General features: G+C 45.2%; 7 protein-coding genes and 1 long non-coding RNA gene across 15 annotated transcripts; 5 read left to right on the plus strand and 3 right to left on the minus strand.

The window, feature by feature from the left end:
• Nucleotides 1–11140: 11140 nt before the first annotated feature.
• Nucleotides 11141–11746, plus strand: ASCL4 (achaete-scute family bHLH transcription factor 4). The gene has a single exon (XM_073330094.1). It carries the CDS (start codon nt 11141–11143, stop codon nt 11744–11746), a length of 606 nt encoding a protein of 201 aa, XP_073186195.1.
• Nucleotides 11747–54919: 43173 nt separating this feature from the next.
• RTCB (RNA 2',3'-cyclic phosphate and 5'-OH ligase) lies at nt 54920–71143 on the minus strand. Of its 4 annotated transcripts, none has more exons than XM_073324637.1 (12): nt 70838–71139; nt 68378–68456; nt 67043–67110; nt 65340–65439; nt 64590–64746; nt 63950–64106; nt 62211–62370; nt 61295–61470; nt 60517–60705; nt 59142–59252; nt 57006–57125; nt 54920–56033 (listed from the first exon to the last, which is right to left on the minus strand). In XM_073324637.1, the coding sequence occupies exons 1-12, from the start codon at nt 70928–70930 to the stop codon at nt 55926–55928; spliced, it is 1518 nt and encodes a 505-aa protein (XP_073180738.1). In that variant the 5' UTR covers nt 70931–71139; the 3' UTR covers nt 54920–55925. The 4 variants fall into 4 exon arrangements, with proteins under 4 accessions (XP_073180738.1, XP_073180758.1, XP_073180767.1 ...); XM_073324646.1 differs by lacking the exon at nt 54920–56033 and adding an exon at nt 57978–58121 and having other exon boundaries at nt 57045–57125; nt 70838–71143; XM_073324657.1 differs by lacking the exon at nt 68378–68456 and having other exon boundaries at nt 70838–70918.
• Nucleotides 71144–72603: 1460 nt separating this feature from the next.
• Nucleotides 72604–103123, minus strand: BPIFC (BPI fold containing family C). 3 transcript variants are annotated; one of them, XM_073330109.1, is made up of 16 exons: nt 103041–103123; nt 99402–99529; nt 98988–99099; nt 97337–97465; nt 95143–95298; nt 93332–93395; nt 92742–92802; nt 87162–87253; nt 81702–81875; nt 80881–80934; nt 79579–79749; nt 78902–78969; nt 77258–77300; nt 76335–76398; nt 74424–74500; nt 72604–73075 (listed from the first exon to the last, which is right to left on the minus strand). In XM_073330109.1, the coding sequence occupies exons 2-16, from the start codon at nt 99505–99507 to the stop codon at nt 73034–73036; spliced, it is 1413 nt and encodes a 470-aa protein (XP_073186210.1). In that variant the 5' UTR covers nt 99508–99529; nt 103041–103123; the 3' UTR covers nt 72604–73033. The 3 variants fall into 3 exon arrangements, with proteins under 3 accessions (XP_073186210.1, XP_073186219.1, XP_073186229.1); XM_073330118.1 differs by lacking the exon at nt 103041–103123 and adding an exon at nt 101870–101934; XM_073330128.1 differs by having other exon boundaries at nt 73026–73105.
• A 54476-nt stretch (nt 103124–157599) lies between these two features.
• Nucleotides 157600–170630, plus strand: FBXO7 (F-box protein 7). Its single transcript, XM_073324754.1, has 9 exons — nt 157600–157834; nt 159708–160008; nt 161798–162025; nt 163616–163757; nt 165071–165154; nt 166747–166842; nt 167850–168026; nt 168742–168779; nt 169881–170630. The coding sequence occupies exons 1-9, from the start codon at nt 157713–157715 to the stop codon at nt 170283–170285; spliced, it is 1593 nt and encodes a 530-aa protein (XP_073180855.1). The 5' UTR covers nt 157600–157712; the 3' UTR covers nt 170286–170630.
• Nucleotides 170631–171022: 392 nt separating this feature from the next.
• SYN3 (synapsin III) lies at nt 171023–450844 on the minus strand. Of its 3 annotated transcripts, none has more exons than XM_073324725.1 (14): nt 450693–450844; nt 423259–423736; nt 404266–404323; nt 386232–386323; nt 366565–366721; nt 347817–347906; nt 216851–216913; nt 201770–201912; nt 195904–195978; nt 192264–192366; nt 186089–186223; nt 181961–182057; nt 180754–181051; nt 171023–179312 (listed from the first exon to the last, which is right to left on the minus strand). In XM_073324725.1, exons 2-14 carry the CDS (start codon nt 423573–423575, stop codon nt 179180–179182), a joined length of 1761 nt encoding a protein of 586 aa, XP_073180826.1. In that variant the 5' UTR covers nt 423576–423736; nt 450693–450844; the 3' UTR covers nt 171023–179179. The 3 variants fall into 3 exon arrangements, with proteins under 3 accessions (XP_073180826.1, XP_073180836.1, XP_073180845.1); XM_073324735.1 differs by having other exon boundaries at nt 450685–450844; XM_073324744.1 differs by lacking the exons at nt 347817–347906; nt 366565–366721; nt 386232–386323 and having other exon boundaries at nt 450693–450842.
• On the plus strand, nt 292900–339069 carry TIMP3 (TIMP metallopeptidase inhibitor 3). The gene is made up of 5 exons (XM_073324765.1): nt 292900–293288; nt 326509–326591; nt 333871–333982; nt 334755–334876; nt 336301–339069. The coding sequence occupies exons 1-5, from the start codon at nt 293165–293167 to the stop codon at nt 336496–336498; spliced, it is 639 nt and encodes a 212-aa protein (XP_073180866.1). The 5' UTR covers nt 292900–293164; the 3' UTR covers nt 336499–339069.
• Nucleotides 394553–412943, plus strand: LOC140903472 (uncharacterized). The gene is made up of 5 exons (XR_012156254.1): nt 394553–394632; nt 400650–400690; nt 410463–410584; nt 411106–411250; nt 412265–412943. It is a non-coding gene; the product is annotated as an uncharacterized lncRNA (long non-coding RNA).
• Nucleotides 450845–529915: 79071 nt separating the features above from the next.
• LOC140906359 (protein HP-25 homolog 1-like) lies at nt 529916–534701 on the plus strand. The gene is given in 4 exon segments (XM_073330139.1): nt 529916–530183; nt 531234–531277; nt 531279–531405; nt 532872–534701. Coding segments are annotated over 4 exon segments (717 nt in total). The 5' UTR covers nt 529916–530140; the 3' UTR covers nt 533375–534701.
• Nucleotides 534702–540192: the final 5491 nt, after the last annotated feature.

Below are 540192 nucleotides of genomic sequence, written 5' to 3' on the forward strand. Positions count from 1 at the left end.
GGTCACAGTGGCAGGTGGCAGCAGAAGGTGACAGTACAGAGCCATTGGGAATGGAGCGGTAGAGTAAATGGAGGCACGACAAACAACAGTGGCCAGAGCATTGGACTATGTTTTAGTGACTTCGCTCCAGAATGCTGGATTTGTGACTGGGAAACTTATATAAATATACATTTCCTAGTACGCCAAGATTTTTAAAATGTATTATTTACCAAGGTCATTATCTCACATCATCACTATCTCAAGAGGTCATTATCTTGGGGAGTTTCTGTCCTAAAGGTTTTTATTATAATTATTTTTTATGTAAGAATGGCCATATTGGGTCAGACCAATGGTCCACCTATCCCAGTATCCTGTCTTCCAACAGTGACTATTACAGGTTCTTCAGAGGGAATCAACAGAACAGGGAATCATCGAGTGATCCATCCCGTCATCCACTCCCAACTTCTGATGAACAGAGGCTAGGGACACTCACAGCATGGTGTTGCATCCCTGCCCAACCTGGCTAATAGCCATTGATGGACCTAACCTCCATGAATTTATCTAGTTATTTTTTGAACTCTGTTATAATTTTGGCCTTCACAACATCCCTGGCAAAAAGTTCCACGGGTGACTGTACATTGTGTGAAGAAATACTTCCTTTCGTTTGTTTTAAACTTGCTGCCTATTAATTTCAGTGGGTGACCCCTGGTTCTTGTGTTAAGTGAAGGGGTAAATAACATTTCCTTATTCATTTTCTCCACACTAGTCAAGATTTTATAAGCCTCTATCATATCCCCTCTTAGTAGTCTCTTTTCCAAGGTGAAAAGTTCCAGTCTTTTTAATCTCTCCTCATATGGAATCTGTTCCATACCCCTAATCATTTTTGTTGCCCTTCTCTGTCCCTTGTCCAATTCCAATATATCTTTTTTGAGATGGGGTGACCAAAATTGTGCGCAGTATTCAAGATGTGGGCGCATCATGAATTTATATAGTAAAAGTGGAGGAGCTTGGTTTGCCAGACAGATCGGATAAACCAATACTGACAACTTATATGAAAAGGCTGAAAAACACCATGCCTCTGGACTGCATCAACATGCAGAAAGCCTTATAAGCCAGTCACTGTCAAAGCCAATTTTAGAAGAACTTAATGAGGCTGTTAAGAACGCTGGAGACACAACTCAGTTTATGTAACCAACATGGCGGTTGCATCATACTTTCTATTTAAGCAAGAGATACCACATACTACAAACTGGAGGCCAATGTTAAGTGCATTGTCACTTGTTAATCCTGAAATTGGACACTGGTTTCGAACAAGACTGGCAAATGCTCGCTATCTTTCTGAAAAAACTCAGCTGACTCTCCAGAAGCATGCAGTGCAATAGTGAAAGACTCAACAGTTGAAAAAGTGAAGAATTCTCTCACCATATTCAAAATATATGCATACATGGCTGATGAATGCACCAATGCAAATAAGCATCAAGTATTAAGTCATTGCATATGTTATCTTGATGTCCGTAGTAGGCCAGTAGATGCATTCTAGATGTTCAGGTTATAGAAGACACATCAGCTGCACCTGTGACATCTTAGAAGAGTTAAATGCTTGTAAATTGAACCCCAAACAGATGACTGCTTGTGCATTTGATGGAGCTACAAACTTCTCTGGAAGACATGGTGGAGCACAAGCTTTGCTCAGAGAAAAGTGTAACCCTAATCTCTCCTATACACACTGCAGAGGCCATCTACTCCAACTAAAGCGCTAGTACAAGCTGCAGAATCTTCAAAAGACGTTAAAAAGCCATAAATGTAATGGCTTTTTATTCTATCTCTAAACAGGAGAGAGGTCGGTAGCACGGGCTGGTGGGTGGCGTGGGGCGCGGCGGGGAGGTGGGTAGTGCCCTGCACCACCCACCGTCCCGCTCCACCCACTGCCCCTCGCTACCAACCTCCCCACTGTGCCACCCACCATCCCACACTACCGACCTCCTCACCGCACCCTGCACCACCCGCCACCCTGTACTACCGACCTCCCCTCCGCACCTCCAACCACCCTGCGCTACGAACCTCCCCACCGCCCTGTGCCACCTACCGCCCCACACTACTGACCTCCCCGCCGCGCCCCGCACCACCAACCGCCCCGTGATGCCGACCTCCCTGCTACGCCCCGTCCCACCCACCACCTGCGCTACCAACCTCCCCACCACCCTGCACCACCCACCAACCCACACTCTCAACCTCCCCACCACGCACCGTGCCACCCACCGGCCCGCACTACCGACCTCCTCACCGCACCCCGCACCAGCCACCGCCCTGCGCTACCAACCTCCCCTCTGCGCCACCCACCACCCCACGCCACAAACCTCCCCGCTGTGCCCCGCACCACCCACTGCCCCACACGACCGACCTCCCTGCCGCGCCCTGCACCACCCACCACCCCACGCTACCAACCTTCCCACTGCACCCCTGACTGACTGCCACTGACTGCCCTGTCACACCCCACATGACCTCCCTGCCATGTCCTGCGCTACCAATAATTCACCACATCCTGTATGACCAGCCTGTTGTGTCACCAACCTCCCCTCCACATCCCACATAACCCAGCCTCCCCCTTATATCCCATCCTGCCCCACCCAGCCTCCCCTCCCTGTGCAACCCAACCACCTTGCTGCGCCCAACCTACCCACCACACCCCACACAACCCGACATCCTTGCTGCATCCTGAAATCCCTGTCATGCCCTGTGCCATTGACTGCCCCACCACACACAAGCCGACCTCTCTGCCCCTCCCAACCTCCCCACTGCGCTTTGCATCAGCGACTATTCCACTGCGTCCTGACCATCGCATCCTGCATCACCTCCCTGCCACATCCTGCAACCCATTGACCTCAGAGCCGCATCGTGCCCTGCACATCCTCCCCACTGCGCCCCACCCAGATGCACCCTGTACCACCTGACCAACTGCCCACCTGCAGCCTGCTCCACTCCACCATGCCCCGCATGACCTCCCAGCTGTGACCATGCCACCTGACCTCCCTGCTGTACTTTGTACAACCTGTCTTCCCCGCCACACCCTGGGCCCCATGCTACCCAACCTCCCCGCCACATCCCACTCTCCCTCCCCCGCAACTTTCCTGTCCAACCTCCTTGCCACGTCCTGTGCTGCCTGACCTCTCCGCCGCACTCTGCAAAACCTTACTTGGCTGCACCCCTTGACCTCTTTGTTGCACCCCACAAAACCTGATCTCCCTGCCAAGCCCTGTGCTGTCCAACCTCCTCTCTGCACTACACATAACCTGACCTCCCTCCTGCACCCTGTGCCATGCAACCACTCCACCAAGTCCCACACCACCTGACCTCCCCCATGACGCCTTGTGCCCCATGCCACCCAACCTCCCTTCTGCGCCCTGACCTCCCTGCCGATAAAATTGCAGGAGTTGGCAAAACTGGTGTCATCTCTTTGGTGGAACGTGAGATACAAAAATATGAAATCACGCTTGTGAAGTAACATTGTGATACCGTCACAGAAATTAGAGATGGGAAAGAAGGTATTAGTTCTCTAGTCCCTTGGCTGGGCATGGTTATTCCCTACAGTACTTTTATTTTTTTTTAAAAAGGGCAGGGTGGGATTTCAAGGTGCAAAGCAATACTTTCATGTTGGGGTCTGGAATATAAAAATTTGGCTCTGTCATCTGATTACAGGCTCTTCAGGGAAGGGCCCATGTCTTTATCGGTACTGTAAGGTACTTTGCACACTTTTGTGCACGGTACAATAGTAATAACTCTTTCTTAAAATGTTAGCTCTGTCACTCACAGTTGCCTATCATTTGTTCCCTATATAATTAAAAAATATAGCAAAAATACAACAGCCAACTGGCAAAATAACCTCCTGTAATTTGACTATAGTCACCAGGGGGTTATATTTCACAGCGCTTTTATCACAGGTCCATGGTTTTCTAGTTATACTCTTGAGACATGGTATTCTTCTAACATATGAAACACCACACAGGGAAACACTGATTAAGGCTACACATGCATTAGAATCTCTTAATGTATATGAATAGCCTTGTAGCTCATAATCACTCAGGACTCATGTATATAAATCACACATGCTGCTCAAACCAATCCACAAGCTTCCCTTGTACTATGGTTAACTGTTAGCAGTTCTCTGAAACATGGTTATATGTATCTGTAATCTGATCATGCCTGACTCTCAAATGAGGCATCATTAAATGTTCAAAAGAAATGTTTGGATGTCTGTGCAGGAAGAGGCTTGATGGTGTCTTGCTGTCTGCACTCCCACCTTTTGATCTTAAAAAATCAGTGCTTCGGTGAATCTAAAATACCCTCATGATTTGGAAGAGTCATTCACTGCAAACCCATCAATTCTTTTTAATGGAGGATATAATCTCTCAGCATCATTCATGGCTGAGACAATGACATCATCCAGCTCTTCTACATTTTCCAGGGATTGTCATGTTCTTTATTGAACAACTAACTCTCTTTATAGCTGGGTATATCTATAGTGCTAAACAGACTTAGACTAGCAGGCCAGTGTAAGAACCTTGCAGGGACAGAAAAACCTGGTAGCAAGCGATTTAGGATTCTGTGCTCGATTATTTGATCTCATTTTTTTACTGTGTAATGGTTCATCTGGTCGTCTCTACTACTTTTTACCTTTCTCAGCAGAAACTCAGCTGCACAATTACAAGCATGCAAGTGTTCTGGTAAAGCAGGTAATGCCAGTTTTAAATAGAGCCCCAAGAACCTTTTTCTACATTACTCCTTCCAATACATGGAAAATGGCAGGCGACTTCCCAGATTTCTGTCCTCTTTGTCCTCCCTGCAACTTTGGAATATGTCTCTGTGATGGGATCCCCGGGGTACAACCTGGGACTGTGAGACCACTGTGCCCCCTTAACTCACTGATCTGGGGTTGTCTCCCACAATGCCTTACTGGTGACAAGCAGCAAACCCCTCCAGGTGCTGTTAGCACTCAGTACAACCCCCACACCCAGCTAGATTGCATGAATGCTCCCAGAGCCACTCACGAATCACACAGAGAAAGGCACCAGCCAAATCTCTCCAGCACCCAGCCTTGTACCTCAGGAATACACCATGCTCAAGACCACACTACTCAAGACCCTTTCTTGAGTAAAGCAAGTTTATTAATTGGTTTGCCACTTCATCAATACACCAGCCTTTGTAACCTAAGCGGATTTACGAAGCACTTCAGTCAAACTCACTGCTAAGGATAAACATTTGAATAAGTTTATTGATTACAAAAGCTAGGTTTTAAATTACTGTAAGTGGCAAAAAGAATAGTTACCAAAGGAAAATAAAAGATCACACAGTCTAAATTCTCAACCTTATTAGACTAAGTAATATCTGGACTAAGCAGTTTTTCTCACCCCACTGGATACTGCAGGTTGGGTACAGTCTTTCATTTGCAGGCTCTCTCCCTGTTAGCCTGGGGACCAGTCTCCTCAGCTCCAGCATTCTCATTGCCTTTGGCGTAGGTGGGGAAAGAGACAGGACAAACCATGTGGCCTCTGTCCCCCATTTTAAATCCTCAGCCCATGTGCTTGGATAACACAAGTCTAGGCTTGTCTGGTGGGCATTGCTGAGGCAAAGTTGAGCAGTTCCCCTGTTGTGGACTTGTGAAGTACAAGGGAGTCATTGAATTGTAACTCCTGTGCTGGACAATGGCTGTTGATGGTTGTCCCATATCCCCCTGGGCATTGCTTACCTCACTTGTTGTCTTTGGGGAGCTAATATCTGGGCAATTCCCCAACTCATAGCATATTTTAGTGACACCCTTACAACACAACCTCATAACTTCATATGCACTAATGATATACATGTTTAGAACAGTGGATTTCAACACATCATAACCTTTCCGATGATACCTAACCCTAACCCTAACCTGGCATGCTTTATATGAAATATCACCATCATATACAAATGATGAATATGGGGGTTACAAGGCACTCCCCCGAGGTATAGAGTGTCACAGTCTCAATTGCACTCTGCAGCACCATCTGTTATATTAGTCCTGGACCCTGTCATATGGACAGACTGATAGTTTTGCTGAATTAATGTCAGTTCTGGTAGTGACATAAGGCCAGTTACTACTGGAGAGGTGTCTATGTCATTAAAACCATCACCTTGTTTCACACAGGCCATCAAACAGCAATCAAATGATACCAAGTTATGGTCACTATCAGCCTGAGCTGTATTGGAACCAGTAACAGAAATGAGCAGATCTTTATATCACAACCTAGCCCTTGAACCATCCAATCCTCCACCCTGTATTGCAGTCACATAACTTTACCCCTTTAGAAAACTGATATTTAAAGACCAGTTTAAACCATATAGTAATGTCTAGGTAGGTCAGTGATAATATTAAGTGCAATTGCCTGAGAAATTCACCTGTGTCTGCAGAGAGCTGTGTGCTGAATGTCTGATGTGCTGTAATAAATATTAGGAAGAAAAATGTTCTAAAAACCCATGAACAATGGATACAGCTTTTAAAAAACATTTCTTCCAAAAGGCAAGACATTATTTCTATGCTGAGTATTTATTATCTGTCAGTATATTACTAAGGCAACTGTCCTGTATCCACTGGAAGCCTGAACTCATTCCAGATATTTGAGTTTAGTTTTCTAACACCAAACAATGGATTTTCCCCCCGATTTGGTGTATCACTCATTAGTCAGCACACAGATACCATGGTGATGGATATGGTATAAGAATTTAGATTAAATCCAGCTCTTATTTTTGGCTGTCATACTGGGACAGATGCCACATTCTGAAGGGCAGACAACAACCTTATAACCATAAAAAATCATAGATGTTCTGAGCTGTAGCATATTTTGGATTCCTTAGTTGCTCTATAAACGCAAGATATTTTTATATTATTATTATTCTATTGCAGTATACAGTTAACACAAGAAATTGGCAATGTATAAACTTTGTTTTGTATCAAGTAAGTTGCAGTGAAGAAGACAAACTAAAAAGCATAACAAAGGCATACAAGCATAAAGCAGACAGTCTTCCTTCAGCACATTTTTCTACTTCCTGGGTGTTAGTTTTATAGATAAAATCATTTTAACATTACCTGTTGGGAATCAGGTGTACTTGCATGCATCCAGCTAGTTCTTTTACAGATCCAGACTAACACGGCTACCCCTCTGATACTTGACAGCTAGTTCTTGTGCTTCTACCAGCGCATTTTAATCAGTCTGAGCTTAATTTCAGACAAGAGCCACAGGGAATACTTGCCACTGGGAAGCTGTTGCTGAAAATATGCCACTGGCTTCAAGGCTTCACACAAGAGATGTACATGATTCCAGTTTGTGTGAGTGGCACCAACAGCAAGATGGAAAGCTGAGTAATAATATTTGCTATTGGGATTTTTTGTCACTATTACACAGTCAATATTACATTGTTTTGGCTGTACAAATCATATTGTGAGATATGCAATCAAAACTATAACTAAACTGTATCTGGAGGGAATAATTATTTAAATTTTATTTCCCACATAAATGAAAATATTTTCTGGTAGTTTCACATAGATAAGTAAGAATGAACATTAAAGTACAAGACATGAATGAAGAAAACAGGTTATAACGTCACAGGAAATGGAGAATTTATGGACTGGCCCAGTGTAAACTTGTATATTAAAAAAAAAGATGGGATTTAAGCAGAGGCAGATTAAGAAGGAATCCATAAATCCTTGAGCTCTTGCTCCAGAGGTCTGAGGGGCCTTGACTCAGCAGTGAATCACTGAGAAACTAAGAGCCTGATTCTCCTTTCATAGCAATTTTTGCACAGGTGTAACTCTATTGACTACAATGGAGCTATTCCCAATTTATAACAACATGAACAGAATTAGATCCTAAAATTCTGTCTGGGTTGGGAGGGGATTGTGTGAGGAGATCAAAGAGTCTATAGGTGGCAAGGCATCAAGGAGAGTAGATTGTTTGCAGGAACCTGAGAAGGGAGATCAAGGTATACAAGGACCTATATATTTCTAGAAAGAGTACTGTTTTTGGAGCTAACCCCTACATTGTCTTAATCTATCCCTGGATTCAAGATGAAAATGCTTATGAATTTCAATTTTACAGTGTGAGGGGCTGTTTGTGTAGGTAAAGTGAGCAGGATCTGGCCTGTACAGAAGGCCAGTCCACAAAATATGCATCACTTTAGTCCTACTTAAGCCCTCACCAGAGAGGAGTGGGACTTAATCGGTGCATAGGCCTCATTCTGGTTCTCTGCAAGGGACAAACTTCAGCCTGGGAGAATCCCATTATCTTGTCAATATGATCATCTAAGCAACAAAAATTAGCAGCATATTTTCACTTTTCTCGTGTTGCTGAAGCAAATCATTCCATGCCAGTGTGGACTCTGATATGCACCTGGCTTTTCTGACCATTCAAATCAATATTTCTTCTAAGATCATTTTACATTTTAAAATAATTAAGACAATGGATTTACTTTATGAAAATCGTGTATCCCTTTAACACAGGGGGGTTTTCAGCACTCTGGGAACTGCAGGCGAGCAGTGTTTACAGTAAATATTGAAATAAAAGTCTGATGGCAATGAACAATGTTTGTGTTACTGAACTGAAATATAATTCTGCCTTTTGAACATGGGTAGACACTAGGAATGGTTTTAGAGACTCCAAAGCCATCCAGGATTTTAAAGAGCAGCAGAGAATTCTTCAGGGCTTTTAAAGGTACACTGTCTGTTTAAAAATCACACAGCTTAAAAAATAAGTGCCAGTCCCGTGTTGCTCATGACACATTAGACTATTTTAAATGGAAGCATTATACAAATCTAATTTATTTCCATTTAAGCTGTTTGTTTGCTTTTTGAGTTGGACAATGACAACAGACCAGTCAGCATCCCATTTGTTTCTAGAGAATCTTAGTCCCTTATCTAGCACAGTGCTGTAGTGCAGGGATCGGCAACCTCTGGCATGCGGCCCGTCAGGGAAAGCCCCTGGTGGGCCAGGCTGGTTTGTTTATCTGCAGCGTCCATAGATTCAGCCACCGCAGCTCCCACTGGCCGTGGTTCGCCACTCCAGACGAATGGGAGCTGCGGGAAGCGGCGGCCGGCATATCCCTCGGCCCATGCCGCTTCCTGCAGCTCCCATTGGCCTGAAACGGCAAACCGCGGCCAGTGGGAACTGCGATCAGCCAAATCTGCGGACACTGCAGGTAAACAAACCAGCCCGCCAGCGGCTTTCACTGACGGGCCGCATGCCAAAAGTTGCCGATCCCTGCTGTAGCGTTTGAGTCACAAAAGCTGCAGGATGAGGTTTAAATAAAAAACAAACAAAACCCCGACTATTTTCATTTGTTAAATTAAAAACAAATCATGAAGTCATGGCTACGCTAGTGTTTGCTGAGACCAAAAGCTGTCCTTAAAGTTATGGTGAGAGTTCTATTATGACCCAGTGTTTTCACAGATTTTAAGGCCAGAACGGACCATTATGAACATCTAGTCTGACCTCCTGCATGAACAACAACAATAGAACCTCCCTCAGTTAATTCATGCAGCAAGCCCATAACTTTTGTTTGAGCTTTAGCTTATCTTTTAGAAAGACAGCCAGTCTTGATATAAAATGTTTTCACCCCTGATGAAAAGTATCATTCTAATTCTAAAGGATCTCTGGATGAGCACCTGTTCTGTTCATTCCCTCTGAAGTATCTGTCACTGGCCACTGTCAGGATACTGAGCTAGATCAGGACCATTGGTCTGACACAGTATGGCCATTCTTCTGTTCTACATAAATGGTACAAAACACTATGGCCCCAGTCCTCTGGGCTGGTTGAGCTGTGCTCAGTGTAGGACCCAGAGGTGGAGGAGTGGCTATATGCCACCTTTGTGCTTCCCCAATTTCTGAGGCTTCTTGTGGCTGATTCTGCCCCTAGCATAAGTCAGGGCAGTCTCAGGACTGTTTGCAATGGTCCCCAGGTAAGCTGAGCATACTTTGAAATTTAAAAAACATGCCACTTCTGTGGCAATGTTTTTTAGGATTGCAAAATAACCTCATACAAAAAGCCAAGCATACTTTTTAAAAAGTGCATACTGATGTCACTACTGCCAGCTGCTGACTCTGCACATGCATATTTCTTGGAGTGGGGAATTTTGTTCACTTATTTAAGCCCAGATCCTCAAAGGTGCTTAGAAACCTAACTCTCACTGATTTCATGGGTCAGAATTTAGCCAAACATGTTGCAACAGCAGCACTGCCATTTCGGGGGCAATTTAAGGGTTTTTGTTTTTCTTTTGTTAAGGCAGCTGGTCCTCACCAGAGATGATCAGACCATTTTCCATCAGACCAGAATTTCAATGAAAAACAAACAAAATAATCATGAACATTTTCTCAAAAAATATATTTTGAATTTTTGAACCCAGCTCTCCTCAGAACTTGCTGGAAAAGCTTTCTTTTCAGCTGAAGAAAACACCAAGAAAACACGTATTTCCTTTCTTGGAGACATGCATGTAATCTTCATGTGAGATGACTTGCAACCACAAGAGAGCACTCTTTCCTTTGATGATCTCTCAGCCTTCCTAGAAAGGTAGAGAGATACCATATAAGTTTTGCATACCGCTGGAGAACCCGATTCAGTTAGATTGGAACAGCAGAAACAACAAAGGCTGCAGATGCATTTTGGATTACAGTGTGAAAAGCCTGTGGCTAGTTTTTCAGCTGACAGGAGATCTTGGTTCCTGAGTGGGAGGAGTTCTGCCAAAACTTTGAAGAGTCCTATAAACTTTGGAAATTACCCATCTTTTGGAGACAACTTTATCAAAAGACATCGTGAGTTACAATACAAGAGAAGTGTTTAGAGCCTGGAAGCTTGTTTATGTTTGGTGTTAACTCTATGGACACACTTTCAAGCTAGAAGAAAAGGAATACAGGAACCCTCTTATTATCTTTTGAAAGATGAAGATCAGAGGAAATGCTAGGTTTAAAGTGTGGAGTGATGGTCCTAAAAGCCAGTCTATAAATTAGATGGCATCCTGTCTCTAAAAAAGATTGAGGAGTAGAGCTGATTTTCAGTCATATAGTGGATTGTTAGTTTTGCCTTTAAATCTGGTCAAGAAAGGAACAGACTGTGGGGCAAAGGACCCAGTACAAATGTTTCCTCCATGCATGGATTAATGCAAGATTTGGAAGCCAAATTTGAAACAATGGACAGCAATAAAGATGATGGACTATTGAATGGGATGTTATTCTCTGGCGCTATGTCCATGGGTAATAACCATGTGAATCCTCATGGGTTACCACTCAGAGAGCCCTTTGGTGTTCCCTTCCATTTTGATCCAACTTACTGGGACCAAGCCTACCGTGGTTATTCAGGTAGATTTTCCTGCATCCCTTTCTCTGGATATGTAGGAGTCTATGACTATTCTTTTGAGCCTGCCTTCATTCGAAAGAGAAATGAGAGAGAGAGGCAAAGAGTGCGTTGTGTGAATGAGGGGTACACACGCCTCCGAGAACATCTTCCCAAGGAGCTTGCTGACAAACGCCTCAGCAAAGTGGAGACCCTAAGAGCTGCAATAAATTACATTAAACACCTTCAGAGTTTGCTGGACTGTCAGCCATTAGGACCTACCACTAAGGAAACAATATCTGCTAAGGAAGCTACAGATGCTTCCAGTCCTGATCTAAGAAGGGAATGCAACAGTGATGGAGAGTCTAAAACCTCTTTATCTTCATCTCCATACAGTGAGTTTGAGGAGACTTGCATCTAGGAAACATCATTTTCAGAAACAGATGCCTTCAAGACCAATCAAAAACTCTATTATTGTATCTAAATCCACACAATCGTTCTACAGGTCAAAATGTATCCTAGGAAAGAGAAAAGAGCCAGGGAAAATAAAGGTATCGTCAGTCTCTGAGAGGACCTTTTCACTGTTGTTGCATGCACGTAGCCTAAAGGTGGTTCGTAAGGATACACAAATTCCTCTCAAGTTTCCTCAGCCGTATTTACTAATTGTGGTTTAGATTATTAAACTTGAAACAGTTTTTAAAATCTAAATTACTCTTCACCTTTTATGCTGTTGGGTTACTTTTTGCATTTCACTCAGTGGGAAAATGAAAATAGATTAACCAGGTTTGGAGTTTTTTCCTAGTCAGGTTTATTTTCTAGTTTCCATGCATGCAATGATGCATGCAATGATGCAATGTTTGGTTTGCAAATATTGTGAATGCGGGCTGGGAGGGAGAGAGGATGTAAAAATTAGATAACATATGTTCCACCAACATTTTTAAAACTCATGCAAATATTTCTATTAATATTAGGTTTTGAAAAACAATTTTAAAAAAATGAAATCTACATTTGGGGTTGAATCTATTTGGCAATGTCCTTTTTAACGCAAGCAGATGGTCCATAATTAGGATGCTTTGGAGGTGTGAGTATGTGAAGAAAACTTGGGATTTATTTTAAAGAATTACTCTCAGCAAATGGCAGACTGAAATTTCCATCCTAACCAATACTAAATTAATGTGTTAAATATAGTTCTGGAAAACCCCACTCAGACAAAGTCATAGTGATGAAATTGTGGTGAAGACATCCACCTTTTCCCTGTGCATCTTCATTTATATAAATTGTATTTGCAGAAAAAATGCTATTGATTATGGCATCTATTTGATGGTCGGAGGTAATATGAATGGAAACATACTCCTGTAGTGGTCATGTACTAGTGTCTTCAGAAAGGCTGAAATATATCAAGCTACATTCATATGAAAATGTGGGCATTTTTCCTTAAATTAAAAGTATTGTATTACATTTTAAAACAGACTTTTCTAAAATCCATACCTCAAGCTCTCCAATATATATTTAATTTGAACCATTGTCATTCAAAAGGCAATCAATTTTTTTCTCCAAATCTCTCACAGTTCTTTTTTTCTTCATTTTCTACTTTCCAAGGCCCTGATTCAGCAAAGCACTTAAGTATGTGCTTAAAGTTACGCATGTGCTTAAGTGCTGTGTTGAACCAGGGCCCAGAATGTTGTATTCTCTTTTCCCCCTTCAAATGATCTACCCCCATAACTTAAAATAATACCAAAATAAACATTTAAACTCCCCTCCCCCACAACATTTCCAAACTTCTACTTATGGGCCTCACTTTGATTTGATGTTTTTCTCTTCTTACCTTCCTTTCCAGATACTTTGGCTGAAATCCTGAAAATGTTCATGTACAAATATGAATGAACATTAGTGCTGGTCAGACACCTCAAAACATGTCCATGAATATTTGCTTAAATAAAAAGTTGAATTGACTCTGACTGGTTTTATTTTCACTTTTCATGGAGATTAGTGAATGAGAAATGTTCCCAGAAACTGAATTTTCAGGGAACAGGGGAAACTAGACTCAAGGAGCTCAATTTGTTTAGCCTAACAAAAAGAAGGTTAAGAGGTGACCTGATCATAGTCTGTAAGTACCTACAAGGGAGACAGAAACGTGATAATAGAGGGCTCAAAGGTATAACAAGATCCAATGGCTGGAAGTTGAAACTAGACAAACTGAGACAAGAAATAAGGGGCACATTTTTAATGGTGGAGGTAATTAACCATTGGAACAACTTACCAAGGGTTGTGGTAGATTCTCCATCACTGGAAAATTTTAAATCAAGATTGCAAGTTTTTCTAAAAAACATGCACTAGTTAAAACAGGCCATAGGACTTCCCCGAATTAATTCCTGTGTTATACAGGAAGTCAGATTAGATGATCACAATGGTTCTTCTGGCCTTAAACCTATAACTCTATGACAAATTGAGAGAAAGCAAACATTAAACTCAGAAATGTGAATAGAAATGTAAACCTGTTAAGTGTCCTCTTCATCCAATTAGGGAATGAAAAAACAATTATGTGACATACGTGTCCAATCAGAACTAACCAGCACAGCTCTCATTTCAAATTTTGTATATTCCATATTGATTTCTAGTAATGAGTGGCTCACTAGCAATTTAAAGATCAAAATTATTCAGCAAATAATTTTAAAGAAGAAAAACATTTGGAGAAATAATCATCTGCCCATGAACAAGTCACAAACAATAAGGAGCTAAATTTGGTTTCTGAGTTATTTGCTATGAATTATTCATTCAGCTCTAATAGTACTAAAAAGCACTGTTAAAAATGAGAGTGAAGCACAGAGGCTTAGTCACCTGCTCTTTATATACTAGCTACGTTCCCTTTTTGAAGCAGGGCTGCTTCCAGTTTCCAGACAGTGCACCTCCTGCTGCGTGGGCAGTTGTCTGTGGGGGTATGGATGATGTTTCCAGAATTGGAATACATCTTTTCAGGTGCATATGTTTTCACATTTATCCTTGGGGTGGGAGGGGAGGGTAAGGTAGCAGTCTGAGAACAGGACTAGGATTCCAGACTTTCCTGGCTTCTACTCTTGGCTCTGGATACTAAGGCCACATCCGTACTGCAACAGCACAGCTACGGCTGTACTGCTGTAGTATCGTAGTCTAGATCTGTCCCGCACAACAGATTCAGATTCTAAGGCCAGAAGGAACAATTACGATCTTCTAGTCTGACCTCTATAACACAGGGTATAGAATCTCCCCGAAATAATTCCTAGAGCAGATCTTTTAGAAAAACATCCAATCTGGATTTTAAAATGGTCAGTGACGGATAATCTACCATGACACATGGTTAATTACTCTCACCATTAAAAATTTATGCCTTATTTCCAGTCAGAATTTGTCTAGCTTCAACTTCCAGCCATTGGATCATATTATACCTTTCTCTGCTACACTGAAGAGCCCATTGTTAAATATTTGTTTCCCATGTAAGTACTTATAGACTGTGGTCAAGTCACCCCTTAACTTTCCCTTTGTTAAGATAAAAAGATTGAGCTCCTTGAGTCAATCACTATAAGGTATATTTTCTAACCTTTTAATCATTCTTGTGGATCTTCTCTGAACCCTCCTCAATTTTTCAACATTCCTCTTGAATTGTGGAGTTTTTCCATTGATGCAGGTAATCCACATACCCAAGCGGCAGTAGTTAGGTCGGCAGAAGAATTCTTCCATCAATCTACCTGCATCTATGGGGGGATTAGGTCTATCTAACTATGTTGCACAGGGTGCAAAATCTTTCTCACATCCCTGAGTGATGTAACTAGATTGATCCAATTTTTACGTGTAGACCAGTCCTGACTCCCTTTGTGGCCTCAGACAAGAGACTTTAATCCTCTGTCCTCAGTTTCCCGATCCGTACAATGGGGTTTGTGATTATAGAGGTGCTGGTTGTGACTCTATAGTTAAGACAGTTGTGTTTTTCTCACAAACCTTTGTTATCTAAGAATAATGCCTATTCACCTATAGTACCTCATGTGAAGGCTGTGAATGAATCTTAATTGTTGTAAAGTGCTTTGAAGATGAAAAGCATTGTATATATGTATAAGTGTCATTAATAGTGAAATCAATCCAAACCAATAAATTCAATATGGACATAATGACCATGTTACCTCCTGAGTATTGGATAGAATTCTAAAGAGTTTTTCAAATCACATTGTACCTCAAAGGCCTGTATTGGGGACATTGCAGAGCCAGTCCCAAGCCCCTCACCCCTTCCTGGTTTTACCTGGCATATAAAGAGAGTGATGCATGCCTTCCCCTCTGCGGCAAGCTAGCTCTGCTGGGCAGAGAGGGGGATGATGCCGTGGCTCTTCCCCCTCCCAGCTTCCTTTCAAGCGGCTAGTGACCCAGGACATGCTAACAGAGAGCAGCAGTTACACTCAGGAGAGGACAGGGATTGCATGTGAGCATGGAGAGCTCCTGGAATCATCATCTCCTTATACGCTCTCCCCCCTCCCCCCCAATGAGCTAGACACTGACCGGTCTTTCGTATTGTTATGTGGCTCCATTTTGTTACTTGTAAATCTTTGATGTTCTGCCCTCAGAAACAAACCCTGGATAGGTGAAATAATACTGAGAAAAAAGACCGCTGGGGTCAAATCAAGTGAACTTGTTGCAGAGAAACATTTCAATAAGTTTGTGGTCGTAGTTCTTATTCTTGTTTTCAAGTTGGATATTTTACTCCTTTTAACAATTGTGAAGGCTTCTAATAATGCCAACCAGACACTAAAGATTAAAGAGTTAAAATGTAATAGCCACCAGTAGGTGATTATTATTTATGAAGGCTGGAAATGAACTGTTAGCTGGGAATGAAACTCCTTCCATGGAACACTGTACTGGGAAAAAAAGATTCTTCTGGGAGATAAAGCTCTATATTTTGTTTTCTCACAATCCCTGTTCTCATACAAGTATTGTGCTTTGTTTTAGCACAAGGAAGCACAAAATTGCTGAAGAATTCCCAAACACAAAATACAAAAATCCTATATGTAAAAATGTCAACAAAATTTTCTAGTGAATACTGCAGTTCAAAAGCTTTCCTAAACTGTATCTGTCTAGACAAAGGTTTTCTTCAAAGCTTCTAAAATGTATCATTATCAGACTCTGAAAACAGAGGATGATCCAACTTGTCACCCTGGGAACTAATGTTTTCATAAAAATGTTGAACAGAAGAATTCGCTTCATTTGGCACAATTACAATTTGCAAGAAAGACAAGTGCGGCTATCCTTAGGAAAATGCTCAACAATTTTATCAAACTTTTGCACACCAAATGCATCCTCTGTAATCTTTCTATCACACATGGGAAAAGAATGTCTGAAGCCCCCCTACCCCCTCCTCCTCCCATTAAATTATAAATCCATTTGCTCCTTGATATGATCACAATTTTAAAGATGTATAATCCTGGCCATGGAATTGCTTTTAATCCCCTAATAGCTATCTAGCTGATTTCCTCAATCAAAGCCCATCCATACTGCTTTCATGTTATATTACTCAGTGTCAATAAATGTCCAAAGAAAATCACAAGGCACTACAGGAAAGTATACTTCAGACAGTAAAGCAATCAAAGCCAGTTATCTCATTGGAATAAGTGAACAGGAAGCATATGCTTAAAAAATAACTCCTCTTTCCCTCTGTCACTGAGAAATAAAGGAAGAAGAAGAAGAAGACAACCCGAAACATTATAAGGGGGAAGATCCACAGCTGGAGTTGAAGTCAACAGAATGATGCCAATTTATATTTGCTAAGGATCTGGCCCAGTAAGTTCTGAAGTTCCTAAAAAATATAAAGTAAGCACACTTACTTTCTACAGGTCCCCAGTATAACCCCCAGCCTATCTGCAACTGACAAGCAAGAGAATGAGGCATGGACACATTGCAGAAAAATGTAAAGCTATACAACCATTGTTAGACTCTTAGAATGCCCAGCAATTATATAGTGCGGGACATCCATACATCTCAAAGCGCTTTACAAAGCAAGGTAAGTAATATTCTGTACCTAACTGAAGCCTTGCCAACAGGAGAAAATATATTATATTATAAAGATATCAGCCATCTATTTCTCATACATTTCATTCATTCTCTTGGACCACAGCAAATGTGTCCAGTGATGGCCCTTTGGATCAATTAGAGATGGAAAAAAGCTGTGAGATCAGCAAGCCCACCCCCTGGAAGGACAGACTAGGGGAATCTATGATATTAAACTGACGCCACACCTGGAATCTCCTCCATGTGCTAGGCTCCTGTTGAAGTCCATGGGATGTCAAGCATGGAGATGTCACAGGACTGGGCCCATGGCTCCTGTAAAATCAGTCCAGTTTGTCAACAATTCTTGTAATTTGCAGCAATTTGAGGATGATGGCACTGCTACAAAGAGGCTCCAAGCTAGGTGCAAGCAGGAAAACAGAAATGCACTTCATGCAGCAGAAAACATGCTCCTTCCAGATACTGATGACCTATGATCCAAAGCTCAGTAAAGTCAATGGGAGTCTTTCCATTGACTTAGTGGGCTTTGGTTCAGGCTCTTCGCTCTTTTAAGGAATGATAGGATTACAGTTTTTAGCACCAGGGGAGGACTGTCCCTCCTCACCCATGCTCATACTCCTATGATTCAAGCCAGGGGTGTTTGAACTTTTTAAAGATAAAACACTATTAAGGCAGGCTATCCCTTTGGCTGCATGGTTTTATCATCGATAGTTCACTGGCCTTCCCCAGTTACAGCACCTGAAAATTTTCTTTTAAAGAGCCAAGTCAAGAGCTGGGACAGGGGAAAGGAATTATGAGATGCTCATCACTGTGTAGGATTCAGTTCCACAGGCTTATGGGCTTAATTCTGCAGTCCTGATGCAAGCAAACCTTCTACTGAAATCAACTGAGTTTTGCAGGTATGAGGACTGCAGGACAGACCCTAGTCCAAAGCCATCCTGTCTCACTTTTAATGTGACTAAGAATAATGATGCTTGGTTGCCTTACTCTTCATCACCAGGACTTGTCCTGCCCTGCCCTGACTAGGCAACACCCTCTCACACACCACTGAGAACTGGAAAGTCAAACTGTTCCGCAAAACACATGTGCTATAAGGGCAGTTGCTTGCACCAAAGCCTGGCCTGAGGGTTGGGCTGAAAGTTTTGGATTCTATTTTGTCAGTGAGGTAAATCGTAGGAATAGAAACCTCCACCCAAAACTTTACGAGGGCAGGGGGGCTTAAAAGGGAAAGCAAATCTCACATGCTCTGGGAGTACATGCACGGGTAGGGTTTACTAGATTGACTCCAAAAGAAAAGCAGAGACCAATTCAGCACACGAGCTGTTTCTTTTAAAACTAGAATGATCAGCTTGTTTGGCTTCTCCTTATTTGTTGCTGCTTATGACAGATACAGATTTTATTGCCAGAAATGCTAGCCATATTCCCTGAGGTGGATGGGCCCTTGCAAGCCCCATGTTAAAAAGCCAGTCTTTGGGCCCTGGAAAGGGTTTCATTTTTAAAAAACATGTTTCTCGGCCTTTTCCTTGCGAAGACAGTCTGGACAACATAAGCCCATGTAATCTAATGCAAGCCAATTGCTAGATCCCTGCCTGTGTTGGGGTTTGTTGCAATGGTGTAGCGACACTGATGTAGCTGCCTCAGTGTACCAGTTTAGATGTACTGCATCAGTGTAAAATGGGTTTTACACCGGTGCAGCGTGTTTACGCTGGGGAAGGGGCGCATTGATGTAGCTGCACCAATGAAGTCACACCAGTGGAAAATCCTCTCGTCTGGTCAAGCCCTAAAATAGAAAAAAAAGAATGCAGCGGAGCTACAATTTCCGCAGCAGGAAGCTGTAGGGACTTAAAGATCCCTTCTCTCCCATACCACGTGATTGTCCCTCCCAGATCCATACGTGGAGGGAATCTCTACAGGCAGAGCTGCCTCTCACAAATATGCAGAAGGGTATGGAATTGATGGAATTTTTTTTTAGGAGGCGGAATATGAAACCGATGGATTTTTCTGAGGCGTGGAGAGGGAATTTTACCCAAGGAATGTCATCCATCTCATCAAATGAAATGTTACATTTCTGAGCTAGCCCCTTGTTAAAATGTCAGCAGCGCATCACAGCAGCTGCATGAAATAATGGATATGGGCAGAGTCGGTTCTGGATCCAAGCTTCCAAAATATTCAAAAGGTGTTTGCATCCAGGTTTCGTTCAGCTTGTTACAGAGATAGAGCCATGAAGTCTGGATTACATTGGGCTTTGAGCTCCTTTACATTTTGGGAGCATCTGGATCTGGGATTTTGATTCCACTGAGATTCAACCTGGCAGGGCCGGCTCTAGGTTTTTTGCCGCCTCAAGCAAAAAAAATTTTGGCTGCCCCCGACCCCAGCCCTAGGCTCCCCCCCTCACCGCTCTGCTGCCCCAGCCCTGGGTTCTCACCCCACCCCCCACCAGTACCGCCTGCAGCCCCAGCCCTGGGTCACTGGTAACTCGCTCCCAGGGAGAGTCATCAGCATCCTGCTCATGACACTAGCAGGGGCGAAGGCTGCATCCACCCAACTTCTTCCCGGCGCCCAGGGGGACCCTGACTCCGCCTGCCCCCCCCCCCTCCAGCCGGTCTGGCTCTGGTAGGGTAGGGGTAAGCAGCGGGGCTCCAGGGCCGCACCTCAGCCCAGGGTCCCTCCAGCCAGGGATCCCGCCTCCAGGACTGGCTGGGAATCGGGAGGGCAGAGCCGGGGAAACTGCCCTGGCAGGGGGCTGAGGAGCCGGGGCAGGGCAGCCCCAGAGGGAGTGGCCGGCGGGGAGTGGAGCCCCGGAGAGCGGGATGCGGGCCCCGCATGGCAGTGCCCCAAGCACCAGTCCCCTCTATGGCCTCGCTGCTGCTGCTGCTCCTGGCCACCCTGCCACAGCCCCTGAGCAGCTCGGGCTGCTTCGCCTTGCCCCGGCTGAAGCGCTGGGGGGCAGCCGCCCTGCGGCACTTGCAGGTGGCTTCGTGCGCCCCACGGGGCAGCTGCCAGCCCGAGTGTTCCGCTCTTCACATGTCGGAGCCTGTTGAATGGCTCATCCGTGGCCGGCAGCATGAACCACAGCAGCCCCAGGGTGCCCCCCACGCAGAACGCACTGCTGCTGCTGGACCCCAGTCCTGGGGTCAGCTTTGGCCACTGCAGCTCTTCTACCTGGACTTCGGCATCAGCTTGGGGGCCGGGACAGCATCTACCTGGGTGAGCGCCCACAGAGCCGGCCCCCAAGCCAAAAAAAAGAAAAGGATGGCCCGAATGCCGCTCCTGCCAATGTGCCACCCCAAGCACCTGCTTGCTTTGCTGGTGCCTAGAGCCGGCCCTGCAACCTGGGGGCTGGGAATAACAAAATTTGCCAGAAGCTGGGAATGGGCAACAGGAGATGGATCCCTTGATGATTACCTGTTCTGTTCATTCCCTCTGAAGCACCTGGCATTGGCCACTGCTGGAAGACAGGATAGTGGGCTAGATAGACCTTTGGTTCTGACCCAGTATGGCCGTTTTTATCCCTGTATTTTGAGAGGCGCAGAGAGTAAAAATCACACTGATAGAGTTCTCATTTCTTACAGGGTGTTTTTACAGCCATACTGTCCTGGTTCTGGAGATAAATAAAAGACTTTCCTCCCCAAGGCTGTCAATCATCAGCGCTGAGCACCAACCAACATCTTCCATTTGCACTGATTTCACTAGAACTACTGGTTATAAAATAAGTAACATTTTCAGATCTTATATAACTGACCTTATTTCCTTAGTTACATAGATGGTTGTCTAGATGTGCCTCTTTCTTAGGGTTGCCAACTTTCTGATTGCAGAAAACCAAACATCCTTGCCCCGCCCCTGCTTTGCCCCTTCCCCAAGACCCTGCTCCTTCCCTGCACCATCTCTGAGGCCCTGCCCCCTTTCCACTCCATTCCCTCTCCCTTGGTCACTCGCTCTCCCCCACCCTCGCTCACTCACTCATTTTCACCAGGCTGGGGCAGGGGGTTGGATTGAGGGCTCTGGTTGGGGGTGTGGGCTCCAGGGTGGGGCCAAAAATGAGGGGTTTGGAGTGTGGGAGGGGGCTCTGGGCTGGGGCAGGGATTTGGGGTGCAGGGGGGTGAGGGCTCTGGCTGGGGGTCAGGCTCTGGTGTGGAGTTGGGGATGAGGGGGTTGGGGTGCAAGAGGGGGCTCTGGGCTGAGGCCGCAAAGTTTGGAGTACAGGACAGGGTGTGGGCTCTGGGAGGAAGTTTGGGTGTGGGAGGGGGCTCAGGGCTGGGGCAGGGGATTGGGGTGCAGAAGGGAGTTTGGGGCACAGGTTCTGAGTGGTGTTTACCTCAGGCGGCTCCTGGAAGCAGCTGGCATGTCCAGCTCCTAGGTGCAGAGGCGGCCAGGGGGCTCTGCGTGCTCCCCCGCCTGCAGGCATTGCCCCCCACAGCTTCCACTGGCCGTAGTTCCTGGCCAGTGGGAGCTGTGGAGACAGCGCTCGGGGCGGGGGCAGCATGCCGAGCCCCCTGGCTGCCCCTACGCCTAGGATCGGGACATGACGGCTGTTTCTGGGAGCTGCACGGAGCCAGAGCTGGCAGAGAGCCTCCCTTAGCCCCACTGCACTGCTGACTGGACTTTTAGCAGCCCGGCCTTCAGTGCTGACCGGAGCTGCCAGAGTCCTTTTTTGACCTGGCAGTCCAGTCAAAAACCAGATGCCTGGCAACTCTTTCCACTCAAGAAACACTGGAGACCTCACAGACTCTCCAGCAAGGGATTCCTCCTATGGGAATACTCAGTTGCCTGAGGTGATCTGCTCAGCACCAAACTTGATGACACTAAAGCTCTCTGTTCCCTTAGAGAAACAAAGCTGATAAGGACAGGTTTCAGAGCAGCAGCCCTGTTAGTCTGAATCCGCAAAAAGGAGTACTTGTGGCACCTTAGAGACTAACAAATTTATTTGAGCATAAGCTTTCATAAGCTACAGCTCACTTCATCGGATGCATTCTGTGGAAAATACAGTGGGGAGATTTATATACACAGAGAACATAAAACAATGGGTGTTACCATACACACTGTAAAGAGAGTGATCAGGTAAGGTGAGCTATTACCAACAGGAGAGTGGGGCTCACGAAAGCTTATGCTCAAATAAATTGGTTAGTCTTTAAGGTGCCACAAGTCCTCCTTTTCTTAAAGCTGATAATGAACAGTGTAATGAACAAATGAAATAAATGAGGGGGGTGGGGGAAGAACCATGTTTTCAAGGTGTAGCACACTGCAATATCACACCAGTCACTTGTCATATGGTCAAACTCAGAGAAACAAGAAACAAATTAAAAAATAAAACCTTTGGGAGAGGATTAATTTCTGAAAACAAGGGCTTAAGATGACATGCTGACAGGTGTGAAGTTATAAGCAGGCAGTGAGATTTATGGAAGGAAATTCTGCTGAGAGGGGGAAATCAGTGCCACTTCTGCCAGGTGGGGTAGTGAGCTGATGCAGTATTCCACCTCTGGAGGCCAGGGTGTCACAGTTTGGCACCCACACAAGGCTCCCGGCTCCTCAGCTGTCCCCTCTCTTGGGTAGAGACCCATCTCTCTCTCCCTCCTGACCTGGGTACTTCCATGCTGCCCAGGTCCCTGCTTACACTGTGAGTTCCCCTGCAAGCCAGACAGCTTAAACAGCCAGTATCTGCGCTTTGCCTTCCCTCCAGACGCTATAACCAACATAACTGTCAGAAGTTACAAGTTATCACACAGCCCTTTCTAAGAAAGCACATTCATTCTTAAGGTGAAAGCATTATAGAGAAAACATAATAAAACAATACAAGAATATATAAACAATTAAAAAATATTAAAGAGCCCTGCTTACCAAAGATCACCCCCAACTCCAACAAGGGCTCTGGTAGGAGGCAGTCCTTCAACACCCCCCATGGGGTATTTCTGTTGTTACAAGTTCACAAAGACTGTTAGCTCCTCAGATAACAGGTAATCAGTAAACAAAGGTCCCCTCCTTAGGGCAAAGTTTCAAAAGGCTAAGTTCTTGCATAACCGGAGGGGTTACATTTGCACACACCTCCCCCTAGAGATTTCCTGGGAAACCCACTTTGTTCCAAAAGTTCATTCTTGTCTGGCATATTGTTTGAAATAGTCCTTTGAAGTGCATAACACTTCCCAGGGTTTTCATTGGTTATCTTTCCCCCCAAAAGACATTACATGGAGTTCTACAATAATACATAAACTTTGCATTTTTAAAAGAATGGACTTTAAAGCTACTTAAACATGGGTTTTTCAAGGATACCTCAGGAAATTGCCATATCTGCCACACTGGGTTCAAATCTTTGGTCATGGGTGAAATGAGTTTGTGGGGCTAAACCTAGTCCCCTAGTAGGCCTTGATCACTTCACAGGGTCTTCGCAAAGTTTGTCATAATACGGTAATAGGTAATCTCTGCCTAGGAGAAACTCCAGGCTGATATAAAAGGTGGTGTGGGTGACGATTTGACTCACATTTGGAATTGTGCATGGACTCCAGAAAAGAAATATCAAAGAGTGCTACAAGGTCAGGGTGGAGGAGAAGTAGAATGGTTTAGAAGGCTGGAATAACAGAGCCACTGGAGATGTATCTAAGGCACTAGGAGTGCTAATCACTTTTCCAGCAACACCTCTGCCACACCACCCCAGGCCCACACACAAAGAAAATGCCAACAGTGCAGAGGCAATCACACCATCATTTGTGTTACTCTTGCTTCGAGCAAGGTTGACCACCATGAGGTCCCCCACCTGCCAATCTCCATTAATACAGTGCCAGTGTAGATGGGCCTTGCTGATGCAACAATAGCCCCATAACAGTTCTCCCACTACCATCCCACAATGCACCAGTCACTGCTTAGGAACCCTTTCTGGTCCACTTTCTGCACTTCACTGCATAGGGAGCAAGTTTGCCCCAAATAACTTACCTGTACAAATAGCACGGCAGCACCCACCATGGGTTATTTTCCTAGGAGTCAGCTTCTCTGTCATAAATATAAAGGGAAGGGTAAACCCCTTTGAAATCCCTCCTGGCCAGGGGAAAGCTCCTCTCACCTGTAAAGGGTTAAGAAGCTAAAGGTAACCTCGCTGGCACCTGACCAAAATGACCAATGAGGAGACAAGATACTTTCAAAAGCTGGGAGGAGGGAGAGAAACAAAGGGTCTGTGTCTGTCTGTAGTCGTCTTGGCCGGGGACAGAACAGGAATGGAGTCTTAGAACTTTTAGTAAGTAATCTAGCTAGGTACGTGTTAGATTATGATTTCTTTAAATGGCTGAGAAAAGAATTGTGCTGAATAGAATAACTATTTCTGTCTGTGTATCTTTTTTGTAACTTAAGGTTTTGCCTAGAGGAGTTCTCTATGTTTTTGAATCTAATTACCCTGTAAGATATCTACCATCCTGATTTTACAGGGGGGATTTCTTTATTTCTATTTACTTCTATTTTTTATTAAAAGTCTTCTTGTAAAACACTGAATGCTTTTTCATTGTTCTCAGATCCAAGGGTTTGGGTCTGTGGTCACCTATGCAAATTGGTGAGGCTTTTTATCCAACATTTCCCAGGAAAGGGGGGGTGCAAGTGTTGGGAGGATTGTTCATTGTTCTTAAGATCCAAGGGTCTGGATCTGTAGTCACCTAGGCAAATTGGTGAGGCTTTTTACCAAACCTTGTCCAGGAAGTGGGGTGCAAGGTTTTGGGAAGTATTTTGGGGGGAAGGACGCGTCCAAACAGCTCTTCCCCAGTAACCAGTATTAGTTTGGTGGTGGTAGCGGCCAGTCCAAGGTGTAATATTTTGTACCTTGGGGAAGTTTTGACCTAAGCTGGTAAAGATAAGCTTAGGAGGTTTTCATGCAGGTCCCCACATCTGTACCCTAGAGTTCAGAGTGGGGGAGGAACCGTGACATTCTCCATCAGAGATCAGCTCCATTCTGCTTCGATTGCTTGTGTGGCTCCAAATAGTCCTTCCTATGAGTGTGTTGCCAGATGGCCTGAGGCCAATGTGTGGGGTATTGGCAGCATTCTGGGGAGAGAATCAGATAGGGGGTCAATTGAACTCGGTCATAAGGGGAACTATGGTCTCTGAGATGGTTTGTGAGGGGGTCTAGCAGAAATGGGCATCACTGGGAGCAGTGAGCATCACAGGGAGAGAAAAGACCAAGGGACTTCAGTTCATTACAACAAAGCCTGGGACAATAATAGAAGGTCAAGTGCAGGGCAGACATCATGTCTATTATTTGATGAACTGGACTGAACCCTTGATCCCCACCCTTCTCTGTAGACCAGTGTGCTACTGGAAAGCTTGGGGACTGCGTACAATGCGGTGGTGGGGAAAACACTGGCTCTGTGCACTGAGAAAGCCAGATGGATGAGGAACTGCACTGGGTGCCTGAGCCATTGCCAGAATCTCAGGGCATGTTTCGGAAGGCACAGGATCCAGACACGGCAGTGGAGCTGACAGCCACACTAGTTCAGCAGGAGGAGGAATCAGAGGACAAGTAGCCTTCTACACTAAGCATGCAGTTTTTTGTTGCAGTATGTATGGCAGGGGTGATTCTGCAGGCTCAGGGCAGAGGAAGAGATTTTTGCTGCTAAAAGGGTGGATATAGGGTAGAAACCTCTACTTTCCCTCATGCCCTACCAGTCCCCACCCACCTCTGCCACTCCCCCCAGCTACTCCCACAATAAGAGCTCCCAAGCCCCTCCACACACCCCTTGTGAGGTTCTGAAATAATTCCCCGATTTTGGCCTCCCTCCTGATCAGCCCCTCTCTGCTGTGGACTGCATCAGCTGCTGCTCCTGGTTAGGGAGGAAGTGCCCTACTTCATGTGCACAGCAGCCAGTAGTGCCAGACCACGTGGTATGGGCTCAAACTGACAGCCCGAGGTTGGATTTTTTCACAGAAAACACAATTTAAAAAGCCTAAAAAGAAGAGACTCTCACTGCCAGCAACTGTGTATAGGGCGCTGTGACCCAAGCATTTACATGGCAGTGTATCCATCTGCCCATGTGTCAGCCAATGGCTCCGAATTCACATGCTGCTCTCATCTCCCTGCAATCATATCTAAGGCAGCCTTTCTGTTTAATTCATGCAAAACTACTGTAGGCATATTTGTTAGCAAAGTGACGTACAATTAACACAGGCCAGGAAAGTTGGGGGTGCGGGAGGGGTTAACTACAGAGCTTATCCCACCCGCTGTAATACACCAAATACACTCTTGAAGGCCAAGTGGAGATTCCTCTTAATCTTAGCCCTTATTTGCCCCCAGGCCTCAGCTGTTACGTCGACTTTCCGGTTATGCACACACACAGAGAAATATTAGATAAAAACATGAATACTTTTGCTGGACGGTTACAATGTAACACTTTACTTCTTAGAATTCAGAACACACAAGGATCCCCAAACAGAGACACAAAGCAGGCTGCTCTCCCTGTAAAACAGAGAGGCACAACTCACCCCACCTTACCATAGGCTGTCCTTGACTGCGGATGACTGCTGCTAGCCCAGATAGCACACTTCCCTACTGAGCCCTGTTAGACTGCAAGCAGAACCAGAAAACCCCCCTGAAATTTAAAGTGACAGCCTACAATTTTAATGGAGTTTTCATTACACCACACTAATCTTGAGTCCGGTGCTGGCCTCATGTCAAACGTCTGACTGCCCGAAGCTGAGACTGGATGACAGGGGATGGATCACTTGATAAATTGACCTATCCTGTTCATTCCCTCTGAAGCATCTGGCACTGGCCTAGATAGGCCGTTGGTCTGACCCAGTATGGCCATTCTTATGTTCAAATGTAAAGTACTAGCCCCATTGCCTTATTTTGGTATATGTGATACCCAGATTTGATATTGGACCTGGCCTGTGTGATATTTACATGTGTAATAAAGTATCTTCTGGGGTAGAGGGAAGTCTCTGTGTAATTAACACATCAGTCAGACTGTTCTTTAAAATTCACAACACTACAGGCCACCCTTCCCTACTAATACAAACCACGCCTAAAACCAGGAGAAAAATGAATCCACCATCAACACCACAAGCCCACCCCCACAAAAGCACTTCACAGCAGTTATCTATTGTCCCATCAACACCTCCACTGCTTTTGTAAAGCCCGTGGCTTTACAAAGTAAGGGCACAGTTGTGACCCTGACTACATGCCCATCCAAGTGAGTCAGAGGGTAGAAAGTGCCCTGTTCCTCCTGTGTGGGTTACTCACATCACCCATAGTAGAGCTGGGGAAGAGAGCTGCTCTCAGGAGGCTGCTATGCCTTCTCCTATGCAAGTAGGGGGCAGAGCCTTGCCTGAGACCATGTGGAAGGGTAAGTCATCTTCCCCAGGGATAGGGATAGAGCAATTACATCCCGCACCATAGCAGGAGGGGAACGAGGGCCCAGACCGGCACTCAGAAGCAGCCTGAGTCCTGGGGCCGTGCAACTATCTGCTGTCTCTTCAGTGGGGCTTGTGGCAAAGCCACAGCTGTGCTCTGTGAAGACTGACTTGCCCCAGATTGACTCCAGTGTAACAGATCCAGTGATTTCAAAGGGACTAGACCCCATGAGTAAGGGTATGTAGGATTGAGTCCTGTCCCTCAGAGCCTTCCAGGATCTCACAAAGTGCCTTGAAAATGCTGTACTCAAATGAAGCTCTCTGAGCGACACACCCCTGCCATGAGCAATGCCCTAAAATTGCCCAGTCCAGGCACAGGTGTGAGCTTTACCATTACGTTTTATATACATGCCGTTTCCTAATAGCACTCAGACACCCCAGGCTGTGCTTTTCCAGGCAATTATTGGCCTTCTCTGATGGATAAAATCAATCATCCTTGGGCAGGACACCTTCCCTTCCCTGAGTGTCATGTCCAAATGTCTAACTGCTCCATCTGAACAGGACGCTGCCTTTAACACGATCATTTTGGGGGTAGGCAGAGCTCTTGCGTATTTCTTTTCTAAAAGAAGTGCTGAAAGACAGCTCTGCCTTTTCTCCAGTAGCTGGCTGTGGAGATGACAAGCGCATTCTCTCACTCTTGCTGAGGGACTTTGATGCAGGTGCTGTCTTAGGCTGTGACCGTGTCAAGTTTCACCACCTAAGGAGGGTCAGTGCTTGGACGGCAGACCTCCCAGGCAGAGGTGACGGGTTGAGGGGGGGGGAAGGCCTGTGGAATCAAGTGCCTCCTCCCGGTTTGCTCCTTGGCTTGTACTGAGCGTGCTCACACAGACTGAGCATGCTCAGTAACTGCTGAAGACAGCTGCCATGAGTTGGCTTTGCTCCCAGGGAAGCTCAGGGCAGCAACAGCATGAATACGAATGACCGCACCCTCTGAGGATGAAAGCCCTGTGCAGGCGGCCAGCACAAGACCTATGCACCACATAAGTCTTACTTAAACCCTTGGGGAGCCTGTGCTGTCACTCTGCACGGGGCTGAATTTTGCCCTGTGTCAGTTGCAAATCAATGACCCACAGTGTGTTAAGCAGCACTGTGCTGCTATAAGTACCAGCTTTAGGGGAGGCAGCGTGCTATAGTGGCTAGGAACCTGGACTGAGAATCAAGAGACCTGCATTTTATTCCCAGCTCTGCCGCTAACTTGCTGTGTGACCTTGGACCGGTCACTGCCCCGCTCTGTGCCTCTGTTTCCCCTCTCACCTTTTGTTAGTCTTGTCTATTTAGTTGATAAGCTCTTAGGGGGATGGGCTGTCTTTCACTAACGCAGCGAGGCCCAAATAAATACATTATTATTAATAAATATAATAATCTCCCAACTGAGAAGTAAATTGGTTGTGGCCATTAAAGTTCCCATAACCTTTAGTCACGTGAATTTGGGTTGCCTGATGTGCTGGCCAAGTTGCATGTTGCCTTAATATATTGTGCCTACCTGCAGTCCCCACTGGTGGTATGAGTTGAACAGGATTTTTCCCCATCACTTTGTGTCCCAAACTGATGGGTAATGTCATTGCTTGCTATTACAGAGATGCTCTCAGTGGTGTACTATTTGTAGGGTGTGATGCTGGCAGACCAGGTGTCAGCTCATGTGAAGGTCCCTAGGCCTCCCTGAACACTGACAAATGCATAGCTGGATACCAGTCTGGCTTATCTGGGTGTTAATATTATTAAAATAGATATTAGATTTATAACAATGTGTTTAATGCTTGGACTTTATGAAATGCTTGTGAATTGCTGCATGCATTAATCTCACTTATAACATCTGTATCCCATGTTATAAGTGTGGCATGCTGCGCTTCAAAGCAGCACCCTGGAACCCCTGTCTTCACCACTGTCATATAATTATGATATGTTTTGTACAAAATATGCCTTGTGAGGTATCATTTTAAAAGTCTTGATCTGCTGAACATTAATATCCTGTTGGATTGTATTTGCTATCATTGCATGGGAAGTTATGAAGTTTCATTATGTGTGTGTTACTGAAATATGTTGTAAAGTTGAGAACACCCTCAACCACCCTTTCAGGTGTAACAACAGAGGAGCCAGATGCGCTGATGGCCCATTAAAGAAATCCACACTCCCAAGGACTATCCCAGGAACCGTATACAAGGGAGACTTGGCAGAGATATCATTTAGATAATGGAGTCTGCTTGACTCATGTCATAGCAAAGGGTCTTTCCAGCAAGCTGGAAGAAACTATAAAAGAGGGGAAGTGACATCATCACTTGACTTCTCTCCCCCCACAACTCAACACCTGGAAACACATCTGGAGGACAAAGACTGAATGGAGGAAGTGGCCCCAGGCTGAAAGAAAGTTCCAGCCTGGGTATGGAAGATCTGTAACCTGCTAGTATTATCTATCAGGGTGAGACACTGCTTGATTCAAATCCTATCTAGTTTCTAGAACTCAGATTGTTATTTTACTTTTATTTCTTAGGTAATCAACTTTGATCTGTATGTTTACTACTTATAATCACTTAAAAACTATCTTCCTGTAGTTAATAAATCTGTTCTATATTTTACCTAAAACAGTGCATTTTGACTGAAGTGCTTGGAAGATCTCAGGTTTCAAGGGCTGGTGCACGTCCACTTTCCTTTGTAGAAGTGGCAGACTTGGTAATAAACTTACACTGATCAGGCTTCTGACCAGGGCAAGATGGTACAGCTCTGGGGTGCAAGGCTGGGGAACTGCTGAAGCCCCTCTATTGTCGATTCATGAGTGGTTGGCAAAAGCAGTCATGTAACTCAGTTGGATGTGTTTCCCTGCCTGTGGATTTCTGTGTAAGTGCAGTACCTGCCAAAGGTTTGTAGCTTGTCAGAGCATCACAGTGTGAGGAAGGAGCCCAGGTTGGTAAGCCAGAGGGCTCAGCAGTACCCCAGTTTCAGGTTGCACCCTGGGGAACCTGTCTCAATAAGGTAATATTTAAGTGTTTGCTCCGTAACTATAAAAGTATTTGCTATGAAACTGGAAACCTGCACAGTCCGGAGAGAAGTATTACCAAGCGTGAAATACTAGTTTATCCAAGAGGTGTCATTTCCTGCCTGACAAAAGAAGGCCTATAGATACCAGATAAACTATTGTGGAACAAACCACCCCAGAGTAGCCCAGTGGTTAGGGTATACACCTGGGATGGGGGAAACCCAAGTCTCTGTTCAGGCAAGGTCTTTCTCTTGTGGGGAGGGACAGCTCAGTGGTTTGAGCATTAGCCTGCTAAACCCAGGGGTGTGAGTTCAATCCTTGAGGAGGCCATTTAGGGATCTGGTGCAAAAATTGGGGATTGGGCCTGCTTTTAGCAGGGGGTTGGACTAGATGACCTCCTGAGGTCCCTTCCAACCCTGATATTGTATGATCAATGGACAAAAGACTTTGTTGATTGTTTTCCCCATACCCATGAAGAGGGGATGTGCACAAATGCTTGTCCCATCACAGCTTGAACTGTAGGTGAAGGGAATAAAAATCCCTGTCAAGAAGAAATTGTCATCACTATGCTACATGGAATTTGGAGAGGGCAGTATTTATAATAATAAGCAAGGGGTCCCCAAGCGGTTTAGCTTGAGTTAGCCCTAAAGGACGCATAGAGCTTGTACATTACAGCAACTCCTATTACTTTTTGGAACCTGAGACAGTAACTCACTTATGTATGCAGAGGCACCGATTTTCTAATGTGCCAGGGAGTGCTCAACTCCCACTCCGTCACAGGCCCTGCGCCCACGGCCCCACCCCCACTCTGCCCCGCCTCTTCCCCTCCCCTCCACTGAGTGCACTCCCCATGCCTCCCTCCACTCCCCTAGCGCCTCTTGCATGCCACTGAACAGCTAATCACTGGTGTGCAGGAAACACTGGTGGAGATGGGGAGGTGCTGATCAGCAGGGCTGCCGGTGGCAGGAGGCACTGGGGGGAGGGGAGGAGCTGATTGGGGGAGCAGCTGGTGAATGCTGAGCACCCACCTTTTTTTTTCCCATGGGTGCATCTGATGAAGTGGGTTTTAGCGCATGAAAGCTTATGCCCAAATAAATTTGTTAGTCTCTAAGGTGCCACAAGGACTCCTCGTTTTTTTTTTTTAAAGCAACAGTAGAGGATACCTCTAAATTTCTAGCTTTTTGCACTGGCACAGAAAGCATTTTATACATTTTGATTTTATGTTTTTGGAATCACATTTGAAGCCTTTGGCACAGGATTTTCAAACAAGTGACAAGTGGTTTTGAATACCCAGCTTTAGACACCTTTAAAAGGGCCTGATTTTCAGAAAGTGCTGAGCACCTGCTTTCTGACATTCGGGTCTTTTTAAGGTGTCTCAAATTTGGAGGCACCCAAAATAATTAATCACTTTTGAAAATCTTGGCCTTTGTTCTATGCCCATTTTCGTGCTCATTATTATCCATCTGCCAAAAGTAAAAACACCTGCCCCCAACATGGAAAAATATGGAGTGCAGACTGGCCAGAAGAAAGTTACCAACTCATGTTTTATTTCATCCTTGCTGTTCCTGCCTGCCTTAGGTCTCCATTCAGTCATTGGCTACGGTTCATTTTCCATCACACAACATGACTGGCGGACTGCCACTTTAAGTTCTACACACCATTAGGATGTGGTCCCCTTGAGCTGAGTTATGCTGCCTCTCCCTGGAACTCTGATTCGACAGGCCTCACTGTCCATATTTCAGTTTCTGAGCCATTAGGTCCCAAAATCCAGGACCCTGATTCCAAGCCAGTGGGAAAACTTCATGTGACAGACTGGCAACATCCTGAATGAACTTTATTGAATTAAGTTAAATTGTGCTGAATTAGGTTTAGCACCTTTGGGGTACATTTTATTCAAAATTCAATTGTGTATGTTATTGTGGCATTGTATGTACCTTCTCTAGTAGGGAGGGGGCTGCTAATGTACTTCCTCTGTTTTCAACCCTTTGAAGCCACCCGCACTCCCAAACGCCTTCCCCTGGAAAGAGATGCATGGACTAGTCCATATTGGATTCTCCAGCGATCAACAGACACAGAAAGAGGTTTTGGATAAATAGCCTATTTTCAAACTGGCTCAGGACCTTCGTCCTGATCCAGCAAACAGACAGGACCCCTGGTCCATGGAGGGCCCAAGTCCTTGGGGAAGTGTTGGAAGGACTGGGCCTACTGAGACTCCATAAGACTGAGGGCATGTTCAGAGCTGAAGCTGTGATGAATTTGTAACCACAAGGAATTCCCTGGGGTTGGGGTGTTGAAGGCCTGCTCCTGCTAGAGCCCATGTTAGGACTGGGGTGGGTCTTTGGTTAGCTTATTAGTAAGCTTGCTTAGAAAGAGCTGTGTGGTATCTATCACTGTGCGCAGTCACACTGCTATCCGTTTCTGAGGAGAGAAAGCAAGCAGGCCTGTTTCAGCAGCTTCTCTGTGCTAGGAAAAACACAGTGAAGGCCAGGAGCTTGTGCAGCCTGGAAATACCCTGGTCAGAAGGGAGGGCGATGCAGGTCTCCACCCAGGAGAGGTGATGGCCAGGGGAGCTGTGATCCACAACTGGACCACTGAGGGAAAATACAGGCATAGTTGCCCTGAACTGACACACTCCCATTTACCTCAATAGCCTTTGATTTATCCCCCAACATGGGATTTACATTTTACAGTATCAGAAAAGCCACCTCTCTCTCTACTGAAGAGGAAGTTCTGATCCATATGTGCTGTCTGTGGCCCTAAGAACCCCCCAGTGCCAACTGGCAAAGGGGTCACTATTGTGTAACAGCAACCCCTAACAGGTCTGAAAAACTCATTACCCCTAGCACACTGCTTTCATAGTATTTATCCATAAATGATGTCATGTGTACTGCTACCTACTATGTAAGGAACCCTACATATACAGTGCAAATTTGTTCATACAGTCTATATTAAGGCAGGGTTTCTGTCGAAGAAGGGATGCATATTCGCTTATCTATCTGGGGGTCACATGTAAATTAAGCATTATAAGCCAACACAATAGCAGCTTCATTTACATGAGAAGTCATCAGAGGGAGGGAAGTCAGCAGGGAGACAAGACACTGGAGACTGAACCACGGTGGGTTGCCCTATCTTTGGGGGCAGACATAACCTTGGGGAATATAAGGAGAAAGCAAAATGACACCCCTTTATCCTGCACTAGGAAGTAAATGAACAGAATGTTTATATTCATGAAAATGGGATCTCAACCAGGCTGACCTGAAACACAGCAAAAGACATTTGGGGTGAGAGAAACTTCCCTAGGCAGACAGTTAGCCTGCTAAGTTAAGGTTACTCTAGAAAACGTGTTATGGTTTTATGTAACCTTTCTGTCTCCATTATCCTTACTCATGATGGCTTAGATCTTAATCTTTGATAACTGTATGATTGTTTTCATTATAAATATATCGCAGTGCTGTCATAATAAGTGATAATCCTGAGTTGAACCAAATAAACTGGTGTATACACTGGCCCTTGGAAACAGCAGACCTGGTATTACGATAAGTGTTTGGTGAATAAGGGGCTAAACGCTACAGGAGGAACTCTTTGAAAGGGGTTGGGGACTGGGGTTTGCCTACTGGGGAAGGATGTGAGGTGAGTGAAATTTACACAGAGTTCTAGGGATATGAAACATTTATCCTTCCTCATAGATATAAGGGAAATGAAAAAAATATATTATGTTCGCCTTCTTCACAAACATGGCTTTTCAGTCCATGGTAAAACTGATAAAAGATTCTCCTTACTGAGCTTTGTCTACAGTGGGAAATTTTTGCATTGGTGTAGATAGACCAATGTGATTGCACTAGCTCAAAACCCTAGCGTAGATGTGCTGCACTGGTGTAACAAGTGACTTACAGCTTGCCTCGGTCTGAAAATTCAGCACAAATAAGGCCTGAAACAGATGTGAATAAAAAATGGTTGGCCTGCAAATCAATGGGGCAGGTTTAAAGAGAAATGGTCACTAGGGATAAGTGAACCTTCAAAGCTTTGGAAATTCTGAGACATCCCCCAAAGCACAGGTCCTTTTTGGAACCTCCTTGGGCTGGAAATCCTTGGAGAATGGGCTTTCTGGAGAAATTTCCAGGCTATCTTGTTTTAGCCAGGTCATAAATACCAACAGAATTAGCACCAACAGGCACTTCAAAAGGGAAAAAACATTGTAGGACAACACTGGTGGTGCATTTTGCCTGGCACACTATATATGTGAGGCAACACCCTCGTGGTTAAATCAAACCCTTCTTTTTTGGGAAAAAAAAAAAATCTCAGACCCAGTGGGAGAGATTCATTCACTCATGAAAGACTTGGCAGTTCCCTCCGAGTCCTGAACCTTATCCAAATGATAATTATATCCATTTGAAATTCCACAAGCTGAAGAACTAGCCTCCAGCAATCCAACAAAGGCTTCTCCATACTCTGTGGAGACTTTACCAGCACTTTTCTTCTTTCTGTCTGCCTCCTGCTGAAGTGCATTTTCATTTTTGGGGGGAGGGATAGCTCAGTGGTTTGAGCATTGGCTTGCTAAACCCAGGGTTGTGAGTTCAGTCCTTGAGGGGGTCATTTAGGGATCTGGGGCAAAAATTGGGTATTGGTCCTGCTTTGAGCAGGGGGTTGGACTGAGGTGCCTTCCAACCCTGATATTCTATGATTCTCAGGGTTTCCTGAAGACCTAGTATCATCTTGAGTGCCATCCCCCCAAACACAAAGGAACACCCCACAGGCAAAGTGAGTGCAGTTGAACCTTAATATCCTTCCTTCTGCACAGTTGCAAATGTATAATTAATCTTGCTCAGATTTACACGTTTGATCTGTCTCTATTAGGCTTTAGATGTTTTTGAAGGAAAAGGTCTAGCCTGTGATTTGATCTAGAGAATGTGGGACATGCCTAGTTCTTTTACAGGCAAATCCTCCTCTCAGCAGACAGCCTGAGTTGGGCAGGGTGCTGGAGGAGTGCAGGGGATGGTGGTGGGGGGCATTCTCCAGAGAGCAACTCATCCAAGCTTCCTTAGTTCAACAGGTGACACGGCCTGGGTGGTGCTAGCTCACCCCCCTGCTGCTACACTACTAGGCCAGTCAGGAAAACCTTTCTAGAGCTGCCACAATATGGAGACTGAGTGCTGGGTAGAGATTAATCCAACTCCCACTTAGGTCAATGGGGTGGGGTGGGGTCTTTACATTGGCTTTAATCAGAGTTGGAGGAGGCTTCATGAACTGGGCAGGGGCCATGCCGGTAGTTTAGCCTCTCTTGCTCCCCTGCAAAATAGCGCACAATCTCTGTCATTCGACACCATGGAAAATCCCTCCTCAAAACATTTCCTCTGTACCATCTTTCAGCAATGCCGTCAGCAAGGTGCCTTCAAACGTGGCAAATCTGTTCCTGACGTATTAAGTGGCTGAAGTTGTTCATCTCTGTCTCAAGGACTAAAGTGAGGGGAAAGGCAGGGGAATGCAGCTTCCCTCCCCCCCCCCCCGAGCTCCTCCTTCTCTCCTTCTCCTGGCTTCCCCCAGAGATCTCCCTAGCCCTGCCTGGTCACTGTGTGGTGAAATGGGGACTCATCCAGCAGGGAATATGAAGTGGGAGTGGTAGTCGGTTGGGGAGTTTATGAGCCTCCAAACTGTGCTTATCACAAGGTGGAACAGCGTTAGCACATAATGGGCGAAGACGACAGGGCCCCAGGAAGAGGCAGCAGAACAGACAGTTTACTCACAGGGAAGGGCATCCTAAAGCTTGTGAAGAACTTGCTATTTCTGCCTTCCTTCAGTCTCCATTCTGTCACTGCCTGTGGACCATTTTCCATTGCTGCTTCTCACAATGCGACAGGCCAACTGCCTCTTTAAGTGCACTTCAATCTGGACCTGGTTCTATTCCATTCCTGCCTCCCTTCTCCCCACCACTGCTCTGCCAGTGAAACTCAGACCTGCCCTGCATTATTCCATGTTCTTCCAGTCTCAGGCTCCCACACTCTTCTACAGGTGCACCTTCATCTAGGTGCTAGTTCAACCCTGGCCTTGGCCTGCCAACCACAGAATTGTAGAAATGTAGGACTGGAAGGGATCTCAATAGGTCATCTAGTCCAGTCCCCTGCCCCGAGGCAGGACTAAGTATTATTTAGACTTTCCCTGACAGGTGTTTGTCTAATCCAGAGGTGGGCAAACTACGGCCTGCAGGCCACATCTGGCCCCCGGGACTGTCCTGGCCAGCCCTTGAGCTCCCGGCCAGGGAGGCTAGCCCCTTGCCCCTCCCCCGCTGTCCCCCCTCCCCCGCAGCCACGCTGCCACACGGGCAGCACTCTGGCCCGCTGCTCCTGCCAAGCAGAACGGCAGCATGTCTAGCTCTGGCTGGGTGGCATGGCTTCCTGACATGCTGCTCTGAGTGGCATGGTAAGGGGGCTGGGTCCGGAGGGTTGGATAAGGGGCTGGGGGTTCCGGGGGCAGTCAGGGAGGACGGGGGGATTGGATGGGGAGGAGGTTCTGTGGGGGGGGCAGTCAGGGGATGGGGAAGAGGGAGGGTTGGATAGGCTTGGGATCCCAGGGGGCCTGTCAGGGGGTGGGGGTGTGGATAGGGGTCTGGGGACTGGGAGCAGGGGGGTTGGATGGGGGTGGGGTCCCAGAGGTGATTAAGGGAGGGGGGTCCTGGGAGGGGGCGGTTAGGGGACAAGGAGCGGGGGGGGGGGTTGGATGGGTCGGGAGTTCTGAGGGGGAGGGGGCAGGGCAGGGGTGGGGGCCAGTCTGTTCAGGGAGGCACAGCCTTCCCTACCCAGCCCTCCATACAGTTTTACAACCCCAATGTGGCCCTTGGGCCAAAAAGTTTGCTCACCCCTGGTCTAACCTGTTCTTTAAAACCTACAATGACAGAGATTCCACAACTTCCGTAGGCAATTTGTTCCAGTGCTTAACTACTTTTACAGGGCATGGCTACACTTGCAGATGTAGAGCGCTTTGAGTTAAACCAGCCTTCGTAGAGCGCAGTAGGGAAAGTGCTGCAGTCTGTCCACACTGACAGCTACAAGCACAGTGGTGTGGCCACAGAGAGCACTGCATTGTGGTAGCTATCCCAGCATGCAAGTGACTGCAACGTGCTTTTCAAATGGGGTGTGTGTGTGTGTGTGTGGAGTGTGACAGGGAGTGTGTTGTGTGTATGTGAGGGGAGAGGGAGTGGGTTTTGGGGGGGCTGAGAGCATGTCAGCATGCTGTCTTGTAAACTGAGACAGCAGCAGACCCCTCCCTCCCCTCACACACAGCATTCCACAGTAATGGTTGCTTTGTCTCGGAGCAGATAAGCAGCCGGCTGTCAGAAACGGAGCTTTCAAAGGGCATATCCACATTCCCACAGTGAGTTCAAAACAATGAGAAGAGTGGCCACTTGACTTAAGGGGATTATAGGACATTTCTGGAGGCTGATCAGAGCGCAGGAATGCAACAGCTTGTTCACACTGATGCCCAGGCATTTCAGCCAAGGCCACAGCAAGCGTTAATCTTCTCACCAAGGTGGAGTACCAGGAGCACTCTAGTCGTGGAGTCAGAGCGCTCTACGTGCCTTGCCAGTGTGAATGGGTAGTGAGCTGGGGTGCCTGGGGCTGCTTTAACATGCGCTCACTCGCAAGTATAGCCAAGCCCACAGTCAGGAAGTTTTGCTAATGTCTTTAACCTGAATCTCCCATGTTTCAATTTAAGGCCATTACTTCTTGTCCTGTCCTCAGTGGTTAAAAGAACAATTTATCACCCTCTTCTTTATAACAACCTTTTACTTACTTGAAGACTGTTACCATGTTCTGCCTCAGGGCTTGGCTACACTTGCAAGTTAGAGCGCATTAAAGAAGTCCCGGGCGCCCTACCTCACTACCCGTCCACACTGGCAAGGCACGTAGAGCGCTCTGACTCCACGGCTAGAGCGCTCCTATTACTCCATCTCGGAGAGAAGATTAACGCTTGCTGCGTCTTGGCTGAAACGCTCGGGTGTCAGTGTGAACGAGGTTTTGCACTACTGCGCTCTGATCAGCCTCCAGAAACATCCCATAATCCCTTTAAGTCAAGTGGCCACTCTTCTCATTGTTTTTGAATCGCTGCAGGAATGTGGATACGCCATTTGAAAGCTCCGTTTCTGACAGCCGGCTGCTTATCTGCTCCGAGACAAAGCAACCATTAGTGTTGAATGCTGTGTGTGAGGGGAGGGGGAGGGGTCTGCTGCTGTTTCAATTTACAAGACAGCATGATGACATGCTCTCAGCCCCCCCAAAAGCCACTCCCTCTCCCCTCACATACACCCCCCCCCCCATTTGAAAAGCACGTTGCAGTGACTTGCATGCTGGGATAGCTGCCCATAATGTACCGCTCCCAATGCTGCTGCAAGTGCCGCAAATGTGGCCACACCCGTGCGCTTGTAGCTGTCATTGTGGACAGACTGCAGCGCTTTCCTGACTGCGCTCACCGAAGGCTGGTTTAACTCAAAGCGCTCTACATCTGCAAGTGTAGCCATGCCCTTAATCTTCTCTTCTCCAGACTAAACAAATACAATTTTGTCAATCTTTCCTCATAGGTCATGTTTTCTAGACATTTAATCATTTTGTGGCTCTCCTCTGGATTTTCTCCAATTTGTCCACATCTTTTCCAGAGCGTGGTGCCCAGAACTGGACACAATACTTCAGTTGAGGCCTAATCAGAGCTGAGTAGAGTGGAAGTATGACTTTTTGTGTCTTGCTTACAGCACTCCTGCTAATACCTCCCAGAATGATGTTCACTTTTTTTGCAATAAAGTATTCCATTGCTGGCTCATATTTAACTTGTGATCCACTACAGCCCCCAGATCCTTTTCTGCAGCACTCCTTCCTAGGCAATCATTTCCTATTTTGCCTAACTGTGTGGTGGTATCAGGCCTGGAGCAGCAGCGGGGTGCCAATGGAATATGGTGCATTGGCAGAGCTGTGTGTGAGGCCCAGAGCGGCAAACGCAGAGGGGTGGACATCAGGTTTGAAGCGCACTGGCAGAGCAGTGCAGGGATTCAAGGATTGGAGTAGCAGAGGAGCACTGGCACGTGTGCGGGGGAACCTGAGGGACCGTCACACTCATCTCTGTTTCTAGCCAGGTCTATCAGCCTCACACAGACATGAACAGCAGGAGATAATTCACTCTCCAATGAAAACCCAAAATGGTAGATATTTATTTAAACAGCAAAAAGAAACAAAGATGAAAATGGACGCACTTCAAAAAGGGAAATTTCCATTTGAAGAGAATTCAAAGCCAAGTTCAAGAAAAATTCTCCCCAGAGCAGCATTCGCCTCCTCAGGAGAGTGTATCAGTTTCTTCTGACAGCATTTTCATGGCTGCAGGATAAATAAACCCCACTTCATTGGTATTATATTTTACAGCCACAGACAGAGCGAGGAGATTAAACTACTTTGAATGAGTCACCAAAGAAGAGAGGTGGGTGTTGAAAAGAGAGTGATGTGAAACAAGGACCGAACACAAAACAAACAGAATTTAGCCTTTCATCCAGAACTCCCTAGAGCCTGGAATTTCCCTACTGATAGGAGAAGAGTAAGTGCATAGCCTGAGGGGGAAGGGTCCAGCGGAAAGGAGACACATACTCAAGGGGCCCAGTAGTAATCCCCAGATGTGCTCGTGGAACACTCAGCACACATGGGGAGGGAAGAGGACATTGATGGCTTTCTCACACTAATCCAGGAGGCTCCTGGGGACTGAGCCAGTCCCTGGCGCAAGTTAGAGAAGTGTCAGGGCTGCTCTCACTTGTGCTGATGGAGAACTCCCAAGAAGTTGTTTTGCAGGAGCCCCGCCTCCTCCCACCCAACGGTGCTCCCAACCTGTCCTAGAACATTGCCTGTGCTGGGAGCAGAGCCAGGAGCACCTGTCTCAGGGCTCGTTATGCCAATGGTATGCCAGATGAGGAATTCTGTATACTGAGGTAAACCTCAAGCACTGCCTTACGGCAGCTATAAATTCCTTTTGTGCTGCTGGAGCAGGACAAAGGGGAGTTGGAAGAGGTGAGGGGTCCACCTCTAGATGAATGTTTTACTAGATAATATTTGTGGATGTATTTGACCATGTTATCATTGTAATGTTTAACACCATCCCAGGCTGCTGTGTGATGATGGAAAAAGAAAATGGCACCAGCTGAGCAGCCACCAGGGATCCTTCACTATTGTGACATCCTATTAGATGTACATTGCACTAGGCAGCCTCCTACTTAGCCTATGCTTAAAATCACATGGGGGATTGCCTTTGCTGGCCTGGTGACCAGTTCACACTAGACTAGGGATCTGCTTTGTAATCCTTTGGCTACAGTGAGCTCTAATGTGGGTGGAGAGTACAGAGCTAGGAATCCAGGCTAGCTAATCAGCTGTTCTGCTCTTAATCTAAACCGGGTTACACATATGAATAAAATACCCTGCATCAGTTTTAGAATTCTTATGAAAGCCAGGTCCCATTGGAATTTTATGCTCCTGGAAAGATGGCGTGGAGAGAAGAACCAATCTGGTCCAAATTAGAGACAGTACTGCCTTGTACTCAACTGTGGTGCTTTTGATGGTACAATTATTATTATTTGTATTACGTAGCCTCTAGAGGCCCCCACTAAGATGGAGTCCCTATTGTGCTAGATTCTGTACACACACACAAAGCCCTGGTCTACACTACGAGTTTAGGTCGAATTTAGCAGCGTTAGATCGATTTAATCCTGCACCCGTCCACACAACGAAGCCATTTTTGTCGACTTAATGGGCTCTTAAAATTGATTTCTGTACTCCTCCCTGATGAGGGCATTAGGCTGAAATCAACATTGCCGGGTTGAATTTGGGTTAGTGTGGATGCAATTTGACGGTATGGGCCTCAGGGAGCTATCCCACAGTGCTCCATTGTGACTGCTCTGGACAGCACTCTGAACTTGGATGCACTCGCCAGGTAGACAGGAAAAGGCCCCTGAACGTTTGAATTTCATTTCCTATTTGGCCAGTGTGGCGAGCTCATCAGCAGAGGTGACCATGGAGTCCCAGAATCGTAAAAGAGCTCCAGTATGGACCAAACAGGAGGTACTGGATCTGATTGCTGTATGGGGAGACGAATCCGTGCTATCAGAACTCCGTTCCAAAAGACAAAATGCCAAAATATTTGAAAAAATCTCCAAGGGCATGAAGGACAGAGGCTATCACCGGGACCGCAGCAGTGCCGCGTGAAACTTAAGGAGCCCAGGCAAGCCTACCAAAAAACCCAAGAGGCGAACACCCACTTGAGGTCAGAGCCCCAGACATGACGCTTCCATGATGAGCTACATGCAATTCTAGGGGGTGCCCCTACCACTGCCCCACCCCTGTACATGGACTCCTGCAAGGGGGGAGTCTCACCTTGTTTTTTCCTAACTCTCCCCCCCCAGATGTTCTTGTTAAACCCTGGATTTGTGCTGGAAATGGCCCACCTTGATTATCACACACATTGTAAGGAGAGTGGTCACTTTAGATAAGCTATTACCAGCAGGAGAGTGGGTTTGTGTGTGTGGGGGGGGGGGGTAAGAAAACCTGGATTGGTGCTGGAAATGGCCCAACTTGATTATCATACACATTGTAAGGAGAGTGATCACTTTAGATAAGCTATTGCCAGCAGGAGAGTGGGGTTGGGGGAGGTATTTTTTCATGCTTTGTGTGTATAAAAAATCTTCTACACTTTCCACAGTATGCATCCGATGAAGTGAGCTCTAGCTCACGAAAGCTTATGCTCAAATAAATTGGTTAATCTCTAAGGTGCCACAAGTACTCCTTTTCTTTTTGCGAATACAGACTAACACGGCTGTTACTCTGAAACCAACACCAGGCATGAGGATTTTGGGGATGAGGAAGATGATAAGGAGGGGGTGGTTGAAGATAGCGCACACCAAGCAAGTGGAGAAACCATTCTCCCCAACAGCCAGGAACTGTTTAACACCCTGGAGCCAATACCCTCCCAACCCGGGCTCCTGGACCTTGAAGGCGGAGAAGGCAGCTCTGGTTAGTGTACCTTTGTAAATATAATACACGGTTTAAAAGCAAGCGTGTTTAATGATTAATTTTCCCTGAAGACTTGGGATGCATTCACGGCCAGTACAGCTACTGGAAACGTCTGTTAACATGTCTGGGGATGGGGCGGAAATCCTCCAGGGACATCTCAATGAAGCTGTCCTGGAGGTACTCCCAAAACCTTTGCAAAAGGTCTCTAGGGAGGGCAGCCTTATTGCGTCCTCCATGGCAGGACACTTTACCACGGCAAGCCAGTAGCACGTCGTCTGGAATCATTGCATAAGAAAGCATGGCAGCGTGTGGTCCCGGTGTTTGCTGGCATTCAAGCAACATCCGTTCTTTATCTCTCTGTGTTATCCTCAGGAGAGTGATATCATTCATGGTCACCTGGTTGAAATAGGGGAATTTTATTAAGGGGACATCAGAGGTGGCCGTTCCTGCTGGGCTGTTTGCCTGTGGCTGAAAAGAAATCATCCCCGCTGTTAGCCACACGGTGGGGGGAGGAGTGAAGTGATCATCCCAGAGAATTGGGTGGGGAGGGGGTTACTTGGGTCTGTGCTGCACGTTAACCCAAAAACATCAGCCCCTCCTTTTAAATGGCCAATGTGTCTTTTTCAGTTTTAATCTCGCTTTTTTTCCTCCTGCAGCTGCAAATGTTTCAACGCTGCAACTAACATCTCTGTCCCAGAGGCTAGCGCAGATAAGCAGCTGAAAAAAATGCACTTGCGATGAAATGTTCTCTGAGTTCATGCAGTCCTCCTGCACTGAAAGAGCCCAGCAGAATGTGTGAAGGCAGACAACAGCAGAGTCCAGGAAAGCACAAAATGAACACGAGGATAGGATGGATGCACAAGAGGATAGATGGCTGGAGCAACAGGAGAGGTGGCGGGATCAAGAGGAGAGGTGGCAGCAGCATGATGAAAGGAGACCGGATGCAATGCTGAGGCTACTGGAGGATCAAACTGGTATGCTCCGGTGGTTGAGGTGCAGGAAAGGCACAGAGCACCACTGCAGCCCCTGTGTAACCAACCGCCCTCCTCCCCAAGTTCCATAGCCTCCTCACCCAGATGCCCAAGAAGGCGGGGGAAGAGTGCTCCGGGCAGCCAACCACTCCACCCCAGAGGACTGACCAAGCAACAGAAGGCTGGCATTCAATAAGTTTTGAAGTGCAGTGTAGCCTTGTACTTCCCTCCTCCCCTCATCCACCACCCCACCCAGGGCTTCCCTCCTCCCCCACCCCTCCCAGGCTCCCTTAGCAGTTATCCCCCTATTGTGTGACGAAATAATAAAGAATGCATGAATTTGAAACAACGACTTTATTGCCTCTGCAAGCAGTGATCGAAGGGGGGAGGGGAGGGCAGCTGGCTTACAGGGAAGTAGAGTGAACCAAGGTGCGGGGGTTTTCATCAAGGAGAAACAAACAGAACTGTCACACCATAGCTTGGCCAGTCATGAAACTGGTTTTCAAAGCTTCTCTGATGCGCAGCGCACCCTGCTGTGCTCCTCTAACCGCCCTGGTGTCTGACTGTGCGTAATCAGCGGCCAGGCGATTTGCCTTAACTTCCCACCCTGCCACAAACGTCTCCCCCTTACTCTCACAGATATTGTGGAGCACACAGCAAACAGTAATAACAGTGGGAATATTGGTTTCGCTGAGGTCTAAGCGAGTCAGTAAACTGCACCAGCGTGCTTTTAAATGTCCAAATGCACATTCTACCACCATTCTGCACTTGCTCAGCCTGTAGTTGGACAGCTCCTGACTACTGTCCAGGCTGCCTGTGTATGGCTTCATGAGCCATGGCATTAAGGGGTAGACTGGGTCCCCAAGGATAACTATAGGCATTTCAACATCCCCAATGGTTAATTTCTGGTCTGGGAATAAAGTCCCTTCCTGCAGCTTTTGAAACAGACCAGAGTTCCTGAAGATGCGAGCGTCATGCACCTTTCCCGGCCATCCCACGTTGATGTTGGTGAAACGTCCCTTGTGATCCACCAGTGCTTGCAGCACTATTGAAAAGTACCCCTTGTGGTTTATTACTCGCTGGCTTGGTGCTCCGGTGCCAAGATAGGGATATGGGTTCCGTCTATGGCCCCACCACAGTTAGGGAATCCCATTGCAGCAAAGGCATCCACTATGACCTGCACATTTCCCAGAGTCACTACCCTTGATAGCAGCAGCTCAGTGATTGCATTGGCTACTTGGATCACAGCAGCCCCCACAGAAGATTTGCCCACTCCAAATTGATTCCCAACTGACCGGTAGCTGTCTGGCGTTGCAAGCTTCCGAAGGGCTATTGCCACTCGCTTGTGAACTGCGAGGGCTGCTCTCATCTTGGTATTCTTGCACTTCAGGGCAGGGGAAAGCAAGTCACAAAGTTCCATGAAAGTGCCCTTATGCATGTGAAAGTTTTGCAGCCACTGGGAATCATCCCAGACCTGCAACACTATGCAGTCCCACCAGTTTGTGCTTGTTTCCCGGGCCCAGAATTGGCGTTCCATGGCATGAGCCTGCTCCATTGCCACCAGGATGGCTAAATTGCCGGGGCTCATGCTTTGAGAGAAGTCTGTGTCCATATCCTCATCACTCTCATCACCGCGCTGCCATTGCCTCCTCGCCTGCTTTTGCAGGTTCTCGTTCTGCTTATACTGCATGATAATGCGTGAGGTGTTTACAGTGCTCATAACTGTCGCGGTGATCTGAGCGGGCTCCATTCTTGCCATGGTATGGCATCTGCAGGAGAGCAGGGTTGCAGAGGAAGTGGTGGTTGGATGACCAGTTTTGCAGACTTACTGCACCATCTGCTGCCAGGACACAACAGCTGAGCGGGCAGCACACTTGCCATGGTATGGCAAGACAAGAGCAGCCAAGCAGAGCTGCAGTGGAAGTGACCCTGCGAGACCACCAGGAAAGCAGGAGAGCAAGGTGGCAGCAGAAGCGGTGGATGACGACGACGGTTAGCAGTCCTACTGCACAGTCTGCTGAAAGCAGTATGGCGCCTGCATAGAAAAAAAGGTGCTAAATGATTGTCTCACATTGCTTTCACAGAGGGAGGGGCGTCTGACGACATGTACCCAAAACCACCTGCGACAATTTTTTTGCCCCATCAAGCATTGGGAGATTAACCCAGAATTCCAATGGGTGACGGAGACTGCGGGAACTGTGGGATAGCTGCCCACAGTACAATGCTCCGAAAGTTGACACTAGTCTCCGTACTGTGGACGCGCTCCGCTGACTTAATGCGCTTAGTGCATTAGTGTGGGGGGACACACAATCGACTGTATAAAATCGCTTTATAAAAAAATCGACTTCTATAAATTCGATCTAATTTTGTAGTGTAGACATATCCTAAGAGTCAGCCCCTGAACCAGATATAGAAAGGATAGACACAAAAGGAGGGGAGAAAGGAAGCATTATCCCCATTTCACAGCTGGGGTACCGAGGCACAGAGGGTATGTCTACACAGCAAAGAAAAACCTGCATCTGACCCGTGCCAGCCAACTCGGGCTGTGGGGCTGTTTCATTGCTGTGTAGACTTGGGGCTTGGGCCACAGACCTAGGACCCTGTGGGGCAGGAGGTTCCCAGAGCTCAGGCTCGAGCCCAAAGGTCTACACAGCAGTGCAACAGCCCTGCAGCCCACTAGCCCGAGTCAGCTGGCACGGGTCAGCCACAGGGTTTTCTTTGCTGTGTAGACTTACCCAGAGAGATTAAGTGACCTGCTGTTGGTCAGACAAGAAGTCTAGGGCAGAGCCTAGAGCAGAAGCCAGGTCTTTTGAGTTGTAGTTCAATGCCTTAGCCTCAAGACCATCTTTCCTCTCAAGGAATCTTCCTTTGACAGAGGACACCAGTCCTGCCAGAAACAACTTGGGGGGAAAGAGATGCTGATGGTGTTCTTGGCTGCTCTCGATAGCCACGGGATAGTTTGAATTCCTGCTGGGAAAACAATGAGGCACATGTTTTGCTGAACAAACAAGGCTGCATGTTTCTTGATCAAGATCTTATCTTTTTTCTTGTCTGGTGACCATTAATGGAAAAGCTATGGGATCTGGCATGCAAAGTCCACAGAAGCGCATACGTTTTCAAAACAAAAATGCTTTGGGGTCTGGCTCAGTTTGTTTGAAGTTTAGGAAACAAATAAAGGGACAATCATTCTAGACCAGCACGATGATCACGTTGTAATGGGATCAAAGGTCTGCTTGTGAGAGAGAAAAGGTACACTAGGATCAAGCGTTCTCCCCTCCCCCCGTTTCATTCCCCTAGGCCCTGGAATGAGTGTTCACTTATCTACACCGCATGAAAAATGACCTTCAGTCTGTCACTCCCACATTGGTAACAAACCCCAGTCTCTCTCACATCTCCAAATCCCTCCTCGGAAGAGCGAGCCAATTTGAAAGTCAAGTCAAATGGACTCCATCAAAGGCTCTGCCACTATAGCTGACTGGGCCAGATGGCAGAATGAGCCAGACAGCTACATGTGGCCTTGGTAAATAACCACTCACCAATGGGGGACAGAGAAGGAATTTATAAATGGAGAAGATGGAAAATCCCACCCCTTACAGTGATGTCATTATCCCTGATAAGCCTGTCAAAGGTTCTGCAGGCAGTCACTTTTGGTAGCCCAACTTTTGCTGACCTGGCTCTACTCAAACTCAAATTAGCCCTTTATTTTAGTTCTGCTGTCGGGGGAGGGTGCCATTCAAGTGCCGCAAGCGGGTGGGCCTGAGATGCCAAAGCATAGGTAAGTGTGGATGAGCCTGGGGCTGGAGCTCCTGGCCAGCTGGGCAGGGGAGCGGGTGATGCTGCCTGGAGCTGCCAGCCTGGCAGGGAGGTGCACGCAGCATGGCTCGCCACTGTGGAGCCAGCGGGCCAGCCCCTGGGTCCCCCTGCACACCCCGTCTCCTCCTGCTCTGTGGTCAGGGGACATATGGCTGGGTGAGCCCCTGGGCTCAGAAACTCCTTCCTGTGCAGCCTGGCCAGGCTCTGGGGCCAGGAGCTGGTCCTTGCACCCTGTGCCTCACACTGCTGTGCTCAAACTCAAGGAAAGGGCACCAAAATAAAAGTTCACTCAGGGTGCCATTTTCCCTAGGGTCAGCCCTGGGGGGGAGAGGGGAGAAGAGAGAGAAAGTGTTTAAAATATTTACAAATTACAAAGACTCCTATTTCAGAAAGATGGACTGTGTCTATTGGAATCCAAGTTTTAACTAACACCACAAAATATTTTCCTGGATGGATAAGTGGAGAATAAATTGTAAAAGCATACAAAAGTTATTGAATAATATTCCCTTGTAATAATCTGAGGTGTGTAATAAAAATATTAATATTTAAATATTTGCTAGAAAGCTAATATTCAAAGGATGCTTTTCTCCCCATTCCAGTAAAGGGCATAAATAAGTAAAGTAAAGTGTGTGTGTGAGATTATATATATATGGGGATGTAGCCAGAGGGAAACATACACAAAAACTTTCTGTACTAAACCCAGTTGTACAGCCAAAAGCGACAAGATAATGCTTGTAACATCACTTTTTTTTTGTAGATTGCTTATAATACCCCCTTTACAATAAATGAATCGAGAAAACCCATAATAGAAATAACATACTTGCCTTCTAGCAAACATTTAATTATTTTTTCTTCCCATTCAGAAAGTGGCTAGGTCTAGTTGAGCCAAACATTGTTGAACAGTTAGTAAAACTGTTCTGTATCAGATTTTAAAATTGTAAGAGCAAAGTTGTCTGTAATGCCACAAAATTATACCATGACCTGCTTTACAAGGAAAAATGACAATTAGTTGAAATAATCCAAGCCCTTGCAAGAAGGAAACAAAACTTTTTTTTATAAAAAAAATAAAATAAAATTTCCTAAGGAAAACAGGTTAAAATTATTTAAAAGCCAAGTCCTAACAAATCCTTTCATTCTAATTGGTACTTAACTGTATTTTTTAAATGTAATGAGTTATGAAAAGTACTGGTAACTAGCAATGTGATATGAAGCCTTTTACCTTAGGATTGAAATCCAAATCCAGGTCCGGATTCCTGTGTGAAATGAATTTGGTGGTCTCAGTCCAGTTCTTCATTGGATCCAGATGTGCATAGATTTTCAGCATCAGAAGTGGCACTAACTGGAACTTTGTTAGCAGCCTCAGGAAAGAGGCCAAGGATTGACTGGGCCTGGAGAAAACCTACTCTCTTTGTTCTTGAGGCTGTCTCTCTAGGGCAGAGTTGAGGTACACTGGCTGGTGTTGGTTAGTGAGTCTAGAGGACATCTGCACTGCTTCTGCCTTTCCTGCAGCTAAAGAGAGGACTTTGGCTCATAGGGCCACCAACCTGGCAGCTTTCACTACTTCTAAATTCAGTGAAAGATCACATTAAAATAAGAATAGAAATAGATATCTTCCATTGTTGTTTGCAGGGCTGTAGCTGTATTGATCCCAAGATCTGAAGAGCAGTTCTGTGTAAGCTCTAAAGCTTGTCTCTTGTTGGACCAACTTCTGATGGTGAAAAAGATATTACCTCACCCACCTGGCCTCTATAATAGAAACAGAATAACTCTGGGCCAGCTCCTGTAGTCTGGTGGTAGCACCGGCATAGGGAGGATCCAAGTATAGGCTCCTGGTAAACTGTCCAGGTCTCCTAGTACAGTATTTGCTGGAAAGGTATCAGGGACTGAGAAGTTTCCCACCAATTGTTTTGGATAGTATGCTACCAATTTAATACATTTTGGGGGACAGCCCATTATTGTACAAAATCTCATGTTGTTATTTAATACTTGGCCATTTCTCTTTTAGTCAGACGAGCATCTTTACCAGCATGAGCTGTACCACGTCCTCCCATTCATTCCTCCTTCAGACTGATCCCAGACATACAGCACAAGAGAACAGGTTCTCCCAGTGCTCACTTCAAAGGAGAATAGGTAGAAGTCCTGCTACCTGCTCTGTGGATCGAGGAAGAGGACCAGGAACCAGAACTCCCGAGCTCTATGCTTCACTCTGTTAATGACAAAGGGTGGCCCCTCCACATATCGTAACTACTTCCTGCCTCAGTTTCCCCATCTATAAAATGGCAGTGATACTTGCCCCTCTCTCCTGCATGTCATGAGGACGAAATAGTTAAAGCTTATCAAATACTAAGTGAAAATGAGCCCAACCAATCTGTTCAAGTTTTATATTTGATATGAACTGAAACGATGCCTCTGTTCTTTGGAAAGGGGCAGGTGCTAGTTCCCAGATATTTTCCAGGTTACTAATGACAGCACTGAGAAAGGAGGACCGGAGATTATTTTGACAATATAGCAGGAAAACAGAAGTGTATCCATACTGGGAATTCTCAGCACTTTTCCAGGATTGCTAACTCTCATGCTTTTATTACAAGTCTTGCAACGTGTGGTGGTTTTCTGAAAGGCCCAGCGCCAGGAGGCATATGATCAGGAGACAAGTTCAGCTTTCCCCTTTTTTAAAAAAAAAAGATGTTTCTGTGGAGAAAAGTTGGGAAAATGCAATCAAAGAGCATCCTAAACAAAAATAAAAAAACACTCAAAACTTACCATTTAAAACAAGTCTCATGATTTTTTGGAGCCCAATTCATGATTTTCGAATGCATGGGGTTAGCAATACTGTTGTTCCCACTACTGCTGCAGTCAGGGTGATGGAAACGCTAATGTTATACCTAATGCAGGCATTTTTAGCAGCATCACTGCAGTCTGCTTCGGGGTGAGGCACCTGTGCCTTACCTACCTTAGAACTCCTACTGTTGTCTGTCCTGGCAGAGCTGCATGGGAGCAGTGGCGAGAAAAGAGCAAGCTGAGACATGGCTGGAGAGGCAAAAGCAAACGCCAATTGCAGGCAGGGCCCTCTGAGTAATTGAACTCTTCCTTCTGAAAGCAAGAGCGCGTGTTGGCACATGCTCCAGGACAGATATTGCTTTGTCGGATTGCTTTGAAGATTGGGGTGAGGGGAGAGGCTGGTTAAGTGTGTTTATGTTTGAGAGGAACAAAGGAGTGCGGAGGAGAGGCCTGGCTGCCTGTGCCAGAGATGTGTCAGAGATCACACATTCCTCCTGGGCCAGAGATACAACCGTGGGACCACCAGCGGAGGAGGCAGCAGCGCATGCTAGGATAGGAGCACCCTGAAAACAGAGAGAGAGGGGACATAAGAGAACAAAAGCGTGCTTCAGTCAGCTGATAAGCATAGTATAAACACACAGCTTAAATAAACTCAAGGGGAAAAAAGGAAGAGGAGACCAATAACTTGTCTACACTTACAGTGCTCGAGCAGTGCAGCTGTGCCACTGTAGTACTTAGGGAAGACACCACCTACGCCAGTGGGATAGCTTCTCCCAGCAGCATAGGTAATCCACCTCCCTGAGAGGCCGTACTATGTTGAGGGGAGAAGCCCTCCCATCGACATGAGTGCTGTCTGAGAACTGGTTGCTATAACTGCATCACTCAGGGGTGTGGATTAGCGACAGTTATACCGACATAAATGTGTAGTGTTGACCAGGGCTAAGGAATAGTGCACCTATTAGCGTACTGCAGCAGTGTTAATGATCAGCAATTTATGGCAGATCCATAGCACACTTTTTTTTTTTGGCACTATAAAAGCGGATAACCTTTCTCCTTTGTCCTCAAAATCCAAACACCCTCCCTCCCAGATCCCCATGCCTTGAAATCTAAATGTTCAGGTGGCCATCATATTTAATAACATTTGGAGGCAAATTACATTCCCTAGCAAAGTAGGGAAATGTGGTCTAAATTAAATTATAAAGGGGGTGCACAACTACTTGAAAAACCATATTCAAAAAGAGTAGTGATCAATGGGACACTATCAAACAGGAAGGACTCATATAATGGGGTGCCACAGGGGTCTGGCCTGGCTCCAGTACCGTTCAATATTTTTTATTAATGGACCGGAGTATGCTTATACAATTTACAGAGGACACCAAGCCGGGAGTAGTTGTAAACATTTTGGAGGACAGAATGAATGTTCAAAACAACCTGGACAAATTGGATAACTGATTTGAAATCAGCCAGATGAAATTAAAGACAAGTGCAAAGTACTACACTTAGGAAGGAAAAAAAATCAAATTGCAATTGCAAACAAGGCTAATATTCAAGGGTGTAACAGGAACGTTACTTGTAAGATTTGGGAGATAATTGTCCTGCTCTAGTTGGCACTGGTAAGACCTCAGCTGAACAGAGGCAGCAACACAAATAAAAGGTTTAGAAAACCTGACCTTTGAGGAAAACTGTGCATGTTTAGTCTTGAGAAACAACAACAACAGAGGGAGGAACCTGATTAACTGTCTTCAAATGTGTTTCAGGTTATTATAAAGAGCCTGGGGATTAATTGTTCTCCATGTCCATTGACAGTCGGACAGGAACTATATGCTTAATATGCAGCAAAGGAGGTTTAGGTTAGATATTAGGAAAAGCTTTCTAACAATAAGGATAATTAAGTAGTGGAATAGGTTTCCAAGGGAGGTTGTGGAATCCCCATCCTTCAAGGTTTTTAAGAGCAAATTGGACAAACACCTGTCAGGGATGGTCTAGGTTTACTTGGTCTTGTCTCAGCATGGGGGACTGTACTAGTTGATCTCTTCAGGTCCCTTTAGCCCTGCATTGCTATGATCTCTGCATCCCGTGTGTTTATTGTGCCTACTCTTAGAAGGTGATTATTTTGCAGGAGTCAGCTAAGGGAGTAACAAACTGCACTGGGCTTTTTCTTTAAGTGATTTAATTCTACAGCGGTTAATTTTGTTAGAAACAGCACCTGCCTATTGAGTGCACTATGATCAGATACGGCTGTTCTTGCCAGGAAGTGTTATTTCATTCCTTCTGTAGGCTTAGTAGCACAGGGCGCTACAGCAATACCTGTTGGTGGTGGTGGAGTTTTACATTATGAGAAATTACTAACAGAGATGATCCTTCACATACCCCTAAAACCAGAAGTATCCCTCCAATCTACCTCTTAGAGAATTTAAATATTCATACCTTAAATCATTCTTGTATAGCTTCACTCCTGGGGGTTTCACTCTCACTGAAGGTGGAAGTCTTTGTATCTAAGCACCAGTTTTCGTGCACTGGCTCCAACTAGACATAATGCAGACACGTACTATGTAAGTTCTCCATTGGCCAGCTCTGCCAGGGGACTTCACAAGACATCATTAGAAGACAAAGTGAATACAGTTGGACAGGGAAAGTAGTAGTGCCTGCCACTGGACAGATTGAGAGTCCAATAGCTCCACTTATGGGATGTAATCCCCCCCCCACCAGTGGTTTCTGCAAAATAAATAAATAAATAAATAAATAAAGCCTAAAGAAAATACTGTCAGCTATTCACTTTTTGACTGTAAATGTACTAAGGCTCTGTCCATCTTTTCTGGGTGAGGTGTGGGAAACATCTTTCACGCTCATCACAGAGCTCTCTAACTCTCCTGTATTCCAGCAGCCCCTACAGGGACACAATGTGTGTGCTACCTGCCTTCATCACCTACTCTCTTCATTTGATTTAGCCCAACTATCTTGTTTTCTAATGTATGTTCTGCTCCTTGGGGTGGGGACTTTTACCACATTTAATAAATACATGTTTACATCCAGAGTTGAAGACAACAGAGCTTCTATACACCTATAATCCTGCAGAAGCTGTTATGCTTTAAGTGAAGACACTACCTACACTGATGGAAGAGCTTCTCCCATCAGCATAGGTACTCCACTTCCCTAAGAGGTGGTAGTTATGTCAGTGGGAGAATCCCTCCTGTCAACATAGCGCTGTCTACATTGGGAGTTTGGCTGACATAAATGCATCACTCAGGGGTATGGATTTTCCACACCCCAAAGGATGTAATTATATCATATTAGTTCATAATGTAGTTCAGGGCAGAGTCAAAAGTTTTAAACTCTAAATTTGTCCTATTTTAAAACTGTTTTGGCCAATAGTAGTATCTGGAGAAATCTGAGTTCTTTTACACTCTACTCCTCCCTGGCCAAGAAACTAACAAAGACAGTTCTGTACAGTTTACCAAAAATTCCCAACACATTGGTACTGGTACGGCAGCACCTGCTAACAAAATCGTCAGATCTAGGTTCCATTAATCCTCATGCACAAAAATTAACTGTAAGGAAAAGGTCAAGTAGAATCTCATAAAAAACAGAATGTATCTTTTGTATATAAAAGTTCTGCCTGTTTGAATGTACAGTGATGGTTAAACAAAAGCTACCATTAATTTCAATTTAATTTGCAACACAGGAAAATGGAAGTTCAGAAAAAAAATGTATATTCAAACCATGATGGTTTCACAAATAATGAAACATGCACAAATATTTTAAGAGGTCCCTTGAAATATGGCAATGAAAAAAAATTACATTTACGTCAGCCATGTGCAAAGTATGCTGCATGGAGCTCACACGACAGCAGGGGATGGGGAGCAGCACAACTTAAGTTGTGGCTCCTGACTCTTTGGGTCTAATTCTGCCTGCAAAACATGCACTGAAATTCAGTGAGCTTGATTTTGATCTTATGTAGGTGAGAACTGGGAGTGATTCCACTGGAGACAATGGGGGAAGTGACATCAAAATAAGGCGTGACAAGTGGTAATACCAGTGTCTCCTAGCACAGACTGATTCTTTACCTGTAAAAATAAAGTTCTAACTCTTAAAATTCTAATAAAACTTAATGTTAGGTTATTAATTTGAATCACATTCCATATTCTGACATCAACAGGCTTCATGCGAGGCACTTGCTTTGAATTAACATTTTCATGAGTACATAATCAGACAAGCCCAAGTTGGAGCCTCTACTGATAGTTAGTTTCTGAACCCCTATTATAGGCATTTGTGCACTTATGCACTAACTTCAGGGTTTTATTTTAATGCAAGTGCCATCTAGTGTCTGCATTTACATTTACAAGCAAGTTTCACCCAGGAAAAAAGCGGGGGGGGGAGGGGGGAGGGAGAGCTGGTTCTGAGAAAAGTGTAATGTTCAACAATTCCATTAAAGTTAAGCACTTATTTGCTATATTAGCATTTCTTGGAACAAACAGCGCTATTAAATGCAAACATTTGTACAATTCATAGACCAAATGCAGACACACCATCTTGGCTATAATCTGAAACCTTGGTAACTTCTAGACCACAGTATAAGCACTTTTTTCTTTTTAATAATCAGCTGTTTCAGCAACACAATGAGGACACAACACACACTGCAGTGATTTTGTGTTTTCCTGTTTTTATTTAGAAGTTCCAAGTTCCCAGAAATTCACCAACTTTGGTGATTTGCCTCCCAACTACTAAATGTAAAACAAAAATAAAGGGCTAATCTGTCAGTCTCAAATCATACTTATCTTCAGTCATGATCCTGCATCTCAAACCACTAAGTCATCCACACAGAAACCCATTGGAGAGAGCTGCACCAGCAGATCCAATTACAGGTGCAGACCTTTCAAGTTTTATGCTAAGCACATCTATCAGTTGTTAAGTCATATGATGTGCAAGGTAACATTTGACCTTTCGAACAACATACCCAATGGCACTAGAATTCCCATCAGCCCTTGTGGAACAACTGTCAATATCAAAGGAGTCAGCACACCCCAGGACCATGTTTTGATTATGTGGGCTGTGTCTGAACCCTGGCTAGTCTCTTTCATGCTTTTTGTTAGGGTTAAGACCACTCCCTACTCATCATTTTTTACATAACTACCACTACCATATGTCTACACAATATAGACTAGTGTTTGCAAACAGAGCATCTTCCCACTGCCAGGAGTTCTGTATGTGACCTGCCAGAGGACTTCAGCTGGCATCAGGGGCTCCAGTCACTTGGGTGCACACTGAGTTAGGCAAGAGTTATATATTAAACTGGCTGATGAAGGGTGTACTGCAGTCTGCAGGCTTATTAGCGACAGTCTGGTTGAGCCAGGTCTGCAGTTCTGCTAATGGAATTTCATGCATTTTTGTGGGATCATTATACATAAAGGCAACAGCATCGGTTTGTTTACCCCTTCTGCATACTAAAGGGCACCGTACCACAAAAATGTTACTTTTGAGACTCTGGGTAATAACAAGAGCATCCTCGACCAGTCATATTTCCAAAATAGGGAGTGTACTTTCTGAGCACTCTGCAGTCAAGAGGTGTGAAAGATGACAATGACGATTTTAGTCAGTTCTGTGGAAGGCATTGCTTTGCCAGTGGTTTCGGATGGTCTCAGTTACATCCTAGCCTTTAATAACAGCGATAGGTCTCAATTTAATAGCTTTCTTGCTGATGCCAGCAGCATGGCAGGTGTTAACCACATCTGTCACATTCTTATAGGATTCTGGTGCCTGAAAAAAATGAGACACAAAATTAGACACATGCCTCTTGCTTTACCCTTCAACTCTGTTAAAATAGGGGAACTTACTCATTGGAGGAACTAGTTATTTTGACACAGCTAAAAGATTACTGAACCACTTGAAGGACATAGCAATTTTCTGTCTTATTCGGTGTGGGGTGGGGAAATCAAGCTATTTTGAAGATATTCAGGAACTGAACTTGCCACTACACGGGACTCAGCACCAGGAGAGAGAACACCGGGTGCCTGCATCATGGAACAAGCCACTCCAACTTCCTCCCAGAAAGAGGCAGCCTATAAAGGTTAACTTTCACAGCCCTATTAGTGCCTGGAATCATCAGAGTAAACCTCCATGGAGTTTTCTCTGATGCCATCATTTGGGCAAAGGACTAGATTGGGCTGGTTTTGAATGCAGGCTCTTCATGTCAGAGAATGTGTTGTTACAGCACTAGCCCATTAAAAACAACACACATTAAATGCTCCTTCCTTAATAAAACTTTGAGGTACCAAAAAACACCAACAGCTGTGAACCATTTTTGAGAAGCAGATTGTTCATGGACAAAAAACCACGAAGAATGTCCTTCCTCCTGGCCTAAGCAAATACAAGAGTTCTAGGTATCCTAAAAGCAAAACAATATCTGCATATTGCCAATTCTAGAAGCTGAAGTGCAAGATGTAGTTAGAGTTGGCAAGCACATCACAGAAGGGTGGAAACCCAAGGAATATGGCCAAAAGGCTTATATGGCACCAATATCAAGTCTCTTTGCACAATGGAAAGAAATTATTCCTATCCCCAGAAAACCAGACTTCCAGGAGGAGATTCCCTTCCTACAGCATGGGGAAATATTTAGTGTGACACTTGGAGAATTTAACAGCTTCCATCAGGAATGCATGAGCTGCTCCTCTAATGCCCCAGTGGACAAATCTATCAGAGTACACACCCAGTCACAAATTTAAAACTTACTTCTTCCATGACTAGCTTGGGGGAAGCAACACGGATGGCGATCCCCATGTCAGCCAGCTTGTCCAACACATCCTGGAAGTCCAAATTTCGTCGAGATTTGGCTCGGGACAATGCACGACCCTAAGCAATAGATTTAGATTATTTCACTTTGTTTTGTAATCACCACGAGGAGTAAGAGTTGCATTACTAAGACCGACAGACAGTGGGGGGGAAATAAATAAATAAATAAAAATCACACATCTAGGTGTTTCATTCCAGGCAAGACAGCATTTGCAGAAGTGATCATGCACATATTTTACATTTAAACTAACCAGAGACTTGATGGGACAGAATACCCAAAAGGAAGACTTTCTGGGTATCTCTGGTGCTTTACAGAGCAAGCGACTTTTAACAAGTCAGCATACATTAATATTTAGTAGGAGGTGTGTGTTGTACACAAATTCCAAGTAGCAAAATGGGGAGTTTGATGCACAGATCACGTGCCTCAGGCGAGCTGAGAAACAGGAGGCAGAACTAAAATGCATTGGTGTGCTGGGGTTCCTGCATAATCAATAGCACATCCTAGAGCACTAATGTTAGGGATCACTGTTAGGATATAGATATTCAGGCCTGTCTGTAAAGGCCTATACTCTAAGAATTTAGGTGTATTCTTATCACTTGGCTAGTGATAGAGGTATAAAAGAAAGAATCAAAATCACTGTCTGCTGGTGTAAGGGCCTTCTCTTACTGTGACAGTCTGAGGCCCTGTTCTTAGGCTAAGGCCTTTGGCTAAGCAGTAGAGGCAGCCATAAGCTGGGAAGCAAACAGTCACATCCTCACATTCCAAACTAGTCACACTGAAATAAGGTGCTATTCGGCTGTTAGGAATATAATCCTGTCCTGATAGTGCCTATCACCTCCAGAGAAAGGGAAGTGCCTAGAAAATGTAAAAGGAAACTTAGTTTGATAGCATCCTGTCTGGCAAGAACTCACTTATCAATAGCTGGGATGTGAAATCCTCGCTTCTGTGTTGTCTTGTCATTGTAGTTCCCACTTTGCTATTGTTTGTCTGTATAATCTCTGTCTGGTTCTGTGATTGTTCCTGTCTGCTGTATAATTAATTTTGCTGGGTGTAAACTAATTAAGGTAGTGGGATATAATTGGTTACATAATCATGTTACAATATGTTAGGATTGGTTAGTTAAATTTCAGGAAAATGATTGGTTAAGATATAGCTAAGCAGAACTCAAGTTTTACTATATAATCTGCAGTCAATGAGGAAGTGACTGGGTGTGGGTGGGGGTGGGCATGGGCATGTGGGTAAGGGAGATGGGAACAGGGAATGGGGGTAAGAAAATTGGAATCATGTTTTGCTAAAGGGGGAAATGGGAACAGGGAATGGGAGTAAGGAAGTTGGAATCATGTTTGGCTAAGGGTAGGAATGGGAACAGGGACACAGGTGTAAGGCTCTGTGGTGTCAGAGCTGGGAAGGAGGATACTAAGGAAGGAAACTGGAATCAGGCCTGCTGGAAGTTCACCCCAATAAACATCGAATTGTTTGCACCTTTGGACTTTGGGTATTGTTGCTCTCTGTTCATGTGAGAAGGACCAGGGAAGTAAGTGGGTGAAGGAATAAGCCCTCTAACAATCACTACATGTACAACAATCCACAGCATGAAGGTATCTAGGATCCCTGTAGGTTTCTCTTTTCACCCAAACTGCTACGTAGTCAGTATTCCCAATCTGGGAATTAACTGGGCAAGGAAGCTGCAACTATTTATTTCCACTGGTAAAGAAGCCCGAGCACCACCTCCTTCTACCAAGGGAAGTGCTTTGCATGGGCATCCTCAAGACTTTCATTCCCGTTCGGGCGGTTAGTGTTTGGTGGGGGGGGAGCTCTGTCCACCACACCAATCCTTCCTGTAAGCAAGGAAGGCCATGCACAGCTCCCTCCAGAGCCATTCAAAGTTTAGTGTTAGCCAGAGAAAGAGGCATCAAGAGTGCACGAGGCATACCGTTCGCAGCACTCCCTAGGCTGGAGATCTGGGAATCTTATCTCCCCTACTCACAAGTGTAACAGCACACTGGCTGCCCCTTGAGCAGCTGTTTCTTGGATATCCCATCACAACCCCTTCTTTAATGGTGTTTTGTACTTACAGCTCCATGGCACGTGGTTCCAAAGGTCTCGGTCATGCCTTGTTCGGTACCAGTAAGAACATAGCTGCAGGTTCCCATTGTTCCGCCAATCAGTACTGGCTGTCCAGTCAGCTAGGGGTGCAAACAAAAATAATCCCAATTTAAGATCAAATTCACTCAAGATTTAAAATAGTTTTGATCAATAAATAATAAGGGGGACCAGGGCACCATCACATATCCATAAAGGAGTTCTGGCAAGCCTCTGGCTGTGTACCCAGGAGTTCTGAGTCACTAGATGACAGGAAAATGCAGGCAGTGTATAAAGATGTTCATCATGAAGAGGCCAGGCAAATAGACACAGTTTGTCCTAACACATGGGTGGGAAAACTTTTTGGACTGAGGGCCACATCTGGGTATGGAAATTTTATGGCGGGCCATGAAATTGGGGGTTAGGGTGTGGGAGGGAGTAAGGGCTCTGGCTTGGACAGCAGGCTCTTGGGTGGGGCCAGAATGGAGGAGATCAGGGTGTAGGAGGGGGCTCAGAGCTGGGACGGGAGGTTGGGGTGTGGGGGGGAGGTGAGGGCTCCAGCTGGGGGTGCAGGCTCTCTGGTGGGACTGGAGATGAGGGTACAGAAGGGTGCTCCAGGCTGGGACTGAGGTATTTGGAGGGCGGGACGCGGATCAGGGCTAGGGCAGGGGGGCGGGAAGGTGTCAGGGTGCAGGCTCCAGGCAGCACTTACCTTAAGCAGCTCCTGGAAGCAGCAGCAGCTCCCGGAAGCAGCAGCAGCTCCCCCCTCCGACTCCTACATGGAGGCCCAGCCAGGCGACTCTGCGTGCTGCCCCATCTGCAGGCGCAGCCCCTGCAGCTCCCATTGGCCCTGGTTACCACCCAATGGGAGCTGCGGGGGCTGCACTTGGTACAGAAGCAGCATGTGGAGCCCCCTAACTGCCTCTATGCGTGGTAGCCAGAGGGGGCATATGCCGCTGCTTCCGGGAGCTGTGGGGACCATGGCACGTGCAGAGCAGGGCAAACCCCTGACCCCGCTCCCTGGCTGGAGTGGCAGCTCAAGGGCTGGATTAAAACATCTGAAGGGCTGGATGCGGCCCCCAAGCCATAGTCTGCCCAACCCAAGGAGTGGACAGAGGGCAGATAGCTAGAAGATCACGCAGGCAATTGTAGGCTGGGGAAGAAAGGTGAATCCGGAAGTGTCCAAAAGTTTCAATACAAGCCTGAGGATAATGACGGACACTGGTAAATGTTCCAATATAATTAATTTGCTACCCTGTGTGAACTGAAACAACATTTAAAGTCTTCCTCTGTTAGTAACACAGAAACCCTTCCTATTCATCTGAAACCCCCTCCCCTGCTTCCACTTCCCCCTGAAGTTATCCGTACTTGGTAATCGACAGCAATGAGAGGATGATGAGGAGGGAAAGCCCTGGTCGATCCCTTTCTGTGCACCAGCAGGGTCCGCTCTTTTCCATCCACCACATGCTGCTCCACTTTGGCGATATTATGAGACACATCATAGATCACATGAAGATCTAGGTCATCAGGGGTTGTGTTGAAGACTTTAGCAAAGGCCTAAGGGAGAAAGTTTGGATGTAAATGTAGCCCTGACATAAGTGAATGCAACTTCATTGAAGTCAATCGAGTTGTGCAAAAAATTTACTCTACAACCAAATTGGACCGATTATCTGTTCGCTGGCAGCTTGGATCCTTCTGAAAGTATTAGAAATCAATCAGGAAGACTTAGAACACCAGAAATCAGTCAAAAAGCTGTGAAACATGCCTTAGTATTTCCTCTTCTGCCAGTTTGAGGGTAACAAAAGATACCTCAGCATTTAGCTTTTGAAAATGGAGCACTGGCACTCCTGAAAATTTTACCCTCTCAACCTAGCAGAAGAAGAAATGTTAAGACATGTTATTCTACATCTTTTAGATGTAGCCCAGATGTAACCCAGTGAGACTTTTCTGCTGCTAAAAGGTATTGGACTGATTGCCCTGGAGACTGAAGTCTTCTCTTAAACCAACAAGTCGATATAGGACAGGCAGCAGAAAAGTACAAGCTTCATGGAGCTGCTCACCATCATGGCTCAACATGTTTTACCTTGTTCCAGAGACCTTTAAAAGCACCAGAATACTTGTAGCAGAACAGCAGTTCTGCTCCTACCTGTCTGGTTAGGAAAGTCATGGAAGAGCGGTTGACCCATGCATAGTTCCCAGCCGCTGCCATTCCCTTTAGGTAGTCCTGTCCCTCTGGGGAGGCAATTCTGGCGCATGCCAACTGGCGATCATTAACTATGATCTTGTCCCGTTTCATGGCTTTCTCCATAGCCACTAAAGCATCTGGGGAAAAACAAATACAACCAGCCTGTCACCTCTACCTTGAAAGGCTTCAGTTCTGGATTCACAGGCAGAAAACCCAGCTCCCCTCACAGAGGTACCAGAAGGTGGTTGAACCTTCAACTTCCTCTTAAAATTAGAAGTGAACGTGTGGAATGACTACTTCAGTTGTTGCTACACAGGGTCCCCCAGTACCACCTTCAGAGTGAAAGTGATGGAACTAGGTGCCTGGAGAAAAGACATGCTCCTTAGAGCATGTGTTTTAAGTTTTAACTACCTAATAGGTACAGTTAAAGTCCTAGGAGTATGGTTTAGAGGTCTGAGCACAGCACTCAGTGCAGGAACTCTGATGTTCTAACCACAGCTCTAACACTGACTTTTTCTGTGATCTTTGGAAAGTTACCACCTCTCTCCTTTTCCTCTTATTTCTATTGCAATAGTGCCTACGGATCCCAACCAAGGATTAGAGTCTCATACTAAGCAAATACAGACAGCTTCTGCCCTAGAGGGCTCACAATCTAGATATCTGTCCCATTCCCCCACAATCTCAAATGTAGAGAATTACCTATCTCATAAGGGCTGTTTAAGGATTAACTCATTGTTTTTAAAGCACAATATAAGTACTGAATATATGCTAATAAACTTGACTGGTTAATAGGGTTTATTGTGAGCAGCAGACTATTCCAAAGAGATTTTTTATCTTACTTCAGCTCTTGAAAAAGTAGTCTTATCACAAAATATACCTGTAGCTACTTGATGGCCCAGGCCTCTGCTGCCGCTGTGGATCATTACACACACCTGTCCCTTGTGATCAATGCCCATCTTCCTGGCAGCATACTCATTATAAATGTCATCCACCACCTGGATCTCAGCATAATGGTTTCCTGCTCCCAGGGTCCCCAGCTGCCAATTACAACAAGATATCTTAGCCATCTAGTGATTAGACACCAGTCAAAAAGAGGAATGGCTTTTTCCTTTGGAGGTATTATGAATGAAGAGTTTATGTGCAATATGGTGAATTGTAATAGAATGTGGTTAGAAGGTATGAATTGGTTAGAACGTGGAAGTCTATTCCTGAATCCCGGCTATCAAAAGGACTGTGCAGATATAATCTTGTTTATCTCCCTTGAAACTTGTAAGAAGATCAAAATACGTATTTTTTAAAAAAATGGTCCAAAAATAAATAGTTGTAGCAGGAGAATATGATTCAATAGAAGGACCAGGACCTGCCAGTAGTGCAGCCACTTTCAGCAAACACACAGAGGCATACTTAAAAGGAAGGAATAGATTCTAAAACACAGATAGTAAAGAGAAGTAGCCTTTACATGGGCTTAGTAATAGGGCTGAGGCAATGTCTACACTAGAGAGTTTACAGCGGCACAGCTGTACCAATGCAGCTGTGCCGCTGTAAGATCTCTCATGTAACTGCGCTATGCCAACGGGAGAGAGCTCTCCCATCAACGTAATTAAACCACCCCCAACAAGTGGCGGTAGCTATGTCGGCAGCAAAACCTTTAACACCAACATAGTGCTGTACACACTACCACTTATGCCGGTATGGGCTGTTTTTTTCATACCCCTGAGCAACATACATTTTGCTGACATAAGTGGTAGTGTAGATATGACCAAAAAAGTTTGTAAAAACTACAGGTGGGTTTTTTTAAAGCCTCATTCCTGGAGAAGTCAATGATGGAGATGTGGTCTGAGCATAGGACTAGGAGCCAGAATCACCCAGCTTCTAATTATGGTTTTGACACCAACTCTGTACATTTGGGAAATTCACTTAACTGTGAGAAACAGATAATTACCTGCTCCACAGGAGAGATATGAAGGTTAATGTTTTCAAAATTCTTTAAAGGTTAAAATGCTATGGAATTGCAATATATTCTCATTAATAATACCCACGAGAGCTGGAGGAAGAAGCCTTTAAATTATAGTAATGGTATGATCTCTGCTCTAGCCAGCACACCAACCCAGGCAATGAGCTATCAGCAGTGGAAGTTAAATCCAGTTCTCTTGCATGGCAGGCCAGAATTTTACAATTAAGTCACAGGACATGTTCTTCAAAGGTTTTTTTAATAAATACATTGTTGGCTCAGACAATTTAAGTCAATGTAACCAGAACAAAAAAAAAAAATCTAGAGAAGTTACCATTCCTAAAAGGTTGACAAGTGCTAGTAGTGACGAATTCAAACAGTTAGGGCCAGCTGTTTAGCAACAGATGGGAGGTCAACTCACTGGGATTTTTTTCTATAGCCAATTTTATACCTACGTAAGAATTAAATCACAGTTCTAACTGTTATTTGTTTTCCCCTATTCTAGCTCTGTCAGAAAATGGATTCAAAATCATAACTCCTCCCAAATCATGACAAGTCAAAACCTATATGAACACAGGGCATGAGTTATAGAAATGAAGCTAATTTTTTCTTGTTGTTGTTTTAAACCTCAAAGTGTTTACAACCACCTTACAGGTAACATTTACCTGAGGCAAACCTCTTTTCTTAGCTCTTGAGGAGACCTTATTGGGATCAGCCTGCAGCATCCTTCCATACTCCTCACAGTGCTCCTTGTCCTCTGCCCAGGCATAGCCTTCCCGGAGAGACCAGTCCACACCCATCTCCAGGGCCTCCTCCAAGTCCCTGCAACATCAAGACACTTTCCTCGAACTCTTAAATAAGTACTAGCACAAAGTTAACCTCACATGTGTCCCAAGGGTTCACACCCATGTCTGAAGTGGTGAAAAGCCCATGAGTTCAACTCAACCCTTTGCTGCCAACCAAAAAGCCTGTTCCACAAAGATAAAGTTTGTGAATAAAGCCACTTGCAACTTCATTGCTTCTCCTCCCCCCTATCAGGGTAAGGGCTGACATTTTAGCATCACTATCTATACAATTAAAGAAACCCTCCATTATGAGAGCTGATAACCCTCAAAGCACACTTAATTAATCCTCTGACTCCTAGATGGCTTTGTACTATTATTTCTAGCTGTATGTGTCGAGGCAAGGAATGGGCCAGGAAGTTTCTTTCCACCTCCTTCCAGCCTTCCACCTGCAAATCCCTTCTCAAAACAAAGGCCAGACACTGCCCATGCCCCAAAAGTGCACACACAGTCATTTACTTACTTGGCATTCATGGGGATGACACCCTTGGAGCCCACCCCAACTGGAATATGGTCAAACATGGCCTGGGCGAGCTGTTCCTTCACGGGCTGGACGTCACTTTCATCCAGGTTCGTACGCAGCAATCGGACACCACAGTTGATGTCAAACCCGACACCACCTGAAGGTATAAAAAACAAAAACACACACAAAGTTAATAGATGGGGCTGCTCAGTTGTGGGCCACAGAATGCTATGCTGTAGCATTTGGGCACGTTTATCTTTAATGCTGAAGTGCTTTCTGACAGAGAAAGTTTTGTATACTAGGGCCTGCAGTCTTCATCAGTCCTACTACCATATTAAATGAGAGGACAGCTGCAATCTTCTCCATTTTAGTGAATTTCCATGCAGTCTGTAGGCCCCTGGCAAGCTGACAATGCAACCCCCCAAATAGGGTAAAATTTGGCCAAAACCAAGTTCAGGGGTTCTGGGCTCTCTCTTCAGAAGTTGGGAACAGACACCCAAAACAGCGTGAAGAGAGCAAGGCTCCCTGCACTGTTTAGGTTGTAATCAACTCCTGCAGAAAAAACAGAACTCAGGATGGATGAACTGGTACCTCAACAGAGAAAAACTTTTCAGGTCACTATAAAAAACATTTCACTTTACTTCTGTACTGTAAAAGAGTGGGGATCTCAAACAGCTATTTCAAGAAAGAATTTCCAATCACCAAAGATATTTCTCAAAGTATATTACATCAGACTCAAGTTACTCTTACCTGGTGACACCACTGCCTCTGGGTCACTCATGTCAAATGCTGCCATGTTACCAATGGCAAACCCATAGCCAGAATGTACATCAGGAAGCCCAATAGATCTCTGCAAGAAAGTTCATCAGATTTCAAATGGGCAGTGGAAAGACTTCTTTTAAAATTATATACAATCCTGTTCCACGTATAGACAGGCACAATGTAAACCTTACGCCAAGACTAGTAACCAGTAACAGTATCTGGGGCAGTTTACAGATCAACACACCAGTCAGCTACCTGGATTCAGAGTTCCCACATTCCACACTGACACAGGAAACAACTTTTGAATTGAATTGTGGTATCTAAACTGATAAGCAGTTTATCATTAGGACTCATCTGCCTCAGATATAGCACATCTGCCTCATTCAATTAAACTGGATTTAATAATGACAAGCCCACAATAAAAGGCAAGGAAGTTCAAGCATGCAGAAAGTCACCCAAAATGCCAGCAGATTGCAAAACAAAGGAAAGGAAAAAAAAAAAACTATTAAGTAAGAGGCAAGCAGGAAACAGACATCATTTTCCAATATTGAATTGTATAACTGCACACAAAGTAAGTGCTTCATCCCAAACAAAAATGACCCAAGAGGTAGATGTTTAAGCTAGTTTTTGTTAGTATGACCTGTAACACAAAGAGGCCCTTTTGCAGATACTTTATTTTATGATGGCTAGAAGAGGCCTGCCCTTTCTCCTCCCCAACACTAGAAATTCAGATCTTGTCTGTCCCAGAAGACTTTATGGAGAATTAGTAATGACTTCACAGCTTTCAAGAAAATGAACCCTGATTAATTGATAAGGGTTGTGATTTTTAATCAGACTGTTTAAAACCGTTTTGAACACTTATTAAAACACAAACAGTGGGAAGAAAAGCCGTTTATTAAGAATTCAACCTTTTCCCGTCCTAAGAAAGCTCGATTTGCAACCAGGAAGCCCTCTAACATAGACAGAAGACTAGAATAGATATTTGTGACATTTCTGTGGTAAGACAAGCTGAAAAGCAATTTTAAAGAACAGTTTGCAAAACAGACAAAAACAAAACAACCCACATCCCCGATTCTTCTCCTTTACAGATCACCTTTTAGACCTTTTATAGCCCCAAGGGCAGCACTTTATTGAAAAAAATGAATTAGAGCTTTTGCTTAGTCACCATGTAAAACAACTGAAAATGAAACCACCATGTTGCTTATTGACAGTTAAGAAAAATGAGAAGTAACTCGCCCCCTACAAAAACACTTTACTCTCAGCTTCCTGAAAAGTGACACACCCTATCACGTATAGAAATTTCTTAAATGTATTAGAAGCAAAATAAAGACAAAGAAAAGTGTAGGTCCGCTATTTAGTGGGAAGGAAGAACTAATAACGGATGACACCAAGAAGGTGGAGGCATTTTAATGCTTCCGTCTTTACCAAAAAAAAATTGTGACCAGATGCGTAACACAATATCAACAAGGGGGAGGGGGACACAAGCCAGAACAAGGAAAGAACACGTCAAAGGATATTTAGATAATTTAGATGTATTCAAGTTGGTTGGGCCTGACAAAATTCACCCTAGCGTACTAAAGGAACTAGCAGAAGCAATCTCAGAACTATTTGTGATTATTTTCAAGAACTCATGGATGATTGGTGAGGTCCTAGGGGAAGAAAAAGAACAATTCTTCAGAGCAGTCACTCACATGAATAATGCCAGGTAGTGCAGCCACATTCCCAATCTGTTTCATGGCAGGCAAGAATCCACCAGCACCTGAAAGAAGACAACTGAAAGTTTATCCAAGGGACTTGCCAATGAACAGCGTTGATCATGACTGATATGGTAGCACCTTTCAAGTTGGTACTCAAAATCCAGGCAGATCAGTAGTGACCAAAAGTCATTTCAATCTGGTGGAAAATACCTGGCACTTTGGGGAGCTACAGCCCCATTAATACTGAAGAGTTTCTGAAATTCTCCCACTGTGGCTCCAGTATCAGTGCAGCTCCGACTGTTGCTAGCATCGAAGTGCCGGTATAGGCCACCTGTCTACATTTTTACTGCCATATAATCTAGACCTGTATAAGAAGGTCAAAATGCTGGCTCTCGGTCTACAACAGAGCTCCCACAAATGCTAGATTAAAAAAGGTGGGCTAATTTCTGAAAACCTTCAATAGATCATGCTACAGTGAAATTAATCTTGTGGCATCAGTGCAGAGCACAGAGGTGTTGACATAACACAAACCACCTCTACAGCTGGCACTCTTGTTGGTAAATATCAAAAGATAAACCAAGGACTGACTGGGGTATGGAGAATGAACTCTCTTTTCTTCCCACTTTGTGGTCCCTGCCGCCTTCCAGGTCAAGGCTGAAGCACTGTCAGGAAGCTTGCACTCTTGATGTCCATGCTGTACCAATATCATGAAGGTAGAAGCCTTCAGAGGACAGTGCTAAGTCAATTTAGTTTGTATTTATATATAAAGATGTTACAAAACCTAAGATCAAACAGAAATATCCCCATGTTTGTTGTTTTAGCTCCTCTGTATTATGTATTTAAGATTTCCTTCCTGCATTGTGCTGTCACATGAGAACTAGAAATTAACTGACAAGTCTATTTTCATAGCCCAATCTGAGTGAAATGCAGAAAATAACTAAAAGGATGTACATTATGAAAAGTGCAGTATATTTTAAAATCCTTTTAATTTTCAATTATTTAAAGTTCTTATCAACACAGGAATTTATTAATTATTTTTTAAACTTGCTTAAGTCCCTTAAGTCACCAGGACTGGCAAGCCAACATATTTCAGCAGCGCTATTTTCAGGATAGCGGTGTTGTTAAGCACACAGGTAGTGCATAATGTCATGGCTGGACATATGAGTAGCCTTCACTACACATTTTCATTGTTTTCTTTGATGTATGCAAGCCACATTAATTCAGGGTAGGAGGCTTTTTTAGGAGGTAAGGGTGAAAGAAGTGAAATAAGGGAAGCAAGTGTTTGAAATTTAATGAAAACAAATGAGAATGGGATCTTCCTGTGCTTACCGCCACCTCTGCAGGCATTTCGTAACTCCTCAAACATTAATTTCTCTAGCGGCTCATTTACATAAAACACTCCTTCCACCTAGAGGCAAACACAAGAAGGAGAAGAGACACAATAATGCATCATTACTGGTCTCACAAAAACTCACTTCCACAAGAAGAACTACACTATAGAACAAGAATTGCCAAGATTAATGGTATATAATAGGTTACAAAGTGTATTTTTTTTTTGTCATTTTCTTGCCACTGTTTATTTAGAAGTATATTATTTGATTAGGTTTCTGGTAGTGCTTAAGACATGCTAAAATATTCCAAAAGACAAGCCTTGAGCCAAGAAGTTTACAATCCAAACGCTCAATCCTGCAAACACTTAGGCCACGTCTATACGTACAGTGCTGCAGCAGCGCAGCTGTACCAATACAACTGTGCCACTGCAGCATGTCTCGTGAAGATGCTCTATGCCTATAATAAAACCACCTGCATAAGTGGCAGAAGCTACGTCAGCAGGAGAAACTCTCCTGTTGACATAGCACTGTGCACACGAGTATAACACGAGTATAACGAGTATAACTTGGTGTAACTTATGTTGCTCGGGGGGTGTTTTTTTCACAACCCTGAGCAACATAAATTATGCAACCATAGGTTTCAGAGTAACAGCCGTGTTAGTCTGTATTCGCAAAAAGAAAAGGAGTACTTGTGGCACCTTAGAGACTAACCAATTTATTTGAGCATGAGCTTTCGTGAGCTACAGCTCACTTCATCGGATGCATCCCGTGGAAACTGCAGCAGACATTATATACGCACAGAGATCATGAAACAATACCTCCTCCCACCCCACTCTCCTGCTGGTAATAGCTTATCTAAAGTGATCATCAAGTTGGGCCATTTCCAGCACAAATCCAGGTTTTCTCACCCTCCACCCCCCCACACACAAACTCACTCTCCTGCTGGTAATAGCCCATCCAAAGTGACAACTCTCTTCACAATAAGAAAAGGAGGACTTGTGGCACCTTAGAGACTAACCAATTTATTAGAGCATAAGCTTTCGTGAGCTACAGCTCACTTCCTCAGATGCATATCGTGGAAACTGCTGCATGGGCAAATACAGACTAACACGGCTGTTACTCTGAAACATCTCTTCACAATGTGCATGATAATCAAGGTGGGCCATGTCCAGCACAAATCCAGGCTCTCTCACCCCTCTCCCTTTTCCCCGGGGACACACACACACACACAAACTCACTCTCCTGCTGGCAATAGTGAGTTTGTGTGTGTGTGTGTGTGTGTGTCCCCGGGAAAAAAAAGGGCGGGGGGGTGAGAGAGCCTGGATTTGTGCTGGACATGGCCCACCTTGATTACCATGCACATTGTAGGGAGAGTGGTCACTTTGGATGAGCTATTACCAGCAGGAGAGTGAGTTTGTGTGTGGGGGGGTGCAGGGTGAGAAAACCTGGATTTGTGCTGGAAATGGCCCAACTTGATGATCACTTTAGATAAGCTATTACCAGCAGGAGAGTGGGGTGGGAGGAGGTATTGTTTCATGATCTCTGTGCGTATATAATGTCTGCTGCAGTTTCCACGGTATGCATCCGATGAAGTGAGCTGTAGCTCACGAAAGCTTATGCTCAAATAAATTGGTTAGTCTCTAAGGTGCCACAAGTACTCCTATGCAACCATAGACTGTAGTATAGACATAGCCTTAGGCACAAAACTACTGACATGCATTAGCACCTGTAGTATTAAAGCCTAAAATCAGACAGATGTTAGGGAGAACAGAGGTGGTGCATATGTGGCCCAGGTGGTGCCTGGGTGTACCTTAGGCTCCTAACTTGTACTTCTGGAATTAGACACAATTATACCTTGGAGCATTACGCCCTGCACGCCAGGATGTTTTCTCTGAAGTTTATTTGAACATTGCCAGATTCATGCTCTAAGGAAATCGTTAGGATGCAAAAATAAAAAAATAAAAAAAGTAAAAAAATAAATAAATCCCAGCTCCACCAGAGCTCTCTGGGGTCGGGGGAAGAGTGGTGCCTGCCTCCAAGAGACCCCCACCGCCAGCCACTTGTTACATTTTCAAAGGAGCCTCCCCGAGAGCCGCTGGGCAAAGGCATCGCCCGGATCCCGCTTTGACCTGAGCCGACGCAAAAGCACCTGCCTGGGGGCGCTGATCCGCTTCTCTCCTTGGGCCCCGCCCGGCCCTACCCCTGGGTCTGGTCCCAGGCTCAGGCCGCAGCCCCCCGGGCAGGAGCCTGGCGCGCGAAGGTCTCGCGGACAGCAACAGGCCACGCACCGCCGCGGGCTCCTCCTCCCAGCGCGGGGGCGCCAGCAGCCCCAGGGCGAAGGGCGGGGAGGGAGTCTCGGGGCAGCCCAACCCCCACCTCGGGCTCCGCGTGCGGGAGCGCGCGCTGAACGGTCGGCCACTGCCGAGCGCGAGCCCAGGACACCCCGCCCCGAGCTCACATTCATGTTGGGCACGAAGCCCTTCTTGATCCTCCAGCTGTTCTTGTCGAGCTTGTCCAGATACTGCAGCTCATCATTGTAGCTGCGGCTCATGGCGGCGGCCCTGTAGACTCCGTGTCACACACGCACCCAGCGGCTCCCACTCCCACACGGCGCCACCGGCCAGGATGCAACGGAGGCCGCCGAGGCCCAGGCTCTCTCAGAAGGCGAAAATCCAGCGAATGGGAGGGCAGTAGCTGAGGAGGTTGGACGGGACCCGCCGAGGCTCAGATTTCATCCGTTCAGTCTGGAGCGTTACATTACGCCAGCCCTGCGGTGCTCTGCGGCGCCCCCTAGCGGCCGAGCAGGGCGCTGAGCCGTCGGGAGGGTCGCCTCGCCCCCTGCGGTGTGGTGTACGGGCGGCGCGTGGTAGGAGAGCGTTCTGGCACAACCCCAGCGCGAGGAGGCGCGCGCGCCCCCGGCCCCCTCACAGAGCTCGTGCAGAGCGCAGTGGCAGGGGGTTCCGCAGCCGCCGGGTCCCTGCAGGGAAGGTGGGGGCCGGGGGCACTGGGGTGGGATCTCCCGGGATTCAGCCCCAGAGAGGGGCAGTTCGCTTGTGTGGGCCACCCCTTGCTGGTCGGTAGGGACCGAGCTCCTACTGTCCCCTGGAGCTTGCCCAGCCCCTCACACGAGCTCTGCAGCGCGATCAAAAGCGAGAGCCCCCGAGACTACCGCTCTCCCTGGGCCACGCTTCTCCCCTCAGCACCCTGCAGTCTGCCTTGCTACCCAGCAGACACTGATAATGCAACCAATACATCAGCTGCTGGCTAGGGCGCCCCAATGAATCACAGCTGGAGGAAAGCTTTCACCCCCAAAACATTTCCTGCTGAGAAATGGGGGTTTGTCAAACACAGGGCGGTGGCTGTTGTTTTTCTCTGCTGGAAAATAGGGTGTGCAGGGCAAGTCTGATTTTTTTTGGAAATTGGACATTTGTTTCATTTTTCAAAATCTTTTTTTTAATTTTAAGTTTTTATTCCCCCTTCCCTTTCAACAGCCCCTTTTTGTCACTGCAAGCTGAAGAGTGAAACTGCCAAGGGGAGCTAGGAACTCTTCCAGGTGGAACGAGGAGGTAGATATCACTAGAAGTAATTGAATGAATCATTAAAAAATTCTGCCTGAAGGTTTCTGGAAAGTGAGATTGTGGAATAGTTTCTCAAGAAAAGTGACAGGTTTCAGAGTAACAGCCGTGTTAGTCTGTATTCGCAAAAAGAAAAGGAGTACTTGTGCCACCTTGTGGCATCCGATGAAGTGAGCTGTAGCTCACGAAAGCTTATGCTCAAATAAATTGGTTAGTCTCTAAGGTGCCACAAGTACTCCTTTTCTTTTCAAGAAAAGTGGTTGTAGCTGCATTTCTTAGCACATCTAAAACTTAGGGATACAGTACTAATGAAAGTGTAAAGAATAATTCTGTACTGTCGGGGCATGAACTAGACTCGTGGGTCTTTTTCAGCTCTTAGTTCTGGAGCTTCTTGGGTACCCACTTATTATAACTAGAAAGACATCAGGGCACTCCCTGTCCTGAAATACCACTAAGAAGAGCCCTGGCACTTTGTTCATCCCCCTGATCAAACTCTGAGGAAATCCTTTCACAAAGAACTCAGAAGATTTAAGTCCTCATAGGCACCAAGAGAGTTTTCAGCTTGAAGCACTTTTTGATAGCTCCCACTTCATATTAAACACAACAGATGCATTCCATTGGAAGCAGAATAAGATGTTTATGCTACAACAAAGACCATTAATAGAGCAGCTGCTGATGATAGCTGTGTTTGCAGTTTGGTGGCATACATCCTTTTTCCTAAAGAATATTGAGCTTCCCGTATATAGAAAAGGCTTTACTTAAACAGAGAGACTTTAACCTTTAAAAACAGTAACTTTTGCAGCACCTACAAACTCCTGAATAACAAATGCTTCCCCTACCTAACCACAAAACCACACACTGTGATATGTTTTTACATGGTTTTCTGCTGGATACATGCTATAAATATTCCAGCGGTCAATTCCCTCTTTCTTTTTGGCTTTTTGCCCAAATCAGAGCAGAAGTGAAGACTTTGCTCATTTGCAGAATTTTTAAGTTTAAAAACAAAGGGACAGTATTCAGCCTTCAGGGTCATGTTGTTGGTTGGGAACTTCCTGATCATCCAAATGTGCTCTCCTTCCTTAGAGTTTGTAGTCAACATCAGTGGAAATCAGCAGATAACCCTGAGGAGAGAAGAACATTCACAAAAGTGCCTGAAATTATTGATAGTTAAGCATCTGAATTTTCTGTTTTAATTCTGTCCTGGGGATTAAGGGTGAGAATCTTTACTGAAGAGAACTGAGACTTACTAGTAGCAACCTCAAGAACTTCACAAAGGGACAGAGACTTCTACACACAGACCCATAAACTCCTCAGGGGTCTGCTGCTTTGCACCACACTGCCAGCAGATGCTGCACCTAAAGCTCATGTAGCCAGCCATGACAGTATCACTCCAGCTAACAGGGAACCTCCATTGACACACACATGGTGTAGTGATGCTTCAGTGCCACCTCCCCACTCTTGGTACCAATGTAGTGTGACTAGAGAGGAAAGGGTGTGAATGAGGCTTCCATACACCTTATCATTAGCTGCTGCATTGGCACTCTTGGAGCTGTTGTCAGCTGGTGCAAGTTAGAGCAGCCTTCAGATAGTTGCAACTTCTGTCAGGGGACTGGCCTGCCACAAAGCTGTCCCAGGGCTACGGAACACAACAGTGGCTTAAAACTATCTTTGCACTCCCTCTCTAGAGTTGTGCTTCAGCCCCAACCAAAGAACTGGGCACAGTGTTTGGATTATAAAATGACTGCAAAGTTGGAAGATGATTGGAGCAATCTGATTGGCTCATTAATTTTCTACCAATTAATTTATTATTGATTCCTGTTTCTAGCAATGCCCTGTGCATCCAAATTAAGGGCTAAGTTCCCGTGCTGCATCAACATATGGCTGCAGCAAGCGATGGTAGCAGAATATAGCCCTCTGTTTTTCCATTTGATTATTATATCAGAAAGAACCATTGAGGCACAGGGTATATTTGAGAGATTTATGACCAACTGAGACACATACCCATCGGAGCTCATTAATCCTCAGGAAATGCCCTGCATCTTTATCATTATTACTATTATTATATATGTAAAGCTCCAGTTATTCACACTACACGAGGAAGGCCAAATTCTGTTTCATTTATGTTTGAGCAACCCTATTGAACTCAATGGGGTTGCACTAAGAAGATGGAAACTTGAATTTAACTTGGTGGGGCAAATTTAGACAAGGTGTAAAAAGGTGTGTAACTCCTTTGACTTGCAAGGGGTTGTTCTTACTTTCAGCACATTTGAATTTGACCCACTGAGTGCATTTGGCCACTGAATATCCGCACATTTGGCTCAGTTTTATTTTTTCCCTCAAAGAAAGAAAAATTTGAAACTTTTGTGGTATGAAATTTCTCATCTTATACCAAGGATTTTTATTGTTTAATATGCTGACAATCTAGCAAAAGAGGAGTAACTCTTTTTAAGACGAAAGCCAGTTTCTCACCTTATTAACTTTAACAACAGGTCTGAGGAGGGTAATTTGGTCCAGGTTAGGAAGAGGGAATCCCTTCTTCAGTTTAACTTAAAAAAAGACAAACAAAATATATATAATACTTAAAAATTATAACTTACACTTCTATAGCACCTTTCCAAGGATCTCAAGGTGTTTACAAACATGAATGAATTAATCCTCACAACACCCCTGGGTGGTAGGTATGATCCCCATTTACAAAGGGGCAAAGAGAGGTCAAGAACAGAAGAATGGCCATACTGGGTCAGACCAAAGGTCCATCTAGCCGAGTATCCTGTCTTCCGACAGTGGCCAATGCCAGGTGCTTCAGAGGGAATGAACAGAACAGGTAATCATCAAGTGATCCATGCCGCGTCGCCCATTCCCAGCTTCTGGCAAACAGGCTAGGGACACCATCCCTGCCCATCTTGGCTAATAGCCATTGATGGACCTATCCTCCATGAACTTATCTAGTTCTTTTTTGAATGCGCTCCCATTGCCTCAGCACTTTGCAGGAAGTGCTCAGCACATTAGCTCTCCTAAGTGTCCTATCCTAAGTCACCTAGTGTTAGCAGAGGAACTGTGAACACAGTCCTGTGCTCCAACCACTAGCAACACCCCCTCTCTTTTGTCTGCACTGTCCAAGAAGGGTGAAATACATCCTAGTGAAGAGGTCCATGCACCTCTATTTTGCGGGCTTAAATGGGACTAAAGTGATGCATAGACTTTGGGCTGGTCCTCTGGATAGGGGTTATTTTCACTCAGAATGACTGGCTACGTTAGCACACAGGGCAGTGACATGAATTTCCCCATAGAGCTCCTTCAGTGTGCCTCATCTGTTACTTGTAGAGACCACCTCTAGAGATAATAATAATATTGCTCCTTTTCAATCCAAGCAGCTAGTCAAAATTTGGGATTCTGGGGATGTTCCAGTAGAGAGCAGAAATTCATGGTAGGTATTCTTTGTTCATTTACAAAGACTGTACAAAGTGCTGTGTCTCTGAATGCAGAAGGAAATAGCAGGAACCACCTTCTTTGTCTCACAGCACCAAGAGCATTCTTTTAATCCTGCACCTTTGACCCAAAAAACTCTTGTAACGGATACTAAACTGTAGACAGGATCATAACACCTCCCAACTTTCTTCTAGGGTCAAGCACTGTGTTTTCATCTGCTCCTTCTGTCTGTCTGTCCTCTGTGTTTTGCCGAGTATTTTGTGTATATGAGGGAGGGCAGAACTCGTTCACCCACTCGAAAACTCCTGGCCAGGTTCACAACCCTCTTTTGTCTTAGGTGAGGAGTTTGTGATTAACTCATCCTGAGAGTTACATTAATTGAAGGGTGCGTTCACACCCAGTCTAAAAGAGGTTGTGATCCAAGCAGTCACCTGTATCTCTCAGCATAACAACAACAACACTCTTGTATAGCATTTTTCATCCATAGCACTCAAAGCACTTTACTAATGAAGTCAATATCACTACCCTCATTTTACAAATGGGGAAACTGAGGCAAAGAGAGGGGAGTGATTTAACCAAGGTCACCCAGCAGGGCAGTGGCAGAGCTAAGAATAGAATCCAGGTCTCCTGAGTGCCAGTCCAGTGCCCTATATAATTTCTATGCCTAGTCAGTCCTTGGTTTCTCTGATGAAACTTCAAGTTAGTGCCAGTTGTAGTGATAGTCTGAGAATGTGTTTACTTGTCTCCTAGAAATTGGCTAATACCCCCAACTCATTTCACATAGGCTACCAGCTGATTGTAATGACATCTTGTCATTTCTCATCTGAGTTGATGTGAAATGGTCCCTAATGGGGAAAAGCCCCATATCATATTACCAATTTCTGGAGCCATATAAGTGTTATTTTGTTAACAGAGATCAGGGCCATTAAAGGAACTAGCCACTATCCTTACCATTGGCTGCTGGGATTACTCCATTCCGTAAAACGTAAGACAGGAAATTCTCCAGAAGTGAGACCTGCCATGGGGGAGAAAATGGATTTAGGGCCCACTTCCTGATATCTATGAAGCTGCTCCATACTAAATCCTGGATGGAGTTTTAAGAAGAAAAGTCCTGCTCACATGACCAGACCTCACTTGGGTAGACAAAACCACAAGTGACAACGACCTTTGGTTCTTGAGGCTTGGGGATGATGTAAAAGATACAGAACACGAGGATCTGGATCTTGTTACCATGCTTGCAATATTTTCATTTAAAATAATCAGTTTCATTTACTTGCGAGATAATTTATCTTTAACCGTACAGCAGTATCTGGGAGATTTTAATTCTCCTCTGCTCAGCTTCCTTGAGCTGATCACTTATCCTCAGGATGAAACTGCTCTCTCTGGGAGGCAGGGTTTTCCCCTATTATGTGTTTCAGGCATTTGTGTCTAGTATTGGCTCCCACTCCCTACCTTAATTATGAGAATCTGTGCTTTGTCCCTGCACACCACCACTGCCTCGCTGCCATTCTAGGGTGCATGTTCTAACCTACAACATGCTGTTCCTTCTACTGCTGCATTGCAGATTACTGTTGTACGCTTCGCGGTCATGATTTTAGTGCCTCTCTGATGAAACATGATACACAAAGAAGAGAGATTGGAAAACATCTCATTTTTAGGAGCACTGAAGAGTTGCTGAGAAGAAGTACTGCAATAAATATATATACAGCAGAAAGGACAGACAGAGTTCCAGAAAGAGAGAAAAGAACCACCCAAGGATGAAGTCTAATGATATAGAAATATGTGTAGGGAAATTCTGCTCCTTACTCTTCAGACTGACATTTTCCCTGAGATTCTTGGCTCTTGTTTCCTAGACACTGAAACCATCAACTTACCTCAAAGAACCCAGCCCTGGAGTCGGCCAGGAAGAGCTGGAATCTGAAAGGAAAGTAGTAAAAGAGGAGTCATTATAAAGGACGAAGGCACATTGTTTTAGTCATGTATAGTCACCCTCAGTGACATCAGGTCCTATGATATGCCCATGACGAGACACTTCTTTATGGCAATGCATCCTACATGCTACCTTCCACAGAAAAGAGCAGGAGTGTTTCTGTAAGGCATTGCCTGGAACGTACACAGAAGGGTGGCCTCGGAGAAGTTTATCCAGGATTGTGAGTGCACTTCTTCCTCTATGTTTAGTTGTGTACGTCTCACTGATTCATACATTTAACTGCACCAGGTCAAGCACCAAAGATCCCCTGTCTCTCAGATCCTACTGAGAGAAATGTGCTACAGGAGCTAGGAGGTGAAATTCCACTTGGAGAATGTTACTGATGGTGATGACTTAGAAGCTCAGTTCAGTTTGCAAGATTTCTGAGGTTCACCCACTGCAACCTTCCTCCCTGTAAACCATTCTGAGGACTTCCTAATCACCCTCCTCATTAGGTTCCTGACACCCCACTACTCTCCTTGGGAACTCCCTTCTGAGAGTCTCTGGAGTTTGGACATCTCTAATTCTTCTTGCCTGTTACGGTCTTCCTAGACATGGTTCTTGTGAGCTCGGGTTCCCATCACCCTACCACCTAATCCAATGGGTGCTTGGCATTCAGAGTCTGATCCTGTCAAGTGGGCGGTTTTGACCATCACCCATGCTTTTAGATACACATATTTGAAAATCTGGATTCTATTTTTTTAATGAAAAGTTAAATTCTATAAGAAATGTCATGACCTCAGATGACAGCTTTCTGACCAAGCTGGGAGTCATTATGCCAACACTTGGAATCACCACTGTAGCATATACATAGACCAGCCCAAACTCTTTCCTGTGTTCTGGCCCCTTTGCCCTGCTCTGGTTGCACAAAAGGACTGGAAAGCAGCTGGATCAGGCCAGTTGAGGATCCTGCCCCACCATGTGGGGGAGCTCTCAATGATGCAGAATCATCATACTAGGCTCCTGTGCTACCTTCCTATCCAGTCCTGGCAGATGGGGCATGCCAGGAGTGGGGAACATGTGTGACTGGGGCACAATGTGCACCAGCTATCTCCAGCTGGCAGACAGTCCCTGGGAGGCTGTTGACAGCTAGCATAAGTTAGAGCAATCCCATGGCTGGTCTAACCTATGCTGGGACTGGTGCAGAATGACCAAGCAAATCAGGGAATCATAATTAGCTTCCCTGATGGCCCCTGCCTTTCTCTGATGATGAGTTGATCTAAGCATAGGAGAGAATCTCAGTCAAAGATTTTAGACTAATAAATCCAATACAGTTTCCTTTACTAAGCCCTCTATAGAAAAGTACAGAATGAAGCAACAGAAGAAGATTCAATGATCCCAAAATATGGTTGTCTTTCATCCACAGGATTTGGGCAGTGTAGCCAAAAGCATCTCAGGGTCCCTATCCTTGTGAGAAAGAAGTTAAATTGCATTGGCTGCCTTTTCCTTATGCTGGACTAACTCCACAGCTAGGCTGACACAATAAGGCTGTTGTGTTTTAATACTGGGATCATCTGAATGGCCTCAGGTCAAGCTGTCATGTGTTTACCTGTTCAGACATAATGAGCCAATCAGCTTCTGTTCAAATATAGTCAGACTGGCACTGGCGTTCGCTATCTGCAGGAGAGAAGAGTCTTGAGTTACTGTATCCATATAGAATGGGGTCCTTTCTTAGATTCAAACACAAATATAGTCTCCGTGTATCATTTAAAATGCAACAGTTCCACCTTCTTTGATAAATACTGAAGCTGTCTCATACAGTGCTACTTTCTGCCTGATTTGGGGTTTGTGTACAGTTCAGCCTTGATTATCTCAATGTCACTGGCAATATTAAAAGTATGGACAACTGAGATTTTCATTAATCAAGGACATTTTCAATGTAATGAATAGATGTCAGGGGACATGACCCATTGCTGTATAACAGGGAATTCTAGAGAACTAAGCTTCAGATAACTGAAGTAGTAATATATCTGGGTTTTTATTCCTCTTTAAGAAAACTCACCTCCCAATAGCAATACCCTACAGGCCAGATTGTGCCCCCAAACTTTCATGTTCAACCCCTGGCTGAAGTTAATGGAATTTGCTTATTTAAGGGCAAAATTTTCCCCTATGTGTTGCAGGTACTGACCTCTAGGACCTTCAAATGCCCTGGTTTCTGGCAGGGCAGAACAACAAACTTATTTTAACTCCTAGATGAAATGTAATCCTCTGGTCCATGGTACTTACTATGTTCACTGTAAACATGGATTGGGTGGTTGAGTCTGGCAGGACAGCAAGCACCTCCATGGAGGCACAGATCTCTAGAGTAAAGGAGTCTGTCTGTAAACTGACCACAGGTGCAGCAGTAGCCCTCAGGTTCAACATTGCGGGGCGTGCCTCTACATAATACTGGGCAATCTGTAGGGTTTCAAGGCAAAGAAGGAGAGTCTGAAAGTAGCTTTATATAGAACAAATCTGAACAGTGAAACTTATCATTCATTAAAATAGTTATTTTGAGAGGGTTTCTGAAGATCAAACTTTAGAAAAAAGGTGTTAACAAGATGGTAGAGTCCTTACGGCAACAGGAATAGGAATGTCTCCTGTGATGATGACCTGATCATCTTTGTCATATCAGGAATGTGGAGGAAAGTCCCCTCCATTACCAGAAGACCCATTCCCTTCAACAGATGAGCAATTTCCAGAGGATTAAATTCTAGTTTGTGAACATGTCTGAGACAAAGGAAACATGAACATGGCACTCAAACAAGCCAACAAAGAGGCTGAGGAGCCAGCGTATCACCAGTAGAGTGCATGGTGCTTTGCAGATAAATATGATTATGAGGAACTTTGGCTTAGGAGCTTGGCTACTGCATTTATGATGGGAAAAAAACTATTGTCATCCTGGAAATAGACAGGAACATTTAACTCCTAGAGTGCTGAGATTGTTTAGACTCATGCTCAGCATTTGGCACTAGTTCTTATATTTATTTTCAGTTCCTCAGTTTGTCTCTCTAGCCCAGCAGGAGCCCAAGCTGCATCCTCACTGCCCTCTCCACTCCTGCTCTATTCATCTTCCTCACATAAACTAAATGAGGCCCCACCATCTCCCTTGTCCTTCCATAGACCACATGCAAATGTTAGAAGTTGGCACCTTCCTCACACAGGCAGAGAGCCCCGGCTTCCTTCCTGCCTACCTGCCAGCTCTGTTTCCCAACATGCAGCCACTTTGCTCTTCACCGCTATCATCATCCTCAGCTGCTGATGCACGCTATCTCTCACCTGTCAGCAGCCAGGTGACCCAAGTCATGCAAATTTGGGCAGGAGAAAGGGGTTCTTAGCAGAGATGTCGTGGGGCCAGTTAGGACTCACTTGAGGCAAGAGTCGTGACCTGGACCTGCCTCCCAGCCACTGTGCGTCTTCCCCTTCTCCAACACAGTGACACACAGTGGCTCCACCAAACCATTGGAGGTTAACCAGTACTCAGATGACACCCACACTGGGACTAGCTAGGGTGGTTTCTGAAGGGTTCACAGAACTAAAGATACCCACCTCAGGAACGATGCTGCCAAATGTCTCTGTTGTTACATTAAAATAACTGGAAAGCTGCAAAAGAAATGAAAGAAATTATTCCATCCTGTGTGAGCTTCATGTCTAGGTTTTCTTTAAATCTGCTATTTATTGTCATTTTGATGACCTAGTGCCTTTGAACCTTGGGAAAATTCCTAGGGGGAGTCCTAGAGCACTGAGTCAAATTCTCACTAACGTGCCCAAAAGAAGCCCCCCCACATATTGGAGAAACAAAGATTAAAACCTTCTGCAGAAATACAGGTGCAATATTCTGCTCACATTTGGGCCTGTAGCCACCTGTTTGCTGGGATATATGAATCCACTGGAGACAGGTCTCAAAGCTCTGCTTGGCCTCCCAGCTACAGGCAAAACTACTATGCTTTGTGACATCTGCGTAGCCCACAGGTAGAGCCAGTTCAGTTCCAGGGATCCCTCCTAGTAGTGAGTCAGCAAAGGCCCCTCAGAAAGCTGCCAGTAAGGCAGTAGAGTCCCCAGCATGAATTTCCTTGTCCTTTTCAGAGGAGCACATGGTTCAGATCTGTGACATATCATTTTGAAAGTGAATTGTGCCTATTTTGTACCTTGTTCAGTGGCACCTCTGAATTTGGCCTCAGAAATCTAGATACTACATAATGGCAAAATAAAGAATTAGTATTAGAGATCATGATCACACTCTGATAACTGCATGGCTTGGTTAACACTGAGCCTGTAACTGCACTGCAAATGAGTTTATATAAAATCCCCTTCTCTGAAGGACCATACCTGGAACACTTTTAATCCCTTCATCTGCAAGTGCCACTCACCTCTTCTACGATGGTGATGTTGAAGGCCCCTGCTGTGTAATAAGTCAGTGAGGCAGACTTGAAGAAATACTCAGAGATGCCGAAGTAAAGCATGGAATCACTCTTGTCTGGGAGAATGAAGGGAGCTTGTACAAAGGCAAGGTCAGTCCAATTTCCAACTGGATAGATTGTGCCCTGCAAAATATTATTGTCATTTATAAAATCAGGGCCTGTCAAAAACTCTGAATGCATTTACAATGGTGGATCTTACAGGGCCCTCCATGGAGAATGCTCTTGGCCTGATTTTCAAAGATGCCAAGCATCCACTTAAGACGCCCGAGGCTACTCAGGGATCAGCAACTTATTCTGTGCCTAAATATTGATTTTTTAAAAATTTTTTTTTAAAAATCTTGACCCTTGCCTCCATCCCCAGGAATTCAAATCTGAGAACTCTCATCAAGAGCTATCCAGTGATGTCATATTCTAGGATGGTGTGTAAGGAGAGAGGTGATCTCTAAGGCGGGGTGGCGAACCTTTTTTCTATCAGGGGCCATTGACCCACAGAAAGAATCAATGGTGGGCAGCACACAGTCCTGCAATGTGGGGGGGGGGGGGAGGAGCGGCAGAGGCTCGGGGCTTCCCCCAGGCTCTGGGGTGGGGCCAGAAATGAGGGGTTGTGGGTATGGGAGAGGGCTCCAGGCTGGGGCAGGGGGTTGGGGTGCGGGAGGGGGTGAAGGCTCCAGCTGGTGGTGCGGGCTCTGGGGTGGGGTTGGGGATAAGGGGTTTGGGATTCAGGAGAGGGCTCCGGGCTGGGGCCAAGCGGTTTTGAGTGCGGGAGCAGGCTCAAGGCTGGGGCGAAGGTTGGGGTGGGGAAGGAGGTTCAAGGTGCAGGATCCGGGGGAAGCTGGGGTGTGGGAGAGGGCTCAGGGCTGGGGCAGGGGGTTGGGATGCAGGTGGGGGTCTGGGTCTGGGAGGGAGTTAGGGTGCGGGAGGAGGTTCCAACCTTGGGTGAGGGTTCAGGGTGTGGGCTCCGGCCGGGCGGTGCTTACCTCAGGCAGCCGGCTCCTGGTCAGCAGTGCAACGGGCCTAAGGCAAGCTCCCTGCCTGCCCTGGCTCCATGCTGCTCTTGGAAGTGGCCACCATGTCCAGCTCCTAGGTGGAGGGGCCAGGGGGCTCTGCATGATGTGCACTGCCCGCACCCGCAGCTCCCATCTGCGGCGGTTCCCAGCCAATGGGAGTGCGGAGCTGGCGCTGGGGGCAGTGCGCAGAGCTTCCCTGATCACCCCTGCTCCTAGAGGCCTTAGGGACATGCCAGGCTCTTCTGGGAGCTAGAGCCGACCCTAGCTTCTCCCTGTAGCGGGGCAAGCCAGCGCTCGTGGCTCCAGCCCTGCATGGGGGTGCTGAGGCTCGGGGCTTCCGGCCCGCGGCACGTAGACTTGCCGCAGGTTGGATGAAATGAAGCAGCGGGCTGGATCCAGCCCATAGGTTCCCCAGTCCTGCTCTAAGGGCTTGTCCAGAAGGGGACTAAAGGCCTGGTCTACACTACGGGGTTGGGTCAAATTTAGCCACGTTAGGTCGATTTAAAAATGACTGTGTCCACACGACCAATCCCGTTCCGTTGACCTAAAGGGCTCTTAAAATTGACTTCTGTACTCCTCCCCGACGAGGGGAGTAGCACTAAAATTGACCTTGCTGGGTCGAATTTGGGGTAGTGCGGACACAAATCAATAGTATTGGCCTCCAGGAGCTATCCCAGAGTGCTCCATTGTGACCACTCTGGACAGCATTTTGAACTCCGATGCACTAGCCAAGTACACAGGAAAAGCCCTGGGAACTTTTGAATTTCATTTCCTGTTTGGTCAGCGTGGCGAACTCAGCAGCACTCAGCAGCACAGGTGACCATGCAGTCCCCCCAGAATCGTAGAACGTAAAATGTTTCTACGCTCCCCCTATCATCTCTGTCCCTGAGGTTATCGCAGATTAGAAGGCGAAAAAAATGCACTCGCGATGACATGTTTTCCGAGCTCATGCAGTCCTCCTGCACTGATAGGGCACAGCTTAATGCATGGAGGCATTCAGTGGCAGAGGCCAGGAAAGAATTAAGTGAGCGCAAAGAGCGGAGGCAGGACGCGATGCTGAGGCTAATGGGGGAGCAAACGGAAATGATGAAACGTCTGTTGGGGGAGCAAACAGACATGATGAAGTGTCTGTTGGAGCTGCAGGAAAGCCAACAAGAGCACAGACCCCTGCTGTATCCACTGTATAACCGTCTACCCTCCTCCCCATGTTCCGTAGCCTCCTCACCCAGATGCCCAAGAACGCGGGGGAGAGGGAGAGGGAGGTGCCAGGCACCCAGCCACTTCACTCCAGAGGATGGCCCAAGCAACAGAAGGTTATCATTCAAACAGTTTGATTTTTAGTGTGGCTACAATAAGCAATGTGGCCTTGTCCTTCCCTCCTCCCCCACCTCACCCGGGCTACCTTGTCTGTTATCTCAATTTTTTTTTAATGAATAAAGAAAGAACGCATGGTTTCAAAACAATAGCTACTTATTTCGAAGGGGGGAGGGTGGTTGGCTTACAGGGAATTAAAATCAACAAAGTGGGTGGGTTTGCATCAAGGAGAAACACACACAACTGTCACACCAAAACCTGGCCAGTCATGAAACTGGTTTTCAAAGCCTTTTTGATGCGCAGTGTGCCTTGCTGTGCTCTTCTAATCGCCCTGGTGTCTGGCTGCTCAAAATCGGACACCATGCGATTTGCCTCAACCTCCCATCCCGCCATAAATGTCTCCCCCTTATGCTCACAGATATTATGGAGCACACAGCAAGCAGCAATAACAATGGGAATGTTGGTTGCACTCAGGTCTGACCTAGTCAGCAAACAGCACCAGCGAGCTTTGAAACATCCAAAGGCACATTCTACCACCATTCTGCACTTGCTCAGCCTATAGTTGAACTGCTCCTTACTACTGTCCAGGCTTCATGAGCCATGGGAGCAAGAGGTAGGCTGGGGTAGGTGCGACTGTGTGGCGCTGCCAGCTGGGAGAGCAGCCTGAGGCAGAAGCCTCCAGCTCACATGATATTCCAGGCAGGACTGAATCTCCATGAGATGAAACTTAAAGAAGAGAATGACCTGGAGTCTCTGGCTCCCATTTGGTGCTCTAAGAGGAGAATAGCCATGTCTGTCCAAGCGCCCCAATCAACCTCACCGAGGTCTGCCAGGAGCACTCAGGAGATGTACTACAGCTATCAGTCCTACTGCACCATCTGCCGCGAAGCAAGGAGCTGCTGCTGTGTAGCAATGCAGTACCGCGTCTGCCAGCAGCACCCAGGAGACATATGGTGACGATGAGCTGAGCGGGCTCCATGCTTGCCATGGTATGGCGTCTGCACGGATAACCCAGGAAAAAAGGCACGAAAAGATTGTCTGCCGTTGCTTTCATGGAGGGAGGGAGGGATGGGGGCCTGATGACATGTACCCAGAACTACCCGTGACAATGTTTTTGCCCCAACAGGCATTGGGAGCTTAACCCAGAATTCCAATAGGTAGCGGAGACTGCGGGAACTGTGGGATAGCTACCCACAGTGCACTGCTCTGTAAGTCGATGCTAGCCACGGTAGTGAGGATGCACTCCGCCGACTTAATGCGCTTAATGTGGGCATATGCAATCGACTGTATAAAATTGGTTTCTAAAAATTGACTTCTATAAAATCAATCTAATTTCGTAGTGTAGACATACCCTTAGTGAGTGGCAAGCTGGGGTCTAGATCTATAAGCATGCTAGCCTATCATACACTAATTGACTGTGTGGACCCTATTATCATGCACTAAAAGTTCTCTAGTGCTCATTGACCTACTAGGTCAAAGCTGCTACAGCCTGAACCATACAGGGTTTTACAGGTCAAAATCAACACCCTGAAATGCACCCAGAAACAAATTGGTAGCCAGTGCAGGCCAAGGAGCACAGGTGATGTAGAAAGAACAAGTAATATAGGAAAAGCCAAATATACTTGGAGTAACTATTGTACTAACTATAACATTAAGCAGGGGAGAAACAGTAAAGGTTTCAAGCTCTGAAGTGCCGAATATTCTGAAACTAGAATACTTTAAAGAAAAGAAAAACCTCTGTATCTTTTTACAAAACAAAACAAAAAAAAACCAAAATTTAAAATGATTTTTTAAATAGTGAAAATACTCAGGATGTTAAAAATCCAAACTATGTATCCACGTAGTAAAACTAAATTGTTTTTACACTTCACGTAGCATGACAAGAAAATCTTACTACTCAGAATCACACCTAAGCAGGATGCATCATGTTTCCCTCATGTTTCCCTTAGTTGAAGGAATCTCCCAGGGTCTTGAGTCTTATGTTTTGTCTACACTGGCACTTTATCAGCAAAACTTTGTCGTTCAGGGATGTTAAATAAAACACCCACCGAATGACAAAAAGTTTTACTGACGAAAAGCGCCGGTGTGACCAGCGCTTTGCCAGCAGGAGTGCTCTCCTGCCAACAAAGCTGCTGCCGCTCATGGGGGGTGGAAGTTTTTTGTCAGCAGGAGAGCTCTCTCTTGCTGATAAACAGGATGCATCCGATGAAGTGAGCTGTAGCTCACGAAAGCTTATGCTCAAATCAATTGGTCAGTCTCTAAGGTGCCACAAGTCCTCCTTTTCTTTTTGCGAATACAGACTAACACGGCTGCTACTCTGAAAGCAGCTCCACTGTGTGCCTTTTAGCGGCACGGCTGTAGCGGCACAGCCATGTCACTAAAAGCCTCATAGAGTTGCCATAGCCTCAGCAGCGCTCTTCAGACTTGGCTTGCTCTCTCTCTCTGTCTACTCCCTGGATTTGTTGTTTAATCTTGGCTCCTAAAATGTACACTCTCTCCCCCTCTCTCGTTCCAGGGTCCTGATCTTCTAATTCATACAACGCCCATTGAAATCAATGGACAGGATAATCAGGCCCCAGAAATCTACTTCCCTCTCTTCTCCTAGGGTTGGTTACACACTGTGTTTTCCCTCTTTTCCTTTCTCTCTTTTTCCTTTTAACCTGCTCAATCTTCTTTTACTGCTCTCTACTTGCTATGGGAAATTGACCAACAGAATCAAAATGACCTGTTCTGTTAATTTATTTAAAACCATGTCATGTTTCTACAACAGAATTGTTGGAAAAAACAAACCAAATGAGACATTGCTTTGGAGTCTCTCATCAGATTCAGCTCATAATGTTGAAGCAAAACCAAACATCTGTTGTCTCTTGTCTTGGATTGTAATCTCTTTGGGGCAGGAACTGTCTTTTTGTTCTGTGTTTGTACAGTGCCTGGCGCAACGGGGTATTGGGCCATGACTGGGGCTCCTAGGTGCTATGGTAATACATATAAACAATAATAATAATGTAATAACCATGCCAATCTAACAAAGGATAAGAAGTCTATCAAAAGAGCACAGTTGTAGACAGCTAGCATTAAAGTCAATTACCTTTAAGTCCAGATCAATGTATGACTGGAAGACTCCTGGAGAGTGAACTAGGGAGTAGTCTATTTGGGCAAAGGCATCGATCTGGGTTGGGACTGTAAAGGTGGTAGACAAAACAAAACAGCTATTAAGTATAACACAGCCAGTAATGTTTAATTAAGAGTGAATGCAGTTCTTGGATGAGAAAATGCTCAAAACAAGAAGGGAGGAAAAAATCAAAACAAATATTTGTGGTTAAGAACTCAAGGTGTTCTCTTTGGAAACCCCACTGACCAACAATGACTAGATGACCTCCTGAGGTCCCTTCCAACCCTGGTATTCTATGATTTCTTGACATTGTTGACCACTTCTGAGTGCATCCTATGGGTCTGTAACTTGCAATTGATTTCAGTTGAAGTTCTGTGCTTACAGAGAGGGAAGAATGGACCCTTAAAATATTGTGGCAAGGAACAGGTAAGTACTACGCCTTTTGGGCTCAACCCTGCGAAGTGCTGGGTACCTCCTTCAAGATACAGAGTGCCCTCAACTCTCCCAGTCTTCAGGGATAATTGATGACGTACAGCATCTCCCAGGAAGCAATCAGCACCTTGCAGGTTTAGGCCATTATAGATGAAGGCCAGATTTTCAAAGGTACGTAGGCATCTAAAGAAGCAGATAGGGGCTAATGGGATTTTCTAAGGCCTGGTCTACAGTACGCGATTATTTTGGAATTAGCCGAGTTACCTTGAAATAAAACTGGCTTCGTCCACACGACCAAACCAGTTTTTTCGATTTAAAGGGCTCTTTACTCCAATTTCTGTACTCCACCTCGGCTAGTGGCCTCCGGGAGCTATCCCAGAATGCTCCCTGTGACCGCTCTGGACAACACTCTGAACTCCAATACACTAGCCAGGTAGGCAGTAAAAGCCCCGGGAACTTTTGAATTTCCTGTTTGGTCACCATCAGCACAGGTGACCATCAGCACAGTAAACCATCACAGGCGACCATGCAGAGTCCACCATCTCAAGAGACCACGCAGTCCCGGATTCGCAGATGAGCTTCAGCATGGTCCGAATGGGAAGTACTGGATCTCACTGCGTGTTGGGGAGACGAATTTGTTATGGCAGAACTACGTTCCAAAAAAAGGAACGCAAATACATATGCTAAAGTCTCCAGGACCATGACGGAAAGAGGCTACTCCAGGGACACAGAGCAGTGTCGTACAAAAATCAAGGAGCTCAGGCAAGTGTACCAAAAAGTCAGGGAGGTGAACGGGTGCTCTGGGTCACAGCCCCATACATGCCACTTCTACCATGAGCTGCATGCAATTATGGGGGGTGATGACACTACTACCCCACCACTGTCCATGGACACTTGCAAGGGGGGAGTAGCACGGAGCGAGGAGGATGAGTTTTTGGAGGACGAAGAGGAGGAGGAGGAGGTGGAGGACAGTGCACAGGCGGCAAGTGGGGAATCTGTTTTCCCCCCTAGCCAGGAACTATTCTTAACGCTGGAGCCAATAGCATCCCCCTACTCCCAAAGCATGCTCCTGGACCATGACCCTGAAGAAGGCACTTCTGGTGAGTGAGAGCTTGATCGGAGCCACGCGGTGAGGGGTGGGGGGAAACCCAGCTGTGCTGGGCTGTTCGTGTTTAGTTTAAAGGGCTCATCCCTTCTCAGAGCCTCATCGGAGCCCCGCTGGGCTGTTCGCATTTAGTTTAAAGGGCTCATCCCTGCTCAGAGCCTCATTGGAGTCCCACGGTGTGTGTGTGTGGGCGGGGGGGAGCAAGGGTGTTGAGTGAAGCGATCATCCCAGAGAGCCCGCAGGCTGCCTGCAAGCTGAAGTCTGTTGCCTGGCCGCATGTGATGGCTTACTCACACCAAAGTGGCAGATACTTCAGTATAGAAGGCAAAATGTGACCTTGTACAGAAAGAACATGTGCTGTGTACTATGAATTTCCTGTTTCACTGAGAAACAGTGTCCCCTTTGTTCTCTAAAATGTACCTTTTAAAATACTACCCTCCCTTTTTCTCCTCGTGCAGCAGGTGCAAATGTTTCAATGCGGCCCCTATCTACTCCGTCCCAGAGGCTGGTAGATTAGAAGGCGGAAAAAATGAACTTGGGACGACACGTTTGCCGAGCTCATGCAGTCCTCCCGCACTGATAGGGCCCAGTTGAATGCATGGAGGCAAACAATTGCAGAGTCGTGTAAAGCGTTACATGAACATGAAGAGAGGAGGGACGCATGTGATGGGAGCAGGCAGGATGCTATGGTCAAGCTCATGGGGGAGCAAACTGACATGCTTCACTGTATGGTGGATCTAATGTGGGAAAGGCAGCAAGACCACAGACTGCCGCTGCAGCCCCTGAATAACCGCTCTCCCTCCTCCCCAAGTTCCATAGCCTCCTCACCCAGACGCTCAAGAACATGGGGGCGGGGGAGGCTACGGGGACCCACACAGTCAACCCCAGAGGATTGCACAAGCAGCAGAAAGCTGGCATATCCTAAATTTTGATTTGGTTTCTGGACTTGTCCTTCCCTCCTCCTCCACCCCCCTAACCCAACCCTCCCCCCCCAGTCTAGCTTCTGATTTCTCTCAATGTTTTGTGCAACAAATAATAAATAATAAAGAACGGTTTTTAAACAATTGTGACTTTATTTCCTTTAATATATATATGTAGGGGGCAGGTAACTTTAAGAGAAACAAACACAACTCTCACACCGTACCCTGGCCAGTCATGAAATTGGCTTTCAAAGCTTCTCTGATGTGCAGCACACCCTGCTGCGTTCTTCTAATCGCCCTGTTGTCTGGCTGTACGAAACTGGCTGCCAGGTGAGTTGCCTCAACTTCCCACCCCGCCATAAACATCTCCCCCTTACTCTCACAGATATTGTGGAGCACACAACAAGCAGCAATTACAATTGGAATATGGGTTGTGCTGAGATCTAACCGAGTCAGTAAACTGCGCGCTTTCAAACATCCAAAGGCACATTCTACCACCATTCTGCACTTGCTCAGCCTATAGTTGAACTGGTCCTTACTACTGTCCAGGCTGCCTGTGTACGGCTTCATGAGCCATGGCATTAAGTGGTAGGCTGGGTCCCCGAGGATAACTATAGGCATTTCAACATCCCCAACAGTAATTTTCTGGTTTGGGAAGTAAGTCCCTTCCTGCAGCTGTTCAAACAGACCAGAGTTCCTGAAGATGCGAGCGTCATGCACCTTTCCCGGCCATCCCACGTTGATGTCGGTGAAATGTCCCTTGTGATCCACCAGTGCTTGCAGAAAAACCACGGAAAAGTACCCCTTGCGGTTTATGTATTGGCCGCCCTGGTGTTCCAGGGCCAAGATAGGGATATGCGTTCTGTCTATCGCCCCGCCGCAGTTAGGGAACCCCAGCGCAGTAAAGCCATCCACAATGGTCTGCACATTTCCCAAAGTCACTACCCTTGATAGCAGCTGGTCAATGATTGTGTTGGCTACTTGCAGCACAGCAGCCCCCACAGTAGATTTCCCCACTCCAAACTGATTCCTGACTGACTGGTAGCTGTCGGGCATTGCAAGCTTCCACAGGGCTATGGTCACTCGCTTCTCAACTCTGAGGGGTGCTCTCATTTTGGTGTCTTTGAACTTTAGGGCAGGCAAGTCACAAAGTTCCATGAAAGTGGCCATACGCATATGGAGGTTTCTCAGCCACTGGGAATCATCCCATACCTGCAACACCATGCAATCCCACCAGTCTGTGCTTGTTTCCTGGGCCCAGAATTGGTGTTCCACAGCATGAACCTGGCCCAACAGCACCATGATCTCCCAATCGCCACATGCCGTGCTTCTAGGAGCATCTATGTCCATGTCCTCATCAGTATAGTAATCGTGCTGTCGTCGCTTCCTCGGCTGGTTTTGCAGGTACTGCACATACTGCTGGATAATGCGCGAGGTATTTACAATGGTCAAAACTGCAGCAGAGATCTGATCGGGCTCCATGACTATGGTGCCTGTATGGGTAATCCTGGAAAAAGGGCGCGAAATGTAGGAGAGCAGAGTGGCAGCGGAAGCTGTGCTTTTGGGTTCACCGTAGCCGAACAACGGCTGAAAATGGTTGTCTTCTTTCACGGAGGTGGAAGCCCAGGACAGACAACATGGAGAAGCTCGGAAGCGTGGCAATAGCGGGAGAGCAGAGTTGGCGGCGGAAGCTGTGCTGCTCGGTTCACGATAGCCGAGCACAGTTGAGTTGGAGAGGTGGATTCATAGTAGCAGGAGAGCAGTTGTGCACCATCTGCTGAAAGCAGTATGGTGTCTGCACACCAAAAAGGCGCAAAATGATTGTCTGCCATAGCTTTCTGACGACACACACCCAGAAACACCCGCGAGAATGTTTTTGCCCCATCATGCACTGGGAGCTTAACCCAGAATCCCAATGGGCGGCGGGGACTGTGGGAACGCTACCCACAGTGCACAGCTCCGACATTCGATGCTAGCCTTGGAACTGTGGACGCAATCTGCTGAATTCACACGCTTTAGTGGGGACACAGAAGACAGAATGTATAAAATAGCTTCTGAAAATTTGAATAGAATAATTTCGAAATAATTTTGTACTGTAGACATACCCTAAGGCACCTAAGCAACAGGTCAGGTGCTTAACTCCCATTGATTTCAGTGTACAGCCCCTTTGACCTTCTCTATGGTGTGTTTAGCTCCATATTGGATTGAAATTCCATCATAGTGGTACAAGGCTGATAGAAGATCATTACATCTGGAGTACGCTCATTGAAATGGAATAGCTTTAAACAATAGACTGACGCCCAAACAGGAGAACTGGTTTATCGGGAGAGAAGTCACTTGGCAATGCAGTCACCTGCCAGGGGTCTCTGATTGGCTGGGGAGGCTGATCCAGGAGACCCCTAACAAAGGGACTGGAAGGTTATAAAATATAGTAGCTAATCTATTCAGAGTCCTCCCTGACCATTTTTCATGAGCTCAAGCTGAGAGGAGGAGCTGCATGTAGCAGGCTGATGAGAAAAGTGGAAACCTGCCTTCCTGAACACAGATGGGCCTCCAAGGATTCCCAAGGGAAGGGAGAGCGGGAAGGGAGAGCTAGCGAGTGGAAAGCATTTAGGATGTTTGTTGTTTTATAAATGATCTGTACTCTCTTGGGCTTTATCTGTTACATAAAAGAGCAATGTGCAGGGTGTCTCTCTGTGTGTTCTATGCTTCACAACTGCCATGTGCCTCCTGAAAGGATAAACTATAACCCAGCAGGCTCACACCTTTTGATGGAGTTCTGGGAGAGGGTGTGTTTAAACTATTGAGGTATCTTGGAGCATCAGTGCTGGTTCTGGGTATCTAAGAGGCTCCATTGCCAGTAGCAGGCTGAGAGTCAGTGCCCAAGAAAGGTGCCAGAGAAGCCCAGGGAGAAAACAGTGCTACAGATTGCTGAGACCCAGGGAAGTTTAAACCAACCAGTGACCCATCACAGCTGTCTGATGGGTACCCAGCAATGGGAGCTCAACCGAGATCTGTGACAGTAGCTGACAAGAAAACAACAAAATCTGAACAGCATAAGATGAGAATTGTAAAGAAAAGGCAACGTCAGAGACTCACCCTGAAGTGTTCTGAGCTGTGCATCAATCTGCTGGATCCCTTGTCTGATGTTTGGACATGACTGTATAAAAATACAGAGAGATTACGTACTGGCTAGTATATATTGTATCCTTTCCTCTCTAGTGGATGAAAGTCAGATCTGCTCAAGTAACTGTGATTATCTCACTCTCTAGTGGCAGGTTGACAAATTCCTGTTTTATCCCTTATGATGTATGCATGCAGTTTAGCTGACAACCACGATGTACATAGCCACAGATGTGTTTAGTATGAGGAGCATAAGTGTAAAAAATAACTGATCATCATAGCTCCATGAACTAAGTTGCTGGCCCTGCTACAGCCCCTTTGTGCAAGTCAGCCAGAGGGAGAATCTGACCCTATGGTGTTTATGATTATTGCCATGGCCAGGAATTGAAGAGTTTATTTGGAAGTTGGTGCCTGCAAACTGAACCTGCTGGTCAGTGCAGAATCAGGTTGTATTTTTTCTAGTTATCAGATTATTCCTTAATCAAGTTCAAGAATGTTGCCTCTGAGATGATGCAGTTTCATGTATTCCTTAAGTTTCTCCCTTTAAACAATTTATAAAGACTTACATGTATATCCAAGCTCCTGTGAATGGGCTTCTCCAAGTATTTAGTAAAGAATTTATAGAGCCAGCTGGAGAAAAGAAAAAGAAGAGAAAAGCCATTGCTTCAGTTAGTTGAACACTATAGTTTCTGTGTGTCATACATCCTAATATACTTACATGTGTAAACTGGACCTGTGTGAAATCTAATGTCCTAGCAGACAACTAATCTAATAGTGTTGTATTAATTTATTTGTAGGCCCCAGTATCACAACATAACCTGTATGAGGATAAAAGCCCAGTGTATATTGGACCTGTCTAATCTGAAAACTGCCAGAAGGCCACCTTTTGAATGGAGATCATTTCAGTGCTATGCACACTAAGATCTATGGAAATGAAAAGCACCATCAAGATTAGGAGTAATTAGACTGGGCAGCGGCATGAAGGCCTGCTCATCAGCCTCAGACAGGGGCGGCACCAGCCCTGCCCCCGCTCTTCAGTTAAGTGCCGGCCCTGCCTCCTTCCCTAAGCCATGCCCTCTTGCCAGGTCAAAGGCCGGAAGCTGAAGCTTGGCTGTGTGGGGTAGATACTGCTCTGGCTGGGGCTATAGTGTGTGCAGCTGTGGCACGCCTCTCTCCTCTTCCTGCTGCTGCTCCTTGGAGCCCGGGCTGTTCCTCAGCTCCCCACTGCGCTTTGACTGCTCACAGCTGGTAAGAGCTGCCTGGGCAGGGGGACCTGCTCTGGGCTGATAGAGCCATCAGGGAGTAGCGACCGTATGGGGCACAGCCCAGGAGCCTGGGCTGGAGCTGGTCAATCTGGATGACTGCAGGGAGCCCCGGACCCCACACCTGCTCAGGGTGGCACGCCCTGGTGGGAAGGGACATGGATTGGCACTGCTCTCGGGCACCTTGGTCTCCAACCTGGACTTACTTCTGCACTGCTGCTGGCAGCAGGTGCTGCCTTCAGAGCTGGGTAGCCGGAGAGTGGTGGCTGCTGGCCAACAGCCCAGCTCTGAAGGCAGTGGGACCATCTGCAGCAGTGGAGAAGTATCTGGGTAATGTTTGACCTTTGTACTGGGAGAGGTGGGTATGGCGGGGGAGGCTAAGGCAAATTTTGGGGTCGCTATAGCCCCTACAATCCCCCTGCCCCCAGTAACACCTCTGGCCTCAGATATAGGACACGCCTTCTCATTCTCACCTAGAGAGGTTGAGGATTAGAATATTATCTAGAAAACAATGAATGTTAGTGTTGAAATAGCATGTGGAATAGCCCACTCATCCATGCTTTCTCTCTCACTATCTAAAAAGGGCTCCAGCACAAACCAAATGGCTGAAGCTGTACCACCAATGTACGTTCCCTTCTGAATGACACATGTATTTTAATTCTTGGGGTGAACTTCATTCAAAATCTGGGCTACATTTTCAAGTTGGCCTCCAATTGTACATGGGCAATTCTGCATGTACAAGAAACCTATGAATACAATTTTTGCTGTGTTATCACCAACAGACACTAATGATAAACTTCACAGGCACTAAATTCATTTACACTCAATTTGTTTGTGGAAATTACAGTTTGTGTATTTAAATTCTATCTTTGTTTGTGCACACAAATGGCACATGTTGTGTACTTGCAAAATGAGATCATGTTCTGAAAATCTGGCCTGAGAAGATTAATTTTCAAACTTGGGGACCTGGATTAGGGCCTGCATTCTGAATTTTGGTGTCCACACTATCAGATAGACTCCTAAAAATGTATCTGGGTTACTAATTTTGACAAGTGGGCCTTGCACCACTGACTTTGTTACTTTCCACTAGAGTGTATAAAATCTCTTGCACATACCTGATTGTTCCATTCAGCTTGACTTCCACACCCCTAATACTCATCTGGCAGCTATCCAGTGACATTGATGGGTGACCTGTGCTATCTTGTGACATGGTAAAGACTGCTGTAATAAATACTCCTGAAATGGACACTGTAGCTCTTCCACTGTCTTTGCTGCACAGACAAAAACAAACTCAGTTGAAAAATCTACTTACGGGGAACATCCAAGAATCTAATGGAACAAAGTGACTCTGTTTCTTTCACTGAGGAGGAAATGACACTGTTTTGCCCATCTCTATTGATTAAAGTAGATTGTAGAAGTAGTTCCTGTAAAGAATCAGGTTCCACACACTAATCTCGAAAGTGTGAATGTTGGAATGATGTTGGATTTGTCAAGGTTGCCTAATGTCATAATTTCACAGAGACTGTCCGTCTGATCCATGCCAAATGGTGACTCTCCCATGATCTTTGTGAGCTGTAATAATACTGTCACAAAAGAGCCATGGAACTGCAATAGAAAGAGCTACTTAGGTTCGAGAGTGAATGTGATTATGACTTTCTCATAGAATGCAGTAAATTTCCCTTAGTCTGGGGTCCAAAGGGGTGTCATCCTACACACTAGGGAATTGAAAGTTGAGCAACAAAAATGGACTGGAAGGACTGGCCTCGGAGGAACGAGTACAGGATCTGAAAATATATAGATCAGAAAAATGATGACCATACTAAATGTCTATATTAAGTATTTGTTATTATTTATACATTTATATATTATTTATACAATGCAATATGTATGCATGGCACTTTATAGACAAGTAAAAATGAAATGACAATCCTTGCCCTTACAATCTAAATATTTCAAGAATGTAAATAGCATGGCGGGAGAACTTACTCAGCATGTCACAGCTAAATACAACATGGAACAGATTATTTAGCATAAGTACATAACACATTTCAAAGCTCACCTTAAGTGATCACTCTCGTTACAGTGTGTATGGTAACACCCATTGTTTCATATTCTCTGTGTATATAAATCTCCCCACTGTATTTTCCACTGAATGCATCTGATGAAGTGAGCTATAGCTCACGAAAGCTTATGCTCAAATACATTTGTTAGTCTCTAAGGTGCCACAAGTCCTCCTTTTCTTTATTCAAGGGGAAGTGGCCCGTTAACACCCCTCCAGTTACAGGGAGGAAACGAAGCTGGGGGGAAGGGAGGTTGATCAGTGGGTTACAGATCGTAATAAGCCATAAATCCAGTGTCTCTGTTCAGACCATGATTTTCAGTGTCTAGCAAAGTTATCAATTTAAGCTCCCAGGCTTGCCTTTTGAAAGTGTTGTGCAGGTTTCCTTTGAGGATATGGACTGATAGGTAAGCTATAGAATGATTGCTCTGTAAAAAGTGTTCGCCCACTGTGTTACTTAGTCAACAATAACGTAGACAGTCCTGGGGGCCTCTCCAGAGAAGCCCAGGAGTGGGAGGGTGTAAAGATAGCTTAAAGCCACCATAGTCTGCACTTCCCCTAGGCTGTGAATTCCATGCTGTGCCTCTCGGGGCATGTCTACACTGGAGCTGGAGGTGTAATTTGGGTAGACGTACGCTAAAATAGCCATGTAGTCGCAGCTGCTTGTGCGGCAGGACACGCTAGCCGTCCTCAGTACATACCTAGGGTCTCAGATGGAATTGTACTCGGGGCTGCTATCCCATCCCACCTTCTGGGCAGCTGCCGCTACACACCTATTTTTAGCACACTGGTTTGATCAGGGTTAGTGCGGGTATGTCTACTCAAACTGGAAATTACACCTCCAGCTCCAGTGTAGCTGTACCCTTGGAGGTGTAGCACAGACGCTCACTTACTGTAACTGCACTTTAATTACAGTGCCCTGATTATTATAGAGCGCGACACACTGTACAATAAACTTCCTAAACACTGAGTTAGCTAGCGGGCTGGACAATGCCCGCACACTAATAGATCTTTGATCTTTTACTTGCCACTGACGCATCATTAGCGGTGGGATCTCTATTAACATCACAGTGTTACTTGGAAAGGAATGTCTTACAATGGAGAGCTCTGTTAGACTGAATGGTGTATGCTAACAAATTGATGATGTTAACTGATAAAAAGTACCTGGACTTAGATAACTAAAATTTGTATTTTCCATTTTAATTTTTCTCCCACTAGAAAATACTTGGGATGCACAGTTCTATACTTACAACAACCAGGTCCTGATGCTCCAGTTCATGCTGATGGTTGCGTAAGCATGTTGAGTTGATAGTTTAATCCCAATCCCAGGTATGAGGGATACGGAAGCATCTGGGAATTCAATGGTGTTAATTCTTACCCTATAAAATCAGAAATAAGGATATTAGTTTGCATTTCAAAAGCAAACGAGAATCTGAATCAAAGTTTAAACTTGATTCAGGGCCAAACTCTGCTTCTGAGAGAGAGAAATTCTCAGAAGCAAGACCGAGCCTTACCCCATGGCAGAAATGTCCCACTCCAGCACTGGAGTGAACTCAACCCCTCTTTCCATTCCAAATAAGATGAATGCCATGAATGTCCCAGTCACTAGAGGTTTTTAATAACAGGTCAAACAAACATGTCCGGGATGGTCTAGGTTTACTTGGCCCTGCCTCGCTACGGAGGGCTGGACTGGGTGACCACTTGAGGTTCCTTCCAGCCCTACATTTCTATGATTCTATGAATATGTCTCATCTCTCAGAATCAAGATTCTGGTGTAAATATTTGAAATTATTAATATCAAATTCACTTTATGTGACGATTCTTGCAACATCTATTCACAAATTGCTGTGTTGGGAGAACATCCCTGCCAGTCAGCTTATTCACTTGACTAGTCCTGGGAAGCAAACACAAAGATCATCGTTGAAGTGTATTCATTTAAAACGTTTGAATTAATGTTCACTGATAACATTTGCAATATTCACCCAGCTCCATCTATTACTAATCTCCAGCGATATCTTGTAGTTTTTCTGGAGATTGTATGGGCCAAATTTTCAAAGGGTGATGTCCCATTTGCATTTGCCAGTATGTTTTCACATACAGTTAGCTCAAGTGTGCATGCAAATTAGGTAAATGTTTATGTGAGCAACCAGCTGGATGTCTGTCTAACCTTTGTGCATCCATGTCTGTGATTTACGCATGCATTTAAGGTAAACTGAGCAATCAAAGGCAGACTAACAGTTACATACATAGATTTGCTTGAGACCTTCTGCCCTCCCCTTTGAAAGTTTGATCCTGTACATTTTTAATTTTGTGCTTTTCATTACTCCAAATCTATAATTTCTGTATCACTTGTGTTCAGTGTTTGAGACTCAGTTTGCCTTCTGCATTTGAGATCTTTGAACCTGGTCAGTGACATACCTGCTGGCTCTTAGACTCATACTTCAGGTACAGCGTAACCTATTCATTTGAAAATATGGACATTTCCTGCAAGGATTCCTACCAATAAGTAGAATATAATGTTTACCTTTTTCTTTCTTTCCTATAACTGTCAAACTGGTTTGCAGTACCTATATCTTAGATGTCAATCGGCTATCAGGACCCTTACCCAAGTCATGCTGGTAGCATGATAATTTACTCACAGCTATATTCTGAATCAGTAGCAAGTACTCCAGAGTAATCCAAAGTGCATTATGGACACTGGTAGTCTTGAAGGATTTGCCTCCAGCCTCAAATCATAAATGTGTGCATTGCCCTTTAAATTATAATCAGTGTATGACATGGTGTTATCTCCATGACAACACATAAGCACAGTACCCTAGATAGAATGCAGTGTGCTGACACTACATTGCAAAGAGCTATTTCATGCTATTGTTTTAAAATACCCTTTCCTAGTTTGTTTACCCTGAAATTGTGTAGTCCACATCACCAACTCCAGATTTCTCCCGGCCACTCCAATCTGGGAAGCTTTCTTCTTTCATTCTTTGCTTCAGGATCTCCAGCCCGATCTTCTTGCCTGCAAGGGTACAGAGACCTCTTCAGTTCCCTAATATAACTGGAAAGTTTACACAATGTAGTTCAAGTTTAGGGAATTTCTACTGCTGCCCCCTTCCCTCCATATCTGGGAGTTGCTCTTTCACTTGCCCTGCCATATCTATGGACTCTTCTTCTCCCTCCCACCATGCCATTCCCTCCTTACATTTAATCTTTAAACCTTCCTTTTCTCTACAGCGGTGAGCAACTCATTCTCAGGGTGTTCTTATACTTTGCACTAAGGGCTCAATATAATAAGGTAACTATTGGAAGTATCAGACTTACCATAGTCCAGCCCTTTGTGTGTGATCCTGACTTTGATCCCAGAGTTAGCATCAAGCTGCTGGATGAGCAAACATAACACGAGGAAAAAATACCAAAATTTCAGCATCTTTTCCTGTTTTCACAGCGACCTGTTGACAATATTTATAATTAAACAATGCAGATTCATGCAAAAAAGCCTCATGCCTTACTAATGGCCTGAGGAACAACTGCTCCCCCACTGTGGATTGGATATGAATGGGCAGTGAGGATCTGGGGACTCAGCTAGTGACTTTTCAGCATGTAGAAGAACTTTGCTGACGCTGTTCTGCTGAGCCTACAAAGGCGCGTAAACAGGCCAGGATCCATGGGCTCTGTATTCCTACAGATATTAACCTTCTGTGAGACATGGTGGCTCTGCTACGTTTTCCCCCATCTGGTCTATTCTGCCACCAGCCCCACCCTCAGGAGCAATGATGTGGCAGAGCAGCAACTACCAAGAGATGCAGATCTGTCCTCCCCTTGGGCACCTTGTAACATCAACAGTGGAGGATGTGGAGCCACAGCCTGTACATAGATCATCACTGAAATGCAGTGGCGGGTGGCAGAAGCACACAGCTCACTGAACTATAGAGTGGAGAAGACATTTTGGATGAGCAAACCTGGGCAAACTCTTCTTCTTAAAGAAAGTGCCATCAGGTCTGTTTCCAGTGCATGGGGTGGTCTAGGCAATGAAGAGTCTGTGCAGGGTGACTCGGCACCCCCGTATCATGGCATAGAAGTCTGTCGCAGCTCTGCACAGCTCACCACTGTTGTGGTGAATGAGTGCAGCCAACCATGTTCTTTGGGCTTCTGTGACTAGAATATTGGAAGTGGAATACATTTATGGCAAGGCTGAATGGCAGGAAAGCTTAGAGAGCAAGATCTAGTAAACTGTGGAGTGGAGTGGTGGAAGCCTGGTCACTGTGGGCTTTTAAAATTAGATTGGACAAAGCACTAGAAAGTGTATGGCAGAAGGGAACAATCCCACAAGGAATTGGACCGTATGAGCTAATACAGCGGTTTTCTAACTGTGGTCTGTGGTCCACTGCATGCAGGGCTGGCTGGTCACATCATGCTGGTTCTCCTTTCTCCCAGTGGCTATATTGCATTACTAGCAGCTAACCATATACATTAAACGCTTGCCTAGTTTTACTTTGCCATGTAAGCAATTCCTGTAGTGACCACAGGGGATGGTATGCAGAGGCAGTTGTGAATGGGAGGGGAGGCAGGCTGCATGATGATCTTTGTGTGATGATGGCAGTCCACACCGGAAAAAAAGAGTTTGTGAATCCCTGATATAATGGGTCTTTCCTATTACTAACTCAATGGTTCTCAAACTTTTTGTGCTGGCAACCCCTTTCACACAGCAAGACTTGGAGTGTGAACCCCCTTATAAATTGAAAACATATTTTTTTATATTTAACACAATTTTAAAGTGATATTTGTATTTTGTTAATATCACTTTTCACAGAAGACTTACTAGCTAGCTGGGAGGCATGTACTCATGACCCCCACGTAATAACCTCATGCCCCCCTGTTTGAGAACCCCTGCTAACTCCTATGGATCCTTTGATTCCTGGACTCATTTCACTCATAATCAGGGTTTAAAAAGTCCAAAACGTAAAATTACTACGTAGAATTAGTCTAAATTGTGTGGAAAAGGGAGTGTTCAGACTTTAACCTGCTCCACAGAACAATTTTGTACTTTTAGGAAAATTTGTCACATTTTCTTTAGCTGAACAAACACGGGTGAGTAAAACAAAGTATCATTCCATGTAAAGGAACAAAAAAACAAACAAACAACCTCTCCCTGTCCCAAGATTCTTAAGAATATAGAGAAGAAGACACGTCATTTCTTTCCATTTTAAAATGTACCTATCCCCATAGCCCTAGGGACTTTTATAGTAGTTTAAAATCAAAAACTTAAAGACATGCCTTACCATAGCTCAACTCTGCCAACAAAATAACGCTGCAGAATAAGACCCATCACACTCAACAAACCATGCCTCTGCTCACCTCTTCCTCAGAAACCAAAGAGAGGAGCCCTGCAGTGTGATCTGGAGATCAGCAAGATCAGGATGTGACAGAGCAAATGGGATACTGAATTCCAGAGTTGAGGACTGTATACAGAAAATCCCCTGCAGCCAGGCCCATCTCTTTTAGAGCAGGGAGTTTGGTGCTTAGTTCAAAGACCTTTACTGATTGCAGCAGCTGTGATGGTCTCTCATGTAACCAGTTCCCAAACCATTTAGGAGTTTATAGGTCAAAACTAACACCTTAAACTCCACTCCGAAATAGAGCTGGGTAAAAATCCCAAGATTTCAAAAAAAAAAATTCTTTTCCACATTGGGGGGAAAAACCCAAGACCTTTCAACCTTTTACATTAAAAAAAAGATACTGAAAGCAACCCATCCCAAAATAGCCAAGAGCTTGGTGATTTGGGTACTCACGTGGGATGTAGGAGACCTGGGTTCATATGCTGCCAAAGTGGGAGCTCTCTCAATCCCTCCTCTTGGGGCTGTTCCACTTTGTATAAATGTCAATTGGCAGGGATCTGAAGCTGGGTCTTTCTTATCCTAGGGGAGTGCTTTGACCTCCAGGCTATATAGTCTTTCTCTCGTTATCAAGGGGGCTTGGATAATTGCTTCTAGTTGCTTCCCCCAACTAACCAACATTACCTGTCCTATCAGCACTGAAACTCAGCCAGATAGTGCTCTCCTAACCCCCAATCTCTATGGGATATGGGGCAAATTGCTTCAATACACCAGATGGGTTAGCAGATTAAAAAAAGAGAATTATAAGATCTGGGTGTTTTTTTCCTGACTAACATATACTTTAACTTAGAGTAGCTATATAATATGCAAGTTACATGTTGACTCCAGTGCGTCTCACACATAATTACTCTGATACTTGTATCTCCAGTAACTGAGTATGATGAACAAAACAGCTCCCTCATTTACATAAACCACACCTGTAATTCTTTTTCTTTCTCTGAGGTACAGTTTTCAAACACCTTCAGTTCCTTAAAAGGAAGAGAAAAAGCTTCTTTGTTTCCATCTATGTAGATTTCCAAGTTTTACAAGTCACTGTATTGACCAGCCTGCAGATATCTCAGCCTAGGCGCTCCTGTTTGATGTTTTATGGCTCCTTTGTAGACTAATTCCCTAAAAAGTTTAGATAAACCTTCCAGTAAAGGTTTCAGAGTAACAGCCGTGTTAGTCTGTATTCGCAAAAAGAAAAGGAGTATTTGTGGCACCTTAGAGACTAACCAATTTATTTTAGCATAAGCTCCATTTAAACAAGCTTGTGCACAAAGGCAGACTGAACCTCCAACGCAGCTTTACCATTGTCTTCTACAAGTATTACAGTAAAACACAGACTCACAAATAGCCAAATACTTGTTAATATATTACAATACTAATAGCCTTTAAAGCTGCCTCTACAGAAAACTCCTTGTAGTCTATCAGCCAAACTCTTCATTTTCAGCCCATGCTGTGATCAGAAGACTTCTAGACTGAAAAACTTTCTTCTGTTATGAACCACCAAAGAGAGCTCTCCTGCCTGTACCCCACATTCAGACAAGGAATCACTGTGCATAAAAACAAGACACAAAACATTTACCTGGCCTGTACCCCAGCACAGCACCGAAGCTTTACACCACTACAATGTCTGCCTGTAGTACACAGCCTGGCTATGTTTTTTCTAGTTCTGCTCTTTCTCCAATTGGTCTTTACTGGGGAGTGTCAGTGTGTATGTTCTTTGCTGCTCAGTCAACAGGAAAATGACAATGTTAGATTAATATAGATGCAACAGCTAGAAGAATTAACCCTTCGTGTACACTGAAATTCAACCCGAAGAAATGCCCATTAATACCTCTAGGGAAAAATAACTCCAAACCTATATTTACAACATGAGAGAGACACTAGCAGGAGTAGTCCAAGAGATCTATGGATGTTAGTCAACTGCAGAATAGATATGAGTTTGCAATACGATAAGACATAAAAAAAGGTCGGTGTCATTATTCCTACCCCCAGCTCTAGTAGCAATACCCACAGAGAGGGCCTGAGGGGAGAAAAACTCCATGAGGAGATGAGTTTCTGTCAAGGTCCCCCAAAATCATTCCATGTGGGGGCCTGTGTTTGATCACACCATTTTATGAGCAGCAGTTCTGCCCAAGGAAACATGTGGAGTCTCAAAATTCCAATGGATCCATTAAAGGCAAGGGTCATCTTCCTCAATATCATCCTCCTGTGCCCATGTTTACACACACTGCCCTCCACATGCTGGCAGGACTCCCCAGTGGACGGCAGCTGCCCTGGGGCATCCTTCCAGTAATCAATATTGCTAACTCTCACGCTATATGATGCTTTTCCTTGAAGCCAGTATGTTTACATGGGCACTGGAGGATGATAATGAGGAAGAAGTGTGTATATACAGCATCCCCTTGAGTGCTGGGAGAAGTGAAGCAGTCTCTTCCCATTCTGGGTTATAGGCAGGGGACTAAGCCCTGGTCTACATTAGGACTTTAGGTCGAATTTAGCAGCGTTAAATCGATGTAAACCTGCACCCATCCACACAATGAAGCCCTTTATTTCGACTTAAAGGGCTCTTAAAATCGATTTCCTTACTCCACCCCTGACAAGTGGATTAGCGCTTAAATCGACCTTGCTGGCTCGAATTTGGGGTACTGTGGACACAATTCGATGGTATTGGCCTCCGGGAACTATTCCAGAGTGCTCCATTGTGACTGCTCTGGACAGCACTCTCAACTCAGATGCACTGGCCAGGTAGACAGGAAAAGAACCGTGAACTTTTGAATCTCATTTCCTGTTTGGCCAGCGTGGCAAGCTGCAGGTGACCATGCAGAGCTCATCAACACAGGTGACCATGATGGAGTCCCAGAATCGCAAAAGAGCTCCAGCATGGACCGAACGGGAGGTACGGGATCTGATCGCTGTTTGGGGAGAGGAATCTGTGCTATCAGAACTCCGTTCCAGTTTTCGAAATGCCAAAACCTTTGTCAAAATCTCCCAGGGCATGAAGGACAGAGGCCATAACAGGGACCCGAAGCAGTGCTGCATGAAACTGAAGGAGCTGAGGCAAGCCTACCAGAAAACCAGAGAGGCGAACGGCCGCTCTGGGTCAGAGCCCCAAACATGCCGCTTCTATGATGAGCTGCATGCCATTTTAGGGGGTTCAGCCACCACTACCCCAGCCGTGTTGTTTGACTCCTTCAATGGAGATGGAGGCAATATGGAAGCAGGTTTTGGGGACGAAGAAGATGATGATGATGATGAGGTTGTAGATAGCTCACAGCAAGCAAGCGGAGAAACCGGTTTTCCCGACAGCCAGGAACTGTTTCTCACCCTGGACCTGGAGCCAGTACCCCCCGAATCCACCCAAGGCTGCCTCCTGGACCCAGCAGGCGGAGAAGGTACCTCCGGTGAGTGTACCTTTTAAAATACTATACATGGTTTAAAAGCAAGCATGTGAAAGGATTACTTTGCCCTGGCATTCGCAGTTCTTCTAGATGTACTCCTAAAGCCTCTGCAAAAGGTTTCTGGGGAGGGCAGCCTTATTGTGTCCTTCATGGTAGGACACTTTACCACTCCAGGCCAGTAACACGTACTCGGGAATCATTGTAGAACAAAGCATTGCAGTGTATGTTTGCTGGCATTCAAACAACATCCGTTCTTTATCTCTCTGTGTTATCCTCAGGAGAGTGAGATATAATTCATGGTCACCTGGTTGAAATAGAGTGCTTTTCTTCAGGGGACACTCAGAGGAGCCCATTCCTGCTGGGCTGTTTGCCTGTGGCTAAACAGAAATGTTCCCCGCTGTTAGCCACAGGGAGGGGGGAAGGTTGAGGGGGTAGCCACGCGGTGGGGGGAGGCAAAATGCGACCTTGTAATGAAAGCACATGTGCTATGTATGTAATGTTAACAGCAAGGATTACCCTGAAAGAGTGTAGCCACGTTTTATAAAATGTGTCTTTTTAAATACCGCTGTCCCTTTTTTTTCTCCACCAGCTGCATGTGTTTCAATGATCACAGGATCTTCTTCTTCCCAGAGGCTAGTGAAGCTTAGAAAGAAAAAAAAACGCACTCGCGATGAAATGTTCTCCGAGCTCATGCTGTCCTCCCACACTGACAGAGCACAGACGAATGCGTGGAGGCAAATAATGTCAGAGTGCAGGAAAGCACAAAATGACCGGGAGAGGTGGTGGGCTGAAGAGAGTAAGTGGCGGGCTGAAGAGAGTAAGTAGCGGGCTGAAGAGAGGGCTGAAGCTCAAATGTGGCGGCAGCATGATGAGAGGAGGCAGGATTCAATGCTGAGGCTGCTGGAGGACCAAACCAGTATGCTCCAGTGTATGGTTGAGCTGCAGCAAAGGCAGCTGGAGCACAGACTGCCACTGCAGCCCCTCTGTAACCAACCGCCCTCCTCCCCAAGTTCCATAGCCTCCACACCCAGACGCCCAAGAACGCGGTGGGGGGGCCTCCGGCCAACCAGCCACTCCACCACAGAGGATTGCCCAAAAAAAAGAAGGCTGTCATTCAATAAATTTTAAAGTTGTAAACTTTTAAAGTGCTGTGCTTAAAGTGCTGTGTGGCATTTTCCTTCCCTCCTCCACCACCCCTCCTGGGCTACCTTGGTAGTCATCCCCCTATTTGTGTGATGAATGAATAAAGAATGCATGAATGTGAAGCAACAATGACTTTATTGCCTCTGCAAGCGGTGATTGAAGGGAGGAGGGGCGGGTGGTTAGCTTACAGGGAAGTAGAGTGAACCAAGGGGCGGGGGGTTTCATCAAAGGAGAAACAAACAGCTTTCACACTGTAGCCTGGCCAGTCATGAAACTGGTTTTCAAAGCTTCTCTGATGCGTACCGCGCCCTCCTGTGCTCTTCTAACCGCCCTGGTGTCTGGCTGCGCGTAACCAGCAGCCAGGCGATTTGCCTCAACCTCCCACCCCGCCATAAACATCTCCCCCTTACTCTCACAGATATTGTGGAGCACACAGCAAGCAGTAATAACAGTGGGAATATTGGTTTTGCTGAGGTCTAAGCAAGTCAGTAAACTGCGCCAGCGCGCCTTTAAACGTCCAAATGCACATTCTACCACCATTCTGCACTTGCTCAGCCTGTAGTTGAACAGCTCCTGACTACTGTCCAGGCTGCCTGTGTACGGCTTCATGAGCCATGGCATTAAGGGGTAGGCTGGGTCCCCAAGGATACATATAGGCATTTCAACATCCCCAATGGTTATTTTCTGGTCTGGGAAGAAAGTCCCTTCCTGCAGCTTTTGAAACAGACCAGAGTTCCTGAAGATGCGAGCGTCATGCACCTTTCCCGGCCATCCCACGTTGATGTTGGTGAAACGTCCCTTGTGATCCACCAGAGCTTGCAGCACTATCGAAAAGTACCCCTTGCGGTTTATGTACTCGGCGGCTTGGTGCTCCAGTGCCAACATAGGGATATGGGTTCCGTCTATGGCCCCACCACAGTTAGGGAATCCCATTGCAGCAAAGCCATCTACTATGACCTGCACATTTCCCAGGGTCACTACCCTTGATATCAGCAGATCTTTGACTGCATGGGCTACTTGCACCACAGCAGCCCCCACAGTAGATTTGCCCACTCCAAATTGATTCCCAACTGACCGGTAGCTGTCTGGCGTTGCAAGCTTCCACAGGGCTATCGCCACTCGCTTCTCAACTGTGAGGGCTGCTCTCATCTTGGTATTCATGCGCCTCAGGGCAGGGGAAAGCAAGTCACAAAGTTCCATGAAAGTGCCCTTACGCATGCGAAAGTTTCGCAGCCACTGGGAATCGTCCCAGACCTGCAACACTATGCGGTCCCACCAGTCTGTGCTTGTTTCCCGAGCCCAGAATCGGCGTTCCACAGCATGAACCTGCCCCATTAGCACCATGATGCATGCATTGGCAGGGCCCATGCTTTCAGAGAAATCTGTGTCCATGTCCTGATCACTCACGTGACCGTGCTGACGTCGCCTCCTCGCCCGGTATCGCTTTGCCAGGTTCCGGTGCTGCATATACTGCTGGATAATGCGTGTGGTGTTTAAGGTGCTCCTAATTGCCAAAGTGAGCTGAGCGGCCTCCATGCTTGCCTTGGTTTGGCATCCACACAGAAAAAAGGCGCGGAACGATTGTCTGCTGTTGCTCTGACGGAGGGAGGGGCGACTGACGACACGGCTTACAGGGTTGGCTTCAGGGAGCTAAAATCAACAAAGGGGGTGTCTTTACATCAAGGAGTATTTCAGGCAGGACTTCACGGAGGGTTCCAATAAGAAATGGTGCACCTAAGTTATTGTTCTTATTGGAACAAGGAGGTTAGCCTGGCCTCTGATTGATACATGGCTAGATTTACCTCGCTGCACCTTCCCTGTGAGTGACTGCAGTGTGACCTAGAGGAATGAGTCCCCTAGACAGGGGAGGGGGGGAAGCAAATGAGTACAAAACAAATCTGGTCTATTTCTTGTTTTGATCCACTCCATCTATCTTTTACATCTTTGGCTGGCAGCAGACGGTGCAGAAGGACTGCATGCCATCCACATCTCATGGCTGCTCGGCAGAAGATGGTACAGTATGACTGCTAGCCATCCTCATCTCTTGCCTGCCCGGCAAAAGATGGTACAATACGACTGCTAGCAATCCTCATCTCTTGCCTGCCTGGCAGAAGATGGTACAGTACGACTGCTAGCAATCCGTATCGCCTGCCTGCTCACCATAAGACGGTTCAATAGGACTGACTGCAGGACTAAAGAGAATGACCTGGTCAAGTCACTCTAAATTAAGTCCCTGCTCCCATGTCTGTCCAGGCGCTCCCAGCCGACGTGGCCAGGAGCACCTCGGACATGACGATGACGGCTACTAGTCGTACTGTACCGTCTGCTGACACAAGGCAAGGGGTTGCTGCTACTGTGTAGCAAAGCCATACCGCGTCTGCCAGCACCCAGGAGACATAGGGTGATGGTTACCTGAGCGGGCTCCATGCTTGCCGTGGTATGGCGTCTGCACAGGTAACTCAGGAAAAAAGGCGCGAAACGATTGTCTGCCCTTGCTTTCACGGAGGGAGGGAGGGAACGGGGGCCTGACGATATGTACCTAGAACCACCTGCAACAATGTTTTAGCCCCATCAGGCATTGGGATCTCAACCCAGAATTCCAATGGGCAGCGGAGACTGCGGGAATTGTGGGATAGCTATCCACAGTGCAACGCTCCGGAAGTCGACTCTAGCCTCGGTACTGTGGAAGCACTCCGCCGAGTTAATGCACTTAATGCACTTAGAGCATTTTCTGTGGGGACACACACACTCGAATATATAAAACCAATTTCTAAAAAAACAACTTCTATAAATTCGACCTTATTCTGTAGTGTAGACATACCCTATAACTTAAAGTATCTGTACGCCTGAAGTGTGGAGTCCTGGCTGACTACTCTGATGTGGAGCTGCATGCCGACAGAGGAGTCAGGCCATTGCCCCCACCCAGGTCAACACAGGTCCAGGGTGGGAGAATACGTCTCCCAGACTGCATTCCTAACACACCCCTCACTGAAAGGTGCCCCACTTTTGGGACCCAGCCCTCTCTCTCCACCAGAGGCAGCTATGTGGAGGTTACTATCATTCTAGTGTTTACACATCCATTTACAGTGTTATGACTCAATATTCACAATGGAAAAAGATACAAACTCAGGGATTGTTTTAATTAAAGTGCAGAATTTCAGATGATGGCAAAATGCAGCCCAAATGGTGGATCCTTACTAAAATCCTGAGCAATAATGTTTCTTTTCAGCCCTATGATTTGCTGCTGTTCCCAGTGTGGAAGCAGTTATATGGGGGGGATTGCGCTGTGTGTGCACATCTGTGTGTTTTAATGAGACCTTTACAATCACACTTATGCAAATTGTCCCAGCAGTAGCCCCTGGGCCTGTCAGGCTGGACACAGAGAATGCACGCTGTGATGTTCCAAAAGAAACAGGGTGCCAATGTGTTCTAAAATCTTAGCAGGTGCCCATGAACTCCTACCCACCTCCATGGGTACTGCTTGGGAGTCACCTAATATGGATGGACATGAGCAAGCACTCGAAGAAGAAAAGGCAGTTACCTTTTCCATAACTGGTATTCTTCGAGATGTGTTGCTCATGTCCATTCCATGACTCCATATTCCATTCCATATTAGGTGACTCCCAAGCAGTACCCATGGAGGTGGGTAGGAATTCACGGAGGTGTAGATTGCAACACAGTTCTGCCGAACCCAGTGTCGTCCCTGGCCTGCTGAGTGATGGCATGAGCGGTAAATATGTGAACAGAAGACTATGTTGCGGATCTACAGATGTCCTGGATAGAGATGTGTGCCAGGAAGGCCGCCGAGGATGCCTGAGCTCTAGTCGAGTGGGCTCTGACAATCGGCAGTGGCGGGACCCCCGCCAGGTCGTAACAAGTCCTTATAGAAGAGGCAGGGCCGTTCTTACCCATACGCAAAGTACGCAGCTGCATAGGACACCAGAGAATGTGGTGCCCTGCGCAGCTGCATGCTGCTCCAACCCCTGCTCCGCCTCTTCTTCAGGGCCTCCCAAGCCAGCCCCACCCCCCTGCGGAGGCCTGGAGCCAGCCCCCCACGGAGACCTGGGGCCCCACACACACACCCCGCGGGGGGGGGGGAGGACTGCGTAGGGCCCCAGAATAGCTAGGGACGGCCCTGGCAAGAGGTGATCCAATTGGAAATCCTCTGCGAGGACACCGGGTTACCCTTCATCCTATCTGCTGTAGCAATGAAGAGCTGAGTTGATTTACGGAAAGGCTTGGTATGTTCTAGGTTAAAACCCAAGGCCCTTCGGACATCCAGCGCATGAAGACGCCTCTCTTTGCTGGTCTTCTGAGGTTTGGGACAGAACACCAGCAGGAAGATATCCTGGTTCATATGGAAGTAGACACCACCTTTGGCAGGAAGGCTGGGTGGAGCCGCAGCTGAACCTTGTCTTTGCAGAAGACCTAGTATGGCGGTTCTGATGTCAAGGCCTTAATCTCAGAGACTCGTCTCGCCAATGTCACTGCCACCAAGAAAATGACCTTCCATGACAGGTGGGAAAAGAACCAGAAGCCCAGAGGCTCAAAGCACGTGAGCCTAGAGAGGACCAAGTTAAGATCCCACTGCAGTACAGGGGTCCGTATCTGCGGGAAGAGTCTCTCGAGACCTCTCAAGAATCTGACCATCATGTCATGCAAAAACACTGTCTGTCCTTGGATCGGCAGGTGAAAAGTGGAGATGGTCCTGAGATGCACTCTAATGGAAGAATGTACCAGGCCCTGGTTTCTCAAATGCAGCAGGCAGTCTAAGACAGACTGTATGGAAGAACAGAGGGAGAGATGCCCCACTCAGACACCCAGAGGGAAAACCTTGTCCACTTGGCCAGGTAAGTCAGTCTGGTTGAGGGCTTCCTACTTCCCAGAAGGACCTGTTGGACCTCCTCCGAACAGGTCCGTTCCTCCGGGTTCAGCCATGCAGCATCCACACTGAGAGGTGGAGGGACGAGAGGTTGAGGAGTAAGAGCTGACCGTAGTCCTGTGACAGCAGGTCTGGTCAGTTGGGCAGGGGCCAGGGAGGGGCCACTGACAGGTTCATGAGTGTGCTGAACCATGCTAGCAAGGCCACACTGGGGTGATCATGATAACTTATGCCCTGTCTCTCTTGATCTTTGTCAGGACCTTGCTGATGAGTGGAATTGGAGGGAACGCATACATCAGGCTCCCCGACCATGACAGGAGGAAGGCATCGGAGAGGGAGCCCTTGCCCAGACCTTGCCGAGAACAAAACCAATGACATTTCCTGTTTTGCCTTCTGGTGAACAGGTCCGCAAGGGGAGTTCCCCACCTCTGGAAGTTCATGTAGGCTACCTCCAGATGCAGCAACCACTTACCTTGTGGTAAGAGGAGAAGGCCCTACTGAGGTGATCTGCGAGTGTGTTCTTGACACCAGGGTGGTGACAAGCCTCCAGGTGGATCTCGTGGTTGGTGCAGAAGTTCCAGAGACAGAATACCTGTTGGCAGAGAGCCAACGAGTGCGCTCCCCCTTGCCTGTTGATGTAGAACATAGAAGCTGTGTTGTCCGTTGGGACTCTCACCGCCTTGCCCGACAGGTGGGGTAGCAAGACCCCGCATGCCAAGTGGACCGCCCTGAGTTCTTTGACCTTTATGTAGAGCGTCTTCTCCTGTGGGGACCACATACCCTGGGTCTGGATATCTCTGAGGTGCGCACCCCAGACGACGTCTGAAGCATCCGAACCAACTCGATGGAGTGAGGGGGGTTGTTGAACAGAACTCCCTCTAGGACCTTCTTGCGATCGGTCCACCATTGCAGTGAGGTAAGTATCATTGGGGGGATAGTAACAATGTTTTCCAGGTGATCCCTGGACTGGGAATAGGCCGCCGTCAGCCATTGCTGCAGGGGCCACATCCGGAGCCTGGCATGGTGGACAACGTATGTACAAGTTGCCATGTGGCCCAGCAGATGCAGGCAGACCCTGGCTGTAATTAGGGAACGTGGATACCTCTGCGGTAAGGTCCGTCAGTGCCCGAAACCTTTCTAGTGGCAGGAATGCTCTTGTGCAGGTCGAGTCAAGCACCACCCGCATGAATTCTACCCTTTGCACTGGAACTAACGTGGATTTTTTGTCATTCACCAGTAGGCCCAGGGAGTGGCACGTGGCTCATAGCACCGTGACGTCCTTTTGGACCTGAGACCTGGAGCTGCCTTTGACCAGCCAGTCATCAAGGTATGGGTAGAGCTGGATACCCCGGCGCCTAAGGTAAGCCACCACCACCACCAACATGCACTTGGTAAACACCCTCGGTGCCGTCGCCAGGCCAAACGTAAATTGGTAGTGGCTGGGTCCAACCACGAATTGGAGAAAACGTCTGTGTCCTTGGAAGATCGCTATGTGGAAGTATGCGTCCTTTAGGTCAAGGGCAGCATACCAATTTCCCGGATCCAGGGAGGGGATGATAGAGGCCAAGGAGACCAAAACAATGCTAGCTGAAGCAGCAGATATTTCAGCACTATCACTGGTGGCAAGAAGAAACTGAGGGTGGGGAAGCTGGCAGCGCCCCTTATACTGTGCCATGCGGGTGCTACTCCAGATGGCGCCAGAGCCAGTTCCCTACGGATACTGCTGAGGGAAAAACTTCCAGCACTGGTGCATGTGGCGAGCACACACACCTAATATGGAATGGACATGAGCAAGCACTCGAAGAAGAACATGCCCATGCCCAGAAATGACATTTCAGTTGCCTATAAATTCGTTATTTGTAAAGCTCCCCCCTTGCCACGCCAAACTTAAAGGAGCACAAACTCTGCAAGGACAACTATATCCATGCCAAGTTTCCAACTTCCTGAGTGAAATCCTGACCTCACTGAAATCAATTGAGTTTGCCATTAACTTCTGTGGGGGCGGGATTTCACTACTGCACTTTTGCATTAACCCTGGTCAAAAGAGGGATGATTAGAATTTTATTTTTACAATAGAAGAAATGAGAGTCAATGAGTCATGTTGTCTTTTGTGACCATCTGAACTACCAACACCTTCTTTTGTCACTTCAAACCTGCTCAGGAGAGAGGCTAATAGACAGGATTTGCCAATTACACCAGACAGTAATTATTCCCTACTGATGAACCAGTTTCAATGGATGACCTCTTGTGACATTTGTAACATAGCACCATGTTAAAAGACTTGAAATCCTCTATTTACATCCATTTCGTCTGCCTGGGGAGAGTGCGGGTTTTGATGTAAGTGTAATGATGGTAGTGGAATCATATTTATGAGGGAGGATGGCCTGAGATTAAAGTTTGCTCCTGTTTACAAAGGCTCAGGGGGAGCTCTATAAAGCCCTATACAGACAATTCTGTTCCCTCTCTCAGAGGTCAGGAGCAGAGGTTGGCAGGGAAAGGTGTGCCTGAGGGATTGATGGCTCTGAGTCATTTTAGTGTGGACAAAGGTTTGGAGCTGCACAAAGCAATTTAACTTTTCCATCATGGATTAACTTGTTTCTTTGTTTGGAGATTTACCTGTTAAATGATACCTAATGTTGTGTGGTGTGTATGCTTGCACCTTGTATTGTGCTGATCCCCTCCCCTGGCTTTTGGTAATATACACGGCTGCACAACTTTCACTCTGTTTGGCTGTAGTTTGACCAAGCACTCTTCCAATATTGCAGAATCAGCGCTATATTCCTTATCACCACTACCTGGGCTGCTTAAAAACACTGCCCACGATGTCATGATACTGCAAAGCAAAGCACAAACTTGACTGAAATAAGCATCAGGGCTATTAGCCAGAGAAGGACATTCAACTAAAACAAACAATTCCCCCCCCTTGCCTTTGAACTCCTCTTTTCCTGCCTCTTCTTTTCCAGCCACCCCTTTTTCTGCAGAAAAATACAATAAAATGTAGACACCAAAAAGGACTCTTGCCTCTCAGGGTCAGGAACTTTTAAGCTGCTGCTCTGGACTAAACTGAAGTGTAACAATCAGACATAGGGATGAACCAATTCAGATAAAATAAAATTGAAAATGAACTTTTGTCCAAAATTCAAACAACTTGTTGAGGTTTGAAAATTATCTGTTATGGGTTTGTAATGATTATTTTTCATTTTCATCTCGGTGGCATCTCACTTCAAAAAGGCTGAAGTAGCAGAGGTAAACTTGCTCCCGTGAGCTTTCCAGCCCAATTTTGCAGATGTACTTTGGGACAGATATCTCAACTAAGGCCCTGATCCCACAATGAGGTGCATCCACACCCACTGAAAGAAAGACTCACTGACTTCAACAGGGATTCCACTCATATGGAGCTCATTACAGGATCAGGATCTAAATATTTTGACATTCACCCACCATTGCTATACTTTTTATATACTTGTGAGTGGCCCAGGTTTGCTGCACCTCACTCATGCTCTTTCCCTTGCTGCAACACTGTAAAGGCTGTTTTCTTTTTATAAATAGAAAGTCAGCTTGACCAGTCTCCTAGGGAAAACAACCCATTCCTGCTGTTAGCCCCAGGCAGCAGACAGCTTCCTGCAGGTGAAATTGTTCAAAGGGAAATAAATCAAGGGATTTTTTTAGAAGGGAATTTTATTCTATTGAATGTTTTCAAACATCCATCCCATTGACTTCAGTGGGAGCTGTGATTCAGCCTGGGGTAAATAAGAACATTGTCAGAACACAAACAGTTATGACAAACAGCAAGTTCTTCATCAGTGAATTCCTTCATCAGTGAATTGTCTTCCTCACAGCCTGACTGAGGCTATGTCTACACTTAAATAGCTACAGCTGCACCGCTATAGGACTTCTGTGTAGACGCTCACTACAGCGATGGGAGGGGTTCTCCCATTGCTGTAGTTAATCCACCTCCCCAAGAGGTGGTGGCTAGGTCAATGGAAGAATTCTCCTGTCGACCTAGTGCTGTCTGCACTGGGGGTTAGGTCAGCTTACCTACGTCGCTCAGCGGGGTGGATTTTTCACACCCTTGCGCAATGTACCTAAGTCAACCTAACTTCATACTGTTGGCTTAAAGCAAAACCAACTCTGACAGGCCCTAATCACCACCAGCAATCCCCTTGTTTTGCTCCACCATCCAAACTGATGCTGGTGTTTGTAGTCTAATTTGGCATTACAGTTGTCTCTGATTTTGCAAACGCTTATGCACGTATTTTAAGCATTTGATTTGTCTCACAGATTTCAATGGGAGTACTCATGTGAGTCAAGTTAAATGTGTGTTAGTGTTTGCATGAGTGGCAGCTTACACTGTAAACTCTTTGGTGCAGGGACTGTGTCTCTCTGTATTTTTACAACACCTAGCACAATGGAGCCCCGATTAGGGTCTTTGGGTGCTACTGCCACACAAATAAACTAACAATTTATAGTTGAATGCATGGGGGAGGAGGGATTGTTTTTAAAACTTTTCAATCTTTAGAAACAAGACTGGAAAGGAAGTACTCACTCAATTTCTCAGCTCTCAAAGTCTGTATTAGAACCCTACTAATCCAGCTCACTGATTGCTGACCTATCCTGAGAAGGGAAGTAGTTTTGGTGATGTTAGGGTTTGAGCTCAGATAATTCAGGAAGGGAGGCATTTAACTCAGAGTAAAAACTGATGTTTTGTTTGGGATATCCTGGACCCTGCGATATAGTGATTAAGCTCCTGTAAGTGCCCTGGGCAATCTAATTGATTTAGAAAGTGTAGTTAAAAGCCACTCTGCATACTTTTTAATTAGCTTTCAAGGCTAGATCCCAGGAGGCTGCTCCCATCCTTGAGGAGCCCTTGTTCCCAAGCACACTACAGTCTACCTTGCTCACTCAGGAGAAATTGCCAATACAACTAAAAACAAAAAGTGTTGTTCACCAGGGTGCCCACAACTATCCTTGATTTGCTACTGGTGATGTGGTAAGGAGAAGGAGCCCATGTTTCCCACCTATGCAAACTTCTCTTCTCAAGGATGCTTGAGTTATTTATGAAAGAGTTATGGTGGACCCATGGCTGTAATAGACCTGTAAGAGCCCAGATATGACCCTTGAAAGGCTTAGGCCTCTTTCTTCTCCATCAGGTAAAATAAACATTCAATCTCTGGGATGAAATCACCAGTTTCTATGATCACTCTCTGTTTGCTCTTTCTTCCTGTGCCCAGTTTGGGGTCAAAGGAAAACAGTCTCTCCACTTGCCTGGCTTATTCTCGAGATAAATGCAAATCAGTTTGGGCTGGAGCCATAGCAGAAAATGAAAACCAGCTCAATGTCTGTACCAAAGGGTAGTGCTAAACGGTCACATACCCTTAGCCAATGACAAATGGCCTCCACAGTTGGCAAGAAGACTACTGTGTCTAGAAGGAGTCTATATAGAGGAAGTGGGTTTAGATCACATTTTATTGAATCTCTTATTTAACTAGCTAAAGACCTGATCCAAAGTCCATGGAATTTAATGGAAAGCCACTGGCTTCTGTAATCTTTGGATCAGGTCCTTCAAAAGTACAGGGGTTAAGCATTAATGAAATTCTCAGTTGATACTAAATTGGGAAGAGTTGTAAACAGCAGTGAACACAGAGAAATTATTCAGAGTGACCCAGAGAGAGATTAGAAACATGGGGAGGGTAGGAGAGAGATGGGCTTGTGATTCAGGTAGTGAGGTGAGAGGCAGGAGCTCATGGTTCTATTCCTGGCTTGGCCATAGCTTTCCTTATTCTCTCCGTGCCTCAGTTTCCCATCTACACAACAGGGATGATAGCACTCAGATGACTGTTGTGATCTGGGAAGTGCTCACATGTTATGGTGATGGAGCCCTGTGATGGTTTAAAAATCTCACACTGGAGAGCAAGGGGTTAAGGAACAAACTCTGGGCCCAGGCAGTTGCACCCAGGCACACCTGCACAAGCCAGGCAGGGCTTTAAAAGGGGAAGCAGAGCAGCAGCTCAGAGGCAGGCAGTGGAAGGGAGTAGACAACTGCTCTGAAGGAAAAGTACTGCTCAGGAGTTCACTGCCTAGGGCAGTGGTGGGCAACCTGCAGCCCCTCAGGGTAATCTGCTGGCAGGCCGCCAGACAGTTTGTTTACATTTGCATGGCCTCCCACAGCCCCCAGTAGCCACGGTTCACCATTCCCAGCCAATGGGAGCCGTGGAAAGGTGTTGGGTGGTAATGGCCACACAAAGAGTTGGGTGTAGCTGTCCACCACTGGGCCCTCGACTAGAGCCTGGGGGAGAGGGTGTGCCTGGGCTCCCCTACTCACTCCTAGAAGACAATACAACAACATGAGCCTTCACCACCTGCGAGAGGCCAGCAGGAAAAGACTGTCTGTTCAAGGGCCCAGCCCTGTGCTGAAAGAGAGGACTGGAAATCCTTGCGACAGGGGCGCTGAAGGACAAGACTGTGCTTCAACAGGGAGATCATAGAATATCAGGGTTGGAAGGGACCTCAGGAGGTCAGCTAGTCCAACCCCCTGCTCAAAGCAGGACCAATCCCCAATTTTTGCCCAAGATCCCTAAATGGCCCCCTCAAGGATTGAACTCACAACCCTGGGTTTAGCAGGCCAATGCTCAAACCACTGAGCTATCCCTCCCCTATCCTGTCATCTCCCTGTGTGACCACTAGGCAGCACTGTTGGCAGTTGTGCACCTTCTACAGGCCCCTATAAGCACCTACGTAGATTCAACTTGGAGAAATGTAAGCAAATGTATCTGGGAGATAAAAATTCAAAACACTGACCTTCCATCAGTGTGACTGACCTTCCATGAGAGTGAAACACCTCGAAAACAACAGTGCTGACAGAAGTGACAATCAAACACTGGAAAAGACATGCAATATGGTAGTAAAAAAGGCCAGTATAATTCTGGGCTAGATACAGAGAGACTTCACATTATTTAGCAAGTAGGTAATCGATACGGCTCTGAGGTGACTGCACCTGTAATATTGTTTTCTGGGCAACTCATTGCTAGAAAGAGCAACAAAAATGAGCATGGTACAAAAATACATCAGGAGTACTCCACTGTCCCAAAATGCCACCAAGAAGAGCCATGAGAGGATTCTGTCCCGCCCTCTAATCAAACTCCAAGGATCCCCTTTTCATCACAAAGAACCCTGAAGATTTCAGCCCTCGCAGCAAGAAGAGTTTCCAATTTTAAGCACTTTGATGGGCCCCACTTCACATTCAACAGAACAGATGAATTCAACAGGAAGCAGAATAAGAAGTTTATACTAGTCCTCTAGACTAGCGGTTCTCAAATTTTAGCAACCTGAGGACCCCCATTTTGATTTAAAATTTTTCACATCCTCCAAGCCCTCTGCTCAGCTCCAGGCCCCGCCCCCACTCCCACTCCACCCCTATCTCCACGGCCCCACCCCCTCTTCCCGCCCCATCACTGCCCCGCCTCTTTCTGCCCTCCCCTGAGCGCACCCCTGTATGCAGAAGGCGCTGGGAGGGAGTGGGGGGACTTGAGGGAGGAGGAGGAGTTTCTCAGCAGGGCCCGCAGACTCCCTGGAGTACTCTAGTGAACCCCCAAGGGTCCACAGACCCCAGTTTGAGAAACACTGCTCTAGACAATGAGTAACAATGACTCAATAGCTGCATTTTTACTTTTGTGACATACATTCTTCCTTCTTCTCCCAGATCAGAGCAGCAGCAGGAAGGCTTCACTCCTCTCCAGTCCTGAATTCTAAGGTTGAAAAGAAAAGGTATTTTGGTTCAACATTCAGACTGGTGGTGTTGGCTGTAAACTTCCTGGCCCACCAAATGATCGCTCCTTACTTAGTGTCTGGAAATCAGCAGATAACCGTGAGGAGAGAACATCAGTCACAAATATCACTTTAAATTACAGATTGTACAATGCAGCTTTTCCCCTATATGGGGGATAGGGACCGGGAGGCCAGATTCTGTACTGTCTCTCTCAAAGGGTACAGCCTTGGAGCAAGGGTGGCTTTATGTCACCTTTGTGCCTCCTGGATTCTAGGCTGCTTTAGGGGCTGGACTAGGCTCTGGCATAAATTAAAACAGCCCTGTGCTGCTCTATATTTTAGGGCAGCCTCACCTAAAGCTGCCTTTGGGCTGCTCCACAGCTCAGAGTGTTCAGGCGACTCTTCCTCCTGCCTCTGGCTGAGACTGCCCATAAATTATGGTGAACTAGGGGGATGATATAGAGCTTGGTATATCAGCCTTGTGCTACTCCTGCATTGGGGGAATTCTTTTTACCCTCTTATTGCCACTAAAGCATCATAAAGTTGTCGCAATGGGAGGGGGTTGGGGGGGAATTCTGGCCCAGGGTTTGTACTATATAAAATCCTCTATAATGGAGACTAAATTTCAGCTACCTCTAGAATTACACAACCAAGGTGCAGATGTGGATATTCACAGACCTATGTACACTGGAACTAAAGCTGGCAAAGCTTGGTAGGGCAGGAACATTCTAATATAATGGGGTAGAGCTGGCAGAAGAGTTCCTACACCACCCCCGCTACTGCCTGTCAGTTCTGAAGGTGTAAATTGGGGAAATGGGTAGGGGGGGCGGGGCTTCCCTGTGCCGCAGCAGCTTTACTAACCCCTTTTACGACTCTTGGCAGTCAACACAAGTTAGAGCAGCCTTCAGGCAGCACTAGTTTACTTCAGGGGACTGGCACTTAGGGATTAAAGGTAGCTTTAAAAAGATGCCTTTGTGCTCCCTACTTGTAGGTTGTGCTGTGCTCGCTGCCGTGGACCACAACGTATGGAGAGCATAATACACCTGTAATGAAGAGAGATGACTGGAGCAATCTGACTGGCTATTTAATTCTCTCTTAATTATTTCTACTTAATTGTTAATTTTCTTAGGCAGCCCTGTACATAAAAATTAAGGGCTAGATTCTGCAGCTGTTACACACCTTGCAAATAGTCCCAGGGATGTCAACATGAGACCTCAACAAGGGGCGGTAGCAGAATCTGGCCCTAAGTTATTGCAGCGTGAAAATGAAAAACGATAGCTGTTGAAACCGAAGGTATTTTGGGTAGGTTAATGGCCAGCTGGCACAAATATCCCCAGCAGATCATTAATCTTCAGAAGAGGCCCCATGTCATCTTTATTACTACTACTACTATATAGCAAACAAAACCTACATTTAGTGGCAGTTAAAGTAGTGGCAGGACACATTCCTTCCACCCAAACCTTTTTTTAAAAAATGGAAATAAGTCAAGGGGAAAGACTTGTGCATGCCTTTCCACAATCCCGTATTGTCTATAGTGCTGTTGATAACCTACTCCAAAACTCCAAAAGACTTATTTCCATCAACAGATACCAACAAGTGATATGTACCCCAACTTCAAACTTGCACTCTAACACAAAACCTTAAGAGTGACCTCATAACGTTTTTATATCAGCAAATCAGCACACCTACGCATTTAGAAAGTTATTCTACCAGAACACAGCTCAGGTCACTGGTTATTCATGGGCCAGTTATTTATATTCAGAAGAAGGCCAAATGCTGCTCTGAGTTATATACATGATGCAACTGCACTAGCTTCCTGGTTTTGCATGAGTTTAACAAGCCTAGAATTTAACTTGATGGGTCAAATTAATATCGGTGTACGAGTGTGTTTTTCCATTGACTTCCATGGGATTGCACTCACGTCCCCGGTCCCCCCCCGGATTTGGATTTGGTCCACTAAATACATTTAGCCACTTGATGGCAGCAAATTTGCTCACTTGTATTTCTTTTCCTCAAAGAAAAATAAGTTTGTTCCTAAAGGGAAGTTTTGTTGGTATGAAATTTCTCATCTTATACACAAGCACTCTTTACTGTTGAATAAATTAAAGCTCCAGCACCCTGCCAACAAATTTTCCAACAGAAACCAATTATCCAGCCTTGAAAGAGGACTAGCTGTTTAATAAGAGAGACAGATTCTCATCTGGTTAACTTTAAGAACAGGTCTAGGGAGGGTAATATGGGTCAGGTTAGGTAGAGGGAATCCCCTCTTCAGTTTAGCTTAAAAAAAAAAGGGGGCAAATTTAAATACATATGTACATAATAATAAATACTTGTATTGCATCTTTTATCTGAGGAACTCAAGATGCTGTACAAGCATTACTCATTCAATCACCACAACTGGAAGGCAGGAAAAAGCCCGGGGAAAAAACAGTATATAATCACGTAATTAAAGACTGTGTCACAGTGCGTATGCAGGAGGGGGCTGAATGAAGGTTGCACAGGCACTTTCATTCTAGCATTTCCTAACTTTTGAGTGCTTGACTTTGAAACCTTAATGTTCTTTTAAAGTAATCATTCTGGATGTAATTATCTAATTATTTAAAAAAAACAATTTGAAAAGAGAAATTCTATCATGTGGAACCACAGTAGGTTCCAACATGGGTCATCGGCAGGGTTCAGACCTTTAGGTCCATAGCACTGACCTCTACCACTTGAGCTATTTAGAGTAAATGGAAGGATTTAGACTGTTATCCTCTCAGGACCAGGCACTAGAGAGGGATGAGCTACAATTTGCCAGCGGTTGCACAGTTATCTGCTGACAATGGAGGAAAGCTGGAGATCAGGACTTCTGGGTAGAATTCCAGGTGCTGAAGGGAAGTGAATCTAGTGGTTGACCCTTCTGCTCTGTCCACCCGTCAGAGCTCCCTCTCTCCCCCTACTGCTCCTGGCTGCCCTACCCCAGCTCCTGTCCCAGACCCACTCTGCTCCTCTCCGGCCCTTGCACCTTCTTGCTCCTACCCTACTCTCCCTCTCATCTATCCATGTCCCCCCTCCTCCCTTCCTATCTTCCCCTCATCCACCCACCCACCCAATCCTGGCTCCTACACCCTTCTGTCTCTGATCTTATCTGCCATCTCTGTTCCTATCCACCCCTTCGATCCCATTAGTCAGGCCTCCTTCCCCTCCCTTTTCAACCCCAACCCTTAGCTCCTGCATTCCCTTTTCCCTTAGTCATGCCCCCACACTTCTGCATTCCCTTCAGGATGTTCCTCCTCCTCCTGCTCCAGACTGTCCAGATATCAGCAGTGGGAGCAGTGAGAGCACAGAAGAGAGCTGATGTGAAATGGTGATCTAGCAACATAAAGCCCCATATCACATTACCAATCCCTGGAGCCATGCAATCCCTGGGGCATTTAGTTAGAGAAAAAGGCCATTATAGGAACTGGCCATTACCCTTACCATTGGCTGCTGGGATTGCTTCATTCTGTAAAACATGAGACAGGAAATTCTCCAGAAGTGAGACCTGCCCTGGGGGAGAAAATGAATGTAGTGACCGCTTCCTGATATCCATGAAACTCCTCCATGCTAGGCCTGGGATGGAGTTTTTAGGCTAGGAGTCTTGTTCAGCTGATCAGACCATATGTGGGCAGAGAAAACGGCAAGTGAAGATTTTGAGGCAAGACACAAAGCTCTAGGATAATGATCTGTTTTCACACAGTTACAATAGCGTAAATGCAAAATTATTTACTTGGAATATTTTGCCTGTTACTTCACTGTAGGGCTGGAGAGATTTTAATTATCCTCTATTCCGCTACCCAGAACCAATCAATTGTCATTTAAAGGTGGCAGGCCTTCTCCATGGTATGCTGCTGCATCGCTGTTTCAAGGCTTTTGTGAGTAGCATCCTTTACTCCTTCCCCCTAGCTTAATGATTAGCCATCTGTGCCAGTCCCAGCACCACCTGTCTCTTATCCTGCAGTTAATATTCTAACCTGCAACTGGTGCTTCTTTTTCTCCTCTGGGTTTCGAATGCTAGCATTATGTTACATAGTAACGATTTTATAACATTTTGTGATCTGTGAGGAAAGATTAGACTGGAAAACATCTTTTTTTTCTAGGAGTGGTTACTGAAAAGAAGAGGAACAGTAAAGAATACACAGTTTTAAAGCAGAAAAGATATTGGCAGAGAGAGTCCCCAAAAGGAGAGAAAGAGAGAAAAGAGCCAGCCAGGGGTAAAGTCTAATGAGCTAAAAACTAATGTGGGGAATTTCAGCTTCCTGTATTCTGGATTGATCCTGTCCCTGAGATTCTTGGTTCTTGTTTCCTGGACACTGAAACCATCAACTTACCTCAAAAAAGCCAAAGTTGGAGGGGGCCAGGGAGAAGTGGAATCTGAAGGGAAAGAAGTGAGAGCAGAGGACTCATTATAAAGGATGGAGGCACATTACTAAAACAATGTGCAGTCATCCTTTCGGTACTTCAGGCCACACGATATGCCCGCAAAGACAAACTTTTATGGCAACGTGTCCTATGTCGTACATGCACAGGAGTGGTTTTCTTAGGGCGTTGCCCAAAAGAGTGGCTCAGGTATAGGTGCCAACTTCCTGGGTGCTCCAGGGCTGGAGCACCCATGGAAAAAAATTAACAGGTGCTTAGCACCCGCTGGCAGCAAGCTCCCCCTCCCACCAGTGGCCCCGCTGATCAACTCCTCCCCCTCCCTCCCAGCGCTCCTGCCCCCCACAATCAGCTGTTTCGCAGTGTGCAGGAGGCGCTGGGAGAGAGGGGGATGAGCGGGGACAGGGTACGCTCGAGGGAGGGGATGGACCTGGGTGGGAAGAGGCAGGGCGGGGGTGGGGACTTGGGAGAAGGGGTGGGGACAGGGCCTGGGGCGAGGCGGGGGCAGGACCCGGAGCAGAGTGGGGGGTTGCGGCTATGGGCTCAAGAGAAGTTCATCCAAGAATGCGAGTGCACTTTTTCCTCTAAATTTCATTGTGTAAGTCTCTCTGATTCATACGCTTCATTAAAGAACCCTTGACTCTCAACAGCTCTGTATCCAGATTCATACAGGAGAAAGCCAATTCTAGAATCCTTGAGATCTTACTCAAATATATTTGTTTTATATCGAGTATTTTAATGCCTACAAGAGCTGGGAAGAAAAATTCCATTCTCGTATTACTGTTGCTCGTGATGGCTGATCCGCAAATTCTTCAGGGTTCAATTCAATTTGGATAAGCTCCCAATCGAACCCAAACATTTTACTTCCCAGTATAGCCAATAGGTTCTCAGGGCATGGTACCCTCGGTGCCGGATAAAAACGTGCTGAAGTGCTCACAGCTGCCCAGGACACTCTCACTGTAAGACTTAGGGTATGTCTATACTGCAATTAGATACCCACGGCTGGTCCATGCCAGCTGACTTGGGCTTGGAATGTGGGGCTGTTGAATTACAACGTAGACTTCTGGGTTCAAGCTAAAGCCTGGGCTCTAGGTACCTCCCACCTCACAGAGTCTGCAAGTCTACACTGCAATTAAACAGCCTCGAAGCCTGAGCCAGTTGGCACGGGCCAGTCAAGGGTGTCTAATTGCAGTGTGGACATACCCTTAGTGCCCCACAACTCTATTTATGAGCTTCTTCCTCGTGAATGTCTACAATGCAAAGACATCCATGGCAGCGAGTCTCAGAGCCCAGGCAATTGACTTGGGATTGCAGGGCTCAGGCTGCGGCGCTAAACTGAGCAGTGAAGACGTTCCCACTCGGGCTGGAGCCCGGGCTTTGAGACCCTTCCCCCTCACCAGGTTATTAGCTCCGCAGCCCGAGCTCCACAATCACAAGTCAAAAAGAAAAGGAATACTTGTGGCACCTTAGAGACTAACAAATTTATTTGAGCATACGCTGTCATGAGCTACAGCTCACTTCATCGGATGCATACAGTGGAAAATACAGTGGGGAGATTTTATATACACAGATTTCAGAGTAACAGCCATGTTAGTCTGTATTTGCAAAAAGAAAAGGAGTACTTGTGGCACCTTAGAGACTAACCAATTTATTTGAGCATGAGCTTTCGTGAGCTACAGCTCACTACATCCGATGAAGTGAGCTGTAGCTCATGAAAGCTCATGCTCAAATAAATTGGTTAGTCTCTAAGGTGCCACAAGTACTCCTTTTCTTTTTGTATATACATAGAGAACATGAAACAATGAGTGTTACCATACAGGCTGTAACAAGAGTGATCAGGAAAGGTGAGCTATTACCAGCAGGAGGCGGGGCGGGACGGGACTTGACAGTCTCTACATAAAAGAATAAATGGACACAAATCAGACGTCAAGAATTATAACGTTCAAAAACCAGTCAGAGAACACTTCAATCTCTTTGGTCACTCGATTACAGACCTAAAAGTGGCAATTCTTCAACAAAAAAGCTTCAAAAACAGACTCCAAAGAGAGACTGCTGAACTGGAATTAATTTGCAAACTGGATACAATTAACTTAGGCTTGAATAAAGACTGGTAGTGGATGTGTCATTACACAAAGTAAAACTATTTTCCCTTGTTTATTTCCCCCCTACTGTTCCTCACATGTTCTTGTCAACGACTGGAAATGGTCCACCTTGATTATCACTACAAAAGGTCCTTACCCCTACCCCTCCCACCCCACTCTCCTGCTGGTAATAGCTCACCTTTCCTGATCACTCTTGTTACAGCCTGTATGGTAACACCCATTGTTTCACGTTCTCTGTGTATATAAAATCTCCCCACTGTATTTTCCACTGTATGCATCCGATGAAGTGAGCTGTAGCTCACGAAAGCTTATGCTCAAATAAATTTGTTAGTCTCTAAGGTGCCACAAGTACTCCTTTTCTTTTTGTGGATACAGACTAACACGGCTGCTACTCTGAATCCAAAGTCAGTTGACTTGGCCTCTGGAGATTTCACGCTGCAGGTTTTTCTTTGCAGTGTAGACATACCTGGAGTGGCTGTGGACATCTAACTCTCCCTTCCTGTAACAATAATACTGGACAGTCCTCTTGTGATCTGTTGTAATAATTAAGATGGAACAAATGGGCCAAAAGGTATTAACATGACTAACTGTTCAACATCAAACAGTTTTAAACAAGGTTCAGGGTTTGGTACATAAAGACCCCAACCTGCTTCGGGAAAAACGGTTAAAGCATTTGAAATGCAAATTATTCAGGAAGGCTTTCATTTTAACAACATCCCTTGCTCCTTTTCCCTCTACCTGCAGAAAGCTTTTACAAGGAAACTCCACCAATCTGAGTCTTTTACTGAAGGAAAGAGAAGAAGTTAGTTGAGAAGAGCTGAAGCTGTTATTGCTGTTAAAGTCTGATCCCATTTCCTAAAAGGAAACAGAAAAAAGGGAGAGAAAAGAACAGAAAAGATAAATAAAATGCAGCTTATGTCCATAGGTGCTGACTCTGTGAATGCTCCCACTGAAAAAAATTAGTGGGTGCTTAGCACCCAGGGGCAACCAAGCTTCCCCCTTCCCCCAGTGCCTCCCGCCTGCCAGTGGCCCCACTGATCAGCTCCTCCCCCTCCCTCCCAGTGCCTTCCAACTGCTGCAGTCTGCTGTTCCACAGCATGCAGGAGGCACCGGGAGAGAGGGGGAGGAGTGGGGATGGGGCATGTTTGCGGGTGGGGGCAGGCAGAGGCAGGGTGGGGGCGGAGCAAGAAGAGGTGGGGCAGGGGTGGGGGCTTGGGAGAAGGGGTGGAGTGGGGGTGAGGCTGGGAAGAGGTGGGGTGGGGGCTAGGAGGAAGGGGCAGAGTAGGGGCGGGCCTGGGATGTGGGGGACGAGCACCCCCCGGGGTAGAGAGGAAGTTGGCACCTATGCTTATGTCTGATGTTGACTCTCACTTGCAACCTCACTGCTGGAAAAGAAAAAAAAAACAGACACAGCACATGGTTTCATCAGCTACTCTGAGACCTGGCAGACTCGTATCAGTGTCAGGCTGTTTAGGGCATTGGTTTTAATTGCCTCTTTAGCCACAGGCTTACAGTAGTGTTGCAAAATATACAATCTTGGCTCACTAACCCAGACTCTTACAAAACCAAAGGCAGAAGGAGAGAGACAGGAAGAGAAGAAATAAGGTGGGGAAGGAAAAGTATAGGGGTGGGGAGGACAAAGTCTCATATCCTAGATGGTGTTCAGAACATAAGTACAGCTGGTAGAGGTGGTGATGTCGTCTGGTTCCCTCTCTCTAACCCACTCTGGTCTGGTCTGGTCAAGACATCTATTAGGATTAGGGTGAAGAAGGTCCAACGGTGTTACGGTGGATCCCTGGGTCCCAGAAGACAGTGGTAGCCATGATGGTGAAGCTCTCTCCTTTCTGTTCTCTTGTCTTTCAGTCAGCCATTGTCATGGTTCTCGGAGTGACCTCTATGTTCTTCTCCCATTTAGTGACTGATCCGTCTCCTCACACTGGCTTCCCATCCCATCTTTGCTGGTCTCTAAGGACTTATTCCAGCTCTAAGCACAGAAAGTATGTCTATTGCGGGGCTTAGCATGCCAGAATGCAGCAGTAGGTTAAACACACACTTTTTTTTTCTTGACTCATGCCCTTTCTCCACTATTTGATCAGAGCAATAGAGCGCATGCAGAGATAGCTTTCCATGGCTCTTTCTGCCCCATCCCCCACACACACTCAGGTGAAGGAGCATGTGGATCAGATTTGTGACGTCTATCCCTTTGTACCTTCCACAGTACCTAAACTGGCCTGAGAAATTCAGATTCTGTAAAATGGGGAAACAGAGTTAATGTCATGCCATGGATCACATTTACAACAGGTAGAAAAGTGTAATGGATATCTCTGAATTTGAAAATTACTCTGCAAAATTATCTGTAAAAACTCCTTCTCTGACCACCTACACACCTGAAACATTTGTAATTATATCACCAGTAAGTTCTACTCTCCTCTTTTGAGATGGTGATGTTGACAGCCCCTGCTGTGTAGCAAATTAATAAGGCAGACTTGAAGAAATACTCAGAGACTCCAAGGTAGAGCATGCTGTTACTTTTGTTTGGAAGAGTGAATGGGGCTGGCACAAAGTGGGGGTCAATATGATTTCCAACAGGATAGACTGTGCCATGTAAAACACTATTGGGATTTATTTTGATTTATAAAATCAGTGCCTGTCAGAACCTCTGGACATGTTAACTATGGTTGCCAATAAAATATCGTCCTCCTCTTCCCCAAACCAAGAGAGAAACTCAAACTACTAAGGAAAAACCTGAGCAAGCAAATAGGCTGACAGCATACCTTGAAAGTCACCAAAGTCAAGTTCTTCCAGAGCAGAAGACCCTTCATAGAGAACACTCTGCTTCCATCCTCCTAGAGTTCAAACCTGGGAACTGTTACTAGTGTTTCATTTCTATCCCTTGGACTGAAGGCAATCCTCTGGTCCACAGTCACTGCAAAGACTACGTGGGTGAATCAATTGCCAGATGCACAAGGAGAGGAGGGCCAGATTTTCAGTTGTAACCCATGAGAACTGGGCACAATTTAGGAGGGGGGCCACCAAGGAGCCCCATGTACCCTCAAATGTTGGTCCCAGTTCTGTGCTTGCCTGGCATAGAATACAGCAATCTCAGGATGCTCTAAACTATGTTGGCTGCCAACAGCCCTCAGGAACTGTTCTGGCAGTTGGGATTTGCCAGGATGCCCTAGCCTGATCCTCTTTACCAAAGGAGTTGAGGAGCAGCAATGGAGTAGCTGCTACAGAGGCCCTATATTATCGAGGGACCCCTACAAAGGGAGAATCCTTCCTTGGTGTGATCAATTGGTAGCCAGGACCTGAACCATATGGCGTTTTATAGCTCAAAGTCAACAGCTTGAATTGCACTCACAGAACAATGGTAGCCAATGCTGACTATGCAGCACTGATGATGTACAAAGAAACAGTAATACAGAAAAAGCCTGATATCTCAGGATTAACTATAGCACTAAATATAAAGAAACTCTGGAGGGTCTAGACTCTGAAGTAATCTACAATAATATACTAATTAGGTATTTACAAAAAGAGTTTAAAAAAAATAAAATGATCATGAAACATTATTTAGCATATTAAAACAAACAAACCATGTTTTCCCAAACTATATATATATATATATATTATATTATACTTTATGACGCATGAAAACAAAATCTTACTATTTATCATAGCCTCGGTAGTTGGATGCATTTCCCATCACATTTCCCTTAGCTGAAGGGATGTCACATGGTGATAAGTCTTAGTAGTGCACTTTTGACTTGGCTTTCTCTCTTTCAAGGGCCCCTCCCTCTCGTTTCATTCCAGGAACCTGGTATTTCCATCAAGGAGTTTGATGTGCCCAACTGAAACAATGACTGGGCCCCAGAAGGCTACCTCCCTCTTTTGCCAGGGCTGGTCAGCTACTTTCTGATTTTAACCTTTTATTTTCTCTTTCTTTGCCTCTAACTTCTTCAGCCTCTTTTACTGTTTTTTTTTTGTTATGGATAATTGACCAACAGTCAATTTACTGAATGATCACATCTGGTTTCTGAAACTGAATTGGTGACCAAAATACCCAAATGAAACATTGCTTTGAAATGGCTTGCCTGACTAAAGGCAAAACAAAAGCAACAATGCCAATTAAAAAGCACGATTCCAGACAACTAGCATTAAAGGCAATTAATTACCTTTAAGTCCAAATCAACGTATGATCTGAAGAATGCTGGAGAGTTAACTAGGGAGTAGTCCATTTGGGCAAAGGCATCAATCTGGATTAGAACTGTAAGGGTGGTGGACAAAATAAAACATCCATTATCAAAAAAGTGTAACACTGCCAGTTATGTTTAATTAAAAGCAAAGGATAGTTCTCAGAGAAGATTTCAGAGTAACAGCCGTGTTAGTCTGTATTCGCAAAAAGAAAAGGAGTACTTGTGGCACCTTAGAGACTAACCAATTTATTTGAGCATGAGCTTTCGTGAGCTACAGCTCACTTCATCAGATGCATGCCGTGGAAACTGCAGCAGACTTTATATATACACAGAGAATATGAAAAAATACCTCCTCCCACCCCATTGTCCAGCTGGTAATAGCTTATCTAAAGTGATCATCAGGTGGGCCATTTCCAGCACAAATCCAGGTTTTCTCACCCTCCACCCCACCACACACAAATTCACTCTCCTGCTGGTGATAGCCCATCCAAAGTGACAACTCTTTACACAATGTGCATGATAATAAAGTTGGGCCATTTCCTGCACAAATCCAGGTTCTCTCACCCCCTCACCCCCCTCCCAAAAACCACACACACAAACTCACTATCCTGCTGGTAATAGCTCATCCAAAGTGACCATTCTCCCTACAATGTGCATAATTAAGGTGGGCCATTTCCAGCACAAATCCAGGTTTTCTCACATCCCCCCCACCCCCATACACACACACAAACTCACTCTCCTGCTGGTAATAGCTCATCCAAACTGACCACTCTCCAAGTTTAAATCCAAGTTAAACCAGAACATCTGGGGGGGGGGGGGTAGGAAAAAACAAGAGGAAATAGGCTACCTTGCATAATGACTTAGCCACTCCCAGTCTCTATTTAAGCCTAAATTAATAGTATCCAATTTGCAAATGAATTCCAATTCAGCAGTTTCTCGCTGGAGTCTGGATTTGAAGTTTTTTTGTTTTAAGATAGCGACCTTCATGTCTGTGATTGCGTGACCAGAGAGATTGAAGTGTTCTCCGACTGGTTTATGAATGTTATAATTCTTGACATCTGATTTGTGTCCATTTATTCTTTTACGTAGAGACTGTCCAGTTTGACCAATGTACATGGCAGAGGGGCATTGCTGGCACATGATGGCATATATCACATTGGTGGATGTGCAGGTATACGAGCCTCTGATAGTGTGGCTGATGTTATTAGGCCCTGTGATGGTGTCCCCTGAATAGATATGTGGGCACAATTGGCAACGGGCTTTGTTGCAAGGATAAGTTCCTGGGTTAGTGGTTCTGTTGTGTGGTATGTGGTTGTTGGTGAGTATTTGCTTCAGGTTGCGGGGCTGTCTGTAGGCAAGGACTGGCCTGTCTCCCAAGATTTGTGAGAGTGTTGGGTCATCCTTTAGGATAGGTTGTAGATCCTTAATAATGCGTTGGAGGGGTTTTAGTTGGGGGCTGAAGGTGACGGCTAGTGGCGTTCTGTTATTTTCTTTGTTAGGCCTGTCCTGTAGTAGGTAACTTCTGGGAACTCTTCTGGCTCTATCAATCTGTTTCTTTACTTCTGCAGGTGGGTATTGTAGTTGTAAGAAAGCTTGATAGAGATCTTGTAGGTGTTTGTCTCTGTCTGAGGGGTTGGAGCAAATGCGGTTGTATCACAGAGCTTGCCTGTAGACGATGGATCGTGTGGTGTGGTCAGGGTGAAAGCTGGAGGCATGCAGGTAGGAATAGCGGTCAGTAGGTTTCCGGTATAGGGTGGTGTTTATGTGACCATTGTTTATTAGCACTGTAGTGTCCAGGAAGTGGATCTCTTGTGTGGACTGTACCAGGCTGAGGTTGGTGGTGGGATGGAAATTGTTGAAATCATGGTGGAATTCCTCAAGGGCTTCTTTTCCATGGGTCCAGATGATGAAGATGTCATCAATATAGCGCAAGTAGAGTAGGGGCTTTAGGGGACGAGAGCTGAGGAAGCGTTGTTCTAAATCAGCCATAAAAATGTTGGCATACTGTGGGGCCATGCGGGTACCCATAGCAGTGCCGCTGATCTGAAGGTATACATTGTCCCCAAATGTGAAATAGTTATGGGTAAGGACAAAGTCACAAAGTTCAGCCACCAGGTTAGCCGTGACATTATCGGGGATAGTGTTCCTGACGGCTTGTAGTCCATCTTTGTGTGGAATGTTGGTGTAGAGGGCTTCTACATCCATAGTGGCCAGGATGGTGTTATCAGGAAGATCACCGATGGATTGAAGTTTCCTTAGGAAGTCAGTCGTGTCTCGAAGGTAGCTGGGAGTGCTGGACAGTCTCTATGTAAAAGAATAAATGGACACAAATCAGATGTCAAGAATTATAACATTCATAAACCAGTCGGAGAACACTTCAATCTCTCTGGTCACGCAATCACAGACATGAAGGTCGCTATCTTAAAACAAAAAAACTTCAAATCCAGACTCCAGCGAGAAACTGCTGAATTGGAATTCATTTGCAAATTGGATACTATTAATTTAGGCTTAAATAGAGACTGGGAGTGGCTAAGTCATTATGCAAAGTAGCCTATTTCCTCTTGTTTTTTCCTACCCCCCCCCAGATGTTCTGGTTTAACTTGGATTTAAACTTGGAGAGTGGTCAGTTTGGATGAGCTATTACCAGCAGGACAGTGAGTTTGTGTGTGTATGGGGGTGGGGGGGGATGTGAGAAAACCTGGATTTGTGCTGGAAATGGCCCACCTTAATTATGCACATTGTAGGGAGAATGGTCACTTTGGATGAGCTATTACCAGCAGGATAGTGAGTTTGTGTGTGTGGTTTTTGGGAGGGGGGTGAGGGGGTGAGAGAACCTGGATTTGTGCAGGAAATGGCCCAACTTTATTATCATGCACATTGTGTAAAGAGTTGTCACTTTGGATGGGCTATCACCAGCAGGAGAGTGAATTTGTGTGTGGGGGGGTGGAGGGTGAGAAAACCTGGATTTGTGCTGGAAATGGCCCACCTGATGATCACTTTAGATAAGCTATTACCAGCTGGACAATGGGGTGGGAGGAGGTATTTTTTCATATTCTCTGTGTATATATAAAGTCTGCTGCAGTTTCCACGGCATGCATCTGATGAAGTGAGCTGTAGCTCACGAAAGCTCATGCTCAAATAAATTGGTTAGTCTCTAAGGTGCCACAAGTCCTCCTTTTCTTTTTAGATGAAATATGAACATTCTAATTCGGAGGTTGTGGGGGGAATGGATTAGTCCTTGAATCCCTCAGATATTTTTTCACCGCTCACACTCCCACAACTGACATTTGTCTGTGTTGGGGTAATTTTTGAACACATTCAATTAAACAGCATCGCGGGCAGCATCCGACGAAAAGGCTACAAACTGAATAGCACAAAAATAGAAATGGAAAGAAAAGAAGTGTTGGAGACTCACCCTTAAGGGTTCTAAGCTCTGCATCCATCGTCTGGATTTTATGTTTGATGTTCAGGCACAACTGTATGAGAACATGCAGAGGACACTAACATACTGGCTAGTGTGTATCTGAACCCTTCCCTCTCTTTCTGAGTCATGCCGGCTCCAGCAGTTGTGATTCTCTCCCTAACGTCAGGCTCCCAAACAGCATAATGTAAAGTTCAATACTGCCGAAAAATCACAGAGTACTTTTCCTGTACTACTAGTTGTAGAGAACTTTCTTTCTGGAATGTCTGAGTCTATGTTCTTTCCTTCAGGCTCCATGTATGCAGTTTAGGAGTCAACTGTGAAGTCTCTAGGTACTTAGATTGTAAGCTCTTTTGGACAGGGACCGTCTTTTTGTTCTTTGTTTGTACAGCACACAGCACAAAGGGGTCCTGATCTGTGACTAGGTCTCGTAGGCGCTACAATAATATAAATAATAGATGGTCACAGATTTGTGACAATGCCATTTGTTCAAAAAATAACTGAGTATGACATACAAACCATATTGGTAAGTGTCATTACAACTGTCACGGGTACTGAACTTTTACATCATGTCAAAGAAGAGCCATGGGAGCTAGTGCCAGGCAATAAAAGTGATACAGGGTTAATCAGACTAAAGTTATATTTTGTCAGGTTACTCCTCAACCAAGTTCAAGGCTGTGGCCTCGGGGGTAATGCAATTTCTGGTATTCTTTACACCCCTCCTCTGAAACGATCTTTAAAGACTTACATTTCTTTCTAAGATGGTACTGATGGGTTTCTCCAGGTAAGCAGTAAAGAGATTATACAACCAGCTTGAGAAATAGGAAAAGAACAGAAAGGACTTTACCATTGTTTCAGTTATTAGAACAATTATTAATTGTTATATATTATTTATATATTATATATTAATTATATATTTATTTCAATATATGCATGGCTAAATTAGAGCTACATGAAATCTAATATCTAGGCTTGAGGCTACCCTAATAACCTGTAGTAGGATAGTATCCCAGTGTATAATGGACTTGCATGAAATCTGAAAACTGCAAGGCCACCTTTTGAATGAAGATAATTTCAATGCTGTATAGGCTAAAACGATGCAGAAGTGAAAAACACTATCATGGAGTAAGATGACTGGGCAGTTGATTATTTCTGCTCATGAATCTCAGACATATTACAGTACTAGTCTTACCTAAGGGTGAGAATTAGTAGTCTATTTGGAAAGTAAGGAATCCTGATGTTGAAATAGCTGTAGGGATTGCTCACTCATCGACATTCTCTCTCTCACTGTCTAAAAAAAAAAGCTCCAACATATACCAAACCATTGAAACTGTGACCACTAATTTCTGTTTGCTTTGGACTTATCAATTTTTAAATTCCTAGGTGTGAACTTCATTCAAACATTGTTTGTTCCATGAAAAAATAAGCTGATTGATCTTGTCAGATGTTGTGGGTTATATTTTCAAAGGAGCCCCAACTTGGACTCCAACTGTGTGCATGCAACTTTGCATGAACAAATCATTTGCACACTAACACACACAAAATCATAGGAGTTACATTCACAAAACCCATATTCATATAGTTTGTTTGCCTAATTCAGGGTTTGTGCATATGTACACAAAAGATAGAAAAGGAGTACTTGTGGCACCTTAGAGACTACTCCTTTTCTTTTTGCGAATACAGACTAACACGGCTGTTACTCTGAAACAAAAGATAGAGTTTACAAACGATAGTAGGAACAAACCAGACATGTTGCATACCCTGAAAAGAAGATTGTGTTTTCAAACATTTCTCTGAAAAATCTAATTCCAAACTCTGCTGCCTAGGTTAAGAACTTATGTCCTGCATTTGGACTCCTAAAACAAGCATTTGGGTGCCTAATTTTGACAAGAGGGCCTTGCACCATTGACTCTGCTAACTTTTCACTAGAATGAGTGACTGTAGAAAATCTCTTGCACATACTTAGTTCCTCCATTCAAGTTGAGTTTAATACCACTAATGCTTATCTGGCAGCTGTGAAGCAACATTGACAGGCAGCTTGTGTTATCCCGTGAGATTCTGAAGATTACTGTGATAAACATTTCTGAAATGGACACTGTAGCTCCTCCAAAGTCTGTGCTGCACAGATAATAACAAAGTCAGTTGAAAGATCTACTTTTAGGGAACACCCAAGAAACTACTGATTTGCCAAGTTCAAAGAAAGAAAAGGAGGACTTGTGGCACCTTAGAGACTAACCAATTTATTAGAGCATAAGCTTTCGTGAGCTACAGCTCACTTCCTCAGATGGAAGCTCATCTGAGGAAGTGAGCTGTAGCTCACGAAAGCTTATGCTCTAATAAATTGGTTAGTCTCTAAGGTGCCACAAGTCCTCCTTTTCTTTTTGCGAATACAGACTAACACGGCTGTTACTCTGAAACAAGTTCAAAGAGACTCTGATTCTTTCATCAAGATGAAGAAAACTCCCTCTCCCCCCATTATGTAATGATTAAAGTAGATTATAGTGGTGGCTTCTGTAAAGAAGCTGATTTCACACACTTGTTGCCTGGGCATAAGTTTTAGAATTATGCTGGGATTTAGCAAGGTTACTAAATGCCACAATTTCACAATGACTTTCTGATCCATTTTCTAGTTAATTCCAATTACAAACCTTTCACAACTCTCAGATCTGTGATAACACTGCCACAAGAGCTATAGGACTGCAATTGAAGGAAACATTTTAAGTACTTGAGAGAAGATAATTATCTATCCTACTGAATTCAGTAAATTCTTCTTTATAGCCAAGGGGCAGATAGGAGAAGAGGGGATGGAGAAAGTCTGGGGGAATGGGGCATAGGGCTCTATAACCACTGGAGTACATTCCCCTTCAGAATCTTGAAATGAACCGAGGAGGAATGAGTCCCTGTTTTCTTCTGCTGTCAGGAAATAGCTGTGGAACTCACTGGCAAAGTGTGGGTCTCATCCACGTTTAGTGCCTGGTGGATAGCAAGGATAATAGCCTACTACTGCACCAGTTAGAGTTAGAGATCTGTGCTGTGGATCTAAAGGTCCAGACGCTGCTGATGACCTAAGCTGGGGTCAATATGGTTCCATAGGATAAACAAAAACAATAGAAATTCCATTTTATTTTAAAGTTAGAAAATTACAACAAATCTACATTAAAACACAGATGCAAAAATAATACGGAAAAAATAATATTCAGTCATGTAATTAAAGACAGTATCAGCATATGCACAACAGGGTCGAATTAAGGTTGCACAGGAAGGGACTGTCTCAACTTGGTGTAAACTGATAAAAAACATATGACCTCCTTATGCATCAAAAGAGTTCAAGTAGTAACTACACTGTATATTTTCCATTTTAATTCTCTTTCCAAAAGACTGTTTCTGGGGTACACAGTATTATACTTACAATAGCCAGGTTTCTATTCACTGGTTTGCACTGATGCTCTGTGAAGCATGTCCAACTGATAGTTTAATCCCAGTCCCAGGTACGAAGGATACAGAAGTACCTGGGAACTCAATGGTGTTAATTCTGAGTGTGTGAAAACAGAAATAGAGATATTAATTTGCATTCCAAACTGAATCTTTCTGAATCCTATTAAAGTAAAAAAAGCCATGAGTTATGATTTAAAACACTTGGTGTAACATTCTGTGGTAGAACGATCCAAACATCTGAGGGAAAGGAACCCTCACATGAGGATATATGCAAAGAGAAAAGAAGGACTTGTAGCACCTTAGAGACTAACAAATTTATCTGAGCATAAGCTTTCGTGAGCTACAGTTCAGTTCCCCTGAGGGAATGGGTCCTCTTGACTCAAAGCTGAGCTATGCTCTTACGCAAAAAGAAATTGTCAGATGCAAGGTTGAACCCTACCCATGAAGAAGGGACACCTCTGCAACATTAGGCTGAACCAACCCCTGAGAAAAGGGGTACCAGAGCTGTGGCAGAGCCCTATCCCTCAGGGGAAAAAAACTGCTTGAAGCTGATCACCCCCTTTGGAAAAAGTGACCCACTATAAAACTGAAACTTGGGGGCAGAGGAAGGGGGAATAGAACCCTCTCTTTGCTGAAACTGAATATCACACATAGGTCTAAATTCAGCATGTCTGAGTGGCAGTATTGGCTGAAGGGTGAGCATTGCAGGTCATCTCATCTCCCCCTCCCCTGCTTCAATAAAGGATTCTTATGAGGTTATAAAAAGAAAAGGAGTACTTGTGGCACCCTAGAGACTAACAAATTTATTAGAGCATAAGCTTTCATTAGCTCACTTCATCGGATGCATGCTATGAACATTACAGAGAATCTTAATTGAAGTCTTCCCTGCCAAAATAAATGCTCAGTGAATTCAAGGGATTTGCCTTCTTGCAAGCATGTGTGGAATTCAGCTAAACTCTCAAAGTGTTACCATGAATCTTGTGTTATTTGTTGGGTTTCTTATAGTTACTCATTATCTCCTGATTTCTGGCAGAAACTTTTGCCCTTATTCTACATGGCTGCTATTTCCCATTACTTTCAATGGGACTGAAACCACAAGCTACCCTGGGTCAAGATGGCTACACCTTTCCTACAGCATTCAGGTGGCAGTGAACCTGCCCCTAATAAAGATGAATGCCACACTTTATGCTGTCCAGCGGTATTAAAGTCAGGTTGTCTCAAGGAAGATGGCCACCCATATGATATGTGGTTAGGAAAGTGGGCTGAAGAGTGGGAGTGAAAAGGGACTGATGGGGCAAGGAGGAGATTACGGAGAACAGGAGGGAGACACAGAGGAAAGTGGGTGTAGAAGATATGCTGATGGCAGTACAATTTCTTGAAGAAATTTAGCCCCCTTTTCCTATTTCTGAAGTACATTCAAAGAGATGGTGATTTCAGTACATTGTTTGAAATTATTTAATATTTGATATGGACATATTTCAGTCCATGGATTGTCTGCAAACTGCTTGCTGCAAGTATTGTTTCAAGCATTTAATAGTCACAATTGAAAACATTAATTGTTTTAACAGCATGTATATAGCATGGCATATTTCTATTCCCTGACTGGATAAACATATGATTGAGATTTCTGGTGTGAATCCTTGCAAATATGAATTTAAAATTTGTTTTCTATGACTAATTTCTGCCTGGCCTTGCACTGATGCTTAAGGGGAAAGGACTTGCAAGGAACCGTCCTTCCAGCCCTTGAACCAATCTTTGGCAGAGTGAGAGGGGCTGATTCAAGATTTAATGCTTGGGGTTGGCAATACTGGGGTGATTCTGCCGATAGGTATGGGAGACCTCACAGATAGAGCCTTGCAAATCTGCGGATACCCGCTTTATATCCGCGGGTATCTGCATCCACAGGTCATTTTTGCAGATTGCGGATCAGATGCAGATACAAATTTTGTATCCACACAGGGCTATACTCACAGGGCCAGGGCTGCCCCAAAATATGACAGGGCCCAGTGTCAAGTAATGTATGTACATACCTACCAATGTTCGAAAATTAAAAATACATTTTAATTTGTATGAATCTGCATAAATTTGCATGTGTTTACACTGACCTACACCTCACTTCACACATTCATTTCATACAATCCAGTACTCATGCAATTTGCACCTGCTCATTCCACACCCACCTCCACTCCACTCCATCTATCCCTTCCACTCATTGTGAACACATCCTCAGGACCGTAGTAAGAGAGCTCTAGCAAGCCATTCTTTAAAGCTACAAGGAGGGATGGGGAGGCCATACCTTTTTTAGACAGACACCAAGGGAATCACCATGCTCCTTGGGTGGTGTTTGTGATGACATCCCTCATCCCTCCACTAGGTCTCTGTTCATAGAAAGAGGATGTCCATTATTACAGGTAAATCCTACATAGTGCAAGGATAGGGGAATCCCCTGGTACTTGTTCACAAAAAGCAGAGACTGAGCACTGGAGTTCACTCTGCTGGTGAGGCTAGGCCCTGCCCACTAGGGAAGGGACCTGCCCACTAGGGAAGGGACCTGCCCACTAGGTAAGGGACCTGCCCACTGCTCTGGAGAATTTAGAAGGGAAGAGAAATCAGGGACTATTGTGAGTAAGGAAGCAATCTTGTGCGGTTGGGCTGGGATTTTAACTCACTGGCTTATTACTCACAGGGTATGCAAGTTTCTGTTTTGGTGTTTAATTACATCCTAATAGAAAAGCTTTCAACTGAAGAGAAGGGACTCCATTAAAACTGTGCTGTTCTAGCAGCTTGCTTCATTTTGGGGAAAAGTAGGAACTCCAACAGACAACAGGCCTGATTCTCCGCAGCCTTGACTCTCATGCAGTCATTTACACCTAAACAAAGTGTGTGTATAGCACCACCAAATCAGAATGGCATCTTGTCCTCCTTAAGTCCATTCAAAAAGCAATTGCCAAAGTCATCTTCCTGTCTTGATCACTCCAATCATGTCACCCCTTGTCACCTTTTTCATCCAACCACTTGCCCCACTTTTTCTTATCCAACACAATCTTCTTATCGCTGCTATTTAGGCCCTTCATGGTATTAAGTTATTACAGATGACAGCCTTTACAGGCTATCATTTCCATGTTACCCTCAAACACATCTGTGCTTATTCCCCTGCTGCCCCTTATGCATTGGAGGAACTCCCTGTAAAAGTCTGCAAAGCCACTACATAGTCATCCTTCAGATCTTGCCTTAAAACTCACCTCTAGCAGGATACTTACAAAATCCTTGAAAATGGCTGGGCAAAGGGAGCAGAGCACTTTTCAAAGTCCTGCACTTAATACCGTAACAGTAAACAAAAGGGCTTTATAAGCCATCTTAACCCACTGGGCTGAGACAGCCACCCTCATCACTACAACACTGTAAGCTAGTTTATTTTATTGTTTCGAAACTCACTTCCATAGTTTACTCACCCTGAAACAGTGTAGACGAGGTTACCAAATCTGACTTTCTCAGGGCCACTCCCGTTTGGGAAGATTTATTTTTTTATTCCTTGCTTCAGGCTCTCCATCCCAACCTCCTTTATTACAAGAGAACAGACACCACTTCCAATTCTTTTGATATGGCTGGAAAGTTTGTACTATGTAAATCAGGTTTAGGGGATTTTCAATGTCCAAAGTATAGCACCAAATTATAAAGTTAAATAACCAGCTTTCTGGACTTCTAAGTTTTAAAGCAATACTTCTCCATTTGTAAAACTGTGCTCACAGCCATTCCTTAAATCCTCAGCAAGTCTTCATGGCATCTTGTGAAAAAAACTCAATTGTCACTAACATGAACATAAACAAAAACTATGCTTAGTGCTTATTAAGGTTACATCCGGACCCATCCCACCCACACAAACCTTGAAAGCATAGAAACAACAAATTAAGGGAAAAGTCTTCAGCATTCCTAGCCACCTTCAGATCACCTTGTTGTCATTAACACACTCCATACAGCATTCACTTCCATCTCCAGCAGACACTGAAATGCAATAAGCATTCCAACTTCACCCGACTAACTCAACCACTCAAAACCTCGATGATGGCCTACCTCACAATCTTTTGTACCAATGCATCAGCAGGTCTGATTATCACATAGCCCATTCATTTGGAAAATTATTCTGCTTTTCACATTGCTTAGGTCACTTAACGTTTTGAGAGACAGAACTCTTATTAAAACGAAAGTCTGAGGGCAACCTCATGCTGCAGCTACCACTGCTCTATAATAACTGAAGAATCTCCATTGCTTTATATAATGTCAGTCTCTGAACCTGAAAACCCTTATGCACATAAGTAACATTACACATGTAAGCAGTCACAATGAATTTAGTGGAACTACTTACGTGTGAAGTAATTCATATGCTTTACTGTTTGCAGGATCAGGGCTGTATCTATCAGACTCTTTTTGACACCAATTTATTATTAAAGATACCCATGTGCCTAGATCATCATTTTCTTTGTATGGCTAATGTAAATGTAGAACAACTACAATTTTACATTTAGATGGTTAAGCCAGATAATTGTGTCTGGAGCAGAGCGTATTGCTGTGATGCCTCCTTTGTATGTGTTAATCGGGCATTGAGTTGTTGTATGTTCCATGGTCTGTTCTGGGTGACCACAATCACACACTGGAGAGTCTTTAATTCTCCATTTGTGCAACAAGTATCCGCATCAGCCATGTTTTGTTTAGATACGGTTTAGGGTTGCCCAGGAGTAAGGCCCTACCAAATTCGTGGCCGTGAAAAATGCTTCATGGACCGTGAAATCTGGTCTTTTGTGTACTTTTACCCTATACGATACAGATTTCATGGGGTAGACCAACATTTCTCAAACTGGGAGTCTCGACCCAAAAGAGGGTTGTGGGGGTGGGTGGGTTGCAAGGTTATTATATGGGGGGGTCGCAGTATTGTCACCCTTATTTCTGTGCTGCCTTCAGAGCTGGGTGGCTGGAGAGCAGTGGCTGCTGGCCCGGCGCCCAGCTCTGAAGGCAGCGCAGAAGGCAGCACCATCAGCAGCAGAGAAGTAAGGGTGGCAATACCATACTGCGCCAACTTTTGTGCTGCTGCCTTCAGAGTTGGGTCAGGACCCCTACAACAACAACACTGTGAAATTTCAGATTTAAATATCTGAAATCATTACATTTACAATTGAAAAAATCCTATGACCATGAAATTGACCAAAATTGACCGTGAATTTGGTAGGGCCCTACCCATGAACTTCGTGTGAGATTGAAGCCAGGGATCTTCTGTGTTGGTTTTTATTTGCGACTTCTTGTGAACTCCAGTCAGAGCCATCCCTTGGGTAGGGTGAATCAGGGCGATCGCTCCAGGCCCTGTGCTTTGGGGGGCCCCAGAGGCCGGTGCGATTGGCCAGCATGGTTGGTCCTGGAAGAGACGAAGCCGACACTTTGGCCCGAGTCCTGCACCCCTCAAGTCCAGTAAGCTTGCCAAGCTTCAACAGGGTTGAAGTTGCATCGTTGAAGGTTAAATGCATGGGCCCAAAAGGGCTTACGTGGAGTTCAAGCGGTGGTGAGAGAGGTTGCTAAGATCGTAGTGAATGGTAAAATGTTCATTTTCCATGATTCCCGATGGGTTGTGGCATCATGGTAAATGGATGGGGAGCAATGTGTGACAGCACTGGCAGCCAAGGTGTTGGGGTTGACTTGAGGGTTCTGGTGATGCACCACACTGCAGTGTTCAGTTGGACATCAACGAGTAAGTGTGGCTACTTCTGGTCCACGCCAGTGCATAGTATTCAGTTACAGAGTACATAAGGGCTATCACTGATGTCTGTAACACTGATGTTGATGCTCTCCAGCTTGTGAGTGCCAGTTTCTGGACCAGGTTGACCTTGTCTTCGTCTTGTCAGATGGTTACGGAAGGTTAGCATGCAATCCAGCTTCACTCTGAGATAGGTGTGAGAAATGAGTAGACCTGGCCCTCACTTTTAGCAAAGTGAAGTTCACAGTTACAGTTGCATGTTAGAGTAATAAATCCCAAGTTTTTACTTTTCCTCTCCCGTCTCCATTGTTTACCTGTCATGGCCTTCAGAACCAGGGCTGGCTCTACAGCTTTTGCTGCCCCAAGCAGTGAAAAAAACTGCCACCGCAGATGGCAAAAGGGAGAAGCTGCCGCTGATTTGCTGCCGGAACAGAGGAGCTGCCGCCGAATTGCCACCGCCGCGGAAACACTGCCGCCCCTTTCTAACTGCTGACCCAAGCACCCGCTTGGAACGCGGGTGCCTGGAGCTGGCCCTGTGCAGAACATTACCAAGAATGAATCCTTACCTTGATCCAGCCCTTGCTGAATTCATGCCGTATTAATAATAAAATCATCATCATTAATTCACTAAGCACCCAAAATTGTGCTAGGTGCTGCCCAGACACATAATAATTCCTCCTCTGGCCCAGTGACATGATCTAAAGCTTAGAAAAGATAGTGAGAGCAGCCAGGAATGGGGCAGTGAGAACAAGGGAAACAAACATAAAGTAAGAAGGTTAAAGAGGTATAATCACACATACAAGCTTGCTGTTTTTGTGTTAATAGTTAGAATAATTGATAAAAATCAGTTTTTTGAGGGGAGTACACAGTGAGGAGGGAGAGAAGGGAGATGTGGTGGTTGTGGTAGAAAAGGAGCTGGAATGGGCACCGGACATGGAAAGTGTGAGAGGAAGGTGGTGGGAAAGGCCCAAAGAGAGCTGGAGGGTGAAATGGTGGACAGAGGAAGAAATAAGAAAGGTAAGATGCAAAGTTGGCAGTTGTGAGGGAGGTCAGGCTGCAGAGAGTGTCACCTTCCCAAAGTTCCCAGCCAACTCTGATGTAGTTGTGATGGTGTAATGAGAAGTAAATATATGTACTGAGGACCAAGTGGCAACCTTACTAGTGTCCAGAAATGGAGCATCACTCAGGAACGCTACCGATGTAGCTTGAGCTCTCGTTGAATGGGCAAAGAGTCTCTGTGGAGGAGGGGTGTTTTTCACCGCATAGCTGGTAGTACAGGAAGTAGTCCATCTGGAGGTTGTCTTTGCTGACACCACTTGGCCCTTCATCCTACCCGCAGAGGAAACAACAAGTTGAGGAGATTGTTTGAATTGCTTGGTTCCGTCCATACAGAAGGACAGTGCTCTCTTGACATCCAAGGCATGCAGGTGCTCCTCTTCCCCAACAGAATGTAGTTTTGGGAAGAAAAATACCTAGTTTAATTGTGATGAAAAGCCAAAACTACTTCAGTTAAAAATGTAGGTTGCTGTCTCAAAGTCACCTTATCCTTGATAAATTGTCAGACCAGCATCAATGCTTGCAGCTTGCCCACCCTCCTAGCTGATGTGATGGCGATAAGGAAGGCTGTCTTTTGAGACAAGTAAGACTAGGAACAAATCGCCAAAGACTCAGACAGGGGGTCCACAAGAGCCGTTAACATGGTACTGAGGTCCCCAAGTGGTACCAATGCTTTAACAGGTGGAAAAAGTGGGGTAATCCCTTTGAGACTCCTTGCCACCATAGGGCTGGAGAACAACTAACTGAACCTGAATAGGAGGGCAAATGGCTCAAATTGCTGTTGGTGAATGCTCAGGGAAAGCCCTGAAGAGTTTAGAGGCAAATACTCCTGAAGGCTTGCCACTGCAGACTGAATCCACTGACTAGCCCAAACCAAAAAATGTTTCCACTTAGTCAAGTCAACCTAATGAATTGCTTCCTGCTGTTAAGCAATACCACTTTAACTGCTACAGAACAGCCCTCTCTTCACAATTTAACCATCCAGAAGCCATGCTGGCTGTTCAGGTCTGGGTATAACACTCAGTGTTGTTGAAAAAGCAGATCTAGAAGAGGAGGCAGAAGCTGTACAGGTTGTACTGGGAGGCTGCAGAAAGTGGAAAACCAGCATAGTCTTAACCAAGCTGGAGTAATAAGAACTACTGTGGTGCGATCCAATTTCAGTTTGTGAATGACCTGCAGGATCAGAGAGGTTGGGGAATGCATATTGTAATGGGGTCAGCCAAACTCCTGAGTGCACCCTTATGGCCAGAGGTGACTCTGCAGTGCCCTGCTACCAATTTCTCCCCTCTTCAGGGCCCTTTAATAACTCATAATCCATAGGTAATTAAAACATTTCCTCCTGTGGTTCCATTTGAGTCCTTACATGCTGCCCTCTAGGCCCCACCACCAATTCATTCACCCTCTCCCTTTAGGTAGGGAGCCCACAGCCCTTTTTCCACAGCTAGGTTCCACTTTAAAGTGTCTCAGGCTTTGCCTGGCTGGAGCTCAGCCATTAGGTTTCCAGGGCCCCCAGCCCTTCTCCCAGTCAGGTTCTCTAGCAGGAGCTGGGCCCAGAACTTCCAGACATTATCTGGCTGAAGCTTAGTCTTCTGGTTCTGGCTTCCAGGCCTAAACCCTTTGCTCAGTCAGGGTCTCTCAAGCAGGAGCCTCCTGCTCACTGCAGGTCCTCTCTATCACAGCTCTCTTGGTCTCAGGGTCTCCCCTGCAGGAGCCTTTAACACCCTCTGCAGTCTCTCTACCATTTCATGAGCTCCCCCCCACTTCATTTCAGTCTCCTCCTGCTCTTTATAGGGCAGTCACCCTGATCTCTCCAAGGTGTAGCTCATTCTGCAGTCAGAATGGACTAACCCCAGCCCTCCAGACCTTAAGAGGTGAGCCATCCTGTTACATAATCACTGAGTCAACAGAAAGGCATCACTTAGTGAGCCAGGACTGTGACCCACTTGAGAGCAAAAGTGGTGGCACTTGACTGATGGAGCACCCCAGGTTCAAAAGTAAGTCCTCAGTACACTGTTTCTGAGGGACAACTCGTGATCACGAGAGAATTTCCTGCTGACAAAAGTAGCCAAGTAGTTCTGGGAACCAGGTAAGTTAGCAGCTACTGGAGTGATGTTTACCTTCATGCAGAAGTCCCAGAGGCTCACCACCTCCTTGCAGAGCCGTGTGGACCAAGCTCCTCCCTTGTCTGTTCAGATAGAACATGGCAGTTGTACTGCTGGTCACGATCTGGACTGATAAGCCCCTGATGAGAGGAAGAAAAGCACCACATAGTTTGTGAATTGCCTGGAGCCTGAGGACATTGATATGAAGATTAGCTTCCTGCTCTGTCCATAATGTTTGGGTTCACGAGCCCTCTAGATTGGCATCCCACCCAATGGAAGAGGCATCAGCTACAACTGGCTTATTTGGGAGAGGACAGGAGAACGGAACACCTGCATATACACGAGAACAAATTAATGGGAGACAAAGTAGCCTCCTGGGGCAACACTGGTTCTTCCAATAAAAGATAATCCTATGGGAGATGTTGGTTAGGAGGGATAACTTATGCTTGCACCTCTAACGTATGAGGATCTGGAGGCTGTCTCAAAGCAGGATCTGGAGACCTTCTCCTCAAGTGAGGAGGAAAATGTGATGGGGAGATTCTGGGCACCTCCCAGGGATTCCACAGGGGCCTATAAGGGAGAGTATAGCGCATAGGTGGCCTGTAAGCATCGGGCAATGACAATCTGTCTCTGCTGGAGGATTCCCATCCAGACCTGAAAGGCCTTCGGAATAGTCAGTAGTCAAAGGAGGTGCTCAACCTGATGGGGCTACTAGACGCTGAAATTTGTCTGAAGCCCAGTGTGAAGAAAGCAATGTTGGTGCTGACAACATTATGGTGATCAGTACTGCAAAGGTTTCTTGGCACACAGATGGTCTCACATCTATGTCTGGTAACACAGATGGAACAGAGGAATAAACTGAAGTCAGGCCCCTCTATGACAGTGGTCCTAGTATCGGAGCCATAGGTGCTGAAGTTGAGGGAGCAACAGATTCCAGATTCGAATGGTGTCTCAGTACTAATGTGGAGTGTGACTCTATAGCAGACAGTGCCAAGGTAGAGTCCTTGGTTTGTCTTGGGACTATCATTAGTATAAACTAATGGCAATCTTTGCCCTGGTGCCGAAGTAAAGAGGCCAAGGGCAGCAGCCATCTAGTAGGGTCTTGCATGAATGGTGAATTGGGGGAAGACAGCAAAGCAGTTCTTTCACCGACTGATATACCTGCGGTGTGATAGGTACCAAGATAGATGGTGGCTTGATGTCCATCGGTGCCGGACTTTATGGCTGTTGCACAGATGCTTTTGGAGTCAATGATATGACACTAGGATCCTCCTGCCCCATTACAAGGGAGACCTGAGATGACAACCCAATTCTAGCCTGGACACCTGGTGAGCCACCATGCTATTCAGAGCCTCTCTTTGAGAAGGAGGATAAACCTCACCTAGCCCAAATGGCTTCAGTCAGCTTTATGGGTCCTTTTGCGTGGAACTCCAGAGCAAGAAGATTGAACTCTCCTTCTCCTTGGAAAGGAGTCAGAGTCCAAAGGCCTGTCCGAAGCTTCCCTAGGGTTAGTGGTTCAATAAATAGGATGATCAGGCGTTGGTCCTGGTGCTGAGGCAGGCCTTATGGCCTGTTCCATGAGGTGTTGCTTGAGGCACAGCTTTCCAGAAATCTGTGTACACTTTTAGAAGGTGCGACAGATGCAACATCATTCAATGTGTCTCTCATCAAGAAGCAATAAACAGAGTTTGTGGGGGTCAGTATTAAGTATAGATAGTGCACATGATGTGGGTCGCATCTACACAACACACAGAGAGCTGCATATGCGGCTCACAATGGTAAATATATTAAGAACCACTGATTTAGGCTAATGTCAGGAAAATCTTGCTGAAAGTGAGATCCAATAGGTGTGCAGTAGCCTTCCACATCTCTGGGGACTTTTAAAATTTTACTGGACAAAACACTAGAAAGTTTGCAGTTGGGAACAACCTTATAAGGTAAGGATTGGATGAGCTAATCCAAAGTTTTCAAACTATGGTCTGTGGACCACTGGTGGTCCATGAACAGCTGATTGGTCAAATGATGGCAACTGTTTCCAGCTGCTATGCTGCATTATAAGACAGCTAAAGATATATATTAAATACTTTCCTAACATTACTTTTCCATGTTCTTATGTAAGCAGTGACTGTAGCTGTCACAGTGGTATTGCACAGTTGTGAACAGGAGAGGAGGTGGTCAACGCAACAAATACTTTATGTTAAAATATGATCCACATTATGAAAGTGTTTCAGAATCCCTGAAATAATAGCTCTTTTCATCTCTAATATTTATTATCCTCTGGATTTCTGCAATCCTTCCACTGACAAATTTTAAGCAGTCCAAAATATAAAGTTATTAGGTGATACAATTTGAAATTGTGCAGAATAGACTGCTTAAAGTGAGGAATCTTCAATCTACTCCAAATAATACATTGGCCCTTTTTGTAAAGCACTTACAGTAGAACCTCAGAGTTACGAACACCAGTGTTAAGAACTGACTGATCAACCACACACCCATTTGGAACCGGAAGTATACAATCAGCCAGCAGAGACAAAAAAACAAACAAACAAACAAGACAAATACTGGGCAGTACTGTGTTAAACGTAAACTACTAAAAAATAAAGGGAAAGTTAAAAAAAAAAAAGATTTGACAAGGTAAGGAAACTATTTCTGTGCTTGTTTCATTTAAATTAAGATGGCTAAAAGCAGCATTTTTCTTCTGCATAGTAAAGTTTCAAAGCTGTATTAAGTCAATGTTCAGTTGTAAATTGTTGAAAAAACAACCATAACATTTTGTTTAGAATTATGAACATTTCAGAGTTACAAACAACCTCCATTCCCGAGGTGTTCGTAACTCTCAGGTTCTACTGTACCACTGTCTTTAGTTTAATTAGCATGGGTGAATTGAAAAGAATATTATTCCATGTAACGACAAAGGGCCAGATTTTCAAAGATGTTTAGGCACCTAAAGATATAGCTAGACACCTTGCTGAATTTTCAAAAGCGCTTGAGCAGGTTAGGTGCCTGATTTCAATGGGAGCTAGGGAATTATTCTGTTTAGGCACTTTTGAAAATCCCAGTAGACATTTATCTACATCTTTAGGTGCCTAAAAAAGCCTTTGAAAATCTGGCCCCAAAAGGCCCTTAACTATAGAAGGGGAAAAAACAGCATTCTTTCTTTCTATTTTAAAAAGCACTGATTCATAAAGCTTAAGGTGCTTTTATAATCATTTTAAATACACCAACCCAGGGATGAATATCCCAAACAAAAGGACATTTTCGCCGAATCAAGCTCTCCCCACAGAATCATTCTACAAATTACAAATCAAAACCCATACCGAGCCAAAACATTCCTCAATTTAGCCCTTCCCCAAAAACCAAACAGACCAGCCTTGCAGCATGCCCTAGAAATCAGCAAATTCAGAATATGGCAGGTCAAATGGAGTAGTGAATTCCACAGTTGAGGAACCCACACAAGAATTCTCTGCCAGCATTATCTTGTCTTTGAAAGCCCCGGGGGGTGGGGAGGGAGAGAAGAGGGTGAGGCGGTCCGGATGAATAACACACGAGGACCTCCGCTGATTGCAGTTGCTGTGGTATCACAAGTAGATATTGATCTCTCCCATGAGCAAGTCCCAAACCATTCAGGACTTTATTGTCAAAGCTGACACCTTAAATTCCACTTCGAAACTAATCAGAAGGCAGCAGAGACTATGAGTGCAGGTGAACAGCATAGTGATGGGCACAGTACAGGAACCAAAACAGAATAGGATATAGTATGTGTAAAGTGCTGTCCACTTGAAGCACCACTTAGCCTGAAGTCACATTCTGCATTAATTTACATTTCCAAGTGATTTTAAGATGTAGCACACATTTCATTAGTCTTATCTCACAATGGCAAAGGCCTACATAACTCCAACAAGATCTGTATCTGAAAGAAAAGATCGCATCCTTGTTGATACAAGGGGATCGAAACCAGCAGTATTAGTCACTGATACTGTCTGCACATCCAAATATTCCTTAGGATTGAACATGAACCCCAAATTGTGAACCTATGGGCTCGTCTACACTGGCACTTTACAGCGCTGCAACTTTCTTGCTCGGGGGTGTAACCCTCCCCCAAGCGCTGAAAGTTTCAATACCGTAACGTGCCAGTGTAGACAGTGCCCCAGCACTGGGACCTGCCCTCCCAGCGCTGGTAGCTAAGCCCCTTGTGGACGTGGATTTTTTAGAGCGCTATGCTGTGACTACACAAGCCATGTTAAAGCGCTCCCGGGGCAGCACTTTAACATTGCCAGTGAAGACGTGCCCTTAATAACAAGCAGTGGTTGCACTCCCTCAGTCCAGGGGCTGATGTAATCTCCACCATTTCTTCCAGTTGCTTTCCCCCACCAACAAACTTTACTTAGTCTTGTCAGGGCTGAGCTCTCAAAGCCCCAGTCTCTGTCAGGAACTGGGTTAATTGCATCAGCTGGGACCGATGAAAGAGAGTTATAGAGCTTGGTATTAAATATTTTAACCTAATCATATAATATGCAAGCTAAATGTTGACCTCAGAAAGTGACACACAAAATTGCTCTGATATTTGTCTTCAGTAACTGAGTAGGACTAAAACAACTACGTCATTTAAATGAAACATTTAATTTTTTTCTATTTTTGTCTTAAGTGTAAGAAGAAAAAGAAAAACTCCTTTGTTGCTATCTATGTACATTTATAAGTCTCATTGTAATGTGTTACTGTATTTACCAGTGTGCAGATAAAACAGTCTGGGCTCTCCTGTTTGACGTTTTATGGCTTCTTTGTGAATGGTATCCCTAAAAATGTAGATAACTTTCAGTAAAGGTTACCACTTAAACCAATCTGTGTGCTAACAAAGACAGACCAAAGGTTCCAAAACAGCTTCTGATACAGCAACGTTGTGTACTGATATGATAGTCATATAAAGCCAAATCAGATCTTAAAATGACCACAGTTCCAACATTCTGTAAAGGTTTCAGAGTAGCAGCCGTGTTAGTCTGTATTCGCAAAAAGAAAAGGAGTATTAGTGGCACCTTAGAGACCTTAGAGAGTCTCTAAGGTGCCACTAGTACTCCTTTTCTTTTTGCAACATTCTGTAAAGCTACTTCTACAGAAAAATTCTGCCACCTTGTTCTCAAAATTCTTCACTTGCAGTCCATGCTGGGACAGGAGACTCCGCACTGAAGAGTTTTCTCTTGTTCTCCGCAGTGCTGCTCCTTAGTTGAGACAAGAAATCCCAACTGCACAAAGAAAAGCACAACTGACCCAAATATGTAAATAAACAAACCATTTATCTGGCCTGTGCTCCAGCAGAGCACTTTAGCTTCACATTACCCCAATGCCTGCCTCTAGCACACAACCCCGCTGTTTTATTCAGTTCTTCTTTTACTCCAGTCTTTCCAACTGTGGCACACAGAGTAGCATGTATGTACATTCTTTGCTGTTCGGTCAACAGGGAAACAATAAAAACAGATCAGAAAGGATTCAATAGCTAGAAGGTTTAATGCTTCACGTACACTTGAAATTCAACCTGAAGAAATGCCAACTAATATATTTGGGGAAAACAAATCTAAAACCTAGCTTGTCAATGGGAGAGGGACATGAGCAGGAATGCTCAGAGACTATGGGGAATAGTCAACAGCAAAATAGGTATAAGCTTGCTACATGTGTAAAGGGCTTGTATCACCATTCATACCACTAGTGGAAATACCCAGGGGAGAGGCCCTGTGGAGAAGAAAACTCCACAAGGCTCTCCTGGTGGAGTTTCCTCCATTCCACAAGGGAAGCAACGCTACCCCCAACCCATCTCCAGGATAAGCAGTTGTTCTGTCCCCTGAACCTAACAGATTGAGTGAGATTTGCAGAAAGCAATTACCTCCTATGGATTCTGTCTGCATGGAGTACTTGTGCCTTTGCACTAGCTCTGGGGCCCCTGGCGCTCCTTAGCAGGGCTCCCAAAGGAGCCACATTACCAGGGTTTTTCCTGCCTGTTGCAGCTCTGGGGACACCCTTAATAGGGGCTTTTGATGCTGAGAAGCAAGCTCCAGAAAAACTATTATGCAGCCCAGAGTTGTAAAATAGGTAATACAGCCATGATGCCTACAAGAATTCAGACAGCTACTGATGACTAGGTTGAGCAGCAGTTGTGGACAGCTGAATTTATTTATTTATTTAAAAACCACCACCACCACCACCACCACTCAAATGATTTCGAACCTTCAAGTTGAGCACACAGCAAGCCTATGTACCAGCCTTAGCTTATGACTGTTAACCTTCTCTTCTCTCCTCCAGTCCTCCCATTATTTATCACACTCATTGGTTGCAACTTGTCTTAAATTAGATTGTAATCTCTTTGGAGCAGGAACCATGCCTTCCTGTGTGTTGTGCCTCTAGCACAGTCAGGTCCTGACTCTCACTGAGGCCTCTGGGCATCACTGCAATACAAATAATAAACAGTTATAATAAATGTTATCTGTTCTGCATAGTCTCCAACCTTTTCCCTGTGTAGCTCCTCACCATATGCAAAGATCTGCATAGGTTCCTAGGGATTGTTTTACAGAGGAGATTGTTCTCTGCATGTCAGGGAAGATCTTCATGTGGAAATCTCTCTGTATCTAGGGATCAGCCTGTGACTATCTGGGCCAATATATTTTGGGTTGCTTACACAAAGGCATAAAGTCCCAAAACAGGAAGGTAAAAATCCCTTTTTAAATGTCGTTAATGAAACCACTTTTAGAATATTACTGTGAATTCAATTCTGAGCAGCAGAAAGAAGAAACACACAGAAAAGCAAGGATTTGCAGGTCAGGCTTATGAGGGAAGACTCTAAGAGTAAGAGAGCTAGGGGCTGAATCATGGCCTTGGAGTGTCTGCAGTGGACCCCCGATGGAGGACTGTAGCTTGGGTGACTCCTGAAGAGGAATGCCCCCCATAGGCATTTGCCCAACTCTTGTCCATCTCCAGGAGTGGAGTCCATGACTGCACATCATCAGGCTCAGGAGGAACCTAATACAGATGGCTATATATTCTTAACAGAAACAGAAACAAGAAATTTAGATTTTTATTTTAAATTAAAACTCAGTTTCAGAATATTGCAAAATCGAGCCTAATTTGAGAACTACTGATTTTATGCATGCCCACAATTTTCAACTGTTCCTTGTTTTGTATGAAAATCTTATGAGATGCCCACTGAGCCTGCCCAGAAATGACATTTCAGTTGCTTATAACCTTTTATTTTAAAAATTCTCCGTTAGTGACCACAAATTTAAGAGACCACACCCTCCACAAGGATGTCCATAGCAAGCTTCAAACTTTAACTCTGTTCAGAAAAGTAGTAATTAGAACAATGAGTTTATGAGCCATGGTGATTTAGTGACTCCCAATCAAGGAACACCTCCTTTTGTCATTTCAGTCCTGCTCACGATAGAGGTTCCCTAGACATGAACCCATCTCAGAGAATAACCCCTTGTGTCACTGGGACTTAGCATCATGTTAAAGAGCTCGAAATCCCATTTACATCCATTTCTTTTGGCTGGGGAGAGTGGAAGTTTTGAAGGTTTCAAACTGGTTAATTCTTGGTTTGGCTTGGTTTGGCCTTTCCTCCCTGAGTAAACTTTATATTTTCTCAGGAGGGTCTAATGCTTACTGATGTGTGCTTTAAAAAAAGTGATCACTGGTAGTCAAATGCTCTTTACAAAAATGTGGAAGGGAAAGAGGAAGTAGTATACTTATGACTCCTTTCCTGTTTGATAGTTTATCCTTTATCTAAAAGGTACCAAGGGAGGTGCTGATGGTTGTGAAATCCCATCATCATTTTCAGATTCATGAGGGAGCATAGTCTAAAATGAAGGCTTTATCTACACGAGAAAATTGCACCTATTTAACTTCAATTGCTTTTCAAACAGATTTAGTTAAACTGGTGCAACCTGCGTGGACCTTCTTATTTAGGTTTAAGAGTGGCTCATTTTGGTTTACCTTCAGTTGATTTTTAGTCAACAAACTAAACAGAAGTAAGTCTGATTTAAGTCAAAATAAGTCAAGAGAGCTTTTTGGACAAATTTAACTGCATCTGTTTAAAATCACTACTTAAGCTAAACTGGTGCTACTGTCTTACGTACTGTCAAAGTCAGATTCAAGACTCACTGAATTTGTCAGACCACTCTGTTTATTAGCAAAGCGCTTTGCCAATGCACCCAGATATATGTGAGCCTCCTGCAAAAGCTCAAGCTAACTTATTTATACAGAAGCCAAAGCCAATTTAACATAGGAGACAAAAGGAAGCAGAAACTGACAAATATACATACATATCCTATTTGCATACTAACGTTTACCAATCTCCTAGCTCAGTAGGAGCTCTAAGTTAATTAGTTTGAGGACCCATTGTTTCACACTCCTTAATGTTTCTCTTCCTGACAACTATATTTCAAAAAACTCTTCAAGCAGCATTTCTTTTATAATTTCAATATAATTCATTCTACTTTCACAGTACACAAGACTTAAATTTGGCTTTACTTACAAAGGCTCATGAAGCAGGTGCTTGAAATGCTATAAACACAATTCAGAGGATAGGAGCAGGAGTTGGCAGGGAAAGATGTGCTTGAGGGATTGGTGGTTATGAGTCCATTTAATTTTAGTGTGGATAAAGCTTTGAAGCTGCGCAAAGCATTTTAACTTTTCCATTGTGATTGTTTCTTTGTATGGAGTTTTTCCTGCTAAGTTAATACCTAATGTTGTGTGGATGTATGCTTGCACCTTGTATTGTGTTGCTCACCTCACTTGGTTTATGGGGAGATTAATTTACACATAATTTTCACTCATGTTTGACATCTCTGGCTTTCTGACCTAGCATTCTTCCAACACTGCAGAAATAGCGCCACATTACTTTCTATCAGTACTCTGGATTGTGAGGAGAGATGCTTAAAACATTGCTCAAAATGTCATTATACTATCATCCATGGCATAAAGGAGACCACAATAAGTACCAGGTCTGTCATTAACCAAAGAGGGATATTCAACCACCAAAACAAAACTTTCCTTTGAATTCCCCTTTTCTTTCCTCTTTATTTCAGTCTCCTTTTCCTGCAGAGAAATTTGGTAAAATGTGACACAGTACAGGACTTTTGTGCCTCAGTTTTAGGCACATTCAAATGTGACACAGTACAGGACTTTTGTGCCTCAGTTTTAGGCACATTCAATATGGCACTCAGTAATAAAGTAAAATATAGCAGCCAGACTTTTATCTGGGGTGGATGAACTGGTACAGAAAAGACAAAAACTAATCCAAATTTTCATCCAAACTTCAAACTGACCATTTTGATATTTCAAAAATGTTAGTTACAGATGTTTTATCATTTTTTTCACCCCCTGCACTCCCTGTTTACAGCTATCTGAGAGAACCAGAAGTGCTGAAACAGCAAAGATAAGCCTGTTCTCATGAGCTTTGCAGACCAAAGAGATGTAACGTTTGAATATGCTGTACTTTGAGGTGGATATACAAGCTAAATTTTCTGAGGTTTACCCACCATTCCTGTACTTTTTATACCTTTGTAAATTATCCCAAGCTTGCTTTGCCTCACCCCTGTCTCTTTTGCTTGCTGCAAGACCAATAAAAGCTGTGTCTCTTTATAAACAGAAAGTCAGCCTGGCCAGTCTCCTAGGGAAAACATGCTGCTCCTGCTGTCAACAGTCCCAGGTTGTAGATAACTTCCTGCAAGTGAATTTTTTTGGAGAAAAAGAGAGGAAGGTTACTTACTGGTAACTGTTGTTTAAGAGTTATTCTGTGCATTCATATTTAAGGGATTGGTACCCCGGTGATAAGCGCACAGAACCACTATTAGTGGGTATCTAACAAGCAGTTCCATCCAAGATGGAAGCTGGGCTGAGGAGTTGTGAGATGAACAGAGGCTGAAGCATTGAATTCCAAAACCTCAGCATTTGAACCGGAGGTTAAGTCTAAGGGGTAGTGCTTAATGAAGGTGGGAATTAAACTTCAAGTCTCTGCTCTGCAAGTCTCACCAATGGGCCTAAAGACAGGCCACAGAAGTGTCCATAGCTCTAGTGGTGTAAGCCTCAATTCTTGTTGGTAAGGGATCCTAGATACAGAATAGCACAACCAAATGCACAAAATAATCTATTTGGCTAATCTGTGAGTGGAGATCTCTGCATTTTACATTTCTCCCCATACACCACAAACAACCTACTGGACTTTTGGGAGGGCTTATATCTCTTTAGATAAAAACAAATACATTCTTCACATCTAAGATGCGGAGACAGGTCTCCTCGAGGTGTGAGTGCAAGGTTGGGAAGAAGACCAGGAGGGAGATAGACTGATTAATATGAAAGTCCATCACACTTTAGGAATACATTTTGGGTTGGCATGTGTCAAGGTTCCTTCCTTACTCTGAACTCTAGGGTACAGATGTGGGGACCTGCATGAAAACCCCCCTAAGCTTATTTTTACCAGCTTAGGTTAAAACTTCCCCAAGGTACAAACTATTTTACCTTTTGTCCCTGGACTTTATTGCTGCCACCACCAAGCGTCTAACAAATATATAACAGGGAAAGAGCCCGCTTGGAAACGTCTTTCCCCCCAAAATCCTCCCAAACCCTACACCCCCTTTCCTGGGGAAGGCTTGATAAAAATCCTCACCAATTTGCATAGGTGAACACAGACTGAAACCTTTGGATCTTAAGAACAAGGAAAAAGCAATTAGGTTCTTAAAAGAAGAATTTTAATTGAAGAAAACGTAAAAGAATCACCTCTGTAAAATCAGGATGGTAAATACCTTACAGGGTAATCAGATTCAAAACACAGAGAATCCCTCTAGGCAAAACCTTAAGTTACAAAAAGACACAAAAACCGGAATATACATTCCATTCAGCACAACTTATTTTATCAACCATTTAAACAAAACAGAATCTAACGCATATCTAACTAGATTGCTTATTAACCCTTTACAGGAGTTCTGACCTGCATTCCTGCTCTGGGAAAAGCAACACACAGACCGAGAGAGCCTTTGTTTCTCCCCCACTCCAGCTTTGAAAGTATCTTGTCTCCACATTGGTCATTTTGGTCAGGTGCCAGCGAGATTATCCTAGTTTCTTAACCCTTTACAGGTGAAAGGGTTTTTCCTCTGGCCAGGAGGGATTTAAAGGTGTTTACCCTTCCCTTTATGTTTATGACAGCATGTAAGAACACTTGGCTCTTAGGGTAACACCACCATCAGAGCTTGCAACTCACTGATGCTCCTGGCAGCAATGATAACTATAAGGAAAGTTGTGTGAGACAGGTAATCCAGAGAGCAATCCACAGGAAGCTCAAAGGATGGCTCCATAAACTTTGTTAGCAGCAAATTCAAGTCCCAAGCAGGAGTAGGCTTATAAGGGGAAAAGCAAGGGTAAAATCTTTAAAGCTGTATGAAACTGTAGAGCGGGGAAAAAACAGCAGACAGGTAAAAATATGCAGAAAATGCAGACGGATGAATTTTCAGGGATGCTATGGACAGGCCAGCTTCTTTGCAATATAATAATAAAAATCAACGGGAATAGGCAAGAATTCTGGAGCAACCCCTTTAGCCACTGTCCAAGCTGAGAATGTCTTCCATTTGATGGTACTTTGGAGTTTACAATTGATCTGACACTGCTACTATTCAGTCCAGTCTTTTCCCCAAAGAAGTCAACAAGTGTTTTGCTGTGGCAAGCCCTGACGTTCTGGAGGAAGATTTCATGAGACGCTATCAGATGCATTGCTGAAGATGAGTCAAGACATATTCTAGCCACGAATTTTATAATTAGATTTTTTAAAAACTAGTCAATTTTGCTGTTCTTTATCAGCTCATTCTGCTTATGGCTGGATTGTAACTACTGGATTGTACCTGGCCTGGACAGAAGTTGCCAAGTGCCTTCCTGCCAATTCTTTTTTTTTTTTTTTTTTTGTGGGGGGTGGACGCAGGGCTGGCAGGTGGGGGCAAACACAGGGATGTTAATGCTCAGGTTTAGCAATACTGGTGGTAACGCTGCAGAGACGGATGGAGCCTGGGATGCTCTAGATCTAGCAGGGCCCAGTGTGAAGTCATGAATGCCGGGCCCTCCTCTCCCACTCAGCATCCCCACAGCGTCAGAGAGCGATGAGTGGCCAGTACTGGGCGAAGAGCTGACGCCCCAAAGCAGCCACAGGCCATCGCCCCCTACGCAGCAGCAAAGGCTGTCCACGTGATTTCCCGTGGATTCCCACCGTCATAGGCAAAAGCCTTGTGCTCTCGCCCAAGGCTTGCATTCAGAACGCGTGCGCGGAACCAGGGCGAGCACCGAATCGTCGATCCAGCTGGGCGGACTCGAGCCTTTCCTTCAGCGTGCACGCTCGGAAGTGCGCAGATCCTGCGGCGAGCGCCGAATCATCGCCCCTCAACGTTACCGTTGGTGCGGAGAGCTGGGCGGGGCCCGCTCCCATGAACACCTAGGGGCGGGGCCGGGCCGGGCTGGGGCGGGAAGGGGGCCGGGCTCTCAGGGAGCGAGGTGGTGCTTCACCAACCAAAACAACAACAATCCCCAGCAGCCCCCGCGCCGCCGCCAACACCGAGGGGGCAGAGCGGAGCCCGAGGGGGGAGCGCGGAGCCGCCGCCGCCATGAAGCTCCGGGTCCGGCTGCATAAGCGGACGGCCCCGCTCGAGATGCAGGGGGCGGAGCCAACGCTGGGGGAGCTGCGCGCGCAGCTGTGCCAGGCCCTGCTGCCCACTTGGGGCTACAGGTAACGCCGGGGGCGCGGTCACTCCTAGGCCGGCGGGTAACACCCGGCTACGACCGCGCAGCGCAGGGGGGAGGGGCCGGGCCGGGCCCCTGACCCAGCCATCTTGTCCCGGGCTGCGGGGAACTTGCTGCCCCCGGGGGCGGGCAGTGCTGGGGGGCGAGCGGGCGGGGCTTCCCCACAGGTGCCCGGTGCTGCTGGACACCGCGCTCCCCCCGCCCCCACCCCGGGCAGCGTCCCGACGGCCAGGGTGACCGTTGAGGCCGCGGGCGCCCGGCCCGGCTGCAGCGTTTCCAGGCCTCGGGTTTTTACCCCGAGTCTCCCGGTAGCTCTTGGCTCCCGTAGAGCCCGCGGGGGCGCTGGGCCGCAGCTGGCGGCACAATCGCGCTTCTAGCCCGCCTGGCCGCGGAGAAAAGCCCGGCGAGAGGCGCAGCGCGTGCCAAGGGCACGAGCCCGCGCAGCGGCCGCCCCCTCTCCCCCCCCGAACGGCTCAGGCACGCGCATGGTTGTGGGGGCCCTGGCTGTGGCCAGGCCTCGGGCCGCAGCTACCCTAGCTGGGGGTCCCGCCGTCCCTCGGCTGAGGCACGGGCCGGGAGATTGCCCCGCTGCTGCGCCCGAGCTGCGGGCACTAGGACTGGTACGTGATCCCAGAGCTGTCACTTCCGAACCGTTCACCAAAAAAAAAAAAAAATCAGGTGGCAGAAGTAAAAGAGGACAAAACGCCCGGTGTTTATTCGGCGGACTCATCGCTTTCGGTTTTATTTATCCCTCACCACAAAAATGGAAATAAAATGAAAGCGGCTGTAGGGAGTTTGCTACACAAAATGATGTTGGAGAAGTTTGCTTCCGGAGTCATGATTATATAAATAGAAAAGTGAAAGTTATTCTCAAACACCCCACTGAAACGCTCAACTCAGGTCTGATGGTACAACATTTATGGACCAAAATTGAACCTTTCTTCAGTGTGACACAAACTAGAATTTGTCTTTTGAGTATGGCTGTATAGCCTTCTTCTAGAGGGGGCTCTGTGTTTCAGCAATCACAAAAAGATTTGTGTGCGAAAGGCTTGTGATTTTTTTTTAAAGGAGAATAAATGCTATTAAGTGATTTTTTAAAATAAAAAATGAGCTGCTTTAGCAGGCTAAGGGCAATAAAATATTTGCATTAATGTTTTTGTGTGTGTGTATTTTATATTCATTCTGAAGGATCCCAGAGCGCTTCACAAGCAGTATATATGTATGCTAGCAGCATGCTGCATAACAGCATGGGGAGGGGGAACTTGTCCTAAGACATCCGGACAAACCATTAATCTTATTAAAATGCCATGGAATCTTTGCTGTCTCTGGGAAGACCGTATTTTTCAAGGACTTGCCCAAAGACCCTCACATTGAGCAAGCTAAAGGATATTTGCATAGAAATATTTTCAAGAATTAACTATTTTAAATATACTCTGCCCCAGTGGTTCATTTAAAATCTTTGCCCTACAGCTGCTGAAGCTGATGTTAGTTTTGAGGGCAATTGGCTGCTTCCCAGAATGTATTTATAAGGTACATTGTAGACAGAGGCAGTTACCTGTTTTTCAGAGATGGAGGCTTAAACCTATCCAAGATTTCTAGGTTCTGTGATTTAGTTAGTTAAAACAAACATAACACAAAGAGAGAAAGGTAGAAAAAAATCACTTTAACCTGTATCTTGGTTTTATACTGTGTCCATCATTTATTTTCCCAGTGCTTCTTTGGGCATGTGACTAATAAGACCGGTACTTAGGTTTAACAAAACCATTTAATAATCATACCATACATTTGTGTAATCTGAATGTATGACTTAAACTGATTCCACCAGACATGGCCTTGGAGTTTTTTCTCTTTCTTTGCAGTTCTCATACCCAGTTTGCAATAACATTGAACAACAAAGATGCCCTCACTGGAGACCATGAGACCTTGGCTTCATATGGGATAGTTTCTGGAGATATGATATGTTTGTTACTGGACGAGACCAATGAAGCACCCATATTACCCCCATCCTTATCTTCACCTCCTCCCTCACTGCAGAATAATCACAAACTGTTCACCTTGACCACCAGCCACAGTCAGGCCAGCAGTTCAGAAACAGAAAGGCAGAATGGGCCATGTGAAGACCTTAAAGCTCAGACTGATGCTCAGAAGAGCGATAATATGGTAAGTACTTAAGGACTGAGGTACACGGATCAGGAAATAAGAGGAGGCAGCACACTGATGCTGGTTGCTAGACTGTATAATAGGGAGCGTCCTTGAAGTATTATGGTTCTAAGTGCTTACCTGGTGTTTGGTCAATCACTTATCTGTCTAGTACTGTCTCTATTTATAAGCTATTAAGCTTTATCCATGCCAGAGATGTTAAGGTGTTTCAAACTCCATTTGAGTCCTTTACATATCTCTAGATTTTTGCTAATCAGATTTCTGCAGAAACACACACCCTTTTCAAGGGAGCTAGGAGTGAGTTCTTCTCCCACCTCCACAGCCTCCCTTTAAAAAGCCACTTCTGATACTTGCCACAAGAGTATGTGTTTGTTCCCCCTCCTCCTCTCCTAAGCCCTCAACCGAGCCAGTGTGAAATAATGTCCACTGGAGGAGAGAGTAGTTTTGTAATCAGTTGAAATAATGTCCATGGTTTAAAGAGTTTGTCATGAAGTAGGAATATTCTGCAGGAACAGTTCCCTTTTAAGAAATGTGTCACTTTAGGGTTGGTTCCAACACATGAAACTATATTTTTTAAACACACACAATCCTAAAACACAGAATTGTAGAGCATCTTGTTACAGTCTTTGTGCCCACCAATGTGAAAACTTGAAAAATAAATTGTAATATAAATTAAGGGGTGAGGGAGGAAATTCTAGAAAAAGTAAAATGTGGGAGAAAATACTGTTCCACCTTTGTGGGAAGCACTGCCCCTACACTTTACTCTTAAAAGACAAGCTCCTCATTTCAGAAAAGTTTGGACATAGTAATCATTTAGTTGTACTTATTTCATGTGTCTAAGATAAAATTTCTTCCCTCCCTTCCAGTAGGCTTTCCTTCCAAAATTTAGGAAAAGGTGGAGAGCAACTTTTCATGTACTCCTTTATATGCCACAAAACTAAAGTGTAAAAATTTGAAAAACAGTTTAAATTGCTTCTTTTGAATTTTATCTCAGGCAGTTTTGAGGGGGCATTTAATCATACTATATGTTATAAAATCTGAATGTCTGACTTTAAGGGTATCTTAGTAGAAGGGAAAGTGTGGAGAAGACCTTTATGGTTTTTGAGGGGGATGCTCTTTTGAGAATTAGATCTAAGGGGCTGGGAATAATTTCATTTACAAAGAAACTTGGGCATTCTGGACCAGTCTTAGTCTTGTCATTTTTGGTCAGCTGCCTTGAATTTTGACAAATGGTGATGCCATACTGTGTAGAGTTGTGCCCCTGTAGCCTGCTCTAAGAATCTTCATGGTGCTTTAATACATTATTTATTTGTAGTACAGTAGTGCGTATAAGCCCATTGTATGTACAACATCTATCACACATAATAGACTCTGATCTGAAGAGTCTGTATTACAAATAGACAAAACAGACAAAAGTAGTAGTAGTATTCCCATTTTACATAGGCACAGAGATTAAGTGATTTGGTGAAGATCACACAGAAAGTCTATGGGAGAGCCAAGAATTGAATCAACTCCAGTGCCCTAACCCCAAGACATTCTATCTCTTGGAGGTTGCTTTGTGTTGTAGTGCAAGAAAGCCCCTCTTACATTTGAGAAAAGTTGTCATTCAAAAGTAGTATCCTTCTAAGCTCCGCATGGCAATTCTGAGTGACTGACCAGTCTGTGCCCCCAAATCAGAGCTTCACAATATAGTTGAAAGAAGACTGAAAGGGCTAGCAGGATTATCAATTTAATCCATGTAGGATTAAGTTTTTGAATGCCACCTTGTTTTTATTACTTTCCCTTTAAGGCAGGATCCAGCCTAGAGTTTGCTTCTGGGCTAGTCCCAGATGATGTTGATCTGGAAGAAGGTACAGGTTCTTATCCTTCTGAGCCAATGCTGTGCAGTGAAGCTGTGGATGGAGAAGTGCCACACTCCTTGGAGACCCTCTACCATTCTGCTGAATGTGCCCGTGCCAACGATGCCTTGATAGTTCTGGTACATCTTCTCATGATGGAGACAGGTTATGTACCGCAGGTAAATGCAAAACTGGAAGAGAAGCCTCCCACTTAGTAGGAGAAAAATTGGAATATCTAGAATATTGTTCATGTGTCTGTACTTATAGATCTACTGTTGATGATTTACATCCCTCTCAGTAGCATGGGCAGCTGAAGTACCAGCTTCCCTAGTTTATCTTGCCAACATGCCTTAATGATGAAAGAGTGGTACAATCTCTAAGAGTGGGACAGTAGTCCAGTCTACATATCTAGTCAATCCTTGGCCTCCCTGCTTAAGTGGGAGGATGTTAGCTACTCATTTTTGGCTATGCAGGGATAATGTTTAAATTCAGTTCCTAGAGTGGAGAATGTATGCATTTATATCATTCTGTATTCAGTTATCAATAATTTTGTGTACTCCACCCTTGCCTCTCTTGGCATTCACAAAGGAAAAATATGCCTTTCATACCAGCATTGTGTATTGACTGCCTGCCTTCTAATTTGGAATAATTGAGTTCCTTTTATATATATGGGAACATGATTTGTGACAATGGATGTCTTTGTTACAATCTCCCCCTCGCCCCCCATATTTGACAGTTTCATTGGTGTTCACCTCAGATGATAGTTACTGTGGCTAAGAAGTTCATATATCTGCACGAGATGAGCATTTTTCCTCACCCCTTGGCTATTAGTTGTAGGATGCACTAGTCAGCCACTGTGAGCTATGTCTCTTCAGCTCAGCCAGAAGTCTTGGGAGTAGTAACTGAGGCTGCAGCACAAAATTGTGAGGAAACAAATGGAGTGAAGCACACAGATACTATAGTAATGAGAGCCATATAGAAAGACCATGAGGAAATTAATAATTCTGTCTTTAGAGCAGGGTTTGAATAATGTACAGTAAATCAGGCCTGAGGCCATGTATTGTTCAGTGAGGGGAAAACAATATTGAATAGCTGCTTGTTCAGTGAGTACTGTCCATCCTATGCAGTGAATGAGGCAGGGCTCCTGTTGAAAATATAGTATATGATCATGCAATTAAAGATTGTATCATCATGCATATTTACGAGGGGGCCCAGTTAAGGTTGCACAGGCCTCTTAATTCTAGCATTCCCTAACTTTTGGGTGCTTGACTTCGGAACCTTAATGTTCTTTTAATAGTGTTTTTGTGTATGTGTGTTAAATATATATAGTCAAACCAGTAATATATATAATAAACATGGATTCATGAAGACAAAGGCACCCGGCTTCACTGGGAGAGAGGTGAAAATTGTCCCAACAGCCTTTCTTAAAACATTCTTAATATTAATTTTCTGCAGCCTGTGGCATGTACTGCATATATAGTGAATTGTGGTATAAAGGTTTTATTGATACGAGTTTAAGATGACTTGTGTATTCATAAGCGGTGAAGCTAGAGGTATGTTAATGTGGCCATCCCAAGTTTATGCTGATAAAACCTTTATGCCACATTACACCACTAAGTAGTGTGTCTCTGTAGAGCAGACATATTAATTATTCTGTCACACACACATCTGTTGGGATTTGAGTAGCTGTTAATATTTTAATTTAGTTCTTCTCAGCCTTGGTCGGATTGCTCAGGAATGCAGTGTTGTTTCTTTTCATTTACTGTCAGGGAACTGAAGCAAAGGCAGTATCTATGCCTGAGAAATGGAGAAGTGGAGGTGTTTATAAACTGCAGTACACTCACCCCCTCTGTGAAGATGGCTCTGCTGCTCTGACCTGTGTGCCTTTGGGAGATCTTATTGTCATTAATGGTAACTGTGCCAGGCATTAGAAATGTCTCTGTGATCTGACTTTTTTTACCCTTATACTCTATATATTGTCATATGATGCTACTTCATCCTTTTCCCCTCTGGAATCTCTCTCTCTCTCCCTTCCTTCCCCCTTTCTCTTTGTGGTGCTACATCACAGCTACCATTCTTCCAGCAAGGGAAGATGGGACTAGATTTCCTTTGAATCTTTAGCTTCTTAATCAGTTGAGCAAGAAAAGGTGCTCCCTCCTGGGGTTCAGAATGTGCTTGACTCCTTCTTGCCTGGGTGGTGATCCCAGGTCTCCCACCTATCAATACAGAGCAAACCCAATGGCTACTGAGCCAGCTCAAGTATTCAGTTTTAATTAGCATGTTGGCAAACTTGTCTGTTCCTTCTTTCGACTCATGGGAACTTGTGAAGTACAATACAAGGTGTTAAAATAGACCTAATGGGTTTAGCAGTATTTATGTTTTTGTATTACATGCTATTTGTAAAGGTCACAGACAAGTTCCAGACTTATTTATTTTGATGATTCAGCAAGCAGTCACTTTAGCAACATCCCTAAGCTTCTTTCCACATTTTCAGTTCATCAGAACTATTCATTCCAGAAAATTAGTGCCATTACTTTCTCTTAAAATGATTTCCAGGTTATTTGGAGTATTTTTTGACCTAATTTACTCATCATTTTGGACACTTCCACAGTTTGCAGGGGCAGTTACTTCTGGGCTTGATTCTAACCTCAGATACAGAAATGTGCACTTCAGTGGAAAGTACATATACGTTAAAAAAAAATCCATGACCGCATGCATAAGCACTTAGGCTCTCTCAGGATATGTGACGAAGCATGTCTCACTGTCCAGGATTTAAATCTAATCCTTTGGCCAAGTCAGGAGAATTGCTTACTTGAATTTATGATGGAGAGGGGCAGTGCACTGACTACTTCGTGTACAAGAGCGTTCATCTAGTGAACAGGAGCAATGACTCCTTGCTACAGTTTGATTTCTTCAATGACCTTGTTAGAAATAATGGATCATGGTATATCACTGCCATCTCTTACCTTTGTTATGACTATTTCAACTGAAAAACTGCTGTAGGTAACTGATCTTTTTCTCTTCTATGCTACTTTGCATGTATTCATTTTAGGGGAGGTAAAATGGGTTTAGATATCTGCTTGTCAAAATTGTATGTTTTCAGTTCCTCTCCTCAGTAAGGAGACTGGGGGAAGGAAAACTAAACTATTTCCAAGGATAAGGTAATGAGATGGTCTTTGTAGTCTCTCACCATGTTCATTTCTTTCTTTCTTTTGCTTTTGCAGCAACATTAAAAATCAACAACGAGATTAAAAGTGTGAAGAGACTGCAGCTGTTGCCAACATCCTTCATTTGCTTTCAGGAATCAGGTATTTAGAATGCGGCTCTTTAGAAAACAGCCAGCCTGAAAAGTGAGGGAGCACTAACATAGACAGCAAACGTTTGACAGAGAGGCCCAAGATGCCAAAGGTGGTGATAAAAGAAGGTGGGTGACCACCAGTTCATGAAGCAGCTAGCCATGAGGAAAAAGGAATACAGAAGTGTGGCCACTAAGTAGAATTTTGCTGTTAAGATTACTTGAATTTCCTAGATTAGCTATGTAAGTGAAGAACCTTGAGAGACCATCGGGCCTCTTCTGCATTATATCCCTTTTTCATGGGGCTTCTAACTAAATATATGGATGTATATAGGTGTTTCTAAGGTAGCAATGGTGAACCATTTAGGACTCATTTTTGTTTTCTCTTTTTGTGGGAATTGGGGGTTCAATGTGACTAATGTCAGCTCTGTCTTTGTGGCATTGTAAATGTTGTTCTTGTTAGAAAGCGTGTGCTGACCACTTAGTCCAGGATGCCAAAATTAGGGAAACATCCAATGCAAAAGATCTGGATTTTACATTAGCACAGGTCTCACTCTGTTTTGTACTCTAAAGTACGCATGACTGCTTTGTTGCCAGTAGCTGCATTTTATTGCACTGTATCCTGGGTAGCCCCAGATCCTTATATAACAAGACTTTATTGAAAAGGCTACAGAAGGATAGCTAAACAGTGAAGTGTAGCCAAGATCATAGCAGCACCATTTTGCTTTTGTTGCTGCAATGAGAGAATGGGCAACCATTCCTGTCAGCCCCTCATCAGTCAGGTTAACAATTCAAGCATATGTGCCTGCTCTGTGGCTAAAATCTGGCAAATGTGTTGAGTCTGTAAACAAATTTTATTTGAAAAGCTCTTGGTGTCTGTAAACACAAAAGGATAACACTTGGCTACTTGTGAATATATGCTATGGACTTGGTCCATTACATTACTGTGGTGGCAACACTTCTTAATTACTGACCTGGTCGACCGGATTGTGATCTTCTAAGAAACTTCTAAGTCTTGATAGGACTGCGGAGTGGTTCTTTTTGTTTTTAAAACTGATCAAATATTTAAATGTCTGACTTTTGGATCGTTGGAGATGATTTAAAGGAGAAAAATACGTAGTTACAAAGGAGTCTGTATCCAATCTCAGAAATACAAGGAACTCCCAGCTGAAGGTTGAAACTCCATCCTTTTCTCAAACTATTCTACTGGCTTATCACAGGTCTCTTAATGTAATTTTTGCTGCCCTTTCTAGTCACAGCAGGAGGACAAAGAGGGCTTTGTAGCATACCTAACGCAGAGGGTATCTGATCCTTGATTGAGGTTCCATCGCAGTACTATAATGGAAACGGAAATATATCCACCAGGATTCTAAGCTTTATTTCTTTCGCCCCGCTATAGATTTGGCCAGGTTCCAGTGCCTGTCCTCTTATTCTGATCCACCCCAAATAAAATATTTTACTTTGTTGTTTCCTTCATATGAAAAATGAAAACTTTCATGAACTATAGAGTTCTGTTTGTACACAAAATGTAACCCATAAACCTCTCTGCCTTGTATGTTGTATAACAACTTGTTGAAGTTAAACTCTGTCTTCTTATTTCAATAGAAGAAAATGTTGGAGGGGTATACAAAGATCTTCAGAAACTATCCCGCCTCTTTAAAGACCAGCTGGTGTACCCTCTTCTGGCTGCTGCCCGACAAGGTAACATCAATAAAAGCAACTGGTATGTTATCAGTTGGGAACTATCCAAAGCCCTACATAGAAAGAGTCATGAATAACCTAAGTGCTGGCTACATAGGGAGTAAGAATAAATATTCCTAGTTCTAAAGATATTAAATTAGTAGTCATCTAATTTTAGAAATGTTAGTAAAACTGTTAAAAATCTGAAATTGCTTGTGTAGTTCAAATTAAATAGAGCATTTGGGTTTCACTTAATGGGCTCAAGATTTACGCCACTGCTGAGACAGCTGGAAAGACTATTTCCAATGGTGATGATGACAAAGTAGCAACCAGGCTTAAAGTGCTGAATTCCTTGGCTGAAGTTCTGTGCTGTGTATTTGTTCCTTTTGTTAGGCTGGGGGAAAGCTGTGCAGTATTACATCTTTTGTGGGATGACATGTTTAATGGTTGGTTACTGAGATGATGTTGGAAGGAATGGTGTGAAGCAACCGAGCTTGGTGATTTGTGTGGCAATAGTAAAGCATAGTTTGTTTTTACAGGAATTGCCAGACTAAATCTCAGCCTCACAATCCAAAGACAAACTCAATGATAAATTCTTTCTATTGGAGTATTTTTTGAATTTTGTTGTGTTTTCATGGGATTAGAGGTTCTTTGTTGAAAGTGGTTTATGTGGAATACTGGAATTAGACAAATATTGCCTTTACCTTTCCAACCTCTTGCTCAGTTTTGTAGTCTGTGAAGCATGATTAGTTCCTTAGGGCATCTTAAGTTTGAGGGACAATAGTGTGGAGCATAGCCAGTGCTGTATTCCTATTTCGTCCATTTCACATGTGTGCGGAAAGTGTCTCTCTCCAATCTGTCATAGTAAGTCTCATCATAGCACTTTCAGAGTTAAGTAATGCAACTGAAAGCTCCATGGGAAATGACTTAAGGGAAAATGTTTCCAAACCAGGAAAGGACCCCTTGATGATGGGAATGACACTCAATTATTGCAAATAATGCTGCTTTCTCCTCACCTCCCATTCTAGCTCTGAACCTGCCAGATGTGTTTGGCTTGGTAGTCCTTCCTCTAGAACTGAAGCTACGGATTTTCCGACTTCTGGACATCCGTTCACTCCTCTCTCTGTCTGCTGTCTGCCGAGACCTCTACACAGCTTCCAATGACCAGCTTTTATGGAGATTTATATACCTGCGGGACTTCCGAGGTGATTTCCACATGCACCCTTTCTCCCTAATTGGGCTGCCACCTAAGGTCTCTTGTCAAATTCATTTTAAGAGGGGCTTCCTCAGCTACATCTGTTTCCTAAAAATGGAGAGTAAATTTATTAATTAATCATTATATTGACTAATTGTGTTGGCTAGTTGAAAGCATAATACTGGCAGATGCTTCCTTCGGTGATTCTTAGATTATGGGCAACTGATAATCTGCCAAACATTTGCTGGTGGTCCACAGAGAGCTGGCCCGTCACCTGGTGCTGAGTCTCCTACTTTTCAGCTGTTTCTATAAAGACTCAGGCTCTTTATTGCAAAGATGGGGAGAGGAAGAAACCTTTGCCAGTGTCTCTCAAAAGAAGTTCTTTAGGAAACTAAGCAGTTATGGGTTGAGAGGCAAAGTGCTGTCACACAGACACTGGCAGACACTGACAGTATTTCTAGGGTTTCTGTAGTTGATGAATAGATACAGGAGCTTGAAATTTGGTGTGAAGCAGGGAGAATGAATAGATTGAATGGCTCCTGGCAGTACATCTTCTAGGAGTCCTAATGTTTAAGGATACTGACTCTTTATATACAAAGGTGCTTAGGGTCTGATCACCTACCTTATTTGTAAACCCCCGCAAAAACTATCTACTTATGCACCTCAGTATGAATGTGTTTTTTTTTTTTTTTTTAAAATGCTTATTAAATTTTGCCCCTTCACAGATCAAACTGCTAGGCCTCGCGACACAGACTGGAAAGAGGTATGTGGGTATTATATATGTTCTCTTTGGGATAAATCTCCATGGCTTGTTTAAGAATGAGCGTAAGGCTTGGAGATTAAGTGGGAGCAGAGATTAGGTTCTAAAATGCCTGGAGCTGAGATCTTCATATGCACATCATGTTCAGCCCACACAGGAGAAAATGCATTGCATCACTCCTAGTACCCTCCTTGGCCAAATCCTGGAATAAATTTGAGGATCCTCTGCAGGGAGCTAGCTGTATGCAGTCCTTGGCACGAAGGAGGGTTGCTGTTTTAGACATTGAGACTGGCAAGAGAGAATCTCAGCAGTGCTGCAGAACAGTGTAACTGAGTCTCAGATACCAGGGCCTGTTTGTAAACATTACTATCAATTCTGAAATGACCTCTTCAGCTAGAGAAGCACTAACCTCTAGTGATTAGAGCAAGAGACTAGGAGTCACTGACTTTTTATGACACATTGGACAAGTAACTTAACTGCTCACTATCTCAGTTTTCCTGTCTAAAATGTGTATAATGGCACAAACTTTACTTTTCACCCAAGGATCTTAAAATATGATTCATGTAATTGTAAGTAACGCTTTGTGGGGATAAGGAAAATTAGCCCTGTCTCTATTATATTTCATTTCTAAGGTGGCTTTTTGATGATTTTAGGCAAATATTTAGATCCCAAAGCAGCCATAAACCACACAAAATTAAGTGCCAAATTTGTACTTGGTGTAATCTTGACAATTTCAGTGGAATTAAACCAGGGATAAATTTGGTCATGGAGGTTTAAAGTAAATCCAAGTAGTCAGTATTTTTGGGGTTCTAATTCAATGGGAATCCAAAAAGAGAGAGATCGACCAAGTCAGAGCCCTTTCCACAGAAAAGTCTGATGCTCAGAAGGATGGTCTGAGTCTGCTGAATCAGGACAGTCCTGCCGTGATTTGAATACGGGCAGCTGGATCATTAGTGTGCAAATTGTAAATAACTGATAGAACATGGAGGGAGCTCTCCCTTGCCTTCTACGCCTGTAACAAGTGTGTGAAGGAAATCCAGTGTGGGTGAAGCTAGAACAATGAGCACCACTCAAAATTTAATCTCCATTTTTTCTTTTCTGTAGCTGTACAAGAAGAAACTAAAGCAGAAGAAGGAAAACCTGAGATGGAGGCACATGATGTTCCTGCCCCCACCTCCTCATCCCATTCCATTTCATCCCAGCCCATTCTATCCAAACCCCTTCCCTCCCAACCCATTCTCTCCTAACTCCATCTACCCCCCAATGATCATTGGTGGAGAATATGATGAGAGACCAACTCTTCCTTATGTTGGAGACCCAATTAACTCACTCATTCCTGGCCCAGGGGAGGCACCAGGCCGGTTTCCTCCATTCAAACCACATTTTGATCCAATTGGCTCTCTGCCAGGGCCAAATCTAACACTGCCAGGGCGAGCTGGTCCCAATGACAGATTTCCTGCCAGACCCAGCCGAGGCCGCACAATTGACATCCGCCGTTCATTCATCTGACTGCCACCTCTTCCTTTAATGAGTTTCTAAATTTTAGTTCCTGAGCTTGCTTTCTAACTGCAGGAGATTACATCAGGGCACTAACATCAACCTTCCTTTCTGATTATGGTGGGAATTCATGGGCACAAGGATATCTTGCCCACAAGGTATGGGTTCACTTAGTCTCTGTGGAAGTGATAATGCTGCACCACCTAGAATTCAGTGCTATTTCCAAAGTAGCTCTGCCTTGAAAGTTTGTGCTACTGTGTTTTCCCCTCTCTAATCATCTGTGAAGTGCTACTTAGAGAGCAGAAGGTTGTTGGCCTGATATTTGCTGCATCAGATAAAGAGCACTTTAAGCACAAATACTATGCTGGTCTGACTTCTTGTTATCTGAGTGATTGAATTAAGTGTTCGGGATATATGATGGCTTTTATAATCCACCTGGCTAAAAGCCTTTCTCAGTAAGGGAACCCTTCTTTTTCCACACTGTATAAGGTGCTAGAACTGGTGTTTACAGCACACATTTGAGTGTCTGAAGTGTTCCTAAAGTTGATCAATTACTTTCTCTTCACTAAAAGAAAAGTAGTACTTGTGGCACCTTAGATACTAACAAATTTCACAAGTATTCCTTTTCTTTTTGCGACGGCTACTAACTAACACGGCTGCTACTCTGAAACTTTTCTCTTCACTGTTTTTTTTTATTTTATTTTACTACTTAAAAAGCAGTTTTGGTGTAGGACTCAATGCACAAAGAATACAGGGCTAGGTTTCTTTACTGCAGAAATAATATCACAGAACAGTTCATCTTACAAACAGCTGAATAAAAACATGCTACAGTTCAATCCAAAAGTCTGAATAAAAGCACAAGCAAAATGCAATGACCTGCAGCAAAACTTAAAGTGCATCTGTCTCCCTCCTTCTTTAGACTGTTTGGTTTTGCATATAGTGAGTAAAGGCATTTTTGTGGGTTTAAAAACGGAGCAAAAATAAACCTTTCCCAGCTGGCTAACCTACCTAGTACAGTAAAATAGGGTGACCTTCCTAGCTGCAGTGAAGACCAGATTGCAGCAGGAAACTCTGAGTGACTTCCCACATAGACTGGTATGTGATCCCATTACTGCAGTATCAAATGATATATCTTTCAGGTGAGTAACACATCTCAGCATGTGTTTTCAGCGCCATTAATACATTCCCATTTTAATTAAAGCAGCTAATGGGACCATAGCCAAAGCATCCTAACAGAAAGATCATTCCATGAATGTACACCGTTATTGAGCCTGGGACTACCTCTGGCCTAGTTAAAAGAAGATGGCAGTAATTATAAAGGGGATCTTTACTAAAGAATATGTTTGTTTAATAAATTTTCCAAACTTTTTTGAGAATAGTTTTCAGTATCTCTGCAAGTCTGAATAGTGCTGATAACTCCATCACAGCTGCTATTTTACTGATATTTCCCTGTTCCAGGTTATAGTTGAGACAAAGGAAATTGTCTGGCTTTTCCTGTCTTTCACTATCAAAGCAGCAGCTTCCTGTTAATTGTTATTACCTGTCTGATTTAAGGTCAGATTTTCAGTGGCACATCTGCCCATCTGGTTTGAAATCCTGACACTACTGAAGACAATGGGAGATTTGCCATTTATTTTAATGAGCCAGGATTTAATCCATTTTGCTGGATTAAATGGCACAAATGGCCCCTGCATTCTTTGTGCTCCTGCAGTTAATTGCTAGTGCAAATCTGCATTTGGATAGCTGAACACCTGACTAGGGATGTAGTAGCAGAATGTAGGGACACAATTTTCCCTTTAGAAAGCGAGGCTGCCCTTAATCTTTGTTTACTTGTAGTGGCTAGAATACCTCATTCCATTTTAGTTTTCCTCTAAGCAGAAATAGGTGTATGTTTAGGCCTCATAGCTAACAAATGATGATTGACATTCCATAGGTTATAACAGAAAAAAGGGAATTCAGGCTCTGTAGGTGTTGTGCCATGATGAGCACTTTAGAAATGTACCCATAATATTGCAAGCAACCACATGTGAGTTTAATGCATTGTTTGTTTTAAAATTATTTATTTTCTTACCTTGACCCGTTCACTAACTAGCTCTTAAAAAGCAGATATCCGGAAAAGAGATTTGTGTATGTGTTACACTGATAAGTTAATTTAGGGGGGACGGTTCCTGGCTTACAGTGTTGGAGCCTGAAGTGTATTTTTTCTACAGGCTTCTCCATGTTGCGTCCATCTGCCAGTGTGTCCCAATCCTACTCTGGAATGACTGCCTCTAGGGCAGAGAGGGTATCTGTCCATATCCAATCTGTATCTGTTGTTTCTGTTTGGCATACTGCCACCAAAGGTGCCAATTGTGCCGGTGGTGGTTGTGATATGTATGCTTGTTCACAAGGAAGGGAATTGAAATGACCTGTTTATAAAATGAAGCTAGTCATTACCATTGCTCATGGCTCTCTCGTGCTGGATTTAAAACTGTGTGACCTAGAGCACAAGAATCTAACTTTTTTTCCTGAGCCTTCCAATTCCAGAGAATTGTTTTTTATGTTTTTATAACCGAACATGAATGTATAATAAGAATGCAAACTTGCCATGGACAAATGCATATGTAATTAGATACAAGGGAGAGGAACAGCTGAACATTGGCTTTGGGATGCCCACTTATCATGTCAGTCTTCCAGTTCTAAAAGAGGGCAATTGGGTCGCCACTCTTCATGCAATTCTCCAAAAGTGAAACCAAAGGAAATCAAAGATCTGGAGCCCCATATCTTTTACTCACAGCAATCCCCTATTTGCAATACCTCTAGAGCTGCTGCTAATGGACACTCAGGAATGAGATGGCATAATGCAGTGGTCCTCAAACTATTGTACTGGTGACCCCTTTCACATAGCAAGCCTTTGAGTGCAAACCTCCCCACCCCTTATAAATTAAAAACACTTGTTTATATATTTAACACCATTATAAATGCTGGAGGCAAAGCGGGGTTTGGGGTGGAGGCTGGCAGCTCATGCCCCCTATGTAATAACCCCCAGTTTGAGAACCCCTAGCATAATGGGTTTTCTTTCTTTTTTCATATTTAAGCTGACCGGAATGCAAAGCCTGACAATATCCAATTGGAGTGAGCAGGATACAGTAGGCAGCAGCACTGAGGCACTATCTATGGTGGATAAATGGAAGAAAGGAGAGCAATGGTTCCCAGGGCATGCTTAGGGTTCTCTAATCCCTGGCATTGCATTGGAATGTAAACCATATTAATTATCTTTCAGGTCCAGGTGCACTGGTTAGGCTGAGAAACTGTCTATTTACAAACATTTCTGCTGCTGTCATACACAAGAATATATTCACTTTTTTTTAATCTGTAGGCAAGGTGCATGAAAACAGAATTGCTGTGTGTTTGTAATTCATCAGTTCCTGTTCTTACAAGCTCTGCAAGTCCCTCTTTTCCCAGAAGCTTCCACATATGTCACTCATCTTCAGATTCTGGAGTGAGCCACCTGCCTTCCTCTCTGCTGTTTATCGTAACAGAATCTACTAGCAAACGCTACCCCAGGGACAGTATATTGTTTTCCCTGATATCCTGTCTGATGCTGTTACTTCCACAGTACCTAATTCTTGTGCTGCATACAGCATTATTCACTCTAGTTGAAGAATGAGCAGCAAACTAGTTAAGGAGACTATGTTGGTTGACCAAGCCAAAGGCCTAAAAGAATGTATAAGATAAGGTACATCCGCATCCTATTTCAATTTACTTCCTATTAGTTGCTTTTTCTGCTACACTCTTCTCTTTCAGCCCCTTGGCATATAAATTACACCCACTAAACCCCACTCTTGTGTGACTTTGAACAAGTTATTTAATTTCTCCATGCCTCAGTTTCCTATCTGTAAAATGGGGATAATACTCCCCTTTTCTCACCATCTCACTCTCTTGTCTATTTAGACTGTCAACTCTTTGTGATGAGGACCGTCTCTTGCTATTGATTGGAGACTTTCAGTAGCGCCTCAGATTTAGGAGCACAAGTGGCATTGACTTCAATGGAATTTGCGGTTTTAAAAGCAATAGGTGCTTTTGCAAATCTCCCCAAGCACAAGGGTAGCCCTGACAGTGGGTTGGGGCTCCTAGGTGCAACTGGAATATTAATAATAAACTTAGAACATAACCCTCTTACCTCTAACCTGTAAACTTGGCTGCCTGCAACTGACAGCACTTCTGACTTGTCAGCCTCTTGTGTGGCATGAAATTGAAATGTTCGGGAGCTAGAGCACTGACTGAACATGAATTACCAAGTAAAATTGATTGTGGCTGTTGAGACACACTGCAGCCCTTGTTTATTGTGAGGGGGGTAGTTAGGCGTTCCAGTTTGTTTGCTTGCAGCTTGTAAGGTGACATTTGGGAGCACAAAGCTAAATGCCTCAATGAGCAGGTCTGTCTCTTATACTGTCAATGGATTTGTTACTTCACATTGTACATGGCAATTCTGCAAGCATAACAATTCCTATAATCCAGTTCTATTCTATTCTCATAAACTGTGTGCCAGTAACCCTGACACCTTTGCTATTACAGCAGCACCAGCTGAGCAGTTCAGACAAAGATGTAAATTTTTAACTTGGATTGTTTAAAATCAAAACAACCATCTTTTCGTAGTGCCATAAGGTCGTTACTGTCTTGCTGTAACTACCCTTCCTCACCCCTGCTCTGGTCAGAACCGCTGCATGTGCCGTTAGAAACATACGTTAAGTAGGGTGTAAACATACTGTTTTGCTAAAGAGACTGATTTTCAAGAAAAGACATGGACAGCTGAAGCTCAGTCCTACAGTATGAAACATTTCAGCAGAGAGCAACTCTTAGGCCTTGTCTACCCTAGAAAGGGTTTGCCAGTAGAGCTAGCTATCTTGCGAAACCTGTCCGGGGAGAGGCGGTTTATGCTGGCAAGAGTGTTTGTCCTAGTATAGCTTATTCTGGTTCGCTAAATGAAATAAGCTGTAACAGCAAAAGGACTTTTGCTCGCATAACTGCATCCACAGTAGGGATACAGTGAGGTGACTTTTTCCATATACCCATAACTGCTGGCAAAACGTCCGCGTAGCGCAGGCCTGAGACTTACAGTTTTCACTGTGTTCCTTTAAACTGGAGATTTCTTTGAAATAAGATACTGAGTTGCTGTCTGAACTATTGATGTACATCCCGCCCCCGATCTCTCTTGCTTTAATTAAGTCAACTATTGCAGTTCTTTTGGTCTCCTGCAGTCAGATAATGCCATAGTAGTATGAATAGACTGCCTGAGTGGCACATACCAAGGTATGTAAAATATAATAGGGGGCTGTGACCCTCTGTGACTTCACCTAGCCTATGTATCTCTCAGAATTATGCTGGCCTTGCTAGCTATGCCAGCTGGGGCTATGCAAGTTGCTTGAGAGGACTACACTATAGCAACAAACAGCTTGTATAAAGTACAGGCTTTGGGGGTTTTTTTTGTTTTTTTTTTAAGTGATGGTAGTTAACTACTGGAACAGTTTACCAAGGGATGTGGTGGATTCTCCATCACTTGAAGTCATTATATCAAAATTACATGTCTTTCCAAGTGCAATGTTGTAGTTCAAACCACAAGTTGGGAGCTTGATGCAGGAATTACTGGGGGAGGGTCTCTGGCCTGGGTTAAATAGGAGGTCAGACTAGATGATCACAATGGTCCCTTCCTTCTAGCCTTAAAGATCAATGAATTTCTCACTGCCTTTTCATTTAGGACAAAGCATCACTTTGTTAATTTAATAAACCTGCACTCTAAAATGGTCTAGAAGCTAAAAATGGGGGGGGGGGGGAACGTCCTACTATCCTCAAACCCAAAGCTCACTGTTACCAAATGTGCACTGCTGGGAGCACTTCTGGGCCTTCCAATTGACTCCTATGGCTGAGATGTAGATTTTGCTTCCAGAGGCTGCATGTACTCATAGCTGCACAGAGGTCTTGAAAAGAAATGAGTGGGCGGGGGAGGATTCAGGTTATTGGGCCTGAGGCAGCTGAGTAGCACTAAATATTACCTTAAATTTGTATTCCCTTAGATGAGTCGCTTTGGCATAGAGTCAATGCTGTTAGCTTGTAGTAGTAAACGGTGGAAAGTAAACGCTGCTGCTCTGAGCAGCAGCATTAGCAAGTGCTCCAATTGGTGGTACAGTGACCGCTTTGGGTTGATTTGAAGTGCAATGCCAGACTAGTCTCCTAGTTATTTCAGTTTTGCATAGACAGTGCTGGAAAGAGGAAGCAAAACAAGTTATTTGGTTTATAAGTGGGGGTGGAATAGCTGAGCTTTCTGGCAGTGAGCCCTTTTCTTTGATGTACCCTGGAAACATTTACTCTCTAGAAAAGCCTAGATAGAAAGGAAAGAGCCTAAGAATTGGGGTGTGTGTGTGTGTGTGTGTGTGTAAAGAAGGAACACATACCTCCCCCCCACACCAGAGTTGCACTACCTCCTCTCCACAAAATGGAGCCTGTTAAATCACCTGTGGCTTTTGCCACTGGTACAGTGTGTGCTCATGGCAATTCAAGGCCATTTGTCACCCTTCATTGTGCCTGGAGACTGCAAAGCAGCACGTGCCACTTTCTCGCTCCTGCACAGGAGCAGTAACTTGTAGTTATAGTGCTCTGTGTTTCACCACTTAGCAAAGCCGGAAGGAAGATCTAGAAGCACAGAAGGAAAACGATAAATCAGGAGGTTTTTTCCTTCAATATTAACCTACAGCCATAATTCACTGGTCCAAAAAACCTCCCCACCCAGAAAAAGTGGCATGCTAGAAAGCACTCAGCTCGCCAAAGACATTTCATCTACGAAGACCCAGTCAGGATAGTCCCTGGGAGCTGACTGTCTTGGGGCCCTGTGGCTGTGCTGTAGTGACAGTTATTACTGGTGGTGTGCAGGAATTGTCTGGCTTTATTCCCATGTTGGTGTAAAATCCAAGATGTCCAGCCTGCTGTTTTTCTTGCTACTTTGGGGTTCTGTTCCCATTTCAGCTTACAGCAAAGCACTAAACCACAGGCAGAGCTGCACACTGAAATGTGTTTGATATCCATAAAATGTCCTCTCCCAGCCCCAAACAGGAACTTCCTGGTGTGCTGCAAAGGGGACATGGGCTCAAGGGTCCAGCCCTAAAGTTACATGTGAGGATTGGTACAACACTACTAGATAGAGCCAGAAGGAAAGTTTAGCAGAAATGTCTTCTGTGTCATCGGGTTCACCGGGCCTCCCTTCCTGTGCATAAGATTGGTGGGATGGAAATACCACACTCGCATCAGGTGTATTGTAAACTGAACTGCTCCTGTTCCAAGGAGCAGAGCCTCAGCTGGGGTAAATTTTCCTAGCAGCAGTCATTAATGTCCAGCTATTTATATAGCTTCTGTCACTCTCATTTTTGTCATGGCTCAGTCCCAAGCTAGTTGCACGCACTCCTGATTTAGATTGTCACATGCCACGAGGGAAAGCACAGCAAGCAATGGTTCAATTATTGGTCCTTCTGCCACCTTTACGAGTTCTCCAGAAAAATCATTCTTTGGGGTACCTGTAATACTGATAACCTGCCCCAGGGCAGATTCCTTGGGGCAGTTAATAAAAAGAGTAGGCAATCAGACACATCATGGCTCCAGCTGTAAACTAGTTCTTCACACATTGTCATCCCACTTTGGGGGGGGGGGGGGTCACCAGGCTCTACTGGTTGTTCTCTCTCCCAAGTGATAGTTTTCCAGGGGGAAGCCATCCAGTCACAGGTCTCTCACCTTGCACTGACTCCATGGGTGAAGTCCTGGCCCCACTTACATCCATGAAAAACTCTCTTTGACTTAAGTGCGGCCGGGAGTTTACCCCATGGCTCTCTCCATTCTGTAGCATGGAAGACTCATAATGGTACGAACACCTCAAACTCTGCTACTAATTAATCTTGCCCCATGGGGATCACTTAGCCAGATGCAACCAAGTCAGATTATACAGATTTAGCAGCTTGGATGGATTTTATCTGGAGTTTGTGTGAACTATATTTGAACATAAATTATCTATTTTTTCAAGATGTGTGGCAGTCCTATTTTCTGGTTTATTTTTGAGCTATGGCTGTAGGGTTAGAACATGATACCTTTCTCCCAGAAATCAAGAAACACATATAGGAAACATAGCCTCAAAGCATGAAATAGACACATTTAAATTGCTACTGGTAAGATGGCCCTGAGCAGAGCAGAAATCCAACATAATACTTCAACGTAATGCTTCAGTGATCTCTGGGACTCACTGACAGCTGATACCGAGTTTTACTTGAAATACAGTTCTGCTCAGAAAAGTGACTCTGTAAAACTAGCATTATGAGGTTCCAAATTCATTATGTCTTCATGATTTCAGATCAAACATGCTCACTCAAGTAAATAGATGTTTATTTTAACTTCTGTCTCTGCACATTTGCATCAGAAATCAAACTCTGTTCCTTTTGGGTCAGCCTCAATGAGAATAAAGAGTGTTTAATGGGAACCTAGTTATTCATTCTATTAATAATGTGTAAGCCAAAATGGAATCTAATTTGCTCTCCAATAGCTTTGTTGGCTTGGGAAGGGGTGATAGCAGTAAAAAGTACTTTGAAATTATTTCAGGTCACTCAAGTAAGCAGATCTTACTAACTATGCACACAAAGCAGATCTACCAAGTGAGAAAGTGCCATTTTTACATAGTCACTTTTTTAGCCCATGTTGGACTAACCCTTAAAATTAAAACATCTAGGGCTAACTAATTTCTGGCAAAACCCATTTAGAAAAGATAGCCTGAAGGATTATGTTCCCAGATTTTGCATGAACCATTAGGTACCAATGAGTAAATTCCACAGTAACATTGGGTAGGTTGATATGAAGAGTGGACTAATAAAAGCACTGATCTGACTCCAGAGATGTTAATCAGAAAACAAGCTAGCAAAAGACTTCCTCAGGTTGCGGATGGTTTCAGCTTTTGCCTCATCTTCGTTGGCATTTCCCCGTTGTGATGATTCAGATATGCTGAAGGTGTTCGTCAGGGACTGGGATTTGCTGAAACAGAAAGGGACATTCATGCAGAGAAAGACTGATGTTGGATTCATTTGGGGAGGGGAAGTTGGCAATTCAAAGCTCATCATTGATGCTATGCTGCAAATGCAGCAGACAAGTTCAAGGGCAGATACGGGGTGTCTCCATAGGTTGAGAAGGCACCTGAGCCCTGTTTGGAGGCTGATGGCTCTGATATTCACAGTTCAGGCTGTGTTTGGGGTGTGCGGAGATTGAGGCAAGGTTTTCAATACTAGCATTTTTACAAATCTCCATGTGGCTATCTGCTATCACAATGGACTAGAGGCCAAATCCAACTCTCATTAAAGTGAATGGAAAGTCTTCCATTGAATACAACGGGAGCTGGACTGAGCACCAGGTCATCTCCAGTAATGTCTATGATACCATACACTTCCCAGCTAGGGTCCTTGCCTGTGTGTTCTGTGACTTCCTCACCAGAGGTACTTAATACATACATTAGAGCTAAGGCCCAAGCAAAGGAACGTCTGTTGTTTACAAACCTCAAGAAACATGCAAATCCAGTATGTGAAGAAAAGCAAAGGTCCCAGCTGCACCCTTGGCAGGAGAAGAGATGATTATGGATGCCAGCCTCGTGCTCCACACAGCTATAGCAGAGACCCATCTTAATTTCCAAGGTCTCAGTTTTCCACTGCCAGAGGCTATGAGTGCTGTTGAGGCCAGACTAATGGTCCAATGGTTCATTATGCAGGAAACCCAAGCATGTCTTTAGATCTGCAGGTGGCAGAATTAGCAGTTCACCCAGCCCTTCAGGCCTTGTCTACACTAGAGAGTCCCCCACCATTGCTAGTGCCAGGTCAGCTCCACTAGTGGTCCCAACACAGGGAGCACTAGTGGCCAGCTGGGTTTTGAGCACCACATGCTTTGCTCTGACATGGTGCTTAGCAAAGCTGTGGCCATCTGGATCTCTCTTTATAGCAGTGCTCCCAGCCTCACTACAAATGCTTGGAAATTTGGGGCAACAAAGGTTTATGCAGAGCCTAACCCCAGGGGAGAGTGAAGGTGTGATTCACATCAAGCCCTCTGGTCAATGACAGGACAGTCATGGTGTTTCCTTGACTGGGAGGATGGCAGCTGTGCCTTGCAGGAGGGACAAGGAGAAAGAATGTGTGTGTGTGTGTGTGTGTGTGAGAGAAAAAATGTGAAATCTCAGAGATGCAAAGGATCTCTCGCTTTCCCTGAAAAAACACTCATGTGGCCCAAGGATCTGCCAAGGCCAATTCCATGGAGAGCATCAGCACAGGGGCACTTGTACCAATTAAGTCACTGTTGCCCAGCCCTGAGTCTTGAAGAATGCTGTTGCCTGGCAACAAGGGATCAGCGAGGCCCTGGCCTATGTACTAAGCCAGGACGCTTTTAAAGACATCTTTTTCAGATCTACAAATCTGTTAGCTTAAAGGGCACCTACTTCAGGTGTGGATGTGGGGAGGCCTGCTGCTTGGCTGTTTCACCAAGGCCTTGTTGAGCAGGAGCCCGTCCTTGGGCAGGGGGTCTAGGCTGCTGTGGTGGAAAGATGCCAGGCCTGGAGGCCTGGACTGGGGAGGTTCCAGTGGAAGATCGTGTTAACTGTGGGGATCCAGGCGACCTCTGCTGCTGAGGTGAGCTAGACTGGGGACTCTGGGGCTGCTGGCCCTGAGGAGAGAGCCGTTGTTGTGGAGGTGCTCCAGTCCGCGGAGGCTGAGATCCCTGAGGCTGGCGTGGACCCCCTGCAGGGAACATGGACACAAAGGTGCACAAGACACATTAAACAAGGAGCAGCTGCATGGGGGAACGGGTTGTAGTGAAAGGAGAAACATTTCAGACTCGTTATGGACACTGGATGCCATTAACCTGTTGGTCTGTGGCAACATGCCCATATCTACAGAGTTGCTGCTGTACAGTTCTTTGCCTTCTTAACACCAAGGGAACCCTGCCATCCTTCTCCCAGGTAAAGCTGTCTCAGCGTGCCTTAGTTCTCCATGTGATTGTCACCATTTCTTGTCTTTGAGTCTTGTGTGGGAGCCTGAATTGTTGGGGTGGAAGGTTGGAATCAATGGGAGAACTAGCTCTACCCACAGAAAATGGAAGTTTGGGTCAACAGCACCTTCCCTGGATAGTTACTATGAGGGGCTCGTATGCCACATCACCATCCATGCTTCTGTATTATAACATGATCAGTGGGTGGATGCTTCAGCATTTTTAGATGAGAGACCCTCAGACCAAAGCCTGACTTTTCTGCCATCCTAAAGTCACATAAAACGATGCTCCTAGCAAGTGAAAATAGACATACACTGTTTCAGAGAGTAAAGCTAATAGTCTTTAAAGATCTCATGTACTCTTGTACATGAGTAAAAGTGTTACCCCAATGTCTTGACCAAATTCCAGCTTGGGCAATTACATTCTGCTGAGCTCAATTCTACCTGCATTTTCCACTGGAGATGCTATTCTTCTTGACTGCCTTTTCTGAACTGTTGTGTGATGTTACTCTGCACTGTTGAACAGTTGCTGTATTTTATTGCCACGCTGGCTGCCTGTCAATTTCAGTGACGGGTGAAGAGATTCCTGTGTACAGTCTGAATCGAATCCCAGAATGAACTGTCTAGGTTTCCTTTGCCAGAGGTCCTAGAGTACAGTACCTTGAGGAGGTGGCCGTGGTTGGGATGATTGCCCAAGCTGGGGTCCAGGCTGAGGCTGCGTCTGTGATTTCATTGACTGAGGCTGGACTTGTTGAGGCTGGAAAAAAATCATTACAGTCAGAACGTGTTCAAAAGGAGAAGCCTAGGGATGACAGAATTTTGAATATTGTGGTGTTTTCAACACACACTCTGCCACTGCAGCATAAGGCCTGTAAGGTTCCATGGTATTTGATGGAGAACTGAGTAGGAAAAAGCATGGAAACTCTTAGCTAGAAGAGAATGACTGCAGAGTTACATTTTTTAAAAGTGGGTTTACAAATTACCAGACTGGATCAAACCTGAGGCCCATTTAGCCCAGTTGCGAGCACCAGATGCTTCAAAGGCAGAAGTATGTAAGAACCCCGCACTAAACAGGTGTGGAGTTATCAGGTCTCATCCTGATTTCTAATACTTAGAAATTGGCTTAAGCCATGATGTTTAATATCCCTTCCACATGGATTGTCGATTAATTATAACTCTGGAAATTCCTGACATCCCTATAATGTCCAATCCGTTTTTCAATCTTATCAAGTTCTTGGTCTCAATGACTTTCTGTGGCAGTGAATACCACAGTCTAGTTATTTCCTTTGATTCATTTCCCACCTTTTAATTTCATTGAATGCCCCTTGTTCTCTGCTAAGAGACAGGGAGAATAGATGTTCCAAATCTATCTTCTCTAGACCATTATTTTATATATTTTTATTATGTTACCTCTTATCTGTCTCCTTTCTAAGGAGAACAAGCTCATCATTTCAGTCTCTCTTCCCAGGAGAGTGTTTCCAGGCCCTGGATCTTTCTCACCACTCTTTTCTGAGCCCCCTCTAGTTGTTCACTATCCATTTTCAGATGGGGTGATTAATACTGCAAACAATATCCAGATAAGGCTGTACCACTGATTTGTATAAAGGCATTAGAATAGTCTCCATATTGTTCACCATCCCATTCCTTATGAATCCTAACAACTTGTTTGATTTTTTTGCCTGCAGCTGTGCACTGAGCAGAGGTTTTCACTGAGCTGTCTACCATGAGGCCAGTTGAGTTGATACAGTTAATTTAAAATAAGTAGTTTAAAATTTCCCCTCCAATGTGCATTAATTTGCATTTATCAACATCGAATTTCGTGCACATTGTGTAAAGAGTTGTCACTTTGGATGGGCTATCACCAGCAGGAGAGTGAATTTGTGTGGGGGGGTGGAGGGTGAGAAAACCTGGATTTGTGCTGGAAATGGCCCACCTGATGATCACTTTAGATAAGCTATTACCAGCAGGACAGTGGGGTGGGAGTAGGTATTGTTTCATATTCTCTGTGTATATATAAAGCCTGCTGCAGTTTCCACGATATGCATCTGAGGAAGTGAGCTGTAGCTCACGAAAGCTTATGCTCTAATGGATTGGTTAGTCTCTAAGGTGCCACAAGTCCTCCTTTTCTTTTTGCGAATACAGACTAACACGGCTGTTACTCTGAAACCAGTTTGCCATTGTGTTTCTCATTCACCGAGCTTGGTTAGGTCTTGCTGAAGTTCCTCCCGGTCCTCTCTAATTTTGCTATCTCTCTGCTCACTCTCCTTTTCTGATCATTCATAAACAGTTTAAACAACACGGGACTGTTGTGCAGAGGCCTGTACTCTAAGCTGTCCAAGGTAACAAGAGTCTAACACAGCCTGTTACATAAAATTGTTTATGAAAGTCAGCAAAGTTGGAGACAAATAGACTGGTCCAAACTGGATTGTTTAGGTTAAAAGAACTATGTTAAGGGGCCTTCAAGGCTCCTGGCAAAGTCATGGGTTGGCATGACAAGGAGCTAAACGAGTCTAGAAATGGGAAGAAATGTTTATAGTTGAAATCACTGACGTGTGTTTTAATTAGTTAATGTTACTGGGATGTGGTTGCCAACCCATCTTGGACAGTGTTCATTTTGGAGTCACTAAATGGACGGGGGCCAGATGCATGGGCTGGAAGGATTGAGCTTTGTCACTGTGGCTGCCACTCCCAAAGTCTCCTGGGATCCACCACGTTACTGTTGGGCCTTTGTTGTCCTGTTCCTGAAAGGCAGCCTGACTACACCGGGCCAAAGAGAGGGAATCAGGTGACATTGCTACCAGCTTCAGCCAAATCCTGAACAACACCTGGGATATGAGACTTGGGTTCCTGCTGTCGCCCCTCCCCTGTGTTTCATTTTCTTTCCCTACCTTATTTCTGCTCTTTCCTTTCTCTCTGCTTTCTGTCTAATAAGCATCTGGCTTAGCCATCCCAGACAAGTCCTCCGTTCGCAACACTGTTATGAGCCTGGGACTGGAGAGGCAGCCACAAGCAATACTTTAAAGAGCCGAAGACTGCTATAGTTTGCCAGATCTCAGCGTGGCTGATCAGACCACGTGCTGTGCCTGTGTTTTCCCAGCAGCAAGGGTGCAAGGGAAAGGCAGCACCAGACACAGAAGCTGCATTTTCTATCTTTACTGTTCTTTTCTCTCCTCTGTTGTGTGATTGTCTTGTTTTGTCTTAAACAAAGAAGGACTGGACTTTAGCAGCAACAGCTCCAGACCATCTTAACTAACTTTTTCTCTTTCCCCAAAAAGACAGTTAATAATGCATCTTTAATTCCATCTAACGACTATCCAACAGGGGTTCCTCCCTATATAAAGAACCAACTGACAGCTTCAGGGGAAAAGGGGAAGGAGTATTATTAAAACGAAAGTCTTACTTAATACTTTACTGCCTTGACTCTTCTCCAATCCCTCCTCCCGGCGTTCCTGCTATAGGCTTAAAAACAGTACTCATATTCACAGATGTTTTTATTTAAACCCTGGTATGTCATGCCATGGTGCGGTTCAGTCATTCAAAACTGCCATTGGCAAATGTTGCTCTAAAATAAGGTGGATTCAGTACTCAGCCTGGGGTGAGTGCGCGGTGAGGCCTACTGCTCAGTTTAAAAGCAGAAATGATGGGTTCTGATGAACGGCAACATCAGCCAGGTCTTCTTTTCAGGGACTGGTGGCTGAGACACAGGGTCTCTCTGAAGAAGCAGGGATGCCATTAGAGAAGGGCCTAACAGTGGCAGAAAGCCTCACTGGCTCCCTTTGGGATGCACCAGATTTCACCAGAGAGGCAAAGGCTGGAATAAACTCAATCGGGGGGATTGCTATCCTGTCAAGCGGGGATGTTGCAGCCAAACTATAAAGAGTTCTAGAGTCTCCTCAACATGCACACAGAACTCATGTCCATAGTCACTCATGGGAGCAGAGACCCTAAGAGTAGCAGGGGCTCCATCAGCAGTGAACAAGCCACATTGTTTGGCTTTATAGGCTACCGAGTCATGTATTGCTGGGGTCCAGCTAAGAATCTGCCCGTTCTTTGTGGGCAGAGATGGGGGATAAGTTTTCTTTATAAACCCTGCAGAAGCTCTCAGACTTAATTCCCCCTGGGAGGGACAGGGTTATGATCCCTCCAGACTCTCCCTGGCATAGGTTGGTCTGACTGCTCTTTACTGAAGTTATTGGATGCCGTGTCTTTAAACTGATTCTAACCCCCTCTTCCCCAGTCCACAGTACATCAGCTCACTGCTGTCACCTACAAGGGTGCCTAGCTCAACATATTATTGCCTGCCATCATGCCACCCAATCTGAGTCGCCATAGCAACAGCTGCCCCATACTGCTTGGACATTTGTGAGCAGGAGATGCTCCTACGCTTGCCCTTTCTGCTGCCATTCCTTGCCCACTCTGAGTCCACCTCTCGCCAAACTTCTACAGTGTTTGTCTCTGATGATGCTTCTCTTTAAAATTTGTAGTCTTGGTCACAGTCTGTACCCAGCCAAAAAAAGCCCAGGGTATATGTGTGTGGTGGATAAGCTGAATGAGAATGTGATGCCATGGTAATATGAAGAGAGACATTGCTCAGGGACAACCCATGAAGGGTTTATGGAAGAGCTACCCCTGCAACAGTAACAGCAGAATCATCCAATACTTTGTATGGGGTGACATCTCTGTCCAACAGAACCAGAACATTCAATCCACTGAGGTACATGATTGGCTGAACACTCACTGGGGTTTGAGAAAGCACCTGCTTTTCTGAATGGCTCCATCCACACTTACCCAAGACCTTGGAGGTGAGGGGGTAGATCCCACCGTCACAAGAAGCTGAGTCATTTTGGAGACAACCAGATCAGCTACGAGCTGTGTGTCCTCCTCTACGTGCTCCCCTATCAGGGGCATCGAGCTATCCATCACCTGCACAGAGAGAGAAAGGGCAGCTATCAAGGGGGCTTCCTAGTGAAGGGGCAGGTCTAGACACTCAATTGGATGCCAAGCTCCGTTGTGTTACTACCTCCCCAGGCACCTATTCCCATCATTTGCCCACATCCTGAAGTGGAGGGAGCTGCCTATCACAATGGCTGGTGCATATCTCAGTTTTTGAGAAACGATGCCTCCTGCCAGTTGGAGCCCAGGCCTAGGCTTGATACGGGTTTCTAGAGACTTTTTTTTAATCAAACTAGTTTCTTCCTACACCCAAAAAGGCTGATTGAATGTCTTTCATTGATGGGTGTTTCTCTGGAGTTCAACTGTGGTGATATTTGTGGATGATGCTCCGAAGGGTTCCAGGTATAAAGGAGAAAGGAAACAAACCGCAAAGAGACCCGTGCAGATTAGTGCAAGGGGGACTAGAGGCAACCAGGGAAGAGCTGGTATTAATCAATGCAACGCTCTACAGGAAATAAGGAAATAAACAACACAGGCACAAAATAGACAGGATGTCCCGAAACAGCAGCACTCATGCCATGAAAGTAAACTTCCTCTCAGCTGGTCTCCTTTATGCAGTTCTGACATTACTTTGCCATGTAAACACACACTACAATTACCACAGGGAAGGTGAGGAAGGAAAGGTTTGAAGGGGTCCACAGTCTTAAAAAGGGCGAGACCCACACTGTATGCCATCCCTGAAACACCACCATAATCATCAAAGTTGTTTGTCGTATCCCAACAGCTTTACAAACATTAACCAAGCCCCATACAAAGCACCTCATTATGGTGAAGCTAAGGTTCAGTTGGGGGTGCTTATTAACCTACCAGAATGTTAGTGCCTTTTAAGACAACGAAACTTTAGAAATCCAGGAAATGCAGCATTAAAGTTTGCATTTGTTAGATAAGGCACTGACACACTCAGATAACAACTGCAACCTCAAGTCTGCCCCACTAGAGTTCCAAGCATACAGTCTGGACTGGGACTCTATTCTCAGCTCTGCCACTGGCTGGCTGGGTGATCTTGGGTAAGTCACTTCCTCCTCTGTGTCTCAGGTTCCCTAGCTGTAAAATGGGGCTAATGACACTGACCTCCTTTGTAACATGCTTTGAGATCTACTGATGAAAAACACTCTGTAAGACCTAGATATTATTGTTATTATTATTTATTATTAAGCAGAATGTTCTGCACACATTTCTATAGGTAGGTTTAAGGAAGTCTGTTTGTGTCATCAGTTCATCAACAGATAGTTCCAACCTGACCATCTGACATAGAGGTGACTTATTAATGGAGTAACTGTTCAACTCTCCTTAATTTGGTCTCCACTTTAGTTTCGTTACATATGAACTTATATAAAATCCCGAAGCTATGCCTGTGGACAGCTTTAATTTTGAAAATCTGATGAGAAGAGGACTGGTACCAAAATCCATTGCTTTCTTGATTTATGGTCTAGGGCAAACTATGGCCCGCAGGCCATATCCAGCCCGCGGGACCCTCCTGCCCAGCCCCTGAGCTCCTGGCTCGGGAGGCTCACCCCCAGCCCCTCTGCTGCTGTTCTTCCTCCCCCGCAGCCTCAGCGCGCAACGCTCTGGGCAGCGGGGCTGCGAGCTCCTGGGGCAGCGCAGCTGCCGAGCCTGCCCTGATCCGGTGCTCTGTGCTGCGCGGTGGCGTGGCGGGCTCCAGCTAGGCGGTGCGGCTGCCTGTCCTGGTGCTCTGGGCGGGGTGGCCGTAGCACCATCAGCCCCCGGTACTCCAGGCAGTGCGGTAAGGGGGCCGGGGTGTTGGATAGAGGGCAGGGGAGTTGGGGGGAGTGGTCAGGGGGCGGGGGTGTGGATAGGGGTTGGGGCGGTCAGAGGGAGGGGAACAGGAGGGTTGAATGGGGGCAGGAGTCCCGGGGGGGCAGTCAGGGGGCTAGAAGCGGGGGGGAGTCAGATGGGGGGTGGGCTGGGCCACGCCTGGCTATTTGGGGAAGCACAGCCTCCCCTAACCGGCCCTCCATACAATTTCTGAAACCCGATGTGGCCCTCAGGCCAAAAAGTTTGCCCGTTCCAGTCTAGGGTATGCACGGAGCAGGTTAAATGGAAGGGGGTCAGATAAATACATTAAATGGTGTTCAACTCTGCTGTCATCTCCTCTGCTTCTTTGTAGAACAGGCTTCTTGGGGTCCAGAGATAGCTAGGTTTGGCTGCCATAAAGGTGTGGCTGGGAGAACTATAAACCATTGGACTTGAAATCTAACCGGACTTCTATTAGGGGGTCTCGCTAGCACGTAGCTCCACGAGGCATCCCCATTTCATCTGGCAATTCTAACACCAGCTCATACGTAGAAAAGCCATGTCAACTTCATTGACCTTGTTAATTTACTGTGAAAGGGATGTTTTTTGACCACTAGATGGTGCCATTGTTCCCTTTAACAAGCCATTATCCAGTGAAGTAATCTGCTCACTCACTAACTCTTGGTGTAAATAACTGTGTAGTGATAGGTCTGTATTAAAAAAAACCTCTCATCTCTTCAGCTTGGAAATTATTTCCCGTCATTACTGCAGCAGCATGTGATATGCTGGCTGAAGTGAAAGGACAGGGTATAATTTAGAAACGGAGACATCTAGGGCTAAATTAATCCTGTTTCAGGCCCATCAAAGTCAATGAGCAACATCAGGCATTAGGTTGTCTCTGTGTCTTATTTTGTGGTTTCTGACCCAGCTCACTTCTGTGGTATTGGTTGAAGGAGCCCAAACCCAGGGCTATCACTGACTAAGGCATGGAGAAAACGAAGCTGATAAGAAAGGACACAGGTTTTCTGGGCCAAATGATGCTCTCATTTGTGTCAGTGCAGCTACTCCAGAGTTATACAGGTGCCAAGATCAGAGTCTGGCCTCATAATGCTGAGATAAACCACCCAGATGGACTATATGAAATACAAACATATTCCTCTTATCTCTTCCTGAGAATGAGACCAAAGAACAGCTGAGGGAGAGGGGAAGATGTCAGCACACACAAACCCTGCCTTTGTAGTTGCCCAAGGTCATTGGCTGTCTCTTGACACAGCTGCTGTTGCTCGATAAGATATCTCAGAGGGAACGGAAGGCGGCAAGGCAGAGAAGAGATCCAGGAAAACCCCTTCCCCGCCTTCTATCTGACGCCAAGAGCTGGAGGCTGGGTTTGTTATTCCATGTTCTCGTGTGCGAGTGTCGAGGCGTTGGATGATTGGAGGGAAGGAAGGAAACAGATGATCCGACAGATCAAAGGGGTTGATACGACAATGGTGAAAGGCTGGACAGGCCATCACGCAGAGCAGTAGAGTCCTCGTAGTGCATGTGGCTAGATCCACAGAGCTCTACAATAGCAATAGATGTGGCACGGCTGGCCTCAAGAGCCATGAGAAAAGAATAAAAAACATGAAGTCAATCCAATTTTGATTGGTCTTTAGTTTTGTGGATCATTTTACTCACCCCCGCCATCTGTAAAATGACTCATCATTGTGGCCTTATTTTAGATCACAAAAACGGGCCAGATTTTCAAGTGCCCGACCCCCAGCATGCACCCAGTGCACGGAGCAACTTTGAAAATGTGGCCACTCATCCGTGTGCCTAAAGAGGAATGAAACTCTTCTGAAAACTTAGTCTCAGTTGGGGGTGCTGAGCCATTCTGAAAATGCCAGACTGGGTGACAAAGCCCTTTAGTGCAGAGAAAGAAATACCAGTATGCTGAATCAAAGTCAGCGCTGCTCTACGTGAGTGAAGAGCGCTGAAATCAAGGGAAGTGACTCTACCTCTGAACGTAGCCCTTAAAGTACTGCGAAACTACCCCAATGCCATGTGGCAAATAAAGATGGAGAGCTCAACTAATAATACAGTAAAAGTATGGAAATCAGGTTGACGATAAATTTATATGAATTACGTCAGATTTGCGGGTGGCAGAATCCTCCTTTCCTGCGCTCAACCTCCTCGCTCCTAATCTGAGCCCCTGTTTGCCATAAGCAATGCTCATAAATCTCACAAGACATAGATCTGGCTGGCTTTAATTTTGTGAGTGTTTCTCGGAACAGTTTTCACATTGTGAACATTCATTCCTTGGTTCCATGCCATTGTGCAAACTTTACCATTTATTTATTCATTCAGCAAATTTTGGAGTCATTTCTTGCAAAATTTCACAGCAAATTTTCCTTCTCACAAAGTGAAATGCAGCTGTTTGGCGCCCCCCCGCAACAAAACAACCAATCCACCAGCTTCTGGCCAAAAAAGAAGCCCACTCAAGGAACTGGACTGGGGAAAGTAATTACCGTACTTCTCAGTTTCTCTCTCAGAACTGGCATAAAGTAGAAAATGTGCCGGCTTTGCTTTATTCTATTCTATTCTATTCCAGTCATGTTGCCATACAGTGCCCATCAGACTGGTATCTGAACTCCTGCTGAACCCCTGGTATAGCAGATGCTCTGGGCCAGATTCTCAGCTGCTGTAATTTGGCTTAGTTCAGTTGAAATCAGCGTGGCTCCCCTGATTTGTATCAGCTGACCTCACCCTGTGTGTTTTGTTCAGGGTAGAATCACAGGGTGATTTGTGTTCAGGTGTGCGTTTCTGTCTGTGTGTGCAATGTGGTAATGGGTGTAAGTCTATGGGCGTGCCCTCGACTCAGTGACACAAACATGGAAGCAGGTATGCAACCCCACCCCCATCCCAAAGTCATACACAGAAGCAGGTGTGCAGTCCTCCTCCACACACATACTCACTGAGGCAGACATGTACACACATACCCGTACAAAGGCAGATGGGTCAAACTCCCCACCCCACATACAAAACCACACAGGAAGATGTGTGTGTACATGCAGGCACCCATGCATTCAGAGAGGCAGGTGTGTGTACCTTCTTACCTTCCCCCAGACACGGGCAGGTGTGTACACACACACACACAGGCTGAAGTATGTTGAGTTTAAAAGACTCTATTCTGGGGTAGGGTTTGAAGAGGAGCAGCTCCAATAAAAACTCCTGACAACTCACACAGAGGAGTCAGAATGACAGCAGCGCCCCTCTTGCCATTTGGAAGAAGCAGGCTAATGTTTTCATTGCTGGCAGAGCACTTGTATAACACGACCTCTGACAGGTCCCTGGTCCCTGAGGAGGAGATGCACAAGACTGGAATGTGCAGTCGCTGTAAGGCTCATGTGGTTCTCATCAGCTTCCTAAGCCTCAGTGGGTGGGAGTGCTCTCCCACACATAGCTTTCTAATGTGTCAGCACCCTTGAACGAAACTGCAGGCCAGCTTTGCTCATCTTCCTCTGCCTGGGCTGTGTTGGTGGAGTTCACAGCAGGTCAGATGCTGAGCCTCACTTCCAATAACATCACATGGAGCAGAGGACACTAGATCAGTTGCCAGATTTGGTCACGCCCGGAGTGGCTCTTGAGTTTCCAATTTGATTTTCCTGCCAGCTTTTCATGACCCGTCCTGTTCCAATGACCCAGATCATGTTACCCGTCCCAGTCCCCTGTTCAACTCCCTGGCATGAGAGGTATCACTTTGAACGCTTGCCTTCTCAACCACAGCCAGTGTGACTGGAACCCACAAACTCTCTTGCGGGCTTGTCTTGCTTATCTGCTAGCTCAATAAACGCAGGCCTGGGCAAACGATTTTAAGGAGCACATCCAGGGTCTGATTAAGACAATGAGGCTCATTCACGCTACTTATAGTCCTCTTCCCTACAGCTCTAGGTCCATCCGATTCATCATCGGCTCCTATGTGACATGCACCCTGCTTGTGACTGACTCCTGAGCCTGACTCCTAATCTTAACGTTGACCCAGGAGCCCATTCACAGGTATCTGGCAATTTGGTTGCGACTCACAGAGAGTCGTTGCTTGGGCACATTAGTTGAAATGATGCTGGTCCCTGTGAGGAGAAAATGACTGGGTCAAGGGGCAGAGCATGTACTTAGAGTATGTCTGACTGTCTGAGCATGTCAGCACACGTGGGAGGGTTTGTGTTTGTGGACGTACTCGGATGCAGGAGGTGTGACCTCCAGGCACTCAAGCTCTCACCTCAATGATATAGTCCTTCCCATCTTTGCTGTGGACAGCTTTGACGGCACAAATATCGAGGCCTCCAAACATCTCGGCGCAGGAGTCCGCCCACAGTCTGTACCTGCAGAATCCACACAGACATGTTGCTGGGAATTATCTGGCTGCTCAAGGATTAAAATAATGCTAGTAGGGTGCCAACTTTCTTAGCCTCCCACCAAATATAGACACCCCACCCTCTGCCTTATTCAACCGCAATAAGACAGATATCATAACCTTTAATATTGCCTCACGATCACCAGTACGGATGGAGGATCATGTTCTCACCAAAGTAGAAACATTCACATACTTGGGCAGCACCATCAGCCAGGATGGTGGGAACAAGTCAGGACATCCGGAACAAAATCAATAAAGCCAGGAACATCTTCAGGAGCTTAAATGCAGTCTGGAAATCATCAAAATACCACACCAAAACCAAACTCAAGATTTATCAGAGCTGCGTACTTTCAACACTACTTTATAGTGCAGAATGCGGGGGAATGACAACGTACGACATGTCCAAACTGTCTTCATTCTATACAACCTGCCTCAGAAAAATCCTCCATATCTTTTGGCCCAGAACAATCTCAAACCAAGATCTATTGACACAGTGCAGCCAAGAGGATATGAGCACCATCATTGCCAGGAGGTGTTGGAGATGGATCGGCCGTGTGCTTTAGATGGAAACTGATTCCACCACCAGAGTAGCAAGAAGATGGACATCTGAAGGCAAGCAAAAACGAGGGCTGTGGAAGCCGAGCTGAAAAACCTGGGGCGCAGCTGGGGAACCATTGAAAGACTCACCAGAAACAGACAGGAGTGGAGGAGCTTCGTCACTGCCCTAAACGGCAGAGGCGTAATAGGAAGATGATGATGATGATGATGATGACCCTCTGCCTCTGGAAGTGCACAGAATGCTCTTCACAGCAACTCAGAGTTATCATGATGAGACATCCCCTCCCTCTATTCTACAGGTGATGGAAGAAATAGGAGATCTTGCATGATGAACGCCCACATTTTCTTTCATTGCATATCAACTCCCTACTCCTACGTATATCCCCTTGAACCACATGAAATCATTTCTATCTCTCACTGGTATTTACACACCTCAAATCTTCCCACTTACGTGTCACTTAGTCAAGCTGTAAATGTTTAGTTCATTTTATCTTTCCTCAGAAGAAAGTCCCTGACATTTTTATTGCTCTTCCCTGAATTTCCCCCTGTGGAAAACTTTCTGACGCTGAGATGCCAGCATGTTCTAGGTGTGGAGAGCCAGAGTGGAGCTCTGTAGTGAGTGGCTATTACCTCTCTGTTCTGTGACATGATGTCTCTGAATATACGGCCCCAAACTGCATAGGCTTTTTCATTTGTTTCCTCTACATCACCATCCTGCAAGCTGTTCCCAATCACCCGTATATCCATTTAATATTACTGCTTTCCCTCCTGTTGAATATATGCTGCTGTGTCAGAGAGAGAGCAGGAAGTGTTATATAATGGAAGCCCCTGCTTCCAGCTGTCCTTCCACAGGAACATGAGCTGGCAGAAACAGGAGGCGATGTACGATGGGGTGCCCCCTCAGCTGTCTCTGCACTGGAAGAGGAGAGGGAATGACAAGAGATGCATTATGATGGCGACCATGCTCCCTCAGCTGTCCCTACGTTGGAACAGGGAGAGGGAATGAGTTTTGCTGGTTTTCCTTCTGTGCAGCTGTGCTGTGGTCCTGACCATTTCAATACAAAAAAATCTCAAAGCAGAAGATCTGCGAGCAGGACTCTCACACTGGCTGGAAATTGAAACAGGAGAAAACCGAGGATCTCAAAGCTACCTATGCAGACCTAATGGAAAAGGAGAAAAGAGCCTATGATCTTGAAGGCAGCCAGAGCACCTATAGCTTGATCTTCATGATCTAATGATGAACCTGCAAGAATACAAGGCCATATATGGATGGGACAAGAAAATGGTATATACAACTAATAAATCCTTCCTTGTCACTCCCTGCCTCAACGAGGAGACCAAGTGCAGCCACACACCCTCAGAGGAGGTAATCATAGAATCATAGGACTGGAAGGGACCTCGAGAGGTCATCTAGTCCAGTCCCCTGCCCTCATGGCAGGACTAAGTATTATCTAGACCAGGGGTGGTTAACCTGTGGCTCCGAAGCCACAGGCGGCTCTTCAGAAGTTAACATGCGGCTCCTTGTAGAGGCACCGACTCCAGGGCTGGAGCTACAGGTGCCAACTTTCCAGTGTGCTCCCTGCTCAACCCCTGGCTCTGCCACAGGCCCTGCCTCCAGTCCACCCCTTCCCACCCCTCCCCTCAACCTGCTGTGCCCTCACTCTTCCCACTCCCCCCAGAGCCTCCTGCACACCACGAAACAGCTGATCAGAAGGTGCTGGGAGCGGGTGTGTGTGTGTGTGGAGAGGCTGACATATTACTGTGGTTCTTTGGCAATGTACATTGGCTCCTTCTGGCTCCTTCTCAGGCTCAGGTTGGCCACCCTGATCTAGACCATCCCTGACAACAGGTGTTAGTCTAACCTGCTCTTAAAAATCTCCAATGATGGAGATTCCACAACCTCCCTAGGCAATTTATTCCAGTGCTTAACCACCCTGACAGTTAGGAATTTTTTCCTGATGTCCAACCTAAACCTCCCTTGCTGCATTTTAAGCCCATTGCTTCTTTACCTATCCTCAGAGGTTAAGAAGAAGAACCTTTTACGTACTTGAAAATTGTTATCATGTCCCCCCTCAGTCTTTTCCAGAGTAAACAAACCCAATTTTTTCAGTCTTCCCTCCTAGGTCAAGTTTTCTAGACCTTTAATCATTTTTTGTTGCTCTTCTCTGGAATAGGAGGCTATTTCACCCCTCATCATCTGTAAAGTTGTGAAACTTGTAAAGTCACAATAAATGCACTCCAGTAAGCAGGCCCTTTCCCACCCTGGGTTTGTGTGTAGGAGGAGGGCAGCAAGAATGCACTGTTTACACTCAGGATTAACCCTGTGAATTAAGCAGGATGCCCATGCTAATGCACTAAGCGCTGCAAGGCCCACTCATGTGCAGCTGCGACTGGATGCTGGTCGTGTACCACAGGGCAGTTTCTTGGGAGCCATGTATATTCTGGAGGGAGGCTTGAGGGTGTCTGGGTTCAAAATCCAACCTCAGACACAAATGAAATGGGGCTGGCAGTCTCACCAGGTTTCCTAATGGATATTCTTCCACATCAAGCACCCTTTCTCCTGCGAGGCAGAATTTTCAGATGCCCAGAGGTGGAATAGCAGAGGCTGCTCCTGGTGAGCACCCAGATGCACCGGAACAGCCGGGACAGAAATAGCAGAGGTGCTGCAGGTTAGAATTAAGCACAGTGGCAGACGTGTATATCCTTATGCATGTGTTTGTAGGGGAGTTAAATTTGCAGCTGATTTGTCACCAGGATACCTGGATTTAGCCAGCACTTTCAACCCCTCACTTTTGCCCCTATTCAACAAAGTATTTAAGCATGTGTTTACATTCATCCCTATTCAGCAAAGCACAGCACACTTAGCTTTAAGCATGTGCTTAAGTAGTGATGTAGCTTCAGTATCAGCTTTGCTCATTTTTTTTTGAAAGCCCCTTCTCTTCCTTACCTCTCTGTCATTGCGATCTGCTCCAGCATGGCAGAACCTGTGTTTGCCTTCCAGTTTCCAGAGATAGATGTCCTCCTGGGAAAACAAACCAATCACAGGATGACAAACCAACTCCTCCAAAGAGGTAGTTTTCACACCTGACTCAGTGTGTGTGGGGAATATGGGTGATTCAGCTGGGTGTCCTTTCCAATCCTACAGTCCACAGTGCTCCCAACAAATTCTGATCATCCAGTAAATGAAAGACTCAAACTAGGAGCAAGCAACTAAGAACCTTGAGGCATCTTTTCTCTGCAGCTGGGTGGGTGATGTGTAGTGGCCTTGTGAACACTTTTCTCCTTTTACACATCAGATCCTGGAAAGCTGAGATGACTGTAAAACGCCTCTGAGATCATTAACCTTACGCTCGGCATTGTAGAATCTAAGCATATGTAATTCTCCAGGCAAAGATGTGACTGAAAAGATACATAAAAGTCAGATATGAACTACTCTCTGAGGTTGGCTTCTATTGTAGTGGTGGCCTGGAAAGTCTGTCTGTTTGTGCCCTCTTTCTTAATCTCAATGACCTGCCTGCTCTGGGACCCAACCGCCAACTTCTCCCAAAGGTTTTTTAGGTTGTAAAATGCTCCAAATCTCCTTCATTGTAACTGGCTGTGAATTTCAACAGAAGATGCTGCTGCTGGCAAATTCTGAGCTCTGTATTTGTCTGTCAAGTGCTGGGCTAGTTCATTTCTTTGCACTTAGGAAGAAGGCAGACTTGACACAGCCTGCAATGATAGTACCTTGTGTTGTAATTCTGCCAGATCTCACAAGATTCCTGAGTATGGTTTCGACTACGAGGAAAGTGCTGTATTAGTTGTAAGATATTATCCCATCAGTGTGTTTGATACACCCATGAAACACTCCTATGCTGAAGAAAGCATGCATAGTGATTCAGTGGGTGGGACTCTTTTTTCTGAACCAGTCCTGATCCAGTGTAGCAGCATGGTGTTGGGAGATGCTGATTGCTGCTGACATAATCTTTTCAGTGAAATGCAGAAAAGTCCTGATCATTTTTGGTCATTAAAGATCACAAGGCACTTTTCACAAGAGCAGAGGTGTTAAACCTGGTGTCCTGGCTAAATTCAAAGCTGGGTCATTATATTTTGCCCACCTAAAATTTCCTGAGAAATGTTTCAAATAGACATGGCCTCCTTCTTCACTTTCTGCTCTAACCTAATATGTACTGCTGCCGCAAACTGTTAAATGGCTCCTGGGATCCATCTCAGAAGGGGGTGAAGTGATTCCTGAGTATGGTTTAGACAAGTATCTGGGGAGGAAAGTGCTGTATTAGTTGTAAGATATTATCACAGGCTGTACTACTGGTTATCACACACACAAACTCTCCTGTCCTATGATCAAAATCATTCACCTGCCTGACCTTTTCTTTACAGAACAGAATCCTCCCTCTTTGAGGTTTCTGAGCCTTTTCCATTACCTAAGGACAGTATTCAACTCTCAGCCTCTCTTTCCTTCTGTCTCGCTAAGTTACGCTCCTTTCTGGGATTGTGTTTCCCAGCTTTCCAGTAGGAACGGCTCTTTATTTGTAATATGTGGGTTCAGAAAATTGCCCTGCGTGATTGATGACATCCAAAATCTCATCAGTGATGAGAACTCCCAGATTCAGATTAGTAACATGATGGAATATCAGCATTGAAAAGAAATATTTGGAATATGTAAACAGATACCCCATCAAAAAATAGGTTTCAGAGTAACAGCCGTGTTAGTCTGTATTCACAAAAAGAAAAGGAGTACTTGTGGCACCTTAGAGACTAACCAATTTATTTGAGCATAAGCTTTCGTGAGCTGAAGTGATCTGTAGCTCACAAAAGCTTATGCTCAAATAAATTGGTTAGTCTCTAAGGTGCCACAAGTACTCCTTTTCTTCCCATCAAAAAAGCAGCTATATTATGGTGTAACACCAGGAAATTCCATGTGGGGGAGCTCCAGAGAGTGCAGCTTTGCTGCAGTGGTTGGTTTATCTGGTTTGTTTGTTTGAGCCAATCTGATGTTCTAGTCCAGATGCTTCATGTAGAACATAGCAAAAGTTTCAGTCAAATATAAAATACAACCGAACCATCTTAAAAAGAGACTTTCTCAAAAGCTGTCCTGATCATTAACATAAGCTCCATCACAACCTTCATGAAATCCACTCCCTTCCCAGCATGGGAGAGCAGGTGAGTCTTGCAGCACGGCACCAAATTAAGGCTTTGGCAAACCAAGGTGGAAAGTGAATTTGAGGGCCAAGGGCTCCTCATCGAGAAGGCCCTGCCACCAGACCTCTACTGTTTATACCAGAAGTTCTTAGCTTGAATGCCTCCAATGACCCTAATTGCCATGGCGGTCAAACAAATAGAGGTGGCCTCTTGAATAAAAGGGACCCAGACCATGTAGGGCTTTATAGGTCAAGCCCAACACCTTAAATTTCACCTGCAAATGAACTACTAGACAGTGCAAATCATGAAGCACTGATGTAATATGCTCACTGTGTGAACCACCTCTTCATAACTGGGCCATTCCATTCTACTGTAGCTCAGTTTCTGGAGGATTACAAGCTGTGGTCCCACACAGAGTGCACTGCATCCATTCAACTGCAAGGGGACAAAAGCACGAACATCTGGAGTGAGGTCTAAAAGAAAAGATACAACCCTCTTGTTAAGTGCAGAGGGCAAGGGGTATTCTTGGCAACTGTTGCTACCAACCTGGGGTACTCAGAAGCAGCTGGCAGTCCAACACAACCCTCAGGTTGCAAGCCTTAAAAAACATAGCAAACATTCCAGTCCATTGGTTGGGATGCTGATATAATTTTTGTCACTTCTTTCAGTTGGTTTCCCTGATGCACAATTATTACTTGAGTCTTATCTGGTTCACCAGCATTATGAGGTCACCCAAATCCATTCAGTGGAATTATAGGCATGTGCCACATGGCTATTTATTTGTTGTTTTCAGCGTGGCTTTAGTTATAGGCTAAGCAGGTGTTCACCATCAGTGTAAATCTGCAGTAACTCCACCAAAGTCAATGGGAATCTGAACTCAGTCTCTCAGTCACGGGTTGGAAGAAAGTATACTTGTATCTGGGGTGGGGAGGGATGAGATAGTCACTCTGTAGTATCCTCCCACTGTCAGATTGTGGATGCAGAGTCGAGAAATTCCAGAGAGAACTGTGTACACAGTCCTTAGTCAGGAGGAAGTGAGCTTTTGCGTTTTTGCATGTGTGGGAGGCAGTTATGAAAACATGAGGACTGATTCCATTGCACTCAGACCAAGAGAGTCCTCTCTCTGACTGATGTTACAGCAGACACTGATATTCTCAGTCTTAAAGGCCAAGATGTTCCAGAGAGCCCAGTAATTTTGGATGCCTTCATTTTTGAGTGCTCAACTTGAAACACTTTCAAGGGCCTGATTGTCAGTGGCTGGATGGCCTCACCTCTCTCATATGACATTCAATGGACTTGTTTATCCCATAGAAAGTTTATTTTCAGTCTGGCACTGGGATAAACTCCATTACCAGATACCTTTCATAGGAAACAGTCAGTAACAGAGAATGGCTGTACAGATATCCCAAACTCGTTTCCAGTAATGGCTCCATGAATAGGACAAAGGAACTTTTGTAGCAAACAATTCATTCAATGAATTTGGCCTTTTTCTCTCTTCATGAACTGGCTTTGATTTTCAATGATTTCTTCCCTATTTGTAACTGTTCGACAAATGTTTCATGGGAAACCATTTTATTTAGCAAACAATTGCTTGCAAATTTGCTCCTGTGTGGGATGGGCTATTAGTGTGACTGTTCACATTTGTCACATGGTATTGTTTTTGCTCTCTGATTAGATAAGGTAGGTCACTGAGGTAGGGAATTTTAAAGGACATTTAAACTTCTTTTCTGAGTCATTTGAGTCAGGCTTTTCCTGGACATCACTGCTAGAAAAATTAGGTGATTGTAATATTATAGACTGGGTCAGATTTAAAACTAATTTTCTCTCATTGCCTTCCCACTAAGTAATTGGGTGTCTCATGAAGTTCCAGACATGAAAAGAGTGGCCAGATCTCTCTGATTTACTTAATTGCCTCTGTGCTAGGATGCTGGTCAGGGATTTTGGGCAGTTCTAGTTGCAAAGTAAGTGGGCACATACATTTGTCTGTCTCATGTAACCGTGCTAGCACCAGGGCTCCAGCCTGGGGTTTTGGGAACACAGATCCTAGAGTAACAATAATCCTGGTGCTAAGTAGTGTATGACAATGTTTATTCTATCTGGTGCCCTTAAGCGCATGCTGCCAGACCCATCTACTTATCTAGAATTCTGCTGCTTGATAAGGGCAGGTACTTCTGGATTAGTTAGATTATTTGCTGTTTCTTGTTCAGTTGGTTTGGGGTGAGGAGAAATGAACTGTTTTATTTATTTATATGACTTTATTTTTACTTGATGTCAAACACTACTAGAGCTTGGGATAGGTGCTTTTTAATTTTTGCCAGGAGCATATAGTGAATTCACTAGTCGCCACTTTTCTGACCCTTATCACTATTCCTACAGTCATTGTGACAAACAAATTAGCAATTGTGAGGTACGTACATGGTCTTAGCTGGGAAGGAGGCCAAAAATTGAATGGAACTTGGAGTTGCCGCTGGGGAGACTATACTCCCATGTAATGCTATGTGTTGATCTAAGCAGCCCCAGCAGTCCTCACGGACCCTTTATGCTATATGCCCATATTAACCCCTGTAACTCGAGACGTCAGCTCTCACCTCTGATTGCTCCAGGATGCCAGCCTTCTTTGCCCACTTGCTAACTGTTCAAACAAGCACGTTTGTGCTTTTTCCCATGTTGCCCCACACACATGGGAGGAGCTCCTCGTAAACACCTGCAAAACTAATACCATATCCACCTCCAAATCCTTCCTCCAAACTCTCCTTTGCCAGGATGCCTACAAAAAACTTGACCCTGGCTAGGCAGCTGGTGCGCTGAGATCACTGCCTATCATGCTGACCAGTGTTGCTCATTTCGTCCGTGCACTCCTCCATCAGTCTGTCTGTCCCCACTTGCTGTCTCTTGTCTTATACTTAGATTGTAAATTCTCAGGGGCAGAGATTCTCTTTTTGTTCTGTGTTTATACAGTGCCTAGTACAACAGGGTCCTGGTCCATGACTACGGCTCTTAGGCATTACCGCAATAGAAATATTCATAACTAATAAGAAATGACAAAATACTAATAATCTAGCACCACGCCATTTCAGTGGCAGTTTCTTACTGTGATGGTGTTACCTCACTGCAGCAGCATGAGTAATTTCCTGGGTCAGGGGGCTAAAGGATAGTAGCGGTGGGTCAGTTGCACTGTAAAACTCCATGGATTGGCTCTGACTCATGCCAAAGTGGGGCATGCAACGTGGTAACATAGGCCACCTCTTTGTTTTTAATATTTCACTTGAAGTTGTAAGATTGTGGTGACTGTTCCCACTAGAGGGTGCTGAGAGATGGAGGATTTGTCTATATGGTCAGGAGAGATGGGACCTTTTAGAAAGCAAGTTACTGCAATGATAGGGGAGTAAAGCTTATCTCCTGGTACCTGTCCAAGGCTGAGCTCGAAGACAGGTACAGATAGATTTACAGCCTGGGAATAAGGCGCTGATGGTGAGTTATGGAGCAGCTATCTGTGGGCAGAGGAGAAGAGGTGAAAGCACACCAGGGCTATTCTTCAAGGAACTTAAATCAGCCACCTCTTCCTGACCAAAGCAGACACCAATTAAACCACATTCATAAAAATGTCTCTTTCCAATTACAGCCTCCCCCCCTGCTGCCCCGTCCCCAGCCCAACCATGAGAGCACACACTCACATGTAAGCTTTGTAATTGCTGCCGATTTTCTGGATTCGGATGTCGTACTTGGAGTCGATGAATGCTTCAGTGGTGGCGTAGGTTTTTGCCATGGCTACCACGCTGGCCATGTCCTGGAAGTTGTACTGGTTCTCAACTTTTACCTGCAATTGCCGAAATCCAGCCAAAGAGCGGCGAGCACAAAAGGAACAGGAATATCTGTGAGGAGGGGTCAGCTCAGTGGATGAATAGTAGAGCACAATGACAGTTAAACAATAAAGAGAGTAAGGTTGAAGCATGGACGACAGTAGGTAGAAGGATGCTTCATCCAGGCAAACCTTACACATACCTAGCCAACTGGCATGTCTCCCTCCTTGATGTACAAGCCCTGGGGGATCAGTAAGAAGAACATCTACTTATGATTAAAGAGTTCCATGGGGCTTTCCCCATAAGACTTAATGGGAGTTACACAGCTGAAATGCTCCAGAAAAGCATTCGTTATATTTTTGTAGCATAACTTAATTCCAAGCATGTAAATTACTCTTACCCTATTACTTACCACTAAACATCTGATGAGAACAGAAAATCAGGAGTGACCAGGAAATAGGCATTTATACCAGAAAATAAAGAAGCGAGAGGGGTTTTGGGGTTGGGGTTTTTCTTTTGCCACTCCTGGTCTCTAGATCCCTAGCAGTTCACAGTGCCCTTATCTAGTTTTACGCAAAGGCCTGGCACAGGACTCCAGGCTGGAAGTGTACAAAACACGAGCCTCATGAGGATGATGTTCCTAGGGGAGACCACGTACTGCAGGCAGTGCAAGCTGGAGGTCATGGGAGTGCGTGTGGGGGAGGCTGGCTAGAGGTGTAGAAGGAACGGGATGGCGTGATGCTCAGGGGGTTGAGATCTATACCCGAAGGGCTGCAAATTTCCTGGGAAACTAGCTTTTCACAGTGTTATATTTATTTACTGGAAATACCTTGGAACTTTCAAAAAAGAAATGCTGGAAAAAGGAATCACTAAGTATAGAGGATGATCAGTTCTCTGCCAAGAGCTACTAAAAAGGGTAAAGAAAAAAAATTGTTACATCTCCTCTCCCAATACTGCAAAAAAACAAACCAACCAACACACCGCAGACAATGTTACTATCTTCATGTCACCAAGCACAACCTTTAGAAATTTGCACTGGCAAAAATCTACTCTGGTACATCAGCGAAGCCCGGTCAACTACAATGCCTCCAGATGATAGTGTGGAGACGGATGTGTTAATTTAAGCAGGTCTATAATATAGGATCGGGGCAATATGTGATTTTCATCATGCATTATTATTTATTATTTGTATGGCAGCAGCATCCAGAGGCCTCAGTCAAGGATCAGGACCCCATTTTGCGGGGCACTGTACAAACACTGAACAAAAAGATGGTCCCTACCCTCAAGACTAACAAATTATATCCATATATGTGTGAAAAGGGGCTGGAAAGAGCCACAGGTCTTTGTAAACCAGTCTGAAGGAAACATATGCATTGGTGGTTGGTGTCTCTTTGTAAAGAACAAATGAGCTATTCTAAATGTCTACCTAAAATCATGGGATGGCAGTAGCCATCCTGAGTATGTAAGCAAAAGGATAAGGACCAGTGTGTTACTAACCTGCAATGGGTGTGTTTTTCATGTACATTAGAGTTTGTAAGTTCCAAACAGAAACCAAAAATGTGGTCACATTCTGGCTTAGAAATTCTCTCTTACCTAGGTGAGGTACAGATCTAGTGAATTTTTGAGTACCGGAAGAGCTGAGGTGAAGGTGGATTGCAAAAGTGGTTTGGCCCTTGACTGTTTCTATATAAATTATTTAAAATACTGTCCCAAGGATGCTAGCTCCTAACTTCCATTGCCTTGCTGAATGCTGATTATCCTCTTTGTGCTCTGCTGGGTGTAGGAGAAAAGCAATTTTGTGACATCATTTTTTATGTCCTCCAGAGAAAGAGAGTGAAGGGAGGACACAAGAATCAGGCAGAATTAAAAATAAAAATGCACATGGCCATCTTTATCCATCATAAAGGAGGGACAGGCTGGCTTTGTGCTTTGTAGTTCAACTTTAAATTTGAGCTGTGCTCAGCAAATTTCTCAGCCGCTCTCGGCAGCTCTGGAAAACAGGTGAGGTTGTGATGAAGGTGCTTAGAGAGGTGTATGATCTGATTATAGAGCAGTAGAACTCCGTTTTGAGAAATGGTCACAGCTCCTCGGGGAAACTAGAGGCCAGTTGGTTGGTGTTCAATATTTTTACACAGATAACACTAGAGCCTGGACAAATTGAGTGAGATGAGTGAGTCCCACTCTGATGAGATGCGTCTGGGAGCGACTACATTGGGCAGACAATGCACTAAGTTACAACATACAGTATTCTCCTGGACCCTTTGGCAATAGGAAAATACCAATAGGAAACAGGCAATAGAAAAGCCATTATATAATGCCCTATTCGGAGCAGGGACTCTTGTGGGCTCTGACACAAACTACGCTTGGTGGTACAGGGTCTCTCTGTGTCCAAGCTGAAATGACTACATTTACAGCCAACGAATGTTTGCCACAGAGGTGAAAAAGAGGGCACTGCTTCCTTTGACAGCTAGATTCAGGACACGTGACTCTCCCTTCTTCCAACCACCTGGACTCTTGCTCAGAAATCTGGGAATCAGCAGAAAGGATCTGGAATATCTCCCAGTTGTGGAAGACAGAAGCACATGACTCCAGAAGGCAATTTTCCAGAGGACCAGAGAATATTCATTCAGCTCAGTTAAACAGAAAAATAAATGGGGTTTTTAACAGGAACCCAAATTAATGAACTAAAGCAACAAAAGCCAAAGAAGAATTCTCTAACAATGCTACACAAGGACAGGTTTGCCATCCTCCCAGCACACGAGTGACTTATGGTGATCCTTTTCAGACATTATAGGAAACCATCTCCCCAGATGTCTGTCCTTCCTGAGCCAGCCCTCGGATTCAATTAACCTTCCTGTGGAATTCTCAGGGCTTCTATAGCTAAGAGAACTTCCAGAATTCCCCCTATTAAGTGGCTCTGTGCCTTCTTTCCCAACAGGCACAAAACCAAAATCATCCCCAAACAAAAAAAAATCTTATTCTGTCAATTGTCTGATCCAGCCACAGTCATCTCAATAGGATATCATGGTCAGGATAAAGTTTGTTTAGTCCAGGTACAATTATTACCTTGAAAACAGATAAATAGTTACAGTCTAATTAGATTGATTTTCCTATCTTACTTGTCAATCCTGTACTTTATTAAGTTCCTTCTTTTACATATTTTGTATTTGTTTTCTCTCCCCTTATAACTTTTTTTATATGTCACTATTAAATCCCAATCAAATATCCATTGTTTTAAAGAAAGAAAGTTCGGATCCCAGTTCAGCCAGCCTGGATGCATTGTGACACTGGGATGATGGTGTAGGCATGTGTCACTAATGAGCCAAACACACTCAGGAGGAATATTTCACATTCCACTTAGCCAGTGGGTAATTGTAGCTTTTAAAATGTTATGAGTTGAACAAAAAATAAAAAAAGTGTGAAAAAGAGGCAAAGGAAGCTAGAAAAAATTAATAGGAACTATTTATTCTCTTCTGCATCCTAGTATGGATAAACCCAGTGTTCCATTAGTTGTGTAAATGTGTGCAAACACTAACGGTATGTCTACACTACGAAATTAGGTCAAAGTTATAGAAGTCGGTTTTGTAGAAAGCATTTTTATACTGCCGATTGTGTGTCCCCCCACACAAATGCTCTACGTGCATGTAGTCGTCAGAGTGTACCGAGGCAACCATCGACTTCCGGAGTGTTGCACTGTGGGTAGCTATCCCACAGTCTCCGCCATCCATTTGAATTCTGGGTAGAAATCCCAGTGCCTGATGGGGTTAAAACATTGTGGCAGGTGGTTCTGGGTACACATTGTCAGGCCCCCCTTCCCTCCCTCCTTCCATGAAAGCAAGGGCAGACAATCGTTTTGCACCTTTTTTCTTGAGTTACCTGTGCAGACGCCATACCACGGCAAACATAGAGCCCGCTCAGCTAACCATCACCGTATGTCTCCTGGGTGCTGGCAGACGTGGTACTGCATTGCTACACATAGCAATTTATTGCCTTTTGGCAGCAGACAGTGCCGTATGACTGGTAGCCGTCGTCGACGTAGTCCTGGGTGCTCTTTTAACTGACCTCGATGAGGTCAGGGGCGCCTAGGCAAACATGGGAGTGACTCAGCCAGGTCATTTCCCTTTTAAGTTTCGTCTCATGGCGATTGAGTCCTACCGGCAGTGCACTGCCTTTTAATCAGCAGCCAGCAGAAGATGATGGCCAGCAGTCATACTGCACCATCTTCTGCCGAACACCCAGGAGACGACGATGGCTCGTGGTCGTACTGCACAGTCTGCTGCCAGCAAGATGTATAAAGATAGATGAAGTGGCTCAAAACAAGAAATAGACCAGATTTGTTTGTATTCATTTTCTCCTCCCTCCCTCCATGAAATCAACGGCCTGCTAAACCCAGTTTTGAGTTCTATCCTTGAGGTTTTGAGTTCTATCCTTGAGGGGGCCATTCAGTTTCTCGGAAAGCCACCCCCTTTGTTGATTTTAATTCCCTGTAAGCCAACCCTGTAAGCCATGTCGTCAGTCACCCCTCCCTCCATCAGGGCAACGGCAGACAATCGTTCCGCGCCATTTTTCTGTACAGATGCCATTACCATGGCAAGCATGGAGCCCGCTCAGATCACTTTGGCAATTAGAAGCACATTAAACACCACACGCATTATCCAGCAGTATATGCAGCACCAGAACCTGGCAAAGCGAAACCGGGCGAGTAGGCAACGTCAGTGCGGTGACGAGAGTGATGAGGACATGGACACAGACTTCTCTCAAAGCACGGACCCTGGCAATGTGGGCATCATAGTGCTAATGGGGCAGGTTCATGCCATGGAACGCCGATTCTGGGCTCGGGAAACAAGCACAGACTGGTGGGACCGCATAGTGTTGAGGGTCTGGGATGATTCCCAGTGGCTGCGAAACTTTCGCATGCGTGAGGGCACTTTCATGGACTTTGTGACTTGCTTTCCCCTGCCCTGAGGCACAATAATACCAAGATGAGAGCAGCCCTCGCAGTTCACAAGCGAGTGGCAATAGCCCTGTGGAAGCTTGCAACGCCAGACAGTTACCGGTCAGTCGGGAATCAATTTGGAGTGGGCAAATCTACTGTGGGTGCTGCTGTGATGCAAGTAGCCAACACAATCAAAGATCTGCTGATATCAAGGGCTGTGACCCTGGGAAATGTGCAGGTCATAGTGGATGGCTTTGCTGCAATGGGATTCCCTAACTGTGGTGGGGCCATAGACGGAACCCATATCCCTATCTTGGCACCGGAGCACCAAGCCGCCGAGTACATAAACCGCAAGGGGTACTTTTCAATAGTGCAGCAAGCACTGGTGGATCACAAGGGACGTTTCACCAACATCAACGTGGGATGGCTGGGAAAGGTACATGACGCTTGCATCTTCAGGAACTCTGGTCTGTTTCAAAAGCTGCAGGAAGGGACTTTATTCTCAGACCAGAAAATAACCGCTGGGGATGTTGAAATGCCTATATGTATCCTTGGGGACCCAGCCTACCCCTTAATGCCATGGCTCATGAAGCCGTACACAGGCAGCCTGGACAGTAGTCAGGAGCTGTTCAACTACAAGCTGAGCAAGTGCAGAATGGTGGTAGAATGTGCATTTGGACGTTTAAAGGCGCGCTGGCGCAGTTCACTGACTCAGTTAGATTAGCAAAACCAATATTCCCACTGTTATTACTGCTTGCTGTGCACTCCATAATATCTGTGAGAGTAAGGGGGAGACATTTATGGTGGGGTGGGAGGTTGAGGCAAATCACCTGGCTGCTGGTTATGCACAGACAGACACCAGGGCAGTTAGAAGAGCACAGGAGGGCGCGGTGCGCATCAGAGAAGCTTTAAAAACCAGTTTCATGACTGGCCAGGCTACGGTGTGAAAGTTCTGTTTGTTTCTCCTTGATGAAACCCCCCGCCCCTTGGTTCACTCTACTTCCCTGTAAGCTAACCACTGTCCCCTCCTCCCTTCGATCACTGCTTACAGAGGCAATAAAGTCATTGTTGCTTCACATTCATGCATTCTTTATTAATTCATCACACAAATAAGGGGATAACTACCAAGGTAGCCCAGGAGGGGTGGTGGAGGAGAGAAGCACCAGGAGGGGTGGTGGAGGAGGGATGGACAAGGCCACACAGCACTTTAAAAGTTTAAAACTTTAAAACTTATTGAATGCCAGCCTTCTGTTGCTTGGGCAATCCTCTGGGGTGGAGTGGCTGGGTGGCTGGAGGCCCCCCTACCACGTTCTTGGGCATCTGGGTGAGCAGGCTATGGAACTTGGGGAGGAGGGTGGTTGGTTACACAGGGGCTGTAGTGGCGGTCTGTGCTCCTGCTGCCTTTTCTGCAGCTCAACCATACGCTGGAGCATATTAGTTTGATCCTCCAGCAGCCTCAGCATTGATTCCTGCCTCCTCTCATCACGCTGCTGCCACCTTTCAGTTTCAGCCCTCTCTTCAGCCCGCCACCTCTCCTCCCGGTCATTTTGTGCTTTCCTGCACTCTGACATTGTCTGCCTCCACGCATTCATCTGTGCTCTGTCAGTGTGGGAGGACAGCATGAGCTCAGAGAACATTTAATCACGAATGCATTTTTTTCGCCTTCTAATCTTCGCTAGCCTCTGGAAAGGAGAAGATCCTGTGATCCTTGAAACACATGCAGCTGGTGGAGAAAAAAAAAGGGACAATGGTATTTAAAAAGACACATTTTATAGAACAATGGGTACACTCTTTCACGGTAAACCTTGCTGTTAACATTACATACATAGCACATGTGCTTTCATTCCAAGGTCGCATTTTGCCTCCCCCCCAGTGCGTGGCTAGCCCCTCCACCCTCCCCGTGGCTAACAGCGGGGAACATTTCTGTTCAGCCACAGGCAAACAGCCCAGCAGGAACGGGCACCTCTGAATGTCCCCTTAAGAAAAGCACCCTATTTCAACCAGGTGACCATGAATGATATCACTCTCCTGAGGATGACACAGAGATAAAGAACGGATGTTGTTTGAATGCCAGCAAACATACACTGCAATGCTTTGTTGTACAATGATTCCCGAGTACGTGCTACTGGCCTGGAGTGGTAAAGTGTCCTACCATGGTGGATGGAATAAGACTGCCCTCCCCAGAAACCTTTTGCAAAGGCTTTGAGAGTACATCCAGGAGAGCCGCGAATGCCAGGGCAAATTAATCATTAAACATGCTTGCTTTTAAACCATGTATAGTATTTTAAAAGGTACACTCACCAGAGGTCCCTTCTCCAGCTGGCGGGTCCGGGAGGCAGCCTTGGATGGGTTCAGGGGGTACTGGCTCCAGGTCCAGGGTAAGAAACAGTCCCTGGCTGTCGGGAAAACCGGTTTCTCCACTTGCTTGCTGTGAGCTATCTACAACCTCATCACCATCATCTTCCTTGCCCCAAAACCTGCTTCCGTGTTGCCTCCATCTCCATTGAAGGAGTCAAACAACACGGCTGGGGTAGTGGTGGCTGAACCCCCTAAAATGGCATGCAGCTCATCATAGAAGTGGCATGTTTTGGGCTCTGACCCAGAGCAGCCGTTCGCCTCTCTGGTTTTCTGGTAGGCTTGCTTCAGCTCCTTAAGTTTCATGCAGCACTGCTTTGGGTCCCTGTTATGGCCTCTGTCCTTCATGCCCTGGGAGATTTTGACAAATGTTTTGGCATTTCGAAAACTGGAACGTAGTTCTGATAGCACGGATTCCTCTCCCCATACAGCGATCAGATCCCGTACCTCTCGTTCGGCCATGCTGGAGCTCTTTTGTGATTCTGGGACTCCATCATGGTCACCTCTGCTGATGAGCTCTGCATGGTCACCTGCAGCTTGCCACGCTGGCCAAACAGGAAATTGAAATTCAAAAGTTCGTGGGCCTTTTCCTTTCTACCTGGCCAGTGCATCTGAGTTGAGAGTGCTGTCCAGAGTGGTCACAATGGAGCACTCTGGGATAGCTCACAGAGGCCAATACCGTCTAATTGCGTCCACAGTACCCCAAATTCAACCCAGCAAGGCCGATTTCAGCGCTAATCCCCTTGTCGGGGGTGGAGTCAGGAAATTGATTTTAAGAACCCTTTAAGTCAAAAAAAGGGGCTTCGTCGTGTGGACGGGTGCAGGGTTAAATCGATTTAACGTTGCTAAATTTGACCTCAACTCCTAGTGTAGACCAGGGCTAAGTGCAAACACAGTCTCCTGATATTAGACTATTTGCTAAGCTGTGCTGGCTGTTTGATCAGTAATAGATTCATTCTAAAGCCATCCACTGCTGTTTGCTATAGAGTTTTGCTGACCTGTTGTGAAGAGATCTGGCCAGGGATGTTGATTAATGTCTTTTCTGAGTGAGAAGGCTCCCTGCTGAAGTCTGAAGATTCCCTGAATCAGATCCTTCTCGGACACTGGTATACAGTACTGATGCTGTTATTATTACTGTAGTGAACTGGGGAGCTCAGAGGGAGCTTTGAGGATATACACCCAGAGCAGCCACAATTCCTTTGGTCAGGGATTGCATCTTCATAGGCCATTAACGAAACTCCTTTACTGGCCACTGCAACCTGACCTGAGGCTAGTATTCCCTCCCTGCTAGATGCTGAGGGCTTGTCTACATGGGGACACTCAGTAAAATTACTCTGATTTTACTAAAGGAGTACATTTGAAGTGGATTAGTTAATCTGAATTAAACCCCTGGGTGGATACTCTCATTCAGAATTAAAGTGGCCTTCATTCAGTTAATTCACTTCTACAGTGAACTGGAGAAAAAGACCCTGTGCCATCCTGGAACCCAGGCGTCTCGGCTAAGAGTATATCTACACTGCAATTAGACACCCACAACTGGCCTGGGCCATTTGACTGTAGCTTGTGGGGCTTGGGCTAAGGAGCTGTTGAACTGTAGTGTATCCTTGCAGGGTCCCAAACCCTGGGCTCCAGCCTGAGCCCAAATGGCTACACCACAATCAAACAGCCCCTTAGCCCAAGTCAGGAGGCATGGGCCAGCTGCGGGTTTTTAATGGCAGGGTAGACATATCCCGTGATGCTACATCCCTTCTACTAACAGAGAAATGTGAATATAACCTTCCTGCAAGGCAGAATTTCAAATGATCTTGGGAGCCTAAAAAATTAGCACTGTGTATTTCAGTCAATTTGGACACCCAACCACTTTATGGCATCAAAGAGTCAGAACACCTGGTCCTTGCAATGAGGGGCATTGACAGGAAATTCTGGTCTCTCCACCTCCCAGCTCTGATTTCTAGGTGTAGTGTTCCATTACTCCCATTTCCATGCTTATATTTCCTAAGTGTTCACGGACTCCAGAGTCCCAGGGTCATCACATCCCCTCTTATCTCCAATCTGATCACTGCAGACACTCAGTCATATTCCTCTTTCACTTTCACTTGTCACGTGGCCACACAAACAAAGAATCTGTCAGCCAGGTACATAATTATAGTAGTCCTTTATAAAGAGAAGAGTGCATTAGTTTTTTGTCTGTATGTGACCCAAACTTGACTCTGTTCCACACTTTAAACCCACTTTCTATTACAGATGGGTTGATGAGGTAGTTATCTGTGTCCATATTGGGCTAAGACTAGGGTTCAGATACAAGGTATCGGTTCAAGTTTGAATTGGGTAGGATTTGCGTTTGATGGCACTCAAATGTGCAGCAATGGGTTTGTAATAAACAGACAGACAGATACGATAAAATCTTATTAGCTGTTCTCATGAGATTTCCACCCCAAATGATGGAAGTCACACAGCATCAACAGAGTTTGTGATCTTTCCTCCATCTCAAATGGCAAACATCTCATAAGCTTACTTGTTCTTAAACAGCTTGTGCCATATTGGGACAACTGACTCACAAGAATGGCTATTCTCACAAAATTTGCTCAGACTCCTTCTCTTTCCACAAATCCTCTCCCCTCCTCAGACACCAGTGAATTTAACCCTCAGATTAAATTTGGAACTGTCTTGCACATTGCCAGGGTCACCTAATAATAAATAAATAAAAATTGATGATAATTAATACATTTTCTCTGCATTTTCCCTTCACAGCTTCCCTCACAGCACTTCTAATTAAAGGCCAGCCTTAGCCACAGGTTTTAGCAGTCCCAAATGCAGGCTGTGTGTGCTGGATTGGACACAGCTCTCCGTGTCCAGCAAAAGGTACCAGACCCATGTTCAAAAACTGGGATACTCCTGCTATTTTCAAGGTGGGTGGTATCTCCTGACTCAGGAGTCAGAGAGACTGCAATGACTGGACTGTGCTGTTACATGTTAAATCATTATTTGTCCCCTATTTAGGAAAATATTTGTCCCTTGACAAACCAAGGCGACTTTTGCTCTTTTCGCTTCCTCTTTAATACACTGGATTTTCAAAGCTCTCATTTTTAGAACGTTCTATTTCCAGTTCCAGAAGAGACAAGGTGACGAGTCAACCTTCCTGATAAAAGCCCCCTGGTTTTTTTACATTACATAGTAGCTCTGTTTAGTTTGTGCTATATTTGAACAAAAAAAGAAATCCTTCCATTCCAGTGAGAGAAAAATAACTCTGACCACATTATTATGAACAACAAGTCTTTCTTCTGCGATGCAATAAATTCATCTGAGCTGGGAAGATGTTTTCATAATTACAGGCTGGTGTGGATCTGAAGTGGCTCTTAAACTGGCCTAATTAGAGAGGTCTAAAAATAAAATCAGAGTAGCTATATAGAGAGTTGCTCTTATTTTTATATATATATGTATGAATGAATGTCCCATAAATATGTGCTGTTTCTCCTCTGTACAGATAGATTTGACACTTGTCTCCTTCCCATGGTCTACTCAGGGAGAGGTGAAGAAGCTTTCTGAGTGAATTTGCAGTAGTGGGCTCTATTCCTGGGGCATTTCAGGGTTATGGTACCACACACCTGGGAGATATTCACACACTCAGTGCTTTCCCCTTCCCAAAAGGCTCAGGGATAGAGTCAGCTGGAGAAAGAAAGAAGGGAGGCCTCTTCTCACCTTCCCTCACTTCTCAAGAGTGACCCCCTCTCCATATCAGGGTGGGGCTGAAATTGGCTCAGACGGCATCATATCCTGATTTGGCAGATGTCTCCATTTTTAACTAAGTGTCCACTGGCTCGGTTCTGTTCTTGGGAAGAGACCTCCTGTTAGGGAGAGTCCATCCATGGCTGTTGGTAGATTCCTCTGTTATTGCTGATCCCTTGTCACCTAAATGGTGAATTATTATTCCTCTACAATAATTCAACTGAAAACCTTAGATGTTGTCTAATTAACACTTTGGACAGAGCAATTCCACAAGCAGCACAGAGAACCACTTGGTGCAAGCTTAGTGTGCCAGCTGGGCATGAGGGGCAGGCAGCTGCTCATGAGGTAAGGGTGGTGGCCTCATTTTTGGAAGAGGCATGTGAGGCAATGATGGTGATGGGTGCATGTGCATGTCTGTATTGTAGGTGGCGGGTTTGATTGGGGCTACAGTATCTCTCTTCGTGAAGAACGCTCCCCTTCTCTGCTTGAGTCATTTGGGAGTATCTTCTCGGATTTGTTAATGGAAATTTCAAACAATGTTTTATTCCAGTCCTTCCTCTCCACTCTGACCTTACACGCAGTCTGTCACTTCTTGGTGAGCCTCACTATCACTGAGCTTATGAAGTCTTCCATTTTGACCACGAGTGCTGACTGCTGCTCCTTCAGCGTCAGAGATGCCAACAGAGCTCATTCCTCATAAGTCCTAGTTTAGTTATTTTTTATTTAAATTTTGGAGATAGCTCCCTCCCCCTTTGCTTAAAAATGTTGTGTGGGAATTTAGGGCTCATGAAAATGAAGGACATATGAACGTGAAGGGCTGGTTATTATATAATGTTCATCCCAGTGTTTTATAATAAAATAATAAATATTTAGAATTTATACAGCCCTTTATATGTTCAGAGCAATTTACAAACACTAACCAATTAATCCTTATGATATCAATGTCCAGTAAGCATTGTTATTCCTTTTTTTTTTTTTTTTTTTAAACGGAGAAATTGAAGAAGAGAAGCAAAATGACTTGCTCAAGGCCACATTGTGAATCCGTGGCTGAGCTCTCTGGGGCAGGGACCGTTTTTTTGTTCTGTGTTTGTACAGCAGCTAGCACAATGGGCTCGGGTGCATAACTAAGGCTCCTACTCCCTACTGCAATACAAAAAAAACCAACAAAAGCAAATAACCTGGACTGACTAACCCCTTCACTCATTTCTTTATCCTTCCATTACGGACGACATTTTAGTGCTCTTCAAACGTAATGATTTTCTCAATTATTTCTCTTAGTGAGAAAGATCACCGTTAGCACCTGTTAAAAATGTGGGTAAAGCCCTCTACTTTAGTAAGTGTTTTTGATGCAAGCACAATAAGGTTTTATCCATGATGGGACTCCTAGGGACTATGGAAATGTGTATGTTTGCCCGTAGTTTCATTACTTTGGCCTTTAGTTTCTCCAGCACTTTTGCACAAATATCAGCCACCAGGTGAACATTAATTTCTTGAGCTGTTCAAAAACCTCTTTCAAAACAAAACCAAAGCTCTATCTCCAACAGTGCCTACATTTCACTACTAAAGAGCATCCTCAGGGCAGTTATCTTGTTGTATTGTCTTCTGTGGGGAAGACCAATGCGCAGGAATAATTTAGCTCCCTGTAATCTCCTTATCCTCTCTGATTGCTTCTTTGAATTTACACTGTGGTAGTCAAAATGATTAACTGACTCTCCTGCAAGCGTCCCGCTTCTGAGTTGTTTGTAAGAACGTTTGATTATTATAACATGTTCTTCAACTATCTCCTTAGCTCTGTTAATATCCATTTCTGTAGTTCCTTTCTGGCAGCCTCACCTGGGCTGTATTACCATAATTTTAGAGGACACCTTTTTGGTCAAAGCTTTTGCCATTTAAATATGCTAGGTTTCTATTTTCTCTTCACCTTCTCTCTTCCTTTTTTTTGTTCTGGAAATTCTGTGACTTGCATAAGGCTGATTAAATTAATATGAATTTCCCTTCAGGCTGTTTCTAGCTGGAGAAGGGCCCCAAACAAATCCCAAGGTTCAAATACCCCAGAACTTGGGTGGTATTCAAAATCAGTTGAAAGTGGGCCCTAACTTCACAATAGGCTAATCTAAATCTTGAGCTCTGAACAGCCCCATAGCTTTGGGATGTTTCATATCACCCCATCTCTACTGAGACTATCTCTATTTGTAACTAATTTTTATGTAACCCCCCATGCTATTGCATATTCTTTTGCTCTGACATGTTATTTGGTAAACCTCTTCTAACCAGCAATGGCACAAAAATCTCAGTAAAGAATAAGGGGAAAACAAAGATCTGAGGTCTGATACAGATGAGAGACACTCAACTTCCTGAAGAGAATACAGTGGTCCTTTGAGACATGCCATCCACGTGAACTCACAGGGCAGCTTCTAAATGATTCTTCAACCATCTCAGCTGCCAGCTTTGGTTTCTTTCAGTATAAGTGCGACACATTTATGACCCACATTACAGATGTGATAGAACAGCAATGAGGGAAGTCCCGGGGTGTGGTTCACCTGAGATACTCACTCTGCCCAAAGGAGCTGGAAACCTTTGCTTAGGTGAAAAGTAGCATGTACACCTGTCTTCTGGTTTGTTCTGATTGGATTTCCCTGGCCAAATAGCTCACAAGTCCACATTCAGTGGTTCCACCTACGGCTAGTACTACGCTGGTTATTGCATTACAGTATGGTACAGCCTAACAGCTGTATTCGTTTAAAACCCAAACAAACTCATTTCATTTAGTTTTCCTGTTTATTTAAATATTTGTTCTTTGATGCCCAAGACCACTCTAGCAGTTGCCTTGGGACTGTAGTCAGCTTCCTCTTTTGCAACCACAGATGGAGCACCCGGGCCACTAGAAAATGATAAGGAGTTTCTATATGAAGGACAGGAACCTAGAGAATAATTTTGTTTCCAGGGCCCAGGCCTACAAGCTGTACTAAACCTGGGTCTTGCAGAGTTTTCTGTTTAGGCAAAAAAGGTGATTTTGGGGGGGAAGCCTGTTTTTTCTAGTGAAAAACTTAAGCTAGGCTATTTCTAGTAATTCTTCTTCTTCAGCTTTTATTGGGATCCAAAGGAAAACCAGGAGAGATGGTAACGCCCCCAAATCAGAACAAACTATATTCTGGACACAAGTAGGATGCCTTGATATAATGGTAAATGCAACAGGGGTGACTATGGAAGATACAACATGCATTGTGAGCATGTTTGACTAAAAGGGTTGCTGCCACCCTCCCCTCCCAAAGAACAGAGGTTGCTAATTCACTAAAGGATCCCAGGGAACCTGGGAAAAACAAACTGGTTCTTTTGGGCAGGGAAGAATTTTTCAGGATTCCTCTCTTGGCAGGCAACCAGGCAGTCTGCCTTCCTCCTTTGTAAGGGCCAGCCAAACTGTCCTGGTTCCTTCTGGTAGGGAGAGAAAATAACTGAAGGGCTTCCATTTGATAGAGTCAGATAATAATAACAGGGTCAAGAAGATCAGTGCTGCTTCTCCCTCTTCTGCAAGGAGACGATGGGAGGTTGTGAGCTCCCAGGCTAGGGTCACTTTGCAGGTGCTCAATAAAGAATATTTCCCCTTTCAGACAGCACAAAAATGACCAGCCTGATAGCTTAAAGCTGACTCCTCTCTAACCCACCCATAACAATCTCCAACCCAACACCACCTGCGCACACACCCTATATATGCCTGCCTCTTAATGAGCCACAGCTGAAGGCCCTTTCCTCCCACACTGGCAGCTAATGCAGCTCAGACTAGCTATGGCAGAAGCTATTTAACTTAACCCCTTTCCTACCCAGCTGGTTGCAGTGTACATACCCCTGCCAGAGTGAGGGTACACAATATATCTCTGTAAATTTACATGTCTATATATAGAGATGTAAAAATAAGTGAGTTGTGTCAGGCTTTTCCTTACCTTCCCCATTCCAGCATGAGCATGTCCCAGCTTGACCACGACAGGGAAATTTGGGGTTGTGAGCTGAAAGACAGAATGAAGAACCCTATTAATATCTCTGTGGCAGTTCTTATCGCCCAGCTACATTCTTGCTGGGAAGCTGAATCACCATTTCATGGTCAAAGAAGGATGGTCCTGTGGGAAAACAGTGGACAGTATTTTTTTTTCCACAGGTCTCCAAATGATTCTGATATGGAGGCTAAGCAGAGTTCCTCAGAGTCAACCTCCCTCAAAAGCAGCAGCTTCAAACACTCCGCCTGCACTTCTTCCAGTTCGGGCCTTTCTCAGTCTCTCTCCCTCTCCTTTATTTTGGTTCCTTACTTTTCCTATCACTGTCCCCACATTTCCTCCCTATATATTCAACCTTCTGTTTTCAATGGGGGAACACAGTGTTTCAAAGGTTACATGAGAATCTGAGTTATTTTCACAAACCCCTTCCCAACTCCCAGCAGTTCTCCTTCCCCACCTGCTTCTCCTTTCCCCAGGCATGGTGGTGATGTGTGCGTAGGAGGGGAAGAGGGGAGGGAATGGATGCCAACTCTTGGGTCAAACTCACAAAGACAATCCGCTAGTACAACTCTCTTGCAGTGTCTTTCATGGGCAAGTATCATAGGCTGGGAGAGGCTGACCCTCCCCAAACAGCCAGGCGTGGCCCTGTCCAGGCTCTGCTCCCAGATTCCCTCCTGCTTCCCTCTCTGCAGCTCTTGTCTTCCCCCATGCTGTGGCTCGGCGCTGGGGGAACTGGGGCAGCCTGGGGCAGCCTGGGGCAGGGGGCCAGTGGCCGCGGTGCGGGGGCTCCTGGCTCCATCAGGGGGCAGAGGGAGTGGAAGGGGCGGGGCCTTGGGCAAAAGGGGCAGGGCTGGGGGCTAGCCTTCCCGAGCTGGCAGTTTACATGCCGCTTATGGTGTCTTCTCTCACTCTCTTGCCTCCAAATTCACAATATCTTGAAAGGGGGAACAAAAGAATGGGCGAGGGCAGGGATTAAATAATATAATACAAAAACTCACATTGTTTGTGTCCCTTCTGTCTCACTGCCTCTTGTGTGTGTGTTGAGCCTGCAAGTTGATCCATGCAGGCACACCGCTAGGGGGCTACACTGACTTCATCAGGGCTCCCGCCCCGGCATAACCATCCCTCAGTAAGGCTCCATGCAGGTGTAGGTGTGCACCTGCACAGATCAGCTGACAAGATCGGGGCCTTAAAACATGTAGTCTTTTGGGCCTGTTTTCTTACAGGGCTGTGAAGAGCCTAATATGTACCATATATGACACTATAACGCCGTACCTTGTTTCATGTTGCTCTGCCTAAAGTTTGTGGACGTCACACTTAAACCCCGCACCATAGGGTGCATTTTTGCATCTCTCTGTGATACCATCATCTGGCACCTTATCATGTACTAGTGCATTTAAGTCATCTGAATGCCCCCCCATTGCCATACACTCCACTGTATTTTTATTGCACATTTGCCCAATTTAATGGGATTTAGAGCATTTTGTCTTTATTTAAATGCATGAAGCATGAGCTGGATTAATTAAACAGTTAACCTGCAGATATGGTGGTGGCAGTGAGTTGAAGTTGAACAGATAAATGGCTTTCCTATTTGCTTAAGTTGGGAAATAGAGAAATGAATTGTTCTTGTGCTAATTACCAATTGTCTATATGGACAGGAAGCTGCTATGCCCTAAATATAGAATTGGGTGTCGTCTTCATCTGTGACATTGTGTGGTGAGTCGCTGAGGATAGTCAAGGAAGGCTCAATGAAAGAGGGAGACAATTTTACTTTTTTTGGTGTTATGAAGCTGTATTTTTATTAAGAGTTCCTGGTGATGACGGAGTACCGCTGAAGTCACTTGGAGTTGTAAGCACTCAGCACTTCACAGGAACAAGCCTGTTAAAGCAACAAGAGCCTGTAATCACTTTGTATTGTATATATGGGCCAGAGCATCAAGTGGTGTAAACTGGCCAGGCTCTGCTGAAGTCAATGGAGTTATGCCAATTTACATGAGATAGGGATCTGGTCCTCACCCCAAAATCTCCTCTACATATCTATCTAGATAGAAGGCTAGCAAACTAGGCACCATAGACAGACAGATTGATTAAATGGGTAGAGAAAGTATAAAACTGGTAGCTGTAAGGCTATACACACACAGAGCCCAAGAAGGTCAGATGACATCACAAGAGCAGAACTGGAATAATTAGAACCCTGAGCTGTATATTTATACAGCCTTAGTCACTGTTGTCCTGGGTGGTATGTTACGCATTCAAATGACAACACAAGAGTTTAACAACAAAAGCATATCTGTATTGTAATCATGCACAAAATAAACCAATGTCCTTCAACATGTTTAATTTTTAAAGAGTCTCTTTTGTGGACAAACAGGGAAAATAACTTTGGATGGTGTTTAAAAAGTGCACAGTTGTTGAAAAGCTTGGGGTACAGTCTGTACTGTACAGAATGTCTGTGGGTTACGGGATGGGATTGTGACATCAGACATAACTTGGCCAGTCATCCTGCAACTGATGTTACTTCATTTGCATAACAATGCTTTTCATTAAAATGCTATAAAATATATTCTAGGGTTGTCTTACACTCAGCCTTTGATGGAATAAGGTTTGCAGGCAAGCCTAACTTTAACCAGGTGAGTGGTCCTGCTGACTTCCAGGAGATTACTGTGGGTTTGAAGCAGTGGTACCCACATTTTTCCTGTTGCCTCCCCTCCTTATCTGTCCATGGTCCCCCTCCATTATGGCACAATTGGTTCAACAGCAGAGCTTGGGCTGAAGGTGGAGCTGGGGGCAGAACTGGAGCGAGGGGAGGAGCTTGGATTAGAAGTGGAGCTGGGCTGGGGGCAGAGAGGGAATGAGGGCAGAGCTGTGGCTGGGGCTGGACCTGGGCTGGGGGCGGAGCGGGGGTGTATTGGAGCTGCTGCTTGGGTCAGAGCTGGTTTGAGACCAGAGTGGGGCTTGGTGGCACTCCCTTCCTTGGGGGTTGGCTTGGGCCCTGCTGTGCACCCCCCAAACTTTCCTCTGCCCCCCCCATCCCCAGGGGGCATGCACCACAGTTTAGAGACCCCTGGTTAAGGCTGGTTTAAAGTTAGGCACATGCTTAAGTACCTTGCTGAACTGGGCCTCAACAAAGCCACATTCTGTTGCAACGATGCAGTAGGCATAAAATATAGGCCACTGATGACACCATGGGCCAAATTTGCAAAATTATGGTCCCTAATTTTGAGTGTACTGCTTTGGGTGTATTATCCTTTTCACATGTGAATGGTGACTGTCATAGCATGCCCCCTTGTGCCCTAAGGTAGCCTTGCAAGCCGCCTCTGCTTCAGTTCCCCTGTTCAAGGGGCTCCTTCTCAATAATGCACAAACCGGTTTGCCCATTTACACCCCTTCTAGGGTTCTGGTTTATTAAATTAAAATTCAAAATAAAGTTCTCAAGTTCTCCCTTGAGTCCATCCATTTACTCTCTTATCAGGCCACTCCCAGTCCTTTCCTGCCTGTAGTCTCACTTGTCTGTAGTCTCACTTCCAAGTTCAAGATTTCTCTGCTGGAGCCTATATACTCCTATCAGTCGCTATGCTCCACTCAGGACTCTGCAGTATCCTGCTGCTCTTTACAGGAGAATCAGCTGATCCCTGCCCAGGTGTGCCTCCTTAGTAACTAGAGTTGGCTGGCCCCAGGTCTCAAGCCCTGAAGGGACAAGTCACTTTGTTACATCCTCCTACCCCACTTAGATCCTTGCACACCACAGGGCAAGTTCTACCCAGCTCTCCTTTCATCTGACTACTTTTGGAGAGAAACAGCTCTCTCTCCTGAACTGTGTCCATCTCTGCTATTTGGAGAGGAAACTCATCTCTTTTGCCCACGAGCATTTTGATTTGTCGCTCCAAGCCCTGCTTATCTGTGGCTGGCTTGTCCCTTCCTATCAGGCCAGCTGCCTGGCTTCTTCCAAAGTTGCCAATACCTTTTAATACCTCTCCTTTGAGGAAAGCAACCTGTTAATGGCCTCTCCCAAAGCATCACAGTCATGTCCTGTTCACACCCAGCAGCCTTGTCTTGCCACTCCTTAGGCATTTCCACATCCTGGTCATGCATCTCCAGAACTGATCCTCTCTTTGACTTAATATCCTTTACCGAGCCTGCAACAGCTCTGTTTTCATGGAATCATAGTTTAAGGCCAGAATGGACCATCAGATCACCCAGTTTGACCCCCCTGTACATCACAGGCTACCAACACCACCCAGCAGCTGCACACGAAACCCAACAACCAAAATGAGACCGAAGTATTACAGCCCACAGGAGACTAGATTAATATGTGCCAGCAGCAGAGCTGTGCACAGGCAGGACCAAGGTGCACCAATGCTTGAGGCCCCTGCAATGGCAGGGAACTCATTAAATGAGATATAGATAATCCTAGAAAGTGGCCCCCACCCCTCTCTCACATTCTCGGGTGCAATCCAGGTGAGGGGTTGGGTCACTGCCTGCCCTGTACCCATAACTTCCTCAAAATGCTCTGTTGCTGCAGCACCCTTTGTCAGGATGCTCCCAGGCAGCCAGGGGTGAAAATAATTTAAAGGATTTACCAGTACTCCAGAGTCCTGAGCAGGGGGCGTGGCCTTGACTGGAAGAGGCGGGGCCTTTAAATACCCGGGCCCTTTAAATCAAGATTTAAAGGCCCCAGGGCTCTGGCTGCAGCTGGGAGCCCCTGGGCCTTTAAATCACCCCCAGAGCTGCCAGCTGCAGAGGCAGCTGGGAGTCCTGGGGCTCAGGGGCAATTTTAAGGGCCCAGGCTCTGGCTGCCACTAGCGCAGTGAAGCTCCGGGCCCTTTAAATCACTGCCAGAGCCCTGCCGCCGCTACCCTGGGGCTCCGTCAGCTCGGCTCGGGTGGTGCTTTAAAGGGCCCGGGGCTTCCCATAGTGGCCAGAGCTCCAGGCCCTTTAAAGCGCCACCGCTACCCCAGGGGCTCCAGCAGCGGGGCTCAGGGGGCACTTTAAAGGGCCGGAGGCTCCCTGCAGCAGCTGGAGCCCCGGGCCCTTTAAAGCACCACCGGAGCCCTGCCGCCGCTACCCCAGGGGTCTGGCAGCGGGGCTCGGGTGGTGCTTTAAAGGAGCCGGTGCTCTGGCCGCTGCAGGGAGTCTGGGACCCTTTAAAGCACCAGCTTGGGGAAGCCGGTCCCACAGTCAAGCACGGCGTACTGGCTCTTGCCGGTACGCCAGACCGGACCGGCTTACTTTCACCTCTGCAGTCAGCGCACAAGCTTTCACTGAATGTCTCTGTGTTACGCAGCTCTGATTCAGGAATTCTGATTCCAGCAGCCTGCTTGTTATATCCCAGTTACACTCTGGTTACACCTGGCAAGATGACCCCAAAATCTCTGTCCCAAATTTTCCCCAAGCCATGTGCTCTGCAATGTTCAGCCCTTTCCTGGACCATTCAGAGAGATATTAAGGTTTGTTCATTCCTTTAAAGATACAATACCCAACAGCTTGGCACATTAACTGGAGTTAACATTCACTTTAAATCCAACACAGCATGGGGCTGGTTTAGATTAAAAGTAAGACAAGTTTATTAACAAAGGAGATAGGATTTTGAGTGAGTTCCAGCATAAAGGATAGTTAGAAATGGTTACAAGCAAATATCTCTCTCTAGAGGCTAAAACTTAATAAAACAAGCTACAGCCTTTGTTCAAGGTCATTTCCATATCAATCTACCTTCCAGCAAGATGGGCTGCCCACCCTCCAGTCAGGATCGCGCACAAAGTCCTAAATTCCATTGTCTTCTTAGATGAAAGATAACTTGGAGTTCTCTGTCCCTTTCTTTACAGTCCAGTGAACCTCTGAAATGGATTGTTCTGAAGGTCCCGCCACCCCCCTGGCCATAGTAAAGTTCTTTCAAGATGTGTGGAAGTTGACATGGAGTCTGGTGAAGGAAATTCTGTGCTGGTTTCTTTCCCCACGGGTGTTTGCTATCATGCAAATTGATCTGTTTCCTGCAATTTCCTCCCCCTGCTGTTTTGATGATACTGTTTACCTTCTGTGTAATTTGTATTCCCATTGTCTCTTAATGTACCTTGGAAATACCTTCAATGTATCAGAACCACATTCCTTTGTCTAGGGTGGAGTAACTTTAGCCCTGCCTAGCAGACACACCTTGATAACATAATTTCCAGTATGTTTGTAATTTTGAATTTGTGCCCCCTACATACACCAAGAAAGAAAATTAATGATCAGTACGTTATTAGCTTTCTATGGATATCTGACATGACACATTTTAGATACAGGTTCTGACATTAGTGAGTTGGGGCACACTGAACTGGTCAGGCCAGCTGGAATTCACTACCAGATATTAGTGAGCCCCTTGCCCTATTGCATTGGGATGCTATTAGGGTCTCATCCACACACTGCAGAGGAAGGGAACACCCCTCCTCCCAAAGTTACTCACTGCCAATCTGACCTGGGGGCAAGTTCCTTCCTGACTGCACATAGAGCAATCACTTAGACTCTAAACACATGAGCAAGAACTAGTCAGTCACGCACCTGAGAGACAGGATGTTGGATCATATTAAAGAAGTTCTGTATTAAAATCACAAATGAGTTTGATTCCCCATAGTTTAAATTCCAGAGTATTACTAATTAAGAGGTCTCTTGGTTTTTGGTACTGCTTCTCTCCCTCTATGTGTGAAACCTGCAAGCTGCTAATTGCGTTAGTACATTCTAAGACAGTCTGTTCTCAAAGCAATTCTTTGTAATAACAACTACTCACACAGAGAGAGACTCAAAGCAATACTCTGTAACAACAGAAACAGCACCCAGAGACTCCCCGCCCTTTTGTTGTATTCATCTTGCTTTGTTAATAATTGTGATTAAAATAGAGATAGAGGATGTATGTGGATGGATGCTTGGTGTGGATAATAACTGAATGATCAGGGAGGTGCCAGCCTAAGAATCCAGTGTCCATCGGCTGAAGAAGGCGTCAAGTGGAAATAACCAGAGGACCCCCGGAGGGCAGACTGGAATCCACCCAACAGCCTCAAGAATGGGAGAACCAAAGAACAAGATAACATCTAGCAGCACAGAGCCGTCAGGAATGTGCTATCTGCTGATTGATTCAGCAACAGCATGATGAAGCAATTCCCATAGACTGGCATAGGAAGAAATTCCTATAAAAATGGACTCTAGAAAGTGAGAACTTTGCGGTCTGATTCTGCAAACCAACTTCCAGGAGCATCAGATGAGCATCTGACAAGGCCCTGCTCCACCTGGCCAGTGGCTTGGCATGAGCAACTCTAAGGCTGGTAACTATGATAGAACCTGTGTGTGTGTGTGTATGAATGAATGTGTGAATAAATATGAGATTGAATGGAATGTTATAGCTATAACTAACTGCTTACTATGATTCTGTCTGTATTCACAATAAATGTGGTATTTTGCCTTTTCCCCTTTAATAAGATCCTGCTGGTTTTTATTTTATTGGTATAACAAGTACACTTGGTCCCACAGGAGAGTCCTGACCTGCCCCGTTCAACATCCCATCTCCAGCTATGGCCATCCTTGATGCTTCAGAAGAAGAAGATTAAAAATCCCCTCCAGAATACATTGGTGGGTGGGGGAAATCCCTTACTGACCTCCTGCACTGTCCTGTATGATAGAGGTAGGGGCAGATGTGGCCCCCAAGGTATTTCTGTTCCCCTTACCATCGCTGCAGTTTACTGGTCATCCCTTCTGACCCTACCCTACACTGGGAAAGGGCCCGTCTTTCCTCCTTTTCCAGTTTGGGCCCCTGGAGCTGATCTGGTTCTGCTAATAGCCCGTACAGTACTCCCTGTGGTAATCCACAGGTCTGGAGATTGTTTCACTGGGACTGCCTGGTTTTCCCTGTCTCACAGACCCCATCTTTCTCTTCCCCTTTTACCCCATGTTCTCCCGCTCCACACCTGAAACACCTTGTGGGGAGGTGTCTTCTTCACCCTTGCCCTAGTTGGACATGTGTGACGTACCACTTAGGGGGATGCTCCCAACTTGGCCTGTTGCTCCTCTTCTTTTCCTTTTACATTTTACAATTCTTAAAGGGGCAGCCTCTCCTGATGCGCCCCACCTCTCAACACGGAACATTTGGATGGGCCCTTCCACTTCTAGACCACCCTTGGAGTGTCTCTTCCTTGAGCACACTCCGAGTGCTCCCACTGCCACCTGGGGCACTCTGCTCTTTGTGTCCTGGCTTCCCACATCTCAAACACAGCAGGAACTTCCTCACTTGCTGACAACAGCGATCTCCCTGCTCTTGCTGCTGTGCCGTGAGCTGCACCGCCCGGGTTGCCTGATGACTCTGCAGGAGCTGCAGAAGGAATGCTTGAATCCTCTGCTGCTGCTCGGCCAGAAGACAGACCACATCCTCTACTTTCTCTCCTTTTGGACCATCAAAATGCCTTCCTTGTTGGAAGGAAGGTCTTGGATTCTGCCAGCTACACCAGTGCCATAGGGTGACTGATTCCCGCATGCCCTCTTGTGGCCTCAGGGCAGACCTGCAAGCAGCCCCTGCCTCAGTTTCCCCTTTCAAGGGACTTCTTCAATAATGCACAAATCTTTCAGGTTCTGGTTTATTAAATTAACAGCATTCAAAATAAGTTCTCAAACCCATCCATTTACCCTCTTATCAGGTCAATCCCAGGCCTGTCCTGCCTGTAGTCTCACTTTCCAGTTACAGGCACCTCTGTTGGGGCCAAAGCGCTACCAGCAGCCTCTGTATTCTACTCTGGTCTCCCTGAGCCAGGGCCACACAGAGGTTTTTGGGAGCCTGAGAGCCTCTCAAAAGGAGGCACCAGGGTAAACTGCCTCTCTCCCCCTGCCACATCTGGGTGGCCCTGCCCTGAACATTCCTCTCTCAGCCTCTTTTTGCTCTTTTGAGGGGAATCAGCTGATCCCTGCTCAGGTGTGTCTCCTTAGTAACTAGGCTTGGCTGGCCCTGGGCAAGCTACTTCGTTACAAGGACTTTGCATCTACTAACTGCATTTTGGGACATAACGGATATTGTGGTACTTGTGTGCAAACAACTGTGCATGTAAAACGATGTGTGCAAAATCAGAGGCTGGATAAAGCCCCCTTTGAAAATACATGGCTGTAAACTATGACACTCTCCCCACCCCCCACCCACTAACTACCACTGAGATTTTGGATATATCCATTAAATACAGAAATATTCTTAGCATTGATTATTAATTAGACTCTAACAGTGTTCTCAGCCCTGATACAGACACAGTTATTAGAGGTCTTCCTTTGGAGGCCTTGCCTTGAATAAAACAGAAAGACACTGTAAACCAGGAGTGCCAAGGGAAGGAATTATCTTCGGGCTTGTCTACATGGGATGTTACTGTGTGGCAAGTCAGAGTGTGAATTTACAGTGTACTAGCTTGCCATGCCGTAACACCCTGTGTGGACACTACTACAGCACACCAAAGGGCCCGGTGTGCACTTTACTACTTGTAAAGTGTAATCAGTCAAAGCGCCCCCTAGGAATTTTGATGCAATGTAGCAGTGTCCACACGGGCCATTACTGCACAGCAAGCTAGTTCACTGTATAGTCACACCCTGGCTTGCCATGCAGTAACATCCCATGCCAACAAGCCCTTAGATGAAGCCTGAGTTCCCCCTTACTGTAACATTTGCCTTGTTTTACTCAGCAGTGGGCTTCAAGGAAGAAATTAGTCCATGGGTGGGATTTGAATGAGGAAAGGATGACAGACTGGGAGTTGGAAGAGTACCCCATGGATAGGGGCAGCAGGTGGAGGAAACAAACAAAGGGCTTACAAACCACCACACAATATACACAATTACATTCCAATCACTATTATATTGCACAGAGAACTTTGTAGCAACATGACGGATGATTTTAAGAAGGCTCTGGGGAGCAGGGATGGTAAACAGAAATGTTATAGTTCTTTGGAGTAAACAAAAATGCTTCTTGGAAGTGCAGCACAGAATCGCACCTCTGCTTAGCAGGAACTGGTCTGGTGTTACGCATTCACTTCTCAGACTACATAGGCCACCAGTCATTGGTGAGGGGTGGATTTCAGTAACTAACCGCCAGAGGATGGATTTGAACTGGTAACTTGGAAGTTAAAGGCTCCATAGGTGGGATTTTCAAAAGCAACTAAGTGACTTAGGAGCACATCTTCCATTAACTTTCCATGCTTCTCACCTCTAAGATGCCAGTTCAAATCCATCCCATGTGTCATTACCAGTCCTCTTGCTATTTGCCATTGCTATTTTATAATTACATGTATTACAGTTGTGTCTGGAATCCTCATTCAGGATTGAGGCCCCATTGTGCTTGGAGCTGTACAATTTCTGTTCACTCCTTGAAAGAAGATTAAGTTCTAATGCTTTATTTCAAAGGACAAGATCTCTGTTTATTTAGTTGTCTTTGCCTGGGTGATGGGGATGTCTTCTCCGTGTGGGAAAATAACGGATATTAATCATATGCTTAAAAGTCAAAAGATCCTGATATTTGAGCAGTGTGAAGTGTCCAGCACTTTTCCTGTGCAAATTCAGAGGGGAACCAACAGGAGGAGCAAGGGAGTAGATAAGAGCTTTGGGTTTCCCATAGAATACAACAAGCTGATTTAATCCAGACGTGAAAGAAATCATTTTGTGATGCAGTGCCGTGACATATACAGTGCAATCTTTTTTCTGTCTGAACTAAGTTCAGGATTTACTGCAGCCTGCAAGTTGACTTTGCCAAATGCGGGCTAGACATGTGAAAGTCAGGACTGTCCAGTGGAATGTGGAATGGGTGTGTGCCTTACTTTAACTTATTAGCTCATGAGCTGACAGCAGCGCTATGCAGAATTGTTGACTCAGTGGACAATACCATGTTCCTCTTTATTATTTCTATAGCTCCACAGATGTGCCTGGTGATTTACAGATTAATAAAAAGAGAGGTCCCTGCCCCCTCTGAAGCTGACAGTCTAGATGTAGCAGAGCAAGAGATGACAAGCAAAAAGGAGAGGATATGGGAAGGAGGAGGGTGGCAACAGCTAAATATATGCTTTGTTACAGACAGACCCATATTGTTATGGGTTCCTTTAAAATGTGTGTTTGTGTGTGTGTGTGTGTGTGTGTGTGTGTGTGTGTGTGAGAGAGAGAGAGAGAGTTAGTATATTCTAATAATAATATATGCAACCCCATGCTCTGAGTGTCCCTAAGTCTCCAACTGCCAGAAGCTGGGACTGGATAACTGGGGATGGATCACTTGACATTGCCCTGTTCTGTTCATTCCCTCTGGGGCACCTGGCACTGGCTACTGTCAGAAGACAGGATACTGGGCTAGATGGCCCGTTGGTCTGACCCAGTATGGCCGTTCTTATATTTTTAATAAAATGGAACCAAGTCTATTAGGCAGGAGGCATGGTAGAATGTGGGTTGGTGTCTGGAAACCCAAATGAAATAAGTCTTAAGGAAGAATGATAGTCTGCATGATTCACCGGATGGGGAAGGATAATCTCGGTATAGGAGACATCATGAGAAAGGGTTCTGAATTGCATATGGGAGAAGGAAAGATGGATCTAGACTACAGCGCATAAAGTGTGAGCTGGAGCAGTAGGGAAAGATGAGAGATGAGGAGATAAAGCAGGAACAAAACTGTGCAGAATTCTGAAAGTGAAGACATGGAATTTGAATGTGATGTTCCATGAGTTAAGGAGGTGGGGTGATGTGGTTGGAGCAGTGGCAAGGAAGGTGACTTAGGCTGCTGGGTGTTGGATAGTCTGCATGGGAGTGATGTGTGATTTAGGAGGCCACAGAGAAGTCAGCTAAAGCAGTTGAGGCAAAAGATTACTGGGACATAGACCAGAGGTTTTAGCAGAAGAGATGGAGAAGAGGGAACACATTTTTGAGGAGTTATCAAGGAAGAACAGGGAAGATGTTAGCAACTGCTAGGATGTGAGAGGGAAAAGACATGAGAGAAATTGGAGGACACCATGGTTGCAAGTCTGGGTAACTGTCAGGGTAGTAGAAGTATCAACAGTGTCTAGGAAGGGAGAAGGTGAGATTCAGGGATTTAATAAGGAGCTCTGTTTTTCCCATTTCATTTAGAGTTGGAGCTGAGACATGCAGGAGGAAATGTAGGAGAGACACATGCAGATATAGGATGGAGAGAGGAGTAACAGGCCAGAGGTAACTGGTAATTAAGGTAGGTGATGGCTTAAGGCAGAAGTAGGCAATTATTTTTTGTCAAGGTCCAGATTTCTTGGTCAAGTTAAGGTCCAGACACCAGAGAAAACAATAAAAAAAACCCAATAAAGATAATAAATAAATAAAAAGGTTTTGGGGGCCATTCAAAAGCATCTGGTGGTCAAGATTTAGTCCATGGTCCACCTATTGACTACCCCTGGCTTAAGGCAATACAGAGTTCAGGGCAGGTAAAAATCTGATCTGTGCTATCGGTTATTCATAGACTCATAGAATCATAGAATATCAGGGTTGGAAGGGACCTCAGGAGGTCATCTAGTCCAACCCCCTGCTCAAAGCAGGACCAATCTCCAACTAAATCATCCCAGCCAGGGCTTTGTCAAGCCTGACCTTAAAAACTTCTAAGGAAAGAGATTCTATTCCTTCATTACATTTAAAAAACCCCCAAATGGCCGTATAAAATAAGTCCCACATCCTGGAATCAAACTAACCACAGACCAATGTGCTATGGTTGTAACATGTGCTGTGGTTAGAACGTCCCATTCAAGTGGGTTGAAAGGGTTAAGGAGAGAGCAGAGTTTTTTGTATTAACTCAGATCTGCCTAACTTTTGTCATTAATCCCACATTTAATGTGACTTTAATTTCCTTTCTTGGTGCTCCAGGAGGATGCCGTTCAGGGTCACTCTGGTGTGCTGAGCATTTGGGAACACAGGCATGCAAGCATTTTAAGTTCTCTTCATTTCACTTGGGTTTCAAGCGTGAGAGAATTGTAAAAACAAATCCAGGCAAGCAGATGCACAGCAAAGAAATGGATTCAGTGGGGGCTATACATATGCGACGGATAGTTTTGGCCAATAAATCCCTAGCACCACCTGTCCAAATATGGGAAAGACTTTTAAAGGGCACATTGAGTGCATACAAATGTTTCATTTCTTTACGTATGGAGTTCACTTGGTAGGGCATGTGTTCTCCAAGTGTGTTTGCCTTTAAGGAAGCCTCCAGGTATTTCCCCTCTTTCTGAGGAGGGTGAGCCCTCCAGAGCATGTTTAATTTTTTTTTTTTTTTGCTGGGTGCAGTGGTGAGACAAAGGGACGCTGGATTGTTCCCCTCTCTGACATTGTTTGGGTTTCTTTCTGCCCTATTTTCATTCACAAATTAGAGTACTGTGTGACGGGTTCAGTCACAGAGACCCTCTTGGGACTGTCACCTGATGTGCTGAGACTACCTCTGAGTCTGTTTTCTCTGCCAGTTTGGGCCTCCAGACCCGTCTTGTCGAGCCAGACACACCAGTCTGCTCCAGCACAGACCCAGGGTCTGAATCACATACCCCAAAGCTGCAGACTTAACTGAAAATGGCTTAGCAAGTTCTCCTGTCTCTAGCACCCCCATACACTCAGCTCCCAATGAGATCCAAACCCCAAATAAATCCGTTTTACTCTGTATGAAGCTTATAGAGGGTAAACTCATAAATTGTCCACCCTCTATAACACTGACAGAGAGAGATGCACAGCTATTTGCTCCCCGGGGTATTAATTGCTTACTCTGGGTCAATTAATAAGCAAAAGTGATTTTATTAAGTATAAAAAGTAGGATTTAAGTGGTTCCAAGTAATAACAGGCAGAACAAAGTAAGTTACGAAGCAAAATAAACCAAAACATGCAAGTCTAAGCCTAATACATTAAGAAACTGATTACAGATAAAATCTCACCCTCAGAGATGTTCCAATAATGTTTCGTAGACTAGACTCCTTTCTAATCTGGTCCCAATCCTTTCCCCGGTACAGTCCTTGTTCCAGCTCAGGTGGTAGCTAGGGGATTTGTCATGACTGCAGCCCCCTTTGTTCTGTTCCACCCCCTTTTATAGCTTTGGCACAAGGCAGGAATCCTTTGTCTCTCTCTGGGTTCCCACCCTTCCTTCTAAATGGAAAAGCACCAGGTTAAAGATGGATTCTAGTACCAGGTAACATGGTCACATGTCCCGTGAACCCTCCTCCATTCCTCCAGGACTGGCTCACAGGTATGCGGTGGAGGCTTGCAAGTAAATAGAGCCATTTACCACCAGTTGTCTTAGTTAACAGGAGCCATCAAGATTCCAAGCCACCATTAATGGCCCACACTGTGCATAGTTACAATAGGAGTTCAGAGTAACACTTCATATTTCTAGCTTCAGATACAAGAATGATACATTCATAGAAATATATGAACACACTCAGTAGATTATAAGCTTTGTAATGATACCTTACAAGAGACATTTTGCATAAAGCATATTCCAGCTACATTACATTTACACTCATAAGCATATTTCCATAAACATATGGAATGCAACATCACATACTCCTCTCCCAAAATAAACATGTTACACGGGGAGGGAGGAAGTTACTCTCTAGGAAGGAGGGGAACTCTCTAGGAATTGGAACATTTGGGAAGTAAATTCTAAAGCTGTGGGAAGGGATTCAGGAAGGCAACATCAGAAGGAAGAAAACTATATATGAGGCTGAATGAACCATAGTACCCCGGACCATCTTCCAGGAACCCCAGAACCCTGCTCCTGCAACACATCTGAGCGCACAAGAGTTAACCCCACCCCCCCAATCCTTCTTCCAATGGGTCTGCCTCATCCTCATTTCCCTCTGAATCTGGATCTCTTATTTGTGGCCCCAGAGCTTCTGAGACTGTTTATTTTCCTTGTCTGCCAGCAATGGCCTTAACGCACCCAGGAGGCTTTGAGTGCTTCTCCCATTCTCTTTGGGCCAGATCCTGTGCTCATCAAGGTCAATGGGTGCAAGGCATGGCCTCTTGATGGAAATCAAACTTTCTTGAGCCAGTGTGAAAATTGCAGTGTAGTTTTTTGGTAACCATGCTCCTTCTGGTGCTTGCACTTTAGTGTATAGAGCCAGCCAATGGAGCTACAGCTACACATACTTTTCACAAGCCGAGGATCACCTCAGAAGTATAGAGTGAGTGCAGTTCACTGGTAGGAAGGTTTATGCCCACTTCTTGCCAACTTTACACAGGAACAGCTAGCTACACATTGGGCAATGGATACTCAAACCCTACTACAGGCTTGGTTCTGATCTCACACCAGTGAAACTCATTTAAAGGCAATGAGATCAGAATCAGGCCTTTTGTATTCTAGGACAGCAAGGCAAAGCAAAGTAGGGCACTAACAGTAATCCGTAACATCCCAACATATCCCAAGATAGTTGTAAATACTGGCATAGTGCTAGTGTTCTAGTTCACCCTTGGCTGAAATGCCAGCTGTCAGATGCTTGGCAGGATGAGGTGGGCAATGGAACAAGGCAGTATCTTCATGGTTCACTGCCTGGTAAAGGGTACAGGATACCACAGTTCACTGGTAGGTTTGAAATACCCTCTGGGTTTCCAGCAGCTGCTCAGCAGTGGGTCACCCTTTCTTTTTTTGCTTTGTGTTCTTCCGTTGTGCCAAAAGTGCTCAGAGCAGTGGAATTACTGGCATAGATAGACATCAAAACATCAGGGCACTCACCACTTGACTTTTTGAAAAGTTTGACTTTTAGTTTTTTGAAGGCACAGGACTAGCAAAACCAGCAAAACAATAATTAATTTCTCAGTGTTCAGAGGGCTTCTGAGGAATGTATAACTACAAGAATTCGGGAAACAGAAGTTGCCACACTGCAGATAGTCTCTGTGTAATTCATAAGGGTAGAAGTGAGTGTATGTCTTCCGGTCATATCATATGCCATACAATAGTTTCACATTTATGCATATTGACACATGGGATTTTTGTCCACACACTCACAGGCTACCACATACGCAATGGATTAACATTGCCATATGTCGTTGTGTCAACATGACACAAGTCATGTTGGCTACATTGTTCACAAACTTTCACGTATATTTTCATCACCCGCACGCTCACCCACTTACTCAGAAAGTCAGGACTCATATCACATTCTCACCTCTCCTCTGGTGTCCTAATATATCCTGCTTTTCCACCAGCTCCAATTTTAAGCTCTTTGTCCTCTTTTCCCCATTGCTAGGTGGCACAGACTGATGCCTCTTGTCCGTGGGTGGAAAATCTAGGTTTCTCTAGACTAGATTTTGCCTTTGAGTTAGTGGAATTTAGGGGATGTAATGACAGCTTTCTTCCTTGGGACTGGCCTAGCTGTGTGCATATTACAGCTGGTCAGGAATTTTCTGTAAAATGCTTTTTTGATGGATTAATTGAAACCAGAACTGTTTGTGGGGAAGAGCTGGTTACAACAAATCTCCTGATTCAGAAATGTTTTGAAAACTTTGTTTGAAATTGTCAGTGTCCATTTTAACATTCGCAAGACAAAAAAGATAGTTTGAAATGACTTTTTATTTTGAAATTTTAGTCAATTTATAGTTAAAAATTTAACAGGTCAAAATTGAATAAAATGTTTTGATCTGATCCGTTTTTTTTTTTTTCAGATTATCTGTGTGTGTAAATTTTTGTGTTTTCAAATTTGCATCTGAGTTTGGGATGGGAACTTTTTTTTTTTTTAAACCGAGAAACTTTCATGGAATGGGACAACTGTTTCCCTCCCAGCTCTAGTGCATATGTAGCCCACATAAGCACACAGTGGGTCTTTGTTGCCCTCTTGTGGCTGGTTCATGTGATAGGCTACAAGCCTACGACAGCAGTTTGTCCTTCTGCTGAAGTGGGAAAGGCTCAGGCTGTCAGCGGTGATGATCCTGCCAATGACTCAAGCAGATGATTGTTTTATATGTGTGCTTTGGCCTTGACCTGAGAACCAGGCTTGCCCTTGTGGGCTGGAAGTGGTGGCAGTTCTACCAGGTGAGTTAAACACAATTCACAGAGGACATATGCTGAGTTATTTTCAACTGGAACTGGCTTCAATTTCCATCCTATTTCCATCCTAACCCTTTCTAGCCTTAAGGAGAAAGGGGCTCTTCAAGCACACAGAAACAGAGGAAACCACTGCGGGGATCAATCTCTTTTCATCTCATAACCACCATCTCAACCAGAGGCATTCTTTTCCCTCCTAAACACACACATTTGTGTAGCAGAGACTACAGTGGCTAGGAATTCCAAGCAGCAGGAAGTAGAGAAATTCCATTGGGAATAACACATAGACCCTCTTCTTTTCACTGGGCATGCCTGAGGTTGTGTGGAGGCTGTGGTCTGCTTAAGGCCTCTGTTTACAGAGAAAAGCGTTAGCCCTTTACGGGAAAAGGAGGTGGGGACCAGGGCTGATTTTATCTGTGAGGCAATATCTCCACCTCACTTGGAAAAACAAGTCAAATGTGAGTGAGCCACTGCAGACCCAATGCTGGGTATTTGTTTCTCAGCCAGGCTTATTGCTTAGGTTTTCATCAGACAGACGCAAGAATCTGTAACAAGCGCAGCAACCATCAGGAGCATTATAAGACAGGAGGGGAATGGCCAGGGTTACCACAAGTCCTGGTTTTCCCCAGACATGACCTCTTTTCTGATCCTCCAACCCCCCCATCTGGGTGGATTTTTCAAATAAGAGGAAGTGTCCAGGATTTTTGCGGAGCAGATGTTGCAGCTCAGAAAGAGCCACCTCTGCGCCCCAGTTGTCCCTCCCCTGCATCCACAGCTGCCGGATCCACCCACCCTGGCCAGGCCTAGCCTGCCAGGTAAGTGGAGCCGCCAAGCACCTCTTGGCCGGGCCATTTCTGGGTGGGGGAGAAGTCCACAGGGAGGTGCTAACTGATGGGCTGGAGCTGTGTCCCAGGCCTGCGCCAGCCACTCTACCACCGTGACAGGGAGCACAACTTTGCCCCCCACCTCGAGTGTGAGGTCACAGACAGCCCCTTCAGCACCCCCCAAATGCTCCTCCCAGTCCACACACACCCCTCCAGCACTCCCATGTATCCCCTGCCAGTACACACACACCCCTGGAGCACCCCCAAATACCCCCTGCTAGTACACACCCCCCTCCAGCACTCCCCAAGGTGTACCTCCTCTCCAGCTCCTCTCCTGGCAGTGTCCTCTATTTGGGAACTTGAAATATGGTAATCCTAGGACTGGCCCTGTGCTGGAATAGCAGGAAGTGCTGCAGTTCAGGACGGAGGTGCATCAGCACTGCAGTAGGGGCTCAGGACTGGAGTATCAGGGAGCACTCTAGACCCAGGACTGAGGTGTATTGACAGGCTGTAGGGGCTCAGGACTGAAACAGTGGCATGGGGTGGTGCTGCAGGTCAGAAGTGAGGTGCATTGGCAGACCTGTACAATGGGAGCGAGCACAGCAGTTACCTGTTCTATACTTTGTCCTTGGATGTGCTCTCATTCCCTCATGGTATGAGCCTTGCATTCACTCACACACAAAAACCAGAATAATTCCAGAGGCTGGTTTGTTAGACTGCTACCTCTTTCCTCCCTGTCTGTCTTTCTGTGGTTAAAATATTCACCCGACCTCCCCACCGGTGCCTGATCCAGCCACAACAATAGCGTGTGGTTCACATTCTTACTCTCTACCTAAGGCTGACAGGGCCTTAGAAAAGCCACGCATGAGGTGCTTCCTTTGTGCACTCAGCTTCTTCACTACACAAAGAATGGATGCTGGTCTGATCACTCTCAAAACTCACAAACGCGGCTGCGGGGGAGTGGGGAAAATCTCCCTTCAAACATGAAAAATCCCCCTGCTCTGAGAGGAACCGAACAGAACCTCTGCCTGGTTATAACCCAAAACAGCCGGTCAGGGCCTCTGGGGCGGGGGGGCGGTCCATTAACCCTCATTTCCAGGCAGAAGAATTCCACTGCTCTGTCTACTCCCCTCTCACGTTCTAATTTTTTTCATTCGTGAATCCAAAGAACGTTTCTTGTAAACATCTGCCACAAAGTTTACCCCCTCAGACCTCCCCTCAATTGATTTCATCTGGTTTTTCATTGGATGCTGAAGCAGCTCCTACAAATTTCCCATGCAGAGGCCCAAACTGAAAGACTCCCACATTCAGCATGCAGCTTTGCTTAGCAAACCGCCCTGACACGGCAACTTGAGGCCAGGGTACAATTTCATCGCCACTTTCTAGACAGTGACGTCCCAGCCCCAACTGGCTAACTTAGCTCATCTGTCTCAGAAATACAAAGCAGTTACACACTGGGTTTGGGTCTCTAACCATAACAGCGTTGCAGACATGATTTTGTTTTTAACTTTCTCATTAGTGTTGGGCTTTAGCCATCTGGGGGAAACCACAGCCTCCAAAACTCCCGTCTCCTGACCGTCCCCTGACTTTGACTCACGAGGTTTTAACAGATACATAGAAAAACAGAGTGCAAGGAGGGAAAATCCTTGGTTCTCAGCAAACCTGTGGCTTGCATCTTAGGGACACTGTTTTAGAAATGTGCATGGAAGTAAACCCTATACCCCATACAGATGCAGGCTCCTTGGAGGCTGTTCTTTAATGATGATGCCTGTAGATTCGCAGAATGAGAGAATGTGCATGGGGACAGCGGCAGGGGGTTTCCACAGCTGGCTGCAACTGAAGACACCCCCAAATCTTTAAGCTGGTGCTGCTTCCTGTGTAACCCTTTGTGGGGCGTGGTTCAAAAGTGTTCAGCATCGCCCTACCTCTGCTTCCATTGAAGTCAACAGTAAAGTTCCCATTAGCTTCACTGGGAGCAGAGTAAGGCTGACACTGAGGGCTTTTGAAAACCCCACCCTGCATTTCTAAGCCCTCAGGTAGAGAGTTTGTGATGGACTGTGTGTCACCCCCACCAAAGGATTAATCATCTCTCAGCAGTTGTTGGGAGCGATGGACTGGGTCCCATCTGAGACAAATCCTACTTCTTGTTTAAAAATCCAGTGAAGGCATTTTAATATTGTGTGTAGAATATTCTGATTAAACTAAGACCCCCATGTAGAGTAAAACTACAACTGAGCCAGGGAACCTGGTTACATCCATCTATCTAATCTATCTAGTTTCGATCCTGTGCTCTTCACCGTGGCAGCTGAGAACCTTATACATAAAGGGTGAAACCCTGACCCCACTGGGAGTCAATGGGAGTTCTGTCATTCATTTCAGTGGCACCAGGATTTCACCCCCGGGGGTTTACAAGTATTGCACATTGGAAGTTTCTCTCCCACACAGGTGTTTTGCAGGCTCATTGCTTTACAGTGCGAAAGCGAAACTGCTTAAGTGAGTTTTGCACTTTGTGCCGAAAGCCAATGTGTTCTGGGAGTGAGCTGCACCATCTGAGGCCAGCTCTGTGCCCTGAGCTAACCCAGCACTGTGGGCCATCACTCAGGTAGGGGGAGGTAGCTCCAATACCAGGGAAGATTATTAACAAATTGAGAGAATGATCATTTAATCAAAGAGATTCCAGAATCCATTTCATTAAGCAGACTTTTCAACATCAGGAGTTATTGGTCAGCTTTTATAGTTATATACTGGCATGGACCTTTGAAGGGTCATTGTCTTTCTAGGAGGTAGCTGAGCCAGCCTATGTGCAGGTGCATGTTTAGTGTACAAGGAGCTTCCCTCCTAGCCTTATGCAACAACTTGTCCTAGTTGCAGGGCCTTCTCATTTCAAGCACCCCATCATGGGCGGTGTGTGAACTGGCCATTCGGAGAGACTAGCCCCCGGCCCCACCCCTTCGTCCTGAGCCCCTTTCCCCCCCTCCACTTACCTCGCAGGAGCTCAAAGCCCTCACACCGTGGCCGCCAGCCTCCCTGCCTCAGCCCCGGGCCCCCTGAGTACCCCCCGTCCTGGAGCACCGGACGGTCAGTGCGGCCCCCAGTGCCCCCAGCCCTGGAGCGCCAGATGGCATGAGCATTAGCCCCAGCCGCCCCTAGTCCTGGCCACAGGCCAGCCTGACCTAGCCCCAGCCCCGGGCATGGGGGAAGAGCTGGAAGCAGGAGGGGGACTGGGGGCAGAGTATGGGCGGGGCCACAACTGGCTGTTTGGGGAGGCTCAGGCTCCTCTGGCCTGTGGTACCTGCTGCCCATGCACCCCATCAACACATCCAGCCTTGCTCTTTCTCTGCATTGGTCAGGGAAGCGGGGCAGATGCTGTGGTGTGGGCTGCATTATCTGTACACAATGGGCCATTAAAGAAGGAGTGCAATCCCTCCCAGAGCTCCTTCTAGGGTGGTGCGGCTCCATGCTACACCAGGCCACAATAGCACCACTTGGCCATATGTTTCTGCATTACTAAGGTAACACTGGGAGAGAGAGCTCCACCGATAATTATTTATACATGTGATTTCATTTTTTTGTGCCACAACCTAATTGCTTCATTGCCTCACAGTATTTCCAGCTGTTTGTCTTTATCAGTTTCTATGTTTCTCCTGTCATTGTCATGCATGGGTAATTTAGAACTACTTCCCATATTTCCTGCTTTATTTTGAAAGGAATGAGAAAATGAAAACCCTTATGATGAAAGTCTCCAAACTCCAGCACCATCTGTCCTTGGGACAGGACATGGGATCAGTTTGATACTGAAATGTTCTATAACGCTCCCTACCTAAGAAATACTATGTGTTCATTTATTCAGCAGCTGGTTTCTTCTTTGGTGAATGGGCACATAACAGATGCTTAACTAAAAATCATGGACTTAATAAAGACACTGCATTTATGGCTTATTACAACAATCTGTAATCTACTACCCCACCACCACCACCTCACACACAGAGGTGTTAACTGGCCACTTCACTTTGAATGGTTTCTTAAAATATGTATTAAATACAATCTCTTCCACCTTGTATTTAGCTGTGACACTCTGACTACCTTTCCCAGACGTGAAGAAGAGCTCTGTGTAAGCTTGAAAGCTTGTCTTTCACAAAAAGAAGTCAGTCCAGTAAAAGATATGATCTCACCCACAGTGTCTCTCTAATATCCTGGAACCAACACGGCTAGAACAACACTGCAAACATACAAGTCCTAAGTATTATGAACAGCAAACAAATTACAGAGAGAAGTGAAGCGCAAACATACAGGGAGTGGTGTTCCAGGGTGGGCTAACTTGACAGCGGGATTTCAAAGCTGACATTTCACTGACTGAGCTAACAACCAACTTGCATCTGTCACAATATTCACAGCAGACCTGTTTCTGAGTTTATGCAAAGTGTGTGAGAGAGAACTTTTTTGGTGAGTCTGGGAGAAGTAACTAGAGAGAAAGTGTCAATAGGCTCTATGGTATGAGAACGGATTTCAGCCAAGGTGACTACATGGGGTGAGTGGAGCATTTGCTTTATTGCAGCACGAATGCTGCGGAAGGTAGATGAACACAACCCCCTGGCCCCTTGGCTCTCACTATTACCATTTCCTGATCTACTCTCTTCTACTTGCAGTTTATTGATGGGAACCAGAGACTTGAATAATTAAATGCCCAGGTGCAGTGCTGAACTGCAGTGACCTCCATTTCTGGCTCATTATCCTGATCTGTCCGGGGAGTTTCAGCTGGTGGCCAAAGCTTTCCTCTAAAGGAATAGTGGGCAAAAGAGACGTATTTTGGATGATGATATTATTACACAACTTGGTGTGCAGGATGAATCACATTGTGTAATTTATACTACCCTAGTGACTAGCAAGGCAGATTGAATCTGTGTATTAAATGTTTAAAATGATGCTGTGAAGAGGGTCCATATTGGGCCTAGTCTACACTAGGAAAGGATTGATCTTGAGCCTATACCAGCAATCCCTCTTAGTGTAGACACGGCTTATATTGGCTCCCCCAATGAAATAAACTCCACTAGCTAAAGTACTTTTACGCTGTATGACTGCGTCTACACTAGGGCTTTTGCTGGGTATAAAAATTCCATTAAAAATCACACCCCCTACCAGACATTACAATTGTGGCAAAAGTTTAGAATATTGTCTTGGTCTTGTTTTAATACTGCTCTGCTACAGATGTGAGGAGAGAGACAAGCCTAATATCCACCTGGCCTCCTGTTCTGTCTCTCATCCTCTGCTGTAGAAGTAATAAGTTACGGGGAGGGAGGGGAGGGGAGGTGGACATCCCATCATACATTGCCTCCAGCTCAGTCCCCTTCACTCTCCCATAGGGGCTGGTGAGTGAAGGTGAGAAAGATCCCATTGTGGCTACTCTAAAGGGAAAGTACTCCCAGAGATATCCCTGAGTTCCAAGATTGGGGGCTCTGGTGATTAGGTTTTGCAGGGGTGGGAACTGGAAGGTAAGAGAAAGGAAATCATCCAAAGCATGGTATGTTTACAATGAAAACATTTTCTCCCATTATTTTGATTGCAGTAGCACCTGAAGACCTCGGTTAGAGACCAGGGCCCCATTGTAATAGGCCCTGTGCAAATAAGTAAGACGAAGACAGTCCCTACCCCAGAGAGATCATAATCTAAGATTTAGACAATAAAAAGATAAACAGGAATGAAGGGATGTGCAGGTGAGGGGCGAAGGCTATAGCAGATGCAGGTGTGTGTGCATTAAATACTCATACCAGTGGTCTCCATACTGCCAAGTGGTCACTAGCCCAATCAGGGCTAGATGCTATTTTCCCGATGAGGTCCATTTGGATAATGACTAATGGAGACAGACTTTAAAGAAGGGCTCCACTCTGTGGAGAATAGGAGAAATAATCATATTTAAACAGATCCATCAGCCATCCACATGGTCTTTTCCCAATCACTCTGTCTGATTGGGTGTAAGCTAGAGCTTCTTTCTCTCCAAGTCCAAATGCTGTGCCCCCGTCTGTACTAGTGCACCCATCATTTCTAGAGCTGGGGGAGCTGCTACAATGGTAGAGCAACAGTGGGAAAAATTCATAAACTTCTCAGCATAGACCAGTGGTACCCAACCTTATTACACAGGAGGGCCACATGAACCTAAGCACAACCTTGTATGGGCCAAACAGATTCTACATATTTTCATAAGATTTAAAGGCACCTGTATTGATTTAAAATTTTAAGTACAGCTTATTTAATATATATTTAGATAGATTGTTTGTAGGTACAATATTGTTTATTTAAAAACGAAGAAATCAGTGCATAAAATGTGTATCAGAATTATAGAACAGAGGGAAAAAAACAGTAAAGAACACAAACCCTAATGAATCCGTCCTTTGTGTTTTGCATTAAAGCAGGTGCGGCGGGCCTTATGAAATGCTCTGGTGGGCTGGGTATGGCCCGCAGGCTGTAGTTTGGGCACCTTGGCATAGACAAAGCTTCAGAATGCAATGAAAGAGTCACACAGTCTCAAAAGCATCTACACTGGAGCTGGAGGTGTAATTTCCAGCTCGGGTAGACATAGTTGTGGTTAGTACTAACCAAGCACCCACACTAAAAATAACAAGGTAGTCGTGGCTGCGTGGGTGGCAGGATGGACTAGCTGTCCTGAGTACAATCTGTCTGAAACCCTAGGAAGTACCTGGGGCAGCTAGTCTGTCCTGCTTCTCATGCAGCTGTGGCTACCCTTCTATTTTTAGCACAATAGCTTGATCCGAGCTAGCGCAGGAATGTCTGCCTGTGGTGGAAATCACACCTCCAGTGTAGACATACCCCAAGACAAACAGCCAGGATTTAACTGTCTATGGGGCTGGAGGCTGACACTGTCTAGTGAAGGACCTTCAACCATAGGATGCGGTGCTGGGGTGGCCACCTGGGCCATGGTCTGACCACTTTTAACAGGGTCCTCTCTGCATCCATCCAACATGATAGAGGGGTAGCCAAGCCAAACCTGAGGGTCACTGCGATGCTGCACACCAGGTCACAACACTACTTATGACAGGGGTGCGGTTGGGCCAAATTTGAGTGAGTGACCCCTGTTAAAAGTAAGGGAGGGATAAGATAAGTGGCAGGATGGGGAGGCAGGGGCTCCTGTGAGCGACTAGTAGGGCCTCTTCCTCAATGGCTGAGGTTGCTAGGAGGGGGTGGGTGTAGAGGATTCATAGGCCACGGGGATTAGGCTGCTGGGGGGAGGGCAAAGGTAAGATGAGAGTTGGGGGGGCTGGCAGGATGCTTGAGGAAGCATTATAGGCCCCCCCCATTTTAAATGGTGCTATGCAGCCCCTGCCCTCAGCTATGGAGACTGCTTTGATGGAACCCATACTTGGAGCCCTGCAGCAGTGGTTCTCAGCCAGGAGTTGGGGGTTCCCTGGGGGGTCACCAAGCAGGGCTGGCATTAGACTTGCTGGGGGCCCAGGGCAGAAAGCAGAAGCCCCACCACATGGGGCTGAAACCCGGGGCCCTGAGCCCCACCACCTGAGCAGCTTAGCTTTGCAGGGCCCCCTGTGGTATGGGGCCCAAGCAATTGCCCTGCTTGCTAACCCCTAATGCTGGCCCTGGGTTTTATATGCAGAAAAACAGGTGTTGTGGCACTGGTGGGCTGTGGAGTTTTTATAGAGTGTTGTGGGGGCCTCAGAAAGAAAAAGGTTGAGAACCCTTGCTCTGCAGGGCACTCTGACAGGCTTATTTATATACAACATCTTGGCTTTGCCTCAGGGAGTAACTTGGTGGGACTCAAGGTTGCCTTTACACAGGAAGCGATTACTGATTATTACTGTTTATTATTGTATTACTGTAGTGCCTAGAGAGCCCAGTTGAGATCAGGGCCCCATTGTGCTAGGTGCTGTACAAGCCCATGGTAAGGGACAGTCCTTCCTCAAAGAACGTACACCTTAAATATAGACCAATTATTATCCTAATTTTACAGATGGGGAACTAAGGCACTAAGAGAATAAGCCACTTGCTTGAAGCCACACAGGAAATTTGTGGCAGAGCCAGGAATTGTGAGCCCTAGAGTGACCTAATCACAAAACCATCATTCCTAGTGAATAGCTTAATTAAAATGAAATAAGCAGCAAGCTGACAATGTGTTTTTAATTTTGCACATGTACTTTAGAGAGCATGCTAACCACATTTTATAATCTAAAAATGAACAAACACGTATGTCGGTCAGAAAAATAACTGGCACACAGAAAATGTTTGGTGCTTTTTCCGTTGATGAAAAAGTTCTTTACGATGAAGAGGACTGAAGTTGATGCAAAGTGAATGGAGAAAGCACAGAACTCTCTCCTTTTCAGTCTACTGGTCTACCACAAGCAAAAAACAATCTTCTGTACAGTCTGGGTGCCAAAGTCTTGTATAAACCAAGAAACAAAATGACAAGTTTCTCTAAGCAGATACCCCAGCAAATACAGCCTTGGTCACAGTCTGCATAAGGACTCTTAGCTGGCAAAAGACAAACCTTTTATCTTGCTAGCAACTAATTTACAGATCTGAAATCTGCCAAAGAAGGAGACTCTCTGGAATGCATCTGAGATTTCCTATTTGAAGAAGGGGAAGATGAGTAACTGACAGACAATAGCAAATCCTGGACAAGGAGAATTTGTCTTTTAAGGTAAACCACAAATCCTGCTAGTCTTTAATGCTAACAGAGCCAAGCCCCAAATTCCATTCCAAGACTGTGTGTCCGACATTTCAGCCTAAAATTAAGCCAATGGCAACGGAATGAATATACGCTGATCCGAGGAAGTCCACTCATGAAAGGAAATAGGATTTAGAGAGAGAGGAACTGATTTAGATGTTATGAAGTCTTGTCTTGCTCCAAATTAAACTAAATCAATATAGGCCAGTTGTAGACTGATCTGTGTATGTCCACATAGGGGCTTGCTCTGCTTTACCTAAATCAATTTCAAAGTTGATTTCAGTTAAACTGGTTCAAGTTTTGTAGGCAGACCAGCTCTGACTATATATAGGAAGCTTCCCTCCGTAACTCTTTCCTCCACTGTTGCAAGGTTCTTTTTTGCAAGTAAATGAAACTGGCAAACTTGGCAGATCTCTGGCTTTCATTCTCTCTCTCTCTCTCTCTCTCACACACACACACACACACACTACTCTTTTCATTGGTGTGGTTTTATAAATTTTTCCTGTATGCAAAAAAATGTCAGAAATGTGACAATCAAATCTGCCATGCCAAAAAGTTCTGAATAAGATTCAGTTTTTACACAAACAGTTGGTAAAGTAGAATCTAGATATTTAGCCACATTCTAGCTGAGATCTCCTCTGAAAAATGATTCCTGTCCCATCCCTCTTGTTTCTCTAATTTAAGGATTGAATATTGGGTAGACAACCATCATACAAATAGAAACTTTCACTTAGGCTTTGTCTACATTAGCATTTTTGTTGGTAAAACTTTTGTTGGCCAGGGGTGTGAACTGCCACTGACAAAAGCATTGGTGTGAACAGTGCTATGTTGGCAGGAGATGCTCTCCAGCGGACATTGCTATCACCGCTCTGTGGGGGTGGTTTAATAATGATGGTGGGAGAGAATCATAGAATATCAGGGTTGGAAGGGACCTCAGGAGGTCATCTAGTCCAACCCCCTGTTCAGAGCAGGACCAATCCCCAACTAAATCACCCCAGCCAGGGCTTTATCAAGCCTGACCTTAAAAACCTCAAAGGAAGGAGATTCCACCACCTCCCTAGGTAACCCATTCCAGTGCTTCACCACCCTCCTAGTTAAATGTTTATCCTAATATCCAACATAAACCTCCCCCACTGCAACTTGAGACCATTACTCCTTGTTCTGTCATCTGCTACCATTGAGAACAGTCCAGATCCATCCTCTTTGAAACCCCCTTTCAGGTAGTTGAAAGCAGCTATCAAATCCCCCCTCATTCTTCTCTTCCGCAGACTAAACAATCCCAGTTCCCTCAGCCTCTCCTCATAAGTCATGTGCTCTAGCCCCCTATTTATTTTTGTTGCCCTCCGCTGCAAGTCTTTCCAATTTTTCCACATCCTTCTTGTAGTGTGGGGCCCAAAACGGACACAGTACTCCAAATGAGGCCTCACCAATGTCGAATAGAGGGGAATGATCACGTCCCTCGATCTGCTGGCAATGCCCCTACTTATACAGCCCAAAATGCTGTTAGCCTTCTTGGCAACAAGAGCACACTGTTGACTCATATCCAGCTTCTCGTCCACTGTAACCCCTAGGTCCTTTTCTGCAGAACTGCTGCCTAGCCATTCGGTCCCTAGTCTGTAGCGGTGCATGGGATTCTTCCATCCTAAGTGCAGGACTCTGCACTTGTCCTTGTTGAACCTCATCAGATTTCTTTTGGCCCAAACCTCTAATTTGTCTAGGTCCCTCTGTATCCTATCCCTATCCCCCAGTGTATCTACCAATCCTCCCAGTTTAGTGTCATCTGAAAACTTGCTGAGTGTGCAATCCATGCCATCTTTCAGATCATTAATGAAAATATTGAACAAAACTGGCCCCAGGACCGACCCTTGGGGCACTCCACTTGATACCGGCTGCCAACTAGACATGGAGCCATTGATCACTACCTGTTGAGATTGATGATCTAGCCAGCTTTCTAGCCACCTTATAGTCCATTCATCCAGCCCATACTTCTTTAACTTGCTGGCAAGAATACTGTGGGAGACTGTATCAAAAGCTTTGCTAAAGTCAAGGAATAACATGTTCACTGCTTTCCCTTCATTCACAGAGCCAATTATCATGTCATAGAAGGCAATTAGATTAGTCAGGCATGACTTGCCCTTGGTGAATCCATGCTGACTTTTCCTGATCACTTTCCTCTCCTCTAAGTGCTTCAGAATTGATTCCTTTGGGACCTGCTCCATAATTTTTCCAGGGACTGAGGTGAGGCTGACTGGCCTGTAGTTCCCCGGGTCCTCCTTCTTCCCTTTTTTAAAGATGCGCACTACATTAGCCTTTTTCCAGTCATCCAGGACCTCCCCCCGATTGCCATGAGTTTTCAAAGATAATGGCTAATGGTTCTGCAATCACATCCGCCAACTCCTTTAGCACTCTCGGATGCAGCACATCCGGCCCCATGGACTTGTGCTCGTCCAGCTTTTCTAAATAGTCCTGAACCACTTCTTTCTCCACACAGGGCTGGTCACCTCCTCCCCATGCTGTGCTGCCCAGTGCAGTAGTCTGGGAGCTGACCTTGTTTGTGAAGACAGAAGCAAAAAAAGCATTGAGTACATTAGCTTCTTCCACATCCTCTGTCACTAGGTTGCCTCGCTCATTCAGTAAGGGGCCCACACTTTCATTGACTTTCTTCTTGTTGCTAACATACCTGAAGAAACCCTTCTTGTTACTCTTAACATCTCTTGCTAGCTGCAACTCCAGGTGTGATTTGGCCTTCTTGATTTCACTCCTGCATCCCCGAGCAATATTTTTATACTCCTCCCTCCTCCCTTGTCCAATTTTCCACTTCTTGTAAGCTTCTTTTTTGTGTTTAAGATCAGCAAGGATTTCACTGTTAAGCCAAGCTGGTCGCCTGCCATATTTACTATTCTTTCTACACATCGGGATGGTTTGTTCCTGTAACCTCAATAAGGATTCTTTAAAATACAGCCAGCTCTCCTGGACTCCTTTCCCCCCTCATGTTATTCTCCCAGGGGATCCTGCCCATCAGTTCCCTGAGGGAGTCAAAGTCTGCTTTTCTGAAGTCCAGGGTCCGTATTCTGCAGCTCTATCTTTCTTCTGTCTGAACTGGACCATCTCATGGTCACTGCCTCCCAGGTTCCCATCCACTTTTGCTTCCCCTACTAATTCTTCCTGGTTTGTGAGCAGCAGGTCAAGAAGAGCTCTGCCCCTAGTTGGTTCCTCCAGCACTTGCACCAGGAAATTGTCCCCTGCACTTTTCAAAAACTTCTTGGATTGTCTGTGCACCGCTGTATTGCTCTCCCAGATATCAGGGTGATTGAAGACTCCCATGAGAACCAGGGCCTGTGATCTAGTAACTTTCGTTAGTTGCCAGAAGAAAGCCTCGTCCACCTCATCCCCCTGTCTGGTGGTCTACAGCAGACTCCCACCACGACATCACCCTTGTTGCTCACACTTCTAAACTTAATCCAGAGACTCTCAGGTTTTTCTGCAGGTTAATACCAGAGCTCTGAGCAGTCATACTGCTCCCTTACATACAAGGCAACTCCCCCACCTTTTCTGCCCTGCCTGTCCTTCCTGAACAGTTTATATCCATCCATGACAGTACTCCAGTCATGTGAGTTATCCCACCAAGTCTCTGTTATTCCAATCACATCATAATTCCTTGACTGTGCCAGGACTTCCAGTTTTCTCTGCTTGTTTCCCAGGCTTCTTGCATTTGTGTATAGGCACTTAAGATAACTCGCTGATTGTCTCGCTTTCTCAGTATGAGGCAGGAGCCCTCCCATCTTGCACTCGCCTGCTCGTGCTTCCTCCTGGTATCCCACTTCCCCACTTACCTCAGGGCTTTGGTCTCCTTCCCCTGGTGAACCTAGTTTAAAGACCTCCTCACTAGGTTAGCCAGCCTGCTTGCGAAGATGCTCTTCCCTCTCTTCGTTAGGTGGAGCCCGTCTCTGCCTAGCACTCCTCCTTCTTGGAACACCATCCCATGGTCAAAGAATCCAAAGCCTTCTCTCTAACACCACCTGCATAGCCAATTGTTGACTTCCATGATTCGATGGTCCCTACCCAGGCCTTTTTCTTCCACAGGGAGGATGGACGGGAACACCACTTGCGCCTCAAACTCCTTTATCCTTCTTCCCAGAGCCACATAGTCTGCAGAGATCTGCTCAAGGTTATTCTTGGCAGTATCATTGGTACCCACATGGAGAGGCAGGAAGAGGTAGCAATCCGAGGGCTTGATGAGTCTCGGCAGTCTCTCCGTCACATCGTGAATCCTAGCTCCTGGCAAGCAGCAGACTTTTCAGTTTTCCTGGTCGGGGCGGCAGATAGATGACTCAGTCCCCCGGAGGAGAGAGTCCCCGACCACCACCACCCGCCTCCTTCTCTTGGTTCCCTAAGGCAGTGCATCGCATGCCTTCCAATTGGTGGAGTCTCCTTCTGCTCCCTTCCCTCAGATGTATCATCTAGTCCACGCTCCGCATTAGTACCTGTATCTGAGCTCTCTCCCGTCGGCATAAAGCGGCTACATTGGAGTCATTACAGTGGTGCAGCTGCAATGGTACAGCTATGCCACTGTAAGGTCTGTAGTGTAGCGACGGCCTTTCATCTTTTAGGCTCACAGATTGCAATAGAGAAATTACATGGTACTTAATATTAATGTTTAAATTAACATAATTGGGCTTCAGTATTAACAGGCCATTTGGATGCATTTGGGCTGTTCACAATTCTCTTAGCACTATTGTTTAAAGCTATCCAAAGATTTAGTCTGACAGCTCTGTATTAGGTCACATTCAGGATGGTTATCTTTGCTATCAAAATAATTTCGCAATTATTCAGAAACTAATGATACTTTCATTGCAATCCTGATTTGGCATAATACCATGTACCAGCTCAGTCCAACCTTGGAAAAACAAAATGCAAATCGACTTGAAATTCAAGATTTCTGCATTTCATTATGAACTCAAAAATGGGCTTATTTTTGTAGACAATTTCATCAAGATACAATATTTTCAAATGAAAATGGGCCACTTGCCAAGCAAAAGCAGGTCCCTTTCCAAGAGTAAATGGGGCTTTTATTTTCTTTAAATCGAGATGGTGTTTACATTGAACACACATGAAAATACACATTATGTCACTACTTCTTGATGTGAAAATAAACAGTTGGTCAAAAATACAAATAAAGTAAAAGCTGAGGGTTCGAAATTGTGAATTTGGCACAGCTCTAGTTAATATCCTTGCTAGGCTTTCAGTCTCCAGGGCTGCCAAGCCAGCACCTTTCATCAGCACTAAATTTACTTCATAGAAGAACATCTGATTCTCCCAGGGACCTGCATGCAGGCTGTTACAAGGCTAAGCAGGTGGAAAGTGAGTTAAAATGCTTGAGTGGCAAGGAGAAAATTCGAAGCAATACTTGGCAGAACTGAAGATAGCTGAAACAGCTTCCCTGATTCCACCTCTTGGTGTTGAAGCAGGGCTTATTCCTTTAAAAACGAGAGTCATAGAATCATAGAATCATAGAATATCAGGGTTGGAAGGGACCCCAGAAGGTCATCTAGTCCAACCCCCTGCTCAAAGCAGGACCAATTCCCAGTTAAATCTCCTTAAAATAAAATATAAAAAAGAAACTTTTCTTCTGGCCTCCCTGGTTGGGTTCCCCATGATTCTGCCATCTTGGTATGAGAATGGTGATATCAGTCCAAGGTGTCATCACCTCTCTGAGTCACTCAGCAAAAGTAAAAAAGGCAGAGGGAAAGTGGAAAGTGTTTGCAGTTGGTCCCCGGGGTTTCAGCCCACTGCATTCCTCCTCAGCATAGGGTCCCTGACATAAGTGGAGGAACCCCTCAAAAACAGGAAGTGATTCAGAAACATACCCTGGACTGTTTGCAATGACTCACAAGACATCAATAGGGGAATTGTCTGGAGACCTATAGAATGTCAGGACTCTTTTTCTAAGAATTGTGCAATAGCAGACTGCCAAGAAACGTGCTTCCTGTCAGAGCCCCAAATCAGCAAGTCAGGACTGGGAGGGAGAGTGCATGTTTGTGTGCCCATGTGCAAGCTTGGAAACAGGACTGCTGTTGCATGTATATATGCTGCATGTTCATTAACCCAGGCATGGTTTTGTTTAGTATGGTGGAGATTGTATGGGTTTGGGTATGCCTGCATTTCAGTTATGCCAGACTGGAACTGTATGAATGAACGCAGGGTTATGTGCAGCTATGCGTATTTTGAGATCTACCTATATGAGATAATATCTTTCAAGGAGACGTTTCACATAGACAAACTGTCTCAATTATAGGACTGATAGTATGGATCTGTAACACTTCAGTGTTGTCAGTGGTGTGTGCCTGATTATAGGAGGGGCTGGTAGCACTGCCCATTAGAAAGATTGCCCGACGTTCATGGGCAATGGCCAGGGGAGGCTAAGCCTCCCCAAACAGCCAGGTGTGGCCCCGCCCATGCTCTGCCCCGAGGCCCCCTCCTGCTTCCCGCTCTTTCCCCAAGGTCCCAGCCCAGGCTGCGCCTTTCCCCCAAAGTTGGCAGGAACTGGGGCTAGAGCAGGGTGGCTGGGGGCCCGGGACTCAGGGCGGCTGGGGCCGGTGCTGGGGCTGCCCAGCGCTCCGGGGCTGAGAGCTCTGGGGCTGTCCATTCAGTGGTCCATGGCTGGGGGCGCTCGGGTGGGTGGGCCAGGGTGGGTCAGGGCTGGGATGTGGGAGTCAGCTGCTGGGGCCGGCTGCTGGGGCCGGCTGCTGGGCTGGGACTCATGGTGTCTGGGGTGGGGTTCCTCTGGCCACGGTGGAGGGCTCTGGCAGGGGAACCTCAGGCAGAAGGAATGGGGCCTCAGGTCGAAGGGGTGGGGCCGGGGACTAGCCTCCTCAAACGGGTGGTTCACACACTGCCCATGATGACACTCCCCATTATAAGACAATGTTTTCAGTTGCTTAAACTGTGCCAGATTTTAACTGTTCTGGGAAAAAAATTTCATGCTTGGTGTTTGCCTCAGACTGAACATTTTTGGAAAAATTCAACCAAAACAGTTCAGCCATTTCCAAGAACAAGGCTAGAGGAAAATATGGTGTTTTGTCCATGTCAAAAGATTCTGGCAATCTTTTCTTTAAGAAGCTTTAGCACCCTCATGCTATGGAAGAGGGGCTTGAAATTTGGCAGGGGATAGCCTTTGTGTTAGCGATGTGCCTTTGGCTTGCCTGTGAAAAGCTTTTGAAAAATTGCAGTTTGCACTTGCTCAGTGGAGACTTGCTAGAGCTTCACACCTAAAAACTCCAACAATTCCATCCTCACTGAGCATATTCCAGCACAGGGCTGCAGGGGACTGACCCCGACTTTCCCTGAAATTTCAGCACTGGACTGATGTGGGCCACAGCCAGGCACTGGATTTGAAAACAAGGAGACTGTTTTTCCTGTGCTCTCAATGCCCCCTTGCTGGAGGGAAGCTGCCTGACTCAAATGCAAAGGGAACAAGAGCCAGACAAGGGGGGAGGGATTTGACTTAGACATGGAACCTGGGGGGAATTGGGTGGGGAGACTGGAACTGGAGACTGGGGGAGGGGGTGTGAGAAACTGGGACTAGGTACAGACGCTCCCCGGGTTACGCAAGACCCAATGTACGCAACTTCGCACTTACGGAAAAAGTTCCGTAAGCTAGAAGTAGGAGGGGTTTTTTTTGTTTTTTTGGGGGTTTTTTTTTTGCATAATGTTTGGGTATATGTTTCTGACTTACGCAAAAATTGAGTTACTCAAGGCTTTCCGGAATGGAACAATTGCATAAGTTGGGGAGCATCTGTATTGAGCTGACTGGAACTGACTGTGCAAGGAGACTGGGATTGATAGCTGAGGAGGAGACCGGGATTGGCTGGGCAAGACTGTACTCAAAGTATAGTTATCAATGGTTCACTGTCAAACTGGAACGAAGTATCTAGTCAGTTCCCACAGGGTCTGTCCTGGGTTTGGTATGATTCAGCATTGTCATTAATGACTTGGAGAATGGAGTGGAGTATAATCTTATAAAATTTGTGTATGCCACCACGCTGGGAGGGGTTGCAAGCAGGAGAAGATTTAAGGGTCAGAGCCCGGTCAGCAAACATGCAGCATGGGCCCCAGTGGTCACATCACCTCAGGCTTTTTTAAAACATACAAAATTAAACAAACAAACCATAAAACAAAATCTGAAGGCCTGAACAAAAGTGGAATCTCATCCAAATTGTGTTGGCTTGCGTATTTCCAATTACTGGAACCTTGCGCCACGGCAACACTTTTCCTTGGCAAATTGTTCTCGGATGCTGCCCAGCTCCAACCTTGCTGTCTTGCCTTTCTCAATTGCAAGGAGAGCAATGTCACGCAGCTGTGTCTGTGACATTGTTGAATGCATGCAGTTTTTGACACATCTTAATGTGTTCATTGCACATTCAGCACTAGCCACTCGAATTGGTATGGTGAGAAAGAATCGACACAACATTTCAATTTCTGGTAAAACACCATCAAGAGAACATGGCACTAAGAAATTCAAGTAGTTCTGGACTCCAAGTGACAAACTGAAAACCTCTGTATCCTTTGTAAAATGATACATCATAAAAGACAATCCCGTGAACCAAGTCTAAAGAAAAATGTGGGTATTTCCCCCTGAGTTTAAGAACTTCCTCCTTTGACGCTTCTAAAATTATATTTTGAAGTCACCTGGAATTGAGGAAACCAAATAGAGTAGATACCTCTTGAAACCCCTTCCTCTGAGATTTTAGTTCCCAGATCATATAGTCTCTTCCTGTGGCATGAATAGTTTGCATTTTCAAAATCCATTGCTTCCCACCTGTTCTAAGATTCTTTTATAACTTCTTCATACCTTTTCTCCAGATCTGAGTTTGCTGAACTTTGTGCTCCCAAATGTACGCAGGGCTTGGAACAGGTCAGTTTTCTTTGACTGAAGGATTCCAGAGGCTGCAGCCATGATAACTAAGATCCTATGGCACCAGAACAGATTGAGCTGGAACATCCAATCTATCAAAAACAAGTTGTTTTTTGCTTGATGTATGTCCTCACTTCTCCTGCATTCAGCAACCCATTTAATTGCATCCATAAGGGGGCTCCTTGCCATGGTGACTGACTCAGTCACCTGTGAGGGTGGGGCCTCAGAATAGGGCGGGGAGGGGGGCACACACGGCAGAGGAATAGCTTGTGCTGCTCAGGAGCTCATGCACTTGGAGGCACCCAGCAGGCTCAGGGCTGCTCAGGCACTCCACATATGCAAGCGGAGGACAGGGTTAGAATTCAAAATGACCTTGACAAATTAGAGGATTGGTCTGAAATCAACAAGATGAAATTCAATAAAGAGAAGTGCAAAGTACTACACTCAGAATGGAAAAATCAAACATACAACTACAAAATGGGGAATCATTGGCTCGGTGAAAATACTGCTGAGAAGGTTCTGGGATTTATAGTGGATCACACATTAAGGCTTTTCCCTTCTCCCCAGACACAGGGGGAGAAGGGTGAGAGAACTCACCTCCCTGAGATCCTAGGCTTCTCTGGCCCTTCCTTCTTGCTTTTGCCTTTCCTCTCCTTCCTCTTCCTCTTCCCATCTCTCTTTTAACTGTCTTCAGCTGGTGAGCTGAATCACCTTGTTAATGGGTTAATCATTCAGTCCTTAGCCAATTATCTCCTCAGTTTTGCCCACGGGGGAATGCTTGCCAACAGCGCAGAGTGGTGAGTTAGCCAGGGGTAATCAATGATTTTTTATCAAGGTCCAGATTTCTTGGTTAAGGTACAGCCAAGGTCCAGACTCCAGAGAAACATTTTTCACACCTCAATAACAATAATGATAATAATAACAAATAAGGAAATTAAAACGATGTTGCGGTCCGTTCAAAAGCATCTGGTGGTCTGGATTTGGCCCGTGGTCCGCCTACTGACCATCCCTGGCCCAAGTGCTTGTCGACACTTAAGATGCTACAGCGGCACAACTGCGCTGCTGCAGGGCTTCAGTGAAGAAACGACCTACGCTGACCAGGAGGGCTTTTCCCGTCAGCGTAGGTAATTTATCTCCCCAAGAAGCAGTAGCTAGGTCGACAGAAAAATGGCCTAGTGCTGCCTGCACGGGGACTTAGCCTGGCTTAACAACGCAACTCATGGATTTTTCACTCCCGACTTATGTAGTTCAACCCACCTAATTTTCTAGTGATGACCAGGCCTAAGGCTACGTCTACACTAGCTGCACAGCTGCAGTGCTGTAGCACTTCAGTGTAGACACTCATTACAGCAACAAGAGAGTTTCTCCCATCACTGTAGTTAATCTACCTCCCAACAGGTGGATGGAAGAATTCTTCCATTGACCGAGCACTGTCTATGCTGAGGGTGTTAGGTCGGCTTAACTACACCTCTCAGAGCTGTGGATTTTTCACATCCCTGAGTGATGTAGCAGGGCCGATCAAATTTTCAAGTGTAGACCAACCGTTAGGCTACTCACACTCTGTCACAAGGAGAAAACAAAATATGGAGTCCTGCTCATTAAGTAAGCACAGTCCATCCTGTGCACTGAATGAGGCAGGGCTCCTGTGGAAAAAAGAGTATGTAATTAAAGATTCATCATAATACATATGCACAAGAGGCCTGTACTAAGGCTGCACAAGTAACCTTCATTCTGGCATTTCCTAACTTTTGAGTATTTGATTTTGCAACTTTAACAATATTATTTTTGTGTGTGTAATATTGATATATGCACAACTCGCCAAACAACACGAGTTATAATACAGTGAATCACAATATGATGGATAAAATTAATCCCTGTTGTAACTTCTTTGATTGCAACAGATCTACACCAGGGATAAACTTGTTCCAAGAACACAAATCAGCGGCTTACTTCTGAGTGTTTAAAAGTCTAATATGTGTCCCAGAAAAAGACCTGTGAATGGTGGAGAGTGAAGCCAATGGGAGCTCCCTGCACACATCCAAGAGAATTTATCCCAGGGGAGTGGGCGGGAGGCATGATTAGATGACAAGCAGACTGTGCTGATGGGGAGATGTCAGTTACTCTGCGGATAACAACCCTGCATCTGGAAGGTGATGATAAGTAAATACAAAATGACTCCAGACAACATGGAACCTATGATTTATCTTGGAATTTGAATGTCAGGTATCCCAAAGGGAGAGTTTGTTTAGCCAGTTGGAGCGAGAAAGCAATTGTAGCAGGAGTGAAGGAAAGCGAGAGATCTCCAGCCAAAAATAGCTAATTTGATTTTCTCAATCAAAACAAAAGTTTGGTACCTGGCAGTTGAATATGTGTGCCCAGATTTCTATTTAGGCTGAGAGATGATATCAGCTCATGGAATCTGCCTGCAGTCTTAGTGATCTCTGTGCCTAGTCCTTTCCAACCACTTTAGATACTTCCCAAAACATGCAGTAAAAGGAGTCTGCTGCATATTTACATTCAGAGCAAGATGATGACCTCCCCCTGACCAGACTACCATCCTGTGTACTCTGGAGTCTAGCTTGGAACAATATTTTTTTGACAGAGTCAGGCAATAGTTTGTAGCCAGTCTCTATCCGGGCAAGGCGATTCCAGTACATGGTCCCTTACTATCTTTGTTCCTTTTAAGACAATGTCTTGAAATCTGAGGAGTTAGGTTTAAAACCATGAGGTTTAGGAATGAGATCCATTGCAAGATCACTAGTTTGAATCCAGCTCTGATTAGTCGTGACTGGAGGTTGTTATCAGGCAATGGCTGCACAGTGACCTTTGTGAAATGAGTTGAGGTCCTCTGTCCAGTTCCCAAAGGACAAGTGTCACCTGACGAAAACCTTGGTCATTATTTTCCTTGTTGGAGTTTTAAGGAAAACTTTGCATTAATTTTAAAAGCTTTACAGAATTACGACAAAAACCATGCCAGCCTTTGGTGACTGATGGACTTTCAACCTTACCTGAGATATTTGGTCTGGGAAACTCCTTTGTTTCTTAATCGTCCTTCCTTGAGGCTGGGGAGAAAAGGGGCTTGCAAGGAAAATTTACCCCCTTCCAACTGACTTCCTGATGCCCGGAGGAAGGGAATCCCACTCCTATGCATCTCTTAAGATGTGCAGGAAAGGAGCCTCCCTCCCATGGACTTATAGAGGGCCCTGAGTAAGGGCATCCAATCCCTTATGAGGCTCATTGTGTGGCTCCCTAGAATTCCCATCTTTGGCAAGCTTTAAGGTTCCCTCCCAACCACTCCGTTAACCTAAATGATTAGTGCCTCTGCACCCCCTGCAGCAAATCTTAGGAAGCTAACTAGGGGCCTGCCCTCTTGCCGCAAGTTTTAGGAGGTTCACTGAGGAGAACCCTCAACCCTCCTTGATGTCTTAGGTAGCTTTTGTCTATCTTACTTTTGACAAAGAGGTAGCTAAATACGAAACCTGGTTCTGAACTCCCATTGAAGTCACTAGTTCTAGGTGCAGAATCAAAAATAACCAAGAGCCACAGTCTGTCCAACACTATGACTGGTATTATTACAAGTGCACACCACAGTATTGTTCCCAGTGTTTCAGTCCAAGCTAGTGCATATGCAACAATTCTCTATTCAGCCATTATTGTCTTCAACAAAGGGCAAAGCTCCACTAGGTTCTTTGGTCTTGCTGTCCTTTTGTACTTTGGCCAAGAGGTTTTCAACTGTTTCAGTTTCCCATAATAGACACTATTTCCCCATTAGCTACAACCTATCATTTTGCTTGGTTTACAATGAAGGCCTCTGCTCCATCTTGTACAAACGGTTTCTTCAGTGCCACCAAATTGAACTGCTGGGTTTAACATAAGGGGGAAAAAGAAATCCTGTTCCCTTCATGTGTGCCTCTCAAGAGCTAATGACTCCCATGATGCCTTCTCAGACTGTCTCTGTCATTACTGATGCTCGGACTAATGGTATCAAGTCCCGTTCATTTACTGGTGTTCTAAAGAGAATCTGAAAAGCCTTTTTGTGACACACCAGATCTTCTTCCAAGTTTAGTTTCACAATCTTTGTATCTTGTTTTCTAGAAACCCAGCTGCACCTTTTCTTTCTAGTTCCTTATTCATGCCCCTGAGTATTGTATTATTTACTTAATTAAGTTCCCTTTGCATACTAATACATTATTTTCTTTGAGAGTTTTCCACATGGGTCTTGTCCACAGGGGTATGGAGGCCTGATGCTAGAAAAGCCTCTAGGTCCCAAATTAGTGATGCAATCTTTTCAGATTTGGGGTCTAAGGCACCACCCAGATATAACATTTCTTGGATATTATCCAATTTGGTTTAACATTCTGTACAGACTTATAGGTGCCAAGGAATCTCCTTTGAAGTCTTGGCACAAGAGGGAGATGAGGTGCATGTTTGTTTTTTGTTCTTTCTTGGTATTTCAAAAGATCTTTGTAAATTGCAGAAAAGGTGGAAGCCAAATTACTGGTGGTAAGACAGATTTTAAAGCTGTTTTCAAAGATCAAGCCTGGAGATGCCTCCCCTCTGAAGTGTAATTGATGGGCATTTGGCTGCATCAAATGTAAAAACATGTTAAAATTTCATACGTAAAATCCAAGCTCAGTCTTTCAAAGACCAGGAAGGCTAGTACTGTACAGCACTCATTTTTTCCGCAACAATGTAGCTGCTTCATTGGTGCCAATGGTGTAAGTGGTAGCGTAGATAGTCTTACCATTGTTCATAACTAGTTTGCATGAAATGATGGTAAAAAGATCTGTGCTGTATCTACAGGATTTGACACTATTTGGTAGAGATCGTGAAGGTGCATTTTTACTGAAAAACAAATACGTATTTTCTTAATGTAGAATCACCCAAAAGAATTAGTTGTGTCTACGGAGGTGAAAAGGTGTTCATATTATTCCCTGCTGGCAATCGGTACAATTATTATTTATCAATGATTACCAATTAATTTAGGCTTTTTTTCTGTTTTCATACTGAACCTGATTCCTACAAATGTGTTCATTATTCTCTGGCTAGTTTAGGCAAACAAATTCCATAGGTTGTTTGCAAACTGTTCACTCAGTTCACAATTTGGGGTGTGACTGGTCACACAACTCATGTGGTATTGTCTCTGCTCCATAAATAAATGACAGAAACTTTTTAAATGGGAGACCAACAAATGATGAAAGGCAAATTAAAAATGATTAACTTCTGATATACCTTTTTTAGTAAATAATCTCTCAAGCTAAAATCGGAAAAACTGTCAGGATTATTACTATTAGTAGCAGATTCTACATTGCTTAGAGGTCCCAAATGAGTTCCAGACCTCATTATACTACGTTTACACACAGTAAGAGAGAGTCTCTGCCTTGAAGAGCTTATGATCAAAACATCTGTACAGACATAGGGTGGGAGAAAGGAAGAATTATTAATTATTCTTTTTTAGATGGGGAACTGAGGCTCAGAGGGGTTAGGGCCCAGATCCACAAAGGGACTCAGCATTGTGACACAAAAGTTGCCATACCTATCTTTTAGGTGCCTAGAGAATCACTGAAACAATGGGATCCACAAAGGTACCTAGACTCCCTACACGATGAATGGGGAGAGATAGATGCTTTAGACAGGGATCCACAAAAGCCAGCATACTAGGTGGGGAGATTCCTAAACTAGACAATGGGAGATTCTGATGAGAGGGGTGTGTCCTAAGCCCCCTCTCTCAGAGGCCTAAGTCCGGGCTGAAGGGAGGTGCCTATCTCTGTTCTCCATCCACAGCTGGGAACCTGTCTCCTGCAGTCAGATGGCTTAGGTGCCTAAGTTGTTTCTTGCAAAAATTATTTGGGCACCTGTCTCACTCCCTACAAGATGGCTGAAGGAAGAAGTGGTGGTGGTGGTACCCACCTTATAACTTTTAGCTCAGTGGTTAGAGCTATTGCGTGAGATGTGAGAAACTCAGGTTCAATTTCCTTCTCCACCTGAAGGGGTGACAGGATTTGAACAAGGGGTCTTATACACTGCTCTGAAGAGCATTCTAACTATTGGGCTATGGGATATTCTGATATTATCACCCTCAATCTCTCCTTTTGAAGTGGTTGTATAAATAAATAAAGAGTCATTGGAGCAGGGGGACAGGACCCGGGGTCTCCCATCTCCCAGTTGGATTCATTCTCACTTTCTCTCTCTGGCCCAATGACTCTTTAATATTTATACATGGTGGACAGGGCTGGCTCCGGACACCAGCGAAGGAAGCTGGTGCCTGGGGCGGGCAATAGAAAGGGGCGGCACTCCGTCCATCATCGGGGCAGCACGTCCAGGTCTTCTGCGGCAATTCGGTGGCGGGCCCTGCAGTCCATCTCTTCCTCTTCGGCGGCACTTCGGCGGCAGCTCAACCAGGCTTGGTTGGTTTTTTTTTCCCTTCACCGCTTGGGGCTGCAAAAAGGCTGGAGTTGAAGAGATTCAACAGGAGAGAGTGAGGGAGATCCTATTGGAATATCCTCCAGCCCACTCATTAGAGCACACTCCTGAAATGTGCAGGAAACCTCTGCCCAAATCTTTTCTTCCCCTCACGCAGAGGGGAGAACTGAATATGGGTTTCCCACATCCTGGGTTCTAACCACTGGACTAAAAGTTAAAAGATGGGTGCAGCACCACCACATCCTCTTCCTCCTCCTGCTGGATTTTGAATGGGTTTTGATCTGGTAAGTGTGCTCAGAGCACACCTACCAGTCAGGCCTCACAGGAAAGACAGGTGCTCCTGTGCCAACCTTTCCCTGTTCGTGGATCACACTGGGGCTTAGATGGGAGACAGGCATCCAGGCATGAGTGAGACAGCATGTGTTTGCTTTCAAAGGCTGAAAACTAAGTGCTTAGGGAACTTTTACCCTGAAAATGTAGGCACCTACAGGGTTAGGAAGCAGCCAAGTGGGGGTTTTGTGGATCACAATGGAGATGAAATACCTTTGTGGATATGGGCCTAAGTGACCAGCCACTGTTCACCCAGAAGATCTGTGGCACAGCCAGGACTTGACATCCTGAGTCTCAGTCGAGTGTTTTAATCAAAACACCATCCATCTCCTCCAAACCACTAATATTATCACAAATGAAGTGGTGGTTGTGTGAATACTCACAAGCAATATGTAACATGACTCCCTGAACAACAACAGGAGTACATTTGCCACGTCTTGTGAAAATATTCAAAAATCTTTTGTTACCAATCAGCCATCTCTGTCATTATATAATTGACTCTGCTAACACCACTGACAGATCTGACCACTAATGAAGCACACCTGATATGGGGATAGGAGTCTGCTGCGTATTTTCGGTAGGTATGGAGCCAGGATCATGGTCAGAATCTTGATGTGATGTTAATGAAAGAAATAGCTAATGAAATAGTTAATGAAAGAAATAGTAAGAAGAGGGCATAGATTTAAGATCTTTGTCATCCCTAGAAAGGAGAATGATTCTAGAATGCAGATCACCTAAATGGATGCACCTTGATTCTAGGGGGTGGGGCATACAGCTCTGGGATACAAGGCAAGTGCATGAAACATATTTTAAATAAAAAATATGAACTGAAACCATTTTGCCATTGGGCAATTTGGTTGTCATATTCTTGAAGGGAGCCAAGCCCTTCTCTTCTTCTATGAATGTCTCTAGCAGTAGCTTTTGGCCTCTGAGAGCTGGGAATAAGAGTCAAGGAGATCAAGCAGGTTGCTCTATCTTTGGGCAAGGAGGAAGTCTCTGGGCTGTTAAATGGCACTATTCTCCAGGAATGCATTTAGAGTGAATCTCTGGAAAATCCTTTTGTCAGGTATGCTAACTACGGACCATTTAAGTACATGGGGCTCAGCAGGTTTAACTGACATAGTGGTAAAAATGCCAGAAGCCCAGGGGGTGAGTTTGCACTAGAGCTCCCACCATTGCTCACGCTGGTTTGGTTGAATCATTTCTTAAAATTCTTCAAGGTAGATATGGCCAAGGCTGCTGTGAAGGTTCAGACAGGACTGGTATGAGGCGGGGTTGAGGGGAAGGGTGGGAGAATTTTCGAAGAGGAATGAAGTAGATGTGCAATAGAGGAAGAAAGTTCTACTTTATTGGGAGCTATTGTTTTTCCCTCTTCTCCACTGGAAGAGGAATTTACCTTGTGTGTGTGTGCAGTTTAAGAAGAAGGGACCGGAGGGGAAGAGATTGGCAATTATTTCTCTGAAGTACAGATGCTGTTAACAGCCACTGGCTAGAGTGCCCACTAACCTGAAGCAGGAAAAGACACTCTCTCATCATATGTTGCCCAAACTTGTCTCAAGCTAAGAAAATGGAAAAGGCCCTTTTCTAGAAAAATGTCTGGCATTCCCCTAACTACCTCCATCCCACCTAATTACAATGGGCCCTCCTGGATAGTTTGGAGGCTTTGAAAAGGTGAACAAGACAAACAAATCAGATTTCCCCTGATTTTGCTTTTGATGGAAATGATTTTCACTTGTGAGCAGAGATGGGACTGAACCACAATGCCCCCAAAGTTTAGTCAGGTCTAGCTCTGGATCTGGACATGGTGGATCCAAACTTCATTGCTCCAGTCCATTTCTACCAGTGACAGCTCACAGATGAAAACCAGGACTATGCAGCTCCCCACATCCCCCAGTTCAGAGCTTTTATAAAGGGAACTTTTATTCACTCATATCTTCCTCTCTCCTCTTCTTTGGGGTTCAATTTCCTCTTGGTTCCTGTTAGTTTCAGGGGAGTTACACATCCATAAAGGGAGATGAGAACGTACCCCTTTTTCTTGGAGATATGATGACAGCAACTAGGGGATGTGCCAATTTGTAATGCTATTCTGTCTCCATCTGACCAAGGAAATCCTTAGCATTTATACATTACAATGGTGGAATTATGAACGCATTATATAGCTCTTTTGCTACACGTGAGAAACTGTAGAGACAAACTGCCTCCCATTCTGATGAAAATCTTTGTCTTATGATTTAGCAGTACCTCAACGTGTTGAGAGTTCTAACAGAGACATTCCTCTGATTGCTAACCAGCAGTAGAGCAAGAGGGAAACTAGTTTTATGGTCTTATGGATATTGGGTGTCCCTGACTGAGTTCAGACTCCGTACTATTACTGGTGCATTGTATTATGCGTAGTTATTTCTACTCTGGTATCAGGTGACAGGATCTAATCCCATGTAACCCGAGGTTAGAATGCAAAATGATGGAAAGCCTTTGCAACTGAAAGGGCTTCTTACTTTTTTGACAGGCTTGTTCCATTTCCCTGAAAGGTCTAAAGCCTTGGACACCAAATTGGAAATCTGTTTGCAAACCAACAGCTCTGCTTGCAGACAGGTGTGAATCCTCCCTCAGCACTTTTGTTTTTATTAATGTGGGTGTTACTGGTGCACAGGAAAAGGAAGGGCTGATAGCACTTGCCAGCGTCGGATATAGGGTGGATATACACTGTACAGGCTTCCCTTACCAAACTGTCAATGGGCCTGTTATTCTAATCCCAAGCAACACAGACTCAGTCACACACCTCTGTCCCAACCTGCAAAACCCCTGTTATTCCCATCCTGAATCCAGCACAGCTCCACCAGTGAATCTCAGCACTGACCTGCAGCAGCACCACAAGCAAGTGCAGTCCTGGGCAAACATTATGACGGATTTTGCTGAATTGTGTGACCATTTTGTAGTGCATGGACAGATTTTCCCAAAGGATTGGTGAGAGATGCATCACACTCATGTCATTCATGATTACAGGTCTCTATAAATGAAATATCGGAGCACTAACCCACTGCAGTACCCAAATCCAGCACCTCCATTTAATTTTTTTCATGCTGGGCCTAACCAAATCTAGTCCAGACAGTGTTTTGAGTTTATCAATCCATTTTACTTCTTTCATATCCTGTAGATGCTCTTCAGACAGCTGTGATTGTGGCATTCTTCCTCCATCTAGGGCATGGTGTACGCAACCAGTGCTCTAAGACTGGCCAGTGAGAGTAAAATTTACACTGCAATTAAACACCCATAGCGGCCCATGTGATGAAGACCCTCCTTCCTTGTGTCCCAGAGCCCAGGCTCCAGCTTGAGCCCAAGTGTCTACCTGCTATTAAACAGCCCCGTAGCCTGAATCCTGCAAGCCCGAGTCAGCTGATATGTGCCAGCTGCGAGTATTTAATTGCAGTATAGACATACCCTAAGTGGCACTTTAGGGAGTGATCGTGTGCCACCTTCTCTCCATCCCCACTCTGGAATTTGGGTGCTCCACCAGCCAGGGTGGTTTGCAAAGCCAATTCTCCTGCTTAGCAGTGAAGTTACCCACTGCATGGCTAAGCTCCTTATGCTTTTATCCCCTTAGTGTGATTCACTGTGATGAAGACAGACCCACCAGCCTTTGCTGCAAACACCTCCCTCGGGGGCCTGCTAGCCAATGAACACCATTCTTTCCTCCTTAACAACCAATGAACAAGCAGGAAAACAAAACTTCCAACAGGAGGGTAAAGAAATCGGACCCAAGGGTCAGTTTGTTTTCACCCATAAAACCTAGGAGAGAAGAGTGTGAAAAGAGTTTTGTCACTCAATTCCCCCTGCTTTGAGCGCTTCCTGCAGTCTCAGAGGTGAAGGGAAGGAATAAATGGCAATAATGAGGTGAATTAACGTCCTGGGTCTTTTGTGTTACTTACTCTCTTGGCGTTTCAGTGAGAGCCAGGGAATCTGTTTTCCATTTGCTGTATTTTTGCTGGAGATTGTAATTGCTCTTTGAACCTACAGGAGCAGGAAACCCATTAAAACATTGACAGGACAGGGACTCAGTTCCAGCCAGCACATTCCTCAGCTCCTTTCATCCTGCAAGGCGGAGTGCTGCCGAGTTCACCAGGGTTGCAGACAGGATGATGCTGGATCCCTTTCAGATTTCTGGCTGATGTGAGAAGTATACTTATCACTCACATTATTGCTGTTCATTATTATTATTGACAGAGAACTATAGGTGTGCATAGCACATTACAAGGAACCTAATTATAGCCCCTACTTCACAGTAGCTTGCAGACTGTATGTAGGGATACAATGCAAAAAAGTGAAGTGTGGGAGCAGGCACCGTTGAGTCCGTCCCCACCCCCCGATGCAAAGGTAGGTGTTAGCCGTGGTGGGATTTTAAAGCAACTTGGAGGAAGCTGCTTAGTGCACAGCAAATGAGATGCTGTTCCAGGTAGCATGGAGGGAGTAGCGTGGAAAAAAAATCACAGGGCTTGATACATCCTTGACGATGCAGCTGCACCTCAATGGGGATTCTTCTCCGGGAAGTCACTTATGCTCAGTCAGATAGCAAGGTGTTTAGTGCTCTACAAGACACTGGATAGGATCAGCACAGACAGGAGTAGTATGTTCCTAAGCTGGCCTGGCCTTTCACCTCCTGGCTGGCACTTTTGGGGCTAGTTGCAGGTTCTTTCTAGAGCAGGGGCTGCTCCCACCTTGCACCACCGTAACCTCTCCCTGAGTAACTTTCTACCATTGAGGATCCTTCACCTTAGCTGTAGACCAGAGCTGAATCTGGACCATGGAATCCAGAGTGGAGAGGGGAAAAGGGCACATCAATAGGAGAAGAATACAAAGCACAGAGAGCGTTTATGAGAACAGGAGAGATTGTGAGGCAGAGGGGTGCAGAGCTATTCAGAACCTAAAAGATGAAAACAAGGAGCTTGAATCCCACACAGAAAAGGAGAGGAAGACAGAAAAGGGGATTTTTGGAGGGGTGACTCAGCCTGAGTTTCACTGGGACCTGTTCATTTCTTGTACTTTATCGCAGTTATACTTTAAGGGCCATACTGGCTCCTGATTTGGTTCCTATGTGCCACTCTGATGGCACACAGCTGTGGTAATGACAGCATAATCAGCTGATGAAGAATTCCTCTGCATGGAGGACTATCTGGGTGGTAGTTGGCAACACAGTGGCTCCTACACCACAGCCCTCCTAGCCCCGGGTGCAATGGCATGGCTGGGGAAAGTGACATGTCCAGAATGGACCTTTGCCTCATTGATCCACAGCATCCAGAATGGCTGTGAGGCGGCTCTAGCTTATGCCTGGGACTGGTTCCTGAGTTAGAGAGCTGAGAAAGATGGCTTATGTCCACTCACTCACCACTAAGTGCTGTAGAGAGTGAAGCTTGGATACAGCCTAGGATCAGGGCCTTAGAGCTAGAAACACTTATATAGGCTCATAAACTTTTGTCCCCTATAGAACTGTCATCTTCTTCTCTAGGTATTTCCACCTACAGGTGAAAGGAAAGGGATGTGGATGGAAAATCAACAAATAATAACGGGCGGGGGGGAAATGTATTCACTCACATGAAGTAGAACAAAATGCATAGACATGCCCTCTCCCCAGTCCAACACAGATAGCACCAGAGGGCTGAGCTTTCGGATGGGTCACACTTTGAGTCATCTGGATTTCTATACAAAATCTTCTTTTCCAGGGATAAGTATTTTATTTAAGTAATTTTCAGCAGACTCAGCTCTGCAAAAAACAACAACAAGGACTCTGAGGCCTGGGAATTTTTCCTGGGACTAGCTCCAGTGTTCTTTAATCCAAAATAAACATTAAAAGAAATCACAACATTTGCTCCAAGCCTTGGCATCACCCAGCCAGGCAAGCATTTCTGCTGGGTCTTTTTCTCTCCACACCTCCTCCTTTTCAGGAGAGTTTGTTAGTGGAACAAGATCCAACAGCAGTGGATCACGAACCTACAACAGTAATCTTCCCTCATCAGCTCCCCACTTTATCCTTGCTCTCTCTACTGAGTCTAACAAAGGTGGCAGGGGAGCATGAACATTTTTGAGATTTTCAAAATGTTTCACACTGGAACAAAACTGAGACTCTTGCAATTTTTTCACAAAAAATGACAGAAAGGGAGAGATACTGAAAGCAACCCACCCCAAAACAGCCAACAGCCTGGTGGTGTGGGCATTCACCTGGGATGTGGGAGACTCAGATTTAATTTCCAGCCCTGCCTGAGTCAGGTGACCACCAGGCTATTGGCTAGTCTGCAGTAGACTTCCCTCTCTCTCTTTCTCTCTTGTTTTGACTAGAAATTCCTCCTGGACGTGAGAAGCCTTCCTGGCAAAAGTTTAATCGAAACCGATATGTTCCCACCAAAAGTGTCAGTTTTGATAAATCGACATTTTCTGATGAAAACATATTGGGTTGAAAAATTCCCAGCTAGCTCTAGTTGGCAGCTGTAGTGTAGATAGCTATCACTGGATGCTGCTTTGGGCTGAGAATGCCAAAGTAACTTCACACAGGCCTTCAAATGATCACCAGTTAATACATTTCACTTACTACCAATTTAAGATGGATTTGAATCCCTTGACATGCATCACAGCCCTGAGCCATTTAAGACTTCTGCTGTCTACTGCTGTTGAATCCTATGATTCTTTGATGCTAACAGTATCAGGACACAATGGATTTCACACCAAGAGAATCCAATTCCTTATGAGAAAGGCTTACCATCTCTTTTCATCCTTTTTCCATTTACTTCACACCACTTTGAAACTTGCCTACGATCAACTTTCCTTCCAGCTAAGGCTGGACATGGATCTCTCCAGAATCAGACAACACCATTTCTGAGTGTCATACACAGTCCCATAAGTTGACTTCTTGCACTACCTATCTCTCAGACTTTATAAAACATACAAGAGTGGCAATGGTCCAAAACATTTCTGATACATTTTTGATACTATTTTTTATATCTGTGACACTGAATTATTTTGGATGATTGTACCAATGAGTAGAGGTAGTTTTTTTTTGTATTATAGCTGGGGCTGGTAGGAACACCTATTATTAAGGTGCCTGAAACTTGCCTTTATAAGACTCTATTTTCATTTTGCCAAACTTTAACCATTCAGGCTGAAAGTTTTCCATGCTGGTGCCTGTTTCAGGCTGCATTGTTTTTGGAAAATTTCCACCAAAGCAGTTCAGCCACTTCTGCAAATGACGCTAATGGGAAAATACACTGTTTTGCCTATTTTAAAAGGTTCTGGTGATCTTTTATTTCAATAGCTTTAGTGCCCTCATGCTCTGGAGCAGTTTCTGGAACTGGGTTGTCATAGGGGTTTCTTTAACTGTCTACTCCTGGGGGAATTTTGTTGTTGTTGTCTGAATTGTTACAGACATAGTTGCTGACAGGTATTTTGAAATAAATTACCAAAATAATTGAAACTGGCATGATTATATAGTGTTATTATGACAAATAAAATATGCAGAATTTAAAAATATTGTGTGCAGAATTTTTAATTTTTTGGCACAGAATTTCTAATTTTGGGGCACAGAATTCCCCCAGGAGTAATATAAAGTGCTGTATAATCCTAAGTCCTTGGAAAGATCAGGGCCTTGATTTCTTAAATTGGGCCTCCAAAATTAATGGAATCTTTTAACCTTCATCTCTGTGCCTCAGTTCTCCATCTGTAAAATGGGGCTAATTCCATCCCCTTAGCTCTGAGGGGTGTTGTGAATATAAATTAATTAATGTTTGTGAAGCACTCAGATACTATAGTGATGAGCACCATAGAAAAGCCCATGCAGAAATTAACAATTCTGTCATCACTGCAGGGTTTGAACAGTATGCAGTAAATAAAGTCTGGGGCCACACACTGACCAATGAAGAGAAAACAAAATATTGAATAGCTGCTCCTTCAGTGAATACCACCCATCCTGTGCACTGAATAAGGCAGGAGTCCTGGGGGAAAAGGACATGATAATGCAATTAAAGCCTGAATCATAATGCAGGCACACAGGTGACCTTAATTTTACCATTGCTTAACTTTTGAGTGCTTGACTCTGTTATTTAAATAATAATGTTCTTTAACATAGTTTTTTGTGTGTAACACACATACACATGGGAGATATCTTCCCCTGTAGTGTTCCCAATCCCTTCCAGCTTAAGACCTTGCCTACACATAAGCCTGTACTGGTTTAGCCTATTGTTTTTACACTTGATATAATTAAACCCCTGTGAGTTTGTGTGTAAACACTCCTATTTTGGTTTAAGAGTGACTTATTTTGGTTTGGCTTAATCTGTTTTTTTTTACAGGATTAAGGAATGAGCTATCCAGATTCAGTCTCAAATTCTTCTCCCCAATTTGGTAACATTTTGTATACAACAACACCTCAAGGATGGGCTCAATAGCTCCTCTCATGCCAGACTGTAATGGGTATTTTGGGAGAGTAAGAAAGAACATGTGGGAGGGAGGGGGCGCTAGCTGACAGTCCATAGAACATCATTATCAGGCTTTTTCAGAGGTTAATGCAACTGACCATTTTGAGATGGTTGCAGGATGGCAGGCAGCCTTGGAGCACCAGGGAAATGTTTATCTCTATGATTAGAGGGGATAGAGAATGGAATGAAAAAAGTCTCTTCTTGTTTTCCACCCGTTGTTCCAAGTCTGTGCTCCTTGTTTATAGCTCAGCAGGCAAGGAATCAGGTTCTTTCATCCCCAAAACCATTGAGCACAGGATAAAGACACAGGAACGGAGCTAACCCCTTTTGCAAAACAACAAATTTAATCGGACAAGCAGCTTTGCACTGGCTTCCGCCGATCCACTGCCCACTCCATAGCCATAGGACTCTGAAGGGCGAAAAATGGTAACCAAGGCAACCGGGCAAAGATCCAAGCTGAGTCTGTCCAGGAGATAAACGCTCTGACCCTTTTGGAAAACACAAAGCAAAGTGTGCGACTGTCCCATTGGTGCTCCACATTGGGAAACTATTACAAGAATGCGTAGGCTCTCAGCTCAGTAACAAGCCTCCACACACTCTCACTTCCCCCGCCCCCCGTGTTAAGAGTTAATGTTATAAATTCTGAGAGCTTCATTTCTTTCCCTAGACTAAGGAATCTTGATTTTACTAAGCAAATGACAAAAGGGGCCATGCTGACCCAGTCATCACAGATACCTGCAGGCAGCCTCGCAATACAGTAAGAGACAGCAAATACAGGGCACAACCATTCCTCTCAGAGTGGCCATCTGTAGTGCCATCTCCAAGGTTATAAATGTCCCTAGCCTGGCTGTTTCCCTTATTTTTAGGCATAAATTCCATGTTATAATAGCATTAGAGCTCACTGATGCACTTCTTTGGTACCAGGGTGTGATGGAGTGTGCTGGTAATGGTTGGGAGATTAAGACCGCCTGAAAGATTGTGGGTCAGATCTTCAGCCAGTATAAACCAGAACAACTCCATTGAATTCAATGTCACTGCTCTGATTTACACCGGCGGAGGATTTTCCCATTGGTTACTCTCCTCCCTAAATTTCCAAGCCTTAGAAAGTACTTTCATAGCCCTTCAAGACAATTATTGCAAGGATAGCAACTGTTATCACCTCCAGCTTCCAAATTGTGGCCATGCCCCTGGTTGTGGGTGTGTTCTCAAATTCATTGGCATTCAGCCTTATCTTGGATATCACCAGCCTGCACCCTAGAGGCAGGCTATCATCAAAGAAATCAGTCCTTGGCAAATTGATGAACAGCATGCAAGTCGTCCACTGCACAAAAACAAAATGAAAGTATTAACTGATATTGGAGATAAAATGACTCAGGGGATTGGTAGGAGGCTGCAGAGCTGTCCGGATCAGAAAAACCACATCGCACACAATGGCACCCTGGTAGGCAGTCTATGCAGAGGCACCAAGCATTGAATGGGCCCTGGAGACTGAGCTACCCCACATCGTTCACCTGGGTGGTACTTCTAGGGCAGAACCAAGACATGTTGATAGGACAGGATGATTTAGTTGGGGTTGGTCCTACTTTGAGCAGGGGGTTGGACTAGATGACCTCCTGAGATCTCTTCCAACCCTGATCTTCTCTGATTCTGATTCTATGACAGAATGGGTAAATCTGTACTGCCACCACCTCTTCTGTGGATAAAGAGGGGACTTCAGTCTCCAGGGCTGTTAGGCCAAGACCTTTCACAAGCCACTGGGTTTCACATAACACATTTTTTAAAAGGAAAATACCCCTCTCTACTCATATGCTGAATGCAGAAAGGTCTTTGCTCAAATACAAGTACAAAGTTTCAAAGCTATTTTCTTACAAACATCTGGGAACAGTTGAATTTATAACATTGAAGCTTTTCCATGTCCTCCACTCCTCCTTTAAAAAAAACCCATCTTAAATCAATAGATAATTGTGTGAAAACTGTAAGCCATTTTTCAGTAGCATTCCTGACTGCCCAGTTCCACATTCCAAACTTTTGTCTTTAAAGCTGTGGTCTCAACTAAACTGTAGTGCTAGGCCCCGAGTCAAGTACAACCTGTCCAGTGCTGGCCTGAAGGGAAAAAGAAGTATTCTTGCTAAGTGCTAAATGAGTAGGGTGAGTAACTACACACACACACAGTAATACATTATTGGTGACTTGTAGATCACTTTTATGTTATGTATGTGGCTTGCACATCCAGCCTGTGACCATGACATTATTGCTCATATTCTAGACCAGAATGACGCATTGCCAAAAAAAGTAACTAAAAGAGCATGGAATATTGTTCTTGTCAGCAGCTGGATCCATGTTGTCTTTGTGAATCATACTCAGCAGGTAGGAGTGATGCATCTAGCCATTGAGCATCACTAATTCCCAGCCCATGAGTAGGTGCAGGGAGTGTCACCTAAAGGTTAGATTTCAGAGTAGCAGCCGTGTTAGTCTGTATTCGCAAAAAGAGCATAAAAAAATTGAGTATAAGCTGAAGTGAGTTGTAACTCACGAAAGCTTATGCTCAAATAAATTGGTTAGTCGCTAAGGTGCCACAAGTACTCCTTTTCTTTTTGCTAAAGGTTAGAGTAGGCAAAGGGTGATAAGGGGCTCAGGCTACATTTCAGGATCTGTCACTGGCTCACAAAAGTCACTTAAACTTTCTGTCCATTAGTTCATCCATCTGGTATATTAGAGGTTACTTGCATCAGAGGAGTGGTTCAAGGCTTAAGTAATGAATGGTTACCATTATCATTTGTTAAATCCTAGTCATATGCTAAGGGAAACACAGGACACAAATCGTTAACTTTGACAGCTACATTTCTCTTCCTTCTTTCCCACCTTTCCCTCTCTCCCTGTCCTCTCTCTTTTCTCATGTATTATGCAGGCGTGAGGAAGTTGATTTGAGTTTGTGTTCTTTGCAGAATAGGGGAGTCGTTAGGAGAATTTGAGTAAAGAAGGATTGCAGACTTGGTGCACTGAGACTGGGTGGGCGTTTCATGCATGGGGACAGCACGGAAAAGGCACAAAGAACTGACTTGCCGCTGCCTTGCAATCATTGGCCCACATTCTGAGCTGCATCTGAGTTTCCCTTCATGCAGGTTGGAGGGGTGGAAAAAGTACCTGTGTGGCACCTTTGTGCTCTCTAGATTCTAGGGCTAGCTGGGGACTGGTTTGGTCCCGGAGGTAAGTTAAGCAGCTTGAAGACTTCTGTAACTTATGCCTGACTGCCACAAGCCTAAGGGACTGTTCTAGCAGCCAGGAATGCAGGTGCACTCTAACCATGGCCCCCAGGCCAGCGGTTGCCATGGGCTGATGGTCTAATGCAGCTATGCCAGCTCTGTGCCAGTCAGCAATTCCTCCTATGCTGAAGCAATTTCTAGACCCAGACCCACTCTCTTTATGGTCCTGTGCACCAGCAGAGCAGACAAAAGGGGCCATAGCGACCCAGAGAATTGGGCCCTCACTGTCCAATCTTGGAGTTGTCAGATATTTATCGGAATACCTACAGTACAGTGGGAGCATCTTAAACCTCAGGCCTTTGCTATGAAAGAAGCCTTCTACTATTGTATGGTTATTCTAGTTGGTATTTTTTTACAGTGGAATCACTGTGCCAGATTTTCCCATACGAGCTGGCCCCTTTGTGTGGCTCAGGCAGTGAGCGCAAAGGGGATGGATTCTGGACACAATTGGCAAGCAGAGACTTCTCCTGGCAGAAAGGAACCCTCCACTGGCTTAGAATCCAGTGGAGCTGCCCTATCCATGGGGTAGGTAGTATGCTGGAAGCAGGGAGGGGACACAGTGGAGCTCTCCTACACTGACCCTCCACTAGCATACAGTCCCTTAGAAATTCTAAGCCAGTGGCATAAGGCAGACAAGCCCCATGGCTGTTCAAAGTTAAACTGGGCCTGGAACCAGTGCCAACTGGCTTCCAGGATAAGAGAGCTGTAATCAGCTCCTTGAGGCTTCCCTGCCTTGCACAGGATGGAGGTTGGGCACAGAAGAGAATCTAGCCCACCATTTCACCATCTTTTTATGCAGATGGAGTTGGTGCATTCATTTGGCAAGTATGGAGTGATTTCCACTTTGGGCTCTGGGTTCAGAGTGAATAACTTTTCGAGAGAATTTGTTTGTGTGATGAATAAGAGCCCATAGCAAAGTTAACTCTGTGAGCAGGAAGTCATTGGCAAGTGCTTAGCAGTCACTGTTTGTGTGTGTGTGGTCTTGGGCTAAAAAATGGTTCGGGACATGAGGCAAGCCTGTAGTGTACACATATGGATATATGACAATCATGGTCCACTATCCTAGGGGGAGACCCAGGGGTCTGAACCCCAAAGAATAAGCAACTGAATCCACTGCATAAAATGTTGCTGTACTATACAAGTGTATTGAGTAAGGTGTTTTATGAAAACTGGTGACACACTGATGATTGACATCTTTGGGAAATGTGTGTATTAAGACTACATAAGGAATTATGGATACTTACCGATATTATGATTTAAAGCCTGTGACCAAACAAAGAGAGAATCAGGTTTTCTCCCAGACAGGAGGGAAGGTAGCTATCTACCTGCCTCCAATGTAAATTAAGCATTATGGAATCAAAACAATGGAGATTCTATATACATACAAATCAGCAGGGGGATGGGAAGTCAACAGGAAGGGAAGAACAGACGGTCATCCTGATTTGGAGGACAGAACAATGAGTTTTGGGGAATATGAGAAGAAGCAAAAAGCCATTTTGGGATCTCTCACCTGAGAGAACAGCGCTTTGTATCTATATGAAAGATGGGTCCTCCTGCTAAAAGAGGCTGGAGAATGCTGACAATTTGATGTGAGTTAGGCAAAGCTACGTGTTGCTCGAATTAAGTTTTAGATACTAGAAAGCATTTTATTTTGTTTTGTTTGTAGTCTTTTCATATCTCTTTCACTGTTGCTGGAAATCACTTAAATCTATGTTCTTTGTTAATAACCTTAGTTTTACTACAAACCGTCTCAGAACTGTGTATTAAGGTGGAATGTATAACCCTTGCCGAGCTAACAAGCTGTTGTACGTACTGGCTCTTTGGAGGTAGTGAACTCAGTGTTGCTTCTGCGAGTGTCCAGCGTTGTGAGGGAGATGGTTTTGGGGAGACTCTGGATTGAAAGTGTTGTTGGTGTCACCCTGCATGAGTAACTGGGTTGGTGAAAGCCAAGGTGAGACCTTTATGCAGTGGGCATGCTGCTGGTGTCAGGGCTCTGAGCCAGATGTGCACAGCACAGAGGCACCCAGGATTATAGGACAGGAGGTGACTGAACCCCTGACTAGTCTGGGTGAACCCCCAAAGCATCTCAGCATAGTTTATCTTTAGTTTATCTATCTTGCAGGCTCTTCTCTCATATCCTTCTTTCTTTGTGCTTCGCAGCTAAATTTATTGCACACTAATACCACTTATGAGGGAGATGCATTTCAGGGGAGGAGGAAGCTGGAAATGGAGCAGGGGAGATCATGAATCCTTTGCTAGACTTCAGAGCTTTCATGACAGACATTACACTTGCAGGCTGCTCAGTTAAGCCATTTCACCTAACCTTCCTTTCAACTAGTTTCTATCAAAATTCCCCCTGGATCGCTGTGGTGCACTGACTTCAAGGGTATGGTTGTCCCTCCAGGGGCTTTGCTTTTAGGAGTGGACGTCTAGAAATATTCAGAAGAGAAACTCTGCAGAGCAAGACAGCACAAAAAATGTGCTGATAAACGTACCCACAACAGGAAGCAGAAGTCTGCCCAGCCCAGCCCAGCAACTAAGGAAAGGGGAAGAACCTGATGCTATTTTGAGTTGAGTCCAAATTGTGACATTTGGATCTGAATTCAGATCTGAATGTGAACGTCCCTAAAATTCTGAGGTGTTTGGGTTTACTGTTCCTAGGACCATATCTAAACTTGAGATGGCCAGTTTTCAGCAGGGGCTGAACATCCTCCAAGTTTGGGTTGGTTGGGCTCTAGCATTCTCTTTGGATCCTCTCTCTCTAATTGGGGAGGGGCAATCCATGACACTGTTTTCCCCTTCCCAAGGGAGAGCAGAAGGAAACAGATGACACATCTTCCATCTTCCAGAATTCCTCAGTGACGTGACCTATTCTGGGAAAGGCTCTGTGTGAAAGATCCTGAACAAACTCTCTTCCCCCACTCCCACTGTCTTGTTTAACATAGTGCCACACACCCTGCTCTGCTGTTACTTAATGTAAAGTGAAATCACTGCTTTTCTCCCCTTAAAGCAGCTCCACCCTCAGTCAGCATGTCTGAGAGACTGCTTATGCACCCTTTAGCAAAACAGATGTTTGGGGGCGGAGGGCTTGGGGGGTGTTGTCCACCACTCGCTCAATTAAAACAATAAATCTTTCATGTTCTATTAAAGGGATTGTTACTTTTGGAACAGGCATCTGTCCTGACACCACACCTTTCCTAACTGCCTCCCTTGTATATCGTGTAAGGGCAACTGGAATAAGGTAATGTCAGTCTGTGAAGCTTGCTTAGTAAGGGAGAAAGGACAGGGAAACAGCACATTACAGCACAGAATTTTATCTGCCTCTCTTCTAGCCATGAAGGGAAGATTCCACTGAAATACAAAGTAAATTACTGTGACAGGAGAGAAGGAGGGAGAGGAGTTAACACATAAACCTGGTAATTTGGGACCAGATTCTCTGCTGTGCTCACTTTTTGCTGACCACAGTATGGAGCATCCAGTTACATGTCCCCAAGTCTGTCTTAGCTCTGACCCCAGCACAGGTTAAAGCAGCCTGGGGGCTGTTCTAACTTGTACTAACTGGCAACAGCCCCTAAAGGACTGTCTGCCAGCTGAACATGGCAGAGCACAATGTGATTTAGCCACTCCTCCCACTTCTGACATGCACCCCTCTTCACCACTGGTTGCTGAAGGGTGATGTAGGAGTTGGCTATGCTGGCTGTATGCCCATTGGAGACACTCCCATTACAGGGGCATCTTTAGCAGGGGAGATGGGTCTGGATTAATTCATCTTCCTCAGACAGGAGAGGTGACAAAAGGGAGCCACAAAAGGAAAAGGCCGTAACCTCCTGGGTAGTGTCATACACTACTCTGAGGAAGGACCTCCGTGATACAATCAGTGCAAAGGTATGTTTGTCCCTCCAGGGTCTTTGCTTTAAGGAGTGGAAGTCTGGAAGTATTCAGAAGAGAAACTCGGCAGAACAAAACGGCACAAAAAAAAAAATCTGCTGAGATACGTATCTACAATGGGGAGCAGGCAGAACTCATCTTACTGACCTGAGTATGGCAAGCAGTAGAAGGTGACAACTGGTGTGCACCAAGCCCATAAAAGGAGTGACAGATGGTGGCGAAAGGGCCACAACAACATGAGCCCTGACAACTGGGGCAGCAGCTGACAGATCCCACAATTAGGGTGCTCAGATGTCTTGGTTTTAGGCAAAGAAGTTTATTCCCAGTTTCACTGGAATGGGCCAGGTGGCTGCTTATCTATCTAGTTATCATTTCCCTGGCCCTTGCCCAGCCTCTCAACACCCACTCTCTACGTCTGTTGGGCCCAGCTATGGCTGTGTAGGCCCAAAGGCACTACCCATTTCATCCCCTCCCCTTTCTGTGGTCACTTACTTATTGCAATGGACCAGCTAACACGCTATCCACTCTGGTGTCTTACCTGGGGTGCTTCATCATAATCCAGTACATGTTAGCAAGGGCAATTCAGTAAGAAAGTGGTGGGCAGAGAGTAAGGAAGAACATTATTTATTTATTTATTAAATTATTATTTATTTATATTGCAGTAGTGTCTAGGAGCCCCAGTCCCAAACCCCATTGTGCTAGGTGCTGTACAAACACAGAACAAAATGCCCCCAAAGTGCTTACAATCTAAGACAAGACACAACTGATGGATACAGACAGACAGAGGAGGGAACACAAAGAAGCAATGAGACTATATTAGTCAACATGACAGGTAGTAGTCTCCACACACCAGCTTTGTCAGTGTTAGTGTAAGGATTGGGCACTAGAACCCAAGTCTGCAAAGGCCCTGACCCCATACGGACCACCAGGATGCAACCTTGCCTTGTGCCCATTGCAAACCTCAACCTGCAAGGAGTCAGGGAATGAGTGAGCCCGGGCCATATAGGGGGAGCTGGCCTGGGCACCACCCGGGTGTTGTGCTCCAGAACTACTCCCCAGCCCTCGAGAGAAACCCGATTAAGGACACGTGGGTCCTCCCCACACTTCCAAGTATGGATAGAGTTACATACCATGGATGGGGCGAAGATGACTCCCTCCCAGTGGGCCTTGATCAATTCTGGGGCTACTGATAACTTCATATATGCTAAAGCTGCTCAAGATCTACAAATCCCTTCTGTTTAAAGTCCACATCAGTTCTTGTAGAAACAATAGACGGGTCCCTCCTGTTCTCAGTGACTCAGGAAACAGTACCCCTGGAGGCCATAATTCATGGCCATTGGGAAGTGCTACAGTTCAGTGTGATGCATCCCCCAGATTTTCCCCTAATTATTGGCATCACCTGGCTGGAGCAGCATGACCTTTGCATCTCTTGGAGAGAAAAGAGGATCAGCTTCCCCTCCAAATACTTCTGAAAGGTCTGCCTGTGCGCAGCCAGTCCCATCCTTCTGGTCCCGGCATCCTGCAGTTGATCAGAAGTGACAGCAGGGGAACTACAGCTTCAGTGGCTAACCAGAAGGAATCACTCTCAAGCCTGAGTCCCCATCCCCATAAAAATATTGGGATTACACTGATGTTTTTGAAAAGATGAATGCGGACATGCTACCTCCACACTGAGACTATGACTGCCCTATAGATCTGCAACCCGGGACAAAGGTCCTTTATGGACAGATCTATGTGATGCCCAAGCTTGAACTGGGAGCCCTTTGTGGATGCATCCAGGAAAACCTGGCCAAGGGCTTTATCTGGTGCTTCACTTCTCCATCAGGGGCTCTAGTCCCTTTTGACAAGTAAAAGGACGGAATGCTATGCCTTTGCGAGACTATCAGGCCCTAAACCTGGTTACAGTCTCAAACTGGTATCCTCTGCCCTTGATCTCAGAGATACTGTATCATGTGCAGTCTGCCAGACACTTCACCAAACTGGACCTCCGGGATACTTACAAGCTAGTGCGCATCAGGGCAGGGGATGAATGCAAGACCATGTTTTGAACCTGCTATGGGCACGTCACATATTTAGTGATGCCATTTGGGCTGCCCCATGCTTCTGCTACTTTTCAACACTTTGTGACAGTCGTATTTAGAGACATCCTCGTTCAGTATGAAGTCATCTATCTTGATGACATGCTTGTGTTTTCAGACAATCTTGAGCAGCGTTGTTACCATGTTCATTCCATCCCAGAAAGTCTACAAAAGCCTGGCCTGTTCACAAAGTTGGAAAAATGTATCTTTGACTAGTCCTCTGCAGAATTCTTGGGTTACATCCTCTCTCCAGAGGGTGTTAAGATGTACCTCCCCAGAAGGTGGAGGTCATCTGTAGCTGGACTGTGCCCAGGTCCCACTGGGAGTTACAGCACTTCCTGGGCTTTGCAAACTTTTATTGACAATTCATTCCAGGCTTTTCAGCGCAAATAGCCTCCATGACCAACCTCCTCTGCAAGGACGCCAAGTTTGTTTGGACTCCCAAAGCTCACCATGCTTTCAAACAACTCAAGATTGCTTTCACCACTGTCCCCATTCTAACAGACCTGGACCTGGTACAGGCATTCATAGTGGAAGCTGATACCTCCAATGTAGCCATCAGGACAATACTCTCCTACAGCGATGGCCCATAGCAAGTCTTGCACCCCTATGCCCACTATTCCAAAAAACTTACTCCTGCTGAAGAGAATTATGAAATACTGGATAAGGAACTACTCAAAATTAAATTGGCCTTTGAAGAGTGGTGCCATTATTTTGAGGGAGCCTGACAGTCAGTGCAAGTCTTTCTGGACCACAAGAACCATGAATATCTGCAGAGGGTTTGAGCCTTGAACCAAAGACAGCTCAGGTGGGAGTTATTCTTCTCTTGGTTTGATGATATCATCATTACCTATCACCCAGGAACCAGGAGTGGGAAAGCCGATGCCTTATCCTGAAAGAAGGAATACTACCAAGAGGCGGAGAAGCCTAGCCAAGAACCACCCTGTCTCTTAAAACCTCACAAGTTCCTCAGTGCCACAATACATCGAGACCTGCTTGATCTAATCCACTCTGCTTCACGGGGCTATCCATTAGCCCAGGAAGTGATGGAACAGCCTGAGCAAACGAAAGTCAGAACCAAGATGCAATGCTCCACTCAGGATGGGATCGCCTACCTCGCCAGGCACATATACATTTCACCAGGGAGCCCCTGGCTAGAAGTGCTCCATCTCTGTCATAACACTCCATTGGCAGGCCACTTTGGCTGCCTTAAATTTTCTGAATGGCTTCCCATTTCTTCTGGTCCCCGTATGTGAGCTGAAGTCTAGGATTATGTTAACTCGTGTGACCTGTGTGCATGCACCAAGATGCCAGGTGTTAAGCCCCTCAGCACCCTAGTGCCCCTGAAGACCCTGTCTAGACCCTGGGCCTCGATCACCCCAAACTTCATAATGGAACTTCCTGACTGATGGCCACACAGTGGTCTTGACTGTTGTGAACCAAATGACCAAATGGGGTAATACATTCCCTGTAACAGCCTGCCCTCTGCTGAAACAACAACTTGACTCCTGGTGATTCATGTGGTCCGCCTTCATGGACTTTTGGACTGTATCATCTCAGACCAAGTCCCAACATTTGTCTCATGCTTTTGGCTTGAAGTGCTCCTGCTAATGGACGTTTGTGCTTTTACCCTATTTGCATACCATCCCCAGACAGATGGGCAGACAGAGAGGGTGAACCAAGTACTACAGCTGAGGTGCTTTGTCAGCTATCTTCAAGACAACTGGTTCTCCCTCCTTCTGTATGCTGAGTTTGCACACAACAATTCTGACCATGCTTCCATGGGGCAGAGTCCCTTCTTTGCCAATTATGGTTTCTATCCTCATTTCCAGCACCCCCAGCCTAGTCAGCAGTCTGGGAATTCACCATATCCAGCAAGAGCTTAAGAACCACCTCAAAGATGTGAAAAGGGACTATAAGCAGTACACAGACCACTGATACAGGAAGGCCCAGCTCTCATGGTAGGTCAAAAGGTCTGGCTTACCCCAAAGCACCTCTGTACGAACAGACCATTCCACATGCTAAACCACCAGTTCCTTGGACCCTTTTGCATCTGTCAGCAAATCAACCCCATCACCTTCAAATTACAGTTCCCTCAATCTCTTAAGGTACATCCTGTTTTCCATGTATCCCTCCTGAAGCCTTACATAGAAGACCCCTTTCCCGATTGGTCCCAACCACTGCCCCCACCAATCCAGGTCACAGGAATATATAGTTCATACCATCCTCGACTCTAAACAGCAAAGGGGGAGACTACTAAATAATCAACTGGAAGGGCTATGATCCTGAAGAATGCTCCTGGGAACCTGCTGCCCATGTCCATGTCCCTGATCTGGTAGAAAGTTTTCATCAAGACCACCCAGATAAACCTGGTCTGGCCACTGTGGTGTCCCTGAAGAAGGGAGTGATGTAAGGATATGGGGACTGAAACCAGGGTTTGCAGAGCCTGGGACAGCTGATATTCCCACAGTACCACCAGGAGGCCATGTAGAGTCCAGCCAGGGAACACTGTGGAGAGTAGGCACCACAGGAAGTACTGCCCAAGAGAGCCAAAGTGACAGTACCCTGCAGCCCTCTGATTGGCCAATGTCCTGTTTAACCTCAGGAGTTGCCCCAGGAAGTTATCTGGGTAACCACACAAATGTTGGCATTTTGCAACACCAAACTTTTCATGATCTCCTGGTGTCAGCTGTTCGCAGTGGGCAGGAGGCGCTGGGGGGAGGGGGAGGTGCTGATCAGCAGGGCCCACCGGTGGACAGGAGGCACTGGGGGGTGGGGGAGGTGCTGATGGGGGGGCTGCTGGTGGGTGGTCAGCACAAACTATTTTTTCCCAGCCCTGGAGCACCCACAGAGTCGGCACCTATGCCTGATACTGCCTCTGATCTCTGGTCTCTGATTCCAACCTGATTCTGACCCTGACTCTTGCTTATGGGGCCTGGCTCTTGTGATTCCTTCAAATCCTGGTTGGTGACTACTGTTCCTGGTGGGCAGATCTCAGCCCAACTGTCACTGCTAAGCCAGACCGCCTATGCTCTTGTCCCTTGCAGCAAGGGGGCTCACTTTTGGGGCAGAGAAACAACATTCTTGGACAATCTCAGTGGAACAGAGTTTGGGACTGTGCCAGAGTCCTCCCAAAATTCCAGTTTTCTTAGTCAGCTCCATCTCTCAGGAATTTACTGCTGTCTCAGGCAGGGTTGGAAGTCCCCATAACCGGAAGGATTTTGTTGATATTCAGATTTCTGAACTGTATGAATTCCTCTGTGAAGGGTCACATATGTATCCAACCAACCAAGTCCACTGTACCAAGCCCTTTGCTCTATGGAGGATAGAATTCTAAGGATTCACATGATCACATCCATGTGTGGGTGTTACTGTGAAAGCACATGGAGCAGGGATCAATCATTCATTGGGTGGGACAGGATTTAACACCCCAACCCCTGCCCAGCCTGCCCCCAAACCAGGAAGATCCTCAGGGATCCACGCAGATCTTAAGAGAGCTGTGGGAGGCCAGAGCCATCCACACAGAGGCCCTGTACTTCTTCACTTGCTTTTATGTCCAATGGACCCCAACATCAGTCCATGGCCACACTGGTAGCACATCAGTGCATGAATACAAGGTAGGTGGAGTTCAGATGCCAATGAACTTTGTGCTAGAACCTGAACCCAATCTGCTGTGAAGAGATCCACTCAAGGCATCAGAGCTTTATTTTCAACTATGCTCATTTTGAGCTCTTCCCAACTTGTACTGGAAGTTCTTTGGATCAGGGACCATAGACTCATAGAATATCAGGGTTGGAAGGGACCTCAGGAGGTCATCTAGTCCAACCCCCTGCTCAAAGCAGAAACAATCCTCAATTTTTGCCCCAGATCCCTAAATGGCCCCCTCAAGGATTGAACTCACAACCCTGGGTTTAGCAGGCTAATGCTAAAAACACTGAACTATCCCTCCCACCATGTCTCTGTTATGTGTTGTACAGTGCCCAGGACAATGCAATGCAAATAAATAACAACAGTATCTCTTTTGCCTCCAGCTTCCTGATCCCACTTCATTTCTGACGTCTGGTCTCGTGATTATGAAAGTACAGAGAAGGGTTATCGCATCACCTACCAATCCCCAGAGAGCATATCCCCAAGCTTATTTGGTTCAGCATGCATGAGAGGTAAGAGGGAAAGAGAGGGACACTAAGAACAGACCAGTCACAAACAACTAAAATTAGCCCTGAGAATAGGAATGCTGAAGTCTCTGAGGAACACCATCTAAAGAAAGAGAAACAAAAGATTTTTTGGTAAACTCCCACTTGTTCTGCTCCCACTGAGGTCTCTGCGGACCTCGCCCCCTCCTAGTATATCTTAAGATACACATGGCTAGTCAAAAGGAATTTCCCCTTACGTGTCATTTTCCTCTTTTGGAACTGCAGAACAATGTGGCCTGGAATTCCTGATACTGTGGCAGATTTCTAATTGGAAACAGGAAAGACAGGACATAATTCAGAGCTCAGCCTCTATGATAACCTGCACATTACATCCAAGCATGGCTAGGATGCATCTGACATATGGTAACAATCTGCAGCCCCCCTAAAAACGATTTACAAGGCCTTAAAGGGTTCCTATATCATATCAGAGGCAATCTTTTGAAAGCAGATCTGGGTGCAGCCTCAGTTATCACAGATCAAATTTTCTTGAATAATTCTTATAGATTCTCAGAGACCAGTAAATTTGGGATTGTAAACCTCTGTGTGGCCAGAGTACATGGCCTTAGAATCAAAAGACGTGGAGTGAAGGCAAATAGCCAATCTCCTATAAAATCTAATTAAGGGAATCCGCTGAGAACTATTCCTAACATACAGCTATTGGCAAGGTTTTAAAGGCTGACCTGTTGTTTCCTGGAAGCATCTGATGGAATAAATACTTTTATAGCACCTGCCCTCCGACCACCGCCTCTTTCCAGGTTAAGACTGAATGCAGGGGGTCCCTGTTGGAGACATTAGTTTCAGAGCCAAATCCTGTTTGCCTAGAGTAGTTCCATTGATTTACGTGGCAACAACTCATGTGAGTAAGGCAAATAATTTTAGTTGAGAAGCTGCTTTGGTTCTACAGTGGTCTGTAGATGGAAGGGATGGCATTCATGTGGCAATAAGGTCTTCCTTGCATGGCTCCACAAGCCAACCATTTGTCTTTACAACACTATATAACTAAGGTTACATTAGCCCCCATTGGGCAAAGCTGTCATGGTACATGAAATATGATGATTGTTTATGCTGAATTTGATCATGAGTTGGAGACCAAAACAACCTCCCTTCCTACCCCACCCTTCCTTACATCAAGTGGAGCAGTGGTGTGTGTGCATCAATGGGTGAGCCTGCCACCTGCAGCAGAGTGAATTCCTGAAACACAGGATGATTCTGCATTGAAACTACAGGAGGAAGAAGAACTTCCCTAGCAATGGACTGTTCCACTTGAACTAGTCAGGGAGGGGAAATAGTGTGTAGCTATGCACTGTTCAATTGTAACTACACTGTAGGGTGGGGGGCAAAACAGGGCCATTTCATTCCAGCAGTGCTTGGGGTGGGCCTGCAGTAGTTGCATTCTGTAGGGTGTTCCATTGCACCTGACAGGGAGGAGAAGAAGCAGGATTTGGATGTTTTTAAAAACAAATTTTCAGTTGAAATTAAGAAAAACAAAGGATGATTTTTATAAGGGTTTATATGCTTCCCTTGAGGGGCTTCTAGTTGCATTAGAAGGCTCCTTATTTGCAGCGTTGTCCTAGAACCACTTGGCTTTGTTTTGTACAGATGATTTCTGTACTGTCAGAAGATGAGGAAAGGCTGCTGGATAGCCAGTTCCCTACTGGAAGTTACAGACCCTTCTTTTTTGGTAACTTGGAGTTGTATAAAGTCTCCCCACCTTTCTCTGAGTCAGCATATGGGTAAAGCTATTGATTCCTCCCCAACATGACAGAAGCTTTCAGAGCCTTGCTCCTAATTTTTGCCATAAAATCACAGATTAAAGCAAGGTGGATCATAGCTCTCTCTCTCCACCCATCCATTAAAAGTCTAGGGAGAATCACCCCTTTTCCCGGCTGGTGCAGCGAGAGTTCCCCCTCCTGTTTCAATCTGTGTTAACCACGACACAAAATCACAGCCAAGAAGATGGGAAGAGTGGAATGTGGATGCTATCCCATATAACAGCTACAAGTCAGTGACAAAAATTACCCCGGTTTGGGAAGGGGTGGGCATAAGAGTCAGATTTGTGTTTTTAGTACTGTGCCAGCGTTCTGAGGCTGGGGCTGCAATCATTCAACAAGAATTGTTACAACCTAAAATGTTCTACACCTTTCTGTCTTCAGAACTCTTTTTCGTTCTGACGTGCTGCTCAAATGGACCAGCTCCAAGACTCCCACTGCAGAACAACTCTTTCTTTTCACAGAGTTGGCTCTTTTTGACCAGATCTGTAGCTCTTCCTCTTCAGCTCACCTCTCCTCTTTCCTGCGTCCTCACCCTATGCTAATGTCTTCATCTTCCCCTCTCTCCCTCCTGGCCAGCAAACTGTTTCTCCTCTGTGCATGGCCAACATGCAGCTGCAGGTCTTCCCATAGCCTGGCTGGAACAGCTGCAGCTGCTAAATATGTGCTTGCTGGTCATCTGTGCCTTAGGCTCTCTCTGCATAACTGGCTTCCTTCACTGCTTCGGCTCTGTCGCTGCCCTCTTGCATGTCTCTCCAAAATGCATGCATCCGATGAAGTGAGCTGTAGTTCACGAAAGCTTATGCTCAAATAAATTTCTAAGTGTCTAAGGTGCCACAAGTACTCCTTTTCTTTTTGCGAATACAGATTAACACGGCTGCTACTCTGAAACCTCTCCAAAACAGTGCTCCACAAACTGCTGTGCCCTGAGCTTGAGCTCTTAGACACGTTGGCTGCTGTGACCCTGGGGATCAAGGGACATGCCAATAACTACTATTAATAATAATTATAATGATTATTTATATTGGGGTAGCACCTAAAGACTAGTCAGGATGTGGGCCCCACTGTGCTCAGTGTTGTGCAATCACACAGAAAGACACTATCCCAGCACGGAAGAATTTATCCTTAAATTAAAATCAAAATCTAATTTCAAGGAACTGCTTTGGAAGAGGTTTGGTAGCAGAGATGTTAAGAGTAAAACAAGGGAGTTGAACTCTGTTAATAGAGGAGGCTGTGTTTTTAGAGTCCTGATTGTAACATATTGACTCACAGGCCTATTCCTGGAGCATCTGTTAAAGATACTTTCATTCAATGCAAAGGTAAACAGCTTTGCCACATTTCTTTTCCATGGTTCCACCTGGAGAAACCTTGTATTTATTACAATACTCTAGTTACAGATTAACTCTCTTGGCATAGTATTTATTGTCACCTGCCATGAAATGGAAATCACAGGCATTTTGATAAATTAACTGTAATTTCACTGTGACTTCTTTCAACACCTTTGCATCCTCTGCTGAAACTTCCTTCAACAACACATAAGGGAATCACAACTAATAGATATCTCTGTACCGCTGATTAAAGTAAATGGGGTGTGAGACTATTTTTTGCTCTTTCTTCAGCTGTAAAAGAACACCATTTTCACACATCTGTGCTAAATCTAGCACCAACATTTTCACTTCTGACATTAAGACAGTAGGTATGGAACTTAACATGCAGACCTGGGAAAGGTTTTCAGTTTTCTTTTGATGAATTTATTGTTCTTAATACACGAAGAGCAAGGAAATAAATGAGTGACACAACCCTTCTTCTAGGCTGTATATCTACCATTCCCTCATCTTTTGTCTCATACAGCATTCAAAGATTTATGGAGCAAAATTCCAGAACAGTGAGGAAATGGAAGTTCTGTCTTTTGCTCCAGATAAGGCTTTTTGTCTTGAAATCTTCAAATGAGCAATACTGAAAATCCCCCAAACTCTGCTGGGCAGCATAGGCCTGGCTTGACAAAAGAAACTTGCCTTATATTTTAGTGGGTATGATTGGGAAGGTGAGTGGAAGGTTATGTTGTCATAACAAGCAGTATGTTGGAATCAGAATGGCTAGCTAAGATCAGCGGAAACATGCTGGTAATAGTAAACAAGCCTAAATGTAAGATTAGGTAGAGGTCAGATTATGCACAAACAGTGCATAGACAGAGCATTCTACAAAGCACACTACAAAGTAACCAAGCCAGTTCCAAAATGTATGATACAACGTATAGTAAATGCAATGTAATATGTAAATGTATATAAAGGAAGAGGTTTTCTATGTAACTTTGGATGTGTAATATACCCTATGTACACTCCCTATGCTTGAATCTGATCATCTCAACGGGACATTAGAGGGATAAGACTCTGAGTTACTACAGAGAATTCTTTCCCAGGTATCTGTCTGGAGGGTCTTGCCCAAATGCTCAGGGTCTAACTGATCACCATATTTGGGGTCGGGAAGGAATTTTCCCCCGGGTCGGATTGGCAGAGACCTTGGAGTTTTTTCACCTTCCTCTGCAGCATGGAGCACAGGTCACTTGCAGGTTTAAACTAGTGTAAATGGTGCATTTGATTACTTAGTAACTCAGCCAGAGGTTAGGGGTTTATTTCAGATGTGGGTGAGGTTCTGTAGCCTGCAAGGTGCAGGAGGTCAGACTAGATGATCACTATGATCCCTTCTGATCTTAAAGTCTACTACGAGTCTATGAATTCAATGTTTCTTTGCTATATGTAATATAAAGATACCAAAGTGATGACACCTGGAGTCAAAGTGAGTTCTTGGGAAGCTGACTGGAAAGAAGTCTCAGAGGGAATCCCAACAGGTGGGACTCTGGATCTTTGCAGGGGGAGAGTGCTCTTCTGTTGTTGAGGCTTATGGCTGGCTTTTGAATGAAAACCCAGTTTGGATTTTAAAAACAACATCAACAACCACAACTGCAGTTTGCACACACCAGAACTGTCTTTAGATTTTTAAACCCCATGTTTCTTTGACATCTGTTTGGCGGCCTGTGCAAAGTCAGTCAGTCAGCTCATTAGTGGACAAGTGGCCACATCATAAAATAACACGATCACAACCGTACCCTTGTTAGCAGTTTCCACAAACCAGGTGGGCCACATAGGCTGAGACACTTTCTCACTCCTACAGGAGGTTTCTGCAGGGCACGGAAGAGGTTCATTGGGGAGACAGTGTGGGGAAGCTCATTCTGCTGGTGCCCATACTGTACCCATTCAATGGCTAAAGAGGGGATGTTTGTCTCTAGTGTCTTCAGTCTGACAGCTTTCACCAGCTCCCATGTCACTTAAAATGAAACAAGTAGCACCTTCAGCTGTCTACATCTCTTGATGTTCCTTCATTTTCTGCCTTTGATAATTTTAATAATTTGAACAGTTAGAAATTGCTTTTCATCCCCAAGATCCCAAAGGTCTTTACAATGGACCAACTCCCAGGGGCTGACAGGCCCATTACTCTAGCAGAGGTGTATGCTGGCCTACCTGAACTTCAGGATGGTCAGACCAGTGCAGGAGGGGAAACAAAGTGACTATCCCTGCACTGGTTCTTCTTCCTGACCCTCTCTCCCCGCCAACCCTCATACAAGGATTGTGGAGGCCACAGGGCCCTGCAGAGTGACCTATGGGGAAGGGAGTGAGGGGACTGGTGATGGTGGGCCAAGCTCAGTCAGAGCCCTAAAAATACTGAGCCCCCCCCAGAGTGTGACTAGCATGTGGTGAGCCAGACGCCTGGCCAGGCTACAGAACTGTGGCCAGGCTCTCTGCTCGCTGAACTCCAAATGCTGTATTGGGACCTAAGTAAATATATCCAGCTACCAGTGCAGACACCACTGAAGTGCAGCACCTCTGGGATGGGAAGGTGCAATGGCTGAACAGGCCACAAGTAAAGGAGGGTAATGTATTTCAGCAGGGAGCCAGGGAGTGTGACTGTAATTACCCAAACTTGAATTTGGGCAGGACACCCAGGCTAATACTCCTGCTTTTGTGAAAGCAAGCAATGAGCTCTTTAATGAGCACACCGTATCAGGACCTTCAGTTTACATCTCACCCATAAGATAGCTAGCCACAAAACCTCTCACCTACGAGCTGCCCCATACAGCTGATCCCCAGAGAGCAGCTGCTATTGCTGCTCACCAGATATCATACACACTCCTTTCTCCCCACCCTCCCAGACAGGCAGCATCTCCTTCAGGATATGCTGATAGATACTTCCAGCCTCAATTGCAGTCATGAGCCCAAACTCAACTGGTGTGTGGCCACAATACCACCGAGCTGCCTTAAAGCTCCCTGAAAAATGTGAAGCATTCCAGTCATTTTAATTACTGTGCATTGCATAAGCCCGAAACCAGTTCATACAAAGAAACAACAGAAAAGTGTTTTTCAGTTGCTCTCACTCTCTTCCTTGCTCAGTGCCAGGCTCCAAAGCTCTGGGAACTCCAGCTCTTTTTAGCATTTGAAGCACTTCATCAATTTGAAATCTCTTTGTTCAGTCATTTAAAGCGATTGATGCAGTTTAGAGTTCAGTTTTAGAAATACTTCCATTTGAAAATGGCTCCACTAGCATGAAAGCAAAGCAAAGAGATGTGGAAATCCTTATTTTAAACAAAAATGAAGTAAACTCATTGCTTGCAAAAGTAAGGTTCCAATAATGTTGGCTAGAAACACACACACACAGCTTTGTCAGAGCACCTAATCACAACCTCCATCCCCAATTTAGAGGGCTCAACGATCCTTCAAGAGGCTGAGCCCTTTGGCTCTGATCCAGCCATGCACTTGAGCACTTGCTTCACTGTATACATGTAAGCAGTCCCTTTGTCTTCAATGGGACTTAAATATGTGCTTAAGTGCTTTGCTGTATCAGGTTCAGAATGGTTAGCACCATGCAGGATCTAGACCCCCGTTTCAGCTTTATAAGGCTTGTAATAAAACATTTTATTCTTTAATGTCCACCTGTGACTGAGGAAAATAACAGTCAGTCTGATTTGAGGATACCCTAACTATTGAGAGGTTGATTTCTTATCCTAAAATCCCTTTTGTGTAATGTTGCTGGTGCCACATGGCAGCTGTGTTCCACACCAGAATGGGGGCTCTCCATACACACATCCCGTTAAGCACATCAGGATCCCTTGGAATTAAATGTGCTATAGAAATGCTTGTGGTGATTATCATGATCTAGTTTATCTGTAATTGGAAGCTCAGGAATGGGGTGTAGTCTCACCTACATCTGACTTGCAGCCAGGAAGGTGGCATGATTCCTTTATAACCTCAGAGAATTAGATCAAATAAAATTTGTACAGAGAGAGAGAGAGAAAGAGAGAGAGGGAACCAAAGATGTAGCTTTTAGAGAAACTACAAAGCAACTATTTTGTGATTAAGCGTAACCTATGAAGTTCACTGGCATAAGAAAGCAATTAATAGAGGCACTTTTCTTAACCTTTCTTCATACAAATAAATCATAGCTAACGTGAACAAACAACACTGAAAAACAGTGTCTCCCCAAAGAGCAGCTTATAAAAATACAGCGGACTAGATCCTTGATAAAGAAACATATAATAACAGAATCCCTTTTGTGAAGCCAGGACTGTTCATGTGGGATTTCGTATTTCATTGCACAGTGTGAGACAGCAGGTCAAGAGACACCCCGCAATCTAACAGACTCAAAAGTGGCACCAGACAAGACAGAAAGGTATTTATTCTCTGCCCTTGTCTGTATGAAGGCAGCCTGGTGTAAAGATGGCCATTTTCAATGACCAAGGGCCAGATGCTAAATTGGTGTAAATCAGCACAGCTCCATTGACTTCAAGGAGACTTATTAAAGCAAGGGAGGAAAACTTATTTTGCCGCATGACTCCATGTTCATGGACTGAGTCAACTTTCCGTGGAGAAGTTAGAATTTGTAAAAAAGATGTATAGTGCTTTAAGTTTACATATTGTTCATCGAAGTGGCTGGGCTGACTAACTTGCAGACAGGAGTCTATTGACTGCAGTGGGGCTCTGCGCCTTTATGCCAGTTGTGGGTCTGACCCTGGGTACTCCTTGCTGGAGCAGTTCTGGCACTGCTTTGCACTTAATTTTGGTACTTTTAACCAGCAGTTTCATGAAACGTCTTTTTGTACTAATTACATTCAGAAGTTTTTGTCAGTTCAGAAGCAGTTGTCTTGCAGTACCTAGGCCCAATAAAATTTCACTTTCATAGGTAACCAGAAAGGAGGAGAATACCCTTTCCATTACTTTACAGTAGTAGCTTGCATTTACATAGCACCCTTTGTCCTGAAGGAGAATCCCAGAGTGATTTACACCCTTTGTATCGGGGCTACTTCAACCATGGCAGCCACCTCTGGTATGGAACACTTCAGACATTCCCTGCCAGCATCAGCATGCAACAGGATTTGAAGAGGGGGACGAGAAGAATAAGGTATCCCATTTAAATTGTAGTGGGAACTCGTGGAAGCAGAAAGTAGTTATTGTTGCTGGAATTTAACCAGGACATAAAAGTTAACCATCCTACTCTTGCAAAAAGCACCATGGATTACCACTTTGGTTATCACAAGTGGTCAGAACCTGGCCTTCACTCCACGTTGAAACAAAAGCCAACCTATATCTTGCAGCGCAGTGCCCCCTAGCACTATGTTGAGACATTAACTCAGGACTGACTCAGAGGAAAGGACACCACGTACTGAGTCACCAACACCTACAGATGTTACATGGGTTATCCTTGGAATTTTCACACCCAGTATTGACATAGCCCAGTCATGCTTAACTTGTGGGATCCTAGCACAAAGTGAATCAAGGTACTTTTGAAAATGGCCACAAAAGGCTTAATGCTTTCTTCAAGAAGAAGAGCTGAATACTGGTTTTTCCTTCTTTAGTTTTCCCTCCAAAAGACATTGCGGCCCAGAGGCAAAGGGAATTAGATGGGGAACCAGATCTAAGTTCTAATTCCAGCTCTGCACTGACCTGCTGCATAACCTTCAGCAAATCACTTCCCCTCTCTGTGCTACAGTTTCCCATAATAATAACAATAGCGAGATCTTATACAGCTCTTCTCAGCATTCAGTACAGGGAGAAATATAGAAAAACCAATATAGCACAATAGAAAAGCCACCTCTTTGACAAAGAATGCACTGGTGGCAAACGGTCTCCAAATATCATTAGTCCAACAACTGCTTATACATGAGTCCAGGAGGTTCAGATTGAAGGAGGGTAGCACAGTGAGGCAGTGGCCTTATTTTGTACATGACTACCAGAACACTTACTCATAGTCAGGAGAGGATGACCAGCCAGGGCAACTGAAAGCAATCTGTGTCCCTTTCATCTTGAAACGGAATTGCAGGTTACTTCTCCAGGTTACATCAGAAAAAAAGGAACTAGCAGCTGTATTGGTAACTTTAACAATCCTGGTCAGGACCCACCTAAAACATAAGCAACTTCTTGGAGCCCCAAGCATTTAGGAGCCTCCTGTAACTTCAGGAATTCACGGCCTGATCCCCATTTCAGAACCAGAGGGGGAAGGAAATCAAAGGTTTGTTCCTCTGCCCCTTTCAGTTTCTTCCAAGTATGTCTTTTGTCTAAGTATAATACCAACTCTTAGCATGTAACATCTTCACAGCATTTTACAAACTTCAACTCATTAACTCTCATAACACCTTTGTGAGATAGGTTTCCATTACTATTTCCATTTTAGAGATGAGAAAACTGACTCAGAGAGTGACCTGGTCAAAGCAACAGAGGGAGTCAGTGGGATAAAAATTTGGGTGTTTGTGGGCCAAACTCTCTCATTTTCAGAATATCCTTCCTCTCTCAAATATTGTGTTGTGGTGCTCTTTGCTGATTGGTCAGTTGTATCATGATGCTGGTGATGTCAATTTCAGACCCATACTTTTAAATAATGAAAAAAGTGCAGGGCAAGATTCTGATCTTATTAATATGGGTTTACACCAGTGTATCTCTGCTGATTTCAATGGAGCTACTCCTGATTTACACCAGTAAAACTGAGATCAGAGTATAGTCCCAGGGATTTAGCTTTTGTCATATGCACTCAACTACAGATTCCAAATACCCAACTCACATTTTTGCCTGGGGTTTCTCAAGTTACAAAGATGGGTCACAAAACTATGTACAGTTAGACATGAAAGTGATCTGCTTCAGAGAGCTGTCTCTTACTCTCATGTACTTATATTTATATATATATACATACATTGTGTGAGCACCACACAGTTTTTAATATATTTAACCACACAACTCCCCTATGAGGTAGAGAAGTGCTATCATCCTCATTTTACATGTGAGGACCTGAGGCACAGAGAAACAAAGAGTATTGTTTACATTGAAAAATAAAACAACAAAACCCCAAACCTCCAACCCCTCCCCGCAGCTCTGAATCTCAGAGCTGGGATCTACAGATTCAGGCTTGTGGGGCTCACACTACAGTGCTAAACATAGCCATGTATATGTTCCTGCATGGGCTAGAGCTCGGGCTCTGAAACCCAGAGAAGGGGGTGAGTCTCAGAGTCAGAGTTCCAGCCCGAGTGGGAATGTCTACACAGCTATTTTTAGCACCGTAGCACAAGCCCCAGTTTGTAGACCCAGACTCTGAGACACACTGCTGTGGCTTTTTTCTTTTTGTAGTGTAGACATACCCTAAGTGGTCACACTGGGTGACACAGCTTGAACCCAGGTCTCCCAAGTCCCAATCTAGCACCACCTTAACCTCTAGACAATCCTTCCTCTCTAACATAATCATCCATACTGTAGTGGTCTAATAGTAATACCCAAAACAAAGTGTATCCTTCCAAGGGACTGGAGTTCTTAATTTGTTTTCTATAGGCTGTACACTTAAAGACAAGGTACAGATAGGCAATCTTCCACGCAGATGTAACTGAACCGTAAATTTGAAGATTTAGCCTACTGTTTAGAAACTTAGGACAGCTGGTCTCTGGCCTTTAATACTGGCATAATGTATAACTAGAAATGCTTAAGTCTTATAAACCCCATGGAAAGTACTCTGATATTAAGTGCAGTGGTTTGATACTTTCATTAATCACTCCTCAGCCCCTTTGCAGGATAATAAGGCTGTCTGTACTGTGCATCTGGCACTCTCCCATTCTCAGAGTCCAGCTCTACTGTAACAGTTACATGTCTGCATCTGAGAGAAATGTTCAGTTCCCAACAGGGATAAGGGAAAACAAAGCAAACAGGACTTCGCTACACATTGCACTAAAGCGGCACTGCTAAAATATATAGCAAGATTAAGAGTTGGGAGTGCCTGGGTAGATATGACAGGCTTTTCTTCCAGCTCGGTTTTAACGGTTTGCTTTATCACCCCTTGCTGCTTGTGGGGAAGGGTTTGGATAGGATTAAAAAACACAAGCATAAAATCCTGGTTTACAGCCCAAATAGGACTTGCCCTCCTTTTTTCCTTCCAACCCCATTCCATTGCACACCGAGGAAGGAAAAGAAGCACTACTATGTTCGTTTCATGCTGTGATATATTTTCTTTTAAAAAAAGCATTCATATTCATATTCTAGGACCTCCAGTTTAAAATTAGCTCCCACTCAGATGAGCTATTTTCCAGGAAAGTAATTAAAGATGAAAAAAAAAATCTGTCTGCACTTTGAATTGATCTCCCCATATTGGATTCTGCCACCGAAATATGTGTTCGAGTGTGAGGCACATTGTCAAAACTTGTGTAAATGATCATAGCTCCATCACTGAAGTAAGGTCGAAGCTATGGCAGTTTGCACCAGCTGGGGATCTGCTCCGCTCTGTGTTCCCACCTGCACCCCCGGTGATCCAAGAATAATGCAACCTGTTTGCAACAGCATCTGCCTCCAGCACCAGGCGGTGGGAAAGGAGAGCGGCTGCCTTGAACAAGGAACTTTTGGTGGGGCTTTGAAACAGGTAGCAACCCTTTCCTCCATCTGTCCCTCTCCCTGCTCCAGAGCTGCACATGCCCCCCACACTCCCACAGCCACATTATTCCCTATAAGGCACTGAATCCCTCGCTCCAACCCCGCCCCCCCGCAGCTTGTCCCTAGCCTCTCCCCTTTTGCCTGGGAGATGAGGTAATGCGGGGCTCCGATTGGTCGGGACGGGGGCGCACCCCACGAGCCCGAGAGGGCGCTATCCAGGCTATAACTGCAGCCGCCAGCCCAGAAGAGCAGCAAAGGCGCGGAGAGCTTCGAACTTCGCGTGCAGGGCGAGCCCCGGCGAAGCTGCCGCACAACTGCATTTCCCAGCAGCAGCAGCAGCTGTCTGGAGAGGGGGCGGGGCAGCGCAAGGAGAAGAGGCTCAAAGCCCGTTTAAAAAGAAGCCTAAAAGAGAACAACCCCCCCCCCCCCCGCAACAAGCCAGCCGCCCCCTCCTCTCCTCAGCGGAGAGCAACCTTGGGCCAGCAGCCGCGCCAGCATCATGTCTGTGTGGCTCAGCCTCCTCCTCGTGCTCCTCTGCAGCTGGAGCCTGAGCGACTTGGTGGCGGAGGCTTGTACCTGCCTCCCCATCCACCCGCAGGATGCCTTCTGCAACTCTGACATCGGTGAGTGTCCCCTTCCTGAGGCCCGCGCCCGCCTCCTCCCGGCGGCTGGCGCCTCTGCCCCGCTGCCAGCCTTCTCCGCGCTCCCAGCCGCGGGGAGGAATGAGTGCCCCGCTGCAGGGGAGATGCGCCGTGTGGTACCAGAGATGCACCCGTCGCGTTGACGGGGGGAGGTAGCGGTGCGGGGTTCGGCGAGCGTGCGGTTTGCAAGCAGAGTTTCCCGCGTGCAGGTGCGCGGGTGCTTTGCCAGAGGGGAGGGAGAGAGAGAGAAGTTGAAATGCCCCCCCCCCCCCCCCCGCCCGCCTGCAGTGCGCGCAGAGAGAAGGTGGCACTTCTCTTCCACACTGATATGATGTTCCCTGACCTCTAGAAAGTTCTCTGTGTGGGGCTGGGACGGAGGAGGGAACCTTTTTGCTCAAACTTCGACAAGTAACCGGCCTATGAAATACTGGATGGAAAACCACCAGTTTAGGCTTAATCAGACCCATTTGTAAGAAGCTGGAGGGCTAGAGAACTACTTCCAAATTACAGCGCCCCCCCTCCCAGTCTTTCTCCCCCACTTCCAAAAAACCATTAAGGCTTTATCGTTACAGTTCTAAGCAATCAAGTTAAAATGGGGGCAGGATAAAAATTGTGGGAGATGACCTGACCCTATGTAGCTTTCTGGAGTTGCCTTATGCATCTCTCTCTCTCTCTCTCTCTCTCTCCCTTTTTTTTTTTTTAAAGTGGTGATTTTTTTTTCCCTTAAGGAACAATGAAGAATGGGAGTTGTTTTAAAAATTAAACTCTGTACAACAGCTTTTCCAAGACTGCCACCTCTCCAAGAAAAACAAGCCTTGCAGACTTTCTAGAAATCAGTAACTGTAAAAGTGACAGGCTTCCTGCATACAGACACAGACAAAATTGAAGGTGTGGGCAGCCAAAATTTCCATCATGACCTCCTGCCAAGCAAATAATAATACTTAACAACAATAAAAGTCAGGACAATTTCTCCCAAGCTAGGGACCTGCCCTTGGCAACTTGGAATGATGTAATTCACACCAATTAGTGACAACAGAATGCATGGGCTCTGTACAGTCATAACTTTTGTGAAGAGTCAGGGAGGTGTGTAACAAGTTTCCCAAGGATTTTCCACAGTATGCTCTGATCCTTGCAGGGTTTTTGTGTGTGTGTTTTCTGACATAAAATAACAAGTTGAAATAGCGTGACACTAGGGACAGGAAAACTACAATATATAGGATTTTAAAAAAAACTGTGAAAGCAAAACCACATTTTCACTGGGGCCTTCCTAATGTTCTCCTGCTCCAATCTTTGGCATCTGAGTGGTATTCATAAATGAGGGGTGGGGGAGAATAAGTGGGTGGCTCAAGGCAATGGGATAATGGAGACTCACTCTAGTTACCTGGTTTGCATATGGCCCAGGTTGGTATTAAATGACCAAATATGGTTGCTGTTTGATGCTGTTCCATGGCCTACTGTATAATAAATGAGTGAGTGGTCTCTGTCTAGTTCCTAGTATACAGATGTCCACATAACAATGGGCACAAGCTGTCAGCCTAGGTGTCAATCTTTGCAGAGAGGGGAAGAGTTGAATAGACATGGTGACTGAAGTCCTATCTTTGCCCCTAGAGGTTGTCTCTGTCGCTCAGGGTTGAGAGACACACAAGTGGTTTGGGGACGCGTGCACTGCTGATATCAGTACTGTGACTCCTCTGTAGACAGACTGAGGAAACAGACTGTGAAGCAGTCAACTTGGCAGCTTCTATGAAAAATAAATTAAATAGGGGCAAAAATATACTAACTTTTCAGTGCAATGTTGACTTGATTCACTAACATGGAATCACATCAGTAGCATTTTAAATTAGTTGAACCTGCTGACAAAAAGTTTCCCTCTCTTGTCTTAACCCTCCTCTATAAAAACCTGCAGAGATGCCTAATTATTTGTGTCTAGTTTCTATAGTGCATTTGCTCCTGAAAGGCAAGAAAAAACATTACATACATGTTCAAAGGCCTGGGAAAGGTAAAATTTGCTTTTAGTCCTGATAGCCTGGAAAACATTATGAAGAGTTTTATGGCTGAGGATCCTTCCAGGAAGCCATACTATATTGAAAGTTCACTTGAAGGTTTTTATTGCGGACAATTTCTTTATTTTGCACTAGCTGTAAGTGTGTCAGCTGAGAGGCAGCTGCCAAGGAGATTTTTGTCTTTTCTGAAAACAATGGTGTTTGAGAAGCCAATGTGGCAGCATCTGTTGCTGGAGCTTCCACATGTGCCTTTCATGTGCTGAAATCATAGAATATCAGGGTTGGAAGGGTCCTCAGGAGGTCATCTAGTCTACCCCCCCTGCTCAAAGCAGGACCAATCTCCAGTTTTTGCCCCAGATCCCTAAATGGCCCCCTCAAGGATTGAATTTACAACCCTGGGTTTAGCAGGCCAATGCTCAAACCACTGAGCTATTCCTCCCCCCAAATCTATGAGAATTCAGGTATCTGCTACTCCCTTTTAATGCTTTGACTAAGGAATTAAATGCACCCTGTTAATTACACTTTCTGATAACTTACATCTTCTCTAGAAACACAAGACATTAAAAGTAGGACAAGCAGTGAAGCCCTGTGTAGCATGCCCTCCAGAATAGCCCTGTACAGATCACATTGTTTGCAAGATTTCTCTGATTGGTGGATTTCTGACTGAGTTTAATGTAAAGTTGCTGCTTTCATTTTATTCTTGAGTGACATGCTGTTATTCATTATGGCTCATAATTTTTGCCTTGCCTTGGTCTGAGATATCAAGTGTGGGTAGAATAGGGATTGTGATCTTGGGACTTGCAAGGGGGCGCATAATACAAAGGGAGAGGAAGCAAAAGGGAAAGAGAGTTCCCACATATTATGAGGTTACTATGGATTGATCTTAACCAAACTTGTCATTTTTGTGATTGGCCTGAAGAAGTCGAGCTAGGTCTATGAAGCTCCAAAATCTCCCTTAAGCAGTATCCCTGCCTGGCTGTCTTCCGCCAGCATTGCCATTCTTTTCATTAGCCGAAAGGACAAGAAGTATATCCAGACTTCTGGCCATTGAGGAGTTAACTGTCTCCATAGAAACTGACGGCAGTGTACTAGTGCAGTATTTAGACAGACTAAACTACATGCCAGGTTATAAAACACATTGTGGGGAAGAAAGGGACTTGGCAGCAAGTTTTTATCAGCTCTTGAAACTCCTGACAAAATACCAGCTCCGAAGGGAGGAATCAGTGCAGTAAGGTCTGGGAATCAAGACAGGGCGGGAAGAACAGAGCTGTTAAAACAGCTCCTTCAAGAATGCAAGATATTAACTAGCTAGGTGATAACCTGGCAAGTGTTTGTTACCTTCCAAAAACATGCCAGCATAGTGTGGCTTCTGAAGGGGCAGAAAGCTTCTGCTCTGGAAATGTAATGCAAGTGCTTGTTGTTGGAATTCAGTAGGTAGGGCTTAGGGACCATCTTTCATTTAGTCTGTCCTGCCCTAATGGGGGATATGGCACTAGAATTTCAGTTTGAATTACCGTGGGCTCAGCTCTGTGGCAGGGTTCCAACCCTGGAATCTTCTGCAGCCTTTTAACCAACTTTTCAGAAACAGATGCTCAAGCAAACCCAGTGAGAGGGCAGTTTTTTAAACAGACAGATTCTTTCAATACCAAAACCAGAGGTTGTGGTTTCGGGAGGAAGCCTAGACTCTATACGCAGCCATACTTTTGAAAAACAGTACTGCTAATCAGGAGACATGGCTGTCACTTGGGGCCTCTTCACTCACCCTGGACATGCCAGAGTGACAAATGGAGTCACAGTAAGTAATGAGATAGAGGGGTGCTTGCGTCTTGTTGCTCAAATTAGGGGAGGGACGAGGCAGAATCTCTGAGATTGATCCACAGCCAAACTGGTGCTTTAACTCCTGGTTTTCTTTCTTTTTAACTGAATTGTGACTTCCTGTATAAGAGCCAGGATGGACAGCTCTAGAGTTGACCAAGTGGCAAACTCAGTGCAAACTGTTAAGGTTTGATAAAGGAACTTTGCCTCCTTTGCTTTCCAAGAATGTGAATTTTTTTTATTGTTATTTTTGTTGCTGGGCCTTTGGAGGGAACAAAGACCACAGGCGCTTTGTCCCCTTTTGTCAAAGCTGAGACAATTCCAGCTGGATGTGGCTGACATGAAAGGGGCTTGTTTGTACTCTTCTTTCTACGGGAGCAGCAGGAACTTTTCAGATTGGCTGCTGAATGTTGCATTCCTGCAGATTTGGAAAGAAGCAAAAAAGGAACTACTTTTTTGTTGTATTTGTGTTTTTGGTTATTTAGGGCCCCATAATGCAGGAGTAGAGTGTATTTAGCATTTGTAGAATCTGGCCTGGAATATGTCACACCTCCAAATGGTTTTGTCCCAAAAATGTAATGGAAATTATTGTCCCCAAGAAGTGATGCAGAACATTTAATAATGCAATTCTGAAGGGTTTCCTTAGTATCTGGTTACTACTGCACATGCTTACTCCAGATTTCCTGCAGGAAGTAACCCCACAAAGACCTCTGCACCAGCAGAGAGCCAGATGTTCTAGCCCACAGTCCCAGAGTTCCTTACTTTAAGCAGAAATTTCTTCCTTTCAGTGTTTCCCACCTGCTCTTGAGAACCCTCCACCTGGCAGTTGTTTCTGGGAAAAAATAGGGAGGCAAGAGTGTAATTATGTACTGCAATGTGCTGTGCTAGGAGAAAACGTTTGCCTTTCACTTTGCAAACTTTTTCATCTACCAACAGAGGGGTGTTTGTGTAACTTTAAATTCAGCAAATCTGGCTAATTCCGTCAATAGTTTTGTGCAGCACAAAAAAATAAGGGAATTGTTATTTATTATTCTTATTAAACTCCATTAGTGCGCTTGATACTTTGCAAGACACAAAGACTGTCCCTCACCTGAAGAGTCTCCTAGGTAATGCTCCTGGATCCAATAATGTGGAGTCATGCAAGAGTGCAGAATCTTACTGAAGTCAAAAGTATGCTTTCCAAAAATTCTTAAAGGCCAGTAATGCCAAGAGGAGACCTTTCTACAGGTTGGTTTTAGATAGCAAGCAGGGATATGCACATGATGCCTTCCAGCTTGGAACCCAACTGAACTGAGAGGTGTAATGTCAGTCCTCTAATAACGTCCAGAGAGTACGCTGAAGTTTACTTTTAATGACAAGATCTCCTGCTTAGACTGAGGAGGCTTCTTTCTCTGGTGTGCTGCATATTGCTCCAGAGTTCCAGGGTCCAGTTCTCCTCTTCCATGCCATGTTGTAAACGGGGAGTGCCTCTGCTGATGTCAGTGGATGGATCAATTTTATACTGGTGTAAGTGACAGGAGAATCAGGCCTTCATGCTGAAATCAGTGAAGTAGAAACAGCTGTTCTCAAACTTTAAGACCTACTGTAGCTCACCTAAAACTCTGTGTGCTACCTTGTAACTAACCAGTTCAGCGACAATGGATTCTTATTATGACACTAGACTTAAACCAATCCACTTAGTGGCTGATTGTGGCCTGTGTGCCAGCAGTGGTACATGTACCCCAGTGTGAGAACCACCGAAGCAGAACAAATGTCAAGGTAGTACATATGCCACAATATTAAAAAATAAAAACATGAAGCTATTTTCTCTCCATGTGCATTCGCAGCAGAATTCATCAAAGCAGCAAAATAAATTTGGACCTGCTGCAGGTCTTCTTATTTTCTACACATTAGGCTTTGCTGGTATAGTTAGTGTGAGCTACACTGGTCATTTTAAATTTGCACTTTAAGTGTAGGGCTTATTAGTAACAGTGAGATAAATAAAGTCTCGATATAGCTTGGCTCTGTCTGACATTGGTGTGCTCTTCCATTTGAGTTTAAAAAAAGTGTACTGTGGTGGTAGGAAGTAGCTGTGCTGAGTCACAGAGATGTATTGCTCTAGGCAGTTACTAAAGAGCATACATTTCAATGAAGGATTCAAAGCCACTTCCAAAACCTTCAATGGAGCTAGTCTGTTTTCCCATCTATTAATCAAAGTGCTTGCAGTTCCCATTCAAGGCGGGTGAAACAATTAATGAACAAAAACAACCAATCTGTAGACAGAGCATTTTATCAAATAGTTTGCACATGCAAAAAATCAGTGCAGACTAAATGGCTTTTGCCAGCTCTGGTTTAGAAACATATTCTGCTCTGGAAATGAGTGGCTACCAGTAAAATATCTAGGTCAAAAATACGAGTTATATCTTAAACACCAGGAGCTGAATTTATTGCTGTGGTGATGCTGAACTCAGCAGAGGGGCCTGGATGGAGAAAGAAAGTAGCTTTGTGTTTTCCTTACTCTGGGGTTCCCAGAGGGACAGTTTACGAATATCTAAGGTGTAGGAGTGCTTAGTCATACCTGCCCACCGTCCCACGAATGCCCCCTGCAGTCGAGCTCCCTCAAGGGGCAGTGTGGGACTGACAACACCTGCTACACTCCTGCCAGGGTCTCCTCTTATAACCAGGAGAATTCACCAGCGGACAGATTGAGCTGTTTTATGGCCATTTTATGTTGACATAAAGTGGCCATTGGGAAGTGATGAATTTGCCCCCATATTAGCAGCTTAGCACACCTGGGAGGTATTTCTAAAACCGAAATAGCCACATAATTTTGAGGTGCAGAGCAATAGCCACAAAGAGTGGCCCTATAACTCAACATGTAGAATAATATGATCAGTCTCAAATTTGGGGGAGAGGAAGTTGGCAATACCTGTGGCCATAGACAGACCCAGACTTATGCACTGTAGGTAAGTGCTGTTCTTAAACATCTGACTTAAGGAGCACATGAAAAACACCAGTGGCCTCTGCTGACTCAGCTGCAGCCTGTTAACTTGCCAACAGTGGGCCAGATTCTATTCGTAGCCCAGAGTTAATCTGGATTCACACTGGTATAAGTGAGAGCAGAATTTGGCCCACTCTACTGAGACCTGTGCTGACTTCATCTATTATGCTGGTGCACAGAAAAAAGGCAGTACCCAAAAGGCAGCCATGATGACTTCTGCTTCTTGGAACTCATGGGACAAATGCAGATCTCATGTAATCAAGTGCAACAAAATTGACTTAAGTGGAGTTTCACCCTCTTATGCCAGGTCTGAATTTGGTCCAGAAGGTGGGGTTGACATGTTTGTCCTATGGAGGAGAGATCAAAGCAATAAAAAAAGGGTTGGGCCAACTTAATGACTACTGTAAGCAGCTGCAGTGCCATTCTCGTCAGTGGCGTTGTGCCAGCTTGTACCAGAGATGGATCTGGCTTATGTTTTGAGGTTTCTAAGAGGACTGTCACAAACACTGGAGCGTGTTTAAAATTGTGACTAAAAAGCCATTAACTTTTCCTGTAAAGTGAAGTGGCTCCCTTGAGCTCCCAGAGTGAAGATTTAGTGCACTAACTGACAGTGTCTAATAACATAAAAATGCAAGTAGTTTTACACAACCGTGATGATTTTATTTATTCAATATTTCTGCCAACCAGAAGAGATTCCTGGACACTCTTGGAAATGAGAGAGAAGTCTCTTGAGTTCTGTGCTGGTAAAATAAATGTTGACCATGAATAATCTAAATTCCTGGTGGTGTTTACACAAGAAATTTTCAAAGGGCAACTTCAGCCCCTGGAAAAAGTGTACAGACAGTTAAATGGAAATTAAATAGCACAGAGACGCTGATTCAAAAATTATCAACTAAACCCAGCAAAGATCTGGATTAATACACACTGTGCTTTGGACTTGATCTTGCCTTTCCAAGGCCTTGTCTGCATGAGAGAGTTCAATGAATTGTAATGTCCCTCAGGGAACTGGAATGCACCTTGCGTCTGTGGACACAAGTGCTTCAGTTGAGTGATAGGGAAGCTACAATCAATTGAAATCACCCTGGTAAGTTGAAGGAGTAAAGCCCTTATTGCCTGTGTGCTAGTGTGGATGCAATATGCTGCCATAGTCCAGGCATTCAACTCCAACACCGATCATCTTTGGCATTGTCGGGGGGAACACAACAGGGGGCAAAGATTATATTCTCAGTAGGCAATCCACAGCTGGCTTGCTGGTTTAGGAGCTGCAAAATGGGAGCAGTAGGGTGCATTTCAGAGGGGACCACAGCTGCGAGTGGATTTCTGGGGAGGGATACTGTGGCAGGAGGGATTTCTGGGGATGAATACATTGCTGAAGAAGGCCTGTTAGGACTACATAAGAAGGTTCACCAGCTGTGAGAGAAGACAGCCATCCCATTAGAACTGGTACCCCACTAGGCAGCCCTAGTGTGGATTCAAGGTCAAACCTTTCACTGATTCAGGGTGGGTAATATGGACAAACTCAATAGGTGGTGGACTGACCAGTGCAAAATAATTCATTGCTATACCACAGATTGATCTCTCTAGTGCAGACAAGGATTAAGTAGTAAGCTGGCAAGCTTGCCCGTATAGAGGCACATTTTGATCCCTTTGCCCCTGCTATGCCCATTGTGGGTAAGAGAGAGGGCTGGATCTCTATCTAGTTCCTATGTATCCGCCTCATATCTCTTCATAATTGGCAGTCTCAGTTTAGGACTTGGAATATCAGAGCTCTGTGTGGCCTGAGATTGCACAGTGCCTACCTCTATTATCATATCTGGGTTCTAGCCAGTGCTGTCCTTCCATCTCTTTGAGCATTAAGTTCATCCAAATAATCCTTTAAGAAATGCCGGGGGAGGTAAAGAACTTAATTCTGTTTTTCCAGCTGGATCATGGGGAAAGAAACATACCATTTGAAAGTAGTGCTGACTGAATGGTAGGTGCACTGGACTGAAAGAACTAACGTGCTGTTTAAAAGTATTCAAGGGATAAAACATTGCATCCAGGAAATAGTGGAATGAGTGCAACAAGTAGATATCTCCTTGCCCAGCAGGCTTCTGGATGTGGATCCTGGTCAAAAATGTTAATTCTAGATAATGTTAATTGCTTTTCTTTAATAACCAGTTCATTGTAAAGCAATCTGTGAAGGGGTCTCTCATTACTCCTTTCATTCTTATTAGTCCTTAAGAACATAAGAATGGCCATACTGGGTCAGACCAAAGGTTCATCTAGCCCAGTATCCTATCTTCTAACAGTGGCTAATGCCAGATGCTTCAGAGGGAATGAACAGAAGAGGGCAATTTTGAGTTATCCATCCCATGTCTTCCACAACCAGCTTCTGGCAGTCAGAGGCTAGGGACACCCAGAGCATGGGGTTGCATCCCTGACTATCTTGGCTAATAACCATTGATGGACCTATCCTCCATGAACTTCTCTAATTCTTTTTTGAACCGAGTTGTACTTTTGGCCTTCACAACATCTCCTGTAATGTTGGAGGTTGACTGGGTTTTGTGTGAAGAAGAACTTCCTTTTGTTTGTGTTAAATCTGCTACTTATTAATTTCATTGGGTGACCCCTGGTTCTTGTGTTAGGTGGAAGAGTAAATAACACTCTTCCCTATTCACTTTCTCCACACCATTCATGATTTTATAGACCTCTGTCATATCCCCCCATCATCTCTTTTCAAAGCTGAAAAGTTCCAGCCTTTTTAATCTCTGATCATATGGAAGCTGTTCCATACCCTTAATCATTTTTGTTGCCTTTCTCTGCACCTTTTCCAATCTGAATATATCTTTTTTGAGATGAGGGGATCAGAACTCCACATGTTATTCAAGATATGGGCATACCATGGGATTTATATAGTGGCATTATGATATTTATTATCTTACTATCTATCCCTTTTCTAATGGATCCTAACATTCTGTTAGCTTTTTTGACCAGTGCTGAACATTGAGTGGATGTTTTCAGAGAACGAGCCACAGTGACTACAAGATCTCTTTCTTGAGTGGTAACAGCAAATTTAGACCCCATCATTTGATATAGATATAGTTGGGATTATGTTTTCTGATGTGCATTACTTTGCATTTATCAATACTGAATTTCATCTGCCATTTTGTTACCCAGCCACCCAGTTTTGTGAGATCTGTTTGCAACTCTTTGCAGTCTACTTTGGACTTAACTGTCTTGAGATAGTAAGGAGTTTGAAACCAGATTATTTTGGGGAGAAAAAAAGAGAGCAGCGTGCCCCAGCCCACTCCTTTTTTATTCTTTCCCCCACCACCGAAAGGCCCAATTTTCGAATACCTTGTACATTCCCTTTGCGCAGGTATAAATTACCACAATAAGGTGCAACTGCACAAACGTACCCTTGTTGTTACATCCCTTTCTCTGGCTATGCCAAAAATCCTACAATATCGTATAGGACAGAGGGGTGTCTCCCTTCTCCAAGTGCCTCAGGGTCCTGCTGGCTCGGAGTGGAGGACCTGAACTTTGACTCCCACACATTGCCCTGTGGTTTGACTGCTGGGACAGCCACATCGGTTTCTCTTTACCAGTTCATCCCCTGCCATTGGATGTAGTTGTAGTGTTGCCTGCTGGGGAGAGGCTGTTGGCATTATCTATGTTAATTCTGAATAAAAGAGCACTGGAGCAGCTGTTCTGAAATCAAATACAATCCCCCATGTATAATGAATGCCATGAGCTTTGGAAACCAACAAGAATCCCACCCCATTGATGTAGATTTAATCTTTGGGCTTGTCTGACTTGCTGGGTCTGGTGTAACTAGCATAGTTTTCCCTCTACTTGGCAGATTTCAGTGATAGCCTTTAAATGGTTAAAACAGCAGGGAGAAGCAGATTGGCCTGTGGCAGGACAGGAAAACCATGGGATGGGGGAAAAAACCTTACACCTGACTTTGAAAGAGAGGAAGTGACTGGGGTTTTGAAAGACAGCAGGTAGAGGGCTAGAGAGCCAGCGGATATCTGGGTTAAACCAACCATTTCCTGTGACATTTCTCCTTAACTCTACCTTCCCCCCAAGGAATGAATTCCAGGCAGGTGGTGTGGCTTAGCCATTTATAACCTTTCCAAGCTCCCATCCCAATTTCCTACTTCCTGCCTCCTCTTCTGACACTGCTATAAATACCCTCTCTGCCTGCCAGAGGCCTGGAGATATGCACATTTCAGATTAAAGGGGACTAAATCGACAGGATAAAACAGCCTCTAGGCCAGGTCTTGTGAACGGTGAGGTCACTGGATCCCCTGCTTTAAATTTCCATGCAGAAGGTGACAGAATGGAGAGAATTCTGTGAGACTGATGTGGCCTCTCTATTCATTGTACTTGCCTTTGGACCTGCTCCTGGGTAAACAACCTTCTTGAATAAATGAGTAATAACAAAGAGCATGCCTTGTGGGCTTGGCTAAAAGCTGGTTAAACCACATGGGGGCAGGGGGCTCAGGAAGAAAGGAGAAAGGATAGTCAAGGGCCACACTGCCTGGAAAAGTACAAGAGCTATGGTAATGATAACTTTTAATCAGGGTAATGAAGAAAAGCAGCCCAAGGAAAGAGGAAATAAGTAGGTGGTCCCTTAGGGCTGCAGTATGGGCAAAAGGTCTCCAGAGCTGTGCTTGTAAAATTGATTTTGTCTGAGGGGTCAAGAACAGAGGAAGCCCTGGTAAGTGAGATGGGAAGGGAGCTGCAGCCAGTGTAAGGTCTGGAGTGATAAGCAGGTGCTCTGCTTGGGCCTGCAGCTGGGGTCTGGACTCTTGCATATTGAAATAGCTGGGGAATCCACAGAGTAGGGAGGGAAAGACACAGAACTCTAGTAACCACCAAAGACAGAGTGTTAATTTAAAATCTCAAAGGCCAAATCACAAACCAACAGCAATGTGGAAAGTCAGAGGCAGCTGTACCTGTGCTAGAGCCGTTGCCATGCAGAAGGTTGCTGAATTTAAGGAAAGGACTAGTTTTTTAAACTCCGTATTTTACTGTTGTAAACTTAAAGTACAGCACCAGTTTTTGTTTGTTTTTTGAGGAGATGGGGGATTAAGGTCTTCCTAGGGTATTTCCTTGGTGAATTAAGATAAAAAGGAGATTTTATTTGATCTCTTTACCTCTTTTATTTCCATGTTTCTAACCAAGTAGGTGGTTATCTTGATCAGGAGGAGGGGAATGGGTAAGACAACCTAATAACTTATTAATAATAAGGCTTTTTCTTTCTTTAAGTTCTGTAGCAGTTTGAAGATGTAGGTGTGACCACACATTACATTTTATGGGCAGACCTGTGAGTTGCTAGAGAACAAGGCTCTGGAATAACTTCTGTGCCTCAGTTTCATTATCTGTAAAATGGGAATAGTATTTGCTTCCCTTACAAGGCAAATTCATTAATGCTTGTAAAGCACACTGACATCTTCAACTAGAAGGCACTCGAGAAGGGGTCATGTGGGAAAAAATAGTATCTGATAATGTAACTAAAGATATACCAATTTATATGAACAAGGGGCAGAACTTAGGTAATATGGGCAACTTTAATGCAGGCATTTCCTAACTTCCGAGTGCTTGAATTGGCAATCTTGATAGTATTCTGTTAAGGTAGCAGGGTTTTTTTAATGGAATATTATAAACCAGGATAGAAGCTAGACTAGCTAAGAGCCTAACAAATGATAACCCATATCAGTATAATAATACCACTTACAACTTCAGCTTAACACACACAGACGAATATAGGAAATACCAGATAGGATCAGATAAATGGTCACACAAACAGTTTTTGTTGAAGTTTCCCAGAGGACTGTGGTCTGCTCTTTCTTTTAGACTATAAGGCTCTTGGGAGAGGGATAGTGTGTTTATTAATATTTAGTTTAGTTCTGAGAATTCTGTTGGTGCTTATCAAATAATTACAGAACTGTTGGACCAGAGCCATAAACCCCCATGATTATGGATTCATAGAACGTGCTGAATTAGGTTGAGCAAGAGCCTACCAAAGTGGCATTGCATGCTGAATGTTTCAATTGCATGATTAACAGCTCCTGAGACACAAGCTCCTCTACCTCCTGGGATGTACCTGACTGCACCATGGCAGATGAATGGCTCATTGGGATATTACAAGTTCTCCAAGGTTTTTCCGCCCCTAGCTGTAAAGTCATTAGATTATCACTCCCAGTGTTATGAAAACTTGCGGATGCCTTTCTAGGGCAGGTGGCTTGATAGGGCTGGGGTGAAAAATCAAACCACCTAATCTCAACCTATATGCAAGTAGGGAAGTGTATTCCAGACAGAGCTTTATCTGTCTTTATGGACTAGGGCCCAGCTCCTCAGAAGTATTTAGGCTCCTAACTTCCATTGAAATCAGTAGAAGTTCAGAGCCTAAATACTTTTGAGGGTCTGAGCCTAGGTTCTACTTGGTTACAGAGCTTGCCCATACTAAGAGACTGCTCTTTTCTGCACGTTGGAAGGCAAATGGCACAACAAGCTGTGTAGCAGCCCTTATTGGCCAGTTCCCACCCCTTCAGTCCATCCTGTTTCATGACCCAGTTGAAATGCAGTAGTACAGCAGGTACCAGCCAAAGCCTGTGTGCTTATCTTGCTGATGTCGGAAAGTGTTCAAATCAATAAGTTCCTTCCTGTGTTTGCTCTCTCCACTGACATTGATTTCCTCCGGGACTGATGTATGTTAGGAGTGGTAGGGCTGGGGGAAGCATAGGCTCTCTCCTTTCTTCATCCCTCAGTAAGTGCCCAGGGACATTTTCCTGTTTGTCTTTTGTGAAGTCTGGCAGTTTGGGGCCACTGACGCAAGCTTCGTTCTCTCTACCATTCAGAGCTCTTCTCTAATCTTGGCATCAGCGAAACATACATCCTGACCTAGGCTGGCTATGTCATGGACGGACAGGGTAGTAAACAGGAAGGGATCACATGGGTGGTGGTGGGGTTGGGCATACCTGATAGGACCATATCCTTGTACAGGATAAAAATCCATTCTTCAACCTTTAATAAAGTCAATACCTAACAGGATTTGGTGGTGTCTCCAGACACTGAACGCAGGGATCTGCAATGCTCTCACAGTATGAAAATCAAACCAGATCTCTGCATTCCTGGGGTTATTTCTCCTGGCAAAGAACAGACGCTTAAACGAAAACATGCATTCATGAGCTGCATGCATTGCACCTGCCTCTGGCAGAGAGAGAGAGAGAGAGAGAGTGTGTGTGTGTGTGTATTTCTACTTCAGTAAAGAGGAACTGTATTTTGGTGTGATCCCCCTATAAGGCAGCCCTCACTCCCATTTTGGCTTTAAAGCTGAAAAACAGTAACTGCATTTGGCAGGAAAAGGACAATGTTAGTCTCCTTATTATAGAAACAGTAATTCTTCCGTAGTGCTTTACATTTTCAAAGGGCTTTGTAAACATTAACCAATTCTCACCATGCTTACCATGAAGGAGGAAAATCTTACTTCCTTTTGGTGTATCTTCACAGAACTCTAATAACAGAGTTACCGAGCATTGCAGCATTTAGGAAATCATAATCTGTAATGGAGACTATTTTTGTGAACTGCTTTATGTGTGGGGGGTTTTTTTTGGCCCACATTCTAAACTGATGATTGTCCTAGACTCATATCCCCTATGACTCTTGGGTTTCAGAGACTTTTATAGATAAGGTGGATTTTTAAATTATGTGAATATCCTCTCTTTTCTTTTCTTTTCTTTTCTTTTCGCTAATGTGCTTTGCATTTCCTTCTGGGTGTAATCATAGTGTGCAAAGTTAACCCCATTTTAGAAACTGAGTACAGTTTATCTGCTACTGATGCACTGCATGACTTTAGGCCTTGGCTACACTTACCGGGGTTCGATGCGCGGCGATCGATGCGACGGTCGCTCTCCCGTCAACTCCTGTACTCCACCTGAACGAGAAGTGCAAGGGGAGTCGGCAGGAGAGCATCTCCGGTTGACATTGCATAGTGTGGACCCCACGGTAAGTAGATCTAGTACGTCGACTTCAACTATGTTATTCATGTAGCTGAAGTTGCATAACTTAGATCGATCTCCCCCCATAGTGTAGACAAGGCCTAAAGTCATGTAGTGCATCAGTAGCAGAGCCAGGATTAGAACTTGACCCACCAGACTCTGGCTTACTTTAGAGAAATAGACCGTGCTGCTTATCTGAGGTATGAAGTGTAAAATTAACTAGTTCCAAAGGGGGCGTACTAACACTAGTTAGAGTGAATACCCTTAACTCCTTGTCCTATTCGCAGCCCCTCAATGGTTCAGCAGTCATGACCCTGAGAAACTTCCCCTGAGGCAATGGAAAGTGCTCAGCGTTGGACTGCCAAGAATCCTAGGTTGGACATTTGCCTCATGTGCATGTGCCTTAATGTCACAGCTCAGTGACGACCCGGGTGACTTCTTGAACTGGTGATGACAACAGTGTCTGTCTCACTGTCTGTTCACAGTGTTAATTAACCCAAAAGCTAGTTTCCCTCTTAGGCTGTGAACGAGATGTGAAAACAACCAGAAGACTTTTCCCGTGCCCTTAGAGTGTCCAAGCATCACAGCCATGACCCCCGGCTGAGTAGGACTGAAAGAACTGCTGCACAGTGGCCCACATGCTTTTTTTAAAAAAACTGGTTCATTAAAATTCCGCCTTCCCCTGCCCCCTACTTGTAATAAGTCTTTGGAGTGAGGCCACTTAGGGGACACCGCTGCAGAGTAACCTTCCCTGTTTTCTTCTGGAAGGTTAGAGGCAGCTGCTGTTGCCCCATGTCTTGAGATTCCACCACTACTTACTTGGGGCTGATCCCACTCCAGTTAAAGTTAATGGAAAGATCTCTGTTGACTTCATTGGAGTTTGATTGGGCCCTTTACCACCTCCAGTAAAGCAGAACTCTCTCTCTTTCAAGATCTTGGGATTGGTTACGCCGCAAAAAGAGAGTGGGAAGAAATTTGTCACAGAGCTGACTTGCTTACAACCTCAGTGATGCACTAAATTAAAGGATTAGTGTTTCATTCTGATTGACACTTTAGTTCAAATCCTACTTGGATCACAAGGGGCAAGGAGTTTGGTAATCTCAGGGTAGTCCTTACCTATAAAAGCCACTAGCTGTCTGATATTCAAAGATGCTGGGCACCTGCAAATCCCATTGATTTAAATATGACTTGTGGGTTCTCATCAACAATGAAAGATCAGGGGAAAAAAGTGGGCCTGATTCTCTTTTTCAGTGTTGTTTGAAGAACAAAATGTCCTGAAAAAGTCAATTCAGAAATGTCAAAATGAAATGTTTCAAAATGTGGATTTGAAATGAAGAGTTAATTTGAAACAAACATTTAGTTTCAAACCACAATTTACACTTCAAATGACATTTTATGTGGAAACGCAGATGCAAAATGCAAATTCTCGTTTCAATTTTCTCAATGGACAATCAAAAAAATTCCCAGAAAAAGATTCTTTTCCTTAGAAAATTTGGACAAAATCACATTTTCTAAGAGAATGAATTTTGTCAGGAAACTCTTCTACTAGTCTTACTTTTTAGGGTCTAACAAGAATAGCCTCCTGTTCTGGAAGCCAGCTAACTCTGAACAGATTACCTGCTGTCTCGCACTTCATGAAAAATTCCAGAATGCTATCCCTCTGAGATTTATAGCTTAGTCTCTCTGAATGCTGAGAATCTTGTATAATACATATATCCATCCCAAAACATCCTCATTTGTTTCTAGTCCTTGGAAATGGGCACTTCACCTTGGTTTTGCTTCATTAGTGAACAAACAACTGTCTCTGTGCTGATGCCAGTGGACTGAGACGAGGTACTTCCTCATATGTTTCCATTAGCTCTCTCTTTCAATGTTTAAGCTTCTTGTCACCTGTGAACCAGGTGCAATCTGTACTGAGGCGATGAAACCCTGGCTCTGGGAGGAGGTTTGTGTTCATTATTTTGCCCAAATGGTCTTGTTGTGTCATGCCTCGGAAGACTTGGACAAGAAGGAAACAGTCAGGCTTGGTCTGCTCCCTACAAATTATTACCCTGGCCTGTAAACATTCAGAAACACAGTGCCCAGAAAGTTAATGGGCCTTACAACATGCAAGCTCAGCCACTGAGTTTCAGTAATAGCTACTGCTGTGCTGACTTACATGTGTGTTAAGGGGATGAGTAAGGGACATAGGCAGCTGGTACTAGAAGGCAGACTCTTCTCGACAAAGTTAGAGCCCAGTGGAAGTTTATGTCAAGAGTTACTCAAAGAGCTTGTCAATTTCTTTAGCATAGGTGTCCTTTTTGACTGGTAGGCAGGTCACTGTGAGCAAATCTCAGCTGGATCCGTTTGGCCTGAGGAGGGAGGTTTTGTATGAAGAGATAGATTGACCACATGGAGTGGGAAGAAAATCCTGTGGTTTAGACTTGGATTTCTAAACAGCTGTTGTGTAGAGCAAGTCAATACAGTCTGTGGAAGGTGGGTTCTACTTACAGTTGATGCTTGCTGTGCTCACTGATGTTATACAAGTGTAGCAAAGAACCCTCTCAACAGTACTGTATTAGTAATATATGGATGTGCATGTGTACAAGAGTACCACAATAGTGGCAAATAACTTACAGAAATACATTCTTATAAAAGCTAGTTGAAATTTTCACAGATTTGAAATTTTGATTAAATATTTGCATGAAAAATCACAAACAAAAGAGCTTCAGTTTCTCTATCGAGGATGTATTTCTAAAGGTTTGAAAATATTGGTAATGGCCTCTTGGGCAGTCCTTCCTCAGGACTTTCAGTATTGTATCACTCATCAGAACCTGTTTACAAAGCAAAGCTGCTGCATCCCTGCCTATCTTCATCCCCTTTGCTTCAGTAATTTTCTAGTCTGAAAGTCCTGTGTCCAAAGCCAGAGTGGGCAATATTTCTCTCTACTCCATAAACAGCTGTATTGCTGGCAAATAACAAGGGTGGGCAAATCTTCTCAGAGACACTTCATGTGTTTTGATTAACTCTGTCATGGACATCCCAGTCCCACTTCCCATTTCACACCTTTTCAAGGACAAACAGATACTGAAACCCTTCAGCCGTATAATGTCACGCTATTGATTTAAAATTAAGTAATTGCAGTAGAACTCCAATTATCACAAAACCCGAAGGGATACCAGAAACCTTTGGATACCTGTGGGAGTTGGCCAGGAAGCTGTTAGGTCTGCACTGATGGTCCCCTATCCCTGAACTTCTTTGAAGCCTGCAGGCTGTCTGGCTGAGCTAGAGACAGCAGCCAAGATCTGTGCTCCAAGGGTTGAGCCAATGCCCACTAATTCTGTGGAAGGACTCCCACTGACTTCAGTGGACACTTGATCAGGCTCTAAGATCACTGTATATACATCTGAAGGTGGCAGTCAGACTTCAGCACAAAGAGACTTGTGTGCAATGCAGTCTCAGGGAAAGTATCTGACATTCAGATAAGCTGAGATTTTTCGACAATCATGGACTGGCTAACTGAAGTTTGTCTATTGACACATTAAAAAATAATATACCAAATTAATAGATTTCTCAAAGCTCGCCATCGATGTGAAGTGTGTCATGGACACAATTATGTTTATAGATACCCTGCTTCCTCCAACACATAACTGCCAGCACTTGAATAGCTCACAGCAAAATATGATAGGTAAAAGACACAGGCTTCTCCCAAGAAGGCACGTCTGCATACAATTTCAGCTTCCCTAAAAAAGCAGGCCTAATACTAGGTTATTCTCAGGTCCAGTGCAAATATGAAAAGCAGAATAGCACATGTAGTTTGGGACCTGGTTAAATATATATGTCCCTTTTGGCTTGGACAGCTGCTTAGTCTATCAGCTTAAGCAGGTTTTCTAATGCAGGAAGGAATTTGTAGGCCCACCCAGTACCCTTGAAATCTATACATGTTTCCAAACAGCTCTTACACTCTAGCTCCTACGTGCAAAAATGTGTGTAAAACATGTGATCAGTAGAGGCCCATCTCATCACAAAATGCTGGCACCTGTCCCAGTTGGGCAAGGTGCTTGAGAAAGGAGAGTCCTCTTACATGTCAGTGAATAAGTAGCGTCCAAAGCATGGAGCTTTCGACCCTCCCTTTTTGTAAAGTCTTATTGGTCATTAGGGCTGCCCTAATTCTTCTGTCCAACAGAAACTTTTCCCGAGATGTTCCCAAGCCAGACTCTCCCTTCCTTCTTGTACATGTTGTTGGCCCATTTAGATTTCAGCACCCAGCATGTTTGGAGATTGCACTGTAAATTCAAGGGATGTAGGAAAAGGGCAGACTTTGCTCAGGAATTTTTTTATTAGCTGTTTGAAAAATATAATTAAAGGTGTGCAGGTGTATTTGCTCACACCATATATCCCAGAAAGGAGATGAAGTAACTCATGAACAAGCTCCTGCCAGTTTCTTCACCTCATGTAGATTCGCCTTTCCCATCCACAGGTTTAATTTCTCAGTATTAAGAGCAAGACATGAACAGCATCCTCCATGTTAGAGGCCTGAGATTCCAGGATCTGTGTGAATGTGGCACTGCAGCAGAGCAGGAGGTAAAATTGTCATGGCTCCTACACAGATATCTGCGAGCATCCTCTACATACCTATCTAGACACGCCCCAGAAAATAGGTGATAGGGGCTTCTCTATCCTGCTTGTGCTGAAAGCCAGACACCGATTGCAAGATAATGGCTTACTCGTTCACATCCTCTATGGTAAATAGCAAGGGGGCCAGTTGCCAGCAGAACAGCTGATCCTGTTTGGCTCAGCATTATCCAAGAGACTGTGCTTCAAATGTGCAGTGTGAGCTGGTGCTCATTTTTGTGTCTTGGGGACTAATTCTGCTCCCCTTACTTAGGTTCAATAATACTGCAAATAGTCCCAGTGATTTCAAGGGAGTAAGTACCTATGGGTGAGTTAGGATGGTGGAATGGGGCCCATTTTGGTTTCAGGCCCTCCAGATTATTACCCTGTCTTTTAGCTGCTGTGCCAGTCTTTCAGGAAATTCAGCCTCCAGGCGGTGGTCACCAGAGATACAAAATCAGTTTCACCCATAACTTTTTACTAAAATAATGAACAAAAACATGGTTTTCTCCTTACAAAGGCTGTTCCCCAAATTGCACTTCATTAGAAAATTCATCTTTCTTTATAAGCTCCAATTTGCTTTCCACATTACTGCTCACTTGATGGCTGGGGAAACGATCAATGCCAGATGCACATTCCAGCCAGGCAATAAATGTTCCTGCTGCAATCAGCCCTGCACACCAGCTCCTCGTTTCATTAAAACCACACATGGTTTCAGTTTGCCCCTAATAGGTCTCACCATGGCTCTGCCATACTCCCCAAATTGAACACTTAGACCCATGGCTCCCTCCTAACCATTCAGAAGAGCTGTGAGAAAGGACAGCCTGTCTGTCAAAGACTAACTTCTCAACTTCGGCATGTGCTGCCCTATGCCCCACCCACCCTTGCTTCCAGAATTGGGGGAGGAGTTAATAAACCTTAAATTTAGAACCCAGGTGGCCCAAAGGCAAGTTGTGGAGGTGCCTCCAGAGGAAGCCCTGCTGGACCAATTTTGAGTCACACACTAGTTATTTTTACGCATGACTGTAAATTGACCCTGGAAATGCTTTTTTATGTTGTTTTTGCCAATCCACCTTCCAACATCACTAGCCTCCACTGAAAGCAAATCTTCCCTCTTTGGCAATTGCCAGCCAAACAAGATGAGTCAATAGGCACTCTGCTGAGTTCATTCTTTGGAGAGGTGAGGGCACCTTACCACTCTGTTCCCAAGGCGCTCCCTTCCATGCACCCCATTTTCATTCCTTGCTTTTAACTCTGTGGCTTGCCCCACCCCACTGAGCTTTACCGCAAAGCAGCCTAGTCCACAAATTATTTTAGGTGAAAATATGCCTCCTGCAACCCCCCTCCCGTTACATTCTCCCCTCCAAAAAAGCTAGATGGAAGAGGTGCCTTCAGTGCTTCCCTTTGTTAAGGGCCTCTCCAAGCTGTAGGCACACTTACCCTGCAGCCCACATGCCAATCTAGTTAAAGCTATGGCCAGCCTAGAATGCTTTGCTGACACAAGCTGGGAATCTAAACTAATGACATGTGTGGAATTCTTACGGTTCAAACAACTGCTTCATGTGCCATTTCCAATGAGTGTCTCCATCCTTCCTGACCTCTCCTGAGCTAAGAACAGTTTGGTAGATGTAAGAGTGGGTAACAATGGACCTCGCATGTTTTCCCAGGGCTTTTTTTTCTTCCTTTGGCTTTGCTGTGTGTGTTCTGCAAGGTGTTTCCTGCAAATTTCCCTGACCAGTCTTTTGGCATAGAGCAAGCCATCTACGTAAAGCACTTTAAAGATTCAAGTTACAAATAATTACAAATATTTCTTTCTTTTTTTTTGAAAAAAAAAAGTAGCTCTGGGTCATGGGAAGCACAAGAGTGAAGATGGATGTTAGGAATTAGGCAGAGAGGACTATTATGGGGAATTTAGGAATTTTTAAATTGTTTATGGGGACCTGAACAGTATGTCTTGATCAGAAGCTGGTCGGTGTTTTCTAACAAAGTTCTCTCCTCTTTCTCCATTCCCACTGCTAATGTTTCAAAGTGTAGAGGCCCCTGTGGGATCCAGTGTGAGATACAGCACGAGGGATGTAAAACTGTTACTAGTGCTGGAAGCTTAAAAATGGTGTCCTACTAATTTAATAAATAACCTTTTCTACACTCAGATTTCCACATTTCCAATACAAACAGCTAATTGTATATATGAGGCCATCAGATGTCATGTGGCATCTGTGATGAGGGACAATTGGGCCTCCTACGTGCTATCACACAACACAAATAATATACTCTTCCATTCATTAAGCTGGATGGGGGACCCCAACACAACCACGTTTACTCCAGTTGCTGTCTGCAGCTTTGCTTCTTACATTCTTGTCCCCTGGTCCTGCTTTATAACTAGTTGAAGCCACATGGTGCCTGGAGCTATTATAGACTCTCCGGAAAGAGGTGCATTGCCCTATTCTCTTCCTCTTCCTCATTGTAGGAAGCCAGGACATTATAGCCCATTGGAACAAATGAACTTTAGCAGAGGGAAAATTTGCTGAATAAAAGGACATGACGAACCTGGTTAATATTTAGCAGTAAGAGATTTGAACCAGCCCTGGCCAACTGCAGTCGATAGCAAACAAATGCAGGCCCCCATATGAACCCATTTAATTGGGTACCCACCGATCCCCCAGAGATACAGTGCATGACTGTCTCTCTTTCAAGCTACCTCAAACAGCTGTGACATATGCCAGATGAGGCTAGGAATTAAAGCCACAGGGTGGGGACCATAGAGAATGTGTTAGATCTGGCTGGAAGACGGGGATGGGGTGTGGGACAGGATGGACTTTTTTTTAATTGTTCTTCTTTCCCCCATCAAACTTGCATGTTTAGTCAAAATTTTCCATCTGGCTCTAGAAGGATGTGTCCAGGAGTGGTGTCTGCATTTGTCTTCGGGCAGACTCAAGTCTTCCTTAGAGATCTCTGTCACCATGAAGCAACTTTTGCCCCACACCTGGTGACATTACGACAAGTGGCAAATATCTCACTCATTCCAACCTGAAGGATGGAATCCCTGTGAGTCAGAACACCCTCTTCTGTCTATAGGTTTGGCAGCAATATCTGGTCCAGTGCCTCAGTTAATACAGTTCACGTGTCTAATCCAGTAGTTCTCAAACTTTTGTACTGGTGACCCCTTTCACAGCAAGCCTCTGAGTGTGACCTCCCCCTCCTTTTAAATTAAAACACTTAAAAAAATTTAACACTATTATAAATGCTGAAGGTGAAGTGGTGTTCGGGATGGAGGCTGCAGCTCGTGAACCCCCACATAATAAGGTTACGACTCGAAGTTTGAGAACCCCCGGTCTAATCTATGGAGTTTCAGCCAGTTTGCTAAACTACTGTAAGTCATAAACTGCAATGCTTGCATTGCATCCATCTGACTTAAGTCTACAGCAGGAGCACACCTTAGGTTTACAGCAAGGCATAAAGTGTTCACACAAATGCCATACCTCTGTCCTGTACTATTACTCTTCTGTAACACCTGAACTGGTGAATGGGAGCCATGGCATTAACAGAGATGGAGTCACGACAGCTAGTTACAAAATATAATCTCTTCTCCATGCTCAGTGAACGAAAGTGCAATGTCCATTCTAATTGTTACAAGAAAGTCCGATATTTTCAAAAGTGACTGGTGATTTTGGGTGCCTCACATGAGATGCCAGATTTTTCAGACGGCAGGTGCTCAGCACTGTGAGTGCGTCAGCCACTTTTCATGATATGTGTGGTCGAAGGGGCACGAGATCAACATTTAGGTCTCCCATTCCCTGGCAGCACTGTGGAGGCAGTGTGCTTCTTCTCCATGCCTCCCCACCTCCCCTCTTTATGGTGCTGTGTAGCAGCTCTTCTGGCAGTGGCTAGTTCCAGGGGAACAGGAAGCCTGGGTTGGTGCACTGTAGTGGCTTTGGTTGGAAGGGATAGGTAAAAAAGGAGTTTCCTTCTCCAGTATTTTCTCATGCCCGCCACTTCACCCTCCCCCCTAAACATACAAATGTGTGAAGAACCCTCTAGTTTTAATTCACTTAGTGTGGTGATGATACGAGGAGGTGGCTCTTACTCTGGTACATGCAGATTAAGGCAAAACAACCCATGGGGAGAGTAAACATTATTTTCCCATCTTTTGCTGGAGTACTCACTATATTTAACCCCACCTTTGGCTTTTCTGGGGAAGTAGTGGGAGTGAGTGGGTTACCACTACTTTTCTCCCCTCCCCATCCTCCACCCCACCCCACCCACTTGTCTCTCACATAGCCCTCAGACAATTTAGCAAAGGCTCCCAAGAGCCTAAATAAAACTAGGCAAGAGCGCCTTGCCAAAGGGTCATGGTTGGCCTGCAGTTGTGCTCCTCAATGATGCAGAAAGCGAGCCCTGCTGATGTAATTACTAACAGATCAGCCTGAGGGGTGTGGAAAAGAATGCAGCCCATGAGACGGAGAGCGAGTCTGTTGCAAGGACAGATCAGCTAAGAATGATCATCAGCATTTACTCAGCCCTAGAAAGCAGCGTGAGGGACTCCCACCCAAGGAGGTCCTTGTGATTGCTACATTAAACTTCTCAGATTCTTGGTCGATGCGAGGTGTGCCATGAGTTGTGAGTCTGTTGCAAGGACAGATCAGCTAAGAATGATCATCAGCGTTTACTCAGCCTTAGAAAGCAGCGTGAGGGACTCCCACCCAAGGAGGTCCTTGTGATTGCTACATTAAACTTCTCAGATTCTTGGTCGCATGCGAGGTGTGCCATGAGTTGTAGACACTTCACCTGCTTAGGCCCTGCAGGATGCAGCCATTGGTCTGTTCCCCACAAACCCTCACATGCACATCTGAGCAGGAAGGCATTCTTACCAGGGCAGGCAGAAAGGAAAGATGCAAATACCCTCGGTAGAAAGCCTCTGTTGCAGTAAAAGGTAAACATAGGATGAGTACAAGCTGCCCCTTCAAGTCCATCCTGCTCCTGGAGGCAAATAAATTTTTGCTTGGCCAGGCTCTGATCCAGTCAGTGATCTTGTTGGGGTATAATTTCTTTGCCCCATTGCTGATCCCATATCTTTTGCTTTGACTGCTTCTGCCTGTGGATGAACAATTAGAACTCCTCCCCACCCCCTTCATCCCTCTCATGCATCCCTTGTTATCCCACATGCATGTGTCCACACTTGTGTGTGTGGTTCCTCTCATAGCATAGTTCATTATCCCCAGCCTGTGGCTCAGTCTATGTTGTCCCATGGCACTTCCTAGAGGCTGCTCCATTGCTAGCCACAGTTCTGCTTCTAATCCATTCTAACAGGTTTCAGAGGAACAGCCGTGTTAGTCTGTATTCGCAAAAAGAAAAGGAGTACTTGTGGCACCTTAGAGACTAACCAATTTATTTGAGCATGAGCTTTCGTGAGCTACAGCTCACTTCATCAGATGTTCTTCAACATCTGATGAAGTGAGCTGTAGCTCACGAAAGCTCATGCTCAAATAAATTGGTTAGTCTCTAAGGTGCCACAAGTACTCCTTTTCTTAATCCATTCTACTCATTCAGCTGACTGCAGGGCATTGTGGTGTTTTGCAATCTATATATCACGGCAACTGGGAAGACATCTTGTCACCACTGTTTCCATACTGCATACATAAATCTTCCTATGCCCTAAATTATTTAAATGCACTGCGGATTTTTTTTCTGAACCAGATCCACTTAAAATTGCCAAAATGACACACTGATAAATGAAATCCTTGGAACCGAAATGAAAAGCCTCGGAGTTTCTGTCTTGCTCAGTCTTTGATTACTGGGTCACAACTGAAATGGATTTGGGATTAATCCCTGTCCCTAAAAGGGTCTGCCCCCATGTAAAAGGAAAAACCTACATTTGTGACAACTAGTACTCTCTGGTAAGAAGACTCTGGGACTCAGATGGCAGTGAGTTCTGCAGATTAACATTGATAGAGCTTCCAGTGCACTGGATAGTAAGCACCACTGCCCTCTGATTAACATAATGTTACATTTGTGATGTTACCATCTAGTTGCCGGCCTACAAGAAAGAATACAGACCTTAACATTATTGACAGCTAATGGAAATTCCACTTTAGCTAAGGCAGTAGAGACCTTTGTTTTTCAGATGGGAGTAAGAGCTCCAGAGTTCTCTTACCCATGCCACACATGTGTTGTTTAGCTGGTGTGTGCATGCATGTCACCATAGAATAATTACAAGTCCTCTTGTGTCACATCATCGCCTCAGCCCTGCAAATGGTTCTAGCCTTAATCTACCAATTGTCCCATTCTCTCACAACTGCCTGTGCCTGGTCTTCCATGCTGCCCTTCGTGATCTGACTTGTGAGGCCACTGTCGTCTCCTACCTCAAATCCCACCTGAAGACCCATTGCTTCTGTGACTCCTTCAGGGAACTGGGTAACTAATAATGGATAGGTCAAGGAGTGATTGACTAGAACTGATGCATATTTATGTAACAAAATAAACCAAACCTGTCTGGATTCTCTCCCTGCCCTTAAGCCCTTCCTATGTTGCTTACCTTCTTAGGGCCTGATCCAGTGTCTACTGAAGTCAAGGGAAAGGTCTGGGTCAGTCCCATAGAGCAGGGTATGTGTGGGTAGGCAGTGCCTACCACATTGTGGATGCTATGGGAATTCAAACAATAAATAGCAAAGGGGATGCCTGCATAGTGCTATGCTGCTGTCAGTTCTGTGCTTTCCTAAGCACTAAATTTACCCATTTTAAAAAAACACACACCAAAGGAAAAAAGATATAAATATGCTCTTGTCCTTTTTTGGCATTCATGCTGTATAAATCTCCAGAGCCCAAGCGGAGAGTAGGATTTGTAAAAATTATTTGTTCAGAACCACAACTAAATACCCCCCCCCAAATACATTTTAAAGGAAATGAACATCAGATTTGAGAGTCAGTCCATTGGGTTCTTTTTGAATCATAGTGTGGCTGCCTTGCTTATCTTATCAAAGATTTATATCCCCATCTAATTTAGCTTCACATAAATAATTATGAATCACTCATGAGACTTTGCCAACCGCTCAAATCCCACAAAGTGACCCAACCTGAAACCCCAAAGTACTGAGAAACATTCATCTTGGATCGGAGTATTTTTATAGGCCCCACTTCAAAGGGGCTGTGGTTTAAAAATATGCAGCTATTTTGGTGACCACTTGTGTGGGATAACGTTTCCCATCGGCAATAGCAGGATTGTAACAGGACTCCAGGGAGAAAGGGAGAGTTCAGGGGGAGTGCTCACCGCACCTTTTGCTGGTTAGCAGCATTTTGTTGATAAAATAGGAGTCTCCACAAGTAAATGTGCTTTGTTAGATATCTTGGATTGAATTTGTAACAGAAATACTGTCAACTTTAGGTGCTTTATAGAGCATAACATTTTAAAAATGAGTAGGGAAAACAGACAATGTTTAGGAGTAGAAGCTGTGTTAGTCTGTATCCACAAAAAGAAAAGGAGTACTTGTGGCACCTTAGAGACTAACAAATTTATTTGAGCGTAAGCTTTCCTCACGAAAGCATATGCTCAAATAAATTTGTTTGTCTCTAAGGTGCCACAAGTACTCCTTTTCTTTTTGCAGACAATGTTTAGTTTATTTTTAAGGTCCCGAATCAGTAAGGGACACATTCTGTACCCTCTGCCCAGGTGGGAAGAGGTTTTCTGGCAATAAAGCTAGTGGAGGTTCTCACTGTGTGGGGAAAGGGCAGGATTTGGTGAAGCTGGATAGGGCTGCAAATCCATAGCACAGAGCCCTACTCTGGGGAGACTCGCAGCATGCTCTCAGAAGGAGGGTCTCGGGGCAGGCTAGGCCTGGAAGAGCCACAGGGAAGGGACCATTTGGCTGGAGCCACAACTGCAGAGCAGCTCCACTCCCATTCAACAGCCTGGGTGGGAGGATTCCCTCCCATTCCAGCCTTCATGCAGTTACATGGCAGATACAACAGTCTGGTCTCTGGGAGCAGGATTTTAGTCCCAGAGAAGATAGGAGTAGACTCAAATTAGAACATTATCTGGTCCCTGGCAAAGAGTGTGGCTTCTCCTTTGGCGTGCACAGGTGCTCGGGGAAGAGAATGAGATGGAGTCTGAGACTGCAGGCCCATCAGGTTCTCTGGTGGAAACCCAGGCTGGCTGCCTTGGAGTAAGGAGGACTCTACCCATTCACTGGAGCCCAGACTAGTGTGTTTTGTTTTGCATGGTTTTGATCAAGATGAGTTTGGCCTTGTCTACACTGTCACTTTACAGCGCTGCAACTTTCTCGCTCAGGAGTGTGAAACAACACCCCACTGAGTGCTGCAAGTTTCAGTGCTGTAACATGGCAGTGTAGACAGTGCACCAGCGCTGGGAGCTACTCCCCTCATGGAGGTGTTTTCTTAGAGCACTGGGAGAGCTCTCTCCCAGCGCTGGTGCCGTGACTACACAGCCACGTTAAAGCGCTGCCACGGCAGCACTTTAACGTTGCTAGTGAAGACATACCCTTAGTTGGAGTTACTGCTGTCTGACCATCCTGTGGCATAAAAGCCTTAAGAACAGGGAGGAGAGGCACAAAGGACCATTAATTGACCATTAATTGACCATTAATTGAACTCTGCCTGTTCACAACTATTGCATTAATTGAAAGTGGGACCCTCTTTCACTTAGGGTATGTCTACACAGCAGTTAGGAGGGATCATTCCCAGCTAGAATAAACATACACACACTAGCTGTGCTTGAGCTCTCACCTAAAATAGCAATGTGGCCACAGCAGGATGGGCAGTAGTTTGAGCTAGCTGACCATGTATATTCCCAGGGATCAGGCGGGCATGGACTCTGCCATCTAGCCCATACCACTGCAACCCCACACTGCTGTTTTTAGCATGCTAGCCTGAGCAGAATAGTGTGTGTGTACATCTACCCAAGGTGGGAATTACACATCCCAGCTGTAAGGGGAGACATACTTTTACTTAGAAAGACCCTAGTTCTGGATTCTCTGATTCTTTGGTAAATTTGTTGACTGGTGCCTAAATCAAAGCCAGCCTTTCTTAATGAAGTCTTTGCGCTACATTAAGTGCTTCCATTTAAACTGTTGCTAAGGAAACTGAGGTTTGGGAAGAAAGAACTAATTTTCATCTATTTTGTCAGAACCTGAATTTGTCTGTCACCCAAGTATAAACATGTTCTTGATTTGGAATCTTAACTAGTTTTTAACCTCCCTCCCCCTGCCTTTTCATTGTGTTCAAGGTCCCTTCAATAATGTGAGCTTTCACTCCAGGTTTTTATCCTTTATTAGCAAACACTGATTTCTTCTCCCTATTCACAATATTTTAATATGCAGCAGAATTCAACGTGGCCCTCTCTTGTTTACTTCCTTCATTGTAGGCTAGCTCCATCAATGGTACCTGATGGAATTCACACAACCCTGCAGGAATTGTGCTCATTCTAGTTAACTTCTGATGCCCAAGAAGTTCACATTCTGATTTTTAGGGGTTCACAGAAAAAATGGTGGAAGTTGGAAAACAATCCACCTCTTTAAAGATACGGTATTTAAAATCCTCAAGGGCATTCTTCACCAAATCTGTAGCACTTTTCAAGAGAGCCAGATCGAAGTATGAACGACTGTTTTGATTAATTTTTTTTTTTTTTTTTTTTTTTTTTTGCTGTGAGTTCATCTGTTTTTGGTAATACAAGAAAATAAAAACACAAATAAGTTGTCACTGGGATTTTGAATTGCTACTAGTGGATCCTCCTTACAGAAGAATGTATCTGAAAAGACTGGCTGTTGTAGCCCTATCAACAAAAAGTTACTTGAAGAGGAGAGAGAGAAGCCCTCAAACCTGTTTTGGGTGGGATACAGGAAAAGACTATGTGTGTTCATCTGTCAGATTAATTGACCTCTTTCTCCTTGACTTTCATCCTGTTTCCAATATTGGAGGGCAACCCTGACATCATGCAAGAGACAAAGAGCAAAACACTTGTAAATACTAGGCCATGCCTTTAGATTTACACTGTCTGCATATACGCATGCACAATCTCAAAGAGAAACTCTTTGAAGACCATGACCAAATTTTGCAGTGACTAATGCCCCAGACAACCTCATTAAAATCAATGATATTGCATGAGGCTCAAAACCAGTGCAGAATCGGGCCCCCAAGGGTCTCGTGTCAGTACTGGAAATTACTGCATTTTTCAGTTGGTTTGTTATGACGATGCTCTTTTGGGTAGGGGCAGTTTGTAACTGGCAAAGACCAAGCCACATCCTGCTCTAATTGATGGGGATCCAAAGTCAGACATTGAACAGGTGATTTTTGGAGCAGTTTTCACCACTCTGCCTCCTGGACTTTTGAAGGGAAAATTAATCATAAATCTAAAGAGCTCTGTGGATTCCCCAATCCTAAAAATAAAACAAAGCCCATACCTTTGACCCTCTGCAACTACTGCCTCATCATCCTTCTCCCTTTAAACCCATTATATGTGCTATCTACAGCCATTGCCTCCAACTCCATCCTTGGTCCTCTCTACTCTGTCTCATGCTCTCTGTGAAATAGCTCTCACCAGAGTCCTGGTCTTCTTGTCACTCATTTCACTTCTCTCAGGCCCATTCAGAACGTTGCTTCCTAAATCATCCATCTGCCTGGATGGGTCCTGATCCTATCACCCCATTTTCTGACTCCATCCACAGGCTTCTCTTTGTCCAGTGCATTCTATTACAAGTTTCTAGTGCTTACATTTAAAGCCCTGAAAACTTGGTTCTCCCTTCAGGAGAGGGAGTTGTATGTTTTGTCCCCTTGCCACTATGCTTTACCCGTCTCCATCATGTTTTTTTCCTGTTTCTCCTATGATATACCTTTATTATTTTATTGTCCTAAACCTCCTTTCCCCTGTTTTTCTCATCCATCTGTTGTCTTTTCCTCAGAGGGGTTCTCTCTTCTTTGTCACTTGTATGTAGACTCCCTGGCATAATGAGGCCCTGATATTTGGCTGGGGGTTCTTAGGTACTGCCATAATAGAAATAAAATCCACAAGCTTTCCTCCATTCCACATTTTCTGCACAGAACACCCTCTGTGAACTAGTCCATAAAGCCACTACCTTCTCTTCCTTCATGTTCCTCTTCAAAATACTTCTGTCCTGAGACCTAAGGGAATCTGCCAACTGATAATAGCTAAGTAGATGGCTAGTAGGCCCTTCTGTTTGCTCTGTTCATTGGCCTATACAGTAAATACCTGATCTTTTTACTGCATCACTTCCCCATTCCTTCTAGTTGGTTATTACACCACTACTTATCTGAATTAGACTGCAACCTCTTCCAGGCAGGGCCATCTTTTGCTCTATGTTCATAAAGCACCTAGCACAATGGGGCCTTGATTCTGATTGCTGTTTCTATGTGTTACCGTAATACAAAAGAATATTTTTTTTAAAAAAGGGGGGGGGGGGAATTGCTAACAACTGGGAGCCTGTTCTTCTTTAAAACATGTTACTTAAAAACTTTATAAATCTAGAAGCTGTTAGGATGTGTCATAAAACAGCTTGCATTTCAAAATTCCATTGAAATTCCTCCATCGCTTAAAATTTATCATGCCTTTAAATCACCAAGTTGGTCAGCGGAGTTTTCCTTTTAGCCAAGTAACAATTTCCCTGTTTAAATGAAGCATTTCCCATGGCGTGCCTTCATTTACCAGTAGATAAAAGTTGTACTGAATTTCTCTGAAAGAAGTAAACCCTCCTCCCAGTCCAAGGAGTCAATATCAGAACTTTAGCAAGGTCAAAGGAAATGGAATATGTATACAGTCCTTTTTGGTTGCTGGAATATCAGAAGCTTGACAACATTGTTGGGCCAGCTCTTCAGCGTGTCTTCAATGGACTTATGCTGATACACAGTAGCTACAGATCTGGCCCAATGTCTTTTTGCCCAAACACTGTAGAATAACAAAACCCCAAAACCTATTTCAGAAAATACTTCACTATACCACTGCCTTGATGATAATGTAGTGTCCTTTGGATTATTTCGGTATTGCTGAAGTAGTTTGAATGGTTCTTCATAATGAAAGGCTTAATATACTAAAAGTAAGACTTTTTTGTAGGTTTATTCAGCTCTCATTTTAGTACTGAAAATATTATTGGTTGTGGTCAATTTTTAAAAAACTCAGTGATCTCTTTGGGGAGTGGAGAAGACAAGTGATAATCTTTACCCTTCCTAGGACTGGGCATCTCTGAGCTCATTTTCTCTGCCATGGTAAAGATTAAACCATGTCTGCGGCTTGGATGACATGATAGAATTGTTCTGGGGCAGTGAACGTTAGCTGAATAATTCCTTCTGGCCTTTCTCTTGTTCTCTAATCTTTGCTGTCTTGCCGAAACTTGAAGGTGACCTGCAAACTTTTTTCTAAAAAAGATAATGGTAGTTATTTGCTGAATGCCCCAAATATCAAAGAACAGGAGGACATTTTGCTAAAAATTAATGGTAAACTAATTTGAGAACCTACAACACTGATTTCTAGGTCCTGAGGTTTCTCTCAATCACTTAACCAGTATGCATTGCTCTGAGATATTCCAAACAAAAGGACTTTCACTGCAGTGATGGAGATACCCCTGGGGGTGCAGATTAATGTTATTTTTAGTACATATTAAAAACAGGGTGACCCGGGAGTGCCCAGTTTATTACAGCTCCAGTGGAGTCCCTGGTATATTTGATATCCCAGACCTATGTGCTGTGGCTTCAAAGCGACTGGGAGCTCCAAGAGCAGTATTAAGGACCACAAATAAATTAATTTGAAAAAATGGACAGTTATTTGCTGAATGCCCTTCTGCCCCTTGCTCCTTGAGACATTCAGAGTGAAATTCACTCTGGTGGGCTCAGTGCAAAGATTATGCAGCCCTGAGGTCCCACTTTAGCCCTATTTTGAGGATTTAAGTGGACTTTACAGTGTATGTAGGCTTTGTTCTTGCCTTCTGCATGGGGATGATTTTCACTAAATGACAATACCATTGCTGACACCACAAAATATGGTCCCCTGAGTCACTGATCTTAGGGGCTGAGCAAATATAGCTAGGATTTCTTGCAAGTAGCCAAAGCACTTTAATATCCAAGTTTATTTTGCGAAAGGCCCTGATCACCAAACGATTTGAACTGGACAGGATATAATTACTGGGCCAGATTTATGAGTGCTGGCAGGTCTAAACTACACCTTGAGTGGGTATTCATCCCAAAGGAGGACTGCTCTCTTTTGTTTGCAGCCAGGGCTCAATATAAAACCCACCAGTGAAGGCTGCTGAGGGGATGTGCCAAATCAACACATTCCCTGTTCATGGCCCCCTCCCTGGCCCATGCACCCACTTTCTAGGCTATGCTGGTCCCTATACAGTAGCAGAGTGGTAGTTATGGCCACTTTGTGCAGCTAAAACCTCTCTTGGTAGAACTTCTGCACCAGGTTCCTGCCAGCGGCATAGGCACCAGGTTCAGTTTAGCTCCGCTGTTCCATGTCTCACAAGAGGGGTCTGGATCCTTTCTTTGGAAGGAAAGTATTTCATTAATAGTCAGAAGGCACCCAGTGGCCTTTGGTAACTCAGCTGAACCCCTGTGAATCAAAAAGACATTTCTTAATGTGCATATGTGCAGGGGGAATGCAAGTAATTGTGCATCAGATACAGAATAAATCTGGAGTTTATTTGTCCTGGGATTTATCTTATTTTTATTTTACTGTGTCATCCACCCATGTGGTTTTGCTGAATTGAAGTATCTAATCTAACATCTGGATTAGAGTCCCTGAAATGTTATTGTCCCAATGTCCATGTTGTTTACTATGTCTTGTTTTTCTTCTCTCATGACAGTCATCCGAGCCAAAGTGGTGGGGAAGAAGCTCATGAAAGATGGACCCTTTGGAACGATGCGATACACCGTCAAGCAGATGAAGGTGCGTATGTGTGTAGGCACCTCATGCTAGGTTTAGCTTCCAAGGCAATTCTAGTTACTTGCTGATCACTAACACTGGCTGCTTTTAGGACCCAGTCCTGCTAGTTACTGAGCACCTTCAACATCCTTAGTGATTAATGGGAGTGGAGGGTGGTCAACAATTTACAGAATCATACCTTCAAAGAGAGAGAGAGAGAGAGATTAAAGAGAGGCTGTAGGCCATGCCTACCACATAATGCTGAGTATTTAGGGTTTTCCTTTATTCTTAATACTTATGGTAGTGAAAGATGCCAGAGTGACAGCTCTGGATACTGAAGTCCTGTTTATCCCCAGCAGATACAGTGTAGGCAGCAGAAGTGCAGGCTTCTCTATGTGGCCCTACCAATAAGCTTCAGATCTGTTCTAGTGGGACTACTTGTCTGGGGATAGGTCGTTCAGCCTCTTCTTGCCTTGGCTTCTCTGCTGAGACCGCCAACAAGCGTGTCAGTTAGAATGGTTTCAGAGTAGCAGCCGTGTTAGTCTGTATCCGCAAAAAGAACAGTTGTAATATTGCGACTTTTAGGTCTGTAATCGAGTGACCTGAACAAAACAAAACAAAACCAAAAAAACTTCAAAAAGAGACTCCAACGAGAGACTGCTGAATTGGAATTCATTTGCAAACTGGACACTATTAAATTAGGCTTGAATAAATACTGGGAGTGGATGTGTCATTACACAAAGTAAAACTATTTCCCCATGTTTATTTTTCTCCCCTACTGTTCCTCACACGTTCTTGTCAACTGCTGGAAATGGCCCATCTTGATTATCACTACAAAAGGTTTTTTTTCTCTCCTGCTGGTAGTAGCTCACCTTAATTGATCACTCTCATTATAGTGTGTATGGCAACACCCATTGTTTCATGTTCTCGGTGTATATATATATATCTTCCTACTGTATTTTCCACTGCATGCATCCAGTGAAGTGGGTTTTAGCCCACGAAAGCTTATGCTCAAATAAATTTGTTAGTCTCTAAGATGCCACAAGTACTCCTGTTCTTTTTTCAGTTTGAATGGTGGCAGTTATCATGTGGATATTTGTCCAGTATGAGCTGGACTGAGAAAGCAAACATGCTTCACAAAGACCACTCAGCAGCTTAGAGAGACTAGTTGGGCCCTACTGCCCCTCTGTCACAATTTAGGGGGAGGAAGGTGTGACTGGGTCACATTTGAGTTAGTGGTGCTTTGTCTCCAGGTGCCAGGTTGTAATACCCAAAGCAAGGAGCTGGGCTTAGCCCCATGGGACACAGGAGCCAACGCTCTGGGGCAAATGAGAGGCAAACTCACCCCCTAGAGCCTTCCCGCTGTACCAGGAAGGGGACCCACCTAGATCCTCACCGCAGGAAATCACGGACAAACAGAAATGGTACCCATAACCTTTTCTGCACCATGATGAACCCGCAGTTCTACTTATAGCCGAAACAGATTTCACTTAACCTGTTGCTTTGGACTTTTTTTTTTGGCCAGCTGACCCCTTGTTATGTAATGTTAAAAAATCAGCCCTAGTTTGTTTTTCTTGGCTGCAGCGTTCCAGTCATAAGACTGGTTTATGTCTTTTATAAAAGAAAAGGAATGAAAAGGCCTTGGCAGCTGTTGCAGAAATCTGAAACATATTAGAGAAAGTAAAGGTTCAGGAAAATGTGCCTGCCTTGTAACAGTAACTCTCTTTATAAGGCAGTTTATAGCTAAGCAACAAAGCTGTGAGGAGGAGACATAAAGCCTGTTTCATAAGCTATCACAAAGCTTCACGTTACCAAAGTCAGCCTTAGCAGGGCTCTTTCCCTGGAGTGGAATTTTTGCACTTCACATAAGAGGTTGTGAAGTGCTGGGGTTATGTATTTGCTTATGCTTTGCTTTGAAAAATGTCTGTGAATTTTGTGCGCATGAAAGGAAACGACTGATAACATTGGCTAGAGCAAGACAGTGCGGCCACACCCCTCCCTTTGGCAATCACCTCAGTCCTCACCAGCAGCACTCTGCGATGTGCCAGTCCTGTTTTGCCACCCCCCAGCTCTACCTGTGCACCTCACCGCCAGTGCTATTCAGCATCTGCACGCTGCAGCCCATGACCCTCATTCACCTCCCTAGTAGCATCTCCTGCTATTCTGCACTCTCCGTCTTCAGGCACACAGACAGATTTCAGGTATTAAGCGCCTCATGTAGAATCACAGAGTAAGTGAACAATAAATTCCCCACCAGACATGGTAAGGGCAGTTAACTTCTGCCTTGTCTACCAATTACTGATAGTAAGGTCACCACAGCACTGTTTGTCCCATGTCTGTTATGAAGAGGGTCAGATCGTACTCGCCGAAATCCCCAACAGCGATTCAAAAATATTGCCAGAGGGAGGGAGGAAACAAATATGGCTCAGCAGTTTCATGACAGCCTTCAAGGGCTTAGGACTCCCTTGGTCTAGCAATAAGGGAATCTGAGGAGTCCCTTAATTTGGCAAAAGCAGTGTCTGTCCTGCTGGCAGAAGGAGAAGGCATTCCAATCTGGGAATAATGTAGCCGACGCTAGTTCAAGACAAGTAGAGGTTTCCATGAGTCTGGGCCACTGTCAGAGAGAGGAGAGAACTCCCTGTGTCTGGAATAACACCAGTTCTACCCCACTGTCAGCCAAGGGCTCCTCATGACAGTGTCCTCTGTGATAGTGATATGTGATTTTGACTGGGATTTAGGCAGTCATCTTGAAGTAGACTATAGCAGTGTCCCTGATATTAGTCATAATTCTGCCTGCAGACATGGGAAATGCAAACCTAGACAAGGTGAGAGAGTTGAGTGGGAAAAGATCCCCACTCAGTTCTCGTACCTTGTCTGGCTTTGCATTTCCCACATTTGCACTCTATTGTGAAAAGTCACCCAGTTGTACTCCAAAGCATTTCAATTAGGGAAACCAAACTGTAGGAGGTTTTCCTGTTCTGTTTGCATTAGATTGTGCTGCTATATGGGGGCATGGGTCTTTACAGCAGATATCCCACTAATCCACATGTATCTATGCCAAGACTGCAAGAGGAGAATTGTCTTTGCAGAAGTTGATCCAAATGTTTTGTTAGGAAACCACGTCCCCAAGAAAAGCCTGTGAGGTTTTATTTTCAACAAGCGGTTGCATGTGTTGGCCAGTGTTGGTCTATTGGCACACTGTGCCGTACTATGGGGGTGATATGTTGTGTCACATGTTTTAACCTGATCTTGGACAGGAAGGAACCTGTAGCGATCAAACTATTCAGCTTAACTGGAACATCCTGCAGACATAACTTTCAATAAACAATCTGAGCATCTTCTTTTAAACCCCACTGTCTGTCTGCTGCACTTAGAGTGCTCAGTAGAAAGGCATTCAGTGGATGATGTGGGGGAGCAGAAGCTGGTGTGGTACATCTTTCCTGCTCTCACCCCAGTGAAGTCCTACTCTACTCCTGCTGGAAAGAAAAGCTAACTAGGCATCTTGCTTGTTTACAGGCAGCTGTGCAAGTACTGATGATAAAACTATTATGTCCGTGTTTGCTGGACACCTTTAAGCCCTCCCGCACCCGCAAATGAAAAACAAACAAGCGATTTACTTCAGCAGCATGTGCCAAATTGTCTGGCTAACCAGGCTGAGTGGCATTGAGCATGTTAAGTAATAACAATCTATTTTTGTATTTCTTTTTTGGTCCTCTGATTTCTTTTGGGCCAGCTCCCACACTTCTGTGATGTCCCACCATTCATCAGGTGATGTTACAGTTAGACGCCCAGGGGCCTGGATGGAGAGCATAGGGCCAGCCCATAGATGCAGGACAGTGGAAGGTTTTTTAGCACAGAGGTTTGTAGTTTTGAAAATCTTGTAATTATTTATTCCCTTTTGGGATCTAAAATACTTCAAACGTCTTTCAAAACTGCATGCCAAAAATCTTCACTGAGCTGATAGGACGTGGCTCTATACACCAGTGTAATTTCTTGGTACTGTAAGCTGTGATATCACAATGCATTCTAGGAACTATCCAGAACGACTTCAGGGACCCGAAAAGGAAATATAGATCAGATTTTAATACTCTGCATGTTTGCTCAATCCCATTGTAGGCTGGCTAAGCAGGAGCATTGACCTAAAGTGTTGCCTAAAGAAAATGGCTTGTTTCTTTAGCTTGTAGCTCACCTTTAATGTGAGGTAAGGGGGTGAAACAGTGGCAGTCATAAGAAGAAAGAGCTGGTGTCTAATTTACCCTCAGTTAAAGTTCACAGGGGAAAATAATCCTGTCACAGGACATCACAGTACTAAATTCATCATGAAATAAGAGGAACCAGATGATTTGCATATGCTTTTCTGTGGTAGAGTTCCACCTAATCCCCAAGAATGGGGTTTGCTAATGGGAATGCTGACACAACCGGAACTTGTGCAGCAGTAGCAGGCACTGCCATGCAATGCTTGTTAATACTTTGCTCCCTGTCATTAGATTTCCTAAAATACACAACTGTGGTGACAGGATGACTCTGAGGGTAGCAGTTAAGAGAGAGGCTGGTTTATGGCTGACTTTCTTCTACTAATCTAATGGAACTTGCAGGGTATTTTATGTATCCAGAAACAATGCTTGGGATTTATTTATTTATTATTAGGGAAAGAGTCCTCTGTAGAAAACTTCCCTTTCCTGGATTTTCTCACAGGTTTGTACTCCCTCCCCAAAGTCTCCATGTCACAGTGACTGTCCTTCAGTTGAAGGGGAGTGGATGGGACTCTCTCTTGAGAGCCCATCAGTACAGCTCCTAGAATCAGCTGGAGGAGTCACTGCAATGTGAGGTGAAGTACTTCTCCAGGGACGGAGCATGCTGCCTTTTGCAGCGCTTCCAGTCCCTGTTGATTTATTGAACAAGGGAACACACTCAGGAATTAAACCTGAGCCTCATCTGGCAGTGCAGTATCACTCGTTACCTGTTCAATGCCTATGATGTGCATGATGTTATCGAAAAGGACACAGTCTCTGTTGTTATAGTTTATACCATCTAAGGTGTGGCCCCCATTACTGTAGTATCTCAGTGCCTCACAATCTTTAATTTATTTTCATAGCATCCCTGTGAGGTAGAGATATTATCCCCATTTTACAGATGAGGAAGTGAGGCACAGGGAGACAAAGTGACTTGTGCAGTCACAGGAAGTCTGTGGAGGAGCAGGCAATTAAACCCAGCTCTCCCAAGTCCTAGGTTAGTGCCCTAACCACGGGACCACCTACAAACATACAGCATAAATCAGGAAATCAAAGTATATCCCCTGGAGAGCAACAAAATTGCAAGTATAACAACACATGGATGAGGCAAAGCATGCAAGGATTAACTATTCAATGGGAGGCTTATGCTCAGTTAAGTATACACTTACATATTCCAAGCACGATGCTTGCACTTCTACTGGTATGGAATGATTAACTTCAAAAAATCCTTTCCTCACATAGTTGTCAGGCATAATTAGAAGTAAGACTGGAGAATACAAGCTCTTTGGAATGAATTTCGCTTTATGTAATATTGCTGTTATACAGTAACAGTACTGCTAGATCACTGCTAGTGATCAGTGCAATATAAATATGGAGAGGTAAGACAAATAGAAAAGTCACTGGATGACCCAGGAGATGGTTTTATCTCAGAGCATAGCAAGACTTTTTAAAATGTGTTTTTAAATGGGAGTGTGGCAGCCGTGGTTGGGCCTGGTCCAAAGTCTGTTGAAGTCAATGGGCTCTGGTTTAGGCCCTTAATGAAGGAAAGGTGGCATTTGGTGAGTTTTAAGAAAGAACTTAGTTAAGGAGGTATATGAATGAACAACGAATGTACACATGGACACTGGGATCATAGGGGATTCCAGGAAAAGGGCGTAGCACGGGAGAAGGTGTGCAGGACACTTCCCAGTTGACACAATGACAAGAATTTATAGCTTTTGGGGTTTGTTTTGCTTAGATATTTCCAGTTATAAAAGTGGGAGAGAAACTTCAAGCTGGCAAAGCTGGTGTCTTAATGGTGATGCAGTAGAAAGATAGGGGGAAAAGGATAGTGGCAGATCTAGAGGAGACAGTGAGGTTCAATGCATTGAGCATCTACTTCTTGTGAACCTAAGTTCCAGTGAGGATTTGTTCTCAAGTGAGTTTTGTGGGCTTGGGCAGTTAGGGGGAGAAACTTCAGGAAATTGTGATTCCCCTCATCCTCCAGTGTTTCTGTCTAAATTTTGGCCACCGATACAGCTGGTCAAAAAAAAAAAACAGCAGAAAAGCATCATGAAAATTTAGCCAAATGCTTTTTGTTGTTGACATTTTCAGGAAAACAGTCATTGAAATTCCACCCCCCTGCGCCCCAAAATATTGACCAGCCTTAATCTTCATTCTTAGGGGTTATTTTATTCACATGACTCCACACACTTCAGCGTGATAGGTAGTTTGCTTTCAAGAGTGCTGCTGATCCAGACTGGGGAAGGTCAAACTAATTTCTTTCTAATTTCATATCTACTTGAACACTTGTGAGTTCTATCAAACTTGAACTTAACTGGGCTTCCACTTAAGAGAGGATGTGGGGACAGAGCAGATGGTAGAAAAATTCTACAGGAACAATAAAGAATCTAGATGTTAATATCACCAATATGGTGCTCATTTGTACTAGTTTGGGGGAAGGCTGTTTTTTTAATACATAGCAAAAGCGTTTCTTTAGCTAGAGAAATATTAAGCCCCAGCTGAAGTCATGGGGAGCTGTGAGTGCTTAACATAGCCAACGATCAGGCCTTGTGGCAGGTACTTCAAATTGGGCACCCAAACCGAAAAATCTAAAATAATGGAGACTGGAAAAGTTGGGCCTTATTTATTTTTTTAAAAAATCTCCCTTGGGGAAAGAGAAATTGTTTAAATTTCAGGAAACCAGATTCATAAACTCAAATTAATTGTGCAGCTTCTGCCAGAAATAGCTTGCGACATTTGTGAACCTTGGAAATGCAGGAGATGTGACCACTTCAAGTCAGAAGTGAGGTGAAGTGGGAAAGGTGGTATGCTAGTGCAGGATGGTAATGGATTGTTGTAGTGAAGATGCTCATGTATTGGCCGACTTGTGGGGGAGGCTTGCAAATCACATCACCTACAATATGCCAGAGTTCTGCTAGTAGCATCTGGTCCTCACTTTCAAGAGTACCACAGTTCACTGCCCAGAATCATGGCCTATGGATACCATTAAGGGAGCCAAAGGAAATTCCAGCAGCATGCTGAAAAACTGTCCTCCTTAGAGTCTAAAACAACTTTATTTATTCCCTCAGATGTACAGGGGCTTTGACAAGATGCCACAAGTTCAATATATCTACACAGAAGCCTCAGAGAGTCTTTGTGGGGTCAAGCTAGAGGTCAACAAGTACCAGTATCTGATTACAGGTAAGGGACCACTGGAGTTTCTCATGATCAGGACCTCTTTTCTGTCTGTATCTGTACTTGCCAAACACTCACACGGAATGGGGGTAGGTAGGTCAGCTCTATAAGCAGGTTCTTAAAGACAGTGCCTGTCTGCTTCCCTGTGCTGAAATACTGCATAAAACATAGAATGCAGTGACAATCAGTCAGTAGCATTCCAGTCTCCGGGGATTGCCTCTCCATTAGCAACACATTCCTCTACTTTTTTTCCCTCCCCTTAAATCTCTCCAGTTTACAAACCACATATCCAGTGTTGAGCATTTTTTGTGACAATAAGTGGCTATTAATGCATAACTGAGCTGGTGTGCCCACAACAGTACAGGCCAGTGTGATTCGAAACAGCAAGGCACCGCTCTGCTGAGCTAGAAATGGAAAAGCCTGTTTGGACCAAGTGAGTTGTTAAGATGAGGATGCAAAAAGAATTGGGACAGCACATGCCAAGTCCTGTTTCTCTTTTAAGGTGCCGGCGCACTTACACCTTGCAGTGTTGCAGAGGGGAATGTGATGGTTGTGGTCACTGGCATGCTGCTGGGGATTCTCACAGCTGGTACAAAGCTTCCAACTTGTGGAAGTGCCATAGTCTCACTCACTAATCCCATAGCTAATAGAAGAAAATAAACTGATTGCTGAACTGACACTAAAGGCATACACGTGGTATTGAGAACATTAGCAGGCTCAGGAAACTGTCTGACTGAACTGAGAACAACTAATTTGTGTCCCTTTCTGTGTTTTCCAGGCCGTGTGTATGAAGGAAAGGTTTATACTGGCCTGTGTAACTTGTATGAGAAATGGGACCGACTGACTCTGTCCCAGCGCAAAGGACTAAATCATCGTTACCACCTCGGTTGTGGCTGCAAGGTATGTATTGCCTCCAGTTAGATGCAATTAAAAGCCTAATCCTAGAACTGTGCTCATTGCAGCTTATAGCAATAATGCAGGTGAACTATCAGGGAAGGAACCAAAGGGCAAGAGTTTTTTTACAGAAGGCAAAACAAGACAAATTTTGCTCTTCACGGGTTTCACAACGTAGTGAACAAGTTAAAGTTTTCTGCCTGCGCCTTTTCTATGCACCTTTTGGTATAATTTGGCAGGGTGGGGCAGAATCTCTGAAAATTTCACAAACATTATTTTGCAGATCAGCGAAATTATGTGCAGAGCTGCTGGGAAAATGTGTTAAGCTTTTTTCCCCCTGAAAACATTTTGAGTGATTAAAAGTTCAGAACTTATCTCTAAGACTTTGCACTCAGCTCCCATCCTGCAAATACTTAGGCACATGCTTGATTCTAAGCCAGAGGTTCCCAAACTGTGGAGCACAGTGATATGGTTATCGAGGGAGTACAAAGACCTGATGGAGCCACTCTGAAAGGCTGGAGTTAAGAGGGGGCTCTGTCCGGCAGGGGAAGTGGACAGGGCACTGTGCAGGTGGTCTCGACTCCCAAGACCAGGCTCCCTGCCTGCCTTGCTCCCTCACCACTGCAACAGTCACAACCCAGCAGTTATGCTCCTCTGCTGGGGATATTAGCAGAGACTGTGTGAGTGGGGAACGAAAGGCTATACCCCGGGAGTACTGACCCACCTGCCAGAGAGAGCCCCTTCCTGACCCTGGCCAGACAGAGCCTATGCAAGGAAAGCAGACAGGGCCGCACTCAAGGGCTGGAGTCAGCAGGGGACCCTGTACAGCAGGGGGCCAGTACTCATGGGTGCAGCCTTCCACTCTGGTCCTGACCCTGGCCCTTCAGTGCTGCCCTGCACAGGCGGGGAGCGAAATGGGCAGGGAGCTGTGTCCCGGTAGCCAACACTACCTGACTGCTGCAGGGAGTGGAAGGTTTCCTCAGCTGCCACATGGTTAGTGTCCCCCACCCCTGGCCCCCGTGGGTACAGGGTATTCCTTCCCCATAACCCTGTTAAAAAGAAGGGTGTGGTCATTGGACATGAACCTCTGAAGGGGCGCTCAGCAAAGAAAAGTTTGGGAACCTCTGGAAGACAAGTAATGGTGCGGGAGGGGGAGCGACAAATCCCATGAATGGTAAGGTAGGCATGACTGGAAACGTTTGCGCACCACTGTTCTAAGCACCCGAACAGTGCCATTGACATTAATGGCACTGCTTGTGTGGGCAAGTTAAGAACATGTTTAGGTGTTTGCAAGATCGGGGCTTAATTTTTTAGTTAGCACATTAGTGCTTAAAAAGAATTTCAAAAACACCAGTTTCTGATTTAAAAGCAAAGTCCTATAAAATGTGCCTTCAATTTACCCCTATTCCACTTGCTGATTATAATTGCAGATTAAACCCTGCTACTACCTGCCCTGCTTTGTGACCTCCAAGAATGAGTGTCTTTGGACAGACATGCTCTCCAACATCGGTCATTCAGGGTCCCAATCAAAGCACTATGCCTGCATCCGACAGAAGGAAGGATACTGCAGCTGGTACAGAGGATGGGCGCCTCCTGATAAAACTATCATCAACGCCACAGATCCCTGAGCACAGTCCCTTCCCCATTTCCTTTCCTCCCTCCCTTGTGGCTGAGCTTCTCTTGGACAATAACTTCTACCAGATCATGATGATGACAATGAAATTAGTGCCTGTTTTCTTTCAAATTTTAGCACTTCGAACACTTAAAAAAAAGAAAAAGTCTATGCTGTCATACTGAATTTGTTTTTAATCACTTTTCGATTCTGAGATCACCCATTTCAGTCAGATTATATTTGTCTGGGAACGTTCGTTTGCACACCGGAAAAAAAAATTATGGAGCCCTTGCTCTCTCTATGTATCATTATCTATAGCAATATAATCTATATTTTTTTAGGAAAACAAAAATATAAAAACTATCCCAGTTCGGCACTATATCATTCTTCCTTGCCCTGGCTTCCCCAAGCCCTCTTCGCACACTCACTGCACAAATTATGTAGACTGAAGCTATTTGAAGGGGAAACTGGTTTAATTAACTAGATCAGTAAATAAAACAAACAAACCCCTATTCAAATCGGGAATTTTGGAAGTGTGATTGGCTCCAGAAGTGGGAGAACTCAGTTGGTGTTAAGACACTGCATCATCTGGTAAAAGCACCAAGGACTGAATGTCCTCCTTGCTCATTCAGTCACAGTGTGAAGGCAAGAGCACACTGGAAGTTCTGGGGTTCCATAGAACATAAAGAGAGGTTTATTATTATCATGAGGTTTTTGAAATAAAACCTGCATTCAGGGAGGTAATTCACCTAAGTACAATGCAGCAGGTGAAATGTTGAGCTTCTCTCTTTTAAACAGAGTTACTCCTGAAATTTTTGCAGTTTAGCTCCTGCAGAAAAATTCCCTTGTGAACATCTTAAACCAAACAAATGAAAATTATCAACACTAAAAATCAATCAATCACTCCCATGGAGAGGGGGAAAGGGGAGACTCACTAGGGTTTATTGCTATAAGAAATCTATTGCCAAAATAGTGTTTAGCTGAAGTAAGATGTATATACACATAATGACATAAGCTATTTTTGACAGGACGTGGAATTATTTGGTGTTATAAACAATGAATGCTTTGATTGTGTTTTAAAACAGAAATCTTGACATTCCGAGTCAGTGATTTATTTTTGGTAAAAGATGTTGAAACTCCAGTGTACCTGCAGTAGTGGTTAGAATCACTGTTTCATGCCCTCTTCCCCAACCATGGCTTACCTCCTACAGCTACACTGGCTGCAGTTGTATATGTAGTGAAAGCAAAAGCTGGCAGAGTGAGGCAAGGAAAAGCAACATCTTGACAGGCACCTCCTAGAACTTTAAATTTCAGCTGTCCAGTGGATTCCAAGTGGGTCAAGTGCTCTGTTTCCCCCAAGCTGTTGTTAATATAGCTATGGGCACACGCTTTTTCCACGTCCTGAGGCGACATGGGGGAAGGGATGGTCCTGGCTTCACTGTCGACTGGAGGATTTTTTTGTTCTGTTTTGTTTTTATTAAGAAAACTATAATATAAATTTTCTTATTAAATAAAAATATTTTAAGGTTTAATGTTGATGAGGAGGGGTTGCTGACAAAATGGGTGACTGTATATTTTACCGAGTGTACGGGGGAGGAGGGCAACACTTAACAACATTATTTGTGTTTGTTTTTTATTATTATAATTATTTATCTTACATAGACATGTATCTTCAGTTCATTCCACTTAGGAAGCAGAGCTGCTGTCAGCAAGAAAAGGCATTGCAGTCATCCTAGACAGGGACAATATAGCATTCTCTATGCAGTGATCTTTTCAATTTGTTTGAGGCTTCTTCGCCATTATGAGACGGGGAAGAGTGTATTCTAGTGTTGGGATTGATGCATCAATCATTTTGGGGCTTGTTTGACTTCAATGGAGCTATGCTGATTTACACCAGTTGAGGATCTGGCCCATTTATTAGAAGACACTTACAGGAGAATGTAGGTGTTTGGCTTAAATGGCATTTTCATAGAATCGTTTGGATTAGAAAGAACCTTGGGTGGAATCGTCAGCAATGCCTAAGTGGTTTAGGAGCACTCAGCTCACTGAAAGTCAATGGGGCTTGTGCCTAGGCGCACTTAAAAATGCCACCCCTTGTCTCTACCCTTAAATTATGGACCTGATCATCAAAGGCAATAAGCATCATCAAACCCTACTGATATCAGGGGGAGATTAGGTTGCTTTTTAGGATCAGGTGCTATATCAGGCTGCTTCCCTTTTCAGCTGGGCATCATCAAGTTGGGCCGTAAGCACAGGGGACCAATTTCTGCTCTGTTCCATCTGTGCAACTGCAGAGCTTTCTTATGCGTCTCTAGCAATGATAATTCCACCAGTACACTTCACAACTTGTGAAGTGACCATCACTGGAGCTAACCAAGGCCTGACCCAACTACCATTCGATCAAAGGTTCTTTAGCAATCATTAAATCATTGAGCACAGCCATTTCTCCGAGCTTTGGAAGGCGAGATGAAGCTTGTCATGCAATGAGTTGTCAGGCGTTGATTTGGATTTCCATTAAACTGTGGCTCTGTATTTTACCTGCTCACTGACTGTATAATTTAAAATCATATAAATAGCTGAAACATTACAGTATTGCAATCACATTATTGTGAAAATCTTTATTTTGTTGCTACAAAGATGTGTGTTCCTAGGTGGGCTGTAATGTATCTATGCGCTTTGTAAACAAACAAACAACAAAAACCCCAACGCTGCTACCAACAGAGTTATTTTCCTATCCAGATTTCCATTTCATATTGCAGAGGGTAAAAATATGTTTGACATGCAGACAGCTAGACTGGTAAAGGCGGGGGCTTGGAAAGCAACCCTCTCCCTTGCCAAATAAAGATGCAGCCGTAGAGGCTTTTTAAAATGTGGAACCAAATAGAGGGAAAGAGTAAGGGGGAAGAAACCAGCACAAAATACATTTCTTTTAGGAGGCTTTGAGGTTTTTTTAAATGAATACTATCAGGGACAGCTATTTTGTGGACTAAGCTTGCCCTTGCATTATAAGGGGCTTGTCCAAAGCCCATTGGAATCAATGGGTGTTTTTCCATTGACTTAAATGGGCTTTGGGGTCAGGCACCTAAATTTCTGCCTCACTCTCTACTCTTCCCTTGCCTCACTGAAGATCACTTCAGCCTGCCAAGGCACAACTCCCTCCTTCTAGATTACAACAGGCCTTGCAGTATGTAAGCACTCTGTCTGGAGGACAGGAGTGAAGCTCCCGTCAGGGTGTTGTTTTCCCAGGTTAGCGTGGGTTGCTGTTGCATAAATCTCTTGCTGCTTCCCCTTTGTTGCGAAGGTTGAAATGTGGCCTCTAACATCCCCACCAGCCATGCTCTGTGCTGAAAGGGACACTGTCAATGGGACTACTTACATCTGTGTCCGCATGATCAGGGCCTTAGTTTTTAACAAACACACTTTTACTAGGTTTTAAATAAATCAATATTATTAAAACTCCATTTTTACAAACCTAATTCACTTTTCTAGACTATTTTTGCAGTTTCCTTATTTCCATTTTGTTTTGTTGCTTAGAATCATAGAATATCAGGGTTGGAAGGGACCTCAGGAGGTCATCTAGTCCAACCCCCTGCTCAAAAGCAGGACCCATACCCAATTAAATCATCCCAGCCAGGGCTTTGTCAAGCCTGACCTTAAAAACTTCTAAGGAAGGAGATTCCACCACCTCCCTAGGCAACGCATTCCAGTGTTTCACCACCCTCATAGTGAAAAAGTTTTTCCTAATATCCAACCTAAACCTCCCCCACTGCAACTTGAGACCATTACTCCTTGTCCTGTCCTCTTCCACCACTGAGAATAGTCTAGAACCGTCCTCTCTGGAACTACCTCTCAGGTAGTTGAAAGCAGCTATCAAATCCCCGCTCATTCTTCTCTTCTGCAGACTAAACAATCCCAGTTCCCTCAGCCTCTCCTCATAACTCATGTGTTCCAGACCCCTAATCATTTTTGTTGCCCTTCGCTGGACTCTCTCCAATTTATCCACATCCTTCTTGTAGTGTGGGGCCCAAAACTAGACACAGTACTCCAGATGAGGCCTCACCAATGTCGAATAGAGGGGGACGATCACGTCCCTCGATCTGCTCGCTATGCCCCTACTTATACATCCCAAAATGCCATTGGCCTTCTTGGCAACAAGGGCACACTGCTGGCTCATATCCAGCTTCTCATCCACTTTTCTGCAGAGCTGCTGCCTAGCCATTCGGTCCCTAGTCTGTAGCTGTGCATTGGGTTCTTCCGTCCTAAGTGCAGGACCCTGCACTTATCCTTATTGAACCTCATCAGATTTCTTTTGGCCCAATCCTCCAATTTGTCTAGGTCCCTCTGTATCCTATCCCTCCCCTCCAGAGTATCTACCACTCCTCCCAGTTTAGTATCATCCGCAAATTTGCTGAGAGTGCAATCCACACCATCCTCCAGATCATTTATGAAGATATTGAACAAAACCGGCCCCAGGACCGACCGCTGGGGCACTCCACTTGACACCGGCTGCCAACTAGACATGGAGCCATTGATCACTACCCGTTGAGCCCGACAATCTAGCCAACTTTCTACCCACCTTATAGTGCATTCATCCAGCCCATACTTCCTTAACTTGCTGACAAGAATACTGTGGGAGACCGTGTCAAAAGCTTTGCTAAAGTCAAGATACAATACATTCACTGCTTTCCCTTCATCCACAGAACCAGTAATCTCATCATAGAAGGCGATTAGATTAGTCAGGCATGACCTTCCTTTGGTGAATCCATGCTGACTGTTCCTGATCACTTTCCTCTCATGTAAGTGCTTCAGGATTGATTCTTTGAGGACCTGCTCCATGATTTTTCCGGGGACTGAAGTGAGGCTTACTGGCCTGTAGTTCCCAGGATCCTCCTTCTTCCCTTTTTTAAAGATTGGCACTACATTAGCCTTTTTCCAGTCATCCGGGACTTCCCCCGTTCGCCACGAGTTTTCAAAGATAATGGCCAATGGCTCTGCAATCACAGCCGCCAGTTCCTTTAGCACTCTCGGATGCAACTCATCCGGCCCCATGGACTTGTGCACGTCCAGTTTTTCTAAATAGTCCCTAACCACCTCTTTCTCCCAGAGGGCTGGCCATCTATTTCCCATGTTGTGATGCCCAGCACAGCAGTCTGGGAGCTGACCTTGTTCGTGAAGACAGAGGCAAAAAAAGCATTGAGTACATTAGCTTTTTCCACATCCTCCGTCACTAGGTTGCCTCCCTCATTCATTAAGGGGCCCACACTTTCCTTGGCTTTCTTCTTGTTGCCAACATAGCTGAAGAAACCCTTCTTGTTACTCTTAACATCTCTCGCTAGCTGCAGCTCCAGGTGCGATTTGGCCCTCCTAATTTCATTCCTACATGCCCGAGCAATATTTTTATACTCTTCCCTGGTCATATGTCCAACCTTCCACTTCTTGTAAGCTTCTTTTTTATGCTTAAGATCTGCTAGGATTTCACCGTTAAGCCAAGCTGGTGGCCTGCCATACTTACTATTCTTTCGACACATCGGGATGGTTTGTCCCTGTAACCTCAACAGGGATTCCTTGAAATACAGCCAGCTCTCCTGGACTCCTTTCCCATTCTCTGAGCTTGGATAACGGATCCGTCAGTTTCACTTTCAAATCCAATTTCACTTTCCAGTTCTCATCACAAGCACAGTACTGGAATGTTCCGACTGCCAACTCTGCCTGGGGGCTCTTGGTTTCTTTAAATATTGTTTCCTTTTAAAGTTGGGAGGGGGGTGTTCCCCCCTCCCCATTTTTTTTCTTTAGGGAAAAGGGTGAGGGGGATTATCTGTATGTGGAATTTCCTGTGCAGAGTCCCACTAAAGTCAATAGGGCTCTGTGCAGACAGAGCACTCCACCAACACAGTGTAAACCTCAGGATCAGGGCCTAATTTTGGTGTGCCAAACATGACCCTCATCTACACTTTGAACTGGGGTGTAATTCCCCACTGGAGTAGACAAACCCACTCTAGTTCTGATTGGAGCACCAGTGGAGGTACAGGTTAGTCACTCCAAGTACAGTACGTGTCTAGTGTCTTAGAGGGATGCTATTTGGCAGCTAGCCCCTCCTGCCACTCCGGCTACGCTCTGTTATTAGCACATTAGTACTTGCAACCCCAGGTCAGAGTGTAGACATACCCTTAATATGTCTGACTCATCAACGTAGACCTTCCACACTCACCAGTGGGGAAAATGCTATCTCAGGGTGCCCATGAACACACCACTTAATAAGAACTCAAAGGGAAGGCACAAGGAAGAAAGAGTTCCCATTGTTTCACAGGACTTGCCAGGTATATTTCTTCAACTTTTTTCAAAATATTCTAAGTCTATGAATCCTTTGTATTTTGGAAGGGAGTGACAAAATTCAAAGGATGGTGCAAACTTTTTTTTTTTTTTCCCATGCAGCTCAAAGTTTTCTGTCCACCAAATCTTGACAAAATCCTTAAAAAAAAAAAAAATCCACTAAGCCTATGTTGCTGCTTTTGTTGTAGTGGCTTAATCAGTATCTTGGTCACTCCCTTTTCTTCACTGAGCCCCTCTGCTGTTCCTGGTAGTCACAGAAATTTGGGGAAAGGAAACGAAGCCTGGGAGAAAATTTTATCCAGAAGAAATATATTTGTTGCTAAATTCTGTAACACTAGTTTACAGTTTTCCTCCATGCTATTTATAAATTTTATACTCAATGTATACTGTCTTTAAGGTAATACCGCATAATGTTCAATTTTTATAGTGTCCTTTTCTTCTAAGCAGTAAAGTGGTTTTATTTCTATCACAGACATTCTATCTCTGCCTTGCTTATGTTAGTCAGTCCTTTACTTTAACCATATACAACTGGTACCATATACTTTAACATATACAAATGTTGCTTTTTCATTGGCTTTTACCTGAAAATCAAGCCTCTGGCAATTGTTCTACTCCTGAAGATTCCCTCAACAATCCCCCTCTCTTTTTAAAGCAACCACTCTCCTGAGGTCCTGTTGTTGGGGTCACCAGCCGCAAAATGGAAGGAAATCCCTTTTGGAGTCTGTGAGTTCCACTTTTTAGATGGCCAGATGGGGTCACTACAGAGCAATGCAGCCACTATGGCTGAACGGGTAACACTGACTGCTCCTGAGGAGGAACATTTACACTGATGATGTGTGCAGCAAAGGGGGCTGTTGCTATTACAATAGGCTGCTCCATAAAGGCTAGTTTGAAGCACATTTTATCCAATATACCAGTGTTTTCATGGACTTACTGCCCATAATGAGAGAAGGTGGAGGTTACTCAATCAAATCCTTTCCATTGTGAAAATCTCAACCCTTGGAATATCTCTTTAATGTGACTAGTTATGGGTAATCGAAAATTTTCCATCAAAGCTTTCTTTTTGACAAAAAGTCGGGTGTTCAACTACATTAATATTTTCCCTCACAATTTTGAGTTTTTGTCAGAAATATTTGGTTTTCTGGCAAAAAGTAGAAATTTTCCATTGCACATTTTGACAAAAAAAAATTGGGGGGGAGAGGGGGGGGTCAAAAGTTTCCATCACAGAACCCTCCTTCCACACACACGATTTTCTGAACTTCTTTATGACTAGTCCTCATCCATACCCCTTTCCAATTAGGAGCCTATTAGCATTTGGAAAAGTTTGGACATGCAAAGCTGTGTTTTCTGATCTGACAACTGTACTAGTGAGGGAAAGTTACTTTAAGAAGAGATTTAACTCAAGTATCTTCATAAACACTTCTATAGTGCCTGCCATACAATGGTCATATAATGCTTTACAAACACCAACAACCTTAGTTCCACAACACCTCAGTGAGGTGGGAAAGTATTATTATTCCCATTTTACACATGAGCAAGCTGAAGCAGGTCAGTTAAGTGACTTGCGAAAGTCACAGCAGATGTGTGTGGCAGAGACTGGGAAAAGCACCCAACATTGCTTCCATCACATACATGCCCCTTTCTAGTCTCTATTTGCACAAATAGGCTTTTGTTTGCCCAAATGTTTGGGGAGTAGCTGCTCTTCATAAGGATACCCATATTTGTACATGAACAATAGCGTTTGCGTACAAATGAGATTATTGGCTGTTTATTATTTGCAGTATTGTCGAACAGGTCAGAGTCAATGTGCAGCCATCCTTCACACCCGGGGCCAATAAGAGGACCCACATGTGGCTGTGGCCAAAGACAGACAATGTCACACATCACTGGTGACTGCTCTCTGACCAGCTTTGATGGTGGTCTGTGGGCTCTGCACTTCGCTGACAAGGCTGCCGCAAACTGGCTTGGCAAGTCCCGCCTCCGATAAGAAATTATGTGCAATTTGTTATTCCCCTGTTTAAAAGGGTTCCATCGTTCTTTCCAGGAGTCAAAACAATGCTACAATGCTACCCACTGGCTGGAAATTACTTATCCAAACTATCTCATGAACAACAAATACATTTGGATGAGTCTACAAATGATTTCCAAACAGTGGGGTGGGGAAAAAAGCTATATCTGTCAGACAATTTATTTGCAACAAACAGTTTGCCCAGCTCTGTTAGAAATATAAGTCCTGATGTGAGGGCAAGGCACATTCACATCTGTCCTGGAGCATCTTGGATGACAAAGTGTCCTCATAATTTGTTGATATGATTAAATGAAATCGGGCCTTACAAATTAATTTGACTTAAACTAGGACAAACTGTAGCCCAGTGTAAAGAACACACCATTCTCTTATCTGTCTGTCTCAGGAACTTATCTGGCCCCCATGACTGTAGCATCTGAGCACGCCACAGTCTAACATTTCTCCTTTGAAGTGCAGCAGTGCTATTATCACATGTTACAGATGGGGAATGGAAGTGTAGAGGGACTACGAGTCAGAACTTTAAAGGTATTAGGTGCCCACACATACAGATGCTTTGTGGGATTTTCATAAGCAGCTGGGAACTTTTTGGGGATTTTTGAAAATCCCACTAGGCATCTACCTACATGTTTAAGCACTTAAATACCTTCAAAAAATCTGCTCTCAAAGGAGTTACCAAAGGTCACACAAGAAATCTGTGGCAGATGAGGGGCTCAAACCCAGATCTCCAGAATCCCACAGTAGCACCCAAACAACTGGACCACAAAAGCTCTCTTTATGCCCCTGATTAAAGACCAAGGCAAGAGCCAGAAATATTGGACAAGCTGGAAAGATAAGCATCTTTTTCATATATGGTAAGAATGTCTCATCATTTGCAGTTTTTTACTCCAAAGTGAACCTAAAGACCCGCTGATAATGCAAGTGGGTGGCCTCCTTTGGATCACGTGACCTGTTTTCTAGCTCTGCAGCCACCAACCATAAAACTTTCCTCTGATTATACGGCATGCTAATCAGCCACATCATCTCTGGGCCCAGCCACCCCACAGTCAGATACCATAAAAAAGCCTGACACTTTGACCATTGGAAAAATAAAGCAACACGGAAGCACAGCTCAGTGGACTCAAACACTTTCCAAGACATGTGTCTCTCTCTTTGAGTAGATCTATATATTACCACCCAGCTTTGCTAACAATTGTGGAGGCTTCTTTCATTCTGTCAGACATTTATGAGTATGGGACGTGCCTTAGAATTATAGATATGCATATTTTCAGTATACCATAGAAATGCAGGGGAGGAAGCGACCTCCAGAAGTCATCAAGTCCAGCCCCCTAAGATAAAGCAGCACCTAAGTAAACCTAGACCATCCCTGACAGGTGTTTGTCCAACCTGTTTTTAAAAATCTCTAATGATGGGGTTTTCACAACCTCCCTTGGAAGCCTATTTCAGAACTTAACTATCCTTATCATTTGAAAGTTTTTCCTAATATCTAACCTACATCTCTTTGCTGCAGATTAAGCCAATTAAATATTGATCTACATATTTAAAGTGAAGATATCAATCAACATCCATAACACAATTAAATTACTGCGATTGATAATTTGCAATTAACAAAAGCAAATAAAAAATCTCAAAATAGAAGTTTGATAACTGCCTTATTGGATGTCCATTCATGTAAAAGATTATCTACAATATCTAACCCTTATATCACTACTAATCCTACCAATGAAGATTAAGGAAGAACCCAACTGGTTGGACTAGGGAAGTTGGTAGCATTGGTCTTATTAACAAAATTAAACAGACAAAAAATGGTGGAGGGCCCTATCTGGATACTGTTCGACTTGTCTTATGCATTTACAGCCCTGATATACTTAGCTGCAGTAAGCCTTCTAGCCTTATGACCTCTCAGTTGCAGGGCTGTGTACTGGCCTGTAAGAGGGATTTAGGTCAGGAGATATTGTATTATGAGTGTCATATGAGTAATTGAGGAAGGACACCAATTTTCATCTCAAAAGCAGGGCTGGCCCTAAACAGGCCACCAGCCTTGCACCTGAATTCAAAATGAACCCAGCTATACAAACTGAAAAGCAGGAGATAATTCAGATATGGGGTCAGGGCTCATAGACAGAAAGGACCATTGAGATCTTTGGGGGAGGCAGAAGGAGTCATATGTTCATGGATGCGTGTTGACCGTTGAGCTTCTCAAAGGGCCAGACTAAGAGTCGTCATGCCTCTGCCTAGGGTCAACCCCACTTGTGAGGGAAAACCAAAAGAAATACAACTGAGTTGTTTAAACACTCCCACTTCTGCTCCCTTCCCCAGGTTCAGAAGGAGACAGCTGCCCAGCACTCTTAGGAAGTCGCTGCCTTTAAGGAGCCCATGGAATGCCTAATTATTGTGCAGGTCTAAGGTACAGTATGTACTAGTTCACAGATAGGATGAATAAACACCAAGAGCAATTACGCTACAGCAAATTATGCAAGACAAACAGAATAAGAGCTCATGTTCAAAAACTCGAAACTGCTTCATTTAACAATCCAACAGCTGGTAAGTATGTCTAATAGATGGTAACCATGTGACAGATGAGACAAATCAACAGCAGCACAGCACTCTTTTGTAAGAAACTTCTGCTTCACCCCACATCTCTGATCGTCCTGCTCTTCTATGCATTAGGACGAGCGCAAAGACCAACTCAGCCACATCCAAACAGACCTGTTCCCTGTCTATGACAACCAGAGTCAGCAATTTATTTCTCACTCTTTCACCATCTGTGTCTTTCCAGGAACTGAGGGAAAAGGAAAGAGGCACCCAGGGACGTGTTCTATGCCTGCTATTTTTCTGCTAGTAATTTATTGTCTGTAAAGTTACAGATATTATTTAAATTGCCAGGGCTCCCAGAGTGAGTGATTCTTTCCACTCCCAACCACAGATTCGCTGCATCTTCCCCAACTAGATCATCATCAAAATAAACAAAGGACACTTACCATCTGCTTATGGCTTGGGAAGAATGTTTGCTCCACAAGAGGGAACTTCTCAGGACCCAGGGAGTTGAAGATTTTAATTAGCTGAGAGAACTAAAGAGAGAGAGAGTGTCTATTGTTTATTAGACAATAAACTAATGCTTTTAAAAAGTGCTGGTATGAAGGAGGGCTGGGGAATCACATTATCTTCTCCCACCCACCTTTCTGCAATTGACAATGGTGAAAAATATAGCATGCTAAGCTACCACTATCTCTCATGGGGTGCATAAAATTCATGCACTTGAGAGAAGGGAAGGAGTTAAGTGAAGAGACTGGAAGTGGACCAGCTTGCATTCAATTACAGATCCACTATAAACAGGTTTAGCTTTCACAGCACAGAAGGGCTGAGAGTAAAGAGAGGGCGGCTCTTCGTGAGAGTGTGGAGGAAAGGGCTTAAGACCCAAGCACTCCTTCGGTGTGTGTGTGTGACCGAAATAAGTAGTAGCCACTTATGTATAGCAACAAAACAAAATAAAACTCTCTCCCCCATGCAACCAAATAAAGGATTGGTGATGTTTCTTAAAAGGTATGAGAGTAATCAAAAGAGACACTCACTAGAAAGAGAGAGTTTTCTACATCAGTGACTCTCAACCTTTCCAGTCTACTGTACCCATTTCAGAAAGCTGATTTGTCTTAAGTAACCCCAAGTTTCACCCCACTTAAAATCTACTTGCTTACAAAATCAAACATAAAATACAAAAGTGTCACAGCACACTATTATGAAAAATTGCTCACTTTCTCGTGTTTATCATATAATTATAAAATAAATCAATTGGAATATAAATATTGTACATACATTTCAGTGTATGGTATATAGAGCAGCATAACCAAGTCATTGTCTGTATGAAATTTTAGTTTGTACTGACTTTGCTAGTGCTTTTCATGTATTCTGTTGTAAAACTAGGCAAATAACTAGATGAGCTGATGTACCTCCTGGAAGACCTCTGCATACTTCCAGGGGTACACATAGCCTGGTTGAAAATCACTGTTCTACACCATCCAATTTGAGTGCTGGGCAAAGAAAGCATGAACCTGATGTCTATCTCATATAAACATCTCTTGTGACTAGGTTCACTTGAGAGGGTCTGTCACCAATCTTACATGCATGTAGCATGATGCACACAGAATGAAATAGAAAAAAGTTCACCTCTTACTTCCCCATTTATCTTGGGGGTCAAAGGAGACATCATCCTAAGCGAGTTATTTGAGGAAAGCAGTGTGCAAAGTCTATGTTGGAAAGCAGAGTCCTCAGGAAGTACTTCATGCACAAGAGCTAACATGGTAAGCCAGGACAACACACACATAATTAACTGTTTATCATCAAGGATCACACACAGCTACACATGAAGCATCCCACAATGTGATAATCTGACAGTGGGATAACAGAGCTATTCTAAGTGAGCAGAGTCTTGATTTCTACCCACCTTCCACAACCTTATAATAATTTGTATCACAAGGAATTTCAACTCCAATTTGACAATCTGCAAATATCTACACACTATTACAGGTACAGGGCCAACCCACAACATTTTGGCACCTGAGGCAGGGAGCTCAAATGACGCCCCCATGGCCCCTCACTTAGACCAAAACTTTGAAAGGTCTCAGTTCTGCCTTCTTCCTGTTCTACTCCTCTCACGGTACTGCTCTGCTACCTACCCCAATAAAGGAGAACTAACAACTTAAAATGCCTTGTTCAAAAATTTTAAGTAACACTTAACTTTCAAACGCTCGAACAGCAAGTGTAACTTTTCTTGTCTGCGTAGTAAACACTGGCGTTTTTATCTGTTTGAATAATCAAAGTGGTGCTTTCTATGTCTTCTTGGTTGCAAAGATTTGAACTGCTTCCTGAAGGTCCACAGTCTGGGCCGGCTCATGCTCTATTGAAATGGTGGCAAGGCCGACCAGCCTCTCCTGTGTCATTGTGGAGCGTAGATGTGTTTTTATTAACTTCAGCTTGGAGAAGCTGCATTCTCCACTGGCAACTGTTACAGGAAGTGTTAGAAGTATGCGCAGAGCAACAAAAGCATTTGGAAAGAGGGTGGTCATTTTATTTGTGCACATATATTCCAGACCAGCCTTTGCAGTTGATCCTGCTGAAATGTATCTTGAAGGGGCTTTCAGTTCATCACCTAAATCACTCGCATCAATATTGCGCATGTCATCATGTGTCAACACTGTCTCTAGTGCCCTGCATTGCTGGTGTAGGTCTTCTTCAGGTATAGTGAGGAGTTTTGGAATATCCTACAAAATCCCAAATATACTGCTGTGTTCCTTGAGCTGCATGAAACATTCTTCAACTGACTGTATTGCACAATCTAGCACCTGGTTAAAGAATTCAACTTTGAATTGTTGTTTGGGGTCTCTTAGGGGATTATCCCGTACCTTGTAACCAAAATGTCTTCTTCAGTGACTCTTGTATTCTTGAATGGGTGGGAAAATAGCTTCAGTGTGAAGTTCCTCTACCAACTTCTGTGCACTCTTCGGAATGTTTTGAAATCCCTCATCTGACCGGAAAGACTGTAGGTATGACTTTGCTTTGTCCCGTTGTTCCGTTGCTCCAGATATATCAAGGTCAACACCTTGGAGTCTCTTGCTTACAATATTTATTTCAAACAGTATGTCATGCCACAACACTAAGCCACACAGAAATTTGAAGTTATGTATGTTTCTGGTGATTCCATTTCTCTCTGCCACTGTTCTCCCATGAACAGTTCCTGTCACAGCATTATCCTCCATAATGGCAAATATGGCATCATCTATCTTCCCAGTTTGGTGTTTGATAGGCTTTATCGCCTCCACTCGACTTTCCCATCATGTGGCACTCAGTGGTTTCAGTGTCAGAGAGGATGTTCCCAGATGTTGCTTCAAAATTTGCCATCAATGAGTTGATGCAGAGAAAAATACATAGATGCTTTGAATTACATAAAAAAATTCAGCAGCCTCACTAGAAGCTGATGCTGCATCACTGACCACCAAGTTCAATGCATGAGAACTGCATGGGACAAAAAAGTCTCGAGGGTTTAACTCTCGGATCTGTGTCTGCACTCCTCTGTTCTTTCCTCTCATGTTGGCACCATTATCATAGCTCTGACCTCTCATGTCAGCTATCACAATTCCTATATCTTCCAGCTTTTTAAGAAGCACATTTGTCATACCAGCTCCTGTAGTATCATCAATGTCAATAAATTCTGGAAAATGCTCTCTGACAGTCACCATTGCAGGGACATTTTCACTAGGTTCTGTTGTTGTTACAAAACGTACCATTAAAGTCATTTGTTCCGTATGGCTGATGTCAGGTGTGCAGTCCAGAAGAACAGAGTAACATTTTGCTGACTTCAGATCTGCCACAATCTTCTGTTTGACTTTTGTTGCCAATAACTGTATGATCTCATTTTGAATGGTTTTTCCAAGGTAGTGGTGTGTGTACATTTCTTGGGTGGTGACTCTTCTTAGATGTTCCTGGAGTACAGCATCAAACTCAGCCATCAGCTCCACAATTTTAAGGAAGTTTCCATTGTTTGGCACATACAGCTGATCTGAAGTGCCATACAGTGCTAGGTTTTGGGTAGCAAGCATTCTCACAATGCCAATGAGCCTTTTCAGAACATTTTGCCAGTAAAGATACTCTGATGCAATCTTCTCTTGATGCTGATCATCTATGGTGGCCTTTAACCTTAGTCTCATCTCAAGTTCTTTCCTCCTATGGAATGCTCTCTGGTGATTTGCTGCCTTCTCATGGCATGCCAGATTTCTAGCCAGATTTTTCCAGTCCTTTGTTCCTGTAGAACCCAATGTGGCTGGAACATTAGATTGAAAGAGTTTGCAACAAAAACAGTATGCAGCATTCTGGGTTTTTGAGTACATAAGCCATGGCCTCTCCACTTTGTCACCATTGGGGATTTCACATCAGTAATGTGTTGGATGGAAACTTCTATTTTCATTGTCTTTGGGGAACATGAAGTTTTTCACTTGCTGTGGCCTATGCAGTACAAGGAAGTCCCTCAGGCTACTGCTCAAGTCCTGGATCATCTAGACTTAAGGAACTAAACTCAGCAGCAGCTGTTTCTTGCGCCTCCACTACACTCTTCTCTGATCTACACTTTTCTTCAGGAATGTGCGTGTGTAAGGGGACTGTTGCCCCCTTACTAATGTTCAGTGGGGGTGTTTTAGTTGCTAGCTCCCAGTACTAAAAGGGGGGTTGATGGGAAATCAGGACCCTGAGACTGACAGTCCCCAGGAACAATGGGGAGAGGCCAATACTCCAGGTCAGCCTGAATGACAGGACGGGCAGGCTAATCAGGGAGTCAGGAGGCCAGGGCGGTCCCGTCCTCCGTGTGAGCTGGAATTGCCTGGGTCAGACAGAGTGGGGCTGAGCTAAAGAGAAAGCAAGGGTCCAAGCTAAGCTGGGGAGCAGAGCTGTGCCAGATCCAGAGGGACCAGAAAAGCAGCCCAGAGAGAGCAGACCCTGCCCTGGGAGCAGAGCTGCAGCTCCAAAGCCAGAGGCACAGCCCAGAGAGAGCAGACTTGCCCTGGGAGGAGAGCTGCAGCAACCAGAGCCAGAGTGGCCAGAGAAGCAGCCCAGGAAGCAGGTCAGTGCTGGGAGCAGAGTCACAGAAGCAGCCTGTGGAGCAGACCTGGCCTGGGAGGAGAGCTTGTAGCAACCAGAGCCGGAGGGGCCAAGAAGCAGCCCAGGGAGCTGGAGGCAGAGCAGCAGCTGTGGTGAGGCAGAGTGGAGCAGGAGCCGGAGCAGTCCAGAGCCGGGTGTCATGAGCAGCTGGGGAGAGCGAGGGGGGACCCTGGGCAATGGGCCCAGCGCAGGGAGACACCTCAGCCAGGAGGCTCTGCAGGCCAGACTCGGAGGGGGATTGGTAACCCCGACAGGGTGGAGGCAATGTTAGAAAGAAGGGCCCTGCCACGTAGAGCCTGAGACCGTGTGGCCACCAGCAGAGCAAGTGTCCAACTCGCAGCATCCCTACAGCACAGCCAGGGCCTGAGAAGGAGGCCTGGGACTTACAAGGAACAGACTGTGAACTGCCCGGACATTCCAGAGACACTGTTTGTGATGTTCCCTGCCACAGAGCGGGGTGATGTTTCCTTTAACCTTTCCCATTTTCCCTTATTCTTTTTAAAATTAATTGTTGATTAAATAACTTGCATTTGCTTTAACTTGTACGTAATGGTCAGTGGGTCAGAGAAGTGCCCACTGCAGAGAGAGTACCCCGGAGTGGGGACACCCTAGCCCATCCTAGGTGACCACAGCAGAGTTGGGGGTCGAGCCCCCGCCCCAGGAATCCTGGGCCCAGCCTTGTTGGGGTTACAAGGACTCTGCCAGACAGGAGCGTGGAAGGGGAGTCCTCAAGGGCAGGGAGGCCACTGGGTAAAAGAAGTGGGAGTGAGGACTCAGATCCTTTCGCTAGCCCACTTCACCGGGGTAGTGCAGAAGCCAGAAAAGTTCCCCACAATAGCAGGACTATTCCCCCGCTTCCACATGGTTACATCCATTTGAGATGGAGATATGGATGTTGCAGTAGCTGCCAGGTCACCTGCGCTCTGACTAACTGGAAGATCAGGCATCTCCTCACCACCCTCATCCTCACTGGGGCTGAAAGGCTCACCGTGAACATTTGTGTCTATGTATCTCAGGAGAGCTCCTTCCCGCTTAGATAGAAAAGATTCCTTTGCTTTCTTTCTTTTTCTGAATGCTCTGGGGCGTTTTCTTCTGTCACTCATGACTGCAGTTCTGTGCCAGCTAGTGTGGCTCTCAACACTCAATTGAAGGGGACAAATAAGCAGGCTGGTAACAGGGCCTGAGTGAGGGAAGATATCACCATCTTAAGGGCCTAACTGGCTCCTGCTACTTCAGTTGACTGCCTGTTCTCCTCAAGTGGGTTCAGGGAAGCAGCAGGAAACAGGAAGCTCCCTGAGAAGCTGGTGTTAATCAGTCCAGGCTCCTGGGGGTGCTAGAGAGGTACATAAGAGGCTCCTCCTCCTCTCTCTCCTTGCAGCTCCTGCTGCTTTCTGTTATTCCCTCTCACCTTTTCTCCTGCCTGCCTGTTATGTCTCTTGTGCCCTCCTTCCTCCAGCACAGCACTCCACCATCTCTGTGCATCTCGAGCAGAGAGAATACATATGCACCAGCAGCAGACACAATTTTCTACACTCTGGGTCCTAGTGGCGCCCCCCACAGTCTGGCACCTGAGGCGGCTGCCTCCATTCGCCTCATGGTAAGGCCAGCCCTGTACATGTACAGTCTTCTGCCTGCTGTAAGTTGCATATACAGCACACTCCCTTATCTTTCTCTGGTAAAAGAAAAAATCTAATATTTGAAAGGTGGGTATGCAAGGCTGTGGCACTCAAAGAGTTAAGACATGCAAGTTCCTTGAGGCAAAAGAGACAGATTTTATGGAGGACAATATGCAGATACGACTAGGAGATGAAAGGAGACAGTAACAGGAGAAACATCATTGAAATTGCTTATGGAAGGATCTTCTGGATGATCTATGTTCCTTGTGACTGAGATTCATGTATGTAGCCACCTTGCAGTGTGCCTAAAGCACCTCACTAGGTGCTATAAGCACCATTCTAATAGGCAAGCTCCTTTTCAACTAGGTAGCAGTGCTGTTATTGACAGTCAGGACTGGTGATGTTGCAGAAAGAGGACTGCTTACTTCTCTTAATTCAGCGATTTCTAAGTTGAGATGAATCTCTCAGATATCAATTTTCATGGGTATTTAGAGAATTTACTTGTCGAGGCCTGCTGCAGCTGGGAGCAAACATCTCACTAATTCTAGCTACTGCTGACACACGTACCGGGGGCTTGGCAGAATTCAATTTTTTTTTATAATGCTGATGGAGAATATCAGTGTTTAGTTTTAAGTACCTTTTTAAATTTTCGTCTATTTAAATGTTCAGTTCCAGGAAATTATGAGGGAAGGCTATTGGGAGGTCAGATAATTTTTTAATGACAGGACACACTGAGATTCTAAAAGTTAAAGTTTATAACCATTAAACAAAAAACTGTCAACATCACATGTCAAAATATACAAAGTAAATACACTTAAATCAAACTTTAATAAGTTCTCAAGCAGAATTTTTCTTACTTTGCCTACCCGTACATTAACAACCATGAAAATATTTTTTTAATTTGGTTTGTGCATGTATGGTGAAATTGACGTCATCAACATTTACCAATAAAAATCTAATCCTTCAAAGCAGAGTAATATGTAATCAAACCCAGGGCTAAGGCTATGAGAATTTGCAAATAGAACTCTGCACAGAGATTCACAAACTGAAGCCCGAGGTTCAATTCACAGGGCTTGAAAGTAAGTCAACTCCCATAGGTTCTTTTAGAGAAGTTCAGTTAACTTAACCCTCTATTATGGGGAAAGTTCAGTTGTGGAAGGTTCTTATTGCAACCACACAATAACAATTTCACAACAAACCTTGGGATCCCCTCATCCTGAAGGAGACATTTCCAAGTTCCAGGACTGGTTGGGGGAAGAGGATAGCTGTTCAAGGAATAACGGACCCAGAGCATGGGGAGAGGAAAGTCCTTTAGCTTCTCAGCAGTGTGTTTGCTGAACTTTCACGAGCATAGGCTGAGGTTCATAATGCCTCAAGTTGCAATTCCAAGGCTCTGTTCAAGACAATGTGAGGTCTGATGAAAGTATGTTGTGCAAGTCTACTAAGTACCTTCGTTTGGGTTCCCTTCACAGCATTGCAATCACTGGACCACCTTAGCAAACATTTCTGTTTACTAAAGTGAGCTGTAGCTCACGAAAGCTTATGCTCTAATAAATTGGTTAGTCTCTAAGGTGCCACAAGTACTCCTTTTCTTCTTGCACGTCCTGGTGAAGAGAGCATTTTGGAAATTAAAGGATGATTCCTGTATGAAAAATCCTGCCAGTTTGTAAAAAACAGTCTGAAGGCCATGTGCCAGACACATACTGAAATGGCAGTTGCCCTTAGATTTGTAGGCACACAAAGATTTCCTTTTCTAAATTGTGTGGGATGAAATTCAGTGTTTGAGAAAATCCAGAAATCTTCCATCGGTGGCATAGTCACACCACTAGTACCATCACCCCCTTGGGCACATCAGCAGATAAGAGGAAAAATTCCATGCCTAGAATAATTTTTGTTGGCAACGAGGGTGTTGATCTAGAGGAAAGAGGACAGATTGCGTCTCTTAACTATTTGAACTACCCCTGCACATCCCAGAGAAACAAAACAAAATACTGTTTTGACTAGCAAAGTGAGAAAACAGAACTTAAAAGTTACACAAAGTGACATGGAGACACAGAGAGAAAGATCAACACACTGGCGAGAGAGACACATGCACCACAGTGGGTGCACACACAGATCTACAAACACAGACACAGAGATGCTGTATACATGTTACCCTACGAAAATAACTAAAGCTATTGAATAATTGCCTGGCTGACATATGGGGTATTTGCTTGTTAGTTTGCCTTCTTTTTGAAGCCTTAGGTATTGGCCACTGCTGTAGTAATGGGTGTGATACACACATGCTGGTAAAAGACTGAACTTTTTTTGCCCACCCTCGCCATTATAAGATGGGTCAGAATTGCAAAAAATTTACATCTTTCATATTGATCTCAGTAGCAAATGTTACATGTGTGATAGGCACTATACTGTACAAGAGACACCAATGGATTAACCCAGTACAGCAACTCTTATCTTCTTGCTTAGATATGAACATAAGAATGGCCACACTGGGTCAGACCAATGGTGCATCTAGCCCAGAATCCGGTCTTCCAACAGTGGCCAATGTCAGGTGCTTCACAGGGAACGAAACGAACAAGTAATCATCAAGTGATCTATCCCGTTGCCTATTCCCAGCTTCTGGCAAACAGAGGCTAGGGACACCATTCCTGCCCATCCTGGCTAATAGCCATCGATGGACTTATCCTCCATTAATTTATCTAGTTCTTTTTTGAACCCTGTTACGGTCTTAGCCTTCACAACATTCTCTGGCAAGGAGTTCCACAGGTTGACTGTGTGTTGTGTGAAGAAATACCCCCTTTTCTTTTAAACCTGCTGCCTATGCATTTTGTTTGGTGACTCCTAGTTCTTTTGTTATGTGAAGGAGTAAACACTTTCGTATTTACTTTCTCCACACCAGATCCTTGACACTGATGAGAATAGGTCAAGTATCCTCCCTGTATGTGTGTCCTAAATTAAGAGGAATGTTATTGTCAGCCATTCAGCTAGCTTATTCCTTGCACTAAGGGCCCATACTTACTCATAGTCAGTAGTACCTCAGTGCATAAGTAACCCCATGGATTTCAATGAGATCACATACAGAGCATAGGACTACTCAGTGTACTCATGGGTGGCACAATCTGGGCCCTTACTAACCCTACACAATCATGCATGTGCAGTAATATGGCATGCCTAAGCTAGCTGGGCTTGTCTATGTCAAAAGTTACTGCAGTAGGAAGAGCTTAAAAAGAAAAGGACAGGTGGATCTTAAGGCTGAGGGTAAAATTTTCTAACATGGCTAAGAGTACGCCTACACAGCAACTAGACATCTGCGGCTGGCTCATACTAGCCGATCTGAGCTTGGGCTGCAGGGCCGTTTTACCGCTGTGTAGACTTCCAGGCTCAGGCTGGAGATCGGGCTCTAGGAGTCCGCAAGGTGGGAGGGGGTTCCAGGGATCGGGCTCCAACCCAATCCCAGAAGCCTACACAGCAGTCAAAGAGCCCCACAGCCTGAGCTCCGCAAGCCCGAGTTGGCTGGCATGGGCCAGCTGTGGATTTTTCTTTGCTGTGTAGACATACCCTGAGTCACCTAGGAGCCTAAATCCCATTGAAAGTCAATGGCACTTAGGCTAAGTGATTCAGAAATTTTTACTCTGAAGCTTCAGATCTCCCCCACCTTGTGAAGAGGTGTAAGCGGTCTTACAAAATTGTGGATATTACTGCACATCATTACCCTGTATGAAATCCTGCGAAGTTTTGTACTGTAGCTTTTATAACACAGCGATTGTTGCAATTGGCTAATGCATCCTGACTGGTGTGGTTATACCAAAACTTTTACATAATTCCAAGATCCTGAAAATTCATTTTTTTGTTTAGCCTCTGTGAAATAGCTATTTTCACTTTAAAAAGTTCAAATTATGCATGTTGTCAATGCAAATTAATTTTCCATCTCTCTAAAAAAAATTGTTTTGAAATACTGAAAAATTCACAATTATCATTCAAAAATGAGCGTATTTTTCAGCCTCAATTCACTCAGTTGTGGAGGAATCATTACAGACTGTTGAGGGAAAAACCCCACAAAATTGTGAAACTTCTCATGAAATTGGATCATGTTTGAAAATACAAACAAAATGTGAAAAACCTCATTGCCTAACATTAGGTAATTTCATTTTTCACCCCCCCCCAGCCCCGCCTACAGTTATGTCTACCCAGTAAGTTTCCAAAAACCTTTGCCAAACAGATTCCTCCTTTCAGGATGCCTATTTTGCAATCAAAATGAAACAAGGGAAAAATATCTATCCCCAAGAAAAGCTGTTGGTGTCTGTCTCTTGTTTTCTAGCTATCATAAAATCTTTTGATTTCACTGCCAGAGAAGCTCTCAGTAATCAAAGGCAAGACAGAAATGCATACCTGAGCCAGCTCCAACCAGATAAAGTCACTAGCAGTGCCAAATGGCAGTTTGAGATCTTAGATTAAGTAAATTGCTTTGTGGATTTCGGTTTCTTTGTTTTGTTTGTGTAACAGGGTGCACTCACCCCTCATGAGCAGGGCTGGATTAACGCAGGGGCTTTAGGGGCTGCAGCCCAGGGCCTTGGGCTAAGGGGGGCCCTGCAGGCCCGGATACGGCCCGCTGCTTCTTTTCATCTGGCCCGCTAGCATGCCCCTGCCGCCCCTAGGCGAGGGCATTCAGGGAATCTCTGTGTGCTGCCCCTAGCAACAGCTCCGCAGCTCCCATTGGCTGGGAACTGCGGTCAATGGGAGCTGTAGGGACAGCAGCTGCAGGCACAGGCAGTGTGCATCACACAGAGCGGCCTGGCCCCTCCGCCTAGGGGCTGGCCATGCTGGCCACCTCTGGAAGCGGAGCAGCATGGAGCCAGGGATCCTGCCTTAGCCCCACAGCGCCACTGACGAGGAGCTGCCTGAGGTAAGTGCTTCCCAGCCGGAGCCTGCACCCCAACCCCCTACCTCAGCCCAGAGCCCCCTCCTGCACCCAAACTCCCTCCAAGACCCCACACCCCAACCCCCTATCCCAGCCCTGAGCCCCCTCCCACACCCAAACTCCCACCCAGAGCTCACACCCCAAACCTGCTGTCACACCACAACCCCGGTCCCATCCCTGGCCCAACTCCCATAGTTGGAGCTGCACCCCCACCCACACTCCAATCCCCTGCCCAGCCCTGAGCCTATTTCCACACTCCAAACCCCCAGGGGCCCCACAAAATCTAATAGCTCCAGCCGACAGGAGAGTTAATCCAGCCCTACTCGCAAGCGCCCCCTGGTGGAGCGCATATGCCTGCACACTCTGTGTGTTCATGGTGGGTCTTCGCTGACTCAGCCCTCCAGCCGAATCACACACAGTCTGTGTACTAAAAGCAAAGCAAACACCTTCTGGGATACAAATCCAACAGGGGCCTCTCTCAGTGCCCTCTGTAACATCTCTCTCAAGTTGTCTGGAATAGAGCAGTGCCCCAGGGCTCCTTCCCTGGAGGCAACATCTTCGCCCTCTCAGGGACTCTCTTCAGCTGGGCCACTACAGTTCAGTTCCCCTTCTGAGGTGCCTCAAAGTCCATGCTACTTTCCCAGTGGCTGGTGGGGGGAACCCAGGCCCAACCTCTACTCTGGGTCCTAGCCCAGGGACCCTATAAATAGCAACCATCTGCCACATCCCTTTAACTCAGGGGTGGCTAACCTTAGCCTGAGAAGGAGCCAGAATTTACCAACGTACATTGCCAAAGAGCCACAGTAATACGTCAGCAGCCCGCACGATCAGCTCCCCTCCCACCAGCACCTCCTGCCTACCAGCAGCCCTGCATCTCACCACCTCCCCCTCCCTCCCAATCAGCTGTTTCGTGGCATGCAGGAGGATTTGGTGGGGAGGAGCAAGAGCATGACAGGCTCAGAGGAGGGAAGTGGGGGCACCCCCCCCAGCACATCGGGAAGTTGGCACCTGTAGCTCTAGCCCCAGAGTCCATGTCTATATGAGGAGCCGCATATGGCTCCGGAGCCGCAGGTTGGCCACCCCTGCTTTAAATAAACAGCATTGCTGCTACAATTCCCTGGGCCACTTCTCCATGGCTCCAGCACATTCTTCACCCTTACATCAAGGCCTTGCCCTGGTGGAGTCCCAGTAGCCAACCCAGAGCTAATTCATGTTCCCCTCAGCCTCTGCCAGCACGGCTATGTCCAAGGTCCTGTAGCTTCCTCAGTCAGCCAGGTGCATCCTCCACTCTCCTCCAGATCCAGCAAGGAACTGAACTCACCCTGGCCCTGCAGCTTTTCTTATACTAGCCTGCTGGGCCCCAGTTGGCTGCTTCCCACACAGCCACTCTAGGCAGCTTGGCAGACCTCTCTACTGTCCTTTTCTGGGGTGGGATGTGGCAGGGCCACTAGGCCTCCAGTAGGGGGCCTCAGGGGCCTAGTCCACCCCGTCATAGTTTGTTTGTATTTTGGGGGTAGGTGGTGGGGAAAGAGGGGTATTTCAAAAAAGTGTTTAAGTGGTTTCCTTGACTTTTCTGGGACTGCTGGGGTTGGAGGAGACAGTATTCACCCAGCGTAAAGCAAGGCAGAATCAGGCCCAGAATAGCTACAGCAGAGGCAATGGCAGAGCCAATTTCTCCCACACAGTTCTGGCAGCCAGCTTCATTTTGTAAGGCACTGATTTGTTTCTTTTCTTTTCTTTTAGACTTCTAAAAATATGCCCGTCACTTTCATCTCTAGGATCTTTCATCTCTAGGATCTTGCACACACAGAATTACGAAAATGAGTTGACACATGCCAACTAAACTTACCCAGTCTCAACCCATGACTCAAACTGAAGGCACAAATGTGTCACACCATCACCTTCCCCAGAAAAAGCCAATGTCAACAAATGGGCTTTTCACCAGGCCCCAAAAGTCAACAATCTCAGGCTGTGTCAGGCCAACAGTGGAAGCCAGCTTCAAAGTCAAGGGCCTTGTATTGAAAATGCCTTCTCAGAAGCCCTAAGTATTCAAAATTAGGGAGGTGATTTCTCTGGCAGGGAGGACCCAGACTATATAGAGCTTTATAGATCAGTATCAGCCCCTTGAATTGCAGCTTGAAGACAACAGGAAGCTAATGTTATTTATTGATCATTTGTATCAATTTACTGCTGATGACACTGCTAAGCAAGAAGGCCATTACACCCTGCACCAGGCCTGCCTAAGGCGTGTCTATATTACAAAGTTTGGTCAACTTAAGTTATGCTGGCTTTCAGCTGATGACATTTGTAAGTCACTTGGGTGGTGCGTGCACACACACTTGGCTGTTTGCATCAGTGCTGCACATCCTCACCGCATGCAGTTGTGTCAATAGAAGATGCGGTGCACCACAGTAGGTATCCCAGTGTGCCTTGCACTGCTGTCCAGTGTAATGCCTTGTGGGACATTTTCGCAGTGCTTTGTGGGATACCAGCAATTCACCCAGGGATTTGTGGGAACTAGGAGTTAAGTTCCCACAATTTCACTTTCTCCATCCCGTACTGCTTATTCCATCCCATAATTTTCACACCTTTTTAAGGTGCAACAGGACTTTTCCAAAAGCTGCAAGCAGGGACATTCTTCCCTGACTGATGCATTCACATTAGTAAGGTTGAAATGCCAGTGGTGATGCTGGGGGACCTAGCCTACCCCATGCTCACCTGGTTCATGAAGCCGTACACTGGCCACCTCAATAGCACTGAGAAAAGTTTCAGCTGCCAGCTAAGCAGGTGCAGGATGAATCTTGAATGAGCATTTGGTCAACTCAAAGCTCACCGGTGATGTTTAATGGCTAGAGTGCCCCTTAGCAAGGCAAGCATTCCAAATGTTATTGCTGCATGTTATGTATTACACAATATGTTGTGAAATGAAGGGAGAGGCTACTGGCAAGGTGGAGGGGTGAGGTGGACCAGCTCTCTGCTGAATTTGAACAGCCAGGTACAATTAGAATTGCCAATCATGGAGCTATGCAGTACAGAGAGGCCTTTAAAGATCATTTTAACAGTCAGCCACAGTGGCGTTGTGTCATGCTTTTCGGAACTTGTGTTCCTTCACGTGTACAGACCTAGAGTGTGGGTGGTTTAGTGATTCTTGTTATTAATTTTGTAAGGCGGCATGTCTGCTTGGTGCAAACTAATAAATATACTCTGAATTTCAAAAACTAAAACTTTATTGTGCACATATACACAGGAAACAAAGTGTAAATAAACAAGTTAAAAACATTTTAGCATCACTGTCAGGTGAGCCATATTTATCACAAACAAGTAAAACAATAAACATACATGTTTACATATTAAAAACATACAACAATGTTTCATTCATGGTAAAAATAAGTAGTGCACTGAGCTTGTTGGCTGATCCTGTAGTTATCACTGGTCAGTGTAAGTATATGATTCTCCTCATTCTCCCCTGGCATGGAGGAGTAGGGTAAGGGTTCATACCATGCTGCCACCTGTTTTGCTGGGGGGTACAAAGAGCAGCCACCAGGATTTTTCCATGGAATGGAAAGGCTGATGTGTGCAGGGTCTTTGGGCATTTACCTCAATAATGTTCTGCAACATCAGTGTGTGTTGTCTGAGCACTTTCCAATTCCTGTCTCTATCCCTTTGCCTCTCCTCCAGCATCCAGTCTCTCTCTGCCTGGCCCTTCACCCAGCTCTTGGCCGTTCAGCCCCTCCAATCCGTGTTCACAGTCTGCAATCGTAGAGGACTGGAGGATCTCACTAAACATAAAACATCTGGGTCCGAGGTTCAGCAGGCAGGGAGGGTTCACCTCTCAAGGCTACCATAAAAGAGGCTGCTGTTAAAAACAGAAAGAGACATTGTTAGATTTACACTTGCAAGAGAAAGGGAAATTTCCTTACTTTATTCCCATGAAGACCTCTCATAAATAACATGAACTCTTTCTTTAGCTTTGAAGTGCCTTGTTCTGGCACCACTCTGCAGCTCAAGACATGGTGAGTTTGGACTAGCAGGTGAGAGAGGGGAAACTGTGGCACCAAAGGTTTAGACGGTGGGTGCCCCAGGGTACAAATATAGGGAAAGTGCAGTAAATGTTGCCCATATTTTCACAAGCAGTGGTGATTTTGGCTGATATTTCACTTCTGAGGATGACAGAGACACAGAGAATACAGCTGCGACTGGCGTCCCAAAGCCAACCTGGCCTGTAGCTGACAGGGTTGCAGAGTATCTCCATGAAAGTTAATTCAAATCTGTTACAGAGGAAAAAAGGGACATCCCTGTTCAGATTAACAGAGTACTCTGCATGGAAAAGCAAATGCTGCCTCTACCTCTATCTGAGCACAAGAGAGTGGTTTATTGTGGACTGTGTAATTTGGACTGCTATGCTCATCTGTTGGAAATGATTTCCTAAGGTAGTAGTTGATTGAAGTGGCAACTATGTATGCATTCCAAAGCATGAACTTTAATTGGATACCCCATGCAAGTAAAGCGAGGAATCAAAAGTTAATGCCTTTGTTCTCTAAATGTGCAGGTGGGATGAATGCCATTTGTAAGCAAGGCAGAAAGGAAGAGGTAGGGGAGGCTTTGGTCACTGAAAAGAGAAACAAACATGCTTATATGGAATAATGCATCTATAGACTAACCTGAGCTCCTTTCCCCTTCATCACTGGGCTCATCGGTGCTCGCCTGGCAGGATTGGCTTGATTCCACTAGAGTTTTGAAGAGCTCCTGGCTCACCACATGGTGTGTGTCCCCCACTTCCTCTTCTTCAGGGGTTTCCACTCCCAGCTCTCATGAAGTGTCCACAGCCACATTCAGGGTGCCGGTGGGGTTCTCACCAAGTTTGTCAAGCAGTTTGTTGTAGAAATGGCAGGTTTGCGGGATGGCCCCAGTGCTGTCGCTCTCTCTCACCTTCTGATATGCCTGCTGAAGTTCCTTGGCTTTCACCCAACATTGATGCTCATCCTTTTCATGCCTCAGGTTTCTGATGCTCTGTGTGATCAGCACGTAGACGTCTACATTGCTTTGATTGGTCCTTAACTGGACTTGCACAGCCTCTTCTCCCCATAGTCTGGGGAAACCCAGGACGTCTGCTCTGCTCCAGGCAGGAGCACATCTAGGTGTAGCTCTCTCTGTCTGTGCTGAGCCAGTATGGCCAGACACTCACTATGGCCAGCTAGTAGGTGTGAGCGCCAAGGTGGGCAACCAGGAAAAGGCATTTCAAAGACACACAAAGGTTTTTAAAGAGGGAGTAGACTTCCAGTCTCTGGGATCCCTGCCAGTGGAGTTCAAAGTTGTGATCAGAGTGGTCGTTATTGCAGGGGAAAGGGACATGATGGTACAGCTGCTGGAGGACTATTAGGGTTGAGCAAGTAATTCAGTGTCTACACTAGCACTACGCTGATGGAAGTAGGGGTTGATTTTGGCTCTGCATCATTGGGGGGCAGGGTTATTGTGTTGATGTAATGGGGTGCCTGCATTGACAGCAGACAAGCTTAGGTGTAGATGCATGCAAAAAAAAGTTGAAACAAGTCGACTCAGGTCGGCCTAACTTTGCAGTGTAGACCCAGCCTAAGCGGGCTTTAAGTGTCCCCTCATTTACAGCACACTATAATCATCAAGACAGGAAGTCACACAGGCAGCAATAACAGTGAGTAGTACGTGCAGATGAAAGACACACATGGTCTCTGATACCATCTGGAATAGCCTAGGATCCAGAGATGCCTCTAAATCATGGGTGGGTAAACTTTTTGGACTGAGGGTCACATTGGGGTTCCGAAACTGTATGGAGGGCTGGGTAGGGAAGGCTGTGCCTCCCCAAACAGACTGGCCCCCACCCCCATCCACCCCCTCCCACTTCCTGCCCCCTGACTGCCACCCTCAGAACTCCCGACCCATCCAACCCCCCCTGTTCCTTTTCCCCAGACCACCCCCTCCCGGGATCCCCCGCCCCTAACCACACCCCTGGAACACTACCCCTTATCCATCCCCCCCCACTCCCTGTCCCCTGACTGCCCCAACTCCTATCCACACCCCCGCCCCGCACATACCCCTGGGGGTACACAGAGATCTTCCAGGGGGTACATCCACTCATCTAGCTATTTGCCTAGTTTTACAACAGGCTACATAAAAATCACTAGCAAAGTCAGTACAAACTAAAATTTCATACAGACAATGACTTGTTGTAGACTGCTCTGTGTACTACACACTGAAATGTAAGTACAATATTTATATTCCAACTGATTTATTTTATAATTCTATGGAAACAATGAGAAAGTGAGCCATTTTTCAATACTAGCGTGCTGTGACACTTTTGTATTTTTAGGTCTGATTTTGTAAACAAGCAGTTTTTAAATGTGGTGAAACTTGGGGGTACACAAGACAAATCAGCCTCCTGAAAGGGGTACAGTCGTCTGGAAAGTTTGAGAGCCATTGCTCTAGAGTGGACATTGGGAAGTCCCTCTCCCCACAACCCCATACACAAACAGTGGAAATTGAAGTCCATAGTCTCTATGCCCCTCAGATCCAGAACTGTGCAGGGGAGAATCCCATCCATGAGGCCCAACCTCTTCCCCCCAGCTATATAAGCTTGGGGAAGAGAAGCCAACATAGAGGAGCAGAGACAAGCAGCTGCAGCAGGAACCTACGGACTCAGAGAGACCATCATCTGACTTTTTACAACTTTTACTCAGGATAGTCTTTCCCCTCTGCTGACTGACTGTTTGTTATCTCACCTATTTACCTCAGCCTCACTCCACCTGTCTTCCATACTCCCCTTCTTCCCATTACTCTAACCTCCTCCCTTTCATGGGCCCGCTACCTTTCCTCTCTCTTTTCTCAATTAATCCCCTTCCAACAAACCCCACCCCCCAAATTAGAAACAAAAAACAAAAACAAAAATAATACCCCCTGGCACCAACATGACATTTGCAAATCACTGCATTGTTCACGCTGCTCATATGTAATATCCCTTCCCCACAATACTTTGTCTTGTCTATTTAGATTGTAGTCTTTTTGGTGCCTTGTTCTATGTTTGTACAGTGCCTGGCACAATGGGGCATTGATTTTAGCTGGGGTCTCTAGGCGTTACCATAATACAAATAATAGTTATAAAATCATGTAATCCCTTTTATGAATCACTGTCTATATATCCGCTAGAACAGGGTATGCTGATGGTTCATACAAGTTAAGATCATGCCTGGGCCAGCCCAGTGACCTAGCAGTATTGGTTTGTACTGCTACAAAAGAGATCTAGATTTAACTGCTGCTGTTGTCTCCCATGCAGAATCTGGGACTGCTGAAGACGCCTTGTAGTTAGGGCAAGGTTGTTACTCAGAAGTAAGTTGGACAGGTTGATAAAGGAGCAATGTTGGCAGGCTCCCAAAGGAGTCCCAAAACAACTCTCTCAGGCTAGCCGAGTGGTGGCTGCAATGGGAAGGGAAGGGCTCCCATTAGAAAAACTGGAGTCTGACTTTGGAGCTCCATCATTTTTCTGACCCAGTGCTAACGTAATAAACCTGGGTTATCACCTACCACCCAGGGCTTGCTGCAAAAGTTGTAGATGGAGTAAAGGGAGTTGACACTATGGACTCCACCATACTGCAGGCCGATGATGAGGCTGCGGAAGTCCTCTCCTAGTGCCATACTGTATGCATGTTGTCGAATCAGAACAAAGTCAGGCTTAAAGGACCTAGAAGACACAATTAGAGTGATTTTTTAAAAAAATAATCAGCAAGGCTCCTTTTCTTTCCCTCTTTTGCTTCCATCCTCCCCCATTTTTGCTCTCCTTCAAATAGGTGGAATCTTCTCAGGCCACAGCATTGTATCAATTACACTACAAAGAAAAACCTAGTGATAAAAAAAAAAATTAAAATCCTACATAACCACGAGCACAAGGGCTTAGAAACTCTCCAGACAGATTTGCCAGTTTCCATTTCAGACAGGCTCACACAGGAACAATCTATAACAGAAGCCAAAGATCATAAATTCTCTGGTGGGGTGGGGAAATTCTCCCCAGTAATTCCAATAATTCTCTTTTGAAAATCTTGGCCATATTTGGTGACCCTTGTTGCAATGTGCTGCACAGATGAAGGAGGGAAAAGATTGTTTTCTAACAATGGGACTGGGTATGGAAATGAAGCCCACTGGATGGGAAGATCATGCACATATTTCCAAAGATATCTCACACATCCAGGCATCCCCACACATTTCCTTTCACTCACAGACCGCAACGCATATTGGACACAGATCGCTAGAACATCAATACCCGGGGATCATACACTGCAACATAATTAACAAATTTTCAGAGTGCCCATCCAGTGATGGGGCTCACTGCATGAGCAATCAGCTCATTATCCTAGCCAAGACTCGCCATGGGATCTTTATGATTCCAAATGTAGCAACTCTCTAACCAAACTGGAGGCCCTCCACGGTGAGGCAGTAGGAGATAGCTTAGGCATCAACCAGATGGAAATAATTCCTTTGCATACTGTATCTTAGGGCCAATTCAAAGCATTTGGAAACAGCAGTTGGAAAGGCTGCCCGAAACAGAGTTCAGCAGTTGTACTTGAATGCACTGGAGAGACTTTTCCATTGACTTCGGGGTCTATTTTACATTTAAACAAAGTTTGCATCAAGGGCATTGGAAAAACTTCCAGATTGCATTAAAGTTCTTAAGAGAAATTAGTTCTGTCCCCAGGACCCATTACCTCATTGACTTTGAACATTTTCCTTGCTATGAGACTATAATTTCAATCCTTAGGATGTATTGAACTGGAACTCTTTTGGTTTTATAGTCCCAACTTATATTTCCATCGCTCTGGCTGGGAAATCTGAATTCATAGATACTAAGGTCAGAAGGGACCATTATGATCATCTAGTCTGACCTCCTGCACACCGCAGGCCACAGAATTTCACCCATCCACTCCTGTGAAAAACCTCTTACCTATTAGAAGAGAATCCTCCAGCAAGTGACCCGTGCCCCATGCTACAGAGGAAGGCGAAAAACCTCCAGGGCCTCTTCCAATCTGCCCTGGAGGAAAATTCCTTCCCGACCCCAAATACAGCGATCAGCTAAACCCTGAGCATATGGGCAAGATTCACCAGCCAGATACTACAGAAAATTCATTCCTGGGTAACTCAGATCCCACCCCATCTAACATCCCATCACAGGCCATTAGGCCTATTTACCATGAATATTTAATTACCAAAACCATGTTATCCCGTCATACCATCTCCTCCATAAACTTATCAAGTTTAATCTTAAAGCCAGATAGATCTTTTGCCCCCACTGCTTCCCTTGGAAGGCTATTCCAAAACTTCACTCCTCTGATGGTCAGAGACCTTTGTCTAATTTCAAGTCTAAACTTCCTGGTGGCCAGTTTATATCCATTTGTTCTTGTGTCCACATTGGTACTGAGCTTAAATAATGGCGACTCTGGGTCAGATTGTGGCAAAGAGTATTGAGAATAAAACCCAGAACCGCTTATGGTTTTAAACTTTGTTTTATTTGTTGACCTTGGGCTTTTGTTATTAATCTAGACATGGCAAGAAGCATGCTCTGCCCTTGTTATGAGGCAAGAGGCAGAGGTTTTGAAACATCAGACACCGTCCCCTGTAGTATTTCTAACCCACACAGACTCTTTAATGCAGTGGGCACCAAAGGTGGCATGTTTCTCAATCAGTGAAATGTGCAATAAACATCAGGAGGGCTGTACTATTGAATGTGCAGCTGATGTATGGATCTTCCTAAGGTCAACAAAGTGAGGCAAGTGGCAACCCCATGCTGAGAAACAGTGAGAGAATACAAACCTTGGCAGTTTAACTGCTTGACTTCTGCTAACATTCCATGTAGAAAGCACCCACTGGGCAGCCAAACATCCCCAGAAAAGAAATTAACTTTCTGGATGCCAAACATTCAGGATTCAGTGACCCCGCCCCCCAGTGGGCTGTTAAACATTCTAGGGTCTAAGCAACCAGATGCTCTAGGTGCATCTTAACTTCCCTCAGGTTCAAGAAGATAGGTTGGCACAATAGCACAAAAGAATTTAAAATGACCCACCACCCAAATTCTTCCTTGCAACCAGTTTGGGAACTGGTCCTTACTGAGCTGGAATGTATTTTATGCACACTGTCCTGGAAGTAGCTTTTGTGCCCACATATGAACCTGCTATATTGACATACACACCTTTCCCCCCCCCCACCCAATGGCAAACACTCAAGGATAAGATAGAGAATAACACACTAAAAAAAACTGTTACCAGCTGAAACTCTGGGTTGAAAGACTTCAGCCTGCTTGAAGTTTAGAGAAAACTATGGACTTTTAGATACCAAGGAAGCAGGAGATCCCAGTATAATAGATGGCAGTGATACACTGGAGGGTAGGGATAGAGTCCAGAGTGACCTAGACAAATTGGAGGATTGGGCCAAAAGAAATATGATGAGGTTCAACAAGGACAAGTGCAGAGTCCTGCATTTAGGATGGAAGAATCCCATGCACTGCTACAGGCTGGGGACCGACTGGCTAAGCGGCAGTTCTGCAGAAACGTACCTGGGAATTACACAGTGGACGAGAAGCTGGATATGAGTCAACAGTGTGCCCTTGTTGCCAAGAAGGCTAATGGCACATTGGGCTGCATTAGTAGGAGTAGGAGTTGCCAGCAGATCAAGGGAAGTGATTATTCCCTTCTATTTGGCACTGGTGAGGCCAAATCTGGAGTATTGTGTACAGTTTTGGGCCCCCCACTACAGAAAGGATGTGGACAAATTGGAGAGTGTCCAGTGGAGGGCAACGAAAATGATTAGGGGGCTGGGGCACATGACTTATGAGGAGAGACTGAGGAAATTGGGGTTATTTAGTCTGCAGAAGAAAAGAGTGAGGGGGATATTTGATAGCAGCCTTCAACTACCTGAAGGGGGGGCATTCCAAAGAGGATGGAGCTCAGCTGTTCTCAGGGGTGGCAGATGACAGAACAAGGAGCAATGGTCTTAAGTTGCAGTGGGGGAGATCTAGGTTGGATATTAAAAAACACTATTTCACTAGGAGGGTGGTGAACCACTGGAATGGGTTACCTAGGGAGGTGGCAGAATCTCCATCATTAGAGCCTGGCTTGACAAAGTCCTGGCTGGGATGATTTAGTTGGTGTTGGTCCTGCTTTGAGCAGGGGATTGGACTAGATGACCTCCTGAGGTCGCTTCCAACCCGAATATTCTATGATTCTATGATAATGCAGAGTAAATGATGGAGACCTGCTATCTAAACTATATATGTTGTATGAGAAGAGGATTGGTTTCATTGGTCAGAACCCCTCCACTGAAAAAACACTGGGAGAGGGAATAGGGTGCCAATAACCATAGACAATAGTATGATTCTGCCCTACCACTGCCCCGGGCTATGGATCTCTCACAAGCCTCAGCTGAGAAGTGGATCTCTCTTTGGAGATGTGGGGCAATAGCCAGGTCCCAAAGTATCTTGAACAATAAGAAACAAGAGGAATGAGTGCAGGTTCTGCAACCACTAAGGAATAAAGAAGCAAGTGTGATCAAGAGAAGTCTTCCAGGCATCTATAAAGGAGAAACTGAGCCTAGTGGGAAAATGGGGGGCCGAAGGGTAGAAACTGCAAGAAGAGAGATCAAAAGGAAAACAAAGGGCATCATCCTTCGGGAAGCTGGTAAGCCAGCAACTTATAAGGGCGATGATATGAATAGCAAGCAGCTGTGTACCTGGGAAGTAAGAGGCTTGGTTCCCATACAGAAGAGGATTACTCTCAATGATGTCCATTTAGTGTTCTTAGGAGAGTAGATTACTTTTGAAACAATTATTCATTCAGAGGGATAAACCATGTTCTAATACAATGAGCCCTTGAATTTTTAAATGGCTAACAGTATTATAGTTTCCTTTCCCAGCTCCACTTATCCACACAACAAGCAACAAGAATGACAACCTAAACAGAAAGTTGACACGACATCTAAAAGAGAAATGGTTGAGAGTAGACTCCCTTTTCAAATGACATTAAAAATAATTGGGCCAGGAAGGTTCTGTAGCATCTATGCATTGAAGTCCCAAGTACCCTCGTCTGATGGGGCTAGAAGTGTGGAGATGGTATGCGTACTCAGTTCTTGACCAACCCCCTCAACCCAGGTTTCGGAATAGCACTGATGGGCCTTGTTTGCGTAGAACCACATCTAGGCCTCCTTGGCCAAAACAAAGGTTGCCCGAAAGCAGATAGGCAGAGGAAGAAGCTGTCTTGGAAATATAGTGGAAAGTAAAATGCTACGGATAAAGCTGAATGTGAAAATCCAGAACAGCAGCTCAGAATATACCAGCAATAACTTGTAGCTGTGCCTTGTACGCTTCGCGCAGGTGCCCTAGCTTTCCTAGGCAGAAGTAGGGTTCCTGAATGCACACACCCTCCTCCCTACTGTGGCCAGATGGCTGCAGCTTTTGGCAGAAGAGAGAGCCCTTCCTCATCCCAGCTTCCCCAAAAGCCCTTTCCCATACTCAGCAGAATCTAAAGATGCAAGTCCAATTCTCATTTACACTATATACCTCTTTGCCAGTGTAAAAGAGCTTTCAAATGGGGGTAGCTGTAAACTAGAATGGAATGCAGGACCATAGTGTAAATGAGAATCAGACCTTTTGCCATTTAAACACTCCCACAAAAATTTCATGTTCAGGTTGAACTGATTTGCAATATTATATTTTAAAACATATTTTTGGTTTATTCTTCTCTAATGCTGACCCTGGAATGGGCATGCATGGCTTTGTCATCTCTAGGCTTGGACTGTGGTAATATTCTCTACTTAGGGTTATCTCGAACCTCCAGAAGCTCCAAACAGTGCAGCGTATAGCTGGCCACCTCCTGAGAGGCACAATTCACCACAAGCACATTGCAGCTCTCTCCTAGTCTGATGTAACTTCCCACTTGTGCCAGATGCTATTCAAAGTGAGTGGCTGCCTCTCACCCTAGGGCTCATCATGGCCGTTCAGACTGGCTGGAAGGCTCTTGCTGTCGGTTTCAATAGCTGAGCACCCCAAAAGTGGAAGCAGTGGCTCACAGTTGAAAGTCTCCTACCTTTGGAAGCTGGAAGCGTCTCAACTATGAGGCCACCATGCAAGACATTTATTTTGGTTCATATTTGAGTGACTGCTTTTTGTTTTGCGCCAATGTGTTTCAGTTCTTTTTTCTAAATGGTAAAACTAATTTTAGCAATGGACCCAACTCAGAGACATGGATCCAAACACCCACGGCTTTTGGGAAAATTAAGATCTGAATCCAGATCCTAACTTCTTGGCTCATGCTTAACTATACCTAAATTTATGTTTCAATATTTACAATTGCACAACTTAGCTGTCTTGGCAACAGGTGTGAGAGAAAGTAATAAATAAGCATTTGAAGGACAAATCAAGGGAATTTTTTTGCTGCTGTTCTCACAGTTAAACACTCCAGGAGCAGCAACAATGGCTCTGACAGTGGAGAACACTCTAAGAAGCAGCAGAGAATCAGAACTGAAAAGATCAGTAACATTTCACTGTAGTGGTTAGGTTCTCCAGCCATTGTGGACTGGAACACAGCAAATGACACTAGCAAATCCTGCTGGAAGGTGTAATTTCCTATTTCCTAGTTCTGATTATAGACTTGACTCTAGCTTGTTTCCTGGTCCTTCAGTTGTTCATGGAGAACTCCAAAGAGCTTTGTGAGCATTGGAAAAATAAAATTCAGGAGTATGTTATGCTGCCAAAACACCATTTAAAATCCCTTCCCCCTCCCTTCAAAAAGTCACCCACAGACAGTGAAAAATTACATCTACTTCCACAAATAAGGTCTGTTTGACCTAGCACTTTACTTCTGCATCATTAGATTTCTTTTGTGACTGTGAGGGAATCACACAGGAGGGCAGCTGGCCATCTCTTCTATTCATTTCAGCACTCACCATCTAATCACACAAAGAACAGAAGGTTGCATTACGGTGACATGTTTTTTCCTTTGCATGATGATGAGCTTACGGAGTTCTTTGACCATTCTATAGGAGGAGGGCTGTCTCTCTTTCAGTCTTACAGGGCACTCTGTTTCCCATGTTCACACAAGAAGGCATCTTGGATACCAAAGACTGAATTAAAGTATCTTAAGTTTTCTGAGTGGCCAACCTGTTTTACCTAAATTCTCTTACAAAGCCTCTCTTATCTTTTCAGTACTCAAAGAAAGGGAAGGAAAGTGTATAATTAAGCAATAACGTACAAAAGGCTATGTGTTGTCAGGGGATTAATGGAGTCTTCAGGCAAAGTTCTGAGGCACAAGGCCAAAACTGGAGTGACTTCAGCTACCTAACGGTGCAATAATCCCCCAAAGTATGCACTACCTCAGGTGTGCCTGAGATAATATAAAATGGCATTTATGAAATATGATCAAATCCTGTCTGTGCATTACCTGGGTGTTAGTGATATAGTTATGACATCACTGACAACCAATTACAAAGCTTGGCTATTTTTGGTTTTACATCCATTATTATATATTTCACAATGTTAGAATTACTGTATGTTCCCACATTTCTCATTATATTAATTTAAATAGCATCGTAAAATAGGAGATCTTCCATTTCAACAAAACCCTCACGTCTTAATTTTCTACAGAAAGGAGAAATCCTTCTTCCCTTACTCATGCAAAGAATCCCACTGAACTCAATGGGACTACTCATGTGAGTAATGTGACTGGGACTTGATCTTTGGAAAGCATTATTTGACAGGTTTCAGAGTAGCAGTTGTGTTAGTCTGAATTCGCAAAAAGAAAAGGAGGACTTGTGGCACCTTAGAGACTAACAAATTTATTTGAGTATAAGCTTTCGTGAGCTACAGCTTACTTCATCGGATGCATTTCTTTGCATTATTTGACAGTGTAAAGAAGGGGAGTAGCTATTTTAACTAGACAGTTGGGGATTCTTTTGGCACAGAGAAATCCACAGGTGGCAGGAGGGGTCCAGTGGCCAAGAGAAGGGGATTATGGTAAGAGCACTGGGAGCCACTGCAGCCACCACAACTTAGAGCAGCCTCAAGGTTTGCTCTAAGTTGCTTCTTCAGAATGGACTTACATCTATTGGCCCAAGGACCAGGAAGTTGTAAAGCTGGGTTACATGCTCCTCAAGCCATACAAGAACAGTCTCCAAAATCCATCCCCATATTTTTACTTGTAAACTGAATAAATTTGTCATGAAACTCAGTGATGAACAATAAACAGAGAACCTCACATAGCCCTTTTTGCAAGCACATTTCAGAACAGAACCACACTTTAGGAAAAGTGGTAGAGATCAAAAAGTTACCAACAAAGAGATTGAAGATTTTAACAGTCCCTGTTACAACAATGGCAGAAGCCAATGGGGTTGTATATGTGTAGGCTTGGCACAATTAAATTTTTATTATTTTATCATTTCAACTGATAATATCGAAGTTCATTTTCAAGCATTTTTTTACGTTTAGCCATTTAAATTTTCAGAGTTGCACAAAAATTATGGGTTTTAAGCTTCTAAATGTTCACAGCCGTGGGAAATTATGAGAGGGTGTCAGACAATTATTTAATGGCAGACATTGAGATTCAAAATGTTAAAGCTTTATAACTAGGGCCCTACCAAATTCACAGCTGTGAAAAACACGTCCCAGACCGTGAAATCTGGTCTTTTGTGTAATTTTACCCTATTCTATACATATTTTAGGATTTTGTGGGGGAGACCAGCATTTCTCAAACTTGGGGACCTGAACCAAAAGGGAGTTGCACAGAGGATGGAAGGCTATCATAGGGGAGTCACAGTATTGCCACCCTTGCTTCTGTGCTGGGTGGCCAGAGAGCGGTCGATGCTGTCAGGACGCCCAGCTCTGAATGCAGCACCCCACCAGCAGCAGTGCTGAAGTAAGGGTGGCAATGCCATACCAAGCCACCCTTACTCATGTGCTGCTGCCTTCAGACCTGGGCAGCCGGAGAGTGTCGGCTGCTGGCCGAGGGCCCAGCTCTGAAGGCAGCAGCTCAGAGGTAAGGGTGGCAATACCACACCATGCCATCCTTCTGTGCTGCTGCTGGCAGCAACATTACCTTGAGAGCGGCAGCTGCTGACTGAGAGCCCAGCTCTGAAGGCAGCACCTCCGCCAGCAGCAGTGCTGAAGTAAGGGTGGCAATACTGTGACCTCCCTACAGTAACCTTGCAACCTCCCCTAGAACTCCATTTTGGGTCAGAACTCCTAGAGCTACAACACTGTGACATTTCAGATTTAAATATCTGAAATCATGAAATTTATGATTTTTAAAAGCCTATGACTATGAAATTCACCAAAATGGATCGTGAATTTGGTAGGGCCCTATTTATAACCATTACAAGCACAAATTGTCAACAACACATGTCCAAATACACAAAGTAAATATCCTTAAACAAACTCTAATGAGTTCTTAAGCAGCATTTTTCTTACTTTACCTATCTGTAGGTTTTGGTCATCATTGATGGAAATATTTTTTCTTGCTTTGTGTGTGTACAGTGAAATCAATGTTTAGTGACATTTACTGATCAAAATCTACTCTTTCCACAACTATACCTGTAGAACAAAGCAGACTTTGCCCCATCATTTCCAACATTCAATTTTCCTCTGAAACATCACTTAATAAAAACCCATGAAGAAAAGAGATGAATAGAAGCAAAAAAGTGACCAAACTTAAATACTTTAACTAGCTTTTTCATTCAGTTTACGATTTAGCTAATGAATGATAACTCAGACCTTGGCCTCAAATTTCTTAGCAGAAGGAATACGTGTAAATGTGAAAGGGCCAGGGAGGGGTTTTAATCTCTAAATTGTTCCCCACCCTTGTCTGGTAACAGTGACTTCTGCTTTCTGGCAGCTGCCTCCACTCCAAATGTTTTCCCAATAGCTGTCAGCATCCCACTCACACGTCAGCTGGATGCCAGCTGCTGGAGAGGTGAAGAGGGACATTATTCATCCGGGATATAACTAAACCCCGATGAGAGAAACAGTCCCTCCAAGCAGCTGTTTAACAGCAGCAACTGGAATGGATGCAACCAAAGAAAACCCTAACCTCCCCATTCTGCTTCTGCTAAAAAAAAAGGGGGTGGGTGGGGTGGGGACGATGGTGGAAGAATAAGGCAATCACCTCTCTTGTGGGACTAGTTACTAGGGTTTATAAAAAGTGTGTTGCACATGCTAGATTGTTAAATATGTAAGTACAGGCTGCTAAATTCTACCCTGATTTACACCTTATTCTAACCCACTGACTTCCCTGGGTTGCTGAGTGCTTAGGTGAGGGTAGCAGTTTGCTGGGGAGAGAGGGCGGGTTGTTTTTTCTTTAAATACATATTTAAAAAGTTACATTCTCTTTGAAATATACCAGCATGACATCTATTTAAAATAGTCAGCCAAATTTATTTAATTTGAAATACATTTATTCTGTACACTTTGTGTTAAATATATGGCACATATTGTACTGTTATAATACAGTACATTGTGTAGATCATGGAAAAACTATACGCTACATATATTATTTTTCCGTCTGGCTTTTGGGAGACTACATTCTCCAGATCAGTTTCTTCATCCTCCTAAACTTTCCTTCCTTTGCAGGGATTCCCAGTTTGGCTTTAAAAAAGACAGGACATTTTCCTAAAACGTGTGTGGAATTTAGCCAAATGATGAAGAGGCACCAACTAGGGTTCTTCTGTGAAACAAGATTTCTGGAAGATGTCAGAGGTGAACACTGAGTTTCCTATTAGAGAACCTCTTGGATCGACATATACCTACTAGCTCTCTCAAACTACTTTCATGTATCCTTTGCAGAACAATGGCAGAAAGAACCCACCCCCTAGCAGTGAGCAGTCTCTGGGCGACAAAAAATACTGATTGCCTAGCAGTGAGCAGCTAATGTGTGGCAAGAAAATATCGTCATAGGACAGGAAACTAAACACCTCTTGCAGAGGACAGCCTCTGTGTGGTAGACTATCCCCTTTGTTGCGTGGGTGGGGCCCTATGTGACAGGAAAACATCCACTTGAGACAGGTGGTCATCCACATGTGGAATTAAAGCATTCACATCCCAGAGCTGGCAACCCTTGTACAGCAGGAATATACTTGCCTCTTGGAGCAAGCAGATGCTGAACAGCAGGAAAAGGCCTGCCCCCAGCATGGTGAGTTGTACGTGGAAGTGGCAGTTTCCTATCCGTGAGATCATATCATAGATCATAGTGCAAAAGCATGTCATGGAGAAACAGATTTTTAGGGCACAATGGATTTAGGATTGTGATGCAACAGGCTCCAGCTCTGTCACTAGAACACATGCAAATACTAAATCAGCCAGAATCAACAGAACGGTCACAATTAAGTAAAGAGACGAATGGGCTTGTATTGAAGAAACAGAACAATCATTGGCCTCTCCACAGTTGTGATTGACAGGGTCATTTCAGCCAGCTAGCAGAGTGAAGCATGCACATTGTTAGACAAAACGGCTGAATTGCAAGCAAAATCTGTAGTACTAACCCCTCTCCCTGCAAGAGACCTGTGCTCACCCCGTAGGATTTCCTTCCCAACAGCCAGTTTTTTCAGCATGGCTGGTTCCACTTCTCTTCACTTTCAGTCTCTCTGTTTGCCAGTGGCCAATTCTGTCTCATTTTGATCCAGTGGAACTAACCCACTCCTTTTCTCAAGCATGATCTGTTTGTATCAATCTATTTAGGTACCTATGACTCTCCTCACTGCAGTACCTAAACCTCTTACAGTTAGTCATTTATTATTTGTAAGATGGCAGTGCCTCAGGGGGCCCAACTCACAGACCAAGACACTATTGTGGAGGGCACCATACAAACACACAAAGAGATGGGCCTTATCCTGGATGTTCATATCACTAGCTGGCGGCAGAAGAACTAGAGTGCCAAAAAGATGCCTCTACCTGAAGGAGCCAACTAGAGAGGCAGAAAGAGGGGAGAAATCCGACATATATTTAATCCATATCTTTAAAAATCTGAAACACTCCCACAGAAGCTGCTTTTCCCTGTGAAAGAAAACACTCCTAGATTTCAGTGTACCTCTGCTTCCCCCCCCCCACATCTGCCAGAGGCAAAAACTGCAGGCTCACTAGGCCTGGGTGGCAAACACAGCCCTGAATTTTATCTAATGCAGAGAGAGAGGGCAGGCTTGGGAGTTTTAAGCATCAAGTTAGAAATATACAGTAGGCTCCCTGGGCCTGATTCTCATTTCCACGGAGGCCCTTTCATCCTGTGCTGGCAGCGTAAAGGGACTCAAAGTGGGTGTAACCCTAACAGTTTACGATCTCTTTAGGCTGCCAGAGTGCAGTGTACAGGGGCCTTAGTGGAAATAAAAATCAGGCCCATTAGGTCTAATCCCAACAGGGGTGACTCAGCCCTTCATCCTTCTGAGACAGACAAATTAAGTCCCAGGCAGTTTACTGTGTGTGGGTCTTTCAGACATCACTTTAATAACTGCGGTCCTGGGCATGGATATTGCAGCTATGAGCTGGTACGCTCCAGCCAGAGGTGGCTGCATTTCACTGGGGAAGCAATGCCTGTTTCCAAGGTGGTTAGTGATCTTTTGGAATGAAAGGTCCTCTATAGCTATGAAGCCGCTCATCAAATTGCACAATATTATTTATTTAACATTTAACTGGGAAAGTTTTGGTGCTGCATATCATCACAGGACTGATGCTGCAATTGTTATGCAGGCAGGGCAGGTGCACTGCAGAATCTCCCCACACTGCTCTGACAAGGCATTATGCTAATATCCCACATCACATCCACTTGTTCTGTTGCTGGTCCTACTGAACAGAGGCATCCGGAGTGTTGCAATAAGTATGGTACTTGGGTAATGTGGGAAAGAGTTCATTAGAGACTACATAAGCCATAATATGGTTATTCTCTTTCTTTCTGAATTTTTGGAGACGTGTGCAAGGAAGAGCTCTCAGAGTGAATGTTATATGGAGAAACAGAGGTACAGAGAAATTAAAGCAAACATTTTCAAATGTCGGTAACTCAATAGTTAGGCATCTGAATCCATATTCAGGCTGCTAGATAAGTGACCAGATTTTTAGAGGTACTGAGAATCCTGTAGGCATGTCTCCATTGCATCTGGGAGCAAGCCACCCAGCCCAGATCCACAGACTTGTGTTATCAGGGCTCAGAAATACCTGTGTGGACATGGAGGCTCGGGCTGGAATTCAGGCTCTGAAGCCTGGGGAGAGGGTGAGGGATGTGGGCTCAAGAGCCCGAGCTGCAACATCCAAGCAATGTCTGCATACCTATTTCTAGAGCACTAGTGGGAGTATGTGGACCGGGCCTGTGAGGCTCACTCCCAGATGTAGTGCAGACATGCCCCTAGTCCTCATTGAACTGCCTGTCATTTGTGGGAGCCCCGTGTCTCTAAAAATCAGGCCACCTTACTTCAGCTGCCCAAGTTTAACATTCTTAGCTGAAGTGACTTACCCAAGATGTCACAAGCTAGTGGCAGAATCCAAAACGGCATGAAGGTCCACTTACTGCCACCCCCCACTCTCCCCAATTGACAACTCTGCGTACAAAATTATGTATTTAATTTTGTCTGAGGGAAGGGATAGGGATAGAGCTTTAAGTAATATTGTACCTTCCCGTTAAACAGGGCTTCTTTTTCAGAAAAGAGCGCCACAATTATTTACTTGTGCAGTTCTAATCAATTGGCATAGGGACGAATAGACTGTCCTAAATTGTAGGCCCCAAAAACAATAAAAAAGGGGTTTGAGTTAAGCATGCAATAGACCCTATCTATTCCATATGAATGACTGGGAGACCCATTGCAAATAACTGAATTTAACTAACTAGGGAAGAATTCAATTAACACAATTTAAAATGTGAAGATAATATACCAGAAAATGTTTTGTTTATTAATACGAAGTGTAGGTTATTTTTATTTATTCATAATCTACTAGTACATACATGACAGTGCATTGACTGTTTTAAATTAGTAATTCAAACCCTTACTGCAGCACTCCGTTACCATTCCTTTGAAGAGGAGCATGGAGCGGCCATTGCTTTTTTGGGGGTGGGGGATCCTAAATGTGCATATTAGTGAGGTACCATTGCTTCCTATGTCCCGTTAGGGGGATTTCCAGGCATTCAGGACATTAAAAATTTAGCACTAGCACTATATCTTGCCAGCTTGGAGTGTTCTGACTGCTTCTGTAAAGCCTGGTTAATAATTAACTTAGATTTAGTGAGGTGTGAGGGGAAAAAAAGTAGTGAACAAAATATGACCTCCAGAACTATTCATCCATGGGATAATTTCACATTACCTGTGATATTATCAGGACTGTCCTGACATTAGGGGCTTTGTCTTATACATGCAACTATACTTCCTCCCATCCCCTCCCCCAAAAAAGAAAAGGAGTACTTGTGGCACCTTTTCTTTTTGCGAATATAGACTAACACGGCTGTTACTCTGATCCCCCCAAAAAGTGTCCCAATTGTTCACATTTGCTATCTGGTCACCCTACCTGAGACTTAAATGGTTCATCTGTACCACGCCCCCAAACAATCCCCTTGCCCAGGAAAAAATAATCTCTTGCTTTGTTTTTGTTCAATCAACATTTTCTCCACTCTGTGGCCTTGAACTTGTAACTCTTTTCAGGTTCTCTGGGCCGCCTCAGACCTTCCATTCCTTGAGTGAACATAAGCAATTGCTTAAGCAGAAGCTTGCTGTACTGTGGTTTGGGTATTTTAGAAGTAGAAATTACTCATGTTTCTTCTGAGGAATTCTCTGCTCCTCAGTGTTTGCAGAGAGCATTAACTTAGAACCTCCCTAATTTATTCCCACAATATTACAGATCTGTCAATCCTTCCCATCTTCTTTAGGGGTTTACTCTGGCTGTGAGTAGAATAACTCAACCACAATGAGTATCAAATTATCTTCATTAGGGAGCTGTGTGTATACATACATGAGGATTGTGCCTGGGTGAGACTGTCTGTGGCATGGGTGGATTTATGGGTATATAACATATGTGCTCTTGTGGCTTGGAGAAACATGTGCACGAGGGAGGAGAAGGTGAGTTGCACGTGCACAAGAGACAAGTTGCATGTGTGTCAGGAAACTGAAGTATGTGCATGCCTGTGTCTGTGTCCATGGCTGTGCAGTATGTGTGCACACACACAATTGGCACGTATATATATTTTCATGTTTATGAGCAGTATAAATTATGAGGTTATTATGGGAGTGCCTAAAGACCAACCAAGAACAGGGCCCCATTGTGCTAGACACTGTATAATCACAGATAGGAGACATGACAGACAAAAAGGTAAGGGAATGGAGCATAACACACATGCAAAGTGAACAGTGTGATGGTGGCAAGTCTTATGTTAGTGCCACAATACTATTGATTTTAATTTTTTGGGCAGGTTGTCATGAGTAGGGTATTAGCTAAATGGAAAGACAAAGGGAGGGATTGGTGTGAGGAGGACAAGACAGAGGGGAAGAGCGTGGGGAGGAAGATAGGAGAGGCAGGTTTGGAGTGAATGAGTGAAGTGTGACAGATGTATGCGTCATCCGGAAAAATAACACCGAACATTGTCCAATGTTTTCTCCTCTTCTCTTAGCTTGACTTTTGGTAGGCATGAGGGTTGGAGAGCATCTATGGGATAAGACAAAGAATGAGAGTTCCCAGTGATACACAGTATGATAAACCTAGTGATTTCCTACAAATCTGTTCTCCAGCCCCACACAGAAGAATTTGAATAGTGTGGGAATTCTCTTCTGACCAAGGCTGGAGGGAGGGAAGAGTCTTTCCACAAGACGTATGAGTGTTCTCCTTTCTTAGCTTCCCAAAGTGAGAGAGAATTTCTTTTTCATTCTCTGTGTCTTCTAACCTGCTCCAAGGGTGGTAATATAAGACAGCTGTTCTATGGTCCCAAGTGAGCTAAGCAGGGGGCCATACCAGCACATATGGTGAACAAATGCTGCATGTGTGCACTAGTATGTCAAAGCTGAGATACGTCCAAATAGATATAACACATGACCAGATCCACATATGCAAGGCACCCATACAGATTCCCACCCACCCACCCACCAAGTCACCCCCACCATACAAATATCCACATCTACAAGCACACAAGGACAAACACAAAGACGCGTACACACCACTGCCACAGCCAGATACACACATACTCTTTCTCATATATAAACACCCATCCAGAAAGACACCCAATAATACAGACAACTCACTCACCCCAAACAAAAGACACCCCGTTTTTCGGACACAAAGTTTTATTGCCAGTAACAGTTTAATAAATGAAGGAAAGTTTTGATAGACCCATGAATAACTTCAAGGGCATGGGAAGAGAAAAGAAAATGGGATCAATACAGGTGATCTTCTTGGAGAGCATTCCAGTTTTGTGTGTGAGTGAACAAAGGAGTAGACTGGCACTGACCACCAGCTGATGGATGCACCAGTGGTTTGGATTCACATAGCATGGAAGGGGGGGACGTAGGAGACAATTTCTTGGTGCAAGTGCTAGAGGAGCCAACTGGGGGGGAGCTTTTCTTGACCTGCTGCTCACAAACCAGGAAGAATTAGTAGGGGAAGCAAAAGTGGATGGGAATCTGGGAGGCAGTGACCATGAGTTGGTTGAGTTCAGGATCCTGACACAGGGAAGAAAGGTAAGCAGCAGGATACGGACCCTGGACTTCAGGAAAGCAGACTTCGACTCCCTCAGGGAATGGATGGGTAGGATCCCCTGGGGGACTAACATGAAGGGGAAAGGAGTCCAGGAGAGCTGGCTGTATTTCAAGGAATCCCTGTTGAGGTTACAGGGACAAACCATCCCGATGTGTTGAAAGAATAGTAAATATGGCAGGCGACCAGCTTGGCTTAACGGTGAAATCCTAGCAGATCTTAAACATAAAAAAGAAGCTTACAAGAAGTGGAAGGTTGGACATATGACCAGGGAAGAGTATAAAAATATTGCTCGGGCATGTAGGAATGAAATCAGGAGGGCCAAATCGCACCTGGAGCTGCAGCTAGCGAGAGATGTCAAGAGTAACAAGAAGGGTTTCTTCAGGTATGTTGGCAACAAGAAGAAAGCCAAGGAAAGTGTGGGCCCCTAAATGAATGAGGGAGGCAACCTAGTGACAGAGGATGTGGAAAAAGCTAATGTACTCAATGCTTTTTTTGCCTCTGTCTTCACTAACAAGGTCAGCTCCCAGACTGCTGCGCTGGGCATCACAACATGGGGAATAGATGGCCAGCCCTCTGTGGAGAAAGAGGTGGTTAGGCACTATTTAGAAAAGCTGGACATGCACAAGTCCATGGGGCCGGACGAGTTGCATCCGAGAGTGCTAAAGGAATTGGTGGCTGTGATTGCAGAGCCATTGGCCATTATCTTTGAAAACTCGTGGCGAACGGGGGAAGTCCCGGATGACTGGAAAAAGGCTAATGTAGTGCCAATCTTTAAAAAAGGGAAGAAGGAGGATCCTGGGAACTACAGGCCAGTCAGCCTCACCTCAGTCCCCGGAAAAATCATGGAGCAGGTCCTCAAAGAATCAATCCTGAGGCACTTACATGAGAGGAAAGTGATCAGGAACAGTCAGCATGGACTCACCAAGGGAAGGTCATGCCTGACTAATCTAATCGCCTTCTATGATGAGATTACTGGTTCTGTGGATGAAGGGAAAGCAGTGGATGTGTTGTTTCTTGACTTTAGCAAAGCTTTTGACATGGTCTCCCACAGTATTTTTGTCAGCAAGTTAAAGAAGTATGGGCTGGATGAATGCACTATAAGGTGGGTAGAAAGTTGGCTAGATTGTCGGGCTCAACGGGTTGTGATCAATGGCTCTATGTCTAGTTGGCAGCCGGTGTCAAGTGGAGTGCCCCAGCGGTCGGTCCTGGGGCCGGTTTTGTTCAATATCTTCATAAATGATCTGGAAGATGGTGTGGATTGCACTCTCAGCAAATTTGCGGATGATACTAAACTGGGAGGAGTGGTAGATATGCTGGAGGGCAGGGATAGGATACAGAGGGACCCAGACAAATTGGAGGATTGTGCCAAAAGAAATCTGATGAGGTTCAATAAGGATAAGTGCAGGGTCCTGCAGTTAGGACGGAAGAACGCAATGCACTGCTACAGACTAGGGACCGAATGGCTAGGCAGCAGTTCTGCGGAAAAGGACCTAGGGGTGACAGTGGACGAGAAGCTGGATATGATTCAGCAGTGTGCCCTTGTTGCCAAGAAGGCCAATGGCATTTTGGGATGTATAAGTAGGGGCATAGCGAGCAGATCGAGGGACGTGATCATTCCCCTCTATTCGACATTGGTGAGGCCTCATCTGGAGTACTGTGTCCAGTTTTGGGCTCCACACTACAAGAAGGATGTGGATAAATTGGAGAGAGTCCAGCGAAGGGCAACAAAAATTATTAGGGATCTGGAACACATGACTTATGAGGAGAGGCTGAGGGAACTGAGATTGTTTAGTCTGCAGAAGAGAAGAATGAGGGGGGATTTGATAGCTGCTTTCAACTACCTGAGAGGTGGTTCCAGAGAGGATGGTTCTAGACTATTCTCAGTGGTAGAAGAGGACAGGACAAGGAGTAATGGTCTCAAGTTGCAGTGGGGGAGGTTTAGGTTGGATATTAGGAAAAACTTTTTCACTAGGAGGGTGGTGAAACACTGGAATGCGTTACCTAGGGAGGTGGTAGAATCTCCTTCCTTAGAAGTTTTTAAGGTCAGGCTTGACAAAGCCCTGGCTGGGATGATTTAATTGGGGATTGGTCCTGCTTTTAGCAGGGGGTTGGACTAGATGACCTCCTGAGGTCCCTTCCAACCCTGATATTCTATGATTCTATGGAAATAATTTGTGTATTGGGAGGCAAAAATTAGTGGGACAAGTGAACACAATGGCTGTCATAGATCTGAATTTTAAATATTTAACACAGACTCACGAAATCTTACATGGAAAAATCATTGGAAATTTGCATAGATACAAGCATGGTCACAATCACTGAAAAATGGCTGGAGAACTATAAACAAAGCTCAACAGAGGTGTATCAAGTTTGTGGGATATGTCTAGCGGGCTGTCCCAGTGATCATCAGTGTGAGATCTGATCGATTTTAACATCCATATTAATGCTGTAGAAGAATACGGTAGAGAGCATCTACTTAAGATACGGTATTTGGGTCTGTCATACAACTCATTGAGCAACTTACAGTGGTTATAAAAATGGGTAGGGAAGAAGACAATTAAATTTCCAACCTGAACAAATGTAAGGGTAAAGAAAACAAAATAAAATTTGAAAAATGGTAATGACAGAACAAACTATGAAGTGAACTCGGGGAAAAACGTGATTTGGGGGCAGCATATACAATGTCATTCACATCATGAAACAAAGAGGTGATCATTGCTCTATATATGACTTAGGTCAGATTTCAGCTAACATACCATATTGATATTCTGGGCACCTCAGTACCAGAAAGAAGTGGACTAATGCTGTCTAACTCATGAAATGGATAGATGGCCAGGATGAATAGAGAGCAACACTACGGGATGTGCCTTTGCCTGCAGAGAGAGCAACACTACGGGATGTGCCTTTGCCTGCAGTAGACTGTGGTTGATGCAAGGTGGTTATTCTGAAATGCTAACAACTACAGAAATCTCCAACAGCCTGAGAGGTGGCATCCTGCCCTGAGGCAGCGCAGAAGGCAATGTTGAAGAGGAAAATCTTCCCTAAGGAAGATGGTGCTGAGAAGCAGACAGGTTAGTAGAGGACATACACAGAAGTATTCTGCAGCCACCAGACCTGCAGATATTCAAGCAGACTGTCCCCATCAAAGTGGAACATATATGGGGCTGGCTGTGCGTGCAAAGCAGTATTTACAGTCGAAGTGAGTCAGCAGGAAAATACGAGAGGGAAAGGTGAAATGAAGACCATTGCCCATTGGCAGTATCATCAGACCTGAAGTACAAAAGATTATGAGAATGGGACGTTTCTGCCTAAATTAATGGGTGGGGAAAAGTGAGGATAGAAAACAACAAAACTAGGAAGTAATGTACATTTGGGCCCTGATCCAAAGCCCATCAAAGCCAATGGGAGCCTGTCCATTGACCTCAGTGGGCTGTGGCCAGGCACCTGACTCATCCTTCTTGCTCTCACATCTCTCTAAAAAGAAAGATATGCAAAGAAAGTCAGACTTTCTCACCTTACTACCTTGGTGCCATTCCTCATGACCTGCATGTCCACCATGCAGCCACCAGTAACGTAAGCAGCCAGGTTCAGCTCTGAGAACTCAGCCTGCAGTGAAGTGAAAGAACAGAGCATTACATGGTGACAGAAAACACAAAGAATAAATTGACAGAAATGCAAAACTGTCTTCACATGGAATATTTCTTTCAAAAGTTTTCCATGAGGCAACAGCAGATCCAATTACTGCTGATTTGCAATGGAAACACTGGAGAAGTGTTTATTGCTCCAATACTAATGCTGCATGACTACTCAGGATTAAGTTTATTGCAGTAATAAATACTAAAGGAATTAAGAACCATTGGGCCAAAAAACAAAAACAGAGGTAAAATCACTTGAGTATGACTCAAGTTCCCACTTGGAAACATTCATTTGGAATTATGTCTGAATCCGCTGTCATGGCACTGGCCAGCTATAAACCTAATGCAAGAGATTTATGCTTCCCTTAATGGCCAAAAAGCCTCATTATGCTGCAGGAAGGTGACAAACAGGGGAATCTAGCTGAAGTGGCTTAGCTATTAAAGGTTTAACTATTAAATGTTTAGCGGTGCTGGAGCGGGGTAGGTTACTACGTTACTGTTTAATTATTAAAACAATTCAGTGTGTTCTCTTTGTAAAGTGTAACTCACACTCAAGAAAAGGTTAGCAAAGAATAATCAAGCAATTAGAGGTAAAAGGTGAGTTCCAGGTGACTACGCCTGCTGCATGTCTCAGATGGATCCCAAGGACTTCAACAGTGTCATATATGTAATAATCCCCTAGAAATGCATTTGACTGAGGGCCTGATTACCAATATGGAATATCATGAGGAAAGGAGTGCAAATTAGACTTGGGGAATGTATTGAAAATTATATGCGGGAGTAGGATGTCAATATAAGCCAGTCAGGATATTCAGAATTTCTAAAGTCTTCCTTAATTACAGTTTAATGAATAAACTGTAGTGAGGCATAGTATGTCTGTCTAAAGTGCCTATCACCATAGCTTTCAAGGCCCTGATTCTGCAACAAGACACATGCAGGTAAACCCCTTTACCAATGCAAAGCCCTATTAAAATCAACTGGGCTCCATGGGAAGGCAGGAGTCTATCTCATTGTGTATCTCACTGCAGTAACAAGAGAAGGAGTACTTGTGGCACCTTAGAGACTAACCAATTTATCTGAGCATAAGCTTTCGTGAGCTACAGCTCACTTCATCGGATGCATACTGTGGAAAGTGTAGAAGATCTTTTTATACACATAAAGCATGAAAAAATACCTCCTCCCACCCCACTCTCCTGCTGGTAATAGCTTATCTAAAGTGATCACTCTCCTTACAATGTGTATGATAATCAAGGTGGGCCATTTCCAGCACAAATCCAGGGTTTAACAAGAACGTCTGGGGGGGGGGCAGGAAAAAACAAGGGGAAATAGGTTACCTTGCATAACGACTTAGCCACTCCCAGTCTCTATTCAAGCCTAAGTTAATTGTAGCCAATTTGCAAATGAATTCCAATTCAACAGTTTCTCGCTGGAGTCTAGATTTGAAGTTTTTTTGTTGTAATATAGCAACTTTCATGTCTGTAATCGCGTGACCAGAGAGATTGAAGTGTTCTCCGACTGGTTTATGAATGTTATAATTCTTGACATCTGATTTGTGTCCATTTATTCTTTTACATAGAGACTGTCCAGTTTGACCAATGGTGGATGTGCAGGTGAACATCCACCAATGTGATATATGCCATCATGTGCCAGCAATACCCCTCTGCCATGTACATTGGTCAAACTGGACAGTCTCTATGTAAAAGAATAAATGGACCCCCCCTCCTCAGACGTTCTTGTTAAACCCTGGATTTGTGCTGGAAATGGCCCACCTTGATTATCATACACATTGTAAGGAGAGTGATCACTTTAGATAAGCCATTACCAGCAGGAGAGTGGGGTGGGAGGAGGTATTTTTTCATGCTTTATGTGTATAAAAAGATCTTCTACACTTTCCACAGTATGCATCTGATGAAGTGAGCTGTAGCTCACGAAAGCTTATGTTCAAATAAATTGGTTAGTCTCTAAGGTGCCACAAGTACTCCTTTTCTTTTTGCGAATACAGACTAACACGGCTGTTACTCTGAAACCTGTCACTGCAGTAACAAGGCCTAAATTTGGATGCAGAAAATTGATCTTCTCTCTTGAATCATTACAAGGGAAAAAGGGGCCACATCTTTTAAATTCATGTGTGACTTTTCATTACAGATTTTTTAAAAAGCAATTGGGCAATGTTGTCCTCTAACTAGTCCTCTAACTAGTTCAAACTGGCTTCTACCTAATTTTGTAGCTATGCAGTGTTGCCAACTCTCACAATTACATCATGAGTCATACAATACATTAGCGTTTTTCTTAAAGGCCCAGTAACTGAAATCAAGAGATTGTATGAGACTGTCAAATTTCATTTTAAAAAGTGTTTCTAACTCTCATGGATGCACAGAAAAGCTTGAAAATATGAAGTGAGTGCACCCTAAAGGTTCAGAAACCAGAAGGCAAATAAAAAGAATCCCACCATGACGGGGTGAGGCCCTGGGCTTACTGGTGACTTTTCCTAGTGGTTAGGTTGCCAGGCCTCGACATTTCTCCCTGCCACCTCCAGTGTCCCTTGCCTGCAACTATAGCACTGCAAATTGGTGGTCACTGATTAATAATCATCCCCTTCCAGAAAAGGAGAGTCTAGAGGAATATATACGGTCCCATGCCCTCACAAAGGGAAGGTCTTCAGCCCTCTCCTGCAGGAGACTCGCCCTTGCCTTGAGGCTCTCCACATCTCTATCCCTTCCTTACAGCAGAGACAAGAGGTGGAAGAGAGGCAACAATATCAAGCATGCTGGAGTGCTTTCAGGCTGTTTCCCTGGGCCACTGGCCTCCCCCCAACATCTCCAAGTCTAACATAAGATAGCAGCAACAAACAACGAAACGCTCAGCATAGCTGGCTTAGTGCTAGCCCCTTCCTTGCAGTGATGGCATCTATAGCAGCCTTGCTCAGGAGCTGTCAGAACAGGCCTGTGCCCCTACCCTGTCAGCTCAGCTGTGGGCAGTCTGGTTCTCTTTTAAGCTCCTGCTCCAGTTGGAGCAGGCTCTGTAGGTGCAGGGGGCAGAGTCACCCGGGTCCAGCACTGCTCCTTAACCCCTTCAGTTCTAATGTGGGGTTTATACACCCCATCACGCCTACATTTTTAAAAAAATCTCACCGTTTTTTAGGCCTGACTTATGAGCTTTGAATGCTTGGGGTTAGCCATACTGATAATGCAATTGGCTGGCTACATTTAGTGCCTGTAATATCACATCTACTCTTCAAACATTGTAAGGAAATCCCTTAACCAACTTTTACATTGGAATCCTTCCATAACAGAGATTTCCCACAATCCAAAAGGAAGGGATAACCCAATTCTTTGTGCCAAGGAGTTCAAATGGGACCACAAGTGCACAAATGAACTACTGTCAGCTGTTTGATGACTGGTCACGTTCTCTCCAATATCACAGTTTTACCAGCCCATCACCACACCAGTGTTCTTATCTGCGTAAGATCTAAGTTAGTCTATCTCCATTGAGTCTACTAGAGCAAGAGAGTTCACCCCTCCCAGAGCCATTGTTTCATGCTATCGGCAGACTCCGTCATTCATTGCTGCATCAGTTACACATGACTTACATTTGGAGAGTTAACTTGGCAACCATGAGTGGGCCAGAGACTTACTTTTATAAAGTGCTTATATCCTGCACAATCTGAACATACCCTACAGACTACGAACGCCACTAGCCATCACCTTCAGCCCCCAACTAAAACCTCTCCAACGCATCATCAAGGATCTACAACCTATCCTGAAGGACGACCCATCACTCTCACAGATCTTGGGAGACAGGCCAGTCCTTGCTTACAGACAGCTCCCCAACCTGAAACAAATACTCACCAGCAACCACAAACCACACAACAAAACCACTAAACCAGGAACCTATCCTTGCAACAAAGCCCATTGCCAACTGTGTCCACATATCTATTCAGGGGACACCATCATAGGGTCTAATCACATCAGCCACACTATCAGAGGCTCATTCACCTGCACATCTAACCAATGTGATACATGCCATCATGTGCCAGCAATGCCCCACTGTCATGTACATTGGCCAAACTGGACAGTCGCTATGTAAAAGAATAAATGGACACAAATCAGACATCAAGAATTAAAACATTCAAAAAACAGTTGGAGAACACTTCAATCTCTTTGGTCACTCGATTACAGACCTAAAAGTGGCAATTCTTCAACAAAAAAAAATCAAAAACAGACTCCAAGGAGAGACTGCTGAATTGGAATTAATTTGAAAACTGGACACAATTAACTTAGGCTTGAATAGAGACTGGGAGTGGATGTGTCATTACACAAAGTAAAACTATTCCCCCACCCCCCCACAGTTCCTCAGACATTCTTGTCAACTGCTGGAAATGGCCCACCTTGATTATCACTACAAAAGGTTCCCCTCCCGCCCTCACCACTCTCCTGCTGGTAATAGCTCACCTTACCTGATCACTCTCGTTACAGTGTGTATGGTAATACCCATTGTTTCATGTCCTCTTTATAAATAAATCTCCCCACTGTATTTTCCACTGCGTGCATCTGATGAAGTGAGCTGTAGCTCACGAAAGCTTATGCTCAAATAAATTTGTTAGTCTCTATGGTGCCACAAGTACTCCTTTTCTTCCTACGGACTGTGTGTCACTCTGGAGGTTATATTACTCTCAGTCATGCAGTCATTACTCAGGCCATCAACTTTCATGGAAATTTTGCTTGAGTGAGAAAATGTAGAATTGGACCAAACAGTCATCAAATCTCCCTTATGTGTGTAAATAGCCCTATCCATATAAGGTATTTTTAGCATGCCCAACACTGACCTATCCAATCATACATTCTCACCTATTATCACCTTTTGCTGGCACTGGTTTTCTGCCTTACTCTGCTAAGTTAACAGCCATTTCCTCTTTCACATAGGTGCTTTGTGCTATCAGACAGGCCCCTGATAGCTAACATTCAGAAGAAGCCTGAACCCTTTAATCAGCAAGAATTGTTTCCTGTTGATTTCCCATCATTCCCTGTATTTTTTGCTCTGTGGGTTTTTTAGGCCTGCCAAATTCCTTGTCTGGAAGCTCAAGGGTCTGATGTGTTTATGAACCTGTGCTTACCTTGCAGACAAAAGCGGTCTTTGAAAGCAGTCAGTGAAGATAGAGAGAGACTGACAGATAACTGTGCATCAGAGGGAAAGGTCCTTGGCACATCGAGTAGTTATTTATACCTGTGCTAAGTGGATGTAAGTGTTACCATTCTAATCTGGTGGTGTTTTACACTCACTTTTCACTCCTGTAAATGACTGCTTAACAGAGAATCAGGTCCAGAGAACGTGGAAATAATTCACAACCTTTGAGCATATCACAGACTGTAGGGCCCAGAATGTTTTGGGTACATCTACACAACCCCTGGAAGTGAGCCTCCCACCAGTATCAATCGATTTGGGCTAGCAGGACTTGAACTAGTGCTCTAAAATAGCTGTAGAGACAGTGCTTTGAAGTTGCATCTCAGGCTGGAGCTTGGGCTCTGAAGCCTGTCCCCCTCCCTAGGCTTCAGAACCCGAGCCCCCACTTCAAAGGGTAGTCTACACACCTATTTTTAGAGTACTTGAGGGAGCCTTGCTAGCCCCAAGTGTGTCAACCCATGCTGGAAGGCTTGCTCCCATGGACTGCATAGCCATACTCTTTGTAACTCTGTGGGTCCCGGAATTTAGCAGACTCACATTTACATTTTGAGGTTAAACGATGAAAGACATTTTTCACAAAAAGTATTTAAGTGTTTTAACTCTTCCCCCCCGCCCCCCCAACCAAACTTCCCAAACCTTCCTCAAACTTCAGAACATTTTATGAAACCTCCAACTTCTCTGGACTCTTTCCATCCCAGTCTTTGCTCTGAATGCTGCCAAAAACTTGACACAAAGTTTTAGGTGCCAACGAAGCATTTTGGTTAAATATTTTTGAGGGGTTGTTTATATATTTGCCACAGAATAAAGCAGAAAATTACTCATAATTTAAAAGCAAAAAATGAATTGTAAATGTAAACAAATTAGTTTTTGCCAGTACCAATTCTTGATACTGTGATGTAGGAGACGTGGGCATAGGCCTGGAAAACAGAGTTTTTGGACTGGCACAACTGTTTTGGTTAGGGGCATGATCTTTTTTAAACCAAAACAGTTACATCTGTATAACCCCTAATGTGGGTGCAGCTAGTCCAGTACAAAGGTGCCTTATACCGATATAGCTTATTCCCCTTTTTGTAGGAAAACAAGCTATGCTAATATAAGCATATTTATACCAATACAACTCTCCACACTTGGGGGAGGGGGGGGTTAAAGCAGTACAACTTGTGTGTTAAAATCCCTGTCCAAATCTCTCACTCCTTGAGCTAGAAGGAAGCTAAGGAGCACTTTGGAAGCAGTATGTTCAGCCCCTGAAGAGTGGAGGGGAATGTATGTCTCATACTGTGGCAGTGATTGACGGCAAAAGGAGTCCTGCCCACCAGCCATTGGTCAGAAAGTTGATGGTGGTGATGCAATTCCAAAGGTATAAAGGGGCGGGGCTGGGGGGAGGAGATAAAGGGCAGAGGAAAATTCTCAGGTCTCTGACAGGGAAACAGGCACTACATAGGACACTCTGCCAACAGAAATTCAACAGGCAGATAGAGAGGAGTAAAGTGATTTCTTTCCCCAAGTCAACATCACTTATACCATCTTGCAGAACCAGCCAGTCAATGAACGATGGCAATAAGAAAAAGAAAAAGTCCAGAAAAGATATTCCATTCTGTTCTCTAATCAGATGCATTTGACTCTAGTTTAATCTCCTACACGGCAGTGGAGAGAAGGATTGTGATATTTTTTTTTAAGCTAGCAGGCTTAGCATGTCCACGCAGTTCCCAGCACTCCCTGTGCTTTTGGTTTTTGAGCTACTGAACTTTCTAAGCCCTCATCTGTTTTTAATCTAACTAAAAGCTCCTCTCGTTGGTTCCTATTTAAAATAAAAGACAAGGTTACATTGGATTTTTATATGACTATACACACACACACACGTTTTTATACTGCTTTAACTTCACATTTCAATGCCATTTCAATGCCATCTTAATTATGGAGTTGACAGGACACCTCCACAATTGTATATGCAATACCGTATCTGCGTACAAACATACGTACACTGCAAGTGTATGCACACACACAGATCTTTGAACAGAATCCAGAAATTTCGCAACAGACCTCTCTTTTGCTAATTCCTCTTCTCTTTGGCTGGTTTTTCACTCCACATGCTTTTGTTCTTTGCACCTGATGAATACTCTATATGAGCCACTTGACACGCTGAGAGGCTGATGCTGGGTATGTTAAATTTTAAGCAGTATTAGAAGAAGTAGAAGAGGATTTTCATCCTTTCTATTTGCTTTTCTCTTTACTGATTATCCCTTTCCCTGAGAGGCCTGTCCATCTTCCTAAGGATCCCCATTAATTCCCCCTTTTTTCTCTTCTTTAAGCCCCTTATGTTGCAAGGACCTGCCTCTGGCTAGGACACTTTGCCCTTCCCAGCCTTGCTTCTGAAATGAGCCAGTTGTCATCATACTAGAGCAGTATGGTCTCTCTTTGGGGGGAGGGAGGGGTGTAATTTTTAACCCAGTAAATGGGATCCCTTAATCATTTTGTACTGACATTTCCAACAGTTCTAGCTGATAATTTCCAATTTTTGTAGGTAAAAAAGCCAGCACTTTGTAAATATTGATTTGCACTATACTAATATTGACATTTACAGAGTTACAGAGTTTTAATGACTCTGCAGTCCCTAATCCCTGGGCAGGAAGAAGGCCAAACAGGATGTGTGAATGAGTGCATGGAGTGGGAATGGGATGTGTGTTTGATGTATGGGTTGCCCATCAGAGAAGGAAGGTGAAGGTGGTGTAGCTGGGGAGTAGGACATTGTACATCCAGTGAGAGGTCTCATGCATGCTGTTATAAATATAAAGGGAAGGATAACCACCTTTCTTGATACTGTGATGAATACACTGTATACAGTGCTATAAAATCCCTCCTGGCCAGAAGCAACATCCTGTTACCTGTAAAGGGTTAAGAAGCTCAGCTAACCTGGCTGGCACCTGACCCAAAGGACCAATAAGGGGACAAAATACTTTCAAATCTTGCGGGGAGGGGGGAGCTTTTGTTTGTGCTCTTTGTTTATGTGGTTGTTCTTTCTTGGGACTGAAAGAGGCCAGACAGAAATCCATCTTCTCCAATTCATCCTAATTCAAGTCTTCATTATTGCAACCAGTATAGGTAAGCCAGGCAAGGCGGATTAGTTTATCTTTTGTTTTATGTGAATTTTCCCTGTGTTAAGAGGGAGGTTTATTCCTGTTTTCTGTAACTTTAAGGTTTTGCCCAGAGGGGGATCCTCTGTGTTTTGAATCTGAATACCCTGTAAAGTATTTTCCATCCTGATTTTACAGAGGTGATTCTTTTACCTTTTCTTTAATTAAAATTCTTCTTTTAAGAACCTGATTAATTTTTCATTGTTTTTAAGATCCAAGGGTTTGGGTTTGTGTTCACCTGTACAAATTGGTGAAGATTATTATCAAGCCTTCCCCGGGAAAGGGAGTGTGTAGGGCTTGGGGGGATATTTTGGGGGAAGACGTCTCCAAAGTGGTCTCTTTCCCTGTTTTTTGTTTAAAACGCTTGGTGGTGACAGCATACTGTTCAATGACAAGGCAAAGTTTGTACCTTGGGGAAGTTTTTAACCTAAGCTGGTAAAAATAAGCTTCGGGGGTCTTTCATGCGGGTCCCTATATCGGTACCCTAGAGTTCAGAGTGGGGAAGAAACCCTGACACATGCTATTTAATGGCCCTGAGCCAGTGTGAATGCACACAGCCTACAGGGAACACTGATACCAGGTAGCCACATGCCGCTTGGTACCTGTGCTGAAGGTTAAGTGCCATTCAGTGTTGTCAGCTGTCGTGCTTTTACTGCCAGTCTTGCGATATTTGTTGTTTTTCTTAAAGTGCCAGCTGAGTCATGCCACTACATTAAAATCTCAGATTCAATTTTTTTTTAAAAAAAAGAACATTTCTAGGCCCATTGTCACAGCGAATAGCTTGAAAATATGAAACCTAATGGCTCGAAAGAGCAGAAGGCAAATAAAAAAACAGTTTTATTGTTTTTAAAAAAATCAGTATTTTTAAATCAGTCTCAGTTTTCTGGAGGCCTATTGTCATGATTTCTGAATAATAGATTTAGCAATACTGTGAAAACCACCACCTAACTGTAGGTATCCATATTTAAGAACAGCTCCTCTGGAAATCCTTTCATAAAAATTTCAAGTTCCTTAAACCAACAAACAAAACGAATAACTATATGGTTGTTTAATAAATGGTTAATCCATGGGGCTAGAAAGGACTGTTTATGTGACTACACTTCTTTGGCCTATCAGATTCTTCCTTTCAGAATGCCCGCTCTATGCCACTAATTAAAATACTCATTTAGGAATTTAAGTACAATGAAACTGGAGAGATCATTTGTATTATAACTCTCTTTTGTCTAGGTAATTCATGAGCAATCCTTGTCAACATTACCAGCACAGTCATAACCCTATTCCACAAGAGATTTCCAGAAGCATACATAGAGGAGTTCATTGAATAATAACACCCTGAAAAAACCCCGTGGCGTGGGAACAAGTGAATGAGCTGTAAAAGAAGAATGAGTGTTAGAGAGAGATAAAGAAAGAAATGGTGGGAAAGAGAGGAGGTGGGAGAGCAACAGGAACAAACTTTACAAATTTACATGAGCCTTCTGGCCTGAGCGCTCCTCTCCTTACCCCTTTCTGTCCCTGCATAGAGCCATTAGCTGACATAAGGGCTGAGGAAGGATGCTCTAGGAAACATCTGAAGAAATACTATCCAAACGGCAGCAGATTCTGCAAGAGAAAAGCTGCACTATCTCTGCTGCTAATCCTCTGTGTTGTTCTCGGGCTCTCATTCTCTGGAGTGGTGTGGTGCACATGCTGTACCGTGCTATTGGGGGTGGGGGGGTGGGAAGGTGATTTCTAGAAATCACCAGGTTTCCAGATCACACATTCCTCAGGAAAAAGTGATCCAGCAGAGTTTAAGTAATAGTCAAAAAGGACAGAATTATCTGGGCCAGGTTCAGTGACTTTAGATAACAGGGACTTCTAAGAGGGGGCCGCTCTGCATCCCACCAGTTTTATCCACTTCAATATCCTCTCCGTGCCCTGAAAATAACCAGCAGTCCTTTATTCTCAGTCCTGTGTCTAGACATAGTCTATGCTGTACTGACTACTGTATTCAGCTTCACTCCCTTGTGGCCAGAGGTCACACCCGTCGTTGAGCAGAGGAGCATGCTCAGCTGGAGGCAGCTTTCTTAAGTGGGCCCTAGTGCCATCAGCACCAGCCCAGGCAGCAATGCCTCTCCCACAGCTAAAATCAGGTCTGAGATCCTCTCTAAAAACAAGATTAAAAAGGACTTGAAGCCACTGGATTTCATGGGCCCAAAAGGCCAACTCTAGATGGGTATCATGGAGGGGGTTGGAGAAGCCTGAATAACCTGTGACCTTAAAGAAAAATCAGTTACTAGCTTTTAACTATAGTGTGTAGTTTGCCTCTGTCATAAAAATAAAGGGAAGGGTAACCACCTTTCTGTATAAAGTGCTATAAAATCCCTCCTGGCCAAAGGCAGAACCCTTTCACCTGTAAAGGGTTAAGAAGGTAAGATAACCTCGCTGGCACCTGACCAAAATGACCAATGAGGAGAGAAGATACTTTCAAAGCTGGGTGGGGGAGACAAAAGGTGTCTGTCTGTCTGGGTGATGCTTTTGCCAGGAACAGATCAGGAATGCAGTCTCAGAACTTCTGTTAGTAAGTAATCTAGCTAGAAATGCATTAGATTTCCTTTTGTTTAATGGCTGGTCAAATAAGTTGTGCTGAATGGAATGTATATTCCTGTTTTTGTGTCTTTTTGTAACTTAAGGTTTTGCTTAGAGGGATTCTCTATGTTTTGAATCTGATTACCCTGTAAGGTATTTACCATCCTGATTTTTCAGAGGTGATTCTTTTACCTTTTCTTTAATTAAAATTCTTCTTTTAAGAACCTGATTGATTTTTCATTGTTCTTAAGATCCAAGGGTTTGGGTCTGTGTTCATCTGTACAAATTGGTGAGGATTTTCACCAAGCCTTCCACAGGAAAGGGGGTGTAGGGCTTGGAGCGGTATTTTAGGGGAAGACGTCTGCAAGTGGTCTCTTTCCCTGTTCTTTGTTTAAGACGCTTGGTGGTGGCAGCATAGGGTTCAAGGACAAGGCAAAGTTTGTACCTTGGGGAAGTTTTTAACCTAAGCTGGTAAGAATAAGCTTAGAGGGTCTTTCATGCAGGTCTCCACATCTGTACCCTAGAGTTCAGAGTGGGGAAGGAACCCTGACAGCCTCCATCTACAATGGTTATATTCTCTTACCCCAAAGCAACACCCTGGAACCCCCATACTCACCACTGTCATATAGTTATGTTATGTTTTGTACAAAGTATACCTTGTAAGGTATCATTTTAAAAATCTTAATCTGTTGAACATTAATATCCCCTTAAGTTGTATGTGCTATCACTGTCTGTGAAGTTATGAGGTTTTGCTGTGTGTGTTACTGAAATATGTTCTGAAGTTGGAAACGCTCACAACCAGTCTTTCAGGTACAACAATGGGGCAGCCAGAAAGTGATTTAAGGGGGAACACACACACAGGAGGATTACCCCAGGAACTGTATACAATAGAAACCTCTCAGAGAGTGCATACACAATGGAGGCTGCTTGACTCATGTCATAGCAAAGGATCTTTCCAGCAAGCTGGAAGAAGCTATAAAAAGGGGAAGTGACATCATCATTTGGCCTCACTCCCCCCACAACTCAACACCTGGAAACATGTCTAGAGAACAAAGACTGAACTGGGGAGGTGGTCCCAGGCTGGAAAGGAGAATCCTAGCTTGTGTATTAAGGTATTATACCATCAGGGTGAGACATTGCTTGATTTAAATCCTGTCTAGTTCATAGAACTCAGATTGTGATTTTACTTTTTATTTCTTAGGTAACCACCTTTGATCTGTTTCAGAGTAACAGCCGTGTTAGTCTGTATTCGCAAAAAGAAAAGGAGTACTTGTGGCACCTTAGAGACTAACAAATTTATTTGAGCATAAGCTTTCGTGAGCTACAGCTCACTTCATCGGATGCATTTGATGAAGTGAGCTGTAGCTCATGAAAGCTTATGCTCAAATAAATTTGTTAGTCTCTAAGGTGCCACAAGTACTCCTTTTCTTTTCACCTTTGATCTCTATGCTTACTACTTATAATCACTTCAAATTTATCTTTCTGTAGTTAATAAATCTGTTTTATATTTTTTTTTATCTAAAATAGTGTGTTGCTTGAAGTGCAAGGGAAATCTGCTCAGGAACAAGGGCTGATGCATGTCCTCTCCATATTGAGGGAGGGGCGGACTAGGTCATAAACTTACACTGGTCAGGCTTCTGACCAGGGCAAGACGGTACAGCTCTGGGGTCCTAGGCTGGGGAGCTGGGTGGGGAGAGCGGGGGAATTGGCTGGAGCCTCTCTATTGTTGGCTCATGAGTGTCTGGTGAAAGCATTCATGTAACTCAGCTGGGTGTATTCCTGTCTGTGGATGGCTGTGTGAATGCAAGACCTGGAGGGATTTGCAGCTTGTCATAGCATCACAGTGTGAGAGGGAGCCTAGGTTGGTAAGACGTAGGGCTGAGTGGTACCCCAATTCCAGATTGTACTCCGGGGAACCCGTCACAGATTGAAAAGTAACAAAAAAAAAAAAGAAGTTCAGATTCTCCTTTGCATTTCTATGTCCCAAGGATTAGGGTGATCAGTAGCTGCACAATTCACGTACCCCCAAAATAAGATGGTATGCCACATCTTCCTCATGAGGCTGAGCTCCACAGTGTTCAAGCACCTGTTGGACTGAGATGAAAGAGACCAAGATATTATAATCCATTTGGGGTCTCCTTCATGGCAGTTCTAGCCTAGCATCCTTGATGGGGGAAGGAGCCCCCAGCTTTTCATTATTTATAAAATATTTTTTTCTAGAAAACTATGAGAACACACACCCTAAGGGCTCAAGAACAGAAGGCAAATCAAAGGAACTCAACAACTATTATTATTATAAAAAATCTAATTTGTTTGGAGACCAACTCATGATTTTCAAATGCTTGGGACTGGCAATACTGAATCTGAGGTCTTGAATTTTTAGATAGATAAATTCTCAGGGGTTAGATGGTTTAGGGCCCTGGGAATAAGATAAACCAAGACTTCCACCTGTTGGTCAGCACTTCCAAAGTGCGACTCAGCTTGATAGTGATTGAATACCATTGTCACAGAAGGCCACTTGGGAGAAAAATATCCACATAACAAAGCACAACCATAATTGACTCCCTTTTTGGCAGAAAGGACAAGGATTAAGTCCCCAGTTCAGCAAAGCACTTAAGCACGAGCTACACTTTAAGCACATGCTTTAGTCTCACTGAAGCCAATTTAATTGCTTTGCTGAAAAGAGATGGGAATACTCACGTACTTACAGATAAGCACATGCTTAAGTGCTTTACTGTATGGAGGCCTAAATGAACATGGAGACTGAATTACTCTAACTGTGTTAGGAGAGGTCTTTCAGGATCAGGCTTGAGGTACATTGATGGAGCAATGTGGGGAAGCTTGCATAGCTGCTGTACCTGTTTTTTGGCTAACGAGACAATTTAAGACTCTTTGGCTGTCAATCTGGTCCCTTTGGCCAACACTAAATTCACTAAAAGTTGCTAAAGAAAAGGATTAAATGTACCCTTGGATGAAAGAGGTTTTAGAGATCCAAACACAGAGATAAACACTGTGGCTTCCAGTGCTCTGGCTTAATTCCCTCACTGATTTCTCCAACATCCAAGAAGAGAAAGGAGTCTTTGGAAACAGATGTTACATTGGAAGAGTTAAAATCCCTAAATATTACTAGTAAGAGTATTACGTTTGGGTAATGGAACTGCATGCATGGTGGGAAGTTTCTGGCAATGCTGAACTTTTCCAGATGCACTTGGAACATAAATGCCCCCAGCCCTCAAATAATAACAGTTCTTCTTTATCACCACCCTGCTTCTTTGGGTCAGGATTGGAATCCTCACTGTCGCTGATGATCTTTGGTCCTGGCTCTTTCACTATTCCAGCTCTCTTTCTTTTTTCCTTTCTGCTTCCAGGACCTTATCAATTTTCTCCCACCACGCGCTCTCTCTCTCTCTCTGTTTCCAGGATCCTGGCACTGAGGTTAATCAGTCACTAAAGGCAATAAGGTAAGACAAAGCAATCTCATGGGAAGGTTTAAATAAATAGCACATATGTGTGTCCTGAGATGGATAATATAGCACACTTTAGACATCCTAATAGATCGCTCAATAAATCAGTGTCCGGGTTTAAATTGAAGAGCACGCAAAAAGGAAACTAAGAAGGAAATAAAGAGGATCCTTGTGGCTGAATTAATTAATGATTTGAGAGGATGGAAGCCAGGGAACAGGACTGGAGAGTACACATCCAGCTCAGTATGGCTTACCATGCTTTTCTCATATTCATCAGCACTAGGCAATGAATGGAGCATCTGTCTTCTCAATGCCTGTGTGGATAAAATTAGCTGAAGGGAGAGCTTGGGGGAAGAGAAGGCGGGAGGGCATGGAGGTCACATAGTTCATTTCCATAGTAAACAACCTGAGAACCTGACCTGTTTCCATACAAGTGTAAGCTCAAGAACTATAGCCAAGGAGAAGAGAAAACTCTCAGAGCTGGTAGGGGGGTATGACCAGACTTGATAGCTCACAACCAGCTGCTGAGAGAGAGACAGTTCCGCTTTCAACAGTTCCACCACAGTATAAATAAAATGAGGTCATTACCTACCAAAAAAAGAAAAAAATATCAGTGTCCCCTCTCTGCTTCTCCCAAAAGCAGCCGATGGGGCTTGTTAACAGAGAATGAAGCTGTAATACAGGCAGCAATCAGAGAGAGAAAAAGCAGTAAGGCAAATGCCTCAGATTCAAATCCCATTTCTGGGCATCCCAGAAGAATGGATGTAACTGCGTTCCACACCACATACTTGAGCACTGCCAGCAAAACCGTTGAAGTGTCTCATTCCTGACATTGTTTTGCAAATGTGTTAAACATTTGGATGTTTCACTTCAACACTTTCCGCTGGTAAAAAAAGAGAGGCTATTTTATTGTTACAGGTAAAATCTGGTTTCGCTATAAAAACAGAACACTTTTTTCCTCAGAAAAGCTAAGTTTTCGCCCAGGGCACATAATGAGTGGAAATTTACCATGGGATCCAATGGTGAGCTGGGAGAAAAAACCTTTCCGGATAATTACATGTGAACAAGCATACCACATGGCCCAAGCCGCTTCAGAAGAGCCACAACACTTAGCTTTTGATCAGTGTAGAGTTTACTCAGACCAGCCCTGGACCCTTGCCTCACCTGGTTAAAGACCATTACAGCATGGTAAGGTCTGGGACAAGGTCATATGTACACAGAGTTCTTTTCTGTGGGCTTCCTAGGCCAGGACTGTGGAAGAGCGTTCTCTTTTTTAGGCTCCAGAACTTTCTTGTGTTCAGTAGCAGAAAAGACAAAGTGAAGTGTTCCATGATGGTTTAGGCCAAGGGGTCATAAGTAAGGCAGAGAGGAGCAGGGGAGGGCAAGAAAAATGAAAAAAAGAAGCGAGTGAGTGAAAAACAATGGAGTCCCCCAAGGGATGAGTAAAAGAGGAAGCCCAAAGAGTTGGAGTCTGAACAGATAAGCGCCCCCCTCTTGGCCTGATCGATATGCACAGGGGCCTGAGGCCACATTCAAGGACTGCCCACAACAATACAACTTCTGTATTTCCCTTGTTAGACAATGATAGAACTGATGATCACTTCTGCATTCAAGGTCCAATGAAGCAGGGCGCAACTCACCATCTGTTACTCTTAGGCTCCATTGCCATATATGGGGAGTGGGGGAAAGCAGCCTGCTTTCTGTTCACAGTTGTCCAACCTTTCTCTCAATTAAATAATTCATTTTCTGGAGTACTGCTGCAGTTGTTACATTTATTATTAGAAGGGGGCTTCACTGAGGTAACTCTCAGTACCACAACACTAGCAGGCAACAGTTCCTAGCAGTGGGAGCCCTGATAGCCACTGCAGTGAAGGCACATTTTTCGCCACATGCACACTTGATTATTACTTGCACTCCTTAGCCCCTTTGGGTCCTATGCCCAAACCTGAGCATGCCACCTAAGTAACAGGTCTTGGCTGATGGGCTGGATGAGGTTCACAGGAGTTCCTGGGAATTGTTACAAGCCCCATGGTAGGCACTGATCCTGGTCTATCCAGTCAGGGAAACAGCAGTGCAGAGGCTCCATTTCCAGAGCTGATTTAAGGCATAGGCAACCTAAGCGTATGCTGAGGGCCCAATTCTTGGATGGGGCCCAACCTGAGTGGCACTGTGACCCCATCTACCCTTGTCATGACAGAGAGGCGGCAGGGCCAAACCTGAGAGAGAACTGGGGCAGCCAGCACAGCTCCTCCTTGTCGCTGCCATGAGGCCAATGTCACCCCGCCCCACCCCAGGGCCTGCCCAGCCTTGTCCCACTTCCAGCAGCCAATGGTCCCTCTGTTCTACCCACAGGGTTCGCTTAGCAATTGCGTCAAGAGCTGCTACAAGTATGGGAAGCTGTGGTGCATGCCTGCACAAGGAAGCCAACTGGGAGAAGGGCTGGGGGGACATGAGGAAGTTTTGTCTAGGGCCCAGCGATGGGTTAATCTTCCCCTGTCTATTTCAGCCAGTGGGCTTCCACCAGAGGGGTACTGGAGACAGCTCCTCTCCAAGGAGCGCGTTTGTAATTCTGAATGAGAAGGAAGGAAAGAAGATGCAGGGTTTTCAGTCAGTAGGCGAACTGTGGGCCAAAACCAGACCACCAGATGCTTTTGAATGGACCCCAACATCTTTTTATTTACTTATTATTATTAACTTTTTTTATTATTTTCTCTGGAGTCTAGACCTTGACTATACCTTGACCAAGAAATTTGGACCTTAACAAAAAATATTTGACTACCCTGGTTTGGGGTATTTGGGAGAGGAGAAAAAGGAGATTATGGAATGATTGCAGGGGAATGCACTGGAGAGGCAGATACTCCCTGCAAATGGAAGCGGAGGAGGGACAGGAAGGGAGGTACTGAGACTTAGCAGGGGAGGGGAGAGAGCCGGCTCCAGGGTGGGAAGAGGGTTCTGCGGGTTCCTACCTGCTTCCAGGCCTGCTCCAGACCCTCTGGGTCCCACTCCCTGCTCCCCCACAGCTCCTGGGCCCTGTGGTGGCTGCTTCTATCCCTCTGGGTCTCCCTCTCACCTCCACTCCCTCCCCCACTGGCATATGAGAGTTTACATAGGGGCACTAGACTCCTTGGCCCTGGTTCTATCTTCCCTGGCATGAGAGGTAATCTGGGGCCTGGGCTCTAGGACCCTGCAAGGTGGAAGGGTCCCAGAGCTCAGGCTGCAGCCCAAGCCTGAATGGCTACACTGCAATTAAACAGCCCCTTTGCCTGACTCCCATGAGTCTAAGTTAGCTGGCATGGGCCAGCTGTGAGGTTTAATTGCAGCGTAGACATATCCATAGGGACATGCAAAGCAGCACTAGAAAAAGTACAATAGGGAACAATCCTGAAAAGGCAGGACTGGATGGCCCAAAAGGTTATTTTCATCTCCGGCTTCTCTAATTCTGTGAAACAGACAAGACTTAAAATTCCTCCTTAGCACCCTTCTCCTCCTGGCTGATGCCCGCAGACACCTGCATGTGGGGTCTCAATCACCTACGTGAACCCTTGCTACAGAGGATTTCAATGTCCACTGACCTGTTCCACTCGGATCTCAAATTCTCCGTTCACCTTCTTCCCCTGGAAATACTTGGCCCTGAGGAGAGAGAGAGAGAGAGAGAGGGAGGGAGGGAGATGGTTAAAAAGACTGCAGTTCATGATTATTTATTTATTTGTCAGCTACTGTTTTGCTGCTGTTTTCCCTTTTTGATGAAGGATTTCCAGATGGTTCACAACATCTTTTACTAATTCCCATTTTCCCTTGACTTTCTGTTCTCCAAGAGGAATCTGCCAAACCAGATGAAAAATCACACTGGAAATTTCCTTGAAGGCTTGCGAGGGTTTTTTGGTAGACTGAGAAAATAATGATCTCCCTGCACCTTACAGAATAACAGTAATAATCAATGACAAGACCAGTTTGTATGTATTCTCTATCCTGGGGACAGAGGCTATGGACAGAGGGAGGCAAAATCTATCATGTGACAAAGACTCAGAGTAAATTTTCTTCCAACACTGAACAAGGAACTTTATCAGCATAATGAAAACCATATTAAGCCTCTCTTTCTCTCTCTCTCTGCTTCACTGTAGAGCTTGTCTTAGGAAATTTCCCAGCCCTATCTTGCCTGGCTTCATGCGTCTGATTTAAAGAAACAGTATATATATATATATCCTCAAAATGTCAATAAGGATAGATTTCTTCAAAATTGTGAAACCAGATTTGCATCAGAGTCATTGGAAAAAAAGTCTCTCTCATATACTTCCTCTCATCTCTGCTAATAGCCACAGTCATCGAATATACAACAGATGAAAACAGATGGAAGTTACCGCTCAAAGGGTTGGACTGATAGTGCAGTAAGAACCAGGTATAGGACAAGTATATGCTTTTTAAGCCATTCTCTTCTATACAGAGCGGATCAGGAGATTTCTAACAAAAGCTATTTTCCGAGCAGAAAACAGGGTTTCATCAAAATCAACATTTTTTTCTTAAAAACTGTTGACTTAGATGACTACTTTTTAGTTTTTTCAAAAATGTCCTAAATAGAAAATTTCAGGACCCCCCACCACCCCAAAATATTTATTTGTTTTATTTTAAAAAAAAGGGGGCGGCCCTCCCCCTTCCACTGTATTACCATTTCCCAATTTTTGCCTGTTGAAAAACAGCAACAAAGTGTAGGAAACAGTTAAATATTGGAAGTGTTTTTTACTTTCTGAGAAAAAGTAACACTTTCAACACTTTGTTATCCAAGTGACAAAAGTTTGGACAGAAAAAGAAAATGAAGGAAAGTTAGCGGGAGGGGGAAGAGCAGGTTTTTCCCTATACCTTTTTAATGTTTTTTAAAAAAACTTTCCCACACATTTTATTTCATTCCCTCTCATGTCATTGGATTGGAGTGGGGAAGAAAATGGGGGCCGTGGGAAAAAAGTTTAAAAAACAACCCACAAAGTTGTCCAGATTTAAAGAACCAAACTGACATTTTAAGTCTAAACAAAAGTTTGTTTTGAAACGGTGATTTTAAACAAAATGAAAGTTTTCATTTTGTTTAAAAAATTCCCATCAAAAGGTCCATCTGTCAAAAAGCCCATTCATCAGCACAAAGTTTACTCTAACTATGATCGGAAGTTAGGTAGGGACAGTACATTAGCCAGGGACAGTACGTTAGCCAGGGACAGTACGTTAGCCAGGCTCTTACAAGTCCAGAAAAAGGAAAATGCAGGACTTTAGCTATCCCTAAGGGGTATGTCTACACTACGAAATTAGGTCGAATTTATAGAAGTCGGTTTTTTGAAATCGGTTTTATATATTCGAGTGTGTGTGTCCCCACAGAAAATGCTCTAAGTGCATTAAGTGCATTAACTCGGTGGAGTGCTTCCACAGTACGGAGGCAAGCGTCGACTTCCGGAGTGTTGCACTGTGGGTAGCTATCCCACAGTTCCCGCAGTCTCCGGAAATGAGATTCAAAAGTTCGCAGTTCTTTTCCTGTCTACCTAGCCAGCGCATCTGAGTTGAGAGTGCTGTCCAGAGCGATCACAATGGAGCACTCTGGGATAGCTCCCGGAGGCCAATACCGTTGAATTGTGTCCAGAGTACCCCAAATTCGACCTGGCAAGGCCGATTTAAGCGCTAATCCACTTGTCGGGGTGGAGTAAGGAAATCGATTTTTAAGAGCCCTTTAAGTTGAAAAAAAGGGTGCAGGTTTACATCGATTTAACGCTGCTAAATTCAACCTAAAGTCCTAGTGTAGACCAGGGCTAACCTTCCTTGAGGTAATGAGAGTAGGACGAAAAAAAGCCAAAAACGATGCCACCTCTTTGGCAACAAAAGTTACAGTGCGTGCACTTAAGTTCATCCTGGTTCTAGAGATATAACTGGGTTTAATGGTATTTCCCATTTTACATGTAGAGAATTACTGCTGTAACCAGCAGACTCAAAAGCCGAGATAAACTTAGTGTGCTCACAGTAACTGTTTCGAAGTTTGAGGCATGGCATTCAGTGGTACACACATATATTTTTTTAAACAGAAGATCATCACAGTGTATATGCATCACCCACATTTATGAAACAAACTTTCTCCCTCTGATGACCCCTCCACTCTGCTGACTTGCTGGTTCCTAACTCATTGGTGCTGCTTCGGTCCTACTCACAATGGAGGCTGATTATCCACACGCTCTTTCATCCATTACAGATGAAGCAATGAGACTTCCACTGCTTCGTCCAGGAAATTAGCCTTCACAGTAAAAATTATAGAACCCTTTCCCCACTGCTACAATACAGACTCTGTTCCCAGATAGTCATGTCTGGGGCACCACCACCATGTGGACCCAGGGCATAAGAACAAGGCATCTTGATTAAGACACAGTGAGACCTTTGTTTCTGGACCCCATTTTCCACATGGCCTGGCTCATTCCAATGACTCAGCTCACATTTTTTAAATTAGAGGATATATTTTCTTTCAAGGCAGATCCAGGGCTAAGCTGCTGTAGGGATCTCTGAAGACAATAGGTGCTAAATAATTCAGAGATAAATGTTTTGCTCTGTGCTCTATTCTGACACTGCACAGGGGAAGACTGAAACACCTGCTGCAAATACCCTTGGAAACAGATTCAATAGTGTTTTTAATTTACACTTGGTGTTTCTGAGCCTTTGGGAAGTAGAAGCCACCATACTGAGCAGAAAAGAGATATTAGTCTCACCCTGGAGCCCCTGAAGTTTCAAGCAACTAGGAATTATTTATACTATGGAAGTACCTGTAGGCCACGTTCATGGTCAGAGCCCCATTGCATTAGACACCGCATCAACACACAGCATTAAACAGGCCCTGTCCCAAAGAACTTACAACAGACAAAAGTTGGGAGAAAGGAAGTTATATCCCCATTTGACAAAGGGGGAACTAAAGAGCGAGAGATTAAGGGCCAGATTTTCAAAAGCAATCACGACCCAGCAGGTCCCACTGAGAACAATGTGAGCTGCAAAGTCTTGCCCTCTTTTGCAAATCTGGCCATACAAGTGATTTGCTGAGGGTCACACCAGGAGCCTGTGACATAGCCAGGATTTGAACCCAGATCTCAAGTCCCAATACCATGTCTTAACCATAAGACCCATCACAGGTCTTCCTTTGGTGCCTCAGCAATGCCATTCTAGCCTATCCAATGAAGTCACTTACGAACAATGCAAGGCATCTTTCATCACCCTAGAGGCTGCGTGGGCTGCCTCACAGTGTTCCCAGCCTACTGGCTTGAGAGATCAAAACAGGAATCATCTAAGTCATCCTGCCTCCCCCCCGTCCCATGTCAGCATGGATTACTGACCACTGGTCTAACTGGCCAGCACTTTATTATAAAGCATGCAGGATGTTGACAGAGTCAGACTGCTGCATTATAATTAGGCTATGCAGGGTGTAGGTTGAGTGGTTTGGTTTCCAATCTCAGTAAATTCGCATGTAAACAGATATTTTGGACGGAAAAACTTGTGGCTCCATGCTAGCAGAACAAACCCTAGGGAGGATTTACAATGGTAAGAAACATGTGAATGCTGCAGCTCGTGCAGGGGGGAAAGGAAGTGCTATAATAGCTCAGTAGATGCCTTCTGTTTTTAAAAGAAATTCCCCTTCGTGCATCTTTCTCTGTGATTAGTGAGCTGCACACTTGTGGGAAGCAATATTTCCTGGGCAAAAGGGCATTAGAAACACATAAAAAAGCCCTCTGCTTTCTGCTCCAGCCCCAGTGAGATTGAAATCTCACCTTCAGCCCCGTAACGGTAGAAACCTCAGATGTCTCCTCTCACAAATTTGTTTAGAAAGATTAAAAGCTTGCTTTTCAGAGAATCCAAGCAACCCCCCCGTGATGTGCTTGGGGGAAGCAAGTGCTCCATTCCCAGTCTGATACATACACAGCACATCCTTTATGGGGATCAGATGCAAAGGCCTGGTGTTGAAAAGCATCAGCTCTCTGGTCCCTATGTTATACGTGTAAAGAGCATTTCGTGAGAAGCCAGCATACAGTACTTGTGTCCCTATACTCTTGTGAAGCATTTATCAGAGTAAGTCTACAAAAGTGGCCCCAAAGGAGCCTGCTCACACAGTAGTATAAGCACCTCTCAGCCTCCTAAACATCAAGGGCCCAGTTCATCCCTGTGTTAGTACAGACACTGAAGGGAGGCAGCTTGCGCCTTGCCTTATTCAGGGGCTGCAGGAGCTCATATGGCCCCCAGTGCTGACTTAAATTGTGTTCCTGCTCTATTGGCCACCTGGGAGGGTTGCCAATTTTGTAATATTTAAAAACCGGACACTCCAGCAAGAGTCCCAGAACCTCCCCTGCCCCGCCCCTTCCCCTGAGGCCCCACTCCCTGTTCACTCCTCTTTACCCCTACCTCCATTGCTCACTGCTTTTGTCCTCTCCCCTCTCCCTGTGTGGGTCAGGAGGGACTCACTTGCAGAGCCGGTGCTGAGAGCTGCATCCGCCCGATGCAGGTAGGCGGTTGTCCTGGCTGAATAGGAGCTGGCGTAGGTGATGACTCCGGTCCTCCCCACCTCCCCTGCCTGCAATAACTGGACTTTGGGTGTCTGGTCAGTAGGTCTGACTGACACTATCGGACTTTCTGTTCAGAAAAACGGACACCTGGCCACCCTACCATCTGGGTAGGCCCCCTTTGCCAGGGCTCCAATAGAGGTGGTGCTGGGGAATTCCCTGGAGACTGAAGCTTATTCTTGTCCAGCGGCCCCTTTGTGCTGGCCTTTGGTGAATCCATATCTGAATCACAGAAAGGCCATGGCACAACCATGGAATCAGCCCCCAGATGTATAGTGGAGATTTCCAAGATCAGTAGAAAAAGATCAAAATTCATAGGGATCATTTTTTCCTAGAAGTCTATAGGACATTATGGTAAAGCCTCTGAAAGTGAGCTACAGTTGGCCATTTCCTTACTCCCATACACACTTAGCTTTACCTGATTACTTTTGCTTTTATATTAAAACAACTCCAAAGGAGCATTTGGTATTCACTTCATCAACCAGTCAATATGCTCAAAACTGGAATCCTGGATAAGCCTTTACCCCCCAGGCTTGTCTCTTCCTTGAGTTTTTTTTTTCCTTGTATGGCTTTTATGTCCTGGAGAGAAGGTGCTTATAAGAACCACTTCAGTGGGCACTGCAGTGGTAGCCACAAGATTTGTGGTGTATGTAGATGGAAGGGGATGCTGCAGAGAACCTTCCATTTTCTTGATGGGTTGTAGAGCACTCCACAAAAGGGTTGAGATCTGCTTGACTTGCCTGGGTATACAGGATCAGGCAGAGAATCCCAAAGGATCTCTTGTTCAGGTGCAGTCTCAGCAGGCAGGATACCTGAACGTAACATACATTGCCAAAAGCTAGGTTTGTTGCCTGTCCTGAAGATGTTCTGGACAGGGATGGCAGTATCCCATTGTCTACTTACGAAGGATGAGATAGCATGAGTCAGAGTGTTGCAGGGGGAAGAGGGGAGTGGCGATTGGAAAATCTGAAGCTGTTTCAATAAGTCAGTTGGCTGAATGAGTGGGGTTCTGTCCCATTTTTCAGCCTGTTGGAAGCACAGTATTTTGTGTTAAATGCATTTGATGGCACTTCTTCAGGCTATTTCACAAAATGGCTACTGCATGCAATAATTTGCAAGGACAAGAAGAGATCAAGGAAATGTGCCTCAAGGTGTCTTGCAAGAGACCTCACTGGAGTAGCTATAAGAAATGTCCCTGTGATCTCTTGCAGTGTGTCTGGAAGTAACTCAGCAGCCATCACCTCAGCACTGCACCTGTGGAGAAGCCACACCCCCATGGCAGCTGGAGTCAACAGAATCATTGCTGGCTGCATTTCGAGTTGAAGGCTAAAAGGTTTGATGGCTAAAAGCAGCAGCACATGTGGGTGGAGCAGGTTCATTAGCCAGCAGGGATATCCCTATAAGGCAGCCTGAGATGTTCCTGGTGTTGCCTTTTCATTTAATTCAAAACAAATATTATTTCTGAACTAAAAAGCAGGGAGAGAATCCCAAACTATTGATCTGACTTTGCTCACTTGTGATTTTTATCATGAAATAAAGTCTGTGTTGGTTACATTTTCCTACCATATCCTGGATGAGTTAGGCACCATTGTGTTAGATGTATGCTTAGCCTATTAGAGTTTTTTGAGGAGCAATCTAGATCTTCCTTGTTTCAAGTTAAACAGGGTGGGAGATTTAACAGCTCCAAGCAAAAGAATTCATACAGGATAGAGGATGGAGTGTCGCCATGTTTTATGAGCAAATTCCTGGGAGTCTTTCCATTAACTTCGATGGGTTTTGGATCAGGCCCCTAGCAGCATCCAATCCAACAAACTCAGGTTAGCTTTACTGGCTGCCCATTTCTTCTCACTATAGCTTCAGGCTGCATTTCCTGCCCCACACTCCTAGTCTGCAGTGGGGGCTTGAACAAAAAATGTGATGCAAGAACCACGGTGGGAGAAAAATGGAAAGAGGGGAAAGTGAAAACGGAGGAAGAAAGAGTAGCAGGAGGAGGAGAGAAGTGAGTGAATCAAATAGAAGACTAAAAGGATTAAATTATGGAATCTCCCAATTCCTTTCTTTGTCATCCAAATACAAACAGAGATATCTCTTGAGTCTTTTGGGAATCAAAGCATGTAATTTCCTCCAAGATTAACCTAGAAAATGCCAGGCTGCAACCCTCTTGATTGGATGAGGGTGGACCTCACGGAGTGAGGTTAGCCACTGAAAGAATTCCCTGTGTCAAAGGGTCTGGGGGCCCGGGTGATGCACAAGGCCCTCACTGTATGTCCGCATTGTCTCCTACGTAAAAGGGGTTGGGACTGGGAAAAAGGAGACAGTTTCCAAGATACTAGCAAGCAGGCTGCGGAATGCCCAGATATCCCTCCAGCCCCTATGACAATACAAAGGGAGTCAATAGTGCATTTTTATTGGTTTGCCTTTTTAATGGATAAAAATGTGCAAGGCTTTCCGCTCTCTAGCCCAGCTCCCCAGTTCTCCCAGATTAGAAATTTCCACCTACAAACGATATGGATTTCCAAGTTTGGTCAATTATTGATCACAGAAAGCCTTGTGGGAGGGGGAGGAAATGGTTACCCCAGGAGTTGAGTGCCTTGGGACAATCAGGTCTATTCTACACACCTGCTGCAATCTAGAGACCTTTATGTATCATTCAGACATAGAAGGGATACGTTATTGTTTAATATTCACTGTGCAGTAACACCTAGTGGCCCCTACTGAGGTCAGGGCGCACCTGTCCTAGGTGCTACAGAAACTCACAAGAAGAGAGGGGCCATGCCTTGAAAAGCTGACAATTTAAATAGACAAGACCAAATGGGAGAAAGGATGAATTATTATCCCCATTTTACAGATGGGGAATGGAGGCACAGAAAGATTAAGTGGCCGCCCAAGGTCAGTCAGGGAGGCAGTGGGAGAAGCGGGAAGAGATCTCTCATGTCCCAGGCTGGCATTCTAGCCACAAGACCATCCTTTCCTGCACATTGTAAAATAATCCCTTTTGCATTTTTATTTTCAGGGTTCATAGTGATCATCAGCAGTTCAGCAACACAAGACGGGCCCAGGCTGCTGCTACACAAAAACACTAGAGCCTTATAATCACAAGCTAGCCATCACTGTCCGCTGAAAAAAATGAGTCTGTCAATGGACCTCCATCCACAGCAGATCATCCCTGCCCTTTGTATAGTGCCCATCACTGTAGTATCTAAGCACTTCCAACCCCGCCCCCTGGTAAATTAAGATTCCTGCAACTCTGTCTGCCTCCTGCATCACTTATTGCTGATGAAACAGGGCTAACTAGAGACAGTGGAATTCTTCAAGAGCAAATGGGTCTGTTATTAACTAACACTACACTTGATCTTGCTCTTTGCATTTTTCCAACGTTGTGAGTATATGAAGGATGCCTTGCTGTAGGTCAGCATCACAGCCATATTCCTTCAAGTCCCAGAAAACTGGAAGGGCCTCCTTCTGAGCTGCTGCTTAAATCAGTGTAGGGCAGGGGTGGCCAACCTGAGCCTGAGAAGGAGCCAGAAGTTACCAATGTATATTGCCAAAGAGCCACAGTAATATGTCAGCAGCCCCACCACCTCCTGCCCACCAGCAGCCCTGCTGATCAGCACCTCCCGCTCCCTTCCGCCCGCCGCGATCAGTGTTTCGCAGCATACAGGAGGCTCTGGGATGGAGGGGGGAGGAGCAAGGATGCAGCAGGTTTGGGGAGGAAGCGGGAAGGGGCAGGGGCCTTGGGGTAAGAGGTGGAGTTGGGGCAGTGCCTGGGGTTGAGCAGTGGAAAGTTGGCACCTGTAGCTCCAGTCCCGGAGTCAGAACCTATGCAAGGAGCCGAATATTAACTCTGAAGAGCCGCATGCAGCTCCGGAGCCACAGGTTGACCACCCCTGGTGTAGGCGCTGCTGTGACACATGAGGCAGCAAATTGTAGTTTACATACAATTTAAAATTGTACATTGCTAGCAGGTTTCCTTGTTGCTAAATCTAGATGGCAGAGCCTGGAGCTGTTTGGAGGGGTATCATTTTGTAAGGGTTCGTACAATACTGTATTCCACTTTTGCTTTGAAGTGAAATGCATGTACAGCACCTTTGAGAGTTAGGAACAAGGGAACCAAAATAACTCAAAAGCAAAACTCAATCAAAGCTGCTGTGTTTTAGGCAGAAATGATGTAAGTGCCTGGGTTCATTTGCAGGTCACTAAAAGGCTTACAAACCTTGAGAAACCTGGCTGAATTTCTTAGGTTTGCCCAGGTCTAGACAAGACACGCTGAGGTTAAATACCGTATATTTAAAAGGATTCTGGTAAAGTAATTAACACCCCAAATTAGACTTGCATTAGCGTATTTGTAACCTGGTAGGGAATATTTGCCAGATAAGGATGAGGTGCAAGAAAGGAAATATTCAGTGCTGTTTAGAGTTGGTCAACTAATGAAAACTCAGGTTTGCAGATATGTTTGTGAATATAAATATCCTTCTTTATTTATGAGTATTCAAATGACAGCTGCTTAGTTACGAATGACTCACAACCTGTGTCACCAATGCATGTTTGAAGGGCATTATTTGCTATTCTCAATTCACTATTTGTTATTCTCCTGTTAGAAAATTTAGGATGTCCAATCAGGGAACACAAACAAAGCCTTGCAAATTGAGCAACCAATTTCTACGTTCAAGTTCCAAATCTCAGCACTGGACACTTCTGCACTACCACTTATGTCAGTATAATTTATGTCACTCCCGGGTATGAATAAGCCTCCCTCCTGAGTGACATAAGTCGCACGGACCTAAGTGCTGGTGTGGACAGAGCCATGTCAGTGGGGGAGCTTCTCCCGCCAGCACAGCTGCTGCTGCTTATTGGGGATGGATTAATTAAACTGACAAGAGATCTCTCTCCTGATAGCTTAGAGCAGCTCCACTACAAAGCTTACAGTGGTCAGCTGTGGCCCTGAAAGCTCTCTAATGTGGCTATAGCCTTAGTGAATAATCTGTAGGCCAACAATTGTTTGCTTATGACTAAGGCTACGTTTTAGTCATAGGTATTTTTAGTAAAAGTCATGGACAGGTCACGGGCAGTAAACAAAAATTCATTATACTATACCCCTAACTAAAACTTGGGCCGGGGGGCTGCGGCTGCTCTCGGGGGGCAGTCCATGGGCATCAAAGGTGCTTGTGGGGATTGGCCCGGGATCCCCGCTGGTGCTAGGAGGGGGACCGGGCGGCAGCGCGCAACCCGGGACCTCCGCTGATGGTGGGGGGCAGGGTTGGCAGGGCTAGCAGGCTCCCTACCCAGCTCCACATGTCCCTGCAGCTCTTAGGGGGAGGGAAGGCAAGGGAGGCTCTGTGCACTGCCCCCGCCATGAGTTCCAGCTCCGTAGCTCCCGTTGGCCAGGAACCACAGCCAATGGCAGCTGTGGGGGTGGCACCTGTGGGCAGAGGCAGCGTGCAGAACCTAGGAGCTGCAGGGACATGCTGGCTGCTTCCCAAACCCTCTGCCCCAGCCCTGAGCCACCTCCCACTCCCAAACTGCCCCAGCGGCAGCCAGTGCAGCTGGGTCAGGGGCTGCCTGATCTGCTTGGACCGGCCGTGTCGGCCGCTGCAGAAATCATGGGCATCACGGAAAATCACCAAATCCGTGACTTCCATGACCTCTGTGACAGACACACAGCCTTACTTATGACATTCACAGAATGTTTCCAAATAGTAAATGTATTTGCAAAAAGAAGGGAACTAGTTTGCAAAGTGGCCGGATTTACCAAACTCAATATTAGATTAACATTATTTGACCACTGGTAGTCCTGGACTAGTAACATATTTAAGGTTCAATATCCCATGGACCAGGACTAGAAATGGATTTTTTTTAGCCCAGTAAACTGCAGCTGGTAATTTCCTCTTCCTAATGTGATCCAGCACTTTATTCCAAGCTCTGACAAGCCCTGCAAGCCTTATTTTACAAAAAAGTGTTATTTTAGATAGCTTGGAAAGGGTTCGGTTATGAATAAATCATAATTTCTCTTCTCTTCCAAGTCCAGGAGTTTGGCGCCATTATGTTAAGACAGCCTGGCTTTAGAGATGGAGGGAAATGAAAAACAACAATTCAATTTTGTAACACTCACATTGTCCTTAATGGCTTTGTCCTGTGGAATATGGCACATATTCTTGATGGGGTGGAAGCATTTTAAGCAAGAAAGCATGTAATTCTGATAGTATTGGATTAGCTTGGAATGAGGACAAAACACACCTATTGTTCTGAAAAGTGACATGGGATAGTTAGCAAATAAAAGTGAGCAGGGACCTTGTTACTACAGCTGGCACAAAAAGCAATGTTTTCATGGTACTTTATTAATGGGCTTAAAAGGTATGCATGAGCATTTCCAAAGTATGCTGTTTAAACAAAGCATTAGGGTGGGGAAGTGAGTACTACTTCACGGACAACGGGAGTTAACAATTCACAGTTCTCAAATCTTGTTTCAGCTTTGGAAAAAACCACTCGAGCAAGGGGGGGATTTTACTTAACGCTGATCTGGGCAAGGAAGTTGCCAGAGGTGGGACACTTTCCTCCTGGATGAGGTCATGATCCTGGATTTGGCTGATTTGTAGTAACATGGAGTTCTGCCACTCCATTTCCTCATGTTCCGTGCGCGCGCGCGTGTGTGTGTGAGAGAGAGAACTTCTATGCCCTGGCAACAAATGCAGGTTTGACATGGAGGTTTCAGGGTCTCTAAAAATACATCTCTTCCAGGGCAGCAGATGCTTCCAAACAGACTGCTTGCCTAGCTCAAATGAGACTGCTTGCCCAGCTCTAAACCCATAGGGTGCATGGCTGGGACAGGGACCCTCAGTGAGAAAAAAAGAATGGCATTTTCTCTGCTGTGGATGGAGATCCATTGGCAGACTCATTTTTGCAGGTGGCTATGATGGCTAGTTTGTCAAAAAACAGAGCAACCCAACTAGAGTCATCCCCCAATACTGCACTAAGCAGAGTAAAGATACACTTCTTTGGGAGCTGCTGGAAGGGCATCTTGGAGAGAAATAGAAGCTCTTGTGCAAATTTTTGCCACCATATCAAAGGGAGAGTTGGGTCATTTTCCTGCCTCTGATGGAATCCACCCTTCTTTTGCTACGGCTACCACATCCCTGCCAGAGTGGATTGAGTTATATAGGACTCACAAATATTTCAAGAGCAAATATTTAGCCTTTGAAAAATGCCAGGGTATGCCAAGTGTCAGGTATTAACAAAGGTTTGCAGATGAAGGTGTGGATTCCCATTACAGGTCTTTATACCCTCCAGCCCATCACTACAAGAGAGATAAGTTCAGGGCTGTGCTGTAGTATCAGTAGACTTAGCAGAATTTTAAAGAAACGAATTATACTATTTTCCAATTAAGTGCACTTAACATACTTAGACTGTAAGCTCTTTGCAGCAGGGACTGTTTTTGTTCTGTGTTAGCACAGTGCCTGACACAATGGGATCTGGGTCCATGACTGGGGCTCCTAGGTGCTCTGCAATACAAATAAGTTGCCTATCCAGCTATATTGCCACCTTCTTGGGTTACAAGAAAGTGTTTTTGTTTTTAAAAAGGGAAATCAGTGGACAGGTTCCTCAATCTCCCACCCTTCCTGTCTGCAAACAATGAGGCCTCATTACATGGGGTTTGTCACAGGCTATGGGGGAAAGTTTTGTGGCAGTCCCATGTTAAAATATTGATAGCTCTTCACTTGTTGTTACTTATTTCTAGTGACTGTTTTCTGGTCCAGTTAACTCTTCCAGCGCGAGGGAGGAGGAAGGAAAGGACCATTTATCAACACAAAAATGCTGCAGAGTCAGCTATTTTGGCAGGCAAAGAGGGGTTGGAAAAGGTTTTAAATCTGATACCTCTTCAAAAATGAAATGAACAAAACGGTAACAATAGGTTATTGTTCACTCCGAAGATTCTGGGACTAGTTCCATGTGTGAGGCAACCAGAGTGGCCAGCCACAATCCCCAGTCATCTTTTCTCAAGGCAAACACTGCTGCTCAGGTGGGGCAGTCTGAGCTGGTATTTCATCAGATTGATACTAGGAAGAAGAAATCGGTTCCTCAGAAAGTACAGCAGTTTAACTGAGATCAGAATAGGGCCTAATCAACATTGTCTTTCAGTGTTGTGGTCATTGGACCAGATTCTGATCTCAATTATACCTGTGTAAATCCTGAGTGACACTATTGCCTTCATTCACCCACGTGAATAAGATTAGAAGCTAGCCCTCTTACTGTAAATGCTTCCAGGCAAGGCACAAATCTTACTATATTTTATAAAGACCCACTTACATTTGAGGAATATTGTGGAAACTTCTTTTGCTTGCAGCTTAGAATTCCAGATATTCCCTTCTAGCCTGGTCCAGCTCTTCCCCAGTTCAGTTTTAGGTGTTTTGAGCAGTCATCTTTGGGGTGGGGGTGTATCCAGTGAAGAACCAACCCTGATTAACTCACTCCCCAGCCAAAATAGGATTTACATATGGCAGGAATCCTTTGTTTCCCAGTTTGATCCCCACCCCCTACTAGTGGAAAAATACCAACAGTCCAATATGGTATCCAGTACCAGGTGACATGATCACACGACCCTGCAGTGTCAAAGCAGCATGCAGGAAGCTTCTCAGGAAGGTGGGAGATTAGCATCTTCAAAGACCTATTGTTCTCCCTATTGATTTATTGACTAAGCAGCCAGACTGATTGCATTTTGTCTAGTGGGTGTTCCCCAGGTGCAAACACTTTTGCAATTGATACATAGTCAATATTCCTAACTTCAGATACAGAAATGATACATATATACTAATAGGATAATCACATTTAGTCAATCATAACCTTTCCAATGATATCTCACATGACCCATTTTTGCACAAAACATATCTTAGTTGTGCCATACAATCTCTCTATGAAGAATATGGGCTTAGTGCCACACCTTCCTCTTTGATTACACTGCTAGGACTAAGCAGCAGACTGGCCCCTAGGCCCCAGATGGTAGCACGGTGTATTAGACATGTGAACGGGTCCAACAGAGAGCTAGATGGATGATGTGGTAATGGACTACCCCCTGGTGGTGTCTCCTTTATACTGCAGGGAAGTTTAGCACAAGCCAGTGACTCAGCTATTGAGTTTATTGTTACACTTGAGAAAAACCAGCAGGTGCATCAAGGTAGTAAATAAGTAAGAAAATACCAGCTAAAACAGAAGGCAGCAGTGCCAAGTGCATGTGTGTGTGGGGGGGAGAATCACCTCTTATAGAAATGGTAGCCAGCAAAGCCCTGGTTTTGCTAGATTCGCACAAACACTAGATGCAGTTGCCATCCTACCAGAGACTTTCCTACTATGTTAAAAGGCCAGTTTTCATGGGGAAAATTCCACTCGTTTTCACTCTCGTTTCAGGTTGGATGAAGGATCCTGTATTAGTTACTGGCCTCAGTTGCTACACCTCCACCTTGATGCAAACTCCAAGCCCATTACCCTGGGAAGGGGAGGATAGAGTAAGGGAGAGGAGGGCAGTCCTTGCTTTGTAACGAATCCCCTCTTTTGAGGCAGAAACAAGCCATGCTGTTAATGATGGGTCTGTAATGCACTCATGTCTGCTGGGAAATAAGTGGAGACTAATGAAGGCCATTACACCCAAGATCTTGGTTTACATTTATAACAAGGGGACCAGAGGTAAAGCCAGCATTTGAGCCCTTCAGGAATGGTCCTGTGGTTAGGGTGCTACTCTAGGACTCAGCAGACCTGGGCTTTGCTTCAGATTTCCTGAGTGACCTTGGGCAAGTCACAGTCTCTCTGCATAATGGGGATGATAGTCCTGCTCCATCTCAGAGGGCTGTCGTGGGTCTCCCATACAAGGGTAATGGGGGCTACAGATATACCTAAAATAAAAAAGGTTGTTGTAGGTATTTCCCAAGCGTCACAAAGCAGCCAGAAAGCTGCCCCTGAGGGGCAGCTAGGGATTCCCACGAGGAGGAAAGTCAGTGTGATTGGTTTCATGGCACCTGCTTCCTCAAACAACCCAGCACAGAGGATGTGGCAGAAATGGGGCCAGAGCAGCCTCCTCACTACCTGCTTCTTTTGGTGGCGAAGGTGCACAATGGGAAGCAGGGCTGGACCACAGTGTCCTTACAAGTTAGCAGAATCCTTAGATAGATTCAGCTTGCAGGTAGCTCCAGGATCTGAGAAACTGAAAGGAGACTTAGCCACAGATGCCTCCTCCTCCCCATCAGCCCAGCGGCAACATGCTCTGCTCCAGCCAGCTCAGTATTTTTATTCGCATTTTACAGATAAGGAAAATGAGGCACAGTGAAGGTAAGTAACGTACCTCGGGTGAGTTAAAACAACAAGTTTGTGGCAGAGCCAAGAATGTAAGCCAATGTGCCTCAGCTCCCAGATGTGTTCTTTAGCCACTAGGCAAGTTTTCCTCTCCGCTTTCAAGGATGGTATAGATGAGGAAAAGACCAATTAAAGTAAGGGAGATCTCCTCTCACAAGGAGGGCATTTTAAATCAAAATCATTATGTATTTTGTAACAGGAAAAAAGGGAATTGTAACCTGAATGTAGTTCTCTAACTTTTAACCAGAGGATGACTCAAGGAACAGCTAATCTATATTTTGTTGGTGAAAGAGAGATGCTTTTGAGCTTACACAAAAGCTCTTCTTCAGGTCCCCAAATCTGTGTAAATTCAAAAGCTTGTTTCCCTCATGAATAGAAGTTTGGTCCAATAAAAGATATTAGCTCAGTCACCTTGTCTCTCTAAGATCCTTGGACCAACATGGTTACAACAATACTGCAAACAATATTTATTTTGACAGGGCTTTAAGGGAAAATCTTGAAATGGTCATCTGTCGATGAAACATGACACAATTGAAATCTGACAGGTTCTAGGGAGCAAAGACACATTTCACTCAAAGACAGTTTTGCTGTTAGAGAAACCTAGTTTTAGAACATGGGTGGGCAAACTACGGCCCGTGGGCTGCGTCTGGCCCATCAGACCTTTTAATCCGGCCCTCAAGCTCCCACCCAGAAGCAGGGTTAGGGGCTTGCCTCGCTCCGCACGTGCTGTGGTTCCGTGTGGCTCCCGGAAGCAGCGGCATGTCCCCTCTCCAGCCCCTATGCAGAGGGACTGCCAGGGGGCTCTGCACTGCATGCTGCCCCCATCTCAAGCACCAGCTCTTCAGCTCCCATTGGCCAGGAACTGTGGCCAATGGGAGCTGCAAGGGTGGTTCCTGCGGACGGGGCAGCACGCAGAGCCCCCTGGCCACGCCTTTGTGTAGGAGCTGGAGAAGGGGACATGCCGCTGCTTCTGGGAGCTACTTGAGGTAAGCGCCATCTGGAGCCTGCACCCCGACCTTCTCCTATTCCCCAACCCCCTGCTCCAGCCCTGATCCCCCTCCCACCCTCTAAACCCCTCAGTCCCAGTGCAGAGCACCCTCCTGCACCTCAAACCCCTCATCCTCAGCCACACCCCCAGCCGGAGCCTTCACCCCCTGCCGCACCCCAATCCCCAATGTCATGAGCATTCATGAACATTCACACAATTTTCACACACAGATGTGGCCCTCAGGCCAAAAGGTTTGCCCACCCCTGTTTTAGAGGTAAGCTCTTTATCTGAGGCCATTTAGATGGAACGTAGGTAATGAGATATTTCTTTAACTGGAGTTGAATGTAAAATGATCTTGAAGGAATTTTGTGCAATCTTTATTGCTGGCATTTAAAATTTCCACCATTGTTGGAAATATACAACCACTTCTTCTGTTTTCTCTTGCTGAAGTGATTGCCTGGGTTAGTTGGAGAACCCCTTTATCCCTCTTTCTTTCTCAGATAATGTTCTTATTTACCTAGCTCCAGTTCTGAAAAGAGTTTGGAGTTGCTGGTGTGACAGAGTGGAACCATTCCCTCAGCAATGGCCCTTGCAGTGCCCAGGGGTAGGCTGGACACTGAGGAGGATGAAGAACAAGAAAGCAAAAGCAATTTAATCTTTGACCATCACTTCCAGGTTTCAGCTGGGAAACAAAGGGTGGGAGGTAGTGGGGAGATAATTAAATATTGCAGGAAAGGCCATTTACAACGTTCCTGATGAGGCTGAAGTGAGCAAGTACAACACAATCCCATATAACCAAAATCTGGGTAACCCAAATACTCACGTGTTCCCCAGGGTTATATTCTCTTCTCCTGTAAGGGAGTCTCCAAAACCAGAGGGCAGTGAAGAGCTCCCTGGCAGCTGCCGAGGCCGACTGGCAGTGGCAGATGTTTGATGACTTCCTGAAGGCTAGTACCAAGAAGCAGGCCACACTCTGGGTTTCCTCCCTCTGGATCTCCTGGCCAGCTTGCCCAAGGCAGACAGGCACTGAGAGAGCGATGGAGGTGATAAAAACACAGCTTCTCAGGGCCTTGGAACAAATGTGTAGTCACACAGCTTAATGTACTACTGAATGGTGCTCAGATATTATGGTGATGTGTGTGGTCTAAAAACCTTTATAGGACAGAACAGTAAAAATGGATGCTGGCAGGCTTTGCAGATTAGCCAACTTTCAAGGAGATGTCCTCCAATCAAATAGGCCAGCTCCCCTGAATTTCGGAAGGATTCAGGTGTCTTCCAAGACTTCTGGAAAAAGTGTTCTGTCTTGGCAAATCTCACAAAAAAAGCCCTTTCTAATAACATTTCCAGCAAACCATGTTTGCATAAGCATATCCTTTGGAGGCTTAGCTAAACCTCTGAACGTTTTGCTGTTTGCTATCACGATTAGCAAGGGAGGGGATTATCACTTGTAGTAGTCTGTCTGTTTTTACTATTTTAATTACTTTTTGGTGAATGTAGATGTTGTGAAAGGCACTGGATTGACAGCCCTAGAGACAGAGGTCTTCTCTTTATTTATAGAACAGGTATAGCAAACACAATGGTGTTGTGCATGCCTGCCAAACCACACCACAATGTGCCTTTATACCTTTACACAATGTGCCTGCAGAGACCAGGTCTAGGAGTGAAAGAGGAATTCAATCTGCTGAGCACAGACATCTCTTCTGAGACTGTCAACAAGTTTGCTAATTAGTGCCAAAGGACATTTTTCTCTGAATACAGTAGGAAGAGGGCCTGAAACATAAGCCCATGTATCAGAGGCTTGGTATGAGGCCTCCGGCCTGGGCTAACGTAGCCAAACCTTTGCTGATATAAAGCAAAGTTAAGTTGTGAGCAAGAGGCAGGCCCTGCTCACAGAATCTGGCAAGAACAGGGCTAATACTGCAGAAACACACATTCCTAAGTAGTGCTAGGCACAAGAAGATATATGCAAACACATTCCAGAAAGGTGGTACCAGAACACCTCGATACCAGCACATTCCCCAAACATAACAGGAACACACTGACCCATCCTAAAGATAAGGTCAGGATGACAGCATGATGGACAGAGATGTTTTGATCAAACCAACATGTACGAGGCAATGGGTGGCACCCTAATACGTCAGAGGGTGGCACCCTGATACGTCAGAGGCAATGTGTAACTTGTTGGTGTATAAAGATGTATCTCAGAGGGAGTGTCTTTGGCCAGCCGAGGGGTCAGTGAAAAGTCCTGCCACTGACTGAGCTGCGTCCACTGTCATGGGCACACATGTGCTAGTGTAACTCTAGACATTGATCCAGGGAGCTAGGACCGTGCTTCACTGCCAATAAACCTGGCTGGGTGCCTTCATACCTTAATGGATCTTGTGGTCATTGGGCTGTTCGCTCGAGGTCTGCTGTGCCAGCTGTCTGCACAGAGCTGGGACAGCACACAGAGAGAACACACACACACATGCAGCCGAACATCTGACGACACTGAGAACTGAAGAAACCGACACATTCATGTTGTGCAGGCCACCGAACAACCAGACCTTGGTCACCACTGACACGGACAGGTGACTTAGACACAAATTTCTCTATATCCTATTGCTGATCTCCCAAGCCACACAGCCTCCTACACCCCAGTAATACTGCTGTCATTAAAGCAGCCAGTAGACGTGTGTGCTTACCAATCTGTGTGAGCATCGTCAATCACCAAAAGGATCTTGGGTTTCTGAGCCACAGGAGTGGGGCTTGCCGAGTGCTCCATGAGTCCTGCAGCTGCTTGTGTGGTCTGCTTCATGGCACTGGAGATGGAACTGAAGATATTGGTTCCAGAAGAGGAAGAGGGTGATGGCTGAGATGGTTGCTGCTGTTGCTTCCTCTCAGTTGCTGGAGAACCTGGAGAGCTAGTGGAGTTATCAGGACGCTGAAGATCCATCATATAGCCATTGGGCAAGTTGGCCACAAAACTACTGTCTGAGAGGCGCCTTCGGAGGAAATTCATTGCTGAAGCTCAGGATGGAGAACTTCTCCACAATGCGAGTGAGACTAAATAACTGTATTCCACAGTCTAGAGGGGCTTTTGGAGTCACTATAGCTTAGCCAGAGAGATGCTGTCACCCTTGAAATCGTGTTTGAGGAAGAAATACAAATAGACCTTTTTTCCTGTGGGAGAACAAGAGACACTTTTGTGAGATGCAGATAAATTGTTTCACATTAGAACAACTCACTGAGCCTTTAAAGAACATCCTAAGGCCTAAAGCTTAGTCAACACTTGTGTAAGTGGAGAAGGGTTATTACTTTATATGCAGGGTATCCTACACCAACTTGCTAGCAAGGCACATTGGCCAAGTGGGTAGAAGTAGGTAGGCTTCATGGCCTTTTCCTGCCCCCAAGTGTTACTGAATTGTACACAGCTCCTCCTCCAGTCACAACAAAAAGATTAAAATAGCTAGAGCCCTGCAAATCGGTGGATATCCACTTTATATCCGTGGATCAGATGCAGATACAAATTTTTGTGTCTGTGCAGGGCTCTAAAAATAGCTGTGTCTATTGATTTAGTGTCCCAGTAGCTAGTGTTTCAGAGGAAGTTGGAAGAAGAAGAAGAAGAAGAAGAAAAAAAGAGTCCCATAATACATTTGGCTATTTCTACCACATTGTTCACCATGGAGAAGAAAAATGCTTTTCATTCCAGCTAGCAATCTGAGTCTATTCTGAGGCAAGAGAACTGAGACAAATATCGGATACTTTGGAATTTCAGCAAATGGATTGGCTAAAAAGACCCTGTTTGTTGCTGGCTTGTTAAAGGGACTCTGAATTTTGAGAAGCAAACATTCTAAACACAACCATTAGTGGGACAAAAAATCCTGGAGCAAGGCTCGTGTGACACTCCAAAACCAGTTTTCAAGTACAGTTTCAGTTTTTCTGTACTTGGCTCTGTATATGCAATTTTGTGTGTCCCCCATATCTAGATTTTGGGCTTGATGAATATTAGGTAGCTAACTAGAGATATCCTCACATTATCTGATTGGCTAGTTCACTTCAGGGGCATACACAAAATTGGAAGCACAATTTTTAAAAGGCTAAATTGAGGCTGCTTTGCAAACTTGGTCCTCTAGATTTAAATGCTTCTTTTAGGAATAAGATGTATTACTCTGCGGATCTTCTCCAATCAGGTAAATGAACAAGGAGAAATTTAGACACCTGGATTTTTTTCTGAGCCACTAAACTGTCTTGTTATTTATGGAAAATGCATCCAAGATTTCAGAGCAAACTAATGCCACATGACTTAGTGGAATCACTTCACTATTTCACAACTGGAGACACTGGGGCCAGGGAATAGGATTTTCACAGGGACTCTGCAAGGCCCCCTTCTCTGCTAACACAGCATACAACTTTGGGTCTTGTCTAGGCATAGCAGGGAATGAGCAGGGAAACAAAAAAGATACAATAGCAACATAATGGTAGTCAATCATGTTTATGTCTTGGATACCAGTAACAGGTAACACAAGGACATTTATTACAGCAGATGTCTGGAGCAGTGAAAGTGATGGCGGCTTTTTGAATCAGTGGGGGCCATTCCTAGTGTCACAGTTACAGGTATAGAAGCACCTTGGACTCCTCTCAAGTCTCTCTGTGTGCACCCCTCAGGTCTTAGGCCTCAAGCCTTTATTTCCCTGGAATCCTGCAATTCTCCAACTCTTAGACCAGGCCTCAGGCTACCCTCTTCCCCTGCCATGTACCAACTGTGATTTCCCTACAGGTCCAACTGGGCTTGGCACCTGCAAGTCTTCTTTTCGGGAGATGTGACCAGCAGTTAATACAGTGGCTAGATAGCATTCTTAAAGGTAAGAACTTAGTAGCAGGAACACAGCATCCGAGAAAGGATTTAAAAACAGAACAGCCTGTGCACATCTATCTTACTAAGGTTTACCGTCCCCAGGAAGGTTATAAAGGCCCAGCTGCTTCAGACCCCTTCTGTAGGGCCTGTGTCTGTATAAGCCTCTTCCTTTCAAACAGACCCTGACAACTGCCTTTCCCTTTCTCTTGATGGTGATTTTTAACCAATTAGTGGCCTTTTGATATTCTGGTTCCCATCCTTGGCAAAATAAGCCTTGTATCTTTACTGGTGACTGGAAGGAGCTTCCAGCTAATAGCTCAAGTATTGCTCCTTAATGACCCCTGCCTTGTTTACTGGGAGGTTACTTATCGAGAAATATTATCTTGCCTTCCTGCTAATTTCCTAACCACCCTGCTATGGAACTAAATCAACATATGCATATGGTAAATATTCCAGTAATTTAATATAGTTACACACACACACACACACACACCATAATCAGGTCACATACAGTATGCTTAAATTATTACAGATCAGCCTCACAGCTTTCACATCTAGTAAAATGGAACCATTCCACCCCATGGTTCAGATTTAACCTTCTGACTGCCACTGTCCTGACCACAATAATAACAACAAATCTCTGTATTAGCAAAGATGTTATCTCCGGTGGTAACCACAATGGCAGAATGGTGAGTGAAGGCTTTCTTGAAGAGTAAGGGTAGCTTAATAGAAGGGCATTGCACAGGCCTCTCCTGGGGGAGGTGCATATGTCATTTCTCTGCATAATACAGAAAGAGAAATGGAATAAATATATAACTACTCTACATGACACATTCATGTAGATAACTCGCTGATCGCCCCTCTTTCTCAGTATGAGGCAGGAGCTCGCGAGAGGGGAGGGCTCCTGCCTCATACTGAGAAAGAGGGACGATCAGCAAGTTATCTCAAGTGCCTATACACAAATGCAAGAAGCCTGGGAAACAAGCAGGGAGAACTGGAAGTCCTGGCACAGTCAAGGAATTATGATGTGATTGGAATAACAGAGACTTGGTGGGATAACTCACATGACTGGAGTACTGTCATGGATGGATATAAACTGTTCAGGAAGGACAGGCAGGGTAGAAAAGGTGGGGAAGTTGCATTGTATGTAAGGGAGCAGTATGACTGCTCAGAGCTCAAGTATGAAACTGCAGAAAAACCTCAGAGTCTCTGGATTAAGTTTAGAAGTGTGAGCAACAAGGGTGATGTCGTGGTGGGAGTCTGCTATAGACCACCAGACCGGGGGATGAGGTGGACGAGGCTTTCTTCCAGCAACTAATGGAAGTTACTAGATCGCAGGCCCTGGTTCTCATGGGAGTCTTCAATCACCCTGATATCTGCTGGGAGAGCAATACAGCGGTGCACAGACAATACAGGAAGTTTTTGAAAAATGTAGGGGACAATTTCCTGGTGCAAGTGCTGGAGGAACCAACTAGGGGCAGAGCTCTTCTTGACCTGCTGCTCACAAACCAGGAAGAATTAGTAGGGGAAGCAAAAGTGGATGGGAACCTGGGAGGCAGTGACCATGAGATGGTCGAGGTCGAGTTCAGGATCCTGACACAGGGAAGAAAGGAGAGCAGCAGAATATGCACTCTCGACTTCAGAAAAGCAGACTTTGACTCCCTCAGAGAACTGATGGGCAGGATCCCCTGGGAGAATAACATGAGGGGGAAAGGAGTCCAGGAGAGCTGGCTGTATTTTAAAGAATCCTTATTGAGGTTACAGGGACAAGCCATCCCGATGTGTAAAAAGAATAGTAAATATGGCAGGCGACCAGCTTGGCTTAACAGTGAAATCCTTGTTGATCTTGAACACAAAAAAGAAGCTTACAAGAAGTGGAAGATTGGACAAATGACCAGGGAAGAGTATACAAATATTGCTTGGGGATGCAGGAGTGAAATCAGGAAGGCCAAGTCCCACCTGGAGTTGCAGCTAGCAAGAGATGTTAAGAGTAACAAGAAGGGTTTCTTCAGGTATGTTAGCAACAAGAAGAAAGTCAAGAAAAGTGTGGGCCCCTTACTGAATGAGGGAGGCAACCTAGTGTCAGAGGATGTGGAAAAAGCTAATGTACTCAATGCTTTTTTTGCCTCTGTCTTCACGAACAAGGTCAGCTCCCAGACTACTGCACTGGGCAGCACAGCATGGGGAGGAGGTGACCAGCCCTCTGTGGAGAAAGAAGTGGTTCGGGACTATTTAGAAAAGCTGGATGAGCACAATTCCATGGGGCTGGATGTGCTGCATCCGAGAGTGCTAAAGGAGTTGGCGGATGTGATTGCAGAGCCATTGGCCATTATCTTTGAAAACTCATGGCGATCGGGGGAAGTCCCAGACGACTGGAAAAAGGCTAATGTAGTGCCCATCTTTAAAAAAGGGAAGAAGGAGGATCCAGGGAACTACAGGCCAATCAGCTTCACCTCAGTCCCTGGAAAAAAATCATTGGAGCAGGTCCTCAAGGAATCAATTCTGAAGCACTTAGAGAAGAGGAAAGTGATCAGGAACAGTCAGCATGGATTCACCAAGGGCAAGTCTAATCTAATTGCCTTCTATGACGAGATAACTGGCTCTGTGGATGAGGGGAAAGCAGTGGACGTGTTGCTCCTTGACTTTAGCAAAGCTTTTGACACGGTCTCCCACAGTATTCTTGCCAGCAAGTTAAAGAAGTATGGGCTGGATGAATGGACTATAAGGTGGATAGAAAGTTGGCTAGATTGTTGGGCTCAACGGGTTGTGATCAATGGCTCTATGTCTAGTTGGCAGTCAGTATCAAAGTGGAGTGCCCCAAGGGTCAGTCCTCAGGCCGGTTTTGTTCAATATCTTCATAAATGGATCTGGAGGATGGTATGAATTGCACCCTCAGCAAGTTTGCATATGACACTAAACTGGGAGGAGAGGTAGGTACGCTGGAGGGTAGGGATAGGGCCCTAGACAAATTAGAGGATTGGGCCAAAAGAAATCTGATGAGGTTCAACAAGGACAAGTGCAGAGTCCTGCACTTAGGACGGAAGAATCCCATGCACCGCTACAGACTCGGGACCGAATGGCTAGGCAGCAGTTCTGCAGAAAAGGACCTAGGGGTTACAGTGGACGAGAAGCTGGATATGAGTCAACAGTGTGCCCTTGTTGCCAAGAAGGCCAATGGCATTTTGGGATGTATACGTAGGGGCATTGCCAGCAGATCAAGGGATGTGATCATTCCCCTCTATTCGACATTGGTGAGGCCTCATCTGGAGTACTTTATCCAGTTTTGGGCCCCACACTACAAGAAGGATGTGGAAAAATTGGAAAGAGTCCAGCGGAGGGCAACAAAAATGATTAGGGGGCTGGAGCACATGACTTATGAGGAGAGGCTGAGGGAACTGGGATTGTTTAGTCTGCGGAAGAGAAGAATGAGGGGGGATTTGATAGCTGCTTTCAACTACCTGAAAGGGGGTTCCAAAGAGGATGGATCTAGACTGTTCTCAGTGGTAGCAGATGACAGAACAAGGAGTAATGGTCTCAAGTTGCAGCTGGGGAGGTTTAGGTTGGATATTAGGAAAAGCTTTTTCACTAGGAGTGTGGTGAAACACTGGAATGGGTTACCTAGGGAGGTGGTGGAATCTCCTTCCTTAGAAGTTTTTAAGATCAGGCTTGACAAAGCCCTGGCTGGGATGATTTAATTGGGAATTGGTCCTGCTTTGAGCAGGGGGTTGGACTAGATGACCTCCTGAGGTTCCTTCCAACCCTGATATTCTATGATTCTGTGATACCCACATTCTAGTACGAGGGACATTTAAGCAGAGTTTCTGTCTGCAGACCACCAAGGTCCAAGTTTAGCGTTGGTTATAGTGGTGTGCAGTTCACATATAGACAGAGTCCAATCACAGCATAATGCCATAATTTGGTACATTTGCTTGGAGTATTTGGCATCAGGTGGCAAACAGTGGAGGGTTAGCAGAAATCTAACTTCAATATCAACAGTGACACACACAGTAATATACCATTTTATATCTTTCGTGCAGCTTTTTGGGAAGTTGTCCGCTGTTCCACTGCTAAAGCATTCATTTCCTGCCATTATGGCTATCAGCCATTAGAGGGAGCCTGTGGCTATTGGTAATAATCATGATGGGTAAAATTTTTGAAAGCACTTAAGTGACTTAAGAACCAAAGTCCCATGAAACTTGCAGCTCCACATTTGAAATTTTTACCCACTATTTGGTGCTTGTATAGTTCTTACCTCCTCTACAAGCCTGACATCTTCTAAGCAAGGGACAAAGTAATATTAACTAATCTGTATGGATCAACAACAGGAAATAACAAAACAGAGTGAAATAATTTAAAATAATAAATACAAGTATCCTACACTACAGAAAGCGTGTGTCATCCAGGAACAGAGATGCAGTGGTGCATACTGGCACTGGAAAGCAAGGAAAAGGAATAGAAATTAGTTATTCTGTACTGCCACATGGAAGACATAGATTGGACTCATTTACTCGTCTCCTTCTCCATGGACTGGCGTGGGCTTGGAGTTCTGTGGAGACGGTGCTCTGGGGCTGCCTCTGTGCCACTGACTGAACCCTCCAAAATCAATGTATTGTTGATAAATTCCAAAGGAAGATAACCCCACTGTGGCAGGAAGGTTGCTGACCAAGATTCTAGAAATTCAGGAAGGATTTGACCTCCAACTCCATCTGTAAAAGTGTGCGTGTGGGGGAAATGACAAAAGGTGTGCTCGTTTCTTTACGAAACCCTTAGGAAAAGAGTGTACCATGAGGGGATATTTTCATCAGCCTTAGGTTAGCATAATTAACAAAGTAATTGAAATCCATTTTTTTAAATTAAGGTAATTGTAGCTCTGCCTTACCAATATATTGATTACCACTAGTCCAGCTACAGAGAAGGGTTTATCTAAGATGAAAGAAAGATCAGTAATTGAATACATAAGTAAAAGGCCAACAAGCACCCTGCTTACCGGAAAACATCAAAAACAATCTATTCTGCATTACACCCACCCTGTACGTACGCACCTTTGTTCTTTAGCTCTACAGACATGTACATCAGAACAGGGGCTTCATTTTCACTGGGCCAACACATCCTGCAGCTCCTAACCACAACCTCAGCTGAAGTCAACGTGCAACATCCATGACGAGTTCACAAGCCCCATTTGGTCTTTGTGTAACTCCACTGATTGCATTCAGCAGGAGGGGGAACAATATCCAGGGTCCAAATATTCTATGAGCTAAACAGTCAGGATCAATGTGTTGGTCATATTATGTAAATTATTTAGTGAGATTATTTGCATATTTTGCAAATAATTTGCATACAACCACAAATTTAAGCTTATGATCAACACCCCTTCCCCCAAACAGTGGCAGGGTTAGGGTATGGAGCTGTAAAAAGCTTGACAATTATGGCTAGGACAGGTTTGACACAGAGAATGCCCTACAGAAGTCCAGAAGTCAGAATGGCAAAGATTCAAACCTCAGTTCTGGACAGACTTCCATCTGCAGGTCCCAAAACACTTTGCACACATGAATGAATTTATCTCACAGGAATGTTGTGAAGCTATCACCCTCGCTTTACAAAGAAGAAAACAGGGGCAAAGATAGGAGTATAATCTAGCTCTCCTCAGTCACCATCCAATGTTTTAACCTCTAGACCGAACTTCCTCCCCTTATGTGAAAGGCTGAAAACCAAAGGAAAGAGTCAGAGACTTGTCTACACCAGTGGCTCTCAACTTTTCCAGACTACTGTATCCCTTTCAGGAGTCTGATTTGTCTTGTGTACCCCCAAGTTTCACCTCACTTAAAAACAACTTGCTTACAAAATCAGATATAAATGTCACAGCACAGTATTACTGAAAAATTGCTCACTTTCTCATTTTTACCATAGAACTATAAAATAAATCAATTGGAATATAAATATTGTACTTACATTTCAGTGTATAGTACATAGAGCAGTATAAACAAGTTATTGTCTACATGGAATTTTAGTTTGTACTGACTATGCTATGTAGCCTGTTGTAAAACTAGGCAAATATCTAGATGAGTTGATGTACCCCCTGGAAGACCTCTGCGTACCCCCAGGGGTACACATACCCCTGGTTGAGAACCATTGGTCTACACTATTGTTAAAGTCAATGTAACTTACTTTGCTCAAGGGTGTGAAAAACACACCCCGAGCCACATAAGTTACATCGACAAAGTGTGTCAACACCACACTATGTTGGTGGGAGACACACTCCTGCTGACATAGCTTATGCCTCTCATTGAGGTGGAGTAATTACATCGATAGGAGAGTGCTCTCCCATCGACATAGTGTGTCTTCACCAGACGTGCTACACTGGCACAGCTGCACTGATGTAGCGTGGAAGTGAAGACAAGCCCCAAACAACTCACAAAACTGGAGCAGCTCAAGAGACTAGTGGAAATGCAAGGGGATCTGGAGCTGACAGGGAAAGAAGGGTTTCGGGAGCTCTTCAGCTCATTCTTGACCAACCCTCTCTCGCTGGTGTTCAAAACAGAACTGTGTCAAGAACTGTGTTTCCTCAGTTGGTAAGAGGACCTCTGCAATTCAGGGCCTTTGAGGGCAAAAGTTACAGGGGAAAATGCAGAGAACCTCTACAAATAAATGAATGAAAGTTCCAAGATTGAAACAACAAACAAAAACCACCCCTGCCTCCCACTCCTGGAAATAATTTTGCCCTCTGGGAAAGAAAGCAAAAAATGAAGAACAAAGAGAAAGAGTAAGAAATCAGAAGGGGGAAAAAGTCAGGCAAACTCAAAGACAGCAAGAGAACCCAGGAACACCCAGCCATATACAGAGATACAGAAGGAAACAAAAACAGAGGCAACAGGAACAACTGCATGCGCTGACATTGAAGATTATAGCAGAAAGGGGCTAATGAAATTAGAATATGATGCAAAGATGCAGATTATCTTTATTATCGAGTTAAATTTTGGCTAGTTTTTACAAAGGATATTAAGGGAATTAAGCAACCAACTCCCAGAGCATTTCAGAGGGAGTTGGGCACTGAACTGCCTCAGGCCATTTCTCCATAATTTAGCAGCAAAAATCCAAGCCATCTTTAAACTTTGACATGTGTTTAAAAACAAAACAAAACAAACATGTTCACTTACACCTTTTACTATCCCTATGGGTGAGCTGGAGCCCAGAGGAAACAGAAGCAAGTTGGCTGATTTCTGCTAAGTGAGTTAAGAGTTCCCTTGAGCCTTTTATGAATGCCAGCAGGAGGCACTGAACTGACAGACTCATGTCAGACTGCATCCAGGACCCTGCTCCTAACGACTTCAAGTGAGCAATGTTCAGATCAGGAAACAATGGACCTCAGCCTCCTTGCATCTGAGATCAAGAGAGTCACTTGCATAGGTCTGCCACAAAGGGGTGGTGCTCTTTGTCTGGCAACCCTCATGGTACCACATCTATTAATACATCACACATCTTTCAAAGTGCAGAGCGTTGAACATAGATTCACATTTGAAACAGCCAAATGGGCCCAGTTCTGTTCTCTGTAAGACTGATACAAATCAGGAGTGAATTTCCGTGGAAGAGCACAGAATGTGGCCTTTCCACTTTTCGAAGGAATAGAGAAAGACACATTTGGGAGTCCAGCAATTACTATTAGGTGACTAGTATTACCAACCCTGAGTTTCAAAAATCATGAGTCAGGGCTCAAAATCAAAATCATTAGATTTTTTTTTAAAATGCCTACTTTTTAAGACAAAGAATCCAAACTTATTTCTTATTTGCCTTCTGGTTTCGGAGCCCTTTGGGTTCACAGGGGATTACATTTCCAAGATTCTCTCCTCAGCCATGAAGACTAGAAAGGTTTCAGAGTAGCAGCCATGTTAGTCTGTATTCGCAAAAAGAAAAGGAGTACTTGTGGCACCTTAGAGACTAACCAATTTATTTGAGCATAAGCTTTCGTGAATGCTCAAATAAACTGGTTCGTCTCTAAGGTGCCACAAGTACTCCTTTTCTTTTTGCGAAGACTAGAAACTTTTTTAAAAATGAAATCTGAGGTTGTTACGTAATCACTCAGTTACAGGAGCTGGGGCTTTAGGAACATGCACAGAACATCATGAGACTTGTAATAAAATTGCGAGAGGTAGCATCACTGGGAGCTCTATAGTCCATTAGTTAGGAAGATCTTCTGTGGCACTGCTGGTTTTCCACATCATAACCTGCTTATCAGCAAAGCCAGAGACAGCTCAATGAGAGCCAGCAATGCTGGGCAAAGAAATCCAATGTTAATCCTTGGAAAATACAGAGACATCTCCATATTAAGGGTCTGTGGAACTGGCACACTGTCTCCATTCTTTATCTCCCTAAAGTAAAAGGGGCCTTTGCAAACCCAAGGCTTGCTTTGTAATATTGACACGAATGCTCCCGTTAAGACTAATACTTGTATGTATGCTGAGGGCACTCCCCCACATCAGATCAAAGGAAAGCAGGCGGCAGCAGTGCAAACTGGGAAGTTTATGCAAATCAGCATTCCGTAAATTTAATAGGCAAAGCTGTAAAAGGGACCCAGCAGTGTTCAAAAGCTCCAGGCTGTTTTTTTTTTTTCTCCCCTCAATCCAGTCTTGGATTTGATGGCAGCTCATACAATCTGTTGGTCTTTTAGTCACCTGCAGAAAGTGTATAAACATTGATTTCATAGTGACAGGAATGAAAGTGATACCAGGCCTGGCATTAATAAAGCAGAGACTTCCTTCACGGAGAGAGATACGGCTTTGAAGTGCATTGATCTGAATAAAATAAAAAAGCTGGATGTATTTAATATGTAGAGCCTGGCAATGTGCATTAGGGCTCATCCAGATAAAAGATGCCTATTGGACTGACGACTCATTGGTTCTCACAGGAATCAGCAGAGGCCTTTCCGGCCTCATTGCTATTCTTTCCTGATGGACACGTAAAATACTTTTCTCTATCCCCAGGCCATTTCCACACTTCACGTGTATTTTAGATCCGTCACGATACATCAATTATTTAAAAGAGGGGTAAATGGGATTATTTTCTTGCTACGAGCTAAAACAGGTTTCAGAGTAGCAGCCGTGTTAGTCTGTATCTGCAAAAAAAAAAAAGGAGGACTTGTGGCACCTTAGAGACTAACAAATTGATTTGAGCATAAGCTTTCGTGAGCTACAGCTCACTTCATCAGATGCATTTATGCTCAAATAAATTTGTTAGTCTCTAAGGTGCCACAAGTCCTCCTTTTCTTTTTGAGCTAAAACAGATTCTCAGGTTAGTTTCAGACATTACACTGAACTTAACTATTAATCAAGGACCCTGGATGGGATTTTGATAAGCACCTACGTGATTTAAGAGCACAAATCCATTAATTCTGATACACTTTTAAGACTAGTAGGGATCATTATGATCATTGAATTTGACCTCCTGGATAACACAGGCCTTAGAATTTCACCTCATAATTCATGCATTGAGCCTTTGTTTTCCTAATTCACTTAGTGAATAGGCATGTACAAGACCAAAAAAAAAAAAAAAAAAAGAGGTCGGTTTCCCAAGGATTTTAAAATCTAAAGGGTTTAATAGTTTTCTCCTATAAGTCTCAACTCCAGTTGACACGGACCTCCTTTGCTTTGCTGGGATCTTATATTCCACAATTCTGTTATCACAGACAACTCATTTGCTCCCCAAGAGATTTGACACATGCTAATCTTTCCCTCTTCACTCTTTCACCATTCCTGACCACCTGACTATCCTAGGTTTCGAAGCTTGTCTAGCCTGGGGAAGGAGGACTGCCCCTTTACATACCTAATATGCAACACACGTGCTCATGCATATGACAGATGGCTGGGAAAAAGTTTTCCTCCACGTGCTGTGATGCAGGCATCTGCTATTCCGGCATACACATGGGGACATAGCTCCATTAGCATTAACTGCTACATATCAAGAGACGAACAGGCCTCTGGAATCTGAGCACACTCAGGGCTTGTCCACGCTGGCACTTAACAGCACTGCAATTTTCTCGCTCAGGGGGGTGAAAAAAGTTTCAACAAGTTTCAGCGCTGTAATGTGCCAGAGTAGAGAGTGGGAGCTACTCCCCTCGTGGGGGTGGGGTTTTTAGAGCGTTGGGAGAGCTCTCTCCCAGCGATGTGCTGCAACTACATAAGCCACGCTAAAGTGCTGACAGGGCAATGCTTTAGCATTGCCAGTGAGTTGACACCACAATAAAAGACTCATGCCTGGCCCAGGTCAGCTGACTCGGGCAAGTGGGGCTCAGGCTGCAGGACTATAAAACTGCAGTGTAGACATTTGGGATCAGGCTGGAGCCTGGGCTCTGAGACCCCATGAAGAGGCAGGTCCCAGAGCCCATGATTCAGCCCAAACTTGAATTTCTGCAGCTCAGTTTTATAGCCCGTGAGCTTGAGTCGGCTGACCCAGGCCAGTTGTGGCAGTGCCTTGGGTCATTTATTGCAGTGTAGACGTACCCAGTGTGGCTTGTTTGGTAGTAGGACGGGGAGAGGGAAATCCAATAATGAAGCCTGGGGAATTTTACTGCACTCTGATGTAGACTTCTGGTGCAAGGATAAGAGAGTCTCAAGTCAAGTTCAACTAAGTTCACTAGGAGCGATAATAGACTGCCTGTCTACAAATCTCACACATATGAAGAGGGTTTTAGGAGCATCCTTTCACTGCAGCTGTTAAGGAACGCACTGTGTGGAGGAAAACAACTACCCTAGTTATTAGTGTCTGGTTCAGACCCTGTTGGTATCTGTCGTTGCACCTCTCACCTCTTCAGTGTGGCGTTGCAGGGCTTTTTTCAGTCTAGCCCCTCCTGTAGTTTTTCTGGTGCCACAACAGTCTCTCATTCTCTGTGGCCTAGCCCTCTAGGATTAATTTTGAGATTAAAAGAAAGGTCCCAAATAGGAAACCTCAGAGTCTAGTGGCTTTTGAACCCTCAACCTCTGTCTGGGGCCCACAATACTTGGCCTCCTCTCCTTCTGATGTCTATACATTCCTTCTTGGTCTGCAGAAGGTCAACCCATGCCCACCCTCCCCATTGTATTCCAGCCCAGGAACCCTGTTTAGACAGCCAAGGACTGTTCCTTCAATCTTGCTGCCATTCCCACTGGGTTGCACCTACCTTTTGTACAGCTTCTCAAGATCTTTCCCCGGGTCTCTGGATTTTACTAGCCCTGTCTGAAATCTATGGTTCCTCACCACTTATTAGGCAGCTACAGCAGAACCCCTCTTAGCTGCTCACAGCAGCTGGGTGGTGGCGAGTAACTCCTCTATCTCCAACGCAGGACTAGTCAGTCTTTCCCTCCTCCAAGCAGGAGTTTCCCATTCAACCCTGTCTCAGGAGCTAGGGTTATGCCTCAGGCCTCTTTGGCTCAGATTAACCGGTCCTACACTCCATGAAGCAGAAGCTCCCCTTCTGCCCTCTCTCTGGAGCCAGGGTTATTACCCAGGCCTCTTTCCCGTTGGTTCATCAATCTTCCCCTCCTTCAAGCAGTCATTCCCTCCCCAGCCCTTTTCCTGGGGCTAGGGTTGTGATTAAAGTCAGGTGCAAGGCTTTTGCCAATTCCCTTCAGCTGAACACCCTTCCCAATTAGCCTCCTACTCTGGAGGTTCAGCTGGTGTAGGCAGCCTCCTCCTGCCAGTGCCTATCTGCTATGGGGAAGGAGATATCCTTTATGCTGCTCCCAACTCCTCCTTCACCCAACTCCAACTTCCAGTTGGTTGGGTGAGAGGGGACCTTGTCCTGCCTTGTCTGTAAGGTTTCAGGACCTTAAAGTGCAGCGTCCAGTTTCCTTCCCTAAGCACCATTTATTTCCAAGACCTTTAAGGTTTCTATATTTATCTGTTATTCCCTTCTGAACCCTGTAGCTCAGTGGCTCTCAACCTTTCCAGACTACTGTACCCCTTTGAGGAGTCTGATTTGTCTTGCATACCCTAAGTTTCACCTCACATAAAAACTACTTGCTTACAAAATCAGACATAAAAATACAAAAGTGTAACAGCCACTATTACTGAAAAATGGCTCACTTTCTCATTTTTACAGTATAACTATAAAATAAATCGACTGGAATATAAATATTGTACTTACACTTCAGTGTACAGTATATAGTGCAATATAAACCAGTCATTGTCTGTATGACATTTTAGTTTGTACTGACTTCGCCTGTGCTTTCTATATAGTCTGTTGTAAAACTAGGCAAATAGCTAGATGAGTTGATGTACCTCCTGGAAGACCTCTGTGTACCCCAGGGATATGCATACCCCTGGTTGAGAACCACGGCCTTAAAGGGCTATGCCAGGTGGCAGGGTGGCCTGACTATGAGGCACTCCTGTCCTTGGTGGCAGACCACCCTTTCACAATAACTAGCCCAAATTTTGTGCAAAGTTTTTTGCATCTGACTTTATTTTTTAGGGAGACTCCTGTCAATCACATGTACATACACAAAGCCTTGTGTGGTCCTGCCCATGGCTGCTCTGCTCCCCGGCCATCATATCCTTTCATTGAAATGAATGTGCGCACACACACGCAAGCACAAAGATGCTTTGGTTCCATTTCCAGACCCCAGAACTGACATTCCCCTCTCCTGGATCTGCAAAGAACTCCATGTGACAGGTATTGTTAGGGGAAAGTGAGAGAAGGAAGTCAGATCAAGCAGCTGTATCCTCAGATCTTATATCAGTTTGTTCTGTTCATTACACGGAAGGGGTTAAAATCATGTCAGCCCATCAGTTGCACATACAGACTTTTAAATCTGGGATGCTGCCAGATGTCTTTGTGCCGTGAAGCCTTAGGCTGCCTTTCAACAGCAACTCTGCAAGTGCCAGCGAGATGCTGCAACATCATAATTCAGGTTGGAAGCACAAACCAAAAGAATCAGTCACCAGCTGCGTATGCAGGACAGTCAGCTATGCTTGAAAGCTATTTAAGAAGTCAGGTCACTCTTGAGCCCTGGTCAATTGTTAGGAGACCTGTACTCACAAAGGGGTAACATTGCTGTGATTTTGCTGTGCAAATCTGGCAGTATGCTTTGAAAACATAAAGGTAAATTATGCCTCTAACTGTGAAGAGTTAATGCCCTTTACCAAACTGTTTTCCTTCATGGCTTCTGTTCTGTATTCTATTACTGCATCCACCTTGGACAGTGGAGGTGTCCTGTGGAATCATCTCTGACCTCTAGTCTAAAAGCATCTAAAATTTAATGCACCTAACCAACTGCGTGCATCAGGAAGGGAGGGAAAACTTGGCACACAGGCAATCACAAGAGGTAGTGGACTAAGCACAGAGCTGGAAGCCAGGAACTCCTGAGTTCTAACGTATGGCTTTGGAAAAGGTCAATTAATATTGGTGTCTCAATTTCTCCATTTAGAGATGAGGAAAGTAACACTCTAGCTAATGGATAGGGGTATTATAAGGATTAGTTAATGTTTGTACAGCTGCAGCACTTTGGATGTTCAAAGTGTTGCAGCATATAGCACTTACAAGTGCTTAGAATTATCATCAATCATCTGACCCCCTCAAGCACGAAATCTAGGTATCCCATAATCAATAGCTTAGTTCATTAAGAGTCACAAAATTAGCCAGTCCTTTTTAAAGCCCAGCCACAGAGACTTTTGGGGAATGGTGAACATCTGGCCACTTTAGGGAATATATATTAAGAGATTTAAAAGACTGGGACTTTGCAGCTTGGAAAAGAGACAACTAAGGGGTGATATGATAGAGTTCTATAAATCATGATGAATGTGGAGAAAGTAAATAAGGAAGTTTTATTTACTCCTTCTGATAACACAAGAACTAGGAGTCACCAAATGAAATGAATAGGCAGCAGGTTTAAAACAAACAAAAGGAAGTATTTCTTCACACAACGCACAGTCAACCTGTGGAACTCCTTGCCAGAGGATGTTGTGAAGGCTAAGACTATAACAGGGTTCAAAAAAGAACTACATAAATTCATGGAGGATAGGTCCATCAATGACTATTTGCCAGGATGAGCAGATGGTGTCCCTAGCCTCTGTTTGCCAGAAGCAGGGAAATGGGTAACATGGAATAGTTCACTTGACGATTACCTGTTCTGTTCATTCATTCTGAAGCACCTAGCATCGGCTACTGTCGGGAGACGGAATACTGAGCTAGATGGACCTTTGTTCTGACCCAGTATGGCCATTCTTATGTTCTTATGTAGAGGGAAAACTCAGACATTTGAGCCAGAAACCAGTTAAATGCAAATGTAAAGTCTTGAGCCACAAGTAAAGCTATGTCACTATCCACCCTCCCAAGTACACATTCACATCTTCTCTCCCAGGGCTGGGAAGAAGTGAAAGGGGTAGATAAAAGGAATTAAAAGCATGAAAAACCTCTATTCCGCAATCAGTCTGTCAGAGCAGGCTTCTGTAGGAGGGATTCAAGCCACATGTGTTACAACTGATTCTTGCTGGGTATATGCACAGATAGTGTATGCATAGCCAATTACAAATAGCATGAGATTCAGAACCCTAATGTTACAGTTTTTAGAAATTAGAAAAGGAGTACTAGTGATGCATCCAATGAAGCGAGCTGTAGCTCACGAAAGCTTATGCTCAAATAAATGTATTTGTCTCTAAGGTGCCACAACTACTCCTTTTCTTTTTGCGAATACTAACACGGTTGCTACTCTGAAACAGATCTTAGGCATGTAGAAATGGGGTTACCCGTACGACGCTGAGATGAAGAGACAGCCCTTTCCACTTCCCTGGCTGGCCAACAGGGCTGATATATTATCAGATAGTGAACACAGTAGTTAATTCTACACAGGTTATGATTACATTACTAATAAGTGCTAGGTATTCTTCGTACTATAAGGGACTATTATCATTTGGTCAGAGGTGAGTAGAGCAGCTCAAGGGGCCTAAAAGCATACCTGCTGACTGCCACTTGTACTCAGTTTGAGGGTGTCTTTTGAAGGAAAGAGATGTGTATGACTGCATATAGAAAGGGCGCCTTATAAAAACCTGGCTGATGAGCTAAAACTAGGTATTCCTTCTTGCTTCATTGTCTTTGTTTTCATATCTCCTCCAGAATTTAAACCCAAGCCTCCAGAATTGAAAAGGCTAGTGCACTAACCCTGTGCATGCTGCAGTTGGCCGTCTTTTAATAATCTGCATTATATTCTCAGACCCTCGCTTTCATTCCCAAGCAGAAAAGTACAGAAGAGATACCAACATAAATGTAATTTGTTTTTTCAAGTCTCTAAAAGGGTGGCATGGGACAATGGAGAGTTAACTAAGACCAACCAAATTCTATTTAGCAATTAACTCGAGCTATGGGCACTCTCCTGTTTTTATCTATTGAGAGAATCTGACCTCTCTCTCTATATACAATGGGCCAAATTCTGCCCTCACTTACACCTATGCAGCCACATCAATTTCCATAGGTTCCTACTGGTGCTACAGAGAGCAGAATTTATCCTATTACATGTTGTAGTATGGCAGTGAAAATTTTGCAGAGTATAATACATTCATATATAATTCAGAATTATACTTTGGGAAGGATGATCTTGAGATTAAGTCACGAGACTGAAAATTCCCTGCTTTGCTACAGACATCCGGTGTGACCTTGGGTAAGTCATTTAACCTCTCTGTGCCTCAGTTTCTCCATCTGTAAATATGAATAATGATGCTTTTGTACCTTAAAAGGGGTTTTGTGAGGCTAAATTCATTAAAGTTTATTAATTATTATGGATATTAACTCGATAGAAAAACCTAGATAAATAAATGTAAAAAAAATAAACCCAGAATTATTCCACTATATGCGATAAGTATGTAATGTATTTCAGAATAATGAGGAAGCTAAGTTTAGTATACAATAACCAGAAGATATCTGAAACCGAAAAACGGTATTGTTTTGAAAACAAAAGAATACATCGTAATCTGTGTGCCCAACTCAAATGACAAATTAGTCAATGCATAAAGAGTCTGGCTTCAAAGCTGATCTATGCAATCATCCTTTCTGTATGCACGGGGTTAATTTCTTTAGGACAGATTATGGTTAACCCTGTGTGGGTGAGAAGTCTGGGTATGCAGCAGGGATCCTTCCCCCTTGAGCTCCTATGGAGGCCCTACCACATGTGGAAGTGGAACTCAAGGAGTGCATGGACTGTGAAAGCCTAGCACAGATGGTGAACTCCCAGTCGTGTGTGTGTGTGTAACCCTCTCCACACCAGCCATACAAAGCTGAGCTGCCATGTGGGTGCACCTACTGTACCACATAAGAGGGTGAAGGAACTTTCACACCAGCCTGTGCTCCCTAGAGCCATTGGAACAATTATGGTTGAGGTGCCTCAATAGGCATTCCACATGTAGACCATCGCAGGACCGGAACCTATACACAGTATGGCATTCAATATATATTGCGGTGTATTGGATACAGAAAAATCCCTAGAGACATCCTGGTGGATAGCTTGTCATCCCATTGAAGCAGCTGTCCCCATTAAAAACACGATCGTACAAGATAACGATCGTTCCTAGGCAGCTTCAACGATCACAAAAGCACTTGACAGCCGTTATAAAGAACATAAAATCTATTAATTCTATAAGGCCAGAAGGGACCTCCTGCAAAACACAACCTATGGACCCTCACCCAGTGATTCCTGGAGCAAGTCCATAACTTCTGGTTCAAAACTAACTCAAACAAACAGTCTGGCCTTTTATCAACACCCACCCTATCTGGTCCAAGACAGCCTTCTAACCAGAACATAAAAATGGAATAGAAAACAAAGTAATAGTCACCCAAAAGCCTGACTGAAGAAGACAGCCTTTTACCACTCTGTGAAGCTCATTAGACTCAGGCTAGAAGAGAAGGATACATGGGAGCACGTTTCAAGCACCCCAGTAGACATCAGATGCTGCTACAGAATGTAGGGAATTCACCAGTTTCTTAAGAAACTAGATCTCGGATCATGACTGCGCAGAAGTCCTTGCCAGGCATTGTCTACTGGCTAATTGGTTACTAGGAAGGAATCCTAACAGATTTCCTGATATAAATCAAGACTCGATTTTAATTCTGTTGAAGGCAGAATACTGAATGTTGCCATGCCGCAGTATAGCCGTCATACTATAGAGGCAGCTGGCTTGTGCTCGCTACTTGCTTTTGTTACAATGCTTCATTTCAGACTCCATCCCTTGGGGTCACTGGCAGCCATAGCCTCCCGAGAGTTCCTCACGAACAAGGAGCTGTAACACTGCAGACCTCTGGTAAATCAACAGGCCTAACAGGCATCTTGCTGCAACCTTGGCACCTGCCTGAACATCGAGTACACGGAGTGCTAAAGCAGCAGCGCACCTCTGGCAGGAAAAACACTGCAAAGTGAAGCCTAGTTAGTAACTCTGTTTTCAAGGATATTCCTGTTCCGTGACAGGATGGTTGCCACTTACTAGCAAAAAGAGCCCGCACTAGGCATAAGCAAACCAAACAATTGCTTAGGGCCCTGAGTAGCTCCGGGGCCCCCCGCATAGCAGTGCCGCTGATTTGAAGGTATACATTGTCCCCAAATGTGCAACAGTTCTGGGTGAGGACAAAGTCACAAAGATCAGCCACCAGGTTTGCCGTGATATTATCGGGGATACTGTTCCTGATGGCTTGTAGTCCATCTTTGTGTGGAATGTTGGTGTAGAGGGCTTCTACATCTATAGTGGCCAGGATGGTGTTTTCAGGAAGATCAGCGATGGACTGTCGTTTCCTCAGGAAGTCAGTGGTGTCTCGAAGATAGCTGGGAGAGCTGGTAGCGTAGGGCCTGAGGAGGGAGTCTACATAGCCAGACAATCCTGATGTCAGGGTGCCAATGCCTGAGATGATGGGGCGTCAAGGATTTCCAGGTTTATGGATCTTGGGTAGCAGACAGATTACTCCAGGTCGGGGTTCCAGGGGTGTGTCTGTGCAGATTTGTTCTTTGCTTTTTCAGGGAGTTTCTTGAGCAAATGGTGTAGTTTCTTTTGGTAACCCTCAGTGGGATGAGAGGGTAATGGCTTGTAGAAAGTGGTGTTGGAGAGCTGCCTAGCAGCCTCCTGTTCATATTACGACCTACTCATGATGACAACAGCACCTCCTTTGTCAGCCTTTTTGATTATGATGTCAGAGTTGTTGGGGACAATGTATACCTTCAAATCAGCGGCACTGCTATGGGTACCCGCATGGCCCCACAGTATGCCAACATTTTTATGGCTGACTTAGAACAACGCTTCCTCAGCTCTCGTCCCCTAATACCCCTACTCTACTTGCGCTACATTGATGACATCTTCATCATCTGGACCCATGGAAAAGAAGACCTTGAGGAATTCCACCATGATTTCAACAATTTCCATCCCACCATCAACCTCAGCCTGGACCAGTCCACACTAGAGATCCACTTCCTGGACACTGTGGTGCTAATAAGCGATGGTCACATAAACACCACCCTACACTGGAAACCTACTGACTGTTATTCCTACCTACATGCCTCCAGCTTTCATCCAGACCAGACCACACCACACAATTCATTGTCTACAGCCAAGCTCTACGATATAACCGCATTTGCTCCAACCCCTCAGACAGAGACAAACACCTACAAGATCTCTATCAAGCATTCTTACAACTACAATACCCACCTGCTGAAGTGAAGAAACAGATTGACAGAGCCAGAAGAGTACCCAGAAGTCACCTACTACAGGACAGGCCCAACAAAGAAAGTAACAGAACGCCACTAGCCATCACCTTCAGCCCCCAACTAAAACCTCTCCAACGCATCATCAAGGATCTACAACCTATCTTGAAGGACGACCCATCACTCTCACAGATCTTGGGAGACAGGCCAGTCCTTGCTTACAGACAGCCCCCCAACCTGAAGCAAATACTCACCAGCAACCACAAACCACACAACAGAATCACTAAACCAGGAACCTATCCTTGCAACAAAGCCCGTTGCCAACTGTGTCCACATATCTATTCAGGGGACACCATCATAGGGCCTAATCACATCAGCCACACTATCAGAGGCTTGTTCACCTGCACATCTACCAATGTGATATATGCCATCATGTGCCAGCAATGCCCCTCTGCCATGTACATTGGTCAAACTGGACAGTCTCTACATAAAAGAATAAATGGACACAAATCAGATGTCAAGAATTATAACATTCAAAAACCAGTTGGAGAACACTTCAATCTCTTTGGTCACTTGATTACAGACCTAACAGTTGCAATTCTTCAACAAAAAAAACTTCAAAAACAGACTCCAAGGAGAGACTGCTGAATTGGAATTAATTTGAAAACTGGATACAATTAACTTAGGCTTGAATAAAGAAAAGGAGTACTTGTGGCACCTTAGAGACTAACCAATTTATTTGAGCATGAGCTTTCGTGAGCTACAGCTCACTTCAGCTCACGAAAGCTCATGCTCAAATAAATTGGTTAGTCTCTAAGGTGCCACAAGTACTCCTTTTCTTTTTGCGAATACAGACTAACACGGCTGTTACTCTGAAACCTGTCATTAGGCTTGAATAGAGACTGGGAGTAGATGGGTCATTACACAAAGTAAAACTATTTCCCCTTGTTTATTCACCCCCCCACCCCCCACTGTTCTTCAGACGTTTTTGTCAACTCCTGGAAATGGCCCACCTTGATCATCACTACAAAAGGTTCCCCCCCCCAGTCCCACTCTCCTGCTGGTAATAGCTCACCTTAAGTGATCACTCTCGTTACAGTGTGTATGGTAACACCCATTGTTTCATGTTCTCTATGTATATAAATCTCCCCACTGTATTTTCCACTGAATGCATCCGATGAAGTGAGCTGTAGCTCACGAAAGCTTATGCTCAAATCAATTTGTTAGTCTCAAAGGTGCCACAAGTACTCCTGTTCTTTTGTGAATACAGACTAACATGGCTGCTACTCTGAAACCTGTCATTGTTCTGTCACAAACTCACTTGGGCACATTGCTTAGGGTACATGAGGTGTGACTGCAGCTTGTGTACATATACCTGAGTTAGCTTTATTCTAGCTAGCTTCGGCAGTAAAGCAGTAAAGCCACGGCCGCCTGCGCTTCAGTGTGGGCTGTGCAAGCCCACCTGGAACCCTGGGTAACTTTACTTGCGGGGCCAGCCCATGCTGCTGCACCTTCACTGCTTCAGGGACCTCAGTTACCTAGATTAAAGCTAGTTTGGGTATGTCTGCATACCCATGAGTCTCTGTGTGCCTCAGTTCCCATCTGTACATTGGGGATAATAGCACATCCCTACCTCACAGGAGTGCTTTCAGAATAAACACATGAAAGAGTGTGAGGCACTCAGATACTGTGGTGATGGGGGGATCCTAGGTACTTAAAATAGCTGGATAACTTTCAGAAGTGACATTTTTAAGAGTCTCTGTCAGTACCCTTAGCCAGATACTTTAAACAACCCTAGAGAAGGGATACAAACCAAGAGCTTTGGTAGACACATTTAAAAATAAAGTAAATGCTTCCTCTGTTCACTGCAGCACTTAATGTACAGTCAGTCAATCGATTCCAAACTGAGCTGGGCACTCAGACGGCCCCCAGCACTGTAGTATCTGAGCACCTTCTAAGGAGGACTCTGCTAAGGGAAAAGGCCTAGTCAATGAAACCAGGCAGTGGAACAGAGAAATAATAAGAGTTACCGGTGAAAATAAAACAATCCTGTTAAACAACAGGCCATTGCCTTCAGAGTTCATTTCAAGGCAACACTCCCACTTTCCAGGAGAAGTGGGACTCCATGTCACCTATCCTTGCTGCCTTTGTTTCAGCACATCTACACCCAAAGCATCCCACAGCCAGATTAGAGAGGACCTTAGGAAGTGGAAAGCCTCCCTCAACCCCCTCTTCTCACTCTCAGCAATGGAGAATCTAGCCCTTATCAGCAGGCATATGCAGAGCAGTTTATTTGGGACACAAGCCTGCAGATCACCTCACAGCAATATGTCATTTACAAGGGCCACCCTCTTGTTTGTTCCCTTTAAGCAGGGTTTAAATTACAAGCACAGCTTCTGGGGATATTTCACCCTCCTCGTGGCCATTGTCAATCTGTTATTAATAGTAGCAGTGTTATATTGTGCTCTGGTTATAGGCGTCTGAGTTGCACAATCATTGTGTGGTTATTTCTCACTAACTATATAATATGCAATCCTCTGCAAACTGGCTGCCAGTCATTAATAGACATAGTGGAGGGATCTGCATAATCTCCGCATGGTTATTCCTTGATAACTGTATTGTAAATATGCAAACCTCTATCCTGATTGAGTAAGAAGCCAATTGTCAAAGAAGAGTCATGGCAATCAGAGTTTTCTAATTGTTTGTCAGCAACAAAAATGCCACTCCCATAAAGCAAAGCAGGAAAATGGCAACTTTAACATCAAGGGCAGGTGGTGAGGAAGGGTAATCTAGGATGAAGAGAAAGCCAAGCTGCCACACTGCTTAAATGGAAAGCAACCCATTTTGCCCCAACATTTGTCTTTAAATTGGAATCCCACCCCCGCCCCACCAATTCAGTTTTGAAAACATAAGACAAGAGGCTTGCGGACCATTGGGGAGGGATGTCAGTGAAAAAGGAGATAGCAGAGGGGAGCAGGAAAAATGTGGAGTGAGCAAGGAGGAGCAGTTTGACAGCCCTCTGTATTGTTTCCCTTCACTTTTATTTACAGTTTCAATTAAGAATGTCAGTATTGCAATAACTTCAAAATAACTCCAGTTTATTGGCTACTAATCATTCCCTGGGCTAACAAACTCCACAGCTCAAAACCCAAAAGAGTTTATTTACTAAAATCACCTTGGCTTTCAGTTGCTGAGTTTATTTGCTTAGATACTAGGACAATAGCAGAGAGAAAGAGATATTCAGCCTAGGATATAGTTATTACCTCAGACACAGATCACACCGTTAGGAGGCTTCTATATCAACAACTGACCTTTTTACAGCACCTTTACTTCTGAAGGATTACAGATGGAGTAAACATTGGTCATTCACCAGCCTCTGAAATGCAGCCACCTCTGGTGTGGAATGCAGTGGCCAGAATGCAACAGCCATTGTGCAACACGACCACTTTTCACATTTTTTTTTTTAGAGGAGGAGGAGAATTATTTAATCCAGATGGAAGTGCAAGGGGAATTTTAGGGAGGCAGAACACAATTTGTCCTGGACACCAAGATTAAGGAAAAGTACCCAGTGGATAGAGACTCTGTTTCACATATAATCTGAAATACGGATTAGAATTTATTGTTTCCATAACTACTGTGGCCAGATAAGGGCCCCTCACTCATCATCCACATTCAAACTGCAGTCCCCCAGGGTGCATCTGGCCTGCATTACACCAGAGCCCATTTTGGCAAGGGGGAGAGTTAACAAGAAGGCCAGTACCACCAAAGGGACAGGAGGCCACCGTTTGGAGGAGGCAGTAGCTGGCACAGTAATAATGTTAACAACATTAAAATGAGCAAAAGGCTTGTATCCCTCCATGCCCCTCATTATTACAATTCATAACCTCAGCCCAGGAAAATGATATCACTGCATGAATTAATCATCTGCGCAATTAACAGGGAGAGTGACCTCAGATTTCAAAGCATGGTCTCTGCCACCAATGAATTGACAATGACATTAGCTTCCCTGGGAAGAATCTGGCATTTTGCCCACCTCTGAACCACACTGCTGACACCGAGGCAGAAGCAAACAATGTATTCACCCAACCAGGGATAAATGCTGCAACTGAATCCCAGCCTGCAACTGCCGTGGTGTCACCAAGAACACTTCCCTCACCCCCTCGCTGAATTCCCTATGTGCTGAATTCCCTGTGAGCAGCACGCAACAGTCCAGCAACAATAAGCAGAGCGAGCCTCCTTTTAAACACAAGGATGAGCTGCCTAGGTAGCTTTTTAAACTGTGAGCTCTCTTTGCATCGAGGCTCTGACGATCTCATTATGTCAATATGTAGGAGACTCAATTATTCCTATTCAGTCTGTAGCAGTGGCATCTCTCGTCCCCAAGTTGAAGCGGGTTTTATTTAGGGATGGACAAAACTTCTTTTGCTTCAATCTCAGCTCACTTGGCTGTTGTGGGTGTTTTGAAAGTTGGACTCAAACTCAGATACAATTGTGGCTTTGTTCTGCTTAGGATCACAAAAAAGGAGCAGAGTGCACATGCAAGAGAACAGCTAGTGACAAAAATACCCCATACGTTAAACACCCACTTGAGTCAGCCTAGCTTTTTCAGATGAAGTGAAGACAGTGCTATTCGGTCCTAAATAGGGGCTATAGCATATTATTTTCGGCAGTTTCTTAGCTGGTCCTGCGTCACTGAATACAAACATTGAACACAGTGCAGGGTGCCTCAGATCACACAAGGGGCCCGATTCAACATTGTCCCATCTAACGTGAAGTCATTTACACCTGTGCAAAGTGGGTGCTCCCAGATCAGCATGGGAGTGGTTTTACAACCACTTTGGCTCTCAGGGTGCACAGGTGTAAATGCTGTAAGGCAGTGGAGAATTAGACTCAAGATTATCCCCCCAATATCAGATCACACCAGAGACTTCTAGAACAGCCAGGCCATATTACAAGAATAATGTAAAGATAAGCAGGGGAAAGGGTGTATTATGGATGGAATATCAGCCATGTTGGGACCTCCCCCATCTCCTGGCCCCGAGAGGAAGCCAGGAGAGGGGGAGATATCTGGGAGTGGAGGCGAATGAACTAAACTTATAAAAGGTTTGGTGTCAGGGAATGCCAAGGAATCAGGTCAGTTCTTACTTTAACTGAACCAGTGTGATCAATCCAGGTTCCAAGGCAGTCATTCCATACATGTCTCCTTTTATGTCTGTCTTCCTGCTCTCTTTGTAGGGAGACTTCATGTCCCCCAGAGTCAGTGTCTGATGCTCTCTGAGCAGAGATTCTGTTTTCCCAGGAACTCATTTGAAGGGTCTATAAAGTTCCAATTGATGTAAAACATGGTCAGTGAGATATATTGTTCTTTTTGGCCTGAAACTTTACAGAGAGCAGGGGAGGAAAAATACTTTCCTCGTGGAGCCCAATAAGAGAAGTGGAAGTGGGGGAATAAAAACAGAATGAGAGATAAGCCCTTGGGTTCCATATTTTGGGATATAGGACTAACTCGTTAAATGAAATGGATTTAGGCTTTAGACAGTGGGACAACCCTCTGTTAACTAGTTGAAAGGATGTTGTCTGTTACAAAATAGGCATCTTAGTATCATCATCACAAACACCCCTCTATGTCTTAGCACTACATTACCTAGTGACGGTCATCCTAAAGGAACCCATTTTTGACAGAACTATTACCACCCGACCTAGGTAGTTTCCTGATAACAGGAAAAAGGGGACAGTACATAAAGGTGGTCCTGATGCTAAGTTCCTGTGTTAATTTGCATACTCCTGCTATTCCAAACAACATGAATCTGTGGGTTCCAGTTCAAAGTCTCACCCTCTCTGACAGCTGCCCACCCCATCCCATGTGATTAGAAGAGAGAATTAAAGTCTGTGGATACACTTCAGTAGAATGTTATTTAGGCGACAGGTTTATGAGACGGTCAAATCAGTTTATACTTTCTAATCAGCCATCTAGGCTCTCCTGATTTCTCTCCTCTCCCACCCTATAGGTACAGGTAGATCAGCAGTGGATAGAAATAATTGCCTTTCCTAGTCATTCACACTTTCTTTCCCATGTTAGCGAATCCAGTTACAGACTGTTCGCCGTTTATCTTCACCTGCTGTGACAAATGTTCTAATTTGCTTTCTCATTCCCACATCTCATTGCAGGTTTCATAGATTAATACACACCAGTTGTCTCATCCCTGCTCCGTTTAATTTCAAATATCTGACTGGCAATCCGTGCCGTCCCATTTTCCTCAAATCAGCTTTGTACACTACTAGGTTTATCCAGATTTCTTTAGCTCATCTGGCAGTTTCTGTATCTCACCTTTTCTAATTACATTTATAATATACACACTTTATAGATCACTGCTGCATTCATATATAACACAAGCACCTCCAAATACATGCACAGGGACATTGTGTGTGGGTGTGTATATATTATACATGAACGCATATGCAATGTGTACATATAGACAAAGACAACCAATACATGTCTTGTGTGAGTGTGTACACACATACACACAATCCCTTCCTCCCCCAAACTCCCCAGGAAAATAGTCCACATAGGCTATATTTTTTTAAAAAAGCTCACAGACAGGCTCTGTATTATACAGGTGAATCCCATTTCCACTCACTTCCTTACCTTTCCTCAGTCTGCTAATCCAGAGGCCCTTGACTTGTTCTCTTCCCCTCCTGCACACAAACTGCAAGTCCCTTCTTCTGCCTCACATTCACAGCACACTGGCAGGATTCGTCGTCATCCCATAGCCCTGGATCCTTATCACCCTATTGGCTGAAGCCAGCTAGTAAATGTAATTAGGCTCCTCCTTATAACTATATTATCACAGGAGCAGGATGAATAATTTAGTAAAACAGCTGATGGGCAGGCTTGGATGTCAGAGATTTCTGCCTCCACCAGCAGGCTTTTCCCTTACGCCTCTCACTGAGAAAGGGGAGGGCAAACCACCCAGATTTTGTCACTCTCTTAGTCAAAAGCCTCCAGTGTAAACAGAGGAAAGGGAACCATGGATTCTCCACTTGTAAACCCCCCACATTCCCCCACACCCTGCTGGTCTCCACTATTTCTTCTTGTGCAACCCTCCCTAACCCAAAACATAATATTCCCCTCCAGACTGGCCGTACGATCATACTGCATGGGGAGAAGTAAAGCACTAAAGACAATTTCTGTCCAGATAAATCAATACAGCAAAATATCAAATGCTTCCTGTCTTCCCTTGATACAAATATGTTATGAAAAATAGAACTGTTCTGCAGGAGGAGCAGAACACATGGAAACATAGACATTGCTTTACACTGCAAGCTCTTCTATTCAACCAGTCACACCCCAGCGTCCTGCCAGTTCAGACATTCAAGGGATGTGCTGTGTTCTTGTGATATTTATTTACACCTGTGAAGGCAGACAAGGTAGTTCAGACAAGTAAATGTTTGCACAGAATTCAGCCCTACTAGAAACAGACAGAGAGACAGAAACAGAGAGAGAGCGAGAGAGGGAGAAAGGCAGGATTTGCCTCTCATAAAAGTGACAGCCTGACAGTACTGAGGTGGGAGCGCCCCCCTCCACAGAGATACGTGGGGCTGGACATCCGGTTAATGAATGTGCAAAATTGTGAATTCTCGTTACTGAACCCCAGATGGAAGTTTGCCTTTGGTGAAATGGTGCTTTCTCCCTGCAAAAGCAATCATTTCATTTTTGCCAGTGATTCAGGGCAAGAACTAAAAACATTTCTCTCTCCCCCCACATCCCTCGCTCCCCATATGAGGAAGCAGTTTGGGCATGACTGAGCACTGCTTCTCTGCCTCTGTGAATGACAAGGCTGCAGTTGCAAAGCTATGGAGCAGTGCAACTTCCCCTAAAGGGCGACAGCCAACTTGCTTCAACCTCAAGCCCCCACTCATTTGAAAAGCTATACCTTGCACGACCTGCAAGTTGATAAGCAGCGGGAGTCCCCCTATGATATTAGGCCCTCTGGGTTTTTCCTTTCATAAGTGATCACAGCAACACAGGGGCAATTTTTGGGAAGGAGGGGAAAAACAAATAATTATCACTACACTATACTGTAGGTCCTGCATACAAACAATAACACCTTGGTGCTGTGATTGGCTTTGAAACCAAACAAGTGAAATAAGGAAGCCCTTTTTCCCTGTTCTATGAGATCACTAACCACAGGCCCCAGGAATGACCCTTCTGACTCTGCACCCCTGACAGGCATTCATATTTACTCCGCAGAGCAGCGCTGCTGGAACTAGAGGCACCAGGGATGCTGCCGCACTGACTGGCTTGATCATCAGCACCCCCCTTATAAAAATTGTTCCAGCACCCCTGCCACAGAAGAGGTTTCCCAGAAAGCGGTCTCTCTCTCTCTCTCACACTCAGTGACCCCCCCATCACTGTCACTTCCCTTCTGGTGAAGGAAGGCTAGACGGGACCACTGAGTGACATAAGACATTTGCCACCACCACATTACCTACACAGCAATCCCTGCCCCTAAGATAAGAGACCCAACTTGGGAAGGAAAGTCACAATTCTTAACATAGCAGAGCAGGGCCCTCAAGTCTCTGGAATGGCTGCCCCTGACTGCCATGAGCTCTGAGAGCTGCGAGATTGGAAGTCTTACACAGGTTTTAAACCGTTTGTTTTGGTTTCAACGTTTTTGGTTTTTTGACAAAAGAGAATCCACTTTCCCCACCCCAAAAACGATTCACTCAGAGGATTTGTGCCAAGACAATTCCTCTCTCTTCTTTACACCCTTCAGAGATTTCAAGGACTTTTATCTAAAATGAAGATCTTGAATTATGTACTTAGTGGGAACTGTAGAGTGATTAAATTAACCCACATGGTGAGCTGCCCAATGCTGCTCGCAAAACTCAGAGTATTTTAGCATCATTTATTTAAGAGATTTTAAATAATGCTTGCCTAAATCACAAAAAGGGAATGAGATTTAGGCTGTTGCCATGGCTACTGGAGAAATCTGCTCAAAATTCAGGAGATGCTCATAGAGGGAAACACTTCAATGAGGAGCTCTGCTGAGGGCTGAGGGATGTGTATGGCCCTTGGTTATTAAATCCCTTTCAAGTTAATTCCCAGTATCAAAGCCTCCCTGATGAGGCGTTTAATAATTAGGAGTAGGGCTTTGGTTGGGAAGAGTACAAGCAGGCTCCTCTACTACTTCTGATGTGAATTTAGTCCTAGAGAAAGGTGCTGGACTGGTAGCCAGGAAGGGTGAAAGGCTCTCTCTATTCACTGAGCAAGCACACGACAAGCAGCCACAGCACAAAATTTCTGTACCTGCGGTTCCCTGCCATGGGCCTTAACCCTACCTTGGAGAGACCACCTCTTTGGAGGGCTTGTTGGTGCCCCACTGAAGTTAAGGGGAATTTTGTCACTGCTTCTACGGCAGCAGGACTGGGGTCTTGAGAATGACCTGCCCACTCCCCTCTGGCCACTGCACAGTGCTGTTATGTCTACGCTCATTTCATCCTACTCCCTTGCTCCATCCAAACCTCCCTGTTAGACACACCCTTCCCCGCATCTTCTCGGGATGAATCATAGAATCATAGAATATCAGGGTTGGAAGGGACCTCAGGAGATCATCTAGTCCAACCCCCTGCTCAAAGCAGGACCAGTCCCCAATGTTTGCCCCAGATCCCTAAATGGCCCCCTCGAGGACTGAACTCCTGCTTTCATCACAAAACCAAGCTTCCAGAAGAGTTCAGGGCTTGATTTTCCAGTGCTCAGCACTCACAAGTGGGGCCAAATTTTCAGAAGAGTTCAACTCTCATTTAGGGACCTTTAAAAAAAAAGGAGGGGGGGGGCTACATCACACTGCAACTGGAGGTATAATCTGTAGCCTGGATAAGCATACCTGCGCTAGCTTTCATCTAGCTAGCTTTCGAACCATAGTGCAGAAGACAGAGCGGCGCTGGCTTCAACATGGTCTAGGAATGCCAGTACAAACCTGAAGGGGACTGCAGGGGTGGAGTGGAGGGGACTTATACAGCCCACGCTGCTGCATCCTCACTGTAACTGGTACCTGAGCTAGCTAAATTAAGGCTAGCACAGGTATGTCTACATGAGCTGCAAATTACACCCCTGCTTGCAGTGTAGACATAGCGATAGAGGCCAATTTATAGAGGAGCTCAATAACCAACATGTGGACAATTCTGAAAAATCTGGCCCCACCTGTCAATGCCAAGAACCTTTCAAAACTCTGGCCTTTGTGCCTTCTGCATGCTGCACCTAGGTAATGATTAGTAGGACTGGACAAAAGTTTTCCATCAAAACATTTTTTTGGACAGAATATTAGATTTTCCACAAAACCTTTTGTCCCATAGAAAGTCTCAACTTTCCTAAAAAAAAAAAAAAGATTTTCATCAGAAAGCCAACCTCCTGCCACAGTTTTCCTGTTTTTTTGACAAAAGTTTTAAACCCCTTTTCTGACTGGCTCGAATAGTTACACTTTGAGACATGGTGGTGATGGATGTGTCTTTTCACGTTAGACATTTCAGTTAAGGTGCCTGACTTCTTGCCAAAGGTCTCTGATAGGAGGAGGGAAGATTGGGAACTCTAATTTAGCCATGTTGATCTTAAGCTGCCAGCTGGACAGACACAAGGAGACGTCAGAGAGACAGGTCAAGATTCCAGTTTGCACAGGAGGACCGGTCTGAAGAAGAGGTAGATTTGTGAGTTATCAGCATTGAGATGGCAGTTGAATTAGTGTTTGTGAATGAGATTGTGCAGAGACAAGGAGCAGAGGGAGAAGAAAAAGGAGCGAAGACCAGAGCACTGTGGAACCCCCACAGAAAATTGGAGAGGAGATGTGGAGGAGGAGGATGCTGAAGGAGTGATTAAGGTAAGAGGACAACAAGATATAAAGAAGAAAAGCATAGTCAGTGCAGTCACGAGCAGCTGACAGGTTGAGGAGGAGGATGGAATACTGGTTCTGAGCTTTGGCCAGGCAGAGATCATTAGTAGGAAAGTTTTCTGTCAAAACTGCTTTCAGTGGAAAACTGGGTTTTCAAATTACTTTTGTGACAATAGTCTGCTTTCTGCAAACAGGTTCAGTTTTTTGCTGAAAAAGTTTCCAGCAGAGGAATTTTTTGGTTTTCAGCTGAAATCTTTTGCTTTCTAGTTTTGGGCCAGAAAGACTCAAATGTCTGTGAATAATTTCATTGAAAGCAGGGCGGGGGATTCTTTGTTTTTCACTGAAATTTTCCACAGAAAAACAATTTCCGACCAGCTCCAGTCATTAGAAACTTTGGTAAGAGTCATTCAGTGGAGTCCCAAGAAGAAAGATTGGAGGAGAGGAGCTCCAGACAGTGATTGTTGACAGTGTGTTCAATGAGCTTAGACATAAAGGGGAGATGAGGTAGTAGCTGGACAGACAAGTGACGTTAAGGGTGTGTTTTTCTGGCGTGGGGTGGAGCAGTTAAGACAGGAGAGACTAATTCATGTGAGCATAGGGAGGGGAAGAACCAGAGGAGAGTGTGAGGTTAATGAGAAAGGCATGAGTGTGCGAATGAGGGAACTCAGAAGATGGGTTGGGATCAGGTCACTGGAACACGTGGACTCTTCTCATACTGAGCTCATTGTGGCTTCCTCTCTCACAGCTGTCAGTACCACACAAAAACACACATCCCCTTCTGGAGAGCAGTAACAACAGTAGGGACACCAAGGTGATAAGTCCAGCAGGAGTAAAATTGAGAAATAGAAGACAGAGGGAGGGGGTCAAAAGAAAAGAAGGACTGATACACACCAGGGTGAGGAAGAATGCTTTGTAGGGATCTAAGAAACTATTTTCACTTGTGAAGTGCCTTGGGATGAGCTGACTCACTTGGCCTGGTCAGGTTGGGGTGTCATCCGGGGTACAGCAGGAAGGGAATGGCCTCTTGTCTCCCAAATGGGTCAACACCTATTGTGTTCATGCACAGTGCTCCAGAAGACTAAAACATGAATTCTTGTGCCCCAGATATCCTTCTGTTACAAGAAACTTCCATTCCATTACCATAGCAACATGTGACCTCATAAAAGTCCTTGGATACCATCTAACTATCACATTTTCAATCTAGGGAGAGTCCATTCACACTTTTTTGAAGCTACTCTGCGTGCATTTCAATAACTTCTTCCCACAACCAGTTTGTGAATTGAAATGACTTTATGCATCTCTCAGCTATCTTAGCAATATAGGAACTTAAAGCAGGTAGATTTTAACACAACACCCTTTACACAAGGACCAATCTCACTGTCTTTATTCAAGCCCTTTCTGGGGAAAAAAAACATCCTCCCACAATTCCATGAAGCTTTTCAACATAGATTACTGCTGCTCCTTCATCTGGTCACTTGGCATATTTTGTGACTGAGCTTTATTATGGCTGACTAGTCTCTCCACTTCAATTTATAAACACGTAGCAGAACCAGATCTTTCTATTTTGTTTACCACTGCACGTACTATCAGCACTCAACAACCAGCAGTTAGTACTCCAGAGCCAACTAGTGCCAGTTGCTGGAGCAGCTTCTATGATGGTTTTGTTGCAGGCAATTTAAATTGATTTGTGAGAAGAGGCTCAAAAACGTATCTCCGTTCCCCGGAATATCAAATATATTGAGTATGTTTCTCCATCCAAGGTTAGGTTTTTAGGACAAGTGACAACTTTAACACTGGCATCATGCTCTAGGCATTGGTATCTGGACAAGCACTGTCCTGGGAAAGGCATGCTGCTTTTTAGTGGAATGTGTATTTGATATGTTAGTGCATTTACTGCGCTTGCTGACCCTTGCTGGAACCCGTTTGGTGCATGCCAAACATCAAGACTTCAGAACGGACATGCTGAGCTGAACTGAACTCTGGTTTGGCTTGTTTGAATCACAGGGGCATCGTTCAATTTGCATGGCGCGTGTCAGAAGCTATAAAAGGGTCCTATGCACGTACTGGACCTGATTCATAGCTCACTTATACCCGTGAGACTCGGGGATGATGCCACTGAAGTCAGTGGAATTGCACTGGTGTCAAAACATTGTAAATTAGAGAATAATGAGACTCCTCACCTCATTTGTACAGCACCTAACACAATGGGGTCCTGGTCCAAGACTGGGGTTCCGAGGCACCTTGGTAATACAAATAATAAACAACAGCCCAGGACTGACACCTATACGAGGAGACTGCAGCTGAACGGTACTGCCCAGGCAGAATGCTGTGAAAGAGGCAAAACCAACATGGATTCAGTCAACTGACTTGCTACAAAGAATCTGCTCTGACACTGCTGCTGACAAGTTCAGTCATTTCTTCAGGTCCCTCTACACAATCACTGACTCTGCCTCCCTCAGCTGGTTGCCTGGCAACTACAAAAAGCCCCAGTGTATGAGAGAGGAATCAGCCAAGTAGTACATTGCTTGGGTTTCTGTTTTCTTCCCCTCCTATAAAAACACAGGAATAAAGTGGCCTTGGGCTGGAAGGGGCCATCACCCAGTGAATCATAGTTTTACAACAGCAGCAATTAAGACAGTGTACACAGACAGTGTCTCCCACAGACTCCGAACCTGCTCCTGGCTTACAAGAGGCTCAGCTGTCCTGAGTCAGTTGACGAAGCAGCAAATCGATAATTTCAAGAGAGAACTGCGAAATACCAACCATCCCCCAAACTTTACCAAAGCATAATGCAAAATACCCAAATACCCACTCTGTATACTTCCATGCCTGTTGATGTTGCCCTATTCATAGCACTGGAGAAGGCAGCAGCTGATCACAGCTATATTTGGTGCTAACCAAACAGTGTTGACTGATGGACTGTTATACAGGGCTGGTGCTAGACAAGCTTGACTCACCCCAAAGCTGTAGAGACTATGAGGAGAATGAGAAAGATAGCTGGGCAGGAACTGCCGTGGAGTCCAGGTGTGGGCATCAGTACGTGTCTCACAGTCTCAGCCACTGCCTCTCAGCCCTGACTGACTGGGAAGTGCGGGAAGGATCAAGTTGGAGCTGTGTTGGTGTGGTGATCCCATAGATTATAATGCTAGTGTGCATGTGCCCCCCTTACAGGGGCATAATCCACCCTGAAAGCTATCCCAGCACCACAAGGAAGGGGGCAGCCTGGCAGGGACCACATGGACATGGCGTCTACTAGCCTCTCCATCATTGCTTCTCCTAGCTAAGTTTGAAGGGGGCTTGGCAGAACCAACCCTGACAATTTAGCACCCTTGATGGTCATCAGCATGATGTACTCCTCACATCAGCCCCAGTATTATGTCTGAATTTAACACGTAGGAGCAGCTCAGTGTTTGCAATACACACAGGGACCACCATTTAGATCTTGCTTTTAGACAGAGACTAGGGTTCTTTAGTGGGTCAGGGCAGCAGGCTCAGCTTCAAAGAAGTGAAAAACAGAATGCCTTGCATTGCTCTTTATGGAGTCTTCTAGCCAACTCAGAGAATGGTCTATCCTGCCCACCATTCTTATCCTGAGGGAATTCTTCTGTGTTGTAGGCATCAAGAATAAAAGTAAGAGAACACTGATGCATTACGCTCGAGGCTTTAAGAGAGGACCACCAGTTATGTGGGGAAAAGTTTATTTCAAAACACAATACAGCCTAAAAATTGGTCGCATCCACAAAACAGAGGCAGTGAAGTAGATCCCCACATATCTGTAGGTCAATGTACACACCTATGAACCTCTTTTCAAATCATGCCGAAACTTCTCTTAAGCCACTTCAACCTGTTTAAGCCTAAATGGGCCTGGACCTAACAGAATCTCAGTGCCCCTTTAAAAAAGAAAGTCAGGCCAACTGCATGTCTTGATCTTCCTACACTAACCAGCCCTAATATCCCTCTCTCTTTCTCAAAGACACAATGGACTCCTTGGTCTTTCAGCTTTCTAGATAAACGTTTTTCCCATTGAATCATTGCTGCATTGGTTCCCATAGACAAGGCCTGGTTTTGGTCTTGCACAACCATGCCAGTGAGTTATCTGCAGAAACAGCACACCTTTACCAAGAAGCTGCCTTTTTTTGGGAGGGTGGGGGGTGTCTAAGGTTCAACATAAAGTTAAAACAGTTAGTGTTCCAGATCCCATAGGCTAAACAACAACAAACATAAACATATAGTTTAGAACTGAGACTTCCTAGCAATGCAGCCTAGCTACTTACCCCAAGTCCCCTGGGACTTTAGGGCTAATTTTCCCCCATAGCCCAATTATTTCCTGAGTTCTTTCCTCTTTAAGGGAAGGTTTGTCCTTTCCTTAAACCCCCCTTAATTATAAATAAATTGCAGCTAAGGTAAGTAACCCATCCTCAAAAGGGACCAGCTGCCTCCCTGAGCTGAAAGGAAGCACTCCTCTGCTTCCTCCTATATCACTGCTTGGTTCAATGAACTTTCCCCTTGTTGGCAATGGAATGTTTCATGACCATGAGGTTCCTCTTCAAAGACCTGAAAGGACCAGTCCTCCTCACCACAGCCTCATTCAGACGTCTGGGTCCAAATTTCAAATTTCCTACCTTAATCAGCCACAAGCTGAGAGTTTCTGCTCGGGTTCTCCAGCAGTTTAATGTAGTTGGGTAACTTTATCTCCTTTCAGTTCCCTGGCCCGTGGTCTTTCCAAATCACAGCCTGGCTGCCCTGTTTGCTGAAATTTGTGGTCCAATGGTCAAACGAGGGTACTCATCTTCCACATACAGTAACAAAATCTGAACAGGAAACATAACTACAGTCGTTTAATAGTCCCAGTGTACTTCTTTAGTAGAAAATGGAAGCTAGAAGCCTTGACACATCTCTTACATCAGTTCCCTAAAGCCAGGAGCCGTTTCAGAACAGTGCAGTCACTTCTCTAGTGCAGCCATGTGCAGCAGCTGAGCTGGATAAGTGGCTACACTTTTTTATCCTATTGTTAGTGCCCTCGTCCCAGTGGGACTTTGAAGGGTAGGGTTGGGATTATGGACTTTGGTAGCTAAAGCTTATGACATTTTAACATCCTTCTTCCAGCTTTAGAAAATTGTTTTACAAACTAGAAAATGAGAGAAAGATATAAAAGAGTTGCCTGTTTCCTTTTTGTAAAAATGAGACAACAGATAGGGGTATACTTTTCTGTGTGGTGAGGAGGCGCTTACCGCACAGTTAAGAACTGATCAAGGTTTGTGACATCACCAAAAAGGCCCAACCAGCCAATCAGAACTTTGGACAACTGCTGTCCAGAGGCACGCTCTACTAGAGGTTTGATTGCATCACAAGATTGCAGGACACACTGGTACAATTGGCAGTCTGAATCTGGAATAGCAAGGGATGCTGCAGAGAAGGAGTGAGGTACTGGATTAGCAAGAGATAGCACAAGTCAAGATGAGTACCGTGGTATAAATTTGTGCAACACACGGTCTATCAGGCCTTTTCTGCCTCCTGCTGGAAGCATCAGCACTTTGATACCTCCTCCTCAAGGAAAAGCCACTCAGACCAGTCTGCCACCAAGACTTAGGGCATGTCTACACTGGTCCACAGTTCAGTTTACACGGGTGTGAATAGCAGTGCACCAAGGTGCTGCACTGTAACTCTCCCATGTGGATGCTGTGGATGTAAATTTAAAGGTCTCAAGGTCACACTAATGTAGTCCTCTTCAAATACTGTGCCTGGCTCCAGAGGGGGGTGTTAGGAAACAGCCACAGTATGTGTAAAGCACATATGTGTAAACAGCCTGCCACAGTATGTGTAAAGCACTATGTATGTGATCACCAGACACACTTCATTTGCTAGGATTTAGACCCCTGGTTTCCAAAGGTGAAAGGAATTATTTCAAGAGCATATCTATCCTAACTGCAGAAGCTTTTTAAATAGCCTGTAGAGAGTGAGTAACTACTGTATGCAAATACCCAAGAGTATAGGAATCAAAACCATTCATAAAAGACAGTAAAACAAACCACAAAAAGTATAAACAGCAAAGTCATGTTTTAATTAAGAATTACTCATTGACTGGTAAGAGCCAAAACACTCACTAACATTTTGGCTAAAAGCCTTTCTCAAAATGCATTATGGGGGATAGAGACAGAAGCAAAGAGCATAAATGAATTCAAGAGATAATGGGCCTGATTCTCTTTCACTATGAGCATGTGGAGTCACCAGTACAAAGCGAGTGCACTGTGGCTGTTACAACATTCCCATTTGATGGTGTTTGACACCTGCTTTGTAATGTTGTAAACAACTGCACAGGGCATAGCGCAATGGAGGAACAGGTCCATTTAATTTATTTCTGGAGCGACACTAGTATTATAGGCAAACCAAAAGAGTATATAGGACTGGATGGCCTTTTCATGTTCCTAACATTTCTTACCTTCTAATAACACTGCAAATCAGTTTCAGTGAGAATGGTGCAGATAAAAAATTTATGAGATGTACAGCTTTGAAGACTTATGCTGTCCATTTATAATACCCAGAGAGCAGGCACAGCTCAGGCAATTGCAAGGACAGTTTCTTCCTTTGAAGCACATGCTTCAACAAAGCTCTGAAGGAAACACCTCTGGCAATGAGAGGGTAGGTCTGTGTCTATAGCCCATTGAACCCTTGGTCTTCGCCAAGACTGCCAATAAGTGCCATCTGTGGCAGCAGGTTATGCTATGTAGATGGGACCTGGACTGATTTCTTACCTGGAATACTGTAGTAAGTTCTGGGCACCTCAGTACCAGAAAATTTTTAAATTGAAAGGAGTTCATGGAAGAGTACCAACATTATGTACAGAACTAACTAACTTTTGGGAAGAATTAAAATAATTAAACACATAGTTTTGCTGAGTAGTAACTGATTGGGGATGTGATAATATTTGAATGGTATGAACACAAAAGAGGATGAGGAATTATTTACTGTGGTTCAGGAGAGGGATGTATAATTAGAAGTAATGAGATTAAATTCACAGTGGAAAATATAGGCAATTTCTACTGAATTTTGTAATGGCTTCCTAAAGGAAGGCGTGGATGCTTAGAATTTTAGGAGTAGACTGACTGAACAAAGCACTAGGAAATATAACATCGGGAACACTGGTCACAAGGATGGGCTAGATGACCTAGTGGATCTTTTTCATCCGAAATTTCTATTATTCTAACTCATTTCACAGAGCAATCAGTCAATTGTAACTAGCATTGTTGGCCACCACTGACCCAGGCTGGATTCCAGCTAATGACAAAGATTTCACTACCACTTGTCTCAGCCATCCACACTCCCTCCTTTAGATTTTGAATTTCAGGTACATCTGACATTCAAACAAATGTGATGGACTTCCACCTATTTGTTATGACTGAGGTAAAAATAAATAATCACATCATGCTGCACCTTGATATCATGTGTATCAAAGTATAGTATGATGCAATGTCATGATCCCCTCAAAAAACATGTGAAAGTTGGGTCTGAGCCACAAGTTTCAGGGAGAAGGCTCCCCTTTTGGTTATATTTGAATCTGTATTTATTTTTCTACCTGAAGTCAGGTGCTTTGTCTCCTTGCTATTGCTCCAGCACGTTCCACTGCTTGAATCAGGCCTTCTGAAGGCAGCAGCTACAGTCTGAGTGACAAAATACTATTTGATGGGATGGACTCTTGCTCTCTTTTCTTTTGTCTCTAGGTTCCCTCATCTCTTATGTATGTCTCTTCCTCTCCCATTCTTCCTACTGCTCTCCTCTCCTGTCCATAACTGAAGGATTCAGGTCTTCTGTAGCTTGCTCAGAAGCCTTCAAGCACTTCTCTTAAATTCAGTTCTTCCCACATGTCAGTTTCCCCTTCTCTGGTTCCACCTGGATCTTTGAAGTTCATTGCCTCACACTTTCTAAACAGGAAACATAAACTCCAGCAGAGGAACAGGCCACGACCTAATAGAGGAGGACCAGAATTCTGAGACTATGGGTCAGGCAATAACACCTGCTCCTCTTACTGTGAGCATTGTTGCACAAATCTCTCCCCTTCTAGCTCTTAGTGGTAGGAAACAATATAGGCCCTTCATTAATGAAGGTCACAAAGTTAGAAAGAGTCAACATTTTCCAGCCTTGTGCCCAGAGCAGACAATCAGTACGTTTTTTTAAGAAAACTGCAATGAAATATTTGGACTGGGGCTTCTCCATATATTTTTTAGTGGATCTGTTTACACAAATTAAGCAATGTGTGAAATCCAACTGATGTAGAACCTTGCTGAGAAACCCTATCCTCTTGTATTAATTAAGGAAGGAAGAAAGAAACCCAAGGTTTCCTTACTGAAATTATAGGAAGTGAAAGCTCAAAGAACAGCAGGAAGCACTGTGGGGGATAAATCCTCTACATTTAATGAGTGGAGACATGCTAGTGAGCCTTCTAAGCTTCCAAGTAATTGTAGTAAAAGTAAAAGGACTGCTGGTCACTGGAGAGAGAGAGAGAGAGAAGCTGTCCCAGGCTGTGTCCCTCAGATGGGCCTTCACTTGTGGAAGGGAAAAAACCTTCAGCTCCAGGGAATGAAGGAAAATAAGTCTTTTGTTTGGAGTCTACATGAAGTGGACAAAAAAATCCCAGTGGATGTAGGCAGAGCACAGGAGGAGACAGCACTTATCCAGGGTGATGCTCTAGGCTTACAGACGCACATCTTATTCAGGAGGTGGAAACAGAACAGGAAGTCAGGAACGTCATCTCCAGAACACAGGTTCTCCAGCTCTGCCAGAAGGGACAGCGGCACAAGGGTAGAATTATCCCACTCCGCTGTGTTACCTTTTGTTTTGTTTGGATGGAGGACTCGTGTTTGTTTACAGTATTTCAAGATCCTGTTACAGCAATGTGTGAAATCTGACAGACGCAGAACCTCTTTGAACATCAAAGATTTCCTGCATTAATTAAGCAGAAAAGAAACCCAGGAATTAATTTTATTGGAATACTCATTACTGCACAAAGTGATGGTTAAAATATCAGCAGGAACCACAGGGGCAAAGTCGGGGGGGTGGGAGGGGAAGGGAGAAAGTTGATGCATTAATTAGTTGTGATGCACAAGTCAGCCCCAAGGCCTCTAAGTGATTAGACCAGGAGGAACACTGCTGTCATTGATAAGATGCCCATCTAACCCTACGTTTCTAACCCTACGGTCCCTTCTAACCCTACATTTCTATGATACACGGAAGGGGATAGATCTCGGTGTGGGGGGGGAAATGAGTAATGTATGGAGACCTTTCCTCAGAATAAATAACTCCACACCCTACTCACTCAGTGGTAGTGAGTAGGTAAAAAGAAAGGGCAAAATAAAGCAAGGACTATATTAACCCTCATGGAGAGGCCTGTACTCAGAATAGTGGCACTTGTGCTGGGGGTATATGCGTGTCTCACAACTGTAGTAGAACTGGAGCAGTGGGAGATTTTGCTAAAAAGGTAAAAATATGAAGCTGTTTTCCCTCGGGTAGGATTTCTATTTCCATGCTCTGAAGGGGAAAAGTTTAATGGGAAATAGCTGTGGAAACCATGAATGACAGGGCTAAGAAGTCCTTTCAATCTTTGCTGCTGGGAGGAAAAGAAAATAGGGAAAAAAAGTGTGATTTTTAAAAGATGTTATAAAATGTGTGAGTGCATGTCTGCGCAGCCGGGATGGAAGCAGCGTAGCCACTCTGTCACTCCCCATGTTGAGGGAAAGCAGCTGGTGATTGCATCTTGTGGGGAGGGGCATGCAGCTCCTTGGTGTTCTTCCTCCTCCTGCAGTGTCTGGCTGCTAGAAAGTAACCCTCCATTGCCACTGACCTTATGGGCAGAGGGCCTGATTTTTCACTGCCTTGCATCTACTATCCCCTTCCACATGTGAGGTCACAGGACACTATGCCATAGTCAGTGGTCTCCAGTGCTGTAAGCAGTGCAGTTGTAGCCATGCCAGTCCCAGGATATTAGAGAGACAAGGTAGGATATTACCTCACTCACTCTGTCGCCTGTGCTGCAGATGAGATGCAATGAGTTTGGACGCATGACCACTGACTACAGCCAAGAGGAGATAAATCAGCGCCATTTCTCTTCCATGTCCTGTCTTGAAGCCTGTCTGGGAAGAATCCAGGATATTGGATCTAGGTGGAATTTGAAATTAACTCTGGTGAACTTCTTATTTAGCTGGTTCTGCCACAGAGTAGATAGCAGGTGGTAGATACAGTGGCCAATTTTATTGAGGGATGGTTTAAAGGTTGGGAAGCTGATGGTATTCTCTAGGCTGGGTGGTATATTTTTCTTCTTGAAGGAGATGACGCCGACGCTGACGCCATAGTTCATAGGAGTTCCAGGTGCTCTCTAGACTTTTCCACTAGCCAAGAAGTACAAGAACCTGAGTTGCAGGGAGTGATTCAGATTTCCTTCAGTGCTTCTAGCACTTCTGGCTTTGAATGGGTTGATATTAGAGAGGGAAAGCATTGTTTTATCAAGCCTGGCTTGAGTGTATGGTTCCTGATGTCTTGGAGTGTGGAAGCCTCTCTCTGAGAGATAACTTGATAGTTCATAATTGCAACAGAGGATGTACCAACTGATTAGGAGTGGGGCCTGTGAATAAGTGAAGTAACAGCGCAGAGTGGAGGAACAGGGCTCTCCTAGAGAAGTTTAATGTCAAAAGAAATCCTAAAGGCCACAACCAAAATAGAACTTTTTGGTTTTAGAGCACCTCTAGGTGTCACATAAAACCCAGGGGTTGGCACAATCCCCTAAAAACAAAAACAAAACAAAAAAAATCTTTTCAAAAATTCGGCTAGGCCTTATGGAACTTTTTGGCCAAGTCCATTTGCAGGGACAGCATAACTGGAATCTGCATTTTATGCTCTCCACCCAACCCTTCCCCACCTCACCCCAATGAGGCAAGCTGTCTCATTCATCTGCTGTAGTTTCCTGGGTGGGTGGATAATCCATCCTTGCCCACGCTTCCCTGCCACTTATTTTGTTGGGAGTTTTTCTTTCTAGAGGCCTCTTTCAGCTTGTCTCTCTGAGCTGGGATTGCTTCCTCTGCTAATTATTTATGCAGGAGACCAGATGGCAGGAGGACTGGATTTTTTCATTCTGTGCATGCTAGCTTACACAGACACTGGGTTTTGGAATACAAAGAGGGGGCATAATGCTAACTATAGAAGAAAGAGTGATATTCCAGAAATTGAATCCTGGCTTCCCCTCCCCTTTGTTCTGCTCAGGTGGAACATATTTTGGGCAACACTGTTCAGTTCTCAGTGTGACTTTGTGCCAGTTATAATATGTAATGCCTGTATCTCTCTTCTCCTGTTTTATAATATTAATAACGCTGAGTGAATAATTCACAGCATCTCATTTAGAAAATGGATTTAGCTTTTTCGTCTCAAGAAATAACGGCAAGCAGATTGCAGTTTAGTTGTTCATTTATTCAAAAATGTTTGAGTGAATATTTCAACTCTACGGCTTGTGTGTGAACAGTTCTCTGCAAGTATTCAATAGCCACGCTTTTTATTTAGGTGCGATGTGCCAAGTCAGTCACATGCCTGAAGTGGATGAGTGTGCAAGTACTCTCAGTGTGAATGCTCACACATGCACATTTAAAGTTCCGATTCACTTGCATGCGTGACTTTGAAATTAGCGTTCTGAACTGTCATGCCAGTGAAAGCTGATCGCACAAATAGAGTAGCAAACACAAAAGTGACACAACCATGACCAGAGCAACTGTTTTCCAAACAATGTGACACAAGAGTCACATTAATTTTTCCACATGTGCCAAGCTCCAGTTAAGAAATGAATATCCACCACAATTGCTGCCGAAGCTACCATCTGTGACGTCAAGATTAAGGAACAACACTGATGTCTTAGCATTTTTCATTCCAAAATATGCTTACAGGCTGTGTAACAGCACTGAAACGAAGCAAAGTCTAGAGGGATGGTGGAAACCAACTGGCACAGAGCAAACAGCACAGGGAGGGAAAAGTTTGGTCAAGGACACTGGGGCAAGCCTTACACTTATTGAAAGAGCAGCAGGGTTGTTGATAAATTGTATAGTCAATTGCTTGACCACACTTCGGTTCATTATGAAATATACCCAAGAGAGCAAATAACCAGTCAGTCAGGTTTATTGCTATAAGGCAATAATAATATGGTACAGGGAAATGGTTCTATATGCTACCAGTTTCTGGGAAGCAGTCTTGTGCAGCGATGATACATTCACCTTATGCAGAAGGTGTGCTCCAAAAGTTACATCCATAAAGCCATCTTTTTATACCCTACCTGTTTATAAGTAAACAGGTACTGTATACATCATCTGAAACTAGGATTTAACCAATCAGCTTTCTACTTGGTTTTTCCTGGTACCATGGAGTACCCCTTATCACTTTGTTCTTAACACATGCCTTTTAGGTACCAAAGGGTATGAAGCCACCTCCTAGATTTGTACTAGGGTAAAACAATCCAATATCTTGTCCTCTTCCTTTGGGACACTCCAGTACAGGCCTGTGAGAGTAACTCCCTTTCTGTTGCTATGGTAAAAGCAGTCATTGATCCTGATTTTGACAGCTTCCCTATTTGCTCAAGCCAAAATTGTGAATGCAAGGAGTTATTGGATTCTTAGCGTATGTGATCAGGATGTCACATTCTGAGGTGCAAGCCAGACCAGTGCAGGGTTGTGTCACCACCTTCCCTACAACCTTGGGTGCCTCATAAGGTTTTGCTGTTGTAACTCCCAGCTTGGGCTCACAAACAGCCTAACAGCCTGTATGTCACACCCTGAGTGTCTGTGTATTGCTACAGTCCTGGTCCAGCAACTCTGACCCCAGCACCCTGACAGCAACACTCCAGTCAAACTCTGGCTTCAACTAGCCTTGGCTACTACTTGCACGGTGACCCCCACCACACTCCCCAGCCCAAATTTGTCCCAAACATGTGCCCTGCACTGTCCATCTTTCTCATGGACAGTTCTGATATTAAAGGTCCATTGCCGCTGTAAAGGGTCAATATTTAACAGTTTGCTACTTTAACTGGAGCTACCAAACAGTTCAGTTTAAACACAGCACTGGATTGGTTTAGATTAAAAAATAAAACAGGTTTAACAAAAAAAGAAGACTGGATTTTAAAGTGAATTCAAATACAGGAGCAAAGTAAAGTAAATAAAGTTAGAAATAGTTATGAGCCATCAAAAGTGAAAACATGCATCTAAAAGTCTAAAGTGCAATCTAGCAAGTTTTGGTTCAAGCCTTTGTTTAAGATGGCCTCTCTCACCCAGTGTCTTCCTGCAAGATGGTGAATGACCCTTTCCTCAGTCAGGATCTCTCTTGGGGACCAAAGGTGCTGGTGTCTTTGTCTTTGGAGGTTGGAAGTAGGGAGAAAAATATATTTGGGGTTCTCTGCCTCTTTCTTTTTCAGTCTAGTGAAGCGGATTCTTCTGAGGGTTACTCCTCAAAGCAAAGTTTATTCAAACAGTAAAGGCAGTGACATGAAATCAACAGAGGTAAACACACATTCCTTTGGGTAGGAAAACAGTAAACAGAGGTAAACACACATTCCTTTGGGTAGGAAAGACCTGTTTAACAGCCTTTGCCTAGGCAGAGCTGCGTGGTTTTGAACATGTGCTAATATCATCATACAGGGGGATTTCATAACTTTACATTTAATGTTGCTACAAACATTTCACCATAATATTATTGACCAGTGTGACGAGGTGTGCATACCCCACACTGAAGAAGAAAGGGTTAAACCAACACTATGTCTGGCAGAAGTCCCACCCGCCCAGGCCATGCTGGGCATAAGCCAACTGCTGCCTCAGGGAGCAGCCCAGCTCATTCTGGGCTGACTGCCGGAGGAGAAGGACTTTGGGCTGGAGCGCCAGCTGAAGAGTCTCCACAGCCCTTGCCTGCAAGAGCCAGAGACCCTGCGAGCTGGATTGGAGGCCTGGAGCCCAAAGAGCGCTGGGGGTTCACCCACGCTGAGAAGCTCGGAGGCCCTGATGCCCCACGGACAGCAGCGTCTGGAACTATGGTAGGAAGGGACCCAGGGAGGCTGAGCGAGTTGTATCTCCCATGCAAGTGATGTCAGCGTGTTTCGGTAGGATTCCCCGCTGACTCAGTAATGGACCGCTCCATTGCTGTTAGGGCACTAGGACGGGGCCCAGTGCAGTCTGGTAAGCCCAGGCCTCCCGACCTGGGCCGTCAAGCCCCCTCTTTTTCCCGACATATTGACTCTAGCCATTAGGCTGTACTGCCCTGTGTCTGATGGCCGCCTTATTGACTCTGGCCATTAGGTTGCAACCCCGGCCTCTGGGCAGTACTGCAGTCATCTCGAGGGCCACCAGGGAGATCAACCATGGTGATATCACCATCCTGCCCTGCCCCAAAGAGGGATAGGGTGTGCATACACCACGACAACCAGCAAGTTATTCATTTTCAAATGATACCTCACAAGGCATATTTTTACAAAGATTATTACAATGGTGTGTAGGGTGTGAATTCTGGGTGCTTTTAGTTACATGGGGTTACATAAAAATCACAGGCCAATTTAGGTTATACAATGTGACAGGGTTGGGCCAGATGGCTATAGGAGATTCATTTTTTTTTTGAAGCAAAAGATGTTTTTTTTTTATTTGCATAACACACTTACAAAGTAAAAACAGCAACATATGCAATGTGTAACACAGCAACCAATCACAATTGTTTTCTCATTAGCTTCAGGGGAGGGAAGTGTTCAAGCTTGCCTGGGCCCAGAGTGGAGGGCTTCCTCAACTCTCGTGATCTTCCACCTCTTCGAGTTACCTGGTGCCACGCCCAAGTGTCACCAACAATTCCCTCCTCTGAAAGCACCCAACAAGAGGGGCAGGCTGTGGGGTGGACAATGCAGGGGGGGCGGCACGTGCACCCACGTGTGAAAGGACCCCTCTAAGGTGGTGGTGTCCACAGCAGCAATGGCTGGGGCTGGGCTCCCTTACTCTCTCCCGGAATCAAAGGGTCAGACAAAGGGACCCGGATGGGGACACTGAGCAGAGAACCTCGGACAGTGCCCACCGCTCCTCAAAAGCATCAAGGGAGTCAGTGGACGCCACCCAGAGGAACTCCGCCCGGATACGTGAATGAACCGAGGATTGGAAAACGGCCCCACAGTCACAGGAAACTCCATTGGCCAACCTCTTCTCTCTGGTTTTATACATGGCCGTTTTAGCCAGGGCCAGGAGGAGGTAAACTAGGAGATCCCGCGACTTTGTGAGGCCATGGATGGGGAGTGCATAAATAAAAAGGTGAAGGGAAAAATGCAACCAAAAACGTAATAGGAGATTTGTGAGGAGCTGGAACAGGGGCTGCAGCCTGGCACACTCCAAATATACGTGCGCCAGGGTTTCCCTCACACCACAAAAGGGACAAGTATCTGGGACGGGGGTGAACCGCGCCAAGTACGTGCCTGTGCTCACAGCTCCATGAAGGAGCTGCCAACTAATGTCCCCAACGGGCCTCAGAACCAAGGTGGAATATAGGCTGGCCCACCGGGGCTGCTCACCCTCCAAAGGTGGCAGAAGGTCTCACCACTTTGCGTCGGGGCGGGACACTAGGGTGAGGGCGTGAAGGGTGTGGAGCACAAGCGTGTATAGATGTTTCCTTGGCGCGGTTTGGAAGCGTACCGGCTGCAGTTCATGCAGCTGGCTCGCAATGAAGGGGTGAAGGGGTCGATTGGGTTTGCGGGGCAGGAGTCCAATTAAAAGGTCCGGTGGACCTGGGATAGAGGGTGGGTGGGGCATGCCCTCGAGCAGGACCCGGTCGAGGTAAGCTCGAGCAGCGGGCGGCAAAGCGGCCTTCGCCTCCTGAAGTACGCGCCGGGGGGTGCGAGATCTGGAGAGCCCCATGTGCCGGGTGAGCGTCAGGGGATCCAGCCAGTCTCCCCAGTCGTAATCCAGGAGGTCTCCGACTCTCGTGACTTCTGCCAGGATCAAGCTCTGGCGCACCGAGCGGGACTCCGCCACCTGCACACAGAGCTGGAGGTTGCGTAGCAGGGGCTCCGCTAGGAGATCTACCCCCTCGGTGGCCGCCACGGACCTGGTCGTTAAAAACAGTTTCCAAGTCTGGAGGAGGTCCTGGTAGAAGACCGGCAGCCCCGAGAGGTCTCGCAGAAGACCTCCCGGATGGAGATAAAAGAGCTGTCGGTCATATCGGAGCCCTCAGATGCGGCGCAGGATGGCGTGTGCCAGTGTGCTCCATGCCGAACTGCCTGCACCATAGAGGAGCCTCTGTAGGGCCTGGAGGCAGAAGACATGGACCTGAGTGTGTAGACATTTCAGGCCCTGTCCTCCTTCCTTCAGGGGTAGATGAAAATCCCCTACAGGGGCCCAGTGCGTTCCTGACCAAAAGAACCCCAGAATGGATGTCTGGAGGCTGGTCAGGAAACCCGGGGCCGGGACCAGGGTGTTGAGCCAGTACCAGAGCGTGGACAGGACTAGTTGATTAAGCACCAGCGCTCTGCCTCGGAGGGAGAGACATTGGAGTAGTCCTGTCCATTTCCGGAGCCGCTCTATCACCCCGCCCTCTAAATTTTCCCAGTTTTCCGGTGGAGAGGGATGTGTGGCAGAAAGGTAAACGCCGAGGTAGAGCAGCAGACCCGCGCTCCACCAGATAGTCTGAAGCACTGGTGGGAGGGAGCTCACCTGCCACCAGTCTCCTACCGCCAAGCCAGAGCTCTTGACCCAGTTGACTTGGGTGGAGGAGGCTGTCGAATAGATGGCCTGGCAAGCCTCCGCCTGCACCAAGTCGCCGGGGTCCTGGATCACGAGGAGCACGTCATCAGTGTACGCTGACAGGACCAGCTGCAGCTCCGGCTCCCGCAGCACCAACCCTGTCAACTTTCTGCGGAGGAGACAGAGGAAGGGTTCGATCCCCAGAATGTACAGCTGGCCTGAGAGGGGGCACCCCGCCGTACTCCTTGCCCGAAGCTGACCGGTTCAGTTAGGGTCCAGTTGAGCTTAACCAGACACTCTGCGGAAGTGTACAGCAACCGGAGAAAACCCACAAACTGGGGTCCGAGGCCAAATGCCTGCAGAGTGCTCAGGAGGTACCCGTGGTCCACCCTATCGAACGCCTTCTCCTGATCTAGGGACAGGAGGACCAACGACAGACCGTCTCTATGCCCGAGTTCCAAAAGGTCCCGAACCATAAATAGGTTATCAAAGATACTGCGGTCCGGGACGGTGTAGGTCTGGTCTGGGTGGATCACATCCGCGAGCACAGACCCTAGCTGCAGCAAGATTGCTTTCACTACGATTTTGTAGTCCGTGCTGAGGAGCGAGACGGGATGCCAATTTCGTAAATCGTGGAGGTTCCCCTTCGGCAATAAGGCGAGCGAAACTCGCCTGCGCAAAAGAGGGAGGACCCTGCTCTTCAGAGACTCGGCCCAGACGGTGACTAGGTCTGGGCCGAGGACGTCCCAAAACACGTGGTAGAACTCCACGGTCAGCCCGTCCATGCCTGGAGACTTATTAGTGGGCATACGACGGAGGGCTTCCGAGAACTCGGCCAGAGTGAGAGGCAATTCTAGCCGGTCTCGGTCGCTCGCACTGACCATAGGGAGCTCCTCCCAAAGCACTCTGCAAGCGCTAGCGTCGGTCGGATCCAGGGAGAAAAGACTTGCGTAGAAGGCTCGGGCCCTCCCACACATCTCTGCTGGTTCCGTGAGGGGGGTGCTGTCTTCTGCCAGGAGGCAGATGACATGTTTCTTAGCCCCCCTCGTTTTCTCCAGGGCATAGAAGAAATGGGAGCCGCGATCCATCTCCTGAAGGAGGCAGATGCGGGATCGAACAAAGGCTCCCCGGGCCCGATGGTCCTTGAGGGCCCGGAGCTCCTCCCCCTTCTCCCGGCATGCTCCACAGAGGAGCGAGTCTTTGGGGCTGGCAGCCAAATGCCTCTCCAGCTATAAGACCTCCCGTTCCAACTGCTCTATCGCCGCATTTCTCCGTCGGCTGGTGCCTCAGGTGTAGTCGCGGCAGAAAAGCCGGGCGCGCACCTTCCCCAGGTCCCACCATCGCCGTGCCGAGGGAAAGACACACCGCTGCTCTCGCCAGGCCAGCCAGAATTCCCGGAAGGACGTCATGAAGCCTTCATCCTCCAAAAGGCTGTTGTTAAAATGGCAGTAGGCTGGCCCCGGCCTCTCCGCACAGAGGGAGGCTGTCACGGTGGCTCAGTGATGGTCAGAAAATGGGGCCAGCCGAATGCTTGAGGAGTGGGCTCGTGAGAGATGGAAGCGTGATAAATAAATGCGGTCCAACCAGGAGTGGCTCGACTGATGGGCTTCCACCCGGACAAATGACATGGAAGTGTCATCCGGGTGGTGGTCACGGCAGATGTCCATTAGGGAGTGATGTTCAACTATCTCCCGGAGGGTGTCTGCAGCGGCCGAGCTCTGCTCGGTCCCCGAGTGGTCTCGCTCCTCGAGTGTGATATTAAAATCCCCTCCCAGGACCAGGCACTCATGAGAATCTAAGGTGCCGAGGAAGGCGGACGCCTGCTGATAAAATTGCAGCCGCTCCGGGCCCGATGTCGGGGCATAGACGTTAACGAGGTTACCCACGAGCCCCTCTATACGGACCCGGAGATGCAGCAGGCGACCCGGCACAGCCTCGACGACCCCTAGCACCTCGGGCCGTAGGTCGGGGGAGATCAGGGTCGCCACTCCAGCCTGCCGAATCATGGAATGGCTAAAGTAGACCCTGTCCCCCGACTCCAGCCGCCAACTGTCTTTGGCGGTCGGATCCATATGGGTCTCCTGCAAGAAAATCATGAGTACCCTCCCTCCCGAAGGAAGGAGAGCACCTGGGACCTGCGGAGAGCCATCCTACAACCCCGGGTGTTCAACGTTGCGATGGTGAGAGGTGTCATGGTGGGGACCGGGGGGGGGGATCCTCACTGGCAGGGATGCTCGCATCCCCCAGCAGGCCGCGCAACTGTCCTTGACCCATCCCGTAGGTGAGTAATTGGTCACGGAAGATGCGGACCCGCCAGTAGGCCGTGGCATCCTGCTTCCCCGTCCCTTTACCTTCCCCCATGAGGGCCCTTGTGGCCCGGAGGATTTGAAAAAAATCCCCCCATCACTGGAGAGCAAGCTGTACCTTATTGCGGGAGCCACGGACATCCTCTAAAAACTTCCGCAGCTCTCCTCGCAGCTCATGGGGGTTACAGTTTCCCAGTTGTTCCCTGGTGGGGCCCTTGGTGCAGCCCCGTGTTCCACTAAAACGGACAAGCAGGGTGCAGACCCCCAATGGGGTGCCTGATGGGCTGGAGCTTCTAGGCCCGCCTCAAGCTCTGGGCGATAGGGGGCGGTGGAGGAAAAATAACAGCTCCTAATGGGTTGGGGCACGAGAACACAAAGGCCGCTCCCTGGGGGTCATCAGCTGGGAAAGGGAATGAGAAGCCCCGGTGGTGGCAATAACATTGCAGGAGGTAAATTGGATAGGGGTAGGGGCGGGGCAGAGGCGAGGTTCTGGGTTTCAGGAGGCAAGCAGCTGGATGGTGGCACCAACCGATCAGACTCAACAGTTAAGGGGGTGGGGAGGGAGCTCTCAGTGATACCGGGCGGGGGTTCTATGGTGGATTTAGCGGCCACAGCATCAGGAGGTGGTTTATCTTCTGTTGGGCTCCCGCCTGGGAAGGAAATCAATTGCTCCGCACCAACGGGGGGTGCCCCTGGTGACTCATGTTCCGGCCGCGTGGCGCCGGCTGTCACCTGAGCAGGCTCGGTGGTCGTCAGCGGGGTGCCATCAGTGGCCAGGTCAATGGAGGAGTCCAGGGGCTCCTCGGAGGTGGGAGCAGAGGCAACAGTTAGGGGGAGGGAGCATGGGGAAAAGAGGGGTGGAGTGAGGTCACCCAAATCGAGGTTTGTTGGCAAAAGGTCGTCCTCCCCCTGGGCGACCGGGGTCAGATCTAGGGCCTCGATCTCCTCGAACATGGAGGAGAGGACACTTTCCATCGCCCCGGGGTTCTCCCCGTTGGCACCCGCCATGACGGTTGCCTCAGGGTTCACGGGGGCTTCGGGTAGTGTCAGGACAGAAGGCCTTCCTCGAGGGTTTCGGAGGGGAGGGTCTCCCATGGAGGGGAGACACTACCCTCCGGTGCTGCCATGTCTTTCCTGGCTGACACCGGTGGATGGGACACACTCGTGGGCAAAGTGGAAGGTTCGGCATCGGTGCCCCCCTTCCTGGTCTTCCGGAGGGCCTCCGCCTCGGGTAGCTGAGGCAGAGCTCGAGCCTTCCGCTTGCCTTGCTTCCCCTGGACTAGGGCCCAGCCCTCCATGGAATCATCTGGGGGCTGGTTAGCAGGGGTCGTGTCAGGGGGTAAAGGTGATGGCTCAGGGACTTGGGGGCGGGGGCAGCATAAGGGAGGGAGGATTCTTCCTGGGGCAGGCTCTCTCCCATGCCTGGTGGTATCTCTGCCACACCCTCCTCCATAGGCCCCGCTAGATTGTCAGCAGTGAGGGCGGGGCTCTCCCGCTCATCTGGGCATTGTGGGGAGGTGCCCCTTGGGCCTGAGCAGGAGAAGTGGTGGTCCGAAGAGGAGGGGGGGGCGGGTTTGGGTATCGGGTGGCCAGGGGTGTTGGCAATGATGGGCCCGATGTCCTGCCGGGTCTCGGGGATCCCAGAAGCCCCTCCTTGCCGGGCTAAGGGGCAGTCCCTCTAGACATGCCCTGATGCCTGGCAGAGATAGCACCGGGCTTCCCCCATGGAGAAATACACCCGGTAACGGGCCCCCTGGTGGGGGACTAGGAAGGACCCCTCGAGCGCCTCTCCATCACGCGCCGTCGATGGCAGTAAAAGCTGCACTTGCCGGCGGAAGGAAAAGATGTGACGGAGGGTGGGGTCCTTGCAGCCCAACGGGAGAGGGCTGATGACAGAAACAGGTTTCCCCAGGGTGGAAAGGGTGGGTAACAGGGCAGCACTGGGGAGAAAAGGAGGGACAGAAGTCAGGACCAGGCGGATGCCCAGGTCCTCTAGCGGCTCTAGGGGGACAACCCCCACCCCCGCCAGGCCCCTCTTCACTGCCTCCTGGGCGGCAGCCTCCGATGCTAAGAAGAAGACGACCTTCCCATACATTTTGGAGGCCGCCACAATGGCCAAGGGCCCCACCACCCTCACCAACGCCCGCACGTAGGTCTCCACGTGGGGCGAGGCGGGCACCAGGAGGAATCGGACACTGTGCTTCCTTGTCATGGTGGGGAAGGGGCCCCAGCCGCTGTTGATGGTGGTGGAGGCGGTGGGCGGGAGAGATGATAGGCGGCAGGCGGGGGGCTGCCGCTGCCCGGGCATACGTCCTGGGGGGTGAGGGAGGGACACCCGCAGAACTGGTGAAGGGGGCAGCAGGGAGGGACGCCGCAGTTGGTGGTGGGGCCGCAGCAGTGGGGCTGGCCCCTGCCACGGAGGGCCTGTTGGTTTTAGCGGCGCCCTTCCCCTTCTTCTTGCCCTAGCCTTTCCCGCCAGCTGGGGGGGCTCCCCTAGAGTCTGGGGAGGCGGTGGGCATGGCAGTGGCAGAGGTCACCCCAGTGCCCTCCATTGCCGATGCCCCAGCGGGGGCAGTGGCAGGTGGTTAACAGGAGTGGGGGTCAGGTAAAAAGGGACAGGCTGTGGGATGGGCAGTTCGGGGGGGGGCACATGAACCACCGTACGCTTGTCCAGAGAGTCCTGTTTGGTTGGCTGGTGCTTCTGGCCCACACGATGGAATCAGGGCGAGCAGCTAAGTCCAGAGGTAGATGTTAAACAGCCAGCAATGACAGTGGAGGAGGCAGTTGTGAAGATGGTAGTGTGGGGGTTGGGAGGACACAGATGGATCGGGGGGTAGCTCCGTGTCACACCCCCTGTGTCCCTACAAACACAGTCACGACACAGTCAAGGCCTCCCCGCACACGAGAGCACAGTTCGAAAGTTACTCAGTCTTGGGCCCCCTCCACGGCAATTTGTAAGTTCCCCGGGCGGTGTTCCTCTGGTAGATGGCCGTTTCTCTGACTGTTCCGGGTTTTCCTTTTTGCATTCCAGAAATGCTGGAGCAAGTGATAAGATTCCTCTCAACCGGAGATGGGTCCACAGACAAACAGCAAACAGCTGGGTCTGGGTCCTTCCACTCCCCCACTCGGGGGAAGCGGGCCGGCAGGCCCCCCTCTCTGAGGGGGGCGGTTTCAGCTGGAGCAGCAGCAGCGTCCGAGGGAGGTGGGGGTGGGGGGGCTAACAGCCTGCTGGCAGCCGGCCAGCACTCTAGCAAAGGCAGAGAAAGAAAAAAAAAACAACAAAAGGAAAAGAAGGGGGGAAAGCATCTGGCCCAGTTTGGGGGCAAGCCGAAAGCAGGGGCAAAAGGCAAGGAAAGCCCAGGCCAGAGGGCAGCAGCAGGAGAGCAGGCTAAATAGGTCCCTTTTCCCTGGGTAAGGTAACAGGGAAGGTTTTGGTTTTTTTTTTTTTGAAACAGAAAAGAAGTTTATTGGTAACACTTACATAATTACCAAAGGAAACAAAACAACTATGCAACAAAACAACGCAAACAGAAGGTATAACACAGCAGCTTTCAGGAGGGAGAAGTGTTCAGGCTAGCCTGGGCCCACAGCGGGGGGGCTTCCTCAACACTCGCGGTCTTCCACCCTCCTGAGTTACCTGGTGGCCTAGAGCGGGGGGGCTTCCTCGACACTCGTGGTCTTCCACCCCCTCGAGTTACCTAGTGCCGCGCCCAGTGTCACCGATCCTCCATCTCCTGAGAGTGCCCAGTAAGATGGGCATGGCTGCGGGGTGGGCGGTTTAGGGGTGGGGGGGGGTAGACACCCATGTATTATAGGACCCCTCCTAGATGACAGGAATGATGGTATCCACAGCGGCAATGGCTGGGGCTGGCGTCTCTCGCTCTTCCCCTCAATCAAAGGGTCAGATGGAGGGAACCGGACGGGGTCACCGAGCAGAGAACCCCAGACAGTGCCCACCGCTCCTCGAAGGCGTCAAGGGAGTCGGTGGACGCCGCCCAGAGGAACTCCGCCCGGATACGTGAATGTACTGAGGATCGGAAAAAGGCCCCACAATCGCAGGACGTTTCATGGGCCAACCTCCTCTCTCTGGTTTTATAAATGGCTGTTTTAGCCAAGGCTAGGAGGAGGTTGACCAGAAGATCCCGCGACTTTGTGGGGCCACGGATGGGAAGTGTATAGATAAAAAGGTGAGGGGAGAAATGAAGCCAGAAGCGTAATAGAATATTTGTGAGGAGCCGGAAAAGGGGCTGCAATCTGGCACATTCTAAATATACGTGCGCCAGGGTTTCCCTCACATTACAGAAAGGACAAGTGTCCGGGATGGGGGTAAACCGTGTCAGAAACACACCCGTGTTCACAGCTCCATGAAGGAGCCACCAACTGATGTCCCCGACGGGCCTCGGGACCAAGGTGGAATACAGGCTGGCCCACCGAGGTTGCTCACCCTCCAAAGGTGGCAGGAGGTCCCGCCACTTTGTATCGGGGCGGGACACCAGGGTGTGGGCGTGAAGGGTGTGAAGCGTAAGTGTATATAAGTATTTCCGTGAAGCAATTTGAAAGCTAACCGGCTGCAGTTTGTGCAGCCGGCTTGCAGTGAAAGGGTGAGGGGTTTGTTGGGATCTACGGGGTGGGGGCCCGATGGAAAGGTCCGACAGGCCTGGGGTAAGGGATGGGCGGGGTGCGCCCTCGCACAAGGCTCGGTTGACATAAGCCCGAGCAGCGGGGGTCAAGGTGGCCTTCACCTCCTGAAGTACGCGCCGGGGGGTACGGGGGCTGGAGAGCCCCATGCGCCGAGCGAGCGTCAGGGGATCCAGCCAGTCTCTCCGGTCGTAGTCCAGGAGGTTTCCGACCCTCGTGACTTCCGCCAGGACCAACCTCTGGTGCACCGAGCGGGATTCCGCCACCTGCACACGGAGCTGGGGGTTGTGTAGCAGGGGCTCCGTGAGGAGATCTGCTGCCACGGTGGCCGCCACGGACCTGGTTGTTAGAAACAGTTTCCAGGTCCGGAGGAGGTCCTGGTAGAAGACTGGCAGCCCGGAGAGGTCTCGCGGAAAACCCCTCAGAGAAAGATAAAAGAGCTGCCGGTCGTATCGAAGCCCTTGGAAGCAGCGCAGGAAGGCGTGCGCCAGTATGCTCCACGCCGAACTACGTGCACTGTAAAAGAGCCTCTGCAGGGCCTGGAGGCGGAAAACGCGGACCTGAGTGTACAGACACTTCAGGCCCTGCCCTCCTTCCTTCAGGGGTAGTTGAAGAACTCCAACAGGGGCCCAGTGCATTCCTGACCAGAAGAACTCTAGAATCAATCTCCGGAGGTGGGTCAGGAAACCCGGGGCCGGGGCCAGGGTGTTGAGCCGGTACCAGAGCGTGGACAGGACTAGTTGGTTAAGCACCAGTGCTCTCCCTCGGAGGGAGAGACATCGGAGTAGCCTCGTCCATCTCCGGATCCACTCTATCACCCCGCCCTCTAAATTTTGCCAGTTCTCCGGCGGGGAAGGGTGCGTGGCGGAAAGGTAAACGCCAAGATGGAGCAGTGAACCCGCACTCCACCGGATGGTCTGAAGTGCGGGTGGGAGGGAGCCTACCTGCCGCCAGTCCCCCACCGCCAAGCCAGAGCTCTTGACCCAGTTGACTCGGGCGGAGGAGGCTGCCGAATAGATGGCTTGGCATGCCTCCACTCGCGCCAAGTCGCCCGGGTCCTGGAACACGAGGAGTACGTCATCGGTGTACGCCGACAGGACCAGCCGCAGCTCCGGCTCCCGCAGCACCAACCCCGTCATCCTCCTGCGGAGGAGACAGAGGAAAGGCTCGATCGCCAGAGCGTACAACTGGCCCGAGAGGGGGCACCCCTGCCGCACTCCTCGCCCGAAGCTGATCGGTTCAGTCAGGGTCCAGTTGAGCCTAACCAAACACTCCGCGGAGGCATACAGTACCTGGAGAAAACTCACAATCTGAGGTCTGAATCCAAACGCCTGCAGAGTGCTCAGGAGGTACCCATGGTCTAACTCTATCGAACGCCTTCTCCTGATCAAGAGACAGGAGGGCGAACGACAGACCATCTCTCCACCCGAGTTCCAAAAGGTCTCGGACTAGAAAGAGGTTGTCAAAAATGCTGCGACCCGGGACAGTATAGGTCTGGTCTGGGTGGATCACATCCGCCATCACGGACCCTAGCCGCAGCGAGATTGCTTTCGCTACGATTTTGTAATCCGTGCTAAGGAGTGAGACGGGACGCCAATTTCGTAGATCGCGGAGGTCCCCCTTCTTTGGCAGCAAAGCGAGCACCGCTCGCCTGCACGACAGAGGGAGGACCCTGCTCTGCAAGGCCTCAGCCCAGATGGTGACTAGGTCTGGGCCGAGAATGTCCCAGAACGCGCGGTAAAACTCCACGGTCAGCCCGTCCATTCCCGGAGATTTATTGGTGGGCATGCGACGGAGGGCTTCCGAGAACTCGGCCAGGGTGAGAGGCAGCTCTAGTCGGTCTCGGTCGCCCACGCTGACCGTGGGGAGTTCCTCCCAGAGCACCCCGCAAGCGCCAGGATCGTTCGGGTCCAGGGAGAAAAGGCTTGTGTAGAAGTCACGGGCCCTCCCACACATCTCCTCCGGATCCGTGAGGGGGGTGTCGTCTTCCGCAAGAAGGCAGGTGACGTGTTTCTTGGCCCCCCTCGTTTTCTCCAGGGCATAGAAGAAGCGGGAGCCGCGGTCCATCTCCCGAAGGAGGCGGATGCGGGACCGAACGAAGGCACCTCGGGCCCGGTGGTCCTCAAGGGCCCGGAGCTCCTCCCGCTTCTCCCGGCACGCTCCGCAGAGGGACGGGTCCTCGGGGTCGGCAGCCAGGCGCCTCTCCATCTCTAAGACCTCCCATTCCAACTGCTCTATCGCCGCATTTTGCCGTCGGCTGGTGCCCCAAGTGTAGTCACGGCAGAAGAGCTTGGCGCGCACCTTCCCGAGATCCCACCATTGCCGCACCGAGGGAAAGGCACGCCACCGCTCTCGCCAGGCTAGCCAAAACTCCCGGAAGGACATCACAAAGCTCTCGTCCTCCAACAAGCTGTTATTAAAGTGCCAATAGGCCGGCCCCGGTCTCTCTGCACGGAGGGAGACCGTTACGGTGACTAAATGATGATCGGAGAATGGGGCCGGCCGAATGGCGGAGGAGTGGGCCTGTGAAAGATGGAAACGGGATAAGTAAATACGGTCCAATCGAGAGTGGTGTGACCGATGGGCCTCCACCCGGACAAAGGTGAACGTGGAGGTGTCATCTGGGTGATGGTCACGCCAGACGTCCACTAGGGAGTGATGTTCAACTATCCCTTGGAGAATATTCGCAGCAGCCGGGCTCGGTTCGGCCCCTGAGCGGTCCCGTTCCTCGAGGGTGGTGTTAAAGTCCCCTCCCAGGACCAGGCACTCGTGCGAATCCAGGGTGCCGAGAAAGTCGGACACCTGCTGATAAAATTGTGGCCGCCTGGAACTCATTTGCGGGGCATAGATGTTGACAAGATTAACCACGAGCCCCTCCATACGGACTCGAAGGTGCAGCAGGTGGCCCGGCACGGCCTCATTGACCCCTAGCACCTTAGGCCGTAGGTTGGGGGAGAACAGGGTCGCCACTCCAGCTTGCCAGGTCGCGAAGTGGCTAAAGTATACCCTGTCCCCCCACTCCAGCCGCCACCTGTCCTCGGCGGCCGGGTCCGTATGGGTCTCCTGCAGGAAAACTACAGAGTACCTCCCTTCCCGAAGGTAAGAGAGCACCTGGGACCTGCGGAGAGCCATCCTACAGCCCCTGGTATTCAGGGTCGCAATAATAAGAGGCGTCATGCGGAGGGCTGGGGGGTGGGGGTTTCTTGTTGGCGGGGGTGTTCAGGGCCCCCGGTGGGTTGCGCAGTAACCCTTGACCCATCCTGTGGATGAGTAGATCGTGTCGGAAGCCGCGGGCTCGCTCGTAGGCCGCAGCACCGCGCCTTCCTTGCCCCCTGCCCTCCTGTATAAGGGCCCTTGTGGCCTGGAGGATTTGGTCAAAGTCCCCCCATAGCTGAAGAGCCAGTTGTACCCTATTGCGGGCGCCACGGGTGTGTTCTAGGAACTTCCGTAGTGCATGCCGCAGCTCATGGGGGGTGGGGTTACGATTTCCGGGGTATTCCCTGATGGGACTCTTAATACAGCCTCGTGGTCCGCTAAGGCGGGTAGACAGGGTGCGGACCACCGACGGGGCGTCTGACAGGCTGGGGTTATTAAGTTCATTTCACGCCTTGCGGTGGAAGGGGATGGCAGGGAGAAAATTGCAACGCCTAATGGGTCGCGACTAGAAAGTGCAAAGACTGCTCCCTGGGGGGAATCTGCAAAAGGCGGAAAGGAAATAACCCCAGGGGTGGCATTAGCATTGCAGGAGGAGGGGACTTGGGCAGGGACAGGGGTGGGGGCAGGGGCAGGGGTAAGGCTCTGGGGTTCAGGAGGCAAGCAGCTAAAGGAAAGTGCCTCCTGAGCAGAGTCAAGGGTTAAGGGGTAATGGAGGGGGCTCCCAATAATGCTAGGCGCTGGCTCCATGGTGGTCTGAGCGGCCATGGCATCAGGTGGTGGACCACCTTCTGCAGGGTGCTCGCCCGGGAAGGCAATTAGGGGGAGGGAGCAAGGGGAAAGGGAGGCTGGGGTAAGGTTGCCCAGATCGAGGCCAGCCGGCAGTAGATCATCCTCTCCCTGGGTGACCGGGGTCAAATCTAGGGCCTCAATCTCCGCATACACGGGGGAGAGGCCAGCTCCTGCTACCCCGGGGGCCTCTCCTCTAGGGCCCGCCTCAACCGTCGCCTCGGGGTCCGCGGGGGATTCGGGTGGTATCCAGGCAGAAGGGGCGTCCTCAGGAGTCTCGGAGGGGAGGGTCTCCCGTGGAGGGGGGATTCTGCCCTCCAATGCCAGTCCGTCTTCCCCTCCCGACACCAGCGGATGGATCTCACTCGTGGCCATAGCGGGAGGCTCAATATCAGTGCCTCCTTTCCTGGTCTTCCGGGGGGCTTCCGCATCGGATGGATGCAGCGGAGCTCGAGCCTTCCGCTTGCCTCACTTCCCCTGGACTAGGGTCCAGCCCTCCATAGCGTTGTCTGGGGGTTGGTTAGCAGGGGTCGTGTCAGGGGGCGGAGGAGATGGTTCAGGGGTTCGGGGGGGTAGCGGTGAGGCAGCATGAGGGGCGGGGGTTTCTCCTTGGGGCGGGCCCTCTCCTATACCCGGTAATATCCCTGCCACACCCTCCTCCATAGGCTCTGCTGGATTGGTAATAGCAAGGGTGGAACTCCCTTGCTCGCCCGGGCGTTGTAGGGAAGGTATCTCTTGGGCCCGGACGGGAGCAGCGATGGGTCGAGTAGGAGGAGGGTTGGTTTCAGGTGCCAGGCAGCCGGGGGCGTCGGCAGCAACGGGGCCGATGTCCTGCTGGGTCTCGGGGGTTTTGGGTGCCCCCCCCCCCCGCGGGCCAAAGGGCAGTCTCTGCGGACATGCCCTGCTGAGCGGCAGAGGTAGCACCGGGCCTCTCCGGTGGAGTAAAAGACCCGATAGCGGGCTCCCTGGTAGGGGACTAGGAAAGACCCCTCGAGCACCTCTCCGTCATGCGCCCCTACCGGCGGTAGAAGCTGCACTTGCCGGCGGAACTAAAGGACGTGACGGAGGGTGGGGTCCTTGCAGCCCAACGGGAGAGGGCTGATGACAGAGACAAGTTTCCCCAGAGTGGAGAGAGCGGGTAACAGGGCAGCATTGGGTAAGAAGGGAGGAACGGAGGTAAGGACGAGGCGAATGCCCAGGTCTTCTAATGGTTCTAGGGGGACAAACACCCCCCCCCACAGCCAGGCCCCTCTCCACTGCCTCCTGGGCGGCAGCCTCCGAAGCTAAGAAAAAAACGACCTTCCCATACATCTTGGAGGCCGCCACAATAGCCATGGGTCCTACCACCTTCGCCAACGCCTGCACATATGTCTCCACATGGGGCAAGGCGGGCACCAGGAGGCAACGGACACCGTGCCTCCTGGTCAAGGTGGGGAAAGGGCCCCGGCCGCTGGTGATGGTGGCGGAGGTGGGGGGGGCGAGATGACAAGGCAGCAGGCAGGGGGGAGCCCGTCACTGCCCGGGCATACGTCCTGGGGGCCGGGGGAGGGACAATCGCAGAGCTGGTGGAGGGAAATGCAGGGAGGGGCGCCACGGTTGATGACGAGGCCACAGCGGTGGGGGCAGCCCCATGCCATGGAGGCCCTTAGTGGTTTTAGCGGGGCCCTTTCCTTTCGTCCCGCCCTGGCCCTTCCGGCCAGCTGGGGGGGTTTCCTAGAATCTGGGGGGGCGGTGGGCGCAGCAGCAGCAGTGATCACCCCGGTGCCTCCTGCTGCCGGTGCCCCAGCGCGGGGGGGGGGTGGCAAGTATCTTAACAATAGTGTTGGGGGGGGACCTTGGGGGTCGGGCGGGGGGGGGTGGGGGAGGGACAACTGATTTTGTTAAAGGGGCCTTGCCCCTCTCATTCTCCGCCATTGTGAGCAGGGAGAGACGGGGAGACACCGGAAGGAGGAGGAGGGAGGGGGAAGCAAAGTAACCGCTCCTCCCCGCTGGGCTGCAGGTGGGGGAGGGGGGAATGCCGAGGGGGTTGGACTGGGGGGGAAACAAAATCGGGGTCCAGTAATAGGGGCAAGCTGTGGGATAAGCAATCCGGGGGGGGGGGGGTGCAGACCCACACACGTTTGTCCAAAGAGTCTCGGTTGGTCGGCTGTTATGTCCGGTCCGAAAGGCAAAGTTCAAAGCGAACAGCTGGATCCAAAGGGAGATGGCAGGTTGCTAGCAGGGACGGATGGCGGGGGGGCTGTGACAGTTGTTAGTAATGGTGAGGGGGTTAGGGGCACCGATGGATCGGGGGGGCTCCGCGCCACACCCCCTGTGCCGCCACAAACGCAAGTAACCACAGTCAAACTCCCCCCCACGAGAGTATAATTCAGAAAATTACTCAGTCTTACGGCCCCCTTCACAATGATTTATAGCTTCCCTGGATTATTTCTCCTGTCTTCTGAAATCTTCTCCAGCTGTGTTGGCTGTGTTCCAAGGCTTCCAGAACGCTGAGAATGTTGTAAAGTCCGAGCTGCCAGCAAAACGGCTGGGTCTGGGGGTTTCCACTCCCCCCTCCGGACAGCAAAATCGGCAATCTTCCTCCCCCTCCTCCGGGGGGCTCAGCTGAGGCAGATAGCTGCGCCCGAAAGCAGGCGTGGGGGGGGGGGGGTGCTGGCGGCAAGTTGAGGGCCGACCAGCACGTAGACGGCAAGAAGAAAAAAAAACCAAAGAATCAAAACAAAGCAAAAAAAGCGTCTGGCCTGGTCGGGGCGGAGGGGGGACTAAGGCAGGTTCAAAAAGTAAGAAAAATCCAGGCCAGGGGGCTTTAGGAAAGAATAGAAAGCAGATAGCTGAGGAGCAAGCAAAAGACGTTCCGTTTCCCAACAGGGAAGGTTCCAGAATAATCAGGAGACAATTAAGACAGGATGATTAGAACACCTGCAGCCAATCAAGAAGCTGCTAGAATCAATTAAGGCAGGCTAATCAGGGCACCTGGGTTTAAAAAGGAGCTCACTTCAGTTTGTGGTGTGCATGTGAGGAGCTGGGAGCAAGAGGCACTAGGAGCTGAGAGTGAGAATGCGGACTGTTGGAGGCCTGAGGTGTACAAGCATTATCTGACACCAGGAGGAAGGACCTATGGTGAGAATAAAGAAGGTGTTGGGAGGAGGCCATGGGGAAGTAGCCCAGGGAGTTGTAGCTGTCGTACAGCTGTTCCAGGAGGCACTCTAGACAGCTGCATTCCACAGGGCTCTGGGCTGGAACCCAGAGTAGAGGGCGGGCCCGGGTTCCCCCCAAATCGTCCCAACTCCTGGTCAGACACTGGAAGAGTCAACCTGTGAACTCAGAAAAACGGCCAAGCTGAGGGCTGCCGTGGAGCTCCAAGGCGAGCAAATCTGCCAAGAAACTCAAGACCCACCAAGGTAGAGCAGGAACTTTGACACAGTAACTTCTATAACATTTGTGCTTAATGCAGTTTTGGTTACTAGATACTAATGTATATATGGTGTGGATAATACATATTAATGTAATATGTATATATGCTAGCCAGCATCTATTAGTCAATAGGGTCTTTAATAGCTAGACTGAAAGTGCAGGGTTTTCTGAATTTTTATTAATGTTGAATAAGGCCTCAACTGAAAGGCCCACACAGAATAAACAGTATGTCACTCAAATTGGCTTATCTTAGAAGAATGGATGAGTCAGACAGATTCTGAAGATGTGGTTTCAGGGACTCCTCTCACACAGTACAAATCAGAAATAACTTCATTGTATGTCAACAGAGTTGCAGTAAGGAAACGCTGGTGTGAAAAGAGAAGAGAATCAGGCCCCTGATATTTGGACCATTTAAAGCACGAGCTCCATTTAAATGTTAAAGCTGGGGAATGACCAGCAGGAGCTGAAGAACTCCCAAGAAGCAGTGGTCCAAGTTTTCAAGGCAAATTCCTCTGGCTACTTCTCAGAGAGGAGAAATGACAAAAAATGACACTGAATGCATCCGATGAAGTGAGCTGTAGCTCACGAAAGCTTATGCTCAAATAAATTTGTTAGTCTCACGCCACATCCCCACTCCCACAAGTACTCCTTTTCTTAATGGGTTTTTAAGTTATTCATTGCGCATCAGAAGTGATTTAATTGTTGGTTTCCATTCATCACCATGAAAATGAAAATGCCAAAGAGATAGGAAACTCAAGAACTTTAATTTCACAGTGCTGGCAACTCTCATGATTTTGTCATGAATCTCATTAAAGGTATTGTTTTCCTTAAAGCCCCAGCTCCTGGAGTCAAGTGAATATGAGATGATTTCCACTTTCATTCTTAAAGAAAAAGTAAGTTTCTAGCCCTTATGGCTGTGAAGAAAACGTCAAAAATGTGACCCCAGTGCACCCTAAAGGCTCAAAAAGCAGAAGAAACTCAATCAAAAACTCAATCAATCTATGGTATTTCTGCAGCACCCAAGCTCTTCCCCCAAGTATGCAAGTCATGGTCTCCAATTCTATTAGTGTTTGCAACTTACAATATCAGCAGACCCTTCAGTGTCACCACTGAAAGCAATCCACGACTGTGTGCTGGGTAGATAGAACACTGTGATTATTCTCCAGTAACTCACAATATTTGATTTCACAATGATCTTTATCATTTGGGATCTTGCATACCTCTCAGCCCAAGACAAGAAGCCTGCAGATCTTTCCATCAGAATCCGCATTTGCCTATACTTCTCTCATAGAGAGAGAGAGAGAGCAGCTTTTATGTGAGGGAGTGAGAGATGTGAATGATGCTGTGCAAAGTTGCAGTGCTAGACTGTGCCATTTTATGAATCATTTTCTGAAAGGATTCATTCACCCTTTCATGAAGTCCAGGCTTGCCACTACTATACCTGGCATATTTTGCTGCCTGGAAGCAGGCTACAAAGGAGACAGCTCCGTGGGCAACCCCCAAAATTCTAGGTTTCAGAGTAACAGCCGTGTTAGTCTGTATTCGCAAAAAGAAAAGGAGTACTTGTGGCACCTTAGAGACTAACCAATTTATTTGAGCATAAGCTCATCCGATGAAGTGAGCTGTAGCTCACAAAAGCTTATGCTCAAATAAATTGGTTAGTCTCTAAGGTGCCACAAGTACCCCAAAATTCTAAAATTCCATCTCGAGTGGTGCCCCATCTCTTCACACTATTATTTATATCTTTGACCTCTCCCACCCCTAACATGTTGCCGACTCAGTGACAGGATCCCCCCCGACCAACAAGTCATTATAATTTTTCTGAGATAAGGCCATATTGATTCTTCTAGGACAGGGATCTCAAACTCAAACCACCACGAGGGCCACATGAGGACTAGTACATTGGCCCAAGGGCTGCATCACTGACACGTTGTCATAAAAAGATACAAAAGCCACGCCCTCTGCCCCTGGCCCCACCCCTACTCCACTCCTTCCATGAGGTCCCACCCCAAGCCCGGCCCCCATTCCAACCCCTTCCCCAAAGTCCCCACCCCCTCCCTGCCCCTATTCCAACCCCTTCCCCAAATTCCTGCCCTGGCCCTGCCTCTTCTCCGCCTCCTCCCCATAGCACGCCACATCCCCACTCCTCCCCACTGCTGCTGGAAAGTCCTAAGCACTGCCAAACAGCTATTTGGCTGCAGGAAGCACTAGGAGGTTGGCGGAGGAGCGGGGACGCAGCACGCTCGGGGGGGCGGAGGCTGAGGGTGGAAGTGGGAAGGTGGGAGTTGAGGGGAGCTATGGCGGGCCGCAGGAAATAACTCTGCCTGCGAGCTGCGTGTTTGAGACCCTGTTCTAGGATATTCATGAGGGGAAGTGTCTCAACACAGCTTCCAGGTCTCAGTGTCTGTTGCCGAGCACAATGAGACAGACACACACAATGGGCCAAACTTACCCCTAGTGTAACTCCACTAGCTGGATGAATTTGGCCCATTGACTCCAAATGCATAGCTCTTAGCAAGTGACACCCTCTGAAGTTTGCCCTTAACTTATTCTCTTTTAGAATCATCACTTTCCGAAGAAGTTACACCCTATCTCGATATCTTAGGCACGTACATGGCCCCCATCCCATCATAATATTATCTGAGCACTTCACAGTCTTCAGTGCATTTATCTTCACAACACTCTCACTGTGAGGCAGGGCAGTGCTATTATCTCCCTTTTACAGATTGGGAACTGAGGCATAGAGAGATGAAAGGAGGGATCCATGAAACTCCCACTGAACCGTCTAGGTGCCTGAACTTACTGGGTACCTTCATTTTTCCAGAGTAAACCTTTGGGGAGGGGGGTTTCTCCTTCCTCTGCAGCATGGGGCACAGGTCACTTGCAGGTTTAAACTAGTGTAAATGGTGGAGTCTCTGTAACTTGAAGTCTTTAAATCATGATTTGAGGATTTCAGTAACTCAGCCAGAGATTAGGGAGTCTATTACAGAAGTGGGTGGGTGAGGTTCTGTGGCCTGCAATCTGCAGGAGGTCAGTCTAAATGATCATGATGGTCCCTTCTGACCTTAAAGTCTATTAGTCTACAAGTTCTGCCTCTGAGCATGCACACTGCTGCCTCAGTGTAAGTGTCCAGATGCTTATCTCCCACCTAACCACTGAGCTCTGGGATATTCTGGTGTGGGAATCCCTCAGTCTCTCTCGTTGAAGCTGTTCCTCTGTGGATAAATAACGAATGAGTGATTGGAGTTGGGGATCAGACTCAGGGTCACTCAGCTCCCAGGAGATGCCCTAACCACTACAGAGTCATTCCCACACTGTTTCACTCTTTGTCTGGTCCAATGACTGTTCCACTGTGGGTAAATACTTAAATAGTCAGTGGGGCAACAAAGAATGGGAATGACTGTAGTCCAGTGGTGAGGGCACCCACCTGGGAGGTAGGAGACCCAGGGGCCATTCCCCCTGCTCCAGTCCCTCTTTCATTAGTTATCCACAGTGGAACAGCTTCAACAGGAGAGATTGAGGGAATCCCCTCACTAATCAGAATATCCCAGAGCTCAGTGGTTAGATACTCTCCTGAGAGGTGGGAGAGCCCTGTTCAAATCCTCTCCCCACCTTTGCCAGAGGGGAAAAGTGAACCTGGGACTCCCACATCCTGGTGGACGGCACTAACACTGTGATAAAATTTAAAAGATGGGCAGGAAACGCTGGGAGGCCTTCAAAGACAACTGGCAGTGGGCCCACCATACTGCAACTCATATCAGGCTTGACACACTCACTAACTGCAACACACAGTTGTCATAATATATATCTAAAAGGAAGAATGTAAGGGATCATATGTAAACTGGTGACACGCTGGTCCCGAAAATCATTACATGATATATGTATGGGTTGTGTATAAAGCATTGCGTGAGTGTGTGTGTGCTGGAAATGTGTTCTTAAAAGGTGTTTGGGAGGCAGTGCATACACCAACCCTGACAAAGCCTAGCCAAAGGAACCTGGATTTGCCTGAGGACAACGCAGTACATTTACATGTATAGTAAACAAAGCCATCAAGCTAACGAACAGAGGAGGAGACAACTTAGTAAACACAGAGCAGCCTGATCAATTTCCAGCCATCGTTCCAATCAACATTAATAGTTTCCAGGTTATTATTGGTTTCCAGGTTATTATTGGTTAATGGATGAGAGAGGCCATCAGTCATGCACCAATTCACTCCTGTCTATCCAAGCGGGTCCTGTCCACTTTCCAAATCTGTCTCTCTTCCTAGTCCGGTCTCAAATGTGTCTGAATAATCCAAATTTTTTTCTCTGACTCCAGAGATTCCACCTAACAGTACCAGTATTTCAAATTCACTACTCTTAGATCAATCCGCCCCCCAGTGTAGACCAGGCCTCAGACACAGTCAGGGTTAAGCTAAGGAGAATTGCAGATAATGCTCATTTTTCAGTGTTTTTTTAAAAGCTCTCCCATTCATGATTCCTACAGTGGAACCTCTTGGTGCCATTCAACATCTGAACTGCACAGTGAAAATTAATTAGTCCTTCTATTTTACCTTCTCACATAATATGGGAACAAGCTGGCATGTGGTGACATTAAAGGGCTATTGTGGGTCATGAGTTGCTTCTATTTGGTGGATCACAGCCTTTGTACAGAAACTTGTCAATCTGTGAAAGTCACAGTGCTGATAATGTTATGATAACAAGGAAATGGGAATGAAACAGACTGAACAGGACAGACCAAGCTATAAGGCAACCTCACTTCCTTACATACAGAAGTTTTTAGACAAAAGGTCTGGTTTGCTGTAAAGGGGATTGCAAAGCCAGTGTAAAAGGTCCCTGAGGAATGACCATGGCACAGGAACAGCAAAGAGCTAGTATAGGCAACCTTATGCCACTCCTCACTGACATAACCCCCAATGCAGGGGCAAAGGCAGACATGGAGGGCTTCTGTCTCTTTTACTAATGCCAGAGGGCCAGAGCCCCCAGCACCACCCCAAAATCTCAAAGGTGCAAGCACCTCTGTGCTCTACAGTTACTTGCTGGGATCCTCTTTTGCTGCACCTTCAGCAATGCACTGCACAGAATCTGGTCCCCCAGTGAACACTTTCTGCCTCATTCTGGAAAGGGAGTTGTGTCTTATTCATTTATTTTTACACGAGTACAGTCTCTTTTAATGAACTTCAATTCCAATTTGCAGCTTATTGCTGCTGTTCCAATTCTGGGACACCTGCAACTTAATCGATTCACTTCAGTCCTGAACAGAAATCTCTTCCCCCAGTATTTCAGCCCACGGCTTCTCCTGAGCCTGGAATAATACCAGCTGTGCTGAAGCTGGTGGTGGTTTGGTACAATGGAGACGTGAGGGTGGAGAGAACAAGTTGAAATGAAACATCATTTCCTCTAGAACTTAATGTGTTAGAACTCTGGTCTGGAATGCAAATGCACCAACCCGTTACAGCCTCCTGCTGAAAAAGGTGATCAGCACTCAAGCACTGGGAACTGAAGTCTGCTGTTTTACACAGACAGTACAAGGGCTAGAACAGGGGTGTGCAAACTACGGCCTGCGGGCCGGATCTGGCCCACCAGGGCTTTGGATCCGGCCCGTGGGATTGCCACCCCCGTGGCATTATGGGCCACACACCATTCCCGGAAGCGGCCGGCACCACGTCCCTGCGGGGGCAGAGGGCTCCATGCACTGTCCTCGCCTGCAGGCACCGCCCCCGCAGCTCCCATTGGCCGTGCTGGCAAGACGCTTCCAGGAGCAGTGTGGGGCCAGGGCAGACAGGGAGCCTTAGCCCCGCTATGCGCTGCTGCCACCCCGCAGCCACTGAAGGTAAGTGACGCCGGGCTGGAGCCTGCACCCTGAACCCCTCCTGATAGCGGGAGGAAACACAAGGAGAGTGTAACAGGGGAGTCCTCCTGATTCATACTGAGAAAGTAGGACAATTGGCTAGTTATCTTAGGTGCCTGCACACGAACACAAGAAGCCTGGGGAAAAAACAGGAAGAATTGGAAGTCCTGGCACAGTCAAGGAACTATGGTGTGATTGTAATAACAGAGACTTGGTGGGGTAGCTCACATGACTGGAGCACTGTCATGGATGGGTATAAACTGTTCAGGAAGGACAGGAGGGGGAGAAAAGGTGGAGGAGTTGCACTGTATGTAACTATGATTGCTCAGCGCTCCAGTATGAAACTGGAGAAAAGCCTGTTGAGAGTCTTTGGGTTAAGTTTAGAGGTGAGAACAACAACGGTGATGTCATGGTGGGTGTCTGCTATAGACCACCAGATTAGGAGGATGAGGTAGACGAGGCTTTCTTTGGACAACTAACTGAAGCTTCCAGAACCAGGCTCTGGTTCTCGTGGGGGACTTCAGTCATCCTGACCATCTGCTGGGAGAGCAATACAGCAGTGCACAGACAGTCCAGGAAGTTTTGGGAGAGTGTTGGGGACAACTTTCTGGTGTAAGTGCTGGAGGAACCAACTAGGGGCCGTGCTCCTCTTGACCTGCTGCTCACAAACCCGGAAGAATTGGTAGGGGAAGTAGAAGTGGGTGACAACCTGGTGTAGCAGGGTGCGGCTGCAAAAGCACCTAATTAGCCCCTGCTCAGCCAGCTCCAACCAAGAGAAATAGATTGGGGCTGGTGTAACAGGCATGATGCCTGGCCTGGGGATTGGCTCCACCTGTGGGCCTGACAAGCCAGCAGTTATAAGGGCTGGGAGCCAGTATGAAAGGGGGCTGCCAGAAGAAAGGGCAGTCTCCTGGCTGTGGGCTGACTGCTAGCCAAAGAGGGAACTAACCCTGTAAGCCTTGTAAATAGCTCAACACCGGTGGTGGGAGAACTGTGTGTGTAAATAAAGCCACGCGTGCTGCATAACAGGAAGCCTCTCTGAGCTTCCCAGCGGGCCCCGGGAAGAGGGGCGGGCAGAGGACTCTGTTACACCTGGGCAGCAGTGACCATGAGATGGTCAAGTTTAGGATCCTGACAAAATAAAGGAAGGAGAACAACAGAATACGGACACTGGACTTCAGAAAAGCAGACTTTGACTCCCTCAGGGAACTGAGGGGCAGAATCCCCTGGGAGGCTAATATGAGGGGGAAGGAGTCCAGGAGAGCTGGCTGTATTTTAAAGAAGCCTTATTGAGGGTGCAGGAACAAACCATCCCGATGTGTAGAAAGAATAGCAAATATGGCAGGTGACCAGCTTGGCTTAACAGAGAAATCTTCGGTGAACTTAAACACAAAAAGGAAGCTTACAAGAAGTGGAAACATGGACAGATGAGTAGGGAAGAGTATAAAAATATTGCTCGAGCATACAGGGGTGTAATCAGGAAGGCCAAAGCACAATTGGAGTTGCAGCTAGCAAGGGATGTGAAGGGTAACAAGAAGGGTTTCTACAGGTACGTTAGCAACAAAAAGATCAGGGAAAGGGTAGGACCCTTACTGAATGGGGGACACAACCTGGTGACAGATGATGTGGAAAAATCTGAAGCACTCAATGCTTTTTTTGCCTCTGTCTTCACAGACAAGGTCAGCTCCCAGATTGCTGCACTGGGCAGCACAGTATGGGGAGGAAGTGAGCAGCCTTCAGTGGTGAAAGAACGGGTTAAGGACTATTTAGAAAAGCTGGACATACACAAGTCCATAGGGACATCCGAAGGTGCTGAGGGAGTTGGCTGATGTGATTGCAGAGCCATTGGCCATTATCTTTGAAAACTCATGGCAATTGGGGGAGGTCCCAGATGATTCGAAAAAGGCAAATATAGTGCCCATTTTTGAAAAAGGGAAGAAGGAGAATCTGGGGAACTACAGACTGGTCAGCCTCACCTCACTCCCTGGAAAAATCATGGAGCAGGTCCTCAAAGAGTCCATTTTGAAGTGCCTGGAAGAGAGGAAGGTAATTAGGAACAGTCAACATGGATTCACCAATGGCAAGTCATGCCTGACCAACCTGATTGTCTTATATGATGAGATAACTGTCTCTGTGGATATGGGGAAAGTGGTGGACGTGATATATCTTGACTTTAGCAAAGCTTTTGATACGGTCTCCCACAGTATTCTTGCCAGCAAGTTAAAGAAGTATGGATTGGATGAATGGAGTATAAGGTGGAAAGAAAGCTGGCTAGATCATTGGGCTCAATGGGTAGTGATCAATGGCTCAATGTGTAGTTGGCAGCCGGTATCAAGTGGAGTGCCCCGGGGTCTGTCTTGGGGCTGGTTTCATTAATGATCTGGATAATGAGACGGATTGCACCCTCAGCAAGTTCACAGATGACACTAAGCTTCGGGGAGAGGTAGATACGCTGAGGGTAGAGATAGGGTCCAGAGTGACCTAAACAAATTGGAGGATTGGGCTAAAAGAAATCTGATGAGGTTCAACAAGGACAAGTGCAGGACGGAAGAATCCCATGCACTGCTACAGTCTAGGGACCGACTGGCTAAGTGGTAGTTCTGCAGAAAAGGACCTGGGGAATTACAGTGGACGAGAAGCTGGATATGAGTCAACAGTGTGCCCTTGTTGCCAAGAAGGCTAATAGCATATTGGGCTGCATTAATAGGAGCATTGCCTGCAGATTGAGCGAAGTGATTATTCCCCTCTGTTCAACACTGGTGAGGCCACATCTGGAGTATTGAGTCCAGTTTTGCCCCCCCCCCCCCCCCCGAGAAAGGATGTGGACAAATTGGAGAGAGTCCAGCAGAGGGCAACGAAAATGATTAGAGGGCTGGGGCACATGACTTATGAGGAGAGGCTGAGGGAACTGGGCTTATTTAGTCTTCAGAAGAGAGAGGGGGATTTGATAGCAGCCTTCAACTACCCGAAGGGGCATTCCAAAGAGGATGGAGCTCGGCTGTTCTCAGTGGTGGCAGATGACAGAACAAGGAGCAATGGTCTCAAGTTGCAGTGGGGGAGGTTTATGTTGGATATTAGGAAACACTATTTCACTAGGAGGGTGGTGAAGCACTGGAATGGGTTACCTAGGGATGTGGTGGAATCTCCATCCTTAGAGGTTTTTAAGGCCCTGCTTGTCAAAGTGCTGGCTGGGATGACTTAGCTGGGGTTGCTCCTGCTTTGAGCAGGGGGTTGGACTAGATGACCTCCTGAGGTCACTTCCAACCCTAATCTTCTCTGATTCTATGAAAGAGAGCTGAAACCACTTATTCTCATAGAGACAGAAACTGGAATGAACCCGGTTCCATTATTAGGTCACTTAACCCCGAGTCTACAACATACTGCATCATATTAAGCTGTCTGACATCAGACAAAGAGTTTACTTTAAATCAGAAATGACAGATGACTTGACAGTTGCCACAGCTATCAGTTCTGCTGTGCCATGTGCTCTTTTGACTCAGAACCTGCTTGACATCACAGCGGCTCTAGTTTATTGCTGCTAAAATTGACAGGATGTATTTTTCATGTCACTAGAGCAGAACAGTTGGTAATCTTCCCAGAGATTATAGCAGCCTGCCAGGCAGCCTTCAGTCCTGACATGGCATTCATGGACCCTTTTTTACTAGAGACCAAATCCTTCTTCACTGTAGAAAGACTGGAATTACCAGCTGGCATGTGCTTAATATGCTGGTATTTTTCCACTTGCCTTTTCTAACAAGGCTTAAGATAAAGCATCCACCAAACAGTATTTGCTCATTTAAATAGTTTTTTTTTAAAAAAAAAAAACTGTGTGTGTACATTATATACATAAAGCCCCCACCCCCCCACACCCCATAATGGAAGTTTGAATTCATCCTTGAAGATTAAATTCTACACATTTTCTAAATCACTTTAACATTTTAAAATAAACATGGAGGTGAGGAAATGTGCCAGATTGACTATAAAAATGAAGAACACTCCCCTGAACAGATGGAGCAGCAGTGAAAATGGCTTGTCTTATGACCACCGTTATTGGCTCAACCTCACTTGGAGATGTCACAACTGCGAGGAGAAAGAGGAGTTTAGTCTCCATGTGTAGGACTGCTCAATGAAATTGTTTTTAAATTGTTCACTTTATTAATATAACTTCATAAGTCACTTCGGTCCTCTGTCAGCCATTCCTTACACTTGTCCACATTGTAACCCAAACTCCATTTTAACTTGTAACCCAAACTCCATTTTGTAAATGCTTGCTGCAACCTTCATTTTTGCAAAACCCTGCTGTAATCTTATTAGTTTAGTTTAAACGTGTGAATGAGGTATGTATGGATAATGGAATCAACCTCCAGCCTCAGCCTGCCCTGGTGAAATAAAATTCAAACACCAGCAGCTGGAGATGCAGACAACAGCCCTAGCCAAGTAAGAAGGGTCCACTCTAAAAAGAAAAGAACAACAAAAGTACAATGGAAGGAAGATCAAAGTCAGGTTCCAGGCTGAAAGTCAAGTCTGCAATTGACGGGTGATCAATCACACTGAACCCAGAAGCAGCATGACACAGCAAAACCTATAGACTTTGGATTCAAACTAAAAACCTATAAAAAAAGATGGGTGAGAGTGAAGGCTTTGGGTAACGTTCTGCTTCCAATATCCAGGGGCATCAGTGCGCGCCCAACAGAGACCCAGCCCTCCCTTGTGCCTGGATTTTCTGGCCCGTTAGCCACCACGAGCTACGATCCCAAGCTGCGAAACCAAGCCACGAACTCAAGCTACATTCAGGACTGGTAACTATCCAGCAGCTGCAGAACATTTGATGTGATGTGTGTGTATATACATAGGTACTAGATATTACTTATTGGTCTTAAATCAAATTGTGTTATTATAATAAACGCGACATCTTGTCTTGTCCCCTGAACCGATCCTGTGTAATTTTATCTGTGTAACACATGCCCATTTAGCCCTAGGCCTCGCTCTTCAGGACTACTGATGAGTCTTTTAGTGCCAACAGTGATGGCGCTTTGTGCGATATGGACACTTATCTCCCAGAAACTGGACAGAATCTCATTGTATACAGGTCAATGAACAGCTCTGGTGTGATACTGATGATGGCTTTTGTTACTATCTACCTGGGCTGGAACTGAACCCAGTTTGTCTCAAAGCGGCAAGCTTTAAATCCTATTGCCCAAGCCTTCCAGTCTCTCATGCTTGAATTATTAAACTGAACAGAAGTGAGGGAAGAGTGGAAGGGGGTAGAGTTACCCACTGCCCCGGACCCATGCCTTTAATGGCTACTGAAATCAGAGAGAAACGTATAGGATCCATTGGTAGTTAATGCCCCTCTCCCTTCAGGGAGGAAATATCCCACAGAAAAACTATTTCTTGACACTCATGCTCTGGTTCGCTATTGGCATGTGGATTCACGTGTTCATATACTTAACCCTCCCAATCTGCTCTACTCAAAGTCTCCATGCAGCTGCCTCTCACAGTTCAGCACCATGAGAATACACCACACTTTTTAAAGGGATGGCAACACACACACACACAAAGAGAAAAGGAGGACTTGTGGCACCTTAGAGACTAACCAATTTATTTGAACCATAAGCTTTTGTGAGCTACAGCTCACTTCATCGGATGCAGATGTGGCATCCAATGAAGTGAGCTGTAGCTCACGAAAGCTTATGCTCAGATAAATTGGTTAGTCGCTAAGGTGCCACAAGTCCTCCTTTTCTTTTTGCGAATACAGACTAAGACGGCTGTTACTCTGAAACACACACACACAAACACACACAATGGTCTCCTAGAAGGTGCTGTGGTGCCAGCTGGTGGCCAGACATAGCTAATAAGCGGAATCCTGTGTGGGGTGTTTGAATTTTATGTGTCATATGAGAAAGTTTGGAATATATGCCAAGACTGGCACTTGAAACAAGATCTTACTGGTCAGATGGTAGCAACTCCTATTTCCACTTAACATGTGTTTGATTAACCTGTGAAACTTACTGCTGCAAGACAATATTGAGACAAAAAGCTTAGTAAATTACAAAAAAAAAAAAAAGGATGAACATTTAAGTCCTGTTCCAAAGCCCATTGAAGTAGACAAGAGACTTTCCATGGACTCTAATGAGCTTTGTATCAGACCCCCCATAATGAATAGGAACAGCAACTTCAGTTATTTTAGTGAGGAGAAAAATAAAGGGCCTATCATTCCTCCTTCTTTAAGTTAGAAAGTGATCATCAGCAGGGGTTAGGTAGATGACCCCTCAGTAGAATACTGCACAATTAGATATATTATGAATGTTTTAGACCTTCCTCTGAAGCATCGAGCTCTAGCAACTGCATAAGATGGACCATATATCTATTCCAGTGGAGGAGTTCTTATGTTACTATGGGCTGGATGACACACACTGCCTCTCTTACAGAGGTGAGCAGCGAACATATCCAGCAGTCAATACGCTGCATGGGAGAACTCCAGCCAACAACAGAGAATTATTTGGCTCCTGCTGCAAATGTGCCATTAGAAAAATAGATCTTGTGCTGCCTCAATATTGTGCTCCACACAGCATCTCTGTCACCTTGACGCTCCCTTACTACATCTCCGACAAGGGAAGAGTATTCCTGCTGGATGACCACCTCCCACTCCATTATGTTTCTTATTGCTCAAGGCAACGCAACTAAATGGCTTTTAATTTCATTTCGAATGAAACTGTGCTTCTGAGCTCCAGATGCAGGAATGAAAAAGGAGCTGGTGTTCTTCTAGATTGTGTCATCCTTCCCTAATGTTACAGGGATGGTAAATTACATTAGTGCGGCATAAAGTTGGCATGAGAGATGTGATGCAGCCCTAATTATACAGTCCAAGCTGGTTTGGCTGGGAAAAGAAAGAATCAAAAACCCTTCTTCCACGCTGCAGTATGCAGGGGAGAAGAAAAGAATGAGTATACTGCACATTTTGGCTGTTGTCCCTCATGTGTCATTAAAATCACATACCTATTCCTTTTTGATCAGTGTTATACAGGTACATAGTTCTGCAGCCTGAGATTATACAAGACAAGGTTTGCACTATTAGCTTTAACATTAGACATCTCACACTTTATCGTGGATCAGAGTCAGCCTCAAGCAGGTGAGTTGATGGAGAGACTCTACCTCCTTCCTCATTTCCTAACAAAAATAATCCTGACCAGTTTAAGATAGATTTGTTTGGCGGGATTCCAATCTAAGGCGGCATTTGCTTGTAGGCCCATAATATTCCCTCCCAGGGAGTGCTACTGTGATGGCCACCACCTTGGCTGACACAAGGGATTAAACTAGGGGTCTCCAGAGTTAAAAACACAAGCTGAAGAGCCGAAGCTCTGTATCTGGGGGTATAACAACTCATATCTTCTGTGAATCATCACAGACAGGTTCCCTGTAACACCCCGTCATCAGTGGGCAGTACTATCTCACAGCACAGTATGTACTGCAGTAAAACAGTGGTTGAAAATTTTCCATCAAAATTGTTTTCCAATGGAAAATTGAATTTAACAAAAATCTTTTGCAAAGAATGTCACTTCCTGCAAAAAAATTTAATTTTTCATTGAAGATTCAAAAAGCTTTGTGGTTTTGGCTAAAACCAGAAACAATTTCCCTTTGCAAGTGCTGAAATATTTTGTTTTGAAATTTTCGATCAAAACAAAATATTTTACAATCTTTCCTGACGCAAAGTGTTTTGTTTCAGTTTGGTTTGATTTGACATGAAACTGTGTCCACCTGAGCTACCATGGTAGTTTATGGAAGTCATAGTTTGGATGCCTCATGTCCTGTTCTCTGTGGGCCAAGGTCCCAGTCACACTACATCTCCCATGATGCACCACAACGGGTCAGCAAGAGGTGAGACAGTGGTGCATCATGGGAGATATAGTTTGGCCAGGGAGACCAGCCCATATGAGAGAATGGGGACATGGGGCACCAAACCTACAACTCCCACAAGGCACTGCAACAGCTCAGGTGGACATATTTAACACTGAACTGTCCTAAAACAAAAAATCAGTTCAACAAGCCAAAATGTTTTCATTTGGGTCCACCAGACATGATCTATGTCATTTTAATTTTCCCAGTGGGAGCTTTCAGTTTTCAGCTGAAATTTTTCTTCCATTTTCATCAAAATTTTCTGCCAAAATCCCTAACTCATTTTTGATCAGCTCTATAAGAAAAATTTTGTGCATTTCACGCATCAGACACAACCTGTTTTGAAGCCTAGAAGACGTGGTTCTTCTAAAGGAAAATCCCATTTTATTTTGCTCATCCTAACACTCAGAAAGCTCAAAAGGTAAGTAGTACTCATCAACAGGAATATATTAGGAAATAGATTTGAAGAGACTTTTAACTACAGTTGGCAGCTCTGAGCCTAGGAGCTGGGCTGGCCATCCTGTTAAATGATTATTTGCAACGTTAGTATTGGGAGGGAAGCCCATACTTCAGAGATTATTTAAAAAACAACAACTTCCATACTAAATTAATGCTGCTTTGACTATTACAAGGATTAACGGGGGCATTGACTGGATAAAATTCTGTTCTGCGTGAATAACAATGATCTTGAATTTGAATGTAAGGTCTCCAGATAGCACGATGGAAACACAATAGGCACCTTTCACATTCTGTTCTTACGCCTGAATAGGAGACAGTTTGCTAAAAGCTTGTATGAAACAGGTGTTTGTCTTTGTTCCCCTTTTTGCTATATGCGTACGCCGTTTCAATTGGCAAGAGTATAAGTGAGAGGAGGAACTCCGACACACCTTGTACACAAATGCTTTTAGCTAAAAGATACTAGAAAATGAGCAGCATTAGTTCTGATTAGGCCCCTGAGCAGCAGCAGTTAGTAAAATTAACGGTAGATCTCAATGGTTTTGTTTAGTGGGCTGCATGCTGAAGCAACATCAACTTATTCTGCTACTTGGAGTCTTGCTCTTCAATTCAATGTGCAATGTTGCCAAGCACACCAGAGCTATTCATGTATACCTGAGCATAGGTTCTTTGTGGGTTCTTCTGGTAATGTTCCCTCTGATGTGTTATATGTGTTACACATGTGGCATCAATGCCAGTGTACTTCAGGAAAATTCCAGGCTATCATAAAAGGGAGATGGAGCCAGGCTCTGGACCCTAAATCCTCGAGGGTATGTCTACACTGCAATTAGACACTTACAGCTGGCCCATGTTGGCTGACTTGGGCTCTCAGGCTAAGGGGCTGTTTAGTCTCTAAGGTGCCCCAAGTCCTCCTTTTCTTTTTGCGGATACAGACTAACGCGGCTGCTACTCTGAAACCTTTAACTGCAGTGTAGACATTTGGGCTCAGGCTGCTCTGGGACCTCCCACCTTGCAGGGTCCTAGAGCCTGTCCTCCAGCCCAAGCCTGAGCATCTACACCACAGTTAAACAGCCCTTTAGCCTGAGCCCTGTGAGCTCAACTCAGCTGATACAGACCAGCTAAAAGATTTTAATTGCAGTATAGGCATACCCCTAGTTAATTTCCACACTACAGCTTCCAACTTACTGGAGTTTCACTGTCCAAGGTGCTCCGTTTCATCAACTATGTGCTTGGAGAATGGTGACCTTCCTACATATAAGATGCATCAAGTATTACATTTGTGGGAAAGAGAGTATGAAGAAGGTTGTGTTTAGTTTACCAAAAAGAAGTTGGAGAGGTGACCTGAGTAAAAACGTAGGAGAACCTTCATCCGCAAGAAAATACTGGGTACTAACCGGCTCTTTTAATGTAGCAGAGAGAGCCACGCCAAGCACCAAAAGCTCAAAGCCGACAAATTCAGCGTAGAAATTAGGCACAAATTTTTACCTGAGAGCTTGATTAACCATTGGAACAAACTATTAAAGGAAGTGGTGGATTCGCCATCTCTCAATGTCTTCAGATCAAGACCGGATGCCTTTCTGGAACTTAGGTTTTAGTCACACTGAGTGAAATGTATTTACTTATGATGATGTGCAGAAAGTCAAACTGCATGATCTAAGAGTCCCTCCTGGCCTTAAAAACCTCAATGAATCCATGAAATAAGTCCAGCAGTATCTGCACTCCTCAGATCTCTTTGACCCCTGCCAACCTGGTTTTTAGCTTGTGCATATTATGGAAACAGCCCTTGTTGTGCTGGTGGATTATCTGCCACAACATGTCCACAGGAATTTAGGAATTGCCATACTAAATCAAGCCCTGTGTCCTGCCAGTACCAGATGTCATTGCCAATTATAGAATATACTGCCCACAGGGGACATTTCTTCCTAAGCTCCCTCAGTTAATGGTTAGTTTATGCCCCAAAGTATGAAGTTATATATCTTACTGAAAATTGTTTTGTCCTGTCTAGTGTACCTGTGGAAGATTTCATTATCCATGTAAATGGAATGCAGCTAGGTTCGTGGCCTCAGTGATTAATGGTGGAACTCATTGCCACAATGTATCTTGTCTTGTTTGACATGACAGACTGAGAATGTGGGGAAGAGCTGAGCTGGGTGATGTGTTTACTTGGGAAGATCATAGAATCATAGAATCATAGAATATCAGGGTTGGAAGGGACCCCAGAAGGTCATCTAGTCCAACCCCCTGCTCGAAGCAGGACCAATTCCCAGTTAAATCATCCCACCCAGGGCTTTGTCAAGCCTGACCTTAAAAACCTCTAAGGAAGGAGATTCTACCACCTCCCTAGGTAACGCATTCCAGTGTTTCACCACCCTCTTAGTGAAAAAGTTTTTCCTAATATCCAATCTAAACCTCCCCCCCTGCAACTTGAGACCATTACTCCTCGTTCTGTCATCTGCTACCATTGAGAACAGTCTAGAGCCATCCTCTTTGGAACTCCCTTTCAGGTAGTTGAAAGCAGCTATCAAATCCCCCCTCATTCTTCTCTTCTGCAGACTAAACAATCCCAGCTCCCTCAGCCTCTCCTCATAAGTCATGTGTTCTAGACCCCTAATCATTTTTGTTGCCCTTCGCTGGACTCTCTCCAATTTATCCACATCCTTCTTGTAGTGTGGGGCCCAAAACTGGACACAGTACTCCAGATGAGGCCTCACCAATGTCGAATAGAGGGGAACGATCACGTCCCTCGATCTGCTCGCTATACCCCTACTTATACATCCCAAAATGCCATTGGCCTTCTTGGCAACAAGGGCACACTGCTGACTCATATCCAGCTTCTCGTCCACTGTCACCCCTAGGTCCTTTTCTGCAGAACTGCTGCCTAGCCATTCGGCCCCTAGTCTGTAGCGGTGCATTGGATTCTTCCGTCCTAAGTGCAGGACCCTGCACTTATCCTTATTGAACCTCATCAGATTTCTTTTGGCCCAATCCTCCAATTTGTCTAGGTCCTTCTGTATCCTATCCCTCCCCTCCAGCGTATCTACCATTCCTCCTAGTTTAGTATCATCCTCAAATTTGCTGAGAGTGCAATCTACACCATCCTCCAGATCATTTATGAAGATGGGGTAAGCAACCTAGGGAGAAATCCTAACCCCACTGCAACCTACAGGAGTTTTTCCATTAGTAATGAGGATGGCAGGGAGTGAGGATGGAGAGGAAATGAGATGAATCATGCATTCCTATTAAATTATCTGTGACACTGACTGTGGTGGTAAGTGGCAGAAAATGGAGACTGGAAAATGCCATAAGTGTGCTGTATATGGAAGGGGACGAGTGTTTAGCCACCATAGCACAAAAGGGACTGCATTGTTCCCAAAATCCCAGACTCTGCGCTAACGTAGTTAATCAAGAAACTCAGCTGTGTAAGCCTAGATTGCATCTAGGACCAAGTACACAGATGACTAAGTCATTACTGCAGTGAATGACAACAGCATGACACAAAAGGAAGGCCAGTGAGTTCAATCAATGCATTTAACAGAGATGAAGTATTTTACATATGAGATTAGGAGTTTAGCAGTTTAGCAATACACAGCAGTTCCCAACCCCTTCCTGGCCACATAATTAGAAGCAAAACAATTAAATGAGACAAGCCATAGGGCACCCCACAAAGGCCTCATTTGTACATGCAGCCATATTTACTTTGTGAGACTATGAAAGTAGAATTGAATATAAAGTTTGCTAAACTACTAATACGTTGGACTTCCTTTTCCTCTCAGCTAAAAATCAAGAAGAACCCAGGTATTTAAACAGGTAAGGAGCATGTTAAAATATCCCAGAATACCCTAGGCCTGCTTGTCTCCTGCTGTCCCTTTTCCTCTGAAGTGCTCCCCTCCCGCTCCCTAAGAGAATCGAAAGCCTCAAAGAGTTAATCAATCCCTGCTGGTTACAAAAGATAGGTCACGCAGTCATAGGACAAAAACAAAAAACAATTTAGGTAATTAATGTCACAGCACAAATACTGAATCATATACTAAGAGGAATATCCACAGCAAGTTGTTCATGAGCTATCCATAGGTCAAAATTTAGTCACACAATAGTTTGCAAAACTTACGAACACCACAGTCTCCAGTATGCTGCAACATGCCACCATGTGCAACATCAATACATCTTTTACTGTAACTGCAACATGAAGTACTGCAGTAACAAGTACTTCCCACAGGCCCAACTGACTTTCTGGAAAGCAGCTCGCAAACTACAAAGCCTTTTGGTTAATGAGCAAGATAATACAACACAGCAATAGTCATTAAGCAAATGGGAAGATAGAGTCAGAAAACAGCAGGGTCATGAATTTATTTTGTCACTTGACAAGAAATATTGGTAACTGAATACTTGGCTAAACTCTAAAGTGAAGATTTGGTTCCCTCTGGCACAACTAGCACAGGCATTCTCCAAAAAGGGTCTTCACGATGCCGGGAGAGCAGATAAATCCACTGCAGGGAACGCACTTAATAAAGATGCTCACTTTGGTCAGAACATGATGAATAAAAGTCTTGATCAGTGCTTGTGAATGTGCATGCCCCACAAAAGACTCACACTGATTTATTAGATGATCCCAGTGCAGCCCTTGCCCCTACTTACAGGATTGGATAATTATGGACAGTTTTTTATAAAGTCACTGAGCTGGTTATTTCTAGAAGCCTGTACATTAAAAGACTGTTTGATGTTGCAGCTAAAGGCTATAGACGTTTTACATCAAATGCTGGTCTAACGAGAGAGAATCAAAGTTTCAAAACATCTAACTTTACTTTCCACTTTCAAAAAAATGGAACTTGAGCACTTTTGAAAATCTTACCCCCGAAGAAGCTTTCTGATCCAACTCCACTGAAATCACCCAGTTACTCTCCTTGTGGATAGAAAAGTCCTCCAAATCCTCTTCAGATGAAGCAACCACCTTCTACTATTGAAGCTGCTTAAATGACAAATTCCCTCTGCAGTGGTGATATACAGCACAGCAACTAATTTAAGAAGCCTTAGCCTTAATCGACGCTTAGGAATAATAGCCTTAATTCAGCAACTGGTCACCAGCAGTCCATGTAGCTGCACCGCTCCTGACCCTTAAGTGTAGAGACAAAGGCAAACTAGGGTTGACATCAGCTGAGCTAAATCAATGCAGACCCTTAGCTTGCCCTTGTCTGTGCTTCAGAATCAGAACTGGTATTTTCCCATTTTGAAGTGCATTAAATTAGGACGCCATTTTCTGAGTTAGGAATATTCCCAAATGTAGAAAATGCCGTTGAGTTGCGGTAAAAGTATGGAACAAATTCTTCAGGACTTCAATCAGTTCTCTCCTTTTTCTTTCTATCCCAATGCGGAATACGCACGGTCCATTAAATGGGAAACCCTTGAAGCAGCTAACAGGGCAGAATGCATTTCATTCACATCCCATCTAAAGAGAGTTACACATGGAGATCAACATGATCTTATGCAGTAATTTGTAAATAGTATATAGCCCATAAAACATGCACAAGAGGGGCAGAACATAAATTGCAGACAGCCTGAGGGAAGCTGGCTGTACTTCAAACTTCCAGAGTAGAAAAATCGATTCAGCAGACCAGACAGAATTATGCCCATAGTGTTGAGGCTGAGAATATTTTAGCAATATGCACTATAAAACAACCCCGAAGACAAATATAATCTTCTGTCACCAGCCTGAAAGATAATACAGGACATAAGCATACAGAGATATATGACCGATACTGTTATTCGTGAGGAGAAAAGTAGAGGAAACCCCTAAACTTTTGCGCTCTGGGAAGTCACTAGGCATAGTTGGGTATCCAGCAGAGTTTTACAAAAATGTAGTCCCTGCTTGACCCCAGTACTGGGAATAATTAAAAAAATTCCTTTCTCCACATAGGGTGGGATTTTCAAAGTGCCTGATGAAATAGGACCTAGGCCCAGATCATCAAAAAGTATTTAGATACTTAACTCAACTCCCACTGTGAGTTAGGCACCTTCTGAGGATCTCGGCTCAAACTCCCTTTGACATTTTTGAAAATCCTACCCTATGGATCATCTCTCCCAAATGAGCTATGAACTTACTCTTAAAATACACAAAGATGCAGCAGAGCGAGGGCCCTTTAACAATATCTTGACATTAAGCCTATGTACCCATTGAATTAAAAAAGAGCTTCAGATGAGACTGGAAGCGGTGGTTCCCATTATAGTGTGTATTCAGATCAGTCTGATTTGGTTGAAGGGAGAAGCTGTGGACAATACATACAGAAGCTGTGGACAATACATTAATATGGTATATTATATGCATACAAAGTCCCTGCCTGTCTTTTCACTCAAAGTGGAAAAAAGCTTTTGACTCCAATGGAAGTTTCTATTTGAGATTCTGGTTGGTTTTCTCCTTGGTCTTAACTTTATAAATCAGATGAATATGCTATATTCTGCTCCTCAAGCTGAAGCTCTCTCCAATGGTAAATGTTATCTGGTGATTTCTCTTTCAAGAGGGGCTACTGAATTTCAGTAATAGCTAGTGTCTCCTCTGTTTTTTGTGTTGGTTGTGGAGTCTTTTGGTAACATACAGGAGCAGTTATATACTAAGGGACTAAGGAAGAGATATTTCTCTTTCTTCAATTTACAAAAAGTACTGACCAACTTTGGTCTCTCTCAGGATACGAAATAAACTCAAAGAAATGCCAGGGGATAAGATGACCTACGTGAGTTAGGAACAAAAGTGCCATTGAAAGTCAAAGTCACTTAGGCATTTCTGAAAAATCTCACTATGTATTGGGAATGACTTATTTACTCCCCATCAATTTCTCTTGTGCAGTGTAGAAAGAGTTCAAATACTAATGGTTTACTCCAAAATGTACATCATCTTCAAACAAACATAGCTCCTCTTGTAATATAGTACAAGACAGATTCAGAAAAAATGGTTGCACCTTACGGTGCAACAGGTGGGAATGATTAATGGAATTAAGCAGGAGTGCCAGGTTTTTCTCTTTTTAAAAATATGTATTTCAACATTAGCTATTGGTAGATGGTTTTCTCTCCAAATTCACAAGCAATCTTGAATAAATCTGTATGACTGTAGGAGAAGCAGCCTAGGATTCCCTTGGCTGCAGAGAGATAAAAGGAGAACTAAAGTAGTTTGCAGCAGTATATTATGGAGCATCTCAATTTCTCCTTGTCAAGATGTGGCTACAGCAGAACCTCAGTTCACTATGCAGAAACTGATTCTTGGAAGGACACTTCATCCTCAGAAGACTATCTCCTGGATCCAACCATTGATATACATTCAGGAGAGAGGGAGGCAGTAAATAAGTATTTTCAGATGTAACTGAGTAAGTCACCCTTGCTTAAATTGTCATATACCACAGATTTTATGTGCTCAGCAAGGGCAATAGTTTTAATTTATGAGGCTAAGGGGCTCAATTGTTCATGACATATTCCAAGCCGGGACTATTGTAGCATGCTACCCAGCAGCACCTTGTTAGAAATCATTTGCAAAAAAATTAAAATGAATGCAATCTGCAAGAAGGCCCTGATCCTGCAAACACACATGTGCACACTTCATTTTACACATGTGCTTAGCTCTAAGCACACGTGTAAGTGTTTGCAGGACTGGGGCCTGAACACACACCTATTTTAAAGCATTGGCAAAAAGGGAAGAGTCAAGGCCCATTTTGGCATAGGGATACTTCAGGTCAGGACTGAATTGCCTGGAAAGAGCTTCTGAAGTAGGGGAGATTAATATAACAGAGGATATTGCAGGTCAGGTCTGATGGTTAATTGGTGGGGAGAGCTATGTGATGCAAGTGTGTACATTGCCCACCAACAGCTAATCAATACAGCTTCTTCTTATACACAATATCCACCAAAAATTTAAAGATTTTCTATTCCCATCCTACTTTCATCTCCTGGGAGTCTTCTTCATCACCTCTGAAACCAATCAGAGCAGAAGAAAATAGCTCTATTTTCTACTCAGTACCAGACCTTGTGGTTGTGCTTCACCAGAAGAGGGGGTAGGGAGGACTGTGTGGGTTCCAACTTCTCACTCTCCGTGTTTGCAATTGGAAATACAGTTACTGACAGAAGTGTCAGAGAGCTGACAGGTACATTCATTGTTTTGGTGCATGTGTCTCTATGGAACCCATTAGGGACAATTATCTCCTGGCTCGAAGTGAGCCCTTGGCGGCGCTGAAATCTTTCAGTTTGCCTATGGGGAATTCTTTTCCCCTCCCTGTGATTCTGGACTTAGATTGACGGTCTGTACCATGATGATGGGCTGCAGTGCATTAACTGAACACTGAGCGGATTTCACAGAGCTGCTCCCTTCCTCCCAGCTCAATAATCAGTGCTTGTCACTGTTGAGGTGAGGCCACTATTATGAAAACATTGGCATTTGCTCCAACAAGTCATTTGCTCATTAGTGAAAAGCTGTCACCTTAAATAATTTTTTAAACAAAATTTCTTTACCTCTATTAATATAAATGCTGTCCATTTATATTCCAGTTTCAGCCTAGTTTACTGGTTGCCATTGATGCAGTTTATATCCTTTTTGCATTTCTCTCAACTTGCTGAAACCTGATGGGAGGGGCAAGCAAGGGTATTGTAATAAGGTCAGCCCGAAAACCCTCAACCAGCAAAGCTCTTATGCACATGTTTAACTTTAAGCAGCTGATTAGTCCTACTGAAGGCAATAAACTACTCACCTGCTTTAAGTTAAGCACATGCTGAAATGCTTTGCTGGATCAGGGCCGAAGTTCCTTGTTAAGTTGCAGGGAGAGGGAACAATGGTTGAGGAAAAAACAGCTGTCTCCCCAGCCCTAAAGAACACAAGCCTCCTGGTGCAGAAGCTGAGATGCTGCCCTGGGGTCATGGGAAGGAAGGAAATTCTTCTCCAAGGAGGTAGCATTTCTCCAAACCTGAATTCCTGCTCATGGCAGGTAAAGGGCAACTGTGACCCGAGAACCCATTAATGCCAGCTGGCAAAATGGTTAAAGGACTATCCAGATTCTGGTCTGTACATTCTGGTTAACCAAAGAATACCATGTGAGGTCTTAAATGAAAGCCAGGCTCACAATGGTCATTAATATAGTTTTAAAAAAATATGTTCAGATACTATGTGAGGAACTATGTATGTATACTGAAAGTGTTTTTTAGTCTGTATCAAGGTATTGCTCACCAGCAGAAGTGAAAAACAGGTTTTCCTTTAGACAGGGTAAGCAATGTCTCTCTCTCTCTCTCTGTTGGGATGTATATGAAACATTGTAAGCTAACACAGTGGATGCCTATTTACATACAAAGTCAAATGCTAATGAAGAGATATGAAGTCAACAGAGAAGCAGCACAGTGGTAAAAACAAGCCATAAGTGGTTATCCTGTCTTTGAGTATAGACAATGACTTTGGGGGTATATATAGAAGGCATAGAAGAGACACCCCCCCACACACACATCCATCCTGCACCTAGCAAGTAAGTGGACAGAGCATTTCCATTTATGAAAACAGGATCTCAGTCAACCTTGTTTGAACACACTGAAGCAAACCATCGGGTTAACCTCCCATCTACAGAAGTTTTATCTCAACCAAAGTTAAGTTTAGTCTCTAGAAAGAGTGTTATGATTTTGTTTATATGTAACCATTTGTTTCCAATACACTCTCTCACAGTCCTGAATCTCTATTCTTTGATAATACACTTATTTCTTGTTTTCACTATGAACTTATCTCAGTGCTGTGATGTTATGTTAAGTGCTAGTCCTGAGCAGAATCTGACCAACTGGTGTGGCCACTGTTCTTTTGGGGACAGCAGCCTTGGTATTTCTGTGAGCGTTCAGAAGAAAAGGGGCTGGACCCTACAAGTGAATGCTTCCAAGGGACTCAGGGACTGCGGTGCACCTTGTGAGAACCTGCAAAGCAAAGTAAGGACCGACAGCCCAGAAGAGAGTGCTTGCATGAGTAATAGGGTGGTGGTGTCAGGGAGCAGTCACCCAATTAAGTACAAGCAAGACTCCCTCACGCTGGTGGCAGGAGCGAACAAGGTGACTCAGTCCTGAGGATTCCCAGAATTATCACAGTGATGTGGCCTTTTGTGATTTTTGCACTGCTGCTGCTTTGCTATTGGCACCTGATGATCCCACCCCAGCGTACAACTTTAGGTTTCTCTCTCGCCCTGCATTATAGATGGAAAACACACACCACCTTATCTTAAGATAGTGAGAAGATTGATAGCAAATCTATAACTTGATGCAGAATAGCTCTTGAAAACATGCTTGGAACATTTTTCCCTTTAGGGATATGGCTGGAGAACTCTTTTTGCTCTTGTAACAATATATTGTTACATTACCTTGTAACTTCTAAAGTAACATCTGTAAACCCCAGATTTAATACCAGTCTCTCACTGGACTGATATAATACCCCAACTTTCTATTTTGAAGTCAGAAGCTTCATCATTAAGGAAATATAGCCAGTCATGCATCATATCTTCTTTTTCCTGCAAGCCAAGAAACCTAAGCAAACTGAAAACAAATGCATGAAAAAGGACTCAGAGGATGTGGGATTGAAGAAAAATGGTTGGCAGACTGTCAGAGTCAATCAGTTGATGCTGTTGTTGAATGAGGTGGCAGTGAGACCTTGAATACTGCTTGTTCCCAGTAGCACCCACGCAATCTCCTGCAGGCTAAGCGCATATGCACTGTCAGCTGCTGGTACAACTTCTGTCATTAAAAGCACAGCAGAGACAGACTAGGCCTGGATAGCCCAGGGATGGGATACAGCTCTTTTACTTTTAGGTAACTACTTGAGCCATTTGAATCCGTTATAGGACAGCTGGTTGGTGGTTCATATGAAATCAGTTAAAGTCTCAGTTTAGCTATATGAAATTCTCGGGCCTGCAAGATGCAAAAGGTCACACAAGATCTAATGGTTCCTTTAGGTCTTGAATTCTTTGAATCCGAGTTCCAACTGGACAAGCGTACATACCATAGACTGCGAGTACTATCACCAGCAGTCTCCTTGCTGGCAGTGTCAGCAGAGGCTACAGATTGAACTACCCTGGAGGTGATCTTCATGTCAGGGTGCAGATCTATTGATAGGGCAACGTGGTGAAGATTACATTGCTGTTCCTGTGCTGTAAATAGAGTAGTTCAGTGTACAGGAAACTCGGTGTGGAACCTCTCAATAATACTCACTTTACTTCCCCTTCAAAAAACACCCACACCTAGAACCCCAAAAGAAGTTCTGTGAACAAGAAGAGGCCTTCCAGTCTGCACTCTTTTTGGTTTCTCTCAGTCCCACCATACTGCTTTTTGGCTACCTCTCAGAGCTTCTTGCTCTAAAGATAAATAAGGATCTTATGAATTCATTTATTCTGTTTCATTCATGATTTCAAGTAGGGCATTCTTTTGCATAAAGTAGTTTTGCATCAAATAAATGTAAATTTTGCCTTCACCTACTAGTATTGTACTAGCTTGTACCCGTGCCCTTTACTGGAGCATAGGCCAGACCTAGTCACATGCATAGCACGTGAGCAGGGCTGCAGAAGCAAATGAGTTTTGTGGCAGGGGAATTTTGTGAGGTTTTCAGTTTTGCTGTTATACGACTACTAGTAGCTGAAAGTCATGCAACCCCACGGGTATGGCAATTGGACCATGTAATGCACCATCTGTGCAATCTCCCTCATATAGTCAATGAAACATTCATGCAAATTAGCAGTAGAGTAAGGGAGTAATTGATTGAGTTACCTCTGGTGTCACCATGGTCTAGGATACAGATACATGCTTCACCGTAGGTGCTGGAACTAGGGGTGTAGAGGGTGCTGCAGCACCCCCTGGCTTGAAGTGCTTTTCATCATATCCAGGGTTAACAGTGTGGTTCCATGACTCTTGGCACCCCCACTCTTCAAATTGTTCCAGCATTCCTGTGCTCCACTGTAGCTGTACACTGCGTGGTTGTACTTTGTAAAGTCAAAATGATTGAGAACTTAAAAATTTTAACAACTCAGGAATCCCAGTGATGAGTGAGCCTGGTGATATTCTTAAACAGCTTTCAGCAGTGCTTGGAGCAGTTTCTATTGCTTCCTTCTGACTCAGACATTCTAGATGTCACAGTAACAATCCTGGAATCTTATTTTATATATTCACTCCTTCCCAGTTTGCTAAAAAGACCAGGACATATCTGAATTTATTCAAGGTCGTGAAGAAATATAGATCCTTATAATTGGTTATACCTCCCTCCCACACTTTGTTTTCTGGTGATTTTGGCTACTCTACATTAATTTCATCTTTTGTAAGTGTATCCTGTGGCATAAAAGAAATGTGACAGTCACATTGCAAAATCTCCAGTTGTCATGATGTATGTCGGGTTTCTATTTCTCCCCAACACAAACTGGGATTTTCTTGTCTTGAAAGCAGCTCCTGCTGAACATGCCACAAACAGTGATTATGCTAAACTGTAGCAGGTCTGCAAATGGACATGTATCATAGGTAACAGTCTAGCATCATTCACACTCTACTGCCTGTAGTCCAATGAAGTATCTATCTGGAGAGTAAAGCATCACTTTTCAGAGGAGGTGTTTTGTCACAGCTGAGTTTTCTCTGTTAATACCTCTGCAAGATGAAGTCTTTAGTTAGCTATACTGCATGGAAACAGCAAAGATTCAGGTAAAGCAAACAAAGTGCTCTCTTTGTATTCTGCCCTGTGGCACTTCGAACATCCCCTGAGTGCCAGGGGACCCAATCTTGTTTGTATTCATATTGTGGTGATACAGCAGTTCTGCCCACATGCTACCTACTCGGTACTGAGAAAGCAGAACCAACCTGTTTCTTCACAAAGGCTGGTAGTGAAATGTTTTTGCCTAATTTTTACTTCCAGTGATGGGTGAAGGAGGCAGTTCAATTCCTGAAGCTGTAATTCACTTTTAGGCTTCTGTTGAACTCTTAAACCACTCAGAGCCATTTTCTGACATCTATTACATTTCCTCAATTGAATTCCTGCTGTGTCTGGCTCCATCTGCTCGGTTAATCAGGGAGGCAGTGACAGCTAGAACAGTGAACACAGGTCCGGAACCCCCATGTTCTGATTTTATTTCTGTCCACTAATTTGCAGCATATCCTCAGGCGACAGCCTTCACCTCTCTCTCCACATCTATAAAATGGGTTAATTGTTCAGGCTAGCTGTTTGGTGGGGGTTTTTTGGGGGTGAGGTTGGGGGGGTCCACAATATTTTTCCAACAAAGAAGGCTCTTGGACCAAAATTACAATATTTGTAGAAAATCCTCATTTGGATCAATATTTTCTTGCTTTTCAATGAAAAAAAAACCAGAAATATCTTCAGTTATGAAAAATCACCAAAATGTTTTATACTCGGGTATTTTTCATAGGCTTCTCCGCCCCCCACTTTTTGTTGTTGAAAAAGGAAACTGTTCTTGTGGGAAATTTAGAAAAGCTATTTTTTCCTCCACATTTCCTGTAAAGAGATAATTGGCATTTTCCCCCCCACCAGTTCTGCTAATAGATCTAGCTTATCTTGCAGAAGCGCTGTGAGAATTAAAATAGCATTTCTCTAGCACTTCCAGGAGTTAAGATGGTAAATATTGTCTTAAATTGTAAACAAGTCACTTGCATTATCATTTGCCAGTGTTTCATTTGAGCAACCCAACTGCTGTGAGATGTATTATCAGATGCATCAGCCAGGCACTGCTCAACCTGTCTCCATTCAGACAATAATTAGCAATCAAGGAGAGTGTTCAGAGCAACTCTTTCATCTCCATTCGTTACTAGAGATTTGAACCCTTGCTTTGTGCTCTCATGCTGGCTGCTGGAGCCCTGACCTACCTCTGCTGATCAAGTTTAAAAGTGTGTCTGGATCAAGCCGTTTTTCATCTGGTGCCTCCAAGCCTGGGGGTAAAAGACTGGGACCTAGATTTGAATCTGGATCTTAAACCAACCAGAATAATGACCAGCTCTGTATTTTGAAGTTGTTCTAGTGAGCATACATCATGTTAGGGGATGGATTGTTTGAGAGAGAGAGCGAGTGCACGAGCTATTTTAAGTCTCCTCCCACTCACCTGAAGCTACTGTAAGCTCTTGGAGGCAAAGACTATGGGCAATACCCTCAAAGTGACATAGTTCTGTTGCGTTCGTGGGGGGGAGGGTGCTGAGGGCACTCAGAACCTAGCAGAAGAGGGATCAGCCCCTCAGATCTCAGTTCTCCATGGCTGACAATCTTTTTGAACATGCTTTGTTGGGCAGTCTTTATTTAATATGAATTTTTGCTGAGAGTCTCTTGACTGAGGTACACTGTAAGCCAGGCCCCATGACAACTCAGTGGCCTCACTGACAGTAGCCAGGCCACCAGCTGAGGGGATAGGTGATGGGTAGCTTGGGCAAGAGGGATCCCCATGCCCCCAAATCTACCTACCTACTTCCCAACTTCCTCCCTTTGGGCACAGGGCAAGTGAAGCTCCGAATCCAGTGGTGCCATAGCCAGGAAGGGGGCACAGCAGGGGCAGCCTTATCTTAGCAGTGAAACGCAATGGGCCACCGTGGAAAGCTGGCTGCAGCCCCATGGTTCAGGAGCCTCTGCTGCCTGGGGGGAAGGTGGGGCAGCCTTACTTTCCTTCCTTCCAGGGCCTTCCCTCCCCACTAGGCCAGGATGGAGACTGCACAACCATCGTCCCTTCCTCTTCCCCCCTTGCCCCCCCCACACCAGAGACTGGTGGTTAACAACCCCCCACCCCCCCCACACACACACGAGAGCGAGCTCTCCCACGTGTGCACTGGGGTGAAGAGTGGGACCTGCACCTAGAGAGCTCTTCCCCACAGACCTGGGAGCTTGATTGCTCAATCCCCCCACCCCAAGAATATTTGCACCTTCTGCCAATGGCAGAGGATGGGTATTTAAACCCAGTGGGTTTAAATTGGTGGCAGTTCTGAAAAGGAGTGATAACGGTGGGCTTCATTTCACCCTTACAAATGAGCAGTGGTACTGTAATCAGCACTTCCTCCTCCAATCCACGGGATCATATGTGTTGTGTGATTACAAGGTTTGCAGCTCCTTAAAACTAAGCTTTTTTTTCGGAGCAGGAGCAGTGTTTTACATTTATGTAGCATCTTACACACAGAATATCCTCAAGCATTTTACAAGCCACAGCACCACTGAAACACAACCACCTCAGGGATGGAAGGCAGTAGCCAACTGAACAAGAGAGGGAAAGGGATGTTTTAGCAAAGGATACTATGGCAAAGTTGGACAGTTAGAGGACCATGAGACACAGAGATCAGGCGGAGTGCACAGGATGTGAATCATTAACGTTTGCAGCTGAAGGATGCCCCCACAGTAAGCTGCCTCAATTTGATCTGTCTCAGAAAGATGGAGAGCTGAATCTACCTTATCTGAATTTGAACCAGCAGTTCCACAACATCCTTGTGTTACAAACCTGATGACTAGAATGCTGACTAAACCCAACTTTTCTGTGTAAGCTGTTGCCGGTGCACACAGAATTTATGTTAGACTGTAATTTATGTTATGTTGTATCACTGAACAAACAAGTTGTTTTCCAGAATGGTGCTCAGGTTACAAAAATAGCACTGGTCATGTAGTACTGAACTGGAGAGGGAAGTTGCCCTGACTGGAATGAAATTCTCAAACTCCATGGGAAGGTCACATATACAGCCTACCAGTTAAATCTACAAACTATTAACTGGTTTCAGAGGAACAGCCGTGTTAGTCTGTATTCGCAAAAAGAAAAGGAGTACTTGTGGCACCTTAGAGACTAACCAATTTATTTGAGCATGAGCTTTCGTGAGCTACAGCTCACTTCATCAGATGTTTACCGTGGAAACTGCAGCAGACTTTATATACACACAGAAATCATGAAACAATACCTCCTCCCACCCCACTGTCCTGCTGGTAATAGCTTATCTAAAGTGATCAACAGGTGGGACATTTCCAGCACAAATCCAGGTTTTCTCACCCTCCACCCCCCCACACAAATTCACTCTCCTGCTGGTGCTAGCCCATCCAAAGTGACAACTCTTTACATAATCAAGTCGGGCTATTTCCTGCATAGATCAAGGTTTTCTCACATCACCCCCACCCCCATACACACACAAACTCACTCTCCTGCTGGTAATAGCTCATCTAAACTGACCATTCTCCAGGTTTAAATCCAAGTTAAACCAGAACATCTGGGGGGGGGGGGGGTAGGAAAAAACAAGAGGAAACAGGCTACCTTGCATAATGACTTAGCCACTCCCAGTCTATTATTATTAACTCTAATTAACTATTAACTCTAATCTACAAAGCCCCACTTACATATATGGCCCATCTACCTCTTCTCAATACTATTCATCCCGGCTGAATATTAGCTTTGTTAAGTCACTTAATGGCTGCCTAACATTCCAGTGCTTTGAGTCACAGCAGGTCACCCAGAGGCACAGAAACAAAAGGGTTAAAATCTGAGATTAAATGACCTGTATGTTCCGTAAACAGCACTCAGTTGGGCCAATTTAATAAATGTAACAGACTATCAGTGACACCCTGACCAAAAAATGCACACTCCCAAATTGAATGTGATTTATTAATACAGGGCAAGGCCACATGGGGAAGCTTCAGAAGGTGCAGGGAGAAGCAAACCAAACGGTGTTAAGAGGCTCAGATGACAGCTGTTCTTGTCCCTGAAAAGAAAATTTGCTCAATTATTCATGTTCAACTTAAAGTGACAATGAAGCCGGCTTCAACAGAGCACTTCTCCTGCATTATTCATACCCTAGAGCCAGCAGAGTCTCTGCAAAGAGACATTCCTGTGGATGGATGAAACCTGAAAATGGCACTGTAACCAAGCTTGTTCACAAGCTGAATGAAGAGAGGGGAAGAAATAAGAAAAATAATTAATTGTGAAGCATTTCTTATACCACCATGCAATAGCTTTGTAGACTCTGCATCTTGTTTCCCCACCATATTTTCGGGGGTAAGTGAACAGGAGAGCAGTCAAAGTTGCATCTCCGTGTCTGTTCACCAGGCTTTATTATTATAGCCAATATTTGTTTGTTCATTCAGAGAGAATCCACACAGTGCAGCATCTGCTTGATGACATAAGTTTTTATTTGCCCACATCCCTTCAAACTGGGATACCTAGAGGTCTTCCTTTCCCCTAGTCTTCACTGTGGGAAGGACTCCAGCTAATCCTCAGTTCCTCTTCAGAGGGCTGCATCTCTCAAGCTACTTCTCTGTAACTCTTAGAACCAAATTTTCTAGAAATGGTCCCTAATTTTGGCCATCAACCCTCTCCGCCATCAGTGGGAGCCAGTGGCTGCTCAGCACTCCAAAAGAGGTTCAAGGTGCCTCAAGTCATGCACCCAAATATTGAAGTGCCCAAAATTAGAGGCCATTTTGGAAATGGGGACCATATAATAAACAGATACTACTGGGCTTTCCGGTTATGTTTCTTGTTTATAACTAGGGAATCTAGTTTTTCATGATAAAACCCTCCAAAATTATCTGATTTAAAAAATCCACATTTTCTGTGATTAAAATGAAACACTGAACTTAGTTTCACTAGCCACACTATATATAGGTATCAGTTGAACACAATGTTTTATTGATATACAGTAGAGCCCTGCTAATCTGAGCCTCCATTATCCAGCCCTCCATATTAACCAAACCACCAGCTGCCTGAGCCCCCACTGCATGAGGCTGATCACCCAAGCTCCCACCGCCATCTTAAAATAGGGGAGGGAAAACTCTTTGCCAGTTCTCCTCATTATCCCAATTTTTGATGATCTAATCTGGTCCCAGTCCTTATTAGATTGAATAAATGGGGTTCTACTGTAAATTTAAAGCACATTAAAAAAAAAAAACCAACCACAAAAGAGGGAGAAGTTGTGCGCATTGAATAAGTAACACTAGTACTTTCAGTAAAATTTAGTTAATGGGTGTTTATTTTTTCACAAAACATGAAAACTAAAGATTCTCTGGTTAAAAAACAAAAAAAAAACCCACTACAAATTCTGCATTTTTCCCCATGGGAAACGGATTTCTAGGATCCATGTTTATAACGCCAATAAGGAGCAGTGGAATTCTGGTGAGACTTCACATGGGAACATAACTGACATGAGCATGTAGTGGCCACAGACAGTCGGGTCATTTTCTGTGAAAGAGTGTGAATTGCTCCTTTGAAGCCAGTCTTTCCACTGTCCTCTCTTCCCCCATGTTCCTGCAGTGGTACAGGTTTCCTGCATTTAGCATCCTAAGTGCATGCAAACGCAGAGCCATTGATATGCATTTTGCTATTGCAGTAGCTGTTTTAGCAACTGCTGATGCATTGGAGGGAATGCTCATGCTCTAGAGCAAGTCCACTGGAATAAATGGAATAGGGACTCTATACCAGGGGTCACAGGAGCACTGTCCTGAAAAAAAGAAGGCTGCCAACCCAGCTAACTATGAGGATTTTTCTCCTGCCCCCACCATGTTCTGAGATTTTTTTTTAAAATCTTTCTCTGAAGGATCATGGATGGCCTTAACTGGACATGGGACATTGGATGGGGAGGACCAGCACTCTGAGGCGGCACCAAATATTTTCTCTCTTTCAGATTCTTGGTTGGCTGGTTCTTGCTCACATGCTCAGGGTCTAACTGATTGCCAATGTGGGGTCAGAAAAAATTTCCCGCCAGGTCAGACAGGGCCAAAAGAAATCCCCAATGTCACTGCTATTCTCTTCAGCATGGGGGTGCAGGTCATTTGCCGGGATTATCTGGCTCTCTCACAAACGTTTCCCTGGCACTGTGGGGGCCTCAGGCACTGGGGCACCTCGGTCCCTCCTATCCTCTGCCTGTGGCACATAATAGTCTAATCTCCTGTGGGCTGTAATATTTTGAACTCATTGCGGTTGTTGGGTTTGGTGTGTGGGTTAGTGTTGGTGGCCTGTGACATACAGGAGGTCAGACTACAGGATTTGGGGGCCCCTTCTGGGCTTATACTCTGACAGTTCTCAGAAGGCCCTCAGAGGCAGGAGCCTCCCCCTGGAGTGGCACAGAAGTAATACATGCCCTTTCACTCCAGCTAAATTATCAGATGGAAGTGACAGCTCCGTAGGAGCCTCACAACGTGCTGCACACATTTGTGCTCTCTGGGGAACGCCACAGCTTTGGAACAAAGCTTTACCACTAAAATATATATGGGGTTTGTAAAACATAGCATCCTCACCAGGCCATGTCATTCTATGGCAATCCTTTAACCACAGAGGTATGAATTGGACTATGAATATGCTATGAATGCCCACAGGTACAGCAATTCAGCCCTGTGGATGGGTGGTGTTACACTCATGGGAGAGGTAGACAATTCTTTGTACCCTTAGAAAGCATAACAGCTAGTACTAATTCCAGCAGGACTCTTCCTTTCAGGGAGGTAACCAAGGGGCTTTGAACTCACTCCTACTACTGAATTATGATGCAAACACACTGCTGATTATATTGATGCAATTCGCTGCCACAGAGCATTCTTTAAATTATGGGGAATTTATATTGAAAAGCAGATACAATAGAGTGTGTACAAATATTTTCAAGACTGCACAGAACTACAAAATAAAATCCTCTTACCTCTCTCCCTTCCACGGACAAGCTGAATACTGTAGAGCACCAGTTTTCAGACTTTTTGAGCTGAGCGCCCCCACCCTTTTGAGTTACAATTTTTGTTTGTGCCCCCCCCCCACGCCCAACCCAGACAAAAATAGACAGTACCAGCCCCTTCCCCCTCAGGTTTTCTGGGTAGGGGAAGGCATATGCAACAGTCTCTGGGGGTGGAGCCAGTGCCGAGACTGCTGGGAACTGAAATTGGTGTGGCCATGGCAGATGTTGACACTGACCCACAGGCTGGGTGGCCCACCGAGGTGAGTCAGGGAGGGAGCGCCACATCCACCCCCTGAGCCCCAGCATGTGGGGCTGGCCCCCCAAATGTTCCTCTGTGCCCTCCCTTCGGGGGCAAGCCCCGAAGTTTGAAAACCTCTACTCTAGAGGAGCCAAAGAGCCAACAACGTCACAGCACTGAGCTTATTAATGTATTACAGTCAAAGAGGAAGATAGAAGGAAAAAACTGTACATTCAAAACTATGTTTTGTGCTGAATCCCCCTAGTACTTTATTCCTTGGGTCATTCATCACTTAAAATATATTTAACTCTTAAAGGGTCTTGCAAAATCAAATGTAAGACCTGTAGCATATCCTAGGTGGACATCTAGTGGCAAAAGCATGGTTAACAAGAGAATACAATATCTTACTGTATGTTCCATTCTATGCATCCGATGAAGTGGGCTGTAGCCCATGAAAGCTTATGCTCTAATAAATGTGTTAGTATCCAAGGTGCCACAAGTACTCCTGTTCTGTTTGCGAATACAGACTAACACAGCTGCTACTCTGAAATCTTAAGAATGTAAACCGAACAGACATTTTACCTAGCCTCACACACACTCTCCACCTGTGACAAATAGCCATGTGCACGAGCTACATTACAGTCAATATCTATGTGCAAGGCTCAGTTGTTTGGTCAAACTTTTTAAGTTTATGTAATAGTAGGGACAGGCAGAGCCAAGAAATTAAGTGGAGTTACAGTACTGAGCCTGTTACTAAATTGAAAGTCTTGTCTTTTGCCATTTTCTAGCTTTTTTTTAAATTCATAGACATTAACACCACAAGGGACCATTGTAATAATCTAGTCTGACTTTTTGCATAACAGAGGCCATAGACCATCCCACAGTAATTTCTAAATCAAGCCCATAATTTCTGATTAAACAGTAGTTTCTCTTTTAGAAAGATACCTAGTCTTCAAATCAAGACTTCAGGTGACAGAGAAGCCATCACAATCCTAAGTAAATTATTCCAGTGGTTGATTACTCCCAGTTATTTCTAGTCTAGTCTCTTATTTCTAGTCTGAATTTGTCTAGCTTCAGCATCTAACTCTTGAATTGCATTATGATTTGTTTCTGCTAGACTAGAGAGCCATCTTACTTTCAAAAACTTCTTCCCCATGTAGGTTCTTCTAGGTGATGATCAAGCCACTTCCTAACCTTCTTTTAGGCATATTGAGAGATTTAAGAAGTTCAATTTGTTTAGTTTAAAACATGGTTTCCAGATCTCAGATCATTCTAGTAGCTCTTTTCTGAACCCTTTCCAGATTTTCCAACATCCTTTTTGAAGTATTGCCAGGTACTTGAGCATCTTACATCAATTCATCAACCACTTTGGGTGTCAAAAGGCATGGATATAGATTAGGGCTGTCAAGCGATTAAAAAAAATTAATCGTGATTAAAAAGTGTGGATTAATCGTGCTTTAAACAATAGAATACCATTTCTTTAAATATTTTTCTACATTTTCAAATATACTGATTTCAATAACACAGAATACAAAGTGTATAGTGTTCATTACAAATATTTGCACTGTAAAAAAAGTATTCAATTCACCTAATACAAATACTGTTCTGCAATCTCTTTATCGTGAAAGTTGATCTTATAAATGTAGAATAACGTACAAAAATACTGCAATCAAAAATAAAACAATGTAAAACTTTAGAGCCTACAAGTCCACTCAGTCCTACTTCAGTCAATCGCTCAGACAAACAAGTTTGGTTACAATTTGCAGGAGATAATGCTGCCATTTCTTGTTTACAACTTCACCTGAAAGTGAGAACAGACGTTTGCATGGCACTGTTGTAGCCAGCATTGCAAGATATTTACATGTCAGATGTGCTAAAGATCCATAGGTCTCTTCGTGCTTCAACCACCATTCCAGAGGACAGGGCATGCATCCATTTGCACCATCTGAGTCAGATGACAAAAAGCAGAAGGCTGATTTTCTTTTTTGGTGGTTCGAGTTCTGTAGTTTCTGCATCTGAGTGTTGCTCTTTTAAGACTTCTGAAAGCATGCTCCACACCTCGTCCCTCTCAGATTTTGGCTGGCACTTCAGATTCTTAAACCTTGGGTTGAGTGCTGTAGCTATTTTCAGAAATCTCACATTGACAGCAGATTTGACAAAATGCAAAGAAGGTACCAAAGTGTTCTTAAAATGAACATGTGCTGGGTCATTATCCAAAACTGCGATAACATGAAATATACGCAGAATGCAGGTAAAACAGAACAGGAGACATACAATTCTCCCCCAAGGAGTTCAGTCACAAATTTAATTAACGCTTTTTTTTTTTTTTTTAAAAAACTAGCATCATCAGCATGGAAGCATGTCCTCTAGAATGGTGGCCAAAGCATGAAGGGGCCCACAAATGTTTAGTATACCTGGCACGTAAATACCTTGCAACACTGGCTACAAAACTGCCATGCGAACGCCTGTTCTCACTTTCAGGTGACATTGTAAATAAGAAGCAGGTAGCGTTATGTCCCGTAAATGCAAACAAACTTGTTTGTCTTAGCGATCAGCTGAACAAGAAGTAGGACTGACTGAGTGGACTTGTAGGCTCAAAAGTTTTACATTGTTTTGGTTTTGAGTGCAGTTATGTAACAAAAAAAAAATCTACATTTGTAAGTTACACTTTCATGATAAAGAGATTGCACTACAGTACTTGTATGAGGTGAATTGAAAAATACTATTTTACAGTGCAAATATCTGTAATCAAAATAATAATATAAAATGGGCACTGTACACTTTGTATTCTGTGTTGTAACAGAAATCAATATATTTGAAAAATGTAGAAAAACATTCAAAAATATTTAATCAATTTCAATTGGTATTCTATTGTTTAACAGTGAGATTAATTGCGATTAATTTTTTTAATTGCAATTAATTTTTGAGTTTATCACATGAGTTAACGGTGATTAAATCGACAGCACTAATATAGATATTTACAAACCACTTTACATCTACTGGTAATTTCAGCCTCCTCATAGTACAGAGAAGCCATAGTTTTGGGGATGTAACTATTTCTAATTTCTCATTAACAGTTTGATGCTTTTTGGGATATTCCCAGTATGTTGCATTCTACCTTGATTTTTCTCTGTGCTTTTGCGGGGCGCAGGGGGAGAAGCAGGGGGGGAAAACCATAGTATTATGAGTATCTGGTCAGTCAACTTCAAAACTCCACCCATAACTTAAAACATTGGTCTCAGGAGTCTATCTGCAGAAGGGAGCCAGGTTGGGTCTCAAATACAAATGAAGCTTACAGAAACTGAGAATACTGTGAAAGTAACACACTAAATGTTTAGTAGGGAAGAAGTCCCTTACCTTGTAGGTCCAGTAATATTCCAGTGCTCAAGAAGATGACACCAATGGATTGTGAAAGAATTTTCAAGCAACTCTTTGTGGTCAGGAGTCACTTTGATGCAGAGCCTTTGGGGAAGCAGAAGTAAAGTGAAATAAATGGCAGAACCCCCGTGGAGAGAAAAGTATATCTAAAGTCAAAGCCTGTAAATCTCACATCCCATACAAGAGGTTTTTTGGTTTGTTTTTAGTAGATCTTTTGTTTGCCTTAAGGACATTCTTTCTTCCTAGTTTATTCCAAATGTTGCTAAATCTTCTACACCCCAGAAGGACCTTTAAGAAGTAAGAGAGCTGGACTAGGAGTATTTCAAGGCATTTGTCTCAAGAGAGCCAGGACTAGTGACAAGCTTCTGTTTGTACAGCATACAGCAGCTCCTCTCTTGAGCAGGCCTAGCCACCAGGAGTGCAGCACACCACCACTCTCAGCTCACCACTAAAATCAAATCTTCAAGGCCCTTAACAGTCTGGGACCAAAACTGACCCACTGTCAACTTTTTCATCTACAACCCACCTAGAAATGCTTATCAGGGACAAACTATCAGATTCCCAGTCCTACTCCAGCTAAATGCTGCATTCACTTTGTGTAAGATCAAAAGCTACCCATTTCCTGGGGTCTGGCTTTTAATACTAAAAGTAACTCACACGAAACAAACATATCGTTAAGTTCTTACCACCAACTCCACCCTGAGTACCGGAGGTGGGAGTAGCCCCCTTCTAAGGGGGGAGTTAAACAAGCCACATCTGCCCCAGTGAGTCAGCAGTAATTAACTGGCAGCTCTGTGCAGGGCTCCAAAGTTCTAACACCTGCTAACAGTGTGGGGCCAACAGGAGATTTCTGCCATCCCGTTACACTGCTGAGAGTGGAAGTATACACCACCAAATGCAAAGCGTATTTATTCTGAGCAGCCTACTTACAATAGCAGGGAGTGAAGAATGAAAATGAGGGTAAGAATGGGAGGCAATCCAAGTTAAGAGATGTTTCAGAGTAGCAGCCGTGTTAGTCTGTATTCGCAAAAAGAACAGGAGGACTTGTGGCACCTTAGAGACTAACCAATTTATTTGAGCATAAGCTTTTGTGAGCTACAGCTCACTTCATCTGATGCATTCAATGGAAAATACAGTGGGGAGATTTATATACACAGAGAACATGAAACAATGGGTGTTACCATACACACTGTAAGGAGAGAGATCAGGTAAGGTGAGCTACTACCAGCAGGAGAGCGGGGGGGGAGGAGCTTTTTGTAGTGATAATCAAGGTGGGTCATTTCCAGCAGTTGACAAGAACGTCTGAGGAACAGTTAAGAGAGAGGCTGTACCTTCGTAGAGCGAAAGCAGTGTCTATTCTAAATAATTATCTGCTTTTCATACTTTGTGTTTAATGTATATATATTCTAAATACCAAAGAGGCAAGAGTATGACTTCATTTGCACCAGTGCAAATCCAGAATAAACTCATTGATTTCAGTTACTCCAGATTTAAAGTTATGAGGATTTGCTCAGAAGCTGTCCCTAAATGTTTGAGAAAACATGGGATTTTCCACAATGGCTCAGCCTATTAGTCCATCTACTTTGGGATCGTGCCTTTGGCAGTATGCACTGTACATGATGCAGTATTGCCAAATCATGAGTCTCATGCTATGTGATGTAAACCCCAGCTCCTGGATTCATGAGAATACTTGAAAAACTCTTAGCTTTCACTTTTAACAGAAAAGTAAATGTCTAGTTGTCATGGCTTGAGAAAAGAAAAAAATGGAGAAAAGCTTGAAAATGCCAACTGAGTGAAACCTAAAGGCCCAGGAACCAAAAAGGCAAACCCACCATGATTTATAGCCAATTGCATGATTTGGGGGCCTGGACTCCTGATTTTTGAATGCTTGGGATTAGCAATATTGCAGTTCCAGAATTAGGTGAACTCCATTTCCTTCCTTCCCTCACCCACTGCACTTAGCATGTAAATGGTTTTAGATCAACGTAATATAAGGGGATAAAGAAGTCAGGATCCTTCCTGATCCCCACTGGGTTCTCATTTTCAAGTCCCTCAGTAGTCAAGGAGCACATCTCCACTTGCAACCTGCCTAGATAACTATGTTTATCAGAGATATAAGATAATGGATTTCCTATGTGACCAACAAGGAGCTATCCACATTTTTGCGGAAGGTCAAAAGTTACCCCTTGCTTTCCAGGGCTTAGCTTTTATTAGCACAAGTAACTAGAACTAAATATAAAATTGTAGTTCATGCCATAGGGTTCCTACTTTAAACACAAAAAGAAAAGGAGTACTTGTGGCACCTTAGAGAGACTAACAAATTTATTTGAGCATAAGCTTACAGCTCACAAAAGCTTATGCTCAAATAAATTTGTTAATCTCTAAGGTGCCACAAGTACTCCTTTTCTTTCTGTGACTGCAGACTAACATGGCTGCTACTCTGAAACTTTAAACACACACACTCTCCCAGCTTTCTGAAGCATCAGATTTGATTAACTTCATGATTATCCTAACAAAGCAAAGCTCTGAATATTTTAAATGGCCATAACATTTTTCAGTATATTTTTAAATCCTGCCACAGCAGGGCATTCAAAATGTGATTATTAAGTTTGTCAAAATAAAACAAATTAGAAATCTGAAACCCTTACTTGGTAGGAAAATAATGTCCTACATAACCATTTTAGTACACTTTTCATGAGATTTCACTGTCAACAGAATAGCATTGTGAGGTTAAAAGTGTTGGTGAGTTCAGTGCTATGAATGCACTAAACTCATTTATGTATGTCCTTGGAACAAGCATGACTGTCTCAAGGGCACAGTACATTTCTTTTCTGGAACTAAAGTTCTTTTACCCTTTCTCTTTGGTTTTAATCTCCCTAGAACAGAGGTTCTCAAACTGTGGTCCATGAGCTCCATTCAGGTGGTCCGTGGATAGTTCCCTCTAATGTGCATGCCTGGGCAGCTGCACATGAGAGACTGAAGAGCCACCCACCTAATTAGTGGAGCCATAGTGGCATGGCTCCACTAATTAGGTGCCTGGACCCTGGAGAAGATGCACATGTAAGGTGAGGTGGTGGCCTTGGGGGGAAATAGGGGGTAGGTGGGAGGGGGCAGTGGAGTGAGAAGAGAGGGTGGGGGTAATTTGGGATGTGCAGGGCCACGGCGGCCAGAGAGAGAGGCAAATTTCTCCAGCTCCAGGGCTGCAGCTGCCAGGGAGAGACCCCCCTCCTTCCCAGCCCAGCTCGGCGGCTACCGTGGCAGGGGAGAGAGAGGGCCATCACATTAGAAAGGTAAGACTACTGATATTAAAATATGAGTTGAGTGCTTTTACTTGTAGAACAAAAAAAAAACTTTAACAATTATTAAGGTTTTTTTTGTATATTGCTTTTATCCAAACTGCTTTACAATAGTTAGCTAACAGTACAAACAATATTTGGAAAGATCATTATGTGGTCTGCCGTGACCTGCAGCAATTTTCAAGTGGTCCATGAAAAGATAAATTTGAGAAACACTCCCGGCCTAGAATAATGATCTGCACACATCATCTAGTGGTGCCAGGAAGGATTACACTTTACAATAGTGATAATTTTCATGGTTTATGGAAAGGCAGCTATTCAGGAAAAAACATGAAGGTCAGTTCCGTCTCTGGAAAAAGAGATGTTTTACAAAGCGCTAAATAGGTGGCCATGAGCCAGATTTTCAGATGGCCATAAATTGGCATTGTTCCATTGATTGCAATGGAGCTACAGTAATTCATGCTGGCTAAAAATCCAGGCCAGTAACTGTTGATCTTTGCAAGGGGGTGGATGAACACTGCTTAGGGCCCAGCTGGCAGATGGTAAAACCCAGCCAAAGGAATCAGATACCCCTGTAGAAATTGCTTTGAGATGCAAAGGAAAAGTCATGTGAAGCTCAGACAATCTCCAAAAAACAGCAGCAAAGTTAATTGGACAAAAGGATTTAATTGTATTTAGTAGATATTAGTCAATAAACAGTTTCAGAATCAGAGTTCCAAATACCATAATATAGGTCTGGAAATCTGGGTTCCCATCATCAAAAACTGAGTTTCCAGGTCCAATATCTAGGTTGCCACAACCAGGTTATGAATGCAGAATTCTGAATGCCGAGTTTTCAAAGCAGAGTTCCAAGATACAAAAATTGAGATGTCAAATCTGCAGTGAAAGTGTCCTTAAAACAAACATGTGCTGGATCATCATCCGAGACGGCTATAATATGAAATGTGTGGCAGAATGTGGGTAAAACAGAGCAGGGGGACATACAATCCTCCCCCAAGGAGTTCAGTCACAAAGTTAATTAACGCATTATTTTTTCAGCAAGCATCATGAGTGTGGAAGCATGTCCTCTGGAATGGTGGCCAAAACATGAAGGAGCATACGAATGTTTAGCATATCTGGCACATAAATACCTTGCAAGGCCAGCTACAAATGTGCCATGCGAACGCTTGTTCTCACTTTCAGATGACATTGTAAATAAGAAGCAGGCAGCATTATCTCCCATACATGTAAACTAACTTGTTTTCTTAGCAATTGGCTGAATAAGAAGTAGGACTGAGTGGTCTTGTAGGCTCTAAAGTTTTACATTGCTTTGAGTGCAGTTATGTAACCAAAAAAATTAAAAATCTACATTTTTATTATAAAACTTAAAAAAAATTGTAAGTTCAATTTTCATTATAAAGAGATTGCACTACAATACTTGTATGAGGTGAATTGAAAAATATTTCTTTTGTTTATCATTTTACACTACAAATCTTTGTAATAAAAATAATATAAAGTGAGCACTGTACACTTTGTATTCTGTATTGTAATTGAAATCAATATATTTGAAAATGTAAAAAACATCCAAAAATGTTTAAGTAAATGGTATTGTTTAACAGCACGATTTATTTTTTTAATTGCTTGACAGCCCTAGTAAATACACATTCCTTTATCTAGGACAGGCTGAACACATTTTAAAAACATATTTCAAGCACACATGTATAACTGTTTGTATACCATACGTACATACATCATACAATGATTTTTGGGATCAGTGTGTCACCAGTTTATCTATAATACTTTACGTGATGCCTTTGAGACACATATTATGATAACAGTGTATTGTGGCAATGAGTGTGTCAGGCCTGATGGGAGTTACAGTATGGGAGCCCTCTGCCAGTTGGCACTGGGGTCTCCGAAGGTCAAAGTGGCGCAGTAGGAGGAAGGGGGTTTTCCGCAGGGGGAAGACAGACCATTTGGGACTTGCTGCTCTCTTCAGTCCAATACTGTCCCTTAATGGCCTCCCCAAGCACAAAGAAATTGACCAGTCCCTGTATGTTAAGAATAACACCACCACAGCATTTATAGTAGATGTGTGACACTCTGGTGTGTTGGTAAGACACTGGGACTTCGTTTTCTGGCCTCAGTCACTTGTTCTGGGTCTGGCATTACAAAGGTTAATGCCCCTGTCATAAGTTGGGTCAGTACCTGCTGTCTCCAGTGATTTAAAATTGAACTCGTTGAGCTGCAGGCTTCAGCTCACTGACGACATGGAATATGTGGGTGTATATGCATTTCCGAGTGGAAGATGCCTTTTTGATCGCCGAGCTACCTCCCACATACTTGTATCTGCTGCTCAATCCTCTATATAAGAGCTAAGTAGCAGTAATATTAAACGATGCTGCCTGTAGGCTTGGCCAATATTTACATGTGGCATTTCCTAAGCATTAATAAAAGTTAAGCTCCATTAAGGAAATTCATAGGAGTGCTTTGTGACAGGGCAAAGGGTCCAATCAGAGGTGCAACTGCAGTATGCGTGGCTCTACCATAAAGAGTTTGAATCGAACTAGCTCAAGGAGCAATAGTAGCGAAGCCAAGCCACCCAAGTACATACTTGCACTTACTGGTAGGTTCGTACTTGAGCAGCTAACCCATGCTGCAGCCCAAGCTGCCACAGCTTCGCTGCTCTGGGTCCCTGTGCTAACCAGATCAAAGTTAGCTTGGGTATCTCTACACAATCCTCGGTCACAGCTCCGATTGCAATGTAGATTTGCCCAAAGTCTCAACACCACTTTTTCTTGTACATAACTATTCTTCCCCTCTCCGCCCAGGAAATTTAATAAAGACAGCTGGTCAAACAGGCCTGTATACGGATAGATCATGTTTATGTAAACCTAGGCCTCTGCATTCCTGAACAACTAGCTTCTCTAGTTGGCTATACCAGCCTGTCTTTTCCCTTGTAGTCCCTCTGTTCCACATTCAGCCTGCCAGAGTATGACCCACAGCGATAGTTGGCAGAACAAATAAGGAAATGAGCCAAATTCACCCTAGTGTAATTGTCTTATCATCAATGGGATTATACCAGGGCTGAATTTGGCTCCGTACACAAATACAGCAATTAGATTAGTCAGTAATATTTGTGTTAGACATAGCCTGTTATTTTTCATTACTGTTATTTAAAAAGATACAGCAACTAGCAGAGTGGAGCAGAGCAGCCTTACAACAGCAGCCCCGAGAGCACAATGAGCAAACAGGAAGCAAGCAGGGAATGTATCCTGTTGGTTGGAGGAAGGTCAGTACTAGAACAGGCAGGGTCACAGTAGGTCATCTGTGCACAAAGCAGTGATGAAGGAAGCTGTTTAGTCATAGCTGTGTCTTTGAGGGTCCTAAGCAGAAGGGTGAGGAACAGGATACAGTGACTCAGGAAAACGGTCTCTCGAAGGAGCTGGTTTTCCAGCTGTCGGGATGTCACGGGAAAGACGAGAAACTCACAGCGTGTTTTTATCAGGTGAGTTTCGTTCTTGTGGAGATACATGGCTTGATTCTCCTCTCATGCTGGGGGAAAATCAGGAGTAACTCTGGGCATCAGTGGAGCTCTGCCAGTGTCTAACTGGGACAGAGAGGGCAATCAGGCCCTCCATCCCTCATTAATACAGTGGGATTAATTGTGGCTTTTAACACCCCCGCACTGGGAAGGGTGGCTTTGTGTGGGGAAGGCTGCACACTGCACCAAGGCAGGCTCCAAAGGCATTCTGCCAGCTTCAGTCCGGAGGCAGGAACAGTGCCTCTAAGATCAGGAACAGCTCAGTAGCAACGGCGATAGTCTTTGAAAAGGTGCAACATTTGTTCCTCTCTGTGCCGCTGTGTTAGGTCTCCGAGTAGCAGCCGTGTTAGTCTGTATTCGCAAAAAGAAAAGGAAGACTTGTGGCACCTTAGAGACTAACCAATTTATTTGAGCATAAGCTTTCGTAGCTCACAAAAGCTTATGCTCAAATAAATTGGTTAGTCTGTAAGGTGCCACAAGTCCTTCTTTTCTTTTTATGTTAGGTCAGACATCTGGGGTGAAATCCCAGCCCCAACACAGTCAATAGGATTTCTGCCACTGACTTCAGTGGGGCCAGAAGTACACACCTCTAGTGTGGGAAAGGGGTGGGCACCCAAACCTTTTAGGGAGCCTAGAGTTGCTAGTGCTACCATTATATAAAACTTTCTCCTACTCTGCCCCTTCCACTCCAGGGCCAAATTCCACCCGGGGATCATTTGTACTGAGATACAAGAGCACCCTTATTTTAAGGCTTTGGCCCACATTTGTAAGATCTCTGGGGCCTACTGCCCTGTGTTTGTAGAATGCCTAGCACAATAGGGCCCTGATCTTGGTGGCCCTTAGGCACTAACATAATAAATGTGATTAATGATGATTTGAGTAGTGGTAGGCTGAGAAATATTGTGCAGTTCACATCCTGGAACCCCAATCTATATGGCTGTTTTTGTATTTTGCTTGTAGAAAATCACTGCTAGCAAGCTCTAATGAATGGCTTTCCCCTTTCTCCCCCTCCAGGGGTCTGGATTTTGGCTGTTTCAGTCACTATGGCAGTACAGGAAAAAAAACCCTCTTGTTCCATGTCTCCCAGGACCCCAAGGTCCTCCTGGGAACAATGGAATTCCTGGTCATAATGGGCACAATGGGCTCAATGGGGAGAAAGGGGAGAAGGGACTCAGAGGGGAACCAGGTAAGTCACATTTGAGTGAGTCATTTAATCCAATACCAACTTCTGATAGCACTGTTTCACCAGTTTTCTCATTCAGAATTCAATATATTGCATATTTGGAACAACCAGAATCATTTCATAGCAACAGTTATTTAGTGATAGAATTATGATCCTAACATCAGAGATTTGCCCTTTCTGAAGGTAAGAATATGGTATGTATTTATATTAGACACCAGATGTTCTGCTGAGAAATGCAGTAAGAGACATTTGGATAACAACAGTTAGGAATGATTTCATCATGGAGAGACTTTGCAGTGAAATACAAAATCCTGAACTGGGTTTTTGGCAAGTAAAAAATAAAACAAAACTTACCTCTCAATCCACCTTAATGGCCTTCCCAGGGAGTGAAAATGTTTGACTGACACACTCTCCTGGTGCTTTATTCCTAATGCTCTGGGTTAGACTTAGTGTTTAGGCTCATGAAGCATTCTCAGGTGGTGGTGGTGGGGGCGTTGAGTGCCCACACATACATGTTTCAGGCAGTTCTGAGGAGGTAAGGGGGCATATCAAGGATGGAGCCAGGGTATTGCTGTCCCCCAGTGATTCCCCCCTTTTGCAATGTCGTAGGAGCTTTATGGCGGCACAAGACAGGGAATAGAACTCACTGAGGGTGAAATTTCCCCTGTGAAACTTTTCTTCAAGTTTACAATTTTGTTTCCTCCCCTCCCCCCAAAAAATAAATAATTTGTTTTGTTGTTGCAAGTTTGTTTTGTCAAAAAAAAATTCTATTGGGGGAGAAAAAAATGGATTATTTTTTGACCAGCTCTATTAGGGAAGCTCGAGCTAAATTAAACTGCTCGGGGGATTGGGGGCGGGGGGTCAGCAATCCAGCCCCCAGCAGTTCCAGCATAGGGGATCTGCAAATCACTTCCCCTCTGACCCTGCCTTACATCCAGCACTGAATGAATTCCATTGTTTTAGGATAAATGATCACCTCCTTGCTCTGAGACCCCAGAGAGGGGACAACATCCACCCACAGAAGTGTTAAAGACAGAGCTCTACTCACTCTTCATCCACATACACAGTTGTAGACATACATCCCACCTGAGAATGCTTCATGAGCCTAAACACGTAGGCACACTCCAGGGCATTAGGAATAAACCACAAAGAGTGTGTGTCAGTCAAACATTTTCACTCCCAAGGACAATAATTAGGAGTAGCGTGTTTTTTCTGGAGTTAAAGCTGAGGCTGTTTTACTTTGAACAGAGTTTTTGAGTATGGTATGAGTATTTCTCTTACTTTAGGGAGTTTGCAATGCTTTAAATTGTAGTTTAATCCCACCCTGTTGGGCAGTGTCTCTAACTAACCCTCTGCAGGCATTGTCAACAAAGAAGTTTTTGGGGATTTTAAATGAGTCACATTAGAGCAGGATGAGAACAAATGGAAAAGTATCTGCTTCTAGCTCATTCTTTTTTAATCTTTTTCAGGTTCCACAGGAATGCGTGGGCCACAGGGCCCTCCAGGAAAAGTAGGTCCAATGGGACCAAAGGGCGAAAGTGGACAACCAGGTTCCACCGGCCCACAAGGAAGCCCAGGAGAATGCTCACCACGTCAGAAATCTGCTTTTGCAATGCAACTTGCCAAAAACTATCCAGCTCCTAAACAACCAATTATATTTCATGAAATCTTATACAATGATCAGCAACATTTTGATAAGGCCACTGGAATTTTCACTTGTCAAATACCTGGAGTTTATTACTTTGGCTACAATGTAGAGTTGTACCGGAACACCACGACCATTCAGCTAATGAAAAACAGCCAAGCGGTGATAGGATCATATCAGACCACCCTAAACTCTTATGAAAATATGTCAGGAAGTACAGTCCTTAAGCTGGAGAAGGGTGACAAGGTCTGGTTAGAAGTGAAACAGGAAAGTAATGGAGCGACACACACAAGCTACTTTTTAGGTTACCTGATATTTGAAATTTAGACTTCTGAAAAACTTCTGAATTAGCCTCACCATTGTGTCAGAATTTAAGAGATGAGGAAAGTATACCTGAGGGTGAGGGAGGCAGGAGGTTTTGTCAGAGTCTGATCCCATATTATAGCAGCATCTGTTATTATGGTAGCACCGTCTACTATTATGGTGGCCCTACACTTCCCATTATAAGACACAGTTTTTGTTGTTTATAACTTTTCCAAACTTTAATGGTTTGGGCTGAAAAATTCCATGCCAGGTGTCTGACTGTCCCTGAATGTTTTTGGAAAATGTCAGCCAAAACACTTTAGCTGATTCTGAGAATGAGTATAAGGGGAAATACATTTTTGCCTGTGTTAAAAAACTCTGGTGACTTTTTCTCTGAGAAGCTCTAATGCCCCTCTACTTTGGAGCAAGGTCTTGATATTTGGCAAGAGAATGGCTTTTGTGTCTGGGATGTTCCTGTTGGCATTACTTTGAAAATCTGCCCAAATTTAGCCGCATTATAAGATTTTGAAAATGTGCAGTTCACACATGCTCAGTAGACACTTCCTAGAACTCCACAGCTAAATTCCCAAAAGATTCCATCTGTGACGTGGCACTCCATATGCTTTATAAAAATATGTTTGTAAGTGTGAATATAATGTAACTGAAATATGCTTTATGCAAAAAGTCTCTTGTAAGGTATAATTTCAGAGCTTATAATCTACTGAGTGTGTCCATCCTATTTGTATGAATGTATCATTCTTGTATCTGAAACTAGGAATATGAAGTATAACTCTGAGGTTCTATTGTAATTATGCGAAGTGTGGACCATTAATGGTGGTTTAGAATCTTGACGGCTCCCATTGACTAGGATGATTGGTTGTAAATGGTTTATTTTCCTGCAAGCCTTCCGCTATATGTGCGGACCAGCCCTGGAAGAATGGAGGGGGTCTCACAGGACATGCGAACATGGCACCTGATACTGGAATCCATCTTAAACCCGGTGCTTTTCCATTTAGAAGGAGGGGTGGGAACCCAGAGAGACAAGATATTCCCGCCTTATGCCAAGGATATAAAAGGTGGTGGAACAGAACAAGAGGCTCCCAGTCATGAGAAAGCCCTTGCCTTTCACTCAAGATGCCTGCTGAAACTAACAAGGACTGTACCGGGGAAAGGATTGGGCCCAGACTAGGAAGGAGTCTAGTCTCTGAAAGAAGCTTATTGGAACATCTCTAAGGGTGAGATTTACCTGTAATCAGTTTCTTAATGTATTAGGCTTAGACTTGTGTGTTTTTGCTTTATTTTGCTTGGTGACTTACTTTGTTCTGTCTGTTATTACTTTGAACCACTTAAATCCTACTTTTTATACTTAATAAAATCACTTTTGTTTATTAGTAAACCCAGAATAAGTGATTAATACCTGGGGGAGCAAACAGCTGTGCAACAACTCTCTATCAGTGTTATAGAGGGTTGACAATTTACTCTGTATAAGCTTTATACAGAGTAAAACAGATTTATTTGGGGTTTGGATCCCATTGGGAGCTGGATGTCTGGGTGCTGGAGATAGGTAACCTGCTGAGTGGTTTTTAGTTAAAACCTGCAGCTTTGGAGGCCCTGGGTCTATGTTGCAGCAGGCTTGCATGTCTGGCTCAACAAGACAGGGCTCTGGAGTCCCAAGCTGGCAGGGAAAACTGGCTCAGAGGTAATCTCAGCACGTCAGGTGAAAGTCCCAAGGGGGTCTCTGTGACCGAACCCATCACACCATCCACACTGAACAAGACTTTTCTGACAATTGCAGTTCCCAGCTGTTGTGGACTGGATCCTGGAAATTGACAGCAGGCACCCTGTTCCTCTCCTGATCTCTCAATGCCACCTCATTGACATCCATGCACTGTGGAGGAGGAAGCTGACTGACATGAAGGCAGAGGGGACAAGAGCTGGAACTCAGGGTTGGGACAGAGGAAAGTAGATTTGGGCAAGGAACATAAGGGAAAGGCTGGGACTGGAGGCTAGCGGGGCAGGAGGGAGGGCAAGAGGGAAACTGGGACTGGGTGTTGTGAGGGAGACTGGGAACCGGGAAAGAAATGAGGTGGGAACCAAGAGCCGATGAGGACCACAAAAGGCGACATTGGGAGTGGGAACCAGTAAGGCAGGGAAAGGAACTGGGAGGGAGACATATCTGATGAGAAGCAAAGGTAGGGGAGGAGAACTGGGACTGGCCGAGCAAAGATACTGGGAAGAGGAGCTGTGGGGGGGGGGGGCTGGTCCCATTGAGATTGAATGAACAGCTCTGGGAGGGAGACTGGGAGCCAGTGGGGATAGGGACATGGGCATGGGCGGGGGGATTACTGTAAACTGTAAACTGTAGAGGAGTGGAGAGAGAGAGAGAGAGAGAGAGAGATTGGTTGAGATGTTAGGAGGATGAGATTGGGTCTGGCTGAGCAAGGAAACTGGGGACAAAGAGCCAGATAATGTGAGAAATGGGACTGGATGGGCAAAGAGAATAGGATTTAGAATTGTGGGCAGAAACTAGGATGGGGACTCAGGAGGGAAAAACTGGGACTGGCTGGGCAAGGAAACTGGGACTGGGACAAGTTGGAGGAGAAGGGGCAGAAAAGGTCAAATGGGCAGAAGAGTCTATGCGCACTACAGCACACTCCCACCAAAGGATGGAATGGAACCAAAGACTTCTGCCTCTCACCATTCCTCTGCTTTCAGCAAATGTATGTGAATCCCTCTGGCAAAGTGTCTCCTCTTCCTTTAGTGTTGGTCCACATAAAGGGTAATCACCTGCTATTACTATCAGTTACTCGGTTAGCTCAAGTGGCAGAGCTCTATGTGGTGGAGCTAAAGGGTCCAACCTGAGGGTATCAATATGTTGCCACATGGTAGACCTTCTGTTTTTTCAGTGTTCCTTTTTAAAAACATAGGAAATTACATACAACAAATTACACGATAGGTTTGCAAAGTCAAGCACTCAAAAGTCAGGGAATGCCAGGATGATGGTTGCCTCTGCAACATTAATTTGGACCCGTTGTGTGCATACATGCGTTATAACACAGTCCTGAATTACATGATCACATATTATTTTTTCCACAGGACCCTTGCCTCATTCAGTGCACAGGATGGGCAGTGTTGTGGGGATGAAACAGGGTTGTGAACTGAACAAAGCTGTAGGACCTTTGCCTCATTTGTTGCAGAAGTAGGAAGGTGTGTAGTGCATGAGGCAGAGGCTTGCAGGAAGAGAAAGGTTGTTCTCATATTTAAGGTAATTGAATGCTGCCCTGAAGAATTGGATTCTATTCCTGTCTCTGCCACAGAGTTCCTGCATGATGCTGGGCAAGTCTCTTAAACCAAACTTTTACAGGTGTTCACTATGTTTTTCCTCATTATCTGGGTGCCTGACATAACATCCCAGGGCCTGGTTTGCAGAACTGCTAATCACTTACAGCTGCAACTGAAGTCAGTGGGAGCTTTGCATTGAACACATATGCACTGAAAATATATTGTATATGAAGTGCTATGTATTGCTAAGTATTTTGAAAAATCAGCTTCTAGATGTCTCAAATTGGGCATCTACAATTAGTGGACACATGTGAACTTAAACTCTCTGTGCCTCAGTTCCCCCATCTATAAAATGGGGATAAGAATTTCTCACCTCACAGGGGTGGTGTGAAAATAAATTCATTAATGTTTGTGAAGCACGTAGATACCATTGTGGTGGGCATCATAGAAAAGCCTATGAGGAAATTAATAATTCTGTTTTCAGAGCTGGGTTTGAACAGAATGCAGTAAATAACGCTTAGGGCCATACCCTGGACAACACAGAGAAAACGAAATATTGAATAGCTGTTCATTAAGGTCAAATCTACACTACAAATTTCCATAGGTGCAGCTGCACCGATGCAGCTGTAGCACGGCTGGTGAAGTTGCTCTAGCCAATGGGAGAGAGCTCTCCCATCGTCTTCATAACTTCACCTCCACGAGAGGCAGCAGTTATAATGGCAACAGAAGCTCTCCTGCCAACATAGGGGGTTAAAGTCGATATAACGACATTTCTCAGAGAGGTGGATTTTTCACACCCCTGAGACGGATAAGCAACATTCCCCAGCTGCAGAAAAAAGAACTGGGAAGACCTGAGGTGGGGGAATAAGAGCTGGTTGCTGGAAAGAGTCAGGGCTCTCACCTGGCGTCTGACCAAAGAATCAGATGGGGAGAAAGACAGAGCTTGACCCAAGGGGCTCCCCTGGCAAGGGTTAAGGTTACTAAGGGCAGCAAGGGTTAGGTTTACAAAGTATAGAATCCCTGGGCCATGGTTCTCATGGGGGTCTGAAAGGCTCCTCAATTCATAGATATTAAGGTCAGATGGGACTGTTATGATCATCTAGTCTGACCTCCTGCACAATGCAGGCCACCGAATCTCACCCACCCACTCCTCAAACTAGGGTTAGGTTTATAAATGATCAGGCTTCCCAGGCTAGGGTGAGAGTTACTAATGGTAGGGCTTCCTGGGTAACCTAGGGGAGGGCTCCGCTGGATAAGGCTAGGCTTACCAAAGGTTAGGGCTCCCTGGGCTAGGGTAATGTCTGGGGTCAATAGATCTCCCTGGGCTAGGGTTACCAAGTGTACAGCTCCCCAAGCTAGGGTTATGCTTGGGGGCCAATATGGCTCCCTTGGCTCAGGTTAGGGTAACATTTTGGGAAAGTAGAGCTCCGCAGCCTAGGGCTAGTGTGACCAGGTGCTAGAGCTCCCCAGGGTAGGGCTCCTCTGGCTAGGGTTACCGGGGTAGGGCTCGGGCTCCCCAGACTGTGGCTAGGGTTACCAGGGGTAGGGCTCGGGCTCCCTAGACTGGGACTAGGGTTGGGGTCAGTAGGGCTCCCCAGGCTAGGGCTAAGGTGACCCAGTGCTAGAGCTCCCCAAGGTAGGGGTCCCTAGGCTTGGGTTCCCCAGACTGGGGCTAGGGCTACCAGGGGTAGGGCTCCCTGGGCTAGGGTTAGTGTTAGTGTTACCAAGGGTCATTCTCCCTTGCCTAGGGTTAGACTTTCCAATGGTATGGCTCCCAGGTCTATGGTTAGGCTTTCCCAAGCCAGGGCTTCCAGGCCCAGGATTACACTTGGGGTCTCTAGGGCTCCCTTGGCTAGGGATGAGTTACCAAAGGTCAGGCTTCCCAGGTTAGGCTTAAGGTTACCAGTGGTCTGGCTCCTTGGGCTAGGGATAGGATTCCCAAGGGTAGGGCTCCCCAGGCTTGAGTTAGGGCACCAAAGTGTAGAGCTCCATGGGCTTGGGTTATGCATGGGGTCAATAGGGCTCCCCAGCCTTGGGCTAGGGAGACCCAGTGTTAGGGTTCCCCAGGATAGAGCTGTCTAGGCTCAGGCTACACATAGCAAGGGCAGGACTCCCCAGTCTAGGGTTACACTTGGGGTCAGTAGGGCTTCCCAGCCTAGGGCTGGGTGACCCAGCCTAGGGCTAGGGCAACCCAGTTCTAGGACTCTCCAGGGTAGGGGTCTCTGGGCTTGGGGTAGAGTTACCAGGGATAGAATCTCCAGGCTAGGATTACCAGGGTAGGGTTACCAAGGGTTGGGTTCCCAGGGATAGGGACAGGGTTACCAAGGGTTGTTCTCCCTTACCTGGGGTTAGGCTTTCCAAGGGTAGTGCTCCCCAACTTTGGGGTAGGCTTTTCAAGGGTGGGGTTCCCAGAGCTAGGATTACACTTTGGGTCTGTAGGGCTCCCTTGGCTAGGGATGAGTTACCAAGGATTGGGCTCCCCAGGCTATGGTTAAGGTTACCAAGAGTCAGGCTCTCTGTGCTAGAATTAGGGTTCCAAAGTGTAGGGCTCCCCGGGTAACTGTTAGGGTTACAAAGGCAGGGTTCTCCAGCTAGCATAACACTTGGGATCAGAAGATCTCCCTGACTGGGCAAGGGTTAGGGTTACCAAAGGTAGGGCTCCTTGGCTTAGAGTTAGGGTTACCAAGAGCAAGGTTCCCCTGGCTCAGAGTTAGGGGTATCAAGCAAAGGGTTCTCCAGGCTAGGGTTAGCGTTACTAAAGGTAGATTTCCCTACTCTAGGATTAAGCTTGGGGTCAGTTTGGTTCCCTAGGCTAGACTTAGGGTTACTAAGGATAGGGCTCCTTGTTTTATGGCTATGCTTGGAGTCAGTAGGAATTCCCTGGGTAGAGTTAGGGTTACTAAAGATAGGGCTTCCTGGGTTCCAATGAATAGGGTATTTGGAGCTAGGGTTAGAGTTCCTATGGGTATGGATCCCCAACCAAGGTTTACGATTCCTATTGGTAGGTACTTGGAGCTAGGGTTAGAGTTCCTATGGATAGGGCTCTACGGCCTAAGGTTAGGGTTCCTATGTGTAGGATGCTTGGAGCTAAGGTTATGGTTCTTATGGGTATGGCACCCCAACCTAGGTTTTGGGTTGCTGTGGGTAGAGTACTCAGAGAAAGTGTTATGGTTCCTATCAATAGGGCTCCCCGACCTAGGGTTACAGTTTCTATGGGTTGGTTACTTGAAGCGAGCGTTAGGGTTCCTATGAGTAGGGCTCTTAGAGCTTGGGTTAGAGTTTCTATGGCTAGGGCACTTGGAGCTAGGATCAGGGATCCTGTTGGTAGGGCTCCCTGACCACAGGTTAAAGCTCCTAGCGGGAGGGGATTTGGAGCCAGGTAATGGTTCCTGTGGGTACGGATCTACGACCAAGGTTTAGGCTTCCTATGTGTAGGACTCCACAACCTAGGGTTAGGGTTCCTATGGGTAGTGTATTTGGAGCTAGGGTTCCTATGGTATAGCAGTTGGAGCTAGGGTTACGATTACTGTGGGTAGCGTACATGGAGTTAGGGTTAGGGT

This window comes from Lepidochelys kempii, chromosome 1 (genome assembly GCF_965140265.1).
Source record: "Lepidochelys kempii isolate rLepKem1 chromosome 1, rLepKem1.hap2, whole genome shotgun sequence".
NCBI classification, from domain to species: Eukaryota; Metazoa; Chordata; order Testudines; family Cheloniidae; genus Lepidochelys; species Lepidochelys kempii.

Bases quoted from the DNA above. Each gene is read 5' to 3' on its own strand.
- ASCL4 (XM_073330094.1), top strand. From the start codon at position 11,141: ATGCATGGATTAATGCAAGATTTGGAAGCCAAATTTGAAACAATGGAC.
- RTCB (XM_073324637.1), bottom strand. From the start codon at position 70,930: ATGAGCCGCAGCTACAATGATGAGCTGCAGTATCTGGACAAGCTCGAC. The intron at 68,457-70,837 runs GTGAGCTCGGGG...GTTTGCCTCTAG, and splicing joins GCTTCGTGCCCAACATGAAT to GTGGAAGGAGTGTTTTATGT. The intron at 62,371-63,949 runs GTAAATGTTACC...TGTAATTGGCAG, and splicing joins AGAAAAGAGGTTTGCCTCAG to CTGGGGACCCTGGGAGCAGG.
- BPIFC (XM_073330109.1), bottom strand. From the start codon at position 99,507: ATGCTGAAATTTTGGTATTTTTTCCTCGTGTTATGTTTGCTCATCCAG. The intron at 80,935-81,701 runs GTGAGTGGCACT...TTTCTTTTGCAG, and splicing joins ACATCACCATCGTAGAAGAG to CTTTCCAGTTATTTTAATGT. The intron at 79,750-80,880 runs GTGGGTATCTTT...GAAACCCTACAG, and splicing joins TTGGCAGCATCGTTCCTGAG to ATTGCCCAGTATTATGTAGA.
- FBXO7 (XM_073324754.1), top strand. From the start codon at position 157,713: ATGAAGCTCCGGGTCCGGCTGCATAAGCGGACGGCCCCGCTCGAGATG. The intron at 160,009-161,797 runs GTAAGTACTTAA...TTTCCCTTTAAG, and splicing joins CTCAGAAGAGCGATAATATG to GCAGGATCCAGCCTAGAGTT. The intron at 162,026-163,615 runs GTAAATGCAAAA...ATTTACTGTCAG, and splicing joins AGACAGGTTATGTACCGCAG to GGAACTGAAGCAAAGGCAGT.
- TIMP3 (XM_073324765.1), top strand. From the start codon at position 293,165: ATGTCTGTGTGGCTCAGCCTCCTCCTCGTGCTCCTCTGCAGCTGGAGC. The intron at 326,592-333,870 runs GTGCGTATGTGT...TTATTCCCTCAG, and splicing joins ACACCGTCAAGCAGATGAAG to ATGTACAGGGGCTTTGACAA. The intron at 333,983-334,754 runs GTAAGGGACCAC...TGTGTTTTCCAG, and splicing joins GTACCAGTATCTGATTACAG to GCCGTGTGTATGAAGGAAAG.
- SYN3 (XM_073324725.1), bottom strand. From the start codon at position 423,575: ATGAATTTCCTCCGAAGGCGCCTCTCAGACAGTAGTTTTGTGGCCAAC. The intron at 366,722-386,231 runs GTGAGAAAGTCT...TGTGTCTTCTAG, and splicing joins AATGGCACCAAGGTAGTAAG to GTCCTTTAAGCCTGACTTTG. The intron at 216,914-347,816 runs GTAAGTGTCCTT...TCTGTCTTTCAG, and splicing joins TCCCAAGCCATAAGCAGATG to CTCACAACCCCAAATTTCCC.